Source organism: Homo sapiens, chromosome 10 (genome assembly GCF_000001405.40).
Source record: "Homo sapiens chromosome 10, GRCh38.p14 Primary Assembly".
Taxonomy (NCBI): domain Eukaryota; kingdom Metazoa; phylum Chordata; class Mammalia; order Primates; family Hominidae; genus Homo; species Homo sapiens.
The window spans coordinates 80,236,487-80,804,440 of NC_000010.11; the positions used below are offsets into that span (position 1 = coordinate 80,236,487).

The following is a 567,954-nucleotide window of genomic DNA, read 5'->3' on the forward strand; positions in this document are numbered from 1 at the left end:
CCAGGCTCCCTCCAGCCCAGAATCCTCCCCCAACAGACAATCTTCCTTCTTTCAGTATAACTCTCTCCGGCGACCCAGAGTCCTCCTCACAACCCTGGCCTGGAGTCCTGTGACCTGACCCTTCATGCCATCCCTCCTTGGGGCCTAAGAGGGACCACCAGGGGGCCACCAGAGGCTCAGAAAAGCAGGGGCAGAAAAGGCCCTGCCGGGGGATGAGAGAAGCACATGCTGTCCCCTTCTCAGCCACTCCTGGAGGTCAGCATTGGAGAGGCCTCTCTGTGACTGCCAACTTCCGAGGTGCACAAACCCAGAAACTCACAGGGAGATAAACAGATACCGCAAGCACAGAGACACAGGGGCACAAAACCACCCCAGCTTCACCTGGGCACTCAGGAGTATGGCCCACGGACAGGCACATAAACACACACACCAGGAGGACACAGATACACACACAGAACCATGAGACACAGCCCCACAGGGCTGACTCTACACACAGTGGACACCCACGTGTGCGCACACGTGCTCACATACACACACACACACACACACACACACACACACTGGCACAGACCCACAGGCAGAGAATCAGACATAGAACACACACACTACACAAAACATAAACACACAAATACAAACACAATCAGGGACACCCAAAGGAGAAGCAAATTCACACGCACACACCTCAACACATACACAAAGATACAGAAGCCAGGTATACACAGACACTCTCACCGGGGGCACACATGCCAGAGACACACACATTACCCAATCAGAAACACAAACACAGATTTGCACAACCAACACACACTCATTCAGAAAGAAAGGACACCCAAATGCGTACAAAGATAGAGAAAAACACAGAGCCACCCTGAGACAGCTACACAGAGACATAATCACAGACACAGACACTCAGATGCACAGATGAATATATGCAGATTTACGCACCCAAACATGCACACACTCCCAGACCCCAGCCCACAGTACAACCAGAGGTGGCACTCCAGAGGGCAATCCTGGGACCAGCGGACAGAACAGACCCAGGCATGACCTGGCCCTCCTGAGCTCTCTTGGAAGAAAGTATTTTCCAGGTTTCAAACCCAGGGCTGGGGATGTGCCCCTTCCAGGGCCTACAGAAGGGCTGTGCCTGGGCCCAGAGATGTCAGAGAGAGGCCAGGGTTGGGTGACTCTGGGAACAGGAGCACAAGGTTGCGCCCAGTACCCTGTCTGGGTATGCTTAGAGTGGGGGTGTTATGTGGTGCTTAGGAGATCTAGAGGTCAAGAGAGAAAGACAGATGTGCCCCCAGAACCATGCCCTGTGCCTGAGTGGGCTGGCACTCTCTGCGTCACAATAATGCTATGAGGAACATGCTATGATATATCCCCATCATCACAGCTGTGACTGACCCTCACTCATAGATGGAGGTGCTGGGCTGGGAACACAGCCACCTGGTTGGACCTCATCTGAGCAGGACTGACCAGGGCAACACTGGGTCCTGGGCAAAGCATCTCTGTGGCCGCATCTTCCTGGGGAGTCTCCAGACCCAGGTTCCCCTTCTCCTAATGTCCCCTCCGATAATCAAGCTCCCCCAGATCTGTTTCTCTGCCTGGATACACCCCCTCCCCCAACCACTCTGAACCTACATCCCCATCTGTGTAAAGGAACAGTGATAGTACTTCAGGATCTCAGGAGATGATGCCTGCGAAGTGCTATGCTTAGCACAGTGGCGACAAGAGGGGCTGCTGTTGTCATCATCACTGCCTTTAGTGGCCAAGGACCTCCCAAGGTGCCAGTTCTGGGAAGAAAGATGCCCCTGGGAGGTTACAATGCTCAGGTACACAGCTGCTCAGCCACTTCCTGCTGTCTTCTGATAGTCTTTGCACACAGCCATTAGCACTCCAGTTGTACAGAAGGAATCCAGCCCAGCGTTGCACAGTTGGTCACCCAAGGTGCCTCGTCCTGCCAAGGGCCCCTGGCCAAGCCTCCAAGGGACCATGAGGGGCCCGCCTGCAAGGGAGGTTGACTCTGGCTTTGGGGAGGTGTTTCCTGGTTACATGAATGACTTCTTGTCTGAGGGCCCAAACTCTGTTCGCTTCTCCTTCCTTTCCCTCTCTCTGCTTGGGCTATAATCAAGGTGACCCCACAACACTTCATGGACATCACAGGTCTCCCATTCACTTTCAGGCTAATCTGACTTCAACTCCCCTTACTTGGTCTTTCCTTTTACAACCAAGACAACTCAAATCTGGGGGTCTTTATGCAGGTGACAGCACACAAATAGAATTTAATTCCATTGTTTTGTTGTCCCTGTTTTGTTTTGTTTTGCTTGTTTCTTAGGGTTTCTTTTTATTTATGGTAAAGGCATTGGCTTTCCATTTACAACGGTGATAGAATATTTCCTGTTTACAATAACCTTGTGTCATCATAAATGCTGAAGGGATTTAAAGCAGTGGTTTTAGGCTGCCAGAGGACTGAGTGAGTTTGGGCACACTCTGCATCATCAGGCAGAAGAAGGCCTTTGGGAAGTTTAGCTAAGGACAAGGCCAGCAAAGCTGATGGCCAGTTGGGGTGTCTCTCCTGGTCACCAGGCCCCTGGGTCCTGCCCACCTGCTTGACACTCCCCATCCATCACTCCTGGTGCTGCCAAGCCCTCTGGGTATTGTGGCCAAATCCTCCAGGAGAGAAGCTGATGAACTTTGTCTCTTGAAATACACAGATTCCTTGGACATCCCTGGGAGGTCAATCATGAGAGTCAACTTGGTTTTCTTTCCCTCATTAGGGTTCAAAGCTTAAAGTCCATGCTCACAGGCAGTAAGATGACATAGATAAGTGACATCATTACCCCGGTTCAGATGTTAAAGTGTCCAGGTGGATTAGGGATGATTTAAGACCACACAACCTTGTGCCACAAAGTGGAATTCCCAGGCCAGATGGAGACATTTTATTGCCGTATTATGATCTTATCATTGAGTGCAAAGGCAGTCTTGTTTCATTTTGGATTATTTCTTATGTTTCTGTCTTACTTATAAGGGCGTTGGAATTTCCAAGCATATGAGAATTTGTGGTTAGCTTTTTATCATTGACTTCTAGCATAATTATATGATCAGAAACACGCTATGTGATTTGATTTCTCTGAAATGATTGAGATTTGCTTGATGAACAAAATAAGTAGGGTTAATTTTTGTAAATGTACCATGTGTGCTTAAAATGAATGTATCTCCAACATTTATTCCCAATATACAAGGATGATGGACGGATGGCTACATGGAAGTGATGGAAATGGCTTACTATTCGGACCTTCTACATCCTACTGGTGTTTTGTTGCTTAGTACATGAATTGCTGAGAGGGGGCTGTGGAGCCTCCCACTCTGCTTGTCTATGAGGTTCTTCCTGCCTTCCTGCCATCATTTGTTTCTCATGTTTTGCAGCCAGGACTGACCATGAGGAACCCTGAGAACTCAAGAAGGAAGGAGCGGCCCAGAAGCAAGGACAGGAAGCTGGGTTTTGTAAAGCGTGTCTTGTGCAGATCACTGATTTACCCAAACCAGAAAGGGTCTTAAAGTGCTTATGATTGTCCAAATATAAAGAAATGACAGGTTTCTACTTTGAAAGTTTTCACCCTCACATTATAAAACCTCTCCACTACACTCAGGAGAGGGTGCTTTATGGAGATGAGAATATTTTTTCTGACTGGCATGCACCAGATTCTTAGGAAGAGATTTGGAAGTCTAGTGATGGGGAGCAACCACTGCATCCAGGCAGAATCACCCCACATGAATGCCTCCAATCAAAGAATCTATTGTTTCTTTTGAGGCTATGAAGGAGGAAATGTGTTGAGAATCTTTGTTGGAATTGTTTCCCCTTTACCTGGCTGCATTTTCATAGATCAGTTAAACTCTCTTTCCCTACCTCACCTTTGAAGACTTGGATACATTTTCCTCATTGCATTTTCTACTTTCACCCTTGCTCATGGCTATCGACTGTCAGAACCGAAGCTTTTACTGGCCCCATTGGACCTAATCTAGGTAGGAGCCCACTACTGATAACCTACAACCAGATAGTTGTCAGGTGTGACAAGAGTGCCCAAGATGGGGGATGAGTTCCTGGTCAATGACAAGATGGCCTTTATCCTTCTTGTACATTTGATCCACATCTTTAACCATTGTGCCCAGAGCTCCTACTCCTTTTCAGACAGAGGCTCCTCAGGGACAGTGCATCCCTCCCAGGAGCCCAGGCTGTACTCACCTCCACTGTGAGGCTGAAGACAAAAGTGCTACAGAGGTCAAAGGCTGCTTTCTAAAGAGGTTTTATTTGCACAAAACTGAGTCTTGGTGTGTGGATTGGTCTGAATTACATTTTGAATTTATTTTCTCCCCCAATACTTGTAAATCTAGTGCTTGTAAAATAGTATGTGTGCCTTTTGTGGTGGTGGCCATACATTCCAGAACATTTATATTGTTTTCCATGCAGATTTCCAAGGTTGCTACTGATTGCTTTAGGTGCAATGCTCTAAAATATGAAGGTGAACTCTTGTTACTGGTTATTTGGTGGGCTTTTTTTGATGGGGAGGATGGAGTCTCGCTCTGTCGCTAGGCTGGAGTGCAGTGGAGCCATCTCGGCTCACTGCAACTTTCGCCTCCCGGGTTCAAGTGATTCTCCTGCCTCAGTCTCCCTAGTAGCTGGGACTACAGGTGTATGCCATCATGCTCAGCTAATTTTTGTATTTTTAGTACAGACGGGGTTTCACCATGTTGGCCAGGATGGTCTCGATCTATTGACCTCGTGATCCTCCCGCCTCGGCCTCCCAAAGTGCTGGGATTACAGGCGTGAGCTACTGTGCCTGGCCGGTGTTGTATTTTTAACTAAATTCAATTCTCACAGTTTTAATCATAATTCCAAAAAGACTTTGTTATGCAAATTCTTTTTGACTTTGAAAATCTGACATGACGTGCGCTGTGTCAGCAGCAAAGTGAACACTGATTTTAGAAACTTGGGCTAAACAACCATCTGTGATTATTTTTGTTGGAATATAACCCAGGTATTATTATTATAGCAGCTGTCCACTCTCGGTTTTGCATAGATATAAACATATCTTTATGTCATATTTTCATCTATAACTTTAAGACTTTTTTCTTATATTTTTCTCATTCTTCCATCATACAGTGTGGACTCTTTTTTTATATATTACAAATAATGTAACACAAATTTCTAAATATTTATTTATTTATTGTTTTGAGACGGAGTTTCCTCTTGTTGCCCAGGCTGGAGTGCAGCTGGGTGGTCTTGGCTCACCACAACCTGTGCCTCCTGGGTTCAAGCGATTCTTCTTCCTCAGCCTCCTCAGCCTCCCAATTAGCTGGGATTACAGGCACCTGCCACCATACCCAGAGAATTTTTGTTTTAGTAGAGATGGGGTTTCTCCATGTTGGCCAGGCTGGTCACAAACTCTTGACCTCAGGTAATCCACCTGCCTCAGCCTCCCAAAGTGCTGAGATTACAGGCATGAGCCACTGCACCCACCCTCCACCTTGGTTATTTTTAAGCACTAAAATTTGATACTTATTTCTGAATGAAGTCATCTCTTAATTGTATTTTTTTACTTATATTCTTTAAATTGCAAAGATTCATGTAATTCAAGAAAGAAGTGGGATCCAGAGAGATTCCTTTATCATGTGATACATGACAAATACATTCAATGTTATATTTCAATCTAAAAAATAAGTAAATGACTTTAAAGATAATCACTTTATACCTAGTTTGTCCAACCCATGGGTGGCAGAGTGTATTCAACCCGGGACAGCTTTTCTGAATGCAGCCCAACACAAATTTCTAAACTTTCTTCAAACATTCTGAGATTTTTTTGTGATTTTTTTTCCTCATCAGTTATTGTTAGTGTACTTTATGTGTGGCACAAGACAATTCTCCTTCTAATATAGCCCAGGGAAGCCAAAAGACTGGACATGCCTGCTTCAGACCAAGAAAAAAGACAGCCCACATTTGCACGCCTAAATACACTACCATCCATGCAAGAAACATGAGACTGGAAATTTCCAATCTTTCCTGAAGCAGTGGAATTGCCCGGGGATATCTGAGGGGTGTGGTTACTTCTTGGAGGAGGTTAAGGGTTTCTAAGGATGATCCTTTGTAACTGAAATATTGTAAATGTCATTGAGCCTTCTCATTATGTCAACTAGTAGTATTCCATATCGTCAATTTTCTGCCTGGGCATTTTCATCCCGGGCCTGACTTTTTTGGAATTCCTTGGATGCTTATCATTATTGTTGTGTCCCTGGGAATTTACAAACTTGCCATTTTCTTCTGCAAAACTAGCCTTGGTGTGAGTACACTAACTTTCCCTAGAGGTGGACTTGTAATCACAAATAAGAAATTATTTAAAACAATTTGTGGTTCTGGACTTCATTATGAATATTGGGTTTTATTTAAAAAATCAGGAAATGATTTATTAGCATAAGAATTATGAAAAATCTGCCATTTAAATTATGGCAGATTTTTTAAATTTTTTTAAATTTTTAATTCAACCTATTTAATTAAAAAATTAAATAGGTTTGTGTTTGTTTAATAGAATGTCAACAGAGCTTTTGGTCAAAAATACGTTTTTTTAAGCCCTCTGCTCTTTATCAAAAACTGAAGTATAAAGTTTCAGCACTTAAATAAGAAATTCTTTCTAAACTTTTCTGCTTTATAGTTCTATTGTATGGGTGGAAGGAAAGCTTCCACTCTCCTCTCTAAAGGTTCACTGCAGCAATGTACTAACAACAGACAGCTTAACAGGAGAAGGAAAACATAGAACCTTATTAACAGGCATAAACATGGGAGCCAGCCAAAAAATGAGACTGCAAGAAGGGCCAGATGATTGATGCTTAATGAGCACCCTCTTCTCAGGGAAAAGGGAGATGGAGATGAAGGCAGGGCAGCAAATGATTATTAGGGGAAATGAAAGAGCCCAAGGAACAAACAGCTGGCCTGAGACAAAGTTCCTCTGAGATCATGAGGAAGAGGCGACAAACTGCAGGAAGGTCAAGGGCAGAACTGCACTGTGTCTCATGATGCAGAGAAAGCCCCAGAGAATCTCTTGGAACTGCCCTCCGAAGAATCAATGAAAAGTGTGTCTGGGCAGAGTAATGAGTGGTCATTTCAAATGGCATCATTCAAAGTACATGTTCTCGGTTGCCACTGGAGAGGGATCGGTATGTCAAAAGTCTGTACTGGTTAAGAATGTGGCTGCTAAATTGTGCCATAATTTGGCTTTTGAGCATTTTTGTCCATTGAGTAAATCGAGCTCTACGTTTTCTCTTGCTGTTCATGACAGTAAAAGTTTGGGTGTCTAGGGGCTTAAACATCTTCTGAACAATGATCCAAGAAAAAAGTGCTAACACCACAATGCTTTTTTATCCTCAAGGGAAGGGGGAGTATGTTTTATTTTTACAACCTAGATAATTACACATCATTTGGCACTGCCCTTCAACATACGTAGAAAACAGAAAATATATGAGTTCTGAAGATATCTAGGCACATTGAACAGTCTCTACTCAACTTAGTCCTGAAGAGAGAATTTTTGATGTGAACTGGGGGAAGTTTTTTAATGTACCACTTTTTAAATATTCCATTAAGAAAAGTTCAGTTGAGCTGTTTGACTTGAACCACTTTGCACCTTCTCATCTTTCTCCTTGTTATCTACTCCTCTATCCCATTATCTCACAAACCAGGACATCGTGAGTGCCATGAAATGTTCATGCCTCACGGTTTTTCTTTGCTTCTCATTTCTTCATGTGTTTGACATTTCTCCTAGCTGCAAACTGGGCCAGCTGCTTTCCCCATAAAATCTAGCGGTAGCTGTGGGGCGCATGCGGTTGCTCTTTCATCTTTTTAGATCACCCATTGCTTCTATCGAAATCCTAGTACATGTTTTTTTGGGTTTTTTTTTCTATCCTATGTGAAGAAATCAGAAAAAAAAGCATTCTACACAGAACTTTAAAGATGTTATTTCATTGAATACATCAGGAATTTCAGAGGTATATGACGTACATTTGCAACAGGATTTGCATTGCATATTAGCCAAGAAGAGAACAAATATTTCATGTCTTAGAAGATTCAACTCATATGCGGTCTATATGGAATTCTTTGTGGGAATTCAGTCATTACTGAGAATGTTTTGTGTTAGGTTCCAACCAGCCTCAGTGAAGCTGGTGTCAGGGAAGGGAAAGTGGGCTCTGAGTAGAGCATGGATGGAAAAAAGATGCTCCACAGAAGATCAGGAAGGAGCAGGGGGTGAAATGTTACAAATTCTTGAACTCAGAGAACTGAAGGTAGTTGCTTTCCTTTCAACCTGTGAAACATTTTAACCTGCGGTAAAATATGTATAACGTGATAATTACCATCTTAACCTTGTTGAAATGTACAGTTCAGTTGTGTGAAATATATTCACATCATTGTTCAATTATTGTTTTCTAGATGTCTTATCTCAAGTCTGTCTTACAGTCACAAAATGTCAATGACAGAACACGGATTTACAGGGGAAAGCCTGCAGGTCCAATAGCCGTAGCCAGGAAGGTATGCTATCTGTCAGAGTCCCCATAGTGTGGAAATGAGTTTGCCCTTTTAAGGGAAAGAACAGCTTCTGGCCCTCAGGTTTCTCCCCGTCTCCTCTCTACACCCTAACCAAGGGCTCAGGTCCACTTATATGCACACGAATAGAAGGATTTTATCCTTTGCAGGAATTAAAATGGACCCAAAATACCTCTTTACATTATGGAGATCTACAGAAGCTAAAGTGCAAGCCAAAGTCCAAAAGGTGATGATGAAGGTCAACAGTCATTGCGAAATCTCTGGGCAAAGAAAGACTGCCGAGGAAGAGTAAGATGTTCACTGACACAAACACTGTTGTATGAACCATGTGCCAACCAAAGTAGACAACTGCAATGTCCCCGAGAATATTTTCCACAATATTTGTGGCAAATTCAGTGGGTGCAAAACTGAGCTTGTCCTTCCTGCTTGATTAATCTTCGTGTTTCCTTTCCCTTCCTACATTCTTGATTGTAATGTTTTAGGGGCAAGCGGAGGTCCAGGTACTGGCATTGTTAAATTCAATGCTTGGGTCACCTCGGGATTCATTTTCACAGTCTTTTAGCTTTTGGTCATATGACATTGTATTTTTCCTGCCACATGACTAGTCTTTTTGGCTAAATGTAAGACACTCGTTAAAAATATTTAGCAATGAATTGAGGCCGACTAGCATGTTATCTTGCTGCAGAAAAGATGGGAGTCTATTTCTGGGGAATGGGCAGGGGTCCTAGCACACCTAGACACCCTCCATACCATCCGCAATTGAGGTTATCAGTGAGGTTCAGTCCCTACAAAAGTCAGGGTGTTTCCTGTCCACCTCTATTCCTGGCGTGTGACTCTTCTGGGTCCCAACCAAAGCCAGTGGACTTCAGTAGGGGTCACCGTCACTAGCAGACCCTCAGTCTACTTGTTTTCCATCTAGTCCTCCACATGGTGCAAAAGCTGCTCTGCTTCTTTACATCTCAGTTAGTCCCTTCTGAAATTCAGTGATGAAACTGAGGGAAATGAGCCCCAAATGTGAGGCTGACCTTCGTCCTGGGTTCCTTCTTCTCCATCTTGGCCTCATGTCTCTTTATTGCCATTTTAGCAATTTGGTGCTTTCAGTCATGGGTTTTAGATTCTGCCCCATGTCCCCATTGCTCTCATGGGAGATCAGAAGCTTCACATGCACTCATGTCTACTCCAGAGCAGAATGCTTCCTTAGCTTCCCTCCAGGCTCAGGTTTTGTGTTTCTAGTTCCCAAGTTCACAGCAGGAGTAGTGATGTCCTCACTGGCTTCTCATTTGCGTTAAACTGTGAACTCCTTTAGGGTGGGGACAGGACCCTGCTCCCATTGCATCCTCTGCACCTCACAAGACACTCCTTGCTTCAGGCCACTCCAGACACCGTGTGCTGAAGGGTGCCCTGGGTGGTCAGAAACAAGTGCATGAACTTTCTCTTTGAAGTGTTTTTGTCCCTGTTTCCTAGAGTTCTTGGCATTTTACACGTCTTTCTTTCTTTCTTTTTTTTTCATATTAAACTTGTAGTTTTATTCAGGTTTGATTTTAACAAATGTGTCGGGGAGAGAGCCCTCAGGGAAGGGTAAAGCCCATGGGGGCAGGGCCTTCCCAGATGCCTGAGGAGGGGGCAGGTCCCCTCCCCTCTCCTCCTCTTCCCTCCCCATCTAAAGGGGTTTGGGGAGAGACACAGGCAGGCGAGGGGGCTGGTCCCCAGTCTGTTGGGTGGTGCTCAGGGTAAAGGGCTATGGGCAACAGGGGACCAGACCAAGGATGAGTGGGGAGGGCACAAGGACCATTTGCCAGAATCCACTGCTTTCTGATTCCAGATTGAATTAAAAAAAAAAAAAAAAAAAAACTAAACCACAAGCAGCACCCACCCCCTTCTCCCCCACCAGGGCTGTAGTGTGAGGGGAGAAGAGGAGGGCAGCTTCACCAAGGCCACGGCTTTGCTCGCTCCTGGCCAAGGGAGCTAGGTGAAGGGCAGGGGCTCCCTGACAGATTGAGGGGGTGGGGAAAACCAAAATAAAACGTCAAATAAATTGTGTAGGAGGAGTCCAGCCTAGGACCAGGCCAGAGCCAGGCCAGGCTGGGGGAGGGGGCCTCTGCAGGTTCGGAGGATCACTGCTGCCACCACTGCCACCTTGGGAGCCAGTTATTTTGCCATGGCCTTGATTGCAACAGCTGCCTCCTCTGTCATGGCAGACAGCACCGTGATCAGGATCTCTTCTCCACAGTCGTACTTCTGCTCAGTCTCCTTGCCAAGGTCTCCCTCAGGGAGACGAAGGTCCTCTGGTACCTCCCCGCTGTCCTGGAGCAGTGATAGGTACCCATCCTGGATGCCAATCAGCTGGAAGTCATTCCTTCTGATGTTGGGGACATCCATATTATGAGTTGACGGGCAGATATCTTCATATTTCTTCCCAGTAAAGATGTCAATACCAACCAGATGGACCTTGGCGTGGCCGTGCTTGCCAGTCTTCGAAGCAGACATCTCCACGATCTTACATGGCCAGCCTTTGAGCACCACAAAGCCATTCTTACGTAATGCTGAGCACTGCATTGGGAAGGTGGCTGAGGCCCCTGCATCTCCTGTCTCGAAGTCCAAATCATCTGCCATTTTAAGAGGCTTCGATTCCAACTGGCGCAAACGGCACTGACTCGACCCCGTCCGCTCGCCGCGAGCCCAACCGCTGCCTCCGAGCCCGCCGCCGCCGCCGCCGCCGCCTCTACCCAGGCATTTTACACGTCTTTCATATGAAATCAAGTATCAAGTGAGATTTTTAGAATCAGAACCATGAATCAAGTAGTGTGAGGCAACACAGCAAACCCACCTTTTTAGGCCATTTCCTTTTTTCTGCCCTCAGTCTCTGTGAAACAAACCTTGTTAAAGTCTCTGGACACCAGAGGATGGTTTGCAGTTGTCACCTATTTTCAGGACATAACACCCTAACTAAAGAGCCATTGGATCATTTCCAATTCAGTAGATGCACCCAGCACTCAGATTGGCCTTTTCTCTCAACCAGGATCTTTAAAGTCGATGAGAAGAGTTCCAGTCCTGAATCATGGACATGTGCAGTAGTGAACCGCAGGGCTAATGACAGCATGTCCTGGAAGGATCTCTCTGAGGCTGATTGTCTGGGTTCTGGCATCAGCCTCTGATGGAGAATCAGGTCTCCCTGTGGGAGGAGTCAGACGAGGAGTGATCCGCTGCTCCGTCCTTATGGGTTTAGTTGTGATGAGCTGGTGAGGTCTGGTTTTCCACACTGAACTAAAATGAGCTTTCGCTATGTCAGGCAAAAGACTGATCCCAGAAGCACGCATAGCGCATCTCATAGAAGCTTTTAATAGTTCATATTTACTAAAGAGTAGGAATACAGAGCGATGAAGATGAGCTGGAAACGACAGGTGACTTGCCAGCAGGCCAGAATGTGCTTTTTCTTTGTCCCATGGAAGGTGTTAATTCTCTCTCCAGTTGTGAGGATCAGTTGGTTCATTTATGGGAAGGTTGTCAGGGGACCTTTGAATCACGGCCTTCAGATGCCACAAGGAATCCCACACAGGCCAGTGGATCACGTGCATGCATTTCTCTCCCTTCTCGACTCAGGAAGCTGAGAATGAAAGAACGTGAACGAGAAGAAAAGGAGAGGCGGCTGTCAGAGGTGGAAGAAACCATGAAATTGGCTCTAGAAAAAATACCCATCTGCAAGTGGGTTCAGAAACCGACACCAGCCTCTTGGGGAAGCGCTGGTGGAGTGTTTTGTTTTAAATCTTTGTACAATCTTTAGACCCAGTTAACACAGAAATGGAAACAAATGGTCAGAAGCGATACCTAGAGAGAGAGACAATTCACACAAGAGAACACACGTACCTTAAGATTTACTAGTGTTCAAAACATGTGAAGTAGCCAAACATCTCCTGACTGCAATGCCAGCCAGACTGTGTGGAAACTCGGTTCATACCAGCCGTTCTAGGGGTGATGCGAGTTGTCATCATCCTTAGGAAAGTGTGTTGTTGTAGGATCAACCCATCCTTCAAAAGGACTGTGCCTGTTTATAAGCTCAGCTGTTTCTGCCCTGTGAAATATGGCAAGGATATTAATTCCAGGAGAACAGAGCTTTATGATAAAAGATGCCCAATGAAGCATGAATTAGGGACATACTGAAAATGGGTAAGGAAATTGTCAACTCAGAACCCAGCAGGCATTAAGTAAAAGAGGAGGAAGCATTACAGCAACAGTTTTGATCATACTGTACTTTTATAGCCATGTGAAATACATTTTCTATGTATAGATAGATTGTGTAAGGGTACAATTGTGAGGACAACAGGAACATGGCAGATTATTTAAAATCATACTAAAGATGATGCTTTGTCTGATGAAAGTGATTCTAAACCATAGATAAACGATTCAAGACAGACAAGAGCTGCAGCAGTTGGTAGAGGACTCCTACAGATGAGAGGTAAGGAGCCTTCCTTCCTGCAGTTGCAGGATCCTTAAACGCTCATCAAGATGATGCCACTGCCCCTAGAATCTGTCAACATACATTTTCTCATGTGTTGGCTTTTTCAGATCGCCCCTTCTGCTGCAAGAAAGGCCTCAACAACTGGGTAAGTTTGTTCATTTTTCCCTTGCTTTTCGGCCAAGTCGGGACATGGATGTATTTTTCTCCCCACAGCTCTGTGCTCAAGCCTTGCAGAGGGAGATGGCAGAGAGGAAGGCTGCCGGCAAGCAGCACAGGTAGGTGATTGTGATGGACAAATTTTAAGGATGTTTTTGTTTTAAGATGAAGCTTTGACTGTCTAGTAAAGAAAACAGTGTTTTAATTCTTCTACAAGTCAACTCTTTCACTGTCTTCAAGACAGGAAATGATGGAAAAGCAGGGAGTGCTGGAGAGACACATGAGTCAGGAGGCAGCCCAGGGACAGCTAGGGCTAGAGAACCCTTTCTGGAGAGGTAGGAGCTCTCTGGGAAGGCACCCACTTAACTTCTGCTCCACAATCCACACCCCTGCTTCTCCTTTCTGGGGTGAGGGCTTGGGTTGGGTAATTGTTATGTTTCCTGGAAACAGTTCCAAGCACTTACTAAAGAGAACAGTTATCCCGCTGGGTGGCAGGACCGTTTTTCTCACGTGCCACAGCTGAATGACTCTTGGCTGGTCCCCTGTGAATAGCGGAGCACAGGCCCCTCCACTGACTGTGGACATCATTCCACCCTGATGTCTTGGTTACTTTTAACTGAGGGGATGAGCCTAGAAGGCAAATGGGTCAGCTCCCCTTCCAACCTTGAGTCAGTGGGAAGGCTTTATTTTTTTTATTATTATTTGAGAAAAGTAACACTAATAACATTTTAGAATGGGAGCCATAAGTGCTGATGAGAGCAGAAATTTTCTGGCTATGTCTTCATGGATCAATATTTCTTCTTTTCTTAAAGAATCAGAAGACATAGCCAGAAAACAGAGAAGACAAAGGTAAATGCTGGAGTCATTTTCCCTCTGCCTAGTTCAGGACAGTTTTGTCTTTTCCTACAGCGCCCTCTCCTGGCCTGTCCTCTGCTCTCTGGGTTCTGTGGTGCCTTTTCTAACTGGACTTTTTTGAAAGCAAAATCTTCCCCATGAGCTTTCAGGCTTCTCCATTTCCAGCTGGTCATCTTTGGTGGCACCTCCAGAAGCCATAAATGCTTAAGGGCCAAGGGCTGCAGGGCTGTCACTGTTCTGTTTCCAGAAATAACATGAGAGGATGCCATTGAACTCCACTGAGGTAGGTCTTATGGCCCAGTAGACCCTGACTGATCCCTTTTACTCAAGATGGTGTGGGATCCCCTTTCCAAAATATGTGGGGCTTCCTTTTTTTTTTTTTTTGCTGTGATTTTCTTTTCTGCTATGAGGTAAGTGATTAACCTTCAGAATATCCGCCGTAATCCCAGAAGTGAAAACTCATTGATCCAACATTAATATGTGCTTTGTGCAATTTTGAATGTTCTTTGGCAAAGTCAATTCCATAATTCATCACAGTCCCATCTCTGTTGTTAACTGTGTTGAGCAAAAACGCCCCCACCCTCACCCAGTGTTGCCCTTGATCTAATATTCTAAGTGTCAGAGGTTCCATATTTTAATAGAAAATGTGCCCTGGCTGTGAGGTAGTGGAGAGTGAACGTCACTCATTACCTACAGGGACAATTCTCAATGAAGGCCTTAAATGATGCTCAATTAAGCTGGTTCTCATGTGGCCTCTGTGTCTTCGACAGCTGCTGAATCCTCTGATCACACACGATGGGACTTGTACACTTGAAATCAAACATATTTTTAAAACTTCTGTTGTTGAGAATTCCCACCTCATTTTTCCATGGACAAAATTATTCTTTATGTCATAGTGCACTTAAAATTTGGTATTACCTAGAAGTTAAAGAAATATGATAACCGTGCCAAACTGCTATCTCTAGGTAAGATTATTCCGTCAGAAAACCCTCTCCCAGTTCCCCTGTAGCTCTTCAGGAATCCCCATCTCCCCATAGCTCTTTGTGCCCATGGATGGCGCTTCCAAAGTAGAGAAGACCGTTTGTCAAGAAGGGAAGCAGAAGGGGGACGAGAGGGTCTTGCAGGCAGAGCTGGAATCGACTTCCACTCTGCTTCTTGCAAGCTGTGTGATGCTAGGTGAAATTTCTCCTTCCTCTGGAGCCTCTATTTTCTTAGATTTGGAGCAGGGTGGTCACACTGACCTTGTAGATTTCTGAGAATCAGAGACAGCACATGAAAAGCCTGGAGGCCATTCTCTTAAGAGTAGCTGTGACTCATGTGTGGACAATGGGCTTTTCATGCTTCTGTTTCTCTCTGTTTATCTGATGCAAGGAACATGCTCCGGTGATGATGGTGAGGGAGGAATTAGGATAGACATAGACACCCCTGTGTCAGAAACATGCTTCTTTATTACTGGGTTATGACTCTGTCTTCCCAGGGACAGGCCCCAGCCTGCGTACATTTGCAGACAGAGTGGCGTGTGGGGATAGCAGTTTGTCCCCACGACTTTTCTTCACTCCCCTGCTGTTGGAAGGACTCAGTTGAAGGGACACTTTATGGCATTGATGCTGCCATTTTGAAACCTGGAGGAGGGAAAGGTGCAAGGGACTATCACCTGAGGCATAAGGTGCAGCTTGTGTTGGTTTTGGTGTTTTTGTGTCCATCATATTCATATATTTCAAAACATTTTCTCCTCCTGACTTGTAGGTCAATGTGGCTACAGGGAAGCCTCATCCTTTCTCAGAATGGCCCTACTTGCCCGATGTCATGGCTGGCCCTTCAGGACCATTGATGGGCTGCCAGCCGCCTCCTCTACCTGGGTGTTGTCTGGGAACTCAAACACTCCCTCCATCTGAAGGTTTTCTGGGACCTCAACAAACTCCTCCACTGGAGAGTCCTCTGGGAATTCAACCACCTCCACTCGACTGTCCTCTGGGAACTCAGCCACCTCCTGCACTAGAGAGTCCCCTGAAAACTTAACCACCTCCTCCACTCGATTGTTCTCTGGGGCCTTATCCAGCTCCTGCAGCTGTCAGTCCTCCAGGACCTCATCCACCTACTGCAGCTGCCTGTCTTTCCGGACCTCATCCACCACCTGCGGCTGTCAATCCTCCAGGACCTCAATCACCTGCTGCACCTGTTGGTCCTCCATGACCTCATTGACCCACGGCATGCATCTGACCTCATCCACCTCCTGCAGCTGTCAGTCCTCCGGGACCTCATTCACCTCCTGCAGCTGTCGGTCCTCCGGGACCTCATCCACCTCTCGAAGCTGGTGGTCCTCCGGAACCTCATCCACCTCCTGCAGCTGGTGGTCCTCCGGGACCTCATCCACCTTTTGCAGCTGTTGGTCTTCCGGGACCTCATTCACCTCCTGCAGCTGTTGGTCCTCTGGGACTTCATCCACACCCTGCAGCTGTAGGTCTTCTGGGACCTCATCCACCTCCTGCAGCTGTTGGTCCTCTGGGACCTCATCCACCTCCTGGAGCTGTAAGTCTTCTGGGACCTCATCAACATGCTACATGTGTCTGTCTTCCGGGACCTCATCCACCTCCTACAGCTCTTGGTCCTCCCAGACCTCATCCACGTCCAGCATGTGTCTTCCCTCCAGGACCTCATCCATCTTTTATAGCTGCCTTCCTCTAGGACATCATTTACCTTTTTGTTCTGTGAGGCCTCTGGGACCTCCGACTACATCTCCACTTAGTAACCTCTGGATCCTCAGCCACCCCTTCTACCTGGGTGGCGTCTGGCCCCTCAATAACCACCTTCACATGAATCTCCTCGGTTACTTCAATAATCTCCATTTGTGGTCCCTGGGACTTCAGCCACTTCCTCCACCAGGGTCTCCTCTAGTACATCTGCCACCTCCTCCACTTGGCTGGCCTCTGCTATCTGAACTCCTCCAGGACCTCAACCAGCTCCCCTACCCATTGTTGCCTGTAGGACCTCGACCACGACCTCCACATGTACTACTTGGTATATTTATCTGAACAGTATGAACTGAGTTGCAAAATGGATTCATCTTTCCCTTTCTGAATGAATAGAAATGTTACAGATTGTACTGCAGGGCTTTGCACTGGCTGAGGATGTGGTCACTTTGCTCAAGTTTCTGAGAGTACAAGTCAGTTGCATTATTTCCTCATCATGACCTTGGCAGAAGGTATCTTCTGTAGATGAGGAAAGAGTTTTTTTTCATTTTAAGGGGTGGGGGCAGAGTCTTGCTCTGTCACCAAGGCTGGGGTGCAGGGGTGCACTCCTGGCTCACTGCAACCTCCGTCTCCAGGGCTCAGGTGATCCTTCCACCTCAGCCTCCAGAGTAGCTGGGACTACAGGTGTGCAACACCATGCTTGGCTATTTTTATTTTTTAACTTTTTGTAGAGACCACGTTTCACCATGTTGCTCAGGCTGGCCTCAAGCTCCTGGAGCCATGCCATCTGCCCACTTTGGCCTCCCAAAGTGCTGAGATTACAAGTGTGAGCCACTGTGCCCAGCCAGAGGTTATTTATAGAAGCTAGAAATACAAGTTTTGCAGGCTTGTGTGGAACCTGGGCCATATGGCCAGCTCTGTGAGGGATGAGACCCATCCCTGGCTGGCAGGGCATCCTGTGTGCTGCAGCAGAGAGACCCACACTGAAGGGCACAGAGCTTCTGACCAGCCCAATGGAAACACAAGTGAAGGGACACAGGGTGCAGAAGGAGGAGACAGAATCTCCTGGGAGTAAACAGGAGGCTGTGGAAGAGAAAGCTGAAGCAGGGAGGTGTGACATGGGGGGTTGTTGAACTCAGGTAGAGCTGGAAGGCTGCTCCTAGCCAGGCAAGCAGCGTGAGCAGGAGCATGGAGGCTGCGGTGAGGGCCACACAGAGCTGCCATGGGAGCTCAGATACCACATTGTGCACAGGAAATTACCACCCCAGCACTTCCTTGTTGCCCTACAGCCTTTAGTCCATTATCGGTAGGAAGATGATTCTTTCCCTGGGTGCATGAAGGCTCTAGATCGGGGTGAATGAATGCCTAGAGGTCTGAAAATTTTAACTTGGTTCTGTCAGGGGAACCTGTCTCCCTGAGTTTTCACGGCCTAAGGAGACTAACAATGAGGATGGGTCTGGTTCAGTGGAGCTGCGGCCTTGGCCTTCAGAATGAGGCCAACTCTGGCTGGAAACTCAAGGCCAATCCTGAGCTGCTGTGACCTACTCTGATCTCCTGCACCCTCTCCTTCCCACCCACAACTCTCAGCTTTGCATCTCCCAACCTTGGCAGGCAAAATGCTTCCCCTTCCCTGTGTCTTTGCTGCCTAAGCCCAGACACCAACTCTCAGTAGAGCTCAGAGCCCCAGCTTTCTCAGAAATGAGCTGGGAATGATGCGATTATGAGGTCATGGTGAGGACAGGGAGACCAAGCTCATAAGGAAGGCATCTTGCAAAATAGCTGGTAGATGGTAGAGCCTCACCCCTCCCGCTGGTTAAATGAAAATATTTCCACTCAGAAGATCAGCAAAAGGTGTTCATTGAAGTTCATTTAATAAACCTTAGGGTGTAGCAGCTCAGGCTCTGGGATTTCCAGTTTCTCTTTCAAAAGATAAGGGAAAGCCCCTGTCTCCAAGATTAGAATTCAGATCCTTACGAGATGAAGAGATCCTAAAAATGCATACACAGTTAAACTCTGAGATTTGTATCTGTGATCTGTGGATAATTATTCTCCATGACATACAGACACAGATATGGCCACACACAGAAGTATTCAGCAGGGGCACAGATATTTCATAGAAGACAAAATGTATATTGGGCAAAAGAAGGTCACCTGGAAATAAACCGAAATCTTTTTACCTTACAGGATAATTTTGAAATTTGAAGAGTCTCCTGGGCCATGATATCTTGGAAAAGTCTCTACCATATTTGATGCTCCATGTCCCATGCTTCCTCCTCTCTCTCTCATTTCCAGTGTTTCCCTTTAGAAACATTTGCAGTCCTATCTTTCTGGGTGTCCGCTTCCTGGAGGACCAGTTCACACCCCAGGGTATACCAGGTGTGACTCCTCATACACTATTCAAACTCAGGCAGATACTGCCTTGCTGGACACAGAAGCAGGGTTACCCTTTGGGTAGTGTTGACTGGGAAGGGTCCGAGGGGGGCTTCTGGGGTGGGGGAATATCCTGTATCCAGCCACGGGTGGAGGTTGTGCTCATTCATTCTAGAAAGAGTCACTGTGCTCCTAGTGACTGCCAGTGGTGCCTTGTGAGCAGATAGACAGTAATACATCCCCATGAGGTGGCCAACTTCTGACAGGGAATAGAAGGGGGCCCAGCAGTGGCTGTGGAGCCTGTGAGGGGCCTCGCAGAGACTCAGGGTTTGTCAGAGCCCATTCCCCACTGAGCCAGCTGCCCTCGGTAGAACCAACTCCAGGCAGCTCTAAGGGAAGTTGAGCTGGGTGTAGACATTTCTCCATAAGTCCTGTGCCCCCCACCATCTTCCTGTAATTTTTAAATTGTGTGATAGGCAGAGGTCGGTGGTGAGAGGCTCACTGAGCAGGACTGGAGAGGAGTAGAGAACGCAGGGGTGAGTTCAGTCAGAGGATGAGACAGGCAGAGAGAAGAGAGAGAAGGGATGAGAGAGGGAGGGGAAGGACAGAGAGAAGGAGAAAGACAAGGAGGATAGAGAGAGAGGGGTTGAAACAGTGAGAGAAAGAGAGAAGGGAGAGAGAGAGAAGGTGGAAGGTGAGGAGAGAGAGAGAGAGAGATGGAGATGGGAGGATGGAGTCATGGAGAGAAGTTGATTTGGGCCCAGGGGGAGAAAAGGAAAGCTGGAAGAGACAAAGACAGAAGGACCCACAGTGAGAACCAAGGGAGTTGGAGGGAGGGAGATGTCCAGAGAGCTGGCCAGTGATCCACACACGGAGGGAAAGGCAGAGAAAAAAAGACAGAGAAGAGAGGAATGAAGACAGGAAACAAGAGAGATGGAGAGGACTGAGACAGGGAGAGGAGGCTGGAGAGAATCACAGAGAAACAGCACAATAGAGGTAGGGAAAGAGTTGTTGAGGACAGGGTCACAGAGAGAAAGGAAGGACAAAGAGGGAGGCAGAGAGAAGCAGAGAAAGAGAAAGCAGGGAACAAAAGGGTGAGCCTGCAGGAGGTGGAGGGGGGCAGATGGCCTGGGTGAGGGGACAGCAAAGGCAGGTAGTCCTGGGACTCAGGAGCCATGGGAGTTCTTGCACTCCAAGGCTGTGACCTCCTTAAGGCCCAGCGCCATGAAAGCCCATCACATGGGGACACGCAGGCCTCCCTTGTGGCTGGGTTGCTGTGTGGAGCCTCTGGGTCTGTCCCTGAAGCAAGGACTTCCAGGGGAAAGGGCTGCCCTGTCTCAGGTTTGCCTCCTCTGTGGGGTGGGGATCCCAGCAGCCTCCCTCGCTGCCTGGTCCCTGCTGCATTTCCCATCCTGGCCAGCTAGGTGGCTGTCAAGTCCCATACCTGGGAACCAGGCTGAGACCCTTTGTCCAGCCTCATCTGTTCTCACCTGGCTCCAGATTCCAGCCACAGCTCTGGCAAACAGTCCACACATGCTGGCTGTCACCAGATCCACATACCCCGGGTGGATTCCTGCCCTGTTCCCACAGGACAGCCCTCAACCAATGGAGACAGGAACATGGAGTTAAATGCTTCTCCCTTTTTCACTGAGAGAGAGACATGCACAGTCTGATGCACTTTCTTTCCTTCTTTCTTTTTCTTTCTTTCTTTTTTTTTCTTAAGACAGTATCTCGCTCTGTCACCCAGGGTGGAGTGCAGTGGTGTGATCTCGGCTCACTGCCCCCTCCGCCTCCTGGGTTCAAGCAATTCTCCCACCTCAGCCTCCCGAGTAGCTGGGATTACAGGCACCCGCTACCATGCCCAGCTAATTTTTCTATTTTTAGTAGAGACGGGGTTTCACCGTATTGGTCAGGCTGGTCTCAGACTCCTGACCTCGGGTGATCTGCCTGCCTCAGCCTCCCAAGGTGCTGGAATTACAGGCGTGAGCCACCGCGCCTGGCCATGATGCACTTTCTAGATGCTGTCCTAGAGATCACACTGGGTTAAGCCTCAGTTGCCTTCAATGTGGTCATCTCTACAGTATACCCTTAGCTTTTTTCTCCTCCTTTACTTTCCCAGACCCTCACTCTGCTCCCTGGATTCACTTTTCGAAATAGTCCTCCTGCTGCAAAGTCCTGGGCACCTGCCCTACTTTCAGCATTGGAAGGGGGGCCCAGGCTAAGACCATGAGGCCCCACTGTGGGGGCCCACAGCCCCGTTCCTCCCTCTATTCCCACCACAGTTCCTCCCTCCTGTCCCTCAGTGCTTCCTCGCCTTTCCCTCCAGCCCACCGTGAGATCCCAGGGGACGGAGCAGCCCCTTCTCTGCCCCAGTGCAGGGCTTGGCCTTAGCACACGGTCAGTCTGTGCTGGGGTGAAGTGGTGAATGAGTGAGTGGTTGAGTGATAATGCATCATCAGATCTGTCTTTTCCACATGTCTCTATCTCCACCCAGAACCAGTTTTCTCATCCACAAATAGGCATATGAGGTTGGGTGCTCCTAAACCCTGCAAAATTCAGAGCTGGCACAGTTGGGAACTGACCTTCCTTGACCTCACCTCACTTTCTGTATCTATAAAATGGGGTACCTGCCTCTAAGAGTAAAAAGGAGGCCTGGCATAGGGAAAGAAATTCTCTCAGCTCGAGCACCCAGATCATCCATCTTGCTCTCAAATACCTAATACAGGGGACCATGTTTTCTGCTATAATTGGTATTGGAGCTGGTACCATTTATTAAAGGCAATTCAGTTATGAAGCTTCATTTATTAAAACAGTGTAGTAAATGTGTATGTATGGACAGACAGATAAATATAATAGAAGAGCAAGTCCAGATGTAGACAGAAATCCATACAGAAATAGAGAATGGGACAAAGGAAGCATCTCAATGCAGGGTGCTCAGACACCTGGCCAAACATCTGAAAACTAAAAGAATAAAATTGGCTGGGCACAGTGACTCACACCTTTAATTCCAGCACTTGGAGAGGCCGAGGCAGGTGGATTACCTGAGGTCAGGAGTTTGAGACCAGCCTGGCCAACATGGTGAAACCCCGTTTCTACTTCTAATTTATGAGTTTAATTAGTTCACATTGATAAGGATAACAGAAATATTTGGGCTTATTGCTGCCATCTTTTGTGTTATACATATACCCTTGGGATGGATATTCCCAAGGGTCATGGACTGTGCTGTGGACCACACACTACGCAAGGCCATGAGACAGAAGCCAGGCCTGGAGGGACCTTCACAAAGGACCTTTGGGCCTGCTGGAGTGCAACTATGGCAAGTGACCACAGCGGAGACACTGGCCACTAGCCATGTCTGCTCCCACCACAAAGCCTCATCCAGGTAACCCAGCATCACTCTTCTTGGGGCTGTGCCCACTGCCCTGGCTCTGTCTGCCCATGGCCCTGCAAACATCCACAGGACAAACAAGGAATCTGTATGAAATCCCTATCGGCATCCATCCTGGTCCTAGGAACAACAGGAGTGTAGAAGGAGGAGGATTAAGAGCCTCAGCTCATATGACCTGTGGAAGATAGGACAGGGCCAGCTGGCTCTTCCCTATAGGGCCCAGTAGCACACAGCTACTCGAGGACACATGTTAGGGATAAATATGAACCTGGGGGCCAGGCGCGGTGGCTCACACCTATAATCCTAGCATTCTGGGAGGCTGAAGCAGGTGGATCACCTGAGGTCAGGGGCTCAAGACCAGCCTGGCCAACATGGCAAAATCCTGTCTGTACTAAAAATACAAAAATTAGCTGGGCATGGTAGTGTGTGCCTGTAATCTCAGCTACTCAGGAGGCTGAGGCAGGAGAATCACTTGAATCCAGGAGGCGGAGGTTGCAGTGAGCCGAGATTGCGTCACTGCATTCCAGCTTGGGTGACAGAGCAAGACTCCATCTCAAAAAAAAAAAAAAAAATGAACCAGAGAAGGGAGCAGTGCACTAACGCAGAAACCCACTACTGAGCTGGAGGGAAGCAAGAGGCCAGCAGAGAGCTGATCTACACTTTGATGTGGCTTTGCTGCATCTGTCATGAGGCCTGCACCCACCTACAGGTCCACTGTAGTCAAGGTAGACAGGTCAGTCTTAAACAGAGCATTACAGCGCCCTGGGAGGTGGGAGTCTCTGCCACAGGCGGGACATGGGCTAGTGTCCTCAAGCAGAAAGGCTCTTCAAGGTGCCATGCAAAGGTTGGCATCCAATCCCACAACCCTCTCCCAAAAAGAGGAGCATTTTGGCCCCCCAAAAAACTGTTTCTGGGTCAGTGGAGCCTGATGGCAGCCATCCCTCTCTCTACCACCGGAGGAAGAGCCAGCCACCCTTTTCCTTCCTTCATCAAGGTAACCAGCCATTAGCATCCAAGCCAAGGGGCAGGGGAAATACAAAGAACGCATATTCACACAAAATTTCACTCCATGCTTAACCAGGCTCTGCTCCTTATTGATAACGGTGACCCTGCAATGGGCCTCAGTTCTTACGTCTGTAAAACAGGCATAAACAGCTAGCTCCCAGCTGACAGACACTGGTTGCAGGAACGGCATGGGATAAGCACTCATGTGCATTATCCTTTCCGCCTAAGAAAAGTACTCCCCAAAAGGCTGTGCACAGTGGCTCATGCCTGTAATCCCAGCACTTTGGGAGGCCGAGGCGGGCGGATCACCTGAAGTCAGGAGTTCGAAATCAGCCTGGACAACATGGCGAAACCCCATCTCCACTAAAAATACAAAAATTAGCCAGGCAAGGTGGCGGGGGGTGCCTGTAATCCCAGCTACTCGGAGGCTGAGACAGGAGAATTGCTTGAACCCGGGAGGTGGAGGTTGCAGTGAACCGAGATTGCGTCACTGAACTCCAGCCTGGGCAACAGAGCGAAACTCTGTTTCAAAAAAAAAACAAAAAAGGTCCCCCCGCCCCGAACAAAGGAGAAAGGCAGAGCAGTCCCTGAGACAAGATGGGGCGCAGGCACACCAAGGCCCCCGGAAACCTGGTCAGAGTGTCTGTCCCAACTGGCCTGCCCTGTTCAGAGAGATGGAAAGCTGGGGAGAGTCTTGATCTCTCGGGGGCTCTGAACGGCCTCCTGGTGAGGGATGGGGGTCCCTGAGCCCTGAGGCTTATTATCCCCCATGGGAACACACAGAACTCCCTGGAACCCCCTCCTCTGTCCACAGGGAATGCGCGAGCCACCTCTGCCCTCTACTGGCTGAATTAAAAACTGCAGCCAATTGAAGGATGGGCAAATAAATGTCACACATCACTCTCCCTGTTCATTCATTCCTCATTCACGGAGAGCTGCTTTGTATCAGGTGCCAAGATAGGACGGGAGGCATAATTTTAATTCTCTGTGTCTCCAAGGCTGTATCTGCATGAATTCTCCTGTACTTCCCCTGCTTCCCAAAGGCCTGGTCTGACAGGAACAGTCTTCATCTTTTTTCAGGGCTGTTCTAACTGTCTCATCCTCATTTGTCCACAGAGGCCAGCTCAGTTCTGTGCCCCTGGAGAAGGCTGATGTGAAGCACTATCCATTGCTGAGCACTTGCTAGGTCCTAGGCACTAGCTAGACCCTTTCTGTCTACCATATCCCTCCCAAGCTCACTGCAAGGCACGGTCCATCTTCATTCCCTTGTAACAGCTAGGGAAACTGGGGCTCAGTGAGGTTCCACAGCTTTTCAGAAGTCGCATGGCCTGAAGATTCTAGAGCCTGCTTCAAACCTTGTTCCCCCTGACCCCAGAATCTCTGTTCAGGTTTCCCTGAAGATGCCAGAGTGTGTTCGGTCCACAATGACCACAGTTACGGACCAGGCCCAGCCTGGTCAGGCTCACCTGGCCTTTCACACTGCAAGGTGGACCTGGTCTGAACCTCAGGTCCTAGGACTGCTCACTATATCACCCTGAGGATCCAGCCTTGCTTTTTACCTATAAGGTGTGCATATCTATCCCTGGGCAGGCTTGATCCTGGCTCAGCATGGCATCCCAACCCCTAGTCCTCAAGCTGCAGACACCCCAGCGCTTCGCCCAGGCTGCCCTGAGGCCTTTAGCACACGCATTGTACAGATGGTGATGACACTGGGGCAGGCTTTTTACCCCAAATGAAGAATCTGAGGGCCCAGTAAGCCAGATGCGCTGGTGAAGAGGAATCCCAGCCTGTACCAACCTCTCATTGCCTTGAACAGCTAAGCTCAGTCCAGCTCTGGCCAGGACCCTTACAGCCAGGGGGCAGCAGCCCTGCTGGGCCCAGACCAGGAGCCACCTACCCTTTAGAATGTCAGCACAGTCAAACCATTCTTTTACATTTATGGAGACTGACAACTAGCCTCCACTGTTGTCTTATCACTGAGCAACACAGAAGCATTGGCAGAGAGGAAGTGTTCTGATATTTCAAATGTTTCTGGTGGTCGAAATGCTCCCAGATAATAGCATAGTTTTGGAAATAATGGACTACATCATAAAATTAAAATTAACTCCTTCTGTTTTCTAGAACTTATAATGAGAATAATTTAAATAACCATTATTTACCAAATTTTATTCATATATGTATAATACTATTGATGTATCATTTGAGGAAAAGTAAAGCACATATAAAAGAGGCTTTTAAATTAAAAACAAATATAAGGGACTTTTAAAAGTTTGTGGGAAAATGAAATTAAAAGACAAGAATAAAAAATATAAACTTTATTTCTCTCAAGTTCTATCAAGGTCAAGACACTTTTGTAAGTGATGATATCGTCCATTTTGTCCATCTCCAAAGAACTGAGGATCCTGGGAATTTAACCATGTCAAGGCAGTCTTTTTTACATTATTAAATGGAGAAAAACGGGTCTCCTTTAAATAATTTCTTAAGATTAGGAAACAAAAAGAAGTCATAAGGAGCCAAATCAGGACTGTAAGGTGGATACCTAGTGATTTCCCATTGAAACTCGCAAAATTGACCTTGTTTGATGAGAGGAATGAGCAGGATCATTGTCATGATAGAGAACTCTCTGGTGGAGCTTTCTTGGGCATTTTTCTCCTAAAGCTGTGATTCTCTCAAAACACTCGTAATAAGCATATGTCACTGTTCTTTGGCCTTCCAGAAAGTCAACAAGCAAAATGCCTTGAGCATCACTGAAAATTGTTGCCCTGACCTTTGCTCTTCACCTGTCTGCTTTTGCTGTGACTAGGTCACCTCTGCTTCTTGGTAGCCATTGCTCTGATTGTGCTTTGTCTTCAGCATTGTACTGGGAAAGCCAAGTTCCATCTCCTGTTACAATTCTTTGAAGAAATGCTTCAGGATCTTAATCCCACTTGTTTAAAATTTTCATCTAAATCTCCCCTCCTGTCTGCAGTTGATCTGTCCATGGTGTTGGGTCTTTTTCTGCTGTTCATCATTGATCCTCTTCAATTATGGCATGAAGAAGATGAATATTTTTCCTTACAAATTGATATGGATGGTCTACCGCTGTGGACTTCATCTTCCACATAATCTTGTGGTTTTTTTTTGTTGTTGTTTTTTTTTTGAGATGGAGTCTTGCTCTGTCACCCAGACTGGAGTGCAGTGACATGATCTCAGCTCACTGCAACCTCTGCTTCACGGGTTCAAGTGATTCTCCTACCTCAGCCTCCCAAGTTGCTGGGATTACAGGTGCATGCCACCATACCCAGCTAATTGTTGTATTTTTAGAAGAGATGAGGTTTCACCATGTTGGCCAGGCTGGTCTCAAATCTCTTCCTTTCTTAAAATGTGTTTTCCATTTGTGAACTGCTGATTTTTTTGGGGGGGGGGATGTTGTCCCCATAAACTTTTGGTAAAGCATCCATGACTTCACCATTCTTCCACCCAAGCTTCACCATGAATTTAATGTTTGTTTTTACTTCAATTTTCACAGAATTCATGTTGCTCTGGTAGGTGCTCTTATCAAGCCAATCTCTGATCCTTCTCAGTGCCTCAAACTAGACCCTATTCAGAAATATTATAACAAGTTAGTGTGAGTTTATTTTGGTGTAAAAAAAATTTGAAGTCCATGCACAGTTTTTTCATAATACACATTTTCCATGAACTTTTTGAAGCCCCCTCATAAATAATTCAAAAATACATTTGGGAAAATTTGAGAAATTATGTAGGGCCTGGTGGTAATTGGGCATTTGGACTGGCAGGATCATGTGGTGGCTCAATGAGAAGCCAGAAAGCAACTCTTTCCCATTTTCTGGGTGGGGGCTCCAGCCCCTGAGTGGGGATAAGGAGGAAAGCAGCCCTTCATGGAAGCTGGCTCAGGAGTTCACCCAGGCTTCCTGGAGAAGGGGACAGAAGAGGATGTCTCCTTCCCATGAACTCCACATTTGAGTTCACTGGAAACATAGGCTCTGGGAATGGAGGGGAAGAGGGCAGAGGAAAGGCTGGCAGCTGAGGTGGGGTATAAAGGGAGGGGAGTGTCAGAGGAGGCTGCGTCCACGCCTGGAGGTCAGAGGGCAAATGCCCCCAATCACGCTCCATCTGGGTTATCAGCTGCTTGAGGATCCATGTCCAGAAACTCGGGGAATCACTGTGTCCGTTTTCCTTGCCTCGGGACTGTGCCTCTTGTCTGGAGATGATGAGGTTTCTTTCAGCCTCCCATGCTCTCCACCAATGATCATGAGTTTCCATTCGAGACACAGAATCTGGCTTTGAGAATAAGAAACAGTTCCCTCCAGCTTTTCTTCAAGAGCCTCAAGTCACCTTCTGTAACTCCAGATCACAAGCTGGACCCATCCAGGGCAGCAGGCACTCCTGGGCTTTGACCTCCTCTGTCTCGAGGTGAAACTCGGTGAGGGTTTTACATTCCACTGAACTACTGCTGGACTGCAGTGGCACGTCCCTGATCTCTGCACAGAATGTCTTTCATCCCCTGGTTAAACAAGTCTGTCAAAAACAAGAGAACTTTCACCACACGCATACCATGACACCCTCACCACCTCCCAGGGTGATCCAGGCCGAGCAAAACTTGTGCTCACCTGCTTCTGCCTCAAGCTCCATGGAGTCTGCTGGGTTCACCAATAAAGCAGCTCACGCGAGGCTGAAGGTCCTCCCCCATTTCCCAGGCTGCTGCAGAGCTTCTTGCAGCCACCATGGCCAGCTGGGCCGAAACACTGAGACCACTGACCACGGTCTGCCCAGAACCACACCCGTGCCTGGCAACAGGGCAGACTATCACTGGAGAGGCGTGGGGGCACAGCGACAATAGAATCACACCCTCCACCCTGCCCTCTGCTGAACCCCCTCCTGTGGCCCCAGAGCACTCTCCCCATCCTGAGCGCTCCCTGTTCTCTCTGCCTGGAAGGCTTCCTCCGGCTGCTGGCGTGGAGCACATATGTCCACACAAAATAACTGCACTCCTTACCGCAGGCCCCAGGGGTCCGGGGCGGGCCTGGGGCGGCTTGGTTCTCAGTGGAAGGAGGGAAGGAATGCCGCGGAAGGAAGGAACAGGTGAGTGAGTGAGTGAGTGAGTGATGAGGCCCAAAACCATCCCTTGCCCTTCCTCAGAATTCACACTTTCTTGTTCTCTCTTGTCAGTTGCTTCCCTAAGGAAAGCTTAAAATCCCTGTCCACAAAATACCTGAAATATATAATTAAAAATATACATGTATATATTATATAATTTTAAATATTTAACAAATTGAAATAAATGCAAATCTATACACTGATAACATCAGGTGATCATATAACACTAAAATTCATCATTTTGGACTACAATGAAAATCTCAAAAATGTGTTTGGAAAGTACAAATAATAGAGATTATTTTCTATTAATAACGTGTCAATGAAACTAGAAATGAGTGAAAAATTGAGGAAAAACAGCCACATAGGAATTTTATGACTCCCCCATAAGCCATTTTGGATCAAAAAGCCACCAAAACCAACATTCAGTTCAGAAAGTTAAAAATGGAAAAGAAACACAAGGAAAGCAGAGAAACAGAAATGAGATCAAAACGAATTAAAATGTCTTAGAAACTGTGAAGGCTTTGATGCAAAAATCCAAAAACAAAAAAAAATGGCTTCTTTCCTTTCTTTTAAGAGAGGAGCAGAAATATACAATTAAAGATGAGATCAAACAGAAAACCAAAGACATAGAAGAGAACTAAGTTCAGAGCTGCTTTGTAGAGCTCAGTGCTAGAGGTGGAGAGAGCTGGCCATGCCTGCTGGGAGGGGCGGGGCAGCCCAGGAAGTGGGAGTGGGGTCGGCCTGGTGGGGGTTGGGAGGTGGGGCCCTGAAGCTGCTGCTGGGCTACTTTTCGCCCAAGGGTGAAGATGGAACAGCCCTGGGTTGTCTATACAGGTCGCGGCCTCCACCTCATCCCACCCCACTTACTCTCCCGAGGAGGGCATGGATACCATGCCAGGGGGCCTGAAGAGGGTTGCAGAGCCCTGGAGGAGGCCAGGGCCAGGGGCTGCCACGGGAAGTGGAAGGCAGTGGCCCCCACTCCTCCCAGAGAGGCTTCTGGGAAGCCTGCACAGAGCCTGGGAGTCCAGGGCTGCCCCTCCTGCTGGAGAATACACTGTTCAGAACTAAAGGAACAGCGGGATCCCAGGACTTCACAGCCCGGGAACAGTCCCTCCAGAGCAGCGGGAACCAGGCAGTGTCCTGGGCAGATCTCGAGGAAGTGGAGGGAGATCCAGCCGGCTCCCACTCTTAGCTCCCATCCTGCCCACGGACACAATCTGCTCTCTGAGTGGGTGGTCCTCCAAAGTGTCTTCCCCTGCCAGAGCCTGTTTCCTCCTGGTCACTTGGGATTCTGACAGCCTCCGAGGAAAGGAATTCCTGTCCTCTTAGGCTGTTGTGACTGGCTCCGCAGTTGCAGTCTTGGCCTGTGAAGGAGGGGGCTCCTCCCAGCCAGGCCTTGTGTCCCAGGGCCTTTCTGTGGGCACTCCTGCAAACACCCCAGAGGCAGCCACCTCAACCCTGGGGCAGGAGAGAAGCCCTGCTTTGGTGGCCCAGAATGGATGCTTCCCTAAGATCCACCCACCCCATCCCCCAGTCCATTCAGCACACGCTGACCTTGCCCTCCTGGGGTTCTGTCCCCTAGGCCTGGGAGCAAAGCGATTGTCTCTATCTTGATGCCACCTCTGACCGCAAGGTCAAACTAGGCAGACATGACATTTACATTTCAAGAAGAACCATATTTTCATCCAGAAAGTCTGTACCAAGTTATACCGATCAACTGTGTTTGGGGATATCTATTTCCTTATATCTTTGCCAGCCCTGGATTTTAAAAACCTTTTTCTTTTTCTTTTTTTTTTAAAATTTTTTATTATACTTTAAGTTATAGGGTACACGTGCACAACGTGCAGGTTTGTTACATATGTATACATGGGCCATGTTGGTGTGTTGCACCCATTAACTCGTCATTTACATTAGGTATATATCCTAATGCTATCGCCCCCCACCCCACAACAGACCCCGGTGTGTGATGTTCCCCTTCCTGTGTCCAAGTGTTCTCATTGTTCAATTCCCACCTATGAGTGAGAACATGAGGTGTTTGGTTTTTTGTCCTTGTGATAGTTTGCTGAGAATGATGGTTTCCAGCTTCATCCATGTCCCTACAGAGGACATGAACTCATCATTTTTTATGGCTGCATAGTATTCCATGGTGTATATGTGCCACATTTTCTTAATCCAATCTATCGTTGTTGAACATTTGGGTTGGTTCCAAGTCTGCTATTGTGAATAGTGCTGCAATAAACATACATGTGCATGTGTCTTTATAGCAGCATGATTTATAATCCTATGGATATATTCCCAGTAATGGGATGGCTGGGTCAAATGGTATTTCTAGTTCTAGATCCCTGAGGAATCGCCACACTGTCTTCAAATCTTTTTATTTATTTCTTTTCTTTCCTTTCTTTTTTTTTTCTCGCCATCTGTTTGCCGAAATACAATGTTGCATTTTTTAAAGTGTTTATTTTTTGAAACAAGTACAATTGAGCAACCTTTGTTTCTCCTGACTTTCTCCATTTCTTTGATTATATTTACTTATTCCTATCCGTCTAGTTTTTTCCATTTCCTACTGGGGCTTGTATTGCTTTCTTATTGAGCTGCGGTTCACTCCATTCAAATATTTTCTACTCTGTCACTTATCTTTTACCCTTACTTGTGGCTTTTTCCTAATGCACAAGAATTTCATTTTTAAGAAATCAGATTTGGCAAGTGTTATGGAGTCAATGTTTGTGTCCCCCCAAATTCAGATGTTGAAATCCTAACCTCCAATGTGATATCAGGAGGTGGGACCTTTCAGAGGCGGGGCCCTCATAAATGGGATTGGTGCCCTTATCACACACACCCCAGCTCTCTCACCCTCTTTCTGCCGTGTGAGGATGCAATGAGAAGTTGGCCATTTGTACCCAGAAGTGGGACCTCTCCAGAACCAACCATGCTGGCACCCAGCTCTCAAACTTCCAGCTACGAGAACTGTGAGAAACAAATTTCTGTTATTTATAGGCCACCCCGTTTGTTATTTTGTTATAGCAGCCTGAAAAGACTAAGACAGCAAATTATTTGGCTTCTGATTTCCATCCTGTCCCATAAGAGTCACATGAAAGTGTCTGACAAACCTCCCATATTATAGGGACTCCACTGTTGAGGTTGTAAGCTCTCCTGTTCCCTTGGGTTGATTTCCTCTCCCCACTGAATTATTTATCTACCCACATTGTTCTGCATCTGAGCCGACATGAACCAAACTCAGAACACAGTCCTTGTTCCTTCTTTCTCCAAACGTTCCTCATGGAGGCATTATGGTAGGAAGGAAGAAGACCTCATAGGCCAGGGACCAGATGTCTGTCACATTGCCTCTTACACTGTGCCTGAGTCATACTTACTCTAGGGAATTTGCCACAGGCATAAAGTTATTCTAAAGTTCCCACCCCATGCCTTTCATCCCAGCTAACCCCTGCTGAGCTAATTATTTTCCCCAGACTCAACTCTCATCCCATATTCCTCCATCCACTGCCAACTCCAAAGTACCTCCTATACTTTTCAGACCAAGCTCCCACCTCCTGAGCCCCATTCATACCTCCTATGTGTCTGCCCCTCATTGGATATTACATTTCTCTGGGACCTCTGACATGAGATGTCTTCCTCATTGGCATGCCACGGTTACTTCTAGGGTTGAAGCAACTGAAGTGCAGAGTGATCAATTGTATGGAGGCAGAAATTTAAAAATAATAAGTACTGCATTCATTCACTCCAAGAAAAGTAAAAGCCAAGGCCCAGAATGTGGCAAGGCAAGGGTTAAAAAGAAAAGACAAACAAGTTTTCCTCTGCCTAGCAAGCTCACTTCAAGGACAGTTATAAGATAACGCTGTTCGAGAAGTTGAAACCAAAGGAATAGGCTCCAGACACCCCACCTCAGGAGCAAGGGTGAAGGAAAAGAAAAAAAAAAGGACAAATATCTGTATTTAGCCAGTTCTTGTTTTTTCTTTTGATGCAGCTAGAAGGCCACCAGCTATGCAAGGCCACAAGTTATGCCAAGTCATCAGTTATGCTATAGATTATGTGACCTGTCATTATATGATTAACTGCCTTTGTTTTGCTTCTGTAGATTGCCTATAAAAATCCTGCTCAGTCTTTGTTCAAGGCTCAGCTTTTTGGATGTGAATCCACTGAGCCAGTGCACACCTTAAAATAAATACCCTCCTATATTCACCCATACTGGTCTCTCTAGTCCTCTGTGACCTGTAACGGTATAAATCCTTATAGTCACAGTGCTATGCTCTTAACAGGTGCTTTAAAAAAACAGCTCTGTGGAATGATTGACATTTACATCTCTGAGCAGCTGAGCCTGGCAAGACCTACCAAAGGGCAAGCAGGATCCTTATATCTTGCAGAATATCTTGCTAAGGAGAGCTCAGGAGGCAGAACAGATGGACACACCTCAAATTCATTCTCTGATATGACCCGTGCTACACCAAGCACCTACTCTGTGCCAAGCCCTGCATTGAAGGCAAGTATGAGACAGCAGACAAGGCCAGATGACCTTGGAAAGCCCCAAGTCCTATGGGGGCAACAGGTATAAATAAACAAGCATTGACATCCATAAAGAATTCCAACCTTTGAGAGTAACTGTGTGTGATGATGTGTTCATAATTTTGATTGTGGAAATTATTACACAGTATATACATATAGCAAATCACATTATATACCTTGAATACATACAATTTTTATTTGTCAATTATACCTTAATGAAGCTGGGGAAAAAAGCTTTCTTATTTGGGTTGATACATCATCTTCAGAGTGTGAGCAATAGAATTATTGCCATAACATTATTATTAATAATTAATGAAAATATTTAGTTATTTAAAGAACTACAACCTTTGAGAGCCCGGTACCAGATGGAGACAGCATTGGGTGTGATTTATGGAAGGTGCTTGGGAGCATCTTCCTGGGAGATTGGGAGCATCATGGAGGGTGGCTTGTCAGCTGAGACTGCAGGGATTTGGAGGACCCGCATGTGAAGAAGGAAGGGAGAGTGAATGGGTAGGGAAGGATTCAAGTGAAAGGCTCCAAGGAACATCATGTTAAACACTGAAAAAGAAACTAGAAATGGAATGGAGTAGAAAGAGAGGCTATCAAGGAAGGGGTTTTTTGGAAATACAGAAATTTCATCTGAAACCTGCAGCGCACCCCACACCCATGACAGAACGACAGGTGCAAAGACCCTGAGCAGGAACGAGCTTGGCCTGCTGGGGGAAGCCAAAGAGCCAAGGAGTCCGGAATGTGGGGAGTGGGGAGCAGAGTCCAGGATGAGGGTAGGGGGCAGGCACTGCACAGACATGCAGGGCAGTGCAGCCCAGCACGCACTCTGAATGTCATGAGATGGCCCAGGGGAGGATGATTGAGGTGAGGGTTGGGGTCATATTTACGTTTAAATGTGACTCTGCCATTTCCCACATCATCAACCTCCATGTGGCTGAATTCACTGGACAGTCCTGGGCCTCCCATCATGTAACCCATCAAAACCATTTTGCATAGTTGGTGGCTCCCCTGCTCTAGAAACAGTCTTCACCTGACTTCCAGGGACTCTGTGCTCCTGAGTTTCCTCAAACTCCACTGGCCGCTCCCTGCCAACCTCCTTTGCTCCGTCCACATTTCCCTAACACTGTGACACTTGGCTTTGTGGCTCAGAAGGTGGTTCTCTATCTTGCTTTCACTAATTATTTTGCATGTTATACCTAGAGTCCTCCCCCTACCCCAGGCAAGTATTCCAGTGTGTTTCTTAAGTGTGTCTATTTGTATGCATTCTTGAGAAACGTGCTTTTCTCTGTAATGTGTCATGTTTCATTGTATTGCCCACCTAGTGTCTTCTCAGGGTATAGGTTCTGTCTCAAACAGGACTGTGAGGCCCTTTGGCCTCATCCTCCCCTCCCCTCCCCGCCACATTCTGGGTCTTCCTGGCACCCCAGATCAGCTTTGTCTGCCCGTGAGACACGGGGGCCACACAGGCTTTGCCTCAGGCTGCACCAGGACATTCCCCAGAGCTGAGTCCTGTCCACACAGCCTGCTTGCCGGAAACCATGCAGGACCCATCTTCCTCCTGCTCTGATCAAACCCCAAGAACCACATCACCGGGGGCCATGGCAGGGATGACCTTCAATGAAAAAGAACCATTTGCTTATTCTCTTCACAACTGAACACGAGTGAAGGGAAATGTGCATCCACTTAAAAGTTCGGCTCCTCTCTCCACAGACCAATCCCCTCCACTCCTTCACTTTGTTCAAATTCAGTCACTTATCCATACTCCAGACATGGCCTGAGCATGCCCTCATGCCAGTCTCATGCAGACACCATGCAGGAAGGGCACAAGATAAGGCATAGGCAGCCTAAGGGCAGCAATGCGTAAGGAGAGCACACAGAACTCAGGGAGGAGCCAGAGGTGGCCACTGCCTTTGGTCCTAACCCTTTTTGGGGCCTCAGGGCCCCGCATGTAAAAATGGGCTTCCTAAGAATATCCACCTTGGTGAGATGTGGTGAGGAATGAACATGGCAGTGGTGTGGCTTAACATAGCTGCTAGTAACAAGAAAAACCTAGTCCATGAGACATCTGCTCCACGTGGACAGGATGGGGTGACCCCGAGGGGAGGATACTAACTTCCCCCGGTGGTGGGGGTGGGCAACCAGGGAATGCTATACAGAGCAGGTGTCATGTCTCTGGGGTTTTGCAGAGAATAACTAAGCATAGGGTAGTTGCTCCTTGAGTTTTTATTCATTGTTTTAGCAGGAACTATTAACAAATAAAGGCTTTAGTTTCATACAAACAAACTGACAAAAAAGATCTTATTTCTCTAGAGGGTAGGGAAAGTATAAAATTCTGAATTTTCATGTCGAGTGTGAGCCAAGTTAGAGGAACTTGGCCACCTGCAAACCACTCCCTCCCTCCATGGGAAGGAATCTGAGGCTTCCTAGGTGACCAGGAGCCGGGCTTCTTTTGTTGCCTTAATTTCCTTTCACCTGAGAGAAAATGAAAGCCAGGGTCTTTGTGCTCCAGGCCAAGGCCCAGATGCTGGCTGCCTGCTCCCCAGATGAGACTTCCTGGGCTGCCTCTCCCAGCACCATGTACCCTAGAGAGAGGCCAAGTCCCCAGTGTTCCCCTGGGGCCCATGGAGGCCCCTGCCTGAGCCTGTGGTCCTGGGAGCTGGGGAGAAGGTAGAGATGCTGCTGTCAGAGGTCCAGGCTAAGGACAAGTGGGGCAGGTAGGGCAGGTGCTGCTGGCCATGGATGGAAAGGCAGGCAAGTTCCAAGACCTTAGCAGGCCAAGGACTGCTCAGGCCCCTTGGGAGCAGACCCGCTCCCCAGACAGTCACCTGGCAAAGGCAGAATCTCCTCATGACGTCTCAGAAGCTTGTCCAACACCAGAAGGCAAGCCCCGCCTATTTAACATGAGGCCATAGGACCAGCCTCCCTGGATCCGAAAGGGCCACTCACTCCCTCCAAATGCACTCAGCCTGCAGGGGATACAAGGGACCAGGGAAAGAGAAAGACTTGAGGGCCTCTGTCTAAGGGGCTGGCCATCTGTGCTAGGACAAGTTGCTGCTTCTGCTCCAGGAAGCCCAGATAGGACTGGACTGGACTTAGACCACTTACCCCAGAAGTCCAAAAACCCAATCTCTGCATGTCTCTGAGTGGTCAGGGGGCTGGGATTCTAAAGCTGCTGGTCAGTCCCTAACTCCAGCCTACCCTGATGGGCCAGGTAAGCCAACTCACCCTCAGTCATCTTCTGGGACACATGAAGCAAACAAAATAGCCCTGTGGTTCTGTCTTCACTTTTCAGACAATTGCCCACGGCTCAACAAGAGCTAGTGGGTTAATCCCCTAATTTCCAGTAACCTCAGGCCTTCAGGACAGAGTCCATGGCCTCATTTCTGAATCTGCTTTGTCATTGTTTGAGCCTGTTACTGGCATGAGACAACGGTGGGGGAGGGGGTATGTCACAGGCTCCTGAGTCAAAGCTCCTAGTTATACATCTAGGTCTAAACACGTGGCTGTGGGACCCTGTGGAAGTTATCCAGACTCTCTGTGCTTTGCTTTCCCCCATCTATAAATGGGATATAAAAGGTACTACCTCATCATGTTGCAGTGAAGAAAAAACGAGATCAGTTATTAGCTGGGTCCCTCGCACATTACAGGTGCTTAGGAGACATCAGTCCTGCTCTAACCCCTGCCACATGCCTGGCCTGGGTGGGGCTTTCTGGAGACCCTGGCTCAGGGCACTGGCTGCCTGTGAAAGGGGGGTCCAGGAGCCCAGGCCCACAAGGAGCCCTGAGGCCTGTTGAGATGTGCTGACCTCACCTGGCACAGGCAAGGGGAGGGAGGGGGAGCTGGTCAGGGTCCAGCTGTTGGGGGAGACGAGTGAGGGAATTCACTCTTGACGGGGGTGCCTTTTCCACTAAATTAACATTGCCCCAGTCTGAGGGAGCAGCAGGAGAACACCATGCCCATCCTTACATCAAGATCCAACCTCCAGCACCAGGAAGCCCCTGCCTCCAGCTGGCCATGATGATGACAGGACAGGCTAAATGAGAGGGACCTGGCTTTGCCCTGAGGGTTGGTGGGTGGGGAAGGCGATCAGCAGCCAGGCGTCTGGGGAAGAGGAGCATGGCCACCAGGTGCCTCCAGGGTGAGACCAGGCCCAGCTCCCCCTGGCTCTAAAATACAAGCTTCCTGGGAACCTCCCATGGGAACTCGCTTCTTCCGAAATGGCCGTAGCATGCTGTCTTCTGGTAGATGGGCTTCTTCAAGTCCAAATCCCTGCATGTCCAGCAGAAAGGAAGGGCATTGGAAGATGGAACAGGAGCAGGGTTTCTTTCTCCATTTCAAGGACAGGAGGGAGCAACGAACTGTAACACAGCCCTCCTCGCATGGCACTACGCCTCCCCACCGCAGTTGCGCGCACCCATCCTATCTGTGCCATACCCTGGTCTCGTTTTATAGCCCCACGGATGCTTAGAGGTTCAGGGACCAGGATCTAACTCCAGCCTTCCGGTGCTTTTCTCCTCCCACTCCACTTACCTGGCCCAGGCCAATGTTGACACCACTAAGCTCTAGAAACGGAATAGACTTGCTGACTTGATTCCCAGCCATTTGAGCTATTTGGCCTTATATTAATAATTATTTTCCTAAGATCCCCGCCTGCCTCCCAGTTGCTCAGAGATGGCCCCACTGGAGTTGGTGTTGACTGGGCCAGCAGGAACCTGGGGCAGCCTCCTTTAACCTGACAACCAGGCTTTCTGCACTGGGGATGCACTGTGCTGTACCAAGAGCTCACAGACCCTCCCACTTCTGAGAGGCAGAAACATCCTCCTTTCTGCCTCCCTTTCAGGTGAGGTGAGCATCTGGGCAAGGAAGGAGCAAGGTCCTGTGTAATAGCAGCGCATGGCACTTTACCTGACAATGACGCCCGGCCGGAGGTCGAAGTTCTTATGCACCACATCCAGCAGCTCTCGCTCTGTCTTCTGAGAGGTTCCGTAGGTGAAGATGGAAATGGACAGCGGCTCGGCCACACCAATGGCATAGGAAACCTTCCAGCAAGGTGCAGCGTCAGGGATTGAAGCCTCTGTGTGGGCCCTGCCCCTTTCAGAAGCTTTGCCCTTCTTCTGAAGGGACCAGCGGGGACCACATGCCTCTTGCCCCACATGCTCCCCTGCAATTTTCCTGCTATCTTCACCGAGGGCAGTTCTTCTACACGCCTCTCTCCCTGAAGATTCTGGTTTTCCCTCCCCTAGGTTTTCAGAGCCCTGGCCACAGTGCCCAACACAATCACACAATCACAACCTTTGGCAAAGCATGCAGCTTTCCCACCGGGCCAACATCCCCTCACTCAGGGCAGAACTGGGCAGGGGTCCTCCACTGCAACAGGACGGTGGTGGGTGGAGGGGGCTTACCTGGACAAGCACTCTCCGGCAGAGCCCTGCTTTCACCAGAGACTTGGCCACCCAGCGGGCAGCATATGCAGCTGAGCGGTCTACCTTGGTGTAGTCCTTCCCAGAGAAGGCCCCACCACCATGAGCCCCCCAGCCGCCATAGGTGTCCACAATAATCTTACGGCCAGTGACACCCGCATCCCCCTGCAGAGGGAGAGAAATCAAGATAAGAAGCAGAGCCAGCCCCTAGATGCTGGAGGGGGCTGAAGTACTGTGATGGCAGCTGAACTGCAACTCAGGAAGGATGTCCTGGGGCTGCCCACAGACATTTTCCTAAGACCCCTTAGCCCAGAACTCTGGACTCCACTCCCAGCTCAGTCACTGACAACATATTGAAAACAGGTAACCTGCCAAAGCTTCATTAGCAAGTGCAGAAGGTGGGCCAGGGGTTCTCTGGGGTCACAGCCACTCCCTAATGCCTTTGTTACTGAGTCCATCACAATGGAGAGATCCAACTGCAGGCAGGAACTGCACTGTCATAAATACAACCCTGGCTGGTGCCACCTAGCAAATGCCATGCTGCCCACTTCCCAAGTGTCCTCTGGGCAACACCAGTCAATAGTGATGTCTTTAAAAGGGTGGGAGTTCTATGTTAAATGATTTGGGGAAGTCTGCCTGCTCTACTCCCCCTTTTAGAGATCCACAGTTCATACTAGTATGTCTAGGCTTTGAGAAGTCCTGCAAGAAAAAACAATAAGTGTTACCTCCTTCTACTCTGTGTTTCTACACTCTACTTGCTACTGGAACCCGGGATGGAGCTCAACTCTGGCAAAGCACACACGGCTGAGGGCCCAGGCAGTGGGCAGCAGCCTCACAGCAGTGCCCTCAACCTCCACCTCCTCACACTTGCAGTACAAGAGAGGGGGCAGTGGTGCCCTGTCTAAAACACCCTGTCCCACTCTGGTGCCCACAACAGCCAGAGGCAGCCTGTGGTGAAGATCTGGAAACAGCCACCCGGGAACAGCTGTCCACGTGCAAATGCTGCAGTGGGGAATGTGCACCAGAGCAGGGTGAGGTGCAGCAGCCGTGGGTAAGGTCGATGGTCACTTGAGATGGCAGGAGTGGGAGGGCCCAGTGGCGCTAAGTGGAGGAATCCTAGGGACATATCCCCCATTTCTTGCACACTGTCAGACACATAGCAGACCTCCCCAGAGAGTGCACTAAATGTACAGAGGCCAAAATTCACCGACTTTACATTTAGTCCATGGCCAGAGTCAGCTGACCCCCTCCAAGCTATCTCTTGAGGTTTTCCTGCTCTGAGACATAAGCAACCCCAGTAACAAAGACAAACCAGGGCTTCGTTCAGAGACAAGAATGCACCTGGGGACCTCCGATGACAAACCGCCCACTGGGCTGCAGGTGGTAGACGGTGTCTTCGTCCAGGTACTTGGCCGGCACCACGGCCCTGATGACTTGCTCCTTCAGGGCCCTGCGCATCTCCTCCAGCGTGATGTCTTCGTTGTGCTGCACAGAGATGACGATGGTGTGGATGCGCACAGGGATGACTGCGCCATTGTCCTGCATGTACTGAACTGTCACCTGTCCATCAGAAGGGTGGGGGAGATACTGTGAGGCTGAGGCTGAGCGAACGGCACATCGTGGCCAGACACAGGCACCCAGGAGGTGGGCAGGGCTCCCAGGAGCCAAGTGGGGCCTCCTGTCTTCAAAGGGTGTTGGGGGAGTTAATCTGACACATTCTTACGTTCAAAAAATTGCCTGGTGCTGTGGGAGGACTGGGTGTAAGGCCCAGCTATTCCCACATGGGGCCACAATTAGCACTGCTTGGAGACTTGAGTTTCCTCTCAACTTCTGACCCACTACATGTCTCCTCTTCTGTCTCAGAGGCTTCCAGGTGCCAGCAAATGTCCCCCTGGCCAAAGCCCTTTCTTGACCCTCTATAGCCCAGGAGGTATCTCTCCTCCTGCCAATGATGCAGATAAGAAAGCCAAGGATCCAAAATGTAAATGTCTTGGTCAAGATCACACAGTCGGAAGAGCTGGGATCTGACCTGGAGCTGCATGGGCTGGTAGACAGGGCTCTTCCAAGAAGAAGGTTGGATGCCACTCAAGACCCTGTGCTGGCCACAGGCCCAATACTGCCGAAAGCAGCATGGACCCACAAGAGCAGGGCTCAGAGGATTTTAGGGACATGTGGTGCCCGCAGGGGTGCAGCTCTGCCAGATGGCCCTGGGAGGGACACTGGCCAGTGAGTATGGGACTGCTCCCATCCCAGGGCCTGGACAGAACCACGGGGCAGCAAACAGTGGCTCCCTGGGACTGTGCCTGCAGCAAACTCTCTACCTCCCCAAGGCTACTCAGGTATCCATCAAACCCTGGATCTGTATCAAACTCCTACTCTGTGTTCTGCCTGGTCTAAGGAGCAACAAGGAAGGTCCAGAAGAAGTAGGAGAAAGAGTCCTGGCCATGTAAGATCTGCATGAGATGGCCCGATGCACACAGACATCGTGAGCTGAGAGAAGTCCTCAAATGCCAGGCTGTGCACACACACGGCCCTGGGAAAGGGGCTGGAATCTGGGGTAGGGGACTCCCAGGAAAAGAGGCACTGTCTGTGGCAGACTCTAGGACTGGGTCTAGTCTGCATGGAGCCTCGGGAGAAGGTGCACAGCTGGGGAGGGTGCTCAGGCCGTCTCCACTGCTCCCCTGGGTGACTCCACCCCCACCCGGCAGACTCCACGCAGTGGCCTTGCAGAACTGCAGAATAGGGCAGCAGAGCAAAGGGCCCTGAACACGGCGCTTATCTCATCATGTCAGCAAGATGTGGGGAAAAACACACCATGGAAAACACAGCTCTGACTAGGTACAAAAATAGCCATCCACACTGCCACCCAGGCCTCACTATCAGCAGCAGGGATTTGTTCAGGTGGAAAGACCCATCCTGCTCACAGCCAGCAGTCCAGCTGGATGAAGACACTACTTCAAAAACAGGGTGCGGAGCAGGGGACCTAGACAAGCTGTGCCTGGCCCAGGGCCTCTCTCATGGAGGGAGTGTCTAGAGCAAGCCAGGCTGTTCGCAGGCCAGCTGGCGAGGGGCCTCCTGGAGCCCCACAGCAAGTCTGCACCCCCTGAGACTGGAGCTGGCCCGCGGTCCTGCCTGTGGCAGGGAAGTGAGGCTGACTCTGGTATCTGTATTGGCATTTTCGAGACAATCCTTCAAAGGAAGGGAACCCCTAAAAGAGCCCATCCCACCCTCCCTTCCTTGCTGACCCCTAAACCTAGAAACCTTCTATTTCATATCTAAGCACAATGAACCTGTTTCAGCAGGTCCAGTAGGTGGTCCCTCTGTTCCTCTCTCTTGCACAAGGAAGAGAAAAAACAGTCAGAGCCACTGGCTACCTCCCCTCCCTGTTCTAAGATTTCCCCTTCTGTGAATCTTCACCCTGCTTCTATATCGCAGCACCATTCCAGTCCAGGACAGGACAGGCAGGCCGACATCATGGGCCCCTTTCTTTGGGTGCCATCACGATCTACATGTTTTAGCTCTCCTAACTCACAACCTCCAAGAACACCCAAGGAATGCTGATGGTTCCCATCCCCACCTTGGGGGGTCATGTGGATAACACAGGAAGTCCCAAGGAAGGGTTCCCTTTGGGCATAAGCACACTTCCCTGCCCCAGTACAGCCAGTATGCAACCTCTGCCCTGTGCATGGTCTGACACTTGCACAAGAAGGAACTCCATCTCTGTACAACTGGAGTTGTACATGGAGCCACACACAGCACGCTGAGCTATAACACCATGGGTGCCAGATTCCAAGTGCAGGACAAGAGAAGGCGCTGGCGCTGTCTGCTAGTGGCCAGGGATGGCATCCCAAAAGAGGTAGAACTTTGCTGGCCACTGAAGGAGAGGTGAAGACCAGAGAGGGAGCTCAGGTAAAGCAAAGCCCTAAGAAACAAGGGGACAATGAGTGAAATGATGTCGATTAAGCAAAGATGGTGTGGGGCAGGCAGAGGCAGGTAAAGTTGGAAGACCATAAAAGGTTGTGAATGCCAGAATAATAAGTGGATTTCCCCCTTCCCCTTGTAGGAAGCCCAAAGTTGTAGAAAACACTGAATAGATGTTAGGGAATTAAAAATGAGGCCTAAAGGGGATTAGCTGGAATTTCCAAGCAGGGAGTACCTTTGGAAGGATAGGCCACTGATCCTGGCCTGGCTGGGATGATGGCAGCCCTGGGGAAGGCTGAGCTGGAGCGAGAGGGGTGCTTGATGGGGTAAACTGGGGACATGGGTAGGTGGAGAGAGATGGCGCTGAACAGGACGGGGGAAGGGCAGGAGGGAGGTGGCAGGGTGCTGCACACGGCAGGCTCTCAGGGCCCATCTGCTTGGAGGGTGATCAGAGAAACCCACAGGTGGGAGTATGTGAAGGTGACAATGGGGTCCACGAGCATGGACACAGGGAGAGAAGTTGTGCAGTATGAAGTGCTGGGAACTTGGGAATCATGAGAGGGCTCATTGGGGTTAAGCAGGGAGGGGATACAGGGGTGAGGTGCCAGGAGGCCTGCGTCTCCACTAACACTTGAATCACCTCAGCCTTCAAATATAGGCCTTGGGTTGATTTCAACACTGCAGGGAGAAGACAGGTCAGGGCCCATGGGTTTGGAGCTGGAAACAACAGACGTAAAGCCTTTTCATGAGAAACAAAGATGAGAAAAAGGGTCATGATGAGACAGACAGCACAGACAGACAGCACAGACACAGCACAGACAGCGCAGACACAGCACAGACAGACAACACAGACACAGCACAGACACAGCACAGACAGCCTGTTCAGGACAAAGAGGCCTGAAAATATGGAAGCCAGTTAAGTATGTTTGTGGCAGGATTTGGGGACTCATTAGTCAATGTTTACTAATGAGCAAACAAAAAAAACGGAACTATTCTTTTCATTTCTCTGTATTTTTGAAATTTTTTATAATAAAATGTTGTGGGAAGCATCTCTAGCTGAAGATTTTTCACATAAATAGTTCTTTTCAAAACTGACCATTCTTTGAATGCCCAGATTGAATATTTCGATCTTAAAAATGACACAATCAAGAATCAAGAGGATTTGGGGGTATTAAAGCTTCTGTCTAGGGCTCTCCTGGGGTAATTCAGCTGCTCACCTGAGTCTTAGAGTCAGGCCGCAGCCAGGGGAGGAGGCCGGAGCGCCTGAGGTCTGCCATCCGGGCGTTGAGCTTGTGAGCAAGGATGATGGTGAGGGGCATGCACTCCTCTGTCTCGTCGGTAGCATAGCCGAACATCAAACCCTGTGGCGAGAGAGCAGGCTGAGCGGCGCCCACCCTAGACCAAGAGGACCGCAGCTCTCTCCAAGCCTGAAATCTCCCTGGTGTGTCCACGTTGATTGGGTGCCTCCTCCATGGAGCTTTCCACTGGCATGTGCAGGGGAAGGACGTCATCCCTGACCCCCAACACTCTAGGAGGGGGAGACAAGCCCAAACCCAGTGTCAGCAACCACAGCCATCCACAGCACGGCCGTGAAGCTGGGGTTCCCAACTCGCTCCTGGCTATCGTGCTAGGACAAGAATCCACCCCTCAGTGTGATTAACCCACTGCTCATGAACTTTCCCAGCCAGCTCAACACACAGCTCCCACATGCAGTGCCGAGCTACCTGATCTCCTGCCCCCACATCCTCCTCATTTCTGTCCAGATGGACGCACTGGGCAATATCTGGGGATTGCTGCTCCAAAGCCACCAGCACGTTGCAAGTCTTGAAGTCAAAGCCTAGGCGGAAGCAAAGTGAGCCTAAGTGGGGAACAGGTCAGAAGGAGGGGGCCACAAACTTCCCAATGGATGGCTCGGTTCCTGACATGCCATTTGGTGTCAGCGTGGGGGTTCCCTAACTAGCCAGGGTCTGTCTAGGCCCACAGCTGAGGCCCAGGATGGGAGAGGCCCCGCACCTTCCCACCCTATCATGTAGAACTCTTTGGCCAACCAAAATTCTCCGTGGTGCATTTTACTGTGCTCAATTAGACCTTGGTTAACACACACACACACATCCTACAGAGACCTGCAGATTAAAACAAGGTGATGCCAAGGCTCCTCTGGCTGAGGACGGTGGCTGACTCATACCCTGCCCCTCAGGCTCTCCCACAGGTGCCTCCCAGAATCTAGTTTGAGCATCACTGCACTAGGAGAAAATCAAGAGCCCTTTTGATACTGTCACTCAGAAGCCCAGCTGTATGCCTGACACAACTATTAAACATACTGAACAAATACAGTGTACATGAACTATCCAGACAGACTCCCCAAGCCAGGGTCCTCTGACCCTGAGAGGTACACAGAGTCTGGGGCAAATGGAAAAGCCACCTGCCCTTTCCCATCTACAAAGCTGAGGCACAGGGTGCAGGCCTGCTACACCTAGCACGCGAGGCACTGGTTTGGGGAAGTCTGGACTAGCAGTAGCTCAGCCCTGGGAGTCCCATGAGGAAACTGCTATGCACCGAGACCGTGCGCACCTCCTCACAGCTGTGCTGGGCTCAGTCACAGGGACTGTGAGAATAAGGGACTGAATACATGGACGCCCCCACCACAAGGTCAAGCATAGTGACACACTCACTCTCCAAACCCCCACAGCCATCTTCCTTCCCATCTATTCTCCTACCCACACAGCCTGAAAGGGCTTACAGAGAAAACACACAGATCCAAGCTGCTGTTTCTGTACAAGCTTCAGGTGGGGATCTACTGCCAAGGAATAAAACTGAAGCTTTTCAGTCTGACACAGCCCTTGCTCCTGGGACTCCTTGAGCCAACATGAACTCAAGTTTAGCCATCAGCATGATATACTTTTCCATCTCCACTAGGTCCCTGCCTAGAACGTTCTACCTCCAGCTCCCACCCCACATGCCCAAACCCCACGTCCACTCTCAGTGCATGTCCCTGGACCTGCCTGCAGTTCATTAGACACAATGCCAGGAACTTACCCCAGGGCACCTCATGTTGCATCATATACCCTGGGAGTATCAGGTCACCTTTGCCCTTTACACCCTCCTGTTTCCTAATGAATGTTTTTGAATGCACAAATCAATGAACAGTCTTTAAAGAACTGCCAAAAGCTGTCCTGTTCTGCACTGAACATTTCAGTTTACCTAATCACTGTCTGTCTAAATAATGAATCTCCCCAGGGCTCAAAAATCAAGCAAGGGCTCCAAGGAATTTGGAAAAACAGAACTTAGGGGACCAAGAGGGGAGGTACAGGACTTGGAAAGGACAATGAGCCCAGCAACACCGCAGCCAGGAGCAACGAGGAGCCACTGGCCTGAGACCCTGCTAAGGCTGTTCCTGTCCACTGAGCACAGGTAAATGGACAAGCTTGGGCACAGGGAACCTCAGCCAGCTGAGCTCAACTCAGCCACGGCTGGGCTCTCGCTCATTTCTCCCTTTCTAGGGAACATTGCCTCCTGGAAAATTTCCCTCCTGCCTAATGCAGAAAAAGTTTTGCACTTGAATAAGGTCTAAATGTACATAAACAAATTGGCTTTTTTTTTGGTAGAACAGGCTCCGTGTGGTAACGCCTCAGGAAGCTGCAGCTCTGGGACAATGTGTTTCCTCTGTGAATACCCTCATGTCCCGACCAGGAGAATTAACTGGTTCTTACTGCTTCTCTTCCCACTGAGTCTCAAAATCACTGTCATGCACTCAACCAATATTAATTGCTCATGAGTGCTTTGGGCTGCACCAGGCCATGGCTGGACTGAACCTCTGCGAGTCTGCACCATCATACCATGAGTGGGCTCTCTCACTTACAAACGGGGGTCCAGCACCCTGACCCACAGGATGCTACACATCACCCTAGACAACGATTATGTGACACAGGCAGAAATGAACACCTTTAAAGTCATGCTTCTCTCTGTGCATCTTGATTACAGGTGTATAGCTAGGCAGGATGACCTGGAAGTGGGTCTTTTTGCCATGGCGTGAGGTCATCACATCTCTCACAGTGATTTCAGAGAATTAGGGAAAGAGCTAACAGAGACCCAAAATGAATTTTTCTTTAAAAATTAGAATTGCCTGAACATCTAATGCCAGAGACCAACGTGGAGACTCTAAGAATTGGGGCCAGAGCCCTGCCCAGGAAGCCAGCATGGACAAAGGGCCCCTGAAGCTCCTGCAGAATGTGATCGCATACAGGCCCTCCGCACCTGGTGTCTGCTCTCTGGGTCCTTTGCTGCCCTCCAGGCTGTGCCGCTGCCTGGCCTGCTCAGTCTCAGATGTTGGAATCTGCTTCAAAGTTCTGCTAGGGCCTGTGCCCCTTCCCTGGGTGGTGGCCCCACACTATGTAGCACTGGTGCTAACCTGGACCAGCCTCGCCTGCTGTCAGCACCAGTTCTGGACTGAGTCATCTTGCTCCATGTCTATGATTGCAAGTAGGTTTAGTGGAAGCACAGGAGTCCTCAGCCTAGTGGCTGCTTACCCTGTGATCTCACACAGACTGTTTACCCCTCTAGGCCTCCATTTCCTCGTCTGCATAAGTACATAAATGATTAAGACAACACAAGAGACTATCACCAGTGCCTGGCAGCGAGCATGTCCCCAAAGGAGGGCAGCCCCCTTTATTCAGTGCATCTTTCTCTTCCAAAGCCTTTGGCAGCGCCAAGAAGGCAAGGCCTAAAACAAGCCCAATCAACAACAGATGGGCATGTGCTGGGCCCACTGGGCATAGTCGCCTGTTGGCCATCCTTATGCCAGAGTCTTTGACCCCTGGAACCTGACAGACAAGTGTAGGAGTGTTTTCCTCCTGGTAGTATTGATGCTCCCATCGGGCTGAAAGGCACGGGTTTGACTCAGCACTGGGGTCTCTATCAGCAGAGAGCAACAGGGATTTCAGACCCGGAGGCCTGCCCTCACCCTTGGCTGAGTCATCGTAGCCGATGTGCTTGATGGTGTCCCTCACCACCCGCTGGTAGTCCACCATGGCCATTGAGGTGATCTCACCACACAGCAGCACCATGCCGGTCTTGCACACTGTCTCTGAAAGGGAGCGGGGAGCGAGGAGAGTTAGCAGCCAAGTGCCAGCAAAGGGAAGCTCACATTCCCAGACCTCTCACAGTGCAGACAGAAAAGACACAGGAGGGGCCTTACGAGGAATGGATTCCAGAAGGAAAATAGAAACGCCAATAAAAAGAAAAAATCCCAGCACCAAGCACTGAGCATCTTCCAATGCTGTCTTGGAAAGAGTCAGTCATAAGCTGTGATCCTGGACAACTTATTTAACCCCTCTAAGTCTCTGTTCCCTCATCTATTTAATAAAGCTATTTATAAGACTGCTATGTGGATTAAAGGGAGATGATGGTTGTATGTAGCTGTCATAAAGAAGGTAGTCCACACATGTGACCCCCCATCCCCCACATTGCTAAACCTCCACTGCAGGCTTTAGGGAGTGGGATCTGGACCAAAAAAAATCAAAGCAGGCCAACCTTCTCTCCAGATATTTACAAAGATATAAGGGTAGAATCTACCTTCAGAGGGGCATGAGTCCCTGTAGTATTCAATACAGGGCTGAGGATGCAACCAGAGAGGGAAGGATGGGTCTGTGCAGTGGACAAGACATGACAATGACAGTAAGGAGAGCAAGGCTCTGGTCTTCACACTGGGGCACCCTACCCCATGGCCTTGGCCAGGCCCTGATGCAGAGGGTACCGTGATCCTGTCTCTAAAATGAACAGGCTGGACCTGATCACCCTGGGGCCCCTCCAGACTCCAGAGTCCATGACTCTGCCACTGTGCCACAGGCTTCAAGCCAGGCAAAGGTTTTCCTGCCAAACAACTTATCCCACAAATAAAGGTGAAGATCTTCAGCCTACATGAGTCTTCAGACACAATAAATTATGCAGATGGGAGCCAGGGCTTCAGTACTTTAGTTTAACATTAATGTCTCTTAGGAAAGCCATTGATTTATTGAAAAACAATTGGTGAAGATGTTGCCTTCCTGTTGCTATTAAATGGGGGACACTAATTATTTTAAAACCTAAATCATACCACAAACTAGGAAAGAAAACAAGAGAAGAAGCCAGGTATCTGTGCAGCCAACAAAGGCTCCTACAATGAGGATGCAGCTTATAACCATCTAGGCAGCTACCTGTGTTTCAAGCTCTTGCATCCCGTCTGGAAGATTCACCTAAGAACTTTGAAAGACCTCCTTGTTCCCAATGAGATCAAGCATCAGAAAGGCCATGTGCTGGTCCAACCCTCTGCTATTTATGGTTGCTATGACATTTAACGTTAGATTCTTGCTAAAAATAATTATCTATTTGTTTCATGGTTAGAAATGTTTTTCCTCCCTGTTACTACACAGGGGAGGTCTCATAATTGAGAAATCTACTGCAGAGCAGAGGACATGGATTTTGGAACTGAGGAGTATGGCTCGTTTGTCTTATACCCATGATTAATTTCTCAGTCTAGCCCACTTAGGTCTCCAGCAGGGAGGGATCGGGTGTTTCTTACCACAGGCCACCTTGGCATTGGGGTCTTGCTTGAGATGGGCATCCAGCACTGCATCACTGATCTGGTCACAGATCTTATCTGGACAAGAGCAAATATGGGTCAGAATCACAAAAATATTCGGGATAACAAATTGAAATCTTAAAATAATTAGATATCGACTTTTCAGTTTACATATCAACTTATCTACCAGAGGGAAAACACTTTTTTTAAGTATAAGAAATTAGAAATACTTTGAAATTTTTATTTATTTCCATTCCTGCCTAATTTTGGATGACACGTATTATATAAAGTCATAGAATGCCCTAAAAAAGAAATACCTTTTTTTTTTTTTTGAGATGGAGTGTCAGTCTATCACCCAGGCTGGAGTGCAGTGGTGTGATCTCGGTTCACTGCAATCTCCACCTCCCGGGTTCAAGCAATCCTCCCACCTCAGCCTCCCAGGTAGCTAGGATTACAGGCTTGTGCTACCACGCCTGGCTAATTTGTTTTGTATTTTCAGTAGAGATGGCGTTTCACCATGTTGGCCAGGCTGGTCTTGAACTCCTGGTCTCAAGTGATCCGCCCACCTCAGCCTCTGAAAGTGCTGGGATTACAGGTGTTAGCCACTGCGCCCGGTCAAAATCAGCTCTTCTAGGAGTCTAACGCAACTCACACATAAACAAACACACACGCATTCTTCTAAATAAAAAATCTCTCATTCCTCATCATGTTCCCTTTAATTCTAACATCTACAAAAGTCCTGAAAATGAACTTAAAAATAGTTAAGAAGTCAATTTTACCTCTTTGCCAAGAGGTAAAATCAGACGGCTCAAACAGCTGCATTGCATGGCAGGTTCCACAAGATGCAATGCACCGTATATAAAACACCACACCCAAGTACATGACTCCACCCATAAGAATTCTACAAGATAACCCCTATACATCATTGTTGTTTTGCAGAATACTTCCATAAGCAGCTCTCAGATCTCCCACATGGTCACTCAGCCTCCCGAAAGCCAGGTGTCCTTAGAGCTGGGCTTGACCTCTTCAATTACTGTAGGACTGACAAGGGTTCAACATGAGCTGGAATTTGATTTTATTCTTCCACTATTTGCCTTAAAGACTCTGCAGGGTCTAAAATGTAAAGCACTAAATGGTGCTTGTAGGAAAATCTACTCTTGCTTTGGGGTTATGCAAACTGTCAATATCTACAAATTAAGAAATAAAAGTGATCTCTATCTACATATATTATAGCTCATTCAGTGTTAAAAATACCCACAGTCTGCTCTTAATAGAGTAATATGTTTTTGTTAAGAATCCAGATCCAGAATCAAGCAGTTTGGCTCTCAAAAGCAGATGTTAAATTCTGTAATTAAAGATATTCATTAATTCCTTAATCTTTCCTTTAGAAACTACTGCTAAACATATGTTTGAGGTTGTGTTTTGTTTGTTTGTTTGTTTGTTTAATCTAGCCTCCTGCCAGTGGCAGACCCTGGTAGTACCTTTAGGTTTGTCTGAGCCCTTAGCCTCTACACACTTCTACCACTGAAGGCCTCTCGCTGATAAAATATCCTAAAATAAATACATGCTGGCCACCTTAGGCTTACCCATCAGAGTTCCTAGAAGCTTGCTGACTGATCATTGATTGTGAATGTCTCTGCCTGTGCAGACACAGCTCACAGGCTCCCACTCTGCCTAGGGAAATCCAACAGGAGAAGGAACAAAGCTGGAGTCCAGCAGGGGCTTCCAGATAGCACCACACACAAGACAATGCCCAAGGAGGTTGTTTCTGAATTGTTTTTGTTTTTGTTTTGGCTTTCAAAATTTTTATCAATATCACTTAGTAGGCTTAAGATAGCCAATAGTTGTTTTTTTGGAAAACCAGAGAAGAAAACCTTTATCTTTCTAGCAGAGAGGAATTCAGCAATGGAATGACAAGCAGAAAGTCACCTAGCCTCCATGGAAACTGACTTACCTGGACAATTACAATGGCAAGTACAAGGGACGATTAGACAAATTGATTGGCTGTCATTAAGTATACAAAACAATCAATTGATTGGCTGGCACGTTCATTCTCAGTCCTCTGAGCACATTGCTGCTGCGCACAATGGACCATTCTTGGGACCACTAGCCGCTGCATGCCAAAAAACCCACTTCCTCCGGGTGGAGTGAATCTTTCTCCTAACCTATACATGAGGCTCATAGCCATGGAGCTGATCAGAATGTGTCAGAAATCAGCAATGTATCTGAGATTGAAAATACAGTAAACCTAGATACTTTATACAGTTATGCACAATGAAAGAGGCTATTTACATTGAACTGAGCTAAGTCACATAAAAAACTCAATTCAATTCAAGGTTTTTCAACAGCTGCACTATTAACATTTTGGGCCAGATAATTCTTGAGAGGCTGTCCTGTGCACTGTAGGATGCTTAGCAGTGTGCCTGACCTCTACTCAATACATGGCAGTAGCACCTTACCCCCACCTCCTATAGTTGTGATAACTGCAAATGTCTCCAGACAGTACAAAATGCTCTTGGGGGTTGTGGGGCAAAACTGCCACCAGTCAAAAACCACTGGCTAAAGTATATGGAAGGAGTAGTGCACTGAGGTGTCCAAAGCCAAGTTACAAGGTAGGAAAGATAAATATCTTTGAGGAAGAACAAGAGCAAGGAAGATGGAAAAAGGCAGACTTGGCAATAAGTTAGCAAACACTCGAATGAATTTTGAAGAGGGACTTAACTATAGAAGTCTGTACATCTATCCCCCAGGGGTCTCCAAGAGCAGTGGTTCTCACCCCAGAGCATCAGCATCTCCTGGGAACTTGTCAAAAATGCAAATTCTCGAGCCTCTCCCAAGACCTACTGAATCAGAAACTCTGGAGGGTGGGGCCCAGCCCTCTGTTGTCTTGACAAGCCCTCTGGGGGATTCTGAAGCTCCCTGAAGTTTGAGAACCACTGTCCTACACTTGAGGCTCTGAATGTCCTGGTCCTAGTTCTCACCGTCATCAAGGAAGCTTCTCTCACTTCCGCACATCACAGTCTACCTACTTTTCAGGGACCAAAATCAATGCCTAAATTTTCTTCCTGTTTAGAAGGTCTTCTATTCTGCTCTTAGAGAACGTTACTGAGTCCCCAGCACCTAGAGGTCTACCCCAGCAGTGACCAGGGTGCAGGCTTTCATGCCTAAGTTGCACATGCTTCACATGCAAAATTTAGTCACCCATGGTCTTGTTTCAGGAACATTCCCTGTTGACTTAAATTGGCCATGGATAATAGATTAAAGCTTTCCTAAAAAAAAAATACATATAAAAAGTTAAGACCTGATCATATATTTTGCATGTGTCATACTCTTAGCCAGCCAGCTGCTACTCCCTGTCTTGGACCCACTGTGCTGGCGTGCTGGTGGTGGGCCACAGCACGGCTTCATCAGGAGGGACTGTTTTATGAAACTACTCCATGCTGTTTCTCTAGAGATCCCTTCTGGTAACTCACACACATTGCTCTGAAGAGCTCTGGTAAAAGTGACTCCTACAGGTACGAAGTTACAGTCAGATAGGAGGAATGAGCTCTGGCATTCCATTGCGCAGTAGGGTGACTGAAGGGCTAGAAGAGGGAATTTTGAATGTTTTCACCACAAAGAAGTAGTCAATGTCTGTGGCAATGGGTATGCCCATTATCCTAATTTGATCATTAAATGTTATACTCATGGATCAAAACAACACACGGTACCCCATAAATATGCACAATTATTATGTGTCAAATTAAAACCATTTGTAAGTGACTCCCTCAGTATAGGCTTGGAATGATCGTTTTCCAGTCAGTCCAAGACAGCCTACTTACCCGGGTGTCCCTCTCCCACAGACTCCGATGTGAACATGAAGACTCCTTCACTTAGAGAGTGGTCACACAAGCCATCCACCGGTCCATTCATCTTCTCACACTTCTCCACTCACGCTTCTTTCAGTGAACAATTTTGAGGCTGTGACTTTGCCTGAGTTTTTTTTTCTTCTTCTTCTTCTTCTTTCAACCCAACAGGCTTGTCTTTGGCAGAGCCACGGGGATCACTTCTGCCTAACTGCCTGTGAGCACGTGAGAACAGGCGAGGACTGCTGAGAAGGGAGGGAGTGGATGGAACACGGGATGTGTCCCTCCCTCCAGCTTGCCACAGCTTGCTCCTGAGCGACTCCTATATATGGAAAAGCGAAAGTGCCTGAAAAATCATGTGAGAAAATTGGAGGAGTCCATTTCCTAAGAGGGGGGTCTTCTTACCTGGAGGAATTTCAATTCTTATCCCTGACTTTCCAAACTCTAAGCACCTGGTCAAGGTAAGGTAAAGAAGGCTGTATAGTTCTGCAGAATTGAAGCTCCTTTGGGACTCTCCTTCAGCTCTTAGCCAATCTTGGTAGTGCTCCAGAGTTCACAACCCACCTTGGAGAGCAGGGGTCTGTGATCACCCAGAGATACAAGCAGGCAACAAGAAACTCTTTCTCAGAGATATGGTTTAGGCTAAGATTGCAACAGTGCCTTTGCTGTTGGGTGTCCCCTCCTCCCCTGCGTCTCATCTGGATTGGTCTCTTCCCATTCTATCTTCTCAGGGAGAGCAGGAGCACGCACCTGTATTCTGAGCCAGCTGTGATGTTACACAACAGATTCATTTTAGAGGAAAAGCTTTGAGTCCACGTGTTTCTGCTAACAGAAACCACCTAACCTGTCAACTTCTCTAAAAGGCTGGCAGGCATTTTAACAAGCAAGATCTTTAAAAAGTATCTATCTGGGGAGGTTACAGAGAACAATGTGTGTGTGTGTGTGTGTGTGTGTGTGTTTTTTTTAGAAAAAAATGCTTTTGAGAAATGGATTCATTACAGGGAAATTATCAAAGTCCAGTTTCCCAAAGCTTCCGGATTATAAACATCTACATATTCAGTTCTATACATGTAATAAACATCGTGTTCACATAACTCTTGCATTATTTTTTGCTTTGACCAAAAAAAGTAGTAAACAGGATTATATCTTTAGTTCATGTACTAAATGACAGCGTCTCACACTCTCAGATCCAGCTGCATCCTCAGACCCAAGGAACAATGGGGAATTGAGACCACAGAAAATGAGGATGGGTGGAGAAACCAGTTCCCACTAGAATGCAATAAAAAGTAATCAACCATAACCTTGTGCATCAAAGCTTGGACTGTGGGAAGCAAAAGTTAGGAAGCAATAGCCTCACCTAACAATTCTGGTGACCAAACCCCCCTCTGAGTTTATTATCAAGCATTTGGAAAAATTTTTTCTGGCACACATTCTGGTGCTCCAAAGCTTGAGTTTTGCTAACTGATGACCAAACATCATCCCTTCAGGGAATTAAAGCAGTATTAAGGTGACCTCTTCTGGAATAAAGTAAGGGATGTTACATATGCATAGCCAATCAACGGCATTTAACAAGGAGTGAACTGAAGTGCTTAGGCACAAGACTGTTGAAAGTTCAGAGAGGAAAAGGCCACTGGGAAGGGATGGACAAACGAGGAATCAAATAGGGACTTTAGACAACATCGCCTTGTCATTGCCAGCACACAGGACTCCTCTGTTTGCACTTAAGCTATTTCAACATTGCTGGCCCTTAGTAAATTTCTTCTGGGTACATTAGTTTTAAACCTAGAGGCAATATGAGCTAATGTTTAATTTGAACTGTAGAACTAGGTGACCTTAGCAGTTAAAATTGTATGATAACAATTATGGTCCAAATTTGATTTAAGAACAAGATGATGTGTAAGTAGCAGGTACTCTTCAAGGTTCCTAGAGTTATCAGGAAGACAGAAAACAAAGCAGTAGCTGCCTTCTGAATTCCATAAGTAACAGCACCATGGGGTGGAAGGCGTCAGGGTGGGGAGACGATCTGTTACACAGATATGTGTGCAGGGGGCTTTGGCAGCCTGGATGCCAATTGAGGGTGTGAGGGAGGGATCTGAGAGGCACCTCGTTAAAAACTCATCTCAAGTATGAGTTTCATTTAAGACCCCAACTAAATACTAGGATGCCTTATATTCTTCTAGCAAGTAAATGTTAAGAAGCAGTACACGGAGCATGGTGGATGGAAGTGCAGGCTTCTGGACTAGGGTCCAACTTTTGCCTGTAACCTCCCATGCAGCATGGAGAAGGCTTCCTAACCTTTCTAATCTGTTGTTTCTTCTGCTGTAAAGCGGGTTAAATAATTACCTACCTCCTAGTGTTATTTTGAGAACTAAATGAGGTCATTTAGGTATGATGAGTATTGGACAAAGTGCTAGCACACAATACAAATTTAATAAATATCAGCTAATATTATTAAGCAGTCTATTTACATACATATGATTTTCCTCTGAACAAAAATAGATTATGGTATGTATACATATGTATGTATATGTGAATATACACATATACACATATAATTTTGCATCTCGCTTTTTTCCCCCCACAATATATCGTGGCCCTCTGTTCACATCTCTAAATACAGATAGGCCTTATGTTTTTTTATTGGGGGGGGATGAAGTCTCACTCTGTCACCCAGGCTGGAGTGCAATGGCATGATCTCAGCTCACTGCAACCTCCGCCTCCCGGGTTCAAGTGATTCTCCTGCCTCGGCCTCCTGAGTAGCTGGGATTAGAGGTGCACGCCACCACACTCAGCTAATTTTTGTATTTTTAGTAGAGACAGGGTTTCACCATGTTGGTCAGGCTGGTCTCGAACTCCTGACCTCGTGATCCGCCTGCCTCAGCTTCCCAAAGTGCTGGGATTACAGGCGTGAACCACTGCACCCAGCAGGCCTTATTTTTTAATACTTGAATAGTATCCCACAATAAGGATGTACCATAAATTATTAAACCATTCATTCCTCAGTGGTTAAATATTTTCAACTTCTCCAGTTATTTCACATCACTATAATGCTGCAGTGAAGGTCCTTATTCATCAGTATGTTTCTGAAAAAGATAATAATGGAAGGCTCTGGCAGTGCAGAACTAGCCAAAAGATTTCACTTTTGCAATGAATTTTACCTGATAAAAGAAGTAGCAATTCAACCAAGAGTTAAAATTGTAGTTTCAATCTACCCCCTTCAGAAAGAATTGGCAGATCTTAGCAAAGATGTAATTACTTTGAGAGTTGAACCTACAAGGACTTCATGGCCCTAATTTACCATCATAAACACAAATTAAGTCCTCCCTTACGCACAGCCTGTTCCCATCTCTCTTATGCTTGAATTGTCCCAATGGCCACTCCAAGCCCCAAACTCCACACTGGACTGATTACCTAAGTCCAATGTGTCAAAGGCACACAGTTGATCTCACTGACATGCAGCAGCCTTGAACTCTGAAGCTTCACTGACAAGCCTCTGGAGAAACTTGGCTTTCAAAATAAATCTCTCTTTCAGTCAGATTTACCCCGATGAATCTCTGAATATAAAACATCCAGTGGAAGACTGTTTCCAATAAGCAGTGCCTGTAAGTCCCACTGAGCAGTTTAGTGATGGAGCTTCGAGGGCACCTGACCCTAGGCAGCACCACGGGGCCGCAGGGGTGGTGGGGAGGCCCTGCCAGATGGTACCCTTTGCTGGCTCTGCACTGCCATGCCTGATGGGGAGGCCACAGGGAGGACCCTAGGTGCAGAGGTGGGGGGTGCAGGTGTTGTCTAAGTGCAAACATTTCTAAACTTTGGCTAGAAGCTCCTCTGACTTAAACGGCTAAATAATGAAATATTTTCAAGTGGATATACTGCTTTTGCCTCATTAATTTAAGCACAAACTTTTCCTGTAGATGCCACTCTGGAGCATGAATAAGTTACTTATGAAAGAAAGATGAAATTGATTCAGATTGTACATTTAGATATCAAAATAACAAACAGAACTTTGATAAAATAAATGTATTATGCTTTTCCCTTGTTAATCCGTCTTTTGTTATAAGAGCATCAGCTGTGACCCTTATGATGGGTAAGGAAAGCATAACACCTTTCCACCCCTACACACCCATATACAACTCCTATTCTGAAAAGGAAGAAAGACATGTTGAAAGACTTAATGCAAAAAGCAGGACTCAAGCTAGGGCCCAAAGGAATTACAGAACTTAGAAAGGCAACAGGAAGACAGAGAGGGTCTGGAAGGGAAAACTTCCCCAGCCACAGCTGGTGAAGTTAGTGCAGAAGAACATTGCCCCAACCCCACCTGGGGAGGGTGGGAGCAGATAACTGGGCAGGGAGGTAATGGCTGAGAAGCCAGGCACTCTAAGCAGTAAGTAGTCCTCTAGAAAAGCAGTGAAATGGGTTTCATTCTGACAGTGTAGAGTGCAAGTTAGATTTGAGAAGGAAGACTCCAAAATCAGAGAGAAGAGTTAAGACTCTTGCCTTGATTGAGGAATAACCTAATGAAGAACAGACCCTAAGATGTTCATGCAATATAATGAAATCCAGCTGTGCATTGTCATTTTTCAAAACTGTATTGTTTTTCTTAGTAGAATCACTTCGTCCCCCGACTTTAGAGGCTTGAAATCCTGGGAGGCGGTTTCAATTCCTGATTGTCTATCATCATATCCAAGTTTCCATAGTCTGTTAATTCTTTTTCAAAAGTGCCTTGGAATTCTCCCCTCCATTTCTGTGTTCACAGATAGTCACCTCTGCACCCATCCTTATCATCTCACATTTGAGTCAGGCATCAGCTGGGGCCAACTTCCCACACCAACATACCCTTTGGGGGTTGGCACCATGTTGCACATACCAGGAGTTTTAAAACTACCTGATGATTCATACCTAGAAAGATGAGCATCCCAGCTGGGCACAGTGGCTCACACCTATAATTCCAACACTTTGGGAGGCCAAGGCGGGTTGATTACCTGAGGTCAGGAGTTTGAGACTAGCCTGGCCAACAGGGTAAAATCTCGTCTCCACTAAAAATACAAAAATTAGCCAGGCATGGTGGCGGGCACCTATAATCCCCGCTACTCGGGAGGCTGAGGCAGGAGAATCACTTGAACTGGGGAGGCGGAGGTTGCGGTGATCCGAGATCACACCACTGCACTCCAGCCTGAGCAACAGAGTGAGACTCCATCTCAAAAAAAAAAAAAAAAAAACAGAAAGAAGAAAGATGAGCATCCCTTAGGCTAACTCACCCTGAATTAAGGCATGCAAACAATATTTACATAGTGAAGGCCAAATCAATCTCCCCGAAATACTTCCACTCCAGAATATCCTTTATCAGGAAAAACATGAAGCACAGTATCACATACAAAGACAGGGATAAACTGTGGCTATATATTATTCAGCTTTTGAAAAAGGACAAATAATAATATGCAATGTAATAGCCTATTCATAAAGATAAAAACAATTTTTAAAATTTTAGGAATATATAAAGATGCAATGAGATACAAAAAGGAAAAGAAAGGAGTGATGTTACTGAAAATGGTGGAGAATTCCAGGACTCCATTTCTCCACAAAATCCATGAATAAAGCAAAATTATCTAAATCAACTTTTGTAGAACTCTGGAATCCAGTCAAGAACTTACAAGAAGCTCAATAAAGAAAGAAGCTGCTAAATTGCCATAAAAGAGTGCTATGGTATTTAAATTGCCCGCCTACCATATCCCACTCTCCAGAGCAATATGACTGTGAAGACGGCAACCCATACCCTGAGTTCAGGTTGCTAATGCCACAAGGAAAAACATGAACCTTATTCTCAAAGAACTGTGGTTGTAGGTTTCAAGCGGCCTGTCTGGTAGCTCCCTGAAGGATTGGTGCAAGGGCTTGCCTTTGTTTTGCCCAACTCACAGCATTCCTGGGACTGGAGCAACTTCCCAAGTAGTGGCTTGCTGAAAGCATTTGAAGGCAAAAGTGTTGGCTGCAGCAGACTAGGGCAATGAATGACACTCAGGGCAAGCAATAAACAGACCAAACCTAGGGAAGAAGGGCTTGGGAAAGGAGATGCCTAGGGGAATAAGGGATTTTAAAAGCTACCATCTATGCTGGGGGATCAAGGAGATGAGGCACACGCCCAGGGTTGGACACATGCTCTGAAAAGGCCTGAGAAGACCTTAAGCACTCACCTCTGGTGAATTTTCAGGTTTTATGCAAATAGGAAGTGAAGGCCGTGAACCCCAAAAATCTGAGACAGGTCTCAGTTAATTTAGAAATTTAATTTGCCAAGGTTGAGGACGTGTGCCCATGATACGGCCTCAGGAGGTCTTGACAACATGTGTCCAAGATGGTAGGGGCACAGCTTCTTTTTTCACATTTTAGGGAGACATGAGACATCAATCAATATGTGTTGGATGTACATTGGTTCAGTCAGGAAAGGTGGGACAACTCGAAGTGGGGAGGGGGCTTCCAGGTCATAGGTAGATAAGGGACAAATTGTTGCATTCTTTTGAGTTTCTGATTAGCTTCTCCAAATGAGGCAATCAAATATGCATTTATCTCAGTGAGCAGAGGGGTGACTTTGAATAGAATGGGAGGCAGATTTGCCCTAAGCAGTTCCCAGCTTGAGTTTCCCCTTTAGCTTAGTGATTTGGGGGCCCCAAGATTTATTTTCCTTTCACAAGGCTAAGGCAGAATTGTAAATGGCCTTACAGTCAAGCACCAAAGAGTAACCTAACCCAGAGGCAACCTGCAAAGACTAGGAGGATATGGTGGCTCCTATCTTTTTCTTTTATTGGCCTAAGTCATTTAATGAAACTCCAACACTAGCTGACCACTAAGCTAATGGAACATAGACTTTATTGACCACATACAACATGCAGACTTTATAAAAATAGTTCAGAAAACTAATAACAAAACAAATATCAATAACCCACAATAAGCTACAGCAATACTGGGGCAGGGGGAATCTGATTTCCAGTGTCACTACATTATAATGTTAAAAATGTCCAGTTAACAACAAAAAGTTATGAGACATGCAAAAACAAAAAAAAAGAAGAAAGTTTGGCCATTCACGGGGAAAAAATAAACTAGTAGAAGCCTCCCTGAGAAAGCCTAGGCATTGGATATATTAGAAAAAGACCTAATTAGCCAGGCATGGTGGCTCGTACCTGTAGTCCCAGCTACTTAGGAGGCTGAGGCAGGAGAATCACTTCAGCCCAGGAGGCAGAGTTGCAATAAGTCAAGATGGCGCCACTGCATTCCAGCCTGGGTGACTGAAGGAGGGCCTGTCTCAAAAAAAAAAAAAAAAAAAAAAAAGACTTTAAGTGAACTATCTTAAATATGCTAAAAGTCTAAAAGAACCCATAGGAAAAGAACTCATGAAAATCAGGGAACAATGTCTCATCAAATAGTAAATATTAATAAAGTGATTAAAAATTATTTTTAAAAAGAACCAAATAGAAATTTTGGAGATAAAAAGTATAATAGAAAGGCAATTTCATTAGAGGTGTTCACCAACAGATTTGGTCAGACAGAAGAAAGTATCAGTATTATATGAAGACAGGCAAATTAAGATTATTTCATCTGAGGAATAAAAACAAAAAAAGTGAAAAAGATAGATATGCAGAGCCTACGAGACCAGTAGGACAATACCAACTATACCAACACATGCATAATGAGATTCCAAGAGGGACAGGAGAGGGAGAAAGCAGAAAGAATTTTTGAAGAAATAATAGCCAAAACTTCCCAAATTTGATGAAAGACACGAATCTCTACATACAAGAATAACAACAAAATCTAAGAAGGATGAATTTTAAGACACATCAAGACACACTATAGTAAAATTGCTGAAAGCCAAAGAAAAGAGAAAATCTCGAAAGCAGAAAGAGAGAAGAATCTAATCACATATAACAGTAGTAACAGTCAAAGAACAGGACAATTACAGTCAAAAGTATTAACAGCCAATTTTTCTTCAGAAATCATGCAGGCTAGAAGGCAGTAAGATAAAATATTTAAAGTCCGGGGGGGCGGGAAACGGTCAAGTATGAATTCTGTATCTGGCAAAACGATCCCCCCAAAATAAAGAAAAAATTAAGATATTCCCAGATAAATAAAAACTGAGAAAGTCTTTCACCAGTAGACATGCACTACAAGGCATGTTAATAGAGAGGCCATCAGGATGAAAGGACACTATACCATAACTTAAGCCATATTTTTTAAACGATCACACCTCTTGCTCCAGCCAGAGCTTGGGGTTAGGTCTTCACTGCCATGTGTCCTCTGTTTCGGGAGGCCTAGGTGATTCTGCCACAGCCTCCATCATTCTGTGACCTGCTGTTATTGGAAGATTTATAGCTAAGACTCCAGGACATCCCTGACTCTGAGACATGGGACTCAATATTCAGAGACGTGGCCATAGAATTCTCTCCAAAGAGTGCAAATGCCTGGCCCCTCCCCAGTGGAATTTGTATAGAGATATGATGTTAGAGAACTATAGAAACCTGGCCTTCCTGGCTATGTATTCTTTTTTTTTTTCTTTTTGAGATGCAGTTTCGCTCTTGTTGCCCAGGCTGGGACGCAATGGCACAATCTCAGCTCACTGCAACCTTCACCTCCCAGGTACAAGCAATTCTCCTGTATCAGCCCCCCAAGTAGCTTGGATTACAGACATGTGCCACCACACCCGGCTAATTTTTTCGTATTTAGTAGAGATAGGGCTTCACCATGTTAGTCAGGTTGGTCACGAACTCCTGACCTCAGGTGATCCACCGCCTCGGCCTCCCAAAGTGCTGGGATTACAGGTGTGTGACACTGCACCGGGCTGGCTATGTATTCTTATTACAACCAAGGCCTTTCACCTGAGCAAGGCATAGACGATTCATTCTAAAAAGTGACACTGGGAAGATATGGGAGCTGTGGCCTTAAAAATGTACACTTATGGAAAAATTGTGAAAGTGTGGGTGAAGGTAGAGGGCAAAAAGAACGTTATAATGTACATAGCCAATATTAGACAACTACTCATAACAAAATTTTAACTGTGAAAGGAGATCAAAAACAGAATATTACAGAAGAAGGCTCAGTTTATGTTGGCTACTTCTACAGAAGCATATGTTTCTGTAAGTAAATATCAACATCAATTTTTGAAGTCCATCTGTTGTAATGAAAATCAGAAAAACTTTAACCATGACTCAAAAATTAGTAAGCATCAGAGTACTCATTTTCTAGAAAATGATTATAAATGTAATGAATGTGGGAAAGTATTTTATTGATCCTCAAAATTTATTTTTCATCAGAGTATCCTATTCCAGAAAAGCCTGACAACTGTAATGAATATGGTAAAACTTCTAGCCAGTCCTTAAAACTTTCTCAACATCAAATAATTAACATTGGAGAGAACTCACAAAGATGTAACAAATGTATAATAGTCTTTAGTCAGTCATCACATCTAAATAGACATAAGTTAATCAACACTGGAGAGAAATCATTCAGATGTAAATAATGTGGCAAAGCTTTTACCTGGGACTCACATCTTAGACAACATCAGAAAATCCATACTGGAGAGAAACCCTTCAAATATAAAGAATGCACAAAGCCTTTAACCAATATGCACACTTTATACAACATCAGAGAATTCACACTGGAGAGAGACTTTTTAAATGTAAAGAATGTGGAAAAGCTTTAAACTGGGGCTCACAACTTACTCAACATTAGAGACTCCATACTGGAGAGAAACTTTTCGAATGTAAAGAATGTGGCAAGGCCTTTAACAGGCACTCAAACCTTACTTAGTATCAGATAATTCACCCCAGATAAAAACCCCACAAGTATAAAGAATGTGCCAATGCCCAAAACTAGTGCTCACACCTTACTCAACATTAGAAAATCAATTCTAGATAGAAATCTAATACATGTAATGATTTTGAAAAAAATATTTGCTCAAGATATATACCTTAGAAAACACCACATTATTTATGCTAAAAAACATTTTTACACATATAAAGCAGTTATCAAAGCCTTTAGCTGTTGCATAAATCTTACTTGACAGAGAGTTCCCATAGCAGAGAACCCATACAAATGTAATAAATGTGAAAAGACCTTTATCCAAAATATATACCCTAGAAAACATCAGAGTTTATGCTAGGAAGAAATTACAGGCTCAATAAATGTAGGAATGTATTTAATAAAAATTAAAGTCTAAATTAAAATCAGAAGAATCGCCCTAGAAAGAACTAAAGTAATAACACTTTGAGACATTACTCTAAATCAGAGTGGTTATTACAGAGAATAATCCAAACTCAAAATAATTAGGTAATTGTATGTTTGAAAAAAGTAAAGACATTGAATATGATTATACCTATCCATCAATGTACACTTTTTTATAATGACAGTATTTGAGATTACATGAAAAAATATTAATGTAATTAAATTCAAATTACTCTTATTTCTTTATTCCAACTGTTTTTGTAAAAGCATGTGGTCAATTGTTGCTACCTCCAACCTATGAGAGGCCCTTCTATATTAGGTAGGCATTATACACATTAACTCTCCCACAAAAGATGAAGAGCATTGACATGTACAACATATGATAAAGTGCATGTATGTTTAAATCTAAAATCTAAATCTTAAATCTAAATAAAGGTGCTCTTTTTGTTTGACTTACAGCAGTGTTTTAAGTCATGTATGAGTTCGCTGTTCAGAATATCATTGTTCCGCATTAAAGTATGGGACAGAAACACAGTATGAGACAGTTTTAGAAATATTGCTATTAATAGCAATAAACAAATCTTCACAAATATCACAGAACAGTGTAAATAACTTCCCTCTGATAAGACATAGACTAATTGTGAATTCAACTCTGTAAATGCTTGGCCTCAGTTTAAAAAATGAATGTAGCACATTTTTTCACATAGATCATGGTATCAGAATAACAAGAATGTTTGAATGTCTACAGTCTGCATTTTATCCATCAAGAAAACAGTAGATTTTGAAATGCTCTATTCAGCTATGTGTAAACTTAATTTGTTTTTTAAAAAAATAAAAATAAAATGGTTTTTAATTTTGAAAAAAGAGGCTGGGTGCGGTGGCTCACACCTGTAATCCCGGCACTTTGGGAGGCCAAGGCGGGCTGATCACGAGGTCGGGAGATCAAGACCATACTGGCTAACACGATGAAGCCCCGTCTCTACTAAAAATCCAAAAAAATTAGCCGGGCTCGGTGGCGGATGCCTGTAGTCCCAGCTACTCAGGAGGCTAAGGCAGGAGAATGGCATGGAACTGGGAGGTGGAGCTTGCAGTGAACGGAGATCACGCCACTGCATTCCAGCCTGGGTGACAGAGCAAGACTCTGTCTCAATTAAAAAAAAAAAAGAAGTAAAGATCACAGTACATATATAAATACATAAGTAAATTTAAACATATAGTCACTGCAGTGTTCATTTGTAATCCCTCTTTCTCATTTTATTTAAAAGACAAATGCATAAAACAATAATCCATGTTAATGAATATATAATGTACAAAGATGTAATTTGTAACAATAACAAAGTAAAGAGGGAAATTAAGCTCTAAAGAAGTATTATTTTTAGCCAGACAGTGCCTCATGCCTATAATTGCACCACTTTGGGAGGCTGAGGCAGGAGGATCACTTGAGGCCAGGAGTTTGAGACCAGCAAGGGCAAAAGAGCAAGGCCTCATATGTACTAAAAATTAAAAAGAAAAAAATTAGCCAGGTGTGATGGTCTGTGACTGTAGTACCAGCTACTCAGAAGGCTGAGGTGGGAGGATTGCTTGAGCCCAAGAGTTCAAGGTTACAGTAAGCTATGATCACACCACTGCACCCCAGCCTGAGTGACAGAGCAAGACCCCACCTTAAAAAAATAAAATAAAATAAAAATAAAGGAATATCATCTTTGTACACTATTGAAACTATATTAGTATTAATTCAAACTTGATTTTATGAACCTAGATGTTAATTATAATCTGAAGCATAACCGCTAAGAAAAAAACTTTAAAATATACAGAAAAAGAAATAAGAAGGGAAGCAAAATGGTACAGTAGGACAACTCAATCACAAAAAGGCAGTAATGGAGAAACAGACAAATAAAAACATACAACATACAGAAAGCAAATAGCAAAATGGCAGAAGTAGGTTCTTCCTCATCAGTTACTACTTTAGATAGATTAAACTGTCTAATTATAAGGCAGAATGGGTTGAAAAATCCAACTATATACTTTCTACAAGAGACATTAGATTCAAAGACACAAATAGGTTGAAAGTGAAATGATAGAAAAAGGTATCCCATACAAATAGTAACTAAAGACAGTTGGGGTGGGAAAACTAATATCAGACAATAGAATTTATGTCAAAAATTTTTTTTACAAGAGACAAAGAAGGACATTATATATTGATAAAAGGATAAATCTATCACAAAGCTATAACAATTATAAACATACATGCACTTAATGACAGAGCAGCAAGCTATATCAGGCAAACACTGACAAGATTAAAGGGAGAAATATAGAGTTCTACAATTATAGTTGGAATTTTCAATAGCCCATTTTCAATAATGGATAGAACAATTACACAGAAGAATATTATCGAAATAAAGGTCTTAGATGACATAAACTAAACCTAACCAACACATAGAAAACTCTACCCACCAACAGCAGAAATACACAAGTACACACGGAACATTCTCCAGGACATACCATACAACAGGCTACAAAACAAGTCTCAGTAAATTGTAAAGGACTGAAATCATACAAAGTATCTTCTCTTACCACAATGGAATGAGGCTAGAAATCACTAACAGGAGGAACACTGTTGCAAAATATGTGAAATAAGCAAATACATGGAAATTAAGCTACACACTCATAAACAATCAATGGGTCAAGAAGAAATTACAAGGGAAATTTTAAAATACTTAAGAGATGAATAAAAATGGAAACAGAACATAGCAAAACCTATGGGATGCAGAGAAAGCAGCATTCAAATGGATAGGTATAGCTATACATGCTAGTATTAAATAAAGAAAAGAGATCCAAATCAATAACTTAACTTTACACTTTAGGAAGCTAGCAAAAGATCAAGCTAAATCCAAAGTTAGCACAAGGAATTAAATTATAAAGATTAAGAGTGGAGGAAAATCGGTTGAAGGAGGTGTCTCATGCCTTAAATACTAGCACTTTGGCAGGCCAAAGAGGGTGGATAACTTGAGTCCAGTAGTTTGAGACCAGCCTGGACAACATGGCAGAACCCCATCTCTACAAAAATACAAAAAATGAGCTGGGCGAGGTGGTGCACATATGTAATCCCAGCTACTTGGGAGGCTGAGGTGGGAAGATTGCTTGAGCCTGGGAGGTGGAGGTTGCAGTGAGCCATGATCATGCCACTGCATTCCGGCCTGGACAAAGACTGAGATCAGAAAATTTAAAAAAAATTTTTTTAATTAAAAAAATGAGTAGAGGTAAATGAAACATAGAAAAGTTAATAAAGCCAAAAGTGATTCTTTGAAAAAGATCAATAAAACTAAAATTTTTTTTGAACTGATTGAAAAAAGAAAGAAGGTTCAAACAAATAAAATCAGAAATGAAACTGGGGACATTACTACAGATCTTGCAGAAATAAAAATAATCACAAAAGAATACTATGGGTTGGGTATGGTGGCTCACACCTGTAATTCCAGCACTTTGGGAGGCTAAGGCAGGTGGATCACTTGAGGCCAGAAAGTTTGAGACCGGCCTGGCCAACATGGCAAAATGTTATCTATAATAAAAATACAAAAATTAGCCAGGCGTGGTGGCATGCACCTGTAATCCCAGCTACCCAGGAGGCTGAGGCACAAGAATTGCTTGAGCTCAGGAGGCAGAGGTTGCAGTGAGCTGAGATCGCACCACTGCACTCCAGCCTGGGTGATACAGTGAGACTCTGTTCAAAACAAAAAAAAGAATAATCTGAACAATTACATGCCAATAAGATAACCAACATGAAATGGTCAAATTCCTAGAAAGATATAAACTACCAAAATTGACTCAAGGAGAACTAGAATTAGTCATTAAAAGTCAATTACAAATTATTAAAATTTCAATGTAAGAGATTGAAACAGTGATTAAAATATAACAAAGAAAAGCCTGCAGATGGCTTCATTGGTGAAGTCTACCAAACATTCAAAGAAGAATTAACACCAAATTTTCCCAAACTCTTCTAAAAAAAATAGAAGATGAGACAAAAACACTGCCTAACTCATTCTATGAGGCCAACATTACATTAATACCAAAGCCAGACAAAGACATCACAAGAAAAGATTATAGATCAATATACCTATTAAAAAATACAGAAATCCTCAGTAAAATGCTAGCAAATCAAATCCAGAAGCATATTAAGAAAATTATAGGCCAGGCATGGTGGCTCATACATGTAATCCTAGTACTTTGGGAGACCAAGGCAGGAGGATTGCCTAGGCCCAGGAGTTTCAGACCAGCCTGGGTAACATGGCGAGACCTGGTCTCTACAAAAATTTTTTAAAATAGCCAGGCATGGTGGCACACACATGTGGTCCCAGCTACTTGGGGGACTGATACAAGAGGATCGCTTATGCCCAGGATATTGAGGCTCAGTGAGGCATGACTGCACCACTGCACTCCAGCCTTGGTGACAGGGTGAGACCCTGTCTCAAAAAAAAAAAAAAAAAAAAAGTAGGAGGTCCGTTCCAAGATGGCCGAATAGGAACAGCTCCGGTCTGCAATTCCCAGCATGATCGAGACAGAAGACAGGTGATTTCTGCATTTCCAACTGAGGTAACTGGTTCATCTCATTGGGACTGGTCAGAAAGTGGGTGCAGCCCACGGAGGGCGAGCCAAAGCAGGATGGGGCATCGCCTCACCTGGGAAGTGCAAGGGGTGGGGGAATTTCCCTTTCCTAGCCAATGGAAGCTGTGACAGACTGTACCGGGAAAATCGGGAGACTATGATTCTAAACACTGCGCTTTTCCAATGATCTTAGCAAATGGTACACCAGGAGATTATATCCCATACCTGGCTCAGTGGGTCCCATGCCCACAGAGCCTTGCTCACTGCTAGTCCAAGATGGAACTGCAAGGTGGCAAGCCTGCCTGGGGGAGGGGCGTCTGCCATTGTTGAGGTTTGAGTAGGTAAACAAAGCAGCCTGGAAGCTTGAACTGAGTGGAGCCCACCGCAGCTCAACGAGGACCACCTGCCTCTGTAGACTCCACCTCTGGGGGCAGGGCATAGCTGAACAAAAGGCAGCAGAAACTTCTGCAGACTTAAATGTCCCTGTCTGACAGCTCTGAAGAGAGCAGTGGTTCTCCCAGCATGGTGTTTTAGGTCTGAAAAGGGACAGACTGCCTCCTCAAGTGGGTCCCTGACCCCTGTGTAGCCTAACTTGGAGACACCTCCCAGTAGCAGCTGACTGACACCTCATACAGCCAAGTGCCCCTCTGAGACAAAGCTTCCAGAGGAAGGATCAGGCAGCAATATTTGCTGTTCTGCAGCCTCCACTGGTGATACCCAGGCAAACAAGGTCCGGAGTGGACCTCCAGTAAACTCCAACAGACCTGCAGCTGAGGGACCTGACTGTTAGAAGGAAAACTAACAAACAGAAAGGAATAGCATCAACATCAACAAAAAAGACATCCACACCAAAACCCCATCTGTAGGTCACCATCATCAAAGACCAAAGGTAGATAAAACCACAAAGATGGGGAGAAACCAGAGCAGAAAAGCTGAAAATTCTAAAAAACAGAGCGCCCCTTCTTCTCCAAAGGATCGCAGCTCCTCGCCAGCAATGGAACAAAGCAGGACAGAGAATGATTTTGATGAGTTGACAGAAGTAGGCTTCAGAAAGTTGGTAATAAACTTCTTTGAGCTAAAGGAGGATGTTCAAACCCATCGCAAGGAAGCTAAAAACTTTGAAAAAAGATTAAATGAATGGCTAACTAAAATAAACAGTGTAGAGAAGACCTTAAATGACCTGATGTAGCTGAAAACCACGGCACGAGAACAACGTGACACATGCACAAGCTTCAGTAGTTGATTTGATCAAGTGGAAGAAGGGGTATCAGTGATTGAAGATCAAATTAACGAAATGAAATGAGAAGAGAAGTTTAAAGAAAAAAGAGTAAAAAGAAATGAACAAAGCCTTCAAGAAATATGGGACTATGTGAAAAGATCAAATCTACGTTTGATTGATGTACCTGAAAGTGACGGGGAGAATGGAACCAAGCTGGAAAACACTCTTCAGGATATTATCCAGGAGAACTTCCCCAACCCAGCAAGGCAGGCCAACATTCAAATTCAGGAATACAGAGAACACCACAAAGATACTCCTCGAGAAAAGCAACCCCAAGATACATAATTGTCAGATTCACCAAGGTTGAAATGAAGGAAAAAATGCTAAGGGCAGCCAGAGAGAAAGGTCGGGTTACCCACAAAGGGAAGCCCATCAGACTAACACCAGATCTCTCAGCAGAAACCCTACAAGCCAGAAGAGAGTAGGGGCCAGTATTCAACATTCTTAAAGAAAAGAATTTTCAACCCAGAATTGCATATCCAGCCAAACTAAGCTTCATAAGTGCAGGAGAAATAAAATACTTTACACACAAGCAAATGCTGAGAGATTTTGTCACCACCAGGCCTGCCTTACAAGAGCTCCTGAAGGAAGCACTAAACATGGAAAGGAACAACTGGTACCAGCCACTGCAAAAACATGCCAAATTTAAAGACCATCAATGCTAGGAAGAAACTGCATCAAACAATGGGCAAAATAACCAGCGAACATCATAATGACAGGATCAAATTCACACATAACAATATTAACCTTAAATGTAAATGGGCTAAATTCTCCAATTAAAAGACACAGACTGGCAAATTGGATAGAGTCAAGACCCATCAGTGTGCTGTATTGAGGAGATCCATCTCACGTGCAGAGACACATATAGGCTCAAAACAAAGGGATGGAGGAAGATCTACAAAGCAAATGGAAAGCAAAAAAAATGCAGGGGTTGCAATCCTCGTCTCTGATAAAACAGACCAACAAAGATCAAAAGAGACAAAGAAGGCCATTACATAATGGTAAAGGGATCAATTCAACAAGAAGAGCTAACTATCCTAAATATATATGTACCCAATATAGGAGCACTCAGATTCATAAAGCAAGTCCTTAGAGACCTACAAAGAGACTTAGACTCCCACACAATAATAATGGGAGACTTTAACAACCCACTGTCAATATTAGACAGATCAATGAGACAGAAGGTTAACAAAGATATCCAGGATTTGAGCTCAACTCTGCACCAAGCAGACCTAATAGACATCTACAGAACTCTCCACCCCAAATCAACAGAATATACATTCTTCTCAGCACCACATCTCACTTATTCCAAAATTGACCACATAGTTGGAAGTAAAGCACTCCTCAGCAAATGTAAAAGAACAGAAATCACAAGAAACTGTCTCTCAGACCACAGTGCAATCAAATTAGAACTCAGGATTAAGAAACTCACTCAAAACCGCACATCTACATAGAAACTGAACAACCTGTTCCTGAATGACTACTGGGTAAATAATGAAATGAAGGCAGAAATAAAGATGTTCTTCGAAACCAATGAGAACAAAGACACAACATACCAGAATCTCTGGGACACATTTAAAGCAGTGTGTAGATGGAAATTTATAGCACTAAATGCCCACAAGAGAAAGCAGGAAAGATCTAAAATCGACACCCTAACATCACAATTAAAAGAACTAGAGAAGCAAGAGCAAACAAATTCAAAAGCTAGCAGAAGGCAAGAAATAACTAAGATCAGAGAAGAACTGAAGGAGATAGAGACACAAAAAACCCTTCAAAAAAATCAATGAATCCAGGAGCTGGTTTTTTGAAAAGATCAACAAAATTGATAGACTGCTAGCAAGACAAATAAAGAAGGAAAGAGACAAGAATCAAATAGACTCAATAAAAAATGATAAAGGGGATATCACCGATTCCACAGACATACAAACTACCATCAGAGAATACTATAATCACCTCTATGCAAATAAACTAGAAAATCTAGAAGAAATGGATAAATTCCTGGACACATACACCCTCCCAAGACTAAACCAGGAAGAAGTTGAATCACTGAATAGACCAATAACAAGCTCTAAAATTGAGGCAATAATTAATAGCCTACCAACCAAAAAAAGTCCAGAACCAGACAGATTCACAGCCAAATTCTACCAGAGGTACAAAGAGGAGCTGGTACCATTCCTTCTGAAATTATTCCAATCAATAGAAAAAGAAGGAATCCTCCCTAACTCATTTTATGAGGCCAGCATCATCCTGAGACCAAAGCCTGGCAGAGACACAAACAAAAAAAGAGAATTTTAGACCAATATCCCTGATGAACATCGATATGAAAATCCTCAATAAAATACTGGCAAACTGAATCCAGCAGCATATCAAAAAGCTTATCCACCAAGATCAAGTTGGCTTCATCCCTGGGATGCAAGGCTGGTTCAACATATGCAAATCAATAAACGTAATCCATCACATAAACAGAACCAAAGACAAAAACCACATGATTATCTCAATAGATGCAGAAAAGGCCTTCAACAAAATTCAACAGCCCTTCATAATAAAAGTTTTCAATAAACTAGGTATTGATGGGACATATCTCAAAGTAATAAGAGCTATTTATGACAAACCCACAGCCAATATCATACTGAATGGGCAAAAACTGGAAGCATTCCCTTTGAAAACTGGCACAAGACAAGGATGCCCTCTCTCACCACTCCTATTCAACATAACGTTGGAAGTTCTGGCCAGGGCAATCAGGCAGGAGAAAGAAATAAAGGGTATTCAGTTAGGAAAAGAGGAAGTCAAATTGTCCCTGTTTGCAGATGACATGATTGCGTATTTAGAAAACCCCGTCGTCTCAGCCCAAAATCTCCTTAAGCTGATAAGCAACTTCAGCAAAGTCTCAGCATACAAAATCAATGTGCAAAAATCACAGGCATTCTTAGACACCAATAACAGACAAACAGAGAGCCAAATCATGAGTGAACTCCCACTCACAATTGCTACAAAGATAATAAAATACCTAGGAATCCAACTTACAAAGGATGTGAAGGACCTCTTCAAGGAGAACTACAAACCACTGTTCAATGAAATAAAAGAGGACACAAACAAATGGAAGAACATTCCATGCTCATGGACAGGAAAAATCAATATCATGAAAACGGCCATACTGCCCAAGGTAATTTATAGATTCAGTGCCATCACCATCAAACTACCAATGACATTCTTCACAGAATTGGAAAAAACTACTTTAAAGTTCATATGGAGCCAAAAAAGAGCCCGCATTGCCAAGACAATCCTAAGCCAAAAGAACAAAGCTGGAGGCATCATGCTACCTGACTTCAAACTATACTACAAGGCTACAGTAACCCAAACAGCATGGTACTGGTACCAAAACAGAGATATAGACCAATGGAACAGAACAGAGGCCTCAGAAATAACACCACACATCTACAACCCTCTGATCTTTGACAAACCTGACAAAAACAAGAAATGGGGAAAGGATTCCCTATTTAATAAATGGTGCTGGGAAAACTGGCTAGCCATATGTAGAAAGCTGAAACTGGATCCCTTCCTTACACCTTACACAAAAATTAATTCAAGATGGATTAAAGACTTAAATGTTAGACCTAAAACCATAAAAGCCCTAGAAGAAAACCTAGGCAAAACCATTCAGGACATAGACATGGGCAAGGACTTCATGACTAAAACATCAAAAGCAATGGCAACAAAAGCCAAAATAGACAAATGGGATCTAATTAAACTAAAGAGCTTCTGCACAGCAAAAGAAACTATCATCAGAGTGAACAGGCATCCTACAGAATGGGACAAAAGTTTTGCAATCTACTCATCTGACAAAAGGCTAATATCCAGAATCTACAAATAACTTAAACAAATTTACAAGAAGAAATCAAACAACCCCAACAAAAAGTGGGCAAAGGATATGAACAGACACTTTTCAAAAGAAGACATTTATGCAGCCTACAGACACATGAAAAAATGCTCATCATCACTGGTCATCAGAGAAATGCAAATCAAAACCACAATGAGACACCATCTCACACAGTTAGAATGACACTTATTAAAAAGTCATGAAACAACAGGTGCTGGAGAGGATGTGGAGAAATAGGAACACTTTTACACTGTTGGTAGGAGTGCAAACTAGTTCAACTATTGTGGAAGACAGTGTGGCAATTCCTCAAGGATCTAGAACTAGAAATACCATTTGACCCAGCGATCCCATTACTGGGTATACACCCAAAGGATTATAAATCATGCTACTATAAAGACACATGCACACGTATGTTTATTGCAGCACTATTCACAATAGCAAAGACTTGGAACCAACCCAAATGTCCATCAATGATAGACTGGATTAAGAAAATGTGGGCGCGGTGGCTCACGCCTGTAATCCCAGCACTTTGGGAGGCCGAGGTGGGCAGATCACGAGGTCAGGAGAGATCGAGACCATCCTGGCTAACATGGTGAAACCCCATCTCTACTAAAAATACAAAAAATTAGCCGGGCGTGGTGGTGGACGCCTATAGTCCCAGCTACTCGGGAGGCTGAGGCAGGAGAATGGCGTAAATTCGTGAGGTGGAGCTTGCAGTGAGCCAAGATCTGGCCACTGCACTCCAGCCTGGGTGACAGAGTGAGACTCTGTCTCAAAAAAAAAAAAAAAAAAAAAGAAAAGAAAATGTGGCACATATACACCATGGAATACTATGCAGCCATAAAGAAGGATGAGTTCATGTCCTTTGTAGGGACACGGATGAAGCTGGAAACCATCATTCTGAGCAAACTATCACAAGGACAGAAAAACAAACACCATACGTCCTCACTCATAGGTGGGAATTGAACAATGGAAACACTTGGACACAGGGTGGGGAACATCACACACCGGGGCCTGTTGTGGGGTGGGGGGATGGGGGAGGGATAGCATTAGGAGAAATACCTAATGTAAATGACAAGTTAATGGGTGCAGCAAACCAACACGGCACACGTATACATAAGTAACAAACCTGCACATTGTGCACCTGTACCCTAGAACTTAAAGTATAATAATAAAAAAGTAAATTATATATTATAACCAAGTGGGACTTATCCTTGCAGTAATGCAACAATGGCTAAACATACAAAAAAAATCAATGCAGTATGTCATACATTAATAGAATGAAAGAAAAAACACATGATCATCTCATTTTGACACAGAAAAAATATTTGCTAATATTCAGCATTCATCATAAAAATATGCAACAAACTAAGCACAGAAGTGAAACCCCTCAACATGATGAAAGGCATTTGTGAAAAACCTACCACTTACATTATATTCAATGGTGAAAGACCAAAAGCTTTCCCCCTAAGATAAAGACGTCTACCTTCATACGCCATTTAATATTTCAATAGAAGTTCCAGCCAGAACAATTAGAGAAGAAAAAGAAGTAAAAGACACCTAGAAATAAAAGAAAATGAAGAATAAAAGAAATGAAAGGGAGAAGTTAACCTATCTTTATTAGCAGATAACATGATCTTGTATATAGAAAATTACAAGGAATATACATACACACATACACACTTAGTAGAGCTAATAAACTAATTCAGCCAAATTGCAGTACACAAGATCAACACTCAAAAAAAAAATAAGTTGTGTTTCTGAGAAGAAAATTCTAAGAAGCCATTTATAATAGCATCGAAAAGGATAAAATATTTAGGAATACATTTAACCAAAAAGTTCAAGACTTAACACACTGAAAACTACAAAAATATTGCTAAATAAAATTAAAGAAAAGCTAAGTAAATGGAAGAACATCAGTGCTTATGGATTGGTAGACTTAATACTGTTAACATGTCAATACTCTAAAAATAATCTACAGAGTCAATGCAATCTCTAGCAACATCTCAGTGGCTTCTTTTGCAGAAATGAAAAAGCTGATCCCTAAAAGTCACATGAAATTGAAGGGACCCCAAATCACCAAAGAAAGTCTTGAAGAAGAAAAAGTTGGAGAACTCACACTTTCCAATTTAAAAACGTACTACAATGCTATCGTAATCAAAATAGTGTGGCATTGCCATAAGGATATATACACGTACAGACACACAATGAGACAGTATTGAGATTCCAGAAATAAACTCATACAGATGTGATTTTTTGACAAGGGTGCCAAGAACATTCAATAGGGAAAGCATAGTCTCTTTCACAAACAATGCTGAGACAACTGGATATCCAAATGAAATTGGAACCCTACCTCACAGCATATACAAACATTAACTCAAATCAAAGATCTCCACATAAAAGAGCTAAAACTATTAAACTCTTAGAAGAAAACATGGGGTAAATATTTATGACCTTGCATTTGTCAATGAATTCTTAGATATAATACCAAAATCATAAGAAATCAAAGAAAAAATTAGACCAAAGGATAAATTAGACTTCATCAAAATTTAAAACATCTATGCATCACAGGACATGATCAAGAAAGTGAAAAGACAACCTACAGAATGGGAGAAAAATATTCTCAAATCATTTATCTGATAAGGGTGTAGTACCCAGATTGTATTTTTAAAAACTCTCTTATACTTCAACAACAAACAAGCACACAGACACAGGGCCCCCCTCCCCCCAACACACACACACAAGAATGGGCAAAGGGCTTGAATAAGACTTTCTCCAAGGAAGATACAAGCACATGAAAAGATTCTCAACATCATTAGTCATTAGGGAAATGCAAATCAAAACCACAAGGAGAATCACTTCCCACTCACAACGATGGCTATAATTTTTTTAAAAAATAAAAAGATTGGCAAGGATGTGGAGAAATTGGTACCTTCATGCATTGCTAGAAATATAAAATGGTGCAAGCACTGTGGAAAATAATTTAGCAGTCCCTCAATAAGATAAACATAGAATTACCATATGACCCAGCAATTTTACTCCTATGCATACACCTAAGAGAAATGAAAACATGTATTCAAACAAGACTTTGCACATGAATGTTCATAGCAGCACTATTCTCAAGGACCAAAAGGTAGAAACAACACACATACCCATGAACTAATGAATGAATGTGGTATATGCATACAATGGAATATTACTCAATCACAAAAAGAAGTAAATATTGATAAATGCTATAGCACGCTTGAACCGCAAAAACATTATGCACAGTAAAAGTAACCAGGCACAAAAGGTCATACATTATATGATTCCATTTATTTGAAATATTTAGAGCAGGAAAATCCATAGAGACAAAAATCAGATTAATGGTTGCCAGGTGCTGGGGGAAGGAGACATGGGAGTGACTGCTTAATGGATATGGGGTTCTTTGTGGGGAAGAGTGATGAAAATATCATGGAATTATATAGAGGTAATGGGCCCGGTGCCATGGCTCTCATGTCTGTAATTCCAGTACTTTGGAAGGCTGAGGTGGGCTGATAACTTGAAGCCAGGAGTTTGAGACCAGCCTGGCCAATGTGGCAAAACCCCATCTCTACTAAAAATACAAAAATTACCCAGGCATGGTGGTGCGCACCTGTGATCCCAGCTACTTGGGAGGCTGAGGCATGAGAATCGCTTAAACTGGTGAGGTAGAGGTTGCAGTGAGCCAAAATTGCGCCACTGCACTCCAGCCTGGGTGATAGAGGGAGACTCTGTCTCAATAATAGTAATAATAAATAAATAAATAGAGGTAATGAATGGTTGCACAACATGGTGAATGTGCCAAATGACTCTGAAACATACACTTTAAAATGGTTAAGTTTTTGTGTAAATTTTACCTCAATTTAAAAAAAGGAAAGGAAAAGACTGATGAAAACAGGACTGAGGATGATGATGGCATGGGTGGAAGCACATTGGTGGGTGGATTAGGAAGGAGGCTATGGTTATATACAGGTTATTGTCGAGAATCAATTTATGTTGGTGGTAGTGGACATGAGATTCTATCACCATTATTCCATAGTTAGCGCTTATTACATTGTTATTATAGATTGTTCCAGATGGAAAAATAAAGTGAGTCACGAAAGGACTAAGGAACAGCACATATCACGAGACAAGAATTATGGTTGTGTTAGGCCGTCCTTGCATTGCTATAAAAAATACCTGAGGCTGGGTAATTTATAAAGAAAAGAGGTTTGATTGACTCACAGTTCTGCAGGCTGCACAGGAACCTTGGTACTGGCACCTACTTGGCTTCTGGGGAGGCTTCAGGGGGCATTTATTACTCATGGCAGAGGCACAGCCAGAGCAGGCAGCGGGGGTAGGGACAGCAAGCGGTGAGAGCTGCAGCAAGAGGTGGGGGAAGTGCCACACACGCTTTTAAACCACCAGATCTCGCGAGACTTCACTCACTATGGTGATAACAGCACCAAGCCATGAGGGTTCTGCCCCCCTGACCAAAACACTTCCCACCAGTCCCCACCTCCAACACTAGGTATTGCCTCTCAACATGAGATTTTTGATCCAAATTATATCAATGATTAGTCAATTTTAATGTAATTAAGGTCCAAATCAAAACTATTTAAAATCACCTGGGGGCAGGGGTGGTGGCTCACGCCTGTAATCCCAGCACTTTGGGAGGCCAAGCAGGGTGGATCATGAGGTCAGGAGATTGAGACCATCCTGGCTAACACAGTGAAACCCCATCTCTACTAAAAATACAAAAAATTAGCTGGCCGTGGTGGCAGCACCTGTAGTACCAGCTGCTTGGGAGGTTGAGGCAAGAGAATCGCTTGAACCTGGGAGGCGGAGGTTGCAGTAAGCCAAGATCGGGCCATGGGGTTTCACTGTTCTAGCAAGGACAGTCTCGATCTCCTGACCTCGTGATCCGCCTGCCTCGGCCTCCCAAAGTGCTAGGATTACAGGCGTGAGCCACCGGGCCCAGCCTGCGTTTGACTTTGTAACCACAGTGCTACCTAGAGGCCTCATCCACTGAAAGAGAAGCAGAAAAAAGAAAGGGAGAGGGTACAAGAAAGGGTTCACGCTTCAGGATCGTTATCCAGTAGAGGTGAATCAGTTTGCGGAGTCAAAAGTAATCTTCCAAAACTAGAAAGCAACAGGACGTCTCAAGCACCTCTGGGCTTTTAAAGTCTGGTTCTCATATGGAAATAGAAACCAAATGTTTCATACTTTTTGTACCAAATGGTGCTGTGGACTTCCAATTACTGAAACTGTTTCATTGTATTAGAGTTCTTTTTTAAAAAAATAACATGTATTGGGTTTTTCGTATAATGTATGGTAACTGTGAGACAATTTAGAAAATACAAAAAAAGAAAAACACTATCATCTTTCCACTCATAAATAAGTATAATTAATATATTAGTTTATTTCCTCTTGAAGGAAACATATCCACATATCTATACAGGTATAGTCCCCTGTATGTATTACTTAGATTTAAAACTTAAACAGCCAGGCGCAGTGGCTCATGCCTGTAATCTGAGCACTTTGGAAGGCTGAGGCGGGCAGATTACTTGAGGTCAGGAGTTTGCGAGCAGCCTGGCCAACATGGTGAAATCCTGTCTCTACTAAAAATACAAAAAAATAGCTGGGTGTGGTGGCAGGCGCCTGTAATCCCAGCTATTTGGGAGGCTGAGGCAGGAGAATTACTGGAACCTGGGAGGCAGAGGTTGCAGTGAGCCAAGATGGCGCCACTACACTCCAACCTGGGAAACAGAGCGAGACTCCATCTCAATCAATCAATCAATAACAAACATAGAGAGTTACAGTTTCAGATAAGATGGCATAGGCAGACTCCACCCTGTCTCTCCTACTGAATGCAGCTGTAAAACCTGGACAGACTGCATGGAGCAGCTATTTGAGTACTCTGGTAAGTAAATAGTATTGAGAGGTGACAGCGTGCTGGCAGCCCTCGCAGCCTTCCTCGCTCTGGGCACCTCCTCGGCCTTGGCGCCCACTCTGCCCGCGCTTGAGATCTTCAGCCCACCGCTGCACTGTGGGATCCCCTTTCTGAGCTGGCCAAGGCCAGAGCTGGCTTCCTCAGCTTGCTGGGAGGTGTGGAGGGAGGGGCGCAGGCGGGAACAGGGGCCCGAGGTGCTTGCGGGCCAGCGCGAGTTCCAGGTGGGCATAGGCTCGCCAGCCCCGCACTCGGAGCGGCAGGCCGGCAAGCCCGGGGCAATGAGGGGCTTAGCACCTACGCCAGCAGCTGCTGTGCTCGATTTCTCGCTGGGCCTTAGCTGCCTCCCCACTGGGCAGGGCTTGGGACCTGCAGCCCACCATGCCTAAGCCTCCCACTGCCTCCGTCCCGCTTCCACCCCAGGTGGGCTCCTGCGCAGCCCGAGCCTCCCCAACGAGGGCTGCTCCCTGCCCCAGGGCGCCCAGTCCCATCAACTGCCCAAGGGCTGAGGAGTGCAGTCCCAAGGCGCAGAACTGGCAGGCATCTCCACCTGTGGCCCCAGTGCGGGATCCACTGGGTGAAGCCAGCTGGGCTCCTGAGTCTGGTGGGGACTTGGAGAATCTTTATGTCTAGCTAAGGGATTGTAAATACACCAATCAACACTGTATCTAGCTCAAGGTTTGTGAACACACCAATCAGCACCCTGTGTCTAGCTCAGGGTTTGTGAATGCACCAATCGGCACTCTGTATCTAGCTAATGTAGTGGGGACATGGAGAACTTTTTTGTCTAGCTCAGGGATTGTAAACGCACTAATCAGCACCCTGTCAAAACGGATCAATCTGCTCTCTGTAAAACAGACCAATGGGCTCTCTGTAAAATGGACCAATCAGCAGGATGTGGGTGGGGCCAGATAAGAAAATAAAAGCAGGCTGCCCCGGCAAGCAGTGGCAACTCCGGTCCCTTACTACGGTGTGGAAGGTTTGTTCTTTCACTCTTTGCAATAAATCTTGTTGCTACTCACTCTTTGGGTCCACACTGCTTTTATGAGCTGTAACACTCACCGCGAAGGTTTGCAGCTTCACTCCTGAAGCCAGCGAGACCATGAACCCACCGGGAGGAACAAACAACTCCAGACATGCCGCCTTAAGAGCTGTAACACTCACCACGAAGGTCTGCAGCTTCACTCCTGAGCCAGTGAGACCATGAACCCACCAGAAGGAAGAAACTCCGAACACATCCGAACATCAGAAGGAACAAACTCTGGACACGCTGACTTTAAGAACTGTAACACTCACCACGAGGGTCCGTGGCTTGATTCTTGAAGTCAGTGAGACCAAGAACCCACCAATTCCGGACACAGTATTAGGCAGATAGGGAAAGAAAACTAGAATTCAAAGTACCACTGAAATGGCAATAAGGTTCCCATTTTTTCTCCTTCTTGTATCTCCAGTTTGTACTCACAGAAGCACAAAACCCAGAAGTGGCCACGAGGGCCCACATATAGAAAACTCCAGAAGTTCTCTAATTCTAACTCAGAAGCAGGAAAGGGAATTCCTCTCTTTGAGACAGTAAGGGGAAACTGCCTGTAGTTGTTTTTCTTTGTTCTGTTTTCCCAAGCCCCAGCCCCAGGATAGTTCCACAAAAGCAAAATGATTAGTGGAGGCCTGCAGGAACCTGAAACTCTGAGGAGAAACTCTATGACTGGAGCAGCTGTGGCCCCAAGTAAGTAGAGCAAACCCCTGTTGCTTTTTTTGTCCGTGTGTCCACCACCATTTGGCTTCAGATGCAGCACAGTCATGGAAAGTGCACAGTGGAGTGGGGGAACTAAAACCCACCAAGAAAGGGGAATCTGAGAAATGAGAGAGGAAATTGCTCAGGAATGCACCACCATCGAGTTGTACGTGCATGGAACTCATGCTAAACAGTATGCCAAAGCCACTGATAAAGTGAACCAAAGGAGAGCTCACTGCTCAGGTCCCACATTTATTTCTGTGTTAATTCAATTCAACTGTAGTTGGAGAACACGTTTTGTTTGATTTCAAATTTTTTAAATTTATTAAGACTTGTTTTATGTCCTAGCATAAATGATCTTTCCTGAAAATATTTGATATGTACTACTATTGTCGGGTGGAGTAGTCTATAAATGTCAGTTAGATCAAGTGAGTTGACAGAGTTGTTCAAGTTCTATATCCTTGCTGAGTTTATGTCTAGTTGTTCTGTAAATTACTAACAGTCAGGTATTAGAGTCTCCCAACCATTGTTGAATTGCATATTCCTCCTTTCAATTTGATCATTTTTGCTTTATCCATTTTAGGACTCTGTTAAGCACATACATGTTTATAATTGTTATATGTCTTCCTGATGACTTTTATTATGTTACTCTTTGATTTTAATATTTTTGTCTTTATTTACATGATATCACTTTTCCATGTCTCTTGTAGACAATGTATAGTTACATTTTGGTTTCTTATCCAGTCTGATGAACTCTGCTGAAGTGTTTTATCTCATTTACATTTAATGCAATTATTGATATGGCTGGATTTATGTCTGCTGTTTTCAATATAACTTTTAAAATTAAATGTTCAGAGAGACATCAGTATGAATTCATGCTTAGCTTAAATAGATACAGATTCATAGAGAAATATTTATAGATTTATATACACATGGGTTAGTATAGACACATAAATCAGCTGAGAAGGCTTAAATAAAGCAGCAGACCTCAGTAGCAACTAGCAACCAGATCTTGGCTTCTATAATCATTCTCCAATTAAAGAAGAAATTCTTGGAAAAATAGCTGATCTTAGCACTGGGGTAGAAAATATACAAGATGAACCTGTAGAATCTTCATAGTATAAGAAAGCAAGGAAAAACTAAAAAAAAAAGAAAAAGATGTGGGTATATCAAAGGGATATAGGAACCAGCTAAAAGAGCTCCCAGTGACCAAAGCTGAAATAATTTGAGTAATAAAGTAGAATTTATAACCTGAAATATAAAATGAAACTCGATATATCCATCCTGATATAAAGAAGTTATTTAATACATAAATAAATCTGGACGAATAGACCAATCTCCCATGCAGAAGAATTTCAGGTTATTTATTTTGATATTTCACCCTTAATAGAGTATAGGTGGGTGCGGTGGCTCACGCCTGTAATCCCAATACTTTGGGAGGCCAAGGTGGGTGGATCACCTAAGGTCAGGGGTTCAAGACCAGCCTGGTCAATATGGTGAAACCCTGTCTCTACTAAAAATACAAAAATTAGTCAGGATTTGTGGTGGAACAGAAAAAAAGACATTAGGGGAAAACTGATGAAATCTAAATAAAGTATTAACTTTAGACAATAATAATATATGAATATTGTGCTTCATTCCAGCTACTTGGGAGGCTGAGGCAGGAGAATCACTTGAACCTGGGAGGCGGAGGTTGCATTGAGCCCAGATTGCACCATTGCACTCCAGCCTGGGTGACAAAAGCAAAACTCAGTCTCAAAAAAAAAAAAAAAAAGTAGAATATAACTCCCACTCCTTAAGTCTATGCTGCACATAGTAACTTTCTTTCAAAAAGCACAGCATGGGAAAGGAGGAAAAAAAGTAACTTAACACAGTAGAAAACTGACAAAACACTACCTCAGCCAAGTGACCAAGGTGACCAACATCAACAGTGATAAGTCATCCTGATGATAGTTTGTACTGTTGATATTATGTGATGAAAACAGCAGTTTACTTTTGTGTCCTTCCTCCCAAAAACACATCACCTCACTTTAATCATGATGAAATAATCAGGCAAATCCCAACTGAAAAACATTCTTTAAAATACCTGACTAATACTTCCCAGAACTATCACACTCATCAAAACAAGAAAAATCTGAAACATTGTCACAACCAAGAGGAGCCTGAAGGGACATAACTTCTCAATGTAGGATCCTGGAACAGAAAAAAAGACATTAGGGGAAAACTGATGAAATCTGAATAAAGTATTAACTTTAGACAATAATAATATATGAATATTGTGCTTCATTAATTGTGACAAATGTATCATACTAATATAAAATGTTAATAGGATAAGTTGGGTTTAGGTTATACAGCAACTCTCTATACTATCTTTGCAATAATTCTATAAATCTAAAATTGTCCTGAATTTTTAAAATTAAATATTTATCTTGGCTCATTCACCCTTGCATTCATTTACTCATTGATTTTAATTATTTACTTAAACAGCTGCTATGTCCCAGATACTGCTCTAGTCTCTAGAGATACAAACAGCAAATAAAACCAAACATGGTTCCTGCTATCAAGGTGCTTAAGTCCAGTGGAAAAGAAACAAAGAACGCTAAGTGATTGTTAAGTCATAGAAGGAATAAGTCACTATTTTCAAAATTAAAAATTATTTTCTTGAATCTTCATTATAAAAGACTCAAGACATTAAAGGTCTGGGTTGAATATCACGCAATCTGACAATTGAAAATCAAGGAGCAGGATTTTCAAAGAGGAGCAAAAGGCAGTTCTTGAACCAAATAATGAAATCTCTAGGAGGCAGCCCAGCCTCCCAACCCTAACAGGGACAATTACTGAGTCTAGAGTCAATATCAGAGGGCCAGATTGGCTGTTGACTCTCTGCATGCCAGGTCTGTGCTGGGGGACAAAATGTGGAGAGGAAGCATCATGCCCTGCTGGAGTGCTGCATGAATAGTGGTTGTGCAGGCAGGACAGGTAGATGGGCAGCGGTACCAGGACAGGCTCCACTCCAGCTGCAAAGGGGTCCATGAACCTTCCCATCCTCCCATTTCTACATTCCACTCATTCATTCCTAGAATACAAATTAAACACGTACTATATGCCACACTAGGGTAGGCCAACCACATGTGTGCCAGGTGGATTGGGAAACAATATTGCAGGCAACAGGAACAACATGGACTAAGATTCAGGAGGTAGACAGTGCATAAAACCTTCATGACATTTCAAGTGGTTCAGTGAGGCTGGGGCACAGAGTGTGGGTTGACAAACAGAAGGGGAGGATACTGAGATGGTGGCAGAGGGCAGATCATGAACAGTTCTGTGGGTCCTCCAAGTTTACACTTTATCCTGAGGACAAAGAAAAGCCAATAAAGAGTTTCAAGCAAAAGATGTGCCTGGATGGGGCATATAGTCAGATAGGGACTTGTACAGAAACCACTCTGCTAGCTGCTATTGTGTGGAGACTGGACTAGACAGGGCTGTCCCAGAGGCAGGGAGATTGATTACATGGCAGAGTCAGAAAGTAGGAGGAGTAGAATTGGATACATCACTGGATGTAGGAAGCAAAGGAGTGGGAGGATTCAGGAATGACTTCTGACCTGGGTAAATATGCAGGATGAGTAGTAGAGTAACAAAGACAATAAACACAAACATTGTGTGTTCCCAGCATGCATCAGGCATTGCCAGAGGCAAATGTTGATGCTCCAGAGGGACTTGGGTGCTCTCAGTGACCTAGTCTAGGTCCCTAACATGCAAATACTGGTATTCCCTTCTATGTGCATTTCCCCAGCCTTCTTCCGAGGCAACAACTTGCTCAACAGGTAATAATCTACAAAAAATTTCAAGTAAACATTCTTTTATAGATATAAAATATAAAAATAATCCCAAACTCTGATAAATAGAGCAACTTCTACAGGGAATTTTTTTTTTTTTTTTTTTGAGATGGAGTCTCGCTTTGTTGCCCAGGCTGGAGTGCAGTGGCGTGATCTCAGCTCACTGCAAGCTCCGCCTCCCAGGTTCAGGCCATTCTCCTGTCTCAGCCTCCCGAGTAGCTGGGACTACAGGCACCCGCCACCACGCCCAGCTAATTTTTTTGTATTTTTAGTAGAGACGGGGTTTCACTGTGTTAGCCAGGATGGTCTCGATCTTCTGACCTCGTGATCCTCCCGCCTCAGCCTCCCAAGGTGCTGGGATTACAGGCGTGAGCCACCGCTCCCGGCTACAAGGAATTTTAAGAACATATGATTCTATATTAAAAAGCAATATTCCGAAGGTTGTTGGTATCATTAAGTAAACAGTCCTCATTTTACATAAGCAAACACACTCACCAAGATAAATATCCAGCTGAAGTAAAAATGGAACCAGCATGGGTGTGTTTAGAATTAGCCAGTAATTTCAGAGGAAAAAGCAGGAATGGGTGGAATAGAAGAGCAGAGTGTTATTGGCCAGTTCATCTCCCAATCAAGGGTAACCTTGGAGAGGGGAAGAAAGAGGATTATACAAGCATAATTGTTGATAGATAGAGTCTATGAATTATGCGTGCCTCTCCAGAATTCTCTGCCCAGCCAATCATAGCTCTGCTGGAGAATAACTTTTAATATTTTTAAAGCAGAAAACAGGCTGGGCGCCGTGGCTCACACCTGTAATCCCAACACTTCGGGAGGTCGAGGTGGATGGATCACCTGAGGTCAGGAGTTTGAGACCAGCATGACCAATATGGTGAAACCCCATCTCTATTAAAAATACAAAACTTAGCTCAGCATGGTGGTGTGCTCCTGTAGTCCCAGCTACTCCGGGCTGCTTGAACCCAGCAGGCGGAGGTTGCAGTGAGCCAAGATCATGCTACTGCACTCCAGCATGGGCAACAGAGTGAGACTCCATCTCAAAAATAAGAAAAAAAAAAGAAAAAATATATTGAGCCAAATCCATGAATCAATTCATAACCATCAATGTATTAATGTATTAAATATGATATACATGGTTTCTACATTTCAGAGAATTAGCTATCACCCTGTCTCAATCCTAAAAGCTCTTTACATAGAACACTGCTATAATGTACTTAAATTTCTATTTGACATCTGTCAGCATCCCGAAACACCTACGTGTACACACAAAGCTTCCATTTTGAAATAAAAACAAAATGGCCATAGCCAGTCAGTGTAAATCCCTTTTATTTTTAAAAACTGAAGATTGTGTCATCTGAAATGTTTAAATGTGTAGAAATTTAAAATATCACCTCCTTCGCTCTAAGTCAACTCACCCTAAACTCAACACCTTGGGTGGTAAATCTGGGATATTTACAGGCTCTCAGTCCACACTTTCCTCGTGGGGTTAAACAATTGACTGAAGGTTGCACAATATAGCCAAAGGCTATGGGAGAGACACAAGCAAGTCACCTTTTTCCCAGAATACAATGTCTTCACTATACAAATTCCTATCCCAAACAATGAAATAGGGAGTTAGAGCATTTGAGGGGAAAATTGTGGAGAAAGAAAATTCAGCCATGAAGTACTCTGGCTTTAGTTTTCTCTTGATATTTTTGTCTTTCCCTTATTTGCTCTAAAAAATATTTTTATATAAATGATTAGTACACTTTGAGTCTGAGTATTTTAAGTGAAAGGAGAAACTATTACTTAGATAACTTAGGCCAAACTGATCCTCTCACACAAGCTTTCATTCTGAAAATACATACGATTTGGTCACAAGTGTTTCATGTTCTCAAATGTCTACCTAATTATTTCATCTGGGGATTTGACAGCAGATTTTAAAAACCTTTATGTGGAAGGCAGCCTCTCCATCCCTACTCTTTCCCTGAGACCAGTTTTCTGGGAGAGTCTTGCAGTTTACAAAGCATTCTTACAGGTGTCAGCTCATTTGAGTGTCACAATGACTCTGATGTGGGGAGTGCTGACCTCATTTAACAGAGGAGGAAGCTGAGGCCCAAAGAGATTAGGTGATTTATTTTGGCTTGTACAACTGGTAAGTGGCACAACACCTAAACTCAGCCCTTCTGACTCCAAGTAGTCCCCTTTTCCTACGCTGAACTGCCTACTAAAGTTATTTTAATTTTTACCAATTCAAGATAAGTAATTACCTACAAATTGTGGCTGCTTATTTATCTGCTGCCAGCTACTCTAATGCCTTCTGCGCCATAGCTTAGAAAAAAGCCTTTTACACCCTCATTTGCAGAAAGCTTAACACTGACTGTTCCAAAGCTATACCCAAAGAATCCTTGAACAATGAAGCAAACACACATCTCTAATTCCACTGCTCAGTATTATCTGCTCTCACAAGAATCACTTGTACTGAAGTACTGAGTGCAGTGAATCATCAGACATCATAAAGGCTCAGAACCTGCAGCATGGGCCAGAGGCATTGTGCCACCACCCACCTCCCCACGCAAAGCAGCCCTCTACTACCTTCCTTAGAACTGCTGCTCTGCCCTAACCTCCTCCAGCAACCCCAGGGCCGATCAAACACGTTTCCTCTCCTCTCCTCTTCTGAGTATACCCCAGGCCCTTGTTATTCAGTGTGGTTCCTTGACTAGCAGCCTCAGCATCACCTGGGAGCTTGTTAGGAATGCAGGCTCTGGGGCCCCACCTTAGGCTTGGAAATTAGAATCTACAGTTTAAGAAAAAGCTCCAGGAATTTATAAGAAATTACAATATGAGAAGCAATACCCTATAAAAAAGGACAGAGCAACTGAAATCCATCCTCTCTGTCACACCATCCATCCTTGGCTACTGGTTCTTTAGGCTCTCAGAAGGTATTATGGCCACATTCAAACCCTTCAGCACCAGCCCACCTGCTCATCCATTCCCCTAGTATATCCAATCCAGCTTGGTTTTATGGTTTAGTAAAATAGCTTGGCTACTTTACACTAAAGTATGAATAGCTAAGTGCCTACGAACACAGTGGGTTCTGATGGAATGTTACTAAGAAATGATGAGAAAGTTTTAAAGTCAAAAAAATTTGGGTTTGTATCTCCATTCGCTCAACGATCAGCTGTGAGAATCTCAGAAGCTTAAATAACTCTCTGAAATTCCATTTCTGCCTGTAAAAATTTAAGCTGTTATCTATCCTATATAAGAAGTTGAAATAAAGTATCTTGTGTACCAGGACTGGCACATAGTAGGTGTTTTCTTTCTTTAATGAATGAACCATAACATCAGAGGTAACTAAATTTCAAAATAGTACTGACACAAATAAATATCTAGTTGGTGTCCCTCCAGCCAGTGCGGCCACATGGGAGACACTCTGGGGCATATAAGCATTTCCTGTGAGTCATAAAATCCCATCTGCCAACCACCATCAGCCTTAGCTACACTGGAAGTCACTCACTGCACACCCCCCACCTGGAAAATTCTCCTCTACTAACTTATACTTTAGAGTCCTCTGATTCAAAAGCTGCTTCCCTTTCTCCTTGAAGAGTTTAATCCCCAAATTGAAGAAACAAAAATAATGGCAAGGGTGTAGGTAAGTTGAGATGTTTAAACTGTGACAGGCTCGTTTTTAGCACTTAAAATTTCATTTCAGCAATATCACCAATGTACATGCAATGAGCTAGAATGCTTATTATTCATTAAAACTGGTAAGAGAGTGCTTTCCCTGATTTTGAAATTGTCAATTTGATTATTGACTGTACTTGAAGACAATTTAATTGAAAAATCTAAACGAAAATACATGAAATAATTTTTAAAGATAATCCTTAAACTACATAAGTTTTTCAGAACTAATAATGGTTCATTACTTTATTAAACAAAAGATCAAAAAGCACAAAATATTAAAAAAGAGACATGTAAATAAACCTTACTTTTGCCAAACAATAAAGACCATAAACCAAGTTAAAAGGCAACCAACGACCTGAGAGATTTCCCAACACATATAACCAGCAAAGAAATTCAGTCAGATAAACAAATCAATAGCAAGTATTAGCAAATAATATGAACATGCAATTCCCAGAAGAGCAAATCCATTGTCCAATAAACATAAAAAGATATGTAACCTCACTAATAATCAGAGAAATGCTAATTAAACAACAAAAAAGCTACCACATTGCACTCCCGCCATGGGTAAAAAATGTTGACGTGTAAGATTACCAAGTATCTGAAAGGATTTGACATAACAGGAACTCTGTCCTCCGGGTAGGAGTGTAAACGAACATGACCACTTTGGAACACAATCTAGCAATATCTAGTAGCTTGAGAATGGCCACAACCTGAGCCCCGGGAATCGCACAAGTGTGCCTTGTATACCCAGCCAAGAGTAGCATTTTCTTAAGTGAGATTGCTGACCAGCAGTAGCAGCAGCATCTGGGTGCTTGTTAGAAATGCAAATTCTCCAGCCTATCCCAGACTTAAAGACTTACCTGGGAGTGCCTTTTAAGAAGCCCTCCAGCAGATTTAGGTACATGCTCAAGTTTCAGAACCAAGAGAGAAACTTCACACATTAGTTCTCCCATCTTCCAACAGGAGATTGTGTCAGAAGGGTACTAGGAATGTGGTCCTTGATACATTTTTTAAGGAGGAGAGTCTGACAGACCTTCTTTACTAGTACAGTGTCACTTGCGAGTCAAGAGAAAATGTGCAAACAATGGGATTCCCTCAAATACACAGAGATACATACATAGGTATATGTATAAAAGTAAAGCATTTAAAACACTCCAAACACCCACCAATAGAAGAACTGGTGCAATGGTTATGTTACACAGCAGTTAAAATAAATGAAGTAGATATAAATGTATCAGCAGGAATAAATCTTGAAAATATAATGCTGAGTGAAAAAAGCATTAAGTTAAAATCTCACCCAAAAAACTGTCTTATTTATGGATAAATATACATTTGTATTAAGACATCAAATATGTATAAGTGGGAATTACATCCACTGATTTTAAGATAATGGTTATATGTGGGCAAGAAATAAGAGGAATGGCATGAAGGAGGGGTACAAAAACATCAACTGTAAGATTTTGTTTTTTAAAAAAGCCGCCAATATATGGTAAAATGGTAATATTTGTTAATTCTGGATTGGGATAAAAGACATTGCTTATATTATTCTGTGTACTCTTCTGCATATTTGGACTATTTTACAATTTAAAAATTTAAAAGTTATTCCTTATATTTGCAAATACTAGAAAGGCTTATTTCTGTTTAAGAAAAATATATTTCAAAATGACTACCTCAAAAGGCTTTTAAAATTGAATCTTTGTGACATCTAGTGGTAACATAGTTACAATTTAATATACAATTATAAATAAGCTTGATTCAATGTAGTATTGATCTCAGAACAGTTGGTTTAATTTGACTTTCACAAAAATTAATTCAATTTTCAAAAGCTTGTACATTTATTTGCTGTTTTCAGTGTTCTATTCCTGAATATATATATATATATATATATATATATATATATTTTTTTTTTTTTTTTTTTTTTTTGACACGGAGTCTTGCTCTGTCACCCAGGCTGGAGTGCAGTGGCGCAATCTCGGCTCACTGCAAGCTCCGCCTTCTGGGTTCACACCATTCTCCTGCCTCAGCCTCCCGAGTAGCTGGGACTACAGGTGCCCGCCACCATGCCCAGCTAATTTTTTGTATTTTTAGTAGAGACGGGGTTTCACCATGTTAGCCAGGATAGTCTTGATCTCCTGACCTCGTGATCCGCCTGCCTCGGCCTCCCAAAGTGCTGGGATTACAGGTGTGAGCCACTGCGCCCGGCCCTATTCCTGAGCAAGGTTATTATTATCTTGTATACGTTATTTCTGTGGCTCAGCTGATGGCTTCCTGAAATATGTGTCAATTATGTTAATTCTAGTGTCCCCAAAACAGGTGGCACCCCTGCCATCCCCCTCCCTGGCTCAGTGAGAGAGCCATGAAGGAAGTTCTTAGTGTCTCCTTTACACCATGTTAGACACCAGCCAGGCAAGTGTCCCTCGAAGCCAGACCGGCACCTCTGCCTGACCTGAGCGCTCAAGGACCCACCATTGTTCAAGATTCAGGTTCTTCCTTGTCCTTCCTTGTCCTCCACCCCCATTCGATCAACTCCCAAGCCCACCTATGAAAAGCGTCACACCCATCACTTGTTTCCTGTAGAGGTCCTACAAATTGTGAATGATGTGCGAGCAGAGACCATGTTTTGCGTATATGCTTCCCATGAGAACCCAGTACAATGCTTGATACATAGTAGGCACACTGTAAGTGTTCACTAAATTAATTTCCACTGCTACAACCTAGGTACCACCTTCATTACCTTAAGCCTAGACTATCTTAACAGCAACCTTATCCTAAAAAATCCTAAGTACCACCAATGAAGCATCTTAAAACATCTCTGTAACATAACACCACTTTCTCATCCACCACTCCCCAAAGGGATTTTCACTGTATAATTCCCATCTCTATTCCCATTGTCAGCAGATGCCATCTAAATATCTTAGCCTGCTATTTAATAGGCTTCAAAAACTAGTCCAGATCGACTTTATGAACTTCTCCCTCACGACATCCCTGTACAAATCAGTTAACCTTCAAGCATCCTACAGGCATTCCCAGCATTATTTATTTCTCTGCTCACATTTTTCCTCCTGCCCACCCACGATCAGTTATGTGCCTTTGTGTTTTGCTGGGTTTTGTTGGGTTTAGCCTCTTACTTCCATGAAGCTCGATGTGACTTCTCTCTATGTAGAGTTAATCACAGTAGCTACCAAAGGGGTCTGTTGAACCTTGCATCATTATTCATCTTCTTTCCTATGCCCTTGCTCACCATCAGGATGCGTGCACCTCAGTGGTAGGGGACCACCTCTCACACCAGTTTATGCACTCAGAATCTAGCTAAGTGCTCAGAAGGGGGACAACTAAAAGAGATGTGTCGAAATGAGAAAAACTAGGTAAAGAGTGGATGGCCATTGATTGCAATCGGTATAACCCCTTTTAAAGCATTTCATGTGGAAAGTAGCTGTGAAGGCCCCACATGATTCTAAATAATGTATTAAGCTGATCTTTTATATTTTGACAAGGAGCTGAAGACAGTGACAGCAGGAAAATGACTAGTTAAGAAACCAATCACTTGCGGCTTCAGAACATGAGAGAAAGAGGAGTGAGTATTAGGCTCACTGTATTGGTCTAGAAGCATGGCAACCACAGAAGAGTTAAGAATGACTCCCACACTATAAATTGGAGCATTTGGACAACAGTGAAGCCACTTTATTATACTAAAGAAGTGAAGAGGAGGCCAGGTATCATGGATCATATTTGTAATCCCAGAACTTCAGGAGGACGGCTGGAGCCCAGGAGTTCAAGACCAGCCTGGGCAACATGGTAAGACCCCATCTCTTAAAAAAAAAAAAAAAAAGTGAAGAGGATAAAAAACTTCTAGGAAAAGTGAAATAAACTCTGTTTTAGAGATAGGCACTTTTTAATGCTGTTGGAATCTGCAAATGTATTCAGTAGTTATATTTCTAACATAACTGGGTGACAGGACCAGTTTCAACACTTACTGGTACAATGCTGAATGCTACTCTTTGAGACTTCATTTCCCTATACTTTCAAACACAAGCTCATACCAACTCTATAAACTCCCAGGGGAGCTGTTGGCATTAGTAAGTACTCCATGCTAGTCTCTATTCTCTCTTCTTCACCAACTTCATGCCTGACCCCTTCCCACCGAGACACAGTCCCCGCCTGTCTTGCCCCAGTCCTCACAGTATGTGTCTAAGCTAGACAATGAGCATCAACCCTGGTTCTAATTTACAGGCAAGCTTCCTGGTGGGGCCATAGTCCTTCCTCAACCACTTGGCTGGACCAGATCCTTGCAAAATCCTTTCCCATGAGCTGTACCCCTCACTGTCTCCTCTGCTACCTTGACCTCCCCCTTCTCCCACCACTGCTCAGTTCCTGGCCAGGAACCTGCTTTGAACAAGGTCACCACCTCCTTCCCTCCAGCCACAGTACTGACACCTACCTGAGAGTAAGCATGGGAGCCACGCACTCCAGGGCTGCTCCTACCTGACTCTAAACCCCTATGGTCCCGCGACAGTCTCCCAATCCTCAGTTCCAGGGCACCTCCATTACCCACTGACTCTGTTCTACCTCTGTGTTTGTTATGAGCTACTGGAGAATATAATAACTCTGATGAGATCTCTATTTACCTCACACAGCACCTAGCATGTAATAGCAGTAGTAACTACTTGTTGAGTGCTTACTAAGTGCCAGGCACTGTTGTAAAAGCTTTCCATGAATTAACTCATTTAATCCTTCTCACAACCCTAAAGAGGTCAGCACTATTACTTTACTTAGTATACAAATGAGGAAGTTGAGGCAGAGCAGGCATTCATACATTTTTTAATGGATAAACTTCAAGTGGGTTCACAGAGTTGTCCATCAATCACTTTATTCATCCATTGCCCCAGAAGACATTGTAAAATTCATCCTCACTCAAGTACTTGACCAACCTCTGCCTTTCTTTCCTTCTTTACCAAGTGGCTCAGAGGTATATAATGCAAATTCTGCAGTGTACCCCTAACTCCTTCCAAGTATTCATCCTCCATACCTCAAAATGTCTGTCTCTATATTTTCCCCTCCTGGAGTGGAGGAAAAGGTGATTTATGAAGTACTTGTCTTCCTCTGATTTGTCCCACCCCCAATTCTTCTGGAACCCTGCTCTAATGCTTTGAGCTACACCTTCAGTCAACTTGCCACTTTCCTATTGCCAAAACACAAATGAAACTTCATTTCTCCCTACAAGGAGAATCCTTCCCCAGCCCTGTTACATCTTCAAGTCACTCTCTCTTCATCACCAAACTTCTCCAAAGACTGGCTTCACCAGCCCCTTTCCTGTCTACCAAAATTCACACCCTTAACCACCAGAGCTGAATTTCACCCCCATATCCTTAATAAAAACAGGGAAAAATCCTCAAAGGCCATTACAGGTCCTTCTACACATCACTCCCATCTCCTTCCCTCCACAACATTTGCCATTCTCCTGGAAACTCACCCTGGATGGTGAGGATGAGCTTCTGCCTCTGTCCATCCATTTGAGCCTTCTCTGGTCCCACTAACTACTCTTTATCCTGTTGCTGCCTCACCCCACCCCCAATTCAAATGGACATAACCTCCCTCAGAGATCCCTGCCAGTAACTCCCAAACCTTTGCATCCATTCTCAACTTTTCTCCTGGGTTTCATTCTGCCTTTCCAACAGTCTATGAAATAATTTTACACATATATCAGCCTGCTTTATCAAATAGTAAGTCTACAACTGAAGCTTTAGTCCCAAATATGGCCACTTCCCATTTTTTACTGACATCCTTAATCTAAAATGAGTCCTTCTGACTGCTCTCTGTCTCAGCACACTGCTTAATTTCCCTCACTGCCCCATTGCAATTTACTTTGTTCACTTGCTTCCTTTGGACTATATGTGCCATATGTTTAGGAACTATGTCTGTCTTGTTCACCATGACAAGCACAGTGTCTGGTATGGAGCAACCACTCCAAACATTTTTTGTTTACTCAATATGTCTTTGTTCTTCTAGCTCTTCTCAAATTGCTCTTCTTGAAGTCACCATGTTTCCAAGCCTAAACATCAGCAGTGATTGCTTACCTTGGCCTCCTCATTGAGTCACCAAATCCTGACTATCCATCCTTTATAAGACCATGGCATTTGACCGTTGCTTTCCATTTGCACTGCCACTTCAAAAGTCCTTTTTCAGGCAAAAAACAAAACAAAACAAAACAAAACAAAAAGACTCTTTAACCTATTTCTAAGTCTTTGACCCATCTATTCACTTCCTGAGATTGGGTCTTCCTACAAAATCAATTTGATCCCGTGATCAAAAGCCTTCAGTGCCACCCAACATGCCTTAACTCAAGTCCAAACCTTTGAAGCTGGTGTCCAGATCCTTCATGATCTGGCTCCTAACAGCCTCTCTACTCCTCTGTTTTGCCAGAATCCTTCACATCTCCATAGATCTCACATGCAAAAAATGTGAAACCATGTCTAAAGAAGTAAAGGAAAGTATATGAATGATGTTTTCCTTAAAAAAGTTAATAGATATAAATCCTAAAAAGGAAACAAGTAGACAATCTAGAACTGAAAAGTACAACAGCTGGAATGAAAATTTTACAAGAGAGACTCAACAGCAGATGTGAGCTGGCAGAAGAATGTATCAGAGACCAGTGGGACACCAAGTGTACCAACATATGCATAACAAAGTTGTAGGAGAAAGAAAGGAGCAAAAAGAATATTGAGAAAACTAAATATCCTAAATCTGATGAAAAATACTAATCTACACATCTAAGAAGTTTAATTAACTCCAAGCAGGATAAACCCAAAGAGATGTACAATGAGACAAATCATAATTAGTCTGTCAAAAGATAAGAACAAAAAGAGTGAATTTTCAGAGCAGCAAGAGAAAAGTGGCTCATCACATACAAGGGATCTTCAATAAAATTAATAGCTAATTCCTTATCAAAAACCTTGGAGGACAGAAGGCAGTGGGATGACATATTCAAGGTGGTGAAAAAAATGACAATCAATAATGCTATACCCAGTAAAACTATTCTTCAAAATTGAATGGGAAAATGTAATCTTATATTTGGAAAAACTTAAAGACGACAAAAAAAAACTATTAGAACTCATAAATTCGGTAGACTTGCAGAATACAAAATCAGCATACAAAAATCAGTAGCATTTCTATATGCCAACAGTGAACAAACTGAAAAAGTAATCAAGAAAGTAATGCCATTTACAATAGCTACAAATAAAATACCTAGGAATTAACCAAAGAAGTAGAAGATCTCTACAATGAAAACTGTAAAACATTGATGCAAGAAATTGAAGAGGACACGAAAAAATGGAAAACTATTCCAATTTCATGGATTGAAAAAATCAATATTGTTAAAATCTCCATACTACCCAAAGCAATCTATAGATTCAATGCAACACCTATCAAAATACCAAGGACATTCTTCACAGAAATAGAAAAACAATCTTAAAATTTATATGGAATCACAAAAGACCCAGCAAAAATAAAATGTGGAGGAATTACATTACCTGGTTTCAAATTATACTACAGAGCTATAGTAACCAAAATGGCATGGTACTGGCATAAAAGCAGACACATAGACCAGTGAAACAAAATAGAGAACCCATAAATAAATCCATATATCTACAGTGAATTCACTTTTGACAAAGGTGCCAAGATCATACAAACATTCTCTTCAATAAATGGTGCTGGAGAAACTGGATATCCATATGTAGAAGAATTAAACTAGTCCCCTATTTCTTGCCATATACAAAAACCAAATCAAAATGGATTAAAGGCTTAAATCTAAAGCCTCAAACTACAAAACAACTAAAAGAAAACATTGGGGAAACTCTCTAGGACATTGGAGTGGGCAAAGATTTCTTGAGCAATACCCCACAAGCACAGGCACCAAAACAAAAATGGACAAATGGGATCAAATCAAGTTAAAAAGCTTCTGCACAGCAAAGGAAACAATTAACAAGGTGAAGAGACAACACACAGAATGGGAGAAAATATTTCAAACTGCCCATTTGACAAAGGATTAATAAGCACAATATATAAAGACCCCAAACAACTTTAGAGGAGAACTAATTATTCAGTTAAAAAATGGACAAAGATCTGAATAGTCATTTCTCAAGAGAAGATATACAAATGGCAAACAAGTATATAAAAAGGTGTTCAACATTATTGATCATCAGAGAAATGCAAATCAAAACTATAATGAGATATCTCAACCTAATTAAAATGGCTTTTGTCCAAAAGACAGGCAATAACAAATGCTACCGAGAGTGTGAAGAAAAGGGAACCCCCCATATTACATTCCCTTTGGTGGGAATGTAAATTAGTACAACCACTATGGAGAACAGTCTGGATGTTCCTAAAAAAACTAAAAAGAGAGCTACCATACAATCCAGCAATCGCACTCCTTATGTATATACCTAAAAGGAAAGAAATCAGTATGTTGAAGAGATATCTGCACTCCCATGTTTATTGGAGCACTATTCACAATAGCCAAGATTTGGAAGCAACCTAAAGGTCCATCAACAGATGAATGGATGAAGAAAATGTGGTACATATACACAATGGAGTACTATTCAGCCATAAAAAGAATAAGATTCTGTCATTTACAACAACATGGATGGAACTGAGGTCACTATGTTAAGTGAAATAAGCTAGACACAGAAAAACAAAAGTTCACATGTTCTTACTTATTTGTGGGAATTAAAAATGAAAACAAACGTATGGAACTACAGAGTAGGAGGATGGATGGTTACTGGAGGCTGGGAGGGATAGTGGGGGGTGGGAAACTAGGGATGGTTAATGGGTACAAAAAAATAGAAAGAATGAATAAGACCTAGTATTTGATAGCACAACAGGGTGAGTAGAGTAAAAAATAATTTAATTATACATTTTAAAAGAACTAAAAGAGTATAACTGGATTGTTTGTAACACAAAGGATAAATGCTTGAGGTGATGAATATCCCATTTACCTTGATGTGATTATTATGCATTGCATACCTGTATCAAAACATCTCATGTAACCCACAAATACATACACCTACTTTGTACCCACAAAAATTAAAAATTAATTTTAAAAAAGATTCAAGGAAAATGTGTGTTTGGTGCACATGTATTTAAATGGTCTCATTTTGCATGAGGAGAAAACTTAATTACCTATGTTAAGAAGCTTGATATCTCCCATGCTTTTATCCATTCCTTCTTCTGGAATCTTTGCCTTCCTCAAGACCAGTTCATCAGTAAAATCTAGAGTAGGTCAATTGAGCCTAGGATGTCATCCAGCAACAGAAAGCTTGTCAAAATAGGAACCATTTCCATCCCTACCACTGGGTGAGTCTAAAATGAGTACCGCTGCTATCAGCAAGACCCTCTAAGACTCTGAGATACAGCTCAGGGTAGCAGCTTTATTTGAGAGTCATCTCCCTGCAAGGACAGGAGCCTCTCTTACTTCCTCCTCTCTCTTGTGCCTAGCTCTGGCTAAGGGTACTTAATAAGACTATACCCTTCCAGAACCACAGTGTTTCATGCTGTGACTAGCTGACACAGAGGGACTTTTGCTGCCAAATCTGCCTCCAAGCCACACCCTCTGGAAACTGCCACAGGCTATGCTGAGCCCAAAGTTCTCTGAGCCTGTCTTTTACCCACAGGCCTCTATGATGGTGCCCTTTGGGCTGAGTCAGGGTCTGGAAGTACACTCTGCTCCTTGTCTCCCTTGGACACTCTTGCCTGGGTAGATGTGAATGCAGGTCATCCATGCTGGGGACACAGTGCCTGGAAATTGAATTCACACAGAAATCATATATCGCTCCAGGGTACCTGGAAGTTTTTTCCTCAAAAATGTACAGAACTGGTATGACAGGATAACATTCTTAATTAAACATTTTTAATGAAACTATAATTTATCTTTTTATCTCTTCCTATTTGTCTTAGTCCATTTTGTATTTCTATAACAGAATATTACAGAATGGTAATAAAGAAAATACATGTATTTCTTACAGTTTTGGAGGTTGGGAGGTCCAGGTCAAGGGGCCTGCAGCTGGTGAGGGCCCTCTTGCTGTGTCATCCCATGGCTGAAGGTGGAAGGACAAGAAAGTGCAAGAGAGCAAGAGGGGGCCGAACTCACTTTTATAACAAGCCCACTCTTACCATAACTAACCCACTTCTGTGACAATGGCATTCATCCATGTATGAGGGCAGAGCCCTCATGACCTAATCACCTCTTAAAGGTCTTACCTCTCAACACAGTTGTATTTGGGAAGGGAGGGGGACACGTTCAAACGATAGCACCATTTAGGCAAAAGGACCACTCTGTACTCATTGCCTCAGGAAAAGTACATTATAAGCCAAAATAGAATTTTTTTTTAAAGGAGCCTCTCTTGGTATTTGCGTTTTCGCACCTATGTCCTTAAGAATAGAAAGGACTCACATCACAGATTTGGAAGAATTTTGTAAAGGAAGTAAGGTTCTCTGCAGAGTCTAAGGATAGAACTGAAACTTCAAAGGGGCCAGGAGTGTGTGGCCTGTATTCAGTCAGATCTTCTCACCAACAGTTGCCCCAATATTTGAGCCCACTGATTGAGCCAGAAGACATGATACTTCTTTGCACCCCAGAACTTTGTTTCATCCCATTCAATTCACTCTATGTGAACACATCCTGCAATATCCCTAGACTTTATAAACCCCAAAGAGGAAGACAGGAATCCGGACGCCCAGCTGGGCAGAAAGGTGAGGAAGGGAAAGTCCTCATATCTGTTCCTGGCTGTGGAGGAACAAGCTAAGCTGGAGGAAACTCCCCCACCAGGACAGTGATGAAACACTTCTTCCCCCTTAAACACCATCATATAAGTGTGGCTTAAGTGGTTCTATGAAGCATCAGCTCCCAGCAAACTGGGGAGAGCTCTGCAGTTCACACCCAGGAGGAGACACCACATCTAGAGCATGTTGCACACCCTCCTGAGCCCTACACAATGGCCACCTCACTCACTTCTCACGGACCAGCAACTTTCTTTTCTTTTTTTCTTTTTTTTTTCTTGAGACGGAGTCTCACTCTTGTCACCCAGGCTGCAGTGCAGTGGTATGATCTTGGCTCACTGCAACCTCTGCTTCCTGGGTTCCAGTGATTCTCCTGCCTCAGCCTCCTAAGTAGCTGGGATTACAGATGCCCACCACCACGCCCGGCTAATTTTCTTTTGTATTTTTAGTAGAGACGGGGTTTCACCATGTTGGCCACACTGGTCTCAAACTCCTGACCTCAAGTGATCCACCTGCCTTGGCCTCCCAAATCGCTGGATTACAGGTGTGAGCCACTGCACCCAGCCAGCAACTGTCCTCTCAGGCAGTCTTGCTCTTGCATAGACGCACATATTAGTTCAGCTCACCTCCCATTTGCCTCTTTTGGTTGCTTCAGCAAACTCTCCTATTTTCCCAATGGAAATGTATAAATAACCAGTTGAACTGAAGGATCCAAAATAATAATTTGAGGCTACTCTTGAAGCCCATTCATAAGCAGTCCTTAGAGGAAAAAAAAAGGGGAGTTCAAGTTTGAAGGAAAAAAATACAAATTGGGAACCTCATGGTTTGAAATTTGAAACAAACAAAAACATTTATTGCTCTTAGGTTGGTTGGTCCTACAAATCTTGATCAATGTTTAATGCAATCTAAAAGCAAAACAAAAAGTAAATATTCCTTAATACAATTAGAACTGTGAAAAGGCACAAGCCAAAGAAATAAACTTTAGGTAACTTCTATGTGACTACATGAATGAAACTTTTTGGGAGTTTCAGATGATTTCAAATGATACTCAAATTGAATATAACCATAAATTATGTTCTCAAAGTAGTTATTGTTCCATCCTTTCTTCTACTTCTCTTACTATGCATTCTCATCCTTCTTGTAGGCTCCTCTTCCTGTGGCCATCCCTTCAATGTTAGAATTGCTAATGGTTCCTCCCTGAGCCCCCAGGCCTTCACACACTGCACTCTCTCCTAGGTACCTTACTCAATCCCCTTGCTTCATTCAGCACATATGCCCATGACTGCTGAATTTATATCTCCGGCCTGGGCCCCTTCCTAACATCAACTGTTCTTGGCTGTTTTCACCTGCATATCTCAGAGCCACCTGAGAGTCAACATCTCTGCAACTGAAGCCATCATTTTTTAAAAACCTGCTTCCTCTTATGTTCATCAACTCATCAAATGTTAACACTCTTAACTCAGTAGCCCAAGGAAGACATTTAGGCTTCATCCTGACCCTGCCCCGCACTGATCCTGTAAGCCAATCTTAAATCCACTCAGTTCCCTCCATCTCTGCTGTCTAACCCTAGTCATCTTACATCTGGATCAGTGCAATAACTTCCTAAGTGGTCTCCCTTTTTCCACTCCTGCTCCACACCAATCCTCTCTCCACCTTATAAAAACACAGATTGAATCTTTAAGTCCTTTCAATAACTCCTACTGCACTTAAGTCCAAAATCCCTAAGGCAACATACAAGACCCAGTGTGCTCTGCCTTTATCCACCTCTCCAGCTTAAAATCACACCATTTTCCTAGCTCCATGGACGTTAGCCATTAATACTGGATGACTTCAGTCCCTTGAAAGCATTTTGCTGTCTCTTTCCTCTGGGCTCATCTCAGGCTAATTCCTTGAACTTCACCTCCTGAGGAAGACTTGTCCAGCCCAGGTCAGGTCTCTCCCTACTCTGTCCCTCAAAGAAGCTTCCCCATTGGCCCACGGCCCCCAAGGGCAGAAGCCCAATCCATTTTGTTCATTGGCATTTTCTAGCTCCCTGCATAGTGCCAAATCATAGCTGACCTTTAATAAAACTTTAAACAATTAGCACTGAGTCTGTGCAGCTCCATTTTCTGAACAGCTCTTGAAAACAACATTTACTTCAGGCCATCGACATCTTGTCCCCTAGATTACTACCTCCTAAGCCATCTCCTGACACCTACTTCTCCATTTTCTTCCCCACACTGTTACCAGATGGTCTTTGCAAAATGTAGCTCTCATCATATGAGTCTCCACTGCCTTCAGGATAAAATCTAAGCCTCTGAACAGAAATGACAAGTGCTTTCATGGTCTGGCCCCTGCTTTCTCCCTGGCCTCAGCTCTCACCCCTCCCTGCCTCACTCCCTCTACACGCTCTCCTATCTGGGTCTTCACACCTTCCATGCTCTCTGCCTGGAGCACTATCCTCAGCCTCCCATGCCACCAGTGAGTAGCAAATCATTAGCTTCCTTCCCTGACTGAGGTTCCTCAACTGTGCTGGCTGTCCCCCCTTGTCCGTGTACACCAATTAAAGTGACCAAAATGTACCCTTCTTCCAGGACAGTCCTGGCTTACATCTGCTGATCCGGCTCTCATTCTCAAAAGCATACTGGTTTGGACAATAAATTATGTGGTCCCACTAACCATGACTATTAAATGTTCATCTAATTGTCTGTTTCTCCCCTGACAATAAACTCCATAAGGTCAAAGCCATCTGCCTTATTCACCACAGCATCAGGCACAGTGCCTGGCATATGGAAGATGTGGCATGTTTCTTAAATAAACAAATGTACTTACATACTGGAGAAGCATGCATTCTCATTAAGGCATTAATTTGGTTCCAGGGTTTGCTACTGAGAACAAAAATCGTGCCCCCCACACCAAATTTAAAGATTATATATTTCACAAAATGATTTTAAAACATATTTTGAAGAGGTTTTGAAGTCACAGATACGGAGATATAGATAAGCCAGTGACACACTTCACAAAAGGGCAGAATGCCAATTAGGAATATAATCCGCAACCAGGGAACTGATTTTCTTTCTCTGAAGCAAAAGGCCTATTTGCCAACCAATCCTGGCCTAGCCTCATTTTCCCTAGGCTTTACCTAAGTAAAAAAAATCAAAAACAAAAACAAAAACGAGTTTTTTCACAAAACACACTGATACTGACATCAGAAAACATTGGTTCATCAAGTTCTTCCACTCTGCTCAAGTTAGGTGCTCCATAACGATCGCTGATTTCAGCTAGTGTTTTGCCTGAGTCTAGTGTTGCTTCCTACAATCAAAAAATTGATTTTTACTTTTAAATGATTTCAAAATTAATACATTACTTTTCTTTCAATTTTGATTAAAAATTTTCTGATTTATAACATTAAAATTCAACATTATTAATTAGTGGAATTAACCAATTTCTGTTAATGACAAGAGAATTCTGGTAATGAATTGAGTATCCTAGAATGCAAAGCTACAATTCTGGTAATAAATACTAGAACTTTTTTTAAAAATACCTGCAGAAATTTAAAATAATTGTAAGTAATTATGTGGTAAATAGCTTCAATATCTCAAGAGAGCCTAGTTTTTAAAAATCCAAACACAAACTGAATGTCCAATTTTTACCTATTGTGAGATTTTGCTTCAAAGCACATTATTTGTGACTTGTTATCACCGGAAAATATACATGGACTATCAGTTTTGATAATATACTTGCTAAAAATTTAGCTACTTATGCATCAAAATTAAGCTTTACATTCTAGGATACTCAATTCATTTCACATAACATAGAATGACTTTTTCTTCTCACCTCTGAATGTAGAATATCTTCATTCCTAACTAGATTTTCCATATTCATTCTCATCTCCTATAATATATAAAAATTAAGAAAATACTTTGAATATACTCCATTTTGATTTCATGTTTAATTTTTGGCATTTTTACTTTTACACAATGCTATGATGAATTTAAAGCAAAAATGCTGTCACTCTGAAAGAGAATGATCTGATTACACATTACAAAACTGCAGATCACAGTCTTATTTAATACTCTATACTAATAGAAGGCAACCATGTTTTATATATAATTAAATAAAAGTTTTTTAAAAATGAAATGGACTGAAACAGTCAAACTGAAGCCAAATTATCTGCCAATATAAAAAGTGACAAAATAAAAATTATAATAGAACCTTAGAACAAGAGATTTTTAAGGAGAAAACCACACTTAAGTAGAGTTTTGCACATACCGAGAAAGAAGTAAACACTTCTACAGGAACTAATCTGGCCCAATGCACAAGTCCTCCCACAGGACCTGAGCAATGCCCTCTTTAATACTCTGAGCACTGCAGTAGGAATATACTGCCCAATAAGGGAGGCCTCTTTCTGAATGTGAAACATTCTTCTAGTCAGCCAAACCTTGCTATGCCATCTACCTTTTCATTCTAAAGCAGCAGGGTGGCCTAACTGACCCTGAGCTGATTCGTTTTGGCTGCTAGAAGACCAGTGATTTCTTGATCATACATATGGTCACCCTAATGATAGGGACATAAACAGCACTGTTTTCCCAAGACCACTCCATTTTCCTGGTAACTTCTTATCCAGCATCCACAAGGCTATATGGGGAACATCCATATTCTTATAGGACTATGCTCCCCTGCCACAGAGATGGATATTTGACACAAACTAAGCCAGTCAGAATCCTTCTCCAAGATTCTTTTCTTAACTGAAACTAAAACAAGGCATCCATTCCTCTTAGATGGTAGAAGCCACAACATTCTAAGCCTCAGAAGCCGTTAAGGCCCATGTTCCCTACCCATGTGCAGCAAAGCAGCCCATAGTGAAAGAGCGAAACTAATAACCAGGGAGCAGCAGAGGGGAGAGCCCTGGTAGCATCTGATTCTCTTGCTCCCAAAGTCTGAAAGGCCCAGTGATACCAGAGTCCTTCACAGTTTATGTGTTAAACCCTTCCTTCAACCCAGAATCCTTCTAGCAAACTTCCCTTTGCACATGATAGTTTACATTGCGAGTCTGCAGCCATAAGAAGGCCAAGGGAAAGCACATGAGTGGACTCATCTCTGAGCAATGGGCGAGGGAGTGGTACTTTGCAGGGGACTACCTATGCTATGGTGAGGGATGATAAGCCTATAGAAATAGGAATTACTAAAGTTATTCTGGCAGTGGTCACACAAGCTGATGATGTCTGGAGATAGTAAAATAACATGAGTGTGGCTCTCTGGAGCCATAAAATAGAGACCAATCCTTCCTATGGACTTTGAAGCACTTTAATGTAGCTATCAGGTCACTTTGATTAAAAATACTTTAAATTCCTTTATTTTGATCACTGCCTTCTTGATATGTTCCTGTATTTTCTCTTTCAGTTTAGATCCGTGAATCTTTTTCAAAATTTCTTTAATTTTTAATTTTTACTGATATAAATAGCTGTACATATTTACGATGTACATGTGATATTTTGATACAAGCATACAATATGTAATGATCAAATCAGGATATTTGAGATATCCATCACCTTAAACATTATTTCTTTGTGAATCTTAAAGAGAAAGGGGCTGCTTGTGTATGTGTGCATACAGGCATATCCCTGTGCTCACACTACACTCAGACTAAGACCGCATCAGCATCTGTATTTTTTAAAACTATGTATAGGGCTTTTATCCTTTTAAAAAAAATCTCACTTTTTGATTTAATTCACCATTCACACTTTTTAAATATTGCTTTAATAAATGATTCTCTCATCTAAGCATCAATAAACATAATGAACATTGTCTATAAAACCTGCTTCTTTTTTCAGCTTTAATTATGGAATAAAAAGGGGGAGAAACATTTGATTAAGAGATAGTAGCTATAAACTCAGTCATCTAGAATATTGGTCTATATGACTCATAGCTTTTGGATGCAGGAAATATGGGTCAAACTAGAGACCTGACATGATTGTATCATGTCAGCTTGGACAACATGGCAAAACCCCATCTCTACTAAAAATACAAAAAATTAGCCAAGCATGGTTGTGCGTGCCTGTAATCCCAGCTACTCGGGAGGCTGAGGCTCGAGAATTGCTTGAACCCGGGAGGTGGAGGTTGCAGTGAGCCGAGATCACGCCACTGCACTCCAGCCTGGGTGACAGAGTGAGACTCTGTCTCAAAAAAAAAAAAAAAAAAAAAAGAAAGAAAGAAAAAAGTTACTGCATAGTTTATTTTAATGAAAGTCCATGTATGAACATATTTTAAAATGTAAATTCTTGTTGTTAATACATTAACATAAAGACATATACTACTGCCTCCGAGATTGGAATACCCTCAATATTCAACATCAGCTACTGTAACTAGGAACAGCTAACTCCTGACTAAAATGTTGAGGGTATCACTATTAGAGAACCCTACTGCTCACAGAGAAGTTTCACAAACATGATTGTATTTGATTGTATAAGAATCCAGTGAGACGGCCAGGGGCGCTGGCTCATGCCTGTAATCCCAGCACTTTGGGAGGCCAAGGTGGGTGGATCACCTGAGGTCAGGAGTTCGAGACCAACCTGACCAACATGGAGAAACCCTGTCTCTACCAAAAATACAAAATCAGCCGGGCGTGGTGGTGCGTGCCTGTAATTCCAGCTACTCGGGAGGCTGAGGCAGGAGAATCACTTGAACCTGGGAGGCCGAGGTTGCAGTGAACCGAGATTGTGCCATTGCACTTCAGCCTGGGCAACAAGAATGAGACTCCGTCTCAAAAAAAAAAAAAAAAAAAGGAACCAGTGAGACATTGCTAATAGTATTATACTGCTAGCTCTAGTTTTGAAACAGGTAAACTGAGACTGAAAAAGGTTATGAGACTTGTTTAGCTTACACAGCTAGTATGTGGCATGTCTTCAGACTACAAATCCCATGGTCCTTCTGCTAACAGCTGAAATAAACAGTTTGAAGATTCTAGAGAGTTTTAAATAAAACTGACATTTATAAAACTTCAAATTACCTTGCCTAATTGTTCTTGAGCTCTCTGTAGTTCTTGTATTCTCTGCCTCTCCTTTTCTTGCATTTCCAACTCTAGCTGCAATGCCAGCTGTTGCTGAATATTCAGAAATATGTCATATTACAGTTAGATTAATTGCAAGATAATTAAGTTTATACCCACCTTCATTTCAGAAACTTACAATACATGGTCACATCCAACTAATACTTTAGTTTCTACAAATGCTTCCTGAAGCATAAAATTTTTAAAAAAGATTTTAATCTTCCTTAATTGCAAATTATAGAAAGCACAATTTGTACAAAATTATTTTCCCTTTTCTTCTTAAAGTAACAAATGAGATTGCAACAATTTTCCAGATAAATTTCTTTAAGCATAGATGGGTCTTCAAATAGCCACACACTGGTTGTGGAAGAGTGGGTGAGAAACTCTTCAGAATATCATCTGATGGCTCATGCCTGTAATCCCAGCACTTTGAGAAGCCAAGGTAGGCAGATCATCTGAGGTCAGGAGTTTGAGACCAGACTGGCCAACATGGTGAAACCCTGTCTCTACTAAAAATACAAAAATTAGCTGGGCAGGGTGGCACATGCCTGTAATCTCAGCTACTCGGGAGGCTGAGGCAGGAGAATCGCTTGAACCTGGGAGGTGGAGGTTGCAGTGAGCCGAGATTGTGCCATTGCATTCCAGCCTAGGCAACAGAGTAAGACTCCCTCTCAAAAAAAAAAAAAAAAAAGAAAAGAAGAAAAAAGAATATCATCTGAAATCATTACTAACCAACAATATATTTGCTCCCAACTCAGCATATCTGTCACACTAGAATAGGGTTCAGCAATAAAGCCTGTGGGCCAAAGCCAACCCACCTCCTGTTTTTTATAGCTTACAAAGAAAGAATGGCTTTTACATTTTTAAATAGAAAAAATTTAAAAGAAATAATATTTCATGACATAGGAAAACGGTATGAAATGTAAATTTCAGCATCCTTAAAGCTTTATTGAAACACAGCCATGCTAATTTGTTTACGTATTGTCTACGAGCGCTTTTGTGCTGCCATAGCAGAGTGTAGTAGTTATAACAGAGACCACATGTGGTGCACTCACCACTTTGCCTGGCTGCCCAGCACACTACAAACCGCAGTAACATCATTGTAACAGCAGTGTTTGGAGTGCCATGGTATCACTATACTGTGACATTTAAAAAAATTATATCCATTATGTCAAAACAAGAAAGCCAGGGATGGGTGGCTTATTCCTGTAATCCCAGCTACTCAGGAGCGAGGCAGGAGGATTACTTGAAGCCAGGAGTTCAAGACCAGCCTGGGCAGCATAGCGAGACCCCCATCTCTAAACAAAATTTTGAGAAAAAAAAAAGAAAAATAGTGAATTTTGAATGTCGCACTTTTAAGGCACACTAGAGTGTGTATTATTTTGTCATCAAATTAAATGGCAAAACATGTTTCTTGCTATACAGTGCCACTGTACCAAAAGAATATAATAAATATCAACATTACCAGACTAAGCACTCATCACAATAGTCCCAGCTCACAGAGCACAAAGGCCAAAAAAAATTAGAAAATGTAAAACAGAATTGGCTGGGCATGGTGGCTCACACCTGTAATACCAGCACTTGGAAGGCCTGAGGACAGGAGTTCAAGACCAGCCTGGCCAACATGGTGAAACCCTGTCTCTACTAAAAATACCAAAAAAAATTACGCGTGGTAGCAGGTGCCTGTAGTCTCAGCCACTTGGGAGGCTGAGGCAAGAGAATTGCTTGAATCTGGGAGGTAGAGGTTGCAGTGAGCTGAGATCGCACCACTGCACTCCAGCCTGGGTGACAGAGCGAGACTCTGTCTTAAAAAAATAAAAATAACAAAAACAGAATTATCACAGCAGAATTTATTTACAAAAATTAAAAATGAAAATAAGTCTGCAACAAAAGTAGGGTTCCAAGAGGCTCATTTGTTATGAAAGCAAGGAAAGATATTTACCAATGATGAGTGAATTAAAACATGTTTTATTTCAGTGGCCAAAAAAAATGTGTCCAGGAAAAAACAAACTTGTCTAAGATTTTAGCCTTTTGGTGAGAGCAGCTGCTCAGAGTTGACACTGGGAGCAACATCAGTAGTCAACTAATAACAAGGCACATGATTCTGAGTGGCTTTCCTTGGCTCCTGATAAGCAGACAGATGTTCCCAACACTGCTCAGTTGTTGTTTATGGAAAGGGTCAATGCTGAGTTTGAAGTGACTGAAAAACCAAACCTCTATGAATAGTCTTTGATATGGTTTGGCTATGTCCCCATTCAATTCTCAACTTGAATTGTATCTCCCAGAATTCCCAAGTGTTGTGGGAGGGACCCAGAAGGAGTTAACTGAATCATGGGAGCTGGTCTTCCCTGTGCTATTCTCACGATAGTGAATAAGTCTCACGAGATCTGATGGGTTTATCAGGGGTTTCCACTTTTGCTTCTTCCTCATTTTCTCTTGCTGCCACCATGTAAGAAGTGCCTTTCGCCTCCCACCATGATTCTGAGACCTCCCCAGCAATGTGGAACTGTAAGTCCAATTAAACCTCTTTTTCTTCCCAGTGTTGGGTATGTCTTTATCAGCTGCTTGAAAATGGACTAATACAGTCTTCATGGAACAATTACAGACAAGAGCATTTTCAAAGTCGTGTAGAAACACTGATTCAATACAACCTGCAGTGAAATCTGCTAAGATGTGTCATAGCTGACAGTGATAAAAATACATGTGGAATAGAAAAAGGCTGAGCTGAACAAATTTACAAAGCTCATGAGAAAATAGTGTTTAAAGCCGGGAAGTGTTCATCATATTACTCAACAGCAGCTACTCTGTGAAAGTATTTGAATCTATTATGTGTTATTGATCCAGCAGTGTCAACAGTGACCTTCATTCACTCTTGTAAACTGGACCATCAATTCTGTGAATTTTTGTCAGAAACAGAAGCTGAATATATCCTGATGTCCTACCACACAGCAGTTCCATGGCTTAACAGTTATATTATGAATTTTTGAGCTCAGGGTCAAGATTTAACTTTTTATTGTGTAAATTGAAGATGCATATAATGTTTTGATATATATAGTGAATGCTTACCACAGGTAAGCAATTTCAATATCCATCATCTTAGACAGTTACTTTTGTATGGTAAGAGCACCTAAAATCTACTCTCTTAAAAATTTTCCAGTACACAATACAATCTTATTGGCTATCATCCTCATGCTGTACTTTAGATCTCTACATTTATTCATACTACACAATTGCAATTTTGTACATTTTGACCTACATCTCCTCATTCTTCTTCCAGGCCTACCCCCACTCCACCTCTTGGTAACCACTGTTCTATTCTCTCTTTTTATGTATTCAACATTTTTTTTTTAAGATTTCTACATAGACAGCATGTGGTATTTTTCTTTTGATGTCTGGTTTATTTCACTTAACATCATGTCCTTCAGTTTCATCCATGTCATCACAAATGGCAGGACCTACTTCTTTCTTAAAGCTGAATAATATTCTTTTATATATACATATATGTGATACATATATGTGAGATATATATATACAAGATATACATGAGAAATACATCTTACGTTTTTTCAAGACAGGGTCTTGCTCTGTCACCCAGGTGGGAGTGCAGTGGCACTGCCTCAACCTCCAGGGCTCAATTAATCCTCCCACCTCAGCTTCCTGAGTAGCTGGGACCACAGGTGCATGCCATCATCATCATGCCTGGATAATTTATACATTTTTTCTAGAGATGAGGTCTCCCTATGTTGCCCAAGCTGGTCTCGAACTCTGGACCTCAAGTGATCCTCAGGCCTCGGCCTCCCAAAGTACTGGGATTACAGGTGTGAGCCACTGTGATCAGCTCACAATTTCTTTATCCAGTCATCCACTGACAGACATTTATGTTGTTTCCAAATCTTGGCTATTGTAAATAATGCTGCAATGGACATGGGAGTGCAAGTAGTCTCTATAAGGTGCTGGTTTCATTTCCTTTGAATATATACTGAGAAGAGGAATTACTGGGTCATATGGTAGCTTTTAATTTTTTGAAATACACCCATACCATTTTGCATAATGGCTGCGCCAATTTGTATTCCCATCAACAGTGTAGAAGAGTTCACTTTTCTCCACACCCTCACCAATGTGTGTCTCTTCCCTTTCTTTTTTTTTTTTTTTTTTTTTTTTTTTCTTTTTTGAGACGGAGTCTCACTCTGTCACCCAGGCTGGAGTGCAGTGGCGCGATCTCAGCTCACTGCAAGCTCTACCTCCTGGGTTCACACCATTCTCCTGTCTCAGCCTCCTGAGTAGCTGGGACTACAGGCGCCCGCCACCACGCCCGGCTAATTTTTTGTATTTTTAGTAGAGACGGGGTTTCACCATGTTAGCTAGGATGGTCTCAATCTCCTGACTTTGTGATCTGCCCGCCTCAGCCTCCCGAAGTGCTGGGATTACAGGTGTGAGCCACTGCCCCCGGCCATGTCTCTTCCCTTTCTGATAACAGCCATCTTAGGCTGGTCACGGTGGCTCATGCCTGTAATCCTAACACTTTGGGAGGCCGAGGTGGGTGGATCACCTGAGGTCAGGAGTTCAAGACCAGCCTGGCCAACATGGCGAAACCCCGTCTCTACTAAAAATACAAAAAAAAAATTAGCCAGGTGTGGTGGCGGGTGCCTGTAATCCCAGCTACTCAGGAGGCTGAGGCAGGAGAATCGCTTGAACCCAGGGAGCAGAGGTTGGAGTGAGCTAAGATCACGCCACTTCACTCCAGCCTGGGTGAAAGAGCGAGACTCTGTGTCCGAAAAAGAAAAAAAAAAAGCAGCCATCCTAATAGGGGCGAGGTGGTATCTCATAGTGGTTTTGATTTGCACTTCCCTGATGACTAGCGGTGTTGAACATTACTTGTCACTTTTGATAATATACCTGTTGGCCACTTTTATATCTTCCTTGGAGAAATGTCTATTTAGGTCCTTTGCCCATTTTTTAATTGGGATCCTTTTTTTTTTTTTTTTTTTTTTTTTTTTTGCTATTGAGTTTGCATTCCTTATATATTTTGGAGATTAACTCCTTATCAGACCTTATCAGATATATGGTTCACAAATATCTTCTCCCAATCCATAGGCTGCCTTTTTGTTTTGCTGATTGTTTGCTGTGCAAGAGCATTTTAGTTTGACCTAGTCCCATTTGTTTAGGTTTGCTTTTATTGCCTGTGCTTTTGGTGTCATACCCAAAAAATTATTGCCAAGACCAATGTCAAGGAGCTTTTTCTACATTATGTTTTCTTCCGGGAGTTTTACAGTTTCAGGTCTTCCATTTAGGTCTTTAATCTATTTTGAACTGATTTTTGTGTATGGTGGAAGACAAGGATCCAGTTTCATTCTTTTGCATGTGGATATCCAGTTGTCCCAACACCGTTCATTGAAGAGACTATCCTTTTCCCTTTGTGTTTTCTTGCAGGGCTTGTCAAAAATTAGTTGACCGTATATACTTGGGCTTATTCCTGGGTTCTCTATTCTGTTCCACTGGTCTATGTGTCTGTTTTTATGCCAATACCATACTGTTGTAATTACTATGGCTTTGTAATATAATTCTGGATCAAGTAATTTGATAGTTCCAACTTCGTTTTTCTTTCTTAGGATTGCTTTGGCTATTCAGGGTCTTTTGTACTTCCATACAAATTTTAGAATTGGGTTTTTCTGTTTCTGTGAAGAATGCCATTGGAATTTTGATAGGGATTGAGATGAATCTGCAGATTACTTTAGGTAGTATAGACATTTTAACAATACTAACTCTTCTGATATATGAACACAAGATATCTTTCCATTTATTTGTGTCTTCCTCAATTTTTTGCATTAGTGTTTTACAGTTTTCAAGGTATAGATGTTTCACCTCCTTGGTTACATTTATTCCTACGTATATTATTCTTTTTGAAGCTATTATAAATAAGATTGTTTTCTTGGTTTCTTTTTCGAGTAAGTTATTGGTAAACAGGATTTAAATTTTTCTTAATGAGAAGAAATACTCCCAACCACTATTATCAAACATTAAATGGCTTTGGAAATTAGCTTTGGCTGCAGACTTGATAATGTTTCTTAATTCATTTTAAAATTACATGGCAAAACATCACTCATATGTAAAACTTACACTGCAGTAAACTCACTTCAACAACAGCTCATGTTGTTTGAATCACAAGTAACGTAAAGCTGCTTTATACACGTCCAGTGCTGTCAAAACTAGAACAGGATATTAGATCTCCGTTCCCAAACAAATTGTCAGTGGATGTATTTTCCAACCTCGAACTACAATTCCAGAGTGTTTGTAAGGCCTCAACGTAAGTGCAAAGGAAATTTCCATATTCTGAAATCCATTTAACTATGCAATTAAGAAGCTTCCATCAACCTTCAGTTGGAAGTGGCTATTCTACAAAGTAATGCATGCTAAAAGGCAAACAGCAAGAGAAAAACAAAATTCTAGAAATACCTTCTAAGGAATGAATATGCTTAATTTAAATTATACACACATAGACTGATAGCAACTTTTGACAGTAACTATGTAAAAAGACATTTTCAAGGATGAAATGCATAAAACCTCATTACAGATCAGCATTAGCAGATAAACTTTTTTTTTTTGAGGCGGAGTCTCGCTCTGTCGCCCAGGCTGGACTGCAGTGGCGCGATCTCGGCTCACTGCAAGCTCCGCCTCCTGGGTTCGCGCCATTCTTCCCCCTCAGTCTCCTGAGTAGCTGGGACTACAGGAGCCCACCACCACGCCCGGCTAATTTTTTGTATTTTTAGTAGAGACGGGGTTTCACCGCGTTCGCCAGGATGGTCTCGATCTCCTGACCCTGTGATCCGCCCGCCTCGGCCTCCCAAAGTGCTGGGATTACAGGCGTGAGCCACCGCGCCCGGCCCGCAGATAAATATTTTAAAATAGATTTTGATGATAGACCACACTAACGCTGAACTTCAACCAAGTGAAATGTTATCTTTTAAAAACTTTTTTAAATTCTCAATAGTAAACCTATCTAATAAAAAATTTATATTCAGTGATTATTATTTGAATTTCATCAATAAAACATTTGCAAAAATTCATTTTCTCTCTTGTTATTCCTACATAATATGCCATAATGCCTTCATAATATCATCAAATTTGCCTCTTGGCCTGTAAAGCATAAAATGTCTACTATCTGACAATGCATTCTAAAATAATAAATTTTTACAAGTAAAGATATAATAAAGTGCTTGATATTTTATTTGCAAAAGCTTTTAAAGGTAATTTCTTAGTATTCCTATATTATCACTACTAAGATAAAAGTGATGGGGTAGGTAGCTGAAACGCAGAAACAGTTTCAATCAACTTTCAGACATTGGTAGAGGAAGTTAAATAACTCCAATCTCTCAACAATAATGCAAAGTGTATTTGTTAAATAACAGTCAGATTGATCAAAACAACCAGCTTCTTGACATTTTCAAGAAACTTCCAAAACCTAATCCCCTTCCTCACACATGAGCAAAACCACTGAAAGCCATTCAAAACAAATAAACAAAAAAGCTCTTACTTCAAAACTAAGCTCTTACATAGAAAATGGCAATAAAAATACTTCCCTGTTCACAAAAAACTAGGCTTGTGGAGAGTGCCTAAAATATCAAGGAATTTCAAGTCAGTGGTACTGACTATGAGGACAACTGCTTTTGCAACCAGCAAGGAAATAACCAGAGTTCCCAACCTCCAGCTTACATGACTCAGAAGGCACCCAGAGGCCTCTCTGTTTTTCTTCATCTCAGCCACACTCTCTCAAGCCTTTCTCTGTTGATCGATCTCTCCTATCTATTTCTGCACACCAATCCACTCCGCTAACTGGCCATAACATCTCCTGTATAATATTATTTTCTCTTCCGCCCTACTACAATACTTAGGATTCAATGCACAGTGGATTAGTTCATACCGGTCAACATAATATGGCTAGAGAAACTTGTTATTGCTAGTATTGCCAAATTATGCATAAGTAGGATAAAGTAGTCGAGCCGAAGAGAGTTATGTATCTCCCACTTACGATGTAATTGCCTAGGGGAAGGAGAACCTCTGGGAATTCTCTTATTTTTGATAGACAGGAACAGATACCAGCTATAGGAGCTGTAAGAGGAAGGATGGCTCCTCATCCACAGTTGTGGCTGCTGCAGGAAGCACCTGGCCTGTTTGGATGACAGTTGACACCCAACTCAACACTTTTTAACCTCCCTTCAAGAATAAGCCAATGACTGAAAATGAAGACTCAGAAGGAGTAGAGTTTTCAACAGCCCTATCCTTCTAAGGGGCCTGCAGTTTTCTACCTCAATATCAGGGATAGGAGGTTAGTCAGAGAAGCTATTTGCCAGGTCTATATTTTTCTTTCTATCCACATACTCAAATAATAGGCTTCTTTCCCCTTTTTAAATATGTAAATTTGAGTCAAGACTCTGGGGTTAAGTATTATCTGGTAGAACTATGGAAGTGGCTTAAATTTAGCTTAGAAGCTCTCTATAAATTAAATCAGTCCAGAAGCCATTCTGGAACTTTCCTCTCTCCAGCTTGTACTCCATGACCCATCCCTTCAACAATTCCCTTACCAATATCTTCAGCTCCCTAATCATGCTACCCCAATCCTGCTTCAATTAAAAGGTCTGCCTGCTCCACTTCTTCACTCAGACATCTGGGCCCAAGTGAAGAGAATCACATCATCACATAACCAAATCAAATGGCACGATTATCAGTACTTGATCTTCAACTGCTACCAAGTAATGCTAAATTATATCCCTCAACTCTCTCTTCCATTCTCCAAAGCTGTCATTTCTAACTTCACCACTCTGCCCACACCTCCTACCTTACAACCTTGTTCTTAGCAAGTGAACATGGTGCCTACTTCATAAAGAAGACAGAAACAGTTGTACGCAGAAGGTGCTTCCACCAACACCATTCTCTCCTCTTTCCCTTGATTATAATCAAAGAAGTGCCTTCTCCCTGCCCAACCTATGATCCAGGCCCATTTCCTCTCATCTCCATGGTGAGCTGACCCTACGAATCATCCACTCTATTTCCTAATGTCACCCACTCACTCCTCCACTACTGTGCTCTTAAATCAAAACAAACACAAAAACATCTCTCCTTGCTATCAAAATCTCCTTGAAAGCATTGCCTACATTTTCCACCTCCCCTGCCTAAGTCCACCCACCCCCACCACTCCATCCACACTGTTCCCGCCAAATTACGGTGGCCTCTCATGAACACTTTTCCATTCAGCAATAGATATGGTTGACCACTCAGATCTCACCAAAACAGTCTTTCCCTTTGCCTTCTGTGACAGCACACTCTGTATTTTCCTCTTACCTGGAGGTATGGCATCTTTTGTATCAGCAACAACAGTGTGGAAAGGAATGTGTATATGTGTATACAAGAATGCACTCAGGAAAACTCATGGCTGCTGCTTCTCCAGCAAAGAAGACACACACATCCATAAAGATGAAGATATTAGGAAGCCATATCTAAATAACTGGAGCTGGGAAGTTTATCAACATTTAGGCTGTGCCATGCTGAGGTTGGCATCGTTAATTCCAGTCCCCTCTGAACTCTCCTACTTGCCTCACCTGCTGAAGTAAGAGCTCCTCTGCTTTGAGCCTCTCCATCATTTCCTGCTCCATCAGAGCTAATTCTCTTTCACGCTCCAGCTTGGCCATTTCCTTTTGTCTCTAGCATTGTTTAAAAACAACAGCACACGACTTCTTAGCGAGAAAGCAATTTGTAAAAGCAATCTTGAAAGCACTTAATAGGAACAATTAGGGAAAGTGTTAAGCAAATTATAGCCCATCCCTGTGGAAATGATATAATAATTTGGGAAGATATTTTATCTGAATAATGAGCACAATATTAAAGTTATACATTGTGTATGATCACAAGTACATAAACGTAAATCTATAAATCTATAGAAAAAAGACTTCCCATGAAAGGAATTACCTAAAAATCTAAATAGAAGTCTTCTTTGGGTAATGTTTTCTCCTTCCTGCTTTTCATGTTGTTCAAGTTTTTGTATAATAAACATTATTTTTATAACAGAAAAATAATAATGTTAAACTTTTTTAAAAGCAGACAAGTTGGACCAGTTTTTTTTCTTCTAATTTCCTAGAAGGAGATTCCTACTTACCAGTTGTTCCATGGTCACATTTTCCTTATACTTGTAAATCCACAATGCTAAATATTCTATCGGATCCACTGGGCGAACTCTTGCCACTTCTGCAAGACCTTGAGTTAAACAGGCCCCAAGGTGCTTTTGAAGATATATTGACTCCATTTCTAACTCCTAAAAAGTAAGTGTTTTTGCATTACTGCAGGATATTTTCAATAAAGTCACTATAAAACTAAAGTCCAGTGAGGTGAACAAAGCCTTACATACACCCTGCCCTCAGTCATGGACACCTCCCATTGGGGGTGTCACAAGCAAGCTGGCCCCAGGAAACTTCTAATAGTTTCCAAAAGGGCTCCAAGGAAGTCACTACAACTAACATGGTTTCAAAATCCTGAAGGACTCTCAAGTCCAAGAGTCAGAAAAGAGATATTATCATTATTGATTCCAAGTTTACTTGATGCCAAGTAATGTGGGTCTCATGTAATCCTCACAACATACCTGAAAAATGGGTATCATCATCCCAGTGGGAAGATGAGCAAGCCCAGGCACAGACAGCGTAAGTGCACAGTTCAGGATCACACAGCTGGCAGATGAAGGAGACAGGGTTTGTACCCACCTCTTGATTCCAAAACCCTAACCCTAAAGACTACACTAAAATGTTCCTCCTAAGCCATGAGAGCCGTTTTTACAAAGCATCACAATAGTCCACCTTTTGAAAAAAAAAAATCCATAAATTTCCAAGGCCAAAGAATAAAAACTCAGCCTCCAAATAATAACATATGAAGCTCCTCACAATCTGGCCCCAATTTTCTTTTCAAGTTCACCTCCAGACATCATCTCTCCTGGCCCCAGCACACCCTGGGCTCTAATTCCATGGACATGTCTGGCTAATTTTTTTTGTATTTTTAGTAGAGACAGGGTTTCACTGTGTTAGCTAGGATGGTCTCGATCTCCTGACCTCGTGATCCGCCCACCTCGGCCTCCCAAAGTGCTGGGATTACAGGCGTGAGCCACCGCGCCTGGCCGACCAGATTGTTTTTAAAACAGAAAAGGAAAAATGGAGCAACCAATCTCTTTCAGATGCTTTGGAAAAATTGATCACCCTCAGATTACCCTTAATATTTTAAGAAATCGGCTGGGCACAGTGGCTCACGCCTGTAATCACAGCACTTTGGGAGGCCGAGGCGGGCGGATCACAAGGTCAGGAGATCGAGACCATCCTGGCTAACGGATCTCCTTCATCTGCCAGCTGTGTGATCCTGAACTGTGCACTTACTCTGTCTGTGCCTGGGCTTGCTCATCTTCCCACTGGGATGATGATACCCATTTTTCAGGTATGTTGTGAGGATTACATGAGACCCACATTACTTGGCATCAAGTAAACTTGAAATCAATAATGATAATATCTCTTTTCTGACTCTTGGACTTGAGAGTCCTTCAGGATTTTGAAACCATGTTAGTTGTAGTGACTTCCTTGGAGCCCTTTTGGAAACTATGTGAAACCCAGTCTCTACTGAAAATACAAACAAATTAGCTGGGCGTGGTGGCGGGCGCCTGTAGTCCCAGCTACTTGGGAGGCTGAGGCAGGAGAATGGGGTGAACCTGGGAGGCGGAGCTTGCAGTGAGCCAAGATCGTGCCACTGCACTCCAGCCTGGGCGACAGAGTGAGACTCTGTCTCATATATAAAAAAAAATATATATATATATATTTTTTCCTGAGAATCTGATGAAATGTAATCAATTGTTAAACAAATGTATAATGAATATTTGCCGGGCACAGTGGCTCACACCTGTAATCCTAGCACTTTGGGAGGCTGAGGTGGGTGGATCACCTGAGGTCAGGAGTTCGAGACCAGCCTGGCCACAATAGTGAAATGCTGTCTCTACTAAAAATACAAAATTATCTGGGCGTGGTGGCACATACCTGTAATCCCAGCTACTTGGAAGGCTGAGGCAGGAGAATCACTTGAACCCGGGAGGCAGAGGTTGCAGTGAGCTGAGATTGTGCCATTGCACTCCAGCCTGGGCAACAAGAGTGAAACTTCGTCTCAAAAAAAAAAAAAAAAAAAAGAATACCTATTATAGGTCAGGCACCATGATAGGTACTGGGAATACAAAACTATTGTGAATTGAATATCTGTGTCCCCCAAAAATCCATATGTTGAAATCCTAACTCCCAATGTGATGGTATTAGGAGCCTTTGGGAAGTGATTAGATCATTAGTGTGGAGCCGTCATGCATGGGATTAATGCCCTTATAAAAAGAGATGGGAGAGCGTGCTCTCACTCTCTGCCATCTGAGAATAAAACTAGAAGACAGCCACCTGCACACCAGCCAGAGGGTCCTCACCAGACACCAGAAATGCCAATGCCTTGATTTTAGACTTCCCAGCCTCCAGAATGGTGAGAAATAAATGTGTATTGTTTTTAAGCCACCCAGTGTTGGTAATTTGCTACAGCAGCGCAAACTAAAACAAAAACAGTCTCTGCCTTCATGGAGCTTATAGATGAGAAAGGAAGATAAATATTTAAATCAATAAATATGAAATTGCAGTTAAAATAAGTACTATGAGACCAGACAAGAGGAGTAGCTGATCAAGTCAGGAAAGTAAAAAAAAAGCTTCTTTGGGGGTGACATTTGAGCTAAGCTTACATTTACTGAAAAAAAAAAACAGTAAAATTAACACGACAAAGAAGAGAAGAGTCTTCTAGGTATGAGGAAAGGCCCTGATATAGGAATGAGCATGGCAATTACAGGGGATAGAATGCCACTGTGTCTAAACTTGTCCCTGGACAAATGCATCTAGCATTTTGCATAAAATTTCAGAGACAGTGACATCCTGGGGTCCGTCCATAACCCCCAATTTTTATTCTATGGATGAACCCCAGGATGTCAGTGTCTCTGAAATTTTATGCCATAACTATGTGCATATGCCATATGACAGTGGTGGGAGGGCAAAATGGTATAACTCCTATGGAGGAGAATTTGACAACATCTAGAAAATCACATATGCATTCACCCTTTGACTCATCAATCTTGCTTCTTGGATCCTATCTCAAAGATATAGTTGCAAAAATATGAAATGGCATATGCACACAGTTATTTGCAGCATTATTTACAATAGTCACACTGAAGCACCATCTAAATGTTCATCAAATTGGGGATTAATAAGAGCAACACAATGGATTATTATGCAGATGTACAAGAGAATGAAGAAACTAGAGAGTGATCTCTAAGACACAGAATAAAGAAAACGAGGTGCTGAAATTGTATATGGTCTGTCATCTTTTGTATTAGCAACAGCAGTGGGGAAAGGAATGTGTATGTGTGTATATGTAAACATAGTCATAAAAACTCTAAAAACGGAAAACAAACTGGCACAAATGAACCTAATTCCAAATGAGGTTGATATTGGTGTCTCAACCATACAGAGAAAAGAATTATTACAACTGACTTTGGAACACAGTATCTTCACTGTATTTCTTCAGTAGGATATACCTGAAAGACCAAAACGCTACACAGACATCTCAAAGTCATTTGAAGTGAAGTTAAAAAAAAAAAAAAAAAAAGGTGCACAGACTCCTGTTGCTGCTCCAGAAGGATAAAATGTGGGAAGGGAGGAAGGGGACCATTATCCCTAAAGAGAAAACTTCTGGCCTACCAGCGGGGCCAGGTCAGGGGAGGCTCTGTCTCGGATTTCTGGGCATATCAGTGGGACCCAGGCAAGGCCTGCCAACTCCCTTAGCATGTTCCTGTCTGTGAAACGAGGATAATACCCATCTCTCCTGTGGTAAGCAATGTTATTTTTCACATACACCAATAGGCATCTTGGCTCAACATAAGAAAGCCCTTTCCCACAGAAACAGCTGCCTCCAGCGTGAAGAAGGTGCCACAGAGATGGAAGGAGATTCCTTACCCACACCTGGGAGACAGCTAGCCAGCCAGCCAGCCAACTGGGCGGGGGCACCCGGGCAGGGGTGCCAGATACAGTATTGTATCTGGCAACCTCCCGGGGCGCTCAGTGTGGTTTTCCCACCCGGGAGTCTGGAAGGGTCTCCCGCAGCCCGCAGGAGACGCAGCGCTCCCCGCTCAGGGGGAGCAGGAGGACAGCTGGCCGCTTTCGGGAGCCCCAGGCGCGAAGCGGCCTCTCTCCGCCTCAGGTGAGTCCTGCTCGACGCCCAAGGCCCAACGGTCAGAACCGCCTCTGCCCGCCGGACCCAGCGAAGCTAGGGGAACAAATCCCAAAAACAGTTCGGGCCTTTCCGGTGCGCTCACCCCTACACACGCGCCTGCTCGCCACCCAGGAGCGGCGTCCCGTTGCCAGGCAACGAGAGCTCGCGCCTCAGGAGCCAGTGTAGGCGCCGCAAAGCGGAAGGGGCGCGCGGATAGGTGAGCAGAGGGCACGCGGTGGGCAGCGAAGGGGGAACGCGCAGCAGAGAGGAGAGGGCGTGCAGGAGTAGGAGCAGGCGGCAGAGTAGAGGGGGCGCGGCAGAGTAGAGGGGGCGCGGCAGAGTGGAGGGGGCGTGCAGGAGTAGGAGCCCGCCGCAGAGTAGAGGGGGCGCGGCAGAGAGGAGGGGGCGTGCAGGCGCGGGGCGCCCGGCAGAGAGAAGGGGTCGTGCGGAAGGGGGCGCGCGCCAGGGGAGGGGGCCAGAGAGGAGGGGGCGTTCAGGAGTCGGGCCTGCGGCAGAGATGAGGCGGTGTGCAGGAGGGAGAGCGCGCACGAGGGGGCAACGGGCAGAGAGGAGAGGGAATGAAAGAAGGGGAGCGTGGCAGAGAGAAGCGGGCGCGCTCCAGGGGGCGGGGTCCAGGGAGGAGGGGGAGCGTAGGATCGGGGCGGGAGGCAGAGAGGAGCGGGCACGCGGGACGGGCGTGTGCTCGTGAGGGGTCGAGGAAAGGCGTATGTGGAGGCGCGCGGGGTGGGTGAGCCGAGGAGACTTGCTACACAGAAACCTGGAGGAGTAGGGGCACACAAAAGAGCAAGGGACCCTGACTGGCAGCCCGGCATGCTCTGGGAGAGACAAAGAGGTGGCGGGCTTTGAGGAGGAACCAGGAAGGGCAGCCAATCGGAAAAGGGTGGAAGACCTTCCAGAGTCCCTGGAAGACCGTCACTGCAAGCTGCTAATAGCTTGGCAGTTTCACAACTCTGCACCTTTGCTCTTGCTGGTGACCTCTGCTTGGTTCCTTTCAGAACCAATTCGGGTGCCCCACCACCGGGAAGCCGTCCAGTCTCCACCAGGCCCAAACCCTTGCAGTCTTCCCTGGCCTAGTCGTCTGTGCATGTGCTAGCCTTTCCTGTGCTCTCTTTCAGCTTATGGGCGGGGCAGTGCCAGGCAAGAGAGGCCTTAATAGATGTTAGTTGAGCTAGTAAATGCCAGATTGGGCGTGGAAAAATCAAAGGGAAGCATGAGGGCAGGTGGCAGAACTCTCTCAATGAATAAGTCAAGAAATATTTACAGAGCTCCCAGTGTGCCAAGCGTGGGCGGTATACAGTAAACAAAGACAACCCCTATTCTTATCACCTTGCCTACTGAGTGCAAGTCCAGGAACTGTGTAAGCAGACCCTCAGAGGAGCTCTGGGAAACACTGAAAAATAGCCTCTCCCCCCATTGGTGAGTGTACCCTAAGTTGGTCTGAGTGGGCTTTAAAAGGCATCCCCTTGGCCAGGCGCGGTGGCTCACCGCCTGTAATCCTAGCACTTTGGGAGGCGGAGGTGGGCGGATCACCTGAGGTGAGGAATTCAAAACCAGCCTGGCCAACATGGAGAAACCCCATCTCTACTAAAAATACAAAAATTAGCCAGGTGTGGTGGCGCACACCTGTAATCCCAGCTCCTCAGGAGGCTGAGACAGCGGAATTGCTTGAACCAAGGAGGCAGAGATTGCAGTAAGACGAGATTGTGCCACTGCACTCCAGCCTGGGCGACAGACCAAGGCTCTCTCTTAAAAATAAAAAATAAAAGGCATCCCCTTGACTCCTTCCCCTCCAGCCCTCAGATTATGGCTCTATGCTGGCTCTACTGTCTTTGTACCATATTTTAGCGACTGTTGGGCAAACACATTTCCTTCAGATCATTGTTGAAAATGGGCAATTTAGAGTAGGGGGAGGTATGCCAATACGGCTTGCCACATGTAACCAGTGTGGCAGCCACCCCCTGACTAGAGAATGCAGAGTTGGTGATTCTGCCTTCGGGGAAGGACAGTTCTACAGTGATCCAGGCAAAGTAGATTGGTAACTACAGGTCGCTTGGAGATTTTATTAACATGCAGGTTCTGAATCTGTGGTGGGACCTGAGATTCTGCATCTCAACAAGTCCCAATGTGTCCAGAATTGGTGGGTTCTTGGTCTCACTGAGTTCTAGAATGAAGCCGTGGACCCTCACAGTGAGTATTACAGTTCTTAAAGGCGGCGTGTCCAGAGTTCGTTCCTTTTGATGTTCGGATGTGTTCAGAGTTTCTTCCTTCTGGTGGGTTGCTGGTCTCCCTTCAGAAGTGAAGCTGCAGACCTTTGCAGTGAGTGTTACAGCTCATAAAGGCAGTGCAGACCCAAACAATGAGCAGCAGCAAGATTTACTACAAAGAGCAAAAGAACAAAGCTTCCAGTGTGGAAGGGAACCCAGAGCAGGTTGCAGCTGCTGGCTCAGGCAGCCTGCTTTTATTCCCTTATCCGGCCCTACCCACATCCTGCTGATTGGTTCATTTTACAGAGAGCTGATTGCTCTGTTTTACAGAGAGCTGATTGGTCCATTTTGACAGGGTGCTGATTGGTGTGTTTACAATCCTTGAGCTAGACACAAAAGTTCTCCAAGTCCCCACTAGATTAGCTAGACACAGAGCACTGATTGGTGCATTTACAAACCTTGAGCTAGACACGGGGTGCTGATTGGTACATTTACAAACCTTGAGCTAGACACAGAATGCTGATTGGTGTATTTACAATCCCTTAGCTAGACATAAAGATTCTCCAAGTCTCCACTAGACTCAGGAGCCCAAATGGCTTCACCTAGTGGATCCCGCATCAGGGCTGCAGGCGGAGCTGCCTGCCAGTCCCACGTAGTGTGCCCGCACTCCTCAGCCCTTGGGCGGTCGATGGGACCGGGCACCGCGGAGCAGTGGGTGGCGCTCATCAGGGAGGCTCCGACAGCACAGGAGCCCACGGTGCGGGGGAGGCTCGGGCATGGCGGGCTGCATGTCCGGAGCCCCGTGGGGAGGCAGTAGAGGCCCGGCAAGAATTCGAGCAAAGTGCTGGCAGGCCGGCACTGCTGGGGGACCCAGCACACCCTCTGCAGCTGCTGGCCCAGTGCTAAGCTCCTCACTGCCTGGGGCCTGCAGTGCTGGCCGGCTGATCCGAGTGCGGGGCCCACCAAGCCCGCGCCCACCCGGAACTTGCGCTGGCCTGCGAGTGCCACACGCGGCCCCATTTCCCGCCCGCGCCTCTCCCTCCACACCTCCCTGCAAGCAGAGCCGGCTCCGGCCTTGGCCAGCCCAGAGGGGCTCCCACAGTGCAGCGGCGGGCTGAAGGGCTCCTCAAGCATGGCCAGAGTGGGCACCAAGGCCGAGGAGGTGCCAAGAGCAAGAGAGGGCTGCCAGCACGCTGTCACCTCTCACCCAGGTGATGGAATGCTGCTGGTCATCTGTCGTCAGACTAGCTTTGAGTAAGAGGGGTGTAGAAGTTTGTTTATCCAAATGCATTGGTTCAAGTGGGCCACACAGATTGGCAGGAGACACCACCCACCTCTGTCCCCACCCTCCATCACTACCCCACTCAATTTTTTTTTAATTCCCTTACAGGTCTTGGGGTCAGAAGTCCAAAATGAATCTTATAGAGCTAAAACCAAAGTGTCAGCAGGGCAGGTTCCTCAGGAGGCTCTGGGGAGAATCCATTTTCTTGTCTTTTCCAGCTTCTAGAGGATACCCTTGGCTCAAGGCCCTGAATCACATCGCTTTTTCTCCCTTGGCTCTGTCATCACCTTCCCTGTCTGACCGTACTGTGTCCCTCTTATAGTGACACCTGTGATTACATTGTTCCTACTCAGATAATCCAGGATAATCCCCCTATCTCAAGATCCTTAATTTAATCACAGTTACAAAGTCTCTTTTGCCATTTAAGGTGACATATTCATAGTTTCCAGGTATTCAGACATAGACACATTTGGGAGCCATTATTCAGCCCTAGAACAAGGACATTCTCTTACTCATATTTCCATTATTCAAAATTAAGAAATTTAACTTGGATAAATTATGTCACATAATCTACATTTCACATTCAGTTCAACCAATTTTCCCAACAATGCCCTTTATAGAATTCTTTCTTCTTCTTTTCTTTCTTTCTTTTTTTTTTTTTTTAGACAGGGTCTCGCTCTGTCACCCAGGTTGGAGTGCAGTGGTGAGATCTCAACGCATTGCAGCCACAACCTCCTGGGCTCAAGTGATCCTCCCACCTCAGCCCTGCCCCCAACCCCTCCAAGTAGCTGGGACTGCAGGTGTGTGCCATCACACCTGGCTAATTTTTGTATTTTTTGTGGAGACAGGGTTTTGCCTTGTTGCCCAGGCTGGTATCAAACCCCTGAGCTCAAGTGATCCTCCTGCCTCAGCCTCCCAAAGTGCTGGATTTATAGGCGTGCACCACCATGCCCAGCTGAATTATTTTTTCTTGTCCAGGCCCAATCTAGGATCATGTGTTACATGTAGTTATTATGGCTGTTCAATCTCCTTTGATCTATAACAGTTACTCTTTTTTTTTTCATACCCTCAACATTTTTAAGAGTACAGGGTAGTTGCTTTGGATTTATTTGATGTTTCTTCAATTACATTCAAATATTGCATTTTAGGCAGGAATCCACGGAAATGTTTTATGTACCATAAGAAGTGCATCACATCAGGAGGCAGTTGATGTCACTTTGTTCCTTTGTTGGTGATGTTTACTTTGATTACTTGGTTAAGGTTTTGTTGGCCAGGTTTTGCCACTGTAAAATTTCTGTATTTCCTTTGGAATTAATACTTAATTTGTGAGAAGAAACTTTGAGACTATGCATATATCTTATTCCTTGTCAAATGATCACCCAGGTTTAGCACTCATTGACTCATTGATGATCCTGCTTTGATTCAGTTATACTATGGTGGTGAGGAAATGGCAGTTTTTTAAAACTCCATTATTTTCCCCACATTTATTAGTTGGCATTCTACTTTAACAAAGAACTTTGCCTTCTCCCTTCTTAATCTACTTATATATTCTCATATGGACTCATGGATTCTTATTTTATTCTGTAAGTTATAATCCATTACAGTCACTATTTTAATGGTCAAACTGCCCCAGATTTGACTAGTAGGAGCCCCTTCAAGCTGGCTTCTCTGTCCCCAACGATTGTATTTTTTAGAATTTTCTTACTTTCTGGCACAACAAAATGTTCCAGGCTCGTTAGGCTTGTCCTGCCCCAGCCTTGGAATCAGCCATTTCTCCAAGGAGCCCTGATTCCTCTTAAGTGATGAAGGCTATTTACAAGCAAGGTTTATATGCTTAGCGTGCTCATTGCTACTGAAGTGTTTTGGTTTCAAGGCCCTTGCAGTGGAGAGAGCTAGGAAATATTTTTTCCTATGTCCATAAGATAGATATGTATAAGATAGATATGGATATCTGTCTACTTGTTTTTCCTTCCTTAAGCTAAAATATGAGAAGTAGGGGGACAAATTGAAAAATGCCTCCAGAAAATGTTAAGGCTAGATCTGAGCTTTTATTATTTGCTGGGCTCTTTTGGAATTAAAATGTGTCAACTTCAGGAATATGGACTCCGTCAGGAGGAGGCCAGGTCCTAGGTTGTTTCATGGCACAATCCTCCACTGAATATAACAGCAAGTAAGTGTTTGTTGGTTCTTTTGGGAAAGGTGTGATCCAGAAGCATCTCATATTTATCCTGAAATAAATCTGAATTGGTTAGAATGTGTCTATTTTTAATATCAGATTAAGTTTGTAAAATAGTGTGACTTTGTTTTGATGTTTTCCAGGCTGCCAGGATGGAAACTAACTACCTGAAGAGGTGCTTTGGAAATTGCCTGGCCCAGGCACTGGCAGAGGTGGCGAAGGTTCGGCCCAGTGACCCAATAGAATACCTGGCTCACTGGCTTTATCATTACAGGAAAACAGCAAAAGCAAAAGAAGAGGTGTGTATGTGCACTGGGACTTAGGGAGGGCCCAGCTTTCCCAGAGTAATTTGAAAGCCAAGACACAAGGCAGGATTCTGGAGCTGGCCTGGGGAATTTCTTGGTTTATTTGACTTGCTCTTAGAGCCAGATATCCCTGAAGCATGGGGATCCTGGGGGCTAACTCAGAGGAGTGGAGCTTCAACTCAGACGAGCTGTGGAGTTGAAGGGTTTGTAACTACTAGCAGGCTAAAGCTAGTTACAAGAGGAAACTCAACAGGCCCAAAGAGCCCACAGCCCATATCAGTCCCCAGTGAGGGGGCCCCGTTTATAAGGCTTCCCTGGTTGCTGACCTGATTTGACTCTGTCACCTCACCCCAGAATAGGGAAAAGAAGATCCACCTGCAGGAGGAATATGACAGTAGCCTCAAGGAAATGGAAATGACAGAAATGCTGAAACAGGAAGAGTATCAGATTCAACAGAACTGTGAAAAGTGTCACAAGGTAGGGAGAAGGACTCAGCTTTGGGTTGCCACACACATCCCAGTGATGGACTCCAGGAAAGCCACAAGTCAGCCCAGTCCCAATCCAAGGCACATTAAGGGTCCCTTTAGCTTGATTTTCAATATATGTGCAAGTATTCACATATTTGCATATAAACCAATGTTATTGACAATCTTTGTTAATGAAAAAAGGAGATGTTAAAAGACAAATTTGTCTTAGATTTTAGGAAATACTCTGGTGTTACTGGTTTTAAAAAAAATCTGTTTTTTTTTTTTTTTTTTTTTTTTTTGAGATGGAGTCTCGCTCTGTTGCCCAGGCTGGAGCACAGTGGAGCGATCTCGTCTCACTACAGCCTCTGCCTCCTGGGTTCAAGTGATTCTCCTGTCTCAGCCTCCCGAGTATCTGGGACTACAGGCACATGCCACCACGCCCGGCTAATTTTTTTTTTTTTTTTTTAGTAGAGACAGGGTTTTACCATGTTAACCAGGATGGTCTTGATCTCCTGACCTCATGATCTGCCCACCTCGGCCTCCCAAAGTGCTGGGATTACAGGCGTGAGCCACCACGCCCAGCCAAAAAATCTGATTTTTAAAAAATCTATTCACTTGGAACAAATATTTTTTCATATAAGATCCTTTGAGCCCTTTTCAAGTAGTATTCAGTATTTTTCAGAAACCAAATATGATTGTTATCAGTGCATACTTCAGATATTTAACTTAGTATTTAGTATTTGGTTTATTATATTCTATTTACTTTTCTGTGAAACTTCAGATGCCTCCTCTGTGATGTTATAATATTAGATGTAAGTTATTAAGCTGGAATAGCCGAAGACAACTCTGCATTCGTCAGTCTGACAAGCCTATCTTTTACCTCCCACAGTTTTTTTCACAATCTCCTGAAAAACGCCTTATGCTATTCTATGCTTTCTACAAAGTGGTAGATACCTGGATAGAGAGTCGTCTCAATTGCAATGTTGGGTTTGATATATGACATCTTTTTAGCTATGACTATACTCTGTGCATTAAAGTCTTTAATGCAGTCCATTACAATTCACCAGCATTTGTTAGCTTCCAAGCCAATTTGAAGACATGAAAATATTAAGCTTATTTACATTTATACTAATATACTCAATGTCCTCATAAAGAATAGATTTGCTTTTTTAAGCCTGGATGTCTTGTAAATAAATTAAATCAAAAGATAGTTTCATTCTATTGTTTGACAATAGTCTAAAGGAACTCTCCCTCAGGAAGAATTCCTTCTTTAAGCAATTGTTTGGAGATGGGAGAGGTGAGGATCATTCAGCAAAATTTGTCATCACCTTGCTGTGCACCTCTAATCCATTTCTAACACCATGCTTTACTGTTAATAGAAATAGAAATATATAAGGCAATAAGAAATATATAAAGAAGACTCCCAAAACTTCACCCTAGTTTTATGGTAGCTTTATTAAGGAAAATTTCTCGGTTCACATCAATATTTTGAATTGTCTTTTTGTGTTTCACTGAGGTTTTGCATCCTGCAGCAATATTTTTTAACAAGATTTAGATAAGTAAATGGTATGTCATTCTTTTGCCAAGTGTGTGATGTAGGCAGTTGTAAGGGAAGATGGGAAATGACAACAAGCACAATGTCTAGACTATGTGCAAGTTCTCAGTTTTAGAAAAGAGTTCATGTGTAGGTTATGATTATGGAAATTGATTCCCTATGTTAGAAGGAAATAAAGAGAACCCAAGAGTGATCTAAAATGAAGCAAATTTATAGTTTACCTGGCAAGAGAGAGCCACAACATTAAGATGTGAGTTACTCTCCAAGCAAACTTTGACAAGGCTAAATAAAGGACAAAGAGGCACAGGTGTATCAAAAAGACAAGATTCCAAGTTCTGGTTTCTGATTGATTCAAGGTGGATTACAAATTGCTCCTTGCTATTGGTCACCTTCACCTTTTGTGTGACTAGTGCTGGGAAAACCAATTTCAAACTGGCCCAGGATGGGTTGCATGAAATTTCAGCAGGGCTGCTAGTTTACCTGATGAACTGATATGCATATACTCAAAGCTTTGCAGTTTTTTCCTTGATCGCTTTAAAAAAAAACAAAAAAACATCATGACTTGGATACAGGTTAGCAAGTCTTTAAGTATCCCAGATTGAATAGTGCTTATCTAGTGGATGTATCAAAAGAGGAACAGAAACAGAATGCTATGTATGGTAGGGATCATACCCAATTATCTGAACCAAAAAGTATCCATAGAGGAGGTAGAATTTAAGTCAGGCAGAGGTTATCCTTGGTATTGATGTCTCTTCATTAAGCAGATGCAGCTTTAAGTAAACCATAATTTTGTTTCTGAGTCAGAAGAAAACTATTGTTTATAAAGATCTAAACTATACAAATGTTTTAGAAATGTATTTTTATAGAATGAATAGATATTTGCTGCATAGACTCAATAGTTTGAAGTGTAGAAGGGTCTCAGAGACCATGTGGACAAGGATGAACTCCACGGGGCTCATTGTAGAATGGACCTGTACAACTTCCAGGCAAAGATTGAAGTGGAGGGGATCAGTAGAGCCTAAGCTCCAAGGATTCCTACCTCAGCCAGGGACATGGATGTTAGACTGCTCAATATTGTCTCATAGGTCACTGAAGCTTGTTTGTTTTTTTCCTGTGTGGTTCAGTTTGGATAATTTCTACTGATAAACCTTCATGTTTACTGACCATTTCTTCTGCAATGCCCTATATCCTATCTGGGGATTCTGTGGATTTTTTCACTTCAGATATTGTACTTTTCATTTATAGAATTTCTATTTAGTTTTTTAAATATAATTCTCATTTTCTCTGCTGATACATCTTAACTCTTACATTATGTCCATTTTCTACCTTGGATTTTTGAAAATATTTATAATAGCTGTCCTTGTCTGTTAATTCCACCATCTTTGTCATTTTGGGACCTTTTTCTTTCTCTTTTTTTTTTTTTTTTTTTTTTGAGACGGAGTCTCACTTTGTCACCCAAGCTGGAGTGCAGTGGCAAGATCTTGGCTCACTGCAACCTCTGCCTCCCCGGTTCAAGTGATTCTCCTGCCTCAGCCTCCCAAGTAGCTGGGATTACAGGCGCCCGCCACCACACCCAGCTAATTTTTTTATTTTTAGTAGAGACGGGGTTTCAGCATGTTGGCCAGGCTGGTCTCAAACTCCTGACCTCATGACCCACCCACCTCGGCCTCCCAAAGTGCTGGGATTACAGGCATAAGCCACCACGCCCAGCCCATTCTGGGGCCTTTTTCTGTTGAATACTTTTCCTCTAGATTATGGTTCACATTTTCCTACTTTTTTACTTCTGGTAATTATTACTTGTGTTCTGGACATTGTAGAGGACGTTTTATAGGGAGTCTAGATTGTGTTGTTTTCCATGAAAAGATGATGGGTTTTGTTCTGGCAGGCAGTTAAATTATTGGTGAATCAACTTGATCCTATAGGTTTGGTTTTATGCTTTGTTAAAGCAGGGCTATTTCAGTTTGGTTCTTAGTCTCTGGCATGAAAATAGCAATACTGTGTTTTTGCCATACATCTTGTGTGCTTTAGTCTCTAATAATAAGTTTTCGGCTTTTTTGTTTTCTATTTAGGAACTGACTTCTGAAACTGTTTCCACGAAGAAGACCATATTCATGCAGGAGGACACAAACCCCCTTGAGAAGGAGGCCTTGAAGCAGGAATTCCTGCCAGGTACTTCCAGTCTGATTCCAGGAATGCCTCAACAGGTTCCTCCTTCAGAGTCTGCTGGCCAGATTGACCAGAACTTCAAAATGCCACAAGAAATAAATTACAAGGAGGCTTTTCAGCATGAAGTTGCTCATGAAATGCCTCCTGGCTCCAAATCTCCTTTTTAGGTTACAGAAGGTAGATGCTTCTGATTTACTTCTCTCAAAGCTAGAAGCCAAGAAAATGGCCAGCTAGAACCAAGATTTAAGGGGCTGTAAAAGGCAAGTTCAGGGACTCTCCAGCCTACTCCTTTTCTGAAAAACCCTTAATCATGTGAACATTTGAACTAGTTATAGGATAAAATAAACTCAGAATAAGGATTTAAAATAAGTAACCAAGTGGCTGTGACTTTTTCCTCTTGTTTTATCAACGTTTTGGAGACTACACAATGAAAACACATCTGTTGGGGTGATCAGACCCAACACCCGGCCATGGGGGCTACAAAGTCCAGCCGAGTCAAAGGAAAGAGAAAAGACAAGTCAAGAGAGAAAGTGGGACCAGGGGGCCAATGCTAGTATGGAGGCTGTGAAGTCCCCAAGCTCTGGAAGCCCACACTATTTGTTGGTGATCAAACAAAGAAACAGGTGATGAGGATGTGGGAGTTGAAAGAAAGTGGTGTATCAAGCGAATGAACTACAGCTGTGAGGGTTTAGCATTTTCTTTGAAACATATGGCTACTTGAGATAATGGGAGTGCTAGAAGCAAGGAGCCAGCAAGTCTGGACACATTACAAAGGCCACAAGGGGTTTTATCCTGGACCCCGGACATGTTCCAAGCCCTGCCTCAACTTTTCTCCCAACACTAAGCTTTCCTCCCAACACACATCCATCTCGTGTGTTCATGTCTTAACTTTTGCTTCACTTCACAGTCAGGCCTCTCCGAGTATTTTTTACACATATCCTGGAGTCTACCTATGTCACTGATAGCAGATATTTTTCTTCAACATATATTATCAATGTTTTAATACTTTTCTTCAATTTTAGTAACTGGTAAAATACATGTAAGATGTACCATCTTAACCATTTTTAAGTGTACAGATCAGTTGTATTAAGTAGATTCATATTCTTGTGCAACCATCATCACCATCCGGCTGCAAAACTCTTTCATCTTGCAAAACTGAAACTCTACACCCATTAAAAAATAACTCGCCATTTCTCTCTCTCCCCAGCCCCTGGCAACCACCATTCTTTCTGTCTCTGTGATTTAGATTACTCTGTAAGTATGTTGTATAAATAGACTCATACAATGTTTGTCTTTTTTGTGACTGGCTTATTTCATTTAGCATAATGTCCTCCAGGTTCATTCATGTTGTAGCATGTATCAGAATTTCCTTCCTTTTTAAGGTGGAATAATATTCTGTTGTATGTTTATACCACGTTTTGCATATCCATTTATTTCATTGTCCATCAATGGGCATTCATCCATCAATGGATACGTTCACATTATAGCGACTGTGAATAATGCTGCTGTGAACATGACTCTACAAATATCTCTTCAAGATCCTGCTTTCAGGTCTTTTGAGTATATGCCCAGAAGTAGAATTGCTGGATCATATGGTAATTCTGTTTTTAATTTTTTGGGAAGCCGCCATTCTTTTTCCAGCAGCTGTACCATTTTACATTCCCACCAACAGTGCACAGGGTTCCAATTTCTCCACATCCTCACCAACACTTGTTATTTTGTTGTCATTGTTGTTGTTGTTGTTTTGATAGTAACCATCCTAATGGATGTGAGGTGGTATCTCATTGTAGTTTTGATTTGCATTTCCCTTATAATGAGTGATGTTAAGTCTGTACTTATTGGCCATTTGTATATCTTTTTTGGAAAAATGTCTATTCAAGTCCTTTGCCCATTTTTTAATTGCATTTTTTTTTTTTTGCTGTTGAGTTTTAGTTCTACATATATTCTAGATGTTAATCCCTTATCAAATATATGATTTGCAAATATTTTCTCCCATGCTGTGAACAAATGAAATGTTGCCTTTTCACTGTGTTGATAATGATGACAGGTATTTTGAAACAGCTTAAATGGCAGTAAACCTTAAAGGTTTGAAAAAAATGTTTTTAATTACATTCTATCTACATTCATTCAAATATCATCTATATACTAAGGACTTTAGATTTATATCTTTAATCAAAATTCCCTGAACTTGACTGCTTGACATCTCTACTTGGATGACCAATGGACACCTCAAACTTAACTCGTCTCAGTGGACTTTCCCTGATAGTTTCTCTGAAGCAGTTTCTCTCCATAATTCCACTTGCTCAGGCCAAAACTCTTGGAGTCACCTTTGACTGCACTTTTTTTTTGTCACCCTACATCTGGTTTGTTGGCTTTCCATCTAAATAAAGTCAGAATTCAACAACTTGAATGCCGAAACCACACTCATCTTTCTCTAGGTGATCGCAGTAGCCTGTTAACTAGACCCATCCTTGACCTGCTGTAGTCTGTCCTCAATACTAGTTACAGAACACACATAGCAGTAGTCAATTTTCTAAAATAATAGAAATATTAATACTAAATACTATTTATAACGTATTAGTATAAGCTATGAAAAGTTCCTGGGGGAATAAACACCAGACTGTTAATAGTGTTGTCTCCAACAAAAGTAACTATCAACAGAGTAAACGGACAACCTAAAGAATGGGAGAAAATTTTTGCAAACTATGCGTCTGACAAAGGTCTAATTTCCAGTATCTATAAGGAACTTAAACAAATTTACAAGAAAAACTCAACCCCATTAAAAAGTGGACAAAGGACGTTAACAGACACTTCTCAAAAGAAGACATACATGCAGCCAACAATCATATGAAAAAAGCTTGTCACTGACCATTAGAGAAATGCAAATATAAACCACAGTGAGATACAATCTCACACTAGTCAAAATGGCTATTATTAAAAAGTCAAAAAATAACAGATGCTGGTGAGGTTATGGAGAAAAAGGAACATTTATACACTGTTGACGGGAGTTTAAATTAGTTCGACCATTGTGGAAGACAGTATGGCAATTCCTCAGAGACCTAAAGACAGAAATATTAAACTATTCGACCCAGCAATCCCATTACTGGGTATATATCAAAAGGAATATAAATTTTTCTACCATAAAGACACATGCACGCATATGTTCAATGCTGCACTATTCACAATAGCAAGGTCATGGAATCAACCTAAATACCCATCAATGATAGACTGGATAAAGAAAATGTGATACATATACACCATGGAATACTATGCAGCCATAAAAAAAAATGAGATCATGTCCTTTACAGGGACGTGGATGGAACTGCGGGCCATTATCCTTAGCAGACTAACGCAGGAACAGAAAACCAAATAGCACATGTTGTCACTTATAAGTGAGAGCTAAATGATGAGAACACATGGACACATAGTGGGGAACAACACACACGGGGGCCTTTTGGAGAGTGAAGGGTGGGAGGAGGGAGAGGATCAGGAAAAATAATTAATGGATAATAGGCTTAATACATGAGTGATGAAATAATCTATATGGTAAATCCCATGACACATGTTTACCTATGTAACAAACCTGCACATCCTGCACATGTACCCCTGAGCTTAAAAGTTAAAAAAAAAAATAGTGATGTCTCAGTAGCAGGAATTATGGGAGACAATGACTTTCAGTTATAAATTTTTCTGATAATTCAATCTTTCCAATGAGTATGAATTACTTCTGTAAGAAAAAAGGAAGACATACCTTCAGTAAAGACTGGATTTTAGAATGTTTCCACTTAGAGACATCAAAAGGTTGAGTCTTGTGGCTGCCTCAGTGTCTTTCAACTAAAGGCCAGAGGCCAAGTATTTATATTCCTTAGTTTCTTAGTTAGTACCTCCTTCAGTTCTTTTTTTTGAGATGGAGTCTCGCTCTGTCACCCAGGCTGGAGTGCTGTGGCACAATCTCGGCTCACTGCAACCTTTACCTCCTGGGTTCAAGTGATTCTCCTGTCTCGGCCTTCTGAGTAGCTGGGATTACAGGTGTACACCACCATGCCCGGCTAATTTTTGTATTTTTAGTAGAGACAGGGCTTCATCATATTGGCCAGGCTGGTCTTGAACTCCTGACCTCAGATAATCCGCCTGCCTCAGCCTCCCAAAGTGCTGAGATTACAGGCATGAGCCACTGCGCCCGGCCCTTCTTTTAGTTCTATTGGACATATGCTATCATTTTTGTTAGCAACCATTTTTTAAGCATTTGTGTGTCCTGAGAAGGACAGCTGCATAATTTGTAGGGCCCAATGCAGTATGGAAATACAGAACCTATAAAGAATTTCAAGATGGTAACAACAGAGCTCTACTGAGGGATAGTGTTCCCAGGGGACTGAAAATTGCAAAGAAAAATGGCCCAGTTCCCCTATCCCCTCAGGGAAATGCTTAGAGGTCACTGGCAATGCCTGGGTTGCCCCTTTCTGAAGGACACATTCTTTCTAAAGGGAGATGAGTGCCTTCACTCAGGGTATAGCCTTTCTCCCCTCTCTTGGTAAGATGCCATTATGAGTCTCAGCTCTGGCCAAGCTTACCCTGCTCTCCCAGGTAAACTGAAGAGACACTGTCTTATTTTCCTCACTTCCTAATTCCTGTGGTTGGCAACTCTCTTCACCAATCCTGTCTACCTTTCAGGGCAGCTGTGATGGGCAGGAGAAGTAAGACCCAATGCTGAGCATGTGGGAGATGCTCAATGGCCACACACGAGCCCTGTGCAGGGACAGATGATGACCTAAAAGAAGGCAGGTGACACACCACAGAGAACGTCTCAGAGGGGGAGGAGGGCATGTGCAGAGGCACAGAGGCAGGAGCAAGTCCCACTGCAGGGTAAGCAGGATGTGTGTGAAGAAACTGCCCTGGAGGCGCTGCGTGCAGCAGGAGGGCTGGATCTGAGAGGTGCTAGAGACACAGAATCCACAGTGAGGGGAGGGAGAAGTCTAGAATGGCTCCCAGCTTTCACTTGTTTAGGGGCAAATTGAAGAACCAAGTAAATTTAGCCCCCAAATTACCGCTGCTTTTGAAGTGAGTTTAACATCGAGGCCATTCTCAAAGAGCTAGGGTCTTGGTTGGAATGCATCTTCCCCCAAAGGGCACATGTTCATCAGATGTTCCACACTTTTCTAAAGGGATTATGAAAATTCTCCTTCTTACCACACAAGTTGATTCCTCTACAAATGCTTTAGAAAAGAGACAGACATTAGCCGGGCGTGGTGGCTCATCCCTGTAATCCCAGCACTTTGGGAGGCCAAGGTGGGCGGATCACCTAAGGTCAAGAGTTCAAGACCAGCCTGGCCAACATGGTAAAACCCTGTCTCTACCAAAAATACAAAAATTAGCTGGGTGTGATGGCGCGCACCTGTTGTCCCAGCTACTCAGGAGGCTGAGGCAGAAGAATTGCTTGAACCCGGGAGGCGGAGGTTGCAGTGGGCTGAGATCAGCCACTGCATTCCAGATGGGGCAACAGAGTGAGACTGTCTCAAAAAAAAAAAAAAAAAGAAAAGAAAAGAAAAAGAGAAAAAAGAAAGAAATACATTATTAAAAAGGATTATTTTAAGCCAGGAGGTGGCTCACGCCCGTAATCCCAACACTTCAAGAGGCCAAGGCGAGAGCATCACTTGAGGCCAGGAGTTCAAGACCAGCCTTGGCAACATAGCGAAACTGTCTCTACAAAAAATTTAAAAATTAGCTGGGCATGGTGACATGCACCTGTGGTCCCAGCTACTTAGGAGGCTGAAGTGGGATGATGGCCTGAGCCCAGGAGGTAGAGGCTGCAGTGAGCCATGACTGCACCACTGCTCCACTCTGGGCAACAGAGGAAGACCCTGTCTCTCAACAGAAAAAAAGAAAAAGTTTATGTTAGTTTTCAATAAAGGTAACTGACATATTTGGCTGTTTAACGTGTACCAAGCACTGTGCTAAGTGCTTAATTGCATTATCTCATTTCATTCTCACAGTACCCCATGAGTTGGACACTTTCATAATCCCCATGTTATGGATGAGAAAACACTTAAGGTTCAGAGAAATTAATGGCTGGGCCAAGGGCAGACACCAGGAGGTGGCACTGACGTCTGCCTGTTACGGGCCCACACGCTTGGCTGCTGGGCTGTCCTAATTAATACAATCTAACAAAGAAAGTCTTTTTTCCCTGTTCAGGGACGTTTTGCTGCAAGTTGATTACAGTCTTTTTCTTGCCTCTTAGATGATATGAAATATTCACAGAGCTTTCAAATAACCATTGTTATACAGAAGCATTTAAGCTTACTCATGCATATTTTATTTGTCTCGATTACCAGCCAGAATTAACAATTCTCTAAGCATTTACGGCCCCAAACAAGATATTTCAAAAATTCGTATTAGATACTTTAGACACACTGTTATAACAATACAAGTGATAAAATTTATAAAGTTCTTCCCAGTGACAGAATATATCTCCCAGTAAAAACGTCCTTTTGACCAATTAGTACTGAGTGATATCATTCTTATATTTTTGTGCAGATTACAAATCTGTTTTCAAATGATGGAATAATATCCTATGGGAAAAATAAATACCCCTTTCTACCTTTAGTAAAGGAATTAAAAAGAACAACTTTAGGGGAACAAATACAAAAGCTATGATATTACAAACATATTTTCAGAATATAAGAGAGAATGAAATAGCTTAAATCAACTAAAAATGTGTCTATAAGAAGATGTTTGTCAGCAAAGAAAAACTGATGATGAATTTTCCTGGAAGGATTAAAATTTGTGATTTGTATGAAGACAGCTGTGTGCTCAGCTGACAGTTTTTCAAGGGTGGCTTACTGCTGAGGCATACTGCATGTCACATTGGCAAAGGGAAGGCTCTTTGGGTCTTTCTGCTTTCATGTTTGAGTTCCGTTTGTCAAGAAGAAACTAACTCAATGTCTTTCAACAAAAGGCAAGTCCAAAGGTCACAGAGGGAAGAGAGTTCCAGTAAGGTTTCCAGAAAGCAGAACTTTGGGAGCCGTGGTCAGAAGTTGGGCTGGCACTGCATAGATTTCTTGGGTCTGCTGTCCTCTAGACTCATGGTAAAAAGATACTGATTCCAAAGTATCATTAGAAAGGAAAAAATTTCTCAGTTACCACTGTCAAAAAAGAATCTCCAGGAATAAAATGACAGGATGCAGAGGTAGCATTGTCTAAAAAAGGCTCACTTGTAGATAAGTTTATCCAAAGTGAAATGAAACAATCAAAAATATCAGCAGAAATATAGTTCACAGGCAAGGGTTGTTGAGGCAAAAAAAAAAAAAAAAAAAAAAAATTGTTCCACAAGAGGCACCAGAAAAGAAAGAGTTCACCTATAATGCCAGGAAGGGATAAATTGATGAGGAGTCATTGCCACCAGTGATGCAACCCATGGTTATTATCAGCCAGACTGCAATCAACAACAACAAGTCACCATTAGGGACATATTCCAAGGCCTCAATGGGCCAGGATGAAACACTTTCAGATCATATGTTTGAAGAAACTAACTACATGGATGCAACTAGCTGAAGAGAAACTTTGCAAAAGTTATCTCCAGGAGACATAAATTCCATGGGTGAGCCTGGCCAAGATAAAAACCTTATAATGAGTGCTATCTTAGTCCAATCAGAGCACTATAACAGAATACCTTAGACTGGGTAATCTTTAAACAGAAATTTATGTCTCACAGTTCTGGAGACTGAGAGGTCTAAGATCAAGGTGATAGCAGATTCAGTTTCTGATGAGGGCCTTCCTCACAGATGGTGCCTTCAGTGTGTTCTCACATGGTGAAAGGGGCAAACAGGCTCCCTCAAACCTCTTTAATAGGGGCACTAATCCCATTCATGAGGGCAGAGGCCTCCTAACCTAATCCCCTCCCAAAGGCCCCACCTCTTAATACTATTGCGTTGGGGATTTAGTTTCAACATATGAATTTTTAGGGGACCATAGCAATGGCCAATAGAAATTAAGTTCTTTGGCCAGTCATGGTGGCTTACACCTGTAATCCAGCACTTTGGGAGGCTGAGGCAGGTGGATCACTTGAGGTCAAGAGACCAGCCTGGCCAACGTGGTGAAACCCTGTCTCTACAAAAAAATGCAAAAATTAGTTGGGCGTGATAGCATGCCCCTGTAGTTCCAGCTACTTGGGAGGCTGAGGCAGAGAATGGCTTGAACCTGTGAGGTGGAGGCTGCAGTGAACTGAGATTGCACCACTGCACTCCAGCCTGGGTGACAGAGCGAGACCCTGTCTCAAAAAAAAAAAAAAGAAAAAGAAAAGAAATTAAGGTTTCTTTTTGTTTGCTTCTTTTTAATTTGCCAAGTTACTTCTTACTAGAGAATAGAAATCAATTTCATAAGATATGTTAGCTAGGGAAAAATTCCTCTATGTTCCTAATTGTCACCATCAGTGCATAAAATCAGTGTTTATAAAATTCCCTCAAAAATAAATTGCTGGCTGGGCGTGGTGGCTCATGCCTATAATCCTGGCACTTTGAGAAGCCAAGGTGGGCAGATTGCCTGAGCTCAGGAGACCAGCCTGGGTAACAAGGTGAAACCCTGTCTCTACTAAAATACAAAAAATTAGCTGGGCATGCTAGCGCACACTTGTAATCCCAGCTACTCAGGAGGCTGAGGCACAAGAATCTCTTGAACCCAGGAGGCAGAGGTTGCAGTGAGCCAAGATCACACCCAACAGAGCCAGACTCTGTCTCCAAATATAAATAAAGAAATTGCTAAAGAAAGAGATTTCATGAATGAAATTGGCCACAAAATAATTATCCCAGGAGGGTCTCTCGGAAGTCTGAGATCCTTGGACAAAGATATTGAAGACAAGGCTCTTCAAAAAGAAATGCTTTTTTAAATATAGCTCATTTTTATTTTATTTTATTTTATTTATTTGTTTTGAGATGGAGTCTCGCTCTGTTGCCCAGGCTGGAATGCAGTGGCATGATCTCAGCTCACTGCAACCTCCACCTCCCGGGTTCAAGTGATTCTCCTGCCTCAGCCTCCTGAGTAGCTTGGACTACAGGCATCCGCCACCATGCCCAGCTATTTTTTTTTGTATTTTTAGTAGAGACAGGGTTTCACCATGTTAGTCAGTCTGGTCTCGAACTCCTGACCTCAAATGATCTGCCCACCTAGGCCTCTTAAAGTGCTGGGATTATAGGCGTGAGCCCCCATGCCAGGCCTTAAAGCTCATTTTTGAAAAGATGATTGGGCGGCCAGGCGCAGTGGCTCACACCTGTAATCCCAGTACTTTGGGAGGCCAAGGCAGGCGGATCATGAGGTCAGGAGATCGAGACCATCCTGGTTAACACGTGAAACCCTGTCTCTACTAAAAATACAAAAAAATTAGCCGGGTGTGGTGGCGGGCGCCTGTAGTCCCAGCTACTCGGGAGGCTGAGGCAGGAGAATGACGTGAACCCAGGAGGCGGAGCTTGCAGTGAGCCGAGATTGCGCCACTGCACTCCAGCCTGGGCGACAGAGTGAGACTGTCTAAAAAAAAAAAATTTCCCTAGGTGACATCAATGCATTTTCTATCAATAGGCAAATGTGACTGGGACCCAATTTCCCAAGCAGCCCTTTCAGGGGGTTACTGTGAAGAATGGAGGGGTTGAACAAAACATGGTTCTCTACAAGGCTCTTCAGGAGCATTTGAGTCAAATTCACAGAGAAATCCAGAGAGAAAATTCGCAAAAACTCTGGTCTGGAAGAGATATGTCCAGTACCACATTTAGAACGTAATTACTGAGAAAATGGCCTTAGAAAGAGAAATTTCCACCAAATGGATTGGCCAGAGCAGATGTTTATACAGAAAAATAATACCCATAGATCAAGATGTTCAGAATGAAACCTCAAATGAAGCGAATTCTGAAGGATGTTGACTCAATGAGAAATGATAAAACTAAGCAAATCTTGAAATCAGGAGGAATTAAACCAATGTATAAGGGCAAGCCCCAGGGCGCAGTTTCTTAGGATTACTCTTCGGGAGTAGCCAAGCCTACCAGAGTGATTCCATAGGAAAATATTCTGAAGAACATGTCTTCAGTCATGTTGTATCCATTGCCAGATCCCTTCAAAACAAAATGTCAAAAGAATCCTCATCGCCACGAGTAAAGCTCCTAAATAAAGAACAAAATTCCCAGCATATGTCACCAAAAATAATAGTATGTATATCTAGTCAAATAATGCCATCTGGAGATTAAAAGTTTCAAGTATAAGATTCATCAGGATAAAAATCTTCCAAGCAATTATTTAGGAGAGGAATAAGTAATGAATACTTTGAGCCAGGGCAATTTTCCCCAGCAAATGCTGTCAGAAAATCTATGGAGAGGATGCAACTCAGTGAAGTTCCCTGGCAGACGCTATCCAAAGGAAGAAAATCTTTAGAGAAAGACAGCCAAGACAAAATGTCTTTGGAATCAGGAGCAGTTTGGAGCAAGGCTGAGTGGACACTGAGTTCATAAAGCCATATGCCTGCAGCCCATGAGGAAGAAATGTGCTGTGTTTTCTCTCTGGCAGAAATGACCTCTCTGGAGTTGAAGCCAGTGAGTGAACAGGTACCACGGAGAAGGAATAAAATTATCTAGCCACACTTCACAAGTTTCATCACAAGAGACAAGTTCCCTAGAGGCTCTTAGTAAAAATTGAGTTGCTCTGCCTGGAATTAAACCAAATTCCTTCCTGAAAGTGGTTATTCTATATTTAACTATAATTTTTCCACTATAGGGAAGTGATATTCTTAATTTTTTTAGAGACAGGCTGGAGTGCAGTAGGTGATCGAGGCTTACTGCCGCCTCAACCTCCTCGGCTCAAGTGATCTTCCCACCTCAGATCCTCCAAGTAGCTGAGGACTGCAGGTGCACACCACCACATCCAACTAATAATATTCTTTAGACATGAAGAATGATGGCAAAACTATCTAAGGAGCTACTTTTCAACATATTGTCATTCAAAACTATAACAAAGTATCAGGTCTAAATATGCATCAAACTTTAGAAACTCCAGACAAAAAAGCAGTTGGCAACAAAGCTATCTAAAGAATAAATGAGAGGGTATAGCCCCTTCGCTCAATGAAGAATGGAGACAAAACAAGAATAAAAAACTGATGGACCAGGTGCAGTGGCTCACGCCTGTAATCCCAGCACTTTGGGAGGCTGAGGCGGGAGTTTGAAATCAGCCTGGCCAACATGGTGAAGCCCTGTCTCTACAAAAAATCCAAAAATTAACTGGGCATGGTGGCGCACGCCTGTAGTCCCAGCTACTCAGGAGGCTGAAGCAGGAGAGTTGCTTGAATCCCGGAGGTGGGGGTTGCAGTGAGCCAAGATCATGCCACTGCACTGCAGCCTAGGCAACAGAGCGAGACTCTGTCTCAAAAAAAATAAAAAGTAAAAAATCGAAACTTTTATTAGACTCAGCATCTACATGACTAGAAAGCAAGCTTCTCTTTTTAAAGGTATCTTTTCCTCCTGCCTAAATAGTATCCTTTAAGTACCTAAGGGAGAAGGAAAACATTGACATACCAGGAGGTTGCTGGGACCAACCTCGACCATCCGCCCTCACCGCTAGGGAGCAGTATCAGAGAGATGAGGGACAGATATGCAGGGGAGGAGCTCCAAGTTCGGTGAACTTTACTAAGCCCTGCCTGCTGACATTGCCTCTAAGGGTTTCCTTTTATATTACTGGCAGAATGAACTTCAGAATCTTGTGGTTTTCTACCCCAGCTTCCAATCTGCTTAGCATCTGACCTTTTCTTAAAACAAAGATCTAAACATTTCCTAAAACAACCTCCCAGAACAAAAGCAAGAACGCACAAACATGGACTGACAATTTTGAGGGCTGATTACAAAAAGAGTGCTTTGATTTGGTACAGTCATACCTCGGAGATACTGCAAGTTCACTGCAATGAAGCAAATAAGGCAATAAAGCCAGTCACGCACAGTTTTTGGTTTCCCAGTGCATGTAAAAATTATGTTTATGCTATATTGTAGTCTATTAAGCGTGCAATAGCATTATGTCTTCAAAAAAATATGCATATGTAATTTTAAAATACTTTTTTTGCTAAAAAATGCTAACAATCATGTGAATCTTCTCCGAATTGTAAATCTTTTTGCTGGTGGTGGGTCTTGCCTTAACATTGATGGTTGCTGACTGATCAGGGTGGTAGTTGCTGAAGGCTGGGGTGGCTATGGCAATTTCTTAAGAGAACAGTGAAGTTTGCCACATTTCATCCACAGTAGAACTTCTTTCAAAATTGGAGTCAATCCTTTCGAACACTGCCACTGCTTTATCAACTAAGTTTGTGGAATAGTGAAAATCTTTGTTGTCATTTCAACAGTGATCACAATGTTCATGAATCATAAATGTTCTGGATGGCATGTAGAATGGCGAAAACTTTCCAGAGGTTTTTAATTTACTTTGCTTGGATCTATAAGAGGAATCACTATCCATGGAAGCTATAGCCTTACAAAATGTATTTCTTAAATAATAAGACTTGAAAGTCAAAATTACTCCTTGATCCATGGGCTACAGAATGGATGTTGTGTTAGCAGGCGTAGAAACAACATTTACCTCCTTATACATTTTCACCAGCGCTCTCAGGTGATGAGAGGCATTGTCAGTGAGCAGTAATATTTTGAAATAAATCTTTTTGGCTGGGTACAGTGGCTCACACCTGTAATACCAGCACTTTGAGAGACTGAAGTGGGTGGATCACCTGAGGTCAGGAGTTCGAGACCAGCCTGACCAGGAGTTCGAGACCATGGTGAAACCCTGTCTCTAGTAAAAATACAAAAATATTAGCTGGGCATGGTGGCACATGCCTATAATCCCAGCTACTCAGGAGACTGAGTAAGGAGAATCATTTGAACCCGGGAGGCGGAGGTTGTAGTGAGCCAGGATGGTGCCATTGCACTCCAGCCTGGGCAACAAGAGTGAAACTCAGTCTCAAAAAAAGAAAAAAAAGAAAGAAATCTTTTCATCTGAGCGGTATGTCTCAAAAGTGGGCTTAAAACATTCAGCAAACCATGCTATAAACAGATGTGCTATCCAGGCTTTGTTGTTCCACTGATAAACACAGGCAGAGTAGATCTAGCATCATTCTTAAGGCCCCTAGGATTTTCAGAATGATAAATGAGTGTTGGCTTCAACTTAACATCACCAGATGCATTAGACTCTAACAAGAGAGTCAGCCTGTCCTTTGAAGCTTTGAAGCCAGGCATTGACTTCTCCTCCGTAGCCATGAAAGTCTTGGACGGCATCTTCTTCTTATAGAAGGCTATTTCATCTACATTGAAAATCTGTTGTTTAGTGTAGCCACCATCATCAATTATCCCAGGATAATTATTTTCAATTATTTTCTGGATAGCTTGCTGCAGCTTCTATATCAGCACTTGCTGCTTCACTCTGCACTTTTATGTTATGGAGATGGCCTCTTTCCATAAACCAGCCTCTGCTAGCTTCAAACTTTTCTTCTGCAGCTTATTCATCTCTCTCAGCCTTTACAGAATTGAAGAGAGGTAGAGCCTTGCTCTGGACTAGGCTTTGGCTTAAGGGAATATTGTGGTTGGTTTGATCTTCCATCCAGACCACTAAAGCTTTCTCCATATTCGCTTTCTTATCATTTGTGTGTTTACTGGAGCAGCACTTTTACTTTCCTTCCATAAACTTTCCTTTGCATTCACAACTTGGCTGTTTGGCACAAGAGGCGTAGCTTTCGGCCTGTCTTGGCTTTCGACATGCCTTCCTCACTAAGCCTAACCATTACTACTTTTTTTTTTTTTTTTTTGAGACAGGGTCTCGCTCTGTGGCCCAGGCTAGAGTGCAGTGGGGTGATCTCAGCTCACTGCAACCTCCACCTCCCAGGTTCAAGCAAGCAATTCTTGTGCCTCAGCCTCCTGAGTAGCTGGGACTACAGGCACCACCACGTCCAGCTAATTTTTATATGTTTAGTAGCCACAGGGTTTCACCATGTTGGTCAGGCTAGTCTCGAACTCCTGGCCTCAAGTGATCTGCCTGCCTTGGCCTCCCAAAGTGCTGGGATTACAAGCGTGAGTCACCATGCCCAGCCCATAACTAGCTCTTGACTTAAAGTGAGAAACACGTGACTCTTCTTTTCACTTGAACATTTAGAGGCCATTGTACAGTTATTAATTGGCCTAATTTCAATATTGTTGTGTCTTGGGGAATAGGAAGGCATGAGGAGAGGGAGAGAGATGAAGGAATGGTGTGTTGGTGGAGCAGTCAGAACATACACAGTATTTGTTGATTGAGTTCACCGTCACACACACAGTATTTATTGGTTGAGTTCACCATCTTATATGGGTGTAATTGTAGATAATTACAAAGTAACATCAGAGATCACTGATTGTAGATTCCTATAACAGATATAATAATAATGAACGAGTCTGAAATATTGTGGGAATTATCAAAATATAACACAGAGACACAAAGTGGGCACATGCTGTTGGAAAAAAATGGCACCCATAGATTTGCACAACACAGGGTTGCCACAGACCTTAATATTTATTTATTTATTTATTTATTTATTTATTTATTTATTTATTTTATTGAGGTGGAGTCTCACTCTGTCGCCCAGGCTGGAATGCAGTGGTGCTATCTCAGCTCACTGCAACCTCTGCCTGCCAAGTTCAAGTGATTCTGTTGCCTCAGCCTCCCTAGTAGCTGGGATTACAGGCATGCGCTACCACACCCTGCTAATTTTTTTTTTTTTTTGAGACAGAGTCTTGCTGTGTTGCCCAGGCTGGAGTACAGTGGCATGATCTCGGCTCACTGCAACCTCCACCTCTGGGTTCAAGCAATTCTCGTGCCTCAGCCTCCCGAGTAGCTGGGATTACAGGCATGCACCATCACGCCTGGCTAATTTTTTGTATTTTTAGTAGAGACAAGGTTTCACCATGTTGGCCAGGCTGGTCTTGAACTCCTGAGCTCAGACAATCCGCCTGCCTCAGCCTCCCAAATTGCTAGGATTACGGGCATGAGCCACTGTGCCCGGCCAGACCTTTAATATTTAAACAAAATGCAGTATCTGCAAAACAGAGCAAAGCAAAACACAATACAATGAGGTATGTCTGCGCTTAATTTCTTACACAAATCAGATAGGTAGGTAGATAGAACAAACGACATTACTGGGATTCATCATGGAAATGTTCCACTATGGCCATTATGTATCCATTAAAAGCAATAATGTAGAAAGATACAAATTTATAATATCAGGGTGTGTGTTTGTGTGTACTGGTGTGTCTATCCACAGAGAACTATCTGGAAAGATGGTCATTTGAGGACAGGATTACTATTGAATTTGTATTTTGTCATGCTTTTCTGTATCATAAAATTTTTTATAAAGATCATGAATCCCATATAAAATAAAAATATGTTTTTTCATTTGGGAAAAATTAATTTTTTAAGCAAAACTTATCAATATGAATCTGGACAGCTCAACTTCTTCATTTTCAAAAGTAGGAAATGTATATTTGTCACTCTGGCTTTCATCGTGACTGTTAACATGGTGTGCTAGAGTCCCATCTAATAGTTTTTGTGTTTCAACAGGATTCTTCCTTGCCAGCCTCCAGGATGGAAGAGTAATGGAGGGAACTCTCTGGTTATTTTCTCTACCTGTCCTCACTCTAGGAGGAAAATTGACCTCTCTGGTTGTTGAGATTGTTAGGTGACTGCAAATCTTGGGGTTGCATTCATATGCTGGGCAGAGTAAATGTATTAAAAGTAACACTTTTGTGTTTCTTTTTTTTTTTCTCTCCTTGGTCTCTTAAACCTGCTGGTATTTGTGAGGCTCACATTTGCAGCTTCTGTATCTACAATTTGATGGGAAAGTCAGTCTCCTGGAGGGAAATGAGAGACACTACCACATTCTTCGGTTTATCTGATTATCTAACTGAATATAATTCTAAATAAACTATTACTCTACTCAAATGCAGGAAGGAGAACCTATTGAAACTGTTCTCTTGTCATAAAATTGCCCTCGGGTTCATTATTGTAATTACCATTACCATTGCTCATGGCTATATTATGATCACGAATATAACAGTCATTAGCTAAATGCTTCTGACTTTCCTTCCAGGCATAGACCTTCATCACGCATCTCAAACTCAGGAAGTCAGTCTCTGGTTCTCCCACCCATGAACATCCATCTCCAACTTCCACTACTCCCTGTGACACTTAAATGAGATAATTCACATAGAGCACATAGAATTAGCATGCCTGGACCACAGGGACTCCCGATGGCATCAGCATTGGCTGCTGCTGCTGTCATGATTGTTGTTGCTGTGCTAGACCTGTGTAATTTTAAAGTTGTAGTTGTCGCTGCTAAGGGACAATTTCCTGCCACCTCTACTGTTTTTTTCTCTGCATTAACAAAAGCCCCAGCTGGTTTTCCTCCCACAGCCATGTGGTGGCACCAGCACTTCACAAATTTTCATCTGAAATAGGTAGTTTTTTTTGTTTGTTTTTGTTTTTTTGTTTTGGGGCAGATTCTCACTCTGTTGCCCAGGCTGGAGTGCAATGGCGTGATCTCGGCTCACTGGAACCTCCACCCCCTGGATTCAAGTGATTCTCCTGCCTCAGCCTCCTGAGTAGCTGAGATTACAGGCACCCGCCACCACGCCCGGCAAATTTTTGTATTTTTAGTAGAGAAGGGGTTTCACCTTGTTAGTCAGGCTGATCTCGAACTCCTGACCTCAGGTGATCCACTCACCTCGGCCTCCCAAAGTGCTGAGATTACAGGTGTGAGCCACTACACCTGGCCTTTTGCTTGTTTTTTAAATTGACAAATAAAAACTATACGTATATGTATATATATATATATAATGTACAATATGTTTAACATGTGCATTACCTAACATACTTATCATTTTTTGTGGCATGCACACTAAAAATGTTAACCATTTTCAAGTGTACAATACATTGTTTTTAACTTTAGTCACCACGTTGTACAACAAATCTCTGAATTTATTCTCCAATCTAACTGAAATTTTATATCCATTGACCAACATCTTCCCAACCTCCACTCCCATCCCAGCCCCTGGTAACTACCATTTGAAATGGATGGTTATTAATTGCAGCAGGACTTTCAGCAGGGATCCTGAGGTCAGGTCCATGTTTCTGCTTATACAAAGAGTCAGCCTAGACAATCAGATCTTCCATAACCTGTAGAAATGTTTCCTTTTTGTGTTTCTTTTTATGGGGATTTACTTAGTACTTAATCTTGTGTAAATCACCCCTGCTTTGGCCTCCATATTTCTCAATAATTATGCTAAGATAGTCTAAGTAAACCAAGGGGCAACTTGAAAATAATAATGGTTATGTATTGAGCACTTACCAGACACAGCCATCCCTCTGGAGCTTACAGAGTAGCTGGAAAGAGAGATAATAAGCAATAGAACAAATAAATTTGAAGTACTATATGAAAATAAGTCCAGAGTGTGGTAAGTACTATGAAGAAAATAAAGGGCCACAGGGAGAAGCCACATTGTTTCACGGTTAGGTCTATATTCATTTTGAGTTAATTTTTGTGAAAGGTGCAAGGTGTGTATTTAGGTTCATTTTTTACATCTGTGCATCCAATTGTTTACCACTATTTGTTGAAAAGATCAGGCCGGGCGTGGTGGCTCACGCCTGTAATCCCAGCACTTTGGGAGGCTGAGGCGGGCGGATCAGGAGGTCAGGAGATCGAGACCATCCTGGCTAACACGGTGAAACCCCATCTCTACTAAAAATACAAAAAATTAGCCGGGCGTGGTGGCAGGCGCCTGTAGTCCCAGCTACTCAGGAGGCTGAGGCAGGAGAATGGCGTCAACCTGGGAGGCGGAGTTTGCAGTGAGCCGAGATCGTGCCACCGCACTCCAGCCTGGGTGACAGAGCAAGACTCCATCTCAAAAAAAAAAAAAAAAAGAAAGAAAGAAAAGAAAAGATCATCCTTTCTGCAGTGAATGGCCTTTGTGCATTTGTCAAGGATCAGTCGACCATATTTTTGTGACCTATATATCTATTTAACCAATACCACACTGTCTTGATTACTATAGCTTCATGTAATCCTTGAAATTGGTGGTATTATGGGAGGCTGAGGCAGGAGAATGGCGTGAACCTGGGAGGCGGAGCTTGCAGTGAGCTGAGATCACGCCACTGCACTCCAGCCTGGGCTACAGAGCAAGACTCTGCCTCAAAACAAAAAAAAAAAAAAGAAAAAAGAAAAAAAAAAGAAATTGGTGGTATTACTACTTCAACTTTTTTCTTCTTCAGTGTTGTGTTGGTTATTTGAAGTCTTTTCCTTTCATATAAACTTTAGAATCTATTTGTTGATATCTACAAAATAGCTTTCTGGGATTCTGATTGGGATTGCATTGAATCTATAGTTCAAGTTGGGAATAATTAATATTTTAATAATATTGAGTCTTTCTTTGTTCCCTTTTTTTTTTTTTTTTTGATACAAGGCCCAGGCTGGAGTGCAGTAGTACGATCATAGTTGACTGAAGCCTCAAACTCTCGGCTTCAAGTGATCCTCCCACCTCAGCCTCCTGAGTAGTTGGAACTACGACTGGCTAATTTTTCAATTTTTTAGAGATGGAGTCTCACATTGTTTCACAGCCTGGTCTCCAATTCCTGGCTTCAAGCAATCCTCCCACTTTGGCCTCCCAAAAGTTTGGGATTACAGGCATGAGCCATTGCACCAGGCCTTCTTTCTTTTTTCAGAGACAGGGTCTTGTTCTGTTGCCCTAGCTGGAGTGCAGCGGTATGATCATAGCTCACTGCAGCCTCAAACTCCTGGGCTCAACAGATTCTCCTGCCTCAGCCTCCCGAGTAGTTGGGACTCCAGGCATGAGCCACCACACCCAGCTAATTTTTCAATTTCTTAGATACGGAGTCTCACTATGTTACCCAGGCTGGTCTCGAACTCCTGGCCTCAAGTAATCCTCCCACTTCAGACTCCTGAGTAGCTGGGATTACAGCCAAAAGCCACAGTGCCTGGCTTGTTACTGTTTTAATCCATGAGACGGAAATAGGTCTCCATTTATTTAAACCATCTTTGACTTAGTTCATCAGTATTTTGTACTTTTGCACATGTAGATCCTATACATATTTTGTTAGATTTTTATACTTAAGTATTTTTGGTGCAATTATAAATGGAATTTTTTATTTCAAATTCCATTTGTACATGGCTGGTATATAAAAAAGCAATCTTTTGTATATTCACCTTGCTGTACTCACTTATTAGTTTCAAGAGTTTTTTTGTTTTTGTGTTTGGTAGATTCTTCAAGATTTTTTTCATAGACAATCATGTCATCTGCAAATAAAGACAGTTTGTCTCTCCAATTTAAATATGTATTCATTTTATTTTCTTTTTCTTTCTTATTGCAGTAGCTAGGACTTTCAGTATAATGTCGAATAGGAGTGATGAGAAGGATATCCTTGCCTTGATCCAGATACTATAGAGAAAGCATTCATTCTATTTGCTACTTTTTTGTGGAGGACTTTTGTGTCTATGTTCATAAAAGATATTGGGCTATAGTTGGCTATATTGGCTATAGTTTTCCTTTCTTGTAAAGTCTTTATTTAGTCTTTATTTAGTTTGGCTAGTAAGATAATGCTGGCATGACTTTCTCAAGTATTTCTCCATACTCCCCTGGCTGCAACACTTCTAGCTTATTTTCCTGAAGTCTTGATTCCTGTTGACTATGTTTTTCCCCCTTAAGTGAGACAGAAAGGTTAGAGGAAACTAATGTTTCTTCTAACGTTATGGAATGTTAGAATGTTCTTTTCCCAACTGAGTGGAATGAATGTTCTTTTCCCAACTGAGATCAGCCTCTGCCAGAGTCTTTTCCTCTGAAGATTAGATCTCTGTTATGTAAAATATTCTGGGCATATTTCACGGGCATTACTCTTCTTCTCCACTTCAAGAACCACTAAACCATAAGGGGAACTTCCTCAAGTCTTCACCAGCGGTACCTTGTGTGTTTCTTGAAAATAAAGTCCATGAAAGTGTGGGGGCCAGCCGGGCGCGGTGGCTCATGCCTGTAATCCCAGCACTTTGGGAGGCCGAGGCGGGGCGATCACGAGGTCAGGAGATCGAGACCATCCTGGCTAACATGGTGAAACTCCGTCTCTACTAAAAATACAAAGAATTAGCTGGGTCTGGTGGCAGGCGCCTGTAGTCCCAGCTACTCAGGAGGCTGAGGCAGGAGAATGGCGTGAACCCGGGAGGCGGAGCTTGCAGTGAGCCGAGATCGCGCCACTGCACTCCAGCCTGGGTGACAGAGCAAGACTCCGTCTCAGAGGAAAAAAAAAAAGTGTGGGGGCCACCACTAAGACTGCAGCTGTAGATGTTTGTCCTTCTCACACTAATCCACACACTACCTGCAGTAATTCATCAGAATTACTACAGATGCTTCTGGACTCATGATGCCGTTATGTCCCAATAAACCCATCATCAGTTGAAAATATCGTAAGTTGAAGATGTATTTTATACATCTAATCTACCAAACATCACAACTTAGCCTACACTACTTTAAGTATGTTCAGAACACTTACATTAGCCCAGCACTGCAAGAGAGCATTGTGCCACATATCACTGGCCCTAGAAAAGATCAAAATTCAAAGTATGGTTTCTACTGAATGTGTGTCATTTTCACACCATTATAAAATCAAAAAATTGTAAGTTGAACCATTGTAAGTTCGGACCATCCGTTCTGAGGCATCACTGAGCTGGCTTCTGCTCCAGGTAAGGAGATCTCAGCTGGACTTCTTGGAAGAGCCTTTCTCTCCAGAACCCAGATGGAGATTTGGCCTCCAAACCCAGTTTTCTGATAGATCCAGAGAAAGTCATTGATTTTCCAGTTTCCCGTATTTTTCTTGTAAGGATGAGAGCGCTTCTAACCTTTTCATATATCAGAATTGAAATCAGAAGTCCTCTAGAGAGACCACTTTAGATAGAAGGTCAGGGAACACTGAAAGTGACATTAGAATTGAGCTCCAAAAATAAGCAGGAACACAACAGCCCTGCCAGGCAGGTAATGGTACCATTTTACAGACAACAGTCCTAGGGCTAGAGAGAGAAAGTGATTTTGCCAAGAGTCAAAGCCCAAGGCTTTGAAAGGGCCCAGCCGGCTTCAAAGTCAATCCTTTCTTCATTCCACCAAGCAGCCTCAAACTCGTAATGCAAAGGGAGAGGCTGGAGGAGCCATCTGTCTATGGAAATGCTCAAATATATTCAGAGACTTTGAAATTGTGCCTTCTGGCTGGGCACGGTGGCTCATGCCTGTAATCCCAGCACTTTGGAAGGCCAAGGTGGGCAGATCACCTGAGGTCAGGAGCTCAAGACCAGTCTGACCAACATGGCGAAACCTCATCTCTACTAAAAAAAAAAATACAAAAATTAGCTGGGTGTGGTGGCGCATGCCTGTAACTCCAGCTACTCGAGGGGCTGAGACAGGAGAATTGCTTGAACCCAGGAGAGAGAGGTTGCAGGGAGCCAAGATCGTGCCACTGCACTCCAGCCTGGGCAACAGAGCAAGACTGTGTCTCAAAAACAATAACAACAAAAAGAAATTGTGTCTTCTTTTAGTTTTGCCTCAAATAAGCAAATTGAGTTTAAAGCTAAGCAAGTGTGTTATGGTGACTAGAGCTCTGGGCAGGGAGCCAGGAGACCTCAGCAGTAGCCTGGCTCTAGCAGGAGATTGCTGGTGACTTTGGGGAAGTGCTTACTCTCCCTGGGTTTTATTTTTTTCATCCTTAAAATAAGAAATCATAGACAAATCACAGGAAGTTTTTTTTGCATAGTTTTTTTCTTTTTTAACAGGAAGTTTTGAGTAGCCTGAGAACATTGAATTTTTCCATTGAATATCATTCTCCTTTGCTGTCTGTAGGCCGAAGAGAGTTAACTCTGCCTCAAGGGAGAGATTATCCATGTGAACCTCAGCTCTGGTTCAGGTTCTGATGAAGGGTTTAGAGCAAGTCAGATGAAATAGGGTGCAGACAAGGACAAGTTCTCCACCTTGCTGGCACCCTAAAGGTACAAATTTTCTGGACAAATCCTGGCCTCTGGCCCCAGGTAAAGCCTCAGCATAGGTGATATTGACCATTCTCATTGTTGATGTGCTCATGGCCTTATTTAATTCTTCTTCAGTGCTCATCTCACTGAGGACAGCTATAAAGATGAAGCCAGGGAAAGAACAGAAGCCACTGTGCAGATCATCTTGGATAGTCTAGGGGCTCATTAATTTGGCAGCCCCAGACTGGGTCTAACTGACAGCAGCCCACATTATGATGCTGGGCTAGGCTGTCTCGGGGAAGCCAGCTGTCTTCAGGCTTGCATGACCAGGTTCAGATTTGAGGTGGAAATTGCGCAAATGCAGTGATGCTCCGTATGTGTTTCACATGGCCACCCACACATCTCTTCATTCGGATGGAGACTGAATTAAAACTCCAACTCTACCTTTTCCTTGCTCTACGACCTTGACCAAGTCACTAATCTCTTTAAGCCTCCAGTTCTCCTCTTTAAGAGGATAGTAATGCTTTCCTTACAGAACTGATGTAAGGCTGGCAGATAATGTATGTAAAGCACTTAGCATGGTACAAGGCAGATCATGAGCATGTGGTCATTGGTAGTTACAGTCTTAACTATTACAACAATTAACTATTATAACAATTAAGTTAATAGTTATAACCATTTAGTACCTAGCCACTGAGTACTAAGCATGAGCTAGGTCCTATGCTTGGTTCTTCACATGAAAGAGAAATTAGTCCAATATAATCCCTGCCCTAAAGAAGCCTCTAATCCAATAAAAGAGCAAATCATATACTAAATAATTACACAAGTCTGATTGGCATCATGCTCCAGGAGAGGAATCACAGTCCTAAAATAATCCAAGGCAGGAGCATTTGCTGTGGATGTAGGAAAGGAGAATTAGGCTGGACTTTTGGATCTTACACAGGCAGGAGATGGAGGGGTAGAGGTCAAGCCCATGGACTCAGGATGGTGCAAAGAGAAGAGGACCCTACTACCCAGAGTTCCATTTACTAGTAAATTGGAGCACAGCCTACAGCCCAGTAGGAAGATCCATGCAATATCCTTATGCCTTTTGTAAGGGTATGTCCGTCTTCAAGACTTGCAGTGGCCAATAATGGGTCATGAAGGTACCTCCCTGAGGTCTCAGACTTCCTGTGAAAACAGAATTTGTGGAATCTTATCAGAGAACTTTCCAGGATGCCCCAGAGGAAGCCAAAGCACCTATGTCAGGTCTTGTGGCCTCCTGCATTCCATGACCACCCACAAGAGCACATTCAACAAACCCATCCTTAGCAGTTTCCTCACAATTACATTATTACCCAGACATGTACAAATCAATCTCCACACAGATACTTTCTAGCGGAGAAGGTCAGTGAAGCCTTTAAAAAGAGGTTGGCATTGAGCTGGATCTCAGTAGGATTTGGGGAAGATTCTCCAGGAAAGGGGAAGAGCAAAGCAAGGCAGAGACAGAGGCTGGAACAACAGACCACCTCTAGATCTGATAAGTGAGCCTATTCTGCTGGAGCAGAGGGCATCTCTGCCAGTGACAATGGCTCAAGTTTCCAAGTGCTTTAAAAGTGTATCAGGTTCTAGACTAAGATCTGGAAGGCATTAACTCATCAAACCCTCACAGACTGGATACTGTTATCTTCCCATTTTTCTTTTTCTTTTTTTTTTTTTTAGACAGAGTCTCACTCTGTCACCCAGGCTGAAGTGCAGTGGTGCAATCTCGGCTCACTGCAAGCTCTGCCTCCCGGGTTCACGTCTTTCTCCTGCCTCAGCCTCCCGAGTAGCTGGGACTACATGCGCCCGCCACCACGCCTGGCTAATTTTTTTTTTTTTTTTTTTGTATTTTTAGTAGAGATGGGGTTTCACCGTGTTAGCCAGGATGGTCTCAATCTCCTGACCTCGTGATCCACCCACCTCGGCCTCCCAAAGTGCTGGGATTACAGGAGTGAGCCACCGCGCCCCGCCATCTCCCCGTTTTTCTTAAAAGAAAGCTGAGGCTCAGTAAGATCAATGATTACCTAAGGCTACGGAGATAAAGCCTAAAGCAGAATTCAACCCTGACTGAAGTCCAAGCTTTAACCACTAAGCAATGTTAGTTTCCAATGAGAAACGATAGGAAAAGGAGATTAGGGTCAGGGCAGGTCACCTTGAGTAACTAGCAAAGAGCTTTGCATTCAGTGACACTAAAACTCTGCATCGAGAGTGTTTTGGAGGCCTCCAAGCTTGTAGTAGAATCTCCTTAAGCCTGAGCAGAAAGTTGCATGCAGACCCAGGCCAACAAACAACCCAACCTGGAGACCAGAAAAATTCTAATCTGAGATAAAGTAGTGTCTACTGGGAATGTGACTGCAGACCCCGGGCTTAGAAAGGTCTTTCCAGGTGCTAGGTGTGCTCATTTTACCATTCTTTTTCAACACTTTGGGCTTCTGTCATCTTCAAGACCCAAGGTGCCTGTCTCTGATCCAGGAGAAAAGTTCAAAAAAAGACCCAAGATGGCACTTGACTTGTTCTCATGGATATATATATTTGTTCCAGGCTGAGCACGGTGGCTCACGCCTGTAATCCCAACACTTTGGGAGACCAAGGCGGGCAGATCACTTGAGCCCAGGAGTTTGAGACCAGCCTGGCCAACATGGTGAAACCCCATCTCTATCAAAAATACAAAAAAAATTAGCTGTGGTGGTGCACGTCTGTAGCCCCACCTACTCCAGAGACTAAAGCAAGAGAATCCCTTGAGCCTGGGAGGCGGAGGTTGCAGTGATCCCAGATCGCACCACTGCACTCTAGTCTGGGCAGCAAAGGGAGACTCTGTCTAAAAATAAAAAAAAATTTAAAAATCTGCGTCCAGTAAAAATCAGCAACCCAGTGGCAGATGAGGGTATGGAAAAGAAGACAGAGAGAATGATGAGAATCTAGAGGCTCGCAGAGCCTCTCCCCACTGACCTGGCTTTGTTTGGGAGCAACATAGGGCCTTGGGTACCTCCTTTCCCTGCCAGAAGAGGAGAGGGAGCTCACCACAGCTGCTGGAGCACGATGAGCATCTGGCTGCGAATCAGGTCACCTTGAGGAAATGAATGATGACCTTGGACAAGTCTTTGTGCTATCTATAAAAGGATGGACCAGGTGATCCTGAAGACCCCTCAGCGTTTTGTTTGTTTGTTTAAATTTTTTATTGTGGTTAAAATAAACACATGATGGCTGGGCACAGTGGCTCATTCCTGTAGTCCCCACATTTTGGGAGGCCAAGGCAGAAGGATTGCTTGAGTCCAGAAGTTTGAGACCAGCCTGAGCAACATAGTAAGACCCTGTCTCTGCAAAAAGTTTAAAAAGTAGCCGGGCGTGGTGGCACATGCCTGAAGTCCCAGCTACTCAGAGAGGCAGAGGTGAGAGGATAGCTTGAGCCTGGGAGGTCGAGGTGGCAGTGAGCTATGATCATGTCACTGCCCTTCATCCAGCCTGGGCAACAGAGTGAGACCCTGTCTCAAAAAAACAAACAAAAACACATAAAATTGTTCCTAATCATATTTAAATGGTTACAGTTCAGTAATGTTAGATATGTTCTCATTGTTGTGCAACACATCTCCAAGTTTTTCGTGTTGCAAAACCGAAACTCTGTACTCATTAAACAACAATTCCCCATTTATCCCCTCCTCCCAGCCCCGGCAACTACTGTCTATTTTCTGTCTCTGTGATTGTTTTCTTTTTTTGAGACAGGGTCTCACCGTGTTGCTCAGGCTGGAGTGCAGTGGCGCAATCATGGTTCACTGCAGCCTCAAACTCCTGGGCTCAAGCTATCCTCCCACCTCAGCCTTCTGAGTAGTTAGGACTACAGGCATGCACCACAACACCCAGCTAATTTAAAAAAAAAAATCTGTAGAGATGGGGTCTCACTATATTGCCCAGGCTGGTCTCAACTTCCTGGCCTCTAGAAATTCTCCTGCCTTGGCCTCCCAAAGGACTGGGATTACAAGTGTGAGCCACCAATACCTGGCCTGATTTTGACTACTCTAGGTGCCTCATAAGATTCCACTCTAGGTGGACTCATACAGTATTTGCCTTTCTGTGATGAGCTTATTTCATTTAGCATAATGTTCTTATGATTCATCTATGTTGTAGTGTGTGTCAAAATTTCCTTCCTTTTTAAGGCTGAATAATATTCCATTTTGTGTGTGTGTGTGTGTGTGTGTGTGTGTGTGTGTGTGTAACATTTTGTTTATCCATTCATCTGTTGATAGATACTTGAGTTGCTTCCACCTCTTGGCTACTGTGAATAATGCTGCTATGAACATGGGTATGCAAATATCTCTTCGAGATCTGACTTGGCCTTTCAGGTTTAAAATGTAATGAATTTGTTTGCATATTTTAGTACTACTTATTTTTATTTTTATTATTATTATTATTTTTTTGAGACGGAGTCTCGCTCTGTTGCCCAGGCTGGAGTGCAGTGGCCTGATCTCAGCTCACTGCAAGCTCCTCCTCCCAGGTTCACGCCATTCTCCTGCCCTACAGCCTCCCTAGTAGCTGGGACTACAGGCGCCCGCCACCACGCCCGGCTAATTTTTTCTTTTTTCGTATTTTTACTAGAGACGGGGTTTCACTGTGTTAGCCAGGATGGTCTCAATCTCCTGACCTCGTGATCCGCCCGCCTCAGCCTCCCACAGTGCTGGGATTACAGGCGTGAGCCACCTCGCCCGGCTTTTTATTACTACTTATTACAAACAACAGGGCCGGGCACGGTGGCTCACGTCTGTAATCCCAGCATTTTCGGAGGCCGAGGCAGGTGGATCACCTGAGGTCAGGAATTCGAGATCAGCCTGGCCAAGATGGCAAAACCCCGTCTCTACTAAAAATACAAAAACTAGCTGGCTGTGGTAGCAAGTGTCTCTAGTCCCAGCTACTGGAGAGGCTGAGCCAGGAGAGTCACTTGAACCTGGGAGGTGGAGGTTGCAGTGAGCTGAGATGGCACCACTGAACCCCAGCCTGGGTGACAGAGTGAGATTTTGTCTCAAAAAAATAATAATGATAAAAATTGTAAAAATTAAACTAAAAAATAAAAACAATGGCCGGGCACAGTGGCTCATGCCTGTAATCTTAGCACTTTGGGAGGCCGAGGTGGGTGGATCACGAGGTCAGGAGTTCGAGATCAGCCTGGCCAACATGGTGAAACCTCATCTCTACTAAAAATACAAAAATTAGCTGGCGTGGTGGTGGGCGCCTGAAATCCCAGCTACTCGGGAAGCTGAGGCAGGAGAATAGCTTGAACCCAGGAGGCAGAGGTTGCAGTGAGTTGAGATCATGCCATTGCACTCCAGCCTGGGACAGAACGAGACTCCGTCTCAAAAAAAAAAAAAAAAAAATGAAAACAACAACATCACCAATCTTCTTGAAGAATGAACAAATTAAAATTAACACTTCAGATGCTGCAAGGAGGCATTCATTTTAGGAAGTGTAGACACTCAAAGCTAAGATTTTTGGCATTCAATAAAGTCCTAAAGCTGTACCACCAGAAGGAGCTAGAACAGTGCTAAACTTGGGCCCTGCAGAGAGGTCTGGCATTCTGCAGTATAATTATAAACTTCAGTCACAGCATTATCTAGGAAATCTTTTCAGTAGAGATAATGGGTGTCTATTAATGTAAGTAATTTGCTGGATAAGCCATGCATTGACTTGTTGGAAAATATCAGAGATTACATGCTAGGTGTGCAGAAAACATCCTTCAAACTCAGTCCTGCGTGCTGTCCCCCTGGGGGAAATCCATACATTCTCCCTTGAAAGAAAAGTTTGGTTTTCTCTCCTGAGTAGCATGGTTGAAAGGTCTGGCTGAGAATCAGACTTGCAGACATGTTTGGAATCATTGCCTCCTGCCCCTCCCAGCACAGTGACTCAGTGGGCCGTGGGTGATAGTTAAATGATTAATATTTTAGGTGTGCCTGCTAATTGGGGTGCAGTTAATCACAGAATCCTTTTTAAAGAAAAATGTAGTGAAAACTTGGGCTGATTCATCAAAACTTTCCTCTCTGGGTTCATTTCCACAATCTGAATGTCCATCCCAGAGCAGGACATGGGACATGGTTTGGCAGGACAGCCAAACCATTCTTCTCAATACCAATCACCAAACCTTTGCCTGAGAGTGTGGATATGAAGGGCACAGCCTCTACCCTTGAGATCCTTGTGCAGGGAGGAGGCAGAGAGAGGTAGGGAGTGTGCTAATAGACATAGGACCAAACTATGGGAGCCCAGAAGTGAACTAACTCAGGCAGAAAGTGAAGAAAGGCTTTACAAAGATAATATTTGACATGGCACTGATGGATGAGGAGGAGTTTTTTTGTTTTGTTTTGTTTGTTTTGTTTTGTTTTTGAGACGAGTCTCGCTCCGTTCCCCAGGCTGGAGTGCAGTGGCGCCATCTTGGCTCACTGCAACCTCCACCTCCAGGGTTCAAGTGATTCTCCTGCCTCAGCCTCCCGAGTAGCTGGGACTACAGGCGCCTGCCACCATGCCCGCCTAATTTTTGTATTTTTAGTAGAGACAGAGTTTCACCATGTTGGTCAGGCTTGTCTTGATCTCCTGACCTCAGGCAATCTGCCGGCCTCAGCCTCCCAAAGTGCAGGGATTACAGGCATGAGCCACCGCGCAAAAGCACAAGCAAGGGCAGTCTAGGCTGGAGGAACAGCATGTGTGCAAAGGCATCCAGGTGTTTGGAAACATGTAAGAAGGGCAATGTGGCTGAATAGCAGAGGGTATGTGAGATTGAGACCTGTGAAGGCCTCTTAATGAAATGTGAGTGCTCTAGAAAAGGGCCACAGTATCCCCTAAGAATCCCCACTAGGAGCCCTGGGTGGATCCATCCCCATTGCCAGCCACCCTGAGTATGCACAGTGTCTAATCAAAGAGAAGCCACAGGTCCAAGGGTGGAGAATAGGCGTCACTTTGCAGGCTACACGAGGGCCACTTTCATGGCAACTATCAGGGGGACAGGAACTCTAAATCACAAGACAGGAGACCCTGCCAGGCAAAAGCTTGGAGCTGATGTCCCCTCTGCTGAGGCTGAGGTGAGTGTGGAGAATGTCCACTTCTCAGGTCCTTCCTGCAGAAGCCCTGGCCACTCCAGCCACCTGAGGCTCACCAACATGCCTGGGATGCAGAAACAGTATCTTCTGGCTCCACACAGCTCTCTAGGTGTCCTGACAATGTGGCTATGAGGGGATGCTGTTGATCATTTATGACATCAGCAAGAGAACAGCAGGTAAGGTGCCTGGAGGCAGGTCAGAGCCTTTTGTCTTCTCTCAGAAGAACTGGCTGGTGGCAGCAGGGTGTTATCCAAAACAAGTTATTGATGGTTTGGGAAACAATGCTTTTTATTGTCCCAACCAACTCTTCTATCTGGGACACATGCTATCCTGAATGAGACACCAGGAAAAGAGACAAAAATTTGAAGTGTGTTAGACAAACCTAGACTCTCTCTACAATGCTGTTTTCCTCTAAATACTTTTAGACGAAAACTGAGAGTCTCTTGGGAGACCCTCTAGTGAATGGAGCAGCCTGTCTCACCAGACAGGCTTCTGTTTTTCTGGGAGCTCTGAGTGTCTTTCCAGCCTCACTGAAAGTGCAGATGGTTTTTAATAGTAATTAATAATTAAATGAGAGATAGGCCCATCTAGGTAGCACTATACAGAGCAGGGGCACACAAGATGAGAACTTTTATTTATTAATATTGTAGCTATTTTTGGCCGGGTGCGGTGGCTCACGCCTGTAATCCCAGCACTTTGGGAGGCTGAGGCGGGCAGATCATGAAGTCAGGAGATCGAGACCATCCTGGCTAATACAGTGAAACCCTGTCTCTACTAAAAAATACAAAAAATTAGCCGGGCGTGGTGGCGGGCGCCTGTAGTCCCAGCTACTCGGGAGACTGAGATGGGAGAATGGCGTGAACCCAGGAGGCAGAGCTTGCAGTGAGCCGAGATCGCGCCACTGCACTCCAGCCTGGGCAATAGAGCAAGACTCCGTCGCAAAAAAAAAAAAAAAAAAAAAAAAAAAAAGAAAAATTGTAGCTATTTTTAAATTATTTTTCTTAAAAAATGCCAACACACAAGTCTGTAAATTGAAAAGTGAACCTCCCCCTCTCCAGAACGTACCCACTGTTACCGATTTGCAGTTTCCTTCTAGAGCTTGTTCTATGCACATACAATGTCAAGCACATAGTCAGACACAGAAACAGTCAGGAGAAAGGCCAGAACTGGGATAGAGGCACATTTGATGTCAGCTGTTCCTTCCTGTTCAGATTCCCTGAACAGGGAATCTGAGGAGCTGAGAGTGAAGCCCTTGGGAATAGCGAGTGAGGAGTAAAAGTTTCCTATTCCCATATAGCTGAAGGGGGTCACAGTGGAGCATCCCCACAGGGAAGCAGAAATGATGCAATGCTTGGAAACCAGGAGAGGCTGGAGAAGCTGGGTTCATGGAGATGTTGAGATTTCTAAGGCTAAGAGAAGAGATGGGATCAGAGGTACCCAACATGATGTAGAGTCTGAGCCCTAACTGTCCCTGGATCGCTGCAGCATTTTTATAGAAACTGGACAATATGTACTAAAACATTGAAAGTGGCTTCAAGGGTCTAGTAGCTAGGATGCTGTCGGTGGAGGAAACACCAGGGACAATTGACAACACTTATTATCGGCAAGGATATACTGGAACTCTTTTTTTTCTGTTGTTTGTTTTTTGAGATGAAGTCTTGCTCTGTTGCCCAAGCTGGAGTGCAGTGGCGCGATCTCAGCTCACTGCAACCTCCATCTCCTGGGTTCAAGCGATTCTCCTGCCTCAGCCTCCCAAGTAGCTGGGATTACAGGTGTGCACCACCACACCCAGCCAGTAGAGACCAGGTTTCGTCATGCTGGCCAGGCTGGTCTCAAACCCCTGGTGATCCACCTGCCTCGACCTCCCAAAGTGCTAAGATTACAGGTGTGAGCCACTGCGCCCAGCCTGAAACTACTTTTTTCTGTTTTTTTCCCCCAAAAAACCATCTGCAAGTAGTAACTTGCATGTGTTGCTGGTGGGAATGAAAATAATACAGTCACTTTGGAAAAGAGTTCAACTATATTTTACAAAGTTAAGCATACACTTACCAGTGACCACTCATAAATATTGATCCAAGGGAAATGACAATGTATGTCCAAACAAAGGTAATACTCAAATGTTCCCAGCTGCTTTATTCATAATTGTTAAAACCTGGAAACAACCTGATTATATCAAATATATCCATTAACAGGTGAATGGATAAACAAATTGAAGCACATCTATACAATGGAATATCTAGGAGCAATTAAAAAGGAATGGAGTTCTAATGCACGTGACAACATGAAGGAATCTCAAAAGCATTATTCTAAGTAAGAAAAGCCAAATACGCCAGGTGCAGTGGCTCACACCTGTAATCCTAGCACTTTGGGAGGCTGAGATGGAGAGATCACTTGAGGTCAGGAGTTTGAGGCCAGCCTGGCCAACATGGCAAAACCCCATCTCTACTAAAAATACAAAAAAAAATTAGCCGGGCATGGTGGTGTGCGCCTGTAACCCCAGCTACTCAGGAAGCTGAGGCAAGAGAATTGCTTGAACCCAGGAGGCAGAGGTTGCAGTGAGCTGAGATCACACCACTGCACTCCAGCCTGGACAACAGAGTGGGACTCTGTCTCAAAAAAAAAAAAAATTTAAAAAAGGCAAATACAAAATACTACATACTGCATGATGCCATTTGTATGAAATTCTACAAAAAGCAAGACTAGGAAATATAGGAAACAGATCAGCAGTTTCCTGGAGCCAGGAGGCTGAGGGAAGGGATTGACTACCAAGGGGTATGAGAGAACTATCGAGGGTAATAGAAACGTTCTATGTGATGATGATGGTGGTGATGGTACATGACTGTGTACATCTGTCACCAGTCTTCAAATCATACACTTAAAATTGGCAAATTTTACCTCTACTATACCTAAATTTAAAAATTATACTTTACTAAAGCTGACAAAAAAGTTTTAAATTCAAGCCAAAAAAGTGAGAAGGAAATTGATCTCAGGATAAGAAATGGGAGATAATTACAGGTAGATTTTTTTAATTTTTAAAATGAATGTTAGCATGTGTATTTAAGGTATACACACAATGTTATGGGATACATATAGTGAAATGGTTACTATAGTCAAGCAAATTAATATATTCATCATCTCATGAGCACCTATTTTTATTTGTTTGCTTTTGTGGCAAGAACAGTGAAAATGAGGGCTGGTACAGTGGCTTATGCCTGTAATCCCAGCACTTTGGGAGACCGAGGCGGGCGGATCACGAGGTCAGGAGATTGAGACCATCCTGGCTAACACGGTGAAACCCAGTCTCTACTAAAAAAATACAAAAAAATTAGCCTGGCGTGGTGGCGGGCGCCTGTAGTCCCAGCTACTCGGGAGGCTGAGGCAGGAGAATGGCGTGAACCCAGGAGGCAGAGCTTGCAGTGAGCGGAGACCGAGTCACTGCACTCCAGCTTGGGTGACTGAGCGAGACTCTGTCTCAAAAAAAAAAAAAAAAAATTAACCAGGCATAGTGGCATGCACCTGTAGTCCCAGCTACTCGGCAGGCTGAGGCAGGAGAATGGCCTGAACCCGGGAGGCGGAGCTTGCAGTGAGCCGAGGTTGCGCCACTGCACTCCAGCCTGGGGCGACAAAGGGAGACTCCGTCTCAAAAAAAAAAAAAAAAAAAAAAAAAGAATGGCTAAAATCCACTTATTTATCAGGAATCCCAAATATAGTACAATTTTATTTCCTATAATCCTCATGCTGTGCATTAGACCTGGAGCCTTGCTCATCCCACATATCCAAACTTTGTATATCCTCTGACCTACATCTCCCCATTTCCTCTCCTGGTTCCCCCCACCACCCCTAGTATTTGCTGTTTTATTTTCTAACTCTGTATATTTGGCTTCTTTTTTCTTAGATTCCACATGAAAGGGAGATAATGCAATATTTTCCTGAGTCTGGTTTACATCACTTAACATAATGTCCTCCAGGTCCACATGTATTGTGACAAATGGCAGTGGAAGCAGTTTTTAGAAAATCATTAGGGAACAACTTTAAATAAGTACATTTTAAACGTAATGGAAATAGACCATGTTTCAGAAAAATACAATCTAATAAACTGAATCTATAGAAAAGTTATTAACTAGTTTTACTATGCTGGCATAACCCAGAAGCGCCCAAACTGATCAAAGACATCAATGAGTTAGAAGTAGCACAGTCCATGCTACCCTCACTTCTGACACCAAATGTGAGTTTGGGGGTCCTTAAGATCCGTGGGTTTGATAATGCACCAGAGGAACTCGGAACTCACTGACAGCTGTTATGTTCACGGTTATAGTTTATTACAGGAAAAGGATACAGAGTGAAATCATCCAAGGGAAGAGACACACAGGGCAGATTCTAGCAAAGTTCCAAACATGGAACTTCCAGTGTTCTCTCTGGAGAGTCCTGGACAGTGTTGCTTTCCCGGCATCAGTGTGTGGCAATACACACAGCAGTGGCACCCAGAGAAGCTCACCCCAGCCTTGGTGTCCAGAGTCTTTACTGAGGCTCAGTCACGTAACCTGGTTGGCTGCCATGTGGCCCACCTCAGTCTCTGGCCTCTCTAGGGGTCAAGTTAATACTGCTTGGTCTCCACCCAAAATCACACGGTTACTATCTGACTGTACCAATACCATAGTGATTTGAATTGCAATGACTTTATGGTATTTTGAGATGTGATAAGGAAAACTGACTAACACTGATTTAAGCAATACAAACTTTTACTATTCACCTAACAAGATGCTTAGAGGGAGACTGGACGGCATCAGACCAATCCTGCAACGGTGTTAGCCATAAAACTGACTCTGCCTCCTGCTTCACCAACCTCAGCTTGTTGATAGTATGTTCTGCTTTGTGCCTCATGGTCATGACACGACTGCACAGAACTGAGCACTGCAACCAGATCCAAAGGCAGGAAGCAAGAACTCTATGCTTATGAGACTCTGTTTTTTTCTGAGAATAAAAAAGCCTCAATAGACTACTTGTATCTCATTGGCCAGAACTGGGTCATATGCTCATCCTTGGACCAATCACTGGCAAAAGAGGATAGAAATTAATTACAGTTACTGGTTGAGACCAACAATTCATTAGTGTTGGGAGCAAGCCCCCCAAAATCTGGCCATAAACTGGCCCCAAAACTGGCCATAAACAAAATCTCTGCAGCACTGTGACATGTTCATAATGGCCCTAACGCCCAAGCTGGAAGGTTGTGGGTTTACGGGAATGAGGGCAAGGAACACCTGGCCCGCCCAGGGAGGAAAACCTCTTAAAGGCATTCTTAAGCCACAATCAATGGCATAAGCCATTTATGCCTTAAGGGCATGTTCCTGCTGCGGTTAACTAGCCCAACCTATTCCTTTAATTCAGCCCATCACTTCGTTTCCCATGAGGGATACTTTTAGTTAATTTAATATCTATAGAAACAATGCTAATGACTGGTTTGCTGTTAATAAATATGTGGGTAAATCTCTGTTCGAGGCTCTCAGCTCTTAAGGCTGTGAGACCCCTGATTTCCCACTTCACCCCTCTATATTTCTGTGTGTGTGTCTTTAATTCCTCTAGCGCTGCTGGGTTAGAGTCTCCCCAACCGAGCTGGTCTCGGCACATTAGTCTGAGGTAAGGACCAACTGAGGCCTATTCTCAGAGGAAGGTGATCCCATACCTAAACCCAGTGGCAGGTCTGTTTGAAAGGAATAAGTGGGGAATAACTGTTGGGCAGGCAATTGGGTCTGCCACACCTTAACATTAAAAATACTGCACCAGGGTTTTTTTTTTTTTCAAAATAAATACTTTGAGAGTTCTAGTTTGAGTGTAATTAAATTTATATATTGCCTGTAATCCCAGGTATTCAGGAAGCTGAGGCATAAGAATCACTTGAACCCAGGAGGCGGAGGTTGCAGTGAGCTGAGATAGTGTCACTGCACTCCAGCCTGGGCAACACAATGAGAATCTGTCTCAAAAAAAAAAAAAAAAAAAAAAAAAAAAAAATATATATATATATATATATATATATATATACACACATATAAATTTAGATACTCAATATATTTATGATAATCAAGGTTTTTAAATCAAGAACAAGGTTTTTTTAAATTTGTTTTCATCTTATTTTAAGAACTTTAATCACATTTCTAGTTTCTTTCATATAAGTCCTGCAATTCTGGTTCACCAAAGGCCCAAGTATTTTAGAGTATTTGTCACAATTGTGAATTGAACATTTTTCCACTGTCCATTTATAGGTGCTTATTGGTATTTGCATGTATCCCTTGCATCCTGCCATCTTTCTAAATTATCTCATGAGAAACAATACATTTAATGTTATGGAGCCAAACTGCAAGAGACTTAACCCCATCTCCACTATGTTCTAGCTGTGTGACCTGTGCAAGTTACTCTCTGTGCTCAGTTTCCTCATCCATAAAATGGGTAATAATAACCCTTGTAAAGGTTGTTACAAGGATTAAATAAAGTAGCATATATGAAGGTTTAGAACAGTCCCTGGCATATAATACATTATATATTATAATTTTCTATTATTAGAAAATAATGTTTTATTAATTCCAGTCACTTTTAATAGAATATCTGAGGTTAGTTAGCCAGAAGGTGGCTTATGCCTGTAATCCCGAACACTTTGGGAGGCTAAAGTGGGAGGATCGCTTGAGCCTAGGAGTTCAAGAACAGCCTGGTCAACATAGCAAGACCCCATCTCTACAAAAAAAAAAATAAAGCCAGGTCCAGTGGCTCATGCCTGTAATGTCAACACTTTGGCAGGCTGAGGCAGGAAGATGGTTTGAGCCCAGGAGTTTGAGACCAGCCTGAGCAATATAGTGAGACCCTGTTTCTATAAGATAATAAAATAAAAATTAGTGGGCCATAGTGGCATATTCCTACAGTTCCAACTACTCAGGAGGATGAGGTGGGAGGATTGCTTGAGCCCAGGAGTTCAAGGCTGAAGTAAGCTATGAGCTATGATCGTGCCACTGCACTCCAGCCTGGGCGACACAGCAAGACCCTGTCTCAAAAAATAAAAATAAAGATAAATCATATGATTAGCAAAAGTGATAGTCTTTACCAATGTTTACATAATTTCATTTTTATTGCATTTTTAATACTCCAATACTATGGAGATAAAGGGCTAGTTCCTTATTTAATTGAAATCAACATTTTTCCAGGTAAGAAATTTGCTTTCAGTGTTCGATAAAGAATTTTTATTATATTTAAGTGATTTGCTTTTATTTCTATTTTACTTAGGGCTATGACTAGGAAATTCTACAATTTTAACTGGATTTCTTTTCAGCATCTATTAATATGATAAGCAGTTTTGTTCCTGTTTTCTGTTCATATGGACTAATAGATCTACTAATGTTGACACCCGCTTACAATCCTGGACTAAACTCTACTTGATTATAGAATAGCAAAGCTTGTAATTTCTAAGTTGCTCATTTTTTCACATTTTAACATGTCTGAAATTGGGTCACGCATTACAATTAGTGGTGTCCTATGACTGCTATTGTAGTAACAGATGTGACAGTTGTCATTGCCTGCACACCCGTCAATGTAGTCATAGCTGCTTAGATTGTTGACCCTTCAGTTGAGTTATGGACATTGCTTGTACTCCATGAGTTGACTTTAAATGCTCTATAAAATCTTCTAGGGCCAGGTGCAGTGGCTGACGCCTGTAATCCCAACACATTGGGAGGCTAACAGTGGAGGATCGCCTGAGTCCAGAAGTTTCAGACCAGCCTGGGCAACATGGTGAGACTCCATCTCTATTTTTTTGTTTTTTATTTTATTATTATATACATATTTTTGAGACAGAGTCTTGCTCTGTCGCCTAGGCGGGAGTGCAGCGGCGCGATCTCGGCTCACTGCAAGCTCCGCCTCCTAGGTTCACGCCGTTCTCCCGCCTCAGCCTCCCGAATAGCTGGAACTACAGGCGCCGGCCACCAAGCCCGGCTCATTTTTTTGTATTTTTAGTAGAGACGGGGTTTCACCGTGTTAGCCAGGATGGTCTCGATCTCCTGACTTCATGATCCGCCCGCCTCGGCCTCCCAAAGTGCTGGGATTACAGGCGTGAGCCACGCGCCCGGCCTTTTTTTAAAATTTATTTTTATTTATTTTTATTTTTTTGAGACGGAGTCTCGCTCTGTCGCCCAGGCTGGAGCGCAGTGGCGCAATCTTGGCTCACTGCAAGCTCCGCCTCCCGGGTTCACGCCATTCTCCTGCCTCAGCCTCCCGAGTAGCTGGGACTACAGCTGCCCGCCACCACGCCCGGCTAATTTTTTTGTATTTTCAGTAGAGATGGCGTTTCACCGTATTAGCCAGGATGGTCTGGATCTCCTGACCTCGTGATCCCACCGCTTTGGCCTCCCAAAGTGCTGGGATTACAGGGGTGAGCCACCACGCCCGGCCTCTATTTTTTTAAACAGTAAAATCTTCTAAAATATTACTCCAAGATTTGACACTGAAATGAAAAAGTTTTTGCAAATGCAGAAATTCATAAAATCAGAGCAGTGGAACATAAATTTGATATTAGTAAAGCAACTTTTGTTATCAGAAGAATTACTTCATTTTCCTATATTCTTGCAGAGCAACAATTGAGACACTTATGGAACCTAAGAAAGCTATACATACACACACAAATGAAGTCTATTATGTTTTGCTATTGAGAAACACACAAAAGAATTGTAAGGCACTGGAAAAGTTGCCAAATCTCTTGAAATGGATAAAAGGAATTCCAAAGCAATGAAAGGTTGGTGTCATCAATTCATTTGTTTTGAAGGACTATCATTAAGATGTCAAACATCTTTTTGTCAAAAACTTCTGCTGATGTTGAGCAGAAGGCTATATGGAGCACCCTTTAAGAAATGCTGTGTTACCAATGTTTCTAATGGTCAGAGGATAATATTGTGTGACAAATCCAGAAATCAGCAACTCTAAGTCTAAAAATAGTAAAAAAACAAAAAAACAAAAAAAAAACAAAAAACGAAAGAGTTGGGCTTTGAATGTGAAGATATCTAAGGAATGCCTTATCCTGTTCATTTCACTTATATTTTTTCTTTTTAAGTGTGCACACAGGGATAGATGAGTTGGGAATGAACCTAGACTTAGAGTGCAGTAGTACCCTGGCCACAATGACTGGCCAATCAGTATGAGGATCTGGGTTTTGTTCACTCCTTAGTCTAACTGCCCCTTCCCCATGTTGGATCCTAGGAATCATCCTATGACCATAGGGAGAACCATCCTTAATATGAAGCCAACACATGGATAATGGCAGAGAAGCAAGAGAACCTCGACTGTTGATGACATCATGAAACCACAGGATCACCTCAAGGCAACTGGAATTGGGTTTTCTGTTAACTTGCAAATCAAAGCTTCCTAACTGAATAAAGACTCAGTTAATGTTAGTTGGTAGTGCATGCAATGATGGTTGAGGACACTTGAGACAATCCTGCTTTCTCAACCTGGGGGCAGAATAATACCACCATCTAGCCCTCAGTCAGCCATCGGTTCACCTGGTAAACCATTGGCCACATTTATGGAAGGTTTTAGAAAGAGGTCCCTATTGACTTTGCTTTGCTTTGAGACACACTGTGGAAGTATAGGATTTTTTATGCTTAAAACAAATAAGAAAGAGCTGAATTCAGGGATATTGGCATATAGAGAAAATATTTGAAGCTGATCTATGCACATCTATTTTTGAGATTCACATACAAGTCTTGTTCTTGATTTCGCTTTTACCCATCCACAGAATGGTAACCTGGGCCTGACATATTGAAGTGAAGTATCAGTTTTTGCTCTATTTTCATCTTGATGCTAGCTGCTTCCTGACTGTTCCCAGCGAGCCCAGACACCACAGGGCCATAAGCTTAAAAAGATCATGTTACTTCAGTCACTGCTGAGTAGCAGACGAAGCTGAAGCCAGCTGAATCTAGAAGTGCTATGACGCTGAAAAAGTCAGGAGTCTTTACCCAGATCTGCCTCCTGCAAGCAGTGTTTTCTGCCTGCCCTATGGGACTTGTGAGGGACAGAAAAGTTTCCCAGCCCCTGTCAAGATGGTAACATTATCTAAAGTTATCACAAAGCTTCTAGTCAACCTTAATTTCTACCACCTGAAATTCAGAACCTAAGGCTATTTTACAATCTTTACAAAATTTAAATTATTTTTCTCTTAAAAGCTGGGCAGGTTGGTGGGTTTTCTTGGTTTATTCTTCAGGTTTTTTGTTTTGGTTTGGTTTTTGGTTTTAGTCCTTGAGCTTTGTAAATAAGTTTTCCTGCGCCTGCTTGCCTGTAACTTATTTTTCTGGTCTAATGACTGTTTTTTAATGAGTTCAGCCTGTGCTTTCTTGTACAAAAAGAAACGTGGGCATGTGAGGAGCATATTAATTAGCTATCAGATGTAGCCTGGTTTTTGAAGTCCAGATCTTCAGGATGTTACCGAAGTGTAAATATAAGCATGACTTTTGCACGTGATTAGTAATTACATCACAGTTAAAGCCTCAGGGGACCTTCCACCCCAGAATTCTGCTATCCTCAACCCCTGAATGGCTCTGTCATTAATGGTCAGTCTCCAAGAACTCATTTCCCAAGGAAATGACTTCCTGTTTTGTTCTAAGTGGCCTTCCCTGCAAACCCTCCTCACCTTTGAACTTCCTATTTTGGGATGGAAAGATTGACCCTTCTCCCGCTCCTCTTCACAAGGTAAGGAGAAACAAGGGAGAAGAAAGAAAGGTCCTCTGGAGAGAGATATATGTATCATACATATCTTATACATATATCATATATATCTTATATATCTCATATATATCTTATATATATCTTATATATCATATATATATATATATATATATATATATATATAAAACTACACCCGCATTGCACCAAAGTATACGAAATATTTTCTGGCCTTCAAATCATATGCCTAACTCCTGCAGGAAAACTGCATGGGCACTCAGGCTGATCTCCCTTACCCCACAACTTAGATCCACCTCTCACGTTTTCTAAGTTTATTTCCACGCTGTCCCTGGGCCAGGCTCTAGGGTCCCAGAGGTGAAGTGGAGGAATTCACAGTTTGGTTGAGGAGAGACCCCCTTGAATAGATCAAGCTCCCCAAGTGTTGCTGTAAGTTTACATGGAACATGGAGTCTGAGTGGGAAGTCAGGGAGGTGAATCACGGAAGCCTTTGGACTTTGTACACCTGTGGGCAGCTCCCAGATGAAGGGGGGAAGGTGTTGCAGGCAAATGACCACCTTTGACGGGCGGACATCGGCCTGCTTTGCCACTTCACCTTATGCTGCCCTGTGACTGGTCTTTGCACTGTGTCACCGATATGTCTTTTTTTTTTTTTTTTGAGACGGAATCTCACTCTGTCACCCAGGCTGGAGTGTAGTGGCACCATCTCGGCTCACTGCAACCTCCACCTCCGGGGTTCAAGCTATTCTCCTGCCTCAGCCTCTTGAGTAGCTGGGACTACGGGTGCGCGCCACCACACCCGGCTAATTTTTGTATTTTTAGTAGAGACGAGGTTTTGCCATGTTGGTCAGGCTGGTCTCGAACTCCTGCCCTCAAGTGATCTGCCCGCCTTGGCTTCCCAAAGTGTTGGGATTACAGGCATGAGACACCGAGCCCGGCCAACCACTAATATGTATCGTGAGTCAGCTCTGCTGTCTCTGAAAGTCCAACCTCCTACTTTTTGTTTTTTGTTGTTAAGACAGGGTCTTTTTTTTGTTTTTTAAAGACAGGCTGGAGTGCAGTGGCGCGATCTGGGCTCACTGCAACCTCCGCCTCCCGGGTTCAAGCGATCCTCCCACCTCAGCTCCAGAGTAGCTGGAAATACAGGCACGCGCCACTATGCCTGGCTAGTTTTTGTTTTTTACGTAGAGATGGAGTCTTACTATGGTGCCCAGACTGGTCTTGAACTCCTGGGCTCAAGCGATCCTCCCAAAGCCCTGAGATTACAGGCGTGAGCCAGCGCGCCGGACACAACCTCCTACTTTCATGAAAGAGTGGGCACTTCCAACAGGAGGAGTAAGTGGATGAGCGGTGTGTGACACACCCGCCTCAGCGTCGCCCGGAGTCCGCAAGGCTGCGGCTCACCGTTCTCTGCCCCATAGCTGGCATTGTGGAGTGAAAGGGAACGTGGGTGGAGGATTGAGGTTGGAAATTCTGAATCTGTACATACAGCTTGAAGGGGCTCATCGAATGTGTCGGTCCTTTAGATTCCCCCTGCCCATGGAGGTTAAAAAAAAAAAAAAAACCTATCAAAAGAGCTATTCAAAACCAGGCTGAAGATTGGAAGGAAGTTGGCCAGCCTCGGCTGCAGGACAGGTGCTTCCAGGCTCCATTAGGGGTGTCCAGCGCCTTCTTTTGCCCTAGGCAGCGCCCTGAAGAACGCGTCGGGGCCTCGGTTCGCGGACTTGAGGAGTGGACCGACCGAGCGCTGTGCGTAAAAGGACCGCTGGGGCACACGCCCGAGCGCCACCGGAGCTAGGAGACCGCGGCCCGGAGGTCGGCGAGTCGGGGGCAGGCCCGGAGCTCCTCCCACGGGGGGCGGGGCGGGTCACATGGCGGTGGCGCGGTAGCGCGCGATGCAGCACAGGCTAGAGGCTGCGCAAGCGCGGGGCCCGCCCCTGGGACCCTCCGGGCCGGGCGGTTTGGCCCCTTAGCGCCCGGGCGTCGGGGCGGTAAAAGGCCGGCAGAAGGGAGGCACTTGAGGTAGGTGCTGCGCGCCGGGGCTCCGCGAGGCACGTGATGTCCGTAGGCGGGGCCTGCCGCGGCGTAGGTGGGGAAACTGAGGCAGTGCAGGGCCGGTAGGGTGGGTGCTGGGCTGGTGAGGCGCGCCCCTCGGGCCCGCGCCAACTTTCTTAGGAGCCGCCGCAGCGCTGGCGCTCCCTCCGAGGACGACGACCCTTCCGCCACCCTGCGTGGCGGCCGATGGAAAAACCCTGCGCCCAGACGTCGGAGAACGGAGACGGGGACCCGGCGCTGCTGCGGCGGGCTAGGGCCCCCTCTGTCCACGCCCGCAAGCCTTGAGTGACGCCGGTGGCGCCAACCTTCGCGAATTGTTGGGACAAAGAACAGAGGAGAGGGCCCTGCCCTGGAGCATGGGCCCGGGGGCCGCCCTGCTGGACCAGCCCCAGGTGCGGACCTGGCAGTCCTCGTCCTCGTCTCTGTGCCCGCTTAGGGTCGTGTCTTTTAAGAGGGCACGGTTTCTAGCGTTGTTCAGCGTTTCGGAGGCACCTGTTCCCCCTCTTTCCCAAGAGTCACAAACGCCTGACTTTAAATTGGGTAGAGCCCAGTTGTAAACTTAACAGCCCTGCTGAGGTCTAGGAATGAAAAGATGAACAATCTGCCCCCAGGGTTGTTGCTGGAGCGGGAGGTGAAGGCGCAGGTGGAGATGGTTAGAGGCAAAGGAAGGGAAGTCAAGGCCCAGCCGGTCCAGGGCTGTGGGAAGGAGGCACACCCGGGAGTCCACTGCCGGACCGGGGTTCCCAGCTGCTCCTGCGCCTCTTTTCCTTGCCACATCATGCTGTCTGCACAGCCCAGCAACCCAGAACTCAGCTTTTTTGTTTGTTTTATTTTAATGTATTTTCCTTTGAACCTGGCAGGTGGTTTTTCAAAAAGAAAATAATCAAGATTTGTTTTGAAAAGCATTGTGAAAAAGTCAGCTTGAATAGTCTTGAATGCTCCTGCTCGGGCCCAGCTTTGGAGAATGAGGATTGGGATTTCCACTGCAGACCCCGACTCGTTACCATACTCATTCATCAGAAAACTCTTCATTTTGTGTACAAATAACGTTTTGAGGGTAATCATTGCTCTAGAAATGAAGAATTATACATCGTATTTATTGCACTTTTTGTAAGGTACCTCACAAGGCACCTCCTATACATTTAATCCTTTGATTCTTGCAACTCTGTAGAAGGTAATTAAGGAAGCATTCCCATTTTACTGATGCAAAACAGTTCCTTGTCCAGGTTTATACAGCTTGCAAGAATTAAAGTTAGATATTATTCTTGGTGTGGGCCTTTCCTATATCCCCGTCTTTTATAAGAGCATGTCATTTAGTTGAGACCTTCTGCATTACTTCTGAAGGGGTACAAAAGACATTTCTGATGATTTTCTCATCTCGTGTCATTTAAATGGTGCTCAGAAAGTTTGGATAGGACTGGAACTCTAGGGCTCAAGCCCCAGGCTCTGTCCCTATCTAAGCAATAGGGCAGCTGTCCTGCCAGTTGGGTTCTTGCTTCTTTGTGAAATGTTGAGCAGAAGCTCCAAGTCTCTCTGCTGTGGCTTGTGTGGCAAGAACCATCCTGAGGTTCTGTGCAGAGAGCCAGCCTCACCTTTGAGCTCAGTGGCCTCTGGCACAGGGAAATTACAGCTGGGCAGTGTCCTTTGCCTTCTCTGGCACTGCTAGTGCAGGAGGCAGTGTTAGCTGCTACAGGAATAGCATGGAGCGGGCCTGCAGGCCAGAGGGGCTGAGACAAGCCAGTGTTCCCACCAGACCTAGAACGTTCACCAGAAAGCAGGCCTGCAGTGACACAGCTGCAGAAGTTCACTATTTTGTGCCTGTCCTGCTTCAGATATCCTGTCTTTATAGGGGCACGAGTGAATCTGAGCCCTGCAAAAGAGAGAAAGATAATGCTGCTTTGCCGTTTTCTAGTGCGTTACCGCATTAAAAATTGCTCTTCTTATATAATCTTTATGACAACTCTTTAAAGTGCCCTTGTTTTTAAGAAGACACTGAGGTTCAGAGGGATAAAATAACTCTCAGAGTCAAAGAGAGAAAACCCAGGATTATTGGCTTTTAGCCCAGTGTCTTCTGTGGTATTGCCTTGCCTTCCTATCCACACCCATATAACTTGATGAAGCCGGAGTTCTGAGCCCAGACAGGAGGCTGTGCAAGTGAGATTAGAATGGCTTGCTCTTTGAGGGGTGGGGGGCCCTACAGCTTGAGGAAACAAGAGGACATAATCAGCTACTGGGAAACCCTGAGATACGCCCAAGAGTGAGGAATGTGGGGGCTGGTGCTGCTTTCAGCATCTATTCAGAGGTTTCTGAATCTGGCATTTGAGAGTAGGACTGGGCCAGAACCAGGCAGATACACACCCCAAGGAGCAGGGCTGAGAGTTGGAGACTGAGGCAGGTAGGTGAGAGCTCATTGCAAGTGACTGATTTTGTGGTATATGAAGACAAGGGTGGGTGGAAGGGCATCTGTTGCTCATAAGGCTCTGTGTGCCTGCATCATCAGTATGCTAGACAAGGATGGACAGAGTCTTGTTATTGTGGGGAAGAGAGGTGCAGAATGGCTTCTCAGCGGAGACTAGGCAATGAGACCCTTAAGACATTTGGCTTCAGATTATAAGCTGCTTACCAAGGATTGGGCTTGGGAGAGGCTGATGATGTTCTCTCCAGGCAGCAGATTTCCCAGGCCCTGTTTACGGGCAGTCTTGCTCTTAGCTTGCCTGAGGCCAGTGAACAGGCTTCAAGACCTGCAGGGCCCCACTTCCTGAGCCCAGACTGCCATGCTATTCCAGCCTTAGAGGCCACTGGCCCTTGGCTGGCTGCCCAGGACCTAGCGTGTCTGATGCAGGATAAACAGTCATGGACTGGAAGTTGGGAGACCCAAACCTGAGTCCCAGTGCAGCCACTGACAACCTGCCCTGCCCATGTGACCTTGGACTAGCCAGCTCCTTCTCTGAGCTTTAGTTTCTTCATTTGCTCAGTAAAATGAGCTGAACCAGCGCTTTGAGGGAAGGAGAGGGAAACAGAGGAGACCAGAGAAGGAAGATGAAGCATCCTTTCAAGACTTGTTCACTGAGGGCCTGAGGCAAGGAGGCCCATGTGCACTCTTAGTTTTTTGTCTCCCTCAGCACCTTTTCTTGCTTCTCCCCTATCTCTGCCTCAGGCCAGCTCATTCTGAAGAGGGACGATTCCCTGGGTGGGGCTGGGCTGGGCAGGTGTACCCTTGATGTTTAGAATATGATGCTGTCTCTACTTGTTTCAGACATGATTTAACTCAGCCAGTGCTGATACTTTGTTTCATTAAGACTTTATCAGTTCCTGCCCAGAGGCAGCTCCTGGAACAGTCAGGAGTTAGGCCCAGCAAAGGAGGCAGGGTGAATGTGCACACCCAGCAGAAGAACAGTGGTGGCAGGGGTTCCCATGGCTTTCTAGACATCAGATCCCTGTAGTTGCAGTCACATGGTACTTTAGAGTCTTTGGATGTCAGAGCTAAGACAACCTCATAGAATTTTGAGTTCCTTCCTCTGTATAGATGATGAGATCCAGGCCCCGAGTGTCTTCATACCTTAAGTCAGATTGCCCTGCTAGTGAGCAGTAGAGCGAGGACCCAGCCTAAGGTTACCTAAGTCCCAAGCTAGAGTGTTTTCTTTAATATCAAGCCAGCCCTGTCCAAAATTGCCTTTCATACTGAACTGAAATTGGAATTGAGTAGTTATAAGTTCCAAGTCTGCCTCACTGTGGAATTCTAAGAGTAAAATTCAGATAATTTAATTAACATTTAATGCCTGATAATTACCAGGATCTGTGTTGAGTGCTGGGGATGCAGGAATGAAGACGACAACACATTGTGCCAACATATTGTGGAGACAGACATGTAAATAACTAAAATTTACACAATTCATTTGTGCATTGTGCAGGGTTATGGGTGTGTGCGCACACACATGCACGCTATAGAAGAGGTCAGTGAGCAGTCAGTTGTCAGGGCTTTCAGGAAAGGCTTTGGAGAGGAAGTGTTATGTGTGCTGGGCCTTATGAATAAGTAGGCATTTACGTGGTTGGCCTGGGTCAGAGGGGGGCATCCCGGGCAAAGGAAACAACATGAGCAACACTTGCTGAAGCCAAGCTGTGGAGGGCCCCATCAGCTGGCTTGCTGAGGAGTTTATTGTTAGTGAGAGTCTGAACACAAGGGAAAGGTGTAATCAGGTGGGGGTGTGCTGGGATCGCTCTGACTACGGCTTGGAAAATAAACTATAGAGGACCAGACTAGAACCAAGCCAGATTCATTCTGTGGTTCTTGAAATAGGCTAGGGACAGAGTTATAGGATCCTGGGTTTGGGCAGCAGCAGTGAGGTCGAGAAGAGGATGGGTAGCAGATACATTTTAGAAGATGGACAGAACTTCCTGAGTCGATGTAGGCAGTGAAGGCAAATGAACAGTAAAATGTGAACCCCTGTCCCCCACTGTCCCCCCTCCCTGCCCCCCCATCTACTGAGCCATGGAACTCCAGCAGAGAAATCGACTTTAGTTTTGGATGTGGTACAACCAAGACACCTACAAAACCCCCAAGTGGAAACTTTGGGTCAGAACAGCAATAGGAACTTGGAAGTCAATAACAAAGTGGTGGGAGAAGTGCTGGAAGTCACCCAGGAAGGGAGTGTGGGTTGAGGGAAGCCACCGATGTGGCAGAAAAGGAAGGGAAAGCAAAAGGAGGTAAAGAATAGACAGCAGATGAGGGGCCTCAGAGGTGCCAGCTGACTTTCCAGGCCTGGGGTGAGGAATGGGGCAAGGGAGCAGGCTGCACGAGGAGCCACAGAGAAAAGGACATCTTCTTTTATTTGCGCTAGTATGACATGTGGGCTGTGTTACGAGCTTTGCTTCTTTAGTCTGCACCGGATAGCAGAGGAGTCTGGTGGCACTTGGGAAATGTTATAATCTGCATGACTGCAAATGACTCAAAGCTTTGCTCAACTTTTTGAAGGGCTAGGGGGCCTTGGCAGCTTTCCATTTAGATGTTTTCTGGAGACTGACTGTTGGCAGCTGAAGGAGCCCCAGGGTTTCTGGGTGGCCTGGTCCTGCCTATGGAGTGACTGAGCCTAGGGACCTAGTCCCGCCTCCAGCCCTCCCCTTGCCGCCTGCCCAGGCCCGTCTGCTCACCCCTGGATATACTTCTTTGTCAAGAGAAGCAGAGGTGTGGACGCTGTGTATGGTGAGTGCCTTGTTCCCAAGTTTGAAGCGTCTGAGGTTGGGGGTAAGAGACCGTTTGAGGAAGGGAGTTGCCTTGTATAGGAAAGAGACAGGGTCTCGAAGCTGGAAACTGAATTTGGGGCGGTGGGGGCAGTGTTGAGGAGCCTAGAATGTTCTGACTCCAAAGTGACCTGTTTTTGTTAGACTCATAGGATGTCACTGGGGATCATTAGGAACTTCCTCATGGAGTTGAGAAAAATGGGGCCTGGGGAGGAATTGATTCAGCTTAGCCTAGGGAGCCCGACTGGGTCTCGTCCTCTTGCACCCATGTTCAGACCAGAGCTGCCACTCTGAGCTGCCACAGCTGTTGTTTGTTTGTGGCTTTATCCTACTTCACCTTCTGTGGGAGAGGGTGGATCAGATAAGCCCAGCAGTGGGGAACTGAATGCTATAGCTGTGTCAGGTGGGGGCTGGCTCTTCTGTAAACAACCCTACTATTCTGTTTCAGAGAAACTGACCCTTTCCTTAATGGAAGGGGGGATAGAAAGGGGGAGGAAAGAGAAGGAACATCTGGTGTATGGTAAATTTCCTTTAGAGTAAACATGGTTTGACTGTACACGATGACTGAAAAAACAAGGTGATTAAAAACACATTCTCTTTAAGACAGAGGGAATCATACTCCTGGATCTCCAGGACCGACTTCTTTCTTCTTTTCTTTGTTAATCAACAATTACAGCAGATGTAAACCCACTTCTGAATGTGTGGCGAGGAAAGGTAGTCTTTCAGGCTTTGGAGTCCTATTCCTGTTGACTTGGGTCCAGGTTGTAGTACTGCTGCCTGCTGGCTCTGTGACACAGGGAAGTTACTGAACTCTGAACCTCAGTGTTAGCTGCTAAACAGGATAATCTTTGCATCACAAGACTGTTGAGTGAATGAAATTAGGCCATTACTGACAGCTTCTAAGACGACTGGCTGCAGAGGTACGAAGGATTGCTGGCCTCCATACCTCTGCAATCTTAGAGACCCATGTGAAAATGCATCATTTCTGTTTAGAAATTAAAATTCCTTTGATTGTCCTTTTTTGTGTGTAGGAAAAATTGTGATTTCAGAATTCAGGGTCTGCTCACTGTGCAGCAAGTCACAGTAGTACGTGCTTCAAGACATGCCAGGATGGGAGTTGCTTTGTAGCCCAGGGGACTTGGATAAGAGGCTAGGCCTGTGTGCTCTCCAGGTATTCCTGGAAGTGAATTTTCTGTGCTTCTCTCTGGCACAAGAGTGGGCTGCTAGAGGCCCACTGGGTGCGGTCTGTCCATGGAGAGGCCTGATGCTCACCACTGGTCCTGATAACACTCTCAGCATGGTGCTGCAGTGCCTGAGGATGGGGTCCACTGCCCCAGAGGGCTGAATCTCTGCTCACACTTTCAGGATCACAGTGGGAGGTCAGAAGACAGCACTTATGGGGGTTTTGAGGTCTGGATCTTGTACCCAGCCCTTGAACTTGAGGTATGGAGATGGGGGTCTTTGGAACATAGAGGTTTGAGTTCTCAGGGTTCCTTCAGCACTGACACCTGCCCCAGTCAGCCTGCTGTCTCCCAGCTTAGCTGGCCCCATCCCAGCCTAGCCTGTCCATGCTGCCTCCTGTGTCCTACACCGGCTCCAAAGCCACTTCCTTCTGGGTGCTTCTGTGGCTACCCAGACTGGCTGTTATTCCTGCACCACCATAGCCTCATGCCCATACATTGCCCAAGCTGCCTCACCTTCCCACTTGATATTTTTTTGTTATTTGTGTACCAGGTCCATATTTTCTTGAGGATTGTGTATCATTTTATGTCCTCCCAAATCGCCATTTATTGAACAGGTCAGTACTGAATAAATGTTTGGAAATAAATGTTGAGTCTAGTTGAGTTGAATTCTCTTGTGCCTAGGAGCAAACATGCCAAACGCCCATCACTGGACAGTGGGAAGGTGGAGGCTGTTTGAGTGTGGCAGGGGTGTGTTGGAAGAATGTGGAGCTGACTGTGAGGGGCCCTGGACTTTGTGAATGCACTGATGTGTCCTAGGAGTCAGAGTCCATTTGTGGGATAGATGTAAACTGGTCTTTGTATACTGACGCAGAAATGCCCATCAAATCTGTGATCAGAGACCATTCTATGTGCTCCTGAGTCATAACACAAGTCAGAAATCCAGGAACATTTTGGAAGTGCATAAAGGTACAGAAGTTGTTCCAGGCTCTGGGAAATCTCTTGTTTACAGCAAGCAGATAAGAGCTGTGGTTTTCCTCCTAATTGTTCTGTGAACTGTCATCCAGTAATGTGTAACTTTGTCAAATTAAAGAATTGGAAGCAGGCCTGTGGCAGGTTCTTTCCTGTTTGTCCCAAGAACTTTAGTTGTCCATAAGCCATTGTCTCTGTAATTCAATTCTGTTGAATTCATTTCAGCATGCACTTGTGGTGAGCCTGCTTTGTACCAGAGGTGCGCTGTGCTAGGTATGAGAGATTCAGAGATAAACTGCAGAATGTCACCAAAGGAGAGAAATCTGACAGGTCCAAACCAGTGTGTCAAGCACATCAGAAGAAATGTGGGTGATGTTTGGGCACAGAACTGAGGAGGGGGTGAATCAACACCTCTTGGGGGTAGAAGTGGGAGGCTGGAAGTAGGGGGCTGGCAGAACATCAGGGAAGCCTTCTTAAAGAGGCCTCTGAGTTGTGAAGCACAGAATGAAATAGGATATTCCAGGCAGAGGGGTAGAGATGTGTGCACGTCTGTAATGTTCTGTTCTCAGGGTCTTGGCGGGGGGCCCAGCTCTCCAAGCCCAGACCGCCCTCGTGACTTTACTTTATTCTGGTGGCTGATGGCCAACCAAGCACGAAGTCCTGAATTCTTTGCTCTAACACAATGCTTCTCAAACTTTAACGTGCTTATGAATTGCCTGCCAGTCTGACTAAAAGGCAGTATAAGATTCCTTAGTTCTAAGGTGGGGGTTGAGATTCTTCGTTTCTAGATGGTGCCATTTATTGGTTACATTTTGAATAGTGGGTAGTAAGAAACTCTTCTTTCTCAGCACAGGTCCCTCATGTCAGACTGTTGTACCCAAGCGAGTTAGTGAGAACGCCACACTTTGAGACGAATTAAGAGTCCTTTATTAAGCGGGTGGCCAAAGAGACGGCTAACGCTCAAAATTCTCTCGGCCCCGAGGAAAGGGCTTGATTAACTTTTATACCTGGTTTAGGAAGGGGAGGGGGACTCAGATGCAATAATTCTACAGAAGTAAAAACATGCAAGAATCAAAAGAAGCAAAATGGTTACAGAGAGATAAACAATTTAAAAGACAAATGGTTACAAAAAGAGCAACGGTACCAGGTGCAAGGCTCTAAATCTTTCATTATAATTAGATATAGGGAGTATGTCGGACCCGAACTCAAGGCTTTATGTTGTTATCTCTTTAAGAAAAATCCTGGGAACTTCATACATTGTTGGTGCTAGTACCTTATCAGTTAATTGGGCTCCTTTGAAACGCTGAGGATCTGCTTACACAGGTCAACTCCTTGCGGAAGGGGGTTGGGTAAGGAGCCCTTAGTGTCTTGTAAATTAAGGGGTCAATTGGAGTTTGTCTGGCTTTCCCAGCTAGAAAGAGTCTTATTTACAGGAGAAGCAAGGCTAGGTGATTAAAGAGACAAGCAGGATAAAATTCAAAGTAGCGAGTTAGAGTAAAAACAAGGTTAGGCATTTCAAGACAACCATAGCAGCACCCCCTTCCCCAACACACACAGGCACTGATTTTCCCCTTCTTTTTCCGCTTCCCAAGTATATAGATGCCAAATTCCTCTTTCTTAGATGTTGTTTTTTGTTTGGTTACCCCCGTTACCTGGAACTTCTTTTCTTCTTCTTCATCTTTTTTTTTTTGTTTTTTTTTTTTTAAAGACAAGGTCTTGCTCTGTCACCTAGGCTGGAGTTCTGGGCTATAGTGATCCTACCACCTCAGCCTCCCAAATAGCTGAGACCACAGGCGTGTGCCACCATGCCCAGCTAATTTTTTATAGACAGGGTCCTCCCATGTTGTCCAGGCTTGTTTCAAACTCCTGGGCTCAAGCAACCCTCTTGCCTCAGCCTCCCAAAATGCTAGGATTACAGGCAGGAGCCACCGCACTCAACCAAGGTTCTCTCTTATTCCTTTTTTTTTTTTTTAATTATTTTAGATTCATGGGGTACATATGCATATTTGTTACATGGGTATATTGTGTAGTGATGGAGACTGGGCTTTTAGTGTACCCGTTATCCAATAGTGACCCTTATACCTGATAGGTAATTTTCACCCCACCCTCCCCTCTTCAGCTGTCCCCAGTGTCTGTTATTTCTGTCTTCATGTCCATGTATACTATTGATTAGCTCCCACTTGCAAATGAGAACACGTGGTATTTGATTTTCTGTTTCTGGGTTAGTTCACTTAGGATGATGGTCTCCAGCTCCATGTTGCTGCAAAGGACATGATTTCGTTCTTTTTTTATGGCTGCCTCTTTTGTTTCTTAAATCTGAATTTCCATGTGGCTTCAATGCTAGTCTGGCCTACCCTTTCCTTCCCAAAGTCACCACCAACTCACTCCCACCCCCACCTCATGCAGTGCACCCCTCACAGCCCCCACCCTTGGCAGTGACATTTGGATTTCCAGGGCCTTTCCTGATCCTTTAGAGACATCCTCTCCCGGCCAAGTCCTGCAAGGGAGACTTGAGTCAGAGGTTCGATGGGCTGGGGTGAGGTGGGCCACACAATTACCACACCCACTCCCAGGCCTATTCCCGGTGATCTAAGCACACAGAAGCAGGCTGGTACTTAGGGAAGAAGGCACCAGTGTATGCCAGAGCTTAGGATGGCGTGAGGACCAAATGGAAAGATAGATATTGTAAGTGGTTGTTGGGAGAAGGAAGGCTGGAGGTGGGGGTACTTTGTGGGCTGCTTCCAGGAGCTCCCACCCACAGGCACAAGTCTTCCTAGCTGGCAGAAGAAGCCAGGAACAAGGCTGAATTCTGACAGAACCCGCCTGGAGCTCCATTTCAGTTGCAGAGACCTTTATCTTATGCAGCTGTCTTTTGCCCAGCCTCCTCTGCAGATGCCATAGGACCTCCTCTTTCTTTTCTTTTCTTTCTTTTTTTTTGAGACTGAGTCTTGCTCTATGACCAGACTGGAATGCAGTGGCACAATCTCAGCTCACTGCAACCTCCGCCTCCCGGGTTCAGGCGATTCTCCTCCCTCAGCCTCCCAAATAGCTGGGATTATAGGCATGCGCCACCATGCCCAGCTAATTTTTGTATTTTTAGTAGAGACAGGGTTTCACTGTGTTGGCCAGGATGGTCTCCATCTCTTGACCTCGTGATTCACCTGCCTCGGCCTCCCAAAGTGCTGGGATTACAGGCATGACCCACCGTGCCCTGCCAGGACTTCCTCTTTCTTTTTTTTTTTTTCTTTTTTTTTTTTGAGACGGAGTTTCACTCTTGTTGCCCAGGCTGAAGTGCAATGGCACGATCTCGGCTCACCGCAACCTCCGCCTCCCAGGTTCAAGCGATTCTCCTGCCTCAGCACCCCCGAGAAGCTGGGATTACAGGCACGCACCACCACGCCCGGCTAATTTTGTATTTTTAGTAGAGATGAGGTTTCTTCATGTTAGTCAGGCTGGTCTCGAACTCCCGACCTCAGGTGATCCGCCCACCTCGGCCTCCCAAAGTGCTGGGATTACAGGCATGAGCCACCGCGCCCTGCCAGGACCTCCTCTTTCTGATATAACACCTGCATTTGTTTGGCAGACATCTGTGTAGTTCTGTTCACAGGAGAAAAAAGTCAGATTACTAAACACCAGTGTTTAACAGTGGCCATCAGTAGGTGGTAGCTTCAGAGAGTATTTGCTTTCTTATCGACTATGGTTTCATGTATTCTCTGTTTTGTTTTTTACTATAAGCATATTTTGTTTTTATATAAGGGAGAAATAAAGCTCTTCTCAATTGGGAGAAATTACTGCCTGCCTATAATGAATGAGGCCCTGCTGGGCACTGGCTGGGGGCTTGATGAGTAGGATATGGTCCCTGTTTTTGGAGGGTCGTCAAACTAAAGAGGAAAGAAGATAGGGGAACAAAACAGTGCGGTTGGTGTTCTAAGTATCCTCTGATCACAGAAGAGAAAGCTGCCCCTACCCAGGGACATGATCCTGAGCCACCTGGATTGTGAGGGAGAATCAGGCATTGATGAGGAGGGGAATGAGGAAGTAGTCTGCCTACAGGGGACATAGCTCGGCACAGCTCCACAGAGCTAGGGGCTGCAACTTGGGGCATGAGAAGAGAGAGCAGCAAGAGAACCATTTGAGAAGGCTGTCCTTTCTCTGTCATCACTCCTGATGCCCTGGTGAGCTCCACGGTGCAGGAACCTCCATGTGTGTGCTGCATCCCCAAGTTCTGGTGGCAGCAGGTGCTTAGCAGCCCTTGTCCAGTCTCGCCTGTGACACTGCTGCTCCCTTCCCCTGTCCTGACCTCCTGGTTGGCTGTCCTGCCAGAGCCTTGCCTGGAAGATGAAATTCCAGCTACCCTGTGGGAGCAGTAACGCCTTCTTCCTTCTTCTCAATCTCCAGAAATGTCTTTCCTCCAGGACCCAAGTTTCTTCACCATGGGGATGTGGTCCATTGGTGCAGGAGCCCTGGGGGCTGCTGCCTTGGCATTGCTGCTTGCCAACACAGACGTGTTTCTGTCCAAGCCCCAGAAAGCGGCCCTGGAGTACCTGGAGGATATAGACCTGAAAACACTGGAGAAGGGTAAGTGGTGACCCTTCAGGTCTCAGTACTTTTCCAAGGAGCTGGGATACAGGCTTACTGCTTTCTTTCTAAACTCTCTCCTTTTTTTAATTGAAAAGATAATATAACAACATTAGGAAAAATTTAATAACAATTTTTAAACTAGGAATAATTCTGTTACCCTAACACAGTAATTTTGATTTTGGCATATTCCTTTCCATGTGTACATATTACGTAGTTGTGCTTGGCTTAGGTGCTGTTTTACATTTTAGCTTTTCTTATCAAAAGCATTTCTCATTCTCTGTTGTTGTCTCTGTAATTATAATGATAAATTGCTCCATAATATTTAGTAATAATTACAATCTTTTACTAAACCAGTGCTTCCAGAGTGTATTCTGAGGAATTCCAGGCTTGTGGGATCGTCAAACTAAAAGGAGTTCCTGAGTGAACAAGTATGGGAGACACCTTTTATCCAATTCCATGCTCCTGATGCTCAGCACAGACATATGCTTATTAGAATGAGGTGTCTGGATTGCTGCTGATTCAGGCATGGCCAGCCCCTCCCTGTGAAGAAGCTGTGGTGTCTGAGGAATCACTTCAAGGTCACCCGTTAGAGCAGACCTGCCTATCTCCCTCTTCTGGGGGACTGCTAGAATCCATTGTGGACAGCTTAGAGCCACACACCCAAATGTGTTAGCTCTGCCTCCTTGCTGTGTGCTCTCAGTGTTAGAGCTGTAGCTTGGTGGGATTTCAGTCATGCCAGTGGTGTGGCAAGAGAGTTGGAGTGGTGAAGGTCTCATTGATGGCGTGGTCACCATGTTAGCCCCCCAGGTGGAAGTCATCGTCATCTGTTTAGTAAGTAAGGAAGCTTGCGAAAGGAAGGCAGGAGATTGTGCAGGTTTATAGTAGGTCACCTTAGTAAGATACTAGGAGAGAGAGAGACCTGTTAAGCTTTGTTCAACCCAGGGTTTCCCAATCTTATTTGATTACAGACTCTTCTCCCCACCCTCTCACCCACCTGACCCCATTTTTTTTTTTTCCACATAACATCTACGGGAACATGGATCCCTCTGGGAAATACTAAAATAATTAAGGGCTCATATTTATTGAGCCCTCACCAACTCTATATTACCAGACATTGTGGTGAGCACTTTTATATTCATCTTTCAATATGCCCTGTGGCCCAAAGTGGAGCTACTAGATATTTGCATTTTACAAATGAGGAAGCTGAGGTTCAAAGAGCAAAAATAACTTGCCCAGAGTTACACAGCTAGATTCAGATTCAGTTGGACCTTAGAGCTGGGCTTGTTGAACTACAGTACTGTACTACCCCAAAGCATTTTATTCCTAGGCATCTTCTATCCTCTCCTTCGTTAATAATATTGCAGGTAACATATTTAGGTTAAAAATTTGAGACTTTTTCAGTTTGGGCCATGTTTCTGTTCTGAAGGATTATTATACAATATCTGATGACATCAGCAATAGACAAAATGGCCATTTTTCCAGAAATGTCCCACTTCTGAATGTTCAGGTTAGAAAAAAGATTTTCATGGTGGGAGGGACCTACCGGGTATATAACAGGATTCTTAAGCTTGGTTAACTTTCTTCAGGAAGGTGTGTATTCTGTCTGTCTGTGTTTCCTGTGTGTCTTTTCCCACGTGTGAAATGCCTGTCCAGGTCCTCTACTAGGCCGGGTCTCTGACCTTGGCTGGACTTAGTGTGGTTCATGAGCTGCTTAGTGATTGGGGCTGGGCTGGGAGGAGATATCGAATTTCTTTTTTTCCTCTCTTAGAACCAAGGACTTTCAAAGCAAAGGAGCTATGGGAAAAAAATGGAGCTGTGATTATGGCCGTGCGGAGGCCAGGCTGTTTCCTCTGTCGAGAGGTGAGTGCAGATGAGGATCTATTCAGAGAAAGGGATCCTGGCAAGTAGGGGCCATTGTTTTCCGGCCAGAACCAAGGGTCGGTAAGCCAGCTTTAGCCTTTTACCCACATGTTCTGTTCTGTTATTTGCTCTAGGTATTTCTTTGATTTGTGCTCTTTTTTTTTTTTTTTTAAACAACTCACCCTCTCCTACTGGGGTTAGCAACACATCTCAGTTTCCCTTAGTACTCCCAGGCCTTTCACCCTGTGCTGTACCTTCTGAGTCCTGGACCATATTCCAATTTAATCAGGGGCAGTGACCAGGTCCAATTCCATGCTTCTGATGCTCAGCACAGATATATGATGTGCCTGGATTGCTTCTGATTCGGGTGTGGTCAGTCCCTCCCTGTGATGAAGCTGCAGTGTCGGAGGAAACACTTCAAGGTTACCTATTAGAGCAGACCTGCCTGTCTCTCTTTCCTTGGGGAGCTCTTAGAGTCCATCGTGGACAGCTGAGAGCCACATTCTCACATGTTAGCTCTGCCTCCTTGCTGTGTGCTCTCAGCATTGAATCTGTAGCTCAGTGGGATTTCAGTCATGCCAGTAGTGCATTTGGCATGAGAGTTTGTTGAAAGTTGGAGCTCACTGACTGGGTGGTCTCCAGGTTGGCCCCTCGAAGGGAAGACATCATCTATTTGTAGGTGATGGAGCTTATCAGTGGAAGGAAGGAACTGTGATTGTTGAAACACAAAATGCTAGTGTGAGAAGGAACATTGCCACTACTTGGATCTAGCCTTGTCCCTTTATAGGTAGGCAAACTGAGGACCAGAGTGGTTAGTGGTCTGTTTGTGGTCACACAGCCAGTCAGTGGCAGAAGACCCAGATTCTGAAATTACTGCCCTGCCTGGGAGAAAACTGGGAATGACAGTATTCCTGCTCTTGAGACAACTTTGCATCTCAAGCAGTGGCTGTGGCCCTGTCCAAATTGTCATCCTCATTCTCCTGGTTCCCCTCCCTGACCCTGAGACACCACCTTTCAGCCTTGCTGATCTCTCCATGCTTGTGTGGCTGGGCTGGTGAAGAATCCACTTGCACTGCTGGATGCATGTGATGCCTGCAGTACCCTACCCCCAGGGCACTGTGTGCCTGCTATCTCAGTGGGTCCTCACCATAGCCCTTGGAAATACAGCTTGTTTTACTCTCATTTTATTATTCTCATTACAGAGGAGGAAACAGTTACAGAGGTTGTAACAAAGCCACCCGGATCGGGGAGATGTATTAATTTTCTGTTGCTGTAACAAATTACCTCAAACTCAATGGCTTTAACCAGCACAGATTTATCTTGTAGTTCTAGAGGTCAGAATTCCAAAGCGGAATCTGGTTGCATTCCTTCTGAAGACTATAGGGGAGAATCCATTTCTTTTGCCTTTTCCAGCTGTTAGAGGCCACCTATGTATATTGGTTTATGGCCCCTTCCTCTATTTTTAGGTCAGCAATGGCTGGCAAGTCAGCAACAGCATGGAAGCCTGTTTTGACTTGATTTCTCGGGGCCATTAAAATCCAGAAGGTTCCAAGAGCAACAGCTCTCCCTAATTATAACCTGTTTCCCTCTGTACTGGTCTGTGCCCACATAGAACATTTAGTGGAAACTTACGTTTCCAAAAAGATGGGTGGATGGCAATCTGAGTTATTTTGAGTGGCCCAACTAGGAGGTATGTGACTCAGTTTCCACGTCATGGCTTTGTATAGTGCCACACCAGGAGTAAAGAGCCAGGAAAAGTGAGTAAGACCTTTCATCTCAGCCAGGTGCAGTGGCTCATGCCTATAATCCCAGCACTTTGGGAGGCTGAGGTGAGAAGATCACTTGAGCCCAGGAATTTGAGACCACCCTAGGCAACATAGCGAGACCCTGTCTCTACAAAAAAAAAAAAAAAAAAAAAAAAAAAAATTAGCCAGGCATGTTGGTGTGCACTTGTAGTCCCAGCTTTTCAGGAGGCCGAGGGAGGAAGATTGCTTGAGCCCAGGAGTTCAGGGCTACAATGAGCTATGATTGTGCCACTGTAGTTGGGCAACAGGGCAAGACTCAAAAAAAAAAAAGGCCAGGTGCAGTGGCTCACACCTGTACTCCCAGCACTTTGGGAGGCCGAGGCAGGTGGATCACTTGAGGTCAGGAGTTCAAGACCAGCCTGGCCAACATGGCCCATCTCTGCTAAAAATACAAAAAATTAGCCAGGTGTGGTGGTGCGCCCCTGTAATCCCAGTTACTTAGGAGGCTGAGGCGTGAGAATCACTTGAACCCAGGAGGTGTAGGTTGCATTGAGCTGAGATTGTGCCACTACACTCCAGCATGGGCGAGTAGCGTGGGCGACAGAGCAAGACTCCATCTCAAAAATAAAAGACCTTTCATATCACAAAAAGGTGGTTTTTGATTATATCAAACACTGTAGTCCTCTGCTCTAGGGCAAAATTTGCCAGTCAGTAAAACTCTTGATAAATGTATTGTAATCAATTCTGCCTCATTAGTTGTTTTTTTTCTTACTCTAGAAAATAAATGAAAAATTAAATGTAGTTGCAACCATACAACAGCATATTTGTATTGGAGATGAGTAGACTGCATTTAAAAGGATTTTTGCTCATTCTTTAATTCTGACACCAAATGTGAAAAAAGGATTGAGTTCTTAATGTTGAAGCTTTACCATGACTCATGCAGTTTCCCTCATTCATCTAGCACACAGTTCCTGAGAGTCAAGGGTATCTGCATCTCAGCTCAGCTGCATTCTCCCCATTGTCCCCCTTCAAATCTTTCCACCTGGTATTTAGCACCTGTTTTATACCCAGCCATGTTCTAGGCACTGAGGGTTCCAAGAAATGGAAGACATAGTTTCTAACTATTAGAAACATTTGGGAATGTAAGAGACAACACTCAACTTAGTGGTAACATGCAGACTCAGTACAGAAAATGTCACCAAACAGGGAAGATAGGATATGCACAGAGAAGCAGGGCTTTACTTCAGGGTGGACTAGCCAGGGAGATCTTTTTAGAACGGGGATACCTTTCCAGAGGGTAGGGTTGAGCTGAAGAGAGAAGGAAGGTTATGGCTAGAGGAGCGTGTGTCTGCTGGGCCCTTGTGTTAGTTTGGTCTAGTGCAGGGAAGGGGCTGGGAGATGATGTAGGAGAGAAGCATTGTGGGCAGGAGGAGAGGATGTGTTTGGGTATGGCTGCTCCCAAGCTGTGGTTAGGACAGCCATAACAGGAGCCTTGCCTCTGCTTTCCACTGGAGAAGACAAGGAGCCTGGGCTGCAGAGGGAACCTGACACCCTATGTGGAGGCCCACAGCCAGCTGGGACAGATGTCCCTGAACCCTTGTGTCTTCTACAGGAAGCTGCGGATCTGTCCTCCCTGAAAAGCATGTTGGACCAGCTGGGCGTCCCCCTCTATGCAGTGGTAAAGGAGCACATCAGGACTGAAGTGAAGGATTTCCAGCCTTATTTCAAAGGAGAAATCTTCCTGGATGAAAAGGTGTGTGTGATGGGAGGCTTTTAGACACAGACTGCTGGGGATTGTGCTCAGCTGTGTGATAGTCAGGTGGCCCAGGTATGTCTGGCCTGGAGCTGGAGGCTGGCCTTCCCTTCAGCTGTCCTGAACTTGCAAGGCCTTTTTCAGCCCCCTGAGCAGAGCATGATCAGACATTTTAAAGCTGTCCTCTCAGTTACAGACAGTCCCTGACCATCTGGTGGTTTGACTTAACGATCTTTCAGCTTTGTGATGGTGCAGAAGTGATAAGCATTTAGTTTCTACATTTCTTCAAGAACCCATACAGCCATTCTGTTTTTCACATTCAATATTCAATAGACTACATAAGTTATTCAACACTTTATTTTAAAATAGGATTGTGTTACATGATTTTATTCAACTGTAGGTTAATAAGAGTGTTCTGAGCATGTTTAAGGTAGTGTAGGCTAAGCTATGAGGTTAGGTGTATTAAATGCATTTCAATATAAGATATTTCAACTTATGATGGGTTTGTAGGGACATAATCCCATTGTAAGTTGAGGAGCATCTGTATTACTTAAGTCTTTCCTGCCATGTGAACTGGGAGAGTAGGAAATAGCTGAAACTCCAACAGGTTCCTCCACTGTTGGGGGCCTAGTACAAAGCCCCACACCCTGTCCCTTAATTCATTTATTTCTTTCTCTTCTGCTCCCACCTCTGCAGAAGGTAGCACTGTTACCATCCTGTCAGGTGGAAGACTAGTGAGAAGGTAGAGTCAGAATTGAAAGCTACGGATGTCACCCTAGGTCAGGCCTACCTTGAGGTCTGAAACTGGACCCAGCAGGGTTCTGTTTTCTTGGCAGTTGAGAGTGGACCTGGATTGGCTGGGCATGGTGGCTCATGCCTGTAATCTCAGCACTTTGGGAGGCCGAGGTGGGCAGATCATTTGTGGTCAGGAGTTCAAGACCAGCTTGGCCAACGTGGTGAAACCTGTCTCTACTAAAAATTCAAAAATTAGCCAGGCATGGTGGCAGGCACTTGTAATCCTAGCTACTTGGGAGGCTGAGGCCAGAGAATTGCTTGAACCTAGGAGGTGGAGATTGTAGTCAGCTGAGATCGCGCCGTTGTACTCTAGCCTGACTGACAGAGCAAGACTCCATCTCAAAAAAAAAAAAAAAAAAAGAGTGGACCTGAATGTGGGCAGTGTGTGTGTGTTGGGTGGGAGAGAAGACTGGAACCAGCAGCCTTTTGAGTCTTTGCCTGAGAACCAATGCCCCGTCAGGAGCGTTTCCTCCTTGAGGAAGGCAGGCATGTAGAGTACTCATATGGGATCTGTCTTTCTCACTCCATAGAAAAAGTTCTATGGTCCACAAAGGCGGAAGATGATGTTTATGGGATTTATCCGTCTGGGAGTGTGGTACAACTTCTTCCGAGCCTGGAACGGAGGCTTCTCTGGAAACCTGGAAGGAGAAGGCTTCATCCTTGGGGGAGTTTTCGTGGTGGGATCAGGAAAGCAGGTGAGTTCTTGGTGTTTACTTGTGGTCTGTAGGTGTCTGTGTCTGTGAGTGTGAGACTCCAACCAGAAGCTGGAGTGGGGGTTGACTTTCCCTGTTTTGGGTCTCCTAGCCTTCCTTCTAGCAAGCCAGGGAACATGAAGAAGGGAAGGGAAGGCAGTTGTTGTTTATCACACATCATTCTCTGCTAGTACCTCATACTTGAATCTACTCACTCATCACAGTGACATCATGAGACAGTTTGATCATTTTGCAGACAAGGAACTTAGAACTGAAAAGGGATGAGCAGCTGCACAAGGAGCACAGCTCATCGGTGGCTCTGCTAGGCCTGAACTCAGGTTTGCTGACTTTAAGTTCAAGGAGCACAGCTCATGGGTGGCACTGCTGGGGCCTGAACCCAGGTTTGCTGACTTTAAGTTTTGTTTTCTGTGCTTGAACAAAAGCGTAGTTTTATTCTGTTTTTGAATTTACTCTCTTGCAGTGTTCCAGGCCACCATGGATGGATGATAGAAAAAAAAATAAGAGGAGAAAATAAGGAATAGAACCAGGCGTAATTAGGGGAAGTGGCAAGGAGGTTGCGGGGAGACGATGCTTTTTTCTGTGGGGATCTTGGTGTCAGGGCTGGCCTAGGAAAGGTATCTGACTCCTCTGCAAACAGGCTATTATTATAGGTCCTGGCTGTGAGGCTCCACAAGCAGCATGGAGCCCTAGGGGAAGGTGTGGAAAGGAGGAATGGGGTCTCTATAGGCCCAAGAGCCAGGTAGGCAGTTGTTTGTGTCAGAGTCTAGGCAGCCTTGAGCCATGGTGGTTCCCCTGCCCTGGAGGGCAGTGTCAGCAGAGGCCAGGAGGATGTGTAGCAGGGATGGAGCAAAGTGGATGAGGGGGCTGGGCGCGGTGGCTCACACCTGTAACGCCAGCACTTTGGGAGGCCAAGGCGGGCGGATCACTTGAGGCCAGGAGTTCCAGACCAGACCAGACTGGCCAACATGGCAAAATCCCATCTCTACTAAAGAAAAGCTTAAAAAATTAGCCGGGTGTAGTGGTGCGCACCCATAGTCCCAGCTACTTGGGAGGCTGAGGCAGGAGATTTGCTTGAACCCAGGAGGCAGAGGCTGCAGTGAGCTGAGATTGTGCCACTGAACTCCAGCCTAGGGGACAGGGCAAGATTCCATCTCAAAAAAGCAAGTGGATGAGGGAAGGGTATGGGAGAAGGACCTGGAAACTGGTGGCCTGACTTCTAGGCCTGTCTCTGTCAATTTTGGACATGACATTAACGTGTAGAAAGTGTTTTCTTTCTGTAGAAAGATGGGGTTTATCTGCATTGTTGGATCTCACTATTAATGTTGATAATTACATACTCTTCCCAATTTGGGAGGAATAAAAGGGAATAGAAATCCTTCAAGTTTAAGCTTTATTTCTTTTTTTTCAGATGGAATCTCACTGTGTTGCCCAGGCTGGAGTGCAGTGGTGCGATCTCGGCTCACTGCAAGCTCCACCTCCTGGGTTCACGCCATTCTCCTGCCTCAGCCTCCTGAGTAGCTGAGACTACAGGCACCCACCACCACACCCAGCTAATTTTTTTGTATTTTCAGTAGAGACAGGGTTTCTACTCATGATCTGCCCGCCTCAGCCTCCCAAAGTGCTGGGATTACAAGCTCACGCCTGGCCTGAGCTTTATTTCTTATGTCTTCCTTTTACAGCTTGGTAACTGATTCGCTTGACTATATTAGAATTTAGCATAAAATGGTGTCTGATTTAACATAAACCTATTTGCTAATTTTCTGGTAAATCTGTCAAAGTGTCTTAGTAATAATGGTTTCCAATGAGTGCCTGTCTTGTTCTACGTGCTCAAGTACATGGTCTCATGTCTTCCTCACAACCAGTCTAGGATGTTAGGCATTTTTATTCCCATCCACATATACAGCAGTTGGCCTAGAGATTTAAAATAACTCAGCCAAAGACACAGCTAAGTGGTACAATGGAAATGAAACTTAGGAACTCAAATCTGTCAAACTCCAGAGACCCTTCCCGGCCCGGCCCTGCCCTGCCCCGCCCCGCCCCTAGCCTCTCCTGCCCTGCCCTGCCCCTAGCCTCTCCTGCCCTGCCCTGCCCTGCCCTGCCCCTAGCCTCTCCTGCCCTGCCCTGCCCCTAGCCTCTCCTGCCCTTCCCTGCCCCTAGCCTCTCCTGCCCTGCCCTGCCCCTAGCCTCTCCTTGGAGGTGTTTCCCAGCGACCACTTCCTGATGTCCTTATGCTTGGGCAGGCCACTTCCCCAGTGGATTGCCCATCCTCTTCCCACTCTGACAACGTGGGGTTCCTTCCCCTACCCGCCTCTGCCTTCTCATGGCCTCTAGGGCAGGGCTTGGCATGCCTGCCAGCCTTTTCTTGCCTGGCGATGACTCATCTGGTGCTCATGGGCCCTACTGGCATGTTTCTGATGTTGCTAGGTGTGTTTGACTTTTGTTCGTATTCCCTGGAGCCCCTGGCCTTCATTCTCCTAGGCGGAAGGTTAACTGGCTAGCTGAACTTCAGGACTTACTTCAGTTCTTGTTGGGTGTAGAGTTTTTGTAGTCTAAAATTGGGGTGGTGGGGATTTCCTTTTTTTTTTTTTTTTTTTTTTTTTCTGGAGACAGAGGTTCACTCTTGTTGCCCAGGCTGGAGTGCAATGGCACGATCTCAGCTCACTGCAACCTCCACCCCCCCGGGTTCAAGCGATTCTCCTGCCTCAGCCTCCCGAGTAGCTGGGATTACAGGTACCCGCTGCCATGCCCAGCTAATTTTTGTATTTTTAGTAGAGGCAGGGTGTCACCATGTTGGCCAGACTGGTCTCAAACTCCTGACCTCAAGTGATCTATCCACATTGGTCTCCCAAAGTGCTGGGATTACAGGCGTGAGCCGCCGCACCCTGCCTGAATTTTCTTTTTAATAATAATCTTGAAAGCATTCTTAAAGAAGAAGCAGCTGGGCAACATAGCAAAACCCCATCTCTATAAAGAATAAAAAAGTTTAGCCGGCGTGGTGACATGCACCTGTAGTCCTGGCTACTTGGGAGGCTGAAGCAGGAGGATTTCTTGAGCACAGGAGTTCAAGGCTGCAGTAAGCTATGATCGCACCACTGAACTACAGCCTGGGAAACAGAGCAAGACCCTGTCTGTAAATAAATAAATAAAAAGTGTGTTTGCACTACAGAAAATTTAAAAACAGCAGAACATAGAAGGTGGGGAAAACCATCCTATGAGCTCAGCCACCGTGGAAAATCCACTGGAACAAAGCTGAATGGCCTTTCCTTTTGTTTTGCTTTGCTCTAGAAAATTGTACTAGATGTTCTTTTTTCATTTAACAGTATATTGTGAACATTTTCCTATGTCACTATATATTGTTAGTTTTTTGTTCGTGTTTTTGTTTGTTTGTTTGTTTAGATGGAGTCTTGCTCTGTCGCCCAGGCTGGAGTGCAGTGGCGCGATCTCGGCTCACTGCAACCTCCGCCTCCCAGCCTCCCAGGTTCAAGGGATTATCCTGTTTCAGCCTCCTGAATAGCTGGGACTAAAGGCTTGAGCTACCGTACCTGGCTAATTTTTGTATTTTTAGTAGAGACCGAGTTTCACCGTGTTGGCCAGGCTGGTCTTGAACTCCTGACCTCAAGTGATCCGCCCACCTCAGCCTCCTAAAGTGCTGGGAGTACAGGTGTGAGCCACAGCACGCAGCCTATTAGTATTTTTAATGTCTGTATTATGGTTTACTGAGCAAGTAAATATAATTTTCTGATCTGCTTGCCCATAATCTCTGCAGTGTGGTGGGCCTTTTTTTTTTTTTTAAGTCTTTATAAATAATGACACAGTGTATTTACAGATTTTCTTTTTAAGATGAGTTTCCAGATGTAATGAATCAAAGAACTCTAACAAGGATTCCTTGATGCTGATCTCAAACATGTTATTTTGTCTTTTTTTTACTACCTCCAACTTTAGATAACTTTGGGGTATCTTGTGTCTTAGTGCATTTTTTTTCACTGTATGAGAAGAAAGTGGCTTCCAGTTTCTTAGAAGACTAAAGAAAAATGAGGGTCTCTCTTTTAGATGGTCATTCAGTGCCTTCCAAAGTCTAACCTCTGAGCTCCACTTCCACACCTTTGGGCCTTTCTGTGTTAGCTTCATTTTTTTCTCTTCACCTGGTATGTTCTTTTACCTGCATCTCTACTTGTAGACATCCTGGTTACCCTCCGTGCCTCTGTGAGGCCTTCCCTGATTGCCCTTGTCATGCTTTATCACTTCTGACTTCCTGCTTCTAGAGCTGCTGGTACAGGCCAGATGGATGTGGCCTTCTCCGGTCTATCTTCCCTCAAAGACTGAACTCCTTGAGGGCAGGAGCCAGGCCATATTTGGATCTGTGTCCTTTGCTATTCAAGCAAAAGGCTTGACAGACAGCTGGTCCTCGATGCCTGTCTCATGAACGAACGATTTAGGATGAGGACTGACATTATCTCTTGTTTCCTTTTAGGGCATTCTTCTTGAGCACCGAGAAAAAGAATTTGGAGACAAAGTAAACCTACTTTCTGTTCTGGAAGCTGCTAAGATGATCAAACCACAGACTTTGGCCTCAGAGAAAAAATGATTGTGTGAAACTGCCCAGCTCAGGGATAACCAGGGACATTCACCTGTGTTCATGGGATGTATTGTTTCCACTCGTGTCCCTAAGGAGTGAGAAACCCATTTATACTCTACTCTCAGTATGGATTATTAATGTATTTTAATATTCTGTTTAGGCCCACTAAGGCAAAATAGCCCCAAAACAAGACTGACAAAAATCTGAAAAACTAATGAGGATTATTAAGCTAAAACCTGGGAAATAGGAGGCTTAAAATTGACTGCCAGGCTGGGTGCAGTGGCTCACACCTGTAATCCCAGCACTTTGGGAGGCCAAGGTGAGCAAGTCACTTGAGGTCGGGAGTTCGAGACCAGCCTGAGCAACATGGCGAAACCCCGTCTCTACTAAAAATACAAAAATCACCCGGGTGTGGTGGCAGGCACCTGTAGTCCCAGCTACCCGGGAGGCTGAGGCAGGAGAATCACTTGAACCTGGGAGGTGGAGGTTGCGGTGAGCTGAGATCACACCACTGTATTCCAGCCTGGGTGACTGAGACTCTAACTAAAAAAAAAAAAAAAAAAAAATTGATTGCTGTGCCTCATTACAAATGCATATGATGTTTGAGTGCTGTTGTTTGAAATTATTTTTCTTTTCGGGTCTTCAAAAATTCAAGAAAAGTTGATGATTGACTTGAAGATTACAAAATTTAAGGTTTTTTGGCATGTGTGTTTTCTATTAATAATTGGTTATATGATGTCAAAGTAATACTTTCATAATAGAATTGACATGCTCTGGGATAGTTTGACAAAGGTAAATTATAAAGTGAAATCTCTTGTTTCATTATCTTCCATTCTAACCTCAGAGATCTGTTTCTCTAGAAAAAATGTCCATCTCTGGCTTTAATAAAATTATGCATCAGAAATCACCTGTATGTATAAGATTTTCTGATAAAACTAATAATTATATTTACCATATAATTGGCTGAAAGTAAAAAAAGTCAGCATTCTCCATGGCTGAGGGGTAAAGTGCCTCGGGGGATTCCTCTGGTTCTAGCTATCTAAGTGGTTTGAAAATGACCAGGAAAAATTCATCCTGTCATTCACGTTAGTAATTTTGCTGTCTTTCCTAGAGGAATGACTTTGGTGTTTAAAATTGGTAGCTGTTTTTCTATTGGTCTTTTAGCCTAATTTGGCAAATCAGAAGAAAGGACATAGAGATGATGAAATATAACTTTATCTTTTTTGTTTGAATTTTGTCGTGTAAGTTTGAGTGACATCATCAAGACCTACCAGGGAGCTCGGCCACAGGGAGTCTACTCAAGGCATCAAACTGGCCCAGGAGTAGAAAGGTGGGGGTGGAAATAGGAAATAGTGTTTACCCAGGGGACTGGCCCAGCCAGGAGGAGAAAGGAATCAGTGTTTACCCAGGAAAGCAAGAATGGATACTGATGTTGGAGGTAAAGCTGGGAAAGTAGGAGAGCATCGGGATTGAGTATGCAGAGTGAGTTAGGGTTGAGTGGTTCGGGACTAAGACCCACTAAGACCATGCCTGCACCTGACTTCATGTAGCAGTGGTTGCATGGGGTATGCATGGGCCCTTAAAGGGCTGGGCTTCTGCAGCATTTGAGGCCATAGCCTTTGGTACTTGCACAGGGTTGGTACCTGTCATCCTTGGGACTCCAGCTACTGATAGGATAACTCAGTACCTAAACTTAGAACTTTAATACCTAAGACACTTGATGGTGAAACAGTTCTCTTGCAACTAAAGAAGAACCTGAGGTCAGGTGTGGTGGCTCACGCCTGTAATCCTAGCACTTTGGGAAGTCGAGGTAGAAGGATCACTTGAGGTCAGGAGTTCGAGACCAGCCTGGCCAGCATGGTGAAACCCCATCTCTACTAAAAATACAAAATATTAGACAGACGGGGTGGTACATGCCTGTAATCCCAGCTACTTGGGAGGCTGAGGCAGGAGAATCGCTTGAACCCAGGAGGCAGAGGTTGCAGTGAGCCGAGATCGTGCCACTGCACTCCAGCTTGGGCAACAAGAGCGAAACTCCATATCAAAAAAAAAAACCTGAGAGGACATTGCACCAATGGAGATGCATCAAGAGAAACATGTTTGGTTTTTTGTGAGCTCTCACCAACTTTTTTCCCCTGGGTCCTCACGTGCAGTGTGGTCTTCTCTTTCTGATTAGCATGTCATTTTGGAAAGAGCACTGGATTGAGTCATGAGGCATAATCAATTTCTAGTTTACCAGTGTGATCTTAAGCAAAGATCTAACTCATTGGCAAAATGGGCGTGATTCCTTCCCATTCAGGGCTGTTTATGATAAGTCACTGAGGGAATGATAAATATTATGACACTGCTTCTCAGACTGTAATGTACATGCACATCACATAAGGACCTTATTAAAATGGAGACTTAAAAAGCTGGACGCTAAAGGCAATAATGACAGATTTTACTCAATAACTACTGCAGAAGGAGAGAGTCCTCAGTATAGAACTGAGCTTAGCTCCAATCTGTGCAGAGGTGATGGAATTTTAAAGAGGGGAGGGAGGAGGTTCAAATAGAACTAGGGAAGTGCAAAATTACAAAAAGCTGGTAAGGAGATTGGTCAATGTGATTCGGCTATCTGTGTCTACTAACTCTCAAATTTATTTATCAAAGTTAGGATCCTAGCCTCCCACAGAGACCAGGAGTCGGCCTTATCATTCCTGATAATTATATGACAAAGGGATGGCTCCCAGAAAAAGTGAGAAACACATTCCTGTGCAGCAGAAGATACATATATCCCCCAAAGGGACAGAAAGGATTTACAATTGTAAATTTTATAAAGTATGTCCTCTAAGAAGAGGGAGGGACTGGGTGCCATGGCTCATGCCTATAATCCCAGCACTTTGGGTGGCCAAGGTGGGTGCATCACCTGAGGTCAGGAGTTCAAGAGCAGCCTGGCCAACATGGTGAAACCCTGTCTCTACTAAAAATACAAAAGTTAGCCTGTTGTGGTGGCGCGCACCTGTAATCCCAGCTACTCGGGTGGCTGAGGCAGGAGAATCGCTTGAACCCAGGAGGCGGAGGGTGCAGTGAGCCGGGATCACGCCACTGCACTTCAGCCTGGGTGACAGAGTGTGACTCCATCTCAAGAAAAACGAGGGAGATTAGAAACCTATGATCAGGCATTGGCTGAAACAAATGGTAAATTCTTTTGGCAGCCTTGAGCTTCCCCAGGCAGGGACCCAAAGGGGCCTGGGTTATCCCTGAGACAGGGCCTTGAGCTGCTAGAAACTATGCTAGTGTTTGTTCAAGTCTCTCCGTGTCCGGGGTGAGCAAAATTGTTTGTGCTGAAAATCAATGATTTGCAGCTCTCAAGATTCCAGTGGGCAGTCTGGGTGGGCCTGAGTTTCTGCTTTTTTTTTTTCTTTATGTACAGGGTCTTGCTCTGTCACCTAGGCTAGAGTGTAATTAGTGGCCCCAGTCATGGCTCACTGCAGCTGCAAACTGGCTGCAAGCTGTTCTGGCTCAGCCTACCAAGTTACTGGGCTTACAGGTGGATGCCACCGTACCCAACAGATTTTATTTTTGTAGGGATGGGGGTCTCCCTGTATTGCCCAGGCTGGTCTCAAACTCCTGGCCTCCCAAAGTGTTTAGATTACAGGTGTAAGCCACCACACGTGGCCAGCCTCTGCATTTCTAACAGGTTCCAGGTGATCTTGATGTTCTGCTGGTCCATGGGTCACACTTTGAGAAGCATGGTTCTAAAGGACTATACAGATTAAAGTCATTAATCTCTGTGGGCTTTGGACTTGAAGTTTCAGCAGCCTTTGACAAGCATTTGCAGGTTTCCTTTTTATTTATTTGATAAACTGAGAATCCACATGCAAAGAAATGCAAGAAAATTCAAAGAACGTAAGAAAATGTCCTTGCTGTAAAGCTGGTGGTTCTCAATCTCGGATACACAGTAGAATCACCTGGTGCGGGGGTTGGGGGCGGGGTGCAGTGTAAAAATTATTAAATCAGAATCTCTGGGGTAGGCCCCAAGCAACTTTTTTTTTTTTTTTTTTAGATAGAATCTTGCTTGTCACCTAGGCTAGAGTGCAGTAATGCAATCATGGCTCACTGCTGCCTTAACTTCTGGGCTCAAGTGATATCCTCCCACCTCAGCCTCCCTAGTAGCTGGGACTACAGGCGTGGACTACCACACCCAACAAATTTTTAAATTTTTTGTAGAGGCAAGCTCTTATACTATCTTGCACAGGCTGGTCTCGAACTCCTGGGCTCAAGCAGTCATCCTGCCTCAGCCTTCCAAAGCTCAGGGATTACAGACATGAGCCACAGCACCAGGCCAACAATATTTCTTAAAGCTCCTGGAGTGATTCCAATATGCAGCCAAGGTTGAAAACCACCCTTTAAAAGGCTCGGCATCCAGTGTGGAAGACCAGCACACTCACGTCAGGAGACCTTACCTGGAGCCAGGATGCCCCTGATCATCTCTGATAACTTTAAAAGGAAGGCCTCAGAAGCAGCCCCAGAAGCAAAAGTTTCTCTCTGACCTTCTCCTGCCCTCTTGTTTCTGGCTTTTCATTCTCCCCCAAGGCTACCCATAGAAACTAGAATCCCTCTTCCCCAAGGCAGGTCATCAGAAACCAGAACCGGTTTTACCCAAAGCCAGCCATAAAACCTAAAAATAGTCCTCTCACTCCCCATTCCCCTTTCTGTGTAAAAACTGGTTGGAAAGAAATGATCTGACCTACCGTGTTTGACTGTCGTAAGATACCCATTCCAGAGAGGGTCCCACCCCGTGCCCAGAAGGAAGGAATCCTGCACAGAGAGGCCAAGAAGAATCTAGACAGCCTTGCTGGGTTTCCCCTCTCAGTCTATTACTATTAGATCATACCCTTCTTGTCCAATCATATTTCTACACAGTCCATAATCTGTTGAACCTAAACATAAAAATGGACAATTCCCCTGTATCTTGGGGTCTTCATTCTGAGGGCTCACATACAATTATGATCAAATAAATTTGTTTGCTTTTTCTCCTGTTAATTTGCCTCTTGTCAGTGATTTTTTCAGCAAGTCTGCAGCGGGTGAAGGGCGAGTTTTTCCTTGGCCCTAGCAGTGGCAAGGGTCACAGATGGTGTGGACAGGGGTGCATGGGGAACCCCCAGCTGGAGGAACTTCCAAGGCAGAGATTTGGATAGCGAAGCATGGCTAGGGGAAAACGGAGGAGTCTAGTCTGTTTTGTTTACCTGGTTCTATGTCCTCTCTCCCAGTATGCAGATTTCTCAAAAGCAATGCCTGTGTCTGCTTCCTCTCTTTCCCAGAGCAAAGCATACCATTGCAGTGTAGGGGAGTGGAGGGCAGGGAAGGTGAGCTGTGGGGAAGAGGCTGTAGGGGCTGTGAGGATAGAGGGTGGATGCAGTCAGGGCAGACTGCAGTTTCTTCCCAGCACTAGCTGCCCTCCCTCCATTCTGGGTTGCCAGTGCCCCATGGGGCAAGCAAGAAGGTGTGTATTTGTCAGTTTATGTTTGGGAGGGGAAGGGAAAGAAAGTTGATTTGTTCTCATTTAACCCTTCAAATCCTTTCTACATTTAAAGGAGGATTTGTCATTTTGTTTTGAAGACAGTAACAATTGAGGATGATAGTGGGTTAGATCCCTGGATTAGGGAGGTGTGGGGAGGTCCTTTCAAGGACATGCTTCTTCCAGCTGTACCTGGTCACCTTTCTGTATTATATAATGATGGTCAAGGTCAACCCACACACTAGTTATTGCAGTAGGGGATAGGAGGCAATTCTAAATTTTACTGGGAGCGATGGGAATTCGTTTAGAGGGTTTTTAGAAGAGTGACATGATCTGATTTCTATTATTCTGGCTGCTTTGAGAGAATAGATTTTAGAGGATCAAAGGTGGCAGCAGGGAGCCCATTTGGGAGGCTGGTGCAATGATCCAGGCAAGAGAGAATGGTGGTGGCAACCAGGTGGGAGCACAGAAGATAGTGAGAAGCGTCATGATGGATATATTTGAAGGCAGAGCTAAGAGGATTCTTTAACTGTTGGATGTAGGATGTGACAGAAAGAGGAGCTAAGAGGATTCTTGAACTATTTGGATATAGGATGTAAGAAAAAGAGCAGTCAGGGTTACCTTCATGATTTTTCTCCTGGACAACTAACTGCTCATGAATTTTTGATCATTTTACAGCAGAAAATGATGGGGTAGTAGAAGGTTTTACTGTGCTATAATAGTTACAATGAATGAATGAGAGGTATAAGTATCAACTTGGATGCACCGAAACAAGGAAGGAAAAAAGCTTCAGAATGTACATTCAGTAGGATACAGTTTACATAAATGTGTAAGGCTTGCAAACAGTATTGTGTAAGCTCCATATATAGATGGTAAAAGTGTAAAGACAAATACAGAATAATTACAGTCAGGGTTGAGCCCCATCTGCGAGCCTCACACTAAACAAAACAAAACGAAAAGAAAAAACATGCCATTGCTCAGTCCAGATCCTAGTCCAGTTAAACCAGAATCTCTGGGGCTGGATCGATCCAGGCATCAGTATGTTTTAGAGCTCCCTAGGGGATTCTAGTATGTAGGCAAGGTGGAAGACCACTGCCTTACCTTGACAAACAATTGTGAAATCTTTTAAGAAGCAGAGGAATTTTCCCCTTTCGTGCCAAGTAGTCGTCCATGTCTGTTCTGAAGTTAGTTAAGAGACACCCATGCCCTAATTTCCATGGTGTTCAGCCAGGAAACATGAATAAAGTCTCTCAAGAGACAGCTGAGCCCAGAACATGGTCTTCCAATATCAGTTTCTGCTAAAGGGAACTCCTTGGGGAAATGGCTGATTGCAGGGTTGGGGCAGAAAATGTACAAGATGAGCCTGTAACATCTTGTTGTACCAGATACCAAGCAAGCTCTCAATCACCACTAAGGGCTTGTATAAAGGACAGACTCAGGAGACAACTCTCACTTGCCAAAGATGGGACTCTTTGAGCATCAATAAGAATAATGGCAATGAATTAAAACACATCAGATGTTCAAATCAATGAGTTCATAATGATCCTTTAAAAAAAGAAAATCTCTGGATGATGCTAAGAAAGCAACTCATTTGAAACCTGGTAAAGAAAGACAAGCATTTATCCTGCCTTTGTTACTTGAAAGTTACCGAAGACTTGATGATGGAAGTTTCTCATTGCAGAAGCACTCGTTAAGGCCCAGGTCCAGCCATAATTAGAGTGAGAGTTGCCAAGGGGTGGCCAGTGGGAGATACCTGAGTCCCCGAAAATGCCTCTCTCAGTCTGTCCACAGGGCAGCTCCTTGCAGAGCTTTGTTCCAGCAGAAGATGCCTCTAATTGCACTCTTCATCCAACAAGATGTGCTGGTCCCACTTGCTACACTAAATGCTCTCCCAGCACAGTCTGAGTCAGTCAAAATTCTTGATCTTGGGGCCGGGCACGGTGGCTCATGCCTGTAATCCCATCACTTTGGGAGGCTGAGGCAGGTGGATCACTTGAGGCCAAGAGTCTGAGACCAGCCTGGCCAACATGATGAAACCTTGTCTCTACTAAAAATACAAAAATTAGCCGGGCATGGTGGTGCGCACCTGTAGTCCCAGCTACTCAGGAGGCTGAGGTAGGAGAATCGCTTGAATCCAGGAGGTGGAGGTTGCAGTGAGCCGAGATCATGCTACTGCACTCCAGCCTGGCCAACAGAGCGAGACTCTGTCTCACAACAAAAACAAACACACAAAAGAAACAAACGTTGGAAAGGATGTGGAGAAAAGGGAACCCTTACACACTGTTGGCAGGAATGTAAATTAGTACAGCCATTATGGAAGACAGTATAGAGTTCCTTAATATAGAGTTCTTATATGATCCAGCAATCCCACTACTGGGTATTTACCCAAAGGAAATGAAACCAGTATGTTGAAGAGATACCTGCATGCTCACGTTCTTTGCAGCACATTATTCACAATAGCCAAGATAAGTATACATCAATGGATGAATGGATAAAGAAAATGTGGCATATGTACACAAAGGAGTACTTTTCAGCTTTTAAAAAGAAGGAAATCTAACACTGGGTGTGTTAGTGCACATGTAGTTCCAGCTACCCAGGAGGCTGAGATGGGAGGATTGCTGGAGCCCAAGAGTTTGAGACCAGCTTGGGCAACATAGCCACACCCCATCTTTAAAAAATAATAAAATAAGGAAATTCTGTCATTTGTGACAACATGGGTGAACCTGGAGGCCATACGTTAAGTGAGATCATGCAGTATCTGTCTTTCTGTGCCTGGCTTCACTTATTTGTGGAATTTTTTTTTTTTTTTTTTCAAAAATTGAACCCATAGGCCAGGCGCGGTGGCCCATGCCTGTAATCCCAGCACTTTGGGAGGCTGAGGCGGGTGGATCACCTGAGGTCAAGAGTTCGAGACCAGCCTGGCCAACATGGTGAAACCCATCTCTTTTGTATTTTTGTACTAAAAATAGAAAAATTAGCCAGGCTTGGTGGCGGGCACCTGTAATCCCAGCTGCTTGGGAGGCTGAGGTGGGAGAATTGCTTGAACCTGGGAGGTGGAAGTTGCAGTGAGCCAAGACCACACCATTACACTCCAGCCTGGGCGACAGAGTGAGGCTCCATCTCAAAAAAAAAAAAAAAAAAAAAAAAAGGAACCCATAAAAGCAGAGAGTAGAATGCTAGTGGATGGTGAAATTCTGCACATTAGATGGGCTGGGGGTGCCATTGGATATCACCCCTGGAAATGAGATGCACCACTGGGCTAGCAGCCTAAAGCTATACACCAGGCTGACTAGGGAGCCTGCCAGGAGGTGTAACTGACTCTGGGTTCATGTTCTTTATGAGCTCTTTGGTACCTACCTAGGAGTCAGTGCTCATAAAAGAATGATAAGAAATCTGTCCCTGACCATGGCAGATGTTGCCTCCTTCACAGCCACTGTTTTGGCAGCCCTGCAGACATCCTTCATTTCTCTTGGGAAGATTGTTTTACATACCAATATTGCTCTAGACTTTCTTTTAGCCCAAGTGGGAGGAGTGTGTGCAATTGTTAACACCTCCTGCTGTACCTGGATAAGCACATCAGATTTCATAGAAACACAAGTAGGCTGGGCGCGGTGGCTCACACCTGTAATCCTAGCACTTTGGGAGGCCAAGGTGGACGGATCACCTTTGGTCAGGAGTTAGAGACCAACCTGGCCAACATGGTGAAACCCCATCTCTACTAAAAATACAAAAATTAGCCAGGCATGGTGGTAGGTGCCTGTAATCCCAGTTACTCAGGAGGCTGAGGTGGGAGAATTGCTTGAACCGCGGGCGGTGGAGGTTGCAGTGAGCAGTGAGCCAAGATTGTGCCATTGCACTCCAGCCTGGGCGACAAGAGCAAAACTCCATCTCAAAAACAAAAAAAAAAAAAAAGGAAAGAAAAGACACACAAGTAGAAGAAATTCAGGAGCAGACCCTCACAAGCAGAAAAAATTCAGGAGCAGGCCCACTGGCTGCAGACAGTGGGGCCACCTGAAGGATCCTTCTTAGACTTCCATAGCGACTTCTTAACTGGATCGCTGTGTCCAAGGCTAGGTCATGCTCCAGGCAGCCCTGGTTATTCTGCAGTTGTAGGGGTCCTCCTGGGCCTCGTGAAATGGATTCTGGCTATGGCTTAATGATGTCTCACTGGGATTGTGTCAGTTAAAGTGTTCTCGAACTAATGAGACAGACCAAACCCCTGCCTCCAAATCCAGGGAGGTTGGTGGGATATGAAATTGACCAGCTTCGCTAAGGGGGATATCTGGGTTTCGGATGGACTACAGAGCAGTTCTCCAGATGGCCTTGGACTGACCCAGTTCTCCCAGCTTTCTCACTGTAGTTCTCAAGAATAACTGTAGAATGTGCTGGGAATGCAATAGCCTGAGGTCAGGAGGAACTGGCCAGAACAGCCTGGGCTTGTTCCTGTCCCTGCTATGAAAGAATGCCCTTCAGGCCCGGAGAGGCGGCTCACGCCTATAATCCCAGCACTTTGGGAGGCCAAGGGGCAGATCACCCGAGGTCAAGAGTTCAAGACCAGTTGGCCAACATGGTGAAACCCTATCTCTACTAAAAATACAAAAATTAGCCAAGCGTGGTGGCGCACACCTGTAATCCCAGCTACTTGGGAGGCTGAGGCAGGAGAATCACTTTAACCCGGGAGGCGGAGGCTGCAGTGAACTAAGATTGTGCCACTGTGCTCCAGCCTGGGTGACAGAGCAAGACTCCTCAAAAAACAAAAGAAAACAAAACAAAAGATGATGACGAAGAAGAAAGAATGGATTTGGGGAAAAAAACAAAAACCAGCAGTGTCTGCCATAATATATTTATGAGAAAATACATGAAAACTTGTAACAGTATTTGCTCTAGGAACAGGATACTGGTGATTGGGGACATAAAGGAGAATGTCCCTTTTAATACCCTTTTGAACTTTTATAATCTGTTCCATATGAGTATATTAACTAATCACACACTTTTAACAGAGTAATAAAAATGCACCATACTGCGTGCTTGGTAAACCTCTCTAGCTAGTTCACTGACAAGAAGTTTTGTGCCCTCACCCTTAGCCCCTCAGAGAGGGCTATTTGTGTTGTGAAACTCAGGCCACATAGAACTGTAAGAAATCCATTTGATTCAAGGAGCATAGGAAATCTCATGGGCCTGTATGGGCAGGAGCCTGGAAAGGGACACAAATCCAGCTAAGTGTCCTGGGGGGTGCCAATCTTCCTGAGCCAGTGGACCCAGCTGTTATTGGCCCTCCCTTGTGCCCTTCATGACTGTGCTAGGCTTCCTCAGGGGGAGAGAAGGCCAGTTCTGCTGCTAAGCTCTCACCCCAGCACTGCTTATACACAGAGGCAGGAGGAGGCCAGATGCCTCTGGCCAGGAGGGGCTAGGGTGTGGAGCCTGGGGGCCAAAGCACAGCCAGCTCCTGGGAAAGCGGGTGCTGCTTGAAGCAGGAAGTCTTTAAAGTCTCTGCCATGCAGAGCTCTGGGCTGCCCTTATCGGACTCTCATCTTTCCCCAGCCTTCATGACTCAAGAGAGCCAAATTTATGAACCTCGTCATTCTTCAGTTGATGATAATTTTTAGAAAGTAGATTTTCCTTGAGCATTTAAACATTAAATGTAATCAGTTACACTCTTCCCAACTGTAATGACTCAGTCTCATAAATGTTTAAAACGCCTTTAAAAATTGACAAATAATAATATAATCATTACAAAACTGGATCTGTATATGCATACTAAAACCAGTTACAAATGCTAATATGTGGTTCTAAATTTGCTTCTTTATTATTTGCAGTTAGCAGCCTTAGCAGCAGGTGGCAAGACATTATGTGCCCAGATGTTGCTGTCCCATCCTGGGGACCTCAGAGTTGGCCATGCCACACCTTCCATTGGAGGCACCCAGACTCTCCACGGTCTGCACCACAAACCCCGGTCCTGGGCACATCGACTGGACCGGGGTGGACCCTGGACCCTAACTCAGGCCTCTGTGAACTAGCCAGGGACCTGTAAAACCTGTACAAAGTTTTTCCCCAGAAGGGGCGCAGATGGTGACAGCTGACCGGCAGAAGGCAGGGAGGAGCCCTGAGGGGAAGCTGGCCAGAAGTTGCTGGCACTGTGGAGATAAATGAGATACCAATGTCTCAGTGAGAATAGAGAGTGGGTGACGTGGAGGCAGTACTAGATCCTGACCTCTGCTGGCCAGTTCTCCTAAGGGCCTGGCTGCAAGGTTGTGCTGGGTGGCTTTCTACTTCCTGTGCTCAGACAGGCAAAGGAAAATAACTCAAAAGCTGTTCTAAGCCAAAGTGATGGCATGTGCCAAGTGCACAGGAAATAGAAGCTGGTCCAGAAATGTGTATGCAAGAAGTGAGGGGAGCAGGACTGAGTGGAGGGCGACATGGAGCTGTGAGGCCTCAACTGATCCCACAGGAGCTCTGAGTTGAGATCACCCAGCAGATGCCCCGAAATGAGACAAGGGGCTTTGTAACTCCCACCCATCACTCGTTTAGTGGACATAGGCTGCACCCTGCACCAGGGATGGGGGTGGGGCAGAGCCCTGGTGGGGGGCAGCTTCCTTCTGCCAGGGGCAATTCCAAGTGAGTGATCTAATCTAACACAGTGGGTCCTGAAGTGTGGTCTAGGTGGTCACAAACCAGAGGTGACAGGCTAGGTCACTGTGTGTGAGGCAGGCCTGTGGTCAGAATATGGTTGGAGCAGCCCACTCAGAGGCCAGGCCTGGTTAATCCCTGTAGAACAATGGAAGGAGCTGTGTTCATGAAATGAACCTCTAAGGGTTTGCAGGAGGAGGACTGATGGGATCAGATTTTCTTTCTAGTGTGAGGGAGGGGGAACCGGAGCTCAGGAGAGGGATCTGGCCACAAAGATGGGTGGGGGCGGTGCACAGAGGATTCTAAAGACACAGAGTGGCACAGAGGGCAGAGAGCCTGTGGAGATGAGAGGGGGAAGAAAATGGTGTTAGATGTTCCCAGCATCTGGGAAAAGTAGCATTTGTAGGAAATGGGGAGCAGGATCTGCAAAGAGACTGAGGAGGAGCTGCGTGCAGGACACGTGGTCCCGAGTGGGTAGAGGAAGAGAGCCAAGGGCTCCAGGAAAGAGAGAATCAGCAGTGCCAGACAAGGACTGAAAAGCCCTCCCTTCCTCCCCCAACACACAGAAAGACAGACTGACACACACGCACACACACACACACACCCGTGGTTTAATAAACTTGGAGTTTCCTCAGACTGCCTCTAGGTGGCAGTGTATGCACGCGGCATCAACTGCTGCGCAGCTCTCCCCGGGGACTACCAGATTCTCCATGGAACCAACTAAAACTCCCCAAAGCTGTGTGACAGGGACAGGGAGAGGTACCTGTGATGTTTGCAACATCCATCTGTTTTCTGCTCTGTCTCAGATGAGTCTAGGTGTGCCTCTCTCCCCTACTTTGTAGTGGTAGGGGGAACTTTCAGTGGCTCTCCTAGCAGTGTCTGCGCCTAGAGGTCCCAGGGCCTTAGCCGACCCTCAAATCTCTAGGTGTGAGATTGAGACAGACTGGGGACTCAGGTGTGGTCATAAAGCTGACAGTCCTGCTTCTACCACTTATCAGCTAGGTGATTCCCTCTGAGCCCCCTTTCCACATTTATGTTACTAAGTCAGAGCTTTGTGAAGGTCAGTTTGCATGACATTATTCCAGAAGTAACACTCTGTGCTGTCAAGTGGCTTTGACATCTGCACAGATCCCATAGTTCCCTGGGTAGACATGAGCAGCTCTCCGGCCTGAGTGGACCTAGCTTTCAGGGGCAGAGTTGGGACTTAGCCCGTGCAGTCCGATTCCTGGTATTATACTTGCTCTTAACATCTAGGATCTGCTCCCTCCCTTGATGTCTTATTTGGCCACATCTGGGGTTTTCTTCTTTGGCAAAACTTTCTTCTCCCATGTGGAGTCATTACAGTGTGGTTGATGCACAGGGCTGAAAGGGCCGTGGGATGTCACCTGTTGAACAACCTTTCTTTCTCTGCCACCTTCAGTTTATGAAATGGAACAACTGAGGGCAGAGAGATGACAGGACTCCTTGTCACCACCATCTGCTTAGACAGTCTCAGATGCTATAATTAAAGGGTGTTCCACTGTGTCTTATCCTCACACATGGGCTCCTATCACAAATCTTAGTCCTAATTCTTTGCAGGGGACGCCACTGGCAGGCAGAGGTCCCATGGCTGAGGCTGTAGATGCAAATAAGAGTAGAAACCTCCTAGAAGTTTGCAGATTCCTTAAAATAGATTGTTCTGGAACAAATAGGCCAAGTATAGAATGACAGGCCAAGAAATAAATTTCCTTTCTGTTCTCTTTTCCCCAAGGCTCCCTAACCTCTTTCTTCAAGAAAGGCAACACCAGTGCAAAACTGACCTTGAAGTAAAAGTTCTACCAAAGATGTTGGCGCCTAACCCATTGCCATTGCCTGCACTCCAAGTCCTGCCATATACTGATGGAGTGACCCATCTTCCCACTAGCCTCTTGGTCCTGACCTCCTCACCCTCAGGGCCATTTGTTTCTCCGTTTCTTCCATCTCAATCACCTGGTCCCATGGATACACACCTCTGTCTGACCACAGCCTTGTGTCACCGTATCTCCCTTCTTCACATGCTGAGGGCCCTCCAGCCGCAGCCTCATCTTCTTTCCCCCTATCTACTAGCCCCTCCAGCTGTCACTTCTCTCCCCTAGTAGCCAAGCCTCAGGATACAACACCTCAACTGCTTTATTTCCAACCTTCTGGAATCCTTTGCACCATTGTTTTTCTATCATGCTCTCCCGGCAAACCCCAGATTTTGATCAATCCTGCTGTCTGTGCTCTCTGCACTTGCACATACTCCAGCTGCTGAGTACTGATGAAAAAGGTCATGTAATCTGAGATGTGTGTCACTCTCACTCTGGGTCTCCATTTGCAGCTGGGCTTGCAACCCTTCCCCAAACATTCCTGCTTGCCCCTGCTCAGAGGTGTCTCTCGTTCTCTCCTAGGTTTCTCTGAAATCCTTGGATCCCACCCAACACCCACTTAACCTTCAGCAGGTGCCCATTCTACTTCCAGAGAAAGTGGACCCCTTCCCTTAGGAAGCCCCACCGAACCCACAAACATCTGCATCCTCACCCAGCTTGTCTTCCTGCCTCCTGTCTCTATGAAGGTCCTGCTGTCCTCCAGTTTGGGGCTCTCCTCTTGTTCTGAACACCAATCCTTCCCACCTTCTCCAGCAAGCGTTTTCTCTCTTCCTTCAGACTCTCTTATCTCCCCTCTTCTCTTGCCTTCTCCCTTCATCATTTAAACATATTTGAGTCTCTCCTTTGTTTTTCTTGTTATTTTCTTTTAATAGAAACAGGGTTTCACTATGTTGCCCAGGCTCACCTGGAACTCCTGGGCTGAAGCGATTCTCCCACCTGGGCCTCCCAAAGTGCTGGTATTACAAGCATGAGCCATCGTGCCTGGCCCAAGTCTCTCCTTTCTTAAACAAACACCCTCCTGCAACTGCTTATCCTCATCATCTTCCAGTTAACAACCTCTCTCTCATTTTCCAATTGCTGTTCAGCCCACTGTTAACTGTCTTTGACCCAATTCTCCACTGAAACAGTTCTCTGAAGCTATTAACCCCATGGTTGCTCTTCAGCCTTGTTTCACTGGCCCTCTGCAGCCCTGGAAACTGGACCACTCCCCTCTTCTTGAAACACTTGTTGCCCCTGGACTTCCATCCATTCCACCCTCTTGGCTTTTCTCCTACCTCACTGGACAGTCTTCCTCAGTCTCTTTGGTCCCTCTGCTCTCTCGTTTTCCAAAGATTCTGTCCTTGGTCCTTTTCTCATCTCCCAGTCCCAAAATAATCTCCTCTACTCTGATGATTTCAATTATCACACACTGCTTCCTCAATATCGATTCTCCCTTCTTTCTTTAAAACAGGAGTTAATTTTTTAAACATTTCCCAACCTCCTTTGGAGTTAGGGTTTGTCATGTGACTGCACTCGGCGAGTGAGGCATAAGCAGTAGTCTGGGGATTTCTGGGTAAGTTTTAGGTGTTGCCCCTTCATTCTTTTTGCTCTTTCTTCTGTCTGGAATGTGGGTGGGAAGCTGGAGCTGGGGCAGCCATTGTATGACCACAAGCCAACTCTGTCCCCTAAGGAGAGCCAGACACACCAACAGAGAGGAGCTGGGACCTGATGACGTTGTGGGGCTGCTGATCAGCCTTGCTCTGCTTACCTTTAGACTTCTTGTTGTGTCAGAATTTTTTCCTACAACTACAGCGAGAAAGCTGAATGTAGTTAAGGCAATGTAGTTGTGTTGCTATTTTCTCTCCCCTCCCTCCCTCCATCCTTTCCTTCCTTCCCTCCTCCCTCCCTCTTTTCCCTCCTTTCCCTCTTTCTCTTTCTCCTCTCTCTCTGTTTTCTTTTTTTTTTTTTTTTCCTAAAGAGATGGGGTCTTACTATGTTGCACAGATTAGTCTCAAACTCCTGGGCTCGAGTGATCCTCCTGCCTCAGCCTTTCAAAGTGTTGGGATTACAGATGTGAGCCACCGCACCTGGCCTTGGGTTATTGTTAGAAAAGCTAAACACAATTTCAAATGGATACAACTTCCAAACTGATAACTTCTGTTTAGCTGTCTCTCTTAACTCCATACAGCAAATTGCACCTCTCCACCCTACCCAGGAACACTTCAAATGGAAGAGGTCTAAGGCATCACCTCTCACCAAACATATTATACATCCACACAGGGTCTCTTGTGTTCCTTCTCAGTGAATAGCGCCACTGCCCACGCAGCCAGAATATGATGTCTCTTTATTCCTCATTCTCCCATGCAATTAGTCACTTGTCAGTTCCAGCTCCTAAATATATCTTGATTCTGTCCACCTCTTTCTATTTCCTCATCATTTCTTTTCTAACCATTTTTTATTCCAATCTTGCTCCCTCCCACCTTCCCTTCCCACTCCAGCCTTAGGGATCTTTCTAAAGTACAGATATAACAATGTCACCATTCTGCCTAAAACCTGCCCAGGGCCTAAAGAATACTTGGTATAGAAGACTGCTAAAAATGATGATGTTGGCCCTGCACACACCACTACCCCTTCTTCTGCATAGGCCTTGCCCTACTGATCATAGGCATGGGCATGTGACCCAGACCTAGTCCAATTACGATATCTCATCTCCCTCATCACGCTGGTTGTGTCAGAGTTTGTTTGGCTCTCTCAAGCCACTCCATGTTGCTGTAAGAATGGGTCCAGGAGTGAATATGTGACCAGAGCTGACCCAATTAGGATCCTTTTCTTTTCTTTTTTCTTTTTTTTTTTGAGATGGAGTCTTCCTCTGTCGCCCAGGCTGGAGTGCAATGGCACAATCTCAGCTCACTGCAACCTCCATCTCCCCTGTTCAAGCACGATTCTCTCACCTCTGCCTCCTGAGTAGCTGGAACTACAGGCATGCGCCACCACACCCAGCTAATTTTCCTACTTTTAGTACAGACGAGGTTTCACCACGTTGGCCAGGCTGGTCCGAAACTCCTGACCTCAAGTGATCCGCCCGCCTTGGCCTCCCAAAGTGCTGGGATTACAGGCATGAGCCACTATGCCCGGTCGATCCTTTCTTGAGATTTGTTCATACCGACTTAAGAGTGTAGACTTACTCAGTCACATACCTGACATGGCAAACTCTGAGAACTAGGAGAAACAGAGGGTAGGGCCCCCGTTCTGGGACGTTGTCAGGATCAGCCCCGTTTTGTGTCACTCTGGTTTCAAGTTCTTCTTTCAATTCTGTGAGCAATCTGAGGCTCCTTCCAGTATCTCCCCTTTGATGACCTAAGCTAGTCTGAGTGGGGTTCTCATTTCCAGCCAAAATGTCCCGACTAATCCTTGGTAGTCTGGTCCTAATAAGACATCTTTCCTGGGTAACAGAGTTCTTTACAGCTTACCCAGTATTTTTCGAAGTTTTACAAACTTTATCTCTTTGGATTTTTATTACAAGCTTGTGAGGTGGGTTTTAGTATTACCTTGACTTTACAGATAAGAACAGCAGGGCTCAGGAATGTAAAGTGGTTTGCTCAAGATCATGTTGAGAACTAGGAGAGCTTGGACACCAACTCCCTCTTCTGTTCAATCTCACCCTGACCTGCCCATTGCCCTGTAAACACACACAGAGGCTGCAGAGTGGAGCCCAGGGTGGGAGTGCAGCACTGGGGACCGACACAGAGGGCTATAGAAGTCAGGGGAAGACAAAGGGCAAGCTCTTCCACTTACAATTTTATCTGTGGCAGCTTCAGGTCCAGGAAAAAGATAAGAAACTCTCAGCTTTTTTCTTTTCCTCCTTCCTATACTGTTTTTTGTTCCCACAGTCCATACATTAGGCTTGCAGTCTGCACTACAATTCAGTTATATGCTTGGCAATTATGGTTCTAGGTGCTAGCCAGGAAGGTAAACCACTGGTTACAATACAACCCTTTTATGAGTTGGGGCTGTCTATATTGAATTTTTTATTTTTTAATAAAGGAGAATAAAATAGACCTGTTTTGCATTTCGTGTCTCTGAGGCTCTCTCAAGCCACTCCATGTTGCTGTAAGAATGGATCAGATAGGCCAGGCACAGTGGCTCACGCCTGTAATCCCAGCACTTTGGGAAGCCAAGGTGGGCAGGTCATGAGGTCAGGAGTTCAAGACCAGCCTGGCCAACATAGCGAAACCCCACCTCTAATAAAAATACAAAAAATTAGCTGGGTGTGGTGGCACGTGCCTATAGTCCCATGAATCCAGGAGGCAGAGGTTGCAGTGAGCCCACGCCATTGTACTCCAGCCTGGGTGACACAGTGAGACTCCGTCTCAAAGGAAAAAAAAAAGAATGGGTCAGATAAAGCTCTGTGGGTCTCTGCTACAGCTGGGAATGGCAGGTGAGTGTCAGATGTGACTGTCTGGGGCATGGCAGGGAAGGCCATGCTGGCTTTGTGGGTATTCCCACCACACTTTTCATAGCAGCAGTGTGGCCAACTATTCCAGAAAGGACACATCTCCCAGACGCTGCTCAGGCCAGCAAGATCTCCAAAACCGCTCAGTCCATGGTTTGCAAAACTGGCTTCCCCATCTCCTTCCTCCTTGTTCTAGCTCATGACCTCCTGCACATGCAGGATTGAGCAGAAATCACCAGGTGTGAGTAATCATCTTCCCAATCCCAGCCTTTACCGGAAACCTCTCCTCGGCCTCCACACTCCTCTCCTTAATGATGGTGGAGGCGTCCCTTTGTAGGAGGTGACCCTCGTTAGTGCCTATACCCTATCTCCTTTCACCTGCTCTTCCTATCATGGCCCCTGCCTTCTTCTTAGATCATTCCTATCAGTGTGCAAGCCTGCTTCAGTGACTCCCATATTTTAACAAACCCCTCTTTATTCCAACAAATGTTAGAATTAGATGTGGCTACATGTGCCATAAAACAGAGGATTAAACAAGACAGAAATGTCCTTCTCCCATAAAGAAAGTCAAGAGGTAGTAGTCCAAATGTGTGGTGGCTCCCTACACATTAGCATCCACATTTATTCTCACTTCCACTAACATCCTCAACACTTTGGCTTCCACTTAAGATCCAATATGGATGCTTGAGCTCCAGCTATCTATTAATATATCCTAGTGGGCAGGAAAGAGTAAAGCACATGACTTCCCTTTAAAGCCAGTTTTGAATTTGCACATGGACTCCTACACTTACTTCCTATTGGGAGGAATGAAGTGTAGCTGCAAGAGAGGCTGAGAAACTTGCCTTTATTCTGGGAAGCCATGTGGCCAGACAGAATTAGAAATTCTATGAAGGGAAGAGAGAATTACTACTAGGGGCATCTAGCAATCTCTACCAAAGCATCCTATGCTTCCGTATCCTTTCTAGATCCCTCCCAGTTCTCCATTCCCTGTTAGACAAGTTGTGCAAATATGGTAGCTCTACCACAGCATGGCTTCCACCACTACTCCAGGAACACTGCCCTCATCATGTTCACCAATTGCCTTCATGTTGCCAGAGCCAACAGGTCCCAGTCCTCATCTTACCTGATCTCTAAGCAGTGTCTAACACAGCTGACAACTGCTTTCTGGAAACATTTTCTCAGTCTCTGGGATACTCCTGATTCTCCTTCTGCCTCCCCAGTCTCTTTTTCAGTCTTCTTGCCTGCTTTGGTTCCCCTGGGTCCCTCCTGAACTCTCTCCTCTTCTGCATCTACTCCCTCACCCTGTGTGTCCTTCTCAGATCCCGTGGCCTTGAGCATCTTTATGCTGATGTATCCCAAAGCCCCTCTCCCGCCCTGGCCTCTCTTCTGAGTTCCTAGTGATGAGATAACCCCGCTGGTTCTCTAACAGGCATCTGAAGCTCCATGTGGCTTGAACAGAATTCCTGATGTAACTCCCTGAGATGTGGTTCATGCTTTTTGATCCAATAAATGAAGCACTATCCACCCACTTACCCCAGCCAGAAACTTGAGTTATCTTTGGTTTCTCCATTTCCTGCCCCCATGTCCTTCCTATCAATGTGTCCTCTTAAGTCCAAAATAGCATCTCTCAACTACTCATCTTAGCATGACCACCACTTTGGTTCAAACCACCATCATCTTTGGCCTGGATTGTGGCAAGCCTAATTGGCTCCCTGCTTTTATTTTTGCCTGACACCCACACACAGCCTTAAATCAGAACATGTTAGTCTTCTGCATAAAACCCTTCCAAGGCTCAACAAAGTCTCCATTCTTTGACACAGCCCACAGGCCCTGCATGCTTTGGCCCCCACCCACCTTCTCACTCCATCCTGGGCCTCTTCCCCTAGGCTTAAAACTTCAGCCACACTGATTTTCTTTCAGTTCCCTGACCCATCCAGAACTTACCCTGAAAAGGCACCTACTGCTCTCAGCGAGGAATGTCTCTGCCCAACTTTTCCCAAGGCTAACTCCTTACTCTTTTGACTTCAATTTCAGCATCGCCTCCTCACTTTCCCTGACTGCTTCATCTAAGGTAGCTTTTATTCTCTATTCTAGCCCCTTGTTTTTGTCCCAGCCTTTACTTCAACTTGTGATTATGTATTTGTCTTCTCCACTAAAAATTAACTTTATTGGGCAAAAGGCCTCAGCTGTCTTGTTCACTGAAGTATCCCACCATGCACACAGGGCCTGGCATATTATCAGGCACTCAGACAAACACTCACTATCTGCTGAATGAATGGACAGGTTCCCAGGGAGTTTCCAGAGCTGCCTGGGCTGTCACAGACAGGTTGCATCCCTCTTAATTAAACAAACAAATAAAATTAGCCAGGCACCGTGGCTCATGCGTGTAATTCCAGCACTCTGGGAGGCAGAGGCGGAAGGATTGCTTAAGCCCAGGAATTTAAGACCATCACTGGCAACACAGCAAGATCTCGTCTCTACAAAAAAAAAAAAAAAAAAATTAGCTAGGTGTGGTGGCCTGCACCTGTGGTCCCAGCTACTTGGGGAAGCTGAGGCGGGAGGTCGAGGCTGCAGTGAGCCATGGTCATGCCACTGCACTCCAGCCTGGGTGACAAAGCGATACCTTAGCTCAAAAAACAACCCAAACAAACCTGGGAATGGACTGAACAGTCTCCATTTCAAGATTTCCTCCTTCCATTGGAATTAACCTGTTGGTTGCTTGTACTGGCATGTGGCAACCAGTCTTAGCCCAGTTTTAATAGATCCCTGTTTGGTGTTACTCAACAGAGAAGACCACTCGGCCCTCAGCCACCGAATAAGTTTAAGAAACAGAGGTGTGGCATGCTTCATTCTACAGGTAGGGAGGCTGAGGCTGGGGAGCCGCCCCTGGCTATCCCTGGAAACCCCTCTACCCCACAGGAATCGTCCCAGCCATCTCTTTAGCGTAAAGGTGAGGAACAAATCTCAGCCACGATCCAAAGAGGGGCGCCACCCCTGGCTGTCCCTGGAAACCCCCCTACACCACAAGAATCGTCCCAGCCACCTCTTTAGCGTAAAGGTTAGGAAGAAATCTCAGCCACGATCCAAAGAAAGCTTGGTATTTTTAGCACCAAGGCCAGAAGGAGCGTGTCCTTACTCCTTGGTTTACAAAGAAATAAAAACCTTTTCCCCATCCTTCTTTTGATTGAAGACTACCCCCGCCCCCAGGCTCCAAAGCCGGGCAGGAACGCCTCTTATCTCCACCACAGCCATTTTCCTAATCCTTCGCCCGCTCTCCACGGTCATCCCGTGTATCCCTCGAGACGCCGCCTCCCACAGCTCGTGCTTCTCCCAGGTTCGGCTCCGACAAGGCCAGAGCGGCGTCTGCGCAGCGCAACGGCTCAGAGCGCTCCCGGCGGCTACAAGTGCCCGGCCCCGGGCCAGGCCCGGCCTGCGCCGCGCACCCACTGGGAGGGCGCGGACCGGGGCCGCCCCAAGCCTCCGGCACCGCCCAGAGCGGGACAAAGGGGCGGGCCGGCGACCCGGCCTCGCGGTCCCCGGTGCCGCGCGGGCCGGGAGGCGGGGTGCGGTGGGGGAGGGGCGAGGCGGCTGGGGGAGGGGCGGGGCCAGGGCGGGCCCAGGCGCCCGGGGCCGCACCGGGCGGCGCAGGGAAGCGGCGCCCCTTCCTCGGCAGACGGCAGGCGCCGCGCCTCCGGCCCCGCCCCTCCGCGCCCCTCCGCGCCCCGCCCCCGCCGCTCGGACGGCCCGAGTCGCGCCCTCCCGCCCCGCGCCGCGGAACTTGCTCTAACTTCCTCGGCCGAGCCGGGCCGCGCCGCCGCTGCCGCCGCCGCGCGCGGGTGAGTAGAGCGCGGAGACCTGGCTGGGGCGTCGGGCCCTGCCCCTTTCTTTGTCTGAGGCCGACTTCCCCGAGCGTTCTCCGGGGGCGAGGGCTGCTCCTTAGGTCCCTGTTTGGCCCCTCAGCCTCCCTCCCCGCCTGCCCAGGAGCGGCCCCGCGGGCGGCGCTGGCTTTGTCTGCCAGGATTGCTCGCTAGAGGTTGGAGGCCTCCGCCGGGACCCCGCTGAGCCGAACTCCGGCGCCGCGCGGACGAGAGCCGCGGCGGGCCCGGGGCCGGCACTCCTGGTTCGGTAGCCCTCGCCCCATCAGCGCGCCCCGGCGAGTGCGCGCCCGTGCCGGGCGGGGTGAGGGCGACGGGAGCCTGGACGGCCGCTGCTGCTCGGGGCTCTGCTTCTCGTCCCCAGCAGCGAGCTCGGGGATGGGCCACCCTTTCGGCTCAGTCACCCACCCTCGGCTCCCAGGAGATCGGGTCCGGGGTGGGGGTGGGCGTAGGCCGGGGCGGGCCGCCCCTTCCTCCTGCCCCGCCGTGGTTGTGCTCAGTCTCCCACGCCGCCGTGGGTCCCACTCTGCCCGGCTTGGGTTTGGGACGGCCGGAGTTTGAGTAGGCGGTGACCCAGCTTCTCCGCGTTAGTCGTGTGGGGTTGTGTTTGGGAGCAAAGCCTGACCCCTGACCTAGCCGGAGTTCTGGTAGAGTGAGGTTTGTGGCTGCGGACTGTGCTTGTCCCGGGCCGCTGCTGCTTCTCCTCCACCCCCAGGGGTGGGGTGCGGGTGGGTAGGAAGTGCCTGTGTGAGGGTGTGTGGAGGGACTTTGGCCCTGGGACCGCAGGAGCACTTGTCTTGGGGACTTAAAGTTGATCTCCGGCGAGAAACAGTCCGTGCTAGGGGGAGTCGGGGGAAGTCGTGGGCCCGGGTACTGGCCTGGGGCTGGGCGCAGAGCGGTGGTGAGTGCGGCGGTGTCACACACTCGTTGGCTGTGCTGGCGCTGCTATCCGGGAGGTCAGGCGGTGCTGGGCGGCTGTGCAGAGCATTGTATTGGAGCCTCTGCAGGTGTGCTCTTGGCAGTGGTCTGCTCTCCAGGGGATCTTCCTCCCTTCCGAGAGGGAGTTGCTCTTGGGCTAGTGAGAGAGTGGCCTGCCAAATCCTCAAAAGTAGCCTTCCCCTTGCCCCTTGACCTTGAAGTCCAGAAGCAGTTAGTGCCTGCTGAGTGCTCCGGCCACCCTTCTCTATTTGTGAAGGGAAACCTGGGGACAGGCCATCGGAGCACCCCTATGTCCTTGCCACATTTCAGCTAGCCGAGTGGTTGGTGGGGGCGGCCGTCTTTCCAGGGATCTTCCTGGGCCCTGGCACCCCCAGAATGAAGCCCAGACTCCACCATAATGGCCCTGTATGCCCTTCTATCCCCTTAGCTGCTGGTGTGATCATAGCCTCAAATTGCTGGGCTCAAGTGATCCTCCCACCTCAGCCTCCCAAAGCACAGGGATTACAGGTGTGAGCCACCACGCGCAGTCTGATCCCACTCCGATCCCTAACGTTATAGTGACAGGCCCTGGAAACCCAGGGCCACCAGATGTATTTTCCCTTTCCTTCTCATTGTGTTGCACCCCAACTTCAGTTGGAGACTCTGGATATATCCATCCCCACATCTCTGAACTCCACTGCTTGGGCCACCTAATGTCATCCTCAGTTTAGTTAACAAAGCATGGTTGAGATTTCTGTGGGGTGCGAGGCATTGTTGCAGGCACTATTCCAAGTCTGGAAAGTCCCTCACCAGCTATGAACTTGGTGTGGTCTTAGAACCCAGGCTGGACATGGCATAGGTGCTCAGTAGTGTTTATTGATCTGAGCTTGATCTCAGCGTAGCAGGATCATTTAGGGAGACGGGGTTGTGGGGGGGGTCTGAGCCCATGGGTGCTTCTGAAGGTTTGTGGCTGCCCCAGGAAGAAAGGGCATGGAGCTGCAGAATGGTTGGCTGCCCAGGGAATTGTCCCCTTCACCAGCTGGGCAGCTGTGCTAGTCTCTGAGGACTGGTGAAGGTCCTTCTCATGTAGGAAGTGGCAGTATGAAGTGGGAGAGGAGATGGCTCTGCCCTGAAGGTTGTGGCGGCAGTGAAGTGAAGTTCCCATGGAGGCCGGGGAGCAGGAAAGCCCTGGGTTCTGGAACTATTTCCTGAGGCCTCACTCTATGCCACCATGTGCTCAGGAATTTGACCCATTTAACTTCAACTGAGGTAGAATTCCTTTTAGCAGTGCCTGCAAAGTGGCATTGTGCCAGGCCTGGGAAACCTTTGCTGGCTTAAAATTTAGTGAAGGACAAGATTATTTCATAGTGATACTAATGTGAGTTTATTGAGACTTACACCCTAGAAGTTTGACTTGTAATAACTCATTTAATCCTTGAAAACAGCTGTGATGGCTGGGCGTGATGGCTCATGCCTGTAATCCCAGCACTTTGGGAGGCCGAGGTGGGTGGATCACCTGAGGTCAGGAGTTCAAGACCAGCCTGACCAACACGGTGAAACCCTGTCTCTACGAAAAATACAAAATTAGCTGGGCGTGGTGGCACATGCCTATAATCCCAGCTACTTGGGAGGCTGAGGCAGGAGAATTGCTTCAATCTGGGAGGTGGAGGTTGCAGTGAGCTGAGATCGCGCCGTTGCACTCCAGCCTGGGCAACAAGAATGAAACTCCATCTCAAAAAACAAAAAACAAAAAGCAAAACAACCGTGATGTCAACAGCTCCATTTTACAGATGAGGAAACTGTGGTCCCGAGAGGTCACAGAGTAACTTGCTTGAAGTCTCAATATGAGCTGGGTTTTCTCATTTCTTTTTTTTTGATACTGAGTCTCACTCTATTGCCCAGGCTGGAGTGCAGTGGCGTGATCTCGGCTCACTGCAACCTCCGCCTCCTGGGTTCAAGTGATTCTTCTCCTGCCTCAGCCTCCCAAGTAGCTTGGACTACAGGTGTGCACCACCACACCCAGCTAATTTTTGTATTTTTAGTAGAGATGGGGTTTCACCATGTTGGCCAGGCTGGTCTTGAACTCCTGACCTCAAGTGATCCGCCCGCCTCGGCCTCCCAAAGTGCTGGGATTACAGGCGTGAGCCACTGTGCCGGACCAGGTTTTCTCATTTCTAATTTAGACAATATGTTCCTCTCAGAGGTGATTAAAATGGATTCATATACCAAACAAGCCTGGCCCACAGTGGAACTAATGAATGTTTTCAGTGAAGGTGCCCTTGTATCCCTGCCTCTGAACACATCTCATCTGTCCAGCACAGCCTGGGCACATAGCAGGTACCCCGGAACCCCCGCTGATTGGTGATGGAGCTTCTGTCTCCCTAAGGCCAGGGAATGGGAAGACCAGCACTACCACATGCAGAAGATTGGGGAGTCACTGCTTGTGTCTGTCTGGACAGATCACGGTTTGCTGTGGTAACAGCAATCCCCAGGTCTCAGAGGCTTAAAGCAACAGAGGTTTATTTCTTGTTCACACTGCATGTTCATCACTTATCTGCTTTATGTTGTCCTCACTGGGGGGACCCATAGTGATTAGTGGGAACACCCCTGGTGGCTTGGACAGAGGGACAGAGAACATGATGATCCCTGTGTCCTGCCACTGAGTCCTGGTGGCCTTTAAGATGCCTATGGGAAGGGGATTAGGTTCCTGCTGCCTGTCTCTGCCCTGCCGTGTCAGTCCTTGGATATCTTGCATGTTCCATCCGCTACCTGGATGTGGCCTGTAGGGGCAGCCACCTTTCCTAGAAGCAGGAGCAGGTAGCGATACCCAGGCAGGCCTGGTCCTCCCCACTTTTGTGGGACTCGGGGATTGAGCTTGCAGGCATAGGGGTGTAGAAAGCAGTGGTAGCGAGGTGACTGAAGGTGGACTCCCACTGGGGATGGGATTGAGTGTGGGGCTAGATCCCTGGTCTGTAGAAGGGAGTAGGAACCCTGTTAGTTAAATTTTCCCCCTCAGGCCACGTTAGTAGGATTTTGAAGAGTCAGCCACACTGTGGCTCTTGATTTTGTGCCTGGTCACCTGCTTGGTCTCTGGTGATTTCCCTCGGGGCCAGCAGACACTGTTGGAGGTGGTGAGGCCTCAGGTTCTTCTGCTTCATGGTTAACTCACTCTGCTTAGGCATATTTCCACCTTTTCCAGGGCCTCCGTTTTTCTGCCAGTGGATTGAGAGGTGGTGGTGGTCTCCAGCAGTGGTCTCACTCTTGGCAGGCTATCAGAGTACCCAGGGAGCTGCGTAGAATGAAGTTTTGAGAGTCTTTGGTCTAGGTGAATGCCAGCGTTTCAGTTTGCTTATCTTCCATTATAGTAGTGTCCTCTGTAACTGTGAATCAGGGAGGTTATTCATAATATCTCCACATCCATTTTCTCCCTTAATTGCGTATGCTTTTGATTTAGACAGGGCAAGTAGCCATTTTGGTGGAGCGCAGGCCCTGGCAGGGGGGCAGTGTCCAGTGCCGCTCTCAATTAAACGTGAAGATGTGAAGATGAATAACACTGTCCAGCTTGCAGAGTGGACGGTGGTGAGGCAAGCTTTCAAGTTGCACCTACTTTCTAGTTGAGTGACCTACACAAGTCTTTGATTTTTTTTTTTTTTCTTCCTGGAAAAAAAAAGTTGTCTACTTTTCTCATCTGTAAAGTGAGAAGAATCAAGTCTGCCTTTTCTGTCTCACGGGGTTGCAGTGAAGCATTAGTACCCTGAGAAGCAAGATCCAAAGCCCCTGAGTTAGGCCTGACACTGGTGTGAGACAGCTGCCATCTCTGGCGGCACTCAGCAAGTGTTCACCAGCAGCTGATTCTGGGAACCTCACTTCCTCCGCCCTTGGGCTTGGTGGGGTTGGGTAGGGTTGGGTGGGGCTGTGGTTTTCTTTTAGGAGGCAGCAGGCCAGGCCTGGAGACCAGAGCTTAAGTGGGCCTGGGCAGGCTGGGGTTGAAACTCTTCACCCCTTGCGGTCTGTACTGCCTCCCAACTGAGCAGCCAGGGAGAAGGCCTAGAGCCTGTGCCTTTCAGCTAGATAGCTGGAGGAACTGGCTCCTCCCTCCTTAGGCTGTGCTGGCCTGAGCTGGGAGCCTGAGAGCTGGGGCAGTTGTCTCTAAAGTGGCTTCTGGGATTCTGGTAAGAGGTGAGCTCCTGGTGCTGCCTCAGAGTCTTTGTGTTTCCTGGCATTTGGGAGAGCTGGAGTTGGGCTGTCCTGCATGGGTAAGGTTTGGGGAGGGACTGGAACAAGGGGCTAGTGAACCTTCTCTGGGTTTTTCCTGCCTGACTATGCGTTGACAGTCCCAGCTGTTGGGCCTGTGCTCCTGTACACTGCACGGCCTTGAGAGGAGTTCGGAGCCCTAACATCCAGGAGAGAGGCCCCACAGCAGTGGAAGGAAATGGGCCTCTCCCGAATCTCTTGTTTGTACCCCGAGGTCTGAGTGGTGATCCTGGGGATGCTATGGGACTCTCAGCAGTAGGAGTGTGTCTGTCCCCAGTCTGGGTGCCCACCAGCTGTGCTGAGGGTCCTCTCCTGTGTCCCTGGGCCAGGCAGACAGGGTCTTTTTCTGGGGCTTGTTAGGGGAGGTCAGCCACAGCCCCAGACCAAGTAATTTACACACCCTGAGTGAGGGGTGGGAGCAGTGGGTCCAGGAAGACTTAGGGAGCTGGTGAAAGAAAAACTTAATTCTGACACTTGTTAAACTGGTAAGGTAGACTGTATCAGGACTATTACGATAGATGTAGGAATTATCGCAATGGATTTTGCAGTAGAGGGGAGAGAGTGGGCCAACTCCAAATACAACAAAGAAAAGTGGGAACTTATAGCCAAGGAGCGGAGTGTGGGGGCTCCTGAAAATTTCTAAGAGGGTAGGGAAATTTTTACTAAACTTAGCTAACTGAATTCTTGCTGCAGGCAGGCCAGGGTGATCAGGTTTTACCTGGGAGATAGTACAGGATGAGAAATACGTTCAGATATCCAGGGTGATTAGATATTGAGGTTGGGGGATTCTGGTTAACAGGAGTTTTGCTAAAACTAGGCTCTTAGAGAGAATGGAGTTAGGAACCCTAGGTCAGGACCAGATGAGTAGAGGGCTCAGAGGAATAAAGTTTGGTGAGGGACAGAATCTCTGTCAGTATCCCGTGGTTGGCAGTGTCCTGTCCATTCTTCTTGCACTGGCCTGTCCCTCAGGAGACAGGTGTGAGTGGTCCTGAGCTTGGGCCAGTGTAAGAGTAGGGGACAGGTTTCTCTCCTTGTAGGTGTCCCTTCTTGTAAGTGTCACTCTCTTTTTTTCCAGAAACCTTGGTCCTTTTCAGCATCTGCTGGCCCCTTGTCCCTTGGCTCCCTTGCTCTTGGCCTGCTGGATTTCCCCTCTGCACCCAGGAAATCGCATGGACCTGGGTCCTTGTTTCCCTACAGCCCACCAATTTTGCTGCTTTTTTCTGCCCCCTGAAGCTGAGCTCCTGCTGCAATTTGTGTTCCCTGCTCTCCCTGTCCTGGGCAAACCAGTCTGACAACTTTGTGGTTCTCGCTCCCGCCTCCATCAGCCTGGGGATTGACTGTCCCATTTGTCTGAGCTGGGCAGAGGGAGGTGCTGTGGGGGATCTCTTCCTCTTGCCTGGACTGCACACTCCTGCTGCCTTCTAGCCGGAGCTCCTGGGCATTTTGCCTATGGGAGCTTCACCAGCTTCCTTCTGTCTGAGGCCTACAAGTCCCTGCCTCCAGCCTACCTTGTTCCTCCTCCATGAGTGAGGCTCCTCCTTTTCTCTCTGGCCCTCCTGTCTACTTGATCAGACTCTGCCTCTCTTGAGGGCCGGCTCCCTCCAGCCTACCCTGCACAGGTGACCCTGTTTGGCCTGCCTCCTTTTCTTGAGGCTGATCTTGTCTCAACAGTCAGCTTTTCAGGAACCAGGCCCTTGCTGTTGTAAGGAAAACCTGTCGGCTGTGGATGGGGCCTTCCCTCCTTCCTAAAGGCTCTGTAGCCAGCTTCCACCCTTGCAGTGGAACAGTGGTGGTGCCAGAACCCTGCTCTCTGCAGCCATCCTGCCTACCACAGTCATTGTGTTTTGTAACTCTAGTAGCTTCTTGTGAAATACAAGTGATGGTATAAACGTGGATAGGTTTTTGAGGGGGGCATGCCAAAATCAGAGTTGGTGGTAGTGGTGGGGGATTCATTCCCAAGGGCTCTGGGGTGCTAAGTGTGTGAGCAAAGAGGAACAAGTGGCATGTGCCCAGGATGGGGTGGGGCGGGCAGGTTTAGTTGAGGGCTCCTCTGGTGTAGGGTAGCCCTGACGCTCCCCTCCATGGCATGACTGATGAGGTGGCAAAGGCAGGTGCCAGGATTTGGTGTGTTGAAGATTAGTGCCTGGGTTGGGCTCTGCTCACTCCTGCAGAAAGACGGTTGGAGAGGGGCTGGTCTTGGTTTCACAGAGGATTGTGGGATTACAGGCAAGACCTGCTGAGGGCTTGCACTGAGCCACCGAGAGGAGCAGAAAGAGATACGAGGGCTTCAGGTGCCAGTATGGTTCTCACTGTTGTGAGATCTCATTTGTGCCTTTTTTTTTTTTCCTTCAGACAGGGTCTCACTCTGTTGCCCAGGCTGGAGTGCAGTGGCCCTATCACAGCTCACTGAGGCCTCCACCTTCCTGGCTCAAGTGATCCTCCCGCCTCAGCCTCCTGAGTAGCAGGGACCACAGGCATGCAGCACCACACCCAGCTAATTTAAAGAATTTTTTGTAGAGATTGGATCTTGCTATGTTGCCTAGGCTGGTGTCAAACTCCTGGGCACTTGATTTGTGCTTCTTAATTCAGGGGCTACTTATTGAACATATTTAGCAGTCTTCAGAAAGCATCTTATTCTGTAAGGGGAACCAAATATACCCATTCCCCCTCTCTGGCCTTCTTTCCCTGTGGTCTGGGCGGTCTTTGAGCTTGAGGTCATTAGGAGGTGTTTATTTCTGTCCGCCCTGGTGGCCTAGGGCGTAGGAATGGGGTGGGATGGGATGGGATGGGGTGGGGTGGGGTGGAGGAGTTATTCTACATAGATAGAGTTCTGTTTATGCAGCACTCCCTGCCATACACATCTCTCACTCAAATGGTCTGGCCAGTCCTGGTTCTAATGGTCATTGTGTCATTCCCCTCAGCAGCAGGAAAGGCTGGAATGGTTTTTGTATTGTTCCTTAGGGGGAAAAATCACTTGGAGGAAGTATATCAGTGCTTCTGAGTGCAGAGTATTTATTGACACGTCAGTTAAAGGAAGCTTTTAAACAACATATATGTATCTCTTTAGTGAGGAATAAATCTACAAGTGCATCTCACAGCTCCATTTTGCAGCTTCCATTTCCTGGAAGGTACATGGAGTTTAGTGGTTAGGGAATGGGGTTTTGAGCTGGGATTTTGGAGAAACTGTTTTTAGCCTGTCCTTGGAATTGGGCCAGGCCTAGAAATCTGTTGAAATAGCTTTCTTTAGTTGCTGAAACTGGGATGTGTTCATAGCACTAGGACCTCGAGCTCCACTGATGACTGAGTGGGGAGGGCTCAGAGAAGGGTCCCTGTGGATGCCCGGGATGCCTGGGTTTCAGTCCCGTCTCCTGCATCGCCTACATTGCCTGAATCTTAGGGTCTTACAGATTTATCATGAAGTGGGCTTGGCAGCAGATGGTCTGGTTTCTTTTGTGCCTTTGTCAGAATCTGTTCTTGCTCTTCTTAGGAAAACTTTCTATTTCAGGACTTGGGGTGGAGTCGAAAGCAGGGAGCCCTGTGAGTTGGTGAGTCTGTATCCCTGAGGCTGCCACTGCCTGACCCCCTCCTTCCCCTTGTTTCGTTTCCCCTCCCCATTACTCTGCCTTGTTCTAGGGAAACACCAGAAGCTGCCTGCAGACAGCTACGGGTAAAATTGTGTGTCCAGCCACAAACTTTAGGCATTTTAAATATTAATTTAGGTTTAACATTTTTATTTACAAAAATGTATACATGATGAAAAACACATAACAAAGATACACGGTGAAAACTCCTATTTCTATCCCTGACCCCTTCAGTTCTGCTCCCCTGAGGCCGCTGTCACCAGATGTTCAGTGCCTAGTCAAGCATGACTGTATTCCTCTCTTGTTTATTACCCCAGTGGTATACTAATTATGCTGTTTTGCACTTCCTGATTTTTACTCTGAGAATTTATCCCAGGATTGTTCCATTTTAGCACACATAGTTTAGTCCATTCTTTTTAACAGCAGTGCATGATTCTGCTGCACAGTGAATGATGACTCACTTTACCAGCTCTCTATTGATGGATTTTGAGGTTGCTTTCAGTGTTTTGTTTCTATAGGCTAAGCTGCAGGAGTGTCTTATGCATGCTGCAGGTCTGTAGTGGAAATGACTAGATGTGGAGTTACTGCATTAGGTGTGTAAAAGGAAAAGAAACATGCGGCTTTGATTCCGAAAGGGGGAATGAAAGTTTACAAAGTTTTCTTTTGGAGGGATCTTGGCCTTCTACAGAGACAAGAGCTGGAGAAACTACTGGGAAGGCATGAGAGGTGCCAGCGTGTTGGTTCCCACCCAAGTCCATCTTTGGTTCAGTTCAGGCCAGCCTGTCTCCGTGACCTCCATATTTACAGCCCTTGGCTGGCCCTCTGGCTCATGCAGCCTGTGCCCCTAAAAGTGTGAGGAGTCAGCCAGAGCGAGTTGGGGTGTAGGGAGGCGGGGAGCAGGCTTCTCATAGTGGGTTCCAGCAACCTCACGACTTTGCAGGACCTATGTGGGGTGTGAAGGGGGAGCGTTGGTTGCAGCAAGCTGGAGCTGGCGTCAGCTTTTAGAGGAGCAGATTTTCCCGCAGTGTCAGGGGTTGGTGTGAGGATCGGCCTCCTTCTCTGGCCTCCCTTGGCCTTTCGCTGCTCTGCACACCTCCCTGTTCAGGCCGCCTTGGGCCTGGTTGCCACCCTGTGATTTTAAAAGCCTGTGTAAAAGGCACCTGGTGAAAATAATAGATGGGTTTTGTGTTTTGAGCGGGAGCTTCCTTTCAGAACAGAAATGGGGTACGGTTCTTCCTGGGATGGGTGGGGAAGGAGGGACAGTCGTGAGAGCATGTTGGAGGTGCCCACTCTGTGTTGGGAGCTCTCTGGTTGTTTCCCTGTGTGGCTTTCACTGCCCCATGCCAGGGCAGGGTGGGAAGCAGGGAGACTTTAGGGCTGGCTGGCAGATAGACCTCCTAAATAGACCCTGACCTGGTGGGTTTGAGGCTTGTGTCCCTGCCATGGCTCTCCCACCCTTCTACTCAGAGAACTTCTCACCATTGCGGTTACATGCAGTCCCCGTGAGAAGGCCAGAGCTTCCCATGTGCAGCTCATTGTCTGGGCCTGGGTCCTTGGTAGCACAGAGGTTTCTATTGTGGCCTGGTGGCAGTGAGGGCTGACCTGTGGAGCTGAGGAGGCGGGACCTGGGGCCTCACAGTGGAGCTATTCAGGGGCTCTGCCCTGGTTTCCTGCTGCTTCCCATTGTAGATTTTTTTGGGGGAAGGGTGGGAGGGAACTAGAGAAGGAGGAGAGTGGGAGAGGGAGTGGTCAGTGCAACTATTGTTGCTGGTAGCAGGAGCCCTTTATGCTTAATAGAGGTCCATTTGCAGACAGCCTTGAGCCACTCCAAGGCCCATCATGTGTTCTCAGATTCTAGTTTCTGCCTCTGTCAAGATCCCCCTTCGCCCTTCTCAAGTCCCTGTGCTTGCCTGGAACACCTCTGGGTAAGAGTTCTGAGCAGCTGGGCAAGGAGCAGGAGTGGCCGGTGCCAGGCTTGTCGGCCACCTGCCCACTGCTTTGGGGAGTGAGTTCTGCCGAGTCTTCCCGGCCCAGCTGTGCCCTTGGGTGGGGGCCAGGCACGTGCCTGGGTTGCTATTAGTCTCCCAGGCCCCCCACTTGCTTTGTGCCTCAGTGCTCAGCCCAGTGCTCCCGTTCCTCACGCGAGCACTCAGCTGCTGAAAAGCCTGTGTGCTGGCAGCTCAGCCTGCAGCCACCCCCGCTGCAGGAGCCACAGCCATTTTCCTTTGTTCTGCCATCTCCGGGCTCTTGAATCTCAGGCTGGCAGTGGGCAGCAGGCAGCCAGCACACAGCGCTGGTGGGGTGGAAACCCTTGTGACATGAATCTGCCCACTGAGCCAAAGGCATGGCAGCCCCCTGGCTGCACCCCTAATTCCTCTGGCTGTACCCCTATCTCCCAGCCATGCTGAGAGAAGCACAGAGTATCCCCTCTTACTGGATCAGAAAGATAGTGACACCTACAGTGGGAACAGAGAGAGGTCTCACCTGTTTTGGGCCACTGAGGTGCACACTAAAGAGAGAGAGAGTTAGCCTCCGGGTCTTTGGCAGAAAAAGCCACTCTCAGGCACAAAGGATGCTCGTTCTTAATCTCCTGGTCTTTGTTGAAAACAGAGGCAGGATTGGTTAAGAATATTTTTTATTTTGGTCCTTATGGTTGTGAGGACCTTTCTCTAACTGAGGGGAACTGTACCCTGCTTCTTCACATCTGAATCTCTCCCTTCTCTCCCCCACCACTTTTTGGTGGGCAAAATGAGCATTCTCTTTTGGGGTACAATTTCAGCTATGTGTGGGGTTGCAGGCGGGGTGAAGGCCACTCTCACCCGCTGTCTGACTTCTCTATCTGAGGTGTGCCCGCCCCAACCCATACTGTCTCCTTTCTAAACCACAGACAGAATCTGTAAGGCACCTGCCTTTGAAATAGAGTTGTTTTGTATAGAACTCATAACTCCCACTAGTTTTCATGTGTTTAGCATTATAGCTTACCCTTTCAAAACCCATCCTGGCTGTCTTATTTGATTCTCTTATCAGCCAAGTCTTACAAATCAAGAAGCAAGCCTCAGCCCCAGATAGGGTTGCACCTTGGAGTGTCCTCATTTTATTTTATTTTTTGACATGGAATCTTGCTCTGTTGCCCAGGCTGGAGTGTAGTGGCATGAATATGGTTTAGTGTAGCCCCCACCTCCCAGGCTCAAGTGATCCTCCTGCCTCAGCTTTCCCAGTAGCTGAAACCACAGGCACGCATCACCATGCGCGACTAATTTTTAAAAATTTTTCATAGAGACGAACTCTTGCAATGTTGCCTTGGCTGGTCTCGAACTCATCTTCTGGGTTCAAGCTGTCCGTCTGCCTCGGACTCCCAAAGTGCTAGGATTACAGGTGTGAGCCACAGCACCCAGCCCTCATTTTAACAAATGTTGTAGCACCTACAAGACTCAAAGTAAAAAGAGCTGGTGCTCATCGTGAAAGGCATTGAAACACCCCCACTTTGGTGGGGGGTGGGGTATGTTAACAGAAAAACCAAAGTCTCTAAAATATTTTAAAGAGGTTTATTCCAATCCAGTGAGTGTCTGCGTCCTGGGAAAAGCACGGTCTCAAGAGGTGTGGGGAAAGGGTGCTTGAGGCCGTTGGATTACGGTTTTGTTTTATACATTTTAAGGAGGCAAAAGTTACAGGCAAAGGCATAAGTCAGTACATGGAAGATATGCATTGTTTAAGCCCAGAAGGGTGGGATATCATGAAACGGGCTTACAGGTCATAGGTGGGTTCGGAGATTCTTTAATTTGTAATTCGTTAAAGGAGTAAAGCTTTGTCCAAAAATTTAGAGTCAGCAGAAAGGACTGGTAAGATAAGGAAGTCCGTTAACCAATACACTGGGTTAGAGCTGTGGGGTGAGTGACTTAACCCTTGTCTGGCATGGCCTTCAGTCCTCTTTATATTTCGGTATCTTATTGTCACAAAGAGTCTTGTTTCTTAGTCTTATAATCTCTATTTTAATATTAATGATGGTCAGTTTTTGTGTCTAAATCCCAAAAGGGAGGAGGTATGTAATGAGGCCTTTCCAACCTCCTCCTTGTTGTGGCCAAGAGCTGTTTTTCAGGTTTCTCTGGGGTCCTCGTGGCCAAGAGGGTCTGTTTAGTTGGTTATGGGGCTTAGAATTTTATTTTTAGTTTACAGGTTGTTGGACCCAAACAAGACTGGGAAAGTCACCATCGAGGCAGCTCAGTATTCTTTCTGGGAAAAACACAATGGATGTAGAGGCTGGGATTTGAATTCGGGCTTACTGGGTGACCTTGGTGGGTCACTTCCTGGGGTGTAGATTCTTACTAGAAAATGGAAGTGTTGCTCAGAGGAACTTTGGGAACATTTTAGCTGTAACCCTTGGAGTTCTATTAATCTAACTCCAAAATGGTTCTATTAATCTAACTCCACTACCTGGAATCTCTCTTGCCAACTCAGGATCCTTTGGAAGAAAATGTCATCAGATGGAATTAACAAAGAGCCCCTCTTTTCCTGGGCATTTCTTCCTCAGGTTCTTGAGGGGTGGTGATGATCACCTCAAAAGATGCCTGTAGTTTTCAAGTGGAAACCGAGCCACCCTGAGCCCAAACACACACTCCCAGTGTTCAGGCGCTGAGTGTGGCCCCTGGAGTTCACTGATGAGTAGTCTTACCTTGGACCTCGCCTTGGCTTTTCTTGGAAATGGCACATTACTTTTGTTTATTAGTGTAGCCCCTCTGTTGTGAAGTGGAATCCAGGGAGAGGGAAGTAAAGCTTTTAATTTTACCTCTTGCCAAAGTGAGGCCAAGCTCTTAAATGTAAAAACAAACTTGTTAAAAGTAAAAATGAAAACAATATCCCCATTCCTCTTCTTTGGGGGTGGAGACTGTGTTTAAATTTTGCCTCTATTTTGTCAACAGGTTCTAGGAGACAAAATGTTCTTTTCCTGGTGACCTTTCAGGCTGGGTTTCTGCCCTTTATGTGCCTTTCCTGGCCCAGCCTCCATCCTCTGGGCCCGCCCACCCAAACCAGCACTGCCTACCAGGCCCCCCTGTGCCTGTTGCCCGTCTGACTTCCTCCCATTGTCTTCGGGGCCAGCCTGTGTCACTGCTCTAGGCTGTGTTTCTGCCGGCACGAACACAGGAGGGCGGTGGTCTTGGAAGAGGCAGGTCTCTATCATTTGGTTAGAGTAGCTTTTACAGCTGAGAAATGGGAATAAAAATAATCTGTGAGGATCCATTGGGATGCAACAAAATCCCAAACAAATCCCAAAATTAAAGCATTCCTCCAGGGAAGCTGATTGCATCCTTGTAAATCAGGAACAATAAAGATGGGTGGCTTTCTTCCCATGACTTGCTTTAATGGTTGTTTTCCTTCTGTGTGTCAGCGTTACATCCTTACTATTCAAAGTGCCATCCACAGACCTGCTGATGGGCAGCATGAGCATCACCTGGGAGCTTGCTGCGCTGTAGAATCTTGAGGGGTCTCCATCCAGATCAGCTGAATCAGAGTTTGCATTGTTAACAAGGTAACCCAAGTGATTTGAATGCTTTTTTAAATTTTTTTTTTTTTTTTTTTGTGAGATAGGGTCTGACTGTGCGCTCAGTGGTACAATTAAGGCTCACTACACCCTTTATCTCCTGGGTTCAAGCGATCTGCCAAAGTGCTGGGATTACAGGCCCAAGCCACCATGCCCGGCCTGAATGCACTTTCATGTTTGAGAAGCACAGCCTCAGCCAGCCACACTGTCATGCTTGCCCCTTCGCTTTGTTAGCCTGTTTCATGGTTTTGCAGTCTTTACCCACTTGCTTTCCTGTTTAAAGTTGTCGACTTTAAACAGGTTTGGCAGCCCCAGCTCTCAGTCCTTCCCCTCTGGGTGTGCAGTGCACAGCAGTTATTCCTCGGTGCCGGGGATGTCTTGGAAATGGAGCTAGTTCGAGAAAGCCCCCTTAGCCCAGAGCCCTGCTGGTGAGGTTATCTTTGGGGCATGGGGGTGGGGGTAGGGATGGGGGGGTAACTGGAGCCCTCCTGGGTGAAAGGGCAGCCCTAAGCCTCCCTGGCCATCTGGTGCCACTTGCCCTGCCCTGTTCCAGCTGGAGAACAGGTTCAGAATCAGGTTGTAAATATTGTTTGCTTTTGGAAGAAACACAAAGCATTTTCTATAAAGATGTTTTGGTGTATGTTGAAGATAAATAAATAGTCCAGAAGAGGGACTGTAAATTTGTATTTTGTAGTAGTTTTGCAGCAGAAAACAGTTTGAGGTGCTCTCCTGATTTCACTTTACGCCTGCACATCCCCTGCATTCTGGCGAAGGTTGGGGCTTTGTGGGGAAGAGCTTGCTTCCCTGGGAATGAGACCCTGACTCTCCTGCTCAGCTACCCAAGGGCTCCCCTGCATTTCTGGCTCTGTTTTAGGGGATGATCTGCTTTCTCCTGACTCTTGATTTCCTCTCAGCCTTTTCCAGCAGTTTCTCACCATTGATTTGCAGTTTAAAAAATTCTGCCGCCTCTTCCTCCTCTCTTTTGACATTCACAAGGACACACTTAGTTTTATTTTTCCCCACTGGGCTTCACTTTTCATGGCTTCTTTGGAAAGGATTTTTGTTTGTTTTGTTTTAGCTCTGTAAATCTTTTTCCCCCAGGCTGGGGGAGCCAGGCCCTGGGGTGGGCTGGAAAGTGTCCCACCCTAGACTCAGAAGTTTTCCAGATTGCCGTCCTTTGAGGTGGGTTTTTTTTGTCTTAAAACACAGTACAGTTGTCCCTTGGTGTCCTGTCTCCAAGGGAGATTGGTTTTAGCCCCAGCACTTAGTAGTGTTTGCATATAACCTATGTACTTCCTCCCATATACTTTAAATCATCTCTAGATTACTTATAATAACTAATACAATGTAAATGCTATGTAAGTATTATATAATTTAAAGCATTTGTAATTTTTTTTTCTTTTTGAGACAGAGTCTTGCTCTGTTGCCCAGGCTGGAGAGCAATGGTGCGTTCTCAGCTCACTGAAATCTCCGCCTCCCAGATTCAAGCAATTCTCCTGTCTCAGCCTCCTGAGTAGCTGAGACTACAGGTGTGCGCCACCAGGCCTGCTAATTTTTCTATTTTTGTTAGAGACTGGGTTTCACCATATTGGTCAGGCTGGTCTTGAACTTCTGACCTCAGGTGATCCACCTGCCTCCCAAAGTGTTGGGATTACAGGTGTGAACCGCTGCGCCCAGCCTTTCCTGAATACTTTTGATCCTGGTTGCTTGAATCTGAGGATGTGGAACCTGTGGATATATGGAAGACTGACAGTATATTCTAGCTGACTGTGCAATTTTGTATAAAAAGATTTTTAAGCATCTTACAGCCATAATCTTTATGCCTTTCAGGCGTGGAAACATAGAGAATGAGGAGTAAATATAATTCTAAACTCTCTTATGTAGTTTCTTTGTGACCTGTACAAAGAGAACACTTCAAATCTACATTAGGCATGTAGGTCAAATCCCTGCAGCCTACTGGAGCAGCTCCTGTAACAGCCAGCTTTTAAAGACCCAGTTATTGGAGCAAAGTTTGTTTCTCCCCAAGAATGGGCCACTCATCACTTGGAACATCTATGGTGTTCAGGAGTGGCTCCCACCCCAATGGTGTCAGCCCTGCAAGGATGACCATGCTGGTTTTGTCTTGGTATCATCTGCAGGGCCCAGCCTGGAGCTGGGGATGCACTGAAGGCTCTGTTAATAATCTTCATTGGAGGGTCAGTCTCGGGGTGAAACAGTTGCCTGCTGCCAGGTCGGGTTGCAGTGTGTCCCTCCCTATCTTTAGGCACAGCTCTCGATCCCAAACTGGGGAGCTTCTAGATGTGCTGCCCTCATCTAGTACAAATTTAAACTAGCTGCTTTAGGGAGCATTTCCTGACCAGCTTGCCACCACCACCACCTCCTTCTCTCTGCCCTCCAGCACCTACTTGACTGCACTTAGTGAAGGGAGTCATGTTCTGAGTTCCCTGAGTCAGGCACAGGTCCCACTCTGAGTTGGTGTTTGTCTCCACGGCCTCATTCTCGGTGTCTTACATGCAGCAGTGCCCTGAACATGTAGAAACAAGTCTTTAGGTGTTTGTCTCCCACAGCAAAAGTCTTTTCACCCCATGGGCTTGGCAGGCGAGCCTGTGCACTGATGGATTGCTGGGTGGTTTGCTTCAACCTTGCTGATCTAGGGAGGCCACAGGGCCCAGCCCAGTCCTCCTGAGGTCTGGAGGCACAGCACCTTGGACTCCCTGGGTTCTTGTTCACATTGGGAATACTAGTGTAGACTGGGCCCAGACTCTCCACGTTTGTTTGCAACTAGCTGAGGAAGAGGCTCTGATGTGCTCTTACCAGGGGCATATAAAAGGATTCTGTGTATAGACATTTCATGTAGACTTAGATTTTCAGAAACAGGCCTGTCATGATGATCAGGGTATGGGTATAGGACACGTGCACTATGCCTGCTTTGGCCTAGCATCCTCCCTTGAGTGGGCAGCTTCACCTTCAATGGCAGAGGGAAGTAGGTTGGGACATCAACTTGGAAGTCAAGGTGCCAGGCCTCCTTTTGCCTAGCCATTTGAGAAGTGGGGGTGGGGTGGGTAGCAGGTGTGGGGTGAGTGGCAGGTGTGGGTGACCAGGCCCTGCCTCACCTAGGTGGGCAGGTGTTGCCCTGAGGCTGCTGGTGCAGTTGAATGAGCTGCCTGATGAATCATTCTGAAAATCTCTCATGGGTGCTGGGCGTGGTGGCTCATGCCTGTGATCCTAGCACTTTGGGAGCCCGAGGCAGTAGGATGGCTTAAGCAGGAGTTTGAGACCAGCCTGGGCAACATAGGGAGACCCCATCTCCCTATGTAGCTGGGACTGCAGGTGTGCACTGAGGTAGGAGGATCACTTGAGCCCAGGAGGTCAAGGCTGCAGTGAGCTGTGACGGTGCCACTGCACTCCAGCCTGGGTCACAGAGTGAGGCCCTGTCTCAAAAACGTAAAAGTGAAAATCTCCAATGGGGCCCAAGGCCTGAATGTTTTGTTTGCTTTTTTTTTGTTCCTCCAAGAAGGACCACAAACTCTATGTTTCAGTTACTTGAAGCCAGTTATTTTGTAGTATCTCCCTTAATTTAAGTTTGTTTGTTGTTTCCTCATGGTTAGCTGCAAGTTTTGCAGTTTTGTAAGGAATACTGCGGAAATGGTGAGTTCTAGGTGCATCCCCTTGGGAGGCACATGATGTGGGTCTGAGTCATTACCGGTGATATTGACAATGATCGCTTGCTTATGGTGATGTCTGCTGGGTTTCTCCCCTCTAAGTTACTATTTTGTTCTTTGTAAGTGTCCTGTGGGGAGATACTTTGAGATTATGCAAATACAGTATGCTATTTCACATCAAACTCATGACTGGTTTTAGGACCCATTGCAGATTCTTGGCACAGTCGGTTGTTTCTGTCATGGGTGTTGAATGCGATGATTTAATTCCATAATTCCTTCTACATTTATCATTTAACTATACAGAACTGCTGTAGCTATGTATCATTGTGCTACACATAACTTTTCCTTCTTTCCTGTTTATTTATCTCTGTGTGTGTATTAGAATGGGCTCATGAATTCTTATTTTATTCAATGAGTTAAAATCCGTTGTTATTATTGTTTATTTTGCCGCTCAGATTGTTCCAGATTTGGCCAGTGGGGGCTTTTTCAAGCTGCTGTGAATGACAGCTCTTCAAAACATGCATTTCCAAGTCTATCACAGTTCTGTTGAACTAGTTGCCATATGATTCTGGAGGCAGCTCCTGAGCCGTTCTGCTGTCCTGTGGAGCATGGCGTCAGTCACAGTAGGCCCATGGTTTTTAGTGTGCACCTTGTGAAGCCTTCCTTTCCCCCAGCCACCTGAAGATAAAAGTGTCCTGCTCTGCCTGCTTCCATGTTGGGTTTCTGGGTCAGAGTTTCTTTGAACAAAGCCTCCTGTAGCTTAAAAAATAATAAAAATAGTAAGCTTGGAAGTCACTGGACTAGGTGACCTCCATTCCAGGCCCAGTGCTTCTCCCACTGAGGACTCCCCTGACTCAAATCCACCCACTCTGCTGCTTTCCTGATGACAGCACTGAGGTAGACAGAGGCCTCCTCTCACCAGGTTAATGAGGAGGCCCCTCGGTGTCCTGAAACTTGGCAGGTTTTGGGTTGTGAGTTTTTGGTGGTGGAAATTCACAGTGTTTCAGTCACTAAGATCAGGGTTTTTACAGGATGCCAGGCACTGAGACCCTCAGACCCTTTGGAGAGCCTGGTGGAGCTCAGAGCTGGGGCCCAGCCTCTCCTGCACCTGCATGTGGAGGCCATCCAGGGCTGGCGGTCAGGGGCTTGATGGCCTTGGAAGCTGGGGGCCCACCTTCCCCACACTGTGCCAGGGCAGTGTTTGTCACCCTGTGATAAAGGAGGGGATCCAGCCCCCCTGACGTTGTGCAGCTGTGTAGTGACTTCCCACAGTAAAGAGTCAAACTTCTTCACTCCAGTGAGCGGTTGCTGCCACCATGATGGGTTTTTTTTTTTTTTTTAAATTAAAGTTTTTTTTTTTCTTTTTTGTTGGAAACCACAGGTTCACATGCCACGGTGTCTGATTTTGCAGTGTTTCTGGTGGCCCCTGGATTTGGCGTTTGGGTTAATGAGGGAATGGGTCAGGGATGTGCATGGACAGTTCTGGCTCTAAGGGGTGAGTCAGAGAGAGCCGAGCCCCTCCTTCCATCCTCAGAGGGTGAGATTGCTGTGGGCAGCTGAGCAGCCTGCCCTGGCCTGCCTTAGTGATTCTCTCTCCTACTGGGGCCCATTCCCTTTCATATTCGCCTGCCCCCTCCTAGGCTTCTCTCCCTGGGCCTGCCTGTTCCTTTGGCCTGTGAATGTTCCTCAGCACCTAGTGGGCTCTAGAGACCCCCTTCTCAGATGGTAGGAATGTCTAGGCCCCAGGTGCTACTAGAGGTGCAGCAGAAACTCCGCCTTCCTTGGGGGATGTGGCTGCCCTTCCTTGGGATGGGCCTGTGATCAGGTCAGAGGCCAGTTCTGGGAGCCTCAAAGGCCAGGTGGTGTTGAAGGATTGGCTTCGGAGAATGAGAGGGAAGGAGAGATAGTAAGGATAATTTGGGGGCATGGGGTGTATGTAGCTCAGGATATGGGTGGTGGGTGTTGTCATTGTCACTTGGGTCCTTAGGAAAAAGAGGGGCCAGAGGAGGGGTGGGGTTGAAGGTAGAGAGCCAGGTAAGAGACCTTCAGACCTTCCCTGAGAGGTCATGAGGAACTGACCTGTGCCCTCAGGACGGGAGGGGAGGGGAGTGAGGGGAGGGGAGGTATTGGAGCGTGAGGAGTTTAGGAAAGCTCCTGAGTGTCTGGGTGGGTGAAGGCTGAGGGATTCTGGGTGGGGCCCCTTGGTCCATGCTTTGTCTGGTATTTGTGCCTGGTGCTTGTGTGGAAAGATGCAAATCTCTGGAACCATCAGCAGAGTAGTGTTGGAGGGTTGTGAGGCATGTGATTATCCCATAGGAGGGGCAAACACTCCAGGGACATCACTCTCAGGAAGCCTGGGGAGCTCGCAGTGCCTTTGTGCAGGGTCAGGCCACATGGTTTGAGCCTGGCCTTCCCAAATCTCAGTTCACTTTTCTCCACTGTCATGTCATCCGGCTTCCTTCCCTTGGGTTTTCTCTCCCCTCTTCCTCCCTCATGACCCCTTATTAGTATATAAAAAATGAGACTCTTGTCTCAGAGCTTCCCAAATTTTCATCTTATTCAGGATCTTAGTGAAATGCAGATTGAAGGGAATTGAGATTCCACATTTCCAGCAAGCTCCTGAAATGGGCATCGTCCAAACAGGGCCAGGCAGAATCGGGGGATGCTAAAGAACTGGAGGTAGAGGACACCCAGTTGGAGGGGTGCAGGCGGCCATCCTCCCCCTCTGAAGGTCCCTGTGGGAGGAGCCAAGGGCCTGACTTCTTTGGGTGTGGGGCTGCCAAGCACTGGCTGGAGTTTAATCTGGATCCAAGGCTCACAAACAGCTGGTTCTTAAGGGAGTGTCAGTGTTGCAGTGATGTTTGATAGAGCTAATCTGGCAATAGGACAGATAATGAGCTTTTCTGTAAATCTAAAAGTTTTGGGCTGAGCATGATGGCTTATGCCTATAATCCCAGCACTTTGGGAGACTGCAGAGGGAGGATCTCTTGAGCCAGGGGTTTGAGATTAGCCTGGGCAACATAGTGAAACCCTATTTCTACAAAAAATTAAAAAATTAACTTCGTGTGGTGGTACACACCTGTGGTCCCAGCTACTTGGGAGGCTGAGGTAGGAGGACCATGTGAAGCTGGGAGTTTAAGATCCTGTCTCTAAAAAGAGAAAAAAAGTTTTAAGTTAAAGGTCCACTCTGTTCTGAGTTGATGTTCTTTTTCTGCCCCCTTTCCCCATCCTTTTTTTTGTTGTTGAGACAGAGTCTCGCTCTGTTGCCCAGGCTGGAGTGCAGTGGCGCGATCTTGGCTCACTGCAACTTCCGCCTCCTGGGTTCAAGCAGTTCTCTGCCTCAGCCTCCCAAGTAGCTAGGATTATAGGCGCCTGCCACCACACCCAGCTAATTTTTGTATTTTTAGTAGAGGCAGGGTTTCACCATCTTGGCCAGGCCAGTCTTGGACTCCTGACTTTGTGATCCACCTGCCTCGGCCTCCCAGAGTGCTGGGATTACAGGCATGAGCCGTGGTGCCCGGCCTCCCCATCCTTTTTATACAGTCATCCCTCCACTGTCCAAGGGGGTTTGGTTCCAGGACATACCCCCTCCATTATGCCAAAATCCATAGATGCTCAAGTCCCTAATATAAAATGGTGTAGTATTTGCATATAACCTTCACACATTTTTCCCTAAACTTTGAACCATCTCCAGATTACATAAAAATATCTAATACAATGTAAAGGCTGGCTGGGTGCGGGGGCTCACGCTTATAATACAAGCATGTTGGGAGGCTGAGGCAGGCGAATTGCTTGAGCCCAGGAGTTCGAGTCCAGCCTGGGCAACATAGTGAGACCCTGTCTCTTAAAAAAAATTTAAAAATCAGTTGGGCTTGGTAACACACTCCTGTAGTCCCAGCTACTTGAGAGGCTGAGGCAGGATTGCTTGAGCCTGGGAGGTCAAGGCTGCAGTGAGCCCAGTTTGCGCCATTGCACTTGAGCCTAGGCGACAGAGCAAGACCCTGTCTCAAAAACAAAAGTAAATGCTGTGAAAATAGTTGTTTTACTGTTTTTTTTTTTTTTTTTTTTTTTTGAGACGGAGTCTTGCTCTGTCACCCAGGCTGGAATGCAGTGGCGAGATCTCTGCTCACTGCAAGCTCCGCCTCCCGGGTTCACGCCATTCTCCTGTCTCAGCCTCCCGAGTAGCTGGGAATACAGGCACCCGCTACCACACCCGGCTAATTTTTTGTATTTTTAGTAGAGATGGGGTTTTACCATGTTAGCCAAGATGGTCTCGATATCCTGACCTCGTGATCTGCCCGCCTCGGCCTCCCAAAGTGCTGGGATTACAGGAGTTTTACTGTATTTTTTACTTGTATCATTTTTTGTTTTGTTTTGTTTTTTTTTATATTTTTCAAATATTTTTCATTCCCAGTTGGCTGAATCCATGGATACAGAACTGTGGTTGCAGAAGGCTGACTGTATTAAATCTCACAATTTCTGTAGGTCAGAGGTCCAGGCCCAGCATAGCTCAACTTATTCCCTCCTTAGGGTCTCACAAAGCCCAAATCAAATTGTTGGCAGGGCTGTGCTTCTCTCTGGAGGCTCTGGGAAGAATCCACTTCTAGGCTCATTCAGGTTTTCAGCAGAGTGCAGTTTCTTGCTACATGTAGAACTGAGTCCTTGCTTACTGTCAGCCAGGGCTACTCTTAGCCCTTAGAGTCCCTCACTGGTCCTCGCATGTGGCCCCTGTACTCAGATCCAGCAACAGTGCATCAAATCCTGCTGCTGCTTCTCTGCCTTCCTCTTCTGCCCTCAACTGGGAGGAAGCTCTGCTTTTAAGGGCTCATGTAATTACATTGGATAGCTCAGATGATCCCCCTATGTTAAGATCAGTTGATTAGTAACCTTAATTACATGTGCCAAGTCACTTTTGCCCTTTCTTTTATGTAATAATGGACTATACTTCCTGATTTTTTCACTTTGCTAAATAAAAAGGTGGCAATTAAAAATACTTTGAAATGTTCCTAGAGGTCTTCTGGGTAAAAAATAGTGGTTTGAGTAGACACATGTAATTTTGCTTTCTCCTAAACCCCCACATAAGATAAAGGGAGTTGTAAAAAAGAAATCAATGCATGAGGACAGGGAGAATGAGAAAGAAAACAACAGCAAGAAAAATTTTGCAAGCAAAGAGTACATGAATGATTCAATTTAAAATGTAGGAGTGGATGGCATGAGATTTTTTTGTGGGGGGAGGGGAACGTGGGCATCAGAGGTTGCTGAGTACAAGAATAGTTTGAAAGCAGCTAATGCAGTTACATCCTTCCATCCCTTCCTTTCCTTCCACCGTGATGCTGGGTGATGGCCTCCGACTTTAGCTGCATGTTGCACATTTCTGCAGAAGGAAAAACCAAGGGCCCAGGAGCCTCCAGGTATTCTTGGGAGTTAATATAGAGACCACCTCCATTCTCTAGTCTTCTAACCCCTTTTAGCTTCTAGAACATTGACAGCCAGGCCCTTATAGATGAAAAGGGGCCTCACTGTGGAGTCTAACCAGCCTAAGATGGGAAAAAAATACAAATGATGCTGACAACAGGGATTTCCCAGCAAATGGCCCAACCAGATCATCCTAGACAGAAACTTAGCCGCCCAAGGACTCAGAGCTTCCAGCTGGTTCCTGAGTCATTCACTCTTAGTCATGCGGACTGCCAGGGATTACTAGATGGCTAAAGAAAGTGCCTAATATGAAGGAAAGCAAAACAAATGAAAAAAAGCAATTTGAAAGGAAGTCTATTTAGAGAAAAGAACATTTTGAAAAAAATTCTTGTATCCATGAAATAAGAACAGGATACAATAAAAAGGAACAGTTAGAAAACAAAGTTATCAGAAAATTTTTCAAAAATAAGAGCAGAGCAAAGATATCAGTAGTAGTATTAGAAAATAAAGTTCAGGGAGTCTTTCAGAAAATAGAGCAAACAGATGAGGAGATGAATAATAAATAAGGCAGAAAAGGTAAGAAAATTAAAGCATCAGCCAGGCTTCCCACATCAATTGATAGGAGCTAACCGAAAGGGAAAACAGAGAAGAAGGCAAGTGTCAAAATCATTGAGGAAAATATTGCCTGAAATAGGTTATTAGCTTCTCTATGGAGGGGCCTGTGGAATATTGAGCCAAGTAGTTGAAGGCAGACCCAGACTAGTACCCTCAGATGTCAATATGCTTGGAAGAAGGGGATGATGCTACAAGTTACACAGAGAAAGAAACAGGTCAAATACAGAGATCAGAAATCTGAGTGGTTTCGGGCTTCTCAATACATCTGAATATAGGAGGTGGGGGAGTGATGCCTTCATCATGCTCAATGAAATGGATCCCCAGCTTAGAACTCTGCACACAGCCAAACTCATTCAAGAGTGAAGGTATCCTGTAATCCCAGCACTTTGGGAGGCCGAGGCAGGCGGATCACTTGAGACCAGGAGGTCGAGACCAGCCTGGCCAACATGGCAAAACCCTGTCTCCATTAAGAATATAAAAATTCCACAATGGTTGAACTAGTTTACAGTCCCACCAACAGTGTAAAAGTGTTCCTATTTCTCCACATCCTCTCCAGCACCTGTTGTTTCCTGACTTTTTAATGATTGCCATTCTAACTGGTGTGAGATGGTATCTCATTGTGGTTTTGATTTGCATTTCTCTGATGGCCAGTGATGGTGAGCATTTTTCCATGTGTTTTTTGGCTACATAAATGTCTTCTTTTGAGAAGTGTCTGTTCATGTCCTTGGCCCACTTTTTGATGGGGTTGTTTGTTTTTTTCTTGTAAATTTGTTTGAGTTCATTGCAGATTCTGGATATTAGCCCTTTGTCAGATGAGTAGGTTGCGAAAATTTTCTCCCATTTTGTAGGTTGCCTGTTCACTCTGATGGTAGTTTCTTTTGCTGTGCAGAAGCTCTTTAGTTTAATTAGATCCCATTTGTCAATTTTGGCTTTTGTTGCCATTGCTTTTGGTGTTTTAGACATGAAGTCCTTGCCCATGCCTATGTCCTGAATGGTAATGCCTAGGTTTTCTTCTAGGGTTTTTATGGTTTTAGGTCTAACGTTTAAGTCTTTAACCCATCTTGAACTAATTTTTGTATAAAGTGCAAGGAAGGGATCCAGTTTCAGCTTTCTACATATGGCTAGCCAGTTTTCCCAGCACCATTTATTAAATAGGGAATCCTTTCCCCATTGCTTGTTTTTCTCAGGTTTGTCAAAGATCAGATAGTTGTAGATATGTGGCGTTATTTCTGAGGCCTCTGTTCTGTTCCATTGGTCTATATCTCTGTTTTGGTGCCAGTACCATGCTGTTTTGGTTACTGTAGCCTTGTAGTATAGTTTGAAGTCAGGTAGCGTGATGCCTCCAGCTTTGTTCTTTTGGCTTAGGATTGACTTGGCGATGCGGGCTCTTTTTTGGTTCCATATGGACTTTAAAGTGGTTTTTTCCAATTCTGTGAAGAAAGTCATTGGTAGCTTGATGGGGATGGCATTGAATCTATAAATTACCTTGGGCAGTATGGCCATTTTCATGATATTGATTCTTCCTACCCATGAGCATGGAATGTTCTTCCATTTGTTTGTATCCTCTTTTATTTCATTGAGCAGTGGTTTGTAGTTCTCCTTGAAGAGGTCCTTCACATCCCTTGTAAGTTGGATTCCTAGGTATTTTCTTCTCTTTGAAGCAATTGTGAATGGGAGTTCACTCATGATTTGGCTCTCTGTTTGTCTGTTATTGGCGTCTAAGAATGCTTGTGATTTTTGTACATTGATTTTGTATCCTGAGACTTTGCTGAAGTTGCTTATCAGCTTAAGGAGCTTTTGGGCTGAGACAATGGGGTTTTCTAGATATACAATCATGTCATCTGCAAACAGGGACAATTTGACTTCCTCTTTTCCTAATTGAATACCCTTTATTTCCTTCTCCTGCCTAATTGCCCTGGCCAGAACTTCCAACACTATGTTGAACAGGAGTGGTGAGAGAGGGCATCCCAGTCAGTGTGGCGATTCCTCAGAGATCTAGAACTAGAAATACCATTTGACTCAGCCATCCCATTACTGGGTATATACCCAAAGGTCTATAAATCATGCTGCTATAAAGACACATGCACACGTATGTTTATTACGGCACTATTCACAATAGCAAAGACTCGGAACCAACCCAAATGTCCAACAGTGATAGACTGGATTAAGAAAATGTGGCACATATACACCATGGAATACTATGCAGCCATAAAAAATGATGAGTTCATGTCCTTTGTAGGGACATGGATGAAATTGGAAATCATCATTCTCAGTAAACTGTCGCAAGAACAAAAAACCAAACACCGTATATTCTCACTCATAGGTGGGATTTGAACAAGGAGAACACATGGACACAGGAAGGGGAACGTCACACTCTGGGGACTGTTGTGCGGTGGGGGGAGGAGGGAGGGATAACTTTAGGAGATACACCTAATGCTAAATGACGAGTTAATGGGTGCAGCACACCAGCATGGCACATGTATACATACGTAACTAACCTGCACATTGTGCACATGTACCCTAAAACTTAAAGTATAATAATAATAAAATAAAAGAATATAAAAATTAGCTGGGCGTGGTGGTGCATGCCTGTATCCTAGCTACTCCAGAGGCTGAGGCAGGAGAATCTCTGGAACCCGGAAGGCAGAGTTTGCAGTGAGCTGAGGTTGCGCCAGGGCTCTCCAGCCAGGGTGAAGGAGTGAGACTCTGTTTCAAAAAAAAAGAGTGAAGGTAGAAAAAAAATGTTTCAGACATACTGGATGTGAAAAACTTGCCTTTCACATTGAAGAAACTCGTGAAGGTGAACAAAGACTGGATCTTCTTTAGGGTGTATCCCAAAAGATGTAAAGGGAATTCTGTGCACTGGTCCAGATGGAAGGATCTCCGAAGGCCCCAGGAGGATTTCTTTTTGAAGAAGAAATAGAAATAAAACATCAGATGTGAAAAAACTCAGGGTAGATTTAGACAACTGACATCAAATTTTCGGTTAAATATTGATAAATTCATAGAAAATTAAGCAAACAAAACAAGAAGTTGTACGGGAAAAGAAATGAAATCATGTGTTATGTTGCTCACTCTGATAGCTCACATGGTCATAATAAGGTCAACTATGAAAATTACTCCAGCCAGCACTGCAGTTTAATTAGTGGAGAGATTGGAAAGGACAAGCATGAGGGGTGGCTTGCAGGGAGAGGGATTTATGGGGAGTAAAGGGTTAAGTCCTCCTCTTCCAAGGTAGAAAGCAGATGCATAATGCGTAAAACTGAAAAGCTGGGGAATTGTAATACAAAATGGCGCGATCTCGGCTCACCGTAACCTCCGCCTCCTGGGTTCAAGCGATTCTCCTGCCTCTGCCTCCCAATTAACTGGGATTACAGGCATGGGCCACTGCGCCTGGCTAATTTTTTTTTTGAGACTGAGTCTCGCTCTGTCGCTCACTGCAAGCTCTGCCTCCTGGGTTCATGCCATTCTCCTGCCTCAGCCTCCCGAGTAGCTGGGACTACAGGCACCTGCCACCATGCCCGGCTAATTGTTTGTATTTTTAGTAGAGATGGGGTTTTACCATGTTAGCCAGGATGGTCTCGATCTCCTGACCTCGTGATCCTCCCACCTCGGCCTTGCAAAGTGCTGGGATTACAGGCGTGAGCCACTGCGCTCAGCCTACATGCAGACAGTTCTAAGAGATATTTGGGTGTAAACATCAAGAGTCAGCTAGAAGTTGGAAGTGTCACCTAGAAAGGGAAAACCTGACTTAAGGGCTGGGATCTGCTGTTTTCTCAACATGGTTTTTACAGTAGTTGATTCTTAGATTATGTGCAGTTATGATTTTGAAAAATGAATAGAAAAAAGCAAATCTACAATGCACGGCATGTGATAAGGGGACATATTTCACAAAACTGATTTTTATTTTTTTGAGATGGAGTCTCGCTCTGTGGCTCAGGCTGGAGTGCACTGGCGCAATCTCAGCTCACTGCAACCTCTGCTTCCCAGGTTCAAGCAATTCTCCTGCCTCAACCTCCCGAGTAGCTGGGATTACAGGCGCCCGCCACCACGCCTGGCTAATTTTTTGTATTTTTAGTAGAGACGGGGTTTCGCCATGTTGACCAGGCTGGTCTCAAACTCCTGACCTCAAGTGATCCACCTGCCTCAGCCTCCCAGAGTGCTGTGATTATAGGCATGAACCACTGTGCCCGGCCTCCACAAAACTCATTTTAGTTGTGCATGTGAGTGTGCGTGTGCACTGGATTGACTTTTGTTAAATGTATTTCTTACTATGGGTTGTGATAAGATTTGAAAACCCTTGTTTAGTGGTTTCTCATTGTCAGTTCACTTTTCTTTTCCTTTTTTTTTTTTTTTTTTTTGAGACGGAGTTTCGCTCTTGTTGCCCAGGCTGGAGTGCAATGGCACGATCTCGGCTCACTGCAACCCCCGCCTCTCTGGTTCAAGTGATTCTCCTGCCTCAGCTTCCCGAGTAGCTGGTATTACAGGCGTGAGCCACCACGCCTGGCTAATTTTGTATTTTTAGTAGAGATGGGGTTTCACCATGTTGGTCAGGCTGGTCTCAAACTCCTGACCTCAGGTGATCCACCTGTCTCAGCCTCCCAAAGTGCTGGGATTATAGGCGTGAGCCACTTTGCCCAGCCAGCCAGTTCACTTTTCACACTTATGAATTGTTGAGATATTTTACAGTTGAGAATGTGCTACTTTTTTAATTTAAAAAAGGGCAGGAGGGAGGAATATTAAAGGTGAGTACAACACTGAAGCCAAGGAGCCCTGTTTATGATGACTGCCAGCCTTATATATTGTAGCAAGCATTCTCCTTCCCAGCAGGGGCACCTCCAACCAGCAGCGGCCCCATTTTCATTTATAATACAAAGGTGGTAATGGTAAGTGTGATGCTGGAAACCTTTTTGGAAAATCACTTGTAAGTCCACCACCACCCCATGCAGCCATTTTCATGCTCTTAACATTCCACTTTGGCCTTTAAGCACATGCTTACAAATTGTCTCATAATTGCAAACCATGAGGTTCATGTTTCACTTAATGTGTATTCTTTTTCTGGAGGCAAATTCTTAGTCATTAGTTTATTGATTAAGGGTGTGACCTTTTTTTGGGTGGTAAATGTAACCATATTGCTACCAAATGGTAGTAACCGTTTCATCTGCTGCCAACAAGGAATAAATGTGTTTGCCACAATAGTGGTGGCAATTTTGTTAAATTAAAAAGTGTAAAGTAGGCCGGGTATGGTGGCTTATGCCTATAATCCCAGCACTTTGGGAGGCTGAGATGGGCAGATCACCCAAGGTCAGTAGTTCGAGATCAGCCTGGCCAACATGGTGAAACTCCTGTCTCTACTAAAAATACAAAAATTAGTTGGACATGGTGTCGGTCGCCTGTAATCTCAGCTACTCAGTAGGCTGAGGCAGGATAATCACTTGAACCCGGGAGGCGGAGGTTGCAGTGAGCCAAGATTGCACCATTGCACTCCAGCCTGGGCAACAAGAGCAAAACTCTTGTCTCAAAAAAAAAAAAAAAAAAAAAAAAAAAAAAAAAAAAAAAAGTGTAAAATAGGCCAGGCACGGTGACTCACGCCTGTAATCTCAGCACTTTGGAAGGCCAAGGTGGGCGGATTGCTTTGAGCTCAGGAGTTCAAAACCAGCCTGGGCAACATGATGAAACCCCGTTTGTACAAAAAATACAAAAATTAGCCAGGCCTGGTGGCATGCACCTGTGGTCCCAGCTACTCCAGAGGCTGAGGCTAGAGAATCACTTGAACCAGGGAGGCGGAGGTTGCAGTGAGCTGAGTGCGCCACTGCACTCCAGCTTGGGCAACAGAGCAGGACTTGTTTAAAAAAAAAAAAAGTGTAAAATAGTATATCTGGGTTGTCTTTAAGTTTTATTTCTAGTGACATTGAAAATTTTTCCTTTTTTTTAAATTTTTTTATTTTTTAAAGACCGGGTCTTGCTCTGTCACCCAGACTGGAGTGCAGTGGTGTCATCACTGTTCATCACAGCCTGGACCTCCCAGGCTCAAGCGATTATCCCGCCTCAGCCTCCCACGTAGCTGGGACTTCAGTCACCACACCCAGCTAATTTTTGTACTTTTTGTAGAGATGGTGTTTGGCCTTGTTGCACAGGCTTATTTTTCCATTTGTTACGTTATTCTTCCCTTTGTTATTCTTTCCTTTGTGTATAATGTTCATATCCTTTGTTCATTTGTGTACAACGGGGGTCTTTTTGAAGTATGGGTCTCTATAGGTTGCAGATATTTACTGTGTCATAATTTTTTCAGCTGCAGATAACATTTGTGTTTCCTTTTTTATTTTAATGTTACTTTTATTCATGGGGATTTTTTAGATTTGTTATCTGTTCAGGCTTGGTAGTCTTGTGCTTTGAATTGTTTTTTCCTGTTGCCTCAAAAGTTGAAGGTGGGTAAAATGGACTTGAAAACCCTGTTCTCTGGGTGTGGTGTGTGCATGTATGTGCATATGCCCTTTAAATCTGTAAGTTGTTATTTGCTTATTATTTAACTCCCCTCAAGTTGCTAACCAGTTATCTCACTACTGTTAAACAATTCTCCCTTTGCCCTGTTTTGAGAAGTTGGTATTTTGATAAACATGTGCCTCCTTCCTGCCACACTGATGCTTTATTTTCTATCACATTCTTAGAGTTGAGACAGTTTGAGATCCTAATTTTTTTTCTAGGCACACAAAATAGCTTTTGGAGATTCTTCTCTGCTGGAATGGTACCTAACATTTGTGAAAAGTTTACCCATCTCTACTTTTAGGAAGGTTCTTAGTCATGCGTGCGTGTGTGTGTGTAAGATAAAGAGTGTTGGTGTTCTTTGTGGATGCATCTGCTCATAGAGGGCTAACTTCTGCCTTCCTTCAGTATGATGTGGTTTAGCAAATGAGGTGAGATGCTAGGGACCATGGTCATTTTGGGAATCATTTTGGGTCAGATCTGGGTTCTAGTTTCAGCACTACTGCCTTTATCAGCCTTCCTGCATTTTTGTGTAAATGCCCTAGTAGCTCCGTTGGTGGCTCAGGAGCGCTCAGTCCTTTTTTCCTCCCTTGGGGTTCTGAAGCCTCCGAGCCATACCTGTTGTGCAGCTCCATCATTACCCCTCCACAGTCAGAAGGCCACCTTACACTGTGTAGGAGGATGTGGCTTAGGCTGGAGTCCTAATGAGTCTCCCATTTACCTTCTTCAGCTTAAACTATGTGGAGACCAGGATCTGCCAGCCCCACAGAGGGTCAGGACCTGCTTTCCAACCCGCTGGCCAACACAGCAGAGAGGGACAGATTGAGAGGTGCCTTCCCTCCCTGTCCCGAGGTTAGGTGGGTGGCAGGGGTGGGAAAGCGGGGAGCGGAGAAGGAAAACTGAAATGTTTCTTTTCAACAGTTTATTGCAATAGTTTCCTCTTCTGTGGGTTGAGGATGGGGGAAAAAGTGTCACTGGGACAGCCCCACCCCTAGACCTCATGGGGTTATCCTGGGTTGTACAAAAATGGCCAAAAATGGCATAATACTGGCGGTGCATGTGCTCTGGGTTGTAAGTGGCACGTGCATCAGGATACGTTGTCTGGGTGTGGCACACCTCTTCTTGGATGAGAGAGGGTTTCTTCCTAGTTATTCCGCAGTGTGGCCCCTAGTGTAGTTTCGAGTGTTGATGTTACCAGGGGGGAAGTGAGGGCTTGGAGTTTAGGACGTGGCTGTGAGAGTCTCTGACGGGTGTAGGTGTGGACCCCAGCATCTGAAGGCAGAATTGTTCCCTGGTTGGTCATGCGTGTTGGGTGGAAGGTGAAGCAGCAGATGGTGAGGGAAGCCAGGCGCCCTGTGGAGAATCCTTGCTCCAGAGCGCTGGCCTTCCTGCCAACTGCATCCCCATGAAGTGTTCCCTGTAGCCTTTCCATGTTCTGTACACTTTATGGGTGTGAGCTGCAGGAGACCAGGGACCGTCAGGTTGAGATTCCCTGTGTTGCCACAGGACAGTCATTTTGCAAAGGCCCCGGGCAGGGGAGCAGAGGTGAGCCACCAACACTGTGGAAAGCACACAGACACGTTTGCTAATGAGCTGGTTTCTTTGTGGAGCTTTCATCAAGGAGGAAGGGGGAAGTTTGGCTTTTCTTACTGCTTCCGGAGAGTTCTTTACAGGGTTGGGTTAAATGAGGTCAAAGGAGCACTCTGTAGGATCCCAAGGCATTGGATTCCATGGCTCGCACCAGCCCTCCTTAGTTCCTGAGGCCCAGCTCCCTGGAGGGCACAGCCTTCTACTTTCCAGGCTCCTCTGGGAACCACGAGGAAGAGAGGAGGCGGGATTGTCTTGTCCATAAAAAAAGAATAGAGTTTCTACCGCTTAGAACATTTTTCTGCCTCATAAGGCATTTCCAGCTGAATTGACAGTTCTCTGTGATAAATGTACTTGAGTTTTAGGTTAAAAATTTTTTTTCATCCTATATGCATTAATCCAGACATGGATTTATGGTTGGGTAGCCCAACCCTCCCCTGAAGGGAAAAAAAAGAACAATTTAAAAAGTCAAACCATTGGCTGGGTGTGGTGGCTCATGCAGGTAATCTCAGCAATTTGGGAGGCCCTGGCAGGAGGATTGCTTAAGGCCAGGAGTTTGAGACTAGCCTGGGCAACATAACATAGTGAGACTCCTATCTCTACCTACACAAAAAATTAACAAACCAACCCAGTGCTTTGGGACCCTGTAATTTGAAACAAGCTGGTGAATGCTAGTTATAGCTACCGTTAGGTTAGTTGCCTACACGGAGCCCCTCTCTGCGAATCCGTGTGCTGCACCACAGCTCAACAGGCCCGTCTACCTTGTAAGATCCCCAAGGGGACTGCTGCAGCCCTCAGTGCCTAAGCTGATACCTGATCTGCTGGGCATGGGTCTGCTGGCATGTCAGTATCACCGTGGGGGCGGGGGTGGGGGACTTGTCGGAAATGCAGATTCAAGGCTCCAACGCAGACCTTCTTACCAGAACCTTGTGTTGGGGGCTGGGATCTGTATTTAAAATAAGTGATTCTGATGCTGCCAGCCAGGACCCTCATGCCAGTGACATTGGAGCAGGTCACTAAAAGCCCCACTTTAGTTGAGGATGCTGAGGTCCTGAGAGAGCAGGGACTTGCATGGGCTGAGGTCATGTTGCTGAAGGAAGGCGCCTGTGTCTCTTCCTTGAGAGCTGCTTTTCTCCCTGCAGCCGCTCTGGCCCATACAGTGTTCAGGCCTTGTGTGTGTCCTTGTGTCCTGTAGAGTCCTTGGGCAACAGGTGGTTGTGTTCACACTCATTCTTGGAGGCAAGTTTTATGGATGTGCTCTTGTGATGGTGGGGCGGTGGTAGGGGGGAGGTGGGGATAGGGCAGCTGGGTAGCCGTCTGCCTGTCATTCTCCCCAGCTGGTTTCTGAGGTCAGACAGAAGGAGGGTCTGGTGGGTGAGTGGTGGTGTCTAGGCTGTGCCCGTCAATTCCACACCGTGGGAGAGGTGGAGCGGTCACAGGTTCCGTTTCCAGAGGAGTGTGGTTTCATGTCCCTTCTTGGCACTTCTTTCTCAGAACATTGCAGACCAGCAGCCAGCCTGCCGTGGCTGCCTCACAGGAAGGGGTTTTGCAAGTAGCCACTCCGTGGAAGCTGGTTTCTCACTGGCGGATGTGGGTGGGTCGCCTCCTCACCTCTAGGGTGGCCTTGTCTCCTTTCGCCTTGGGCTGTGTTACTCTCCTCACCTGGGAAGTGGGGGGTGAGCAGGGGGCTGGCATGGGACCACTGCCCTACGGGCCTCTGATCCTGTCCCTACCTGTGCACTTGAGGCACTCCCTCCTTCCCCACTGTTCAGCCACTGCATTGGGGGCAGGGGACCGTGGAGGACTTCGGGGTCCACCTGGATTGCCACTGGGGTTCAAAAAGGAAAGCAGCAAAGGTAGGCCAGGCCCTCAGAAAAGTCCCTCGGAAATAGCACCCTCCTGCAGTAGGATCTCTGAGGTTGCTTTGAGGGTTAGACACAGATAAAAAACAGTGGCCCCACCCTTCACTCTGTAGTTCACAGGGTCTTCCCACATAGGCTGTGTAATCCAAGCTTCATTACAGCCCTGGAGGACAAAGCTATGGCTATAGTCTGGGTTGAGGTGGAGTGGGGGGCGAGTGACAGGGGAGGGAGGGAGCAGGGGGATGGCTGCTGGCTGCAGTGGCCTTCCTCACCTCTGAGGGCTGAGCTTCAGAGGTTTTCAGAAAATGTTGCATGAATGAGTATGGAGTCCTCATCTTGGCTTTTCTTCACTGGGCACAGTTGGATCATGTCCAGACCTGCCTGCACGTTCATCTCCCAAACATGGCTCTTTGTGGTCAAGCCCGTTTCTTCTGTTGGCTCTGGTGGGTGGAAAGAACGTGGACTGTGAAGTCCCCTGTCCTTGGTTCCAATCCTGGGCTGTCATTGCTCTCTTGTCCTTGGGCAAGTCATGTGACCTTTCTGAATGGTTTCCTCAACCATGAAGTGGAAAAAAATCAATTCCCAATCGAGAGGTGATGAGATCAATATTTGGGAAGGCTCCAAGCCGAATTTCTGGTACTTAGAAGACACTTAAAAAGCATCTTTCTTCCTTTCAAAAATCTCCCTTATCCTTTCGTTTGTCTTTTGGAGAGCTGATTTAACCTGAGTTTTGCATTACCTATACCTGGCCTTGGTATCAGGCCTCTGCTTGGACCAGTAAAGGGTCATGAGGGAAATGATCGGGAGCTTTCTAGAATCCGCATATGAGCTGGTTTGGGGGAAAGGTTTTAACGCTGAGCCTGCCATCTCACTAGTCACACATCTCTCCGCAGATTCTGCTTCTCAGAAGATGCACTATTATAGATACTCTAACGCCAAGGTCAGCTGCTGGTACAAGTACCTCCTTTTCAGCTACAACATCATCTTCTGGGTAAGTGGATGAGAGCTGCCACATTCCCTTGTTTAGTCCTTCATTCAGTAAATTATGGTTTTCCACACACTCTTGATTTGCCAGACACTATGTAAGGCTCTGGGATAAGGTGGTGGGCAGGGTCAGTGACCCCTACCCTCACAGAACCAGTTGCAGCTGTGGGGATGGGGGAAGGCCAAAGGCCGAGGTGATTGAAAGCCAGAGTAAGGCCAACCCAGCCTTGGGGGTTCAGGAAGCCTTGGGGCTCTGGCCCAGATGCCTGTCTGTCTCCCCTACCTGCCCCCTGTTCCGATCCTGGGAGTGCCCCAATGAGACATCAGCAGCAAGGTACTTTGTGTGCATCTGACTATGGGCCAGGCCCTGTTTTAGGTTCTGGGAGGTGATAACAGACAAGGGCAATAAAGTCTTATCCTTGTAGTGCTTATGTGTAACCAAGAGCCATGTTAGCCTCCTGAGCAACAGGACAGTGAGGGAGAAGCTCCTTGGATAGGGTGACCAGGGACAGGCATTCTGTGGAGGTGACTTGTGGGCTGAAAACTTGAGTACTAATGAAGAGGCAGCCAAGCAGGAGTCTGGGGAAGAATGCTCCAGATAGACAGAATGGCAGCTGCAAAGGGCCTGAGGCAGGAATGAGCTTTGTGTGTGCAAAGGACAAACAGAAGGCCATGTGGCTGGAGCTGAGTAAGTGGGAGAAGGGACACAGGTGGGGACAGAGGCATGCAGGATTCAGGTCACAAAGGATCATACAGGTCTCAATAAATAGTTGGAATTACTTTCTACTGCTTTAAATAATTATTGGAAGGCTTGTAAGTTGGGTGGTGTGATCTGATTTTGTAGTGACTGCAGAGTGAGGGGATGGATGGTGGTACCAGGTTCTGAGATGGGATTTGGGGTAGAAGGGGTACATTTAAGTTATCTCATAGCCAGCCTCAGGGAGATACTATTTCCTTTGTCGTTGACTGTCCTGGAGATGGAAGTCTTGGCCAACCACCATCAGAGGAAGGGCTGGACCAGATGAGAGCATGGAAGATGGGTGTGTTGACTGAGAAGAGGAGAGGTCTGAATATTGAGCCCTAGGATGCTAGAGGTTGGGTCGAGGAAGAAAACCCACTCCCAAGTTGGCTGAGAGCGAGTGGCCTGTGGTAAAGGGAAGACCAGGAGATTGTGTATTGTAGAAGCCTTTAAAGTAGAAAGGCACAGTCAACCATGGTGCAGGGAGGTGAAGAAGGATGAGGACAGGACATTGGTAATGGCTTAGACAAAGTGGAGGTTGTTGATGTTGACGGGACCACTGTGAGCTCTGGGTAGGGGATCTGGGCGGGTGGATAGAAACCCAGCTGGAGTCGGCTGAGGAGCCAATGAGAAGTAAAGAAGTGAAGGGGATGACTCTTGACAGTTCTTCCAAGGATGCTTGCCTTAAAGAGGAGAAGAAAAATTTGGACACTGGCTGGAGATGGTCAAGGGATTAAGGGAGATATAGCATGTGTTTATTGCCAGTGGGATTGGTCCAGGGAGAGGCAGACATTGATTCTGTGCAGGAGGGCCTGGGGACATGATCATGCACAGAGTCTTTGAAAACCATTAAACATAGTTTATGAATATCTGTGTGGGGGTAGGTGGAGAAAGAAGGACAGAATGAGTGGCCATGATGTCACATTTTGCTTCTACTGCAGATTTGGCATCTCCTATGGGGACTGGAACTCTTGAAAACAAGGCAGACTTACTAAGCCTTCTCAGCCTTGCAAGCTTGATTTTACAGCTTCATCTCCTGGTGATTTATCTTAGTATGTTTGGGGATTTTCTGTCCTAGAGAAATAAGGTGGGATTCAATGGCTTGGTCTTTTAGCCCACATCTTTTCCTGTGGTCCGATAACTTTGCACCAACATCTGCATCATTGTCCCTGGAATAGGGCATTGCTGGATATTTGATGTGGTGCCTCTGGGTCCCTCTTAATGCGGGAGTCCATGCTCCATCCTCATGATGTATGGCTTCTCAGAGCAGCATTGTTCCCTGTCTGGAGAGCCCTCTGGCCTTACCTGGTGTTCCCCTCCACCATCCCGCACCCCCAGGCAAGTATATGGTGGAGGTTCGCTGGGCTAGGCAGGCAGTCTGTCACTTGTGCACTTGGACACCCAGTTGCTCCTCTCTGTGGGTGTGCTGCTTGGCTTTGTGCCTCAACCTCCAACTCTCATCTTGATTTCTGCAGCTAGAGCAGCACTCTCCCACTACTGCTGTGGCTGAGGGCCCTGGTATCTTCATTTCTTCAGAGGGTTTCAGGAGAGAGTTTTTGACATCAGGGAGCTCTACTAACTTGCCCAGTAACACGTTTGCAGCACTATATTCCAGTAGTGGAGTGCATGAATCCAGCATGGTAGCAAGTCTGCTTGGTGGTTGAAGGGTGCTGCAGTGTTTTTGGGCTTTTGCAGATTTGGCAATGTGTGTTGAAAGTTAATCATTTTTCAGTTAGTGTGCCTTGGGGCAGAACAGGAAGGAACAAACAGGAACAGTCAGGAAGACCAAACATGAGAGAGCTTGGTTGGGAAATAAGAGTGGGAGGCCAAGTGCCTTGCCTAGGGGGAAGCTGCTGGACCCTCCCCACTGGGTTCCTGGTAGTGATGTGCAGTCTTCATTTGCAATGGAGCTGGCAAATGGGGTGAGGCCTGAGATGGGCGCACAGACCTCTGGGAAGCTCACGGTGTAGCAGGAGGGTGCCGGGCTGGCTCTGGGCACCCAGGGCCTCCCTGAGCTGAGTGACCTGGCTAAGCCTCAGTGTTTTCCTTGTGATGTAGCACTCTCAGCTGCCTAGTGTCTGCCTCAGGTTGCTGAAAATGTATAAAGTGGAATGCCCAAGCCCTTACCTCTTCAGATAAGTTTTCTTTTTTTTTAAATGGAGAAAATATGAAAGTAGGATAATAAAATGAACTCCATGTTCCCACCATCTAGCTTATTTGATTTGTATCCCCCTGCCCAACCCTTTGGATTATTTTGAAGCAAAGCCCAGGTAGATGATTTTGCAGTGTTTTTATTTGTATTTTGTTTAATGAATTAACAGTGAGCAGTGGTGCAGAAGGATTGCACGTGTTGATGGTGGACACTGGGCTCAGCAGGCAAGTTTGAATGTGCAGAAGGCAACTTGTTGCTTCTGTGACCAATCCTAGGTGTTGGGACAAATATGAGGTTTTATTTAGTAGTTTGCCCTCACTTAGAATTATTTTCACAGGCCTGGCGCGGTGGCTCACATCTGTAATCCCAGCACTTTGGGAGGCCGAGGCAGGCGGATCACGAGGTCAGGAGATCAAGACCATCCTGGCTAACACGGTGAAACTCCGTCTCTACTAAAAATACAAAAAATTAGCCGGGCGTGGTGGTGGGCACCTGTAGCCCCAGCTACTCAGGAGGCTGAGGCAGGAGAATGGCGTGAACCCGGGAGGCGGAGCTTGCAGTGAGCCAAGATCGCGCCACTGCACTCCAGCCTGGGCGACAGAGCGAGACTCAGTCTCAAAAAAAAAAAAGACTTATTTTCACAATAGCATTCTTTATAGATAAATACCGTTTGGTACCTAATAGATTTTTTTAAGCTCTCTTTCTGACTTTGGGGCCAAGGTTTTCCCGGGATTGTTAAAACCTGCTTGGGATAAGAAATGTGGATGCCACTGATGTTTGCATGTCTGTTCTGAACCTCTTGGTTTACAGAATGAGAATGGAATGGGCTTCATGAGGTTCTTATCACAAGGATGTTAGGGAAAATATGCTTCCATGCAACATGGCTTTTTGAGAGCGCTAGTGTTTTTTACTTACTGAAAAAATCATTCTTTGGTTGTGCTAGACCTGTTTTTAGTGCAAAAATCTCACTTTGACTTAGGAAATGCAAATCAAAACCACAATGAGATACCACTTCACACCCATTGGGATGGCTATTATTTTAAAAAATGGAAAATAACCGATGTTGATGAGGATGTGGAGAAATTGAAACCTTTGTGCACTGTTAGTGAAAATGTAAAATGGTGCAATTGCTATGGTAAACAGTATGGTAGTTCCACAAAAGTTAAAAATAGAATTACCGTATGATCCAACAATTCCACTTCTGGGTATAACCAATAGAGCTGAAAGCAGGATCTCGAAGAGATATTTGTACACCTATGTGCACATTCATAGCAGCATTATTTACAGTTGCCAAAAGGTAGAAACAACCAAAGTGTCCATAGATGATTGAGTGGATAACCAAATGTGATATACAGATGTGAAAGAGCTTAAAAAGGAAGGCAGTTCTGTCACATGCTACAGCATGGGTAAACCTTGAGTACATAGTGCTGAGTGAGATAAGCTAGATGCAAAAAGACAAACACTGTATAATTCCACTTATATGAGGTGCCCACAGTAGTCAGAATCATAGAGACAGGAAGTAGAATGTTGGTTGCTAGGAGCCCGGGAAGGGAAGATTGGGGAGTTGTTGGTTAGTGGGTACAGAAGATCTCACTTTGATGTGCAGAGGAAGGGAAGCTGGGAGAGGCGTACACTGGAGGAGTGGCATCTGGCTCTTTGTCTTTGTTCATTTATACCCCCCACTGGTTCCACAAAGCACTTGGACTTTTCTAAGTTTGCCGAGTGAATCCTCTAGAGGGATGATTCCGATAATGTCTGCAACTCCAGGGTTGGTTTCCAACACAAGCATTGGCTTTAATCTGCATGCAGAGGTTGGATGAAGTCCTTGCCTGGATCTGCTTCAGAGATGGATTAAAAGTGAAGAACTGAGACCCTTTCTAAATAGACTGTAGGCCTGTGTTACACAGGAAAGTCCTTTGCTTGCCTTTAGTTTAAAAAAATTTTTTTTAAATGACATTCTGCCATTGGCTTTCTCAGTGACTTGGGTCTGTTTGAGCCTACCCTTGTAAAATGTGTGAATTCACCTCTGCGCAGCCTGTTTCTGAGTGAGATGAGAGCCATGGACATCTGTGCTCTGTGACCAGCATGGCTTAAGGCCTATTCCTTCAAAGTCACAGATGCCTCCTGTGAGTAGGGCGAACATGTAATCTGTGGTTCAACTTTTGACAGTAAGAGAATTTTGAGAGAGTCTTGCGAATTTTGCCAGAACAACAGGTGTACCCCAGGCCTCTCCTGTGCAAACCTGGGCATGTGGCCACCCTGCACAAGAAAGGGAAGACAAGCCCAAGGTGGAAAGATCAACTCTCTTCCCTTACCTCTGTGTAGGGCATCTTTGCAGGTGGGGTCTTATTCTCTTCCTCTGACTTTTATTATGCTCCTCTTTATAGAGGACTTGCCACCTCCCAGGATAGTCTGCTGTTCCTGGGCTCTTCTGACTGATGGAAAATTGCCCTTATTTGAGCTGAACTCTGCTCCTTTGATATCAGACCCCAAGGCCTGATCCCTAGATCTTCAGACAAATGATTTCTTCATTTCCATCTCAGTAATGCAGTCAAAAGGGAAAAGTCTAGTGTTTTAATAATGTATATAGTGTATTTTTGTTTTCACTGCTGGGAAGATGTCCCTTTTTCTCTTCAGGTAGTATTTAATCAACTTTTGTAATTTCGTGGAAATTCATAAAGGCTAAACAAGGCATCCCAGGTTTACTGCATTTCCTCTTCCATGCCCCAGCGTCCTGTCTGCAGGCACACAGTTTCATATCCTGTGAGTAGTATCCTTGCAGTCTTAAGATACGCATTTTCACATCAGCATCTGCTAATATAGAACATCTACTAATATAGAACATTCCAGGTTGCAACATTATCTTTCCAATTGTATTTTTAGAAATTCCCATATTGGACATTTAGGTTGTTTCCAATTTTTTTGCTATCCTAGATAAGGATGCAGTGATTAGTTTATGTAATACGCATTCTTCCCTTTAGGGAAGGGAGGGAAATTATTTGCTGAGATAGATTCCCAGGAGAGATTAATTGGGTCACAAGGTGTGTACATTGTTTTGACCTGCCTGAACATACAGTCAAAATCACATCCCCAGAACGACTGCCCCAATTCATAGGAAGTTGACTGTCTTTTGGCACTGTGTGTGTGTGTGTGTGTGTGTGTGTGTGTGTGTGTGTGTGTATGTACATGTGTGTATTTCATCATTTAGGCTTGCCAAGGCAGAGGGCAGGGATTGCTTAATCAGAAACTCCACTAGAACTTAAGGAGTGGCCTGTGGTGCTGATGCCTGCATGGCCTCAGCCCCTGATTTCCCCAACTTAGGCAAGTGTGAGGCTGGGACCACCAGTTGGGATTACTGAGGAAGGGATGTTCAAGGTGCTCTGAGATTATTGCCTGGCACACAGGACTGTTAAATGCTTGCACGTACTTTCAAGTCTTAAGTAGTTTGGTGTGCTTGTATAACTCTGCCTCCTTGGCTGGTAAATAATCAGCATGGCATAGTCTACAGGAGTGATTTTTCTTGTTTGTACTTTTTTTCTTTAATGGAAATCCTTTTTATAATGATCACTTCTGTTGATGTCTGATTTAGATAGAATAACATTTATTCATTTCAACTGTACAGTTCAGTGACAGCTGTACATGCCACATAATCACCATCATCACAATGAAGATATAAAACATTCCCATCACCCCAGAAACTTTCCTTGTGCCCCTACAGTCATGCCTGCCCCACCCTACCCCTTCCCTGGGTGATGGTTGTTCTGCCTCCTGTTGCTATAAATTAAACTCTTTGGTATCTGACTTTTTTTTAGTTAGGTGGTAGTGTCTCTGTTGTTTTTCTGTTTTTAATTACTTTTTAAAAATCTTTTGAAATAATTTCTTATTTTTTAATTGTACAATATACGTAACAGAACATTTGTTATTAAAACCATTTAAGTGTATAGTTCATTGGCGTTAAGTACATTCACATTCACCTTGATTGGTGTTCTTATTTTTATTATTTTTTCCTTTCTACTTGGGATTATTTTGCTTTTTCTTAGCTACTTAAACTGGAAGATTAGATCACTGATTTTTAGATTTTTTTCCTAATATAAATATTTGAAGCTGTACATTTTCTGCATCCCACACATTTTGATATGTTTTCACTTGATTTGGTAAAAATAGTTCGCATATGCATACTCTATGAACTGTGTCTCCTCCCACCTCCAGGCTGACTTCAAGAGTTTCTCCTTTTATTCTGGATTATAGCAATTTTATACATGCTGGTATAGTTGTCTTTGTGTTTATTCTGTTTGGGGTTCATTGGGCCTTTGAGATTTGTGGGTTTATAGTTTTCATCAGATTTGGAATATTTTAGCCATTATGTTTTCAAACGCACACCCTTTTTCTCCCCTTCCCTGTCCCATTTCCCTAGGACATTGTTTATCTAGGGCACAGAGGCTCGGTTTAGTTTTTTATTTTGTTGAGTGTTTTACCATTCTCCTTTAGTTTCCATAGCTTTGTCTTCAGCTTTACTGATCTTTTCTTCCATACTGTCTCATTGGCTGTTAAACCCATCTAGTGAAGTCTTCAATTCTAATATTGTAGTTTCTATTTCTAGTCGTTACATTTAGGTATTTTTTATGTCTCCAATTTCTTTCCTTATCTTATTTATATTTTCCTTTAAATTCCTGAACATATTTGCAATACTTGTTTTGAAGTTGTTGGGATTTCATCTTCTTTGTCATTCTTGTGTCTTCTATTTACTGAATTTTTTCTCTTATAGCTCACTTCTTTCCTTTTCTTGCCTATCTAGTAACTTTTGATTGGATATTAGTTATAGTTTTTCTACTAAGTATTCTTCCCTAACAGTATTAAGTCTTTTGTGTCTGACATCTTTCATTTAATATCATATGTGAGATTCATTCATGCAGTTATACGTAGTTGTAGATCATTTATTCTTGTTGTGTAATATTCTATTGTGGGGATATATAATTTGTGTTATTTACAGTTTTAGGCTATTAAGACCTGTTACAGTGATATAAAAACATACCAGTGTTGGAGACCTGAGTATAGGGTATCCCAGGCTTTGTGTGGCTGAGCAGGATGACATCCCATCTTTCCTCTCCAGGTCCAGATGGTTTTAGTGTGATAGTTTACAGCTGAGCTTTTCAGACTATGGCTTGCAGGCCAAACCTGGCCTTCCGCCTGTTTTTACACATACAATTTTATTGGAACACAGCCACACCCATTCATTTATGTATTATCTATGGCTGCTTTCCCATTATAACAGCAGAGTTGAGTAATTGCTACGGGGATCATCCAGCACACAAAGCTGAAAATATTTACTATTTGGCCCTTTACAGAAATGCTGACCACTGCCTTAGTATCTTGATTTTCTACCCACTGTTAATCACTGTGAACTGTGCCAAAGTTAGGTTGGGGGGTTCCCTCTCTCCTGGGGGTACTGCCTATCACCTCCCTTGAATGGCTGTGCTCCCTCCGCCTGCCTTCATTTCCAGGGCCTTGACTCAGGTTCCTGGGCGGGGCTCAGTGGGGGTCAACTCTGTTATCTGGCAACACAGAGACAGCTGTGGAAGCTGCCCCTGGAGCCCTCTGCACAGTCCTTCCCCACATTGGGGCCCTCACATGGGTTTGCTGGCTCTGCTGGGAGGGCACATGTGTTGCCTTTTCTCAGAACCACCCTTCCGGCAGGAGGAAAAGCTGGGGTGTGATAGCTATGTGACCCCATGCAAGGCACCTCCTGCTCTGGGCTCTGTTTCCCTCTGTCATAAGGAAGCCGAGCCCTAGCATCCCTTCTGGCTCCCAGACCTTCCGAACTCCCACTGACAAGTGGCTTGGTTCAGGCTTTCAACACAGGACAGATAACTGCAGCTCCTCCCTTGGCCCACTGGGCTCTCAGGCCAGGTTGGGTCTGGGGTCTGCACCCTCTGGTCCTTTTTGGCTTCAAATTCTATTCAATCGTCAGCATTTCAAGTGGCCACAAGCATCTCTGTTGTTTCCTGAATGCCCCAGGCCTGGATTCAGGATTTCTTATTCTGGAGAGTACCAGGACCCTGGGGTTTCCGTCTGGTGTAATTTATAATGGCAAAACTCAGCCAGTGGGAGGTGCATGGGTCCTTGCTGCTTATTTTGCTGATTGACAGACTGAGGCCCAGGAGAGGGATGGCTTCCTCGAGACCCTGACTCTGTGAGTTAGGGACAAAGCTGAGACTCAGTCCTGGCTTCCTCCACTCTCTGCTGTTTTCTTTCCATCATCCTTTCCTACCTCACTTGAAAAGCCTCCAGAAGGCCGTATTTCCCTAAGCTCTGCTTCACTGTTGTCTCCAGAAGCCCAGTAAAACAGGTGCCTCTGGAAAGCACTTGGTCTTAGGACAGAAGCTGGTGCTGGAAGTAATTGGGGGTGGGGTACAGAACACCAGTGTCAAGAGAAGGAGACTCTGTCTTCAGGACAGCAGATGCTTGTGGCATATCCTTGAACGCCCCTCACATCTCTGCTCTGTCTGCCGTGCGGGAGGGCATGGCCACCTTGAGACTGGCTCTGTGCCTGGAGTAAGCATGTCACGTAGGATCTTCCTTCAATCTTTACAACCTTCCTGTGACCTAGGAAAGATAATCCCTGTTTTGTAGAGAACATAGGCTCAGAGAAGGTCTTGGACTCGCATGAGGCCCTGTCACTAGGTAGCTACAAAGCAGAGACTGGACCCAGGGCCGGCTTTGTTCAGGGGAAGAGGCTCTGTGAATGTCAGGCTGAGTCAGCGTGTGGATTGTGCAAGACCCGGAGGCCAGCAGGGCAGAGCCTGAGAGCATCGCCTGCTGCTGGTGATTCGCCTTGATCTTGCTGAGGAAAGGCCTCTGGGGCCTGCAGGAGTTGCCAAGTACTTTTATACACGCTTAAATGAAATCTTGCAAGGAGCCAAGGCCATTAAATCATGGGTGAGAGGCTGCCTTTGACCTGCTTGGAGCTGCATCTTTCTCCTCCAGTTCAGCAGGGCCTGGCCGGGTGTCACTTCCTTTTGTGACTTGATTGTGCTTGGGTAAAGTACCACAAGCTTGCTCGTGTGGTAAGTGGATTTCTTGTGTCTGGACTCTGGCTGGACCAGCCCAGAGTGCCCCAAGAGGACCTCCTGCCTTTCGCAAGGTCATTTGCCTAAGGTGAAAGGTCAATATTTAATCTTCACAGTGACCCACAAAGAGGCCCTGCTGCCTTGTCCACCTGCCCTGGTTGGGACACAGCGTGGTCTCACTGCCTGACAGTGTGGGTCATTTGGCTGTAGAGCTGCACAACCCCAAAGCCCCCCTGTGGAATTCCTACATCCCCGGGCTCTTGTGTGAGTGCCCGTGTGTGGAAGGCAGCTGCTCTGTGGGTGGTAAGATACTGTGTTGCCAGGGTCAGAGGCATCCAGGTTTGGTTCTTAAGTCTGCCACCAGCTAGCCGTGTGACCTTGGGCAAAGGACCAAATTGCTCTACATTTGAGCTTTCCCATGTGAAAAATGAGGGTAATTGAGCCAGAGTTATGGGATATGGAGGGATAGCCTTAGGTCCATTAAGTATTTAATGCAGCGCACAGCTCCCAGGAAAGGGCAGCTATTCACAGTGACCATAGCAGTTTAGGTGCTCGCTGGTCCAGCAGAGGAGGCTGGCCTCTCCTCAAGCTGGGCCGGAGCTGGGCCCCGTTCTTCAGTAGGTAATTCAATTAGGTCATGGGAGGGAGACAAAGAAGGTCACTTGAGGCTGGAGGGCACTCAGCTGAACCCTCACTCCCAGAAGATTGGCAGCCAGGGCTCACAGCAGCCAGGGCTTACCTGGCCTGGCCCCATGGACCATCTGCTGCAGAGTTCCAGGGAAGGGTTCCGTGGGGTGAAGCGGGCCAATGACCCAGTTCATTCATGGGACCGTTATGTGAGCTCTCAGGCAGATCACTTCCCCTGTCTAGTCCTCCCTCAATCTCCTGGTCTCTGAAACCAGGTTTGTTGGTACTCAGAGTTCCTGCCCTGGGCCACTGTTCATTGAACCCATGATCTGACATGTGATCCCCAAGTTCCTGTCTTTCCGGTGTGAGTTAACTTTAGTTCTTCCTTTAAAACAGAATGAAAACAACACAAGGCCTTATTCTTTTTTTTTTTTTTTTTTTTTTTTTTTTTTTTGAGACGAAGTTTTGCTCTTGCTGCCCAGGCTGGAGTGCAATGGCGTGATCTTGGCTCACCGCAACCTCCACCTCCCAGGTTCAAGTGATTCTCTTGCCTCAGCCTCCTGAGTAGCTGGGATTATAGGCATGTGCCACCACGCTCGGCTAATTTTTTATTTTTAGTAGAGATGGGGTTTCTCCATGTTGGTGAGGCCGGTCTCAAACTCTTGACCTCAGGTGATCCGCCTCCCAAAGTGCTGGGCCTCCCAGCACTCGGCCTCCCAAAGTGCCGAGATTTCAGGCATGAGCTACCACGCCTGGCCAAGTCCTTATTCTTAGAGCTGAGAGAAAGAGAACTGCACGCAGTGGTGGGGAGCTGGCTTCCCCAGTAAACACAGAGTCAGCCAGGGCTTTCCCTGGGGGCCTTGAGAAGAACAGCAAGCGAGGGAGGGTGTGGTCTGTGGGCCATATGCAGAGCGGTAAGCGGCCCTACAGCGGCCCTGCATGTGGGGAAGGGGCGATTGGAACAGAGGTGAGCAGGAGCAGGCCTACCTTTGCATGGGCACTGTGCCCCTGAGGGTGGGGATATGAACTGCTCTTGAGGTCGAGGGTCTTTTTTGAGAACTTGTGCAGACCAAAATTCCTTTTGTGAAACCAGTCACCTCTTCCTATTGTATCTATTTAGTCACTATTTAGTCACCTAGGAGAACAAAACAACTAAAACAGCACCTCAGCGTGAATTCACAGAAACCTATTAATATAGATGGAACTGACGCTGTTTTTTTTTTTTTTCTTTTTTTTTGGGAGACCTGGTCTTACTCTGTTACCACCCAGGCTGGAGTGCAGTGGTGCAATCTCACCCTTGACCTCCCAAGTTCAAGCAGTCCTCCCACCTCGGCCTCCCTGGTAGCTGGGAATACAGGCATTTTTTTTTTTACAGCTAATTTTTTTAGAAAACCTTTTTTTTTTTTTTTTTTTTAAGAGATGGGGGTCTTGCTATGTTGCCCAGGCTGGTCTTGAACGCCTGGGCTCAAGCAATCCTCCTGCCTCAGCCTCCCAAATTGCTGTGAGCCACTGTTCTCAGCCTGAGGCTGGTATTAATGTGGGAAACAATACCCTTAGAAGTCAGACTTAGTAGTCAAGGTGAGAGAAGGGGTGAGCTGTGAAGTGCAGTGTGGAGGAGAGAGGGGAGCTCCAGCAGTGGTTTTGTTGAGTGTCCTTAAGGTAGACTTTTCTCACCTGTCCCATGTGGCCCCACAGGATGAGCGGACTGTCATGGAAAGCTGTTAGGCAGGGGCTGGAATGTCTGTTGGGAATGCTGGATGGGGCATCGGCCTCTGGGCTTGTTCTGCTCTGACCATAGGCAAATGCCCCTGTATAGAGCTTGACCCATGCACCTGGGCCAGGCTGAGCTTTTCTTGGCCCACATTTGCTCTGAATGCCTTTGGATTGAATCACACCCAGAAGTGTGCCTGGGGGTAGCTAGAAGGACCCAGGCAAGCACTGTCCTGGTCTTGAATCCTGGGGAGTCACTCATGCCTGCTCTGTGCCTACTGAGGGCCAAGCCCTCCTCGTTGTTGGGCTGCAACTCTGAACAAAACAGGTAACATCTCTGGCCTCAGAAGGGCTTAGCTGGGGAGACACAATAGAGAGACAGCCCCTGTGGTCTGGGATCAGTGCCGCGAAGAAAATCAACAGAGGAGGTCACACATGGAGGATGGGGAGCAGTTCCACTCAGGGTGGTAAAAGGAGGCCTTGAACGCAGTGAGGGAGGAGCCAGGAATGGATATGGAGGAAGAGCATTGCCGGCTGAGGGAACAGTGTCCAGGCTCTGAGGCAGGGGTGATTTTGATGACTTCAAGAAACAAGAATGTCAGGGTGGCCCAGGGAGTGGCGTTGGAGCAGGGAGGTGGGAAGGAGATGCCGTGGGAGATGTGTGTGAAGCCTGGCTGCAGAGGCCCTTGGGGGCCATGGGAGAGACCGTGCATTTTCTTCTAGGTCTGCGTGGGAAGTCACTGCAGAGTTTCGAGGAGGGGAGTTCCCAGCTCTGTATTTTTGAAGGGTCAGTCTTGTTGCTTGGACCAGTGAGGAGCCCCGTGGGATCCAGACTCGAGTGGGTGGAGCCGGGGCAGGTGGGAGCAGAGACACTGGAGGAAAGCTGGTCGAATGCACTGTGTATTTGGAGGCAGAACCAGCAGAGGGTCCTCTGGGTTGAGTGTAGGGCAAAAGAGAAAGAAGGCACCAAGCCTGGGGTCTGGGTTTTCTCTCTTACACTTGCTGGGTGGACGGTGGTGCCACTGAATGAGACGGAGAAGAGTTGGGGGGAGCTCGGTTGGGGTTGGGGGACCAAGGCTGCGTAGTGGGGCACAGTAAGAGTAAAATATCGTTAGCTGTCTTAGGAGGACAAGTAAAGTAGACATTAGGGTATTTGACCGGGGGCATGGCCAGGACTGGACATCTGAGTGTGTCACTCAGCAATGTTTAGATGGTATTTAAGCCTTGTGAATTATGAGATCATCGAGAGGGCTCAGGGCAGGGTGAAGGAGCTAGGACTGTGAGTGAGGCCCACCAGCATCTAGAGGGGTCTGAAGGAGGAGGAGGAGGAAGAGCAGGGAGGAAGGCAGTCAGGGGCATATGCTTGGGGTCCCCGAAGCAGGGTGTGTCAGTGGAATGGTTGGAGGAGGAGAGAATGACCAGCTGTGACCAATGAGGTCAGATACCATGAGGAAAAGTCTTGGCCTCCAGCTTTGGCAAGAGGGAGGCAGGTCCCTGGGGGCCTTGAATAAGATGGGTGGGGATGGAGCCTGCAGGATTCGGCAGGTGGTGACCAGTCACCTTCAGGTTGCTCAGCATGCCAGTGTAAGACACCTGGGGAGGGAAAGGAAGCGGTCATGCATTCTATCAGGAAAACCCTTCCCAGCTAGTCAGTTCAGGGGGAGGACTGAGAAGCGGGAAAAGGGTGTGGTGTGATATGGTAGAAAGGGCTCTACCCCCTTGGCTTGGTGCTGTATCCAGTACTTGAGACGGTATCTGGCACTCGGGATGTACTCCGTGAATATTTGTTGAATGAATGAGTGAGGAGTGAATGAATGAACTGAGACTTGTGATTCAGCCCTTCTCCCCACTGCCTGACATTTTGGTCTTGGCCCTCCCTGGGCCCCAGTGCTCTGCTTTTGTAAAATGGAGGGATTGGTTCTTGGTGGGGGTTCTTTACTTAGTGTTCACAGACCATTGTGGGAGCCAGCAGTGGGAAGCTGTGACCCCTCTAAAATTTCATGCAAAATACTGGGCATGTGTGCATTTTCTGAAAGTGATCTGTGATCCAGAAGAGGTTGGATCACAGATCACTTTCAGGTTGGATGAGACTTCCTGGGGCTTTCCTTGAGCCCTTTCTTTCCATTCTAGCCCCTGGGGCTAGTTACTGAGTAAAATAGGTAGAAGTGGCTCAAGGCTTGAGATCACCGGTAGTCATAGAGAAGCGTGGTCCTGTTATTTATCGTGAGATGGTGATAAATGGCAGTGAAATGCCAGTGTGGTGTAAAGTAGTCACAGAAAAACAGGAGGCAGCTTTATTAACAGAGCCCACGTTGTGTTTTGTTGTATATGGAAAAGCCCTCCCTGGTTCAGGAACCTGTGTGATGTATTTGGGTGGGCGCCTTTCTGTTGTGGTGCACATGGGGTATGGGTTCCTGCAGGTGGGAAGTTGGGGTTGGGGGTGGTGCTCCTCTGGGGCGAGCTCATTGCTTAGAGCAAGCCTATTTTCATTCTCTAGCTAAAAGCCCAGCCTTTCCTGAGCATAGATGCGCCCCCTGCTCATTGTAGTTAACAGTAGGGAGGAGGCTCAGCCCTGGCCAGTGAATGGCCTGGGCCACTGGATAGCTGCTTATCTGTGCCTGGAGTCTATCTCCAGGGCTGGAGAGCTGGGGTGTGTGGCAGAGATGCTGGGCTGTTTCCCCCTGTCCTCACCCTGTGGTGGTGCCTGGTCCTATGCAGTCTCATCCTGTGTTGGGAACCTCTGAGGGGACCTGGGTCAGCCCTCCCAAGGGGTGATGTCTTCGTATACACCAGATAGTGCACTGAAATGAGTTCAGGGTTGCAGAAAGGGGAAGAAGCAGCACAGCCTGATGTCTGTGACCCATAGTCTCTCCAGGGTGGAGTCCGCTCTGAGATCTTTTCCTCTTCCTTCCCTGGGGCATAGGGTCATCTGAGGTTGAAGGAGTTTGTCCAGATATTCAGGAAGGTAGGTTCAGGTTATCTGTCATCTGCGGGGCCTGAGGGGCCATGTGGGATGTGAGCTAGGAGCATGCCCTACCTGGCAGTGTGGACTTTGCTCTGTGAAGCATGTTCACAGTGCTGGTTTCCAACCTAACTTCCTTCTCTCTTTCCTCTGCCCCGCTTAGTTGGCTGGAGTTGTCTTCCTTGGAGTCGGGCTGTGGGCATGGAGCGAAAAGGTAGGTGTAACTGTCGCAGGACACTGAGCTTCAGGCAGCCAAAACCAGATTCGTTGGACTTCATTTTCCCTCCTCCAATCTGTTCCCTGACAACAAGCATTTCTTGTGCAGTGTCAAGGTGTATAATTGTCAATCTTTACAGACACAGCTCTTGCGTACTCTGCCCACATGATAGTATTGGCTGCTGGAGGTATGGGCTGGGCTGGTTGGGTTTTGAGCCCTGTGGATGTGGAGAGCTCAGCTCTTGTATGCAGCTGTGCCCAGAGCAGGCTTGGGCAATCCAGCTTCCTGACCCTGTCTGTGCCTCTGGGAGCAAGCGGGCAGGTCCCTGAATACAGGCATGCTTATTGTGGAAGCCCTTATCCTCCAGGATGAGAAAGAGCAGGCAGCAGGGAGCGGGGCTGGGTGACATGCCCCCAGGGTGCCCTGTGGGGCAGGGGTGGGCCTTTAAGCACCTCTGGGCCTCCTTGCCCAGCCTCAGGAGGAGAGGGGAGGAGTGGAGACCTGGCTCCTACTGTCGGGAAGGACATGGTGCAGTTGCGGCTCCAGGAAGGGGATGAGACTGGATATGGGCAGGGTGGGGCTGTGCTGCTGCTTGTTGCCCTGTGGCAGGGGTGCTGGGGAGGCAGTGAGGGCTGAAAAAGGCCAGGGAGGGAAGAGGGGAGGGGAGGGAAGCAGTAAGGTGGAGCAGGCCTGGCCAGAAAGAGCCAGGAATAAAGCTTCCTCTAGTGTCTTGAGCCTAGGCCTTCTTCCTTCAGTGGAACCTCCCTTTGCTTCCAGCAGGAGGAGGCAGGAGAACCTAGGTCTACAGGCTTTCCTGCCATGGTCTTAGGGACTGGATAAGGCCCACCTTCAGGTTTGGGCACCTTCCAAGTGGCCTGTGAACCCCTAAAGGGCAAGAGCTGGGGTACGATGTCCCTTTGCCCCAGTGACCCAGAAGCAGGTTCAATCTGTGCCTCACAGCACCACCGTGTGGCTTCCCCTGGGACTGCAGCCGCCTAACTGGGTGTGGCCCTGAGTGTGGAGCTGGCTACTACAATTCCTTTGAATCTGTCGATCTAAAATAAGTGAAAAGGCCAGAACCTAGTTTAGAGAGAGTTTATTCAAGCACACATGTTGAGGACAGGCCTACCCAGGAAGCACAAATTCCAAAGAATGGAAGTCAGCCTTCCTGTTCGAAATGTAGGAGCTTGGGATCATTTATCCAGCCAAAGCCAGACAGAGACTCTGTTGCCCAGGCCGGAGCGCAGTGGCTGGATCTTGGCTCACTGCAACCTCCGCCTCCCTGGTTCAAGAGATTCTTGTGCCTCACCCTCCCAAATAGCTGGGATTACAGGCATGTGCCACCATGCCTGGCTAATTTTTGTATTTTTAGGTAGAGATGGGGTTTTGCCATGTTGGCCAGGCAGGTCTTGAGCTCCTGGCCTCAAGTGATCTGCCCTCCTCGGCCTCCCAAAGTGCTGGGATTACAGACGTGAGCCGCCATGCCCAGACACCTATGTATGTCTTGATGCTTAGTCACAATGTTCTGATTAGTTGAGGCGGTCTTTTTCTTTCAGGAAAGGTATGTTTAACATTCCACACTGAAGATGTAATTGTCCCTGGGTCTTAGATGATATCTGATCTGAGTTAGTAAAGAACAATGAAGGAAGCAGTTAAACTATAACAGAGATCAGTGACTGGAAGGGGGGCTGTGGTCTCTCCGGTCCCTTAGTTCAACCATAATCTAAGAAACAGAATTGCAAACATGCTACATGACTCAGTCTCCAGGGCTTAGCTTCCCCCTTGGCGTTTTACAAACCCTATGGAACTGCTCTGCCCATTGTGTGACTGTGTTTATATTTAAATTGAAATTGAATATAAATTAAAATTCAGTCCTTCTGTCTCATTAGCCACATTTCAAGTGCTCCACGATACCTGTGGCCAGACAGTGGGGGTATAGTCTAAAACACCTCCATTGGTGTAGAAACTTCTATGGACAGCATTGCTTTGGCCTGCCCTTGGGCGTGTTTTCTACTAGAGTGTTCATATTGAGGCTGTTTTCATCTCAGAAGAGTAGTGTTCTTCATTAATTAGGTGCCAAATTGGGGGACTAACAAGGTCAGCCACCTGGGTGACCAGTTTGACCACAGGCCACAGGGCCCCGTTTCCCTCCAGGCCTGGAATAGGCACCCCACAGGCTGCAGAAGAAGCCTGGTGGCTGCCTAGGAGGAACTTGTAGCGTAGGTGGAGGCCAGGAACACTTTCTGGGACCTGAGGTGGGCAGGGATCGCCTGGTCGGAGGGGCCCCTAAGGGCATGGATGGGGCCGGACTCTGGCCTGGCTGTCAACAAGAGGGCTGAGCCTGGGGAAGCAAGTCCCTGTTTTCAGTACCACCTGCATCCCCCAGGGCAGCATCCTTGACTCCCCTTCTGGGCCAGTGCTGCCCTGCTTTCTCTGTCTCTTTCAGGGTGTGCTGTCCGACCTCACCAAAGTGACCCGGATGCATGGAATCGACCCTGTGGTGCTGGTCCTGATGGTGGGCGTGGTGATGTTCACCCTGGGGTTCGCCGGCTGCGTGGGGGCTCTGCGGGAGAATATCTGCTTGCTCAACTTTGTGAGTGGCCACAGAGACAAGAGTGGGATAGGATGCAATGGGGTACAGGCTCTGCTGGGCAGGATTATATGTTACCTGGTCAGAGCAGGTGGCAGCTCTTAGGAGCCTCCCCTAGGCCCCTGCCTGGGAGCAGGAGGCAGCCATTTGCACTCTACTGTCTAGAGAAGCTGGTTCCTCCCAGCAGGAGAATTAGGTACCCTCTGGTTTTTAGCCCTGGGTGGGAGGAGCCAGCTGCCTATAGGCCAGCTCTACTCCCCGCTCCTTTGCCTTTTATCTTCCTTCAGAAATTCTAAAAGAATTGTTTGTCTGCTACTGTCCTTTGCCCTTCCTGGCTAAGATCAAAAGATGTTGCAAGTAACCTTAAATCATTTCCCTCCTCCAAGGATGTGTGAGTCTGTTGGATGTACAAGTCAGAATCCCAAATTTCCTGGCAGAACTGCAGATTACTAAGAGTTTAGTTTTATATTTAGATACAAATTCATGTTTAGATTTATTCAGTTAAATAACACCTGGTGGGGAAAACACATTATCATATTTTGCAGTATATTGTTTGTTGACTTCATTAGATCAAGCTTTCTTTTTCTTGGACATAATTTTAAAAGCAAAACTATGGGCTTTTTGTCCTAATTTTTTCTCTGGAAAAAAAAAAGAAAAGCTATGTTTAGCATCTTGCTTTTATATGAACAGAGATTACGTTTTGGCAGGCCTTGTGTGCATATGTGTGTTTCCTTTTTCTTTTCTTTTCTTTTTTTTTTTTTTGATACCGAGTCTCGCTCTGTTGCCCAGGCTGGAGTGCAGTGGCGTGATCTCGGCTAACTGCAAGCTCCGCCTCCCGGGTTCACACCATTCTCCTGCCTCAGCCTCCCGAGTAGCTGGGACTACAGGCGCCCGCTACCATGCCTGGCTAATTTTTTTTTGTATTTTTAGTAGAGACGGGGTTTCACCGTGTTAGCCAGGATGGTCTCCATCTCCTGACCTTGTGATCCTCTCGCCTCGGCCTCCCAAAGTGCTGGGATTACAGGCGTGAACCACCGCGCCCGGCCGTGTGTATGCTTTTTCTTACTTTGAAAGATTACTCCAAATTGGCCGGTTGTGGCAAGCTGCTTAGTGTCTTATATGGCCAGTGATAATGTCTGTGAGAGCGCAGACTGCAGGCTGGGAGTCTGCCCTGATGGGATGTGGACCTGTGGCTGCACTGGCCCCTTGCAGAATGCCACCACTGCTTGTGGCCTGGGGCAGCTGAGCTTCTGGAGGGGTCTTTATGCTGACGATCATATACTTTCATGCAGAGTTGGTACAGATAACATTGGCACTTCCAGAATTGTAAAGAGCCCTGCAGGGAACTCACATGTCCTGCATGAACTATGTGACCTCAGGCAAGCTATGTACCTCGTGACATAGCCATAGTTTCCTCATCCCTAAAGTGAGGTAACAGATACGTAGGCACTCGATGGTTTTGTGTGTGTAGTGGGGAGTCATCAGATAATGTCTTGGGCACAGTGTCTGTCCTAAAGGAGCCGACACCCCAGGATGCCACCCTGGAGGGTCCAGGTGGAACTGCTGGGGTAGGACAGCCATTCATTCCTGTGATAGGGGTCTCCTCCTTGTCCAGGGAGGAGGGCTGCTTCATAGCAAGTGATTGACACATTGGCTTGGAGCTTTCTCACACTTTTTCACGCATTTGAGTGTTATCAGCAATGCAGTGACATGGGTAGGGATAAATAGCCCCTTTTTACAGATGAAGCGAAGTTGTGCAGAGTCACCCAGCTAACTCTAAGTGTGGGGTTCTGGGGCCCCGATGTGGGACTCTCAGGTGCAGAGCCCACGCTCTGCTGAGGATGGTGGTTCTGGGTCAGGTGGGGTTATGTGTGTGGGGGTGCAGGCTGGTGGGGTGGTGACTTCTGCTCCCGTCCCCTTCCCCTGCAGTTCTGTGGCACCATCGTGCTCATCTTCTTCCTGGAGCTGGCTGTGGCCGTGCTGGCCTTCCTGTTCCAGGACTGGGTGAGGGACCGGTTCCGGGAGTTCTTCGAGAGCAACATCAAGTCCTACCGGGACGATATCGATCTGCAAAACCTCATCGACTCCCTTCAGAAAGCTGTAAGCACCTCCCCAGCGGGCCCCCGATAGAGCATGCACCTCCCTGTGCTGCCTGGAGCTGAGTCTAGCAGGGGCATCAGGCCTTCTCTGTGGGTTGTCTGCCTGCAGCTTGGCAGACAGCAGGGAGGCCGTGGAACAAGCCACTCCACCTCTGGTCTGTTCCACTTTGCCGGCTTGTGGTTGCCTGGTGGGCCAGCCCTTTCCCATTGGGATTGGGCAGGCAAGTCCAGCTGTACCCGAGGCCACCCACCCCCCACGTGCCCGGCCCTCCTCTTTCGGCCCCAGATCTTTCCAATCCTGCCCAATAGCCATACCAGCTGCAATCCTCCTTAGGCGCTGCATACCGTAAGGCACAGCTTCTTCCCCCCGGCTCATGACTCACCATCTGACGCTATTCCTATCCCCTTCCTCCCCGGGACCTTTTCCCCTTCCTCCCTGGGACCTTTTCCCCTTCCTGTTTAAGAAGCCAGGGCTGCCTGGAGGAAGCTTTGTCAGATCTAGTGGAATGTGACCTCCCTGGAATATGTGCCCAGGGGTTTGTCTAAGCAGTTCCAGGCTATGGCCTTTACTCCATCTGGTCCCCATCCCTCTTATCTCTCTCATGTGTGGCTGCACCTGGACGCTTGGACCATAGCTGTCACAGCCCCCTGGGGAGGAACCCACTCCTTGGCCATGTCAGCCTGTGCAATGCAAGGCTCTTGTTTGATCTGTGTGCTGACAGAAAGCCCAGCTTCCTTAAGAACTTTTCATGTGGAACACTTTGGTTTTGAGAAGAAAATAAATCAGAAACCATTAAAAATCTATGATTCACTCTCATTATTAACCAAAACTTGTTCACCTTTATTTCATGTATTATGGGATCCAGCAAAACCCATTTATGGGACCAAAGACCCTGCCTGTATTGTTATTACTAATGTGTATTAGTCTGTGAAAGTCACCAAATCCCCGCCATGTTTTGATGCCTCTCCTTTCTTTTCTGTTCAGTGCCACCGTCCTTTTTTCATTTTCACGTAGCCTTGGCTTGCCTGGTCTCAGCATGCTAGGTTGCGGTTCATCCCTGCATTGCCTTAAAAACATAGTTTTCTGCATTGACTTCTTTTTCTTTTAAAAATAAAACTTCTGGCCGGGCGCGGTGACTCACGCCTGTAATCCCAGCACTTTGGGAGGCTGAGGCGGGTGGATCACAAGGTCAGGAGATCGAGACCATCCTGGCTAACATGGTGAAACCCCATCTCTACTAAAAATACAAAAAATTAGTGGGGTGTGGCGGTGGGCACCTGTAGTCCCAGCTACTCGGGAGGCTGAGGCAGGAGAATGGTGTGAACCCGGGAGGCGGAACTGGCAGTGAGCCGAGATCACGCCACTGCAGTCCAGCCTGGTCAACAGAGCAAGACTCCGTCTCAAAAAAAAGATAAAATAAATAAATTAAAACAAAACAAAACAAAACTTCCCAGGGGAGGGATTCAGTAAATTACAGAGCTTCCTTGGAGTGAAATTTCAGGTAATCACTAAAGCAAGTGGAACCGTGGAGGTGTGGGGGAGACAATTTTACCTGAGAAGTAAGCAAAACAAAATAACCAACCAGAAATCACTGTTGTCATTTGTTGTGATTATTGCCATAACCATGTCAGCTGTAAGGGCAAATGCAAAGAAGTTTTTTAGGGGAAAAGACACTGTCAACTTCACAATGATGCTTTCAGTGTTTGGATTTTACACACTTTTTAGTCAAATAAGGATTTTCTTTGTAGCCACACCAGATGCGAGGAAGGGGAGGGCAGAGGCCCCAGGTGTGGGGCAGAGCTTTGATTGTGTTACCTTTCACCTTCATCGGACCTCTTTTCCTCAGGAGCAGACACTTAGCAGCTGTTTTTTGTAAAGGGGTGAAAAGGGGAATTCACTTGCAAGTTTCTCAGGGAGGAAGAACACTGCACACTAGGAAGTGTTCTCTTGTGGCAAGTAGAGGACCACACCAAGGTGCCGAGGGGGCCACAAAGGAGAGGACGCCACTCTCCTGTCTGAGGAGGCTGGAAGGAGGCGTCTCCTTTGAGGAGGCTGGGAAGAAGAGCAAGCTCCCTGCTAAGGAGGGCCAGGGCTGGGTATGTTGTGCCTGGCAGTGGGGCCAGAGGGCTCCACTGAGCCAGCCATGTGGGTTGGACAGAGGAGGCACCGTGGCCCGGAGATACCTTCACTGCCATTTCCTTTTTGTTATTATTTTCTTTAACACATCAAAAGGGCAGGTCCTCTCTCTCTCTCTCTCTCTCTCTCTCTCTCTCTCTCTCTCTCTCTCTCTCTCTCTCTCTCCCCTTTTTTCTTTCTCTCCTTTTCTCTTTCTCTCTCTCTTTCCTTTCTTTCTTTCTGATTGGGGGTGGGGGTCTTGCTGTGTTGCCCAGACTTGTTTCCAACTCCTGGGCTCAAACCATCTTCCCACCTCAACCTCCCGAGTCACTGAGGTTACAGGCCTGAGCTACTACGCCTAGCTGTTTTCTTCTTAAAGGGCTGCCTGGGTTGCCAGCTTAGCATCTCTGCACATGGGAGGTAGGGGGCGGGCCTTGATTTCTCTGCATGGTAGATGCCGGCAGACTTAGCCTGGCATCACTATGAATGATGCCCTATGCTGGGCAGCCATGGCCCTGTCTTGGAGCCCCTAACAGTTCTGGCTTTTGTGGTTGCAGAACCAGTGCTGTGGCGCATATGGCCCTGAAGACTGGGACCTCAACGTCTACTTCAATTGCAGCGGTGCCAGCTACAGCCGAGAGAAGTGCGGGGTCCCCTTCTCCTGCTGCGTGCCAGATCCTGCGGTGAGTTGGCTTGTGCTGGGGCACAGGGAGCCCGCCCTTCCTGAAGCCCAGAAGCTTTCCTGACTCCTCCAGTGCTCTAGGATACTTCTCTGTCATGGAGGTCTGAGGAGCAGGTGTGCTTTCTCCACACCCTCCTCAAGGCTGCCTCAGCTCTGAAATCCGATATGTGTACATTCTAGGAACACTGCTTGCATGACCCACCCTGGCCTTGGTGTTCTGGGTGAGGCAGGAGAAAAACAGTATTATTTCTACCTGGAGGGCTGTCACTTGCAGCTGGCCAAGAGCTATGAGTGAAATAAGGCCCGCTTATCCCTCTTCCCTGTCCTTTTTCTGGAGCAGATTCCTAGAACTCAACAGTGCACGGGGGCTGTGGGTACACATCATTAACTGGGGAACAGTAGTGGAGAATTATTTTCTTTCTTTTTCTCTTTCTTTTATTTTTGAGACAGGGTCTTGCTGTGTCGCCCAGGCTGGAGTGTAGTGGCATGATCTTGGCTCACTGGAACCTCTGTCTCCTGGGTTCAAGCGATTCTCCTGCCTCAGCCTCCTGAGTAGCTGGGATTACAGGTGCACGCCACCACACCCGGCTAATTATTTTCTGTTTGTTGTTGTTGTTGTTGTTGTTGTTGTTTGGTTTTATTTTAGAGACAGTGTCTCACTCTGTCACTCAGGCTGGAGTGCAGTGGTGCGATCTCAGCTCACTGTACAACCATTGCTTCCCCGGGCTCAAGCAATTCTCCAGCCTCAACCTCCCAAGTAGCTGGGACCACAGGCTTGAGCACCACACCTGGCTAATTTTTGTATTTTTTGTAGAGATGGGGTTTCACCATGTTGCCCCGGCTGGTCTTAAACTCCTGGGCTCAAAGCGATCTGCCCATCTTAGCCTCCCAAAGTGCTGGGATTACAGGTGTGGGCCGCTGTGCCTGTCCTGTCCTTTCTTTACCTATTGGCATTCCCAATCCAAGGCCAACGTCCTTGGGTTCCAGAAGCTGGGTTCTTGGGGTGAACTGTGAAGGAGCTCTGAATTTTGCCTGAACTGAGCCTGAGTAGAACTGGGCCAGTTGCCAGCTCTCGGTGCAGTTATGCAAAGCCTGGTCCTGGGTTACAGGCTTTGAGAAGGCAGAGCATCACCACTATTATATGGGCAAGTTCTGCAGCCCAGGAGAGGCTCAGATTTGCTGAAGCTGCACAGCTCTTCTGAGGTCTCCACTGCGACTGTGAAATGTACCAGTCTTGTAAGTGTTGCTTTTAGCACATATAGTTCTTACCTCCAAGTATAGGTCTTACCTCCTAGCAAACTGTGGCCCCCAGGCCAAATCTGGCTTGCTATTTTTCCATGACCTGTGAGTTAAGAATGCATTCAGATGTTTTTAAATGGTTGGAAATAAATCAAAAGAAGAATAATATTTTGTGGTACGTGAAAATTATATGAAATTCAAATTTCAGTGTCCATAAAGTTTTCTTGAAATACAGCCATTCCTGTTTGTTTACAGATTGTCAGTGCCGGCTCTCATGCAACAAAAGCGGAATTGAGTCTGTGTCTGAAGTACTCACTCTCTAGCCCTTCACAGAGAAAGTTTGCCACCCTGTCCTGGTCTGAAGGATTAGTTGGTGGCATGATTGAAGGACATGAGCTGTAATGGAATTTGCACAAATGTTTGCTAGTGTTTGGTTGTGACTTTACTAGAGCCTCTTAGCACCAGCTTCTTGAGACGCCAGAAGCAACTAATTTTTCTGCTTTTCTTGCAGCAAAAAGTTGTGAACACACAGTGTGGATATGATGTCAGGATTCAGGTGAGAACTCCCATGTATACAACTTGAAGAGTTCTTTAGGTTTTATTCCCTGTGGTTCAACATTCTGATTTAGCACGAGTGCAAATTGAAGTGGGAAAACTCAGGGCAGTGAAGCTCTTGATGCCACCTAAGCTGAGCATAGGCACAGGGTCACATACACTGCTTCCTGAGCTGGCGGCAGGACTCCTGGGAGCAGTAATGGTGATTCTAAGCCTTGTGAGCTGCAGTCCCAACATCTAGGAGTTGCTGCATTTAAAGAGGTGGGATGGAAGTTTTGAGGGACAAAGACTGCATTTTTAGGAGGCTCCTTGGCATCCCAGAAGACGTCTCTCGTTAAGGGGACAGCTGCAGGAGTGTAGGTGCCTTGTTCTGGCCTCCGTGTGGAGGCAGTAGTGACAAAGAGGGAGGCAGGCCTGGGGCAGGGGCGAGGCTCTGTCCTCCAGGACTTCCTTTAGGCTGTAGGGAGTGTGCTCTTAGATGCAAAGAGAAGGAAGACCCCACCCCACTCCAGTCCTTGTTCTAGTGGTCTTTGGTGATATGAATGACTGCTGTTCTAAAAGGGAGGAGTCTCGAGGAATCTTCAGAGACCCCACCTGTTAGCCGTGGATATGAGGGATGTGTCCCTACAGCTTGGGGAACTGTCCTCCTTTAGGGACCTGCATTTCACAGGGAGAAAGTGCTGTAAACTGAATGTGTGTGTCTCTCCAAAATTCACATGTTGGAACTTAAACTCCAATGTGATGGTATTTAAGAGGTGGGGTCTTGGGGAGGGGATTGGGTCATGAGGGCAGAGTCCTTATGAGTGGGATGAGTGTCCTTATGTAAGAGGCCCAGAGAGCTTATTTGTCACTCCACTGTGTGAAGACACAGTGAGAGGGTGCCATCCATGAACCAGAAAGTGGGCCCTCATCCGACACTGAATTTGCCAGTGTCCTGATCTTGAACTTCCCGGCCTCCAGGACTGTGAGAAATAAATTTCTGTTGTTTATAAGCCACCTAATCTATAGTATTTTATTCTAGTTGCCTGAATGGACTAAGATAAGAACCTATATCAACATCAGCTTCCCTAATTATGATTTTTTTTGCCACTTATATTAATTTGCTAAGGCTGCTGTCACAACATACCACAGACAGAAATTTAAGCCACAGCAGGCATTTATTTTCTCACAGTTTGGAGGCTAGAAGTCCAAGATCAAGGTGCTGGCGAGGTGAGGTGGGTGCCTTCAGAGGGCTGTGATGGAAGGGTCTGTTCCAGGCCTCTCTCCTGGCTGCAGGTGGCTGTCCTCTCCCTGTGTCCTCACGTGGGCTCCCCTCTGTGCATGTCTGTGTCCTGATCTCCTCCTCTTAGCAGGATGCTCTTCATATTGGATTAGGGGGCACCCTGATGGCCTCATTTTAGCATAATTACCTCTGTAAAGAGCCTGTCTACAAATACAGTCACCTTCTGAAGTCCTGGGGGTTAGGACTTCAGTGTATGGATTTTGAGGACACAATTTAGCTCCTAACACCTCTAAAATTAGGGGCTAATACTCCATCATGTTGCCATGGAGGAGGCTGATAGGTGTGAGGGGGCTGGGGCCGATTGCCCTGTGTGGGGTGGGCAGGGCTGGGGTGTGTGCTGGGATGGTTACTGACACCCCACCGGGGTTAGCAGTGGAGGGAGCTGGTTGGCTGGCGACTGTTGCCTGCTGGCTCTGTCTCCTGGAGCTGAGCTTACTGGTGGGATGCCCGCTCCGAGAAGCACCCTTCTTCTCTTCTTAGGAGACTCTGGACCCCCTTCTCCAGGTTTCTCTCCCTTTAGAGGCACATTTTCCTCCAAGCCTTCAAGCCCCTTCTCTTTCTCCAGATGTGGATGGTGGGGAAGGGTATCTTGAGAAAGTTGGGCTTTAAATCTCTGGAGACCTGAAAGGAAACAGCCAGGGAGCCTTTGGTCAGACAGGTGGTGCGATGGCACAGTGCCCAGCGAGGGGCAGAGGCTGAGAGGAGCTGACGAGCATCTCCTGGAGAGTCCTCCTTGCCTGCCTCCTGGATCCCTCGTTCCCACCCTGCTTTGCCCTGCTCCTTACCAGAGCTCACTAGGGGATCAGGTGGGGACATCGTGTGTGCCAAAGGCTCAGACCCCTGTGGTGTTTTCCTGCAGCTGAAGAGCAAGTGGGATGAGTCCATCTTCACGAAAGGCTGCATCCAGGCGCTGGAAAGCTGGCTCCCGCGGAACATTTACATTGTGGCTGGCGTCTTCATCGCCATCTCGCTGTTGCAGGTGTGTCCCAGGAGCCTATAGGATTGGCAGGTGGCCTTTTTTCATTTGAGATTGGGCCCTTAACATAGAGTGCATGGGTCCAGTTTGGGTATGGTATTAAGGAAGCTTGCAGAAGAAAAAAAGGGATTCAACTGGATGTCCAAGGCTGAGAGAGTGTATGCGTGTAAGTGTATTGGGGAGGAGAATGGTGGCTTCCATAAACGCTACCTATAGGGGGGCCCTCTGGGCGGGGGCAGGCTGGGAGGGGCTTGTGGCCCTGCACAGGTCCTGGTGGCAGCCCTCTCCAGAGGGCCCAATGGGCTGCAGAAGGGTCACTGCCTATCTGGAGGTAGGTCAGGAGTGTGCTCGGGGTGGGCCATCAAGTGCTGCAGATGGGGAGGTGAAACCCTTGGTCACCTGGGGCCTGAGGGTGGCCTGAGGCTCACGTGTGTGCACTTGCCCCAGGACCTCTCCTCCTGTCTCTGGCCCCTGGGCTGGAGTTGTCAGGTATCTTCCCTGTCCATGAGACATCCTCTGAGGCCTGCTGCCGTTTGTGGCATCCTTTCCTCTCCCAGGCTGTGCTTGTTCATTTGAACCAGGTTGCACATGTGGGAGGATGTTGGTGGCTGAGCAGGCAGTGAGGCCTGGGGTGACTGGGCTGGTTGGTGACTGCTAGGAGAAGAACTGGCAGAGAAAGTCAAGAATTCAGTGATCAGAGAAACCAGGAGTCTTTCCAGTGCTGTTCAGGGCTTCCAAGAAGCCGCAGCTTCTGGGTCCACTGATGCATTTCTTGTGTGGAAAATAACACCATTTAGAAAGTGTTTGACTCTGTTTTTGCCTTGAAGAGGGTGACTGAGGTAGACCCAGGGCCACCAGCCACCCACACATGCCTTCCTCCTTCAAGGAAGACTAAGAAATAGGAGGAAGCAACTGGAAAAGGAAAGAAAAAAGTTATTTGCAAAATAGGCAAGGGAAGAATCAGACTTCAGAAGGACTGACTAGTCAAATTAGAACCACACAAGAATTTAAAGGGAAAAAAAGCCATTTCCAGAGGTCACCAAGTTCGTGTTCATCTGTTCACGTTAGAAGAACATCAGTCTCCTCTCATGATTTCCCTGCTCACCAAGGTTGGGATGGATCTTCAGACATTATTAGCACAGCCAAAATTGGGGATGGCCTTGGTTTTATTATGGAATCGACGTTTACAGGAAACATTCAAGATTTATTATTTTGGGAATGAGAACCAGTCAGCGTGACCCTGTTATTTTTGGTTTAACCCAGGGACAGGCGTGTCCTGCCCCATGGCTTGTGACATACTTAATCATGTTGGAGGCAGGACAGAGTGTCTGTTTTGCTTGTGGTGCCTGTGGTTTGCCTCTTCTAGGCTTTGGGAATGTAACAGACTAGACCCCAGGACCCCTTTTTTGCGGGAGGGGTGGCTGTGCTGTGCCACTCGCTCTGCGGTGCTGTCTCTACGTCTTCAGTCGCAGCTGGGGGGTGAGGAGAGGCGTGCAGTGGGAGCTCCCAACCCCACCCTCCGCTCCCTGCCCTCTGCCTTTGGGCCCCAGCAATGGCCGCTGACTCTGCTGGTGTTGGTTTCAGATATTTGGCATCTTCCTGGCAAGGACGCTGATCTCAGACATCGAGGCAGTGAAGGCCGGCCATCACTTCTGAGGAGCAGAGTTGAGGGAGCCGAGCTGAGCCACGCTGGGAGGCCAGAGCCTTTCTCTGCCATCAGCCCTACGTCCAGAGGGAGAGGAGCCGACACCCCCAGAGCCAGTGCCCCATCTTAAGCATCAGCGTGACGTGACCTCTCTGTTTCTGCTTGCTGGTGCTGAAGACCAAGGGTCCCCCTTGTTACCTGCCCAAACTTGTGACTGCATCCCTCTGGAGTCTACCCAGAGACAGAGAATGTGTCTTTATGTGGGAGTGGTGACTCTGAAAGACAGAGAGGGCTCCTGTGGCTGCCAGGAGGGCTTGACTCAGACCCCCTGCAGCTCAAGCATGTCTGCAGGACACCCTGGTCCCCTCTCCACTGGCATCCAGACATCTGCTTTGGGTCATCCACATCTGTGGGTGGGCCGTGGGTAGAGGGACCCACAGGCGTGGACAGGGCATCTCTCTCCATCAAGCAAAGCAGCATGGGGGCCTGCCCGTAACGGGAGGCGGACGTGGCCCCGCTGGGCCTCTGAGTGCCAGCGCAGTCTGCTGGGACATGCACATATCAGGGGTTGTTTGCAGGATCCTCAGCCATGTTCAAGTGAAGTAAGCCTGAGCCAGTGCGTGGACTGGTGCCACGGGAGTGCCTTGTCCACTGTCCCCCTGTGTCCACCAGCTATTCTCCTGGCGCCGGAACTGCCTCTGGTCTTGATAGCATTAAGCCCTGATGGCGCCGGTGGCGCGGTGGGCATGGTTCTTCACTGAGAGCCGGCTCTCCTTTTCTTAAAGTGTGTAAATAGTTTATTTATAGGGGTAAGAATGTTCTCACACCATTTCACTTCCTCTTCCTCTCCTCCAGCATTCTCCTCTGAGCAGCCTTAGATAGTGTCCATGGCTGGAGCCGACCCTTTGAGTCCCCTTGAGTGTCTTAAGAACCAGCCCACAACAGCCTCTCTTTCTCCTCCACATACTGCAGCCTCCCTCCATGCATCCCACATACAAGCACTCCCCCACTCCCCAGCGTGGCCTCACTGTCTTCTGGTCTTGGTGCTACTGAAATTGTCACCCAGAATTTGAATCCTGACCCTCCCCACTGCAAGCCCAGGGAGCCCCAGCCCAAGATGGCCAGCCTGAAACTGTTGGCCAGGGCTCCTCTTGTGGCCATGTACCCAGGGCTGGCTGGCCTGCCATTTGCCTCTCCCCGGAGACAGCCGTTCTTCTGCAACCACACCCCGTGCCTAGCCACAACCCCAGGCTGCAGCTGCTCAGAAGCTCCAGGCATTTTGTTTCTGGTGACCGCCCCTAATGGGATATCGGTGATCACTGGTCCACCCTTCCTGTCAGGGCTTTTCTGGGGCTGCTCTTGGAAATGAAGTCTTAAGTACTGAATAACTCCCCTGGGGATAGCTGGGGCATTTGTCTAGCTGGGCTACTTTCTAACACTTTGCCATAGCTCAGACCACTTCTCATCGTTCAGGGATGGACTGCAACCTTAATTTACTTGCCGGAGTGTACATTCTAGTGTGGTGTATACTGGTGGCTGTTGATGATGATTTTTTTTTTTTTACACAATTCTCTGTAGACTAGGAGAAGAATGCTTGTGTTTTTCGGAAGTGTGATGCTTCTCTTTGACTGCCAAACTCTTTTATGGAATATATCTTTATATTAATGCTGTTTTGGTCATTTTTGTTTGGGGTCACTATTGAGATATTGCTAAGCATCTCAGTGGTAAACGCGGCTGCCAGAGGAACCAAGGGATAGGGTATGTAGACCTTACAGAAGGATGGATGGTAAAGGCAGTCCATCATCAGCACAATCTGACTTACATTTCATTGAGTAATTTTTTTTTTTTTTAAGATTCTGTATGGCAGCACTTTCAGTTGCCCTTGTGTGCCGGCCACAGCCGCACAAGTTGGCTTGTGGTTTATCCCCCGCTATAAGTGAGAGCTGGAGAAACTTCAACTCCATAGGTCTAGAGGAAACATTGTTTTAGGTTATTTCTGTCCACCCCTGTGCGATACTATTTATTGATCCAAGCAGAAGAGCTTGGGGACACTGAGTCGAAGTGGGGACATGGGATTGAAGCCTGGGCACTGCTGCTGCATGAGCTGTGTGTCCTGGGTGTGCCGGCCTTTCTGTGAAGGGGGTTGGTGGCAGTGCCCACCTCACTAGATGCCTCTGACCCAGCCTCCCCTGGGGGAGTGGGTGGCCACAGACCCTCCCTGCCAGAGCTCCTGGAAGGCTCCTGCAGGCCTGACCCATCTATTCCTGTAGACCTGGTTTAGGATGAAGTCTCGGTGCGATTTTTGCAGAGTTGGGTTTATCTTTCAACTATAGACCCTTCTGGCTGTTCTCAGCCATATCATGTGACTCTGAATAGTTGGATGAGGAATGGAAAGAAAGCAAGGATGAGAGCCGGTCACGTGGCAGTCTCCGCCCAGCATCGGCTGTCCGCACAGAGGCACAGGGCAGGCCTCCTGTGCACTCCCCACCTAGCACTGGCCTGTCCTGAATCCCCGCCTTCCCTGGTTGGAGGCCAGCTGTGGCATTTGCACCCTCTTCTCACCTCACCATGCACATGCTAACTTTAAAGCCTTGGGGTCTTTCCTGTACCCCCTCCTCAACCCTGGTCCACCCCCTCTCAGGATCTTGTCAACGTTATTTTTCCTGTCCCGTCTTCCTATCGCTGGCCTTCCTTTCCCATCCTAAAAACTTGCCGAGGCCCTATGGCTCCCTCCCTTTCTTTCCCAGGCAGCTTCTTATCTGGGCTGTCTGTACCCCTTCCTTTGCACCACCCACCATGCCCCACGTAGCTGAAAGCTGCTTATCCCAATTGTCAACTCTGGCCTTCTTCAGCCTCTGTAGCACCAGACACTGCACCTCCTGAATGTCCTCTGCTTCTCTGCTTCAGAGGCCCAGGCTCGCCAGTTCTCTGACCTCTCCCATATGTCTGCTTAGGACTCTGCTGCAGCTGTCCTCACCAGCCTCCGGGGAATCCCACTACCCACAGGGCAGGGCTGTGGGCTGGGCTGAAAAACCATCTGCATGGTCCACAAGAAGCCTGGCACTGGGTTTCCCCATGAATAACAATGAAAATTAATGGATGCACAACCTTCCTGGAACGTGGAATTTCTCTGGGAGATTCCATGCAGAGGCCACTGGGGAGGTGGCAGGCATGCATGTGACTGTAGGTGGCTGCAGTGTTGGAAGGCTCCCAGCAGAGCAGAGAGGGTGTCAGTCTCATCAGGGAACCCACCTGATGGCTTCTCAGCCAGCAGTCTCAGAGGAACATAGACGACTGCTGAGAAAGGAGGGAGGCAGCAGTGGTCCCAGCACCTGAGGCATCCTGCTGTCATGGGAAGGTCTCCGCCCAAATGTCAGATGCATCAGCCTGTCACCCGCTGGTCCAGAGCTTTCAGCTGTACTGGTAGGGGGTGGGTGGTGGAGTGCTGAATGACCTTCACAGGTGGGCCTTTCCAGCTCTAGGGTCTTACGGGTGTCGGTCCACAGAACCACGGTTTTTAGGTTGTGTGTCCGGGGCTATGGGAACCTGTCCCCCATGATGGATCTTGGTAGAGACACTTCCCTCTGTCATCGTGCCCAGGAGGATGCTGCAGGTGACTACCTGCAGCCCTGTTCTCATTCATTTGGATGCCCTCCAGAAATCTGGGGAGCCATACACCTTTAGAGCCTTTTTTGCTCCTTATCAAGTTGGCAAGGCTTGGCCAATTCCTGTTCAAGGCTGCATTAAAGGCATGTTCACCATCCTGGCTAATACGGTGAAACCCCTTCTCTACTAAAAATACAAAAAAATTAGCCGGGCTTGGTGGCGGGTGCCTGTAGTCCCAGCTACTCCGGAGGCTGAGGCAGGGGAATGGTGTGAACCCAGGAGGCGGAGCTTGCAGTGAGCCGAGATCACACCACTGCACTCCAGCCTGGGCTCAAAAAAGAAAAAAAAAAAAAAAAAAAGGCCCGTTCATTCTCAAATGCTTTTGGCGTCTCCAGGGTGCCTCAGGAAAACATGAAGTGGGCATTGTAGAACTTGGGGCTACTGTGTAACTTTGGAAGAAAAAGTTAAGGGTACTTTTAAGTGGATACTGTTTTGATGAAATTGCCAACTTCAGGGAGCCCAGCTTGGAGAAGGAGGACGTGAGTATTCCTTACAAGGCTCCGAAACAATTCTTTCTTCACTTAGTTTTCTTTCTGTGCTCTGCATCTTATATTCCAGCAGGGTCTTCCAATGCATGGTTTAATAACTACTAGAACTGGCCAGGTGCAGTGGCTCACGCCTGTAATCCCAGAACTTTGGGAGGCTAAGACAGGCAGATCACTTGAGGCCAGGAGTTCGAGACCAGCCTGGACAACATGGTGATACCCAGTTTCTACTAAAAATACAAAAATTAGTCGGGCATGGTGATGTGCACCTGTAGTCCCAGCTGCTCGGGAGGCTGAGGCAGGAGAATCGCTTGAACCCGGGAGACAGAGGTTGCAACGAGCCAAGATCGAGCCACTGCGCTCCGGCCTGGGTGACAGGAGACTCCATCTCAAAAAATAAAATTAAAAAAAAACTACTACAATAAATTATCACCTTGGACTGTATAAAACAACTTTTAAACTAGTCTTTTTAAAAAGTACACTTAAATAAAAATCTAAACATAAGAGAATGTAAAGTGAAAAGTGAAAGTATGTCTTCTGTTACGCAGAGGTAACTACTATTAGGAATCCTTCCTGAAAATGTCCATGCATCTACTCAGGTCATCACACCCATGGAATCATTTTACATACTATTTTATGAGTGTTACTTAATATACTGATCCACAGTGCGTTTTCACGGTCACGCCATCAGTTGTAGGAGTGTGCCAAGAACAGATGGGCCTTGCCTTTGTACCAGAGGAGTCCATTTACAGTTGCAGGTAATAGAAAACCCAATTCAGACTGGCCTAAACAATGAGGGGAGGTTTTGGCTCTTGAAACTGGAAAGTCCCAAGGTGGGGTGAGTTTCAGGTTTGGGTTGATCCAAGTGGCTCAGTGACGTCAACAGGATCTTGTTTCCATTTCTCTGCCTTCCACAGCCTCCCCTTCATCTATGGTGGAGGGAAGGAGTCTACCACAGACAAACCCCGAGCCTCCCCCTGATGGGTGGTGTGGTGGTGAAGCCAGCAAGGGAAGGGATCCCCGGACACACCCCTCCTCATGCTTTATCCCACTGAAACCATGCGGCTGTGAAATGCAGCATCCTCCAGGAGGGGGATGAAGGCCGGGGATGCTGTCAGCTATTGCCATTGCACTTCTGTGGATGGGTGTTACAGTTTTTTGCAGGGTTTTGCACTTACAAGGACATATATATATATATATAAACTACAGTGTTATTGGAATTGCTTCTTACAGTTTGTAAGAAAAAAACATGTTTTTAGAGGAGTTCTCCTGGGAGGTGGGATCACATTTTTTTTTTTTTTTTTTTTTGAGACGGAGTCTCGCTCTGTGGCCCAGGCGGGAGTGCAGTGGCGCAATCTCGGCTCACTGCAAGCTCCGCCTCCCGGGTTCACGCCATTCTCCTGCCTCAGCCTCCCGAGTAGCTGGGACTACAGGCGCCCGCCACTACGCCCGGCTAATTTTTTTTGTATTTTTAGTAGAGACGGGGTTTCACCGTGTTAGCCAGGATGGGGGATCACATTTTAATAAGTAGGTACTCAGGGCTGGGGTGTACCTGTTGCTGCCTGACCACTGCTGGTGTGTGTGGGTATAAGGTGACAAAACCTCCTACCCCTGTGAGGTTGTTTCAAGGATTAAATGAGTTGAGATGGGTAAGCATCTAACAAAGATCCAGATTATTTAGTATGCATCCCCTGAATTATTGCTAACATAATTTTAATGATTGGGGAATTTTATCTGTGGCTGCCAGTCCCTACGAGAGAGCTGCCTGGGTCACATGTCAGATAGCTCAAGCTTTGAATCACTGAAACGAAACGGTCCACTTCCCTGTCCCTTTAGGAACAAGGCTTCGAGGTCTGTGGCAAGCCTCAGCAGGCATTTGGAGTTCAAGGTCTGTTCTCTTTCTGTGCCATAGAGGTGGGGAGACAAGGTAGGGTGTTGCTTCTTGCCTGGAGCGCAGATGCTACCAGAAACCAACACAACCAAAGTTGCCCGGGAGCCCCCAGAAGCAGCAGAGTGGCCATCAACTGCCAAGGGGCCAGGGTAGGCCACAGAGGCCTGGGGCCCAGGAGGGATGGTCTGTGGGGAGAAAGGGGATTATTGTGAACATCAACGCTGGGGATAATGTGCCCTGAAGACAGCAGCATATCACGTTTGGACGGTTGGTGGACCCCATCTGGTCCCACTCATAAGGAGAACAGAGGCCCTGGGGTGTGCTGGGACTTGCCTGAGGCCTCAGACCGGGACTGGGTGCTCCTCCGCACCTCCTATGAGGGAGGGTGTCCGTGTCTGTGAGGACAGCTCAGCAGGGCTGGGAACCTGGGGGCAGTGCTGGGGGACATGTGTGAGACTAGCGTGTGTGGGCCTTGCTCGGCTTGCCCTGGTGCCCTGAGAAAAACCTGGTATTTGAAAATACACATGGACTGCTGGAAGGTCAGGAAATCCAGGGTTTTGTTCTGAGGCAGTGGAAGTGTTACCGTGAGCCTGTGTTGGCCTCTCTCCTCACTCCACCTGCAGCCAATTCAGCCACACTGCCTTTGCATGGAACCCAGGGTTGCAGGCCGCGTGTGTAGATGCTGATTTAGGCCCAAGCACTCAGCTGTCAGCAGGAAGGACCATAGTGTTTTCTTCTAGTTTTAGATATGCACTCGTTCTGTGTTTTAAAGTCACAGCTGTGAGCCAATATGGGAAGAAGTGAAGTGGCCTCTAGGAGGGACTGAGCACCCTGTCCTTGGAGGTATGCAAGCCCAGGCTACACCCTTCCTGTCTGGGATGATATGGCTGGGGGTGGGCTTTGTGCTGCGTGGACCATGGCAAGCCTTTCCATCTCTGAGAGGTAGTGGTCCTTCCCGTGCCTTCTGTTAAAGATAATTTTTTAAAAAAAGGCATAACTCATATATATTACATGTACACATGTCAAAGATTTTATTTAACTCAGTAATTGAGAGTGCTGCTAAGATTAACAGCCAGTTCAAAAGAGAAATCACAATGAACCATAAATCTGTATGGAGTAAAGGAAAGTTGAAACTGGCTGGGGTTTTTTTTTTTTTTTTTTTTTTTGAGGAGAAAGGTCAATTGAATCTTATTCGTATAATATGCACATCCATAGACAAGAATTATTTTGCATTAACTCTACAACTTAGTTGTAAAAATAGCTCAAAGGCAGTGAAAGACTAGAATCAGATAATTGGAAGGGTGCACCCTAAGCAATGCATAGTTCTATTTTCTTTCTTTTTTTTTTTGAGACAGAGTTTCCCTCTTGTCACACAGGCTGGAGCGCAGTGGTGCAATCTTGGCTCATTGCAACCTCTGCCTCCCGGGTTCAAGTGATTCTCCTGACTCAGCCTCCTGAGTAGCTGGGATTACAGGCGCATGCCACCACAACTGGCTAATTTTTGTATTTTTAGTAGATACAGGGTTTCACTGTGTTGGCCAGGTTGGTCTCATACTCCTGACCTCAGGTGATCCACCCGCCTCGGCCTCCCAAAATGTTGGGATTACAGGCGTCAGCCACCACGCCCGGCCCCAATGCATAGTTTTTTACTGAAGACAACCAGAATCTCTGTTGCTTATTCCAAATTTCCTTCCACCACTTGTCCATCCAGCAGAGCCACTTTTAAAATAGGACACAGGCAGAAATTTAAAGGAGTCAATATCTCATGGTGAAAAGTGAATCCTGAGGGTTAGAGCATCCACCAGGTGCCCTAGGTAAGGGCCAGCCACTCTGGGAGGCAGCCCGGGGCACTCACTGTCCTCTCAGTAGTAAATGAAATCACTCAGGCCATGTCTGCTACCCAGAGAGCCTGAGTGTCCTCAAATGCTTGTTCTGCCTCTCCATCCACTCCTGCAGACACCTCAGTGGCTGCATCCCAAACCGCTGAACTTTGCTTCTCTTTCTCCAACCCCCAATTCCACCCACATCCAAAACTGCTCTGCCCCCTATTCCCATCTCAGCTGAGGGTACTATCATCCACCCTGTGGCCACATCCAGGAATGTGTGTATCACCTGGGCTCTGAGGATGACATCAGCTCTTCTAAGTCAACAGAATGTCGGGTCTGTTCTAAAAGTCTCATCTGACAAGGAGATCTTTAAGGCTTTACTCCCTTAAAGGCTTTACTCCCATCATGATGGGATAACCATCATGATGGATTTCAGTGTCATTCTGTCTTTTTCTTCGGAATGATTCCTGGGACTCGCCTTGTTTGCAACATGTGCATTGAAATATCTTTTCAACATAACTTTGTTCTTAATTGTGTTTACTTCCTTTCTCTGTGAATCTCAGTGATTCCTGGAAGCTGTGGTTGGTGGGGGATGGGGTGGGAGGACTTTGGTAGTATAAAAGAGTACCTGCAATGAATGTTCTAAGAAACTGGAGTGTTGGGGTCCTCCAGCCCTTGGCTGGTAAACTCTCCACTCCTTCCTCTTTGCAACACAATTCTCATAACTGGCAAAGGTGTGCATGTAAAATTTGTGACTGTAGTCTGAGGTTTTTTTTCCCTGTACAATTCCGCCTTCCCCCCTGTAAGCCTGTACCAGGAGAGGTCTCAGCTGCCTTGGAGGCGGTGAGACACGTGGGTGCTCACTGTGGCCCTCAAGGGTGAGGCTGGCACTGGGGCATCTGGGGCCAGAAGTCCTCCTTTAGTCCCAAGTCTCTGCCACTCAAGTGCATCAGTGAGAGGTCCTCATAGAAAATCTACTGTGGGCACAAAGCTGCCAGGCTGATGGGGGTGGGGAGCAAACGAACACCCTTTTCCCCTTTTACACCAGAGGAAAGAGACTTAGACTGAGGAACTTGCCTGCTGCCAGACAGCTGGGAGGTGGTAGAACCGGGCTTACAGCCCAGGGTTTCCACTCTAGGAACTCTTCTCCCTTCCTCTGATGACACTAACTCGCAGGCCATGATCAATGAGCAACGATGTAGGCAGGCACTGACGAGGCACAGCAGGAAGGCAGCTCAGTGCCCATGACGGCCAGGAACTGGGTACCATTTCCTCAGCAAAATGGGATAGTAACTCCCACACTGCAGCTACGCACTTGGGCAGTGGTTCACAAGGCCAGCAGCCACAACATCACCCCAGACCAGCAGCAGCTGCAGCATTACCCCCAGCACTTGTTAAAAGATGCAAATTCAGGCCAGGTGTGGTGGCTCGTGCCTGTAATCCCAGTACTTTGGGAAGCCAAGGCGGGTGGGTCACCTGAGGTCAGGAGTTCGAGACCAGCCTGGCCAATGTGGTGAAACCCTGTCTCTACTAAAAATACAAAAAATGACCCGGGCATGGTTGTGGGCGCCTGTAATCCCAGCTACCCAGGAGACCGAGGCAGGAGAATCACTTGAACCCGGGAGGCAGAGGTTGCAGTCAGCCGAGATTGTGCCATTACACTCCAGCCTGGGCAACAAGAGCGAAACTCTGTTTCAATAAATAAATAAAAATGCAAATTGTATGCCCCTTCCTTCAGGCCTATGGGACCAAAAACTGGGATGGGGCCCAATAAAATGTTTTAACCAGCCCTTCGGTGGTTACAGAAGGATAGAGCCAGAATAGACTAACCACTGTAACAAACATTACCTATACTTGGGAGGCTTTGAAAAATGTTTATTTAGCCGGGTGCGGTGGCTCACGCCTGTAATCCCAACACTTTGGGAGGCTGAGGCGGGCGGATCACGAGGTCAGGAGATTGAGACCAGCCTGGCTAACACAGTGAAACCCCGTCTCTACTAAAAATACAAAAAATTAGCCAGGTGTGGTGGCAGGTGCCTGTAGTCCCAGCTACTCTGGAGGCTGAGGCAGTAGAATTTCTTGAACCCAGGAGGCGGGGCTTGCAGTAAGTCGAGATCACGCCACTGCACTCCAGCCTGGGTGACAGAGTGAGACTCCATCTCAAAAAAAAAAAAAAAGGAAAGAAAAATGTTTATTTTTTTGCTCATGCCACAGTCTCTGGTAGTTGCTGGGAACTAGGGTGGGGGATTCTCTGCTCCACACAGTCTTTCATGGACCCAGGTTCCTTTCCTGTTGTGGGTCCAGCCTCCTGTAGCTGTTGGAGGCATCTCTAGTCAGCTGGTGGTTGGGGAAGAGGTGAGGATCAGGGAGGGAAGATGGAGAGTACTCTGCTTGTTCTCACATTCTGCTGGCCAGAACTCACAAGCCACCTGAAATGATGCAAAGGTCTAGCTGTGTGTGTAGGAGAAAGAAGAGAGGCCAGATATTGGAAGACAGCAGTGGTCTGTGCCCCAGGCCCCATGGTTTAGGGAAGTGAACCTTGGCACTGGATTTCCTGGCTTTCTAAATCTCCCTTTATAGGGAACTTAGGGCCCAGTCTGTGGTGGGTGGATTTGCCTGGTTCACAGCCTCTGGTCAGCCTTCTTTCTGCTCCACAGGGCGGCCTGGAGATGGTGGGCTCCTTGTCACACTGGTTGGGGATGTGGGCTCCATGGGGCCAGAGATGTGTGTGCTCTGTGTTCAGATTAAGGGACAGACGGCACATGAATTCCTTCAGTGCCCTCCAGATTTGGTCACTGGGGAGGGGTAGGCTGAGCAGTAGCTCTTGGGTCTGTAGTAGTGTGACCCTGGAAGGACTGTCCAGCTGAAAACAAGAGCCTGGGGCGTGGGGAGGGGAGGGGTTACTCAGGGTTCCATGAGACCTGGGTTTAAGTCCTGGATCCATCATTAGCAGCTATGTGAACTTATGCCTCACTTTCCTCAAATATGAACTTGAGATAATGAAATTACCTTCCTCATAATACTGTTCTAAGAATTGAATGAGGAAAGGTTTACAATTCGGCCCTGGTTGTTCCACTGGGGAGGGAACAGAGATTGGGGGCACAGGGCTCCCCTGGCCTGGGGGAGTCTGGCTCACTCAAGTTCTCAGTCATTTGCAAGGCAAGGACCCTGCTTCTCCTTGCTCTGGGTCCGAGTAGTCTCAAGCCCAGTGGGCAGGGCCTGTGGTGTGGATGGACTCGTCTGCAGTGAGTCAGGCAGCAGGCAGAGCTGGCAGGCTGTGTGGTCTCTAGTGGGTACCAGGGGACCTGGGAGGGCCTTGTGGGAGGTTGTCCACGGTGTGAGCCAGTTTGCCATCTGGGGTCCTGGAGTTCCCTCCCGCCCTTTGAGTTAAAAAGAGTCAGTCCTGGGCTGAGACTTAATTGCGCTAGTGCTGAGTGACCTTGTGTCAGGGGAAATCGGATGGGGCAAAGTGTTTTTTAATTAGCAGGACTCACTGACCTTTCCTTCACTGTCAGCAACTTCTCACAGGGAGGCAGAGCAAGGGGGGCTGGAGCCCCGCATCTCTCTAATGGAGCCTATGTCCAACAAGGAGGTGGATGGCTGGATTCAGGGCCCTGGGAGGACTTCATGTGGGAAGCAGACCTCAGGAAGGGCCCTTAGTGATGGTGTGGGCCAGGGTTCTCACCTCCTTAGTCTCCTGTCCTGTCCATCTCCGCAGATCCTAGGCAAAAGAAGCGGAGAAACACTCAAGCCACTGGGGTGGTTAGGGCACACTGGTGGCAACTGTTTAAAACCTTAACTAAAACAAGGTTAAGCAAAAGGAGTTTACAGGCTCTCATAGATGGGAAGGATGTGGGAGGGTCACAGACTGAGAGGAACCAGGGCTGTGGCTGCTGGAAGGAGCCTCACCACCGCCAGTGTGTTTCCTCCCCGTCGTCGGCATCTCTGCTTCTCTCTGCACGCCAGCAGCTCTCTCTTAGGGCACGCAGACCTTTCCTCTGCAGGGGAACACGAGTGCCGGCAGCCCCGAGTTAGTGACTATCATAGAAACTCAGTGTATTTCTCTCTTGTTTATCATTCCGAGTCCTGAGTCACAGGCTTGTCCAGCACTCAAGACTTTTTCTTTTCTCTATTTTTTGAAACGGATTCTCGCTCTGTCCCCCAGGCTGGAGTGCAGTGGCCCGATTTTGGGTGCAAGCGATTCTCCTGCCTCAACCTCCCGAGTAGCTGGGACTACAGGTGTGCGCCACCACATCCAGCTAATTTTTGTATTTTTAGTAGAGACGGAGTTTCACTATGTTGGCCAGGCTGGTTTCAAACTCCTGACCTCCCGCCGGCCTCAGCCTCCCAAAGTGCTGGGATTACAGGCATGAGCCACCACGCCTGGCCAAGATTTTTTCTTTTAAACCTGGAGTATGGAGATGCTCACTAGGCAGACAGAATCAGCCACCACAGCCCACTCCCTCAGCCAGTATTACTTTGACTAAGTTAGTGAGGAACCAGGCCCCAGATTAAGAAGCAGAACTCACACTGTCATCTGCTGTGTGCCTGGCTGGCTCATGCATACCTTGTCTATCTAATGTGGACCAAAGCCCTGTGGCACACCCTGCTGGTTACCCCCAGTGGTTACCCTGGCACAGAGGAGGAAAGGGAGTCGTGGGAGGGAGAAGGACTTCCCTGGGAGGTCTCTGGGCTGGCAAGTTGGGTGACACAGGTCCGGTTGGCTGCAAGCCTGGGCTCTGCTGTTGTAATCATAAATGTGTGTGTGTGTACAGTTGTTTACAATGTCAGCATGGGTGTCCTTGTTTGTTAGAGATACATGCCACTGCTCCCATCATGAGGAAAATCCCAAGCCCTCCCCATGATTTTTGCCAGTTTCTGGGGACTCATGCTCCTGGCAGCCCATGTGTCCCCAACTCCTGTGTCCTTTAGGGACCTCTGTTGAGCCCTGCCTCTATTCTGGCAGAATTAGAGAAAATTCTTTAAAAAAACAATAAAGTTTAAATTCATTTAAAAAAATAATAAAAAATCTCACAGCATGAGTTTTGATGAGATTTGGGGCAAGGTGGGCCACAACCTTGGGTTGTATGGCCACCTCCCCCTCTTCTTCCCCTGTTGTCTCTGCAGCTCAGAAACCCCAATTTCCTGGCCTGTGTTATGTGGAGGAGCTGAGCTCACCCCCTACAGCTTCATCTCCAAACCTAGCAAGGATCCTGCCCAGATCAGGAGATCCTCCTTTTAACAGAAGTTATTTACACTCCTTAGAAAGCAGTGGGGGTGGAACGATTCTTTTTCCTGATGCAGAGATGTAAAACTGGGACATTGCTACACATAATATTTTAAACCTGTCTTCCCTCTTACCAACGAACACATCACTAGCACCATCTATGCCAATACATTTCTCAACATCAATTTCAGTGGCTGTATTACATTTTATCCTACGGATGTGCTCTCATTTATAATCTAAACCACTTTTATTGAACACATCAGTTATTCTGAAATTTTCAGTGTTATGATGGATGTTGCAGTAATTATTCTTATATATGCACAGAACCCCCAGAGGACATGACTACTGAAGGCTGTGCTGGCAGGATCACAGGTAAGGATCTAGCAAATTGTCCCAGCTTCATTGACTGAGCTTTCATCCTTGTTGCACTACTTTGAGCTGCCATTTTGATCATATAATAATGATTTAGTAGAGCTCTTTTTTGGTTCAACCTACCTGTTCTTGTATCAGAACTGAAATGTTTGATTTTATAAATTTGAATAGTGGCACAATATAGAGTTCACTATTCCTCAATATTTTCAAGGCTGTTTCTTATCTGTTCATTCTTTTGGTTAACTTGGGAATTATTTTATCAAGTCTCTCTACTTCCCAATTTCCTTTCACCTTTGGCTCGAAATGATATTCAATGTATACATTAACTTGAGTTACATTTTGCTGCATAATGCTTGAGTTACATTTTGAGTATTACGTGTTACTCATAATACATATTGAGTTACATTTTGCTGCATAATACATTATCCCCAAGTTTAACACCTTAAAGCAGCACATATATATCTCATACCCTTCTGAGGGTCAGGAATCTAGAAGCAGCTTAGCTGGGTGACTGTGGCTCTGGGTCTCTCATGAGGCTGCAGTGAAACTGTTGGCCAGGGCTGGAGGATCCCTTCCAACCTCACTCCATGACTGTTGGTGGGAGGCTTCAGTTCTCCACCTGGTTCTCACAATATAATTTCCCCCAGAGTGAGTTATCAGAGAGAGTGTGCAACCAGTAATCTGTTAGAATATGTCACGTCTGTCATATTTGATTGGTCACTCAGACCAACCCTAATAGATGCGAGAGTGACTATGCAAGGGTGTGAGTTCCAGGAGGAAAGCATCATTGGAACCATCTTGGAGACTGGCTAATACACAGATAAATGGCACATCTGACAATATGGCATCTTTCTGAGTGTCAGTGTGGTGTGTTCCTATATGAACTTAATGCTATTAAACTTAATTAAATTGTAGGTATGCTCTCAGTGAAGATTTTTACTTTTACATTACAGGTTTCCACACTGTTAAATTCATTCCAAGTATTTCATACATGCTGTTCCTATTATGAAAGGATCTTTTTTTTCACATGGCATTTTCTAAGTAGTTGTTGCATTCATATAGGAGATGCTATTGATTTTGACACCCATAATTTTTCAGTGGAGACAAGGCAGAAACTACTCCAGACTCTCACCTGCTGTTGCTGATCCTTACATGGTGGCTGTGCCAGGCTCAGCCGCGCTGAGATGACAGGGCTGTCTGGCCATCATTGGTCATATGGACTTCAGATTTGAAAGGATTTTATGTAGAAGCAGAGTGCCTGATAGGACTCTCCGGGACCCCCATTTCTGCCCTGCTTGGCTCCCACTGGCAAGGCTGGCTCAGTTCCTGTCACCTTCTCCTGGACTTTGGCCAGAGTCCACTGGCTGTTTCCCCTGCCTCCTGCTCTCCCAGTGCCCTCTCCACACCAGTGCCAGAGCTGCTTCTAAGAGATGCCTCAAAGCCCGCTTCCAGCTTAGGAACCCCAGGGAACATGGATGGTTTCTCCATTGCCACTTCCTAGCCTTCCTGGCATAGGAAGGTCTGGTTTGCCTGCAGGTCCCTCTCTGGGGGGGTCCCTGCTCCATAGATGCTGAGGCTCCAGAAGTCTGTTCTTTTATATCACATTTGAAAACCTTTGAAATGCATTATAGTTGAGTCATATGAATTATGTAAGTATATCCTACTCATTGTATAAAACAACACAGAATTGTCTAAAGTGTCATTTTTCTCCGCATTCCAAGAAAAAGCTAAGAAGCAATGCTAAACAATTAGGCGTGTGATCTTCTGTACTTTTCCCTTTGTCTCCACAAAAGTAATCGGACATACAGAATTTTAAAAATGGATTACCCTGGGAAAGGCTCCTCCTCTCCCTCTCCCTCCTCTCCCTCTCCCTCCTCTCCCTCTCCCTCCTCTCCCTCTCCCTCCTCTCCCTCTCCCTCCTCTCCCTCTCCCTCCTCTCCCTCTCCCTCTCCCTCTCCCCACGGTCTCCCTCTCCCTCTCTTTCCACGGTCTCCCCCTGATGCCGAGCCAAAGCTGGACTGTACTGCTGCCATCTCGGCTCACTGCAACCTCCCTGCCTGATTCTCCTGCCTCAGCCTGCCGAGTGCCTGCGATTGCAGGCGCGCGCCGCCACGCCTGACTGGTTTTCGTATTTTTTTGGTGGAGACGGGGTTTCGCTGTGTTGGCCGGGCTGGTCTCCAGCTCCTAACCGCGAGTGATCCGCCAGCCTCAGCCTCCCGAGGTGCCGGGATGGCAGACGGAGTCGTGTTCACTCAGTGCTCAATGGTGCCCAGGCTGGAGTGCAGTGGCGTGATCTCGGCTCGCTACAACCTCCACTTCCCAGCTGCCTGCCTTGGCCCCGCAAAGTGCCGAGATTGCAGCCTCTGCCCGGCCGCCACCCCGTCTGGGAAGTGAGGAGCGTCTCTGCCTGGCCGCCCATCGTCTGGGATGTGAGGAGCCTCTCTGCCTGGCTGCCCAGTCTGGAAAGTGAGGAGCGTCTCTGCCCGGCCGCCATCCCATCTAGGAAGTGAGGAGCGTCTCTGCCAGGCCGCCCATCTTCTGCGATGTGGGGAGCGCCTCTGCCCTGCCGCCCCGTCTGGGATGTGAGGAGCGTCTCTGCCCGGCTGCCCCGTCTGAGAAGTGAGGAGACCCTCTGCCTGGCAACCGCCCCGTCTGAGAAGTGAGGAGCCCCTCCGCCCAGCAGCCACACCCTCTGAGAAGTGAGGAGCCCCTCCGCCCGGCAGCCACTCCGTCTGGGAAGTGAGGAGCGTCTCCGCCTGGCAGCCACCCCGTCTGGGAGGGAGGTGGGGGTCAGCCCCCCGCCCGGCCAGCCGCCCTGTCCAGAAGGGAGGTGGGGGGGTTAGCCCCCCGCCCGGCCAGCCGCCCCATCCAGGAGGGAGGTGGGGGGGGTCATCCCTCTGCCCGGCCAGCTGCCCGTCCGGGAGGGAGGTGGGGGGGTCAGCCCCCCGCCCGGCCAGCCACCCCGTCCGGGAGGTGAGGGGCGCCTCTGCCCGGCCGCCCCTACTGGGAAGTGAGGAGCCCCTCTGCCCGGCCAGCCGCCCCGTCCAGGAAGGATGTGGGGGGGTCAGCCCCGGGCCCGGCCAGCCGCCACATCCGGGAGGTGAGGGGCGCCTCTGCCCGGCCGCCCCTACTGGGAAGAGAGGAGCCCCTCTGCCCGGCCAGCCGCCCCGTCCGGGAGGGAGGCGGGGAGGTCAGCCCCCCGCCCGGCCAGCCGCCCCGTCCAGGAGGGAGGCGGGGGGGTCAGCCCCCCGCCTGGCCAGCTGCCCCGTCCGGGAGGTGAGGGGCGCCTCTGCCTGGCCGCCCCTACTGGGACGTGAGGAGCCCCTCTGCCCGGCCAGCCGCCCCGTCCAGGAGGGAGGTGGGGGGGTCAGCCCCCCACCCGGCCAGCCGCCCCATCCGGGAGGGAGGTGGGGGGGTCAGCCCCCCACCCGGCCAGCCGCCCCATCCGGGAGGGAGGCGGGGAGGTCAGCCCCCCGCCCAGCCAGCCGCCCTGTCCGGGAGGGAGGCGGGGGGGTCAGCCCCCTGCCCGGCCAGCCGCCCCGTCCGGGAGGTGAGGGGCGCCTCTGCCCGGCCGCCCCTACTGGGAAGTGAGGAGCCCCTCTGCCCGGCCACCACCCCGTCTGGGAGGTGTACTCAACAGCTCATTGAGAACGGGCCATGATGACAATGGCGGTTTTGTGGAATAGAAAGGGGGGAAAGGTGGGGAAAAGATTGAGAAATCGGATGGTTGCCATGTCTGTGTAGAAAGAGGTAGACATGGGAGACTTTTCATTTTGTTCTGTACTAAGAAAAATTCTTCTGCCTTGGGATCCTGTTGATCTGTGACCTTACCCCCAACCCTGTGCTCTCTGAAACATGTGCTATGTCCACTCAGGGTTGAATGGATTAAGGGTGGTGCAAGATGTGCTTTGTTAAACAGATGCTTGAAGGCAGCATGCTCATTAAGAGTCATCACCACTCCCTAATCTCAAGTACCCAGGGACACAAACACTGCGGAAGGCTGCAGGGTCCTCTGCCTAGGAAAACCAGAGACCTTTGTTCACTTATCTGCTGACCTTCCCTCCACTATTGTCCTGTGACCCTGCCAAATCCCCCTCTGCGAGAAACACCCAAGAATGATCAATAAAAAAGAAAAAAAATGGATTACCCTGTGCACAGTATTCTGCATGGCGTCTTTTCATTTTATCAACGGTGGCCACTTCCCTCGACGAAACAGTCGACTTCATTGTGACAGGAGTAGAGGTCCATGCTGGGCAACCCACCCCCATGGAGGGACACTCAGGTGGTTTCCAGTCACTTGCACAACATTGTTGCGTGCGTGGGCCTTCCGGGCCCGGAAGAAACTGCGTTCGCGTGCAACATTAAACACCCCACATGGGCTGGTGAAAAATGAAAGCAAAATAAGACCAGTTGAAAGGCGGCAGAAAACCTGTGTGACTACTCCGTGGCTCCCCTGCCTGGTTTCCAGCCGCGGACTCTGCTCTTCGGCGCGACCCCTGCTCCTGGGGTCCTCTGGGGTCCTCTGGGGTCCTCCCGCACACCCAGGCCAGGCACACCCAGGTTGCGAAGCCGAGTGCCTCCCCGTGCGGCCGCCAGGGAGCGCCCCAGGCCTGGCCGAGTCCCCCGCCCTCCACCCCGCCAGGCCCAGGAGAATTGATAGGCGGGCCCCGAAGCACGTCTTCCCGGAAACCGGACTTCACCCGCTCCCGGGCTGCCATCCGCGGCTGGGTGACGCTCACGTCCCCGCGATTCGGTGTCTCTTGGCCTCCTGCCCCGCTGACCTGGGAGTGCCAGGGATCACCCCGCCCCCAGCGAGATCCCCTCTATCGCACAAAATGGGCGCTAGCGGGGGTCATTCTAGTCCGGCTGCCTCACTCTCCCGACGGTCCTCCAGGGTGGCACCATCACCGTTCTCGCCCGCCTCCAGCCGGCCCATTCCTGCTGCTCCCTACAGCGTTGTCCCTGCCCCGTGCCCTCTTGTGGTCGTAGGTATCTGGCGGCCCGGGAAAGACAAAAAGAAGCTGCCCGCAGGAGCCCAGACCCTGGGGGCCTTCCTCCCCTTGTCTCCTCTTTGGACTCGGGGGTCTCCCACCAGCCACGGCGAGGGGGAGAAAGAGAATAGCTGGGCAGAGGCTAGGGAAGACCCCCGGTCTCAGAAACTGAGGGGAGCCAGGACTCCCGGTGGGGGAGTCGGTGCAAGCCCTGAGGTGGGTGGATGGGAGTCCAGGGCCACAGCTCTGCAGCGGACAGGCGAGTCCTGTGGCGGCTCTAGGAAGGTCTGGGCACACTGGGACCAGCTAGCTGGACCTGGGTGGGGAGGGGTGGGGCGTCTGACTCCACTCCTGTGACCTGGACATTGCCTAGCTGAGCAGGAGCTTTGACCCTATGGGCTTACAGCTCATCTGAATCTGCTTAGTCCATCTTCCTGTTGTGTTAACCTTGCAGAGGGGGAAGAATGCCAACTCTCCACCCCTCTTCCATCACTCTTGGGTACCTGATCCACCTTCCACCCTCATGGGCAAGGAAGGGGACAGGAAGGTCACCAATCCAACCAAGCCACAGTGCCAAATCCTGTTGGTTCGTTTGTTTTCCCTTGGTTGGGTTATGTTTTCAAACCATCAACAGATTCATAGTTGCTAGTGGATGTCAAATTTCAAAACGGGGGAGTCCCAATACAGTGACTTGTCCATTAGGAAGCCATAGGCAAGCCACTTACTTTCTCTGAGCTTCAATATCCTTGTCCCAATAAGAAGGCATCTGTGATTTGCTCTGAGCACATATTTAGGGTGAGCTTTCACCCTAAAGATCTCAGCAACGGCAGCTTCTACCCACCTTCACACACCAAAGAGAGGGTGGCTTCCCTCCCAGCAGAAGGCAACATCCCGCCATTCCAGTGTGCTTCTGATCAGGGCACAGAGAAGAGCCAGTTTCATCTTCTTTCTTTTTGGTCAACTCCAGGCATCTGCAACAAACAAGATTAACAACGACCATTAAAACTGGCCCCTGGAGGGTTTATCTGTCAGCCACGCATGGCTGCAGGATCTCATTATATATAGGCCAAAGGGAAAGGATGTCTGCTTCCTTTCTGTCCTGGAATTCCAAGATAAAATCCCCTCCAGTTGTCTCTACTGATTCCATTTTGTTTTCTTTCTTGGCTGTAACACAGATAGGAGGAAAAATCTTTCCTCCCCCAAGGCAGAGTTTTAAACGCATCATCTCAGAATGCCAAATGTTCTGGAAAGGAAGAAAGTTGGCAGCGAAGGAACCCGCAGAGAGAGGGGCTGAGAGGGCTGAGGGGCCCAGCAGCTTCTGGCAGGCTCCTCTGGTCTGTGTTTGAAATTGGCTGAAAAGACATGGAATTTAGTAGGCAAGTCTGCCTCCTTCTCCTCCTCTTATCTGCAGAGGAGAGATCAGTTCCCAGCTGGCCGGGGCAGTGTCATTGATATAGCTGGTGTCATTGTTACCTTCCACTAACAGATCACTCGACACCTACCAGCCCAGGCAGGGCTGGGACTGGGCATTTCCTGGCTGAGCTGGAGGCTTGGGCCCTTCCCATTGTCTCAGAACCCCAGGTGATGCCAAGACATGGGCTCTCCTGGGATGCCGTGCTTGGTGACCCAGGAGAAGGACTAGATTGCTCCTGGTGGTTGCTCCCCCTTGCAGAGTCCCACCTGCCCCTTTGGGTCCTGTTGCCTGGCCTCTTTTGCTGTCCTGGGTAGAGGAGATGAGTTCGTCGCTGGCTGCAAGCTGAGGCCAACTGACAATGCTGCACAGAGAAGGGGCACCGAGAGTGGCCCCGGATTGAGCAGTCCGTAGTGCAGAGCAGCCCCTCGGGCGTTCTGCCTGGCCCTGCTTCCCCTGCTGGCTGCCCTTCTGGTGCGTGCATCCCAGGTGGCATCATGCTGCAGCAGATCCTGCACGACATGTACATCGACCCCGAGCTCCTTGCCGAGCTCAGCGATGTGCAGAAGCACATCCTCTTCTACAAAATGCGGGAGGAGCAGCTGAGGCGCTGGAAGGAGCGGGAGACTTGGGAGGCCCTGGCCCAGGACGAGGGTCTCAGGCCTCCAAAGACCAAGCGAGGTACGTGGCTGGGAGTCACAGAGAGGTAGGCCACCAGTCCCCCAGGAGGTAGAAAAATTAGCAGGGCCAGGCTGTGCCCTTCTTCAAGATGGGCACTGGGGTGATGAGGGCTGGGGGCTTGAAACCCTTGTCTTGTGGGCATCAGGTCCCATGAGCCTGTGCTTTTGCCTTTTGGCCAGGACCTTAGGGCTTCGAGGCTGCTGCAGAGGCTGTCCAGCGGCCCTTATTGGAGTCGGGGAGTTGGGACTTGCTTTGTCTTGTTGTGGAAGGCCCGAGTTCTGGGAAGACACCATTGAGACTTCAGATTGTGCTCCGACGTGGTTGGCAATGGTAGGGTGAACGACGGCATATTTGTGACCCTTGCCATTGGTTCTGGGCCAGAGTGTGGTGTAGATATGCAGTTCCTTTCTCCTTGGCATGCGTGGCACACCAGTTCTTGGCTAGGGCCCCTTCTGTGGACTGTGCCTCTCCCTCCAGATCCTCCGGCAGGAGGATGCTGTGGGTTGTCTCTGGAGCCCCACTGGGCATCCGGAGAGAGGGCATCAGGGAACGTCCCACACAATGAATGACCATCCCCAAATGGTCGTAGCAACTGCAGATGAGAAGCAAGGGCCTAGCCTACATTTCAGGTGTTTTGTATGCAAAGTCATGTGCCAGTCAATCCTATGGACTGGTACACCTGTGGGTGAAGGAAATCATCCAGGACCCCTGGGCCAGAAACTGGCAGGCTGCTGAGGCTTGGCTTGGCACAGGACTCAATCCTGCCAGGGATTGTAGTTTCTGTGGATGCTGCATGCACTTTACAGTTTGCAAGGCTTATGTGCCTTCACCCTTTGAAGTTTTCAATCCAGAACAAAGTCCTGTTTCAGGGCTGAGCACACAGCTCCCTTGGTGATCTGGCTCTTCTCCATGCCAGGCTCACTGCTGGCCAGTCCCCACCAGGTGCCACAGGCCACACCCACATCATCTGGACATGCTTGCTCTTGTCTCTGGTCTTCACATGAGTGGCTCTCACCGTTGGGAATGTCCTTCTGCCTTCATCCACCTGACAGACTCCATCAGGAGTGGCCCCCCTGCCCTGGAGTGTTCAGGGATGCTCTTGCATAGGGCAGTACTTGCTCCTCTGTGGCTGCCTGGCATGTAGGACCCACGCCTGCCCTGGCATTTGCCACCCTGTCATTGTCATTCCTCATCTGCTTGCCTGGCTCTCCGATGGGCTCAAAGGCACTGGTGTGTGAGGGCTTCCTCCACTCTATCTTCCTCCCCTGGGCCCAGCACAGAGGTGGCACATGGTGTTAAATCCTTGTTTTGAACAAGACACAGCAGGACCCTGCCGGGGAGGTTGGGGCAGAGCTGTGACTTGGCTGCAGGTGGCTGCTGCCAAAGCTGGGGCCTTCCGGGCTGGGCTGCGCTGGCAGCTGCATCACTAACTGGTGAAATGACAAGCCACCTTGCCAGCACCACCCGGCCTGAGCCCTGGGGACTCATGATGCCTGCATGATGACTCTTCTTGGAGGGAGACAGATGCCTAAAAATTTAACTGCAAAAATATTTATACAGAGATTTGTCACACATAGACATCTACATTTTCATGTATAAATTATACATTAAACTCATTTGAGTTTCTGGTGCAGAAGATCCTTTTTCTGGTAATTAATTTTCTGATTTATAAAGAATGGAAAAGCAGGAAAGCACGCCGAGGAATGTGTGTATCCCAGGTCAGGATCCCGCTTGGATCCTGGCTCTTTGCTTCGGTCCTGCCTTTTGGAACTGTCTGGGCATGCCACTGGGGAGCCTGGGGGCTGGCCCTGCCCAGGAGCCGGAAGAGCTTTCGGCCGGAGGGTCCAGGATATACAGTATCTGCTTCATGTCCTGGGGTCGTGATGAAGGGTGGCAACAACTTGTGAGCTTTACGTTGACTGGGTGCCTACCCAGCCCTTGCTGCTCCCGTGTCCCTGCGGGGTGGCAGGGCAAGCTCCCTGATTTCATTGCAGATAAGGAAGGTGAGGCTCAGAGAAGTGATGCGCTACATCCAAGGTCATCCAGCTGCTACATCTCATGACTTGGATCTGGGGTCTGGTGACTGATTTTTTTTCTGTTCATTCACTTCCAAACTCGGAACTCCAATTAAACAAGTGAGCTGTGCACACATTCACTTGTTCACTCATTCACCAATTCATTCACTTATCCAGCATTACTATGTGCTGATTTCAGTGAATGGGGCAGTGCTTGTCCTGGAGACGGTGGGTAGATGGATCATAGGGAACACAGCCAACTCGAGTGCCAAGGGTGAGGCTTGGTTCAAAGCAGCCGTGCCGTGTCCCAGGGCGGGAATTGTGCGGGGACGGGCTCCACGGAGGAATCTTCTCTTCCTTCCCTTGATGTTGCCAGAGGACTCAGGAGGCTCTCCAGATGCTGGTGAGACCCCAGCCCCAGTTGATGTCCAGGCTCTTGAAACTGTCTTGAGAAAGAACTCGGGAATGAGTCAGAATGATAGGAAAGGCAAGAAACTGTTAGTGAGAAGCGAAAGTACACACTTGAGAGAGAAGTGCGGGCGTGCTCATGAGAACGTGTCACACCCAGCAGAGTCTGGGTTTCTAATTTTATGGGTGTTTCTTTAATTAGGGGATGGAACAATTATTAGGTGTTCTGGAAGAGGAGGAGATTTCAGGGAACCCCCTGGGTTACTGTCTCCTTTCTCCCTTCTTTGGGTTTGCCCAGAAGAGCCATGGACAAGTCACCCTGAGTGGGATTTCAGCTGTTTTTACTCTCTTCCTTTGGGTTTTCTGTTATCTTGTTGTTTCTTTGTCTTGTTCTTGTTTTAGCTGTTGTTTGGGTTTTTCCATGCTCCTGTGACCACCCAGTGCTATTCTTGTCTCATTGACAGGCATCCTCTTTCCTGGTCCCCTCCCTACACATTTTTTTTCTGAAGGAAGCACCTGCTGTAGCCCTGCTGAGCTGTTTGCTGGCCCCTTGGGATCCCTGAGCATGACGTGGGTTAGTCCTGGTCAGCCTAGAGTGACACTGGGCCTCCTCCGGGCCATCGTCCCCAGTGCTCTAAAGCCTTCCCTCTCCCCTCTTTTCTGGGAACATTCCTCGCTCCTGGCAAGCCTGGCTTTGCCATCCCTTGGGCTCAAGTAACACTCCCCATGTCCCTACAGACAGGCAGGCAGGACAAGGTGTGCCTTGTGCCTGAGAACCTCACAGCCCCGGAGTTGTGCCTGGTGAGGGTGCGAGTAAACACTGGTGATGTGAATCATTCTCGTTTACAGAACCTAGGAGGTTTTCTTGATTCTGAGATCCACATTTGGAACCCACAGAAGTAAGCTTGGGTGAAAGCTTAGAGGCGGACTGTGAAAGGTAGGAAGGAGAGGAGATGAGGGCACGGCTGGACACATCACTCCTCTGAGCACATGGCATTTCTTTTCTGTTTTCACTTTACGCTTTGGCAAGAACCCTCTGATGTTCTATGCTGTGGTGGATGGTGTGGACCCCTCAGCTTGGTAGGTTTTTTAAATCTAACATCATGCTTATTGTGCTATCACGTTTCTGACAAAGTTCGTTGTCCAGTATATTGAGTATATTGAGACTCAGAGAAGGCATGTTATCACATTATGTCCCAGCAAGACTTCAGTCAAACCCCTCTAGCATGGCCACGACCTGTGCAAGCTCGTTCTCTCCTCATTCTCCTTGGCCACCACAGGAATGCACATCCTGTGTTAGGAATTATGAACTTCACAACCCTGTGGACTCCTCTCTGCTTACTCAGTCATCCCAGGTTCTCAGGGCCAGAGCTGGGTGTGACCAGGGGACACAGGACTGAGGACACATGTCCACACTACTGACCCAGGAAGCTTCCCTGTTTGGACCTGTCAGTTCTATCTTTTTTTTTTTTTTTTTCAGACAGAATCTCACTCTATTGCTCAGGCTGAAGTGCAGTGGTGTGATCTCGGCTCACTGCTACTTCTGCCTCCCGGGTTCAAGCGATTCTCCTGTCTCAGCCTCCCAAGTAGCTGGGATTACAGGCGCCCACCACCACAACCAGCTAATTTTTGTATTTAATAGAGACATGGTTTCATCATGTTGGCCAGGCTGGTCTTGAACTCTTGACCTCAGGTAATCCGCCCTCCTCGGCCTCCCAAAATGCTGGGATTACAGGCACGAGCCACTGTGCCTGGCCCTGTCAGTTTTATCTTGATTGACAGTTTCTGCTACTGTTAAATTGGTTCCTCTGTGACCGCCTCTCATCCTTCTGGATGCTTTTGCCTGGGAGCCAGACGTCTTTCCCTCCCGCTCTTCCCACTCTCCTGTTTGTGAATCAAGCCTGCACACTCAGGAAGCTGCTTCTTTCCTTTAGGTTTCCTACCAGGCAGCCAGCCTTCCTATGCCTGCTCACTGTCCTGCCCTCATTCCAGCCAGCAGAGTGCTCTGAGCCCAGTGGGGTTCCAGCCTCTACTGCCTCCATTCTCCACAGCTGGGCTCAGGATGTGCTCCCAGATGCAGCCCTGGCCTGGGGCCTAAGGGACTCACCCTCTTTAGCATCTTCTTTATTTCTCAGCATCAAGTTGAGAGGTGACAGCGTGCTGGCTGTCCTCACAGCCCTCTCTCGCTCTCGGTGCCTCCTCTGCCTGGGCTCCCTCCCACTTTGGCGGCACTTGAGGAGCCCTTCAGCCCGCCGTTGCACTGTGGGAGCCCCTTTCTGGGCTGGCCAAGGCCGGAGCCGGCTCCCTCAGCTTGCAGGGAGGTGTGGAGGGAGAGGCGCCAGCGGGAACCGGGGCCAGCGCGAGTTCCGGGGGGCGTGGGCTGGGCGGACCCCGCACTCGGAGCGGCCGGCCACCTGGCCGGCCCCACCGGCCCGGGGCAGTGAGGGGCTTAGCACCTGGGCCAGCAGCTGCTGTGCTCAATTTCTCACCGGGCCTTAGCTGCCTTCCCGCGGCGCAGGGCTCGGGACCTGCAGCCCTCCATGCCTAAGCCTACCCCCTGCCTCCGTGGGCTCCTGTGCCGCCCAAGCTTCCCCGATGAGCGCCACCCCCTGCTCCACGGCGCCCAGTCTCATCTACCACTCAAGGGCTGAGGAGTGCGGGCGCACCGCGCGGGACTGGCAGGCAGCTCCACCTGCAGCCCCAGTGCGGGATCCACTGGGTGAAGCCAGCTGGGCTCCTGAGTCTGGTGGGGTCATGGAGAACCTTTATGTCTAGCTAAGGGATTGTAAATACACCAATCGGCACTCTGTATCTAGCTCAAGGTTTGTAAACACACCAATCAGCACCCTGTGTCTAGCTCAGGGTTTGTGAATGCACCAATGGACACTCTGTATCTAGCTACTCTGGTGGGGACTTGGAGAACCTTTGTGTAGACACTCTGTATCTAGCTGATCTGGTGGGGATGTGGAGAACCTTTTTGTCTAGCTCAGGGATTGTAAACACACCAATCAGCGCCCTGTCAAAACAGACCACTCGGCTCTACCAATCAGCAGGATGTGGGTGGGGCCAGATAAGAGAATAAAAGCAGGCTGCCCAAGCCAGCAGTGACAACCCACTCCTGTCCCCTTCCACACTGTGGAAGCTTTGTTCTTTTGCTCTTTGCAATAAATCTTGCTATTGCTCACTGTGGGTCCACACTGCCTTTATGAGCTGTAACAGTCACTGCGAAGGTCTGCAGCTTCACTCCTGAAGCCAGCAAGACCGCGAGCCCACGGGGAAGAATGAACAACTCCAGAGGCGCCGCCTTAAGAGCTGTAACAGTCACCACAAAGGTCCGCAGCTTCACTCCTGAGCCAGCGAGACCACGAACCCACCAGAAGGAAGAAACTCCGAACACATCTGAACATCAGAAGGAACAAACTCCGGATACACCGCTTTTAAGAGCTGTAACACTCACCGCGAGGGTCCGTGGCTTTATTCTTGAAGTCAGTGAGACCAAGAACCCACCAATTCCAGACACAGAGTCACTCCCACTGCCCTCATGGAAACTGTATGACACCATCCTTTTCACTAGGCATTTGGCTTCCCTGTTTCCTGGGCCCGTCCAGTAGCCACGGCAACCTTGCCTGCTGGGCTTGGGCCCTCTTGGCTTCCGTGTGTCCTCTTTCCAGGCATGGATGTCCTGACCTTGCATGCCAGCCCTGCCTGGACCCCTGCATGGAGCCCTGCACCTGCCTGCAGACATTCCCATGGTGGCCCTGATCTCAGTGCAGTCCCTGCCCACCCTACCTCAAGCTCATCCCTACAATTCCTTCCCACAGCAGCTGCAGACCTTTGGACACACGAGTTAGCTCACGTATCCCCCTGCCTCGATGGTTTTCATGGCACTCATGAAAGGCACAGGCCTTTGCTGGCACCTGCCCACCTCTTCAAGCTAATTTCCACCATGTGCATCCTTCTGCATGGAATGCCCTTTCCCCAGATCCTCATGAGGCTCTTCTGGGTCATCATTCATCTCTCGGTTGAATGCAGAGTTCTTCACTGGTCACCCACTCGCAATGAGCCCCATCCCAATCTCTCTCTTTCAAAACCTGCCTACTTTTCTTCCTAGCACTTAGCATGTCTGCAAGTATATTTTTAAAAATTATGGTAAAATACACATAACATGAAATTTACCATTTTAGCCATTTAAAGTGTGTAATTCAGTGACATTTAGTACATTCAAAATATTGTCCAACTATCACCACTGTCTAGTTCCAGAACATTTTTCTCACTTCAAAAACAAACCCCGTAGCCATGAATGGTCACTCCCTAGCCCCTCCTGTGCTCAGGACCTGGCCACCACTGATCTGCTTTCTGTCTCCGCGAATTTGCCTCTTCCTCCTCTTTCTTCTCCTTCTCTCTCTTCCTCTTCTTCCTTTCCTCCTCCTTCTCCTTCTTTTGCTTCTCCTCCTCCTCTCCTCTTTCTCTTACTTTCTGTCCTCTTTCTTCTTCTCCTTTCTCTCCTCCTCTCCCTTTTCTTCTTCTCCTTTTTCTCCTCCCTCTCTTCTCCCTTTTCTTCTTCTTCTTCCTCTCCTCCTTTCTTTTCTCCTCCTCTTCTCCGCTTTCTTCTACTCCCTCTCCTCTTGCTCCATGTACCTGTTTGCTTGTTTACGGTCCATCTCTTCCATTAGCCTAAAAGTGCCATGAGTCCATGGATGTTGCTTGCATTGTTACAGTTTCTATCCCAGCATCGAGAACAAGGTCTGGGGCAGAGATGGGGTGTGCATGGGTGAGTAGCGGCTAAGGTGCTTAAATGTGTGCTGTGACAGAGGGGTTTGACTGGGGACACAGATGCTAAAGGATTGCTTTTTTGAGTGAAAGGCTGTGTGCTGCACGATGTGACCTCTCCACCCCACTACACATCAAAAATCCTCACTAAAAGTATAGAAATCAGAATATATGTGTGCTTTGGGATTTGTTGTAGAGGCTGATATACAATAATATATGTATAAGCAATGATAAATCTGTCACCTTTTCACTTTTACTTACAACTCATTCCATTTTCTTATTTTCTCTCCTTTCTCTCTCTCTTTCTTTCTTTCTCTTTCTTTCTTTCTCTCTCTTTCTTTTTTTTTTTTTTTTTAGACAAGGTCTTGCTCTGTCATCCAGGCTGCAGTGCAGTGGTGCAATCTCAGCTCACTGCAACCTCTGCCTCCCAGGTTCAAGTGATCCTCGCACCTCAGCCTCCTGAGTAGCTGGGACTACAGGCGTGTGCCACCATGCACGGCTAATTTTTGTGTTTTTTTTTGTAGAGACAGGGTCTCAGCATGTTGCCTAGACTGCTCTCGAACTTCTGGGCTCAAGCAATCCACCAGCCTTGGCCTCCTAAAGTGCTGGGATTATAGGTGTGAGCCACTGCGCTGGCCACTCATTCAATTTACATTTCTTGTTTTAGGATTTGAACTTGGGTTTTAGCCTGACCAATGCTACTTTTTTTCTTTGCATTTACTTGGTGTATATTTGCCTGTATCTCCCACCACAGCCTTTTGATGCCATTTTGTTTTAAGAGACTGTCTTGGAAAATGTATATTAAATAGCATACGGTATTTTTTTTTTTTTTTTTGATACGGAGTCTCACTCTTTTGCCCAGGCCGGACTGCAGTGGCGCTATCTTGGCTCACTGCAAGCTCCACCTCCTGGGTTCATGCCATTCTCCTGCCTCAGCCTCCCGAGTAGCTGGACCTACAGGCGCCCACCACCGCGCCCGGCTAATTTTTTTTGTATTTTTAGTAGAGACGGGGTTTCACCATGTTAGTCAGGATGGTCTCAATCTCCTGACCTCATGATCCGTCCGCCTCGGCCTCCCAAAGTGCTGGGATTACAGGCGTGAGCCACCGCGCCCAGCCAGCATACGGTATTTTAAAACTTACTTTCATAAATGTATTCAAGCTAATTATCTTTATCAGGAATGAAACATGATCTACTGAAGATGAGAAACATAAGCCTATTTTTATATTCTTCCCCATGGTTTTGTTGGTGTAATCAAGGATGGTAACCTCAGATTTTAGTTGATTTTGTTTACATTATGTATTTCATCTCTCAAGATTTATTTTTTATGCTCATAGTAGAGGTTTTATAATGAAATCCCAATAACAATAGTTGCTTGCATGTTAACTCCACTTTGTCTGGTTTCATTGCTCCCTGTATGTTTTCCCTCTGAGGGGCAGTGATAAATGCTTTATTTCCCCTTTGCCCCACTGTACAAGTGATTTGTCCAATCAAGCAGCGCACCCCTCACTGTTGGGATTCTTAGCACATTACACTGAAGTCACTAAACACCATGGGAAATTCTTGCTTAAAGCTGCCTTGCGCCCCATCCCTAGTCTTGCTGTCATAATATGTTCTTGGGACACCATTGATTTTGGCATGCTGATTTTCCTCAACCTCCTTCTTCAGTGTTTTTTGTTAGTTCCAACAGCTTTTTGGTTGATTCCCTTGGACTATCTAGGGAGCCATGCTGCACAGGAACACTGGGAAGTCAGGGGAGCAGATGCCCCAGATATCTGGACCATAGCTCTTTGTAGCTGTTGTTCACAACCCCTTTCCTGGACACTGGGGACAGTGATTCCAGGACAGTGCTGGGAGCGGGAGGGAGGGGTTAGGGAGGTGACTGACAGAATCTCCTCCCTGGTGTCTCTTCGTGATGTTTATTTACCATTAGTGCCCCATTTCTTTTGTTAAGAAAACACTTCCTGTCACCATGTAAATATTCAAGGAACAATTCTCTGGAGGAAATACTTGATCACGTGTGTATAAGGAGAGAAAATGAGGTGTCTAGGGGTGAGGGACAGTGTCCAGAGCCCTATGGAGGACACTAGTTATTTCCAGGAAGACAAGAAGTAAGAAGCCTCTTGTGCCATGAGAGTTGGAAAGTTGGGGCTGAGTGTGGGTCTGAGGGACCAGTTAAGGCAGCTGGTGATGAATGAGATATTGCCAGCTTCTGAAGGGGAGCCCCAAAATCAAACAAGAAGAAAATCATTAGAAGTGGATTTATGGTGACACAGGGCTGTCCACCTGACCCCAGAGAGATGTCCTATCACCTGTCACCTGTAGGTAGGTACCCCTTGAAGCTCTGGTAGGTATTTGGAAGGCAAGCAGACCCTGACACTCTTCCAGACTTCCCACCCAAGGGATGCTCCCTTAGCTCATTTTCTGAGGGATTCTAAGGTGGGAAATAGTGTCATAGATCATTTTTCTTTCTTCTTAGACAGTTTCACTCTGTCGCCCAGGCTGGAGTGCACTGATGTGATCTCAGCTCACTGCAACCTCCGCCTCCTAGTTTCAAGCGATTCTCCTGCCTCAGCCTCCTGAGTAGCTGGGATTAAGGTGCGTGCCACCATGCCCAGCTAATATTTGTATTTTTAGCAGAGATGGGGTTTCACTATGTTGCCCAGGCTGGTCTCAAACTCCTGACCTCACATAATCTGCCCACCTCGGCCTCCCAAAGTGCTGGGATTACAGGTGTGAGCCACCGCGTCCAGCCTCATTTTTCCACCCTTGGGTGGGCTTGATGTTATTTTCAAAATGCCTATGGCATGGTGGATGGATCCAGGCCAACTCAATTTCATCCTGATTCCACTGGGGTGGCTTTGGAAAGTCACCCATGCAATGAGAATAACAACTCTTTCCCAACAGTTTTTGGAAGAATTAAAAATGCTTCTTCAACAAGGGGGACAGCTTCTGCCACCATGCAGGTACCTAAGAGCCAGGTCATGCTCGTCTCCTTCCTTTCTTGGTTCTGCTGGCAGATCCCCTTGGAATTAGTCTGGGCCTCTTCCTGAGTGCTCCATTGCTAGCCCTAGTCTATGGGACCAGCCACATCACTGTCTAGCCAACCTCAGTTTTTCTGGAGTCTCAGCAATGGGGGGTGACTTAGGGAGCAAGGGCTTTCCTGTGTGTCTCAGATCATCAACCCTTGTGTAGTTTACACATTTACTTTTACTTTTTAGGATATATTGGAGGAAATTCAGTTTTTCCAATGAAGGGTCACTCTTGATTCTTGGGATGCTGATAAGCTTTTCAGATGAATGATGTAAAGATGAGGCATCATGGTGGGTGCAGGAAGAGCACACAGAGAATTGCTGTGATCTGCTGGTAACTGTCGGCACAGCCTGTGGCCTGGGACTCCCTGATTGTGATTGTGTGGCTAAACATAGGGCTCCCTCCTGAGCCAGGCAGTGGAACAAAGGCTAGGGATCTCCGAGAGCTGTGATGGGACTTGATTGTGTGTGTGTGTGTGTGTGTGTGTGTGTGTGTGTGTGTGTGAGTTTGGCATGTGTTCTGCTGGCGTTTGGGGCATGGAGAGAGAGCTGGGGCCAGACCTTTCTGTTCCATCTGCCTGGACCTTGAGATCCGGTATGGCCCTGCCGTGCAGTGGGTGCTTCGCCCAGGTTTGTGGCCTTGACATTGATGGGGCCTCACTTTCTGGCTCCCAGCCTCCTGTTCTGCCTCCATACAGCAGCCAGAAAGGTGAGACAGCTGTGCAGATGAGTGAGCTCCTCAGGGGTGTAGTCTCAGCATCTCCCCTGGAGCTCAGACCCTTCATCTGTAATGGGCACGGTCTTTACTGAAACCACCTCCCTCCAGGGGAGGTTGTGGGGATTAAGTGAGCCATGTGCAAAGTGCCTGAAGTCCACCCGGCGTGCACAGCACCTGCCGAGGGCTTCTGGTTCCTTTGCAGCCTGCCACCTTGCTCTTGTTTCCTTCCTGCCTTCCTCAGGCCCAGCAGTGAGGTTCTTAGTGAGGCAGCTCCACTTGCAAAGGCCACCAGGGCCCACTGCTCCCCATCTTTAGCACCAGTGCTTTCCGAAGCTGCACAACCTCGACTTACCAGGTGGGCAGTGAGAGGAGCCAGAGCAGAGGCTGCTGTGAGCAGGCATGGGGTCACCCACAGTCACCGGTGCTGATGGCACTTGGTACCTGGCAGGCATGGGCATCCCCAGGGGTGAGGGTGGTTTCTGTGGCTGTGGAGAAAGATTAATATTTAATTAATTTAATTAATTAACAATTAATAATTAATTGTCAGCTTTGAATAATCTGTGTCCACAAGGAAAGAACTTGCAGCCTTAGTCAGCTAAGGGCTTTTGGTGGGGAGCGGGGGGTGGGGGAAAGGGGTCCCTGGAAGCTAAGGAGGATGGGTCGGATGGCAGAGCAAGAAGTAAAGGCAGCTGCATTCTATACTATGAAGGAGAACTCCTCCAGATGGAGGGCCTGTCAGGCCTGTGCTAGGCCCTTTAAGGGCCTCAGCTTATCTGACCCCTCAGTGACCTGGAAGATGCACCCCTATGCATTTCATAAAATCTAAGAGTGCTTGATTGAAAGACACATCATTGGCTGGGCACAGTGGCTCACACCTGTAATCCCAGCACTTTGGGAGGCTGAGGTGGGCGGATCACGAGGTCAGGAGATCGAGACCATCCTGGCTAACATGGTGAAACCCCATCTCTACTAAAAGTACAAAAAAACTAGCCGGGCATGGTGGCAGGCGCCTATAGTCCCAGCTACTCGGGAGGCTGAGGCAGGAGAATGGCGTGAACCCAGGAGGTGGAGCTTGCAGTGAGCCCATATCGCGCCACTGCACTCCGGCCTGGGTGACAGAGTGAGATTCCGTCTCAAAAAAAAAGAGAAAGACACATCATTATTTTATGTCCTACTAAGAAAGCTGTAAATTAAACTATGATACATCAATGGTTGTAAGTACATCCTGATTGAAGAAATGTTAAAATAGGTGTCTTTGAATCAATGAATAAGGTATTATTTCCATTTTAGTTGAGCAAGTGGAATCTCAGAGAGGTTTAGCAACCTGCTCTAAAAAACAAGTAGGAGTTGGAATTAGAATCTGATCCTAGGCCTGTTCTTCCTGCCACAACATAGGAAGCTTCCTCCACACTGTTTCTGCCATGATGAAAAACATATATTGCAGGTGGTTAAAGATCAACACAAAAAAAGGAGAAACAAAATTATCAAAGTAATAAAAGAAAATATGAGACTCTGTTGGGGGAGAGTGAAGCCTTTCTTAGAATAAAGCACAACAAGGAAAAGAAAAAGAAAAAGAAACATGACTTGATTTTTATTTTATTTTATTTTTTTTGAGACGGAGTCTCACTCTGTTGCCCAGGCTGGAGTGTAGTGGCGCGATTTCGGCTCACTGCAAGCTCTACCTCCCGGGCTCACGCCATTCTCCTGCCTCAGCCTCCTGAGTAGCTGGGACTACAGGCACCCTCCACCATGCCCGGCTAATATTTTTTGTATTTTTAGTAGAGATGGGGTTTCACCATGTTAGCCAGGATGGTCTCGATCTCCTGACCTCGTGATCTGCCTGCCTCGGCCTCCCAAAGTGCTGGGATTACAGATGTGAGCCACCGCGCCTGGCCAACATAACTTGATTTTTAAAAATCTTAATAAAAGATGCCAAACTTAAAAAAAGAATGAAACTGGATTTAAATAGAAAAATATTTGCAACATATATAACAGGCAAAGGATTAGTATCCAGAAAATATAATGAAGTGCTCCAAATCAACTAGCAAAAGACAAACAACCAATAGAAAAATGAAGGAAAAAAAATGAACAAGCAATTGCAGGAGGGAAATTTCAAATCACAATGAAGATGCGAAAATACATTCAACTTCACTAATAAACCACTTCCACTCAAATTAAAGCAATCAGATTAGCAAGAGTTAGGAGAGTCTAAGAGTAGCCATGTTAATGAGGACCCAGGGAAAGAGATTCTCTCCCACACTACAAAGAGTGAGACACACAGCGGGACTGAGTGCCTGTCCCTTTCCAATGCTTCTGCAGGTTCCCGAAGAGCTTGGGCAGATGGGGATGGGGTGGTGGTGTCTTAGTCCAGGCTGCTATAAGAAATTATCACACACTGAGTAGTTTAAACAACAAACATTTCTCACAGCCCTGGACTCTGGATGTCTGAGGTCAGGGAGCCAGCATGGTCAGGGGTCTGATGAGAGCCCTCTTCCTGGATGCCAATGGCTGACTTCTGTATCCTTACATGGTGGAAAGAAAGTGTGCTAGCTCTCTGGCCTCTTCTTATAAAGGCACTAATCCCATTCATGAAAGTTCCATTTTGTTGACCTAATTACCTCTTGCCCTAATTACCTTCCAAAGGCCATACCTCCTAATACCATTACACTGGGACTAGGGTTTCAATGTATGAATTGCAGGGGTACACAAACATTCAGAATTTCAGACCATTGTTAGAGAACAGAGGCTCATGCCCAGGGTCACACAGCTGGTCAGTGATCAGTGGACCAGCAGGGAGCCTGAGTTTCGGTGCAGTTTCCCTTTCCTTCCCTTCTCCCAGCTGCTGCCAAAAGCCCAGGGACTGTTTGAACAGGACTGACTTTTGCTCCACTTTGCATGGAGGGAGGTGCCTCTCCTGCGCTACTTCAGGACTCCAGCTGGTGGATGCTGACCTGAGCTGCCCTAGCTTCCTGTCTCTCCCCTGGGATTCTTTTCTGTCCCCTCATTTCAGGATGCTAACGCTGTCCCCTCCCTGCTTCCCCATCTCTGCACCTCCCTGCTTCCACTTCCAGCCTGGAGGACAGCAGGGGCAGCTCGTGAGAAAGGCCACCAGCTGCTTATCTCGGCACTCCCTGTAACCCAATCCCAGCTCTCACTCCAGCTCAGAGGAGCTGGGTGGAAGTAGCAGGTTGTAGGCATCTACCTGTCCCTCTGCTATCTCTCCGAGTGGCTAGCATTACTGCTTTCCAGGTTTTTCTCACCTAAGAATCAGCAAAGCTTCCTATGGTTTTCCCATTTGGAAACAGATTTTGCCTTAGATGTTGGGGTCTAAATTCTTTGGGTTCATTTTCATGTGTATTTACCCCATGTCGTGTTAGAATTACATAACCCTAGGCTTTAGGCATTTCTTTCTCCCCCTCTCTCTCTTTCTTTCTCTCTCTCTCTCTCTCTTGCTCTCTCTCTCTTTCTTTCTTTGAGACGGAGTTTTGCTCTTGCTGCCCAGGCTGGAGTACAATGGCACGATCTTGGCTCACTGCAACCTCTGCCTCCCGGATTCAAGTGATTCTCCTGCTTCAGCCTCCCGAGTAGCTGGGATTACAGGTGCCCGCCACCACACCTGGCTAATTTTTTATATTTTTTAGTAGAGATGGGGTTTCACCATGTTGGCCAGGCAGGTCTTGAACTCCTGACCTCAGGTGATCCACCCACCATGGCCTCCCAAAGTGTTGGGATTACAGGTGTGAGCCACCATGCCTGGCTGGCATCATTTATTTCTATCCTAGTATTTCACTGGTGTGCTTTTTTTCTGGGCACCATGGTGGGATTCTCACCCTCAAAACTGTGAGATGCTAAAGATTTAGGATGTCCTGTCCCTTGTCCCCAGGACATGTGCAGCTCCCTCATTTTACAGATTAAGCGATTTTGATCCCAGAGATTTTAAGGAACAGGACTGACAGCAGGGTCTGGGCTCCTCACTGGCACATTGATTCTGCTGTGTCTCTGTATTGAACAAATTGCAGACAGGGAAGTAGGGGTTGGAGGTGGGGCGTTGTGGATTTCCCAATGACAGTTACACCAAGTCCTGCTACACGTGGGGCATCATGGCCCCGGTGGGAGCTGTTCTTGGGTTTGTTCTTGTTCTAGCAAGAGAGGGTCCAGGCTTCATAGGAGGTGTGTCCTTGAGCTGGGGTAGAGGGGGCGCCATTTCACAGTTACAAGGTTGGAGGGAGTGATGGTGGTGGCTTAGCGTGACCAGCCCCATGTCTGTGTTGCTCATACACAGCAAAGGCAGTGCTGAATACAATATCAAATAGCCTGGCACTATTGGCAGCAGCCCCTGTGCCCACAGAGTGCTGGACTTTTGCCTCCTTTATGCCAGAGGCATGTATGACAGTAAGAGTGTCTGGGTTCCAATTTTGGCTACCCACTTTCTAACTGTGGCTGTTTCCCACTTATTAATTTGGCTTTGGTAAGATACTCATGAGTCTCTGAGCCTAAGTTTCCTCTTACCTAAACTGGAGATGATGATAATAAGTTCTGCATCCCAGATTTGTAAGGAAGACGAAATGATGGTCCCAGTGAAGCAAAGTATGTTGTGAGTACTTGATAAACATTAGCAGAGCACATTCCTCCTGTGCTTAGTGGAGTTCTAGAAGAACTTTTCCAGAAGACTGAAGTTCCAGAAGATTAAAGTTTACAGCTTAGAACAAAAGGCATCTGTGTTAAGAGAACACATCGCTGTTGGGGCAGCCGCTTCCTCGCAGGATTCTCTGAGAGGGGCCGTATCCTCAGCATGGGTCCTGCCTTTAGGAGCTGGTGCTGTAGGCACAGAGGGGGACATCTGCACTGTATCTTGTGGTCCATAGTGTCTCCTGGTTTCTTACTGTTCTGAAGTTCTGATTCAATCTCTTTATAACCAGCTAGCATTACCAAATGTGTCAGTTCAGGTTCTCCAGAGAAACAGAACCAATTGGATGTACGTGTGTGTGTGTGTGTGTGTGCTTACATAATTATTTTAGTTTGTTTTAAGGAATTGGTTCATGTGATTGTGGGGCTTGTCAAGTCTGAAATCTGTAGGACAGCCCAGCAAGGTGGAAACTCAAGCAGCATTTCTATGTTACAGTCTTGAGGCAGAATTTCATCTTGGGGAAATCTCCATTTTTTTGCTCTTAAGGCTTTTAACTGCTTGGGTGAGGCTTACCCACATGTGGAAGGTAATCTGCTTTATCTAAAGTCAACTGATTGAAAATGCTAATAACATCCATAAAATGGCTGGGCGCGGTGGCTTACGCCTGTAATCTCAGCACTTTGGGAGGCCGAGGCGGGTGGATCACAAGGTCAGGAGATCAAGACTATCCTGGCTAACACGGTGAAACCCCGTCTCTACTAAAAATACAAAAAATTAGCCGGGCGTAGTGGTGGGCACCTGTAGTCCCAGCTACTCAGGAGGCTGAGGCAGGAGAATGGCGTGAACCCAGGAGGCGGAGGTTGCAGTGAGCCGAGATTGCGCCACTGCACTCCAGCCTGGGCGACAAGGCGAGTCTCAAAAAAAAAAAAAAAAAAAAAAAAATCCATGAAATAACTTTACAGTAAAACCTAAGCAACTAGGCACTATAACCTACTTAAGTTGACATAAAATTCACCATCACAGCATGTAATTAATTCCACTCATATGTAGCAAGGACCTACTGTGTGCAGTGTGCTTCCGCTATGAGAGATGCCAGGGTTTTGCTCATCAGACTCCTACAATATAGCTGGGTGGCCAGGCTTTTCAATAAGGACATCCTTTAGGAGGATTCTTCCAAATCATCTCCAAGAGAACAAGAACAGCAAGTACGGTCTAGAACCAGGAAGCTGTCTGCAGCCAGAGTTGTTTCTCTCCCCGCCTACTGTTCACATTTCTCTCCCTGCCTACTGTTCACATTTCTCTCTGTGCACTTGCTTCTGCAGACCAGGTTCCAATGCTGTCCATCTGCAAACACAGCCCCCTAATGCTGTCCAGGGTCTGAATCCATGTGGCCTTCCATTTCCAAGATCCATTATTGTCTTTAAACTGAGAGGCTTCATGCCTCTCAGTTTGAATTCCATTCAGTGGGAGTCTGATTGGTCTAGCTCTGGTGCATACCTGTGAGTAAAGAAGCTGAGGTCATGGAGGAGGAGGGGTTGCTGCTGCTTTTCCGTTGAATGTCGTGGGGAAATTGCTAATATCTCTGCTGTGAACCGTTTTGTCCTAGTCGGCCTGAAGCTTTCCTAGTTTTAAAACTGAAAGTCCTGCATCTGAGGAAGGCCCTCAGTTCCAAGCAAACTGGTACTATTGGTCACCCTACCTCTGCTATGTTAAACACACCCACGTGAAAGCTTCAGAAGAAAATGTGGGTTTAAGAACAGGTGGGTTTAAGAACAGGCGTGTTCGTGCCATATTAGTGCAGAGGAGGAAGGTAAGAGAAGGAAAATCTCCCTAGGTTATTTCTGGATGCAGTGACCTTGCAGCTGGGTTGTGAAGGAAACCCAGGTAAGACGATGTGATGAACATTTATGGCTTGGGCTTTCCAGCATTGTTAAGTGGAAAGTGCCTTTTTATTTGCAGGGAAATCTGAGTATATATACATATATGACCTTTCTCACTCCTTGACAGCTACAATGTGGACGTATATATGGTGCAAATTAAGAGTCAAGTTCTTTTTTTTTTTGCACATGAATGTCTAATTTTTCTAGTACTATTTGTTGAAAAAAATCCTTTCTCCATTGCATTATCTTGGCACTGTTGAAAAGCAATTGACCATGTACGTGTGGGACTATTTCAGGACTCTCCATACTATTTCATTGATTGTGTATGTCTACTCTTGCACAAATACCACATTGGCTGTTGCTTTATGATAAATCTTCAAACAGTACCTTTATAGTAAATCTTAAAACAAATTGCATGAGTCATTCAGCTTTGTTCTTTTCAACATTGTTTTGACTATTCTAGGTCCTTTGCTTTTACACATAAGTTAGAATTAGCTTGTCAATTCTGTAAAAAGCTTTCTGGGAATCTGTAGATCAACCTGGGATGAATTGGCACATTAACACTATTGAGTTTTTCAATCCATGAAAAAGGTGTATTGCTCCATTTATTTAGGTCGTCAATTTCTTTCAGCAATGTTTTGTAGATTAGATCACACATTTTGTTAATATCTCTTAGTATTTCATGTTTTCTGATGCTATTGTAAATGGCACCTTAAAATTTAACTTTTAATTATTTGTTGCTAAAATACAGAAATACAATGGATTTTTGTGTATTAACCTTATAGCTTGTGACCTTGCTAAAAATCACTGATTAATTTGAATATCTTTTTTTGGTAGATTCTTTGAGATTTTATAGGTAAATGATTATGTCATATGCAAATGGAGACAAATTAAGTTTTCTCTTCAATATTCACAACTTTTATTTAATTTTCTTGCCTTATTGTACTGATTAGGGTCTTCAGTCTAATGTTAAATAGATATGGAGAGAGCTAACAACCTTGCCTGTTCCTAATCTTAGAGGGAAGTATTCAATCTCCGGTCATTAAGTATGATGTTAACTGTAGGTTTTCATAGATGCATTTATCAGAGTGAGGAACTACCCTCTATTTCTAGTTTGCTGAGAATCTTTACTAGGAATGGATATTGAATTTGTCAAATGTTTTTCTGTAACTACTGAGATGATCATAATTTGTTCTTTTTTAGTCTGCTGATAGGACTATTTTGATCGATTTTTGAATGTTGAACCAACCTTAAATTCCTGATAAAATCATATATGGTCATGATAATTTATCCTTTTTATATATTTCTGAATTTAATTTGCTAATACTTTATTAAGATTTTAAAAAATCTGTGTGATAGATATTGTTCTGTACTTTTCTTGAAATGTGTTTAGTTTAATATCAGGGTAATGTCAACCTGAAGAAATGTGTTAGAATATATTCTCTCCTCTTCCATTTTCTGGAAGTGTTTGTATGCATTTGGTATTATTTCTTCCTTAAATGTTTGATGGAATTTACCAGTAATGTCTTTCATTGTGGGCAGATTTTAACATATAAATTCAAGTTCTATAGTGGACATAGAGCTATTCAAGGTGTATGTTTCTTCTTTAGTGAACTGTTGTATATTTTGCATCTTTCAAATAATTTGCTTATTTTATCTAAGTTATCAACTTGATATAAAGTTGCTCATAAAATTCCCTTGTCTGTAGGATCTTTAGTGATGACCTCTCTTTCATGCCTGAAAGTTGTGTCTTCTCTCTTACTATCTTGATCAGTCTGCTGAGAAATTTATCAATTTCGCCAGTGGCTTCAAAAACTAATTTTCGTTTGTTTTATTGTGGTTTCTTTTTGTTTCTCTGTTTTCCATTTTATCAGTTTCTACCATTATCTTTATTATTTCTTTCTTACTTTTACTTTTGGATTTAATTTGTTCTTGTTTTCAAGTTTCTTAGTGTGGGAGCTTAGACCATTGATTTGAAACATTCCTTTCTAATATAAGCATTTGATGCTATAAATGTCTTTCAGTGCCCTGCTTTAACTACATCACATGAATTTTTACATGTTATTTAAAATATTTCTTCAATTAAAATATTTTATAATTCACCTTGTGATTTTTTTTTTAAAATTCATGGGCTACTTAGAATTGTGTTCTTTAGTTTCTGAATATTTGAAAGAAATTTTTTCAAGTATCTTTTTGTCATTGATTTCTAGATTTATTCCACTGTGGTCAGAGAACATAACACACATGATTTCAAATATTTTATGCTTGTTGATTTTTTTTTCAATAGCTGAGAATCCTATCTATCTGGGTGAATGTTCTGTATGTACTTGAAAGAGAAAGTATTCAGCTGTCATGTGAAGTGTTCCATAAATGTCAGTTAAGTTGGTTGATAAAGCTGTTTAGATCTTCTATAGCTTAATTTTTCCTACTTATCCTATTAATCACCAGAGGAAACTTTTTAAAAAGCAGCTTTATTGAGATGTTATTAATATGCCATATAATGATCATGCATTTATTTATTTATTTATTTATTGAGAAAGAGTCTCACTTTGTCACCCAGGCTGGAGTGCAGTGGTTCAGTCTTGGGTCACTGCAACTTCCATCTTCTGGGCTCAAGTGATTCTCCCACCTCAGCCTCTCAGTTGCTGGGACTACAGGTGCGTACCACCACATACCCAGCTAATTTTTGTTTTTTTCTTGGTAGAGACAGGGATTTGCCATGTGGTCAAGGCTGGTCTTATGTGGTTAAGGCTGGTCTTGAACTCCTGGGCTCAAGCAATCTGTCCAACTTGGCTTTCCAAACTGCTAGGATTACAGGTGTGAGCCGCTGCACACAGCCTTAAGTCATGCACTGAAAGCATACAATTTAATAGTTTTTAGTATGTTCATAGATATGTGCAACCATTTGTTGCTTGTACTTTTGCTGTCATATTTAAGAAACCCTTGTTTCTGAGGTCATGAAGGTCTAACCGGAGCATGAAGATTTATGCTTATATCTATAATTTTCAGTTATTAAGATAGAGTAGCACATAATATTCTTTTATAATCACTTCTTGTTTTATATTGTCTTTTCATTTCTAATGGTATATATTTTTGTTTTATTTAATTTTTACTTAGGTATGCCAGGCAGTTTCTTATTTTATTACATTTTCCAAAAAACAAATGTTTAGTTGTATTTATACTATATATGCTTTGTATTTTACTAATCTTAGCTTTTGTCTTCATTTGTTCCTTCTTCCTACTCTCTTTTATCTTATTTTATTGTTCTTTTTCTAATATCTCAAATTGAAAATTAGCTTATTCACATTATATCTTTTTTACAATGCTTTTAAAATTTCTCATTATAAAACATTTGAATGAACAGGCACAGTAGAAAATAATATTATAAATACCCATGGGCCCACAGTATATTTATCAAATGTTAACGTTAGTGTCTTATTTGTTTTTATTTAAACAATTCAGATTCAGTTGAGACCTACTTTGGTGCCTTTCTACAATCTTGCTCCCCATCTCTTATGCAACCCTTATTGCAAATTCAATGTTTATCATGCTTATATCTGTTTCTTACTGTAATATAGACTTTGTCCATAAGCAATATGTTGCTTAATCATTATATAAATGGCATTATATGATTATACTATGATAACCTGAATTTAATTTTGTGGTCCTGCATTTTTTTTTTTTTTTTTTGAGACAGGGTCTCACTCTATCACCCAGCCTATAGTGTAGTGGTATGATCATGGCTCACTGTAGCCTTGACCTCCTGGGCTCAAAGGATCCTCCTGCCTAAGCCTCCCGAGTAGCTGGAACTACACGCATGCACCACCACGTCTGGCTAATTTTTTTACATTTTGCAGAAATAGGGTTTCACTGTGTTCCTAGGCTGGTCTCAAACTCCTGGGCTCAAGTGATCCTCCCACCTTTGCCCCCCCAGAGTGGTTCTGCATTTTTAAAAGAGCTGTAACTATGTTGTTGAAATCTATTTTCTTGCTATATAGTACTGTATTTTTAAAATACACCTTTTTTTTTTTTTTTTTTTTGAGACGGGGTCTGGCTCTGTCGACCAGGCAGGAGTGCAATGGCGTGATCTCAGCTCACTTCAAGCTCCGCCTCCCAGGTTCACGCTATTCTCCTGCCTCAGCCTCCCGAGTAGCTGGGACTACAGGTGCCCGCCACCTCGCCCGGCTAATTTTTTGTATTTTTAGTAGAGACGGGGTTTCACCATGTTAGCCAGGATGGTCTCGATCTCCTGACCTCGTGATCCACCTACCTCGGCCTCCCAAAGTGCTGGGATTACAGGCGTGAGCCACCGTGCCCGGCTGCACCTTTTTTTTATTTTTATTTTTTAAAGTAAGGCTATTCATCATTTTTCAATTCATGTATAGGAATTATTTATATATTCTTAGATTTTTTTTTTTTTGAGACAGAGTCTTGTTTTGTCACCCAGGCTTTGGTATAATGGCATGATTATAGCTCACTGCAGCCTTGAACTCCTGGGGCTCAAGCCATCCTCCAGCCTAAGCCATCCTCCAGCCTCAGCCTTCCAAGTAGTTGGGACTATAGGTGCATACCACCACACCTGGCTAATTTTTTTTTACTTTTTGTAGAGACAGGGGGTCTTGCTTTGTGACCCAGGCTGGTCTTGAACTCCTGGCTTTGAGCAATTCTCCTGCCTTAGCCTCTCAAAATGCTGGAATTATAGGCCTGAACCACCGTTCCTGGCCAAGCTTTTTTTTTTTTTTTTTTTTTTTTTTTTAGGATTTTGTAAGACAATTAAGCTCTGATACACTGGTGGTGATTCTCAAAGTGTTGTTCCTGAATTCCTGGGGTCTGTGAGGATTTTCCTGGAGGTCTTCAAGGTCAACACTATTTTCACAATAACACTAAGAGGTTATTTACTTTCTTTTATCTTTACATTTGTACTAATAATGCAAAATCAATAGTGAGTGAATCTTTGGTGGTAGTCATTGTATTTTTCACCATCACACACTCTCGATAAAATCAATGATGGTTTCATTCCTTGGTGAAACAGTAAACTTCGTACTGTGTGACAAAATGGGAAGTATGCATGAAGCATTTCTGTTGCAAACTGATGTATGATGAGTGTTTTGAGAAAAGCATGTGTGATTGTTCAAATTATTTGCTGAACTAGCCTCTTTATTTGTGGAACACCATTTTTACTTGAAGAAACACTGACAGACAAGCTATATATGTTTTTTCAGACTTGGGTATTTGAAAATAAAGTGAATCTGTCACTTCAAGGAAAACAACGGATAGAATTCATGCCAATGATAAAAATTCAGCTTTAAAGCAAAAATTAAAATTTTTGGAAAACTTGTGTCTGCCACAATGGGCTTATTAGTTTCCAAATACATAATGACTTTTCTTGTAAGATTCATGGTGATATTTACAAATGTGACTTTTCAGATGTTGCAAAATAAAATAAGTCAGTGTTTGGAAGATCTGCTTGACTCAATGAACCAATATTCTCTAAAGAACCAATGAGTAATGTTGCAAAATTATGCATGGGTAAAAGATTCATTCAAAATGAAAAATAAACCAATGGATTTTCAACTTATTTTGCTTTTTAAATATTAAACTTTTTATTTTGAATTAACTTTAGACTTACAGAAGAGTTGCAAAGTAGTTCAGAGAATTCTCATATACCCAGCTTCCTTTTATGGTAACATGTTATGTCACTAAGGTACCCTGATCAAAACTAAGAAATTAACATGGCTAATAAATATCAATACAACAAAGTACAATAAATTTATTGATATGGTTTCAGATACCACATTGCAACTAACATTTAAGAAACTACAACTTGTTTGAGTTTTGATGTAGTATCAGAGATTATCTGAAAAAAATGATTAATTCCTTTTTCTTTTTTCCCAACTACATAACTGGATGAAGTCCAATTTTTCAAAATATACTTCAACCAAAATTACATTTTGCAACAGACTGAATGCAGGAGCAGATATGAGTAATCCACCTGCTTTCTATTAAGCTGGGCATTGAATAGATTTGCAAAAATGTAAAGCAAGGCCACTCACTCTTCCAATTACACACACACACACACACACACACACACACACACATATATAAAAATTCCAAAATCTCCTAATCCCCCTCCCTGCCCACAGCCCCCATCCCCTAGTAACAACTTTAAAAAATTCCACATGCAAGTGAGATAATGTGGTATTTGTCTTTCTGTGCCTGGCTCATTTCACTTAACATAATATCCTCCAGATTCATCCATGTTCTCACAAATGACAGAATTACCTTCTAAGGCTGAATAATACTCCACTGTGTACAAGTAAGTCCTTACTTAACATCACTGATAGGTTCTTGGAAACTGTGACTTTAAGTGAAATGACAAATATCAAAATCAGTTTTTTCTCATGAACGTTTTAACAAAATGACATTGAATCAAATGACATTATTTAAAAGACTGACTGTATGTTGTTTTGCTTACAGTTGCAGTTTCCAAGAACCTATCAATGATATTATGTGAGGACTTACTTAATACATACCACATTTTCTCTATCCATTTCTCTGTTTATAATCACTTAGGTTGATTCCATATCTTGGCTATTGTGCATAATGCTGCAGTGAATATGGGAGTTCAGATAACTCTTCAGCATACGGATTTCATTTCCTCTGGATATTTATCCAGTAGTGGGATAACTGGATCATAGGATACTTCAATTTGTAATTTTTTTCAGGAACCTTCATACTATTTTCCGCAATAGCTGTACTAATTTATGCTCCCACCAACAGCGTAAAAGGCTCCCTTTTCTCAACATCCTCTTCCACATTTGTTACCTTTCATCTTTTTGATAATAGCCATTCTTACAGGTGTGAGGTGATATCTCAATGTGGTTTTAATTTGCATTTCTCTGATGACCTATGATGCTGAACATTTTTTCTTTTTTTTTTTTTTTTTTTTTTTTTGAGACGGAGTCTCGCTCTGTCGCCCAGGCTGGAGTGCAGTGGCGGGATCTCGGCTCACTGCAAGCTCCGCCTCCCGGGTTCACGCCATTCTCCTGCCTCAGCCTCCCAAGTAGCTGGGACTACAGGCGCCTGCCACTACGCCCGGCTAATTTTTTGTATTTTTAGTAGAGACGGGGTTTCACCGTTTTAGCCGGGATGGTCTCGATCTCCTGACCTTGTGATCTGCCCGCTTCGGCCTCCCAAAGTGCTGGGATTACAGGCGTGAGCCACCGCGCCCGGCCGATGCTGAACATTTTTTCATATACCTGTTGGCTATTTGTATGCCTTCCTTTGAGAAATATCTATTCTAGTCTTTTGCCAATTTTTTAAATTGGGTTATTTGTTTTCTTCTGTTGAGTTGTTTGAGTCCTTATATATTTTGGATATTAACCCTTTATCAGATGTATGGTTTGCAAATATTTTCTTCCATCCTGTAGATTATCTCTTTACTCTGTTAATTGTTTCCTTGGCTGTGCAGAAGCTTTGTAGTTTGACATTATCCCATTTGTCTATTTTTGCTGTTGTTGCATGTGCTTTTGAGTTTATAGCCAAAAAATAATTGCCCAGATCAATGCCATTTTACCCTGTTTTTCAATTACATATTTGTTTTAGAATACATCATTATTTTTCATTAAATATTATGCAGTATATGTTAATATATGATGATTTACCATTATTTGAAATAAATATTTAAAATTTTCTCAGTTTTAACTAGGGGAAATATTGATAGATATAACCCACAACAACAGAAGCTCTTTGTGATACTCAGTATTTTTAAAGAATGTACAGGGGCTCTAAGAGCTAATTATTTGATAACTCTTGTCCTAAAGGATGCATTATATGTGCTGAGTTAACTCTCCCACAAGGCATATAGGTTGGTACTATCTATATATCATCCTTAGGAAAATTGAGAAAAGGCATCATTCAAATTATGTTTCATAGGGCTTATTTCTCTTACAGAACCCCAATCAAGAAAAATTGTCCTGGATTTCCATACGTTGGTACATATAAAACACGTTGAACTGCAATTAGTAGCTAAGCCCTCTATAGATGTTAGCTGTTATTATTACTTTTATTAATAGTTGTGATCATTTGATGGTTACAGGTATTTAAATGTTTTCTCTCATTTGGTGTTTTGATTTTTAATTGTCTTTATGATGTGTTTTTTGTGTGTAGAAATTTTAAACCTTAATCTGTATTCAAATTTATCAACATTGCATCTTGCAGCTTATTCTTTTTATGTCTTGTAGAACAAATTCTTCCCTTTCCCAAAGTTATAATGATGTGCTTTTATATCTTCCTTTAAATGTTTTCAAGTTTCCAAGTCTTCCTTTTCACAGGCTTAGGAAACCACTCATGTCAAGATCACCAGAGACCTCCATGTTGCTGAATCCAGCGTCCAATTATCAGCCCTCCCCTCATCTACCCATTAGCCGCACTTGCAAGATTCCTTTCTCCTTGCTTCCTGAAATTCTTTCTCCACTTGGCTTGGGATACTGCACTCACAGGTTATTCTCCTGCCTCACAGGCCTCTCTCTCCAGGTCTCCTTTGGGTCCTCCTCCTCTTGAAGTATTGGAGTGTCTCTCCTGGGACAATGTCCTTGGGCATCTTCCGTTTTCTACCAATTCTCACTCTCTAGCTGATCCCATCCATTTCCTTGGCTTTAAATATCATCTGTACACTGATGACTCAAAAAGTTTATTTCTTAGTCCCATCCTTTCCCCTGAATCCTATTTTATTCAACTGCCTGTTGAGTGTCTAATAAGCATGTCAAACAATTTGGCCAAAACAGAATATTGATATCTCCAGCCTCTTTCTTCCATGTTCTCCATTTTAGTAACATAACCATTAATTTTGTGGCTTAAGCCAAAACATTCATTCTATTGTTAAAAGGAAAACTTCAGCTGAAGTAAATTATAGGAATTTAATTGAGGAATGAATGATTTGCCAATCGGGCAGCACTCAGAATCACAGCAGATACAGAGAGACTCCAGGGATGCCTCATGGTCAGAACAAATTTATAGACAAAAAAAGGGACATTGGAAGTGAGGTACAGAAACAGGTGGATTGGTCACAGGTTGGCATTTGCCTTATTTGAGCACAGTTTGAACACTCAGCAGTCTATGAGTGGCTGAAGTATGGCCGCTGGGATTGGCCAAGACTCCCCTGTTGTTACAGGCTGATACTCCTAAGTTACGGTTTCAGTCTTGTATACCTATTAAGTTAGGTTATGGTTCGTCCACAAGGACTCAAATAGAGAACAACAGAGTCCTTCTCAGGCCATATTTAGTTTGCTTTCACACTATCTAACTTTATTTTTGTGCCCATTAACCATCCCCTGTACCCCCCACCCCCAGCCCCACTACCCTTCCCAGCCTCTGGTAACCATCATTCTACCCTCTATCTCCATGAAGAACTTTATTTCTTTTCCTTTTTTTTTTTCTTTTAAAGAGACATGTTCTTGCCCTCTTACCCAGGCTGGAGTGAGTGCAGTGGTGTAATCATAGCTCACTGCAGTCTCCAGCTCCTGGGCTCAAGGGATCTTCCTGCCTCAGCCTCCCTGCTAGCTGGGACTAGAGGCATGCACCACCACACCCAACTGAAGAACTTTATTTCTTAAATTTCCTTATTTTTCTCAGATGACAAGAAATCTGGGGGTGTGCTGCAATGGGTAATACTAGTTTAGCTGCTCGATAAGATCACCAAGGATCCCTTCCCTTCTATCTTTTGCCTCCCCATCCTTAGCATGTGGCTTTTATCCTCATGGTTGCAAAAGTTTTCCAGTGGCTCCAGGAATCACTGCTTCATTCCTGGCAGGAAGAAGAAGGTCGGGTAAAAGAGTGAAGAGTGGCCGGGCGTGGTGGCTCACGCCTGTAATCCCAGCACTTTGGGAGGCCGAGGCGGGCGGATCACGAGGTCAGGAGATCAAGACCATCCTGGCTAACACGGTGAAACCCCGTCTCTACTAAAAATACAAAAAAATTAGCCAGGCGTGGTGTTGGGCGCCTATAATCCCAGCTACTCCGGAGGCTGAGGCAGGAAGATGGCGTGAACCCAGGAGGCGGAGCTTGCAGTGAGCTGAGATCGCGCCACTGCACTCCAGCCTGGGTGACAGAGCGAGACTCCGGCTCAAAAAAAAAAAAAAAAAAAAAAAAAAAAGAGTGAAGAGGGAAGGGGTTTCTCCTAAGAAGACTTATCCAGTTTGTTTGGAGAAGAAGAGCCCTTTACATGGAACGTCTGCCTACATCTTCTTTGTCAGAAATGGGGACATCTTGTCACTCATAGATGAATCACTTGCCAATGAGAATAATATTACCTGATGGGATTAGATCAATTTCTTTTTTTTTTTTTTTTGAGACCGAGTCTCACTCTGTTTCCCAGGCTGGAGTGCAGTGGCGTGATCTTGGCTCACTGCAACCTCTGCCTCCTAGGTTGAAGCAATTCTCCCACCTCAGCCTCCCGAGTAGCTGGGATTACAAGCATGCACCATCATGCCCAGCTAATTTTTGTAGTTTTAGTAGAGATGGGGTTTCATCATATTGGCCAAGCTGGTCTGGAACTCCTGACCTCAGGTGATCTGCCCACCTTAGCCTTCCAAAGCGCTGGGATTACATGCGTGAGCCACTGCGCCCTGCCAAATCAATTGTTATTTGTCCTTTGAGGTTGGGGTCAAAACTCACCTTTCCTAAAAGAGGGGGGATCTCTGCTGCTCCCTGAACAACTTGGGGTTCTGTGGTGAGGCAAGCGTGGAGGGTGGGTAGTTAATTGGCAGTGTCTGCTGTAATAGCTACCCATTTTTTGCTGCTTTATCTTTTCCCCTTGCTTAGCAGGATTGGTAATCCTCTTATCATTTATTTTTACCCACTATTAATTTGAAAGTTTTATAATTCTAAGCAGTGGTTGCCTCTCTGTTTCTATCAGTTATAATTAAATCGGTGTTTCTTTACTATATATTGCTTGTAACATACTTAAAAATAGCAATGCACTCCTATATATATCTGGAGAATTACTGCTGTCTTGCGCATGTAGAAAAACCTGAAATTTCAGTAGATTAATATGATGAAGGTTTATTACTTAACTATTTCACAGTTTGATGTGGGTTGGATATTTCTTCTGTGTGGCTTGCTTTCGAATATTGGATCATGGATCAGGCTGCTTTTTTTCCGTGAAATTCCACCATTTATTTCCAGCTGGGTGGACAAGAGTGAAAATGTGGAAAAGGCACACCCGCTGCTAACCACCTTAGCCTGAAAATGGCACAAATCCCTTCCCTGACATTCCGTGGACTAGAATTCGATCACATGGTCCCACTGTACTGAAGGGAAGTTGAGGAATGTAGTCAGTCATCTGTGGGCTGAGGAAGAGACATAGGGTGGTGGACATTGCATTGTCACTGTCCTAAATTGTCATTCTGGCCATCCACACATTTCATTCTTCTCCTCCATCTAAAATACACTCACCACCTCTTATAGGGGACACCTTCAGGTCCCAGCCAGTCACTGCATCCAGCTGAAAGTCCACTGTCTCTGGGGTTCTGCACTGGTCTCTATCAGGTCTGAATGTGCTGAGAAGACATATCATTTAAATACCTGTCACCCCTAAGGCACTATATACAGTGCTGGAGCAGGGTCAGAATACCCACTAAGGAAATGCCACCTGGAAAAGTGGAGAACGTGAGAGCCACAGTCTCCAGTCTATAGCATTTCTGAAGTCCTACAGGTCAGGACCGCAAAGTTTCCCTGCCTTGCAGTGAAGAGAATTCCTTGAGTGAACACTGACTTCAGCCTGGATGAGGCTTTTTGTCTGATTCCCCTTGGCCTCCTCTGAAGGGAGTGTTGAGGATCACACCCTCTAGACCAGTGTAGCCTTTGAAACCTGCCTGCTGGTCATCAAACTTGGATGCCCAAGGGCCATTTAAGTCATGAACAACCAAAGATTTTTTAATCCAGGCTCAAAAACTTAGGGGGCTTCTGTTCGCTTCCATGTCCCAGTAACAACATCTAAAATTCTTTCCTAGACATATTTCTCAACTCGACATTCTTCCTTTGTCCCTTCATCTCTGTGCCTCTCTGTTTCACCTGAAGGACATCTTCCTTGAAGCTTTTTCTAAAAATAAGTGTGAGAGATCACACTTTTTTTTTTTTTTGAGACAGAGTCTTGCTCTGTCGCTCAGGCTGGAGTGCAGTGGCGCAATGAGAGATCACGTTCTTAATGTGGCTATGTTAGTCTGGTTTCTCCAAGGAGTACAGACAGGATGGGATTAATCATGCAAGGGTTTTATTAAGGGAAATGTCTGGGAGAGAAAAAGGGCAGGGAGCTGGAGGAGGCTGAGGGAGTCATTGTAAGCTTGACCTTGAGTGAAGGAGAGGGCAAGGGACAGTGGGCAGAGGTGTTGCAGGCAGCTGTGCAGTCCAGGGAAAGCAATCTTTCGGCAAGGAGGTGGGTGTCTCCTGGGAATGAGCCTAGCATCCTCAATAAAAGGCTAACAGCAGCCTCTGGGAAGCAGGGCCTTGGGCAAACGCAAGGGCACAGGAGCTGCGGGGCTTGGTCAGTGATGCTCCTTGTGGTTGAAGGTGGACGGAGCACATCCTCATGGTCACCATAAGAACTTCACAGAGCCTGACCTGCAGGTGCTGTGTGCCCTTCGTCACTTTATTCACCTTAGAAGTTTTCCTGTGCTCTGTCATACAAAACCTTTAAAAATCCCATCTCTTGCAATGTCGGTCCTGGTATATGAAGAGATGCTTTTTCAATCCTACAACATCTCAAATTTCTGTATTTGTTCTATTCCCTTTCTTTCAGCTTGCAAAGCACTCAGTTCTTTCTTGAATTCATTTCTTTCTGTTAACACCTTGCCAAACACAGTCACTAGCAACCAACACTTATTCCTAATGTTCTATTTTTCAACCTCCTCCCTTAGAATGAAAAGTTCAGAAAGCATGGGGTCTGCTTTTGAAGTTACAGTGTCTAGCTTTTTAACTGAATGTTTTGCTGCTGCATAACATGGATCTCTAGCCTGTTAAACATCGCTCACCACCCAACTGCTAAGGCAGTAACACAGTTTATATTTCTGTTTCAGCAGCACCCTGCTTCTGGGATACATTTTTATTTTAATCCTGTAATCAGCGGAATCTGCTGCAATAGGCAAACTGAGAAATCTCAGTGGCTGAATTTAACACAGGTTTATTTCTTGCTAGTGTCACGGTCTGTTGTGGGACTGGGAGACTCAGGGCCCCAGGCTGCTTCATCTCACACCACCACCTGATTCCTTGTTTCTAGCCAGTGGACATGAGGCAGAGAGTGCAGAGCGGGCCCACCATCTCCTAACTGCCTTGGCCCGGGAGTGACACAAGTTTCTTCCTTCAGAGAGTGCTGCAATGTCCCTTGATGTTCTTGTAGCAAAGTCCAAAGCTTGTACTGCTCACAACACAACAGCCAATAAGTTGAGAGACAAGGCGTTGGGGCAAGGAAAGCAACTTTATTTCGGAGACCCAGCGAACCGAGAAGATGGCAACTAGTGTCCTAAAGAACCTCCTAAGCTAATATGAATTTTGGGTTTCTTTTATGTTAAGGGAAGGGGGAAGAGGCGGGGGGGTTGAGATCAAAGGGTGAGCAATGACTATGGACATCTGGGTGGCAGCGAGGGTAAAGTTCTTTGTCCTTGGTCAGGTCACAATGCTCTTATACATTTTTAACATGACATCGTTACTTGTGTGTACACCCTCTTTGTCTCCTGGGGGGTTCGTTTTGGGGAGGGGCTATTATCATCCTTGCTTTACAGTTAAACTATACACTAAATTCCTCCCATTGTTAGCTCGGCCTATGTGCGGAGGTAAGCAAAAGCAGTTAACCTAAAAGATATCACTGCAGGGGCCGGGAGGTTAGGAGTAAGTTGGAGCTAGTCATGCTCGGCCTCCTTTTCACTGTACATTCTCTCTGCTGGAGATGGAAGGAGAGCTCAGTCTTGGACGCCCACCCCCGCAGGCTGGTGTGGCTGTTGCGTTTCTCCCTAGAGGAATAGAGAGTGGGAGATGGTTGTGGACCTGCCCCCAGGCCAGTGTCTCTCTGGCATTCTTTTTGTGGATGACAATGTTCCATAGAGTGATGTGATGGTTGTTTACCACTGGGCAGCTTAGGTCATTCCTTACTGATTGAAAATCAAACTTGTTTCTTCTTCCTTCTTCTATTGTGAAGCAGCGAGTGACAAGCACATCCAATGGCTCCTAGGGGCAGATGGCGAGGTCTGGGTCTGGATCATGGGAGAAGGCCCTGGTGACAAGCCCTACGAAGAGATCTCTGAGGAGCTGATTGCAGAGAGGGCGCGGCTGCAGGCACAGAGGGAAGCTGAGGAGCTCTGGTGAGGGGTGCTATGGGGTGTTGGGTGGGGCCTAGGCATGGAAGCTATGCTTAGCCCCACGCACGGCTAATTTTTGTATTTTTAGTAGAGATGGAGTTCCATCATGTTGGCCGGGCTGGTCTCAAACTCCTGACCTCAGGTGAGCCACCCGCTTCGGCCTCCCAAAGTGTTGGGATTATAGGCGTGAGCCACCACACCCAGCCTTAATGATGGTATTTTAATTGAAAGATTCTAAAATCAGGTAAACAACACTGAAAACTATACAAAATAAAGAACAACTCACACCCACCACCTAATGTAACCATAGTGAATGTTTAGTTAATACATGCTTTGTAAATTGTTTTATTCACACCTTGACAAATTGACTTATAGATCCAAAATGCTACTTAAGATTACTATATGGTACAGGTATTTATTATATGATATGAGAAACCCAACTTATTGGTCTTATTGGTGGACATTTGGGTTGTTTACCATTTTTTATATTATAAAAATAATCTGACAAGCATCTTTTACATGCATCTTTGTTTTATTTACTTATGAATTTATTTATTTATCATTTTGTTTTGTTTTTTTGAGACAGGGTCTCACTCTGTTTCCCAGGCTGGAGTGCAGTGTCATGATCAAGGCTCACTGCAGCCTTGATCTCCTGGGCTCAAGTGATCCTCCCGCCTCAGCCTCCTGAGTATCTGGGACACAGGTGCATGCCACCAGACATGGCTAATTTTTCAAATTTTTAGTAGAGACGGTGTCACACTATGTTGCCCAGGCTGGTCTTGAACTCCTGGCCTCAAGCGATCCTCCTGCCACTGCCTCCCAAAATGCTGGGATTACAGGCATGCACCACCATGCCTAACCTACATGTATCCTTGTACGCTTGAGTGAGTGTAGAAAATCTAGGAAATGGGGTTTCTAGCATAGTTTTCCTGGCTTCCAGAACAATTGTGCCGATTTACACTCCCATGCGTGAGAATGCCTATTTCTCCCTGTCTTTGCCAACACCGAATTCTGATAGACCAAGGAAAAATTGCTCATTGTTTTTATTTCAAGTTCTATTGTTAGGTGGTCCTTCAGTTTTTCACACAAGCTTATACCTGTGGTGCTCTCTTGGTAGGAGACAGAAGGAGGCAGAGATCACCAAGAAGTTCCGGGATGCTCTGGCCAATGAGAAAGCCCGGATCTTGGCGGAGAAGTGGAAAGTGGAGATGGAAGACCGCAAGGCTGCCAAAGTCCTGGAGGAACGCATCCACGAGGAATTCAAGGTGGGCCAGCGCATGGGGCCCCTGCGTGCGGCCACCTAATTAGCCCCTGAGACCACTGGGGCTGACCTCTGGTTTGGATCAATCCTTGGCCATTGGTTGGTACTGGGTGCTTTATGAGAATAGAAATCTGTAATGTCTGAGCAGGAAGGAACTTGACACACCATTTGGGCCAATCCACTTCTGTTTCTTTTTTTTTTCTTTTTTTTTTTTTTTGAGACGGAGTCTTGCTCGTCGCCCAGGCTGGAGTGCAGTGGCGCAGTCTCGGCTCACTGCAAGCTCTGCCTCCCGGGTTCACGCCATTCTCCTACCTCAGCCTCCCGAGTAGCTGGGACTACAGGTGCCCACCACCACACCCGGCTAAATTTTTGTATTTTTAGTAGAGACGGGGTTTCACCGTGTTAGCCAGGATGGTCTTGATCTCCTGACCTCGTGATCCGCCCGCCTCGGCCTTCCAAAGTGCTGGGATTACAGGCGTGAGCCACTGCGCCCGGCCGGGCCAATCCACTTCTTATTTTACAGATGAGGAAACTGAGGGTGAGACAGAAGAGACTTGGCCAAGTTCACATATAGTAGTGGTTAGGGATAGACTCAGAATCAGAACCGGGGCCTTTTGCATCCCAAACCACCAGTCCAGAAATGAGGCCTAGAACATTCCTTGTTCATAATATTCAGGTAATAATAACACTCTTCTGGAAATATTTATGAGGATTCAAGGAGATGATATAGTCACATTTTGTGGTCTAGGATAAAGAGTTATTGGTCTATTGACAGGTGCTGGTTAGAACAAATAGTAGGTTTTTCCGGTAACGTTGAGCTTTTTAATGGAGGTCTAGAGTCATCCTAGGGACATGATCTTATGCTGCTAGAAGCCATGGCCAGAGTTTGATGGAGTTGTTAACGTGTGTGCAGAGAGTCTTGCAGTTGTCAATATACTCATGGCATTTTCCCATTAAAAAAATTTTAAAACTTTGTTTTGCCCCATACTAATTAGACAGTGAGGACATTGGCCTTGCCTTGCCTTCCCTCCACTCCCCTCCCCTCCCCTTTCTTTTCTTTTTTGAGACGGAGTCTTGCTTTGTTGCCCAGGCTGGAGTTCAATGGCGTGATCTCGGTTCACTGCAACCTCTGCCTCCCGGGTTGAAGGGATTCTTCTGCCTCAGCCTCCCGAGTAACTGGGAGTACAGGCGTGCATCACCATGCCCGGCTAATTTTTGTATTTTTAGTAGAGACGGGGTTTCACCAGGTTGGTCAGGCTGGTCTCGAACTCCTGACTTTGTGATCTGCCCGCCTCAGCCTCCCAAAGTGCTGGGATTATGGGTGTGAGCCACTGCACCCGACCAATGTTGGCCTTTTCATGTATGTTGCAAATATATATATATATATATATATATATATATATATATATATATTTTTTTTTTTTTTTTTTTTTTTTTTTTTTGAGACGGAGTCTCCCTCTGTCTCCTTGGTGCGATCTCGGCTCACTGCAAGCTCCGCCTCCCGGGTTCATGCCATTCCCTTGCCTTAGCCTCCTGAGTAGCTGGGACTACAGGCGCCCGCCACCGCGCCCGGCTAATTTTTTTTTTGTATTTTTTAGTAGAGACGGGGTTTTGTGTTAGCCAGGATGGTCTCGATCTCCTGACCTCGTGATCCGCCCACCTCGGCCTCCCAAAGTGCTGGGATTACAGGCGTGAACCACCGTGCCCGGCCTATGTTGCAAATATTTTTATCAGTGTTATTTTTTTCTTAAATTTGGTTTCAGTATGTTCAGATGTACATAGGATTAAACTTTTAATTGGCTAAATCTATCAGTCTATTTATTTTCATTATTTGCTTCATGCTTAGAAGAATCTGTGACATCACAAGCTTATAAAAATCTACATTGTTTATATGTCTTTCCTGATTTTACTTCAACTAGTTTTCCTTCACTTTGGAGGGTGATGTAATAGAGGGCTCTTTATTTTCTTCCAAATGGCAGCCAGTAGTCCCCATATTATTTATTATGTAATCTGTCTTTTCCCTTCTCATTTGACTTGCTGCCTTCATTGGATTCTTACTTGTTACTTACTTGTGGACCTTTTTGTGGATTTTTCTTCTTTGATTTATTATTCCTGAGCCAGACTTAATTGTTTAATTATTGTAGCTTTAAAATAAATTTTAACATCTGTTAAGGTAAGAACCCTACCATTACTCTTCATTTCCAAAATGTCCTTGGCTAATCTCACCCATTTTTTTTTCTGCCAGGGAAACTTGAATTATTTTGTCATTATCTCCCACCCTCTTAACAACAAAGACCTCGGTGATTTTCATTAGAATTGCATCAATTTATAGCTGTCTTTGTGAAAAATGGACATTTTTACAATATTGAATCATTGAATCTTCTTGTTCAGAAATGTGATATGTTATTCAAAGGTTCTTTTTGTCTTTGTTAATTTTTTAAAATACCTTTAAAAGTGCTGACCACCTAATCCCAAACTTTCTCAATAACTTTTATCTATATACCTATATGCTTCTATTTTTTGGAACTTGGTAAAATTTATTTTCTTGAAGTGCTCCACATTTGTTTTTTCTTTTTATTTGAGATAGGGTCTCACTCTGTTGCCCAGGCTAGAGTGCAGTGGCACAATCTCAGCTCACTGTAACCCCTGTCTCCTGGGCTTAAGTGATCCTCCCTCCTCAGCCTCCCAAGTAGCTGGAACTGCAGGCATGTGCCACCACACCCAACTAATTTTTGTATTTTTTGTAGAGACAGGATTTCACCATGTTGCCCAGCTGGTCTTGAACTCCTGAGCTCAAGCCAACCACCTACCTTGGCCTCCCAAAGTGCTGGGATTACAGGCATGAGCCACTACACCTACCCATGCATTTCTTTTTTAGTTAAACTTCAGGTTTAATATTCGTTGTTGCTATTGTGAATAAGATTGTACCCATTATTTTTAAACCTATTGTACTTGCTAGTTATATATTTGGATCCACAGCCTGTGGTTGAGACACTCAGTGAACCTGAGAGTCTGGCCAGATGGCCCTAGTGATCCTCCATGAGTGTTATTAATCTCCTTATTTAATTTTCCCATGAGTTGTAAATTTTTTAGCAGATTTTCCTGAGTTTTTATTATCAATTAATTAATTAATTAATTTGTTTGAGACGGAGTTTCGCTCTTGTTGTCCAGGCTGGAGTGCAATGGCGCAATCTCGGCTCACTGAAGCCTCCACCTCCCAGGTTCAAGTGATTCTGCTGCCTCAGCCTCTCAAGTAGCTGGGATTGCAGGCACCCACCACCACACCCAGCTAATTTTTGTATCTTTAGTAGAGATGGGGTTTCACCATGTTGGTCAGGCTGGTCTCGAACTCCTGACCTCAAGTGATCCACCCACCTTGGCCTCCCAAAGTGCTGGGATTACAGGCATGAGCCACCATGCCTGGCCTCTTGTGAGTTTTTAAATGGAGTATAATGTGGAAAACAGTATTTGGAAACAGTATGTACCCTCCACACATTTTATTTTTTTAAAATTTCAAACATGAAGAAAAGTTGAAAGAAAAAATAAAATGAATACTCATATATTCTCCATTTAAATTCACCAATTTTTAACATTTTACCACATTTGCCTTCTCTCTCTGGCAAATGTGGTAAAATATTAATAATTGGTGAATTTAAATGGAGAATATTTATATGCTCACTCACACTCATATACACTTTGTTGTTGCTATTGTTTTACTAAACAATTTTAAAGGAAGTCATGGATGATGATATTCTAACCCAGGGGCTGGCAAACTATTTTCTGTAAAGGGCCAGATAGTAAATATTTTAGGCTTTGGGAGCCAACTGTCCCTGTCACACAACTACTCAACTCTGCTGCTGTAGCACAATAGCAGCTACTGACAATTTAGAAACAAAGGGATGTGGGCTGGGCACAGTGGCTCACACCTGTAATCCCAGCACTTTGGGCAGCTGAGGCGGGTGGATCACTTGAGGTCAGGAGTTCGAGACCAGCCTGGCCAACATGGTGAAACTACTAAAACATGGTGAAACTACTAACAATACAAAATACTAAAAAATACAAAAATTAGCCACGCCTGTAATCCCAGCTACTCAGGAGGCTGAGGCAGGAGAATTGCTTGAACCCAGGAGGCAGAGGTTGCAGCGAGTGGAGATTGAGCCACTGCACTCCAGCCTAGGATCCTTAGTTTGCAGATTCCTGATCAAAACCTAAGAAGTTCAACATGCATCTCCTATGAAGAAGGGCATTTCCCTCCACAGCTATAAAAGTCATTTTCACACCTATTGAAATGAACAATAACTCCATAATAGTATTTCAAATCCAACCCACAGTGGAGAGATACTTAGTTTATGTTGCTGGGTTTTGCATATGATTATTTAAGTCTGTTCGGGAAGAAAACCAATTCTTTTTATCTCTCTCCTAACCGTGAAAGCACCTGCTCTAATTTCTGGCCTTCCTCTTTCCCACATGGGGGCTGAGCTCCAGATACTGGAAGAGTGGCTCTGTGGAGCTGGAGTCCTGGGGCTCAGCTCACAAGGAGATCATGAAGGGATTAAGGTATGAGTGGAGGTTTTCTGGTCAATGGTCTCCTTGAGAACCTCAGTGATAGAGTGGGTGAGAAATTGTGGGATGTTCTATGCTGGGGCTCATGAAGGATCACTAGGGCCATTTGGCCAGACTCTCATGTTCACTGAGGGTCTCAACCACAGGCTGTGGATGTTATTGCCAAGGAAGGTTATGATTATTATATGTTTGTTTTGGTTCAAATATTAATTTGATAAATGTGAATGTTTAAACTTCATTAGAAATAGTAATCTTGATCTGGCATATCTTCATTTTGAAGAGCCTCAGAAATGCCTTGGAGAGGCTCATTAGGGCACTATCTGTTAGCAACATTAGAACAAGTACTGTGCAGTTGAATGGTCCAGGTTCATGAGCTGAGATATCTTCTGTTTGCTCTGCCTGTAAGTGCACTGCCCTTTTGCTGTGTGGAACTCTTCATCACAGGAAATAGTTAAGCCTAGGCTAAAACATGATCTGAAAGGTTTCTGTGGTAGGTTAAATGGGATTTGCGGCAAATTGTTTGCCCCTCCTCCCTTTGAGAGGTAGGATCTATTCCCCCTCCCTTTTTGGCTGCGCCAGCCTTATGACTAGCTGTGATGTGTAGAATGCAGTAGTAATGACTGATATAACTTTTTAATTTTTTAATCCGAGATGGAGTCTCACTCTGTTGCCCAGGCTGGAGTGCAGGGACATGATCTTGGCTCACTGAAACTTCTGCCTCCTGGGTTCAAGTGATTCTCCTGCTTCAGCCTCCCAGGTAGCTGGGATTACAGGTGCACACCACCACACCCAGCAATTTTTTGTAGTTTTAGTAGAGACAGGTTTCACCATGTTAGCCAAGTTGGTCTCGAACTCCTGACCTCAAGTGATCTGCCTGCCTCAGCCTCCCAAAGAGTTGGGATTACAGGCATGAGCCACTGCGCCTGGACTGATACAACTTTTGAGGAAAGACTATAACGGAGCTGAAGTTTCTACTTTTCCCTCTCTTGCGATGCTCATTTTTGGAAGCTGTCCTATAAGAATCCCTACTACCCTACACTACACACTGTAAGGAAACCCAAGTTAGCCATGCAGAGAGGAAGAGGCTACATGGAGAGGCACTGATCCACCAGACACATGAGCAAAGCCTTGGTTCTGCCAGCCCATCCCAGTGAATGACCCCAACCAAATGATTGACCTCAATTGATACCAAGTGGTGCAGAAGAGCCACCCAGCCAAGCCCTTCCTGAATTATTAACCTGCAGAATCATACACAAATAAAATGGTAGTTGTTTTAGACCACTGAATTTTCTGTTTTTTTTTTTTTTGAGACGGAGTCTCGCTCTGTCGCCCAGGCTGGAGTGCAGTGGCGCAATCTCAGCTCACTGCAAGCTCCACCTCCCAGGTTCATGCCATTCTCCTGCCTCAGCCTCCCAAGTAGCTGGGACTACAGGTGCCTGCCACCACGCCCGGCTAATTTTTTGTATTTTTAGTAGAGACGGGGTTTCACCATGTTAGCCAGGATGGTCTTGATCTCCTGACCTTGCGATCCACCCGCCTCAGCCTCCCAAAGCGCCGGGATTACAGGTGTGAGCCACAGCGCCCGGCCTTTTTTTTTTGTATTTTTAGTAGGGACGGGGTTTCACCGTGTTAGCCAGGATGGTCTCGATCTCCTGACCTCGTGATCTGCCTGCCTCGGCCTCCCAAAGTGCTGAGATTACAGGCGTGAGCCACCACGCCTGGCCTTAGACCACTGAATTTTCTGGTAATTTGTTACTCAGCAGTAGACAACCAAAAACAGCTTCACCAAGGGATTTATGCATTGGGTTAGAGATTGGCTTAGATAATTTTTTTTCTTTCTTTTTTTTTTTCGAGACAGGGTCCGGCTCTGTTACCCAGGCCAGAGTGCAGTGGCACAATCTCAGCTCACTGCAACCTCCGTCTCTTGGACTCTAGCCATCGTCCCACTTCAGCCCCCCAAGTAGCTGGGACTACAGGGATGCACCACCATACCTGGCTAATTTTTGTATTTTTTGTAGCGATGGGGTTTTGCCATGTTGCCCAGGCTCATCTGGAATTTCTGAGCTCAAGCAATCCGCCCATGTCAACTTTCCAAAGTGAGATAATTTTTACTGTGTCTTTCAACAGTAGGGTTCTAACATTCTGAGTCTTGCTTGTAGGAATGTACCAACAACCTTCATTTAATACTCTCTTTTTTTCCTGAGAACCTAAGGGGAGGCTGTTTGTTGTGGGGGAGGAGGGGAGAAATAAACTACCAGCTCTCAAAAGCTTACAGGGTGCCAGGGGAGAGAGAGACAACTCCATGAGCAACCCTTAGTGCCAACCACACCCCGGGGAGTATAATGGAGGGCAGAGGAGTAACTTTAGAGGTCTGGGCATGAGCAAGCACAAGAGATGGAAAGGAGAACTGTAGAATGATGAATGGTCTGCTGGAAGGAGAGAGAAAAAGTTCATGATGGATGGAGCCAGACATACGCCTGGAAAGGAGGTAGGGTGTGAAGCTCTTAAATGCTACATTAAGGGGGTGGACTTTCCTCTGTGGGCAAAGCAGGATCTTGATACAAAGAAGGATGTGGTCAGATGAAGTTTTAGGAGCACCACTGATGGCAATGATGTGATTCAAGTGATGAGTTTTCAGGCAAGGAGACTAGTTAGGAGATTTTTGCAATGGTCAAGGCCAATGAGCAAGGGTCTGGACAGAGTCTATGACAACGAGGAAGGAGAGAAGGGATGGATATAGCAAAATGGTGGTGGTGAAATCAATAGGGCTTGGCATCAATTAGATGTTGGGATGAGGGAAAGCAAAGAGCAAAGACATCCAAGTCCCAAGCTGGGAGATGAGGAGATGGCAGCACCATCCCACCATGGGGAGCTGGGGAGGGTGTGCAGATTTGCAGGAAAGAGAAAGTGCTTAGATTGACTGCATTGAGGGATTTTTACCCCACAGAGAAGGGAGATAGGTGGAGGCTGGAGGAGAGGTGAGAGCTTGGGTGAAAAGCCTGGTGATGGAGAGAGATGGGCTGGGCTCACTTTCTGCAGCTCATGTTGAGGATGTAGGCAGGTTCTGCTAATTCTCCAGGTCATGGAAAAGGTAATAATGACAACTGCATTCTGAAAATGGAAAAAAAAATCCCAGAATCTTTATATTGGGTTACAGAGGGAACTCTGAAGATGAGACAGCTGGAAACCGGTTTTTAAAAACCATTCTGCTGTGGCTGGTGCCATTTGAATGTAATTTACATGCATATAAAAGTGTTCCTTTAGAAAAAAGGAGATCCTGAGGCCAGATAAAATTTGCATTTATTTCCCCCGTGCTTTCTTAACTCCTAAAATTGCTTCTGGACATTTCTCCTTCTGTTCAAGACCACAGAACACGGCTCAATAAACATCCTGTGCTCTTCTTCCACCCCGGGGTCCTGTGACCTTCCTTCTCTGCTTGCAATCTCCCTCCCTCCTCCCACTCCCACCTCTTCCTGGTTTTACTCTTAACGAACAGACATGGTTGATTCTGTTCAGTTGTTTATTAATTTTTTTTCCATTTTCTATTCAAGGCCACTCCCTTTTTTTTTCTCCTTTAAGTTTGGAGTTCCTTTTGGCCACCTAATGAACTCCTATACAACTTTAGAAACGATTACTGCTTTATTTCCAATAAGATTAGAAGTGGTGGGAAAATTTTCTACTTCTCAATTTTCTCTTGAAAATTTTAGACTTTACCAGAACTTCTCTAGGCAAGGCTGACGCCGACAAAACAACATGATGTGGTGTACCCTGTCCCTCCCGGGGATCATCACAAACCCTGTCTTCTCTTTACCTGTTTGATAACTCATTCACTTCTCTGGTCAGCATTTATGGAGCACCTGATATCTGCTATGTCCTGTGCTGTGAACTGGCAATGGAGGAATGAACAGCATAGGTTTGGTTCTGCTTTTTTGGAGTGCTTCAGCTCACTGTGGTGTTATTGGGGCCAGACTAACAACAAAAATGAGGATGCCTTTGTCACCTGAAAAATGATGAGGTTCATAAATTTGGAAAGGGGAGCTTTATATCTCCTAAAGGGTTGCAGCCTGCAGGTGGCTATTTTGACAGGCTGGGAAGCCCAGCTTCTGGTCAGAAGCTGGTAGCAGGCACTTTGAGGCAGGGAAGAATGAGACAGGAGTTTATGCTGACCAGGTTAGCTGAGTCTACATATTACAATTAGACCCTATACATCAAAAGGCAAAGCAGAGGGCGTGAAGGCCCTTAGGGTACATCCTCTGTAGACTGGCCAGAACTACTCTGTGGTCGGTGGTCTCTTATCAGGAAGGAAGGCTGGTCAGTTGTTGTGTCAAAACCATGAAAAGGGAGGGGCAGCATCAGGCTGTTGGTTGATATCAGTCTTTCAAAAGGGCTGGTTTCTATTTAGTCCTTAGGGAAGAAAGCCTAATGGTGGTTACTGAGGCAAGTCTGATCTCCTCTCCCATCATGGCTGGGAACTCAGTTTTTAAAGTTTCTCATGAGTCCCCTTGGCCAAGAAAAGGTCTGTTCCATTGCTTAGGGGGCCTAGGATTTTAAAAAATTTTTCACTTTCTAGAAAAGGCATTTGTCTTGATGACATTTTCCACAGGATTCTGGCAGACCCTGGCCTCTGTGGGTTCCTGTGGTGTGCTGTTACTGATGGGTTATGAGGAGAAGGGAGATTGAATAAGCTGGACAGCTCAGAGGGCTTTGGGCAGCCAGAGCAAGGCGATTAATTCCTAGGCAGCAGGGGAGTCTTTGCGTGTCTGGCCTTTTGGCTGCTAAACCTCAGAAAAATGGGCTTTTCTTTCAGTGGTATTAGATGGCTCAGAGAATTCTGGTAGTTGCAACAGCAATGAGAATTTTTAGGCAATTTCAGCTTTGAGCGTTATTTTAGCAAGACCATGTGTAATGCAACAGTAGTTGCAAAATGTTTTCCTTTGTCGTCCCCATCCTTGTGAAGAGCTTTCCTTTATCACAGTAAATGGCCAGTCATTTTCCTCTGAGATGGGCGGTTGCTGTAGGCCTCTGGTTCCCTGGGTGGTGTCCTACTCTCCAGGTGAAGAAGAACTGATTGAACATGGCCCTACAATTTAACTTGCTGCTTCCTTTTAGTCACAGCCAGTTGAAGTAGGAACATTGCATTGTAATCTGAGGTGGTTAAGGGCCACTTATCCACCATAGGCCAGTCAGACACTTATCCACTGTGTGCCAGTCATTTCCTGGGCTCCAATCTCCTTGTTATGGGCTGAATTATGTCCCTGCTAAAATCCGTATTTTGAAGTCCTAATCCCCGGGACCTCAGAATGTAACTATATTTGGAGATAAGCTCTTTACACAGGTAATTCAGTTAAAATGAGATCGAGTGGGTTAGACCCTACTCCAATATGACTGCTGTCCTTATAAAAAGGGAGATTTGGACACAGACGGGCACACACTCAGAGGGAAGGCTGTGAGTGACACAGCAAGAAGGCAGCCAGCCAAGGAGAAGGGCCTCAGCACGAAGCCAACCCTGCCACACCTTGACTTTGGATTGCAGCCTCCATGATTGAGGAAATAGAGTTCTGTCATTTAAGCCTCCTCAATCTGTGGTACTTCGTTATGGCGGCCTGAGCAAATTGATACACTCCTTATCTGCACAAGGAAGTGGCAGCATGCAGTTGATGTCCCTCTGGCTCTGACAGGCCTTGACTGTATTCTTCCTGACACCTGCTCCTGCCTGGAAGACCCCAGTGGGTCAGGGGTGGGTCCTTTGGTATACTTCAATAGATCAACAAGCAGATAAAAGGAGATAACTGTGCATTTTTACTCCTTTGTTTTAAAAATGACAAGATTTTTGTTCCTTCTGACCTGACATAGACTGGGGACTTTTCTCCAATTCAATGATTAATTTTTTAATGCTAAAAGTAGACAAAATTCCGATTTCCTTATGACCCACTCTCTAAGAGTTGGGAATTAAGGGCTAAAGAAGGTAAGTGACTTCTTCTAATTGTTCACCAAATACTTTTTCATCTGTTTTTTCCAGGCTACCACCTCCCTCCCTCTGGCCAGAAGAAGAGGGAAAGTTGAAAGGGAAACGCTGGGGTGTTGGGGTATCAGGCAGAGTGAAGGGAGCAGGAGGGAAACGGGGAGATTAAGGAAAGGTCTGAATTCTGAATGGTGGGACCTGCAGCCAGGGTTGCCCCTAGGGTGTACAGAGTTGGCAAATATTTCTTTGTGCAGTCTTTGTTTATATTAAAAATCCGAGTCACATAAAATCAGCCTTTTAGCACTATTCTGGTGACCCAATCTCATGTGATCCTCTGCTAAAAATACTGTGCTGGCAAGGGCTTCATCTGGTTGCTAGGCTACCCTTCTGGAACCAGGACCCCCGCACTGGGGCCCAGGGTGACTTCATAAATAGGAATCCTGGAGTTCCTTGGGATATCTGCTCAATCTCTTGATGAGGGATATGGTCAGAGAGCACCCTGAAGGAAAGAAACAGGGAGTCGGGCTCATGTAGAACCTATTCTGGGCCTGGGGCACCTTACCTGGACAACACCACCTGCCCTTACCATTCCTGGGGGGACTAACTATTTCTGGCCACTCCTGAGGGGAGACTTGAGGAAATTTACAAGAAGGTGCTTTAAAGCATGGGTTTCTGTGAAGCATGGGGCTCAGGCCAGGGGCCCTGCTTGCTGCAGGCAGTCCTGCTTGCAGCCTGCTCCCCTCCAATTCCTGGAATGCTGGGGGTGATACCACCCAGGAAGGACAGAGAAGGCACTGAATAATCTCAGAGGAGGGGCCTCTAGATACTTACATCTGAGGGTCCTGCAACATGGCTGGTTCCTCCTACGATTGCCCTAGAGCAAAGTCCTCCTCTCAATGAAGCCTGGAGCATGCTCTCTGAGTTTCCTACTCAGATATTTACTTCTCTCTTGAATATGAATAGTCAGGGAACATCAGACTGCCGAGAAAAACCTTTCACATGTATGACAGGCACCAAATCAAACGAACTTAAACCATACTCGCACACAGAGGAAACAGACCTAAATCAGAGCACATGGGAAGAAAATGCCCTAAAATCCTCAGAGAAATGAGTTATTGCATTCATAAAACAAGTGCAAGATGCAATGAAGAGAAAAGAACAACCAAAGAATAAGAATGAGAGCTTGGAAATTACACGTGATAGCTGAAATAAAAAACTCAGTAGAAGGTTTGGAAGATAAAGTCGATGAAATCAACCAGGAAGTAGAAGAAAAAAGACAACAGATGGAGCCGGGCGCGGTGGCTCACACCTGTAATCCCAGCACTTTAGGAGGCTGAGGCGGGCGGATCACCTGAGGTTGGGAGTTCAAGACCAGCCTGACCAACATGATGAAACCCGTCTCCACTAAAAATACAAAAATTAGCCAGGGGTGGTGGCATGCGCGCCTGTAATTCCAGCTACTCGGGAGGCTAAGGCATGAAAATTGCTTGAACCTGGGAGGTAGAGGTTACAGTGAGCCAAAATCGTGCCACTGTACTCCAGCCTGGGTGACAGTGAGACTCTGTCTCAAAAAAATAAAAAAGACAGATGGAGAGCAAGAGAGGAAAATGATAAGGCAGTTAGAAGATAAACTCAAGAAGACCATTATTTGACAAATAGGAGCTCTATAAGGAAAAACAAGAAATTAGAAGAGAAGAAATTATCAAAGAAATGCTAAGCAAAGATGTATTAGACTGGAAAGATAAGAGACTACAGACTGAAAGTACCCCCAAGTGGCCAACACAATCAACGCAAGAAAATCCACACCAAGGCACATCATATTAAAAAGTTCAGAACATTGGTGTTAAAGAGACTTCAGGGGCTTCCAGAGAGAAAAATAAATGCCTTGTGCAGAAGAATGAGAATCAGATTGGTAGTTCTGGATGATAGAAGACAAGGAAGTCTTTAACATTCTGCAGGAAAATGATTTTTAATCAAATTCTGTGCTCAGCTAAATTGGCAGTTACATGTAAATGTGGCATATAGACATTTCCAGACAAGACTCAGAAAGTGTCTCTATGCATTCTTAGCTGAGAAGTGTTAAATGCTGCTGCAAAATGGCAGAGTGGTCAAGAAAGAAACAGGGGCTCCAACTCAAGGAAGGTTGAGAGGTGTGCCATTTGTAGGTGGATGGAGAGGAGGCTTAGGTGGTAACCAGTGCAGATGGGAGAAGAAAAGATGGCACCCGGGGTAGTGTGTCCTTTGGAAAAAGATAACTTTTGTATTGTCTGTTATAAGAAAAAGCACTTGGTTAAACACAGAGAATGATTTACTACATCTGAGAAAACTTTGGGAAAATTCAATATTCAGCTTCAAGATGTATTAACCCAGGAAAAACCAGAAAAAATGACTGGAAAGAAAAGGCTTCCATACCTGTCATATTTTACTGAATTTAAGTTACCTTTAATAGCAAAACATATCATTATTTAAGAGGATAAAAGTGTTGCTTATTAAAAAGCAAGCTGTAAGTTTTAAAACATCCAAATTTCAGAGATGTTACAAGGTTAAAAAAATGTACTTTTTGGAACTGATGAAAATAGCACCCTATTTGGCTTTGCAGTAAACTATTTTGATGCTGATTATTGACTTAACTACAGATTATGAGGCAAATTTATTATGAGGCTGAGGAGAGAAAAAGTATGGTGTATGGATGTTCACCTGTGGGAAATATAAGTGCTAAATATGCATGTGCCAAAAAAGAAAGGCAAGATTTAACATCTAGATTGATAACTTGATAAATCAAGGATTAGCAGCATTAATCAGACACATGGACGTAGCCAAGCAAAGGAACAGCTAACATAGTTGAAAATGGTGGCCTCCAGGCATTGGTTTAATTAAGGCTGGTTGGATTGGGTTCTGGTGAAGCTATTTAGAGACTGCTGATTTTCATTAGAAGCCTGTGTTTCATAATGTATGTTTAACACATACATGTTACTTTGATGTAAACAAAGGTAGAAGAAAATACACACAGGTATAACTTTTTTAGAGCTCAGGAGTGGGACAGAAATGGGAAATTTAGGGACCCCAAATCTCTCTCTCTGAGACTTTATCCAGACTTAAGGTTAAGACATAATCATACCCTGCTTCACTGGCTTTCAGGAAGAGACCAGACACCTGTCCCTGTGTCTTCCCTCCCTCTTCCTCCAAAATGAAAGTACACCTAAGGATGGCACAGACTCCTCTTTTTCTTTTTTTTTTTTTTGAGATGGAGAGTCGCCCAGTCTAGAGTGCAATGGCGTGATCTCAGCTCACTGCAACCTCCACCTCCCGGGTTCAAGTGATTCTCCTGCCTCAGCCTCCCAAGTAGCTCGGATTACAGGTGCATGCCACCATGCCCGACTAATTTTTGTATTTCTTAGTAGAGACGGGGTTTCACCATGTTGGCCAGCTGGTCTCAAACTCCTGACCTCAGGTGATCTGCCTGCCTTGGCCTCCCAAAGTGCTGGGATTACAGGCGTGAACCACCGCGCCCAGCCAGGATGGCAGAGTCCTCTTACCTCTGCAGTAAGATGTGGAGTTTACACTTTGTTCCACGTATTTCTTTTTTCTTTCTTTCTGAGAGGTGACAGCGTGCTAGCAGCCCTCACAGCCCTCGCTCACTCTGGGCACCTCCTCTGCCTGGGCTCCCACTTTGGCGGCACTTGAGGAGCCTTTCAGCCCACCGCTGCACTGTAAGAGCCCCTTTCTGGGCTGGCCAAGGCCAGAGCCGGCTCCTTCAGCTTGCAGGGAGGTGTGGAGGGAGAGGCACAAGCAGGAACCGGGGCTGCACGTGGCGCTTGCGGGCCAGCTGGATTTCTGGGTGGGCGTGGGCTAGGTGGCCCCACACTCGGAGCGTCGAGCCGGCCCCGCCAGCCCGGGCAATGAGGGGCTTAGCACCCAGGCCAGCAGCTGCGGAGAGTGTGCTGGGTCCCCCAGCAGTGCCGGCCCAGCGGCACTGCACTTGATTTCTCAGGGGGCCTTAGCTGCCTCCCCGTGGGGCAGGGCTCGGGACCTGCAGCTTGCCATGCCTGAGCCTCCCCCTCCTCCATGGGCTCCTGTGCCGCCGAGCCTCCACGACGAGCGCCGCCCCCTGCTCCATGCCGTCCAGTCCCATCAACCACCCAAGAGCTGAGGAGTGTGGGCGCACGGCGTGGGACTGGCAGGCATCTCCACCTGCGGCCCTGGTGCGCGATCCACTGGGTGAAGCCAGCTGGGCTTCTGACTCTGGTGGGGACTTGGAGAACCTTTATGTCTAGCTAGGGGATTGTAAATACACCAATCGGCACTCTGTATCTAGCTCAAGGTTTGTAAACACACCTGTCAGCACCCTGTGTCTACCTCAGGGTTTGTGAATGCACCAATCGACACTGTATCTAGCTACTCTGGTGGGGGCTTGGAGAACCTTTGTGTCCACACTCTGTATCTAGCTAATCTGGTGGGGACGTGGAGAACCTTTGTGTCTAGCTCAGGGATTGTAAACGCACCAATCAGTGCCCTGTCAAAACAGACCACTGGGCTCTCTGTAAAATGGACCAATCAGCAGGATGTGGGTGGGGCCAGATAAGAGAATAAAAGCAGGCTGCCCCGAGCCAGCAGTGGCAACGGGCTGGGATCCCCTTGCCGCTGTGGAAGCTTTGTTTTTTCACTCTTTACAATAAATCTTGCTGCTGCTCACTCTTTGGTTCCACGCTGCCTTTATGAGCTGTAACACTCATAGTGAAGGTCTGCAGCTGCACTCCTGAAGCCAGGGAGACCACGAACCCACCGGGAGGAACGAGCAACTCCAGACGCACTGCCTTAAGAGCTGTAACACTCACCGCGGAGGTCCGCAGCTTCACTCCTGAGCCAGCGAGACCACGAACCCACCAGAAGGAAGAAACTCCGAACACATCCGAACATCAGAAGGAACAAACTCCGGATATGCCACATTTAAGAACTGTAACACTCACCTCGAGGGTCCGCGGCTTCATTCTTGAAGTCAGTGAGACCAAGAACCCACCAATTCCGGCCACGTTTTTTTTTTTTTTTGTTTTGTTTTTTTTTTTTTTTTTGGAGACGCCCAGGCTGGAGTGCAGTGGCGCGATCTCGGCTCACTGCAACCTCTGCCTCCTGGGTTCAAGCCATTCTCGTGCCTCTTGAGTAACTCTTGTTTTTGTTGTTGTTGTTGTTGTTTTTTCTTTGAGATGGAGTTTTGCTCTTGTTGCCCAGGGTGGAGTGCAGTGGTGCGATCTCAGCTCACTGCAACCTCCTCCTTCCGGTTCAAGCGATTCTCCTGCCTCAGCCTGCCTAGCAGCTGGGATTACACACATGCGCCACCATGCTGGGCTAATTTTGTATTTTTAGTAGAGACGGGGTTTCTCCATGTTGGTCAAACTGGTCTCAAACTTCTGACCTCAGGTGATCCGCCTGCCTTGGCCTCCCAGAGTGCTGGGATTACACGCGTGAGCCACGACGCCCAGCTTTTTTTTTTCTTTCTAAACTTTTATTTTAGATTCCAGAGGTGCATGTGCAGGTTTGTTACAAGGGTATATTGTGTGATGCTGAAGTAAGGGTTACGATTGAACCCATGATCTAGGTAGTGAGCATATTACCCAAGAGGCACTTTTTTAGTCATTCCCCGTCTCCCTGTCTCCCACTTGCAGTAATCCCCAGTGTCTGTCATTCCTGTCTTTATGTCCATGAGTACCCAGTGTTTAGCTTCCACTTATAAGTGAGAACATGCAGTGTTTGGTTTTCTGTTTCTGTGTAGGTTCACTTACTATAATGGCCTCCAGATGCATCTATGTTACTGCAGAGGACGTGACTTCATTCTGTTTTATGGCTGTGTAGTATTCTGTGGCATTCCACCTGTTTCAACCCATTTTCTCCTCACCACCACCTTGTCAGTTAAGTTAGGTGGCACGATCACCACCACTTTATTACTAAAACACCAGGGTTCCATCCAGGTCCTACTGCTTGCGGCACAGAAAGTCAATCACCTAGATGATGAGTATTGCCAAGGAAGAAGGCTTTAATCAGGTGCTGCAGCTGAGGAGATGGGAGCTCAGCCTCAAATCCATCTTCATCTCCCTAACTGACTATAACTAGAGGTTTGTGTAGCAGGTAAGAAATATAACAATGTGTAAGAAAACAGAAACTAGGGAGGAGTTAGGAAGCAATCATCTCATTGAGGGGTCAGGCATCTCATAGTCTGGTTGTGGTGATCTGGTGAGTTTCAGTAATTTGATACTTTTTGAGAGGCCTGAGGGATCCTTTCCTGAGGAAGCAATTCAAATAAAACAAATATAAGTTTCAAGCTTTAAGACCAGAAGTGATAATTTTTGCGTTTATCCAAAAACAACTGTCTATGGGAGTACTGGGTAATTTCAATTTCATACATGTAGGGACTGAGGCTGGAGAGGCCACTGCTGCACTCTCAGCCCCATCCACTGCAGAATCCCAGAGATATTTCTTTCTCGTTTCTCTGAAGTGTTGTGGTCATCTCGTGTTGTTCTGTTCCCATGACATTTTAGAGGAAAGAGGAAGAGGAGAGGAAGCGAGGAGAAGAGCAGATTCGCCTCCAGGAAGAGCAGAGGGCGAAGGAGCTCTACTGGACCCTGAAGCAGGCTCAGCTGCATTGCCAAGCCAGTGAGAAAGAGGAGCGAGAGTGGGAAGAACAGTGTGAGTAGAGCTTGTGCCTCAGGCAGGGAGACCAGTCCCGCCTCCCCACCCACCTCCTCCCAATGCTGATGTACTCATTCGTCATTTCCATTCGCTCACTCACCCCATCAGCCTTTACTTGGACCCGGCCATGTGCTCAGTCCTGCTAAGAATTTAGAGGGTAAGTTAGGCTTCATCCTTGAAGAGCTTACCTGCCTGTTGGGGATATTTCTTTTTCTTTTTCTTTTTTTTTTTGTTCTTTTTTGAGACGAAGTCTTGCTCTGTCGCCTAGGCTGGAGTGCAATGGTGCGATCTCAGCTCACTGCAACTTCTGTCTCCCAGGTTCAAGTGATTCTCCTGCCTCAGCCTCCCAAGTAGCTGGGATTACAGGCACCCGCCACCAAGCCCAGCTAATTTTCGTATTTTTAGTAGAGACGGGGTTTCACCAGGTTGGCCAGGCTGGTCTCAAACTCCTGACCTCAGGTGACCCACCTGCCTCGGCCTCCCAAAGTGCTGGGATTACAGGCGTGAGCCACCACTCCCAGCTGGGGATATTTCTTGTATTAAAAAAATAAAAGCCTAGCCTGGGCAATATAGTGAGACCCTGTCTCTACAAAAAAATAAGAAGTATTAGCTGGGATTGGTGGTGGCATGTGCCTGTAGTCCCAGCTACTCGGGAGGCTGAGGTGGGAGGATTGCTTGAACCCAGGAGGTCGAGGCTGCAGTGAGCCATGATTGTGCCACAGCACTGCAGCCTGGGTAACAGAGTGAGACCTTGTCTCATATTCTACCTTTACTAAGTTGCCAATAATTTCCTGGCTCTGTGCTAAGCCCTAGGGATCCAGGGATGAGGAATCACGGTGCTCATCCTGTAGAAACTCATCAACAAGAGCAGCAGACAGATATATAGACTAAGGGCTTGAAGGGAGGATGTAGCACATACAACATAGTTGTCCTGGTGGGTCTGCAGAAGAGGTGTCATGAAGTGAGGCTTGCTGGTGACACAGGAATAAGCAAGTCAAAAAGGCTGGGAAGGGCACTGTAGGTAGAGGCTCCAGCATGGGCAAAGGCTTGGTGACAAAGGAACACGGAATGCCTGGGAAGTGTGGGGTGGTGAGAGTTTGGGGAGTGTCAGGTTCGCAAGAAGCTAGGTGGGGAAGGGAAGGTGGAACTAAGTTTGGAGGGTGGTGCTTCCCTATGTACCTGGGATTTGTTTTATTTGGGTATGGTAAGACATGCAGGCCCAGAAATGACACTTGTAAAGGAAGACGTTTTTACTCACAGGTCCCTAGAGACAGGAGGCACGGCAGGCCATGCAGGGCCACATGGGGAAGCCCCAGGGTGGGTCAGGAGGCAGAGGGAGTGGGGGAAAACATGGGCAAGAGTGTTTATTGTGATTTCCTGGGGAAAGGTAAGGGGAGGCAGGCTAGGCAGGCTTCGGATTGGCCAGTGTAAATAACTAAACTGAGCTCTTGGGTGTAGGGGCTGTCTCTAGTTTTGCATCATCTGGCAGTGGGGTGATTAAGGCAGGGAGACAGTGGCTCAGAGTGTGAAAGCCCAACAAGGGAGGTAGTTGTATGGGCTTCTGACTGAATGGTTTGCATATGAAGGTGCACTTGTGGGCAAGCCCTTTACTGTCCCTACGAATTGGCTATTCCTGGGAGGGGCAATCTCTCCAGAATCAGAAAGGCCTCAGATGTCAAAAAATCAGAAAATACAGAAAATGAAAAGGCATGATTAATACACGTGGACAGTGGGAAACTTCCAAAGGCTAGTGACGCGATCTGGCAGGGTTTTGGGAAGAGAGCAAGGAGGAGGCTGTTGTGATGGTACACTTGACTGATGATTGCAACTGGGGCCATACAGGGAGAGCAGAGATGTGAGGTGTCTTCTACTGGCCAGCCTTCTGGTCCTCAGCATGTCTTAATCTTATGCCAGATTCATTAAATAGACTTGAAAATGGAGATACAACTTACATACCATAAAATTTAGCCTTTTAAAGTGTACAATTTAGTGGTTTTTAGTATACTCAAAAAGTTGTGCAATCATCGCCACTAATTCCAGAATATTTCTGTCACTTCAAAAAGAAACTCTGTACCGATTAGCAGTTACTCCTTCCCCCACCATATCCCTGGAAGTTACTCATCAATTTCTGTCTCTAGATTTGCCTATGATGGACATGCTACAACATGAATGGACCTTGAAAACATTGTGCTAAGTGAAGTCAGACACCAAAACATTATGTGGCTTTTGGTGTCTGACTTTGCTTAGCACAATGTTTTCAAGGTCCATTCATGTTGTAGCAGATATCATTCCTTCCTTCCATTTTATGATTGAATAATATTCTAATGTACGCATATACCACATTGTTGTTTGTCCACTTAACAGTTGATGAACATTTGGGTTGTTTTCACTTTTTGGCTATTTTGAATAATGTTGCTATGAACATTTATGTACACGTTTTTGTGTGAACATATATTTTCAATTCTCTTGAGTATTACCTATATGCCTAGGAGTGCAGTTTCTGGGTCATATGGTATCTTAGTCTTCTATTTTTATAACTGAATATCTGAGACTGAGTGACTTACAAAGAAAATAAATCTATTTCTTATAGTTCTGGAGGCTGGGAAGTCTGAGATTGAGGGGCTGAGTCTGGTAAGGGCCTTCTTGCTAGTGGCGACTCTTCAGAGTCCCGAGGCAGTGGAAGGCATCACATGGAGATGGAAGGTACACTAAGAGCCAAACTGGCTTTTTTTTTTTTTTTTTTTGAGTCGGAGTCTTGTTCTGTCACCCAGGCTGGAGTGCAGTGGCGTGATCTCAGCTCACTGCAACCTCTCCCTCCCAGGCTCAAGCAACTCTCCTGCCTCCCTAGTAGCTGGGATTACAGGTGTGTGCCACCACACCCAGTTAATTTATGTAATTTTAGTAGAGACAGGGTTTCATCATGTTGGTCAGGCTGGTCTGGAACTCCTGACCTCAGGTGATCCACCTGCCTTGGCCTTCCAAAGTGCTGGGATTACAGTGTGAGCCACCATGCCCAGTCCAAACTGGCTTTTATACAGGCCTGCTCTCTTGATAGCTAACCAACTCCCATGATGACCCATTAACCCATTAATACATTAATCCATGAAAGGATTAATCCATTCTTGAAGGCAGAGTCTTCATGATCCAATCATCTCTTAAAGGTCTCACCTCTTAACTGCCACACTGTCTTCCAAAGTGACTGCACCATTTTATATCCTTATTAGCAATGTATGAGGGATCTAATTCCTTGACGTCCTTGCCAACCCTTGTAATTTTTTGTGTTTTTTATTATAAAAGCCTTTCTAGTGTGTGTGAAGTGACATCTCATCGTGGTTTTGATTTGCATTTCCTTAATGACTAATGATGTTGAACATTTTAAAAATGTGCTTTATGGCTGTTTATATATCATCTTTGGAGAAATGTCTATTCCAATTATTTACCCATTTTTGAATTTTTGTTGTTGAGTTGCCAGAGTTCACTATATATTTTGGATATTAATTTCTTATCAGAGATATGGTTTGCAAATATTTTCTCATATTCTTTGGAGTTGTCTTTTCACTTTCTTGATAGTCCTTTGAAGCACAAAAAATTTTAATTTTGATGAAGTTCAATGTATCCATTTTTTTGGTTGTTTATGATTTGTGTCTTACCTAAGAAACCATTGCCTAATCCAAGGAAGGTCACACTGGCTTACACCTATCTTTGTTCTAAGAGCTTTATAGGTTTAGCCCTTACATTTAGGTCTTTGATCCATTTTGATTTAATTTTTGTGTGAGGTAGGGTTCCTACTTAATTCTTTTTCATATGGCCATCCAAGTTGTCCAAGCACCATTTGTTGAAAAGACTATTCTTTCTCCATTGGATGGTATTGGAACTCTTGTTGAAAATCAATTCACCAAAAATATGTCTGTTTCTGTACTCTGTCTCTCTGTCTCTTTTTTTTTTTTTTTTGAGATGGAGTCTCACTCTGTCACCCAGGCTGGAGTACAGTGGTGTGATCTCAGCTTACTGCAAGCTCTGCCCTATGGGCTCAAATGTCTATCCTCCCATTTCAGCATCCTGAGTAGCTGGACCACAGGCATGCACCACCATGCCTAGTTTTTTTTTTTCGTATTTTTATTAGAGACAGGGTCTTGCCATGTTGCCCAGTCTGGTCTTGAACTCCTGAGCTTAAACGATCTGCCTGCTTTGGCCTCCCTAAGTGCTGGGATTACAGGCGTCAGCCACCATGCCTGGCCTGTTTCTGTACTTTCAATCCTGTTCCATTGATTTATATGTCTGTTTCTTATGCCAGTATGACATAGTCTCGATTACTGTAGCTTTCTTGTACATTTTGAAATTGGGCAGTATGAGACCTCCATGTTTGTTCTTCTTTTTCAGGATTATTTTGGTTATTCTGAGTCCTTTGTATTTCCATTTCCATTTTAGAATCAGCTTGTCAATTGTTGCAATAAAGGTAGCTGGAATTTTGATAGTGATTACATGAAATCTGTAGATCAATTTGGAGAATATTGCTATCTTAACAATATTTAGTCTTCCAATTCATGATCACAGAATGTCTTTCCATTTATCTAAGTCTTTAAAAATCTCTTTCAATAATATTTTATAGTTTTCAGTGTAGAAGCCTTGCCCTTGTTTTGCTAAGTTTATTCCTAATGGCGTATTCTTTCTGATGCTATTATAAATAGAATAGTTTTCTTAGTTTCATTTTTGGATTGTTTATTGCTAGTGCATAGAAATGCAATTGACTTTTGTATATTGATCTTGTATCCTGTAACCTTACTAGCCTTGTTTATTAGCTGGAATGTATCTTTTTGTGTATTCCTTATGATTTTCTACATACAAGATAATTTCATCTGCAGATAGAGATAGTTTTACTTCTTCCTTTCCAGTTTGGATTCCTTCTATTTTGTTTTCTTACCTAATTGCTCTGGCTAGAACTTCCAATACTATGTTGAATGGAAGTGGCAAAAGGCAGCCCTCTCTTGTTTCTCATCTTAGAGGTAAATTTTTAGTCTTTCACTATTTTGTTTTGTTTTGTTTTTTTGAGACAAGGTCTCACTTTGTCACTCAGGCTGGAGTGCAGTGGCATTATCTCAGCTCACTGCAGCGTCAACTGCCTAGGCTCAAGTGACCCTCCTACCTCAGTCTCCTGAGTAGTTGGGACTACAGATGCACACCACCACATCTGGCTAATTTATATATATATATTTTTAGCGACGGGGTTTTGCCATGTTGCCCAGTCTGGTCTTAAAACTCCTGAGCTCAAGAAGTCTGTCCACCTCGACCTCCCAAAGTTCTGGGATTACAGATGTTAGCCACCATTTAATATGATGTTAGCTGTGGGTTTTCATACATAACCTTGGGTTCAGGAAGTTCCATGCTTTCTTAGATTGTTGGGTGTTTTTATGATGAAAGGGTGTTGGATTTTATCAAATGCTTGTTCTGCATCTGTTGAGATGATCATATGTTTTTTGTTCTTTATTCTATTAACGTGGTGCATTCCATGGCTGAGTTTCATATACTGAGCTAGTCTCACATTCCTGGGATAAATCCCACTTCTTTATAGCATATAATCCTGTTTATATGTTGCTAAATTCCATTTGCTACTATTTTGTTGAGGATTTTGCATCTGTATTCATAAGAGATATTGGTCTGCAGTTTTATTTTCTTTGATGTTTTTGTCTGGTTGTGATGTCAGGGTAATACTAGCCTCAAAGCACAAGTTGGAAAGTGTTCATTCCTCTTCTATTTCTCATGATGAATTTGTAAAGAGGAATTAATTTTTCTTGAAATATTTAGTATAACTCACTAGTGAAGACATCTAGTCCTCGGGTTTCTTTACGGGAATTTTTTTTGATTACGAATTTAGTCTCTTCACTTGTTATGAACCTTTTTCTCTTGAATAAATGCTCACTGAATTCCTGTAGGCCTTTGGTTAATTTCTAACAATCTGAGAAAGTTGGCTCTGAGGATTTTCCAGTGTTTTCATTGTTTTATGGAAGAGAGGATTTTCAGAGGACCTTAATTCACCTTTTCCACTGATACCTTTTTAAGCTGACATATAATTAATTTGGTGCCAGTCCTAAAACACCCAGAACTTCTGGGACAAATCTGGGGCCATAACTGGGCAGTTGGGAAGGTGGATGGGTGGAAAGTATTTAATTTTGTGTTGAATCTTTTTTTATTCCCAGTGACCTAGCATGTAATCAAATGCTGGAAAAGGAATAAACCAAACAGCGTCTAAAAAAAAAATTAAAAAAATTTAAAATTTAATTTTTATTTTGTACAATTTTTGCACCATGAGGCAGTTGCAATTTTTAAGACACCAGTGTTCCTTCTGCTTCTCAGCATTGATGTCTCAATCAGATTTTCTTAGGTCTCTTGGGCCCTGGCAGACCAAGGGCTGTGTGCCCAGGCCCAGAACAGAGATTATCCTGTATGCAGATGCCTCAGAGTAGCAATGCCAGCACAGTGCAGTGCAAGCCTCATCTCTCAACCAGGTCTTCTGTTTCTCTCTCCTAGGGACTTACTGTTGTATTTACAAAAGAGCTTGAAAACTGGGCTGTCTTTGCTCTCCAAGCTCCCTTATGGCTGCTGTTTTCACATATGTTTATGCTGAAGCCCACTAGGTAAAGAAGGTGTGAGCAGCTGGCCCGGGTGAGGAAAGTGAGGGGGCCCATGGTCCCTGGTCCCCTGAATCTTCCCCGCTTCAGGGACCCCTCTGTGAAACCCTTTGGGCTGTGTGTAATATATTTTCAACACTATTGCCCTGGCCTAGTGGCTGCCTTTAGCTTGAGATTATTTTTTCTATTAAGGAAAGTTCCCTTCCTACCTGAGTGACTGCTGCACTCAGAGGCTCTTTGAATCAATGAAAGCCTAAGAGATTGTGCTATTCAGATAAGAGTCAAATCTCAGGCCCACTCCAGCAGTGTAAGCAGGGGACAGACTCCTCTGTCCTCTCCTCCTGGAGTACCAGAGTGGCGAGTCCACCCAGTTCTTCAATCCCTCCTTAATAGCGTGTTCAGGGAGTAGTCCTATCATTGGTTTATGGGAGATGGAAAATGATTGGTTCTCTCTATTTGGAATGAGAATGGAATCACATTATGGAATGCATGTGTATGCAGTTGAAATTACAGTGGGATTTTGCTTTTAAGTCTCCATTCCTTGTTACTTGGGTATTGGTGTGTCCTTGGGCTGGGGAGGGAAATGTGGGTGGGGTCTGTTTATATTCAGGACCATGCCTCCTTTTCTCTGTTGACCTCTTCCAGCCTTGGGACCTGGGTTTCACTGTTACCAGTTACTTCTTCCTTTCAGAGTTAAAATTATACAAATGCAACATTGTGGTCAAAGCTCATTTTTTATCTGGGGCAAGCTCCTAGGCGATGCCTCAGGGGCATACGCTCAGGAGAGAGTGTTCCCCTTGCTCATTGATAACGTCTGGGCAGCTGCTGTTGAACTATTTCATGCCCATTCACACATGGGTTGGAGTTGTTTTAAGAATTGCCAAATACTGCTAAAAACTGTGCCCTCACTAAATTCATCTGAATGCCCCAAACCCTGAGAGTTCACAAAGCCTTAGGACAGTCATTGCTCATGAGCCGAGAACAGCCTCATAGCAGAGCATTGGCATTTCTACTGTGTACTGATAAGGAATCTCAGGCTCAGACTCAATAGGGAGGTCGGGGCATCAGGCGCAAATGAAGGCTTTTCTTTTTCCTTACTCTTGGCCTAGTGTTCTGGCCTGCAGCTTAGGTATCTCCAAAAGCAGCCTGTAGGAGGGATGTCTTTGGTCATTGGCCTCACAGGCCTCCAGGGGTCCATGCACAGGTAGTTCCTCATGGGTTCCGTCCTGTGGAGTTACTGCTGGGCATTCCAAGGACTGCCGAGGGGTGGCTGAGGTTGCGGGAACACTAAGCAGACATTACAGTCTATAACAAGTTTGTTTGAAATAACAGAATAAAGGCAGATGGAGGCTCTATCTTTACTGAAGTTCAGTGCTGGTGCGTAGCTCAACATTGATCTTACTCGCAGAACGTTTCCCTGCAATGCTTCCTCCTGCCGCTTGGGGGAGATGCTTGTCATCTGCACCCAGTTAAGACTGAGGAGCAACAGTATACGCTTGGCCTTCGGTATTCTTGGGTTCTGCATCTGCGGATTCACTCAACCTCTGACAGAAAATATTTGGAAAAAAACAATAAAAAATAACATAACAATAAAAATAAAAATACAGTATAGCAACTATTTACATAGCATTCATATTGTATTAAGTATGATAAGTAATCTAGAGCTGATTTAAAGTATATGGGAGGGTGTGCATAGGCTATACGCAATCCCTACACCATTTTATAAAAGGGGCTTGAGCATTCGCAGATTTTGGTATTCATGAGAGATGGGGAGTGGAGGAGGGGTTTCCTTGAACCAATCCCCTGAGGATGCCGAGGGACAATTGTACATCAATTGAGCTCCTACTGTATGCCAACCATTGTATTAGACATATTTCCTCCCCTCAAAATCTCAGCCTGGAAAAAGAGGCTTACATGCCCGAGTTACAGTTCAATAGGTAGGTGTGCCAACATAGGTTTGTATAAAATACATGGGGAGGCCAGGCACAATGACTCATGCCTGTAATGCCAGGACTTTGGGAGGCTGAGGCAGGTGGATCACCTGAGGTCAGGAGTTTGAGACCAGCCTGGCCAACATGGTGAAACTCCATCTCTACTAAAAATACAAAAATTAGCCAGGCATGGCGGTGTGCACCTGTAATCCTAGCTACTTGGGAGGCTGAGGCAGGAGAATCTCTTGAACCCGGGAGGTGGAGGTTGCAGTGAGCTGAGATCGTGCCATTGCACTCCAGCCTGGGCAACAGAGCGAGACTCCATCTCAAAAATAAATAAAATAAAATAAAATAAAATAAAATACACGGGGAGAGAGTGAATCCCTTTCAGAAGGGAGAGCATTTGGAAAGGCCCTGCAGAGGAAATGGCATTTGGTTCAGGGAAAATGGGTGGGCGAAGAAGGTGGGACAGGGTGTCATAGCAGAGGGAACTGTGTTGAGCAAAGCAAGATCATTGTGTGCATAGGTCATGGCACGTGTTGCAGTGTGGTGGCAGCCTGGGGTTCTGGTGATGAAAAATGAGGCTTGAAAGATAAGATGAGAAAGAGTTTAAAAAGCATTCATTTAAATTCAGGATGAAAGAGGAGGCAGGTGGAAAGAGGAGGCAGAGCAAAGGTTTATACTGACAAAAAATCGTGAACCATTACAAAGTTGTCACCCGAAGCTACTGCAGTGTGTGGGAAGGAGCACTGGACTGGGAGTCCTGTGCTAGCTCTGCCCACTTACTAGTGTGGCCTTGAGCAAGCTCTTGCTCAGTTGCTCAGTTTCCTCATTTGTAAAATGGGGTTAATCATGTTGAGCTGAGGCCTGTTGGGAGGGTGAAATGAGAGAGAGGAAGTAACAGTGCTTTCTAAGTTGTAAAGGTCTGTGTTCATGAAGTGCTCTTCTTTTTTAGCTACACAATGGGACGGAAAGTTAAGAGCAGGGCTGGTTTCTCATTAGGGATGGAGAATGGAAATCGTCTGGCCCAGGAGCTGCTTGATTGCTCATTAATGTACGGTGTGGCAACTGAAAATGGGAAAGCCTCTGAAAACAGAAAAGATGTGATCATTCAGGCCCTGTGGTTTTAGTTCCTCATCTTAGCCTTTCTTAAAGAATGATGAGTTAAACTCCAGAGCCTGTCATTCACATTCAACAAAACCATTCTGCACTCAATTAATTTAATATGAAAGATATAGTGGGCCATTAATCTATGGGGGAGCAGCAGTTTTTGATAAAACACCCAAATTAAATTTTCCAAGTTAGAAAAAAGGGAAATTATCCCATTTAGTATCACTTGAATACCATTAGTTATTCAGTTCAACAGAGAATTCAGTCAGTTATTCAGCAGAGCTCTGGCTTCTGAGACTCTCTGAATACATCAGGCACAGAAATTCATTTCATAGTTTTTCAACTGTGAACTTGTAGGAGTGTGGAGTTAGATAACATCTAGTTGCCCAGAGATTTAGAGATGAGCTAGCCTGACTTGAGAAATGATATTATTTGTAAAAACTGGACATTTATCATTGCTACTGTTACTAGGTTAGAAATGTAAGCAGGACTTTGGAGTTGTCAGAGGGACTTGTGTTCACCTGTGGCTCCTTGACCTGTGTCATTCTGGTTGTGGCCTTTAACCAACAATCTGCACACTGGTTGTCTCACTTCTTGCCAGGTTTTTGACAGAGCGGAGTGGGAAACGTGGGCTCAGGCCCAGGTCAGGGTCCAGTGATATGGGTTCCATTTCCTTTCTTCTTAAAAAGGAGTGCGCACCAGAGTCGGGGTCAGTGATACTAAAATGCTGTAGGCTTGAGACAGGTAGAGCCGGAAGGGGCTAGTGGGGGTAGAGTCTGGGCTGGGAGTGGAGTGGGCACAGCAGAATTTTGGGCTGGGAGGACAGCTGAAGGAGAAGACAGAAGAAGGGCTTTCTCTATCCCTTGATGGGATGGGACATCGTGCAGTTTCTCCTTGGACATAACTGACTTGAAACTCTCCTTGAACTCTAGGTGCCACATATTTTTGGTGTTATAACTCAGAATAATGCTAGCCTGAGCTCCCATGTGGCCGATTAGTGTCCTGCTTAGGGTCCTCTCTCCTCTTGAATTAGCTCAGGAATCCCTGGGGGCTTTATGGTTCCCCAAAGCTGAGTCATTACAACATTCACATGGGTGTGAAGTGCTCTGGTCTTAAGGAACTCCTGCAGTGGCTCCTGGAGGCCACAGGGGGTCACTGTTGGCAGCCATCAGGCGTTGCCCGCAGGCTTCAGGACCACAAGGGTGGTTGGCTGCCGACCTCAGAAGCCTTGGATAAGGGTTGAGAGAGCCCTTTCCCTTGGCCCAAGTTTAGCTGTTGTCGAACTTTGCTTACCTCGTCTTGAGTGCCAAACCCATTCTTCCACCAAGGGACCATGGCTCCAGCAGGCCGAGTCACAAAAGGCCTGTGTGATACCCTTCAGCATCTCGGCTGCCTGTTTTCCCTCCCTAGGGGTCAGAGGCTTTTCCTGCTCACACTTGTTTTTTCCATTCTCTGACAAGAGACCCTGACTCCACACATCTCCTCTGCTCCCACATCACTTCCCCACCTCCACTCAGGGATGGACCCTTTCTAAAGGTGCCATTTCAGCTTCTTTATCTCACAGTAAACACGACAATAACAGATAATATTTAATAAACCTAGCCCATGCCAGGGCTTTCCAAGCCCGCCATGTACTGTCCCATTTACATCTCAGAGCAACCCAGTCAGGCCCCCACTTTATGGACAAGGAAAGAAGGTGTAGATAAGGTAATTCAGGTTGCCCAAGATCACACGGAGCAGAATTTAAACACATGCACTTTCACATACAATTCAAATCTTTACTGATTTCTTTCCCCATATTATAGGATGGTTCATTAATTTTCAGGGACATTGTTCTATTCACCCAAGGGATTACTACAAATTAATGTTGCTTTGAAGCATGGAGTTTCTCTGCAGGATGTAACCGGATCATCTGAATTCTACAGGACACTGAGCTTTTTCTGTCTGGGCAGGGGAGTAGGGTGGGCCTGAGATTTCTGAGCTGACCCGGTTGGTCTGAGTTGGTGAACACAGCTGCACAGAGGCAGGTTTGTAGCTTGGTGGGAGCGTGGTGGAGCTACAGTGCAGAGTGGCATGTGTGTGTGTGTGTGTGTGTGTGTGTGTGTGCTGGGGAAGGAGCCCACTGAGCTGAGAAAGTAAGGAAAGTAGGCAGGGCACTTCTCAGGGCCTTACCTGGCAGGCCAAGGTGTTTGTATTTTCTGTGTGCAGTGGGAGCCACTGAAGGCTTTTGAGGAAGAGAATGGTAAGATTAGAGCTGGGCTTTAGGAGAATGGGTTTAATCTTTGTGTGACAAATGGCTCAAGGCCCCACCTGTCTGAATTCCAAAAACCCGGCTCCCTAGTCTGCATACGATTTCCTTCTGTAGCCTGCCTGCCTGTCTGTCACTGAATGTCACTGTCTCTCAGGGGCTGTAATCTTCCAAAAGTCACGGTCCTTGTAGGGCACGAGCTTCTAGTTTTTAGTTTGCAGTCAAATGTCTGCAAAGCCCATCCCGGGGCATCCTGACCTTGTTGGAGCCTTTCGTCACAATACAAGGCTGGTATCATGGTGTTCTTAGGGTCTGGAACTTACAGACCTCCCTTTTGAGTTTTAGAAGCCGCAACATACGGATGTCTTCTCAGGGCCACTTGGCAGACACAAGGCCCTTCCTTGAGGAACACAAAAAGTGGAAGGCCAGAGAGAGGGGTGTCTTGGAGTCTTGTAACATAAGGAGTGACAAACCACTGAAACCTCAGTTTTCTCTCTGGAATGGCCTCTTCCCTTTTCTTTCTCTGGAAAACTCTTATTGATCTTCCCACACCCAGTCAAATTATTTCCTGTGATGGCTGCTGGCTCCCCAGCAGAATGCGAGGCTGCTGCCCCTAAGCTCTGACAATACTTTATTGGTCTCTTTTTTAAATGATGCTCACTACTTTCTTCATTATGCTAGAGATATTTGTTGGTCTTATTTTCTCAACTTGCCCCTGAGTGCCTTGAAAGAAGGATTTGCTTCACTGTTATCTCTGTATCCAACTCAGGGCCTAGTGCAGCACTAAATACTTAAATTGAGTCCAATCAGTCATACAAAAATACGTATCGCCTGCCGACTGTGTTCTTGGCACTAGAATATAGCAATGAATAGACCAAAGCAAACTCTCCACCTGCCCTCGTGGAGTTCACAGCCTAGTGGATATTCTGTATGGGACACCCATGGGGGCACTTCCATAAATACCTTCTGAGGGACAGACTTCATGCTGCCTTCTTCAGATCTGGGAGATGTTCTGTTCCCAGAAAGGGTTCTTTGACAACTTGTGAAGTAGAAATGCTTTCTTTCAGGAACAGGTCTACTGACCTTTATCCTGCAAATACTCACAGTGCAGTTCTTGGTAGGTGCCTGCTATGCATGTCTTGAGTGGCACTGGAGTAGAAAGAAACTAAGATTTTACTCTGAGAAGAGAAGGTGACTCACTAGGGCTGGGGCATTAGCCTGGTGCAATTAGAAGAACAAGGCCAGCAAGAGGTTTTTTTGCAAAATAGTTGGATTTTAGAGGCAGATAGGGGCCTGCCAAGATGCAGTGAGACTACAAAATAATTGGTTTTAATTCCAGAATTTGCCTCTAATGGGTTTTGTTCCCTTTCCGGCATTTTCCAGGTCCCAGAACTCCCATTTGAGATTTAGAAGCACAGATATCTTTTCAAGGCCACTTGGCTGAGACAGGGCCCTTCCTTGAGGAGCACAAAAAGATGGAAGAGGTCGTGCGTGGGGGTTCACTCTTATAACCCCAGTACTCTGGGGAGGCCAAGGTGGGAGGATTGCTTTAGCACAAGAGTTCAAGACCAGGCTGCACAACATAGTGAAGCCCTGTCTCTACAAAAAATTAAAAAACTTAGATGGGCATGGTGGCGCACACCTGTACTCTCAGCTACTCAGGAGGCTGAGGTGGGAGGATTGCTTGAGTCCAGGAGGTTGAGGTTGCAGTGAGCTGTGATCGCACCACTGCACTCCAGCCTGGGTGACAGAGTGAGACCTTATCTCAAAAAATGAATATATACACATCTATTAATATATGTGTATGTGAAGACAGAGGGCTAGAGAGCGGGGTGTCTTGGAGTCTCGTAAGCTGTTAGAGTTAGCAGAAGATCCTCTTCCCCCTCCCTGCCCACACAGTCACCTACCAGCTCTCAAGGTCATGGGAAACCAAGAAAGGGTTCCAGAACTGGGACACCAGTGTTTCCAACAACTCATCTTGTGGTAGCAGGAAGGACAGTTTCTGGCCTGGTCCATTAACCCAGTTGGGCAAATTGCTGTCCTTCCTTGAGCCTCAGTTTCCACATGAATAACATGAGGAGGTTGGGCCAGATGGTCTTTAAATGCTCCTTTGTTTTTTAGTAGGAAAGAGCTCTGGTGTCAGATACACAGGGTTTTAAATCGAAGGTAGCTGCTTGAGTGGTGGGACCACGGGGTGGAAAGAACAGTGTGGGTTTTAGAGCCAGGCACACCTGGGTTTCTGTCCAGGCTCTGCTCCTTATGAGCTGATTTACTTTGGGCTAGTTACTTAACCTCTCAGAGGCTGGTTTCCTCACCCATAAAGCAGAAATAATGATGTTCCCTGCCTGGGTGGTTGGGGGAAGTCCCTTAGTGAGATAATGCAGGGAAGGCACCAAGCCCAGGGCTTGGCATTGTCAATGTGGGTGACGGTGGTAGTGTCTGGAGATGCTGGCCACCTTGACGGGTGAGCTGAGTGGGCAGAGGATTTGAGGAGCTGCTCTGAGCAGGGCACTCCCAGGAAGAAATAGATAGGGAGATGGAAATTTCCACCCCAAGGTGGCTTGGCCATTCTGGAATGGCGTCACAGGAACAACCAGACAACCCTAAACCGTCAGGGTATCTTTACCTCTGTAGGGACAGGCTTGCCCTAGGGGTGCTGCTAGGGCTGGGCGGGGCCTGCTCTGTCATTCTGGGTTCTGAGCTTCCTTGCAGCCAGGTGAATCCTGAGGTTCCTGGACTATTAGGTTGGTGCAAAAGTCATCGCGATTTTTTGCCACTACATTGCAATTACTTTTGCACCAACCAAATACTTCCTGTCCCAGCTGGCGCAGTGCACCGCCTGGGCTGCGGATCTGGGCTAACGTGCTGTCTTCCTCTTTCCAGTGCGCCGGTCCAAGGCGGCTGATGAGGAGAGGAGCCGCCGAGCCCAGCGCGCCCGGGACGAGTACCGACACCACTCGCTCCGTGCTATCCAGAAGGGCACGGTCGCTGGCCTCAGCTCCATGTTCCGGGAGCTTGGCCAGAGCCATGAGCAGGAGGCAAGACTCTACCACCACCTCCCCGACCCGGGTCTGCCGCAGCCCCTTGCCCTGCCGGTCAGGTGGGTCCAGGCTCCGTGTTGGTGTGGTTGGGGCAAGGGCCTTGGATTAGGGCATGGGACACCGGGGTCCCCGTCCCGGGTCTGCCCCAGATTTGCTGTGTAGTTTGGGGCTAGCATTTCCCCTCTGGACTTCAGCCCTAGTCTAGGGTAGGAGAGGGAGGAGAGATGTGGGAGTTGGAGATTTGTAATAACTTTGGAGTTCTGGGAGCTTTGACCTTTTTAAGGTCAAGGATTCCTTTGAGAATCTGAAGAAAGCGGTGTACCTTCTTCCCCCTCAAATATGCATATATAAAGATCTAGAATGTTTGCATACAATTTGAGACTCTAAGGGCCTCCGGCTAAGAACTTGTAGTGAGACCTCAGATGGGTAAAGCATGGCCGGGCAGCCTGGACACCAGGGCTTGCTGCCTGTCGGAGCCCCAGGCAAGCCAGTTTTTCTCCAATTGGAATAGTAGGTTTGCAGTTTAGCATGGTTGGTTGCAGGCGGGTCCTCACACACATTTGTGTCCCCTGAGGGTTTGTTTGGCAAGGGCACTTAGGTGACTGTCCGAAATTGCCAGGACCAAAGGTTAGGAGGTTGCAGGGAACCTCTCTTCTTTCTACCTGCCCCCACCTTAGGCCACCCCAAGGTTTGGCCTCTCTCCTCTTGGGTGCCCTCCTTCCCTCATCATTGTTGAACAACCACTGTCCCCAGGAGGGCCAGAGGCTGGGTGGTGAGCACCTGCCTGCTCCTTTAACCTCAGGTAATCTGCAGAAGAGTCCAGTCACCCCCAGATAATGAAGGGGTGTCTGAGTTTTGCTTTGCCTCTGCCTGCAGTCTAGGGACAGTTGATGTCTTCATTTCTTCCCCTCCCCCCTTCCCACCCTTTCCTTTCTTGTCAAGTATAAGATTCCCAAACCAGAAGGTTTAAAAAGGTATACTGAGAAATGGCTGACTCCCTCTCTCCCTCCATCTACTCCACTCCCCCTTCTTCCAGAGGTCACTACTGTTCTTAGTTTTTTTTTTTTCTTTTTTTGAGACAGAGTCTTGCTCTATTGTCCAGGCTGGAGTGCAGTGGCGTGATCTCAGCCCACTGCAAGCTCCGCCTTCCAGATTCACTCCATTCTCCTGCCTCAGCATCCCAAGTAGCTGGGACTATAGGTGCCCGCCACCACACCCAGCTAATTTTTTGTATTTTTAGTAGAGATGGGGTTTCACTGTGTTAGCCAGGATGGTCTCGATTTCCTGACCTTGTGATCTGCCCACCTCGGCCTCCCAAAGTGCTGGGATTACAGGCGTGAGCCACTGCGTCCGGCTCTGTTCTTCGTTTTTTATGTATCCACTCACTTTGTTTTTGCAGTTACCGTCATGAAAGGCCTTATTCCTCCTCTTTTTTTTTTGTGGAAAAGTTTGCATTTTATGCATGGGGTTCTGCACTTTGATTGCTTTCCCCTCATTTAACTAGTTTTTAGAAGGCTTTTCATATCAATTCTTATATTATCTATTTAGGCTTTTTTTTTAACAGGTGCATAGTATTCTATACAATGTGCTGTAAATGATCTTTTTATTGTGTTGTCTTTTCCTTATTGAGTTCTAAGAACTCCTTACATATTAGGGAAGAGGATTCTTTTGTCTGTGATAAACATTTTTTCTCAGTTTGGCACTTATTTTTTGATTTTCATATGAAATTTTTTGTCATGCAGGAATTCTTGATTGTTACAAGGTCAAATTTTCTTTTATATCTTCTTTTTTGTTTTGAGACGGAGTCTCACTCTGTCTCCCAGGCTGAAGTATAATGGCACCATCTTCGGTCACTCACTGCAACCTCCGCCTCCCAGGTTCAAGTGATTCTCCTGCCTCAGCCTCCTGAGTAGCTGGGATTATGGGTGCGTGCCATCACACCCGGCTAATTTTTGTATTTTTAGTAGAGACAGAGTTTCACCATATTGGTCAGGCTGGTCTCGAACTCCTGACCTCAGGTGATCCACCTGCCTTGGCCTCCCAAAGTCCTGGGATTACAGGTGTGAGCCACCACACCCGACCTCTTTTATATTTTCTAAATTTGGGGGCATAGTTAGAAAAGCCATCTCCTCATCTATGCTTTTTAAAAGAAACCTAGAATTTGTCCCTCAGGCCCATTTGATGGAGCCACATGGACCATGGTGCAACCTGGCTCTGGGCTGGCTTTGTGCAGCCAATAGGGGAGCAGTGGCCTCATCCAGAGTGAGCCTCAAAGGGGACAAGCAGCTGTGCATACAGGGCAGCAGGCCCAGGCAGTGAGAGGGCCCTCCTACCAGCCTCTCTCCTATAGCCGCCCCATGGGACGGGTGCCCATGGCCTCACTGCTGTCACCTCTGTGGCGCCTGTCAGCACACCTCATCTGTTTGTGCTAAGAGCAGATGCATGCCGCTGATGGGAGGAGAGGTTCAGATTCAGGAGTGAGGCTTTGGGCCAAGTGGCCTCGTGGAATACACATCTAGTATTTATACTCTTTTTTTTTTTTTTTAGTTTTGAGTATTTATTATCCTTATTTTAATAAAATTTATTTAATTGCACATTTATTAGATTTAACTTTTCTAAAAAAATTTGAGACTGAGTCACTCTGTCACCCAGGCTGGAGTGCAGTGGTGGTCCGATCCTGGCTCACTGCAACCTCTGCCTCCCAGGTTCAAGTGATTCTCCTGCCTCAGCCTCCCAAGTAGCTGGGATTACAGGCGCGCGCCAGTACACCCGGCTAATTTTTTGTATTTTTAGTAGAGATAGGTTTTCACCATGTTGGCCAGGCTGGTCTTGAACTCCTGACCTCAGGTGATCCGCCCACCTCGGCCTCCCAAAGTGCTGGGATTGCAGCCATGAGTCACTGTGCCCGGCCTGTTACATTTATCTTTTAATGATGGCTGTGTTTAACAACTGGCTTAGAAAATTCCTGAAAATTTAACAGTCAGCTCTTGTGGACCAGTATACAAGCTGCTCACATATCTTTTTACCCAGGCCCTACTCTTTACTGCTGGTATGACTTTGGCTAGTAATTTCAGTGCCAGTATCTATACTAAGGAAATTATCTGCAAATTGGAAAAAGCGCAAAGATGATTATCATAGCATTATTAATAATGGCAAAAAGTCAGAAGCAATGTAATTGTTTACAGTGAATTTTGGTTAAGTCAATTCACTGGAATGTTTTCTGAAAATAAAAGTGACTCCTTTGAAGGGTTTATAACAAGGGAAAATGCCATAGATTAGCTGAAAAAGAAAAAAGAAGTGAAAACTGTCTAATTTATATAGAATGATCAAAATTTTAAGGTATATAAATGTAGCATTTATATTCTGGGGGAGTCAGATTCCCTGCTTAGAAACTCTCTGCTTAGAAACGAATTCAAATCGACTGCTTAGAAACAGAGGGACAAGAGTGAGTGAATTTATTTTTTGCTGTTACATATAACTTCCTATTGCCTTCTAAGGAAAGCGAGTCCTAGAAACTAGAGGAGTTTTTCCACCGAGCACAGCTATTTTTTGGGGGATGCAAATGTGGAAGAAGAGGCTGGGTGAAGCAGGCTGCCCTGCACTGCTTAATGAAGAAGAAAGACATCTGAGGTTACTGAGAAGGAAGAGTGTGAGGACTGGGAACACAGGCTGGCTCTCTGTAGGGCTGTAGGGGGTAAAGGAAAGCCCAGAGTGGCAGCGAGTGGGAAGACAGGGGCTGGAGGCCAACTCCACAGATGACAGCTGTAAGCCATGCAATGTAACCTCACCCTCTGTCCTTCCAACATCTTTTCTCAAATCTACAGTGTTCACTACTGTGTGTGTGCATGCATGTGCATGTGTGAATGTATTCAGTTTAGGGCGAGTAAAGAAATGCCCCACGGATTTATTCTGGGCTTATAAGGAGGTACGCTGAGCACAGTGTCAAAGTGAGGGTACAGGGCAAATATGGAGACCACATGAGAGGACAGCTGACATTGATTTTATAAAAAACAAGGATAACCATGAATTCTAAATGCCAGTACTATTAGGTGGATGACAACAACAAAATAAGAATTTACCAGTCTCCTGTCACTCAGTTGGAAATGGCGAAGAGGCTTTGGTTGTTCAAGGTGGGCTGTTGCCTTGTTCCTCAGATGCTGTATTGTTATTATTATTTTGAGACAGAGTCTTGCTCTGTTGCCCAGGCTGGAGTGCAGTGGCACGATCTCAGCTCACTGCAACCTCCGCCTCCTGGGTTCAAGCGATTCTCCCGCCTCAGCCTCTTGAGTAGCTGGGAATACAAGTGCCTGCCACCATGCCTGGCTAATTTTTGTATTTTTAGTAGAGATGGGGTTTCACCACAACTCCTGTGCTTTTGTAAGGCAGAACCAGGACAGTGAACAGAGAGAGAAACCGGAGAACCTCAATTTGCTCTGGAAATGGCTGAGATTTCCTGCCCAGAAAATAGAAAGTATGACAGAGGAAATGGAGGTGGAAGGAAACAAAACCGCACATTGGTAACTATGGATGGAATGGGTGAGGGACTGAAGGCACAGAGGGCGGGAGGAGGAGGGGCACGGGAAGAGTTTAGATGAGGGAGCAGATCAGGCCAGACTGGTCTTGGCCTCCCAAAGTGCTGGGATTACAGGCGTGAGCCACCGCGCCCGGCCCAGATGCTGTATTTTTGTGCCATGATTTCATGCACCATGGTGTTACTGCATTGTACTTTACCACACAGTTGTGGGTGCCTGTCACGTGTCGTGTGCTGCCAGCTCTTAACTATGCTTTCAGTGTAGCCCGAGTGCAGGGGGGTCTCATGTGTCCAAGTCTATGTAAGCATCTGGGAACCGCAGTTCAGACACGAAAGCAATGACGAGCTTGGCTCACCTGTGAGAAAACTTTAAAACGTATCTACTCCCTCGTCTAAACTCTTCCCGTGCTCCTCCTCCTCCCGCCCTCCGTGCCTTCAGTCCCTCACCCATTCCATCCGTAGTTACCAACGTGTGGTTTTGTTTCCTTCCGCCTCCGTATCCTCTGTCATAGTTTTTATTTTCTGGGCAGGGAATCTCAGCCATTTCCAGAGCAAATTGAGGTTCTCCAGCTTCTCTCTCTGTTCACTGCCCTGGTTCTGCCTTACAAAAGCGCAGGAGTTGTGGCACAGGCAGGCGTCCCCTCAGAGGGCGGGGAGGGAGAGCTAAGGAGGGGACAAGACCCAGAATTGTTTCTGAGAGAGAGAAGGGGATGAGACACGCTCATTTACTTTCCGTCAGGAGCCTCCTTCATCCATGCTGGTATTTATGCCCTGGCCGTGCTCGAGGGAAAATGTGCCTTTTCTTTCCCTCAGACACCCCCTCCTAGCCTCTTTTCATTCTCACCTGTGTGGCTGTTTTTTGAAGCAATCGGTAACAGTTTTCTTTTAAATAAATAATAACAGATGGTACATTATAATCTGCAAAATGCCTTCGAGTACCTGGGCTGTTTTAATCCTCTTTGTAGGCATGGATATGGGCACCATGCTTAGCATATTCATTCTCTCATGGCCCTCCCCTGCCCCTTCTTCCACCCCCCCTTCCTCCTCCTCCTTTTACCTTCCTCTCCCTTCCTCTTTCCTTCCCCTCTGCCTTCCTCTCCCTCCGCTCTTTCTCCCTCCCTGACTCTTCTGCCCTCCCCACTTTCTTTCTCTTCAGCAGGACCTGGGAGCGCCCGCTGCGCCCAGTCTCCAGAGATGTCATCGTCCGCTGGTTTAAGGAGGAGCAGCTGCCTCGCCGAGCTGGCTTCGAGAGGAACACCAAGTTCATCGCCCCCTGGTTCCATGGTAGCACCATTTTTCTGGGCCCTGTGCCAGATGATTTCCACATCTTTGCCTCTCTCTGGGGTTGGGGAGGGGTGCTGAAGGACAGTTATAATCAGGGGGCAGAGGACTTTAAGCAATCTCCATTCTGTCCCTCTCCCAGTGGGAGTCCAGGAGGCTGCAGGCCCCAGGGATGCTGAACGGGCCTCCCAACTCTTCTGGGAAGGGATGAACATGGCTCTCGCCCACTGCTGTCACCTCACAGCCTCTGTAGCCACCAAGGGCCCCTCAGAGGCATCTTCTTTGTGGTCATAAGACAGTGAGCCCTGAGAGTTGCATGAGCTGCTGGTGGCTAGGACCCCCATCCCTGGATCCTGGCCACAGCCTGTCACACTGTAGGCTCTGGGTACATACTTGTTGATTAGATGACAGATGGCTGAATGAAGAGGTCAGTGTCACCCAAACATAGACTGTTAGGGCAGGGTGGCTCCTTGAAAGTCCCTCCTTGCTCACCTTGTTTCCAAAGCTCTGGCCTTTTTCCTGTCCCTCAAACAAGCCATCCTCTTTCCCATCTCAGACCTTTTGTGCTTGCCGTGGCTCTGCTCACATTTTCTGTCTTCCAGCAGCTCTTTGCATGGCTGGCACATTCTCATTTTCCATCTCAAACATCCCCTCCTCAGAAAGGCCTTTCCTGAACTCCTTACCTACAGCAGCCTTCCCCAGTGTCCCTCAGCTCACCCTGCTCATTTCCTGGACAGAGTGTGCCCAGTTGGTATTTATCAGATTTACTTATTGTCTGTCCTCCCACCTGAATGTGAGCCTGTGAGGTTAAGGAGCTTGCTTGTTTTCCCTGTGCCTGGCTCAGTAAGTATCCATGGGAAGAATGGATGAAGGTGGGAAGAAAATGTTTGGATTGGGATTAGATCCCAGGCTTTACAGTTCCGAAGAACAGCCCTTGCTTCTCTGCATTGAAAATCCAGAGCCACACATGTGAGGGTCAGATGAGCCTTCCCAGGTGGTCTTAATGCTTGGTGAGGTCAGGGACCTATGTATTAGGCCTCTCTGTATTCAGCCCTCACCCCTGCCTCTCACCCAGGGACCAAGTACAGAAATACCTCCAAGATGAGCTTGCCATCTTCCTCTGTTGCCACTGCTGTTGAGCTCTCCAACCCAATGAATAGCATCCGTGTCATGTTGGTCAGATTGGATATACCTCGGTCACAAATGCTTCTGAAGTCTCAGTGACCCCCACCAGTCAAGGTTTATTTCTTACACATGTTACGTGCCCTTTGGGAGTTGGTTCAGACTTTAGTCTGCGCCTCAGCCTGAAGGAGCTGCCTCTATTTAAAACGCTGATGGTTAGTCAGGCGCAGTGGCTCACGCCTGTAATCCTAGCACTTTGGGAGGCTGAGGCAGGAGGATCACTTGAGGTCAGGAGTTTGAAACCAGCCTGGCCAACATGATGAAAGCTTGTCTCTACTAAAAATATTTTAAAAAATTAGCCAGGTGTGGTGGCAGGCCCCTGTCATCCCAGGTACTCAGGAGGCTGAGGCAGGAGAATTGCTTGAATCTGGGAGGCAGAGGTTGCAGAGAGCCGAGATTGCAACATTGTACTCCAGCCTGGGCAACCAGAGCGAGACTCAGTCTCAAAAAAAAAAAAAAAAAAAAAAAAAAAACATTGATGATCTCATGACAGAGGGAAATGAGAGACTTGGAGAACCACACATTGGCTCCTAAAGCTTTTGCAGGAAACTGACACGTCAAGTTGTTGCTCACATTCTGTTAGCCAGAACCAATGTGGCGTCCATGGTACAGTGGATAGTTTCGAAGGATAATCTAGTCTGTTATGACCACCGTCCACTTTCAGACCTCTTTCTTCTCCCAGGTCACCACACATCTGGCAGAAGGTTGGACTGGCTCTTTAGGGCTCAGAGAGAAGACAGCACTCATGGCTGACTGAGCCATGTGTCCCTGGAGCTGGTGCTGGGGATTCTCTGCCTCTCCCTTCTGTCCCAGTTATGTGTCCCTGTAGCCCCGGTAGAACTTCCATTTAAGTCACCACTGTGCTTTTTCTTCAGACGTTACTATGGTCATGGAAGTGCAGCACTGGCATCTTAGGGAGCTGTGGAGTGTAACTCAGGAGTGGCACGTGGGTGAGAGTGGGCAGCTGTGCCGGGTGCTCCAACTGCCTTTGGCAGCCAGTGGAGAAGGTGCGACCAAGGTGCTCAAATTATTTTTAGCTTTGTTTTCTTTTTTGACTTTTTTTTTTTTTAAAAGGTAACTTTTATATTGTCACAGAACAAACAGAACCAAGATTTAAGTCTCACAATTTATGTAGCTAATTTCATGTTCTGACAGTTCTACCATAAAGCATGCAGAAAAGTTGCTGTTACACAGGCTGGAGCTATTTTGTGACAGAATTTTCACTGATCTGTGACAGAAGGAAAGAAAAAGGCTCACATATGGAGGGTGGCCAAGTAACTTTGCTTAGAAAGGACTGTGTCATATTCTAAGATTATATCCTTTCCTCAGTTTTAGTGTTAAAATGTCCTATCTTTTATGAATTGATGGGATAGTAAGTCATGGTTATTTTTATATATTGCCTTTGCTTGAAAAAGTAAAAAGTTAGCAGCCCGGGACCTCCCCCACTCCTGCTTTTTTTTTTTTTTTTCAACTTTACTCACTTATAAAATCCCAAAGTCTGGAACAGTGAGTGTGTTCCCACTTCTCTTTCAATATAGGAATTCCCTGGTGGAGGGGCTAGGACTTCCTCTGTACCAATTCCTACAGAGGCAGGTGGCCTGCACCAGTCTAATTTGTTAAGGAGTTTTTGCTGCAGGTTGGCAGGGGACTCGGCTCTCCCTGGGCTTGGTTGGGCGTCTCAGCTGGGGCATCTCTGCACCATGGATCTATTACACTCTTCTGGGACCAGTGGGCCAGCTCAGGCATGCTCTTCTCATGGTGACAGGACAGACATCAGAGAGCAACTGGAAGCATGCCAGGCTCTTGAGCCCTATTCTTAGAGCCAGCACCTTGTCACTTTGCCTTGTACCTCACAGAGCTGAGGAATGGGAAAATATATTCTGTCTTTTTCTTACGAGGAACTGCAGAGTCCTATGTCAAAGGGTGTGGCAACAGAGAGGGAAGAAGAATTTGAGCCAATAATATAATCTGTCAGAATCCCAATACAAATCTTTTCTTTCCCAGATAAAAGAGTCTTAGTTAATTCAGTTAGATTTCATATGCAGGTTAAACATGACTACTCGAATGATTTCCTTCCCTTTCCTCAAACACATGTGGATTTGTGCCAGTGTTATCCAAACAGCAAATAGACAAAGAATCTGAAGATATGGGGTCCATTCTAGAACTTAGCGGCTCTGAGACCTTGGATGTGTCCTTTAAATTCCCCATCTGTGAAACTGGCATTGTAACATCTACTTCACAGGACACTTACGAAGATTGAGCCAACAGGAGTGCTTTGTCCACCATAAAAAGCCATGCCAGTGTGTTTCCTGATGTTTCCTGGGATCTGGGGTCAACCACCAGAGGCTCCTTTGGGAAATCAGGTTTGGGGAAATGGGCACAGAGTGCAGAGTGAGAGGGGACTGGGAACAGGCTTTTCTCTGGGACCACAGGGTTCTAGGTAGAGTCTCCTGGGTTACAAAGAGTGATAGTAATTCCTTGTTTCTCCTTTGTTCATTGTTATGTTCCAGGAATTGGGAGAGAGATTGTAGTTATATCAAACTACTTGTGAGAAATGCTAGTACATATAACCTTGGCTTTGGGGAAAAAGGTATTTTCAAAATTCGACATGTATCTAAAATTATTAAGAATGTTCTCTGTCTGAACATTGGCTCAGTCAGAACCCATTTCTCTTCCTGAGCTTTACTTCTACAAAAACAGTCACAATGTGGTCTATGATTTATTGTCTGGGTGACAACCCATTGGCTGCCTTGCTGCTTGCCCATAGGGCTTGGCACAGAATGGGACTACCCGGTGGGTGACATCATTGGCATTGGTAAATTATCTCCATGTGACCCTGCTCAGGTGCTGGGAGTGGATCTCAAGCGTGGCCTCACCTGGGCTTGGGTGGGCCTTTGGCTGTCCTCTGTAGGGTGTTACTGGCATGCTTCTTCGTGAGCAAGCACAAACGGGGGACCCCACCTGGGAGGAGGATACTCCCCAGCCATGTAGACAGTGCAGGGATCCCAGCAGTGAGGGGCAGCTTTCTTATGAGATGCGAGAGCTCCAAAGTAGAATGGACACTTCTTCCCACCTGCTTCCACTGTGACCTCAGAATACATTCAGAGAAGAGCACTGAAGGTCACAGAGCTGCTAGGGTCTAGAATGGGCCCCACATCTTCAGACTCCTCCGGATTGCTGTTTGGATGACAGCACACAAACAAAACATTGCTGTGTTTGAGGGAAGGGAAGGAAATATAAATCACAGAAGTCATTTTAATGATTACTTCGGGAATGTTTATCTTGGAAAGGAGAAGCTGTGGGGAGGAATGGGTAGAGGAACAGAACCACCCCCTCAGTCTCTGGAGTTCTGTCTTGAGAAAGGGGGATTGCTAAAAAGGTCAAAACTGGGCTCCAGGTGTGTGAGGCTGTTTTTGTGTTGCTGTAAACAAATACCCGAGGCTGGGTAATTTATAAAGAAAAGTGGTTTAATTGACTCACAGTTCTGCAGGCTGCACAGGAAGTAGCACCAGCATCTGCTTGGCTTCCGGGGAGGCCTCAGGGAGCTTTTACTCGTGGCAGAAGGCGAAGCTGGAGCAGGCATGTCATGTGGCGAGAGTGGGAGGAAGGTGGGTAGTGGCAGGTGCCACACACTTAACCAGATCTCATGAGAACTCACTCACTGTGGTGAGGACAGCACCAAGCCATGAGGAATCTGCCCCCATGACCCAAACACCTCTCACCAGGCCCTACTTCCAACACTGGGGATCATGTTTCAACATGAGATTTGGGTGGGACAAATATCCAAACCATATCCCTGGGGATGGATGGGGATTCTGAAGAAACACATTTCACTTTAGTAGAAGAAAGAGCATTTTTGATGGCTGCACCTTGCTATTGGGCAGTCTTGATGGCTAGCGAACCCCCCAGAATGGGGAGTGAGGGCCTTTACACCCTCTGCTCCTGACCTCTGCCATGCAGTGTGGTTCTGAGGGCAAACACTGCTGATATTGCTCCAGGGCCCTGCCCCTGCCAAGCCACTGAAGTTTGCTCAGGTTGTCATGAACATTGGAAAGGTTGGCCGGGGCCTGGGGCTGGCCACAGGGTAGGTGCCTGGGAGTCTGTGGGCTGAGGACTGAGGATGTTCTCCACCCTGTGACTGTCGGACTTCACCTTGCTCATTTCTCCGTTGATGTTGTGTTGGTGGTATAGAAACTGAGGTGTAAGCAATGGTGATCCCCTCCTGGGTAGCCCTCCTGGGAGCCCTGTGGATGAGGGGCAAACCCACTGGCCATCCTGCAGGGAGGAAACCCCCAGAGAGGTGGAAAGAACTGTGCCCTGGGAGGCAGCAGCTGAGTGGGAATGGAGTTGGGGCTTGGCCCCTCTGACTGCATGCACTGGGAGGGAGGTCTCCTGTCTGAGCTGTATGGAGCAGGAAGGGGTTGGACAGGCTGGCTGCTGCTGACCTTTGCCATCCTCGGGCTTGATGCTGCCATGCAGTCCTGCATCCCATGGCACTGCCAATTACTGCAAGAGCTGGTCATGGTTAGCCCTTTACAGGTGACCCCACTGAGGACCAGAGAGCTTGAGAAACTATCCCACATTTGTCCAGCAGTCAGCAGGGGAGCTGGGATGAAAAACCAGGTTTCTGGCTCTTAGTTTTACCTATTCCATTCTGGCTGTCTCTTTGCATATACTGCCATCCAGGGATGGAAACTGGGACAGAAAAGTGCCCTCTCTGCATTTACAATCCCTTACTGTATATTCGGAGAACTTCTTTTAGGCTCGGCCTGGGTTCTTTATTTTAAATCTCACCCCTCCTCATTCCTGACCTTGGCAATCAGAGCTGGCACTGGTTTCCTGACCCAGCTTGAGGGAAAATCTGGGGATGCCCTGTTTGGTCTTTGGGATTACTCCCAGGAACTAGAATTTCTGGAGCTAAGAGGGAGAGAGTGTGCCAGTCCAAACCCCTGTTCTTGGCTTCCAGGATTAGTAGGAAGACAGGAAATGCTGGTGAAGATTTGGAATCTGTTGAGAGGGGACAGTTAAGATGGGGTTCTTGGGATCTTGGCAGTGTGGACCCAGGCACTAAAAATTCGTGTTTAGCAAGGAATTGCTGAAGAAACCAGGAGTGGAGAAAATAATAACACCCACTACGTAGTAGTGTTGTGAGGATTAAATGTATCAACATTTTTAAAGTGTTTAGAACATGGTGTCATGCAATAAATGCTTTGGTTTGTTATATGGAATAGACAAACATGGTGGCACATCAGGAACCGAGGCACGTGCAAGGTGGTTCATCTCTTTATGGCATACTAAGTTATGTCACTGCTATCACTCAGAAATAAAGAAAAAGACCTGTGCACAAAAGAAAGATGACACTGATTTAGCCTTCCAAAAAAAAAGTGCAAGTCTGAATTTTCTTCTATTATGAGTATGATACCCATCTTGAAATATTTTTTAAAAGTCATTAGGGGTAACGCAGGGGCCATTTGGAAGCTTGGTTAGCATGTCACAATCCATCATGGCAAGCGAGATTGCTAATTTTCTTCTCTTGGGCAGAATTTGGAATGGAAATTTTCTACCAACTCTGACCTCAAATGCAAAACTTTCTAAAGGAGAAAAAGAAGTAGGTCAGTTGACCCACTTTCCTCTTAAGTTCTTGCTTTAGCGGTTCCAACTGAAAAATAAAGGAATATTTTCCTTCATGTTTTTTTCAGGTGTGCACTGGCTATCTAGTCTCCAAAAGAGACTACAAAGAAGAATGAGACTATTTTTGCTGTAGGAAAGCGTAGGTTGTAATGGTGTTCCTGAAATTTTAACCCTTTTCTATCAGCTATCTGTAGTTCTGGTGTCCACTTTGCTTCCAAGCCTCGCATCCTGTATGGGGCTGTCTGTCTGGTGCACGAAGGTACCTTTTGGATCAGTGGCATCCCTGGGCAGAGGACATCTGACTTTTTACTTCTTGTCAGATGTACATTGGCTGGTATCTATGGGATGTGGTGGTTGGCCTCACCTGTGGGATTGTATTGGCTTTTTGTGTTTTAACTAATAATTTGGGAACAGTTACTTTGTGCTGGCATTGTGTCCAGTAAACCTTGAACATCCAGTATTTCACTTACTTCCCAAACAACTCTCTGGACTGGGTAATAATGGTAGCCATTACGTACATAGTGCTTACAGTATGCTGGACCCTCTTCTAAACATTTCTCATATGTTCATTGATTTAGTCCTATGTGACATCACCATGCACTTGCTGCTAGCATTAGCCCCATTTCACAAATGAGGAAGCTGAGGCACAGAGAGGTGAAGTCAGTTGCCCATGGTTATGTTTTTAGTAAGTGGGGGAGGTGGGATTCAAACCCAGGTGATCTGGGTTCAGAATCCATGCTCTTACCTGTGATGCAGTGCAGCCTTGCTGCCATCTCACAGCTGAGGGGAAGGTTCAGTAGCTGCTCCAGGGCACACGGTGCTCTGGGGAATCAGTTCCTTTCTAGGCCAGGTGGTCTCCTTGAGGGTGGAGAGGTGGCCATTTTCTTTAGGAGGTGCCCAGCCATCTCTGGGCTGTGGAGCCAACACTGCCCTGCCTTACTGCTAACCAGGAAAGTGTCTGCTCCTCCTGAGGCCGGTGCCACCCTCCTATAGAATTCCTGAAGAATGCCATCTGGGTTCCCATATAGTCTGCAAAGTCCTTAATGCAATTAGGGTAAAACAGGGAATTGTGTGTTTCAGATTGTTGAGTTACCTAGACAGGGGCAAGAGAAGACAGACTCCCTGAGTAAAGGCATGTAAATAATTCATTTGTTGATTATTACTGTCAAGTTTGTGTTGAGTGCTAAGTACAGGGTGTGTGGTGATGAACAAAACTGGTGCCTTCCCTACCCTCATGGAACTTACATTCACTTGTGAGAAACAACAACAAAAAATTCAAACTGATGTAACCTAAAAGAGAATTTTCAGCTCATAAGACTGAAAAACCCACAGATAGGTCTAGCTTCAGGCTTTGCTTGATCCAGGGAGCTTAGGCTTTTCAGCAACCAGACTCTCTCCATCTCTCAGCTCTGTTGTTTTCTATGTTGTTTTCATTACCAAGCAATGCATCAGCCTGAGGTTGCATGCCTGCATTCTCCCAGGCTCAAATCCAGCAGAAGAAAGGGCCTGCTTGTCTCTCAACAGCCCCAGTATTAGTCCCAATAGTCTGCTTTGTTGGGTCTGGGTTGGTCATATGTTCACTTCTGGACCAGTCACTGTGGTCAGGCAGGTGATCTGCCTTGATTAGCTAGCCCTGGGTCATATGATCATGCCTAGAGTAGGTGGGTGGAGAACACCCTATTGGAACTGCACAGACTGAGAGTACGTGGCGTCCCAAAAGGTCACAGTTCCCTTGCCAGAAGATAGCCACTGAATGATACTGGGCAGGCAAGACCAATCTGTGTTCACCACAGAGGGAAAAATAACCTGGCTTCTGCTCTAGCGAAGCTGTCAGTCTAGTCAGTGAGACTGATATTAAACAATCATGCCATAAATGTATACATCCAATGGAGGTCAGTATTATACAGGATCTTGCCATAGCCAGTTTCAGAAGTCATTTTACTGGGTGATACCACTCTCTCATGAACAGCAGCATTGGTGATTAGAACCTGGCAGGTCAGCTTGGAGCAGACATTCATAGGCATGGATATTGCCTCTTGTGCATAAATATATCTGGGACCAAGAAACTCGTCCAGTGAAACCCTTGTCTGAGCAGTTAGCCATGGTTAAATTTCATTTGGCGTTATAAAAAAAAGAAGGCCTTTGAGCTCATTCATCACAATCTCTGTGGCTTTAGGATGCTTTGAGATACTGTTGAGAATGAAGAGCTTAATAATTCCAGCCTCCTTAATGATACTGTCTGGAAAGTATGGCGGTCAGAAAGGAAAGTCACAAAAATGAATGAGAAATAGCTAAGTGGTAATGGAGGTGTTGTCAGCCGTTGAGGCGTAGCTGCGGTGAAAGCTTTAAGAAATATGCACGTCAGATAAATTGAGGTCCATAAAAAGTGAAACGTCGTGGCTGGCCTGCCTGCGTTTCTTTCTTTTGAGGGTGAAGTCCTAACCGAGAAATAAAAAGAGCTCATTTGGTTACTCAGGTTCAATTCTGAGCTAATAATTTCAGGGAACGGAATGGAGGTGGAGGGGCTGGGAACAGAATTCTGGGTTGGCTTTGAGGATTTGCTAACATACGGATTTATGGCTCTGTTATTGCAGAGTGTCTTCTGAAAGTATACTTACAATGCCTTTCCTTTCCCGGGGTGCAGCTGATTAGTGCCCATGGAGTAAATATTGTAATAGTGAACATGAAGTTGTTGGTGCTATCTGAGAACATCTGTATGGAATTCAGGGAGACGAATAGGGGAGGTGTCAGGAAGGATGCACCGGGATTTGTGCTCAGGGTGTAGTAACAGAGGAGTTAGGCACTGTTGGCCGCACTGAGGTGGGGCCAGCGGGGCTGCAGTGGCCTGCCTGTGATAGTCAGTGCTGGCACAGGAAGGGTGAAAGCAAGCCTGGACTTGTTTGTCAGGCCAGTGTTCCTCAGCTCTTCTGCATTCCCTGCCTTCTCATCTTTACTCACTGCAGCCTGTAACCATGGGAGAGAGGGTAGCTACCCTGAAGGATCTCTGTCCCTGTGTCACAGCCCTGTCCTGTTCTACAGAGGCCCAACCGGGAGTGCTATGGTCAGTATGGCAGCCTCAGGTGCTTGGGCCCAGAGAAGCTCTGGACACCTGCAGATGGGCCCAAATGTGTCTCTCCTGAAGTCTCCATCAAGGCCCCCAATCTAAATGCTGGGCTTCTGCCTCAGTTCCCTTAATTATAACTCTGTTCACTTCTGCCACTGACCCTTGGACTTTGTGGCTTAGGCCAAGGCCTGGCTGCAGCAGCCACTGTGGTCCTATCATCCATTGTCCTCCTGGGATTGTTTCACTTAATATGGCCAATAACTATGGGTGATACTAATGTAATTCCATCTGACCACTTAAGAGAGATTTACTTGTTCAAGATCAGGCCATAGTGGCAGAGAGATGATTGGAAATTGCTTTGTTTGGCTTTAGCACCAGCTTTCAACAGGATAGTATATTTAATCTCTTTGTCCTTGGGGATGGATCTACCCAAACTGAAAAGACTCTGTCCTGGAGTCTGGGCACACTTCCGTTTTGCAGATGTTTGCAGCCACTCCTTACCCTCCACATCAGGCTTCTTTGGGCATTGCTTCTTGAACTGTGGTCAGCCTTAAAATTGGTTAGGACTTGGAAATGATATCTTGGCTCATCCAAAACAGCAGTCTGCTGAGAGACTTCAGTAGGCTTTGTGGCAGGAACAGGTTATACAAATCCACACCTTGCCCACACGTTCTCCAGGTCATTGTGCATGGAAGGCTGATATGGTTGGGCTCTGTGTTCCCACCCAAATCTCATGTTGAATTGTAATTCCCAATGTTGGGAGAGGGACCTGGTGGAAGGTGATTGGATCATGGGGGGCGGTTCCCCCCCTTGCTGTTCTCATGGTAATGAGTGAATTCTCATGAGATCTGGTTGTTTAAAAGTGTGTGGTACCTTCCTTTTCACTCTCTCCTGCCCACCTGTGAAGATGTGCTCGCTTCCCCTTCACCCTTCCGCCATGATTATAAGTTTCTTGAGGCCTCCCAGCCATGAAGGTCATGGAAAATGGCCATGCTTCCTGTACAGCCTGTGGAATTGTGAGTCAATTAAACCTCTTTTCTTCACAAATTACCCATTCTCAGGTAGTCTTTATAGTAGTGCGAGAACAGAGCAATACAAAGGCTCTGGATGTAGAATCTGGATGTGGGTTGTACCTGGGGAGGACAGGTTGCTTACTGTCTAATAAGAGTACAAGCCTTGTGAATATGACTGACTTAAAAGAATGCTGCATCCCTATCCCAGCTCTGCCATTTATTAGCTACAAGACCTTGGCAAGTAACTCAGTCTCTCTTAGCCTGATTTTCCACTCTACAAAAATGGGGAGAATAAAAGTATCTACCTCAAAGAATTGCCACAAGGATTGAATGAGCTAGGGCTTATCAAGCTCTCAGCACAGTGGTTAACATAATGCCAGGATTCCATAAATGCTAGTTATGGGATTGTAATTCTAATTATTCAGTGATTTATTCAACACTCTTTATTGAGGGCCTAAGTTCCAGACACTATTCTAGACATGAAAATATAGTAGGGGAAAAACCCACAGAATTCTTGTTCTCATAGATCTTATGTTTGCAAAATTTTGATAATTTTTAAATAAACTCTTATGGAAACTATGTTTCTTGCATAAATTATACCATACACTACAGTTTTCTTGTTCTATAACTTTTCTTTTTATTCAGTTGTCAACGTTTTTAAGAGATTAATGGTCTATGTCCATGTAAGTGGTTCTCAACAGGGTGACTGTGCCACCAGGGGACATTTGACAATATCTGAAGACACATTTGATTATCATAACTGGGAGATGCTTTTGGCATCTAGCAGGTAAAGGCCAGAGATGCTGCTAAACATCCTGCAGTGCACAAGGCAGCCCCGCCGGACAGGCAAAATGTCAGCAGTGTTGAGAAACTACGTCTATATTTTTATCTACATCTCCTTCAGACTTAAATTTTTTCTAGGAGGAAGTGCAACAGATGGAGCTTCTTATTTACTTGTTTTTATAAGTGATCTCATCTTACTTTGGTCCTACATTTCCTGTTGATGACTAAAAATAAATAACTTAAAATTTCCCATTAAAGATAATCCTATCTCTGGTGTAAGAGTCTCAGTTTAACTGTGATTTTCTAGCAAATATTCAGTCATTTTAAGCTCAGAGTTCTGCTTCTCCTTGCTTGATGGGTCTCTCCAATGTCATTTGCCTTCGTCAAATGTCGTCTGGGTATAGGGAGAGCTCACAGCCTTGGGAGGATGCCAAAGAAAGGCCCTGGTCAGTGGCTCATCTATGGGCCTTGTCCTGTTTTAGCACATCTACTGCTGATGGTCCACAGCTGGTGGAAGGCTGGTCTGATTTCCAGCACAGCAGGGGTCTGAGGGTCCCCTTCCCTGCAGTGATCATCCCCTAAACATGACCTGGCCCTACCTTGACTCTTTCTGGGGTCTCTTTGCTATATAGCTGGGATTACAGGTGTGCACCACCACGCCTGGCTAATTTTTGTATTTTTAGTAGAGATGGGGTTTCACCATGTTGCTCAGGCTGGTCTCAATCTCCTGACCTCATGATCCTCCCACCTCAGCCTCCCAAAGTGCTGGGATTACAGGTGTGAGCCACCACGCCCAGCTGAATTTTGCCTTTTTTCTTGTGGCCACTTGGGGAGCTGGACCATTTTTAATTATTTCTACCTTTTAAGAAGTCCTAAGTGCTGAGAGTTGAGTTCATCAGCCATCCCTCCCCTGCCCACCCCCATGGCTTATTATCATCAGAAGACACAGGCTATTTCTTATTAATTTACTTATTCTCCTTCATTTTCATTCCCTTTCCTCTCCAATAAGCAGCCATTCTGATAGGCTTCACATGTATCTGTTGAAAGGGTTCTTATGTATACATTGTGTATATATCACCTTATAGGGAAGTTGTTCTGCTCCTTACTTTTTCACATGATGATGTTATATGTGATTTGACCTCGATGATTTTCTGTGGCTAAGTTTTACATGAAATTAGTTTTCCTGAATTTTTGCAGTTAAACGAGGGCCAGGAAAGTATTTCTAACTCCACGGAGCTGCTGCTTGTGTAGTTTTTGTGTAGTGTTCCCAAACAGGGCAGCTTGCTTTCTGAAGTCTCCAGGCTCTGTCCCTTCCCCATGGGTCTATACTTTCTCTTTCTTTCCTCTATTTGCCTGTATTTTGCTCAATTTTGATTTCACTCACAGTGGTGGCAGGTGGCCCTGGAGGGTCTCATGGTGGGCTCCTTGCACTCACCCAGGGTTGGGGAGGGCAGAACTCTCCCTATTTTCAGCTGCCACTCTCAGTTGGTCTCCTGCTTTCCAGTGAATTCTGTTGACTGCTCTTGGATCCATTAGCCACCCTTGTTGTTTATTTCTTCTTTCTCCTGTATAGACATTGGTATCATGAAGGTCTTGTGTTAGTGGTTTATTCCTACCACCATTTGTATTTGGGGTTTTCTCGGCCCATTTGAGCTGTTATAGCAGAATACCTGAGACTGGATAATTTTGTTTGTTTTGTTTATTTATTTATTGAGATGGAGTCTCACTCTGTCACCCAGGTTGGAGTGCAGTGGCGTGATCTCAGCTCACTGCAACCTCCTCTCCCGGGTTCAAGCGATTCTCCTGCTTCAGCCTCCCGAGTAGCTGGGATTACAGGCGTGTGCCACCACACCTGGCTAATTTTTGTATTTTTAGTAGAGACGGCGTTTTGCCATGTTGGCCAGGATTGTCTCGAACTCCTGACTTCCGGCAATCCGCCTGCCTCGGCCTCCCAGAGTGCTGGGATTACAGGCGTGAGCCGCCGTGCCTGGCCGAAACTGGATAATTGATAAAGAACAGAAATTTATTGCCTTACAGTTCTGGAGGCTGGGAAGTCGAAGATCAAGGCATAGGCAGGTTTGGTGTCTGTGAGGGCTCAGTCCTCGCTTTGAAGATGGCACCTTGAATGCTGTGTTCCCTCACAGCATAAAGGTAGAAGAGAATGAACCTGCTGCTTCATAAGGAGCCTAATTCCATCCATGAGCCCTCCATCCTCACTACTTAATTATCTCCTAAAGACCCCTTCTGTTAATACCATTATGTTGGTGACTAAATGTCAACATATGAATTTTTATGGGCACAGACCATAGCAAGGCTCGTGGGGATATCTCATGACCTAATTTGTTATAAACCTAGTCTATGGACTTCTGGTTTTGTTCTTTAGTTGCACTGCCTGTTCTTATTTGGAGATTTGGAGAGATTTTAAAATGATGTTGCTGCCCCTGTAGCCATCTTCCCAGAATCTACTCCCCTTACCCCATACTTACCTATATTTACATGAATCGTGAGGTGCTTTAAATATCATTTGTGTTTACTTAGCTCACTGAGCATCATGCCATTAGATGCATGCTGTGTGTGGCTCTGTTGTATTATTTCCAACTGCTGTACAGTACTCCACTGGGTGTATCCGCCTAATTTCACTGATCTACTCCCCAAGTCATGGAAACCCAGATTGTCTACAATTAATCATTTAGTTCCTTGCATTGGATCCTTATGGACCTGTGCAGTGTCTTTCAGCAGTGGAGTTGTTGGGCTAGAGGGTGCATGTGTACTTTATTTAACGACGGGGGCTGATGGCTCTCGGAAGGCTGATCTAGTTTCCACTCCCCCAGCCGTATATTAGGGTTGCTCTACCTGTGCGCTCCAAATCCCACTCTAGAATGTGGCAGAACTCCTGGATCCCCTCCATTCCTCACTGGAACTTGGTGAGGCTGGGAATCACCATCTTTAGACTTCTCTCTCTACACATACCATTTCTGCTTAGCTGTGGCTACATTATGCAGGTGCAGGGTAATTGCTAGACTCTCCAACAGAAACTAGGGTATAGGACATTCTGCTTTCAGCTACCTTCTCAGACCTTCTGGGGTGTGGGTTGCAGAAGAGGGATTAAGGACAGCTCCTCCAGTTCTTCTCTGCCTCTTCCCAGCTCTAGCCTAGAAAACGCTCTTTCCTTCTCTTTCCTGTCTGGCAGGGACCTTCATAGGACCTATCCTATAATCCCCTCTAGAATAGGTTTATAAAACTCTATGTTCAGATCTCTAAGTATTGCTCTGAATATAGAGGGAGTTTCTAGAATGTGAGAGTCACTTTTTATATCTCTGCCATTCCTGGCTTGCAAGACTACTGACTTTCTAGCCCAGAGTCTCAAACCTGGCTACATGTTAGAATCAACTGAGAATGTTTTCAACCATACCACTGCTTGATGTAACCCAGATGAATTAACCAAACTCGCTCTAAGTGGGACCTGGGCATCAGCCAAGGCTGAGAACCATACTTCAGGGACACAGACAACCAGCATGGAAATCGAAAACTGATTAGTGACTCTGTTGTTCTAGGTGGTAACCTGCACTGCCTCCAAAGGACATTGATCAATTTTGAATGAATGCCATAGCAGTAATGTGTGAGAAGCTGCAGAACAACAATATTAAAATATTTTTAATATTAAATATTGAATACTTACCATATATGTATATACATATGTGAAGGGCATAAAGAAAGCTTAAGTGGGAGCAGCACCAAATCCTAAAGCCCTCACCTGTGTGCTTCTCTCCATTGTAACCTCTTTTTAACAGATATGATCCCTATGCTGAATATTTTGTCCATTATTTCTTTGCTTCATTTATTGCTATATATTAATCTCCAAATGTTTAGCATTGTGAGCTTTTCAACCTAATATAAATGTCACAGTGTATTTATTTTTCAGTTATTTGCTTTTCTCATGCTTCATTGAGAACGTTTTTTTTTCTCATTCCATTTTTCCACCTCTGTTATTTGGAGATTTTACCACTCTCAATGTCTATCTTCCAGTGGTTAATTTAGACGATTTAATATGTACACTTAGCAGATTCTAAAGTTAATGCGGCTGTCCCTTGGTTTCTTTGGGGGATTGGTTCCAGGAACCCCTGTGGATACCAAGATATGCAGATGCTTAAGTTCTTTATGTAAAATGGCATAACATTTGCATAAAACATATGCATATCCTTCTACACTTTAAATTATTTCTAGATGACTTATAATACCTAATATGATGTAAATGCTATGTAAATAGTTGTAATGTATTCTTTTTATTTGTATTTTTAAAATTGTTTTCTTGTTTTTTATTCATTTTTGGTTTTGAATTTTTTTTCTTTTTCTTTTTTTTTCTTTTTTTGAGACAGAGTCTTACTCTGTCGCCCAGGCTGGGGTGCAGTGGTGTGATCTTGGCTCACTGCAATCTCTACCTCCCGGGTTCAAGCGATTCTCCTGCCTTAGCCTCCTGAGTAGCTGGGACAACAGGCCTGCACACCATGCCTGGCTAATTTTTGTATTTTTTTTGTAAAGACAGGGTTTCACCATGTTGGCCAGGCTGGTCTCAATCTCCTGACCTCAAGTGATCTGCCCACCTCAGCCTCCCAAAGTGCTGGAATTACATGTGTGAGCCACCATGCCTGGCCTGTTTTTGAATATTTTTGATCTGTACTTGGTTGAATCTGCAGATGCAGAGCCCACAGACAGGGAAGGCTGACTCTATATATCTTTACTCTCACCCTAAACAAAATTTTGAAACTCCTACTCCCTACTGCTAAGATATTGTCTAGTATTATAGTTCCATCTTTTTCAAAACCTCAAATTATCCATTTTTATTATTGTCTTGTAAGTCAACTTTTTTAGGTTGACCTGCAGTATCTGTGCTCATCATTTGTTCCGGTATCTCTGATTTTCTATCCAGGATAATTTTTTTTTTTCTTCCTGAAGTACATCCTTTAGAATTTCCTTTAGAAATCAACCAGCTCAAATTATTTTCTGAAGATTTTTTATTTTATTCTTTTCCTTGAAAGGTAGTTTCGTTAAACACAGTTATTTTTCTCTCAGCATACTTGAAACTTTTATTCCATTGTTCTCTGGCTTTTATGGTTGCAACTGAGAAGTCTGCTGTAAGGCTAATTATTTATTCTTTGTAGTGATTTGCATTTTCTGTCTGGTTGACAAAAGAAGAATGGAATATCTTTGCATAGTTTTATAGTATGTGTCTGTGATAATTGTTAACTATTCACTCTTAAAATATTGCCTCCTCTCCTCTCCTGTGGGACTCGGATTCTATATATGTTAGACTTCCCATTCCATCTGCCATGTGTCTTAACCTCCTGAGATTTAGATTAAGCTTCTCTCATGTTAGATTTATATAAATGCCCCATGGGTGTGTCATGCCTGGTCTTCATTCTGACTTTTCACTCATCTTGTCCCTTCTCTCCCTCACACCTCATTACTACCCCTCACTGCTTACACAGAATCTATCTGGCCTTCAAGGCCCACCTCACATTCCCATTCAGTGCCTCCACAGAGCCTTCCCTGATTTCTCAACCTCTTCCTTCTTGTTTATTTCACAGCATTTACCATCCTTTGCATGAGACAACATGGTATAGAACAGAGAGAGCACTGGACTTGGAGTCCGAGGACCTGAGTTCAGATCTGCCTCCACCACTTAATAGATTCTCTGTGACTATTAAGCCCTGTGACTTTGGGTGAATCCCTTCTTTTCCTGACATTCAGTGTCCTCAGTTGTGAACTGGTTATAACAGGGTTGATAGGAAGACCAAAGGAGAAGGGTCACAGAGGCCCCAGATCGTGCCTAATGCTGGCTGTGACATAAGCGTCTCACAGGAGCCTGAGTGTGTCGTTTAACCTCTGTGCGTCAAAATGGAAGCCATTTCTGGGAGGGTAGGGGTCAGAGAGCCAGATATCAATGGTACACTGTGAAATGTAGCCATGAAGCAATTCTTAAGTGAGGAAGCCCTCACTGAGCTGAAATCCTTGGCTCTGAACCGTAATCCTTCAATCCATTTTCCACACTTGAACATTCTTATATCTTTCTTCTGTATAGGAAACATCAGTGGCTGTCCGCTGCCCTCAGAATTAATCCTTTCAGTGGTATGGAGAGCCCTTTGGAGCTTGACTGCTGCCTATCGTACACCTCTGGCCATTGCCCAGCTCCCAGCTTAGCCCTCCCTCCAGCCACAAAGAGCCACTTGCTAATGACTTTTGCAATCTTCCCTCCTTGCCTTGCCCCCTCTTGTCCCTTTCTGGACTCAGTCTAAACATCACTTCCGCCGCTGGGCTCCAGAACTGGGTGGGGTGCCTCCCTTAGGTGCAGCCACAGTGCCTGAGCCAATAGCTTATGTGGCCTTTATCACCATTGCTCACAGTTAGCCTTTTATTTTTATATTACAAAATTCCCATCAATCTTCATTTCTGTCCAGAGTCAGAGCTTCTAGAAGGCAAGAACTGTGTCTCATTCACTGCTGACTCCCAGGTGCCAAGTTTGGGGCCCGGCTTCTAGATGGTGCTTCATACATATTTATTAAAGGGAGGAAGAAGAAAAGGAAGAAAAGGAAGGAAGCGGGGAGAGAAAATGTTCCTGGAAACTATAGGAAAAACAATGTTTACCATTGTCTGGGAATGAGAACTGGCTCAGAATCAATCTTCAGTTGCATTCTCCAATATTCATTCTAAAATTGTCACCCTGGAGCGTTGGCTGGTTAGGCTGCATCCCTTAGCCAGGCCCAGTCATTAGCAGAGTGAGGAAGTTTCAAGGACTCGGACAGTATGCTAGCTCCCCAGCTGGAAGGGGTGAGGTAGGGCCTTCCCCTGTTTCCTCAGCCAGGAGGTTGTAGGGTGCTCAGAAGAAGCAGAGGTGGGTGATGATTCATGCTTAATTCCCAGACCCTCTGTAGTTGGCTGAGAGGCAATCCAGGGGGAGAGAGAGATCAGAGGGTGATATGGTTTTGCTGTGTCCCCACCCAAATTTCATCTTGAATTCCCACGTGTTCGGGAGGGACCCAGTGGGAGGTAATTTGAGTAATGGAAGCAGGTCTTTCCTGTGCTATTCTCGTGATAGCAAATAAGTCTCATGAGATCTGTTGGTATTATAAGGGGGAGGTTCCCCACAGAAGCTCCTCTTTTTGCCTGCTGCCATCCACGTAAGATGTGAGTTGTTCCTCCTTGCCTTCTGCCATGATTGTGAGGCCTCCCCAGCCATGTGGAACTGTAAGTTCGATAAACTTTTTTAAATTGCCTAGTCTCAAGTATGTCTTTATCAGGAGCATGAAAACGGACTTATACAGAGGGCAAAGTGAATGGGGAAGGAAAACATAGATTCTCCTTGCAAGCATCCTATGCTAATTCTCTTGAGGGGTTGGGTTTTCTATGGAATGCTGTTTGCTATCCTGAACTATGAGGTTATATTACCTTTGGTTTTGTGCCAAATTGCAATTTTGATTTCTAGGCAAATGTATTAGGCCATTCTTGCATTGCTATAAAGAAATACCTGGCCAGGCGTGGTGGCTCATGCCTGTAATCCCAGCACTTTGGGAAGCTGAGGCGGGTGGATCATGAGGTCAGGAGTTTGACCACCACCAGCTTGACCAACATGGTGAAAGCCCGTCTCTACTAAAAATACAAAAATTAGCCAGGCATAGTGGCGCATGCCTGTAATCCCAGCTACTCAGGAGCCTGAGGCAGGAGAATTGCTTGAATCTGGGAGGTGGAGGTTGCAGTGAGCCGAGATCGTGTCACTGCACCCCAGCCTGGGTGACAGAGCGAGACTCTATCTCAAAAAAAAAAAAGAAAAAGAAAAAGAAATACCCAAGACTGGGTAACTTACTAATATATAGAAAAGAGGTTTAATAGACTCCCAGTTCTATAGGCTGTACAGGAAATATGGCCCTAGCATCTGCTCGGCTTCCAATGAGGCCTCAGGAAGCTTCCTATCCATGGTGGAAGGCAAAGGGGAAGCCAGCATATCACATGGCGAGAGGGGATGCAAGAGAGAGAGAGTGAGGGGGAAGATCCTACAGACTTTTAAACAACCAGATCTCACAAGAACTCACTCACTATCCTGAGGATGGCATCAAGGAGATGGTGCTAAACCATTTGTGAGAAATCACCTCCCACTAGCCCTACCTCCAACACTGCAGATGATAATTCAACATGAGATTTAGAGGGGACACACATCCAAACTATATCAGCAATATCAAAAAGGAGGCAGAATTCACAGAGACCTAGACAGTCTCCCAGAAATGGCCCAGCTAAGTTTATGGTGCTGAAGTCACCTTCAGCAGCCTATGTTTGAGAGAATTGAGTGTGTGTGTGTCAGGGGTTGTGGTGGGGGACACAGCCTGACAGTCCTGTGACCATTGCAGCTACCAGCACCAGGCAGTTTGCAGCACTAACACATGTGTAGAATACTTAGTGCATCCAATGCAGCTAGTTATATTGTATTAGATATTTATTGTGATTTTTAAGCACTGTGCTAAACGTATTCATGCATTAACTTATTCATTCTCAAACAGCCGTAAGACATAGCTATTAATATCAATACCACTTAATAGATGAGGACCTCAAACTCGGTTTCAGAGAGGTTGAAGTCACCTGCTCTCAAGGCTACCCATGGAACAAGTCCCGGGTTATGATTTGTGTCCATGCTCTTCATCACTGCTGCAGAATCCCTGCCAATGTCCCAGGCATGGAGGATGTAAAGATGAGTTGTCTGTGTCCGTCAGGTCTTCCATGAAGCAGAAGACGAAAGACTGATTGGAGGAAATGCCTGTGAAGGACAAAGGGGGAGGGTGCTGGAGAAGGTGGGGAGAGTCTTCAGAACACGGTACACATCTGACACCTGTGGAGGGAGAGAGGGAAGAAGGATGATTGGTAAGTGAGCCTGCTCCTGGAGTACAGCTCAGAGAAAAATCTTGGCCAGGCTGATTGAGAGCCCCAGAGCAAAGACTGCCTGCTAGAGGAATCTTGCTTTGGGTAGGAATGGTGGCTCTAGTACCCCTGTGCCCTGCCCTTGACTGGAAGCACCCTAGGGAGAACATGACCCCATGGAGGATCCTGAAGGGCATGATGCTGCTCCCAGCAACAGGTCTCTGTCTTGGAGGGAGGCCTGGGCTGCTTGCTCCCATGGCAGCCACAGGCCCCAGCCTTGAGCGGCTCATAGCCTATTTACTAATCTACTGTGGGGTTTTGGCAGGATGTTGTGAAAACCCAAATGTGGGATATCCAAGACAGTCTCCTGGGAGATAAAGGATTTCCTGATCAGCTGAGCAGGTTGCACACTGAACTGGGGGACCTGAGGGGTGGGGATAGTTGGGGAGAACAGAGGATTGATGTGCAGGCACTGCCTTTCCCAATCAAGCTATAGGCTTTGTGGTTTTGGCCCAGAGAGGCACATTTTTCTAATTCAGTTACTCAGGTCATCTTTTCCTAACTTGCACAAAGGTAGAGTGTAGGCTGCCCATAGCCCATGATTCTGGGGAGAGAAGAGGATGGGGCTTTCAATGAGGAGTCAGGGTCAGCTGGAGTGAAGGGGGCTGGGATGTGGCCTCAGTCCAAGGTCGGCTTGTGGGGAGCAGCCAGTACCAAACAGTGCGATGAGCCCAGAGGGGTAGGTTGAGGCGGGGCATAGAGCCTGCTGTCTGCTGTGCCTGAGCCTGGGCTCTGCTGGAAGTCAGGGGAAGCTGCTCAAGGGTTTTAGGTGGGTGAGACACATAACATCGTCACTTTGGTATTACTGGTCGTTTTGGCATGTTAAAAGTCAAGTCCACAAAATAACGTGTTGGCAAGTGTTGGAGGAAAGAGACCCCTTGCACATTCTCTTAAAGCATGAAAATACAAATTAAAATAGAAGTACCCCATAATCTCAGCAACCCCATTACTGGGTATTTATTCAAAGGATATGAAATCAGTATGTCGAAGAGATATCTATACTGCCATGTTGATTGTAGCATTATTCACAATAGCCAAGATAGGGAATCAATGGAAGTGTTTGTTTATTTATTAATGTATTTTTGAAATAGAGCCTTGCTCTGTTTTCCAGGCTAGAGTATAGTGGCATGATCATAGCTCACTGCAGCCTTGAATTCCTGGGCTCATGTGATTCTCTCACCTCAGCCTCTTGAGTAGCTGGGACCACAGGCATGTGCCACCATGCCCAACTAATTTTTTATGTTTTTGTAGATTCAGGGCCTTGCTATGTTGCCCAGGCTGGTTTTGAATTCCTGGGCTCAAGCGATCCTCCCACCTTGGCCTACTAAAGTGCTGGTATTATAGGCATGAGCCACCACACCAGGCCTAACCTAAATGTCTATTAACAGTTGAATGGATAAAGAGATGTGGTGTATGTGCACAATGGAATAGTATTTGGCCTTTAAAAAGAATGAAATCCTGTCATTTGTGACAACATGGATGAACCTAGAGGACATTATGCTAAGTGAAATAAGTCAGGCACAGAAAGACAAATACCTCATGATCTCACTTATATGTGGAATCTAAAAACATTGAACTTACAGAAGCAGAAAGTGGAATGGTGGTTACCGGGGCTGGGAGAGGCAGGCACTGGGGAGATGTTGGTCAAAGGACATAACATTTCATTTAGACAGGAGGAATAAGTTCAAGAGATCTATTGTACAGCTTGGTAACTACAATTAATGATATATTATATACTTGAAAATTGCCAAGAGAGTTTTTGTTTGTTTGTTTGAGACGGGGTCTTGCTCTGTCACCCAGGCTAGAGTATGGTAGCATGATCACACATCACTGCAGCCTTGAACTTCTGGGCACAAATGATCCTCTTGCCTCGGCCTCCCAAGTGGGTGTAGCATCTTCATGCCCAAGTTATTTTTAATTTTTTTGTGGAGATAGTTGTCTCCACAAAAAGTGTGGAGACAACAACATGGGCTATGTTGCCCAGGCTGATCTTGAACTACTGGGCTCAGGTGATCCTCCCACCTCAGTCTCCCAAAGTGCTGAGATTACAGGTCTGAGCTATTATACCCAGCCAAGAGGGTAGATTTTTAAGTGTTCTTACCACAAAAAATATGTGAGGTAAAGCGTATGTTAATCTTAAGTAGATTGATTTAGCCATCCCGCAGTGCATACATATATCAAAATGTCATGTACACCATAAATATATATAATTTTTATTCATCAATGAAAAAGTAATAAACGTTACAATAAAGATACTTGTTTAAAAGAAAAAAAGTTGAATCGTATATAATTTGACTGTAGTCTCCCACCCTAGTAACACTCCCCTCCTCTCCAACCCTAGCCCCGCTACCATATCAGCTTGAGGTGCTTGGAGTGGGGATGAGGGTGACATCTTCTGGTCCCTCTTCCTCCCAGGCCCTGGCCCTGCGTCTGGCCCCCCTTACTTATCTCCCTGCTGCAGCCTCTTTTAGGGCCCGGGTGTTCTGGTGTTGGGGCAGGGAGGTAGGTGAAGGACAGTGCCAACTTTTGAGGGATCCTGGACTTTCCCTTCCGGTCCTCTTTTGTCTGTCCCTACTTTTTTGCATGAAGCCCCCAAGGCCTTCTGGGGGGAAGCAGCGGGGTGCATCCTCCCTCTTGCATGGGCCAGTGTTTATTTTTCAGGTGTCCTGTGGCGAAAGGGCTCCTCACTTCCTTCCTTGTCTTACTCTTCTTCCTTTTCTGCTTGTAGAGCTTGGCTGGGGAGGGGTGGCTGGCTTGGATGCCTCTTGCTGTAAATCCTGGGCAAGGAGGAAATAGGTGGCCCCTGGTTGCGCCAATTGTCTTTAAAGGGTGCAGCATTTGGCAGTGTGGTTGCCTCTGTGTCCTATGCCTTGGGCACAAGGGAAGTCTCGAGTGTGCCCTGGGAGGCAGGAGAGTGATGGGAGGGGAGCCTGACTGCGGCTCGCTCGGGAGTGGCTTCGGGGATTGGGGAGAAGTCACAGGTGTGCTGAGCCTCTCAGGGTCATGGAGATGGGCAGCCCAGCCACTCTGTCCCCATGCCTGTCACTGATAGTGTGGAAAGGGTAAGTCCATGGGTGAGCAAAGGGACAATGTGTTGCAATTCACCTCTCCTCCAGAATAACAGATGCTAACAGGATCCAGCATCTCCACAGCTATTCTCTATGTATGAAATGAGTTTGAATACTTTATTCAACTTGAAAGTCATAACATACCTTCTAAGTATTTGGGTTATGATCATCTAAATGTCAAAGGACACTGGAGACCTTGAGGGCTTGGCTGGAAATTCCATAGCCAGGTTGGCAGAGGTCGGGGGTGGGGGTAATCCAGGTCTTCTGGCTTCCCCTCCTCTTCCCACCTACTTGCCTCTGGAACCTGTTCTACATCACGCCTCCTATATCACCCAGATGACAGCGGCTTCCTGAGAGCATTTCAGGGGATTGCTACCAGCATATCAACGACTCCAAGGCCAACCAGAATTCCAAATTGTGATGAAACTGCATTGTGTAGGAGTGCAAGTCCTTAGAAAGTTTTGATCTCTGAGCTGAAGTGAAGCTTGATTCTATGCCCCTATTAAGAAACTTTTTGCCTGGTGTCCACAGGTATTTGGAAGAAGTCTTTTTACTTTTTAAGGGAAACCCCTATTTTTAGGTGCTTATTTATGGTACTAGAGAAATAAGTGAGTTAGTCATCAGCAGCCATTCTGGACTAGTCTTTAAAGCAGGCCTCTTAAGGCTTTTCACAAGCCTGTTGACTTATATTTATAATCAATAATGCTATAATCACAGCTCACTACTAATTCCTTGCTTACCCAATTAATCCAAATCACCCTGGCTCAATGTGGAGGAAAGCATGCTCAACTCACGTCCTAGTAGAAACTCTGCCCCCAGGCTCACGGCGGGTGGCGCTGGGCCAAGATGCCCTCTCTGTGGAAGGAGGCATGTGCTTGGCCAGCCCTTGGGGCTCTTTCCTTCCTGCCACCCTGGACTGTGTGGATGGCATGTGCACTGAGCCACAGGGTGAGGGGCAGGGAGGAGTGGAGAATCGTGGGGGAGGCAGTCGCAGAACCTGCTGTGTTTTTTTGTTTTTTTCTATTTTAAATCAGGAATTATTAGCCGAGAAGATGCAGAAGCTCTCCTGGAGAACATGACTGAGGGAGCATTCCTGGTCCGGGTCAGTGAGAAAATCTGGGGTTACACCCTCTCCTACCGCCTGCAGAAAGGGTTCAAACACTTTCTTGTGGATGCTTCTGGGGATTTTTACAGCTTCCTGGGAGTGGACCCCAATCGCCATGCAACGCTCACGGATCTCGTTGATTTCCATAAGGTATCCCTCACAGGGATACTAATGGGGGGGAGGGGGAACTGGTGGAAATTGGAGCTGAAGAGAGAGCTAGAGCAAGAGAAGCAAGGCTGCTGGCTCTGGGCAGTGGGGCTGGAGGGTCTCAGAGATGTAGAGCATCAGGGCAGAAGAGACCAGAGGTTGTCCACACGGGGCCCGAGGGCCCACTGTTCTGCTCTCTGCTTCACTCTCTGGGGCATGCGGGCACCTCTCACCCTGGTCCTCAGGCCTCTTCTCACCTTGGGTACCTGAGTGCTCCCTCCTGTTAACACAAGGACTGGATGATCATCCCTTTCTCCAAGCCTGGGTCTCATCTCCAACTCATTCCCAAGAACGTCTCTCATGAGGACCTCCAAGCCAGACCTCTAGCAGCTTCTGAGAGTTAGCTGAAGTGCAGTAGGCAACCCTGTGATTAGAGAAGCTTTTCTAGTGGTGGAGTTACCATGTCTCTTATTTGAACTCCAGCTTAACCACTTAGTACATGTGTGACCTTGAGCCAGCACCTTAGTCTCACCAAACGTCAGCGTCCTAGCCAGGCAAATGGATGTGAATAATACTTAGCTCGGACCCTGTGAGCATTAAATGAAGTCAAGTACAGAGCAGCGCTTTGTGACTGTGAAGTGCTTATGGAAAGTCTTGTTTCTCAGCATTCTTTTTGTTATTTGTCCTCCTGCCATGGACCCTATATTGGAAAAGATGTTGTCTTCCAAGCAGTGTATGTAGTAAGAAGCAACGTTTATGTTCGTGTGGCCGTTGGCATCATTAGTAACTGGGAGAAAGCCAGAGGTGGAACTCAGTGACCTGGAAGGGCAGGACGAAGGATTCCGAGGGGCAGAGTGGTGGTAGCTCCGGCGTCCGACATCTAACCAAGCTTTGTGGGTGTAGATGGTTTCACAGAATGACTTGACGGTCTCACTGGGGTTTTGGTATAATAGGGACTCTTAGGTTTGTATTGCTTTCTCTTTGTCTCTTCATGGAAGTCCCTAGAAATTCAGGGACAGCCCTTGACCTTATGAATAATACACATGGAGAATCACCTATTCACAGATACTCGGGCACTGAGTGTGGAGTACTGCCTGGAAACTGGACTAACCAGGATCAAGGTTGATTTCTACGTGTTGGAAAGAGCCTTCTAACAGAGGAAAGCGAAAGGGAGGGGATGTGAGGACATTGACACATTCTCTGTGTCAAGCACTGAACCTATTGCTCTACATCCATGCTCTTATTTAATCTTACCAATAGATCTGTGAGGGAGGCATCTTTTTATTTATTTATTTTGTTCATTTTTTAAATTATACTTTAGGTTCTAGGGTACATGTGCACAACCTGCAGGTTTGTTACACAGGTATACATGTGCCATGTTAGTTTGCTGCACCCATTAACTCGTCATTTACGTTAGGTATTTCTCCTAATGCTATCACTCCCCCTTCCCCCAACCGCACAACAGGCCCCAGTGTCTGATGTTCCCTGCCCTGTGTCCAAGTGTTCTCATTGTTCACTTCCCACCTATGAGTGAGAACATGCGGTGTTTGGTTTTCTGTCCTTGTGATAGTTTGCGAGAATGATGGTTTCCAGCTTCATCCATGTCCCTGCAAAGGACAGGAACTCATCCTTTTTTATGGCTGCATAGTATTCCATGGTGTGTATGTGCCACATTTTCTTAATCTAGTCTATCATTGATGGACATTCTGGTTGGTTCCAAGTCTTTGCTATTGTGAATAGTGCTGCAATAAACATACGTGTGCATGTGTCTTTATAGTAGCATGATTTATCATCCTTTGGGTATATACTCAGTAATGGGATCGCTGGGTCAAATGGTATTTCTAGTTCTAGATCCCTGAGGAATCGCCACACTGTTTTCAACAAAGGTTGAACTAGTTTACAGTCCCACCAACAGTGTAAAAGTGTTCCTATTTCTCCACATCCTCTCCAGCATCTGTTGTTTCATGACTTTTTAATGATCACCATTCTAACTGGCATGAGATGGTATCTCATTGTGGTTTTGATTTGCATTTCTCTGATGACCAGTGATGATGAGCATTTTTTCATGTGTCTGTTGGCTGCATAGATGTCTTCTTTTGAGAAATGTCTGTTCATATCCTTTGCCCAATTTTTGATGGGATTGTTTGTTTTTTTTCTTGTAAATTTGTTTAAGTTCTCTGTAGATTCTGGATATTAGCCCTTTGTCAGATGGGTAGATTGCAAAAATTTTCTCCCTTGCCTGTTCACTCTGATGGTAGTTTCTTTTGCTGTGCAGAAGCTCTTTAGTTCGATAGATCCCATTTTTCTATTTTGGCTTTTGTTGCCATTGCTTTTGTTGTTTTAGTCATGAAGTCCTTGCCCATGCCTATGTCCTGAATGGTATTGCCTAGGTTTTCTTCTAGGGTTTTTATGGTTTTAGGTCTAATGTTTAAGTCTTTAATCCATCTTGAATTAATTTTTGTATAAGGTATAAGGAAGGGATCCAGTTTCAGCTTTCTACTTATGGCTAACCAGTTTTCCCAGCACCATTTATTAAATAGGGAATCTTTTCCCCATTTCTTGTTTTTGTCAGGTTTGTCAAAGATCAGATGGTTGTAGATATGTGGTGTTATTTCTGAGGCCTCTGTTCTGTTCCATTGGTCTATATCTCTGTTTTGGTACCAGTACCATGCTGTTTTGGTTACTGTAGCCTTGTTGTATAGTTTGAAGTCAGGTAGTGTGATGCCTCCAGCTTTGTTCTTTTGCTTAGGATTGTCTTGGCAATGCAGGCTCTTTTTTGGTTCCATATGAACTTTAAAGTGGTTTTTTCCAATTCTGTGAAGAAAGTCATTGGTAGTTTGATGGGGATGGCATTGAATCTATAAATTACCTTGGGCAGTATGGCCATTTTCATGATATTGATTCTTTCTATCCATGAGCATGGAATGTTCTTCCATTTGTGTCCTCTTTTATTTCGTTGAGCAGTGGTTTTGAGTTCTCCATGAAGAGGTCCTTCACATCCCTTGTAAATTGGATTCCTAGATATTTTATTCTCTTTGTACCAATTATGAATGGGAGTTCACTCATGATTTGGCTCTCTGTTTTGTCTGTTATTGGTGTATAGGAATGCTTGTGATTTTTGCACATTGATTTTGTATCCTGAGACTTTGCTGAAGTTGCTTATCAGCTTAAGGAGATTTTGGGCTGAGATGATGGGGTTTTCTAAATATACAGTCATGTCATCTGCAAACAGGAACAATTTGACTTCCTCTTTTCCTAATTGAATACCCTTTATTTCTTTCTCCTGCCTGATTGCCCTGGCCAGAACTTCCAACACTATATTGAATTGTAGTGGTGAGAGAGGGCATCCCTGTTTTGTGCCAGTTTTTAAAGGGAATGCTTCCAGTTTTTGCCCATTCAGTATGATATTGGCTGTGGGTTTGTCATAAATAGCTCTTATTATTTTGAGATATGTTCCATCAGTACCTAGTTTATTGAGAGTTTTTAGCATGAAGGGCTGCTGAATTTTGTCAAAGGCCTTTTCTGCATCTATTGTGATAATCATGTGGTTTTTGTCATTGGTTCTGTTTATGTGATGGATTCCATTTATTGATTTGCGTATGTTGAACCAGCCTTGCATCCCAGGGATGAAGCTGACTTGATCGTGGTGGATAAGCTTTTTGATGTGCTGCTGGATTCAGTTTGCCAGTATTTTATTGAGGATTTTCCCATCGATGTTCATCAGGGATATTGGTCTAAAATTCTCTTTTTTTGTTGTGTCTCTGCCAGGCTTTGGTATCAGGATGACGTTGGCCTCATAAAATGAGTTAGAGAGGATTCCCTCTTTTTCTGCTGATTGGAATAATTTCAGAAGGAATGGAACCAGCTCCTCGTTGTACCTCTGGTAGAATTTAGCTGTGAATCCGTGTGGTCCTGGACTTTTTTTGGTTGGTAGTCTATTAATTATTGCCTCAATTTCAGAGCCTGTTATTGGTCTATTCAGTGATTCAACTTCTTCCTGGTTTAGTCTTGGGAGGGTGTATGTGTCTAGGAATTTATCCATTTCTTCTAGATTTTCTAGTTTATTTGCCTAGAGGTGTTTATAGTATTCTCTGACGGTAGTTTGTATTTCTGTTGGATCGGTGGTGATATCCCCTTTATCATTTTTTATTGCGTCTATTTGATTATTCTCTCTTTTCTTCTTTATTAGTCCTGCTAGTGGTCTATCAATTTTGTCGATCTTTTCAAAAAACCAGCTCCTGGATTCATTGATTTTTTGAAGGGTTTTTTGTGTGTCTATCTCCTTCAGTTCTGCTCTGATCTTAGTTATTTCTTGCCTTCTGCTAGCTTTTGAATTTGTTTGCTCTTGCTTCTCTAGTTCTTTTAGTTGTGATGTTAGGGTGTTGATTTAGATCTTTCCTGCTTTCTCTTGTGGGCATTTAGTGCTATAAATTTCCCTCTACACACTGCTTTAAATGTGTCCCAGAGATTCTGGTACGTTGTGTCTTTGTTCTCATTGGTTTCAAAGAACAACTTTATTTCTGCCTTCTTTTCGTTATGTACCCAGTAGTCATTCAGGAGCAGGTTGTTCAGTTTCCATGTAGTTGTGCAGTTTTGAGTGAGTTTCTTAGTCTTGAGTTCTAATTTGATTGCACTGTGGTCTGAGAGACAGTTTGTTGTGATTTCTGTTCTTTTACATTTGCTGAGGAGTGCTTTACTTCCAACTGTGTGGTCAATTTTGGAATAAGTGCAATGTGGTGCTGAGAAGAATGTATATTCTGTTGATTTGGGATGGAGAGTTCTGTAGATGTCTATTAGGCCTGCTTGGTGCAGAGCTGAGTTCAAGTCCTGGATATCCTTATTAACCTTCTGTCTCATTGGTCTGTCTAATATTGACAGGGGGTGTTAAAGTCTCCCATTATTATTGTGTGGGAGTCTAAGTCTCTTTGTAGGTCTCTAAGGACTTGCTTTATCTGGGTGCTCCTGTATTGGGTGCATATAAATTTAGGATAGTTAGCTCTTCTTGTTGAATTGATCCCTTTACCATTATGTAATGGCCTTCTTTGTCTCTTTTGATCTTTGTTGGTTTAAAGTCTGTTTTATCAGAGACTAGGATTGCAACCCCTGCTTTTTTTGCTTTCCATTTGCTTGGTAGATCGTCCTTCATCTCTTTATTTTGAGCCTATGTGTGTCTCTGCATGTGAGATGGGTCTCCTGAATACAGCACACTGATGGGTCTTGATCTTTATCCAATTTGCCAGTCTGTGTCTTTTAATTGGGGCATTTAGTCCATTTACATTTAAGGTTAATATTGTTATGTGTGAATTTGATCCTGTCATTATGATGTTCGCTGGTTATTTGGTTATTTTGCCTGTTAGTTGATGCAGTTTCTTCGTAGCATCGATGGTCTTTATAATTAGGGATGTTTTTGCAGTGGTCAGTACTGGTTGTTCCTTTCCATGTTTAGTGCTTCCTTCAGGAGCTCTTTTAGGGCAGGCCTGGTGGTGACAAAATCTCTCAGCATTTGCTTGTGTGTAAAGTATTTTATTTCTCCTTCATTTATGAAGCTTAGTTTGGCTGGATATGCAATTCTGGGTTGAAAATTCTTTTGTTTAAGAATGTTGAATATTGGCCCCCACTCTCTTCTGGCTTATAGAGTTTCTGCCTAGAGATCAGCTGTTAGTCTGATGGGCTTCCCTTTGAGGTTAACCCGACCTTTCTCTCCCGCTGCCCTTAACATTTTTTCCTTCATTTCAACCTTGGTGAATCTGACAATTATGTGTCTTGGGGTTGCTCTTCACGAGGAGTATCTTTGTGGTGTTCTCTGTATTTCTTGAATTTGAATGTTGGCCTGCCTTGCTAGGTTGGGGAAGTTCTCCTGGATAATATCCTGAAGAGTGTTTTCCAACTTGGTTCCATTCTCCTCGTCACTTTCAGGCACACCAATCAGACGTAGATTTGGTCTTCTCACATAATCCCATATTTCTTGGAGGCTTTGTTCGGTTCTTTTTACTCTTTTTTCTCTAAATTTCTCTTCTCGCTTTATTTCATTAATTTGATCTTCAATCACTGATACCCTTTCTTCCACTTGATCAAATTGGCTATTGAAGCTTGTGCATGCATCACACAGTTCTCATGCCATGAGTTTCAGCTCCATCAGGTCATTTAAGGTTTTCTCTACACTGTTTATTCTAGTTAGCCATTTGTCTAATCTTTTTTCAAGGTTTTTAGCTTCCTTGCGATGGGTTCAAACATCCTCCTTTAGCTCGGGGAAATTTATTATTACTGACCTTCTGAAGCCTACTTCTGTCAACTCGTCAAAGTCATTCTTCCTCCAGCTTTGTTCTGTTGCTGCTGAGGAGCTGCGATCCTTTAGAGGAGAAGAGGCGCTCTGGTTTTTAGAATTTTCAGCTTTTCTGCTCTGGTTTCTCCCCATCTTTGTGGTTTTATCTACCTTTGGTTGCAATATTGGTGACCTACAGATGGGGTTTTGGTGTGGATGTCCTTTTTGTTGATGTTGATGCTATTCCTTTCTGTTTGTTAGTTTTCCTTCTAACAGTCAGGTCCCTCAGCTGCAGGTCTGTTGGAGTTTGCTGGAGGTCCACTCCAGACCCTCTTTGCCTGGGTATCACCAGCAGAGGCTGCAGAATGGCAAATATTGCTGCCTGATCCTTCCTCTCGAAGTTTCATCCCAGAGGGCCACCTGCCTGTATGAGGTGTCAGTCAGCCCCTACTGGGAGGTGTCTTCCAGTTAGGCTACACAGGGGTCAGGTATCCACTTGAGGAGGCAGTCTGTCTGTTCTCAGAGCTCAAACACCATGCTGGGAGAACCACTGCTCTCTTCAGAGCTGTCAGACAGGGACGTTTAAGTGCAGAAGTTTCTGCTGCCATTTGTTCAGCTATGCCCTGCTCACAGAGGTGGAGTCTACAGAGGCAGCAGGCCTTGCTGAGCTGTGGTGGGCTCCACCCAGTTCGAGCTTCCCCATCCACTTTGTTTACCTACTCAAGCCCAGCAATGGCAGACGCCTGAGGGAGGCATCTTAACCCCATTTCACAGATTAGGAAACCAGGGCTAAGTTTTCATGGTTAGGACCAAGAGTTAAGCCTCAGGCTGTTTGCCTCTAAAGAATGTACTTTTTCCACTAAACCATATTGTTTGCTTTTCCTGTATAATAGAAGCTGCTTTAGCAATGATGAGCTCCTTGTCCCTGGAAGTGTTTCAAGCAAAGGATAAATGCTCCTCACTCAGGACAGATTCCAGAGAAAGGCTAGACCAGAGATCTCTGAAGATCTTTATTCTCTTCCACATCAAAACCTTTGAGACTCACAGTTTCATTTCTAACACTAAGGAGAGATATCATTTATGCCAATGTGGAGATCTGGTGGCCAACTTCTATCAATTAAAATTTTAATTACACAATTAGTTCATGATTACATTCTAAGAAAAATCAAATACAATACAAAGTGAAAGCCTCATTCATTTCAAGTCTCTATTTCTGTCCTCTACTTTGATTATCAATTTGCCATGTATCTTATCTAAGTATCTCCTGAGCAGTAACATAAAAACTTATGTATATAAGGAAATATATAGTTTTGTTATTTTCCACATAAGTTGGGTAGTCTTTTTTGAGACAAGGTCTTACTCTGTTGCTTAGGCTGGAGTGCAGTGGTGCGATCATAGCTCACTGTAACCTCAAGATCCTGGGCTCAAGTGATCCTCCCACCTCAGCATCCCTAGTAGCTGGGACTACAGGCATGCACCACCACACCCAGCCCAAGTTGCATATTTCCTTACATATAAATGAGTGACTTGATTTTTTAACATGCTTACTAAATAATTGAATGCAGTTTTAAAAAGCATGGTCCCTAGAATGAGGCTGCTGAGTTTTAAATTCTAACTTATGTGTTTGACTTTGGACGACTATTTAGGTTTTGCACCTTAGTTTCCACCTTAGTAAAGTGGGTTTAATAGTAGCACTCAACTCTTCAGGTCACTGTAAGGTTTTAATGAAACATCACTGTGTGAAGTGCTGAAACAATATACCTGACACTTGTAATTTCAGGACATGCTGGCTGTCATTCAGATATATCTATGAGCTCTTCCTATGTTAATCCGTATACCAAACCTTGTAAATGCCATGTGGAATTCCATGGTATGGATGCATATTACAGTTTAATTACCCATTCTCCTTTTGATGGACACTTATCTGGCTTCCGATTTTTCATGATCTTGAACAGTGCTGTAGAGACTTCCCTGTGTGTCACTATGGATACATGTGCAGTATTTCTCTAGGATGGGTCCTGGAACTGGAATTGCTGGAGAGAAGAGTATGCACATTTTAATTAGAAAAGATCTGCCAGATTGCCCTCCAAAAATATGGTGCCAGTTCAGTCTCCTGCCAAAACTATATGCGGCTGTTTCCCCGCACTGCTGCCAACACTGGGGCCTATCAATCATTTCATTTTTCTCCATCAGATGGGCAGACAATCTACTGTGGTTTAGTTTGCATTTGTCTGATTACCACTGATGCTGAGGATCTTTTCACACGTTTCACGGCCACTTGGATTTCTTCTGTGAATCATCCTTTCGTATTCTTTGTCCATTTTTCCATTAGGATGTGTCTTTCTTTTTGATGTGACATTTCTTTCAGCTGCTGAATTGCTTTTTAGTTATGAGCATTCTGCTTTTCAGTTCTTCTACTGAAATTTTTTCCTTTTAATTTAAATGGTCATGCTTTTGGTTTCCAGGTTCTTTAAGTGGTTCTTTTTTTTTTTTTAAATAATGCCCATTCTCGTTTCATGGATGACTTATTTCTTATTCCGCTGAGGAGAGATTAATGCACATCTCTTAAAGCCTCTTCTGTTTGCTTTATAGACTTGATATTTTCCTGGAAATCATTTCTATTGTTGAGTTCAGCCTCTTTCTTTTATGGTTATAATTTTGCTTAAATGCCTATAAATTTTAGGCTATGAAGCGATCTTCCAACTTTAAATTTTCTGTCTATCATGAGTGGATACAGTCTTGTTTCCCAAATTCAGTGTCTTCATGCTGTAGGGGTTGGAGTTGACCGTGAGTGGCTCATCTTTTGGGCGTGGGACTGTCTGAACTTTTTGGGTCTCTTGGGGCTTCCAAGGAACCGTGTGCGTCTCCTCATTCCCCGACCTGCTTGAGGCAAACACCTACTGGAGTCCCTCAACTCTTCCTCGGCTTGCTGTAACTGGTGTCCCACATTGACTCCTCTGACAAGCCCCTCCTGCATGTCTTTTGTTTTTCAGGGATTCTTGAATATGTTTCACTTTGTCGATGACAAAGTTTTTTTTTTTCCAGTACTTTTTATGAATTTATTTCTTTTTAAAGGCAGCTCTTTTTTCCTGTCATTTCTAGAAATCTGAATGAGAGGAGACAAATGCATATTCTTAGTTTCTCTGTCTTGAACCACTCTCTCTCTCTCATAGATGTGTATTTCCCTGTCTTGATTATAAGTGGATTTTCCTTTTTTTTCTGTTTTAGGAGGAAATTATCACTGTTTCAGGAGGAGAGTTACTTCAGGAACCCTGCGGACAGAGGGACAGCCCACCAGACTACCATCTGTTGTTTGAATAATTTTTTTCCTTATCAATTGGATTCATTTTGGTATCCTGTTTTTGAACTCAGCTTAAGAACTTCTCATCTCAAATCCTATGGCCTTCTGGAAGATCCACCACTATCCAAAGGAAAAAGTAGATTAATATGCCTCAAGGGATATGACATCTATGGCATAGGGCTACTGGTCTCATCCCAGCGATCGGGACAGAAATTGCTAATAGCTCATGCAACTCTTTCATGAAGAGCTTAGCTATGACCTTAGAAGACAAAGCCTGTTTGTCATGGCTGCCGTAAACCGAGCTCTTACAGTGCGTGGACCATGTTTTAATAATCCAAAATAATTCCAGTGCCGAACCCTGAATTTAACATATGGTAGACATTCAGTAAATGTTTGTTGAATGAATGCATGTCTTCTAAAAGTTTTCCAACACAAATTAGCAGTGGTTTCTTGTAAATTATTTCCTACTCGCCACTCTATAAAATCATGGCAATAATAGAAGATTATGAAGGATTTCTATGGAGGACATAAATGCTGCATCTTTCATAATCTCCATTATCACCCTCATTGATATTATCATTGGAATTATCTAAGGTGAGCCCCAGTTTCCAGGGCAGCTGATTGACACCGTCCTGCCTTCCTTATTTAACCTCTTCTTTTGCCACTCGCCTCTATCTTTGAATCATATTTTGGCCTTGGTTTTGCAATGGTTTTATGTCATCCTACAGATGTCTTCAAGACCTGGGGTGAGTTATCAATGCAAGAATGGTTCTTAGAAATCTGATGAGGCCTCTGCTCTCTGGGATGTGGCCCTCTCTATGCAGGTTACTCCAATGATTAGCTCTGTCCTCATTGTCCTTTTAATTCCCTTGTCAACTTAATCTCAGTATGTTGCTTATATTAACAAGAAGACTCACGCAATAACTCCTCGATAACTCTCAGTGATGGTATCTGTTGGTGCATACTTGTGTTCCACAGTTATGGCCATATACACAGAGGTAGTATATGATGAAGAGAAGATTACAGTCTTTACAGTCAAGAAGACTTGGGTTCATATCCTAACCCTGGAACTTACTAGCATTATAATGCTTGCAGCATTGTGTTTGGTGAGAGGAAAAGAATGAATGGATTCTAGGAATGTTAGGGAACGATTTACTTTACCCGATGGCTGTATCAAACATCTATGCCCCACTTCTTCTCTTGCCTCACCTATTCCTTAGATTCTTGGTCACTTCTCTACCACAAGCCACCAGCACTATAACCAGTTTTGCGTGGGTTCTGCTCTTCCTCCCTATGTTGATCAGTGTCATGTGAGCATAAGCCAATGGTAGCTTGCCACATGCCCCATCTCCCATTGCTGCAGAGGCATAAGACAGAAGAGATGGGAAGTGAATGCCCGATGTGGTGAATCTGGGATGAATGGGAGTCATAGGCTGGTAGATCGCTTTTTCCTCCTTCTTCCTCCTGGAGGAACTATTCTGAGAGTCATCTGTTTGTATGGTCTTGTAGAAGACAGTCCTGTAAGATCGAGCAACCAGTCATGATGAAACCAAGTGGTGGCCGGATCAGTATGACACCCTGCTGCCCCCGTTTTTAATTCTTCTCTGCCTTGCCCTGCTCTCTCCTGTTGCTCTGGGATTGCACTTCTGAATGAAGTAGCAGCTCATAAGCTTTTGCCACAGGCTCTGTCTTTTGGGGAATCCAGGATAAGAACCCATTATACAGAAGTGTTCAATAATATCAATTTTGCAACTCACTCAGCTCCATGGCTTCCCCCGGTCTACCTGTCTCACTACATGCATAAAGTGAAATGATGGAAGGAATCTGCTTTCTGAACTCTAATGTGCCTTCATTGATTATCATTAAAATTATCATTAAAATTGCCTTATTTCTATGGACTCAGAGGAATGATGTTTTAGTTTTGGCTCTCTGATTTACCAACTATGTGACTTTGTCCAAGTCATTTAACTTCAGTAAACCTCGGTATGACTGAAAAGGGAGTTTTCTGTATGGCCGTCACTAGGTTTTTTTGTGGGTTAGTTAAATGATAAACATGAAAGCTCTGTCCAAATGAAAAAGGTATTTCTAACAACAACCACAATAACAATAACAACTTAGTGCTTAGCCCATGATGTATCAGGGGATATGATGTGATGATTTTCAAGGTGTTGGAGGCAACTTCTGTTCCAAGAACTCCCAGCAGCTTTGAAAGCAGACTGAGATGAGTTGAGACCCTGAATCCCTGGGCTGTTGTTCCTGTCACCCCTAATTAATATGTGAGAGACAACAGCTGGGTTTTCCATCCCTAACACATTTATTTCATTTTATTTGGGGCCTGCAATTTCTGCATGTCTCATATATTTTAGGTTTTACCTTTTTACCTGGCTTTAAAATAAATCCCTTGTAAGTTGTCCTGCAAATGAAATTACTGTCTGGAAAACTGCAATTTCATCTTGAGAGTTTTATTATGCTAATAAATGTCAGGATTCTCATATAAAGGAGTTGCCTTTTTTTTCCCTGAGCCCTACAAATATAATAAAAAACAGCTGGTCAGCTCCAAGACTCAAGAAAGGAAAAATTTACAATCTATAACTAGAAAGAGAAGTTGTAAAAAAAAAAACACTATGCAACTTAATGGAAAATAAATTTCAAGGAATGAAAGTATAACTTGGAGTACAGATTTGGGGAGATCCTTGTGTGGCAGAAGCATTTTTAGGGACCATCTAAGGGGCATGAGCTGAGAGGTTATGGAGAGTGTTCCCCGGGAGGGGAACATGGGCTTGAAGACCTGGGAGCCTGGGGCATTTGTTCCCCTTTTGTCCCTTTGATCATTATTCTCAGGACTAAATTGCGATCCTAGATGAATTTCTGTATTCTTTGGACTACAGTTTCTTATGTCAAATTAGGTGAACATTGCCTATTTCAGAGGGTGGCTGTGAAAATAACAGAAGATTTTGTTATAGTAATGACAAATACTGTTTTAAGCCGTGTGTGTGTGTGTGCATGCGCATTCATGTGTGAACTCTCACAGCCATGCTTAAGGGAGAAAATGCTACCATCTTTATCTTGTACGTAGGGAAACTGAGGCACAGAGAGGTTCAGAACATTCCCAAGGTCACTTCCTTGGGAAGCACAGGGATTGACCACAGTCACGTATCAGTCTGAGTGGACCTTAAACTGCGTAAACAAACACATGATGGTTGTTGAAAATGCAGGTTCTCCTTCAGCGGATCTGGGATTGGGCATGAGGTTCTGTATTTCTGACAAGCTCCTGGGTGTTGCTGATGCTGCCAGACTATGGTTTACACTTGGAGAAGCCAGCCTTGAAAGCAGGGGTTGGCAAATTATAGCTGCAGGCCAAATTCAGCCTGCTGCTCGTGTTTCTACAGCCTGAGAGATAAAAATGGTTTTTACATTTTTAAATGGTTGGAAAAAATTAAGAAGAAGAATATTTTATGACCTGTGAAAATTACATTAAATTCAAATTTCAGCTTCATAAATAAAGTTTTATTGGGATTCAGCCATACTTATTTGTTTACATATTGTCTTTGGCCGCATATGGCCTGTAAGGCCTTAAATATTTACTCTCTGGCCCTTTGCAGAAAAAATTATGACGCATCTGTTAGGAATTATTTTGCTTTCTTTCTCTGCTTTATCTAAATCTACTCTTTTAACACCATCGTTTATGCTTCAGAGAAATCTAAGTGAATGTATTAAATTTTCTAGTAGTGTTCCATTTTAATTTTGAATCTCATCTCATCTCTAGAAAAAGATTCTCTTCCTTGTGAAAGGATTCTAACCAAATGTAGGTGAGTAGTATCATAATTATGTAGATATTTAACATGGGCATATGATCATTTACCTTCTAGATTTATTATATTTCCTACACATAACTGTGTATGTTTTGCCTTTCAGTCTGTGAGGTCCTGGAAATCAGGTGATGCCATATTTATCTGAGTACTTTAGGGTTCCTGGAATAGTTGATAAGGAATTACATCTGTTACGTATTAGGAACAGACAGATTGTGCCCATTTCAAAGACCCACTTTAACCTTTGGGGGACCCCTATGATAGAAAAGTCCGCGGTGAGAATTCTGGCAGCTTTGGGTTTGGAATCTTGAATCTAGTACTGCTTTCAGTTGTTAAGACAAATAAACAAAACAAGCAAACAACTAAATGAGATTGAGAAAGTAAAAAACAGCTCTGCTGACAGCTAGTCTGAGATGGGCGAACTGAGAATTAAAACAGAAATCACATCTTGCAAATCTGCTCTGTGACTTGCAAAACAGTTAAACCGAGCCAAGCCACAACATACAGGAGAAAGTGTCTAAACTCAAACTCTTCTAATCAGCACATGCAGACCCGTATTTTTTAGAGAGGACATCAGACAAACTGATCTAACAGTCATTCCACATGACTTTTTAAAAAAATTGTGGTAAAGTATACATAACATAAAATTTACCATTTTAACCATTTTTAAGTATACGGTTCAGTGGCACTGAGTCCGTTCACATTGTTAAGCAACTGCCACCACCATCCATCCACAGAAAACTTTTCATCTTACAAAAATGAAACTCTGTACCCATTAAACATAACTCCCCATTCTCCCCTCCTCCAAACTCCTGGCAATCACCATTCTACTTTCTGTCTTTATGAGTTTGACTATTCTAGGTACCTCACATAAGAGGAATAATACAGAATTTGTCTTTTTTGTGTCTGGTTTATTTCACTTAGCATAATGTCTTCAAGGTTCATCCATGTGTAGCATGTGTCAGAATTTCCTTTTTAAGGCTGAATAATATTCCATAGTATGTAAATATCACATTTTATTTATCCATTCAACTGTCAATGGACACTTGGATTGGTTCTACCTTTTGGCTATTATGAATAATGTGGCTATGAACATGGGTGTACATCTCATAACTTTTGCGTTCTGTAGATAAAATTACTGACTGTTCTAGCAACTCCCTAGTTTCCAGATTCTGACCAATCCCTGCCAAGAACCTTTAACTCCAGCTCCCCAGTCTTAGTGAGTACGCTTTCCTAACTTTTACCTTTTCGCTTTCCATGATTCCTCTTGTATATGTGCTCTCTTGCTGCAACAAGCTAATAACCTCAACTTCGGCTGCGTGTGTATTGCTAGTAGGCTTTAGCTGATAGGCTTTAAGAAGACATTATCTGTGAAGCGTGCTGTCTGTAATAGACACTCAGTAAGACTCCATGCCTTCTCTTGGCTGACCATGCTGAATAGCAGCTGTGAAAGCCCTTCTGTGAGTGGAGTCTTCTGTCCATTTATATCCTCATCTCAAGATGAGCTCATGGTCTTGCTGGGCTTATGAGCTCATCCCAGGAGACTGTATGAAGTGGCGTGAGGTGATAGAGGCAGAGACATACTCAATAATGGCTGTGTCAGCTGCTCTTCTGAAGGGAACTTTCTTACCCTGGAGGCACCGAGTGTCAGAGGTCGCTCAGTCATAGGTACTCCCTAGAGAGAAGCTGAGGAGGAGGAGGCTGGGGGAGCACTCATCCCCTGTAGAATGAGGAGGCTAGCAGAGCTTGTTCATAGTGGACCTATGACCCATTTGCCAAGAGGCCTCTGCTATTTGTGGACATCTCCTCCTGCTTCCCCACCCCCCGGTAGGAGGAGACAATAGAGTATAGAAGGAAGAGTAATTCTTGGGGGTCATCAATATGAATCTGAATTTAAATGGCAAAGGAAGAAGGGAAGACGCTTCCAGGAAGAAGAAACAACTGGCATCAGCAAAGATCTGGAGTCATGAAACTGTGTGTCTATGTGTGTGTGTATGAATGTAGGCCTGAAATGGGTTTTTTTTCTTTTTCTTTTTTTTTTTCTTTTGGAGATGGAGTGTCGCTCTGTTGCCCAGGCTGGAGTGCAGTGGTTGTGACCTTGGGTCACTGCAACCTCTGCCTCCTAGGTTCAAGCGATTCTCCTGCCTCAGTCTCCTGAGTAGCTGCGATTACAGGTGCCTGCCACCACACCTGGCTAATTTTTTGTATTTTTTAGTAGCGATGGGGTTTCACCATGGTCGACAGGCTAGTCTCGAACTCCTGGCCTGAAGTGATCCACCCACCTTGGCCTCCCAAAGTGCTGGGATTACAGGTGTGAGCCAACACGCCTGGTCTGAAATGGGCTTTCTATACACTATACCCATGCCTGATTGCAGAAACTAAACATTTGCACAACCAAATTCTTCCTACGGGAGCCATTCTGTCCAGATTCTCAGCCATGAGCCAAGGGTTTTGGACACTTCTGCAACCTATGGGGCAACAGCAATTTGTACTAATAACTTGGTTATTGGCAAAAATTTAGCTTAGACCCTCCGTAACTTGGTTTGTTCCTCATCTGCCTTTTCCTGACTCTTTTAATCAGTATTGTATGTTGTTAACTACCTTTTATGTCCTTATGCTCACAAGCCTCTGGTTAATTTCCCGCTTATTCTTACATCTTCATGGGTTTTTATATTTGGCTTATTCAGATTGGTTGCAATTATTTCTTTTCATTCTGTCATTAACAATTCTTTTTTTCTTGGGCAGCTGCTGGGCAATTTGATAAGGCGGGGGAACCCAACCCCTTATGTTAGGCACATGTGTGCTTTTCAGCCTCGTATTTCTTTTTTTCTTTTTAAAAAATTTAAATATTTTTATATTTTTAAAAAATATGTATTTTTATTTTTATTTGAGACAGGGTCTAGCTCTGTTACCCAGGCTGAGGGCAGTGGCGTGATCTCAGCTCACTGCAGCCTCGACCTCCCGGGCTTAAGTGATCCTTCCACCTCAGCCTCCTGAGTAGTTTAGACTATAGGTGTGCACCACCACAACCAGCTAATTTTTGTGTTTTTTGTAGAGATGGGTTTCACCATGTTTGCCAGGCTGGGGTCGAACTCTTGAGCGAGCTCAAGCAATCTGCTTGCCTCGGCCTCCCAAAGTGCTAGGATTACAGGTGTGAGCCACTGTGCCCGACCCAGCTTCATATTTCAACTGGTAGCTGGTTGTTGAATAGAACCACAGAAAGTTATTTGGGATAATTATGCCTCTTCCCTTATTTCTAGTTTCTAATTTATGGAAAGTTGGAAAAACTTGTGGCAAAGAAAATAAACAGAACAACCAAAATATTATACCACAATTTAAAAAATTAGTATTCTAATGTATAACTAAATTCATTTAAAAAAAATCTGTGAGCTAATAGCTGAGAGTTTTACTCTAGCACACTATTTTAGGAATTAATCAGACACCTCCCTGAGTCTACCTAACAGAATATCATTTTCTGTGAACAACTGAGCAATTTGTTCAAGAGGCATGGAGTCCCTGAGCAAATGGGCCATTGGAAAACTAATTAATGATGTTCTGGTTAGAATCATTCTTAATTTTATAAGCAGATACTAACTCATAGCTGAAACAGAAATGTAAAATCATTTTCAGAACAACTTAACCTTTATTACTTAGTACCTACCGAGGGAGGAATGCTGTGTGTTAAAAGCATTTACCTGACACATATATAGAAACAATGAGGCCCAGGCTAGTGGATAGAACGCACATAGCTGTTAAAGAGAAAATGTCAGTATTCACAATGGAGATTTATGTTCTCAATTAAGCAATTCAATTATTGGTCTAAGGGAGATACCATTACTCCAAACAATTTAAAAAGCCCGTGAACATTAATTTTTAACGTATTGTACTCAAAAGTACAATGGTGACTCAAAGAGGAGAAGTTAGAGGCACATTTCATAGACCTTTGCAAGCTTCTTCTCTTGTCACTGTTTCTTTTCTTCGGGTGGAATCATTCTTCGGTTCCACTGAATAGTAATTTGTCTTTTTCCACAGACCCCCGAGGATGGCTGGGAAAAGAAGATCCAGGAACTGCTGGTGTCTGTACTAGTTACCGCCCTGATAGGAAAGGTGGGGGGCCTAAAAAAAGGGTTGCTTAAGGAGGGTTCATTTAGAAAGGTGGGGTACAGGAGAGCCACAGTGGGAAACCTAGTGACCCAGGGCTTAGTAGCACCCCAGCCTTTACCCACCTGGCCCATAACAACAAAGGAGGGAACAGTTTAGATGAGAAGAGAGACGCACACAGAGTTGGCCATTTTGGAAGGGCAGGGTGGGACTGTGTCCAGGGACAAAGCCAGCCTGAGCCAACCTTGCAGGGAGGCAGCCAGGCAATAAATAAGTAAGTACCCAAACCTCACCCTCTTCCCTCCTTCTGATCTCTGGCTGGGCTCTCATTGGCTGAAGCAGCCTAAGGCCATAGGGTTAGGAACTCTTGGCGTAATCGATACATGTCAGCAGAGAAGGAAAAACAGTACATCTTGGTGGCGGGTGGGGGGCAGGGGGCGGCGAGCTTAGTCCTATGGTGATTCTGTAAGAAATGCAAAAAACCCCAGTTGTTCCTACTCACATAGAACACATAGCACTGAACACTTGACCTCTGATCAACAAAAGGTGTGGGATATTTTTCCCCACCAACAACCAATTCTCCAGCAGACACCAGCTGGATATCCTATAATTTGATTCAGTTCTGACACTGCCTGGAATTAGAGTCAGACTCTGCAGGTTAAGGGCTCAGCCCCACAATACTGCCTCCACTGCAGAGATGCCAGTCACAAGCCCCCAGGTTGTTGCCTGTACTTCAGACCAACCAGGTATAAGTCAGGGTTTCTATGATGCTCTCCTTGGGTTGAGCTCATAGACCTCAGGGAAACGCTTCCTTACTAGTTTATCATAAAGTACTTGATGAACAGCCAAATGGAAGAGATGCACAGAGTAAGATACGTGGGAAGGGGCATGGAGATTCCCTACCCTCTCTGGGTGCTCCACCCTCCAGGTACCTCCATGTGTTCATCACTCCAGGAGCTCTTTGAACCTTGTCCTTTTGGATTTTTATGGAGGCTCCATTACATAGGCATGAATTGATTACAACATTGGCCGTTGGTGATCAACTCAATATTTAACCCCTCTCCCTCCCCAGAGGTTGAGAGGTTGGACTGAAATTTCCAACCCTCTAATCACATGGTGGGTTCTGCTGGCAACCTGCCCCCATGCTGAGGCTATCCAGGAACCCACCAAGAGTTAGAACAAAAGGTACTCCTATCATCCAGGAAATTACAAAGATCTTTGGAGCTCTGTGTCAGGAACCCTCATCAGAGACCAAATATTAGAGAAAAGATTCTCCTAGCATCACTGTCTACAAAGGTTTAGGAGCACTGTCTCAGGAACTGGGGGAAGAGACCAAACACATATTTCTTATTATATCATAATATCACAGCGTCCCAACTTGTCTTGCCAAACTTGAGTTCTCTCAGATACTCAGAAGTTGTGTCTCTGCCTATTCTCCTGTTTCATCCACCACAATCACCTTTCCAGGTCTCCTCAGAACATCAGTTAATGTGCCTCTTTCTCTTGCTTTGAAGGCAGAAGCCATAGCTCTCACCAAACCTCCAGCATTTAAACTTTGCTGTGGAGTCTACGTGACCCCACCACGAGGTGACCCTCACCTTTCCCTCCATACCTGGGGAGACAGACATGGCAGTGGTCACTGAACCCTGGGATGACACGCTACCTCATCCTTTATGACACCCTTTGATATGTTGCTTTTGATGCATTTCTTTGTATCCCATTTGGTTTCATTTTTAGCAATAAACTCATTCTTGGTACATTTCTGTTCTAGCTGTGATCATTTGAATAGTCTCTAATTAAAGGATGATTCCGTTTCTTCCAGCTTCCCCCACTCTCCCTATGGAGTGAGTAGATTCTTTACCTTTTGGTGTCTCCAAAGATGAAGTAAACAACAGACTCGTGAGATTCCTCAGAAAAGGACACAATTGAAGTCAGCACACTCTGAGCTCTCTTGTCTTGGCCTCCCTAGTGGTTTTTTAACTGAACCTGTAGTTCACGGTCCCTGCCCGAGTCCATCCAGGCTGGAAGTTGGGGCTCTGCTGCTAGGAGAACATGTAGGCTTTGGGTTTCACCTACCAGAAAGCTGTCCAGTTTCTCCATGTAGTTGTTTTATGGTTTCTGCAGAAGTAGGGGATAGCCATTCAAAATGACTGTTGTCATTTCCTAACTGGCTAATTGGAGCATGAGATGAAACTACTAAGGTGATTTTTGGCAAATTAGAAGGGAGAGGTGAACTTTAACTATAGTTGGGGTTTCAGGCTGAGTCTGATATGGCTGCATTTGAAACTTTGCAAGAACAGAAGGATAGAAAACAATTTCGCAAAGAGGTAAAATATCTTCAGTTGTCTGCTTTGTCTGTGTAGCCGGTACATTGCTGGATTACATGTCAGGTGTGAACAGGAAGATCTAAAGCAGTTTCCAGTTATACTCACATTAGAATAATCCAAACAAACAAACAAACAACAATGTTCTGACTCAAGAGATGGTGATACCATTGATATGGGGTGGGCCTCTGCATTGGTGTATTTTAAGGAAATAGGGTGTCTATGTTTCCAAGGTCAAGTGCCCTCTTCTGTGGGGCACTGGATAGTGAGAATAGGGTGATGTCTTTGTGAGGATTATGGCATTTAATCATCATAACTATGGAAGCTGTGCAAGAAATGCAATTGATTTTTGAACCCAATTTATACCAATTTCCCATTTTGATGAAAATAAAATTTGGTTATTTCAGGTTAATGTCAGCCAATTTGTTACTCCCTCTTCTTCCTAAAGTGGATTTACTTCACTGGGGGGTACTCACAACTTATCCTGGCCTGTGATGGGGCTGGCCAGGTGTCTGCCTTTCAGGAGAGGTTCTATCCTACTCACCGTCCACTGATCCTAGGGTTCTGTCCTGCTTCCCTGATGAACCCTGACAGAGGGTTCCCCCTATAGCTCTCAGCCGTAGGATTCACATAGTACCAGCCCATAGTCTTGTCGCAGCTTCAGAGCCCTCCAGGTGTGCTCTCTTTCAAAGACATCCGGGAAAGGGCTTGTCTTCTTTCTGGACTGTCTCCATCCAGATGTATAGGAACTGACTTGGGAGAACAGGTACCTTGGGTACCTCCACGTGGGCTTCGCTCCTCTGCTTTGATGTGGGGGATTTGGGAAGGCTTGCTGTCTACCCTCAGACCCCGGCCAAGCTGGGCGTGCATGCCCTTCTCAGGGCTCAGCCTGCAGGGCCCCAGGTGCAGGCTCCTTTTGGCACTGTACAGCAGAATATAACTATCTTGTTCTCTTCTCCAGTTCTTTTTCATTTGCCAACTTGGAGGGTCTCTTTCTATCCCAAGAGTTGCAGTGGGCAAGGGTGAACTGGTTTCTTCTAATTTGTGGTCTTCTAAACAGGTCACTTACACTTGGACTACAGCCTTTGAACTAAAAGCCCAACTGTGCATTGGTAATTGTGAAGCTGGGCGATGGGTACTTGGGGGTTCATGGCACTTACTTCTACTTGTGAATATGTTAGAAATTTTCTATGGTTAAAAAAAAGGTTTGAGAAAAATTTCAAAAAGGTAAGAATTTGATCCGCAGGTTATCTAGTTTCCTTGTAAAAACATTCCTGATGTATGCTTCATGTCTAGATTTCTGAACGGGGGAGGTCTTGGGCAAAAATTAGGAAGTATGCGTGTGTCCGTGTTTGTGTTTGTGTGTGTCTCTGTCTCCATGTCTTTGTGTGTCTGTCTCTGTGTGTATCTGTGTCTGTCTGCCTGTGTGTATATATCTGTGTGTGCTGTGTGTCTGTATGTGTGCTTGTGTGCATATCTGTGGCTGTGTGTATGTGTGTATATGTCTGTGTGTATCAGTGTGCCTGTGTGTGTCTGTGTGTGTCTGTGTATGTATCTGTGTCTATCTGTGTCTGTGTGTCTGTGTATCTCTGTATGTGTTTGTGTGTGTATCTGTGTGTTTGTATATCTGTGTGTCTGCTTCTGTGTTTTTGTGGATTTGTTTGTGTGTCTCTCTGAGTGTCTGTGTGTCTGTGTGTCTATCTGTGCCTGTGTGTATGTCTTTGTGTCTCTATGTGTTTGTGTATCTGTGCCTGTATGTCTGTGTGTGTGTGTTCTTTGTGTATATCTGTGTGTCTGTGTCAGTATGTGTTCTCTGTATTTGTGTGTGCCTGTATGTGTATCTGTGTAGGTGTGTCTGTGTGTTTGTGTGTGTATCTGTGCCTGTGTGTTTGTATCTGTATGTGTCGAAGTGTGTGTATCTGTGTGTATGTCTGTGTATCTGTGCCTGTGTGTATGTCTGTGTGTCTTTATGTGTTTGTGTGTCTGTGCCTGTGTGTATGTCTATGTGTCTCTATGTGTTTGTGTATCTGTGCCTGTGTGTATGTCTCTGTGTATGTGTGTGTTTCTGTATGTATCTGTGTGTGTGTCCTCTGTGTGTTTCTCTATATATCTGTGTGCATCTGTGTGTGTTCTCTGCGTGTATCTGTAACTCTGTGTGTGTGTCCTCTGTGTGTTTCTCTGTATATCTGTGTGCATCTGTGTGTGTTCTCTGTGTGTATCTGTAACTCTGTGTGTTTCTGTGTGTGTCTGTGTCTGTGTGGGTGTTTCTGTGTGTGTGTCTGTGTGTGTCTGTGTCTGGGTGTTTCTGTGTGTCTGTGTCTATGTGAGTGTCTGTGTATCTGTGTCTGTGTGTCTCCGTGTGTGTGTCTGTGTCTGTGTGCCTGTGTCTGTATGAGTGTCTCCATGTGTGTCTGTGTGTCTGTGTCTGTGTGTGTCTGTGTGTATGTGTGTGCGCGTGCCAGAATAGGCCCAGTGGAGCACCAGACAAGGCCCCTCCTCTTCCTGTCGTCACCCAGCCTGTCCCCTGGTCCTGCCTTGCCCTTGCTGACAGCCTAGGGTCCTGGGGAATTGTTCTGAGTCCCTCAAGTCCCTGATTTAGTCCTTGGCCTGCAGGGCTGTCACTAGCACTGCACTGGCTCCAGTGTTTCTCATCCCCTCTTCCCAGGCCCCTCCTGGAGCCCTGCCTGCTCTCGCCTCCCACCCTTTCTGTGTCCTTGTAGCACCGTCCCTTCTCCCACTGTGACCGTGGGTCGTCTGTGTTCTGGAGGACCAGAGCCCTTCGGAAAGCATCTTGGCCCTTTGGCTTGATTGCTGGTCAAGGACCCAAAACATTCAGAGCATGGTGGCACCTCCTCACAAGGCCTGCTCTCCACGAGCCTCTGGGGTTTTGAGCTGTCAGTCTCTCTGAGTGTCCTTTGCAGCCATCACTGCACTTTGTGAAACCATGATGTGTTAATGCGTTGAAAGTAATAAGAGCCCTTGGAAAGAGAGCAAACTGAGGGATGGAAGACCTCAGCCCATGGCCATGGCCCTGCTGGTATTGAGCCTTCCTCTGAGAGGCAGCTTGTGCCCAAAGTGAGTAGGACACCTTGCTGGTCACCCACAGTGCCAGGATAGGAGGACCTGCTAGTGGCATCAGTAGCAGGTTGCTACTGGACAGGTTCCTACTAGGTTCCTTCTAGGCTAGACTTCCGCTAGACATCACCTAGATGGCCTCTGTGCCTGCCTCTTCTGACGCCATCCTGCCAGGTGTGTATCCTCTGGCTCTTTGACACCGGCGTCATCCTGGCCACAGGCTCTAGAAATGTGCTGTACCTGGTCTCTCTGTCAGGCTCTTCACTTGTTGGGGCCTCCCCAAGAGTCCTTGGCACAGTCCTCTGCCTGGTGAGCCACATTGGAAACCTCTAACACCTCCGGCCGGGTGCTCTATCACGTGGGATCCGACCCACCAACCTGCATCTGCCTCTCCTACATTGCTGGCTGTTCAAGTGGCCAGGCCCAGGTCTTGTGGTCTCCAGGAAGCAGGGGCTGGGGATTTTGTTGATAGCAGTGTATTAAGGTTCTCCAGAGAACCAGAACCAATGGGGGGTGTGTGTAAACATATGCACACATATGTACAGACAGATACACCTATACAAGAGATTTACTTATGCAATTGACTCACGTGACTATGGAAGCTAACCCAGGATGGGCCATCAGGTTGGCGTGTGTCTTTCTGTGTGTGTTCTCTGTGTGTATCTCTGTCTGTGTATGTCTTTCTGTGTGTGTGTGTCTGTGTGTGTGTGTGAGTGTCTCTGTGTGTGTGTGTGACTGTGTCTGTGTGTCTCTGTGTGTGTGCCTGTGTCTGTGTCTGTGTGTCTGTGTCTTTGTGTCTCCGTGTGTGTGTCTCTGTGTCTGTGTGAGAGTCTCTGTGTGTCTGTGTCTGTGTGAGCATCTCTGTGTGTGTGTCTGTGTCTGTGTGTGTCTGTGTGAGTGTCTCTGTGTCTGTGTGTCTCCGTGTGCGTGTGTGTCTGTGTCTGTGTGAGTGTCTCTGTATCTATGTGTCTCCGTGTGTGTGTGTCCATGTCTATGTGTGTCTCTGTGTGTGTCTGTGTGTCTCTGTGTCTGTGTGTCTTTGTGTGAGTGTCTCCGTGTGTGTCTGTGTCTGTGTGTATCTGAATGTCTCCGTGTCTGTGTGTCTGTGTGTCTGTGTGTTTGTGTGTGTGTGTGTGTCTGTGTGTCTGTCTGTCTCTGTGTCTGTGTGTGTCTGTGTGTCTCCGTGTGTGTGTCTCTGTGTGTCTGTGTCTGTGTGTCTCCGTGTGTGTCTCTGTGTCTGTCTGTGTGAGTGTCTCCATATGTGTGTGTCTGTGTGTCTGTGTGAGTGTCTCCATGTGTGAGTGTCTCTGTGTCTGTGTGTGTCTGTGTGTCTCCGTGTGTGTCTGTGTGTGCGTGTCTGTGTGTGTGTGTCTGTGTGTGTCTGTGTGAGTGTCTCCGTCTGTGAGTGTCTGTGTGTGTCTGTGTTTCTGTGCGTGTGTGTGTGTGTGTGTGTGTGTGTGTGTGTGTGTGTGTCTGGAGATGCAGGGAGATGCTGATGTTGCAGTCTAGTCCGCAGGCCTCTGCTGCAGATTCTCTCTTGCTCCAGGGAAGTTAGTCTTTTTTTCTATCCAGGTCTTCACCTGAGCCAATGAGGCCTACCCATATGATGCAAGGTGATCTGTTTAACTCAAGGTCCATCTATTTAAATGTTAATCTCATCCAGAAACACCTGCACAGAAACATCCAGAATCAATTTTCACCACATTTCTCAGTACCAGGGCCCAGCTGAGTTGCCACCTACAATTCACCACTAGAGCAGTCCTCAACTCCAGAGGCCAATGCTGGTGGTAAGTACTGAACTACAGATGGCACGACTGATCATGGTGACCTACAGGAGGGCCTTGCTTGGTGGACCCCTCTATTGATGGTCTATCACACTCCTAGGCCAACCTCTATGCCTCAGACTGAAAGGACTCAGAACATTTTAGCATCCCCAAACAGATCTTTGCCAAATCCCTCCACTCTGCTTCTTCACTCTAAAATGGGAGCGGGAAATTGCCTCTGGGTTCTGCGCTTTCTCTGGGTTTGGCCAATTCCAAGGCACGGGACTAAAATTAGCCCTCCCTCCACAGGCTGCCTGGATGAATTCCTCTGGCGCTGTCCCTGAAGGTGCATCTGTCAGCGGCTTATGAGTCTGTCCAGTCCTGCCTTCCACTTGCTGGCAGGTGCGGAGAAGTGAGCCACTGCAGCCACTCGCCCGTATCCTTTGGGTGTTTTATGTGACTTCTGAAAGTCACTTGCATTAGCTCCAGCTTCAATCCTCTTCCCAGGGGGATGAGACGTTGTAGTGCTGCTGTGTCTGAGAAATCCAAAGCATGTTCACTGCTCTGGAGATGAGAGTTCATTGAGCAGGGACAGGAGACTCCACCAGATCCTTTCTAATCACAGGGAGCCTCTGACCTCAGACACACTGGTCAGAACTTGTCAATAATGAAGAGAATGTAAACCCAGATAGGAATGCCCTTACCCTTGCCTGGTTTCCCGCTGTTCGGGTCTGTCATTGTTCCGTTTGCTTCATTTTACACCCTGAAAACCATATGCCCCACCTAGACAGTTTTATTCACTTTTGGGACACTTTCTGGTGGCCTGCTAAGCTCCTGCCCAGTGCTGGGTGCCGGGAACATAGAGGTGAATTAGATACACAGGCAGCGCTGGTGGGGTCTAGTGGGCTCATGGGAGCAGACGGCCTCATGGCTCTGCCCCATCCCCAGTAGCCTGTTTTGCCCTTGCTGCTACTGACACGGCACTTTCAATAGCCCACGGCTGCTGCTTCTCCTCAGAGGACTGTTCTAGGGTAATGGAGTCACTTTGCAAGGAGGCGTCTCAGAGTTTATGTTTCCACCCTCCTTCTCCAGCCCTGGCTGCCATGAAGACAAGCCATTCAGGTACGGGGTCTGGAAGCCCAGATACTTGCCTTGGGTTGGGACAATGCTGAGGCATAGCTTACCCTCTTGAGTTCCCCTGGGGGGTCAGTCTGAAGACACCTTCTGCTTCAATTTTGCTTGAGATCATTCCCTGGCTTGGCTTCCTCCTCTTCTTGTCCTACCCACTTCCCTGCCCCCGGCTCCCTCACCATCTTCCCTGGGAGAACGTCCTTCATAAATCACATGTGCGTGACATGACTCCTCCTCTCAAGGTCGGCTTTGGGGAGCTTTGTCCTGAGGCAGTCATAGAAACTTAGAAAAATACGAAACCATGTGATTAAGTTTAAGGGGTGCTGGGAGAACAGTTCAAGGACTCGTGTGTGTGTGACACACGGAGGAAGGTGTGTCAGGGAAGGCTTGGTTCTACCGTGATGCTCATGGAGCATTGCTGATGGTGGCAGCGCAGGAGCAGGCTCAGCCTGCAGGGCCATGGCATTGGCAGTGCATACATTGCTGGCTTCAGGTGCTTGGAGGTGGTGGCAGAGGGTTCATCCCTGGAGGGTTCTGCGCTATAGTCTTGCTTGTGGTTCTGACTGTGCTTTTCTTCATCCCGTCCACCTATCTAGCTGCTTCCTCTAGGCTTTCCGGTAATACTGTGAGTTCTTTCTCGGCCTTCCTCTTTCTGTTGCAACAAAGAGCCCTGCCTAGTCCTTGAGTCACAAGTTTGGCGAGGATTGAGGAAGGGGGAAAGTGAGTGGCATGTGAACAGGCACAGAGTTGTGAAAAGGCACCCTCTTGGGGAGCTGCAGGAGTTTGGCATTACTGGGGTTGGAGTCAGGGGTGAGCTGGAGAGGGCTGGCCGCCAGTACAGAAGGATCGTATGCACTCTAATATGGAGATTAGAGTTCTAATCTAATATGGAGATTAGAGTTCTAATCTAATCTAATATAGAGATTAGAAACCTAGGTTGTTTCAGTCACTCTTTGCTTCAAAATGTCATCCAGATGTGGACATAGGCCTTCAACACTACGGACCTAAACTCTTTGACTGTGGAATACATTGCACTCTGTTTTATTTACAAATGGACGTTTCTGTAACATCTGCTGCCTCTAACTTCCTGGATCCATGGATACAGAGCTAACAGTAGAGAAAGGCTCTCCATTTATCTTAAATTCCAAGCTCTCTCACACAAGAGGAGCCAAGGGAAGGGGGATGATCATTTTCAAAGCACTTCACATTCTGTGTCTAATCTGGATGTATTATCATCATCATCTCACTTTACAGATGAGGAAACTGAGGCTCAAATAGCTTACCAAACTGGTTGAGGTTGCTCAGTTACAGAATACTGATGCTAGTGCATGAACCCAGACCCTCCGGCTCCACAGCATCCAGTCTTTCCCTATGTGCTCTTAGATGATTTATCTGCAGGTCTTGTTTCATTGTCTGCCCAGCACACATGTGAATTACAGCTCACCTCCAGTGTGGTGACAAGGCATCAATCTTATTTCTTCTGTGTCTTTCTAGTTTGGATGTGAGAGAAGACGTGCATTCATCAGGGGTGACTGAAACCGCTGCTAAGGATTCAGCTCTAAACTGACTGTAAGCCTCTGGGTTTGTAGCTAAAGGTGGGTCCAACCTTGGCAGCCAGGGACTAATAAATGAAACTATGACATCCATAAGCTTGAGATGCTGTGATTTACACTTTTGTGTAAATCAGTATCCATATCTAGTATCCACTGGCAGTGAGTTGCTGAAGCCATGAACCTATTGGGAAAAATCCATATGATGGTGACAGTCACCACTTACTGAATGTCCACTACATGCCAGATACCACACAAGGCACCTTTATATGCTATCTATACAGTCCACACAAAAGTGCAGTGAGGTAGGTGGGATCATGCCCATTTTCATATGTGGAATTCAAGGTTCAGTATATTTAAGGACCTTGTCTGGAACCACACAGCTAGCAAGTGGAAAAATTGAGGTTCACACAATTTGGTCTGACTCCAAAGTCCACGCACTTCCATCTAGAATCTTGCTACTCCAAGTCTTGTGCTTGGACCAGCAGCATCACCTAGGGGCTTGTTAGAAATGCAGGATCCTAGGCTCTCCCCTAGGCCTAGCTTACCAGAATCTGGATTTTCACCAGATTCCCAGGTGATGTCTATGCACGTGAAATTTCAAGGCACTGTTCTGGGCTGCACAGCCTCAGCTTCGTCCTTTCAAGATCTTGTGGATGGAATCCTGATTGCCATAATCTCAATTGAGCATGAACACGACTCTCATGGAACCTTTCCTTTGCCCTCTAGTGTGGAGAGTTGTCCCATTTTAGTCCCCTATCTTACCTAAGGATCTTCAACCACTGGGGACTGGCCCAAAATCAATCAATCAATCAATCAATCAATCAATATCTATCATTCATCTATCTATATCTATCCTATCTATCTATATCTATCTATCTATCTACCTATCTATCTATCTATCTATCTATCATCTATCTATCATCTATCTAATCTATCTAATCTGTCTATGTCTATCTAAAAAGGAGGGGCGGCCAGGCCTGTGATACTGTGATATTCCGTTTGGCCAGCAGGGGGCACCCGCAGCATCTCCCACGGCAGCCTCTTGAGCAGCAGGGAGAAAGCTGGGAAGTTCAGCTTCCTGCCTGTAAGGAGGGTGCGGTGGACGGATTAAGAACAACGCTGGGAAGGAAAAGCCTGCCTGTCAGTTTGCTCCGTGTGGAGCACCCGGCTTTACAGAGCTGTGCCGCAGAGGTGGAGAAAAGCTTTTGTCAATGTGTGTGTTTCAGAGTAAGCGATGGATCTAATCCCTGGGAAAAGCCCATGCTCGTCTCTACCGGCTGCAAACCAGCCCTGGGAGGCAGGCGCGTGTGGTCGGGAGGCAGGGGCCTAGCTTCTAATTTTGGTTGTGCTAGTAACTCACAGCGGGACTTTGGGACTTGGTTCTTTTTCTCAGCCCTAGTTCCCTGGGCTGTCTGAGACATAAAGTGCATAAGATCACCTCGAAGTTCTTTTCAAGCAGTAACAGTCTATGAAGTCATAATTAAAATGTCCTAGGAGAACGCTCTCTACTTAAAAGATTTTTTTTTTGTTAAATCAAACTGTGCAAAGCTAATTATCACTCCTTAATTCGTCTATTTTATAATTTCCATTTTTTCTACTTAAGTTTTCTTTTTTTGGTGTAAAAGTGAACATTTATTTAAAATATGAAAAGAAAACACAAAACACCAACTGAACAAGCGCCAAATACCACAAACATCCCCAAACCCAGAACGATGACATTGTATTTTTTACAAAATAACTTCCTAACACATCTCTATAAGAACTTTCATCTTCCTACAGTTTTTCTTTTTCTTTTTTTTGGCTTCATATGCTGTAGTCATCTCTTCATATATTGCAATTTTATAATATTTTTCATATAAAAAATTAAAAAGATAAGCCAACCTTTTCTCTGAGTTGATAAACTTTTGTTTTATTATTGATCGTTGTATGTGATTCTGAAGCCATACAACTTCAGATACTGACTACTCATTGTTTGTAGTGTTGCTACAGGATTGTACTTTTCAAACAGCAAATCTGAAAGATCATATTTCACCCAATTCCCATCAACAAAGAAAAAATTGTTGCATTTACAGCTGAATACTCTGTGTTCTTGAATATATTCTTGAGAGTCGAGAACTTCCATTTTGACTAAATGCCAGTGAGAATTCCAGATTGTGGAATTAATTGTATATATTTGATGACTTAAAGATTTTTTCACAGATTTAACTTCTGGCTCTGTATATTCTAAGCCTTTTTTCCCCTCCATTCCCATTTACTTCTGGTGCCAGGTACAGTGGGACACGTTCCTAGGGCGACAGAACTGGTGGTCCTGTACCTGCAGGCGAGGGTGTCAGATGAGTGGCCTGGGGAGGAGTTCTGGAAACCATTCCCACGACAGGCTTGCTCCCTGCAAAGCTGTGCGGGGAACTAGGGGAAGTCCATCGTCACTGCTGAAGGATTTCTGCCTGCAGGGGGCAGTGCAGGCCATTGGCTGTGGCTGTGCCAGGCTTTGACTTTACCCAGGAAAGGCTGCAGAGGGATGGGTGACTGGAAAATCCTCTTTCACGTGTAAGTTTTTTTCACCTCTCCTGAGCTGGTTCAAACTTCAGTGTCATTTCCCTCCTCTCTGATGTGTCCTTTGTTCTCACTCACTACTCTTCTTGCCACATTCTGAAAGTCTGGAACATTCCCAAAATCTGCTTGGAACAGACGTAGCTGCATCCTCTTACTTCAAACTACAAGTTGAGGATCAGCATAAGAAAACGAAGCTAATGTTTTGTTTATTCTATTCCTCTCAAAGATATGTCTCAGGTAGGTCTCCCTGCCTGTGAGTTTCCAAGTTTTTTTTTTTTTTTTTTGAGACGAGGTCTCACTGTTGCCCAGGCTGGAGTGCAGTGGTGCGATCTCAGCTCACTGCAGCCTCAACTTCCTGGGCTCAGATGATCCTCCCACCTCAGTCCCTCTGAGTAGCTGGGACTACCAAGTACGTGCCACCATGCCCTGCTAACTTCTGTATTTCTTTTGGTAGAGATGGCCCAGGCTGGTCTCAAACTCTTGGGCTCAAGCAATCTGCCCGCCTCAGCCTTCCTAAGTACTGGGATTACAAGTGTGAGCCAACATGCCTGGCCGATTATCTAAGTTTTTATTTTATTTTATTTTTTAATTAAACCTCATAAAAGGATGTAGTGAGCCAAACTCAGAATGAGGAAAAGTCTGTTAAAAAGGTAAACTGAGGCACAATAAAATTTTTAGAGTTTATTTGAGCAAATAATGATTCATGAATTAGGCAGCTTCAAACCAGAAGTGGTTCTGGGCAGCTCCACCAAGGGAGGGGCTTTCACAGGCACATGGAAGTAAAGCCAAGAAAATGTTTGATGGGTTAGTTGGACAGTTGCCTTGTTTGGTCTATCCCACTGGAAAGTCCCTCATAACAATTGTTAAGTTTTTGGCTGTTTCTGATTCGTTGAGCTTCAGTTTTGTTTTTCTTTCATGTAGGCATTTACAAGAAATAGCCCAAGTTAAATTTTGCTTATATTTGCAAATCAAGCAAGGTTAGAGTCACTTATAAGGCCTAACTGGTTTTGTCTCCGCAGGGATTCTTCAGGCTTGGCCCCCATTTTAATTTACTTGAACAACTTTATATGACAAATGACTCCACTTTTTCATAAAAGAAATGGCATGGAAAAAGGGGGGTGAGGTGGGGCAGTAACTTTTAGGTGAAAAAAAACAAGAGACAGATCACTGAGTGCAATGTGTGGACATTGTTTGGATCCTGATTTAAACAAACCGACTATAAAAAGACCACCTGTGAAACATGTTGGGGCATTTGTGCGTGGTCTAAAAGTTAGTCGATACTGAGGAATTCTTAAGATGGTTGACTGTGATGTGATAGGTGATAGTTTGGATTATGCTCCAGCAAATGGGTGTCACCCTCTACTCCCCTTCCTTAGCTGTAGGGGTTAGACAGGAAGGAGGCGGCAGATGCAAAACCCCAGGGATTAGGTGACAGGGACCTTAGTTAAGGGGGTGGCAGCAGGGTTAGTGGGAAGGGGACGGACCACGAAACCATTTTTCTCTCTCCATCTTTCCCATCTTCTTTTCCTCATACAGTTACACATTTTCTTGCCCTTAGGCTTTCCTAAGGGCCCTTTTCAGGATGCCCTCCCTCACTCCTTCCTCTTCCATATTCACTTAAGCCAGTCAGGACTCTGATCTTGCTGTCTCCAGTGCAGCACACTCTGTCCATTCCCTTCCCTGAACGTCCCCTGTATTCCCAGGCCATTGCTCACAGGTCAGCCCTGGGTCATATGCTTATCTCTCCAGCTGGACAAGAGACTCTTTGAGGAAGGGCCAGAACTGGGTCTGATGTCAACTTTACTCCCTACATCCTGTGTGCTCAGAAAAAGTTCACTGATTGAGAGGTCCACCAAGTTCACCAGGCAAACACAAGTTATCTTGGAATATGTCTTTTCATCGACAGAGGGTGACCCCAGCAGTGCCTATGCCACCTGGAGGGGAATTTGGAGGCAGTGGGAGCACCAGGCAGCAACCTGCAGACCCCCTGGAGGGTAATAAGTGACAAGGCTTTATTTCATCTTGTCCCATCCCTGACCATGGTCCTTCAGAGAAGCTGCCTTGAATAACGAGGCAGGACTTTTGGCAAATTAGACCCTGGTGGGCTCCACTGCAGTGGCTGTCAACACTGGCCACACGTTAGCACCATCTGGGAGGGCTTAAAACTCAAGCCTGATGGTGAGCTCTCTGTACCTCCTCCAGACTAATTAAAGACTAATTAAAACAATCTCTGGGGAGTGGGGGCCCAGGCATCTCACATTTTCAAACCTGTTGAGATGATAATGATTGTAGCTGAGGCTGAGAAGCACTGGGCTATGGGAGTCTTTGCCCCACTACAGAGCTGGGATTTAATGGAGCCATTTACAAAGCTGCTGGCTGGTCCTTGTTGGCTGTGCCAACAGGGAGAACAAGCTCACAGTATTTTATTTCTATATAATACAGTCAGTAGTCCCAATAGAAAGCAAGGAAAGGTTCTTAAAGCCATCTGCTTCAGGAGAAAACTGGGGTGTGGGACTTGCTGCCAAGAGGAGAAATTCAGAGGGATGGGATAGAGGCCTGTTTGCAGAAGAAAGAGGGGCTGGACAAGTAGTTCAGAAGCATTCACATTCCTTGTTCTGGGATGGGATGGGCAAGGGGCAAGAATGTAGGAGGGAGGGAGCCTGAGGAAGCATCACTACTCCTGGGAGTCATAGTATGAGGAAGAGCTCTTATGGCCCTGAGAGGATGGGGCTGCCTGGAGCCCAGGGTCCCAACCTATCACTTCCCAGGGAGGGTGAAAGTGTCCCTGTCCCTGGGGGTCCTCATGGAGGCCTCTGTGTCATTGCCAGCCCTTGCCCAGAGGATATGTCCTGTCAGGGGGAGGGTGTGGCATGGCTGCGAGCTGAGCAAGGCAGGTATAGGTGGCAGAGGGGCCATGGTAGGAGGAGAGAGGTACTAGCCAGCTCGGCCTCTCTCCCTCACAGCACTGCCCCGCTGTGTGACCGCTGAGTGGGGAAAAGGTATGAAGTACTTACATGATGCTTAAGGCACAAAAAGTAACATATTTTTTATTCTTTCTAAATGATACACAATCTAGCTCTGAGATTCAGCTCGTGAGGAAGCCAGGTCTGGTCGCTTCTGGCCTCTCCCTAAACAAGAGCTCTGAGGCTCACAGGATCCATGTTGACTGCCTCTTTCCTCTCCTTGCTCTGCCTGTTAAGGGCATGGCTTCCTCAAGAAGGCTACCCTGAAGCCCCATGCAGCAGCCCTTTCCTCTGCCTGCAGCTCGGGCTAAAAAAGCTTTGTTCCTTTGTTCTGAGACCTTGCCATCCTTGGAGTGTTGGGCCTGAAATGGGTTCTGGTTACAACTAGGAGCAGAAACCCAAACCCTTCTCCTCCTGCAACTTATCTGGAAACAAAACTTTTCTTCAATCTGCAGCATTCAAAGCTGCAAACTCTTCACCTTTGACCAGCTGTTCCCATTGGATTCACCTGGGGCACTTTAAGAACTGCTGACTGACTGTCACTTCTAGATTTCCTGATTTAATTGGTCTGGGTGCAGGCTAGGCATAGAGACTTAAAGTTCCAGGTGATTCTGATCTGCAGCCAGGGTTGCGAGCTGTTGCCAGCCCAATTCCTCTTCATTAGGCATAGAGAAGTTTCATGGACCCAGCTGTCTGCAGAAAGCAAGTGGCTAACATCAACACAGGATGCCAAGTCTCCCACCTGCACAGATCCAGTGTCTTTAAAAACCTGTGCAGGCTGAAAACAGTGTCTAAAGGGTGGCCCTCAGTGACCAGCATGGCACCACTCACCTGGGTTTTTGAGAACAAAAGCTTACTCACATACTCACCTAGCAAGTAAGGGAAGCCCATGCCTTTGGGACCAAAAGTTCTGGCTGTATTTGAGGCGGAATAAAACACAGCTGTTTCACATCCAGGTTATAGTACATTTCTAACAAATCATTCTACTACGCTAGCTTACTTCTTTTTGCCCAGTTTGAATGCCAGTGCCATAATGCCAGGGATTACGTCTATGAGTTTTCTGCCGTATCCCTACTTTACAGGACAGAGCCTGGCACTAAGGCAATCTTTGTCACAAGAACAGATGAATACCGGAATGGATGGATGGATGGATGGAAGGGTAGATGGATGGATAAATGCATGGGTGGGTGGATGGATGGATGGATAGGTGGATGGAAGAACGAATGGATAGATGGGTGGGTGGATACAGGATGAGCATGTGGATGGATGATCCAGAATCACTGCCTCCTGAGATGCTCTAGAAAATCAGCCTCTCACTCAGGATTTGTATTAGTTTGTTCTCACACTGCTATAAAGAACTACATGAGACTGGGTAATTTATAAAGAAAAGAGGTTTAATTGACTCACAGTTCTGCATGGTTGGGGAGGCCTCAGGAAACTAACAATCATGGCGGAAGGCAAAGGGGAAGAAGCATGTCTTACCATGGTGGAGCAGGAGAGAGAGAGAGAGAGCAAGAGGGAGAGAGAAGGTGCTAAACACCTTTAAACAGCCAGATCTTGTGAGAACTCTATCATAAGACAGCACTAGGGTGATGATGCTAAACCCTTAGAAACCACCCCCGTGATCCAATCACCTCCTACCAGGTCTCTCCCCCAGCACTGGGGATTACAGTTCCACATGAGATTGGGATGGGGACACAGAGCCAAACCATATCGTAGTTCTTTTCAAAAGACAGAATTGGCGAGGGACGCCTGAAAGCAGAGCAACATGTCAATTCAATTTTTAAAAAGGTGAGAACTTCAGAGCCTAGGAAAGTTTCCTTTGAGCTATTCACATGGTCACCATTTAAGATTTTGTGAGTAGTGACCACATTGGCCTCTCTGTCTTGTGACACACACTCCCCATGATTGGGAAGAGAAAGAAAGCACATTCTTAGGAAAGCCATCAACCTCACAGAGTGACCTTTCAGGTACAATGATTTATAAGAGAAGAAAAAAACGCTGCAATAAAAAGATCTCTTTCTTTCATTCTTTTCCAGCTACCTTTATTCCTAAAGGGAATATCTTTTGAGTTGCCTTTTATTCCATCATTGTATAGGCCTTCTCTCTGCTACCTGTATGGAAGGGAATCCCTCAGGGCTCAGATATTTCTGAGCAGGTGGGGGGGTGTTGGGAGGATTCAAGGTGGCTGTTGTCAATTCCTGTCCTGACCTGGTTTCATTCCAGCTGTTCCTAATTGGCATGCAGGGCCTGCCGGCTTCTCCCGTCTGTCTCTTCCTAGTGAGTGAGTAGAAGGTAGGCCATGCCCCTGAAGTATGCAGCCTCCCATCTTCCAGGGACATTGGATCCAGGCCTGTCTGCAGGACCAAGTCTTGAGTGGCTGCAGGTTCTTTGTTCACCTTATGGAAACTTTTGGATCTTGACATCAGGCCTTGAGGACAGAGGGGTGAAGAGGAAGGCAGGCCATGGCCTTAATTTTGCTCTCTCTTTGTTTAGTAAGAACTCCTCAGTCAGCAGTGTGTTCCACTACCCTGATCAGCTCTCACCCCTGACCTTTGCCTAGGCAGGAACTAAGCCCACCAAACCGTTTTTAGACTTTGCTGTGAACAGTAAGCCCATCTCCTGGAGGGGAGTCAGTGCTCTGCCCCCCCGCCCCCCCCCCGCCGTTCCATGCAGCAGGTGCACGAGATGATGGCTGAAGTGTGCTCAGTATCCAGCCTGCCTAAGAGGAGCCGCTCAGCTGACGTGGCTCCTAACTCAACACAGACAGTGCTGCATGCTAGAACCAGAAAGGATCCAGTGAACCAGCAAGGGGCAGCTTATTTTGAGGATGTGATCCTTCCTGGGGGAGTCCTGCTTCTGTCAGGCATGACATTCCAAGTAGTTACAGATGACCTCCCAGAAACCAAGGGCAAAGACCAGACCTCTTGTTGGGCAAGGTTAAATTGTTCACTACACAACATCCAAATTGAGATGTCAAGTAGACTGTTGGGTATATGAGTCTGGAGTTCCATGGAAATGCCTGAGCTAGAACTAAAATGGTTGGGAGCCTTAGACATGAGGATATTATTGAAATCCAGGGGTAGGTAGAGGAGGCTTGAAGACAAAGCCTGGACACTGTACCATTTAGAAGAGGCATAGAGAGCCCGAGTCAGCAAAGCACACTGAGTGGTAGCAGCCAGTGACTTAAGAGGAAACTAAACCCTTTCATGTCTTTGATATATATAGAGATAGATCATTATGGTACAATACCAGAATGGTTAAAGGTGTCAGAATCATAAGTACCAGAGAGTTTGAAAGGAAGAAATATTACTAGTGTTTAATGGAGCACTTAATATGCATTAAGACTTATGCTTGCATTGTGTACAAAACTTCAGCAGCTATCTACTCCTTTGAATTCTGCATTTTATAAAAATTACTAGCATTTAGTGAGTGCTTAATATGAGTTAGGATTGATGTTCACATTATGCACAAGACTTTATGAGGTATCTTTTCTACTAAATTCTCCATATTACAGAAAAGGCGTTAAGTCTTAAGAGGGTAAAGTAACTGGCCCAAGGCCAAATGAGATTTACTCCATGTCCATCTGACTCTAAGGCGCTTTCTGTAGGGCTATTGGAAGCAGACGTAGAATTGCTCTATGCAGCAGCAGAAGGCAGCCCCAGGGCCATGCTGGAGCTACTGAGATGATTTCATTTGGCGCAGGGAAGCCTTTCTGATACCTGTGGCTCTGTGAGCCACACGTAGGTAGTGGCATTCCTTACAGCAGTGTGTTCAGGGAGGCGTGGACAGTGTCTTCTTTCCAGTTCACCCTGCTGCTCCTTGTGTGTGACAGGCTGCTACTGGGGGCCAAGCTCTTTTTCTGAGCTTTCCTTTTTTTTTTTTCTTTCTGTGCCTTCTGGGCGATTAAGTGTAATTCAAATACCACAATCCACTTACTTTTTTCACACCTTGCCTCCAAGGTTTATTTCCCATACCTTCAATTTTCTTTTTTTTTTTTTTTTTTTGAGGCGGAGTCTCACTCTGTCGCCCAGGCTGGGGTGCAATGGCGCTATCTCGGCTCTCTGCAAGCTCCGCCTCCCGGGTTCACACCATTCTCCTGCCTCAGCCTCCTGAGTAGCTGGGACTACAGGCACCCGCCACTGCGCCTGTCTAATTTTTTTTGTATTTTTAGTAGAGACGGGGTTTCACCGTGTTAGCCAGGTTGGTCTCTATCTCCTGACCTTGTGATCCACCCGCCTCTGCCTCCCAAAGTGCTGGGATTACAGGCGTGAGCCACCGCACCCGGCTAATTTTCTTAAATGAAAATCATCCAGTCAATAAGCTGCAATTTAGTGCATGTCATGTGGCTGGTGCTATACAGGACTAAACTGGGCACTAAATGTGTGTCAGGTACTGTGCTAGGCACATTCCAACAACCCAGTGAGGTAGGGATTACGATTCCCATTTAAAGGTGGGGAAGCTTCAGAAAGGTGAAGTTGCAGAGCCAGGATTCAAACTTTAGCCGGCCTGGCTCCAACCCCCATATATAATAACTCTGACTTGACCATGGTGTTACACTTCTTGAGGTTGTCCAGGCTCATGTGCAAGCTGTCTTATAAACCTTACTGGTTAATTAGAGGATTGCTGTGTTTCTCACCATAAGCCATTAGCAGTAAATGAGTAAGTATTGAAGTTTTGGTGAAGGCTCAACGTCAGAAAGCTTAGCTCAGCAATAACGTGGTTCTTCCTTGAATATCAGCTGTGGGCAATAGGGGCTGGACACCCACCCACGTCCATAGCTGCCAGTATTTATGCTGACCCAACACTTAGGCAGGGCTCAGCCTGGGACGCGGGTGCCTGTGGTAGGGGAGCAAGCACTAATTTCTACATAATTTGAATCTTCAGCTTCATGCTGTTTTTTTGGCTAATGATACTTTGTCACTAAATCACTGTAGACTTTGCAAAGTGCCTCCTCCATAATCTTATGTGATCTTATACCTGGAGGCACACAAGGTAGGTGCTATTGTTCCTGTTTCATAGGTGAGGAAACTAAGATGCAGGGAGGCTGAGCAAAATGCCCCAAATTACAGTCAATTACGGCAGAACAGGGACTCCCATCTGCTTTCTGCTGCCTTTCCAATGACCTACATCTGCCTACCAGCACCTTGACTGTGGGCCCAGGGAGAGGAGTCTAACCGCCTTCCAGAGCTGGAGAGGTAAGTATTGGGGGAGAAAAAGAAAAAAGACAACAGCTATTGTGTTTTTCTATGGGAAGTGCTGTACAAAATTTGATTATCTCCAGATTCCAAGCCAAGCCTGGCAGCTGGGCTAGTACCTAATTCTTAGGCTTGCCCATGCATGGAGGAAAGTGGGATACTGAAGACATATAAGGCATTATTGCTGCATTAATGAAGGAGCGTGCAGTGATTGCACTGTGAAATTTACCTGGCAGCTCAGCAGGGAAATTGCAGCTAATTAATTTTGCCTGACTTTATGGAAGCTTCCCATTTTTAATCCTCTCTCTGCTTTATGCCAGAACGTGAGTGAGGGGGATGTGGATGGAAATGTAATCTGTTACTTGCAAAGTAGCTTCTATGTGTGGTGGCCTGGCATTTACTCCATAGCCCACCCTCATTTTCCAGCATAGATATTCTCTTCTCATGGGGCCTGGGCGGAAAGAAAGAGGGTTTCATTTCAATTCCAGCAGAACTGCAGAGGAATTGAAAATAAGGAATTCAGAGAAGGAAGAAGAGGATTTAAGAGGCTGGCTGTGCAGATTTGATGGAGAAATTCAGAGCATATTTTTGGAGCTGGAAATGTTCTCAGAAGTCATCTATTCGATCCTATCGATTCTAGCCCTTCCTTGTAAAGTGTGGCAATCTCTGAGTCAGTCTGGACTGTGACCGAGGAAATTGACCTGTAAGAGGTGAGCTTAGACAAGGGCCCATGGAGCGATTATTGTCCAGTGCTTGATAAGGCCTAAGGATTGGGGGCGACATCTGAAAATGATCTGTGGCTGTAAGGATGGAAAACAGCATCTGATCCAGGCAGGTCATTTAGATCTGAACTGAACCATGATTAACTATATCTAGATACTCTGGCTGGCGGAGGGACCCACATTGGGCTGACGTTGAGGATCCAGCCTGGGCTGCTGCACCTTCTTAGTCTTCAGGCCTAGGGAGTGGAGCAGCAAGGGTTCCTCCAGCTGTGACTACATGTCCCCAAGGCATGCCAAAGCCCCTTTTAGGGAATCATAAGAGAATGCATTGCAGATCAAAACCAGGGGCCATCCCCAGGCCTAAGCCATTTTACAGAATTCTCTTTTCTTCTTTTGCTGGGCCCTGTCTTTTTTAGTGTTCCCACCAGTCATTCTGTTCCGTAGCCTGGGTGAGTGGTACTGATATAGTTTGGATATTTGTCACCTCCAAATCTCATGTTGAAATTTGATCCCCAATGTTGGGGGTGGGCCTGGCGAGAGGTGTTTGGGTCATGGGGGTGGATCCCTCATAAATGGCTTGATGCCATCCTAGGGATAATGAATGAGTTCTCTGTTAGTTCTCATGAGATCTGATTAAAAAGAGCCTGGAACTTCTTTCTCTCTGTTTCCACCTCTCACCAGATGATGCTCTCCCCTTTCCCTTCCACCATGTGGAAGTTTCCTGAAGCAGATGCCAGCATCGTGCTTCTTGTACAGCTTGCAGAACCGTGAACCAAATAAATCTCTTCTCTTTGTAAATTACCCAGCCTCGGGTATGCCTTTATAGTAGTGCAAATGGACTAAGACAGATAAGAAGTAGGCTTCCCAAGTCTCTCCATTCTTGCTGCCCTGGTCTCTGGTTTTGGCCCCCCTTAGGAATGATCTTCTCTAAGCATTTCTTCTAATCCCTCCCTCCCACCTCCACATTTCACAATTGCCAGAGCCACAGGTCCCTGGAGCACTTGATTGTCCCCGTGTGAGCAGCCAGTACCGCGCAGGAGAGAACTTTGGCAGGAACACCGTGCACATCTGCAGCACAGCAGGAAGGTTACCAGCTTGGCTGAGGCTGGGGTTCAGCCATCTAGAGAAATGTGAAGGGGAACTAGCCTTGCCTCTTCCCTCCCAGGGCCTCAGAGGTTAGGAGAAAGCATGTCACCTCAGGGAGAACATTCTGAACTACCGGGTTCCCTGTTCATGAAGCTTCTGGCTACCCAGGACAACCCTGAGGGAGGCCAAAGGTTTTTACCCATTGGTGTGAATCCGTGGGTGCAGGTACTGGGTGGAGAGAAGGGGTATTCCAGGCACAGAGAAAGGCAGAGGCAGGTAGGAGCAGGACATATTTGGAGAAGTGACTGGGGTGCAGAACACAAAGGGGGTTATCAAGTTGATGAGTCTATAGTAGTTGGCAGGGGCAGCTCACGAAGGTGGTGCTTCTTGACAAGGGACTTGGATTTAGAAGTACAAGAACCACTGAAGATTTTCTTTTTCCTTATTAGATTTTCAAAATGTAATAACTTTTTACTTTTTTATATTTTTAAGGTGTACCACATGTTGTTTCCACATAGTAAAATAGTTACTATAGTCAAACAAATCAATGTATTCATCATCTCACATAATTACCCTTTTTTTGGTGTATGGCAAGAGCACCTAAAATCTATTCTTTAAGCCAAAATCCTGAACACATTATTAACTATAAAGCTGTCACATGGATATTAGATCTCTACACGTGTTCATTCTACATGCCAATAACATTTTATTTAGGAGTAGTTTTTAGATTTACAGAAAAATTGCCAAGATAGAACAGAAAATCTCCATTTCCCCTGTGATACTGTGATCTGATTGGAACTATGTATAGGCATACCTCAGTTTATTGCATTTCACTTTATTATGCTCTGCAAATATTGGGTTTTTTACAAATTGAAGTTTGTGGCAACCCTGTGTCAAACAAGTGTATCAGTGTCATTTTTCAACAGCATGTGTTCGCTTTGTGTCTCTGTGTCAAATTTGGTAATTCTTGTAATATTTCAAACTTTATTATTATACCTGTTTTGGTGATCTTTGCCTAGTGATCTTTAATGTAACCATTTTAATTGTTTTGGGATGCCATGAGCCATGTCCATATAAGATGGTGAACTTAATCCATAAATGTTGTATGTGTTCTGACTTCTACCTATCAGCCATTCCCCCAGCTCTTTCCCTCTCCCTAGTCCTCCCTTTTCTCTGAGAGGCCAATTAGTAATCCTACAATGACCTCTAAGTGTTCAAGTGAAATGATGTGTTGGACATCTCTCACTTTAAATCAAAAGCTAAAAATGATTAAGCTTAGTAAGGAGGGCTTGTCGAAAGCCAAGACAGCCTGAAAGCTAGGCCTCTTGCTCCAGACAGCCAAGTTGTGAATGCAAAGGAAAAGGTCTTGACGGGAATTAGAAGTGCTACTCCTGTAAACACATGAATGATAAGAAAGTGGAACAGGCTTATTGGTGATATGGAGAAAGTTTTAGTGATCTGAATAGAAGATCACACCAGCCACAACATTCTCTTAAGGCAAAGCCTCATCCAGAGCACGGCTCTGGCCCTCTTCCATTCTGTAAAGGCTGAGAGAGGTGAAGAAGCTGCAGAAAAAAGATTCAAAGCCAGCAGAAGTTGGTCCGTGAGGTTTAAGGAAAGAGGCCATCTCCATAACACAAAACACAAGATGAAGCCACAAGTGCTGACGTACAAGCTGCAGCAAGTTATCCAGAAGACCTAGCTGAGATCACTGATGAAGGTGGCTACCCTAAACAGATTTTCAATGTCCATAAAACAGCATTCTATTGGAAGAAGATGCCATATAGGACTTTTATAACTAGAAAGAAGTCAGTACCTGGCTTCATTGCTTCAAAGGACAGGCTGACTCTTGTTAGAGGCTAGTGCAGCTTGTGACCTTAAGTTGAAGCCAGTGCTCATTTGCCATTCTGAAAGTCCTAGGGGCCTTAAGAATTATGCTAGAGCTACTCTGCGTGTGCTGTATCAATGGAACAACAAAGCCTCGATGACAGCACATCTGTTTATATAATGTGCTTTACCAAGTATTTTAAGCCCGCTGTTGAGACCTACTGCTCAAAAAGAAAAGATTCCTTTCAAAATATTACTGCTCACTGACAATGCAAGTAGTCACCCAAGAGCTCTGATGGAGGTATACAAGGAGATGAATGTTTGTGTTCATGCCTGCTAACACAACACGCATTCTGCAGCCCATGGGTCAAGATGTAATTTTGACTTTCAAGTCTTATTATTTAAGAAATGCATTTCATAAGGCTATTATCATTTCTGTAGATGGTGATTATTCTGATGGATCTGGGCAAAGTAAATTGAAAAACATCTAGAAAGAATTCACCATTCTAGATGCCATTTAGAACATTTGTGATTTGTGGGAGGAGATTAAAATATCAACATCAACAGGAATTTGGAACAAGTTGCTTCCAACTCTCATAGGTGACTTGGAGGGGTTCAAGACTTCAGTGGAGGAAGTCACTGCAGATGTGGAGGAAGTCACTGCAGATGTGGTGGAAACAGCAAGACAACTAGAATTAAAGTGGAGTCTGGAGATGTGACTGAATTGCTGCAAAACTTGAACGGTTGAGGAGTTGCTTGTTTTCGATGGACAAAGAAAGTGGTTTCCTGAGATGAAATCTCCTCCTGGTGAAGATGCTGTGAATATTGTTGAAATGATAACAAAGGATTTACAATATAACATAAATGTAGTTGATAAAGCAGCAGCAGGGTTTGAGAGAATTGACTCCAATTCTGAAAGCAGTTCTACTCTGGGTAAAATGCTGTTAAACACATGGGCACATAGAATGAAACGACACACGCTGGGGCTTATCAGATGGTGGAGAGTTGGGGGAGGGAGAGGATCAGGAAAAATAACTAATAGGTACTAGTCTTAATACCTGGGTGACAAAATAATCTGTACAACAAACCCCCATGACACAAGTTTACTTATCTAACAAACCTGCACATGTACCCCTTAACTTAAAATAAAAGTTAAAAAAATGGTGTTGAACAGCATCACATGCTACAGAGAAACTTATAATGAAGGGAAGAATCACTTGATGTTGCAAACTTCATTGTTGTTTTATTTTAAGAAATTGCCGCAGCCACCCCAGCCCTCAGCAACTACCTCACTAATGAGTCAGCAGCCATCAACATGGAGGTAAGACCCCCCCACCCCCCCGCGCACCAGCAAAAAGATTATGACTCACTGAAGGCTCCTTAGCATTTTTTATCAATTAAAAAAATACATATATATATATATATATATACACGTATTTTTTTTTTTTAGGAGACAGTCTCGCTCTTCTTGCCCAGGCTGGAGTGCAAAGGTGTGATCTCACTTACTGCAACTCCGCCTCCTGGGTTCAAGAGATTCTCCTGTCTCAGCCTCCCGAGTAGCTGGGATTATAGGTGCGTGCCACCGTGCCTAGCTAATTTTTGTATTTTTAGTAGAGATGGGTTTTCACCATGTTGGTCAGGCTGGTCTTGAACTCCTGACCTTGTGATCTGCCTGCCTTGGCCTCCCAAAGTGCTGGGATTACAGGCGTGAGCCACTGCATCCAGCCAATAAAATATTTTTATTTTTATTTTTTATTTTTATTTATTTATTTATTTATTTTGAGATGGAGTCTCACTCTGTCGCCCAGGCTGGAGTGCAGTGGCGGGATCTTGGCTCACTGCAAGCTCCGCCTCCTGGGTTCATGCCATTCTCCTGCCTCAGCCTCCCGAGTAGCTGGGACTACAGGCGCCTGCCACCACGCCCAGCTAATTTTTCGTAGTTTTTAGTAGAGACGGGGTTTCACCGTGTTAGCCAGGATGGCGTTGATTTCCTGACCTTGTGATCTGCCCGCCTTGGCCTCCCAAAGTGCTGGGAGTACAGGCGTGAGCCACCGCACCTGGCCATAAAGTATTTTTAAATTAAGGTACTATAAACCAAAAAAGTGTCTGAGACAGATATCAATCAAATTAGAGGTTTATTTAGTGAAGTTTGAAGGCGTGCCTGGGAAAAAGAGACACAAGTTACAGTAGGATCTGTGGCCTGTGCTTTTTCTAAAGAAGGTTTTGAGGACTTCAATATATTTTTTATTTTTTTATTTTTTTTGAGACAGAGTCTTGCTCTGTTGCCAGGCTGGAGAGCAGTGGTATGATCTCGGCTCACTGCAACCTCCGCTTCCTGGGTTCAAGCGATTCTCCTGCCTCAGCCTCCTGAGTAGCTGGGACTACAGGCGCGCACAACCACGTCCAGCTAATTTTTGTATTTTTCGTAGAGATGGGGTTTCACCGTGTTGTCCAGGATGGTCATGATCTTTTGACCTCGTGATCCACCCACCTCAGCCTCCCAAAGTGCTGGGATTACAGGCCTGAGCCGAAGACTTCAATATTTAAAGGGGAAAGAGTGGCAGGAGGGAAAGGGGGGAAGAAAAAAAGGAGAGGTTAGGTAGTGAGGTAAGTGGCCACATTTTTGTGAGGCTTTGATTAGCACTCACTGAATCCACATGTTACATGTGAAAGGAGGGGGTGGAGGACCAGTCAATTTTGCATTTGTCTCAAACTCAGTAAATCTATATTTTACATAGGATAAAGTAAATGGAGTAGAGGAAGTCAGATATGCATTTGTCTCAGGATGGGAGGAGGAGTGATTTCTAGTCTTTTTCCATATTTGTGAAGATAAGCTGTTAATTTACATTGTCAGGGCGAGATTCGACAGAATTCTGCTTTTGGATCAAGATTTGGGGGCCCACAAAGAATCTCCTTGTGAGCAATTTGTGAGGGAGGCTACCTGGGGAGATCGGTGACCTTCTTTTATTGCAGCTGTTTAGGAACAAAGGGAAGGTGGTTTCTGCATGACTCAGTTCCCAAGCTTAACTTTTCCCTTTGGCATGCTGAGTTTGGGGTCCCAAGATTTTATTTTTCTTTCACAGTCTGCACATTGACTTTTTTAGACATAATGCCATTCTATACTTTATAGACTACAGTGTAGTATAAAAATAGCCCGGGTGCGGTGGCTCACCTGTAATCCCAGCACTTTGGGAGGCCAAGGTGGGTGGATCACCTGAGACCAGAAGTTTGAGACCAGCACGGCCAATATCGTGAAACCTCATCTCTACTAAAAATACAAAAAAATAGCTGGGCGTGGTGGTGGGTGCCTATAATCCCAGCTACTTGGGAGACTGAGGCGGGAGAATTGCTTGAACCCGAGAGGCAGAGGTTGCAGTGAGCCAAGATCATGCCACTGCACTCCAGCCTGGGTGTGACAGAGCGAGACTCCATTTCAAAACAAATAAAAATAAATAAATACATAAAAATAACTTTGATATGCACTGGGAAACCAAAAAATATTTGTGACTTACTTAATTATGATATTCACTTTACTGAGATAGTCTAGAATGGAACCCACAACATCTTTGAAGCATGCCTATATTTGGTCTTCCTTCTGGGTTGCTGATAGAGCTTCTAAAACCCTTGGAATTTCCTGATTGAAGTGTGAGGAAGATTTTTTTGTTATATATAATAAGCCTCATTCAAACATACCAGAGTCTATGCTAATGAGATGACTCTTGGTGAGCCCAAAGGGAGCCTCAGGATGGGACTGATTGCCAGAGGAAGCAACAATATGATTAGAAGGTTAGACTTTTCAGCCCCACTCCCCAACCTCTAGGGAGGGGCGAGGGGCTGGAGGTTGGGTTTAATTACCAATGATTTAATCAATTATGCCTACACAACGAAATCTCCATACAACTCCTAAAACATGCTGTTTGGAGAGTTTCTGGGTTGATGAGCGCACTGAGGTGCTGGGAGGGTAGTACACCTGGGAAGGGACTGGAAGCTCCATGCTCCTTCCCCCAGACCTTGCCCTATGCATCTCTTCCATTTAGCTGTTCTTGAGTTGTATAAACCAGTAATAGTAAGTAAACTGTCTTCCTGAGTTCTCTGAGCTATTCTAGCAAATGTCCAAAATGAGGAGGGGGCTGTAGGAACAAACCGTCCCCCAACTTTACAGCTGGTTGGTCAACATGGATGTGTACCACCTATGACTTGTAATTGACATCTGAAATGAGGGCAGTCTCATGGGACTGCTCCCCTAATCTGTGGAGTCGGCATTAACTTTGGGTAGATAGTATCTGAAGTGAATTAAATTATAGGATAACCAGTTGGTATACAAGGAGTTAGAGAATTGATTGGTGTGAGAAAAAGTCCACACAGTTGGTTTCAGAAGTGTTCTGTGGGTAGAAATTGATCATAGTAGTAGTAGCCCCAGACCCAGTTTCCCCTATTATTAACATTTAATATGTTATACTGTATGTTTGGTATATTGATCATAATAAAGCAATATTGATTTATTAACTTCAGTTATTATTATTAGCTGAAGTGTACACTTTATTCAGACTTCCTTAGTTTTTACATAATGTCCCTTTTCTGTTCCAGGATCCCATCGGGGACACATATTACATTTACTCATCATGTCTCCTTAGGCTCCTCCTGGGTATGACAGTTCCTTAGGTTTTAAACAGGGCACTACATTGTCAGATATGAGTTTTGGAAAACTCTGGGACTAGAGTGATGACGAATGGGCGCCCTCTCACACATCGGCCCCAGGGTATAAAGAATGACAGGTAGACTTGCTTGCTTCTGGGTCTCTTAGTCTGTGGGGCAGGAGTCAAGGGAGGTAGGCTGTGCTGCCCACTGGGGCAGGGCCACACTCTACCTTTTCCAGAAGCAATGTTAACAAATGTATTCCTTTTATCTAGATTTTATTAATGTATGAAATGACCTTTGCAAAAACTTTGACAGTGTGAGAAATTCACCACAGCAGAATCCATCTTGCATCTGACCTCATACACTGTCCTTGCTCATTTCTTGATGTAGGCCAAGCTAACTATGGAAGGAACTTTATTTATAGTTCAACTTTAAAACAAAGATGATAATAGCCCCTTCCTGAAACTAACCCCCTCTTTGCTCAGGGACTGAAACCACCTTTGTAAAACTAACAAATCGGCCACAAGGTTAGAATTATGATTCAGGGTTTGTAACCTCCCCAGTTGTTCCTATAGATAACATCAGTATTATAAAACCTAAAACTGATGTTTGAGGTATCTTTCAGACTTTGCATTTTGATGGACCAGCTGGTGCCACCTGGGCTAGTAACCCATACCAAGAAACTAGGGGGTCTTGTGACTCCCATCCAGGAACTGATTCAGTGCAAGAAGACAGCTTCAATCATCAAGAAGATAGCTTTGACCCCCTATGATTTCATCCCTGACCCAACCAATCAGCATTCTCCATTCTGTAGCCTTCTGCCTGCCAGACTATACTTGAAAAACCCTAGTCTCAGAAGTCTTAGGGAAGTGGATTTGAGATTTATCTCCCATCCTTCCACTTGGCTGGCTCTGTGATAAGTATACTCTTTATTTGGTGCAAAACCTGCTATTCTCAGTGCATTGGCTTTCCTGGACAGCAGGCAGAAGGACCTGTTGGGCTGTAACATATGTAGTTGTTTTATTTGTGGTCATTTAATCCATTTTGTGTCTGTAGATATTTCCTACTTCACTCTTTAGTTTATTCATTTTAATCTCTTTTTTTCTGGATTAGTCTTGTCAGAGTTCTATGTTGTTAATTTCCTCAAAGAACTAGCTGTTGGTTTTATGTAATGTCTACTTTTTTTTAGTTATTGGTTTCATTTGTTTTTGCTCTTATGTATATCATTTCTTCTTTATTCTTTTATTTTTTCTGTTATACCTTTTGCAACTTCTTAAATTGAATGTTTTCAGTGTCTTTATTTTGCTTGATAAATTTCTGAATATCTGAAAAGTTCTGCTTTAATTGTTCTCATGGATTTAGAAATGGAGTGTTTGTTACTGAGTTTTAAGTACTTATTAATTTAATTTTTGATTTTCTTAGCCCAAAAGTTATTTGTAATATGTAATCCTGTTTGCTGGTCATAGGAATTTTGAACCTAACTTTTTGTTGGTAATTTCTTTCTTTCTTTTTTTTTTTTTTTTTTAATTGAGACAGAGTCTCACTCTGTTGCCCAGGCTGGAGTGCAGTGGTGCAATCTTGGCTCACTGCAACCTCTGTTGCCTGGGTTCAAGTGATTCTCGTGCCTCAGCCTCCCAAGTAGCTGGGACTACAGGGCTGTGCCACCATGCCCGGCTAATTTTTTTTATTTTTAATAGAGACGGAGTTTTGCCATGTTGGCCAGGCTGATCTCAAACTCCTGACCTCAAGTGATCCTCTTGCCTTGGCCTCCCAAAGTGCTGGGATTACCGGCATGAGCTACTGTGCCCGGCCCTTTGTTGGTAATTTCTAATGTTATTGTATTATGAGCAGAGAACATACTCTCTGTGATAATGTGATAATAAGTCCTTAAAATTATTGAGACTTCCTTTGTGGGCTAATATATGGTCATTTTTCGTGTATGTATAACATTTAATTAAAAACGAATATTCTGTATTTACTGGGTATAGAATTCTCTATATTCAGTAATTCCGTTATTCAGATATTCTGTATTTTTACTTTTTTCCTGCTTTATCCTTTTCTGAGAGGGGGTATTACATTCTCCATATAATTGTTGATTTATATGTTTCTTTCCATAGTCTGTCTATTGTTTCTTTACATATTTTGAAATTATATTGGAAGGTATGTAATATTCATGGCTATATTTCTTTACTCTGCTATTCCTTTTGATCAATAGATAACACTTCTCTGTGTTTTGAATTTAAGTTTGTCAGACATTAAGATTGTCCCCTCAACTTTCTTTTGCTCCATATTTGCCTGGGGTATCTTTTCACAGTCTTTTATTTTTTAAGGTTTTCTCTATTCTTTGGTTGCAAATTTGTCTATCTAAGACAACGACTGTATTGGTGAATATTGTTTTCTTTAATCCAGTGTGGGAGTCTCATTTTAAATTGGTAAGTCTAACCCTGTAGAAAAAAAAAATTCAAGACCTTCCAAATTTATTATGCAAAAGGGAAAAGTTAGGCCCTGAAAACTAAGTCATGTAACATGGCTGTTTTTCTTCTCTGGTGCATGACCATTGCTTCCTGGCCTTTTGTCAAGATGTTATCCATTAATGAGATTCCCTCTTCTTTATCCAAACCTAGACTACATGACGTTGGGGATAGAGAACGTTGTGATTATTACCTCTTTAGAACAGAATGTAAGCAACCCCCTCAGAGAGTAATCAATAGTTGCCAATGAAATCTTATATCTGTATGTTAGCTTTTGTATGGAAAATGTTGTAATTCTGTTCCACGCCTTTGTTTTTGCCTATATAAATGATCTTCATTTTCCCCCACGATGGGAGCACTGATCAGCATTCTTTGGTGTAGGTGTGTCCCCAGAAAGCCACCCTCACATTTTGTGCTTGAATAAACTCTTTTAACTAGATCCTGAGCCTTTTGATTATTTTCGATTGACAACCCATTTGGATTTTTAAAATTATTACCATTAGATTAGAACTTATTTATGTCTGCCATTTTATGTCATGTTTTCCATTTGGTGTGTGCATTTTTTCTTTTTACTGTTTTTCATTGGGTAGGTTGAGTTTTATTGTGCTGATATAAAAGCCATATATTCTATTTTGCTCTTGTTGTGGTTTCTTTCTCTTGTCTGATTGAATTGGCTCTCATCTCCAGGGTGTGTATTAGTGATAGTGGGCATCCTTGTATTGTATCTGACTGCAGTGCGAATGCCTCCAGACTTTCCCTGTTAAATATGATGTATACTATGGAGAATGTACTCTTTATACTATCAGAGTTAAGGATAAACCTCATTTACCCCCCTCCCCACATGGCTGCAATGCATAAGGAGTTTAATAGTCATTTACTTTCATACTTTCTTACTTGCCAGGCCTTCTGAAAGAGCACACATTTTCTTTTGCAGAAACAGTGGTTTATCACATAATAACATTTGCAATAACATTAAATAAAATTGACATTTTATTAATATTGAACATCTGTGGCAGAGAGAGTTGTTTACCCTAATATTCGTTTCCTTTTTATAAAAACCTTGATTTTCACCTGGGTACACATGGCTGCATGAAATAAAGACTACACTTCCCATCTTCCCTTGCAGTTGGGTGAGGTCACATGATTAGATCCAGCCAATAGGATTAACAGGCATTATTATATAATACATTTAAGATGCTTTGCTCCTTCCTCCTCCCCTCCCTTCCTTGCTGCTTATAATATGAATGTGACAGCTGGAGATTCATGTTGTATCATGAGCAGGAGGGCTGTCCCCTACAAATGGTGATAGATGATTCTGCAGATGCTATTCCAGCCCTGTCCTTCTTACATTGAAACAAGAGAAACATAAACATCTATGTGGTTTAAGCCACTGTCATTTTGTGTCATGTTAGTTGCAGCTGAACTTAATCCTAACTAATGTAGTTAGGATTTTGGGGTGTTGTTCATTTCTTATTGCTCGACGTTTTATACTATGCCTTTATGTTTTTATTTTGATTTAACATTTGGTCTGGGAAGCTAGTGTTTGGACTCATCAGATATGAGCTTGAATTTTAGTTTTGTCAGTTACGAGCACAAAACTAGGAATATTTTCTATCTTTTTGCCTTAATTTATTTATTTATAAATGGTTAATAGCATGATTGTTTTTAGATTAAATCTTTGTAGCAAGATGCCTGTCGTATAATAGCAACTTGAAGCATTTTTTTTTTGCTATTCCTCTCTTTATGTACTCTCCATGCTAAGGAGTCATTTCCTAACCCTGCAGAATAATATTCCAAAATATTTCACATAAAAATGATTCTGTTTTGGCACTGAGTGACTTATACCATGATTTCTGCCCCATTCGATAGCTTTTCTTGATCTTTTTCTTTTTGTTTTCCTGTGAGCCTCAGGGTACCATGTCTCACTTGCTAATGCCAAGGGTAAGAGTTATTATAGCTCATGATCTATTGCCATTAAATATCATTTTCAAGGAAGATTTAAAAAATACATGCTTGAAGTCTTTAATAAGGGGGAAGAATGAATTTCAAGAGTGTTCTGCAGTGAATTATTAGGTTGGTGCAAAAGTAATTGTGTTTTTGCCATTACTTTCAATGGTTGGTTTCAATAGTTTGGTTGAATTCAGTTCAGTTCATTTGGTGCGACCCACCCTCCAGCTATGTGTTCAAGAGAGCAAGACCTTTGCTCTCGAGTAGTTCTGTGGGATGTCATATGTTAAGTAAATAAGTTTGCTAAAGGCTGTAAAACATCCAGAGGAAGGCTGAGTGCTACAGGGAGAATGGAGGTGTTAGTAAGTGTGTCAACATCAGACTGTACCTGAAGAGGAGTTTCAAGAGGAGTGGAGATTTTCTAGGTAGGTGACTGGAAATGAACTAGGTAGGCCTGGGAAGGGACATTGAGACGGGAGGACAGCAGACACCGAGGAATACAGGTGTGAAACTGCAGGGCCTGCTTGGGTACCCAGGAGTGGCTCTGTATTGCCTGGTACAGTCAGCACAGTGCCCACTGTGTGCGTGCAGTTCTAGGGAGGATTGATTGAAAGCGATGGACAGAGGTAGAGGGTAGGGGGTTTTCAGGGATGAGAGACTAAATTATCTAACTACCAAGGCAGCAGAGTTGAATGAGAATTGGATTGTGCAGGGGGAAACCACAGACAGGCAGACCAGCTTGAAGCTGCTACAATCATTCGTGTGACAGATGACAAGGGTTGGAGTCAGGTGATGCCATCCAGGGATACAGAGAAGAGTGCATGTTTGAGACCTTAAGGAGACAAAATTGACAGCACTTGGCTACTGACTGGATGTGGGATTTCAGGGCTACCTCCCACTCTCTGGAGTGGGTGACTTAATGAAAGATGAGGCCATCAACCAGGACACAGCATCTGGGAGGAAGGAGACAGTGAGGGAAGACAACAAGCTCCGTTTTGGACATGTTAAGAGGATGCTGCCTTTTCAGAACCCTTTTCCTCACTACTCAGATCTTGTCCTGATTTTTTATAGGGTGCTTCATGAAACCAACTGTCACTTACCTGCCGCTGTTGTGGGGGCATTGTAGCAGCTCGATTTCAAACATTAGGTGATTTAGGAGAAATATTTCTCCTAAAGTCTTAGAAGTCTTAGAAGAAAGCCCAGAGCAGAGCAGTGTGGGGGAAATGGCAGAGGATTTTAAGAAGGCAGATATGGTGCATTGCAATCCTGGCTGCTCAGATCCTAGGAAATTCGTACAGCAAGAGCAAATGAGTCTCAGCAGACAGAAACTGAGGAATCCCTGTGTTAGGGAAAGCATATAGGGACAGATAGAAGGAGGAGGCCATGGCTACCGCTCACACAGGAGAGAACTGAGAGATGCTGGGAGCACGGCCTGTTGCCCAATCCCAGACCAGGCCAACCCTGGGAGCAGCAGGAGTGATTTCTGCTTGGGAGCAGCCAGTGAGCACTGTCCTTAGCCCAGGAACAATGAGAGGGGGATTGACCACTCGGTGGGAAGAATGAGAGGTGGGAACATGAAGAGAAAGGCAAGGCAGTGCCTGGTGCCAGGGGGCATTCCTGTGCTCCCTAATGAGGCTCTGGCTCGCTGTCCCCACAGCCAGCCTCACTGCACCACACGCTGACCTAAGGTTGGCCTCACCTGCCACTCTCATGCCAACTGAACAGCCCCCTCTCTTGGCCAAAGGGATCCCAGAAAAATCGTAAAAACTGAGTTCCCAGCCATGATGGAACAGGAGGTCAGAGGTGCCTCATGATACCCCCTCCCAAAACAACAGCATGAATGTTAAAATAGAGATCATAAGCCTGACACAATGGCCTCTTTGTGGCAATAAGAAACCAAATTATAAACAGGACCTACAGCCATGCCAGGCAAGGATTAAGTCACACACCCCTGCATTTAAAGAATAACTGCATTCTGACTGCCACAAGGGTTTTCTTTGTCTCTCGCAACTAAACAAGCACTAGCCTTGAGATAAGCAATGTTAAAACAATTGTAGCTCAGCCACTGACAGATACTAACTGACCCCCATTCCATAAGCTGTAACTACAGCTTTGACTGGACAAGAGACTGATTTTAGTAACTTTCTCCTGATATGAGACCACTGATCAAGGACTGGTTCTGGCCAGTTTACAGAAGCTGCACACTTGAGTGCCTTCGTGTCCCTTCTTCACCTTTTGATGTGTAGGGCCTAATTGTAATACATTTAAATGTTAAGCCTCCACCCCAAAGTGATCGTGTGATGCATGTAACCTGCATGCTTGTTCAGCACTCATGTATCAGGACCCTCTCTGTGAATATTCATAGCTCCTTTTATAACCTGTTAAATATGTATGCTTGGCCAACCCATCTGGCATAAATTCCTATTGCACTCTCCCCTCCCTTGAAGTACCTGCTTCTGGGCCCTGCTGGAGGCTACACTTCCCAGCTGGTTGGGATGGCCACCCTGCAAGCTATAACTCTTTATAAGAAATAAAGTTGGCCAGGCATGGTGGCTCATGCCTGTAATCTCAGCACTTTGGGAGGCCGAGGTGGGCGGATCATGAGGTCAGGAGATTGAGACCATCCTGGATAACATGGTTAAACCCTGTCTCTACTAAAAATACCAAAAAAAAAAAAAAAAAAAAAAAATTAGCCGGGCGTGGTGGCAGGCACCTGTAGTCCCAGGTGCCTGGGACTACTCAGGAGGTTGAGGCAGGAGAATGGTGTGAACCCAGGAGGCGGAGCTTGCAGTGAGCCAAGATCGCACCACTGCACTCCAGCCTGGGCGACAGAGCAAGACTCCATTTCAAAAAAAAAAAAAAAAAAAGAAATAAAGTTATCCTTTCTTAATTTATAAATTGCGTGATTTTTCCATTGCCACTTCCCATGAGAAAGCACCACTTTGGCAGGAAAGTAAGACGTCAGGAAGGAAAATGAAGAAAGTTTATTTCACTTCCTATTGGAAAAATTAGCTAAAGTCCTAATTTGTAATGGGTGCCATTTGTGTTTTAATTAAGATTTTACATATGTGATTAATCAGTAGCCCTTTCAATTTCCAGCCAAACTCCTGGAATTTTGGCAATGTTAGGTGCATTTATGATGTGGAGGGGCAGGCATGCAGAGTCAAGATGTCTATGTTTCGGCTAATACATTTGTCCATTTAAAAACATCTTTGTTTTATTTTGTATTTTTTTAGCTTTTTTTTTGAGGCAGAGTCTTGCTCTGTTGCCCAGGCTGGAGTGCAGTGGCACCATCTTGGCTCACTGCAGCCTTGACTTCTTGGGCTCAGGTGATCCTCCCACCTCAGCCCTGCTGAGTAGCTGGGACCACAGATGTGTGCCACCATGCCCTGCTAATTTTTATGTACACATATATATTTTTTTTGGTAGAGATGGGGTTTTGCCATATTGCCCAGGCTTATCTCAAACTCCCGGGCTCAAGCAATCTGCCTGCCTGTTACCCCGAAAGTGCTGGGGTAACAGGCGTGAGTCACCGTGCCTGGCCAAAACATTTTTTTCTTTTTTTTTTTTTTTTTATTTTTCTTTTTTTCTCCTTATTTTGTTTTTTTTTTTTTTTTTATTATTCTTTAAGTTTTAGGGTACATGTGCACAACATGCAGGTTATTTACATATGTATACATGTGCCATGTTGGTGTGCTGCACCCAGTAATTTGTCATTTAACATTAGGTATATCTCCTAATGCTATCCCTCCCCCCTCCCCCCACCCCACAACAGGCCCCAGTGTGTGATGTTCCCCTCAAACATTTTTTTCTAAAAATTAAAGTAATTCTGCTGGGAATTTATCTGACACTACATAGGGACAGCATAGAACAGCTACACATAGTGCTCTGTTCAACTGGCCAGAAGTCTGAGAATTAAGGCACCCTTTGCTGCTCACTATTTAATTAGGAAGGTAATTTATTTATGAGGACTGCTTTAGCTCCAGTAACTTGAGGGCCAGTTTTCTAATGAGACAGTCACAGAATGTGATGTTTTTTACACGGAGGGGAGATGTGGTGAGGGGCAGAAGCATGGGTCACATAGACCTGAACTGGAATCCTGCCTCGGTCACTTATTTGCTGAGTGACTTTGGCAAGTTACTTGACCTTCCTGTATCTTGGTCACTTTGCTTACAAAGTGGAGGGGTAACATCTGCCTTGTGGGACTGCTGCAAGGATTAGATGAGATAAAGCATGTAAAACACATAGTAGGTGTTTAATCAAGGTGATGTCACCCTGCGAGAGAGGCTATATTACAAAAAGCACAGTGACTGGGAGCAGAGGACCTAGACTCAAGTGCCATGTCCAGTCCTCCCAGCTCTGAGAAGCTCTGATCTCCCCTGCGTCTCACTTGCATTATCTACGAAAGAGGGCTAATATAATTGTACTCTCTAATTAACTCTTGCAGATGCTATGAGGCCCCCAACTCACAATATTGTTGAAAGTCCTCTAAGAGCCACAAAGCCTTCTTAGTTATCAGGATAGAACGATGTTTATGAATGGGCAAGAAGGAGAAGGGAAGGTATGTGTTTGTATATAGAGGGTTTGTGTGGGGAAGACATTCATTCAATATTCAACAGATGTTTGTTAGTGTAGGCTTAAGCTGTGTCTACTGTAGGAGTTAGGACTGTGTGGAGGTGGAATTTGACCCTGGAGTTGATTCAGTGGAGAACATTGGGATCCCTCTGAACATGAACTCATCAAGAAGGGAGATGACATCATGGCGCATATGCCTCGCTTCAAGCCAAAGCACCACTGTGGGAGAGGTGAGGTGGGATTCCCAGGGGACTGTCCTGCACTCCAGACCCTTTTGACAGATGCCTGAGCCCTAAAGTAAGTGGGTCTAACTGGGCTATATATTTATGGTCTCCTGCAACCTAGCAGCAAATCTGACACTCTCAGTTACCAGACCCTCAGTAGTTATTCTGAATGCATGAATGTGTTGAGTGTGTCTCTGTGGGACACAGAAAAGACCAGGCACCGATAGAGATTTGGGATTGGAGATGGCAGCAATTGACCTGCAATGCCCTTGGCATTGGGCTTCGGTGTCTAGTGAGCAGCAACTGGACCTTGCTGGGCATTGGGTCATGGCTCCCACTTTATGAGTGGGTAAAGTTGGTAGGTATCACCATGACAACTCTTGGAGGACAGGAAGCAAATCACAGACATCTTAGCTGAGAGGGCTTGTTCTCAAAGCTCATGTTGGAGAAGGATTGACTGGAAGGACCTTTAGAGAGATCAAAGTTTCCATAGAATGAATGAAGCTGTAGTTAGAGAAGTACTTTCTGGATGCCCAGGCTGATGTGTTGTAACATGTGTCCAATGCATGTTGGAAAGAAACAAAGGTAAAGGATGAATCATCTCAATTCCTAACACAGTTATAGTCTCATGGAGGAGACATGTACATTCCTGATGTAGGATGGGAGGAAACAACTAGATTCAGAAGAGAAGCCCAGAACAGGTGACATGAGTATTCAAAGGAGGATGAGATGGCATCTGGCTCAAGATATCAGTGAAGGGGTGGGCTTTGATCTGGGCATGGAGGGCTGGGCAGAATTGGATGAGGGAGATGAGGCAGAAGGTCATCTGGACACCAGTTCTGGATCCCTAGAGGGAGAACCCAATTGCCCCCACCCTCTGTGTCATTTCTCCATGCTATTCCTCTCAACTGTGGCTATGAGGGAGGTGAGGTCCTGAAGGGAAGAGATGGCTGCAGGTGATGCCACTTCTTGTGCCTCTACTCATTTCTTTAGAAAGACATCTCAGGTATACATCCCATCCTCGGGGCTATTCTAACAGGCTCTTTACACCTAGAAGCTGGTGATCTGGCTTCCACAGAGCCACCTAATTAATCTCCCAGAAGCATGACTCCATTTATGTTATGACCCTGCTCCAAAATCTTCACTGATTCCCAGTTGACTCTGCAAAGTTTTAAAAACATCCTTGATGACAGGAATTTCTAAAATACCGGGACTCCTCTCCAGAAATTCCAAACCAGTGCATCTAGTTGGAGGCATAGTGATTGATTTCCTTAACAAGCATGCCAGGTGATAACTAGCCTCAAGCATATTAGAGAAACCAATTATCCTGCAGAATGAATTCTAAAATCTTGAATTTAAGACTGGAGAATCTGGTAAAGTGGTCTGCAGATAAAGAAGAATAAATTGATATTTAGGGAGAAGCAAAAATGCAAGAGAGGGGAAAGTCTCACCAATTTTCCACTTTTCACTAGACACCCTGTGTTCTTACAATAAACATTCTTTATTTTGCCTGAAAATACATGATCTTCTACAATGTGCAACCAAGAACTCATGACAAATAGAGGAAGGATTGCAAGAAGTCATCATTCTGGTGTGATGGGCACACAGACTGGTGAGTGCACTGTCACCTCCTGTGACCCTGTCTCCTAGAGGGTAATTTGGCTCTGACACCCAATACCCTCTCCTTCTTCCCTTTTCTGTCTTCACTCTGAACTTAAGCATAAGGAATTTAGAGTTTATCTGATTGTGGAATCAACTTGATCTAGTTCAAACTCATGTTTGTTGCCTGAATCTCAAGTCCTTGGGTGTCTCCCATCTCTGTTTGGAATAGAAGTTCCCCCTAGAAATGAAGGGGAACTCACTACTTCCAATTTTAAAGCATTCCAGCGGTTAAAACGTTATTCTCTTATCCCTTTCCATTGAACCCAGCTCTGCCCTCTAAAATGACCCACGATAATTCCATTGTCTTTTCCACATTATTTTTCAGCAATCTGAGTTCAGATATAATGTGTATTTAGTCTTCTCTTCTATAAACTTCTGGATGTTTAAGCACAATGCCTCACATTATTTTGAGTTAGCTCGACTTCGGGTTGCTCTTCTTTGGGAATGCTCTAATTTGTCAGTTTTCCTCTTAAAGGAAATGTAGTCCTCCACATGAAGTCTGATCAAGAAAGAGAAGCATCTCTCTTACTTTGGCATTGAAAGTTTGTTAAACTAAGTGTGTGTGTATGTGCACGTGATAGATCTGCGTGACAGTGGTTAGTCAGTGGATCCTTTGATTTCACACTTGGTGAATGGTAACTTTGTAGCCGGCATATCACAGTGCCCTTCCAGTCAGTCAGAACCTTTGACCCTTTTTGCAGGTGCTGCCGACAAGCCAGGTCTGCCAGCAAATGTGCTCCATGTCTACAGACACAGCTATGTCTTTAGAGGGACATCAGGGTGCTGAGTTTTCTTCTGGGAGATAGTTAAGTCTGGAATTAGGACAATCTCAGGTTAGAAGTCTGGCTCCTGGGTTCCGGTTTTGGCTCTGCCATTGGCTCACACTGTGGCCTTGTCTCCACTTTCCTCTCACTGAGCCTCAGTGCTTCCTTCTCTATAACATAGGACGCCAGGACTGTAATATTGGCTCCCAGCCGATCTCTGGTTTGATCTATGCAGAAGGCAGAGGTGTGCTCAGAAAAATGTATCCATGCCCCTAATTCCCATTGCTAATGGGGAGAGGTGGGGAAAGGGATGCTTAGGAACAGAAACATTTTCTAGTGAAGCCCCTGTTTTCTGCAGCTCTACCCCTGACATATACCAGGAACTTGCAAGGCAGAGGGATGAGGCAGAGTGGAAAGGCCTGGCCCCAGACACCAAACATGTGTCCCCTTTCCTCACCATTAGGCAGATGCTTGGGACTGGTTATCCTGGCCAGGCAGTTGAAGAAATCCTCCATCCCCTAGCTTCCAAAGGAACATAATGTCAGAGGAGAAGTTTCCTGAAATTGGAGGTAGAGCCCTTGGTCCCAGCAGCTGGGGGAGAAAGCTGGAGGGCAGAGAACCAGACAGATCATGTTTTGACCTAGTCTGGGTTCCTCCTTTTTTGAAGTTCTAATGTTGCCAAAGGGGATTTGATTTCCTATCCTGGGACCTGGGTGAACCTGAACCTCCTGGACAAGCCCAGGGTTAGGGCCAGATGAGCTTGGCCTGGGGCAAAGGCCAGCATGCACAGCATGTCCTGTGAGGCTGGAAGGACAGTGCCAGTCCTAAATCCAAGGTGAGCCCATGGGACCCGAGACAGGGTTGAAGCTGGAGGTAGAGATGTGGGATGCCGGAAAGGACCACATGCTGAGCACTGGGCAGGGCCCTCACCTGCCCCTAGTACCGCAGAAGCATAGTTCTTTGGCATGGGTGAGGCCAGTGGGTATAAGGCTGTAGTTTATGGATGGATAAATTGGGCACATGTAAAGTCTCATGGTTAAACGTAGGGGCTCCTAGTTTCCGCCAGCTTCAGACGTCATTTGGCAATTCAGAAAATAGGTACCCGTGACCTGCTGAAGCTGGCAATGGATCCATGGGGTAATGTTAGGGAGAAGACCTGGGGAAGGAGCTTCAGGAATGCAGGGGGCTCTCTTAGAAGGATACTGTTCTCCACCCACCATCCTTCCCAGCCTCCACCCCAACCCTCTGCCCAGGGCCAGTGATCTGTGGGATTCGTGGCACGTGCTGTCACCCTGGTGGAGGCGCAGATGGAGGGCTAGTCAAGCAGCACCATTTATTTTTTGGAAGCAGCAGAACTGAAAACCTTGTGTCATTTTAACAAGAAGAAATGAAACAGCAGGCAATTAGGCAGGAGTCTATCAATTAGTGAGCCAGAAAAATGCTTTGCAATATTTTGATGATTCAACACTGTCAAACAAAAACAAAATGAAAATAATAACCCCAAACAGACACCAGAAAACCCACAGAAATTGTTAAATGATCAGTTGGTTTAAATGCATTTAAAATAAATGGAAAAAAGAGACAGAACCATTTGGTAGGGAAGACAGAATTAACAAAATGTGATGAACACCCCATTTCTAAAAGGAATACATCTGCCTGGGTTCCTCTCTCATACTCTCCTCTCAACCCTCCTTGACCAACAAATTACTGTGACCATCTATACTCCCCAGCTTGGAAAATGTATTGAGCCTTTCCTGGAGTTAGGCACAGAGAAAACAGGCAAGGCACATTCCTTCCCTCTTGGGCTCTGACACCGAGTGTCTCTCCCCAGCAGGTCATGAGGGCCAGCACCCTGGAAGTGTGTGAAAGAAGTCTTTTTCAAGTTAGTAGGTAAGGGAGTAGAGTGTGTCTTGCCATGATCTGGCCTTGGAGTTGAATCTCAGCTTTGACATTCACAAGAAATGGAAACCAGGGGAAGATAGACAAGATTTTTAGAGGTTCTGTTTCCTCATTTGCAATCAGGGCAATGATTCCTACTTCATGAGGCCATTGCCAGGATTAAAGAAGATAATATATAAAAAGTTGGCAATGCAGAGAAGGTGCTAGACACTGCTATTTCTCTTTCCTCCTTAGAGCTTCAGACTTAAGATGACTGGCATCTCCAGGAGCATTTCCCATCTGACTTGCAATACAAGTGCACAATAGAGAGGGCCATTTGGCCACATGGTGACTTATGGCCTTGCTGGATACCTGGCCCTGGAAGATTTCCTGACAGTAGCTCAAGTTGCTTTCTTTGGCAACACTTTCCTTATTTCCCCACAACAGATTTACTTTGAGAAGAAGCCTTTATAAGGAACTCAAGGCCTCTGTTACTATGATCTTTTTGTTCTCTCTGAGTGGAATGTGCATGTTGGTTTCTGCTTGCTTTGTATCTCTTCCTTGCCTTAAGTTCTTCAATTCTGGTGTACAACAAAGATATTCAATGCACAGTTTATTAGAGTATGTATGTATTCATTCAATTCATTCATTCTTCATTTTTCTATATCTATGTCTTGCTCACCAGACAGAGGCTAACATGGCACGTTTGCAGGGATGGGATATGGAGGATGGGGTCGGGGAGGCCTCGGGTGCTGGGGGTGCCCTCTGCTGGGATGATTGTCTACACCTGCAGTAAAGAGCAACCCATGCCAAGTGTGGCTCCCTGACTCCAGTAGGAACAAGATGCCCTTTCAGAGGTGCCTTCCTGTGGCCAGGCCCTCAGCCTCGGAGCAGGTGGGTTGAGGCTGGCCTTGGAGACAGGACAGTTTTCTTCAGCTGAGTTGAGGAAGGGCCCAGGCTGCACTGAGTAAACCACATGCGTGTCTGAGTGTGAAGGCCATTCTGAGATGTGTGCTGAGGCTGGTCTGGCCCAGCTGTGTGACAGCCCAGTTACTATGATCATGAAAAATGTGTTTATTCTCACATGCAGTACCCACTGTGCATACATCCACATAACCACCTGCCCAGAGCCCTGCAACTGCAGAGCTGGTGAGCCACCAGTGGTCACTTCGACAGCACCATCATAATAAAAATGGGGAAGCTGAGACCCAGAGCGTGGAGTTCACAAGTCCAAGATCACTCTGAGAGCTGAACACAGGGCCTCACAGGCCCCTGCTGCCCCCTCTCCCATCATACTCAGTCCTGCTCCCTGGACACAACCTCTCTCAATTCTCTAGCTATTTCTTCTACTGTTCATTTTTTGTTTCCCTGAATTACAAGTTTTGACGGCTGCTTCTTAACTTATCAGTTTTTGGCAATTATCTACTGACTTCTCATCAGGTTGACGTGGACTCAGCTCGCCTATTTCCTGCCCCCATCTCATTTCAGTCTCCTCATCCACCCAGGTCCTCTCAACTTAATTAAAAACATTGTTCACTGCGGGTCAAGTTGGTGCTATAATTGCATTTTCCTTCTTGTACATCTTTTCATTTTCCTAGAATTAAAAATTGCACATTGCTTTTTCATTTGCATAGTTTATGATGTGCCTGCTATTGTGTTTCCCTGCCATCAGATCTGTCGTAACCTTGGCAGATGGGTTTTCCCAAACGGGGAGCTGCATTTTCAGCCATGTCTTAGACCAGTTCTATTCCCAGGGTGTTCCGTCCTCACCAGTCTGGTTGGAGGCACAAATGGGGTTACACTGCCAGGAGCCGTCTGCATGGCTTACACAGGCCTGGACCTCCCTCCTTAGTCCAGGCACTCCTGGGAGTTCCAGGGTGTCTCTCCCACGTGCTCACAAGCGACTCTGCTTCTGGCCATTTTCTGCTGTGTGGCTGCCTCTGCCAGAGCCTCCTGCTTCTCTGCTTCTTCCAGCTCTCACCATAATAGCCTCTCCTACCAGGGGCCGTAGGTTTCTGCCAGGTACCCTGCTTAGTGCTCTGAGGGCCTCCTGATGCTGGCCGGCACTGCAGTGCACTGTAGCACGATGGCATGGGTGCTGCCTCTGCTGCTGGCTCCCAGGGCTATATGATACTGACACTGGGACTGGGCCCACCATTGCCCTGGATTGTAGGGACATTCCATGTCGGTTGGTCCGGGACAAGGCTTTCTCTTTGTGTTCCCATCCCCATCAATGTTGTCCAAGTCCCCACCATTTGTTCACAGGGGTTTACACTGATTTGAGGCTGTTGGCTGCAGGATGGAGTTGATGAGGGCGTTGCCCTCCAGCACAGCTTGTGCTTGGTCCCTTTCACTGGGGGCCCCGATCCTTTTGCATCCTGGTCTTTCTTCCTCTCCCCACTGCAAAGACTTTTCTCCTTCCTCACTTTCCTTTTCTGTCCCTGTCACCAAATAAAAGCACTTGCCCTGGTAAAAACACATTGCAGGTCATGTTTTACCTAGGTCAGTATCTGTGTCTTGGAGTCTTGTTTCAGCTTGGGGTGGCCCAGGGCACCTGTGAGAAGGGAGAGGAAGTACACAGAAAACAAATCCATTCATACTTGGAGTCTAACCTGCCTCCTCAGGACAAACTAGGTGCTGCCCACGCCTGGGTCTTTGCGTTTTTAAGGGAAAGGCTGCTGCTACCTGATTTAATTTTTGTTCCCTTTAGGAATTGGCTGGCCTGAGGACAGATTCCTCAGTGTCTTTGTGATCACCCCTCTTGGGTCCCTGGGCACCGTCTCTGTTCCTGGGTCAAGCTTGTTCTGCCTGGTTCCCTCTCTGCCCAGGAGGAGCCCCTGTTCCTCTGTTCACTGTCTTCAAAATAGGTCTGGATGCAGCTTAGGCTCAAGCTGAGTGATAGGGTTTGGCTGTGTCCCCACCCAAAATCTCATCACAGGTCAAGGGCGGGACCAGGTGGAGGTAATTGAATCATAGGTGTGGTCTCCTCCATGCTCTTCTCATCTCACGAGAGTCTGATGGCTTTATAAGCATCTGGCATTTCCCCTGCTTGCCCTCGTTCTGACCTGCTGCCCCGTGAAGAAGGTGCCTGCCTCTTCTTTGCCTTCCGCCATGATTGTAAGTTTTCTGAGGCCTCTCCAGCAATGCGGAACTGTCAGTCAGTTAAACCTCTTTTCTTTATAAATTACCCAGTCTCGGGTATTTCTTCATAGCAGTGTGAGAACGGACTAATACACTCAGACCTGGCACTCTTGATTTAAATGAGATATGATTTTGAATGATTTTGGTATGTTTTAATGAAATTATACTATTTTCAATACAAAATGTATTAAAACTGAAAATATGATTGATTTTATAAATCTTTGGTAAACTATATAAATAAGTTCACATTTCAGAACTGACTCCCCTCCCTCCCTCCCTTCTTTACTTCCTTCCCTCCCTCTTTCCTTCCTTCCCTCCTTCCTTCCTCTTTTTATCCTTTTTAAAAAAATTAATAGCATTTTGGTTCAGAGAAATGGCCACTTTACCTGTAGAGGGACACCTGCAGCACCCATCCCAGTTGTGGCTTGATTGATCAGCCCTCCCTCTCCAGCTAGGAATCCACTGCAGCTGCGGAGTCTCTGCTCTTTGCCTCCAGAGAAGCTGCATCAAGCAGATGGATGGGCACTTTCCAGCTTTAGAGGAAATTCACTTCAGCAACCCCAGAGCAGTTTGAGAAACAAATGTGTCTGTTGTAAACATCTCACACAGTCATAAACTGCAGCCTCTCTTTAGAGCCCCACAGAGACATGACCCTGCCCTTCCCTGACCCCTGCACTGTGGTTTATGAGTAGTTTTCTCTGCAAGGGGGAATTGGTGACTCTCTATCAAGGATGAAGAGAAGCAGAAATCCAAGCAGGGACCTTGCAGGGGCCTCAGGCAGGTCCTGCCAGACTGTGCAATGTAGACGATTCAATTCCACTTGGTCCAATGACCAGCACTGTGCCTGGAACTGTGGTGAGAAGCCAGATGTGTGGGTTCATGCCAGGCTCTGCCCTCTGTGAGTGTGAGTCCACATCCAGGCCCATGATTTTATTATAAAATCATGCTTCCTGTCTGACCTCCATGTAGGCTAAAGTCCTGTTTCATTGAGCAGCAACTGACTTTATTATACTAAGATGATAGATTAGTTTGCCAGGGCTGCCATAACAAAACACCACAGACTAGGTGGTTTAAATAACAAATTTATTTTCTCATGGGTCTGGAGACTGGAAGTCTGTGATCAAGATGTCAGCAGGGTTGGTTTCTCCTGGGGCCTCTGTTGGCCTGCAGAAGCCCTTCTCCCTGTGTCCTCACATGGTTCTCTCTGTGCACACACACCCCTGGTGTCTCTGTGTGCTCACATTTCCTCCTCTTTTAAGACACTAGTCATATTGGATTAAGGCACATCCTAATGGCCTCATTTTAACTTAATCACCTCTTTAAATGCCTCATCTCCACATATCCACATATTAAAACATATGAAACATGAATTCAGCCCATAACAGATAAGAAAGAATAGGCTTAGAGGGAACAAGGAGCAAAAAAGAGGAAAAAATAACATTTATTAAGTGAAATAGAATAGACCTGGGCATTTCAGGTATAATAACTGTGAATAAATATGTGTTAAATATGTGAATATTATTGATTTTACTCCTGAGAGTTAAAATATGTGAATATTATTGATTTTACTCCTCTGAGAGTTACTGTTATGTAGGAATTTGTTATTTTGCTGGGGCTTTGATTTGAGTCTCACACTCTTCGAATCCCATGGGTAGGAGGGTTCGGGAACTGTCCAGAACCCTCATCTCAAAAGGGCTCAGTGCTTATATACACCCTGTCCAGAGGAAATGGTATGTTCTAGCAACATCTGAGCGCTTGAGAACATCTACAGACACCCGGGGCCACCATGCTGTGAGCCCAGCACCTGGCTCTATCTAGGCAGGTGTGCAATAACCTAGGTCGGCACTTTCTCTTGTTCATAACAGCCCTGCACCATCCTGATAGATGGGGAAACTGAGGCTCAAAGAGTTTAAAGAATTAGCATCCCTAAGCAAGGAGTGACATGAGAGTGACCTGGGAGAAGTCAGAGCCCTGAGAATCAGAACAAAGACAAGTAATGCAGATAAATAAATGAACAATCCTGCTACTGATTGATCCTGTGAAATGTCCAGATGCGGAGACCAGTGCCCACGGCACAAGCTTTCTTTGGAAGGCGAAGATCTCCCCTTCCTGCTGGCCAGGGTTAGGGTTGGAGGAACTTGAGGGGGACCAGGGGAGGTGGCCTCAGGGAAGCCCAGGGTTGCTGGTGCCATCGCCAAAGAGGAGACTTTCGGTCTGTCCAGCAGGTGGCGCCGCGCAGCTGAGTATCCGAGGAGAGCAGGCTGAGGCTGGAGAAACCGTCTGCCCTAGGCTTCTTCCCAAATTGCATGTCCCCAGCAGGGGACTCTGCACTGCTAGGGCTCCTGTCCAGCACGGCATCTTCTCTCCGGGGGACTGGGAAACAGGGTGTTTGTCCTCACCTAGAAAACGGCCTCTACGCACACATCTGCTGGAGAGAATAAAGCTGCCGCGTGGCCCTGGGCTTGCTGGCAGGCAGGGGTGGCTGGTGGGCAAGGCTGGGGCCAGCCAGAATGCTCTGCTCCCAAGCAGCCTGGAACTCTCCCTGGAACAGGGCGAAAGCCCCCTAGTAGCCAAAAAAGGAAGATTCTCCCTGGAAACCTGGGCCTGTTCCCCAGCAGCTGGTCAGTTTCATTTGCTCCAAAGCTGCCCCTGAGATGTGGAAGTCTTGGGATAAACCAATTAATTGTAAACATTTTCTTAAATATTCCTGTTTGGACTTGAATTGGTATGTCTAAGGTCTTTCCTGTCCTGATAGTCATCCCTTTGTACGGTAGCATGTCAGCCATAGTGTGGCAGTTGCAGGTACAGGGGCTGGATCTGAATCTAGACACTTCTATGACTTGCTGTGTGATACAGTGAGTTTCTTAACCTCTCTGTGTCTCAGAGCCCTCTTCAGTAAGATGGAGATGGTAACAATTCTTATCTCATGGGTTTACTGTAAGGATTAACTTAATAAATATAAAGCACTTAGGGACAGCGTCTGACAGGCAGTTATTAGAGCTAAGTGGTTGTTATTACCATCAGCTGAGCATACAGCAATTTTCTCAACTAAGTCACGTCACACTAATGCAGGGCATGCAGTAGATTTCCAATAATGCCGAATGGGATTTAAATGGGGGAAAGAGCTTCTAGCAGGGAGTGAGGAGTGGGGCAGCCTATATTGGTGGATGGAGGGCACCAATCAAGGGCCACAGGGATACCCATCCCCTTCCCAGAGAGAGAGAGCTGCTCTTTACGCCACCAGGCCTGAAACTCCAGGCAATTTGGAAGGGCCAATGTGTCGGGGAGAAGAAAGGGAGAGATGTGAGTGCTGTGGCTTCAGCTGGGGGTGCCAGTGGCAGACTGGGCTACGCGTCGGGATCCGTGCAAGGGAAATAGGAATAGAGTCTAGCTCCAAGGGAAGGACAGGCAGGAACCATGCCACCCAGGAGCACAGCCAACCACCAGCCTGGGGGGAAAACCAGGGACCAAAGGCCAGAGCTGGCCAGGAGTCAGGTCCCACACAGAGAGGGCAGGGAAAGAGGCTCAGCTGGACACTGGAGGCTCCAGTCCCCGTAGTCACCCCTGAACACCTGACAGACTTGGGAAGAGCCATGGGCCAGGGCGGGGCTGACAGACACACTGCAGCAACCTCTGTGGGCTGCAGCTGCCACATAGGTAGGTGCCTCCTGGAGGCCCCATCTAAAGCCAAGGGTCATCCCTTTAATGGCTGGATCCTGAGCAGGGAGTAGGGAGGGGCTTGGCAGCCAGGCCAGCAGGTAGGTGGATTGGGGCAGTGACTTTTTGTCAGCCAGCTTGGAAGTATTTCATCAATTTCACAACCAGCATATCTGTGTCCATGTGCCCGGCTGGGCCCCAGCCCTAGTCTTTTTTCCACCCTGTAGTCACCTGATTTGCATTGGTCTGAGGGAGCTGAGAGGTGGGCAGCTGGGGAGGCTGGCACTGAATGACATCCGCATATTACTGCATTCCCACTGTGGTGGGATGTGTCTCCAGAAACGGCAGAGCCCTGGCAGTGAAGAGTAGCCCTGCACTAGACTGCCTGAATTTGAGTCATGATTCCACCACTCCAAGCTGCGTGACCTTGGGCAAGTGACTTGCCTTCTCTGTGTCTCAAATTCCTGCTTCCTGTTTTCTAAACCGAAAACAAAATTAGTACCTTTCTCACAAGATGCTATGAGAATTAACTGAGCAATGTGTGCAATACATTTGGAACAGTTACTTATACCTATAGTATTTAGAACTATTCAAAAAGCAGTAACTTTTTTCATTAAGCACACGTTAATTTTGCATCATCTTCCAAAGTACATAGTTCCTGGCCTTAAGGACACATATGTATTTGGGAGGGAACTGTGAACTCTGCCTCTGTGGAGTACGAGCAGATGAACCCAGGGATCAGAGAGGGAAGGGGTTGACCCAGGCCACAAGGAGGATCAATGGCAGAACAAGGGAGGATCCAGGCCTCCTGAGGCATGTCAGAGTCTTCATGGGTGTAATGTTTGATATGGGCAACCTGCTTTCTTTTCTTCCCTTCCTCCATCTAAGCTGATGCTTGGACTCTGATCTCCAGGGATGAGGAAGAGCTGACAGTGGAAATAGCAAGTCTTTATGGATTTACTTTCCAAGGTCTTAGCCTCAAAGGAGAGAAGGAATTTGAGGCAGACAAGATGAGCAACTGGGACAAACCTGCAGGAAGGATTTCCCCTGAGACTAGAGGGATCTGAGGCGAAAGTGGGAGGACTGTGTAGAACTTGGTTGTGGGCCAGCACCGGCTGCCGCTTGGTCCCCATGCCTGTGTTTTGTCATGAACTGCATTTCTGCAGGCCCAGCATTCTCTGTGGCTATTTTTTGCTGCAGAGATTCAGGCCACGGAGGAGGCTTTTTGTCTGTACACCCTCAGCAATGAATGGCCACAGCAGCTGCCTGTTACAAATGCCTTCCTCTTTCTGAGCTGCTGGCGTGTGAAGGGTTTTATAGGCGGCCTTGCTTCAGATGGAAATAGAACAGCTCTGAACTTGCTACCTATTACCTAGAAGTCATTTTCTGTAGTTATTCCCTTTGTGGCACCATCAAGCATGCACACCAGTAGCTGTCGAGGGTTTGGATATTTAACCAGCTCGTGTTCACACGCATGTGGGTTTCGCCTGTGCCTCTGTGAGACCTCTGGCTAGTACCCATGTGTGTTGGATCTCATGTGGCCTGTTCTCATTATTGGTATTGTCATTACACTTGAGACTGTGTGAGGGGCCGGGGTCCCAGTGCAGTCACCTCAGGACCCAGAGCTGACCTGAACAGAACTTCAGTTTTTCCTCCCCCAAGGGGACCCAGAGCTGACCTGAACAGAACTTCAGTCTTTCCTCCCGCAAGCTCATACATTACTATTTGTCACCCACAACTCAGCATGCATATTTTAACCAGTCCATTTTGGAATCCTTAAGAGGGAAAGAACATGACAGCACTGGACTGAACAGGAAGACAGGTCCCTGGTGAGATGGAGTGAGGGTGATGGGTGAGGGTACATCAGGTCCCTGAGGAGCCTGGAGGGGAAGGGGGCAGGGCCACCAAAATCAGATTTCTTGGATTACACTGCAGAGGTGACTGAGGAGTCTCCCAACACTTTACAGGGAAGTAGGAAAAATCCAGGCTGTAAAACTTTCTTTCAAAACATTTTGGAGGTTACTTTCCTTCTCTGTTTGTTTTCAAGTGCGTAACAGTGATCAGTTCCTTGCTTAACCTTCCTTTATCTGTCATCTTAGGACCAAGGTTGGCTGGGGGGCTGGTGTGTCAGTTAACAGGCAACATGCACAGAGCTGCCTGCCTGGCGCTGGGCCCCGGGTAGCTCCATTCTCAAAGACGTTGGACAGAAGCCCTGCGCAGAAGATGGTGCTGATGCCATTGGAATGGTCCTGCTCCCGGGTCACAGAAATGAGGTGGAGGAGGTATGGGGAGGAAAGATAGTGTCAAGCCCCTGTTGGTTGCTGTAGCAACATTCTGTAATGACTGGAGATCAGTTGCAACAGTCTAAATTTTATTTGCTTTTATTTTCTCTTTGGGAGTAGCATCATGGCTAAAAATAAGAACAGCAGAAACCCACCGCTGGGCTGGTTGGTGCAGCTCCGGTGCCTTCCCGAGTCTGGCAGGTCCACAGCAGAGGACAGAGAAACGGGGGTCTTTCAAGCCAGTGTGGTGAGAGACAGGATGGGAAAGAGCCATGTGGAGTTGGTGGGGGCACCCCTGCCAAGCTAGTTAGCCTGTTTTGTAGCCTTGTAATTTGACAGCCTGGTTTCTCCAAGGAGCGAAAAATCAATAGCGCTATCCACACACACTCAGCTTCTGACCACTTTAACTTCCATAAAGAGGCATCGAGGAAATATTGAGTTAGAGGTGAGGCACAGAAATTCTGCTGTGGTGGAGTTCTTGTGGGCCGGAAGGTAGCTCCTTCAGGGTAGCCTTTTAGCATTTGTTAGCTGCTGTTTCTTTCATTTCTTTTAATTTTTGAATATGCAAATTCCCCAGCATATACAGATGTAAGGAGAATAGTATTCTGTACACTGGAGCCAGCTCATTTAGGATGCTTGGAAAAAAAAGTGGAAGACCAAAATCTCTGCATCTAGGCAGAGAAAAAATGCTCCACCTTTGATGGAGTTATTTCTGACACACTGTGAGATCTCCTGGTTCATCCCAGTGCTACTGCACTAAAATCCTGAGTTAACCTTTAAAAAGAAGAAAGTCCTGCTGCTTGCGACAACATGGATGAACCTGGAGGGCATTATGTTAAGTGAAATAAGCCAGACACAGAAAGACAAATACTGCATAATCTCACTTATAGGTAGAATCTGAAATAGTCGAACTCATAGAGTCAGGGAGTAGAATGGTGGTTGGGAGGTGGGGAAAATGGAGAGATGTTGGTCAAAGAGTATGAACTTTCAGTTTTGCAAGATGAATAAATTCTGGAGATTTCGTGTACTGCACGGAGACTGTAGTTCACAATACTGTATTGTATACCTGAAATTTACCAAGAGTATAGACCTTAAGTGTTCTCGTCACACACACACACACACACACACACACACACACACACACGGTAACTATGTGAGGTGATGGACAAGTTAATTAGTTTGATTGTGGTAATCATTTCACAATGGAGATGTGTATCAAAATATCAAGTTGTATATCTAGACACAATTTTTATTTGCCAATTATACCTCAATAAAAACTCTAAAAAACATGAAAAGCGGTCATCTATTTTACCACAATTAAAAGAAAAATCACCTTTTGAGAAAAGGCTACCTTGGGCAGAGGAGATAGCAGGGCATGAGGAGGCCATGGATGGAGGCTTGGACCCTGGTGGCAGCTGGAGTGGAGAGAGGTGGAGGAAGTTTTGAAATATTCTGAAGTCATTGCTGGCAGGATTTACTGGGAGATTAGATACAGTTTGTGATGAGATTTATATATAATATTAGAAGAATGATGTCATGTAACTAGCATGACCATTAAGATATAAATAATAACTATAAAGTATGAACCTATAATTTATTCAAATATTGAATCCCTCTCATTTTACCACACTGCATTTTTTTTTTTAGACTGAATCTTGCTCTTTCGCCCAGGCTGGAGTGAAATGGCGCAATCTCAGCTCACTGCAACCTCCACCTTCTGGGTTCAAGTGATTCTTCTGCCTCAGCCTCCCAAGTAGCTGGGATTACAGGCATCTGCCACCACGCCCAGCTAATTTTTGTATTTTTAGTAGAGACGGGGTTTTGTCATGTTGGCCAGGCTGGTCTCTAACTCCTGAGCTCAGGTGATCAGCCTGCCTCAGCCTCCCAAAGTGCTGGGATTACAGGCGTGAGCCACCGTGCCTGGCCTCATACTCTGCATTTTCCAAAATGTTTTCTTTTATCAGCTCACTGAGTCCTCAAGCCCCCGACCCCCACCCAGAAAAAGGTTACATAGTCGTTTGAACTTTCAACATGAGACAACTGAAGCTCAGAAAGATGACAGTTTCCCCAAGGCGACTTAACCTCTTTCCAGTTCATTTTTGGGGATCTTGTTGCGTGGCAGAGGTAACGGTCAGATGTGAAGCCTGAGGCCACATTTGCCTGTCATTGTCTTCTCGCAGTCTCCCCACTAGAGCACCAGGGCTTCTGAACACAGCCTCTGTCTCACTGTCTTCGGGCACGGTGCTCACAACACTGTTGTAAGAGAAGTTTCCCTGCTCTCTTAACTCTCCCTGGTGCAATACTGGAGGGATCAGAAATGGTAACCATTATTTAAAAAAAAAAAAAAAAAAAAAAAAAAAAGAAGATGGTGGTGAGGATGAGGAGGAAAGGGAACACTTATACGTGGTTGGTGGGAATGTAAATTAGTACAATCTCTATGGAAAACAGTGTGGATATTTCTCAAAGAACTGAAAATAGAACTACCATTTGACCCTTAAATCTCACTGCTGGGTATTTACCCAAAGGAAAAGAAATAATTATATCACAAAGACACCTGCACTTGTATGTTTATCATAGCTATATTCACAGTAGCAAAGATATGGAATCAACCTAACTGTCCATCTGGATGACTGGATAAGGAAAATGTGGTATATATACACAAATGTGGTGTATATACACCATGGAATACTATACAGCCATGAAAAAGAATGAAATCATGTATTTTGCAGCAACATGGATGGAACTGGAGGCCATTATCTTAAGTGAAACAACTCAGAAAGTCAAATACCAATGTCCTCCCTTATAAGTGGGAGCTAAATAATGTGTACATGATATACACACACATAGATTTACAGATATATATAAAGAAATAGCCACATAATGTTGGGTGGGGGATAGTTGAAGCAAGATACGCCATAAGTTGGTGAGGTGATAATTGTGAGTGATGGGTTTATGATACTATTCTCTTTACATTTGTATAGGCTGGGAAATTTCTGTATTCAAAAATTAAATGAAAAGAAACAGCAGCTAACAAGTTAGAAAATAGGAGAGTGAGAAGAGAGAAGCTTTGTACCAGCAAGAAACCCTGGAAGAGGAAGAGGATAAGTCTTATTTTCAAATTAAGATTGTAGTGTTGATTATTATATAGAGCCAGACCTTCTAGTTCCTCAATCAAGACTGAGCTTTGTGATTTCAAATGACTTTATAATAACCAGAAATGACCAGGAACATCCTGAGAATTTATCTTGGGGGCAGATGAAAAATTAATCTCACTGGGCAAATTTAAAGGGTATTAGACAATTTTAGCTGGGGAAAGCAATAACTGTTTTATATAGTGTGGTCTAGATTTAGATTTAGTGTGGATTCAAAACTTGCTACCATTCTCTGCGAGCTACAACCTTTTTATTTTTGAGATGGAGTCTCACTCTGTCACCATGCTGGAGTGCGGTGGCGTGATCTCGGCTCACTGCAGCCTCTGCCTCCCAGGTTCAAGCGACGCTCCTGCCTCAGCCTCCCAAGTAACTGGGATTACAGGCACGCGCCACCACGCCCAGCTAATTTTTGTATTTTTAGTAGAGACGGGGTTTCGCCATGTTGGCCAGGATGGTCTCAATCTCCTGACCTTGCGATCCGCCCACCTCGGCCTCCCAAAATGCTGGGATTATAGGTGTGAGCTACCGTGCCCAACCTCTGCTAGCTACAACCTTGACTAGTTGTGCCCCATGTTACTTCTACCTCTTAAGGCTTCTATTTTCTCGTCTCTACAACATCTATGATGATGCCTGCAGAAGGTCATTGTGTTAGAGATGACACAAAATGCTTTGCATAACAAGTTGTTGATACTATTAATATGGTTATGCTATTGTAACAGTTACATAGCAATGGGAATAGTGTGAACAAATGCTTATTCGTATATGCTGCATGCACACATGCAGGGCCAGGGATGAGCTTGGAGGATGTGGAGGACAGTCTATAACAGGGAGGGAGAGAGTCCAAGATGCATCCCCCCTGCTTATACGATGTTACAATTACATGAAAAAAAATACAGGGGTTTGGAGACAAAGTTTATCTGATTGTGTCTCGTGAGCTGTGCCTATTCAACTAGCAGGTTACTCTTAAGGGACCAGCAATAAACCCCTGGAAATGTTAAGGGCCTGTGGTCATGTCTTTGGGGCAGTGTCCCATGCAGCAGCCCAGGCAGTGGTGTGAGCAGTATCTGCAGCTCTGGGGAGGGTGAGGGAGGCTGAGTCCCTGGGGCTGTGAGGAGGAACAGCCTGGCCATGCCTGAGAAGAGACAAGCCTCTCCGTTCATTATCCCCACTGGGCAGCTACAGTTCTGTTCTAACTAATGTGTGGTCTTAGGGTCATCATGTCTTCTCTCAATCCTCAATTTCCTCATCTGTAAAGTGGGAGAAGCATGGAAGGATGTCAATAGTGGTCTTCACAGTACGACAGAGCCCAAGCGAGCACAGCACTGAGCAACAAAGCTGAACTTAAATCTTTAAGATCTGTTTCCTGTGTCCTTGGTGAGGACACTTTTTTTCTTACTTGAAATGGCAACAGATTCAACAGCTATGCATTGATTTGCACCGCCCCCCTACCCCTGACATCCTGCCACCAGCAGAAACAATGATGAATATCAGATTATGCTGACCTAAGGAATGATTATATTTCTTATTCAGTTGAAGTCTTTTCCCTTTGAATTTTATTAATAATGGGATTAGCAATGAAATAGTTCCATTGGACATTTTAATGTATTTTTTATTACAAAAGTGATAGAAACACATTGTAGAGAATTTTTAAAATGAGAAAGAGGAATGGGATAAGCGGAATGGGGAAGGGAGGAATGAAACAACAGATACAAATCACTCAAGAACACTTATATGCTTGACTTCTTCCTGTTTTATGTGGATTCTCATTTAATCTTCTCCACATCCCTATGGAGAAATGCTATTAATTTTGCAGCTGAGAACACTGAGACACAGAGAGGTTAAGTCACTTCCTCAGAATCACACAGCTCTAGGCAGCCTGATTCACCACCAGCCAATACTGTTTACCAGATACCGCATTCCCACATCAGTTAGATTGAGTTCTGTCCTTTCATGCATCATTTGCAAATTTGTAATTTTGATTTTGATTTCTTTTTAAATGTAGCCCAAGAATTTTCTTAATTTTTAAGAATTCCATTTTTATAATATTTTAATTGTTAATTTCTAATACAACTGAATCATGATTAGACTGTAGCTTGTAAATCTGAATTTTTGAATTTGACAGACTTTTTTTGGCTGAAGACATGATCAGTGTTGTAAAGGTTTCCATCTATATGAAAAGAGTCCATTAATAATTTAAGCAATAAATGTTCATATCCTTACTCAAATCCTCATTCCTTTGGTCAACTTGAGCTATAAAATTTTAAAGAAGTATATTTATATTTTAAATTCAAGTTGCATCTTATTCAAATGGTATTTACAGGAGGTTTTGATTTGGTTGCTATGTTATTTGGTACATGTGGCTGTTACAATCTCATAATGGATTGAATCTTGTATCACACCATCTATCCTGCTAAATGCTTTGGACTTTAAACTGGGATTTGCTGACATTGAGATTATTGCTATTGTTTGTCATTTGCTTGCTTATTTTCATTTGCTGGTATTCTGTCTCCCCCATTTTCAGTGTTTGTCACCCTGCACTAGAGGTATTTCTTGTGAATAGCAAAGAATACGGTGCTGTTATTTAATGCAGTCTAAGGGTCCACTTTTTGATCTAGAAATTATGGATGACTTGGGATAGCCTTGATTTTATCCATTTCATTTCATTTTATTTAAAGTTTGCCATTTATTTTGTTTTACTGTTTCCTGTTTTTCTCAGTCTTTAAATCTGCTGGCTGGATATAATTTATTTTTATTCTCCTATTAATTTTTTTTTTTTTTTGAGAGGGAGTTTCGCTTTTGTTGCCCAGGCTGGAGTGCAATGGTGCAATCTCGGCTCACCGCAAACTCCACCTCCTAGGTTCAAGCGATTCTCCTGCCTCAGCCTCCCGAGTAGCTGGGATTATAGGCATGCACCACCACGCCTGGCTAGTTTTGTATTTTTAGTAGAGAGGGTGTTTCTCTATGTTGGTCAGGCTGGTCTCGACTCCCCACCTCAGGTGATCTTCCTGCCTCAGCCTCCCAAAGTGTTGGGATTATAGGCATGAGCCACCATGCCTGGCCTATTCGCCTGTTTTAATTGGGAAATTTTGATATGCCTTTATGTTCTCTACTACTTTTTCTGTCATATATTCGAAAAGAACTATTAATTTTCTTTCCCCCTAATGTTTTACTTTCCTACTCCTCCCCTTCACCTCCTATTTCTTTTCTCCAACAACTGGATTTATTTTAGTCACTTTAGTAATATAAAATTCCAGTTTTACGTAACACTTCCCCATATCCTATGTATCCTTTGTTTTAAGACCTTTCCTCAGAAAGCTTGCTGACAGCTTGCTGCCTGTGAGAGCATCCTATTCTGTGACTCATAGAAATAGAGAGAAATGGAGGTCTATTCCTCAATTGCTATCTTTTTTTTGTTGTTGGGAGAAAAGCTGAGTGTTCGGAGAGAATCTGAGGCAGGGCTTGCATGTCTGCTAGACTTGCTGGCTCCTTGCTTCTGGCACTCCAATTATCTCAAGTAGCCATATGTTTCTCATTCACTTGATACACTTTTTCCTTTCAACCCCCACATCCTCACCACCTGTTTCTTTGTTTGAACACCAATAAATAGTGTGGGCTCCCAGAGTTCGGGGCCTTTCGCAGCCTCCACGCTCTCGATGGCTCCCTGGTCCCATTTTCTCTCTCAAACTATCTTCTTTCTCATTTCTTCGACTCTGCCGGACTTCGTCACCCCGACGACCTGGTGTTGGGTCTGATCACTGCAACTTTTTTTTTTTTTTTTTTTTTGAGACAGAGTCTCGCTCTGCCACCCAGGTTGGAGTGCAGTGGCGTGCTATTGGCTCACTACAACCTCCACCTCCTAAGTTCAAACAATTCTCCTGCCTCAGCCTCTTGAGTAGCTGGGATTACAGGCGTGTGCCACCACATCCAGCTAATTTTCGTATTTTTAGTGGAGATGTGGTTTCACCATATTAGCTAGGCTGGTCTCAAACTCCTGGCTAAAGTGATCTGCCCACCTTGGACTCCCAAAGTGCTGGGATTACAGGTTTGTGCCAACACGCCCAACTAATTTTTGTATTTTTAGTAGAGATGGAGTTTCACCATATTGGCCAAGTTGGTCTCAAACTCCTGGCCTCAAGTGATTTGCCCGCCTTGAAGGCCTTCCAAATTGCTGGGATTACAGACTTGTGTCAACACGCCCAGCTAATTTTTGTATTTTTAGTAGAGATGGGGTTTCGCCATGTTGGTTAGGCTGGTCTTGAACTCCTGACCTCAAGCGATCTGCCTGCCTCGGCCTCCCAAAGTGCTGGGATTACAGGTGTGAGTCACAGTGCTGACCTGCACATTCTAGTTTAAATTCCACAATTGTTTAATTTTAGTTCCATATTTAAATAGATTAATCACCACTAATCTTTTATCACAACTTTTCATATCTGGTTTTTAATTTTGATCATTTGTTGGGAACTGAATCCATTATCAGGTAGTTTTTGCAAGAAAGACTCAGAGTAATATATATGCAACATTTAGCATAATTCCAGGCAGTAATCATTGTTAAATGTTATTTAATAATATTAGAATAATATAATAATGATAATCTTTCATTTTTTGAGAATAGTTTCCTTATTCATCTGCTCTTTGTTTTTCTTTTTAAATTGAAGTTCCTTTGTTCCTCACAGAATAAAATCATTACCTCCTCTTTTTCTCTGAAGGTATATTTACAGAAGCATTTCTTTTCTCATCTGCCTTTTTATTTTGGTTTCTTTAGCTATGCAAAAACTTTAATTGTATATAATTAAATCTGATGATCTATTCTTTGTGATTTTTTTCTATTACATACAAGAAATTTACATACTTGATATTCAATTTTACAGTCTTCTTTTTCTATAATTGGAATTTAATATCTTAATTTGTAGCTCTGTAATACATTTAGAGTTTATTTAAAATATGATTTAAGGAGAAACTCAAAGTTATTATGTTTTCCAAATTTATAACCAACACAAAATGTTGGCAATTTCCTTCCTTTCTATATTTGTTGAATCTTAAATTTTAACACCCATACACCCACCCACCCACACATGCACACTGTCTGTCTCTTGGCTGGTTTTTGTTTTCTTTTTAGCTGCTTATTCGTCTATCTTGATCTTACACTTTTGTAATATAGGGCCTATTCCCTGCCCTGCAGCCCACATTGATCGTCTCATCTAGATAGTTCTCTAAATCAGCTTATCCCAAGCTGTTTCTTGTGTTTCAGTGAAGTCCCTGCAACATATACTGCAAAAATCCTGCCCTATATCTTCAGCAAACTTAAGAGCAAAGCAAACTTCTACTTGCCATGTTTACCCCCAGAACCCTGGAAGTGGTTCTGCGTGTATGGCACTTGCCTCACTTTCCAAGGTTGGGAGACCAGTTGACCCCTCATTTATGCAAATTGATTTTCTCTTCTCCTCTGAGAACAATTTTTTACACCAGAGGTCTTAAGCATCTACAGATTGAATAGTGCTACAAAGGGGTTTCTTATACCGTTACACTGGCACAATGAATGTAAACTCTCCACACACTTGTCAAATTAAGAGGGCCACTTTGGGCAGGATCCGTAGGAGAGACATACTGTTTCTACTGTTACAGTGCTTTGTAGTTTGTTTTGTTAATTTATCTTTTTAATAATGTAGCTTCTCCCAACATATTGTAAGTTGAGGGAGGGCAGGAAACAGTGCTGAGCACAGAATCAATCACAAGGTTGAGGTTTAATTACTATTAGAGAATAATTAACTCTTAAGCCACCCTCTCCTTCAAACCAGTCTATTGAACAGCCAGGCAAATGAACAACCATCACACAATCAGGCAGGTGCAGTGACAAAATTGTCAAGGCGATCTCCCAAGTTGACATAAATCAGTTGTGTTTGTATGCAATCGGGTTGTGTCAGTTATTGGATCTAGATTCTGTGGCAAATTCACACATAAATCAGACACAATTTCCTTCCTCAAGGAACTCAGAATCTCTGAGGATAAATGACACATTAGCTTAAATATAATTTAAAGGGGAAAACTGATTAGTGCCACACAATCTGTGTATCAGGACAGAGAAGAAAGGAAGAGAAGAATCATTTTTTTCCCATTAACCTTTGGAGATAAGAAACACCATAATTTTGGTCTTATTAAAGGCCGCCCCATGATTAATATTTCCATCTAAGAAGCAATTAAGGAATTATTATCCAGGGAGATTGTGACAAAAGGAATTAAGCCATGCCAGCTCTGTTCAGGCAGAATGAGGCTTAGCTTTAAGTATTGAAAATAAAGTCTATTTAGATGAAAAGCTTACATTTTGTCTTTAACTTTTTGCTCAGGTGCTGTATAAGAACCACTGACTGGATGAGTAAAAAATTATCTAGAACTGCTCAGCAAATACAATCTACAGTGCTAAATGGAATACATTATAATCATGGCATGATAATCAGAAGAATAATACTTTAACATATGTAGTAAGCTCCAAGGGGCAACAACTGTTTGAATCTGTTAAAGTACTAGCATTTTGAGATATAAAACTGTACATTTCCATGTTGTAGGAAGTACTTAATTATTTCCAACTGTTATTGAAATAGTGGGGAAATCATCTTGCCTCAGTACCGTAATCACAGTGTTCACAAGTGCATTTAATTATACACATTTCATCAGGAAATTTTGCAAACCCAGTTATTTTTTAAGGTGTTAAATGGGAAGGGTTTCTATAATGTGCGTAAAACAACTTAAAAAATACACAAGATATCACCTAAAAATAGGTATGTTTTCCATATCTATGGATTTATAGAGGAGTAGAAGAGGAAAAGACCCTCTCTTTTCTCAGGAGAAAATAGTGTGCCAGAGACCAGTTGTCTTGCCAAAAAACGTAGGGCCAAGAGCAAAACCTGTGTTTTATCTTCTGTGTAGTGCTTGGAATCCTATATGTTGCTGTCTTTGGCAGACCTTTTTCTGGAAGGAATGAGCTTTTTATCTACCCATTTGAGAGACAGAGACACTGAGGTGTTGCATCGTGAAACAACATAGCTTAGCCATGTGGGTGGTGAGCCATGTGGGTGGCTGACCAGGATTAGAGTCGACTTGCTACGTGCTTAGTCGACTTGGTATGTTCTGCTGCCCCCTGCGTCGCACCTGGCTCAGAGCTGGGCTCCTCCAGCGACACCGTCCTCTGCAATAAGTTCAGGGTTTTCTAGCTGCTCCCTCTTCACACGGTTGAAGAGGTTGCAGCTCCTCCTGGAACCATTAAGGGCTATCAGGAAGAGGCCTGGAAGTTCCTGTGGATGAAGTTAGAGCAGTTTTATTACCAGAATCTGCTTCAAGTTAGCAAGCGTTTATCAAGCACTTGCTCTAGAAGCTGGAAAGAATGAATAAAACAAGAAGCTTTCTTCAAAGAGCTTATAGTCGTGGAGAGAGAGCGGCCAGAGGGAATAAACAGGAGAGGGTATTGTAAGTCCTTGGCGCTGGGAGGTGGTTTTGGAATGACAGGCGTCTCATTCCACATTGGAGTTGAAAAGTTTCTTTCCTCTGAATGTCTGAATTTCCATAGATCCCAGTGCAGTGACAGTCTACTCATTCCTTGAACCCACCAGCTTCAAAAGACTTGTCTATGCTAGTCATTTCTTTTAGCTCTTTTCAGAAATGTTCCACGTGATTAATGTTACATTAAAAAACCTCTGCTTTGGCTATGTTTTGCCATAGATTTCACACGGCTGAAACTGTCAGTAGGTCATGCTGCGTGATAAATTAGCCACTGTGGGGCCGTTGTCATATTTCCTCCCTACAATGTCATTGCTCAAAATTACACCTGAGATGGACAACAGAGCCCTGGGTACAGAGGATTCTCCCGATGTGATTCCCAGACCCTTGATAGGCAGCAGGTACCAGCGGAGCTCCTCATAGAAGACTGATTCTCTTCCTCAGCAACTGCTGACAGTGGATCTCTAAATCGCTGCAGGCTTACAGGTTTCTTTTCACCACTGTTTATGATGCCTGTTTCTCTTTTTCTAGGTGGTACACTTGAACACTGTGTGAAGACACTGCCTTCATCATTTCTTGGGAAGTCCTGAATTACCCCGAGGTGAGACATGGCATTTGACTAAGTGAGCCACAGGCCCTCATCACCACCTCACGGGGGATGCGACTCCGCCGGGGAGGGTGTGAGTGTAGGGGGTCAAGACAGCCTTCCCCTGGGCTGGCCTGGGTGCTTACCGTGTCCACCTTTTATCGTGAATGCACTGAGTTTTCATCCCCTCCTGCTCATAGGACTTCTCCAAAGTGGGAACAACGCAAACCACTCGGTTTCTGCTCAGGAAACTACAATCACTGCTGCTTCTCCTTGAGGCTGTACGCAGGGCACCTTGGGGAGAGTTTGGCGGTTTGCATATTCTCTGATCAAATTTGCCTGGTTCGTTCCCACATGGCCTGTTATAGTGTGTGTGGTGGCTTAACCCGAAAGGGCAACCTTATTTTTATATCTTCTGGTGTTAGAAGTCTGCATACCTTGAGAGGAATAGCAGCTGCTATTTCCTTTACATTTTCATGGCAATTGATAGGGAAGGCTGGAGGAGATCTGAAGCCAGCCTCTAATTCTTGCTCACCCAGGCAGGGGGAAAACCATCAGACAGGCGTGGCTGACTGAGCAGTGTTCCCTCAGGTCCAGTAGGACTTCTGTTTTCAGGTTATCCAAGTTGCAGTGTGTCATCCCTGTGGCTCTTGGCCTGTGGTGAGCACACTGGTCTGGACCTTTGCTGCCTGTGGGTCTTTATGATTTACGGAAGATCCTCTGACTCTGTGTCATTTCACCCAGAGTTCATGTTCTTGCCCACGTTCCGGCTTTGGAGGGAGGCCCTTTCTGCTCACACACTCACTCATGAGCTGGCCTCACGACCACTGCCTTGCTCCTTGGTGTGGCTCTGAACATGCCTGCTTTCTTTGTCCACCCACCAGCCAATTCTGCTGCTAGATTCTGGGGATAGTGCCTTCTTTACTCCACAGGGTGATGGGGGAGATTCTCTCTCAGCAAGGGCAACTGTCTGATTAAGATGGGACTGAAAACAGACCTGTTTGAGCAGAACCCAGGCTTCCATGACAGTCCACGTGCCACCACCCCATGAAATATCAGTGAATGACTGCATCTGCTCCTTGGTGGAAGAAATCAGTATTATATTGGTTACTACTACTTGACCACTCTTGAGTGGGTTGCACATCAATAAGGTAGATGATTAGAATATGAATAATTGCTGGCATTTGGTTTTTGGCTAAATGGAAAAGCCCCATGTTGTCCCTAGATGGGCTGCCTCAGTGGGGAGTGGGCCTCCTCCATGCTGACCTGAATTGCACCTGTTGGAGATGCTGGAGGGGCAGCCATTACTCCCTTCCTGGTGGAGAAGGGGTAGACAGCCTTTGTCTTTCCTCAGTGGGTGCTGATGGTGGTCATTATCCGGCAGAGCACGACTGCCTCTTCGTTTCCGTGGATACTACTCTGGTCCAAACCATCTCTGTTTCTGGGACTACTGCGTGGCCCTCTTCACTGATTTCTCTGTGCCTACCTGGCCTTGCATCTTTCTGTACATTTTCCACTCTGTAGCTGGCATTCTGTGAATAAGGCCACATCACTTAGAGTTCAGCAGCTTCCCACTGCACTGGGAATGAGGTGCAAACATCTTACTGTGGCCTACGGGGATTTATAAGATCTGGCCCAGCTTACCTGCATCCTGGTCTCAAACCACCCTCCCCCTGTTCATGAGCACTGGCCCTTCCCTGTCTCAGGCCTTCAGCACTGGCAGCTCCCTCTGCATGGAGAGTTCTTCACGTGTTTAGGTCTGTCTCATTCTGCAGATTTGCTCAAATGTCCTTTCTTCAGATAAACCTTTCTTCTTCTAAATGCGAATATACTTTAGTCATTTTTGTTTATAGTGGAAACTCTGGAAATTCACAATTAACACCTTTGCCCAGGAGATCTTTGTAGACACCAGAAAAAGTTTCAACCTTGTGCCCCACGTGGTTCTGCTGTGCTTTGTCCCGATGAACTTTCCTGAGCTGAATGCTAGCCGGTTTCACACAGATTCTTTTGCTCCCAATTTCACTTGGGCAGACCAAGTCTTCAAGGATTGCATCATGTGTGGCTGTTAGGGTGCAGATCCTGGGATACTTTTGCTTATTTTTTGTATCATTTTTTTCAAGTCGGCATAGGCAGAGTTCTCCTCTGAGCAATAAATACAGCATGCTTCCCACCGAACTTTTTCTCCAATTCATGTACTATCTGGACTTGAATTTTCTGGAAAGAACTCAGCTGAGGAATGGGAACAATGATTATAATAAGCTTCCTGACCACCATCAACTTCAGGTTTCTTGACTGCTGTTATTTTCAGCTCCCTGAGCTGAGCCTTGAGATCCAAGTTCATCTTCAGCTCCAGAAGACCCTGGAGATGCTGGACTTGAACTTGTCTGGCTTCTCACCATTGGGCTTCATGATCTTGGTGCTTGAACTGAACATGGCCTTCTCCTTCCTAAATGCCAGCCTAGGAAGAGGCCCAAGTCTCACGAGAGCTGATAAATCAAATAAACCTTTCTTGACCATTATCTATAGCATCCCTAACCTTACCTTGCCCTGGTACCCTCTGTAACATCACCCTTTATATGCTCATCAGAGCACTGATTTTCTGAAATTATCTTTGTCGTTGTTGTTGATTAGACCATCAGAAAAACATACTATTGAATAGAGCTCCCTACAAAGCTCTAGGTGTGTGAATATTTGGCCAAAACTTCTAGAGTCATTTCAAAGCCACACATGGCCAGGAATATGACAATGGAAAGAAGCTTGTCTAAAACATTGTTTCCATATATTTTGAGGTTTGGTTATCTCTTGCAGGCCAGAGTCTGTTTCCTCATCTGTAGTCAGAACAGTAGGAAAGGAACCGAACATGCTCTTATGATCTTTTCTGCTCTGAATTTTGATGATTTTGACATATGATCCACTGTCTTTCGGGGATCCCTATCTTCTCAGATTCTAAAATGGGAATAATGGCACACAGATATTTATGACATTCCTATAGATGTGTATTTATGAGATGGCTGTATTGTATTAACTAATCTTTAAATTTTTTTTTCTCAGTAGAATGGTTTCTCTGATTTAGTTTTACTTCTGAGTTAGTTTTTAGTCTGCAAGCAAACATTCACAGTTTTGTAAGAGTAAGAGACTTGTATGTGGGGAGCATGCACAGTGCATTCATGAGTTGCGAGCCAGGCCTTAAAGCGTGTGCGGCAGGGTTCCATCTGGTCACGTATGGAGAGGGAGCTGTCCTTCCCCTCTTGTCCTCTTGCAGGCCCAGACCTGTAGGGGCAGGAAGATAATTATCACCTCCTAGGATGCTTGGAATCTCCTCTCATCTTGGAAGGACTATCCTTGTGCTGGTCCTCAGAAAGAAAGAGACCCACACAGAGAATTATTTCCTTAGCTCTGAGCCTCTCTGTGTATACATGTGCCTGTCACACTTGAACTTTGATCATGAGACTCATGCAGAATTCAATGTAGAGAGAAGTGCTGGCTGAGGAGGTGCCAAAGCCCCCCTACTTGGTGATGATAATGAATGTGGGCAGCCACTCTGTGCTGAGTCACTGTGGGAGTCCAGTGGGCTTTGGCCAAGGCTGCTGCATGGAGCTGCCTCCCACCATTGCCTCCCACAGTTAGCAAGATCAGACTGTCCAGAGGGCAGCGGATGTCAGACATGAAAACACTCCTCTCTGCTGGGGCTGCCTCTCGTCCCACCAGGCAATCTGCTGAGAGGAGGTGGGCGGGGAAGGCCTAACCCATGCAGTCTGAACCCTGGGAGAGTGTGAGGGTGGTTACCTGACAAGATGGGAAATGTGCCATACTTTTCAGGACCAATTTAAGTCCCTTTCTCAGCTTGCTTGGAACCTCACACTTGTAGGGGCTGGTCCTGTGCTGTGCACTGTGCCTAGTGATCCACATTCTCTGTGTCATTTAGTCTTGACAGCATCATGTGAGGCAGGACTTTTTTTTTTCTAAAAAAGAAGGGGCTCTTGAATTTTAAAACACAGTTGGTACCTGGAAGCAAGATGTTTTACAGCAAAGTTTTCTTTGCTGTATAACAAACCATCTCAAAACTTAGTGACATAAAAACCACCATCATTTTATTATGCTCACAGATTCTGTGGGTTAGGAGTCTGGGGAGGGCACAGTGAGGATGTCTTGTCTCTGTGCCAACAAGAATTCCCATGACTGTAGGTGACTTGAGTGGGGGCTGATCCCTGAAGTGGGATGTTTGGAAAGCTGGGTTCAGCTTGGACTGTTGCCCAGAGCACCTACATGTGGCCTCTATATGCAAACGTGGGCTTATCCCCACATGGTGGGACCGTCAGGGACCAAGCATCCTGAGGACCAAGGCAGGAGTTGCAAGGCCTCTCCTGACCTAGCAAACCACCAAGTTAGGAGTATCACCTTCCTTCTAACTCTATTGGTTAAGACAGTCACAAGTTGGTCCCATGTCAAACATAGGGGACACACAGACCCCATCTTTCAGTAGGATGAGTGTCAAAGAATTTATGGCAGTGTTTTAAAACGGCCACTCAGGAATTGAATCCAGGTTCCCTGACCCTACAGCTATTGCTCTTCCCATTAGACACTATTGCCTGGATGTAGGAGGCAGTATGCTCTGGGGCAGAGGTCCGCAGGGAAATGGAGAATATGTATTTGACATGGCTGTATCACTCAGTCCCTGAGACTCTTTAAAAAAAAAAAAAAACTCAGCATATAGTTGCATGGCTTGGGAGGCAGCTGCTGGAGTGGCAGCAGCCTGGGCAGCTTTGGATGACCTGTACACAGGTCTAGGTCTTCCTCTGCACCAAGGGGATAACCACAGCATCCCCTTGCTTACTGTAAGGATGCAGTGCCCAGGGGAGGTGAAAGCCTGAAGGACATTCCAGACTACTCTGCAGACAGGAGGCAGGTCTCTGTCTCTATGAGGAAGCCCTGTGCCCACTGTTCTCAGACACACTCGGGGCCAGTATTCCAAATCCTGCACATATCCCAGAAGCCTAACCAGGTCCCCCAGATGACAGGCTGTTCCATCCACACTATATTGATTCTATTACACATTGTTCATCTGCCAATTCATCACATCCTGGAAAGAATAATAAACTTGGAATCACAATGTCCTCCTAAAGTCTTGGTGCCATGAAATAATGGGTCCGTAACCATGGGCATATCACATAGCCTTCTACAGCCTCCGTTTTCCACAAAACAGTGATCAGTGTATCTGTTTCTCAGAAAAGTTATGAAGACTGAGTTTGTATGAGAAAGTGTTTTCCTGTCTGATAAGCATAATATATACTAGATGTTTTTATTATTGCCATTTCCGATAATACTTAGCAAGCAGAGTGTTGCACTCACAGCACGCGCTTAATAAATATGTACACTTTAGTCTTGATTTACTCCAGACCCCAGATGAAGTTCACGGTAGAAGGAGATTGGAACTGTTATCTTCTGTCCCACTTGGGGACATATGTCACAGAAGTCCTTTTATATGAATTGGCTGTGCTTTTTCTTACCCTGCCAAGCTGGAAGAGGGATGGCAGGCTTTTGGAGCTGACATAACTACAGCATTGATTAAGAAAAAATAACTGACTGTCAATTTAATTAAATAGCTAGGGATATGCAGCCCCAGTCTCAGGCTATTTCCTTCAGGGCAAAACTAGCGTGGGAAGGGTGATCTGGGCCTGTGATCTGGTGGCTCCTCTTCCAGGAGATTTCGGAAGTTGAATAAATTTTCACGACTACTCACTTCATCCATCAGAGACTCAATTAAATTAATCTATGAAATATATGGAAATAGTTCTTTCCACACCAAGCCTCTGCAAAAAGGTTGACTAGAGCAAACTCGCAAGTGACAAATCTTGGTGCAAGTCACATTTCTGAAAATTTTCAATCCACTCTATTTTTATTGTAATCAATGGATCTGTGTTTTAAACAGCAGGCATTTATTAGTTCCCCACTGTGTGCTCAGTAGCTGCGTTAGAAGCTATGTGGACTACAGAGTAGGAGAAGCTGTCCTTGCATTTATGACTTTTTTTGGTGTCTGTTCTGAGAAAATCTTTTAGTGTACAATACTGAATATTCATAAAAGGATTTTGTGCCAGACCAGACAGAGAGCCTGAGAGAAGCATCAGGGCTGGGCCAGGCCACTGGAGAAACAACACAGGCATCCGTGTTTGAGGTATATTTAGTTCTATTTCCTTCTAAATGGCTGTGCAATATGGGCAAGTTGTTTAACCAGTATCAATTTGATTCTTATCTTTTGTACTAGTCAGTACTCATGCTGTTAAAAAAGACATACGTGAGACTGGGTAATTTATGAAGAAAAAGAGGTTTAATGAACTCACAGGTCCACGATGCCTGGGGAAACCTCACAGTCATGTCAGAAGGCAAAGGAGGAGAAAGTCATGTCTTACATGGTGGCAGGCAAGAGAGTAGGTGCAGGGGAACTCCCCTTTATAAAACCATCAGATGTAACGAGACTTATTTCACTATCATGAGAACAGCATGGGAAAAACCCACCCCCGTGATTAAATTACATCCCACTGGGTCCCTTCCACAACACGTGGGGATTATTACAATTCAAGGTGAGATTTGGGTGGGGACACAAAGCTAAACTATATCACCTTTATAACAGGCCTTATACAGGACACTGTTGATAGAATCCAATGAGGTCTAGAGAGCAAGGCTTCGAACTCACCCAACTCAGTAAATACTTGTTAGTCTTGTGTATGGAAGGTCAGCGGGGATGGCATTGGATGGGTTCTTTTTTTTTTTCTGAGACAGAGTCTCGCTCTGTCGCCCAGGCTGGAGTGCAGTGGTGTGATCTCCGCTCACTGCAAGCTCCACCTCCCTGGGTTCACACCATTCTCCTGCCTCAGCCTCCCGAGTAGCTGGGACTACAGGCACCCACCACCATGCCCGGCTAATTTTTTGTATTTTTAGTAGAGATGGGGTTTCACTGTGTTAGCCAGGATGGTCTCAATCTCCTGACCTTGTGATCTGCCTGCCTCAGCTTCCCAAAGTGCTGGGATTACAGGCGTGAGCCACCGTGCCCAGCCTTGGATGGGCTTTTGATGAACTATCTCTGCCTCAAGAACCACTCCCAAAACTTAGTGGTTTAAACAACAACCGTGACTCTTGGGTTGACTGGGGCTCAGCAGGCCAGTGCCTTTTCACTTTGAAGATGGTGCTGGATACTTGTGCTGCTCCATGTGGCATCTGGACCTCTGGGGCTTCTCCACATTGGCCTCTTTCTCTATGCTAGACTTTTCACATGGTCAGCCTGGGGCTCCAAGAGAAAGAATTAGAAGTGGTCAGGCTTTCTCAGTGCCTGGGCTTGCAAGTCTCAGGATGGTGCTTCTCCACATTTTTACTGGTCAAAGCAGTTACAGGCCTAGCGAGAAATAAAGCTCAGATTCTACCTCCTGAAAGGAAGGCAGAGATGATTGGGGATAGTCTTGGGCCCCTTGAAACCCCAGCTGCAGAGCCCTTCCCCAACAGCCTCTTGGTGTTTGGGAGACATGCAGGTCCCGTTTTCTGTTATGATCATCCACATGCATTTTGAATAGAGGGAGGAAAACCCGTTGCTGTCAGGTAGGTGGGTGGGTCAGCCACTTCTTTGATGTGTAGTCTTTCTCAGATCCAGTTCTTTGATGTCTAGGACTTCAAGTTTGACTTTGCCAGGTCAGGGCAGTTAGGGTTTTTTTTTTTTTTTTTCTCCTAAGGTTCTCAAGGACTTATTTACATGAACAAATCTCACAGGGGAGTGATGTGTAACTTAGATTATTATGTGTTTATTTACAATGGCACAGTTACTTTTTCTTCAACAAAACATCTGGGAGGCTGAATTCTTTTTTTTTTTTTTCTTATTTATTTACTTATTTATTTTTATTATTATACTTTCAGTTTTAGGGTACATGTGCACATTGTGCAGGTTAGTTACATATGTATACATGTGCCATGCTGGTGCGCTGCACCCACTAACTCGTCATCTAGCATTAGGTATATCTCCCAATGCTATCCCTCCCCCCTCCCCCCACCCCACCACAGTCCCCAGAGTGTGATATTCCCCTTCCTGTGTCCATGTGATCTCATTGTTCAATTCCCACCTATGAGTGAGAATATGCGGTGTTTGGTTTTTTGTTCTTGCGATAGTTTACTGAGAATGATGATTTCCAGTTTCATCCATGTCCCTACAAAGGACATGAACTCATCATTTTTTACGGCTGCATAGTATTCCATGGTGTATATGTGCCACATTTTCTTAATCCAGTCTATCATTGTTGGACATTTGGGTTGGTTCCAAGTCTTTGCTATTGTGAATAATGCCGCAATAAACATACGTGTGCATGTGTCTTTATAGCAGCATGATTTATAGTCCTTTGGGTATATACCCAGTAATGGGATGGCTGGGTCAAATGGTATTTCCAGTTCTAGATCCCTGAGGAATCGCCACACTGACTTCCACAATGGTTGAACTAGTTTACAGTCCCACCAACAGTGTAAAAGTGTTCCTATTTCTCCACATCCTCTCCAGCACCTGTTGTTTCCTGACTTTTTAATGATTGCCATTCTAACTGGTGTGAGATGGTATCTCATTGTGGTTTTGATTTGCATTTCTCTGATGGCCAGTGATGGTGAGCATTTTTTCATGTGTTTTTTGGCTGCATAAATGTCTTCTTTTGAGAAGTGTCTGTTCATGTCCTTCGCCCACTTTTTGATGGGGTTGTTTGTTTTTTTCTTGTAAATTTGTTTGAGTTCATTGTAGATTCTGGATATTAGCCCTTTGTCAGATGAGTAGGTTGCGAAAATTTTCTCCCATTTTGTAGGTTGCCTGTTCACCCTGATGGTAGTTTCTTTTGCTGTGCAGAAGCTCTTTAGTTTAATTAGATCCCATTTGTCAATTTTGGCTTTTGTTGCCATTGCTTTTGGTGTTTTGGACATGAAGTCCTTGCCCATGCCTATGTCCTGAATGGTAATGCCTAGGTTTTCTTCTAGGGTTTTTATGGTTTTAGGTCTAACGTTTAAGTCTTTAATCCATCTTGAATTGATTTTTGTATAAGGTATAAGGAAGGGATCCAGTTTCAGCTTTGTACATATGGCTAGCCAGTTTTCCCAGCACCATTTATTAAATAGGGAATCCTTTCCCCATTGCTTGTTTTTCTCAGGTTTGTCAAAGATCAGATAGTTGTAGATATGCGGCGTTATTTCTGAGGGCTCTGTTCTGTTCCATTGATCTATATCTCTGTTTTGATACCAGTACCATGCTGTTTTGGTTACTGTAGCCTTGTAGTATAGCTTGAAGTCAGGTAGTGTGATGCCTCCAGCTTTGTTCTTTTGGCTTAGGATTGCCTTGGCGATGTGGGCTCTTTTTTGGTTCCATATGAACTTTAAAGTAGTTTTTTCCAATTCTGTGAAGAAAGTCATTGGTAGCTTTATGGGGATGGCATTGAATCTGTAAATTACCTTGGGCAGTATGGCCATTTTCACGATATTGATTCTTCCTACCCATGAGCATGGAATGTTCTTCCATTTGTTTGTATCCTCTTTTATTTCCTTGAGCAGTGGTTTGTAGTTCTCCTTGAAGAGGTCCTTCACATCCCTTGTAAGTTGGATTCCTAGGTATTTTATTCTCTTTGAAGCAATTGTGAATGGGAGTTCACTCATGATTTGGCTCTCTGTTTGTCTGTTATTGGTGTATAAGAATGCTTGTGATTTTTATACATTGATTTTGTATCCTGAGACTTTGCTGAAGTTGCTTATCAGCTTAAGGAGATTTTGGGCTGAAACAATGGGTTTTTCTAGATATACAATCATGTCGTCTGCAAACAGGGACAATTTGACTTCCTCTTTTCCTAATTGAATACCCTTTATTTCCTTCTCCTGCCTAATTGCCCTGGCCAGAACTTCCAACACTATGTTGAATAGGAGTGATGAGAGAGGGCATCCCTGTCTTGTGTCAGTTTTCAAAGGGAATGCTTCCAGTTTTTGCCCATTCAGTATGATATTGACTGTGGGTTTGTCATAGATAGCTCTTATTATTTTGAAATACGTTCCATCAATACCTAATTTATTGAGAGTTTTTAGCATGAAGGGTTGTTGAATTTTGTCAAAGGCTTTTTCTGCATCTATTGAGATAATCATGTGGTTTTTGTCTTTGGCTCTGTTTATATGCTGGATTACATTTATTGATTTGTGTATATTGAACCAGCCTTGCATCCCAGGGATGAAGCCCACTTGGTCATGGTGGATAAGCTTTTTGATGTGCTGCTGGATTCGTTTTGCCAGTATTTTATTGAGGATTTTTGCATCAATGTTCATCAAGGATATTGGTCTAAAATTCTCTTTTTTGGTTGTGTCTCTGCCTGGCTTTGGTATCAGAATGATGCTGGCCTCATAAAATGAGTTAGGGAGGATTCCCTCTTTTTCTATTGATTGGAATAGTTTCAGACGGAATGGTACCAGTTCCTCCTTGTACCTCTGATAGAATTCGGCTGTGAATCCATGTGGTCCTGGACTCTTTTTGGTTGGTAAACTATTGACTATTGCCACAATTTCAGCTCCTGTTATTGGTCTATTCAGAGATTCAACTTCTTCCTGGTTTAGTCTTGGGAGAGTGTATGTGTCGAGGAATTTATCCATTTCTTCTAGATTTTGTAGTTTATTTGCATAGAGGTGTTTGTAGTATTCTCTGATGGTAGTTTGTATTTCTGTGGGATCAGTGGTGATATCCCCTTTATCATTTTTTATTGTGTCTATTTGATTCTTCTCTTTTTTTTTTCTTTATTAGTCTTGCTAGCGGTCTATCAATTTTGTTGATCCTTTCAAAAAACCAGCTCCTGGATTCATTAATTTTTTGAAGGGTTTTTTGTATCTCTATTTCCTTCAGTTCTGCTCTGATCTTAGTTATTTCTTGCCTTCTGCTAGCTTTTGAATGTGTTTGCTCTTGCTTTTCTAGTTCTTTTAATTGTGATATTAGGGTGTCAATTTTGGATCTTTCCTGCTTTCTCTTGTGGGCATTTAGTGCTATAAATTTCCCTCTACACACTGCTTTGAATGTGTCCCAGAGATTCTGGTATGTTGTGTCTTCGTTCTCATTGGTTTCAAAGCACATCTTTATTTCTGCCTTCATTTCATTATGTATTCAGTAGTCATTCAGGAGCAGGTTGTTCAGTTTCCATGTAGTTGAGCGGTTTTGAGTGAGATTCTTAATCCTGAGTTCTAGTTTGATTGCACTGTGGTCTGAGAGATAGTTTGTTATAATCTCTGTTCTTTTACATTTGCTGAGGAGAGCTTTACTTCCAAGTATGTGGTCAATTTTGGAATAGGTGTGGTGTGGTGCTGAAAAAAATGTATATTCTGTTGATTTGGGGTGGAGAGTTCTGTAGATGTCTATTAGGTCCGCTTGGTGCAGAGCTGAGTTCAATTCCTGGGTATCCTTGTTGACTTTCTGTCTCGTTGATCTGTCTAATGTTGACAGTGGGGTGTTAAAGTCTCCCATTATTAATGTGTGGGAGTCTAAGTCTCTTTGTAGGTCTCTAAGGACTTGCTTTATGAATCTGGGTGCTCCTGTATTGGGTGCATATATATTTAGGATAGTTAGCTTTTCTTGTTGAATTGATCCCTTTACCATTATGTAATGGCCTTCTTTGTCTCTTTTGATCTTTGTTGGTTTAAAGTCTGTTTTATCAGACACTAGGATTGCAACCCCTGCCTTTTTTTGTTTTCCATTGGCTTGGTAGATCTTCCTCCATCCTTTTATTTTGAGCCTATGTGTGTCTCTGCACGTGAGATGGGTTTCCTGAATACAGCACACTGATGGGTCTTGACTCTTTATCCAATTTGCCAGTCTGTGTCTTTTAATTGGCACATTTAGTCCATTGACGTTTAAAGCTAATATTGTTATGTGTGAATTTGATCCTGTCATTATGATGTTAGCTGGTGATTTTGCTCGTTAGTTGATGCAGTTTCTTCGTAGTCTCGATGGTCTTTACATTTTGGCATGATTTTGCAGTGGCTGGTACCGGTTGTTCCTTTCCATGTTTAGCGCTTCCTTCAGGAGCTCTTTTAGGGCAGGCCTGGTGGTGACAAAATCTCTCAGCATTTGCTTGTCTGTAAAGTATTTTATTTCTCCTTCACTTATGAAGCTTAGTTTGGCTGGATATGAAATTCTGGGTTGAAAATTCTTTTCTTTAAGAATGTTGAATATTGGCCCCCACTCTCTTCTGGCTTGTAGGGTTTCTGCCGAGAGATCAGCTGTTAGTCTGATGGGCTTCCCTTTGAGGGTAACCTGACCTTTCTCTCTGGCTGCCCTTAACATTTTTTCCTTCATTTCAACTTTGGTGAATCTGACAATTACGTGTCTTGGAGTTGCTCTTCTCGAGGAGTATCTTTGTGGCGTTCTCTGTATTTCCTGAATCTGAACGTTGGCCTGCCTTGCTAGATTGGGGAAGTTCTCCTGGATAATATCCTGAAGAGTGTTTTCCAACTTGGTTCCATTCTCCCCGTCACTTTCAGGTACACCAATCAGACGTAGATTTGGTCTTTTCACATAGTCCCATATTTCTTGGAGGCTTTGCTCATTTCTTTTTATTCTTTTTTCTCTAAACTTCCCTTCTTGCTTCATTTCATTCATTTCATCTTCCATTGCTGATACCCTTTCTTCCAGTTGATCGCATCGGCTCCTGAGGCTTCTGCATTCTTCACGTAGTTCTCGAGCCTTGGTTTTCAGTTCCATCAGCTCCTTTAAGTACTTCTCTGTATTGGTTATTCTAGTTATACATTCTTCTAAATTTTTTTCAAAGTTTTCAACTTCTTTGCCTTTGGTTTGAATGTCCTCCCGTAGCTCAGAGTAATTTGATCGTCTGAAACCTTCTTCTCTCAGCTCGTGAAAGTCATTCTCCATCCAGCTTTGTTCCATTGCTGGTGAGGAACTGCGTTCCTTTGGAGGAGGAGAGGCGCTCTGCGTTTTAGAGTTTCCAGTTTTTCTGTTCTGTTTTTTCCCCATCTTTGTGGTTTTATCTACTTTTGGTCTTTGATGATGGTGATGTACAGATGGGTTTTTGGTGTGGATGTCCTTTCTGTTTGTTAGTTTTCCTTCGAACAGACAGGACCCTCAGCTGCAGGTCTGTTGGAATACCCTGCCGTGTGAGGTGTCAGTGTGCCCCTGCTGGGGGGTGCCTCCCAGTTAGGCTGCTCAGGGGTCGGGGGTCAGGGTTCAGGGACCCCCTTGAGGAGGCAGTCTGCCCGTTCTCAGATCTCCAGCTGTGTGCTGGGAGAACCACTGCTCTCTTCAAAGCTGTCAGACAGGGACATTTAAGTCTGCAGAGGTTACTGCTGTCTTTTTGTTTGTCTGTGCCCTGCCCCCAGAGGTGGAGCCTACAGAGGCAGGCAGGCCTCCTTGAGCTGTGGTGGGCTCCACCCAGTTCGAGCTTCCTGGCTGCTTTGTTTACCTAAGCAAGCCTGGGCAATGATGGGCGCCCCTCCCCCAGCCTCGCTGCCGCCTTGCAGTTTGATCTCAGACTGCTGTGCTATCAATCAGCGAGACTCCGTGGGCATAGGACCCTTGAGCCAGGTGCAGGATATAATCTCGTGGTGCGCCGTTTTTTAAGCCGGTCTGAAAAGCGTAATATTCGGGTTGGAGTGACCCGATTTTCCAGGTGCGTCCGTCACCCCTTTCTTTGACTCGGAAAGGGAACTCCCTGACCCCTTGCGCTTCCCAAGTGAGGCAATGCCTCGCCCTGCTTCGGCTCGTGCACGGTGCGTGCACCCACTGACCTGCGCCCACTGTCTGGCACTCCCTAGTGAGATGAACCCGGTACCTCAGACAGAAATGCAGAAATCACCCGTCTTCTGCGTCGCTCACGCTGGGAGCTGTAGACCGGAGCTGTTCCTATTCGGCCATCTTGGCTCCTCCAGGCTGAATTCTTCATCGGAGAACTTCAGTCATGGACTCAGGCAAGGGCACAGGGATTCTTGAGTAATATCTTATTCAACGTGGAAAACCATGACAGAACTAATCCAATGCAGGGTCTCCAACTTGGCTTTGGCATTTCCTTTTCCAAGGACCATGCAGATCCTGCTTGTGCATATACATTTTTTCCACCTACATTAATACCATTGAGAAAAGTGCAGACACCGAGGAAGGTCTTGATCCGATCTGAATTCTATTCTTCCTGCTATGCCTTGAGAAGGTTCAGATATTTGAGGGTGACTTGCAGAATGCTCATGTCTCCATGCAGCGCTAGCTTCAATAGCATAATTAATTGCCACATTCAGAGTGTGGGTGAGCCATGAAGGCTTTCTGTACATCGACTGTGGCGGAGACAGGCATGCCAACAATATGCCATGGCTCAGAGTGAGTGTGAGAAGTGCTTACACTGGGCAAGCAAACACATTGCCAGGAGAACTTTCAGGAGAGCCACATTCATTTCAAGTGGTCAGAGCCAGGAGGTCTTTATGGAGGAGGTAGCTGGACAAGATTGAAGAGACTGGCTTTTCCAGGGTTCTGGAAAAACATAAAGCGGGGCAGGGGAAAAGCGCATGGCATTTAGGGAATACTGCTAGATTAGTATGAACTCTAAAGGGTCATAGATATGCAGATTGGGATGACTAGTGTGATTATTCACTATGTCTTGTTTTGAATTCTCCAACTAAGGTGAACATTCCTTGAATGTCAAGGCATGTCTTATTCTGAAGTTTCTTGGCACTGACTTTTTATAAGATTAGGTAGTGAGGTGATGGACACTCAAGGGGAGAAGGATGGCAAGGTAGGTAGACTCATTGTCCCTAAGAGAATTCCACCAAATTCCTGACACACTGAATTCAATGAGATACAACACCCACAGATATGTTACCTTACAGGGTAAAAGGGACTTTCCAAATGGAATTAAGATGACTAAGCAGAGATTTTAAAATGGGAGGATTATCATGGATCATCTAGGTAGACCTTGTGTAATCATGCAAGCCCTTAAAACAGAGGAAGAAGAGGAAGCCAGAGATTCAACATTCAGGAAGCATTCAACATGACATGTTGGCTTGATTGAAGGGATCAGGTGTCAAGGAAATGGCAACCTTAGTTCTACAACCACAAGGAACTGAATTCTGCCAATAACTTGAATAAGGCTGGGAGTGGATTCTCCCTCAGAGCCTCCAGATAAGGTCCTAAGTTGGCCAACACCTTGATTTTGGCCTTGTGAGACCCTGAGCAAAGAATCCAGCCACAGCATGCTGGACTTTAAGCTACAGAAACCTTGAGGTGATAAAAGTATGTGTTTTTTAAAAGACACAGTGTATGCATTGTTTGGGTGGCATTGGGAAACTAACAGAGATGACACACTTTCTTCTCCTCATCAGCTTCAGCTCGAGGTTCTCTTTAGTCTTCCGTGGGGAGGCCAGTACCACAGGCGTGTCATTATTGTCTTGGTCTGGAAGAGGTGGCCAATGGGCGGCAATTCATTTGGGATTTGGGGAGTTGGGCTTGACGCTGGGCTCCAGGCTGCTGGACTAGTCTGTGGAAGACACTTGAGAAATGGCTTCCACAGAAGGACACCTGGGCTGCCTTCTTTCCACCCTTGCCTCCTCAGGGGGCCTGAGCAGATATTGGCTTGTCCTGGGCTCCCTTTTCATCTCTCCTCCACCTCCTGGTCGACTCTGCCAAATTTCCTTCCCACAAAATGTCTTGATGATGAAGTGGGTTCTGTCACTCAAACTATCCTTAAAGCTCCCTTCCCTGATGACTGTCTTAACTCGGTGCTGGTCAGATTTTGGGAATTAGCACTAAACACTAATGTATACATGCAGTTATCCAGGCCTGGTAGAGGGTATTTGCAATCTCCAAGAGAAAGTTTAACTCCAATTTTTAAAATTCGTTACACAGGTATTGAATTTTATTTCTTCCTCTCTTTTGTTAACATTGAGAAGGTTTTCGTTTTTCTTCACCTTTTACAAAATAATCTCTTCTTCATTTGGTCAATTTACCCTTTAAGGCTCAAAGCCACCTCCTCTGTGGAGCATTTCTTGATTCCTTGCAGCATGGTCCTCATCCTCTCCTGTATTTGCACACACCACAGCTGTCATCCTTATCAGACTCTACAGAGGGCTCTCACGAGGTGTTGCCTCCACTTCTGGACCATAGCTCCTTACATGTTGTGTTGCCACAGCACCCAGGATAATGTTCTGGGTGTCCAGGGGTTGCTCAGTAAAATGATGGGAAAGAAGCAATGAATGCAGAAGCAGCCTGCTGAAAAACCAACAGATGGGACCTGCCAGATTGCAAAAAGCAGCTGTATGTAAGGCATAAAAACCAAGGCAGTTAATTAAAAACATTTTTATTTGACCTGATTAAAAAGAAGTTAAAGCTATGAGAAGTTTCTGCTGAGGAATTAGGGATATGAGTCAGGTGAGCAGTAATGTGAACTCTAGGGGGAAAGAGAGGTAGAAGAGTCAGGAGTCCTTGGCTGGAGCCCTAGCAGGCCACCAGCCCACGGGGACCTTGGCCCTTGGGCTGTTGTCCACACAAGGCAATGAAGATTTGCATTCTTTTTTTTTTTGAGATGGAGTCTCACTCTGTTGCCTGGGCTGGAGTGCAGTGGCACATCTTGGCTTACTGCAACCTTTGCCTCCTGGGTTCAAGCGATTCTCCTTCCTCAGCCTCCCGAGGAGTTGGGATTACAGGTGCCCACCACTACGCCCAGCTAATTTTTTGTATTTTTAGTAGAGATGGGTTTTCACTGTGTTGGCCAGGCTGGACTCAAACTCCTGACCTTGTGATTTGCCCACCTCGGCCTCCCGAAGTGCTGGGATTACAGGGATGAGCGACTGCGCCTGGCCTAGGATTTGCATTTTTTGAGTACTTAGGGCTCTTCCCACAGGCATCTAATGTGCCTCCTAATATCAGGGACATCTTCTGAATATCAGGAATCAATATATTCCCTGGAGGGTGAAAATATATATTCCTAATGGACAGCTTTCCTCCTAGACAAAAGGTTGCTTCTTGGTGGGCGGAGTAGTAGAAAGAGTCTTGGAATTCAGCTTCTACCATGTGACCTTGGCCAATTTTCTAAGTCACAGTTTCCTTGACAATTGGGGAAATTAACCTTTGCTTCATTGGTTTGTTGTGAAGATTAAATTATTTAACATATAGAGGACATCCACTTTAAGATGGCCTCAGGCAATCAGCACTTGAAAGAGTTTTCTCCCAATTACTGTGTGAATACTAAAGAAATTATACAAAAACAGTAGTCAGGAAATTTCCCCCCAAATAATGTAATTGACTATGTTTCTGTTTCTGAAAACAAGAACATTTGGGAGAACTTTTCTAACTATAGTTCTGATGAAAGATTGATCCCTTGTCTCATGACCTCTCTTTTTCTCTTTTTTCTTTTCTTTTTTTTTTTTTTTTTTTTTTTGAGACGGAGTTTTGCTCTTGTGGCCCAGGCTGGAATGCAATAGCATGATCTCGGCTCACTGCAACCTCCATCTCCCAGGTTCAAGCAATTCTCCTGTCTCAGCCTCCTGAGTAGCTGGGATTACAGGCGCCTGCCACCATGCCTGGCTAATTTTTGTATATTTAGTGTAGACAGGGTTTCACCATGTTGGCCAGGCTAGTCTCAAACTCCTGACTTCAGGTGATCCGCCCACCTTGGCCTCCCAAAGTGCTGGGATTACAGGCGTGAGCCACTGCGCCTGGCCGTGACCTCTCTTTTTCTTATCAATGCAGGTGACTTATAACATTGTTTGGTAATCTAGTATCAATCTACACCAAAACTACCCCAGAATTTTTAGCTGCTTTGTTGGCATGGTTCTGTCCACTGTCCTCTCTGAAAGGAGTGGTGCCAGTTGCTCGGGAATAGGTAGGAAGAACAACTAACCCTCTCCCCACTGTCTTCCCGTGGGTCAGAGACAGAGTCTGTCCCAACCAGGAAACAGGCACTTCCACAGGATCTCTTCTGTTTCATTTAGAGTCCACAACTCTTATATACAACCACACGGAGGGACTGGCTGTTGTGGACTGGATCTTAGGGACTGTTATTAAAAATGATGGAGAAAAGCTGAACCCTGGGAACAGGGAATGCTGGGGGTGGATAGTGGTTTAAAGGTTTTTATAAATTGCATTTGGTCAAGGGAGAATCTTTAACTTATTCTCATCTTCACTAGAAATTACATCCTTTGCCTTAATGTTGTTACAGTGGGTAGCTAGTCAGACACTAACAGGGCAGGAGAGGGACCCCCACGCCCCACCAGGAAAGTCAAGCAACCATCAGGTTATGGTCAGGTAGTTGTCACACTGCCTCTCTAAAATAATAGGTTGCAGCCAGTGCCAGGGAAAGTCAGTCTCCCAATAGATAGGAAACACCTGAAACATGATCAGCACTTCCTTATAAGATCTCAGGAGTTGGGCCAATGGGCTCAGTCATGTACATTAAGAGGCAAGGTGGGCTGGGCATAGTGGCTCACGCCTGTAATCCCAGCACTTTGGGAGGCCAAGGCAGGTGGATCACAAGGTCAGGAGTTCAAGACCAGCCTGGCCAAGATGGTGAAACCCCGTCTCTACTAAAAATACAAAAATTAGCCAGGTGTGGTGGTGGACACCTGTAATCTCAGCTACTTCTAAGGCTGAGGCAGAGAATTGCTTGAACCTGTGAGGCAGAGGTTGCAGTGAGCTGAGATCATGCAACTGCACTCCAGCCTGGGTGACAGAGTGAGACGCTATCTCAAAAAAAAAAAAAAAAAAGCAAAATGGTGGAATATGACCTTCCAGGGACATTCCACTGGAAAAGGGAATAATGCCTCCGGTGAGCATACATACAACTCCTGTAAACACACTGCACATGCTCAGCTCCCAGGCACTAGTAGGCCACCACGCATGCGGGCAGCTCAACCCAAGGGAAGAATCAAGGGAAAAGGGATGCAAGAAGCTGGGAGTATGCCAGCATATAAAACCCAAAGTCCAAGGTCAAACAGTGCACTAGTCCTCCAAGACGTCCACTTGACTCTCTTCCGAGTATACTTTTCATTTCTGCTCTAAATCTTTTTAATAAACTTCACTCTTGCTCTAAAACTTGCTTCAGTCTCTTCTTCTGCCCCTCAGTTGAATTCTTTCTTCTGAGGAGGCAAAAATTGAGGTTTCTGCAGACCCGTACAGATTCGCTGCCGATAACTTGGATACCCGCCACCCTTAATGATGTCAGGCCATTTTGGTTCATCAGAGCAGTAGGAAGTAAACTTGCATCTTGGAGTTCTCATTTCTAAAATAGAGATTGCAACGTCTATGTCATAGGCCTGTTAGGGAGATTAAAATAGTTCTCAATTCAGAGTATTTGGTTCTTAGTACCTAGTAAGGCCTCAATGAATATATTATTATCAATTATAATGATTAATCCCATAACTGCATTGGTAAGGTAAGCCATCCACCCTATTAACAAATACCAGGCTTAGCTAGAAAGAGCCATGTTTAAGGATGAAATAGCAGAAAAACAAAATAATCAAGAAACAGAATGAGGCCTTCCAAAGAATCCTGAAGCAAAAAGTTATTTCTAATTGAACACATAAGAACATTTACCTAGCATGTGTGTTTCAGAAAGCATGGCTTTCATGAGTCAGGAGTAGGCAAAGAGGCTGGACATGGTGGCTCATGTCTATAATCCTAGCACTTTGGGAAGCCAAGGCGGGTGAATCACTTGAGGTCAGGAGTTCGAAACCAGCCTGGCCAACATGGTGAAGCCCCATCTCTACTAAAAAATCCAAAAAAAAAAAAAAAAAAAAAAATTAGCCAGGCGTGGTGGCGGGCGTCTGTAATCCCAGCTACTTAGGAGACAGAGGCAGGAGAATTGCATGAATCTGGGAGGTGGAGGTTGCAGTGAGCCGAGATCACACCACTGCACCCCAGCCTGGGTGACAGAGCAAGACTCCGTCTCAAAAAAAAGTAGGCAAAGAAAAGGAGATAAAGGAATTAGATGTAAAGTCAACAGATGAGATGGTAAGAAAGTGAATTACACTCAAAAAAGACTTTCAGAAAAATGAAAGAAATCAAGCTGTGCATCCAGTTGTTGGCATAACCATGCAGAAAGGAAATATTCCAAGTGACACTAAAACACAGTGTTTTGACATCTCCTGTGGGTTATTCCCAAAGGACAAGAAGAACTGCCAAATATCTTCAATTTTACTCAGAATGCCTGTTGGTGGTAGTAGTGTTGACATTGATATTCTGAGACTGTTGTGTGTGTATCATGGAAATGAATCAAATGAGTGATTATGTTGTTGACATTGAGAACTGAGGGTTTTGGCATGGTTGAAAGGAGGAAAACATGTGAGATGGATGAGGTTAAATGAAAACTGTAACTTTGAATTTGAATTGTCACTGTGAACTGTATTTTACCTTAAAAATTTTCCTGTCAGTCAACTAAGAGACTGAGAGGTGGTGGCCAGCTTAGTGGCTTTGAGCATCCCCAGCATGCAATCTGTGATCTCTAATGCCATTTGCCACTAAGAAGAACCAAGTCTTCTTGGAGAATTGGCTGATTCTAAGTATGAGGAAGGAAATGTTCAAGAAGAGCTTAAAATGACTTGTCATACTAGATAGCAAAGAAGCTATTAAATACCACTAGAGATAGGTTAAGGGACTTAGAGACCACCTAAGAACCTTCCATAGGCCAAAGATGGGACATATTTGTCTTCCAGAATGATGATAATTGTGATGAATTAAAACACTTTGAATAGGTTTCAATGCAAGTGTTCATAATGATAACACATAATAAAAAACCTCATCAATTATTTTTGGAGGATGCTAGAGAATCATATTTTAAAATCTAGGAAATCAATTGAACATATTAAATATTTAGCCTGTTTTTTTAGATGGAGTCTCGCTCTGTCACCCAGGCTGGAGTGCAGTGGTGTGAACTCAGCTCACTGCAACCTCTGTCTCCCAGGTTCAAGCGATTCTCCTGCTTCAGCCTCCCGAGTAGCTGGGATTACAGGTGTGCATCACTGCACCTGGGTAATTTTTGTATTTTTAGTAGAGACAAGGGTTTTGCCATGTTGGCCAGGCTGGTCTCAAACTCCTGACTTGAAATGATCTGCCTGCCTCGGCCTCCGAAAGTGTTGCGATTATAGGCGTGAGCCACTGTGCCTGGTCTATTCTGCCTTTCTTATACAATTTCTTTCTTTGAGTAATGGGTTGAGAGAAATTCTCTATGTAGAAGAATTTCAGCTGATAAGCCAAGAATGACAGAATTAGACTATTTCCAGGCTCTAAAGATATAATCCAGGTAGAGTCAGACAATGCTTATAAATGGTGATAATATCACAAAAAAGAGACATAACCAGACATTTATGTATGTTCTGATCAAAACAAACACCGATTTTCAGGAAATGCAGGGGACAAAGGAAGATGTTAATGATACGATAGGGATGCAAACAGCAAAATCTAGAGTATATTAAACTCTACATGACAGATGGCTGGTTTTTAAAGGAAAGGAAGAAAACCAAACAACAACAACAAAAACAAAACACACAGAAAATCCAAGGAAAAAAGAGAAATGGAGGAAATCTACAAATTAAGAGAGATTTAAGAGACATCCACAAAGTTGATTTTTGTTTCAAACAAACTGTTTTAAAAAACCTAGTAAGACATTTAGAAAAATCTGAACACTGATTGTATGTGTTTATGCTAAAGAAGTTTTGTGAATTGTTTTGGGTATGATTGTGAAATTCCAGATTTGTCTTCAAAAGAGTAATCATCTTTTACAGATACATACTGAAACAATACTTACAGATGAAATGATAGGTCTACTTTTGTAAACATTTAAAACAGTTCATAGTAAAAAGATAACGGGGAAAAAAAAGACTTCCAGGAAAATGAGGACTAAGCTCTGATTTTTTAATCTTGCCCAAATTCCTATCTAAGGGGTCTGGGGAATCATGCCCTACAAACCATAACTTCTCATCAGATGGGTTTTATTTAACCTTATATATTGTGACTTACTTTGAATCTGACTCTGACATAACCTTACGAGACAAGGAAGAAAATCAAAATATTTTACCCCAAAACATGTTTCTTTACCATATCTTAAAATGGCTCTGCAAAGCTTTCCTTTGTGGGGGAAAATTTACAGCTGTAAAGAATCTCTATTAACATAGCTAGCTCTTTTTCTTCCAGGCCCTCTCAATCCTAAAGAGATTAACTAAGAGTCTAGCACCTTTTAAAGATCTGAATAGGAAACATTTGTCATCTATTTTCTCTAGGGCAGCCACCATAAGACTTCAAAAGAACTTTGGTCTCCACAATATTTTATCTTAACCTGAATGTTTCCTATCATCCCAGGTCTTTAGACAAACTCAACCAGTTGGCAACCAGAAAATGTTTAAATTTACCTATAGTCTGGAAGCCCTGTCCCCTGCTTCCTGCTTTGAGTTGTTCTGCCTTTCTGGACCACACCGTTGTTTTTCTTAAATGTATTTGATTGATGTCTCATGCCTCCCTAAAATGTGTAAAACGAAGCTGTACCCTGACCACCTTGGGCACATGTTCTCAGGACCACTTGAGGGCTGTGTCATGGGCCATGGTCACTCATATTTGGCTCAGAATAAATCTCTTCAAATATTTTACAGAGTTTTACTGTTTCCATCAACAAAAATAAAAACACAAAGCCAAATTAAAGTTCGGTTGTAGACCATAAAGAACAGAAATGACACTGAAAAACAGTGATCAGTGATGCAGAGAACAGTTTTGGCAAGTTCCCCAGCAATACAGAGGCAAATGGGTTTGCATGGTTTCTTGACCTTGGTAGGAGCTTAAGATAAGGTTTTCTTTCCTCTTCAGGTCAACATTTCCACTTTACCCTACTCACAACCACAGCTAGAGCAAGGAGGAACTGTATGGGAAATACCGCATGACAATGATTTTGTAGGGAGAGGCAGCTGGCTCACACTCACCATTATATTAGTAGAGCCAGACTAGAATCAAGCTCTCAACTGTCCTTCTGGAAAAATAAAGTTCTAGAAAAATAGATCACTTTTCTGAGGACCTGCAAGCAAGATGATCACCAAAGCTTGTCCTGGAAGACTGTGACATCAGGAGCATCATGAAGTCTACATTTGTTCATTCTTCCCCATTCCTCCTCCCATCTACCCATTGATACTTGGAATTTTTGGGATTTGAGAATATAATGTTATTTCCTGATGCACAAGATTTCAGTGTCTCCCTTTGCCGAAAAATACTGTGGCAAGTCACGTAAGACAGTCAAACCCTCTCTAATTTTATAAATCCCATGTTCCCCAGGTTCCTCAACATTGGGTGCTTTTGTCCATTGCTAGAGGCCCAGTCCTACCCATTCCTCGAGACTCAACTCAAATGTCGCCTCTCCCATGAAGGCTTCCTTGATCTCCTTCCATATTTTATGGGTTCTCTCTCACCTTCTGTGTCTATTTTCTCACTCTGTTTTGAAATTTTACAAAGCCTGATCTGTGTTTCTCAAATGGTATTGGCATGTTTCGCCTGGTGTTTATGTTGATGGATAATCTTTTCTACTAGGTTGGGGCTTTTGTGTTATATTATTGGATGTGTACTTCCAATAAACAGTATATGTATGTGTGTGTGTGTATGCACACATATTTGAAAAACAAATTATATGTTTTCTCTCTTGGCAAATTTAATACATTTATACCTTGTATGATTACTGTTTACTTTTATTTTTATATCTAATTTTGTTTTTTTGCTTACCATACTTTCTTGTATGTATTTTTATCTGCTTTTTTCTTTTATCTGAACTGAAAATTTGAAAATCCCTTGTAGTCTCTCTTCTGTTTGGTTAGTTAATATTGGCTATATTTCTTGTAATAGTTATTCTTAAAATGTTAACATATACTGTATATTTCTTATATATTTATGTAATTTACTATCTCTCTTCTCTGCCTAACACAAAAAAAACAGAAAAAGGCTTCAGCATACTTTATTACACACCGTTCTTCAATTCTGCCTCTTTTGTTGCTATTATCTAATACTTTGGGTCTGTGGGATGTGGTGAGGTTTCTCTTCAAATAGCCTGATCAATCCTTTATTCTTTAATTCCTAGTACCCCCGCCCCTTTTTCCTTTTTCTCTTTTTTTCTTCCTTTCTGCCTTTGTTACATGCCGAGACACACCACAGTACCAGGCGTTATCAGTACCAGCTCACATTCCTTTCATTATTTGGAAAGAAGACTAGCTCTCTAGCTCATTGCACACACCCCTCCCCCTTTCCCCTCTCTCCCTTATGTGCCCACCTTATCTAAAAAAAGTTAAAATGTTTAGCCAACCATGATTAGTTTAGATTGTATGGCCTGACCCTGGCCAATGGGGAAAGGGTACAGGGGCCGGACTTGCATCAGGAATAAAGGCTCTCAAGCCCCTTTGTTCAGGTGTGCTCTCATGGCGACTGGCCAAAGAGAAGCACCCCTCTGCGCAGAAGTAAAATTGCTTTGCTAAGAATCCTTTATTTGAGTGTTCAATTTCCTTAGGATTTTGAACGTTATTCCCAACAATTCTGGTGCCCAAATGTGGGACTCAAATATTCTCCTTCGGGAAGGGGGTCTTCGCTCACTCCACCCAGGGGGGATGCATCCCACTGTCTAGTTACAGTGGCCTGAGGGTGAAGGGAGATCAGGTCCCACCTGTTGTGACGAATAAATCTGGGTTCTCAGCAAAGTGGACAGGAGAGGCTTGCAAGACCACGGCAATAAAAGGACCAGGTAATTCTTGTGCACAGAATAAGATAGGAGACTTCACAAAGGCGACAAAGTATTTCCTTGGTGGTCGGGATAATTTGGAGGTTGAAAGTGTGTAAATGGGGCTAAGCATTATGGTTGTGTGGAGTGAGTGAGTCTTCTCTGTGGTTTTGTGCTGCCGTCTGTCGACTAGGAGCAGGAACAGTCAGAGTAGACAAAGAGAAAGAAGGGTGTAAGGAACCTCCAGAGCGGGTGAGCTATAGGATATGCAGGAAACCCTAACAGGAGGGGCTAAGCCTCTAGAAAGGGGGAGGTAAGACACCTCTAACACAAGAGGTTGAACCCCCTCTTAAAGCCTCAGCCTCTGGAAAGAGGGGTAGACACCTTTAACAGGAGAGGTTGACGCCCCCCATAACTCGTAAGATGGGGAATGTTTCAAGTAAGACAGGAAAACTAAAGAGTCAAGAGTGATGAAACTCCTTCTGATAGCCCCTTGAGGCTTATGCTAAAGTATTGGAAAGATAATGAGAAAACCAAGTATAAACGAAAACAGCAGATGATAAAATATTTTTGTTTTATTTGGGTTCAAGAACCCAACCTTAAACCCTCACTTTTCTTGCCAAAATTTGGGTCTAATGAGGAGCGAATTTTCCAGCTCTTAATTGAGCATGTTAATGATAAGAGCCCTGTCTCCCAGGAAGAAATTGATTACACCCTCTGCTGGCGGCAGGGACCTGTCCTCCTTTACCCTTTAGATTCCAGAGGGAGAAAGCCAGAAGCCAACCCCTCTGGAAGGGAAAGAGGTCCCATGTCTAGATAACCCACACCCACTAACACGTGGGACCCTCTAGATCATCTTCCTCCATTCAGTGCCCCCAGTCCCGCCCCTCCGGGTCCCATTTCAGGTCCCTGCCCTGCTTGCATCACTCTTCTGGCGGACCCCGATCCCACCCCTCCAGTTCCCGTTTCCGTTTCAGGTCTCTCCCCTGTTTGCGTCCACTCTTCTGGTTGCCCCCAATCCCCCCATCTGGCTCCCATTTCCATTTCAGGTCCCTTCCCTGCTTGCGTCACTCTTCCAGTTGTCCCCGATTCTGCTCCTCCGGGTTCCATCCCTCCAGCTGCGGTTTCGGGTTACTCCCCAGCTGTTTCAGGCCACTCCCTCACCTGTGTCACTTGGCTGTGTTCCATCCCCCCAGCTGCTGCTGCAGATCCCTACTCCGCTTGTGGTGCCTCTACTCATATTGTTCCTCCTCCCTGTAATCCCAACTTTGCAGTTACCATCTTGTGAGCCTGCCTCCCACTAACCTGTTAAGTATCCGTCTTTAAAAGGGCTTCCGTGTGAGATAGAGCAATGTAAACAAGATATTCAAAACTTTCCATTTCCCTCCACACGTAAAGAGCCAGATCCAACTTTCTTTCCTCTAAGAGAGGTACCACAAGGGGGGTGAGGGCTACTGGGCTATTGGCTTTGTAAACGCTCCCTTGACTAGTTCAGAAGTCTGGAATTTAAAAAAGGAGCTTAAGCCGTTACTGGATGACCCTTATGGAGTAGCAGATCAAATTGATCAATTTCTAGGGCCTCAGATATACACTGGGCCGAGTTGATGTCCATCTTAGGCACCCTATTTTCAGGGGAAGAATGAAGTATGATTCAGAGGGCTGCTATGGCGGTTTGGGAACGCGAACACCCTCCCGGTCAAAATGTTCCTCCTGCCCACTATAAATTTCCCACCCAAGACCCTCAGTGGGACAATAACAATGCAAATCACCAGGAAAACATGCAGCGCCTAAGGGAAATGATAATAGGAATTCGAGAATCAGTACCCCAAACTCAAAATCTTTCTAAAGCATTTGATATTCAACAGGAAAAAGATGAGGGACCTGCTAGATTCTTAAATAGATTGAGGGAGCAGATGAGACAATATGCAGGCCTTGATTTGGAAAACCCCCTTGGACAGGGAATGTTAAAACTTAACTTCATTACTAAAAGTTGGCCAGACATTTCAAGAATTTTCCGAAGATAGAAAATTGGGAGGACCGTCCCCTGAGTGAACTACTCAGGGAGGCTCAAAAAGTGTATGTAAGAAGAGACAAGGAAAAACAAAAACAAAAGACAAAACTTATGTTATCTACCTTCCAACAGATGGCCCCAAATCCAGATATCTCTAAGCAGGGCTTTCAAGGGGCCAGAGATTATAAGGGGCCTAAACCCTCCTTGAGAGGACCCAATCCTCCATCTGGAGGGTTGAGGTCCTCATTTAATAAACCCCCTAAGGGGTATAGGGGAGCAAGGGCAGAGAATGCTAAGACTAAGAAGGAAGAAGGACAAGATAGATGCTACAAATGTGGAAGAACAGGCCACTTCAAGAGTGAATGTCCTGAACTAAAGAGAGAGAAACTTTCACACTCATGACTTTTGAAGAACAATAGGGAAGTCAGGGGCTCTGCCTCTTTTATTATGAATCCCACCAGGAGCCCATGATAAATTTGGAGGTGGGACCTAAACATGAATTTATCACATTTTTAGTCGATTCAGGGGCTTCACCCTCCTCTGTTTGTTTCCCTCCACCTGGTCTTACCTGCTCTTCAGAAGAACTTTTAGTCTCTGTGGTAAAAGGAGAAGGATTTAAGGCAAAAATTTTAGAAAGCACAGAAGTCAGATATCAAGATCGATTTACTCATATTCAATTTTTATTCCTGAAGCTGGGACTAATCTATTAGGAAGGGACTTAATGTTAAGGCTAGGTATAGGCCTTCAAGTGGGCCCTAAAGGATTCCTCACTTCAGTACATTTACTCACTGCTGTGGATGAGAAATATATTCATCCTGATACCTGGTCAAAGGAAGGAAATAGAGGGAAACTCCAAATCCCTGCAATATGTATCAAACTAAAAACTCCTGGAGAAATAGTAAGGAGAAAGCAATACCCCATTCCTTTAGAGGGCAGATTAGGGCTAAAGCCTGTAATTGAACATCTCATTAAAGATGGGCTTCTTGAACCCTGTATGTCTCCTTACAATACCCTAATCCTGCCTGTCAAGAAATCAGATGGGTCATATCGATTACTGCAAGACCTTAGAGCTATTAATCAAATAGTACAGACCACTCACCCCATTGTTCCTAACCCTTACACCATTCTTAGAAAAATTCTGTAAAATCATCAGTGATTTACAGTGATAGATTTAAAGGACGCCTTCTGGGCATGCCCCTTGGCTGAGGATAGCCGAGATATATTTGCTTTTGAGTGGGAAGACTCCCATTTGGGGCAGAGACAACAATATCAATGGACAGTCTTGCCCCAAGGGTTCACAGACTTCCCCAACCTCTTTGGTCAGATCCTAGAACCAAGTACTAGAGAAACTCACAGCCCCTAGGCAAATATGCCTGCTTCAGTACATGGATGATCTTATATCTGGTAAAGATATAAAGGAAGTAGGTGACTTTTCTACACATATTCTCAATCACTTGCAATGCGAGGGATTGCAGGACTCAAAAGGGAAACTTCAGTATGTAGAACCTGAAGTTAAATACTTAGGTCACCTAATCAGCTCAGGTAGAAGAATAGGACCTGAAAGAGTGGAGGGAATTGTTTCCCTACCCCTGCCTCAAACTAAACAAGAACTCAGGAAAATTTTAGGACTAATTGGATATTGCCATTTATGGATTGACTCATATGCATTAAAAAGTAAACTTCTGTATGAGAAAGTTGCCCCATGGAAGCCTGATCGTCTCTTGTGGACTTCTGAGGAAATCCAGCAAACTGAGGAATTAAAAGAGATGCTCATAACTGCCCCTCTTCTATCTCTTCCCTCCCTAGAAAAGCCATTTCACCTTTTTGTTAATGTAAATAATGGGGTAGCTCTAGGAGTGCTTACCCAAGAGCAAGGAGGCCATCGACAGCCCGTGGCCTTCTTGTCAAAGGTCTTAGACCCAGTCATTCGTGGGTGGCCCCAGTGTATCCAATCCATCATGGCTACAGCAGTATTAGTTGAAGAAAGTAGGAAGTTAGCCTTTGGAGGAAAATTAACAGTAAGCACGCCCCACCAAGTTAGAACTATTTTAAATCAGAAAGCAGGAAGGTGGATCACTGACTCAAGGATTTTAAAATATGAGGCTATCCTACTGGAAAAAGATGATTTAATATTAACTACTGATAATTCATTTAATTCAGCAGGCTTTTTAATGGGGGATCCAAACTTAAAAAGAGAGCACACATATTTAGATCTGATTGATTAACATATAAAAGTTTGACCAGACTTAGGAGAAACTCCCTTCAAGACAAGGCGGCACTTATTCATAGATGAGTCTTCCCTGGTAATTGAAGGGAAAAGACATAATGGGTATTCAGTGATTGATGGAGAAATGCTTGAAGAAGTAGAATCGGGAACACTGCCTAATAATTGATCTGCCCAGACGTGTGAACTGTTTGCACTCAGCCAAGCTTTAGAACATTTACAAAACCAAGAAGGTACTATCTATACTGACTCTAAGTATGCCTTTGTGGTGGCACACACATCTGGAAAAATTTGGATGGAGAGGGGTCTTATCAATAGTAAAGGCCAAGATGTAGTTCATAGAGAACTAATTGCTTGTGTCCTCAACAATCTCCAATTGCCGGAAGAGATAGCTATTGTACATGTTCCAGGGCATCAAAGGGACTTGTCTTTCACAAGTCGGGAAAATAATCTCACAGATCAGATAGCAAAGCAAGTTGCTGTTTCTTCCAAAATGCCTGTTTTTCATATAACTCCATGCCTGCCTTCTCCTACTGCAACCCCCATTTTCTCTTCCATTGAAAAAGAGAAGTAGGCTGGGCGCGGTGGCTCATGCCTGTAATCCCAGCACTTTGGAAGGCTGAGGCGGGCGGATCACGAGGTCAGGAGATCGAGACCTTCCTGGCTAACACAGTGAAACCCCGTCTCTACTAAAAATACAAAAAATTAGCCGGGTGAGGTGGCGGGCACCTGTAGTCTCAGCTACTTGGGAGGCTGAGGCAGGATAATGGCGTGTACCCGGGAGGTGGAGCTTGCAGTGAGCCAAGATCAGGCCACTGCACTCCAGCCTGGGCGACAGCGAGACTCCGTCTCAAAAAAAATAAATAAATAAATAAAAAAGAAAAAAGAAAAAGAGAAGTAAATAAGAATAGGAACTAAAGAGAACACAGAAGGGAAATGGATATTACCAGATCAAAGGGAGATGTTGTCAAAACCTCTCATGAGGGAGGTCTTGTCTCAATTACACCAGAGGACCCATTGAGGACCCCAAGAAATGTGCGATGCAGTTCTCTGGGTTTGTGGGTGTATAGGAATTTACACCCAGGCCAAACAAGTTATAGATAGTTTCTTAATATGTAAAAAGACTAATAAGCAGATTCTAAGGAAATCGCCCCTTGGAGGAAGGAATCCAGGGCTAAGACCATTTCAGAATGTTCAGATTGATTATACTGAAATGCCCCCAATTGGTCGTTTAAAATACTTATTAGTAATAATAGATCACTTTACCCACTAGGTAGAGGCTATCCCATTCTCAAGTGCAACCGCCAATAATGTAGTTAAAGCATTAATTGAAAACATCATACCCAGATTTGGACTAGTAGAAAATATTGATTCAGATAATGGAACCCATTTCACTGCACATGTCATTAAGTTAGCCCAGGTACTAGATATAAATTGGGACTATCATACCCCTTGGCATCCATCCTCCTCAGGAAGATTAGAGTGGATGAATCAGACTCTAAAAAAACACTTAACTAAGTTAGTTTTAGAAACTCGATCGCCATGGACTGAATGTCTTCCTTTTGCTTTGTTAAGAATCCAGACTGCCCCTCAGAGACATATTGGCCTTTCCCTTTATGAAGTGCTTTATAGATTGCCCTACTTACACTCCACTGCTGACATCCCTACATTTGAAACGAACAGTTCCTCAAAAATTATATACTTGGTCTATCCTCTACTTTCTCTTCCCTTAAGACTGAAGGTCTCCTAGCACAGGCGCTGCCCCTGGAGTTTTCAGCACATCAGCATCAGCCTGGAGACCACGTCCTCATCAAAGGGTGGAAGGAAGGGAAACTCGTACTAGCTTGGGAAGGACCCTACCTAGTGCTCCTAACTACTGAGACTGCAGTCCGAACAGTGGAAAGAGGATGGACTCATCACACCCGAGTCAAAAAGGTGCCACCACTTCTAGAATCATGGACTGTCACTCCAAGGCTCACCCCCACCAAACTAACTCTAAAAAGAGCTTAGTAATCACTTGTTTATTTTCTTTTTTTCTTTTCAACAGAAGGTCATCTTGTCATCAACGTAACTCAGGCTAGCCACCCTTTAACCCTTCAGTTCGATGCCTGTTCAGTCATCCCATACGGAGACAAGCAAGCTCAAAGGAAGCTATCCCATGTTGATAAGTATCTATGTCCATACCGCAAAGAGTCAACCAAGTATAAGTATGGAGCTTTAAAAGGTCCCTGTAGTGACTGGGCAGATGTTTGGTAGACTACTAAGTACAAAGGGTGGACAGCTAGACCCTCTGCTTCAAATAGGTTATGGGAACTAAAACAAAAACTCCAACTAGTCCGTGGTCCCACCCCACCAAATTGTAAGCCATTACACGGTAACCCCTTGTTGCTGATTATAAATAATCCCCAGACAAAGGCCCAAGAACCCTCTATATTCGAACGGTCTGGGTTAGGAGCAGATGCTGCAGGACAGGACCCTGTAGGAATCTTCTCGCTGAGGTTAGTTAAACCACTGGTTAACAGTAATAAAGGAATTCAGACCCAGAGTCTGGGAGACACGTGGAACCCAACGCTGTCCCCAAGTATAGCGAGTCCAACGTCCTCCTCCCATCTCCAAAATGACCCAACCGGTTGTGGAAGTAGAAAACTTAAGGCAAACAATAGCTCTAGAGACAGGATATCAAGATGCAAATGCTTGGCTGGAATGGATTAAATATTCCATCCGCACTTTAAACAAAAGTGAATGTTACGCTTGTGCGCATAGTAGACCAGAGGCCCAGATTGTCCCCTTTCCACTTGGATGGTCTTCCAGCCAACCAGGCATGAGCTGTATGGTAGCTCTCTTCCAAAACTCCTCAGCCTGGGGCAACAAATCATGCCAAGCTCCTTCTCTGCTGTACCCTGAAGTTCGACACCCTGCGGGTCAGCCCCCGAGGGCCATTCAGTGTCCATCTCCCAATGCCAGTTTTACTTTGTGTCTCTCATGATGGGGAGAAAACTTGGGGTTCCTGGGAGCCTTAACAGGATGCAGTGAGCTTAAGCCCTTCCAAGAGCTTACGCATGTCTGCCCTTAGCCGTCCTTGAGCAGATGTGTGGTGGTATTTTGGTGGACCAATACTGGACACTCTGCCAAGTAACTGGAGTGGAATTTGTGCTCTAATTCAATTGGCCATCCCTTTCACCCTGGCATTTAATCAACCAGAAAGCATAGGAACCAAACAGTGTCAAACAAGAGAGGCCCCTGATAAGTCCTTCAATTCTCCTGTTTATATAGATGCCATTGGGGTCCCAAGAGGGGTGGCAGTTGAATTTAAGGCCTGAAATCAAATAACTGCTGGATTTGAATCTATGTTCTTCTGGTGGTTAACTGTAAATAAAAATGTGAGTTGGATAAATTACATTTATTACAATCAACAATGATTTATTAATTATACTAGAGATGCTATTAAAGGGATAGCTGAACAATTAGGACCCACTAGTCAAATGGCCTGGGGAAATAGGATAGCATCAGACATGATACTAGCAAAGGAGTGTGCAGTTTGTGTCATGATCGGGACCCAATGCTGTACTTATATCCCTAATAATACTGCTCTCAGCAGGACCATAACTAAAGCATTACAAGCTCTTACTGCCTTATCAAATGAGCTAGCCAAAAATTCTGGACTAAACGATCCCTTCACAAATTTAATGAGAAATTGGTTTGGTAGATGGAAGGGACTTATGTCCTCAATCCTCATCTCTCTGGCCATCAGAATAGGGTTGCTTATTCTTGTAGGATGCTGTATTATACCCTGTGCCTGAGGACTAATACAAAGACTTATTGAAACAGCTCTCACTAACACTTCTTAGGATCCTCCTCCCCCTTATTCAAATGAGCTTTTCCCTCTAGAAGACCAAGTAGAACAGTGGAGCCAAATTATGCTAAAAAGATTTGAAGAGAAAGAGTTATAAAAAGAAGAGGAAAGCTGTGGGATATGATGAGATTTCTCTTCAAGTAGCCTGATCAATCCTTTATTCTTTAATTCATAGTACACCCCCCATCCCTTTTTGCTTTCTCTCTTTTTTTCTTTCTGCCTTTGTTACATGCCAAGACATGCCACAGCACCAGGCGTTATCAGTACCAGCTCACCTTCCTTTCCTTATTTGGAAAGAAGACTAGCTCTCTAGCTCATTGCACACACTCCTTCCCCTTTCCCCTCTCTCCCTTATGTGCCCACCTTATCTAAAAAAAGTTAAAATGTTTAGCCAACCAGGATTAGTTTAGATTGTATGGCCTGACCCTGGCCAATGGGGAAAGGGTACGGGGCCGGACTTGCATCAGCAATAAAGGCTCTCATGCCCCTTTGTTTGGGTGTGCTCTCATGGTGACTGGCCAAGGAGAAGCACCCCTCTGCACAGAAGTAAAATTGCTTTGCTAAGAATCCTTTGTTTGAGTGTTCAGTTTCCTTAGGATTTTGAACATTATTCCCAACAGGTCTATATTTTTAGTATGAAAATCTTAATTTTAGTATGTTTACAGTGAATATTTGAGCTCTTTGTTTAGTCAGTGTTGCCTCCTGTGTTCACATCTTTTTGTTGTTGAAATATATTATTTAGTAATTTTCAGTGAGGGTATGTGAGTGATAAATTTTGTAAGTCTGAAAATATACTTATTTTGCCATAACTGGTGAGAGGATTTTGTAAATATGAATTCCAAGTGACAATTATGTCCCCTTAACACTGGGAGATTTCAACCCATTGTCTCCTGGCATCTGTTAGAGCTTATTAGAATCTTTGAGCAATTTCCTTACCTTTCCTTATATCTTTTACGCTTTGTTTTCTTGATTTTTGCATCATCACCGCCACAGCTTATCTAGTTGAGGATTTATTTCGGTCCCTCTTGTTTGGCTTTCCACTCAGAAAAAAAACAAAAAACCAAACCAAAACAAAAAAACCTCCTGTCTTTTTTAATGCTAGAAAATTCTTGGCCATTATTTATTTGTGTATTGCTTCTCCTTAATTCCCTCTACTTTTAACTTTGGGGGTACTTGTTAGACATATGTTGGAATCTTTTGATCTAGTCTCCATATCTCTTACTTCTTCAGACTTTTTAATCTTATTTTCTCTGGGTAAAGTCTTCAGAGAGCTTCTAATCCACCAATGCCAAGTTTAATTCACTAGTTCAATTGAACTGTCTGCAATCTGGAGTTTATTGTATCTGTCTCCATCCATTTTTAAAAAAATTTCAATGACCAAATTTTTATTATCCAGAATTGCAATGGACTTTTAAAATGTTCATTTCTTCTTCTTCTTTTTTTTTAATGGAAGACTTTTTTTTTTTTAATTGGACTACAAGAAGCCTCAAATGAAAACCCTGACCAGTCACCTTCATCATAGGCTGCTGTTTACAGCCTGACTTGGGAACATCCACTCCATGTTGTCACTGCCCTTCCATCAGCTGTAGGTAGGGTATGGGCACTACAGTATAAGATTATATTAATTATGCCAACACCTTGGAAGAGATAATACAAGCTGTTGTACACGGCTACCAAGGCAACTCCACATTTTGATAACATGGGCTTATTTTGGATTCTCTTTAATTTTAAAAAGTGTGCTTGGACCACCCAGGTCAGAACTATCAAAACATCAATTCATAAATCTACTTATTCTAAGTTATTCCATTTTCAACTGCTGTGGCACTAATTTTATCTATAGGTAACAATCTTACTAGAAGTTAAATTATTTTATGTAAATCCCTGGTTTATCTGTTACTTAACTAAAAATTATAATAATTTGCCAAGCAAATGAAACACATCTGCTGAAGTTCTTTTGTCAGATTTTCTTAATTATAAGAATGTTTTTGGAAACATGTCTACAAAATTAATAAAGAATTATGTATCTTCATGATTTTTAAAACTATCAATTGCCTACAAAACTAATATTGCATTATTTTCAAATAACTCAGAAATATATGAGATTGCTTGGGAAGGCCATAGTTTCAGAAGTAATTTGAACCAAATTTAAGTTCTATAGTTCAGCTAGACTTAAGCAATGTGTTCCTATCTGAAGTTCTTATCTATATTCAGGTCTTTCTGGCCACAGCATAATCTTCACTCACTGCACACATGAACGAAACATATATCCTGAATTGTATTTTCCTTCTATTTCTTGGCCCTGTTTACCTTCTGGAAACTTACAATCATCACAAACCTCCCTAGTTACTGGCAGCAAGAAAAGGTATCTGTAGAAGGCAATGTTTGAGCTCTGAGATGCCCATTACCTTTTCCATGATCCCACTGAGGTAGGAGGTTGGCAGGACTTGTTCTCCAGACCAGAATGAAGACAGCCTGTATTAGTCCATTTTCACACTACTATGAAGATACTACCTGAGACTGGGTAATTTATAAAGAAAGGAGATTTAATTGACTCAGTTCTGCATGGCTTGGGTGGCCTCACGAAACTTACAATCATGGTAGAAGGTGAAGGGGAAGCAGGTACTTTCTTCACAAGGTGGCAGGAGAGAGAGAGAAAGAAAGCTCGCAGAGGAAACTGCCACTTTTAAATCATCAGCTCTCCTGTGAAGTCCCTCACTATCACAAGAACAGCATGGGGAGACTGCCTCCATGATCCAGTCACCTGCCACCAGGCCCCTTCCTTGACATATGGGGAGTACAACTCGAGATGAGATTAGGGTGGGGCCACAGAGCCAAACCATATCACAGCCCCAAACCAGTAAGTGATGCTGAAGGCCACCTCTAGTTGCCCTTGCTGCCCATCAGCTTAAGACACTCCCACCAGCACCATGACAGTTTCCAAACATCATGGCAATGCCAGGAAGTTACCACCCATTTTCTAGCAATTTCTGAATAACCTGCCCCTTTATTTACATATTATTAAAATGAGCATAAATGCAACTGCCAGCCACCCATACACTGCTACTCTCTGCATGCTGCCTATGAGCTGAACTTGCTCTGCGGGAGCAGTCACAGAGTTTACTGCCGCAAACTCAGTAAAGATGCATTCTTCCACTGCCAGCTCGCTCTTGAATTTTTTCCCAATGAAGCCAAGAACCTGCCCTGCATCACTTCCTCAGGCTTCTGGGTGCTTTTACTACTTATGGCCATCTTAAGACTTATCTGTGGGCTATGATATAGCTGCCTTCGCAGTAGGCACAGAGAGAGGAAAGTGCCTGGGAGTTTATGCCAATGACTGGTTCAGGAGTATGAAAGCCCAGCTCCCTTGCCTCAGCACAGGAAAATCTCTGAGGTGTAATTTATATGAGATCCTACTGACTAACTTTGCCTGAAATTGCACCCTTGCCCTGTGGTTTCTTTTATTTCTGTGCTGCTCCCCACTCCTTACTGGTCTAGGAGTACTTCCTTAACACATCACTTGCTTATGATCTGTAGCTCAGAGTTGGCCTCAGGGGAACCTAGACCTATGACAGGGACCATCCTGATTGCAAACCGGTGATATTCATTTCTCTTCATATTTGGAATATCCGTGTTATAAGGAGAAGGGTGAGATTTTCAAATTTTATCATCCATGAAAAAAATAGGTGAAACTTGACCATGATTTTGGGAGGTTATCTTTTGAATGCTGTGGAGTGATCCTGCACAGGGCTAAGCACTGCACAGAATGAGAGCTGGAAAACCCAGCATTCCTAGAAGAAACTTAGCTTCATCCATTTTCTGGGCTGGGGAGATGGTGAGTTTTCTATGGGGACTTTGAGTCAGAAATGACGGGTCCTTTGCTTGGGTACTCTCACTGGTCCCTTGTTGGTAGTGACCTGTTCTGTTTCATATTTTTTTTTTTGTTCTTTTAAAAGACGAATGTCGCCAGGCGCGGTGGCTCACGCCGTAATCCCAGCACTTTGGGAGGCTGAGGTGCGTGGATCATTTGAGGTCAGGAGTTTGAGACCAGCCTGGCCAACATGGTGAAACCCCTTCTCTACTAAAAATACAAAAATTAGCTGGGCGAGGTGGCGCATGCCTGTAATACTCGGGAGGCTGAGGCAGGAGAATTGCATGAATCCAGGAAGTAGAGGTTGCAGTGAGCCAAGATGGCACCACTGCACTCCAGCCTGAGTGACAAAGCAAGACTCCATCTCAATACATAAAATAAATAAATAAATAAAAGACGAATGTCATTCCTGCATGAACTCTTCCAAGATCTTAAAATATGCTTATTTTACCGCATTTGTGAGATTGTTTTGCATTGTGTTGGTAGTGAACTCATCCCCTTATTATTAATCTTCTTGGCCACCCTTTGGAGTTTGCATTTCCTCTGGGCTCATACTGAGTAGGGTTTTTGTTTTCTCACTGTCTACGCTCACTTCTCCCTGCCCAGCAGTTTTATGGCCAAATGGAACTCCACGTGCAGGACTCCTATGCCATGTTGATATCACAGTTATTGTACACACAGGAGTTGGTCCTTCATAAACAGCATTCTCTTCTCCCTCCCAGAAGTGCTGTTGTTGATGCTTCAAGTTGCAGACCCAGGCATGGTTACAATTTGTTTTCAGCCTTCTTTCATCTGAGGGATCCAGTCCACATCCTGTTTTGTGTGGCAGATGGCTCTTTCCCTTAGTCACTGCTGGAGGTGGGTGGATGGGATCTCCATTATCCCTGTGGTGGAACCCTCAGCCACTTCTAGTTTTGACCTATAATCAACAAGGTTATGGGCTCAGAGCCTTCTTAGCATCTGATTAGGTTGGTTTTCTGTTTTTGGACTTCCACCGAGGAATTTCCTTTCTTGAAAAGTGGTATTGTATTAACTTTAAAAACTGCAATTAAAACTTTTAAACGGAATTGCTCTGTTGAGAGTGTTAGGGGTAGTTTAAAGCATAAACCTTGGATTAGAAGTCTAGCTTTGAGTTTCTTGAGGAAAATATTTGCATTCTCTCTTTAATCTATAAACACATAGGGTTAGCAGCTAGCCTTGTAATGAGCTTACAATAAAATACTTGCTCAATAAATATTTGGTTGAATAGTTTTATTTCTTTTATTTAATTGTGGTAATAACGGTTAAAATGAGATCTACTCTCTTAACTTTTTCTTTTGAGACGGTGTCTTGCTGTGTTGTCCTGGCTGGCCTTGATCTCCTGGGCTCAAGCAGTCCTCCTGCCTAAGCCCCCCAAATAGCTGGGACTACAGGTACATGCCACCATGTCTGGCTACTTGAAAAAATTTTAAGTGCACAATACATTATTGCTGACTCTAAGCACCATGTTGTACAGCAGATCTCTAGAGCTTATTTATTTTGCTGAACTGAAACTTTATGCCCATTAATTAGTAATCCTTCATTTTCCTCTTTCTCTGGGTAGCTTTCAAACTTATTTTTCAGCACTGGAGCTTTTTTCTCCGAACAAAATTGTATGTAAATGTCTTCGATATATTAAAAAAATACAAAATGATATTTTATTCATATGTAGGTATTAAGTTCACAGTTTTGACATTTACTTATTTTAAAGCCAATTATTGAGTTTAAGGAAACTTGGGAAAAATGAATTTTTTTTTCAATTCCTATGGATGAAAAAAACCATTTTAGCCTCAGCTTCCAATTTCTTTTTCTCTGTTTCCTTTTTAAAACTTACTTCTCTTTCTTTACTTTTCCCCCATCTCTCTCACTTTCTTCCTTTTTGTTTTTTAGATGTAGTTCTATTTGTTTGTTTTTGCATTATCCCCTAAGCACTTCCACAAGTGGTAGGTTCTATGAAAATCACTAGAATCACAGTATCCTGGGAGGACAATTGAACACTTTTGCAGGTCACACTGTGAGTCAGTGTCAAAGGTGGAGTCAGACCTGGTCTTCTTCCCACATGGGAGCCTTTTCTCTTACTGTGGTGTCATTCCAATGAGAAAGGAAACAGCCTGCAGAGTGAGGTTTGGCCACCTCTCCTGGTCTTACATGATTTGCAATGCCACAGGCAAAGCTTCAATCCTATCTTTTTCATGCGCCTACTTTTCTCACTCTCCTTCAAGACTCTCTTGCTCAGTGTGAACAGTGGGAACAACAGTGAATAAAAACCAACAGTTCCTGACCTCAGGTGATGCGTGGCTCTGAACATCAGCAGAGGATGAATTTGAGCCCTCCTTCCTATGCAGAGCACATGTGGATAGACTTTGTGGTTAATGCTCAGTGACAGGGTATTGACGGTCATATTTTCTTAATGTTTCCTGTTGCTTTCTGAACAGAATCTGGCAGCAAGTATCCAGGGAGAGGGGAATGTGATGTGCTCATTTCAATGGGATTTCAGCTGGAGAGCAGCAACCACAGCCTGGTGTTGTGATGGGCTGGTAAACATTAACAACCAGCTCTCTGGAAACTAAAGCTTTTGTTTGTAGCATTTACAATTTCCATGGTATAAACACTCCCAGCATGGGCAATTTCAAGCTATCAAAAATTTGACAACTGGTTTTCTCAAGCTGATACAAGCTGGCCCTGGCACACCTTTGGCTCAGAGGCATGTCGGTGAAGGGCATCCTGGCCACGTTCTCAGTGCTCTTGTTTTGTGTGGAGTTCCAGGTCAATGTATAAACCTCTAGCTCTTTTATCAGATTACTTTCTAGGATTCCTAGTTGTCCTCAACATCCTCACCCTTTGTGCCCTGCTGCTCCTTGTTGGAAGGTCCTTGATGGCAGGTGTTTAGATAAACAGTCATCACAATTGAATTCTGTTTTAGTTTTTGTTTGCAACTTGGAATGAGGGAAGTGACTTTTTATGAAGAGAAGCTGATATGGTTTGGCTGTGTCCCCACCCGCATCTCATCTTGAATTGTAGTTCCCATAATCTCCATGTGTCGTGGGAGGGACCCAGTGGGAGGTAATTGAATCGGGGGGGCGGTTACCCCCATGCTATTCTCATGGTAGTGAGTTCTCATGAGATCTGATGGTTTTATAAGGGGCCTTTCCCGCTTTGCTCAGCACTTTTCTCTCCTGCCGCCATGTAAAGAAGGACATGTTTGCTTTTCTTTCTGCCATGATTGTGAATTTCCTGAGGCCTCCAGCCATGCACAACTGTCAGTCAATTAAATCTCTTTTCTTTATAAATTACCCAGTCTCAGATATTTCTTCATAGCAGCATGGGAATGGACTAATACAGAAACCTTTTTTTTTTTTAAAAATAACTTTTTGGGAAAGGGTGAGAGTAAATAAAATCCTACCAATTTGGATTACCCATGATTCTGTCCTCTGGCTGCATAACATGGTAGAAGAAAGAGGGAGAAAATGGACTAGTGTCTTGTCACTCCATAAAGATGCTGTCCATGCTCAGTAATAGAGAAAAATTTTGAGTAACTGGGTGAATAACATTGCCTTGGGACAATGTTTAACTTCAGGAGTTTCTTTTCTATTTTTATTGGTAGCTCTACCAATGTGTTTACAGAGAAAAACAGTCCCAGAAATCCAGTTATTTTGGTCATGGCATGATGGTGGCTTATATATAGTCAGTGACTCAAAGAAAGCAATTCAGGAAATAAAGCAAATGATGACTGGGACACTTGTCTTGAAATTCATTCTTTGCTGGCACAGATCATTTTAGAATTAGGTCTTTAAGTGAGGACAGTGTATTTGATTGTTAACAATAATAACCAAAGAAAACCCTCATGAAACCTGTTTTCCTAAATTTTTGTGCTGATTTTAAAACACACACAGCATATGTTTATTGAATTTGTTGAAAGGGTACAGAAAAGGAGGTTAGTCTATAATTCTGCAAGATAATGATAGGAAAATTAGGTCATGATCAGGATGATTTCCTATATGTCCTCCACATTGGAAATTAAGAAACACTCTGATGATATTTTTATTATCTTTTTCATTCCATTATTCTCATTCACTGGTTGCAGATGCTATCAGCAAAATCATAGAATGCTAAAATCTCAGAATTGGGAAGGAAAAGGGAGATAGAAATGAAAAGGAAAATAAGCTATTATTTATTGAGCAGCTCCTATGTTCCAGGAAACTTTTACTAATTATATTCACACTATTTTGTGACTGAGGTGTGGAACACTGTACTACCTATTTTATTTTATTGTTTGAGATGGAGTCTCACTCTGTTGCCCAGGTTGGAGTACAGTGGCATGATCTTGGCTCACTGCATCCTCTGCCTCCCAGGTTCAAGCAATTTTCCTGCCTCAGCCTCCCGAGTAGCTAGGATTACAGGTGCCTGACACCATGCCTGGCTAATTTTTGTGTTTTTTTTAGTAGAGACGGGGTTTCACCATGTTGGCCAAGCTGGTCTTGAACTCCTGACCTCAAGTGATCCACCTGCCTCGGCCTCCCAAAGTGCTGGGATTACAGGCATGTGCCCGGCCTGTACTACCTATTTTAAATATTGATGGCCTCCTCCCACCCATGCCCCATTCCTACAGGGGCCCTTAGTGCTTTTCCCATGAGAAGATCTTACAGGTTCTGTCATTGGAGTTAGCCTCAGCTGTGTGATTTGCTTTGGCCAATGCAACATGAGCGTAAATGACTTGTGCCCTTTCTTAGCAAAAGCTTTAAAAGCTATGCTGCTTCTGCTATCACTCTTCTCCATCTGCTATGAGAACAGGAGGGCTCAGATAGGGGCAGCTGATCCTTTAGCCTGCGTTCCAGAATGAAGAACATACCAGGAGCACAGGCACAGCTGATCTGCAGCCAGCATGTATATGCATGAGAAGTAAACCCTTGTAAGTCACTAAGATTTTGGGGTTTGTTATGGTAGCAAAACCTAGTAAAAAGTTGACCAATATGGAAATTGGTACCATAAAAGTGATGTTGCCTAACAACAACAAAAACATCAACAAAATCTAAAATATGGGGCAGTGCCCAAACTAATGAACTTGTGGCTTTATGAGGAAAGTGAGAAATTAGAATGTTGTAGCGTGATTTGGTTGTTATTGGAAATGTTCTAAAAGACTGAGGTTAGCTCAGAAAAGAATTGGCCGATATTCAAGCAGAATTGAAAGGGAATGTAGAGGGTCTATAAATTTCAGGGTTTACATGGTTGGAAGATGCAATTGATTTTCACTTGTAACTCATACATTATAAAGTTAAGTGCATTGGTATGATTCAAGAACTGTGGGTGCCACTTTACATGTATTGTTGATTGGATCAAATGATAAAAAACCACATTTTTGAGAGAGTCCTATAACCAAAAGAGACACTAGCATATGTTAAAGAAACTGAGACTTTTGAGTATTTAAAATGGCCCTAGGGCCCTCCAGTCTTCTACAAGAAATAGCTACCCAGGCTGTAACATGGGCATATTCTCTAATGCCATTTTCAGAGACAGAAAAGAAGAGAGGATTTTCAAGAGGGGACAGCTGTTAAGAATAATGGATTCTCAACTTCAGGTTAAAGGGCTTTTTAAAAAAATCTGTCCAGTAGGATTTCAGGAATTTATGTACCAGTATTAAGTGTGACCTCCTAGTCTTTCCCTTTCCACATAGAAATGCCTGTTTTGATCACACTGTCCCTCTTGCGCCATTGAATGCTTGGTGAGTATGCATGTGTATGTGGGAGGGATGTACTTGTGTGTGTGTAGATAACTTTTCTTCAGGTGCATAGATCTGTATATCATGATCTGTATATCAAGAGGAGCCAGGTGGATCAGATTCAGAAACTATTAACCATCTTGGGCTTTGGGTCTGAAACCATAATTAGCTAGGCATTTGGGAAATATTTTTCCTTGGGGTCTGACAGAGTGTATTTTTAATGCAAAGGGAGGAAAGTGAATATCTGTGATCAGGAAGGCAGATTATGGAAGATTGTATAATTTGTTCAAAGGATTTGCTACCCCCTGCTTGCTGCCTTCTTTCAGAGACCCTTTCTTGTGCTCTTCTATCCTATTCTTTGAACCTATGACTTGCATTGGTCAATGGAACATGAATAGAAGTGACATCAGGTTCTTCCCAGCCGAAACTTTGAGAACCATCGTAGTTTCCAACGCTGTGTTTTCCTCTATTCCAGATAGTGACATATTCTTGTTAGCAGTCTGGAACCTAGAGGGAAGAAGACACATGGAGCAATGTCCCAGCTAGCCTACAGCCAACACACACCATGAGTGAGAAATAAAACTTTACTGTCGTAAGCCACTGAGACTTTGGGGTTGTTTGCTACCACAACATAACTGGATGAAAGTTAACAGATAAGAAGAGTGAGAGTAATATATGTGGCAATTTCAACTGCTAAGAGTGTAAGAAAGCTCTCCTCTAACTACACCCATGCCAACCCTGGCATTCATTCTATTGTTTTTATATTTAACATCTTGATAGGCACACATGTATTTTGTATTTTATCCAGATAGTCTCCATTTCCACAACTATTAGAGAAGCCAAACACTTTTTCACATATTTTCATTTTAATTTTGGGAATTTATTTTCTTTTGTGACTTATGTCAATTTCCTACTTTTATTTCATTACTTGCCTTTGTTAGTAGATTACAAGTGTATTTCAAAAAAAAAATTACTAAGGACATTATCTTTATTTCCCATAGACATTGAAAATAGTTTTTCCTAATTTGTTTGTAATGATAATTTTTGATACACAGAAGTTTAGACATTCCGTGTAGCCAAAAAGTGCATGTACTTGATAGTCCCAGTAAGTATGTGCTTAATAAATCAATGGGCTGGGTGCGGTGACTCACACCTGTAATCCCAGAACTTTGGGAGGCTGAGGCAGGAGGATTGCTTGAGCCCGGGAGTTCAAAACCAGTCTGGGCAACATTGCGAGACCCTGTCTCTACAAAAAAATTTAAAAAATTAAAACATTAGCCGGGTGTGGTGGTGCTTTCCTGTGGTCCGAGCTATGGTTGTTGGGGGACTGTAGTGGAAGGATCACTTGAGTCTGGGTGTCAAGGCTGCAGTGAGCCATGATCATGCCACTGTACTCCAGCCTGGATGACAGAGAAAGACTGTCTCAAAAATATATGAATGAATGAATGAATAAATAAATAGCTTATTTCTTTGCTTTTACATACTGAAAATGTTCCCTTATGCGGACATAAGATATTCATCTATATTTTCTTCTCATTCTATGTTTTGTTTAAATTTCTAGAACGAGAATTTCCACTTGCAGTTGTATGTTAGCATCAGTATAATTTGAGATTTGTGAAAGTATGGCTTTTCATACCTTCTGAGGGTGTGGTTTGGGATTCTATATTTTTATATAGCTTCCTTTTCTTTTTTCCTAGAATATTTGAATGCAGTTAATCTGGAGTTTGGAGATCACTTTTAAACACATTTTAATTTTGATGTAGTCTAATTTATCTATTTTTTCTTTTGTTATGCTTTTAGTGCAGTATCTAAGAAAGCTTTTCCTAACCCAAAATTACAAAGATTTATTCCCATTTTTCTTCTAAGAGTTTTATGGTTTTAGCTCTTATGTTTATGATCCATTTTGAGTTAATTGGTATCAGTTAGGTCTCCATACCAATTATTTTGCATGTGGATATTCAGTTGTCCCAGAATAATTTTTCAAGAACTTTCTTTCCCCATTGAAGTGTCTTGGTATCCTTGTGAAAAATCGATTACCCTGAAATGTGAGGGTTTATTTCTTGACTTCAATTTTATTCTGTTGATCTATATGTCTATCCTTATGCCAGCAACACATAGCCTTGATTAGTATAACTTTGTGTAGTAAGTTTTTAAATCAGGAAGAGTGACTCCTCCAACTTTGTTCTTTTTCAAGATTGTTTTGGTTCTTCTGGGTCCATATGAAGTTTAGGATCAGTTTGTCAATTTCTGCAGAAACCAGCTCTTGATATCTTCTCCTGGCCACCCTGATCACAATGCTTTTGTTTTCCCTGGCCACAGGTACTACCTGACATGTTTTTATCAGCATGAATTATTTCCAAAGTAGATGGTAAGTTTTTCCAGTGTAGTTAGGATATCTTTAAATTCCGTAGTAATATGGAAAACTTAGACATGTAATCTCTTGGAACTTGCTTTCTTGTCTATAAATGAAGGGGTTGGAACAGATCAGCAAGTCCAAGTGCCAGTGTGTGGACTGACTGGTCTGAACTGACCACGTGGTCCTCTTTACTGCCTTCATCTGTGATTATTGGCAATGCTCTTTCCCCTGCTTTTTTCACTGTTCTTCTCCCTGCCTTTGTGCTGGTGTCCCTTGGACTAGGCCTTGTCTCAGGTTTCTTCAGCTCTTTGAAGACAATGATTCAATGAAGAGGTCTCTGTTCAAGAAAGTCCCCTTTCACAATAATTGAGCTTTTTTTTTCTTTTGAAAGTTATTTCCAACCATGGGATCTACTCAATTTCTTACTGTTGCATTGCTTGCAAGCCTGATATGCTTGCTTCTATGAAAATATTCATTAGCCGAGGCTATGTCTGTGCACCATGGATTTTAGTTGCATCATGCATTGCAAGAGTAGAGCAAGTGTCAAGGGATAATAGATATTTTATTTCCCCAGCATCGTGAGCTAGTGTGCATTTTTGATGCTTGGTTGTTTCGGAATCACCGTAGCAGAGTTAAATCTAAGAGGGATTTACCAACTCAGAAGAGAAATCTCTGACTCACGATATGCTCAAAGTCACTTTCACTAGGCTCTAAAAACACCTTTTCAATCTCTTGGTAAGATTAGAATGTGGGAAAAGGTTTGCACCACAGAATCTGGCCTCTACCCAACCTGAAGCATTCCTCTGGCTGTGGACCTCCTGTCTATTGTCACCTCTTACATCTGTGAGAGCAGGGGTGGGATCACTGCCTGGCATCTAATAAAAGCTTAATAAACATTTATTAGATAAGTGAATGATTAATTCTGTGATTGCATCTTACATTTTACCAAGCACTGTGCTGTGCACATTTCACTTCATCTGCACTACAACCCTGTAAATGCTTAATCTACTAACTGACTTTAATTCTCTTCATCTGGATATCACTTCCACATTCCCTATATTATTCGAATTTCATAATGTGCTATGACAGACATAATTGATTTTACCCCCATTTTACAGATACAGGATATAGAAACCCGGATGATGTTCAGTGTTTTAAATCAGTGTTTCTCCAATTTTAATGTGAGCATCAACCACCTGAGGTTCTGATTCAAAAAGAAATTCTGATTCAGCAGGTCTGGGGTGGGCCTGAGAGTAGCATTTGCAACAAACTCCCAGGTGATGCTGCTGCTGCTGTTCTGCAAATTATACTTCGAGCAGGAAGGCTTTAAATAGAATCTTTTCTTTGCCTTTGTGAAGGTGAGAGGTTAAAAAAAAAATAAGATAAACAGCCCACCTCACCCCCACCAGCTCTGAAGAATCTAAGGAGCCTAAAATCAAACAATCAAACATGATTCACCAGAAAGAAATTCTGATGATGAAGTTTGATAAGTTAGACTTTCTTTGGGTCTGCAATATACCAAGCATACAGCATACTATAGACTAACGAAGTTGAAAGATTCACACTTCTTATTTCAAAACTTACCACAAAGCTACTTTTTAAAATCTAAAAGCAAGACTATATATAGAAAGCATAAGAAGGCCCTTGTGACTGTCTCCAGAAAAGGTTATTTTTAGTGAATATAATGCAGTGATTAATTTTCATAATATGCCTAGATATTTCCTTAGAGAAAAAAGGAACTTGAAAGCTGTAGTTAAGGGTAAAAATTGTTTTCATATTACATGTGGAAACCGAAAACTAACATCACTCTTGGGAAATCTTGATCATCTTCATAGGCTACCTATGAAAACAAGATTGTCCCAAAGCATGAAGATAAAGGCTTGCTATTTATGACTGTGCACTTGATCAGTTACTGGGGCTTTTTATGTGGAACTCAACAGATATTCATCACTGCTGCTGTTTCTCACAATCAGGATTCCTCATCTACCCAGACCAGATAATCTCATATCTCTTCATGTACTAAAGAGCTCCCATCTGACACAGCCTTTTTCCCTTAAAATGTGGAGATGCTTTGGAAAGTTAAGAGCAGAAGGCAGCAAGGAGATGCAGGCAGCAGATATCCCAGCCCTAGGCTGGTGGATTGTAGCAGAAGAAAGAACACTAAGTGAGGGCCATTGCACTTTGTCTATTAGAGAAAGATTTTAAAGCTAAAGGCCATTGGTTTCCTTTTTTTCTCCTCATAACAGTTGTTAGACGTGCTTCGTGGCTAGTGTTTTCCTAGGCATCAATGCTCCAGATTATAGGTATGTACCTCAGTTAAGCAAAATGGGTATTCTTAATTTTTCCTTTCTTTTCTTTTTTTTTTTTTTTAAGACAGGGTCTCACTCTGTTACCCAGGCTGGAGTGCAGTGGCACAATCTGGGCTCACTGCAGCCTTGACCTCCTGCCTCAGCCCCCAAGGTAGCTGGGACTACAGGTGTGCAGTTTTTGCTTTCGTAGAGTCAGGGTTTTGCCATGTGGCCCAGGCTGGTCTCAAACTCCTCAGCTCAGGTGATCTACCTACCTCGGTCTCCCAAAATGCTGGGATTACAGGGGTGCACCACCATGCCCAGCCAAAAGATAGTGGGAACTCTTAAAGAAAACTAGGATTGGAATTTTTTTTTTTTTTTGGAGACAGAGTTTCACTCTGTCACCCAGGCTGGAGTGCAGTGGTGTGGTCTCGGCTCACTGCCAGCTCTGCCTCCTGGGTTCATGCCATTCTCCTGCCTCAGACTCCCGAGTAGCTGGGACTACAGGCACCCACCACCATGCCTGGCTAATTTTTTGTATTTTTAGTAGAGACGGGGTTTCACCGTGTTAGCCAGGATGGTCTGAATCTCCTGACCTCGTGATCTGCCTGCCTCGGCCTCCCAAAGTGCTGGGATTACAGGCGTGAGCCACCGTGCCTGACCAGGATTGGAAAATTTTAAAGAATTATTGGCTAAGAGAATGTCAGAGTGAGGAGAATCTTTAGGAATAAAACTTAAACTTCTAATTCAGGATGGCATATGAATCCCATGAAAGCATTCTTCCTGAATCCCTTTAAATGACATAGAATACAATCAACCCTCAAAAGATGCCGTCCATTCACCAGAATGTTGATGAATTTTTGGATGATAAAGTATAGCCAAGACTACAATGAGTGGACTAACTTGTGAGATGCTGCATACAAAAATAAAGCCCACCTGATAATTAATGGATAGGACTTCTAGTTGAAACTTTCTAATATCAAGCAGAGGGGCTAGAAGGAAGTATAGGATGTGGTGCTGTCTGTTGGTGGCAGTTTCCCATGCTAATAATATCCAAGGTTAACATGTGCTGGTGGAAGTCCATGCCATGGCTGGACTTGATGGTCACTCCCAGGTTATACTTGGCTCAGCTGGGGTTCTTTGTGAGCTGGAAGCCACAGAAGTGGCTAAGGTGGCATTATCCAAGTTGGAGAAGGACATTACTGGTCTTCAGATTGCAACTATAAATAGGAAGTAAACTTTGTGCACAAACATACAGCAAAATGTCACCCAGTTGCCCCTTAGGAAGGCTAGCTCCCTTTTTCCCACAGAAAACTAGACTTCTCATCTGGCAAAATAAAATCACAACTTTTGAGTGTCTAGGTGGAGCTGTGAGAAGGTGACAGAGTGTTTAGGTGGATCTGTTGGACCTCAGAGAAACCTGGGCTGGGGCCAGCAGCATGTGGGTGGTGAATGAAACCATGCTTCTGCGTGAAGTCTTCTGGGGAGAGAATAGGCTTTGAAGAGAAAGGGCTTCCAGCATTGAAAAGGATTTCTCTGAAGTTGGACTGGGAAGGATAAAACCTCAAAGCACCCTGAGAAAGCACCTTCTTTCTCTCTGGAAAATCTAGAGAGAAAGAAGGAAAACCAGGATCATGGGGGTGTTTTGGATGCTCAGACATGAGTGTGGAATTGGCTGACATGATTTTGGAGAGTGGCAAGTCCAAAATCTGCAGGATAGGCACAACTGGAAGGCTGGAGACCCAGGGAAAAGCTAGTGTTGCCGCTCAAGTCTGAAGGCAATCTTCTGGCAAAATTCTCTCTTTCTCTAGGGATTCAGTCTTTTCTCTAAGACCTTCATCTGGTTGGATGAGACCCACCCACATTATGTCATGCAATCTGCTTTACTGAAAGTCTGATTGCAAACGTTAATCTCATATAAAGAATATCTTCACAGCAACATCCAGATGTGTTTGACCAGATATGTAGATACCATAGTCTAGCCAAATTGGCACATAAAAGTAACCATCACAATGGTTCAGGTTGGATGAGGGTGGACAAGTTCTGAAGTGTTCATAGAAGAGGGTCAGATGTTGGATCAGGGCAGTATAGTCAGAAAGCCCTGAGTGCCATAAGCTCATCGAAGGGAAGCAATCCCAGATTTATGACATTTCCTATTTGTCCTGTTGTCTGGGTTCTCTGACAGCAATTAACTGCTTGGGTGCTGGGTTAGAAAAAAGGGTCATCATTAAAATAAAATTTTTATGCTTTATTTTTTTGGAAGGAGTTTATCTTTTAAAAGGTGTGTAATTGTGAGTGTGCATGTGTCTTTACTCATCTGAAAGTCTTTCTTTCCATGCTGATTACCACAGGTCACACATCTAGTTTCTGCTGTGTTGTTTTCTTGCTACTTTGCTCCCACTTAATTTTTCCTTCATTGGCTTATCCAACTACTCCTTGCATATCTTAAAGCACATGGAAGAGGTATTGCTATAAAATCATAAATATCTGAAATAAAGCCCATATTTACTTCCTGCACAAAATGAACACAAAATATCTGCTCCTTTTTCCACATTTAATTGTGTAAACCTTTTGCGGGCAGGCAGGGCGGCTTCTCAGGGTTAAAGATGGTTCCTAAGGTTAGCTTTTCAATAACTGACCGGGAAATCAAATCCAAGGATCCCAGCTTCAAATCTTCATTTATCACACTGATTCTTTAAGTCTTATTTAAAAAATTAAACACTCTAAGTTCATTGTCCTAGGGATTTAAAGGTATAAGAATTAGAAAGAAAGGAAGTTGGCCAGGCGCGGTGGCTCACACCTGTAATCCCAGCACTTTGGGAGGCTGAGGCCGGCAGATCATGAGGTCAGGAGATCAAGACCATCCTGGCTAACACGGTGAAACCCCGTCTCTACTAAAAATACAAAAAAATTACAAAAAAATTACAAAAAAAATACAAAAAAATTTCAAGTGTCCCCCTCCTGTGTCTCCCCGTGCACTCCCATCTACTGCACTAGAGAAGTTGATCTCTTGGCCCATGGTGCACCTGAGTCTTTGCACCTCCACAAATGTGATCGGACTCTGTCCCTTGTGAGTTCATTTACACTGCCCCAGTTGTCAACATATTCAGCAGGAGATCTTCGAGGTGTATGCCACGTGGGCAGAGCCCTTTCCTAATTTTGAGTACTGGTACGGATTCTTCTAACTTCTTGGTGTGTTTGGTCCTAGCATTCATCTTGTGTTGCAGAGGGAGTTGGATTGTCACCATTCCTTTAAGTCACATCAGCCTGTTTTGGTCTCATCCATCTCATGGTATTGTGATTATTTGCTTACTTGTGATCCTGCTGGCAGAGACCCAATCTTGTGCATATATGACCCTTCAGTATAAATCCATCAAAACATGTATGAGACTTGTATGCTGAAAACTACAAAACCCACTTTTGTTTTATTCCTTGTCTCTATTTTCTTTGTTTTCTGTGTCATTGATTTCTGTTCTTTATTATTTTATTCCCTCTGCTTGGTTGCATTTGTTTTGCTCTTTTTTTATAGGTTCTTGGGATGGGAACTTAGATGATTAATCTGAGATTTTCTTTTTAAAAGTTGTATGCATTTAGTGCTACAAATTTTCCCCTTGGCACTGCTGTAGCTATGTCCCACAAATTTGCATATGCTGTATTTTAAATTTATTTCAGTACAATGTATTTTATTTATTTATTTGTTTTTAGATGGAGTCGTGCTCTGTCACCCAGGCTGGAGTGCAGTGGCACAATGTCAGTCCACTGCCGCCTCCACCTTCTGGGTTCAAGCGATTTTCCTGCCTCAGCCTCCTGGGTAGCTGGGATTACAGGCGCCCACCACCATGGCTGGCTAATTTTTGTATTTTTAGTAGAGACAGGGTTTCACCATGTTGGCCAGGCTGTTATTGAACTCCTGACCTCAGGCAATCTGCCCACCTCAGCCTCCCAAAGTGCTGGGATCACAGGCATGAGCCACCATGCCTGGTTAGTACAATGCACTTTTAAAATGTCCCTGTGACTCTTAGAAGTGTATTGTTTAGTTTCTAGGTGTTTGGAGATTTTTCTGTTCTTTCAGTTATTGACTTCCAGTTTGATTCCACTACTGTTGGAGAATGCCTTTTGTATGATTTCCATTCTTTTACATTTGTTGAGGTTTCATGGCTCATATGATATATCTTGGTTTATGTTTCGTAGGCACTTGAAAACATTGTGCATTCTGCTGTTCTGTGGTACTGTGTGCTATAATTGTTGAGTAGACCCTGTTGGTTGATGGTGGTTGTTGAGTTCCTTTATATCCTTGCTGGTTTTTTTGTCTAGCTGTCCTCTCAATTGTTGAAAAAGGTGTGTTGAAGTCTCCAACCTTAATTCTGAGTTTGTCTATTCTCCTTTCAGTTTTGTCAGTTTTTATTTACTTCATCTATTGCTCTGACTTTTGGTGCATACATATTAAGGATTGCAATGTATTCTTCATGGATTGACCCTTTTATCATCATATAACGTTGCTTATTTTCTCTGGTCATTTTCTTTGGTCTGAAGTTTACCTTATCTGATATTAATATAGCCACATCTGCCTTCTTTTGATTAGGATCTGCAGAATATATTATCCCTCCCCAATCCCTTTTCTTTCAATGTTCCTATATTATTATATATGAAGCGAGTTTCTTATATGCAGCATATAGATGGGTCATATTTTTAAATCTCTTCTGCCTATCCGTATATTTTAATTTGTGTATTTAGACCATTTACATTTCATGGAATTATTGGTCTGCTAGGGTTTAAGTATCCCATGTTATTTTTTGTTTTTATTTGTTCACTTTGTTGTTTTTATTTTTCTGTTTTCCTTTTCCCGACTTTCTGTGGGTTACTTGAACATTTTTAGAATTCCCTTTTTATGTATGTGTAGTATTTAAATATACTTATGTAGCTTTTTTAGTGGTTACTCTAGGTATTTTGTTATATATATGCATAAATTATTACAGTGTACTGATGCCATTATTTTACCAGTTCAAATGATTGTTGAAATCTTACCTCCTTTATCATCATTTTATTCTTCCCTGTCTATAATTATCTTAACTATTTCCTCTATATATGTTTAGAATCACATGATCTAGTAGTATAATTTTTGCTTCTATTATCAAACATAATTTAGAAAACTCAAAGAGAAGAAATGTCTGTTGTGTTTACCCATTTATTTTCTTATTAACTTCTTTCTTCCTGAAGTGCCAAGTTGCCTTCTTTTAATATTTCTTTTCTATTTAGATAACTTAATTTAGCCATTCTTTTGGGGCAGGTCTGCTACTGAGAAATTTTCTTAGTATTCCTTCTTCTGAGAATGGCTTGATTCTCCTTCATTCCTGAAATCAATTTTCACTGGAGACAGAATTCTGGGCTGATGATTCTTTATTCTCAGCAATATTAAATACTGTGCCCCTTCCTTTTGGCATCCGTGGTTTCTCAGGAGAAATCTGCTCTCTTTGAAATTGTTTTCCCCTTTAGGTAAAGTGTTGTTTCTCTCACTGCTCTTTTTTCTCTGTCTTCTGAAGTTTGACTATCTGTATCTTGATGGAGATTTGCTAGATTTATTCTCTTTGGGATACATTTAACTTCTTTAAATCTGTATGTTTATGTCTTTTGCCAAATATGGGAAGTTTTTAGCCAAAAGACAATAAAAATTTTCTACTCTTTAATTCAGCAATATTTCTTTCAGAATTTCATTCTGAGAAATTGATTGCTAATGTGTAAAAATTTGTTTATAGATGTAAACACTTACCATTATTTTTATACTGTCAGGAAACTGGAAAATTGTAAATGGTCCAAAACAATGGATTGGATAATGAGTCATTGCTCATTAATTAACTTTTACTTTCTAACGATTGTATAAATCATTAACTGGGATGTAGAATAATAATAATAAATAATGACATACAAATGATCAAAATATTTGGAATTTTAGCCCTACTAATATCTAGTAATTTTCAGTAATACTATGTGTATTTTCAGCCAATAACTTATTTATAATTCAGTTTTCTTATCTGTAAGATGGGGATGATGATAGAACTACTTCATAAGATTTTTGTGAGAAATTAGTGAGTTAATACACATCAAGAACTTTGAACAGTGCCTGGCACAGAGTAAATGACATACAAAGGTCAACTATTATTGCAATTACCATTATTACTGAAAAGTACTGAAAGTTGCATATCAAGCTGTTTACAATAGTTAGAATGATTTAGAGTTACGATTTCAAGGTGTTTCTTTTTGTGCTTATGTTTTTTAAGGTTTTCAAACAATATTAATAAAAGATTTTCAAGTAAAACATGCATAATAAACCAAAATTTAAGAGAAATATTGATAGATAGCATAAAATTGTGTATATATGTATATATATATATATATATATATATGCATGTAAGTTGGCAAAATGAGACAAAATCCTAGTTACACGTGAACACCAATGGCTGACTCAGCAATCTTTATCATGCTTCCCTAGCCCCACCTATTTTTTTGGATGAATGTTTGTGCATAGTTATAGACAGTGTGCATATTCATGCTGCCTTTTCATAGAATGCAATACATATTTTAATGTGAGAAAGCATACACATGCTATTTTACATTATAAAATAGTAATTTATAAAGTGGATGTAACCTACATAGCACAAATCACATGGATATGCTCCTATTACTGTAATCTTTGAATACTTCCAACTTGAGCTACTATAATTATCTTATCCTTTTAGCTCTTTTTGTATTTTATATTACTACAAAAATGGGAAGTAGCCTAACTGTAACACTTAAAAACATAGCTGTGAAATTTATTGCCAATTTTGTTTTCCCGGAAGTCTCTACCAGTGTATACTGCCTGTAGAAAAAGTAGAAGACTACTGGTTTTCACATCTGCTAATGGTTTTGTCACATCTGCTAAGAGAATTGAACATCTTTTCTTAATCTTTTGCTAATTATTAGAAGAAAACCAGGAGCTTGCTATTTACATTTCTTTGTTTCTCGTAAGGCTGAACTTTTTCCCAACATGTTAGTTACAGGTTGTATTTTCTCTTTTGTAAATCTCCTGCTGATACCCATTTACCTTAATGTTTTTCATATCTATTGGCGCACACTCTTTGTTTAATAAGGTTATTTACCCTTGTCACATATCCTGCAAACATTATTTCAGTTTGCTGTTTGTGTTTATATTTTAGTTACTTTTTATGTTCAGAGGTTTTAATTTTTTTGTAGTCAAATCCTTCAATATTGTCCTTTGTAACACAGAAAACACAAGAACTGTATTACTGCTAGGTTGAGAAAATAATCTTTCTTTCAGGGCTTAAAAAAATTTGTCATTCTGTTTTCTTGTTTTTCATTGATTTTTTTGAGAAAATATTGAACTCTTTAATCTATTTGAAATTTACCTTGATGAACTGAGAGAGGTGATGGGCAGTCCCACTCCACTCTGACCTACCCAGACCTTCCTTAGAGTGCTATTTTTATTCCATTCTAGATTTACTAGCCCACATTTGGAGGAAAATGCCTAGGATGACAAAAAGGAATGCAGCCCATGTGTTATGAGAAATGGCCTGAAGACCATAAGTTGAATGGCAGCTGTTTAAAACCCTTATGATATTTGTCAGCATGTGCAGTAGTTAAGAAGCTCTGGGGGGCACAGGGACCTGGATTCAGGTCCCAGCCTCACCACTTACGGGTATGTGTTTTCTGTTTTGTAACTCTGCTGCTCCTTAAAAACATTCAGAGAAATGGGTAACAGCAGCAGATTTACAAACGAAAAAATACATAGGATAAGATGCAGATCCATGTTAAGCTTCAATTTCTTCATCTGTTAAATGAGAATAATAATACCCACCTCATGGTTATTATATGAAGATTAAATGGGAAAATACAGGTAAGCATTTAGGAAGACACATGGTTCAGAGAAGGCACTCAATAAATACTGGTTGTCAGTGTCATTAATTTTGGTGTTTATTTTGTTTTGTGCTAGCCCAAAGAGTAAAGGATGCAGAATGACAAATTCTAGCCTCTGTGAGGCAGGATTTGCTGATTTGCTGCGTTGTTTAAGGAGATAATGGCTCTTTTTCATGGGACAGTTTCAGGCAATGGCTGGGACAGGGCTGAGGCTTTCTGCGAATGGCTGGGCCACATGTTTTTCACAACCCCCCATGCTGTCACACTCTGAGCCCTGTGGAAGTTTGTGAAAGACTTGCTTCTTCCTGTCCCTGCCTTCCCTTGGCAGATTAGCTCAGAGATATAAATGAAATTGAGGCTTAGAACAGCCAGTGCAGAGTATTAAATGCTAATTAGCTTGTCAACACCACAGATGATTTTGAAGAGAGGGAGATATGATGCAACATACACTTTGGGAGGAAATGCATAGGAGATTGCCTGGGAGGGTGGAGATTTGAGGCAGAGAGAGATTTAAAGGAGGTTTGTCCACTGGGAGAGATGGGAAGCCCTCAATATTGGGGGTGGGTATTGGTTGGTGGGGGTGCAAAGAGAGGAAGGGCAGAGTTGGTGACTTGGGTCAGATTCAAGACACAATGAAGAGGAGAGCTGACAGGATTTGACCACTTTTACCTCTGTGTTGTCAAAGAGAAACAAAGCTGGACATTAGTTAAAAGTGATAAAAACTACTTTATTCAGTAAAACTGACAATAGCGGGAAGAGCTGAGCTCTGTTCAAATTTGTACAGAGGCGACTGGGCTATTTAAAGGGAGAATGAGGGAACAGGGAGTGGGAGCAAGCAAGGGCTCAGTAGTGTCAGGGAAGTGAAAAAAAAGGGCTAAGAGGGTTAGTCAGTGTAAATATGATGAGGCCAGCTGTGTTTGCTTGCTGGAAATTACTGAAGTTAGGATTCTATCCTCCTCCAGAGACTGGGGGACAGAAGCTCCATTTTTCTTGATAATTACATTTCAAAGAAATAGTTTTCAGGTCCTTGAGAAGGACACACTTAAGTTACAGGAGATACAGATGCTCTTCAACTTACTTTGGTGTTTTGTCTCAATAAACCCATTGTAAATTGAAAATATTATAAGTCAAAAATACACTTAATACACCTTACAAAACATCATAGCTTAGCCCAATCAACCTTAAGTGTGCTCAGAAGACTTACATTAGCCTACCATTGGGTGAAATCATCTAACACAAGGCCTATTTTATAATAAAGTGTTGAATATCTCACGTAATTTATTGAATGCTGTACTGAAAGTGAAGAACAGAATGGTTGCACCATTCTGAAGTACAGTTTCTCTGAATGTGTATCACCTTCACACCATTGCCAAGCCAAAAAATCACAGATTGAACCATCGTAGGTCGCGGACCATCTGTATCTCAAAGGGACAGAGGGAGGATTTACAATTGTAAGCTATTTTTTTTTAGTAAATGCTCCAGTAAAGTGGGAGTATCAGTGGCCTATCATCAGGTGTTGGCTAGATCAAAAGGTAAATTCTTTTGACAGCCTTGAGCAAGTCTTCAGATAGGAACTCAAAGCAGTGCTGGGTCGACCTAGGGATTGGCTTAGGCAAGCAGAAGCCAAGCCAGCATTGTTGGCCAAGTCTCAGTGCAGGGGTGGGAGCCCTCAGCTCTCTGTGCAGGGCATAGGACATTACAGAGAGGTAAAGAATTGGAGTGCTGGATGCTATTCCTTGTTCTGCAATTCATGAATAGGAAAAACATTGCTTCTCTTTTATTGTGGTGATCAAAAGGGATAATATATGTAAAATTACTTGGACAATAGAAATATTTTTAATACTGAGAACCATAGTTGGAGAACTTGGCTCCCTCTCCTGTCATGAATTAATGTAGCAGCATAAATGGCCAGATCCTTCTAGGGAGGAACCCTGAAGGCGAGACTGCCAGACCTCCTTTTTCATTCCCTTTGTAAAGTGCTTGCTTACAACTGATGCTTCATGCTTGTTTCCTTGTTTTTTTTGTTTTTTTCTTTTCTCTTTGGACTTGCTTTTTCTGCTTAAGGCACTGCAACCCAAAATCCATTGCCAGCAGGGAAAATGCTTTAAAAGGAATGCTAAGTATGTTCAAAGTGTGACAAAGATTATTTTTTGATTTTAAAGGCTTTTTGGGTATTATTATATTAAAAAAGAAAGATGGAATTTGATAATTCTTACTACTTTTCTGCCCTGTATCCATGAGATATGTTACTTGGAAAATATTCAGTCCTCTGAAAAAGGCTGTGACATCATTTCTTACTTTATAGGACTGATGGAAATATTCAAATGACGTACTAGTTTATCAACTTGAAACCTTAATTAACGTAAAACACTTTTTGAATTTGGTTGAAAACACTAGGTAAAGTTTCCTTTTTACCTTATGTGTACTTAATCTCTCCCCAGCGCGGTAGTTGCTAAAGCGTCTTGCAGGGAGTGCTAAGGAATAATGTCTTGTTATTATAATGCTTTCATCTTTTCAAAGTGCCTTTCGTTATCTCATTTGATCCTCACAACCAACTGTGGAACTTGTTAGGGCGAGGGCTAGCATGCCAGATGCACGGATGAGGAAACTGAAGCCCAGGAATGCGTGACTGAGTGGTGGAGATAAAGACAGGGGCTGGATCTCCTGTCTGTTAATTGGAGGTGCCACAAAGTACCGCAGACCTGGTCCCACAGCTAGCAGTTTTTGAATAGACCATGGCAGGGATGGAGCATTGTACATCTAGTAGGAATTCATAATTAAGCTCTACATGTCCAGTCAAATGCTTGGGGAAGCCTTATTTTGGGGTTAAATTGAGATTACTGTTCAATGTGTTGTTGAATATCCCATATAGAAAAATTTTGGAAGGTTTAAAACTAAGAACAGTTTCTTTTGATATCAGGATGTTTCATTTTTTCAAAAAAATAGTCTATTAAAATATTTAAATACCATATGATTTACACACTAAAAGTGTACAATTTATTTTTTTTTACTATATTCACATATATGTACAACTATCACCACAGTGCCCTTTTTTTAAAAATATATATATATATTTTTAGAGACAAGGTTCTGCTTTGTCACCCAGGCTGGAGTGCAGTGATACGATCATGGCTCACCGCAGCCTCAACCTCCCAGGCTCAAGCAATCCTCCCACCTCAGCCCATCACCCCAACCCCAACCAAGTAGCTGGGACCACAGGCACGCACCACTATGACTGAGTAATGTTTAAATTTTTCATAGAGATGGGGTCTTGCCATGTTGCCAGGCTTGTCTCAAACTCCTGTCATCAAGCAATCCTCCTTCCTTGGCCTCCCAAGGCACTGGGATTACAGGCATGAACCACTGTGCCCAGCCTCACAGAACACTTTAGAATACTTTCATCATGTCAAAAAGAAACTCTCTACCCTTTAGTTATCACCCTTGTATTCCCCATCTACCCCAACACTAAGCTAGAACTAATCTACTTTATGTGTTTGTAGATTTCCCTGTACTAGATTTTCATAGGAATGAAATTGTATAATATGTGGACTTTAGTGAGGGGATTCTTTCACTTAGCATAATGTTTACAAGGTTCATCTAAGATGTAACATGTGTCAGTGTTTCCTTCCTTTTTATGGCTGAATAATATTCTAGTGTATGGTATATCTTTATTAGTTGGTGGACATTTGGGTTGGTTCTACCTTTTGGCTATTGTGAATAATACTGCTTTTCATATTTCTGTACACAGTTTTGTGTGCACATATGTTCTCATTTCTCTTGGCTAAATACTTTGGAGTGAAATTACTGGGTCATATAACAACTTTATGTTTGAGGAGCTGCTAGATTGTTTTCCAAAGTGTCTTCACCATTTTACATCCCCACTAGCAGTGTGTAAGTGTTCCCATTTCTCAACATTCTTGCAAGCACTTGTTATCATATAACATTTTGATTGAGCCATCCTAGGAGTTATGAAGTCGTATCTCATGGTGGTTTTAACTTTTACTTCCTTGAGGACTGATGTGAGCATCTTTTCATGTGCTTATTGGTTATTTGTATATCTTCTCTGAAAAAAAAAGTCTAGTCAGATCCTTTGCCCATTATTTAGCTAGACTGTTTGCTTTTGAGATGTGAGAGTTTAAAGAATGTATTCCAGAGATAAGTCTCTTAGACATGTGATTTGCAAATATTTTCTCCCATTCTGTGGGTTTTCGTGTGGTGTCCTTTGAAGCACATGGTTTAAAATTTTGTGGAAAGCTACTTTACTTCCTTTTGTTGCTCATGCTTTGGATGCCATATGTAAAAATCCATTGCCAAGCCCAAGGTCATGAAGACATACAATTTACTCCTGTGTTTTCCCCTAAGAGTTTTATAGTTTGAACTCTTACATTTAAATGTTTGATCCATTTTGAGTTAATACTGTATATGGTGTGAAGGAAGAGCCCAGGTTAATTTTTGTGTATGTGAATATCCATTTGTCCCAGCACTATGTGTTGAAAAGTCTATTCTTTCCTCTTTGAATGGTTTTAGCACTCTTGTTGAAATCAGTTGACTATAGATGTATGGTTTTATTTCTGGACTGACAGTTCTATTCCTTTGATTCATGTCTATCTTTATGCCAGTACCACAATATCTTGATTACCATTCTTTTGTAGAAAGTTTTGCCTGTAATCCCAGCACTTTGGGAGGCTGAGGTGGGTGGATGACAAGGTCAAGAGATCGAGACCATCCTGGCCAAGATGGTAAACCCCGTCTCTACTAAAAACACAAAAATTGGCCAGGCGCAGTGGCTCACGCCTGTAATCCCAGCACTTTGGGAGGCTGAGGTGGGCGGATCACCTGAGGTTGGGAGTTTGAGACCAGCCTGACCAACATGGAGAAACCCCATCTCTACTAAAAATACAAAATTAGTCAGGTGTGATGGTGCATGCCTGTAATCCCAGCTACTCGGGAGGCTGAGGCAGGAGAATCACTTGAACCGGGGAGGCGGAGATTGCAGTGAGCCAAGATCACACCATTGCACTCCAGCCTGTGCAACAAGAGCAAAACTCCATCTAAAAAACAAAACAAAACAAAACCCACAAAAATTAACTGGGCATGGTGGTGCATACCTGCAGTCGCAGCTACTCGGGAGGCTGAGGCAGGAGAATCGCTTGAACCTGGGAGGCAGAGGTTGCAGTGAGCCGAGATCGCGCCACTGTACTCCAGCCTGGCGACAGAGCAAGATTCTGACTCAAAAAAAAAAAAAAAAAGAAAAAGAAAAAAGTTTGAAATCAGAAAGTATGAATCCTTTTTTTTTTTTATTTTCAGGACTATTTAACTATTCTTGGTTCCTTAAGTTCTATATGAATTTGATAATCAGCTAACTAATCTCCACAAAGAATTCAGTTGGGATTCTGGTAGTGATTACACTGAATCTCTGTATCAATTTAGGGAGTATTGGCATCATGTTGTCTTCTGATGCATGAAGATGTGATGTTTTTCCACTTATTTAATGTCAGTAATGTTTTGTAGTCTTCAGAGTTTTGAACTTCTTTTGTTAAATTTATTTCGAAGTATTTTATTCTTATTGATGTTATTTTGAATGGAATTGTTTTCTTAATTTCATTTTTAGGTTGCTCATTTGCAAATGTACAAAATACAATTGTATAATTGATTTCTGTATATTGATCTTATATCTTGCAACCTTGCTAAACTTGTTTATTATAGTATTTTTTTAATGGATTCCTTAGCATTTTCTATTTATAACATCAGATAATGTCATCTGAGAGCAGAGATAGTTTTACTTCTTCCTTTCATACCTGGATGTCTTTTCTTTTTCTTTCCTAATTGGCCTGACTAGAACCTCTAGTACAATGTTGAACAGAAGTAGTAAGAGCAGACATCCTTGTCTTGTTCCTGCTCTTAGAGGGGAAAACATCCAGTTTTTCATCAGTGAACATGATGTTAACTACTGGTTTTTCAGAAGCCCTTCATTATGTTGAGACAATTCCCTTCTATTCCTAGTTTATTAGTTTTTATTATGAATGGGCATCAGATATTGTCAAATCTTTTTTTTCATTTATTGGAATGATTAGATAATTTTATTTTTTATTGTATTGATATAATGTATTAAATTAATTTTCAGATGTTGAATCAACCTTGCATTCCTGGGATAAATTCCACATGGTAATGGAATATAATCCTTTTAATATGCTTCTGGATCTGATTTATTAGTATTTTGTTGGGACATTTTACATCTATATTTATAAGAGATATTAGTCTATAGTTTTCTTGTCATTTTTTTCCACCTGGTTTTGGTATCAGGTTAATACTGGCCTCATAAAATAATCTGGGAAGTGCTCTCTGCTGCTTTTTGGAAGAGTTTGTGAAAAATTAGTATAAATTCTTCTGTAAATATTTGGCAGAATTCGCCAGTGAAGCCGTATGGGTTTGGGCTTTTCTTTGTGGATAGGTTTTTTGTTGTTGTTTTGTTTTTGACTTTACTAAACATGAAAGCACACATGAATGTTTTCTGTGGAGTAGGACTAAAGGACATCAGGGGAGGAGAAAGGGATACTTGGGAAGAGAATCACACAACAAGGACCTATCTTCACAAAAAGGGCTCAATATTGATTTCCAGGGAGGAACAGGGAATGGTCAGCTCAAATTTGGTGATAACATCAGGATGAAGGACTCCAAGCTTCCTGACATTTTGACTCCTGGCAAAGATCTCTGTGCATTGCCCAGGGAAGAAAGCGGTTCCTTTTGATGATTTGATCACATATCCCCCTTTATTTTCAACAGGAGGTACATTGCACAGCTGTGTAATTCCGTCCAGATGCATATGGATGACCTTAAACCCAGGATTCTTGTCGTAATAAACAGCAAAGAGATGCCCATAGTTTTTTGTACCTACATCTCTGCTAGAATCTTTTATTACAATGTTAGAGATTTCAAATAGTTTTAGAGGAAGGAGCATCTTCTGATTTGTTTCTATGGTCTTCAGAGCACCAAGAAGGGTAATGAATGCTGCGCGTAATTGAGCTGTTTTAGTTTTACTTATGTGGACTGCTTTTGTTGCAGAGATAATCCAAAACAAGTTTATCAGAAATATCCTCTTGGAGCAGAGAGCAAAGATGAGTGCTTCAGTGAATCCATGTCTACCATGGATTCAGCTACCATGTCATGTCTGATAAATTTTTTGAGCTTATTAAGAGGAAATTGATTAGCTGTGGTGTTTATGGGAGAGTCATCTGAATATTGTTATATCCATAAGCAATAGCTGCATCTTCTACAATATCACATGCATGGATAATGTCAGCTGTGGTCAGAGGGATTTTATTCTCAGTGTGATTCCCATTGCCGATGACTTTGGACTTCAAATACATCCTGGTCAGAAGCTAGGCAAGATTTTCTGGAGTTTCTCTGATTTCTTTTTTTTTTTTTTTTTGTTAACGAAATCAGCTTTCACTATATCTTTTTGAACAATTTTTAATTAAAAATATTTTTATAAAGATGGGATCTCACTATGTTGCCCAGGCTGGTCTTGAACCCCTGGACTCAAGCGATCTTCCCACCTCAGCTTCCCAAAGTGCTGGGATTACAGGTGTGAGCTACCATGCCCAGCCTCACTATCTCCTTTTGGTAAGCTAGTTTTGGAAAAGTATATGCTTTTCCATTAGGAAAATTACCTCAGTTGCTTCGATTGTAAATTGGTTCTCAATATAGTCACTGAAAATGGTGTCAAGATAATATCAAGAACTCTTTTTGCCTTAGTAAAGTCACTTCCTGTGCATTTGATAAATACCTTTCTAGTATTTAATTTTGGAGTCATCCTCATTGGTGATGGAAGGCATTGAAAGGACGACACCCTTGCTATCATAGATAACTGGGTACAGGGGTTTATTTCCAATGACATGTTAATAGTGTTTAAGGTGGTTGTCAGTCTTGTACATGTTCATCGGCTCACAGACTGTATACTCCTTGGCCTTATTTAGGGCTTGCACTTGATATCTAAAGGACACTTTGCACAGTACAAGTAAATGGGTGACAAAGTGTCCAATGGGTTCCAGTAGCAACCAATGCTCTTTTCCAGCAAATATCCTGATGCAATTTCTCCTGATGTTCAATGAAGCTGTCATATTGATCTTTAGTAAGCTTTAGATTTTGGAGAACTGCTGCTACTGTAAAGGGCATACCTTAACTATCTTTTCTGTGATAATCAATTTCTGGATTTTTCCATTAGGCATTACCTGTTTATATGCCAGAGCCTTTATCCTTTCTTTGAAGACCTGAAGTCCTCAAATCAATCCTTCCAGATACATGAAGTCATATCTATTGACAGAGATGTCAATTTTGCAAAGAACATTAGAAGTCCCTTCTGCCTTTACATTATCTTGTTCATTACTTATTTCCTTCTCAAAAGTAATGTCATCAACTTCCAGACCAAATTGAAAACATAGTTCATCAAATTCTTCATCAGTGTAGGCCTGGCCCAGGGTTTGGAAGAACAGAAGGTGCTTCTTTGTGGGTAGTTTTTTGATTACTGATTCAATCTCTTTACTTATTACAAGTCTATTTATATAATCTCTTTCTTCTTGAGTCAGTTTCAGTAGTTTGCATCTTTTAAAATATCTGTCCATCTCATCTAATTTATCTGATTTGTTGGCATACATTGTTCATAGTATTCCTTTATAGTCTTTTTTATTTCTGTTAGGTCATTTAATGTCCCTCTTTTGTTTTTGTTGTTATTAATTTGAGTCTTTTCTTTTTCCCTTGGCCAATCTAGCTTAAGTTTGCTATTTTTGTTGATCTTTTCAAGGAATTGGCTTTTGTTTTCATTGATTTTCTCTGTTGTTTTCCAATTCTCTGTTTCATTAACTTCTGCTCTAATCTTTGTTTCCTTCAATCTGCCTGCTTAAACTTACTTTGCTCTTCTTTTTCCAGTATCTTACATTGGAAAGTTAGGTTATCGATTTGGGATCTTCTTCTTCTTTTTTTTTTTTTTTTCTTAATTTAGGCACAGACTTGCCTTTGTTACAGAATTTCCTTAGGTTTTCTTGAATAGATGTGTTTTCATTTGCTGCTTGCTATCAGGCCCACTTCCAGGGGCTTCAAATTCTGTGTGTGTATACAATTTCAATAGTTTCACTAAGGAACAGGTCAGCTGAGCTCCTCATGTGGTCATGCCAGAAGTTGATCTCATGCTCCCTTTTTGTTAGAGGACTTTAGGGGAGATAGAGTGTTGACTTTGTGGACACTACCAGAGGTAGGACAGAGTCAAAGGAGAGTGTACTTGAAGGAAGGTAGGCAGTAGATGTGAAGACCCGGGGCACTGGACATGAAGGAGGGGTAAACATTTTCAGTGCAAATCTGAAGGTGGAATTTGGAATAATGGATGTAGGTTTAAGCTAAACATCAGGATGAACTTTTCAAAAACTGGAATTCTGTCAGTGCATAAAACTGTCCCATGTTTGGGCACCTGTATGCTCTCGGAGATCATCCACATTGTCAAGGACACTGTGGAAAAGATTTTCTCACTGGTGGTATGATGGATGATGTGACCTCATTTTCTTGCAAGCAAAAGTTTCAGAGATCATTGCATGACAGGGTCTCATAGATGGCTTTGGGGACAAGGGTTTGCATTTAGCAAGGATCACAGCACACCATGTTTTATGAGAAAGAGCACATCTCTTTCTAATAAGTATAAAACACATCCCCAGATATATACATCTGTGTGTACAATTTATTTTTTGCTATTTTATTTTCAAGTAAAGAAGCCAAGGTATCTTCCAAAAACAATTAGAGTTGATACAGTAAGATTTTTTTCCCTTGATACGTATTTTTAAAATATATTTTTCTTTTGAGAGAAGTACTATAGGAGCTTTTTGAAATTTGAGTGTTCCTAGGTGTGTTAGTATACTAGTGCTGCCATAACAAAATACTACAGGCTGGGTGGCTTAGAGAACAGAAATTTATTTCTCACAGTTCTGGAGTCTAAATGTCAAAAATCAAGATATCCATAGCTGTGGTTTCTTTTGAGGCCTCTCTCCTTGGCTTGCAGCTGGTCGTCTTCTCACTGTGTTCTCACAGGGTTGCCCCTTGGTCTGTATGTTGTCTGTGACTTAACCTCCTCCTTTTATGACACCAGTCACACTGGATTGGGGCCCACCCATCTGACCTCATTTTATCTTAATCACTTCTTTAAAGGTCTTTGTCTCAAAATATAGTTACATTTTGAGGTACTAAGGATGTGGACTTCAACAGATGAATTTTGGGGAGACACAATTCAGCTCTCAACACTAGCTTTTGCTTCCCCCTCCAATGCTGTTTCTGTTCATAGTTTTCCTTGAGTAGTGATCAGCTAGAGGGTACAGAAAACTCTGAATTTAGAGAAATTCATGCTGTCACTACTTAACTATTGCCTACCTTGGGTCATAATAGATTTGGCTTTTGATTGTCAGATTGCTGGCACCAGCAAAGTCCCATGCCTGGCAGCTCATGGTTATTTCTGCAGAGAAATTAGCTGGAAGGAACAGATGCAGGATGTCCTTCCAGAAATCATTGTCAGCCCAGTTGCACCCAAGTGAGTTGAGACACAGTAGCCTTGCAGATATAATAGCCTTTCAACAGATCTTCCAGGGAAAACAATAGCACATTCACGTTTGTATTAAAGATCAAGAACACCTCTGATTGCTTTTTTGCTTTTTTTTTTCTTGTGAAGCTAATTATGCTTCTGCAAATCTAACTGCTTTGTTGAGTCCTGCAACACATATTACCAGCTAATACATAATGCATCCTACTGAAGCCAAGTACGTGGATGATGTGGAGACCCTTATATCTATCCTACAATTTTACTGTAGACTCACTCCTTTGCCAGTTCATTTTATGAGGCAAAGTTTTGAATGAATAAAATGATATAACTGTATATATTCTTTCATAAGATATTCTCACATATTTTTTCATGAGAATCTTACATATTCTTTCACTCATGCTATCATAAGTGTGTTTTTTTCTCTCCTGTTCACAAAACACAGTTGTCATTTCAGCTAAAATGAGTCAACTCAAAATTTATTTTCTAATTACAAATTTAATTGTCAGAAAAGATAGAAAAGGACCAGGTGCAGTGGCTCATGCCTGTAATCCCAGCACTCTGGGAGGCCAAGGCAGGAGGATTGCTTGAGCCCAGAAGTTGAAGACCAGCATGAGCAACATAGCGAGATCCCATCTTTACAAATAATAAAAAAATTAATTATGTGTGGTGGTGTGTGCCTGGGGTCCCAGCTACATTGGGAGGCTGAGGTGGGAGGATCACTTGAGCTTGAGAGGTGGTGGCATGAGCTGAGATTGTGCCACTGCACTCACTCCAGCCTGGGTAACAGAGAAAGACCAATCTCAAAAAGGAAAAGAAAACACAGAAAAGCACAGCAGAAATAATAAAATCACACGTAACTGCATTCCCTCAAAATAACCACTGTAATTTTTTTCACATTTTTCCCATCTTTTTTTCTGTGCATGACTTTTTACGTCTCTCTATATTTATGAAATTATAATAACAAAATACTATTTTATTTTCTTTTTAAAAATTACACAACATGGCCAGGCGTGGTGGCTCATGCCTATAATTCCAGCTACTCGGGAGGCTGAGGTAGGAGAATTGCTTGAACCCAGGAGGCAGAGGTTGCAGTGAGCCCAGATCATGCCATTGCACTCCAGCCTGGGTGACAAGAGCGAAACTCCATATAAAAAAAAAAAAAGAAAAAAAATTACACAAAACTTTATTGTGGAAATTTTCTTGAATATTTTGTCATATAATTTTGATGGTGAGTGGTATTCTAGATTATAGAACATTCAGGTAAAGAATACTGAGGTTATTACTTTTGCCTATATATGTTTGAGCATATATCTGATAACTATGTTTGCTTAGTCTTCACTAATTTGAAATGATATATTTAGCATATCAAAAAATGCCTAGATGTAACGGGCTATTTATTGGTTTAACACTGGTTCACTGATTTGTCTCTTCTGGCATCAGCACTATTTTGCTGTAGTTAATAAAATATAAGTTCAGGTTAAACATCTTGCATTGTGAATAGGAAGTATTTTATTATCTGTTCTCCATATTACTGTTTTGGGTGAAATTTAATTTAGCAAACGTAGTATCTATATCAATATGATCCAACATCTTTCTGTCTTTCATCTATTTAATTTTTAAAAAACATTTTCTGGAACCTACATTATGGTATCACATAATAATGGTATTAGCAAGCTTCTTTATCTTATTCATACATTTAATGAAAATACTAATAATGTTTCTCTGTGAATTTTGTTGTTTACTCTAGGTTCTGGCAGATTCACTTGATCTGATTAAAGTTTTCTTTTCTACCTAGTTTACTAGTTTTTTGTAGTAAGACTATGTACTGAATTTGATTAAAAACTTTTAACTCTTATAGGGATCACACAGCTTTTTTGTCTTTAAATATATTTTGCTACATTAAGAGATTTCATATGGTATCATAGTTGCATTGCTAAGATAAACCCTTTTGGCATACTCGTGGGTTCCATTTGCAAAAATTTCACTTAGGATTTTTGCATTTTCAATCTTATAATATTCCATCTCTTTTTCCTACTTGCCCTCCCTCTTTGCTCTCCTGTTCTGATTTTGATTCAGGGGCACTGGGATAATCTGTTTTCCTAAAGTGAGCTAAAAAGTGTTTCATTTCACCCCTGTGTGTTTTGGAAGAGCTTAGTAACATTGGAATTTTCAGATATTTGAAAGTTTATTAAAACTTGTCCTTAAAAACTCCTGATAAGACCCTGTATCATTTTAAAAGATTACATCTTTGATACCTTTTTAATGTTTTTCACTGATCTTTCCTAGAAAATCATGTTTTGTATAAAACCTCAAATTTATTATAAATTATACCTATTAATCTCTTATAATTAAAAATAACCTGCCATTTCTTTGACTTTTCTTGTTTCAAATGTGTGTGTGAGTTTTCACTTTGTTGTTGTTCAGGCCTGTCAAAGGTTTGGTGTTAGGTTTTTCAAAGTTTTATTGATGATGTCTACATCTTTTGTTTTTTATTTTAACTTAAGTTTCTAATTTCCCCCTTTTCTATCTTAAAACAATCTTTTACTCCTAATTCAATAGCATCCTAAACTATATACTTCTTTTATTTTCAGCCTTTTCTTTTCTAATCTTTGCATTTGTAAATGTTTCTTTGAGCATCATCTTGGGCTTATCTCGCAATTTAGTAATGTAGCACTTGTAGGTCTTGATACCTGTGCTCTCAAAATCAGTGATTTCTAAGTACATACGCTTTCTATTCTTGTCTCTATTTTCATGGAAGATTTGGCGTTTTAGGCTTTTCTAGTGAGTGTAATTTTTCTGGCTTTTGTTTTTAATTTATTATACTGCTTACATAGAATATGGTCTCCATGATTTCAGTTGTTTGGAAAGTAATGAATTTTTTCTCTAAGGCTTAATGGAGGATAAGATTTTATCCATGTTTTCCTAGGTGTTTTCAAGGAATGTGGTTGCTCAATTGGGTAGTGAGTTTCATATACCTTTGTCTTATCCATACTGATTTTTTTTGGTTATTCAAATTATGTTATCCTTTTGTTTACTTGATCTCACTGTGTGAGAGAGTTATAATTGCATCCCACTATTTTTGTTTTTCTATTTCCTTCTGTATTTCTGTCAGTTTTTCATTTATTTTGGGAGCTGTGTTTAGTTCATGTATGTTTTCTTTTCCTTTTATATTTATGTCTACATGAATTATTACTTTTCTATTTGATTCTTTTTCCTCAGGTTATATTTTTCTGATATCAATATTTTTATACTTCCTTAATCTTTGTTAAGCATTTTCATATCTTTTCATTTATTATTTTCAATAACCTTTTAAATATTTCTTTCAAATAACATATAGTTTTAAAAGAAATTGATTTGAATACTCCTATATTTCAATGTGGGAATTTAACTTATATTTATAAAAACTAACGTGGTTAGTCTTTAGTCTTATTTATGATTAATATTTACTTATTTTTAAAATTTGTATTGAGATAATTGTGGAGTGGATTCACATGCAGTTGTAGGAAATAATACAGAGGGATCCCTTGTACTCGTTGCTCAGTTTCCCCCATTGATCAATTTTGCAAAACTATTGTATAATATTACAACCAGGGTATTGGCATTGATATTGTTTGCCCTTCCTTATCCAGTTTTACTCATACTTATTTGTGTATTTGTGCTGGAGCCATTTCAGGCTAATGACCTCCCAATTAATTTTTTTAACAACCTTTATCACTCCCAGGTTACATTCAGTAATTATCGTGTGTGTGTGTGTGTGTGTGAGAGAGAGAGAGAGACAGAGAGAAATATCTGACTTTGGCAGACATCGTTGTTTTATTTGGTTTGGATTGTTTTATGTCCTCTCAGTTCCTCATCATCACCTCATTTGCAGCATTTTAAGAAATAAGTACTCCGTTAAAGATGACAGTATTTAATCTTGGGCTCTCAGCAAGCCTGTGAGCTAGTTATGCTTGACCCTGAAGGAAACTGAGTCTTTGAGGCACTGTATGCTTCAAATTATTATGCAGAACAATTACATGATAATCACTTCAATAATTGATTCTAATATACATAGTACTTAACTTGTAGCTGAGTGAATTCAAAGATGGTATTTTCAACCTTTTAAAATATACAAGGATAAACATATAATTTTCATGTGGGCCAAGATAGAAAATCATCTTTGCTTATAACATTTTGAATGAAATTTAAATTTTATAGTTGGAATAGTCTGAATGTTTGTGTTTCCCCAAAATTCGTATATTGAAACCCTACCCCCCAAGGTAATGGTATTAGGAGGTGATTGGCGCTCTTCTGAGAGAGATCCCAGAGAGCTGCCTTGCCCCCTTCTACCATGTGGGAACACAGAAAGAAGGTGCCATCTTAAGATGGCAGACACCCTCACCAGACACCTAATATGTGGGTGCTTTGGTATTGGACATCATAGCCTCCAGAACTGTAAGAAATAAATTTCTGTTGTTTATAAGCTACCTAGTTTATGGCATTTTTAGATAACAGCCTGAACAGACTAAGACAGTTACTTTATTGATGACTCAGATTTACAGAATTATCTTCTGGAATTTGCTAAATGTTTTAGTTATAACTTGTATCCACTCTGACTCTGTCTTTACCTTAAGATAGTCTGATCCTCCCAGCATCCAATAAATGTAAGCCATGTTCACTCTGAAGATGGTAATAGGAGTTGACTTGGAATGTCTGTTTCTGACTGCCTCTTGTTCTTATCACTTGCCTTCTGGCTTCTGAATCTGGCCTCAAAGTCATATTTGTGATTTGGGGGTTGTCCTTAGGATTTGGCATTTGAACATAGTCTCACCAGATTTTGATTCTGGGCTACCTTTCATGATCTTTAGCTCACACTTATGCTCCTTTCTTTTTTTGCATTACGATGTATGTTCATCTCTCCAATAAATATCCTGGTTGGGTCTAACTTTATTTGACGGTAAAAAGAAGACTGAATTTAGCCCAGGTTATACAGAGGATACCTGTAGATATCCTACAGAATACCATAGAAAAAATAAAGGGTATTGGGATGGAAACTTTGGGGGGAAAAATAAGTGGGGGTAGAGGGAACAGAGAACTAAAATACTTAGATTATTGGTAAAAGATAGAGAAGACTCTTGCTATTGGGCAAGCCATCATCAGGTGGACAAGGTTACCTGGTCTAGCACATTAAGAGGAGGCTTTCAGCCGGTGGCTCATACCTGTAATCCCAGCACTTTGGGAGGCCAAGGCGGGTGGACCACCTGAGGTTGGGTGTTTGAGACCAGCCTGACCAACATGGAGAAACCCCGTCTCTACTAAAAATACAAAATTAGCTGGGCGTGGTGGTGTATGTCTGTAATCTCAGCTACTCAGGAGGCTGAGGCAGGAGAATTTCTTGAACCCGGGAGGCGATGGTTGTGGTGAGCCAAGATCGCACCATTGCCCTCCAGCCTGGGCAACAAGAGTAAAACTCCGTCTCAAAAAAATAAAAAAAAATAAAAAGAGGCTTTCTCATAGGTGTGGCTAACTATCACAGATATATAGTTTTTAAGCAAATTATGTTTTTTAAAAAAATTAGAATGCCCTATAATTTAGTCTACATACATTAAGGAATACAGTGGGATATCACTCCTTCTTTAATTCTTTCTGCCTAAGAGGCTGGTAACAATCTCTTGACCACCATTATTGCCAAGGAAACATTCTGTTACTGTCTGGGTAATTTTTAGACCTTATTTAATAAGTTTGTGCTGAGATGGTACCTTCCTTTCAGGCCTTTTCTGCTAAGATATTAAGTGTTTAATTTTATACTTGGTTAAAAGATGGGTCTCAATGTTCTTTTTTCCTCAGCTCTTGCTCCTTCCATCTTTACTTCACTGAACTACCTTTCAAAACTCTTCATGCTCGTGTAATCACATCCTAACATAAATTTGCCTTTTAGGAAGACTTTTTGAAAGGATGTTGACTTGTGCACAGGTGTCAAACTCCTCCCTCCCAGAATCCATCTGAAAAACAAACTCTTAGAAAAACCTGCATTGACCCAAAATACTGTAGAGGAGCTACCAATATGCCAAAAAGTCTAATAAAATTCTGCTATTTATCTATAACTGCCACTAAACTAAGCGATGGTGCCAAGGGCTGCCAGGCTGCTTGCCTTCCTGAGAAAGCGAAAGAGTTATCACAGGAAATTATTAGAGGAGATGCTGGTGACCCTGGTCCCCTCTCATTCAGAGTGTGGGGCTGGAGAAGAGTGCAGGCCATGGCCATATTGGGAATAATCTGCCTGGAACCAGAATTCTGCCACTTTGAATCAATGGCATTTGGCAAAAACTCTTATAAGCCACTTAAGTGGTAAAGCCCCAGAATGGTAAGGGGATTCCCCTGGATGACAGAAAGTAACAAAGTAGTGAATGTATTAGTCTGTTCTCATGCTGCTAATAAAGACATACCTAAGAGTCAGTAATTTTTAAAGAAAAAGAGACTTAATGGACTCACAATTCCACATGGCTGGTCAAGCCTCACAATCATGGTGAAAGGTGAACGAGGAGCAAAGTCATGTCTTACATGGCTGCAGGCAAGAGGGCTTGGGCAGGGGAACTCCCATTTATGAAACCTTCAGATCTCATGAGATGTACTCACTACCATGAGAACAGTATAGGGTAAACTGACCCCATGATTCAATTATCTCCACCTGGTCCTGCCCTTGACATGTGGAGATTATTACAATTCAAGGTGAGATTTGGGTGGGGACACAGTCTAACCATATCAGTGAGTGAGGCCTGATGTGGCCTTGCTGTACATTTCATGGGAAGCCAGGAGAAACTGGAGGCAAAGTGTCTAAGAATCAGCTCTCCATCTCAGAAATGTAGAAGTGGAGCCCTGGTGGGTAGTGATAACCTATGGAGAAGTTATTCACATAATTTTGTGTTAAATAAAATATTTCAATACATCCTTTTTTTGCATTCAAAGGTGATTAAATAAGAAAGTAAAAACTTTTTTTTTTTCAGAAAACTGATTGTGTCATTAAGCAAAAGGAAAAATCAAATGATTATCTCAGTTAAAGATCAAAATGTTCTTTGAGCAAATCCCATATCCATTCCTAATGAAAATAACTCTTAAATGGTGGGTATAAAATTATATTTTAAATGATTTTATATCTATCTTAAAGGTATGTCAAAGTGGTAATATGTATCAGAGCCTTAAAATGTGCTTATCTTTTGCCTCAACAATTCCGTTTCTAAGAATTGAACTAATGAATAATTCAGAAGTGCACATGATATTTCCTTTTGAAAGTTGTTATCTATAATAGTAAAAATTGAGCACGACCTTCATATTCAACATTTGTAGCTTAGATCTTGACAGTACTGACACAAAATAAAAATCACATCACTGTTCAGCCTTTGGAAGTCACACTGTAGAACTGGGGTTGGCAAACATTTCCTGTAAAGGGCCAGGTAGTAAATATATTAGGCTTTGGGGTCCATGTGCTCTCTAACTGCAATGATTTAACTTTGCTGTTGTAGTGAGAAGGCAGCCATACACAACATATAAATGAATGAATGTGGCTGTATTCCAGTAAGACTTATTTATGGACCTTGAAGTTAGAATTTCATACAATTTTCTTTCATCACAAAATCATATTTTCCCCCCCGAACATTAAAAATGTAAAAACAATTCTTAGCTCACAAGCTATAAAAATGCATGCAGTAGGCAAGATTTGATCCCTGCTCTAGAGGAATATTTTGTAATAGCAAATAAGTTGATCATATATTGATAAATAATAAAATAATAAAATGCTGGAGAGGGGAGTAAGTTAGGACTCACATCCAGAGAGTAGTACGTAATAGTTGGTATCTGACACTGTGGTTTTGGTGCAAGCCGAGGCTTGAAATAATGCTCTCATGTTTCCTCTTTCTTTCTTGGACCCTGCCCTACCTAGGCTAGCCTGCTACAAGGGTGTAAGGCATGTATGTAGAGCCAAGTTGTCCCACTCAAGGCTATCATAGAGCAGCCAGTGGCCAGGAACATACCAACTGAATCCCAATGCATGCATGGCCCCGATAAGATCATCTAAGCCCAGCCTCCATGAGCAGAACTGCTCCCCAATCCACAGACTTGTGAGAAGTAATAAATGGTGGTTTTTGTCAACTATTAAGTTTGGAGGTGGTTTATTATGCATCAGTGTTAGCTGAATCAGTTAGTTTTGAGTAATGGCACTGATGTCTAAATCTGTAGGTAATCCAACAGGACTAAGTGGGGGCAGGAGGACCAATGTGACAGATCATGGAGGTACCAGGGAAACCAGCTCAGGGCAGAGGGTAGGACTTCACATCTATGGTGGGGAGGCCCTAATTCAGGGGGACATTTTTTATCTGGTCTGCATGGCTACATGCCACCCTGTTATTACTCTTTCAAAGACCAGGAAATGGCCTTGTTAGCCAAGAACATGTTTTTCAGGAGGTATCTCATGCTTGTTTATAACACTCTTGGATTAGAAATTTAGAGCCATGGGAGCTTCCAAGGAATTGTGATTGCAGCCATCTTCAGTATTTGCTTCTAGATGCTAATTTGGAATTTGGGCCACAAATCCCAAAATGTTTTAATAGTTTCTTCTAGAAGAATGAGGGACTCTCCTGTAAATGAATGTCCCTGGGCTTGTCGCAGATACTTCTGAGTTCCTAAGATGGATATGCATAGCAGGGCCATCTCTGACCCAAGTATTTTGACTGTTTGATCAGGAATGGTACCCTTTATTATTTTGTGCCAGAAGAGGGCATCTTACAATGCTGCATATACAGTTGACCCTTGAACAATGTGGTTTTGAACTGGGCCTGTCTACCTAACACGTGGATTTTTTTCAGACAAACCCAGATGAAAAATACTGTATTTGCAGAATCCAAAACCCCTGTATACAGAGGGCTGACTTTTCCTATACCCAGATTCCTCAGGACTGACTGCAGAACTTGAGTAAAGTGTGGATTTTGGTATACACTGGGATCCTGCAACCAATCCCGGGCAATCCCGAGGGATGGCTGTGTATGCATAATGAATTCAGTAACTTGAAATTGCTTTGGTGAACATAAAACTTATTTCCCTCCTTTTAGTGAATCCTTTTCCATCCAGAAACTGCAATCAATTATGGGATTTTCACCCTGCTGAGTAGAAATAACTTTAAATCCTTCACTTTTGCATGGCTCTTTACAAAACCCCTTCACAAAGAGTACTCCATTTATTCTCATTACAATCATATGAGATACACATTAGTATTCACATTTTAAATAAGAAGAAACTGAAGATAAGAGAGGAGAATAACTTATTCCAGGTTCAAGTTCATTAAGTGGCAGAAATGGCGCTTGAAACTCAGGTCCTTTGATTTAAAATCCAACTCCCTCTCCCTGACAGCACAACTTTCTCCCTGAGTGCAGCTTCTTACGTTAGCTATGTATGATTGATTTAACCAATTTTCTCCCTCCAAGGCAGAGGAACTGGTTTCTGTAAAGCATCACTCGCTGTTTCCAGGGGTCCCAGCTACAGAGTAAGTGGAAAGATTGGTTGCTTGTTAGGCAGTCATACAAAACATCTGCAAAACCCCTCATTTGTGTACCGTGGGAATGTGATTTAGACATTTCGGTCTAGAATTATACTCTAGAGGTCCGTTGTGGAATGTGCATTAACTAAATTACAGAACTATGCTAGATCCTTCTTTAATTTCCTTCTGTGTCCTATACTTCTTTTATTGACGACATCATTCTTCACATTCCCTAGGACTTTTTGTTCCCTTTTACTTTTCCTCTCATTCTCATGTTTGAATGGTGGCATCTAACCAGATGCCAAGGCGTGTGGGTCCCATCACCGTAATGTCATTAATCTCTCTTCCCATCCCTTCATTCCAGGGCTATGGCCTGATTGAGCCCCTTGCAATCTTCTACATAGGCCAGCTAGTGTACAGTCACATGGGGAGTCTGTTTCCTTCTCCCTGTCTCTTCCCATCCTTACCATGCATCACCCCCAGATTAACCTTTGGAAGCAGAACTCTATAACTTCTGTGTTTGTAGAATTCTCCAGTGGATCACTACTGATTACAAATAAAGTAGTAACTATGACTAGGCCTCCTAGGACTTTTTCTTTATCTTTTAGAACAGTTTTAGATTCACAGCAAAACTGAGCAGAAAGTACAGAGTTCCCATGTACCCTCTGCCCCCTCCCATGCAGTCTCCCACACTATCAACACCTCGCGTCAGATTGCTACATCTGTTATACCTGATGAACATGCATTGACACATCATTATCACTCAAGTTCTTAGTTGACGTTGCAGTTCATTTTATGGGTTTTGAAAAATGTATAATAACCATAATATTATCATACAGAATAGTTTCACTGTCCTAAAAATGCTCTGTGCTGTCTAGTCATCCCTTCCTCCCCACTAGCCTCTGGAAACCACCGATCTTTTTACTGTCTCCATAGTTTTGGCTTTTCCAGAATGTGATATAGTTTGAATCATGTAATATGCAGCCTTTCAGATTGTCTTCTTTCAGTAATAGGCATTTTAGTTTCCGCCATATCTTTTCATGGCTTGTTAGCTTATTGCTTTTTAGTGCTGAATAATAATCTGTTATTCAGGTGCTGAATAATAATCTATTGTCAGCGTGCACCAGATGATAGAATATCCCTTTTTCTATTCATTTACTGAAGGACGTCTTTGTTGCTTCCAAGTTTTGGCAATTATAAATAAAGCTGATAGAGATATTTTTGTGCAAGTTTTCGTGTGGACATGTTTTCAACTCACTTGGGTGGATACAATAGAGCATAAGTGCAGAATCACACTGGTAAAACTACAGTAGTCTCCCCTTATCTGCAGTTTTGCTTCTCATGATTTCAGTTACCCAAGTTCAGCCATAGTCTGAAAATAGGTGAGTACAGTAGTACAATATGATATTGACAGAGAGACAGACCACATTCATACAACTTTTATTATAGTTTAATGCTACAATTGCTCACTTTTATTAGTTCTTAATTTTAATCTCTTATGTGTCTAATTTATAAACTTTATCATAGGTATGCATATATGGGAAAAACATAGTATATATAGGGTTTGCTACTATCTGAGGTTTCAGGCATCTACTAGGGGTCTTGGAATGTATCCTTCATGGGTAAGGGGCAACTACTGTATGTTTAATTTTGTAAGAAAATACCAAAGCTATCTTCCAAAGTGGCCGTACCATTTTACATTCCCACCAGCAATAAATGGGAGGTCCTGTTGCTCCACATCCTCTCCAGCATTTCTGGTACCGTCAGTGCTCTGGATTTTGGCCATTCTAATAAGTGTGTAGTGGTATCTCATTGTTGCTTTAATTTGCAATTTCTTTAATGATAAATGATGTGAGGCATCTTTTCATATGCTTATTCATGATCTGTATACCTTTTTTTGTGAGGTGTCCAGGTCTTTTGCTCATTTTGAAAATTGGGTTCATTTTCTTATTGTTGAGTTTTAATAGTTCTTTGTATATTTTGGACAACAGTCCATTATTAGGTGGGTCTCATGCAAAGATTTTCTCTCAGTCTGGCTTGTCTTCTCATTCTCTTGACGACATCTTTCATAGAGCAGAAATTTTAAATTTTAATGAAGTCCAGCTTATCAATTATTTCTTTCACAGATCATGCCTTTGCTGTTGTATCTGAAAAGTCATTGCCATACTCATGGTCATCTAGATTATCTCCTAGGAGTTTAAAATTTTGCATCTAACATTTAAGTCTATAATACATCTTGAGTTAATTTTTGTTAAGAATGTAAGGTCAGTGTCTAGGTTCATTTTTGGTATGTAGAAGTCCATTTGTTATAGCACCGTTTGTTGAAAAGACTATCTTTGCTCTATTGCATTCCCTTTGATCCTTTGTCAAAGATCAGTTGACTATATTTATGTAGGTTCATTTCTGGGCTATTCTGTTTCATTGATCAACTTGTCTATCCTTTTGCCAATATCACCCTGTCTTGATTTATGTAGCTTTATAATAAGCTTTGACGTCCAGTAGTGTCAATTATTCAACTTTGTTCTTCTTCTTCAATATTGTGTTGATCATCTGGGTCTTTTGTCTCTTTGTATAAACTTTAGAATCAGTTTGTTGATATCCACAAAATAGCTGCTAAAATTTTGATTGGGATTGCATTAAGTTTATAGATCATCTTGGTAAATATCGAGTCTTTCTATTCTTTTTTTTTTGAGACAGGGTCTTGCTCTGTTGCCTAGGCTAGAGTGCAGTGGCACAATCTTGGCTCACTGCAATCTCTGCCTCCTGGGTTCAAGTGATTCTCCTGCCTCAGCCTCCCAAGTAGCTAGGATTACAGGCACAAGCCACTGCACCTGGGTAATTTTTTGTGTTTTTAGTAGAGATGGGGTTTCACCATGTTGGCCAGGCTGGTCTTGAACGCCTGATCTCAAGTGATCCACCCACCTCAGCCTCCCAAAGTGCTGGGATTATAGGTTTGAGCCACCGCACTGGCTGAGTCTTTCTATTCTTAAACATGAAATACCTTCTGATGTATTTAGTTCTTGGATTTCTTCATCAGAGTGCATAGTTTTCCTTATATAGATCTTGTACATGTTTTCTTAAATTTGTACCTAAGTACTTTATTTTTGGGGGTACCAATGTAAATGATAGTGTTTTTTATTTCAAGTTCCATTTGTTCATTGGTGGTACATATAAAACTTGTTGACTTCTGAATATTAACTTTATATCCTACAAACTTGCTAAAATTATTTATTAGTTTCATAAGTATTTTTGGTCAATTCTTTCAGATCTTCTTCATAGAAAATCTTGTCACCTGCAAACAAAGGCTGTTTAATTAAGATTTTCACAATTTACCCTCAATCTTGTCCTTAGCATTATTGTTTGCAGTTTACCTTCAATTATCCAATATTTTTTACTTTTCTGGTGTGTTTTTTACCTCTTGAGATTACTCCCTTTTTCGTCTTTGTCCATATCCAGGGGAGGCAGTGGGTGCAGTGGCATCAGGTGCAAGCTCTGAAGCCAGGTTCCTCCTAGTTCTGTCATTTACCTGCTGTGAGGCCTTGGGCAAGTTACTTAACACCATTCGTTTGTAAAGTGGAGATGAGTATCTTCCTGATATGTGCCAAAAAGATTGATTGAAAGAACATGCAGGGCAGAGAGTGGGCAAATGCTTAGTAAATACCAGGTAAGATAGTAGACACTTTATTGAGATATTAAGTTGTATCATGTTTTCCTTTATATTCTTCTTCCTCCTATCAGGATCCGGGGGAGGAGATGGAGGTAGATTTCAGTCAAGTCTTTCTGGATTTTGTTTCACAAAGACTGTGACTTTTGAGGGGAAGAGTGTTTGAAGAGCTCAGGAAGGCCTCTGAGGGAAAGGAGAACAGGAGGGAATGCCTGCAGACAAAGAGAGGGTCTCAGGTAGCAGAGAGTCTGGTTCTTACAGGCAGTAGAAACCTACTGTTTCCCATCATGTAATGACTGGAGGAATGGTGGGACCTGAAGGAATGGATTCAGGCTAATTCTAGCCACTCCATAGACTGTATCAAAAGCCTAGAAGGAAATAGCAAAATGAGAGCCTCAAGAGACCATGTGGGGAAAGACAGTCAGTGTGCAAGCAAGTATCAGTAGGGGTAGGGGACCTACTACTAAAGAGGTACCCTTGATGATACCTTGGAAGTTTTCAGGCCTTAGAACTTTGGCATAACCCTAGGGTGAAAGGATTGAAGGCTTAAGAGTGATTAAAGACCTATTTCCCATTAGCCTAGCAAAGAAGTTTGTGGTCATAAGTTGGTTTACGAAAAATAAAGAAAATATGTATTGCACACCTCAGTTTGTTAACCGATACATAATAACTACACTATCATCATCTTCATCGCCTTATTATGATGTCATTTACACTCTCAGCAATGCAGTCTCTCCTTATGTCTATAAGCCCAAATACTATTCATGTTCCCAGGCCTACCTCCATTATCTTCTCTGTGAAGCATTGCCTGATCACTCATCTGGAATTGCTTCTCTCCACTGAACAAAAACTGGTAACTCCTAATGCTCATGTGTTGCTTCCACTAGTAGGCTGGGGAGTTCCTAAGTGTGGAATTCACTTTTTTGCCTTTTTAAAGAAAGTATACTTAGATTTACTACTTATCTATATGTATCTCTCTTGCTGTACATATTCATTTATTCCTGGTGCCTGTTTACATATCCTGAAGTCTAATAGTAACACAAAATGGAAGAAATTATGGGTCAAGCAGGAAACCTTGGAAATCTCCTTCTCTCCTTTGCTGCTAGGGGTTTGCCATTATCTTAAGATGCCAGAGCTTGAGACTCAGACATAGGTGTTCCTTTGGCTCATTCCCTTTAACAGTTAATTGTTTTAGGACATCTCTGCTAGTCCCGTGTATTATTCTTGGGCATAGCAGCTGAGATTATGTACTCGTATTTAAATGTTAAGTGATTTATAATCTTCAAAAGGAAGATGGAAGCCTTCATTTCAGAAATCCAGGCTAGTTTGCAATGTATGGAGGGCCCATTTGTATCACAACAAATGAAGATTAGGGGGAGAGGCTTCTATAATCTATATACATCTACATAAGTTTGGGGTGTTCCATTTTACTCTCCTTGCAATTAATCTGATGAGTTAACTTAGTAGTAGCCAGCATCAACTTGGTCTTATCTAGGTTATCTTAGGACCCAGAAGATGCTTTGGCTGCTGGGTATAAAAGTCCCAATTAATTCAGTAATAGGGCCCGTACAAGGCCTTGCAAAGTAGAGTGAATAGTGCCTCCATGCTCAAAGAATGGGCCACTTCAGTTCTGAGTAAGTTTACAAGGTCCTTCCTTTTAAAATCAGTTTATTTCTTCTTTAGAAACTTAGCTGTTAAGTCCCCACTGGCTTAAATAGCTGTGAAACATTGAACATTCATTTGCTTTTGAGCCCTAAGTGAATAGCCAAGAGAATCGGTTTCTTTAGAAAATATATATTTTATTCTGCCCATTGCGTCTAAATGAATCTACTGCAAAGCTGTGTTTACCCACATCCATATGCAAATATTGACTTATGCATTGCAACAAAGTAAGCTTGGTAGGTTTCAGAAGGAAAACACAACACAGATAAACATTTATAAGCAATTCAAATATTAAAGAGCTTCAACATTTCGAAAGACATTCAAATATGAGTTTTTCTGGGATGTCATTATGGTGCTGCAGTCATTTGCAAAAATAGAGTTACTGAACTACATAGCTTTTATGTGTGAAAGTATGCCTTTATTTTTTGACAGCAATAAAATCAATATGTTAAGTATTCATACCATTCTTTATAGTCCTTCAGGAGATATAGTCAGCTCTATATTCTCTTTTAAGGTGATACTATAGTAAAATGAGACAGTAAATTTCATAAACTATCATAAGTATTGCTAAATATTCCTGGTAATCATGGGTAAGGATTGTTTTAAATGTTTACTCTGATATTAAGAGGTATATTCACTTTGTGGCAGAATATGTCATTTTAACCTTCTTGAGTCTGGTATTTGTTCCTTTAATATAACTTTTATTAAAATGTCATAGAACTCAGTTAGTGTATATGCCACTCCTTTGAATATCCCAATAGCTGTTTTCTTTTTTTATATACAGTTACACTAAAATGTGGTTTTAAATTGCTCTGAGGAATGCCAAAAACTGGTAAATTCATACCTCAAGCAAACCCCAGAGATGCCAGAGTGGTCCTAAAGATCTGTTACTGCCCCTACTTCTACCACCCACCACCCCTGGGGCAAATCTGCTGTAATGATGCTTCACAATAAAACACACAATACTGTTATGGATTATTAACTATTAAGAGCAAGAACCTAAACTTTGTTTGCAAGCCTTTTCTTGCATCGCTTTTATTAAATAATAAAACCACTGTTATTGAAAGAAATAGAATTGACATTCAAAGATTCTTTTTGCTTTCAGTAGCAAAGCCAAGGAGAGACTGGGATAAATAAGTGACCATGAAATGCTAATTACCAGAAAGGTTCCAGTTAATTTATTTATTCAACAATGTTGATTGTGAACTGACTTCTGAAAGTCATTGGCTAAATCCTGTTTAGGATTCATAACATGAGACTGAGAGGCTGCTCTGCAGGGAACTGTGATCTTCAAGTTGACTTATGACACTGCAGGCATATCAACAAGACACAACAATAAAATGTTACTTGTTCAAGGGAAATACAAATAAGACCTGAAAGAGTGCCAAGAAGGAAGAGATCATTTTTGACTAGGTGGTCCAGACAGACATAATGGAGGAAGTAGCATATAAGATGATCTTCAAAGTGTAATCGAAATTCCGTAGATGTGGTGATGGTGGCTTAGGAAGAGGAAATGGCCCAAGGAGAGGTACGGAGATGGGGAAAAAGTGAAGCTTGTTGGGTTTTATTTTGTGGTCCATTCTGGGTTCCAGCAAAAGTTTCATGAAGGGAAATCATGGAAAATGAGACCAGAAATGGAAGACTAGATCCTATGTGGAGAGTCTCTTGTCTGTGTGTTATTGATTAGTTTTGTTAAATAAGTATTTATAAAGTTCCCAGTCTGTGCCTGACACCGTGCCACTGTGCCAGGCACTGGCATTCATAATACAGAGGGCAGATGGGGTAGTCATACTCATGGTGTTTAAAGCAGAGTGGAAGAATCAGATGATGAAATGAGCAATTGCAATAGAATAGAACAATCCATGTTGTGCAGGACGTCATCTGTTTTCCCCTAATGATCCACTCTCCACCAGCGCCTTCCACCTTGCTGTGTGCTCTGACTTTTGTGAAATGCAGGAAAAGACTCCCTTGCCCGTGGCTTCTTGGGAGGTTCGAGAGTGGAGGGAGGATGAGGCTGGGACAATTGTTCCCCAGCTGTCCTTCTCCTGGTCACTTTGAGTTGGCCGTGTCCTTCCATTGAAGGCCATGGCTCCTACTGGGGAGCCCTCTCCACACAGCCCATCTTTGAGTTCTGGTAACTGCTCTCTTTTCTTGCTCCCTCAGAAGCAGTGATGGCAACTTGGTGTCATAAGCCATGGAGCACTTCTACCTCCCCTCACCTGTGCCATCTGCTGCCTGATGGGCTCCTGACTGATACAGATGTGATAGTATATTTGTTTCCTGAGGCTGTTGCAACAGATTACCACAAATTTGGTGTCTTAAAAGAAATTTGTTCTTTGAAAGTCCCAGAGGGCAGAAGTCTGAAATCAGTATCACGGGGTGGAAATTAGGATGTCCTATGGCTCTGTATTTCCTCTGGAGGCTTCAGGGGAGTCTGTCTCTGGCCTCTTTCAGCCCCTGGGTGGCTGCTGGCATCCCTTGGCTTGTGACAAATCCCTGCCTCCGTTTTCACACCACCTCTTCTTCTAGGCGTGCCTTTCCCTCTTCAGTGTAAAATTTCCTTCTGCCTCCCTCTTATTCAGACACGTGATTGCATTTAGGGTCCACATAGATGATCCAGAATAATCTTCCTACTTCAAGATCCTTAATCACATCTGCAAAGACTCTTTTTCTGTATAAAATCAACAGGTTCCAGAGATTAGGACCCAGTATCTTTTAGCAGTCATATCCAGCCACCACAGAGAGGGAAGTGCAAGGTGCTAGGGAGGCACAGAGCAGAGAGGGCCCAACCAGTCAACTAGATCCCTGGATGTCTTCCTAAGGAGTAAGGAATACAAATGCTGCATTTGAAGGATTAACAGAAAATACCTAGGCAAAGGAAATCAGGGCATGGAATTGAGTGAGGGGCTGTTAAAAGCAACAAATAGCTGGAGCAAAGGCCTGGAAGACAGAGCATGCCTGACCCATTTGAAGACCTAGCTGCCTTAGGGTTTGGCTGGCAGTAGAGCCGGGGGAGAAGCTGGTGGGGAGGTGGTTGGCAGGAGACGGGGCCAGGATATGAAAGGTCTTCTCAGTGACATTAAGGGATTTGGACTTGGCCCAGCTGGCAAAGAGCATACCTTACATACTTTTAAACAAGGGAGTGATATAAAAGTAGGGCTTCAGAAAGATTAATTTAATATTGAGACACAGGGCAGGTTGCAGCGAGGAGATCCTGGAGGCAGGGAACCCATTTGAGCCATGGGATGAAAATTTCACTGATGTTGGCTGCTCAGTAAACATCCAAGGGTATTAGATGCTGAGTAGAGTGGGCCCGATGTCATAAATTATTGATGAATATTTATTAACTTCTGAGAGCCTGTAGACTGTGAGTAGTTCAGTAAGATGGGAAAAGGGCCTGGTACATGGTCTAGAAGCATACATAAGGTTTGCAATTTAATTGCACTAAGCTCTTCTTCCTTCAAATCATTGTTTCCTATTTCAGAAATATTTAATCTACTTGTTATGAGTGTTTTGTTTGATAACACATTACTGTTTCTACAAAGAAAGCTTAGTGTCTGAAATTTAATCCTGGAAGTCAAAGGCCAGGAATAAAACATCTGTGGGCTCTAGGAAACTATTTCCAATGAAATCTTCAATGACATTAAGTAGAAAAGTGTTAACCAGAGCACATGATTTTGAGTCATGCTAAAAAATATTGGAAGAAAACAAATGTGGCACAGGTGCTGTGTAATTTTAGAAGTATAATTTGGAATATCTGACACTTACGTACCCTAATAATGGATAAACACAAAAGAATCTTCACAATGTGTTGATCTGGCAGAATGTAAACAATTGACTTGTTACTAAGCTGCTTTTTACTTATTGAAATATATTCTCCTGAAATGAAATAAATAGACCAGGAAAATCTTATTTTTTAAGTTTTAAACCACTTAGGAAAAATAATTAAATATGAAGTGTCCCAATTCTGCCCTCTCCCGCAATTATATCACACTGTAAAACAGTGTCTATCTTAAGGGGAAAATTGTCTATATTCAATTATCTATTATTCACTTTTAACAATTTCTTAATTACAGAAAGTGTGTATAGACTATGGGTAGCATGCAATTTGAGCTCTCCCAAAGAGAGAGTTGATGAGTTTGCTGTGTGCAGATGATTTGAAATGAAGTTTTCTGAAAATTAGAAAATTACAAAGTGATAATGGAAAGACAGCAATAAGGATTCCTAGAATTGTGCCTACAGTCAGAATTTAGAAGTGGAATTGAACTGAGATATGAACTTGCTTAGCCAAGACCCACCCAAGAAAATAAAAATGTGCATTACAGAAGGGTCTGTGCTTGACAGGGGAAAGCCATCGCGACACTGTGCTACTCCATGACCCGATTCAAACAAAACTGCAAAAACAGTGTACTGATAGAAGGTACTCATTAAACAAATTTTGAAAAGAGAATTGGAATGTATTTCATTCTGATAGAAAACAAGTAGCTAATAAGTCAATTTATCTTTTGGACAAAGCAGAAAGTGATGAGATGGAGGATTGAAGGGATGTAACTGTCAATCATTTTGGGAAAATTGTGGAGGTTTTGAGCTGTCCAAGTTAGCAAAGGTGGAGCTATTAATACATCTCTCAGAATTCTCTTCCCTCTATGGTTCCAGGTGAAGGTTGGCCACAAGAGCTGCTCGTATGAGATTTGGAAGGGGAACTGAAGTGGCAGCTCATGTTCCTCAGATAGGGTGCACTTACACACGGCACTGACTAGCCCCTGGCATTGGTCTGGGACAGTGGCTGGGCTCAAGGCTCCAATTACAGCTTCTCTTTCACCTTTCTGACCATTTATTATTTCTTCTCCATCCCTCCCTTTGCATACCTTTCCCCTCCTATTCATACCGTGATGATTAATTTTTTGTGTCTAGACTAAGCATGGTTTCCGGGTGTGTCTATGAGGGTGTTTCCAGATGAGATTCACACTGATTGGTAGACTCAGTAAAGCAGATGGCCCTGGGCACTGGATGATTCCCAGTGTGGGTGGGCATTGTCCAATCCATAGAGGGCCCCCATAGAGCATAAGGTGGAGGAAGGAGGATGTGTCCCCTTTATTTTCTGCTTCACTACTTGAGCTGGGACATCTCATCTCATCTCATCTTCTTCTGCCCTCAAACTGGGATTCACACCATCAGCTTCCCTGCCTCACAGGGCTGGATCACTCCACGGGCTTTTCTGGGTCCCCAGTTTGCAGATGGCAGATTGGGGGACTTCTTAGCCTTCCTAATCTCTCTCCACACACACACATGCACATGCACACACACCCCCTATTGGTTCTGTTTCTTTGGAGAACCCTGAATAATACAATATCTCTTTGCCTCTGGAATCCCAGTTCTATCTTGTTTTGGATTTTTCCAGGACACAGCCTCAGCTGTCATGAGAGTAGAAAAATTCCATATTAATAGATAACTAGTCAGACACAATGGCTCATACCTGTCTGTAATCCCAACACTTTGGGAGACCAGGGCAGGGAGATCACTTGACGCCAGGAATTCAAGACCAACCTGAGCAGCATAGTGAGACCCCATCTCTACAATTCTTTTTTTTTAATTATCCAGGCATGATGGTGTGCACCTGTGTCTGAGCTACCTGGGAGATCACTTGAGCCCAGGAGTTTTGAGGCTGCAGTGAGCTATGATTGCACCACTGTACTCCAGCCTATATGATAGAGACCTATCTATCTCAAAAAAAATTATAGATAACCTACAGCAGATTCGTAGCCCTCCTTATGCTGGTCATCCATCCATGGTTAAGAATAAGTTGATGGAAAATCTGGGGTAGCAAAAATGTTTTCCTCCACCAGTGCATGGGGCCAACAAAAAGTCTTGTTTTTTCCCCCAAGTACCTTTGCTGACCTTACTGATGAATCTCACTTTTCACAGGTGCTGATAACCAGATAGGATGGTGTTCTTGCTGTGTAAGCATGCTAGCCTTGGAAATGAATGCACTGTGGTAACCTAGGTTAGGGTCTCATCTTTTAACCTCTTATCATTAACTCACCTCACTTTGCCAAATTATCCGAGCTATTAACTGTATTTATATGGTGAAACAGCCAGGATTTCCATCCAGAAATCTCAGAGCCACCTGCTTCACAGCTCTCCTTGTTGAAGTTTTCAAGAGATACAAGCAGAGGACACTCAAGATAAAAACACACATTTCTGCTTGCTAAGGCAGGTAGCTCGCTAATCTCCCAAACTATTGCCCCCTTGATCTTCTCTGGCTTAAGGCCTAGCTGGACTGTATTTATTGCTCATGGCATTTTTTTTTTTTTTAAAACCCATTTGGCCTTTTAATGGGGAAGAGGGTGACCTTTTCCTAGTCAGAAGAACAACAACATAGGTCCAGCTGACTGCAGCATTTGATGCAGCTCTGTTGGAAAATGAGAAACAACCCTTCTTTCTCCCAAAAGAAAATTCTACACAGACGACATTTAAAGTCCTTTGTTTTGCTTAGCCTAACTCCTACAAATGGCACCATGGCCTGGTAGTTCTTGATTTATACATTTCATTCATTCAATATTTATTGAGTGTTCCAAGACGTAAGGGATACAGCAGTAAAAAATAGACATATTCTGTATTTTCATGCAATTTGTATTCTAAGTAAGACATGAACAAATACACAAGAAAATATGTAATTACAAATTGTGCTGGGTCTCTGAAGGAAAAGTGAAGCTTGTGATTAGGGGTTTTAATAGGGTAACAATTCAGGAAGGGGAGAGAGAGAAGGATTTACTGAAGAAGTGATGTTTCAGCTGAGGCATGAGTGATGAATTTGAGTTAGGTTGTTAAAGAGTTGGTGGCAGGGACACATTCCAGGCAAAGAGAAAGAACATAGGTTGTATGTACAAAGGTCTTGGGACCACCGCCTCCTCAGAACCTCCTCAGAAGAGAGCTGGTGTGTGAGTGGTATAAAGACATCATCTGATAATTTAGCAATTTGTAATTCATTTGGGTCATACTGAGTTACTTCAATATTTCTTAAAAGCATGTACAACTAACTGCAGGGCCCCCTTTTGTTGCCTTCACTTGGGAAGACATGGCAATAAGGTAAAAGGATACAACATACCATGCTCACTTTCTGTCTTCCAGAATTTCAATGACCTCTCTACTTTGTTGGGCCTCTCACTTCCCATCTTTAATGCACTTTAAACACCATCAATTTCATGGCAAATTTCTTTCATCCTTATTTGGCAACGGGAGACATGTTAGCTGGGCAGGATGCATTGGACCTGTCATCTTTAACTAGAAGCCACTAAATATCTACTGAAATTGTTCATTTTTCACCTTTACCACCACTGGCCTAGACCAAGACATTTTCACTTCTGCGTCAATCTTCTTGCACTGCTTTTTCTTCTTTCCATTCTCTGCTTCCTGGAAGTTAGTTACAGTTTTTTTCTTTTTTCTTGTTTTTAATATATACCTGACCATGTTGCAGCAGTACTTAAAACCCACTCTGTAAGATCACCCAGGACCACTTTTCAATTACTTTGTTTTAGTGATACTGGGTGATTTTCAGTTTCTGGAAGGAACCACATTCCCTGCCAGCTCTGATCATCACACTACGGTTTGTCTCTGCCTGGACGCTACAAGAAAGTATGTAATGACCTCGCTGTGTAGGCCAGAAAGAGTCTAAAGGATTGCTGGGGTTAAGCAATTGAAGAAGGGTTGGGGACTTTACAGTCACATGGGGAATAAAGTCCCCAAGGGAGGAGGGCATGAAACATATGAGGCTTCCCTAAGAAGTGTCTGGAGGTGCCAGGAGGGTGTGAGAGGTCGTATTAAGGATTTTGGTCTTTCATTTTAAAGGCATTGGAAACCACCAAAGATGAAAAAGCAGGCCAGGTACGGTGGTCACGCCTGTAATCCTAGCACTTTGGGAGGCCGAGGTGGGCAGATCACCTGAGGTCGGGAGTTCAAGACCAGCCTGACCAACATGGAGAAACTCCATCTCTACTAAAACATACAAAATTAGCTGGGTGTGGTGGCACATGCCTGTAATCCCAGCTACTTGGGAGGCTGAGGCAGGAGAATTGCTTGAACCTGGGAGGCGGAGGTTGTGGTGAGCCAAGATCGTGCCATTGCACTCCAGCCTGGGCAACAAGAGCGAAACTCCGTCTCGTAAGTAAGTAAGTAAATAAATAAATAAATAAAATGTCCATGGAGGTTGCTCCATTGTCCAAGAATCATAGCTAGTGCCTAAACCCAGGAAAAAAGTTGTCATTTACCCATATTCTAAATTCAGAAATCTACCAGCTGACAGTCTTTTGAAAGGTTTGAGTCTTAAAATAAGCCCTGCCAACAACTCTAGCACATATACTAATAATGGTAAAGAAACAGGAGGCAGGGGAACTTCAAGAGAATAATTTCTAAATACCAGGAGTGAAGGTGGGGCAGGGAGGTGGAGGGTTTGTTATTTAGCTTTTAAATTGTTTCCAATATTTTGCCTAAATATGAACATATCACTTTTCCTAAATGTAAATATTCTTCCCATGCAAATGGTATGCATTTGTATGAATTCCTAGAATTGGACTTCTTGGGCCAGACGTACACATTTTTAAGGCTTTTGATAGGCACTGTTTGCCTGCCTTTTTTTTTTTTAGAGGTTTTAGAACTTTTGCACCAACAGAAAAGAATAAAATGACTGTTTCACTGCACTCTTAACAACATTGGATGCTATATTTCTACATATTTATAAAACTTATATTTAGTTTAATAGTTTGAATAAATAATGATACATTCACACAATATAATCCTATGTAGTTCATTTAGAATGTATATTTTGTAAAAATGTTTAATGATATGGTAAAAAATTTAAGAGAAAAATAGGCAAAAGTTTTTAAAAATCCATGTAAGTATAATTCTGTATACACATTCTCAGACACAGAAAATAATTGGAAAGAATGAACCAAAATGCACAAAGTAGTCATCTCTGAGTGATAGAACTATGAACCATTTTCTTATTCATATTTTTTTTTCCAAATTTTCTCTAATGAATAGGTTTTGCTGTTTCAGAATAAATTTTTATTACAAAGAAAATGCATTTACATCTAGAAAATGAAGACAAAAGAGAAGAAAATTAAAATGTCCTGCAGGCTGGATGAGGTGGCTCATACCTGTAATCTCAGCACCATGGGAGTCCAAAGCAGGATTGCTCAAGACCAGAAGTTCAAGACTGGCCTGGACAACATAGCAGGATCTCATCAACAACAACTTAGCCAGGTGTGGTGGCATATGCCTGTAGTCCTATTGACTTGGGAAGCTGAGATAGAAGGATCACTTGAGCCTGGGAGTTTGAGGTTGCAGTGAGCTATCATGACTCCACTAAACTCCAGCCTGAGTAACAGAGTGAGACAACATCTCAAAATTAAAAAAAAAAAAAAAAAAAATCTCCTGTAATCTTGAGCATTTAAAGTTCATAA

At 44.7% G+C, this 567,954-nt stretch overlaps 6 protein-coding genes, 5 long non-coding RNA genes and 4 pseudogenes across 46 annotated transcripts, besides 50 other annotated features; 8 read left to right on the top strand and 7 right to left on the bottom strand.

Annotated features, from left to right (window-relative positions):
* Window positions 1-10,334: 10,334 nt before the first annotated feature.
* On the bottom strand, window positions 10,335-11,311 carry EIF5AP4 (eukaryotic translation initiation factor 5A pseudogene 4; annotated as a pseudogene).
* LOC100130698 (uncharacterized) lies at window positions 11,272-18,922 on the top strand. Its single transcript, NR_136612.1, has 6 exons — window positions 11,272-11,351; window positions 12,185-12,286; window positions 12,977-13,037; window positions 13,148-13,185; window positions 13,254-13,315; window positions 15,798-18,922. It is a non-coding gene; the product is annotated as an uncharacterized LOC100130698 (long non-coding RNA).
* Window positions 17,281-17,400: an enhancer, noted in NCBI's record as "active region_3653". NCBI's record gives its function as "activates an Ori minimal core promoter by ATAC-STARR-seq in GM12878 lymphoblastoid cells {active_cell/tissue: GM12878}" and the evidence as "EXISTENCE:reporter gene assay evidence [ECO:0000049][PMID:35858748]".
* Window positions 19,866-20,366: an enhancer, noted in NCBI's record as "H3K4me1 hESC enhancer chr10:82016108-82016608 (GRCh37/hg19 assembly coordinates)". NCBI's record gives its function as "activates a minimal SCP1, AML or CMV promoter by ChIP-STARR-seq in primed H9 embryonic stem cells {active_cell/tissue: H9 hESC(primed)}" and the evidence as "EXISTENCE:reporter gene assay evidence [ECO:0000049][PMID:30033119]".
* Window positions 20,367-20,867: an enhancer, noted in NCBI's record as "H3K4me1 hESC enhancer chr10:82016609-82017109 (GRCh37/hg19 assembly coordinates)". NCBI's record gives its function as "activates a minimal SCP1, AML or CMV promoter by ChIP-STARR-seq in primed H9 embryonic stem cells {active_cell/tissue: H9 hESC(primed)}" and the evidence as "EXISTENCE:reporter gene assay evidence [ECO:0000049][PMID:30033119]".
* Window positions 23,027-23,321: a silencer, noted in NCBI's record as "tiled region #3184; K562 Repressive non-DNase unmatched - State 20:ReprD". NCBI's record gives its function as "represses a minimal TATA promoter and a strong SV40 promoter by Sharpr-MPRA in K562 cells {active_cell/tissue: K562}" and the evidence as "EXISTENCE:reporter gene assay evidence [ECO:0000049][PMID:27701403]".
* Window positions 27,808-28,339: an enhancer, noted in NCBI's record as "H3K4me1 hESC enhancer chr10:82024050-82024581 (GRCh37/hg19 assembly coordinates)". NCBI's record gives its function as "activates a minimal SCP1, AML or CMV promoter by ChIP-STARR-seq in naive H9 embryonic stem cells {active_cell/tissue: H9 hESC(naive)}" and the evidence as "EXISTENCE:reporter gene assay evidence [ECO:0000049][PMID:30033119]".
* Window positions 28,340-28,870: an enhancer, noted in NCBI's record as "H3K4me1 hESC enhancer chr10:82024582-82025112 (GRCh37/hg19 assembly coordinates)". NCBI's record gives its function as "activates a minimal SCP1, AML or CMV promoter by ChIP-STARR-seq in naive H9 embryonic stem cells {active_cell/tissue: H9 hESC(naive)}" and the evidence as "EXISTENCE:reporter gene assay evidence [ECO:0000049][PMID:30033119]".
* Window positions 35,334-53,172, bottom strand: MAT1A (methionine adenosyltransferase 1A). Its single transcript, NM_000429.3, has 9 exons — window positions 52,847-53,172; window positions 49,026-49,103; window positions 47,430-47,552; window positions 44,194-44,306; window positions 43,687-43,830; window positions 39,890-40,108; window positions 38,531-38,713; window positions 38,034-38,167; window positions 35,334-37,397 (listed from the first exon to the last, which is right to left on the bottom strand). The coding sequence occupies exons 1-9, from the start codon at window positions 52,935-52,937 to the stop codon at window positions 37,295-37,297; spliced, it is 1,188 nt and encodes a 395-aa protein (NP_000420.1). The 5' UTR covers window positions 52,938-53,172; the 3' UTR covers window positions 35,334-37,294.
* Window positions 36,452-37,651: an enhancer, noted in NCBI's record as "CDK7 strongly-dependent group 2 enhancer chr10:82032694-82033893 (GRCh37/hg19 assembly coordinates)". NCBI's record gives its function as "activates an origin of replication core promoter dependent on BRD2, BRD4, P300/CBP, MED14 and CDK7 cofactors, with strong dependence on CDK7, by STARR-seq in HCT116 cells {active_cell/tissue: HCT116}" and the evidence as "EXISTENCE:reporter gene assay evidence [ECO:0000049][PMID:35650434]".
* Window positions 53,007-53,301: an enhancer, noted in NCBI's record as "tiled region #13640; HepG2 Activating non-DNase unmatched - State 1:Tss, and K562 Activating DNase matched - State 20:ReprD". NCBI's record gives its function as "activates a minimal TATA promoter and a strong SV40 promoter by Sharpr-MPRA in HepG2 cells, with weaker activation in K562 cells {active_cell/tissue: HepG2 | K562}" and the evidence as "EXISTENCE:reporter gene assay evidence [ECO:0000049][PMID:27701403]".
* ZNF519P1 (zinc finger protein 519 pseudogene 1) lies at window positions 61,692-62,716 on the top strand (annotated as a pseudogene).
* On the bottom strand, window positions 99,527-120,269 carry DYDC1 (DPY30 domain containing 1). 11 transcript variants are annotated; one of them, NM_001370156.1, is made up of 8 exons: window positions 120,226-120,269; window positions 117,875-117,972; window positions 115,969-116,124; window positions 115,415-115,516; window positions 105,783-105,875; window positions 102,611-102,667; window positions 101,981-102,085; window positions 99,616-99,699 (listed from the first exon to the last, which is right to left on the bottom strand). In NM_001370156.1, the coding sequence occupies exons 3-8, from the start codon at window positions 116,113-116,115 to the stop codon at window positions 99,670-99,672; spliced, it is 534 nt and encodes a 177-aa protein (NP_001357085.1). In that variant the 5' UTR covers window positions 116,116-116,124; window positions 117,875-117,972; window positions 120,226-120,269; the 3' UTR covers window positions 99,616-99,669. The 11 variants fall into 11 exon arrangements, with proteins under 11 accessions (XP_016871238.1, NP_001357085.1, XP_011537637.1 ...); XM_011539335.2 differs by having other exon boundaries at window positions 119,867-120,269; XM_047424655.1 differs by having other exon boundaries at window positions 117,875-117,997; window positions 119,867-120,269.
* Window positions 108,259-131,587, top strand: DYDC2 (DPY30 domain containing 2). 8 transcript variants are annotated; one of them, NR_070308.2, is made up of 6 exons: window positions 108,259-108,329; window positions 115,951-116,131; window positions 119,774-120,110; window positions 125,949-126,104; window positions 126,465-126,587; window positions 130,202-131,587. NR_070308.2 is itself a non-coding variant. In NM_032372.6 (5 exons), the coding sequence occupies exons 3-5, from the start codon at window positions 125,958-125,960 to the stop codon at window positions 130,463-130,465; spliced, it is 534 nt and encodes a 177-aa protein (NP_115748.1). In that variant the 5' UTR covers window positions 120,295-120,339; window positions 121,407-121,559; window positions 125,949-125,957; the 3' UTR covers window positions 130,466-131,587. The 8 variants fall into 8 exon arrangements, 6 of the variants coding, with proteins under 6 accessions (NP_001256971.1, NP_115748.1, NP_001256970.1 ...); NR_070309.2 differs by lacking the exon at window positions 115,951-116,131 and having other exon boundaries at window positions 119,811-120,110; NM_032372.6 differs by lacking the exons at window positions 108,259-108,329; window positions 115,951-116,131; window positions 119,774-120,110 and adding exons at window positions 120,295-120,339; window positions 121,407-121,559.
* Window positions 111,953-112,153: a silencer, noted in NCBI's record as "peak1026 fragment used in MPRA reporter construct". NCBI's record gives its function as "represses an SCP1 promoter by STARR-seq MPRAs in K562 erythroleukemia cells {active_cell/tissue: K562}" and the evidence as "EXISTENCE:reporter gene assay evidence [ECO:0000049][PMID:32103011]".
* Window positions 126,790-126,974: a silencer, noted in NCBI's record as "fragment chr10:82123032-82123216 (GRCh37/hg19 assembly coordinates)". NCBI's record gives its function as "represses an EF-1alpha promoter that drives an FKBP-Casp9 reporter gene in an ReSE screen in K562 erythroleukemia cells {active_cell/tissue: K562}" and the evidence as "EXISTENCE:reporter gene assay evidence [ECO:0000049][PMID:32094911]".
* Window positions 167,188-167,360: a silencer, noted in NCBI's record as "fragment chr10:82163430-82163602 (GRCh37/hg19 assembly coordinates)". NCBI's record gives its function as "represses an EF-1alpha promoter that drives an FKBP-Casp9 reporter gene in an ReSE screen in K562 erythroleukemia cells {active_cell/tissue: K562}" and the evidence as "EXISTENCE:reporter gene assay evidence [ECO:0000049][PMID:32094911]".
* Window positions 171,343-200,629, top strand: PRXL2A (peroxiredoxin like 2A). 9 transcript variants are annotated; one of them, NM_001243779.2, is made up of 6 exons: window positions 171,343-171,470; window positions 183,980-184,159; window positions 185,931-186,022; window positions 189,380-189,520; window positions 190,846-191,010; window positions 195,500-200,629. In NM_001243779.2, the coding sequence occupies exons 2-6, from the start codon at window positions 183,982-183,984 to the stop codon at window positions 195,611-195,613; spliced, it is 690 nt and encodes a 229-aa protein (NP_001230708.1). In that variant the 5' UTR covers window positions 171,343-171,470; window positions 183,980-183,981; the 3' UTR covers window positions 195,614-200,629. The 9 variants fall into 9 exon arrangements, with proteins under 9 accessions (NP_001230708.1, XP_011538568.1, XP_016872264.1 ...); XM_011540266.3 differs by lacking the exon at window positions 171,343-171,470 and adding an exon at window positions 172,065-172,582; XM_017016775.2 differs by lacking the exon at window positions 171,343-171,470 and adding an exon at window positions 172,065-172,582 and having other exon boundaries at window positions 183,997-184,159.
* Window positions 171,844-172,133: a silencer, noted in NCBI's record as "silent region_2545". NCBI's record gives its function as "represses an Ori minimal core promoter by ATAC-STARR-seq in GM12878 lymphoblastoid cells {active_cell/tissue: GM12878}" and the evidence as "EXISTENCE:reporter gene assay evidence [ECO:0000049][PMID:35858748]".
* Window positions 172,419-173,012: an enhancer, noted in NCBI's record as "H3K27ac-H3K4me1 hESC enhancer chr10:82168661-82169254 (GRCh37/hg19 assembly coordinates)". NCBI's record gives its function as "activates a minimal SCP1, AML or CMV promoter by ChIP-STARR-seq in primed H9 embryonic stem cells {active_cell/tissue: H9 hESC(primed)}" and the evidence as "EXISTENCE:reporter gene assay evidence [ECO:0000049][PMID:30033119]".
* Window positions 173,859-174,358: an enhancer, noted in NCBI's record as "H3K4me1 hESC enhancer chr10:82170101-82170600 (GRCh37/hg19 assembly coordinates)". NCBI's record gives its function as "activates a minimal SCP1, AML or CMV promoter by ChIP-STARR-seq in primed H9 embryonic stem cells {active_cell/tissue: H9 hESC(primed)}" and the evidence as "EXISTENCE:reporter gene assay evidence [ECO:0000049][PMID:30033119]".
* Window positions 180,798-181,340: an enhancer, noted in NCBI's record as "NANOG-H3K4me1 hESC enhancer chr10:82177040-82177582 (GRCh37/hg19 assembly coordinates)". NCBI's record gives its function as "activates a minimal SCP1, AML or CMV promoter by ChIP-STARR-seq in naive H9 embryonic stem cells {active_cell/tissue: H9 hESC(naive)}" and the evidence as "EXISTENCE:reporter gene assay evidence [ECO:0000049][PMID:30033119]".
* Window positions 185,155-185,234: an enhancer, noted in NCBI's record as "active region_3654". NCBI's record gives its function as "activates an Ori minimal core promoter by ATAC-STARR-seq in GM12878 lymphoblastoid cells {active_cell/tissue: GM12878}" and the evidence as "EXISTENCE:reporter gene assay evidence [ECO:0000049][PMID:35858748]".
* Window positions 213,107-213,401: a silencer, noted in NCBI's record as "tiled region #12974; K562 Repressive DNase matched - State 8:EnhW". NCBI's record gives its function as "represses a minimal TATA promoter and a strong SV40 promoter by Sharpr-MPRA in K562 cells {active_cell/tissue: K562}" and the evidence as "EXISTENCE:reporter gene assay evidence [ECO:0000049][PMID:27701403]".
* Window positions 217,180-217,389: an enhancer, noted in NCBI's record as "active region_3655". NCBI's record gives its function as "activates an Ori minimal core promoter by ATAC-STARR-seq in GM12878 lymphoblastoid cells {active_cell/tissue: GM12878}" and the evidence as "EXISTENCE:reporter gene assay evidence [ECO:0000049][PMID:35858748]".
* Window positions 217,420-218,469: a silencer, noted in NCBI's record as "silent region_2546". NCBI's record gives its function as "represses an Ori minimal core promoter by ATAC-STARR-seq in GM12878 lymphoblastoid cells {active_cell/tissue: GM12878}" and the evidence as "EXISTENCE:reporter gene assay evidence [ECO:0000049][PMID:35858748]".
* Window positions 217,420-218,859: a biological region, named in NCBI's record as "H3K27ac-H3K4me1 hESC enhancer GRCh37_chr10:82214375-82214892".
* TSPAN14 (tetraspanin 14) lies at window positions 217,824-286,145 on the top strand. 9 transcript variants are annotated; one of them, NM_001351267.4, is made up of 11 exons: window positions 217,824-217,885; window positions 226,602-226,641; window positions 232,061-232,201; window positions 252,731-252,828; window positions 268,242-268,292; window positions 270,742-270,888; window positions 272,815-272,985; window positions 275,658-275,783; window positions 277,533-277,577; window positions 279,718-279,837; window positions 281,419-286,145. In NM_001351267.4, exons 4-11 carry the CDS (start codon window positions 252,748-252,750, stop codon window positions 281,488-281,490), a joined length of 813 nt encoding a protein of 270 aa, NP_001338196.1. In that variant the 5' UTR covers window positions 217,824-217,885; window positions 226,602-226,641; window positions 232,061-232,201; window positions 252,731-252,747; the 3' UTR covers window positions 281,491-286,145. The 9 variants fall into 9 exon arrangements, with proteins under 9 accessions (NP_001338196.1, NP_001338197.1, NP_001338195.1 ...); NM_001351268.2 differs by lacking the exon at window positions 232,061-232,201; NM_001351266.2 differs by lacking the exon at window positions 226,602-226,641.
* Window positions 218,133-218,650: an enhancer, noted in NCBI's record as "H3K27ac-H3K4me1 hESC enhancer chr10:82214375-82214892 (GRCh37/hg19 assembly coordinates)". NCBI's record gives its function as "activates a minimal SCP1, AML or CMV promoter by ChIP-STARR-seq in naive H9 embryonic stem cells {active_cell/tissue: H9 hESC(naive)}" and the evidence as "EXISTENCE:reporter gene assay evidence [ECO:0000049][PMID:30033119]".
* Window positions 218,600-218,859: an enhancer, noted in NCBI's record as "active region_3656". NCBI's record gives its function as "activates an Ori minimal core promoter by ATAC-STARR-seq in GM12878 lymphoblastoid cells {active_cell/tissue: GM12878}" and the evidence as "EXISTENCE:reporter gene assay evidence [ECO:0000049][PMID:35858748]".
* Window positions 218,890-218,939: an enhancer, noted in NCBI's record as "active region_3657". NCBI's record gives its function as "activates an Ori minimal core promoter by ATAC-STARR-seq in GM12878 lymphoblastoid cells {active_cell/tissue: GM12878}" and the evidence as "EXISTENCE:reporter gene assay evidence [ECO:0000049][PMID:35858748]".
* Window positions 221,657-221,736: an enhancer, noted in NCBI's record as "active region_3658". NCBI's record gives its function as "activates an Ori minimal core promoter by ATAC-STARR-seq in GM12878 lymphoblastoid cells {active_cell/tissue: GM12878}" and the evidence as "EXISTENCE:reporter gene assay evidence [ECO:0000049][PMID:35858748]".
* Window positions 224,620-224,699: an enhancer, noted in NCBI's record as "active region_3659". NCBI's record gives its function as "activates an Ori minimal core promoter by ATAC-STARR-seq in GM12878 lymphoblastoid cells {active_cell/tissue: GM12878}" and the evidence as "EXISTENCE:reporter gene assay evidence [ECO:0000049][PMID:35858748]".
* Window positions 226,267-226,561: a silencer, noted in NCBI's record as "tiled region #907; K562 Repressive non-DNase unmatched - State 14:Gen5'". NCBI's record gives its function as "represses a minimal TATA promoter and a strong SV40 promoter by Sharpr-MPRA in K562 cells {active_cell/tissue: K562}" and the evidence as "EXISTENCE:reporter gene assay evidence [ECO:0000049][PMID:27701403]".
* Window positions 228,285-228,856: an enhancer, noted in NCBI's record as "NANOG-H3K27ac-H3K4me1 hESC enhancer chr10:82224527-82225098 (GRCh37/hg19 assembly coordinates)". NCBI's record gives its function as "activates a minimal SCP1, AML or CMV promoter by ChIP-STARR-seq in primed H9 embryonic stem cells {active_cell/tissue: H9 hESC(primed)}" and the evidence as "EXISTENCE:reporter gene assay evidence [ECO:0000049][PMID:30033119]".
* Window positions 228,857-229,428: an enhancer, noted in NCBI's record as "NANOG-H3K27ac-H3K4me1 hESC enhancer chr10:82225099-82225670 (GRCh37/hg19 assembly coordinates)". NCBI's record gives its function as "activates a minimal SCP1, AML or CMV promoter by ChIP-STARR-seq in primed H9 embryonic stem cells {active_cell/tissue: H9 hESC(primed)}" and the evidence as "EXISTENCE:reporter gene assay evidence [ECO:0000049][PMID:30033119]".
* Window positions 230,387-230,681: a silencer, noted in NCBI's record as "tiled region #4556; HepG2 Repressive non-DNase unmatched - State 6:EnhF". NCBI's record gives its function as "represses a minimal TATA promoter and a strong SV40 promoter by Sharpr-MPRA in HepG2 cells {active_cell/tissue: HepG2}" and the evidence as "EXISTENCE:reporter gene assay evidence [ECO:0000049][PMID:27701403]".
* Window positions 234,757-234,996: an enhancer, noted in NCBI's record as "active region_3660". NCBI's record gives its function as "activates an Ori minimal core promoter by ATAC-STARR-seq in GM12878 lymphoblastoid cells {active_cell/tissue: GM12878}" and the evidence as "EXISTENCE:reporter gene assay evidence [ECO:0000049][PMID:35858748]".
* Window positions 235,007-235,076: an enhancer, noted in NCBI's record as "active region_3661". NCBI's record gives its function as "activates an Ori minimal core promoter by ATAC-STARR-seq in GM12878 lymphoblastoid cells {active_cell/tissue: GM12878}" and the evidence as "EXISTENCE:reporter gene assay evidence [ECO:0000049][PMID:35858748]".
* Window positions 235,777-236,006: an enhancer, noted in NCBI's record as "active region_3662". NCBI's record gives its function as "activates an Ori minimal core promoter by ATAC-STARR-seq in GM12878 lymphoblastoid cells {active_cell/tissue: GM12878}" and the evidence as "EXISTENCE:reporter gene assay evidence [ECO:0000049][PMID:35858748]".
* Window positions 236,639-236,688: an enhancer, noted in NCBI's record as "active region_3663". NCBI's record gives its function as "activates an Ori minimal core promoter by ATAC-STARR-seq in GM12878 lymphoblastoid cells {active_cell/tissue: GM12878}" and the evidence as "EXISTENCE:reporter gene assay evidence [ECO:0000049][PMID:35858748]".
* Window positions 251,240-251,339: a silencer, noted in NCBI's record as "silent region_2547". NCBI's record gives its function as "represses an Ori minimal core promoter by ATAC-STARR-seq in GM12878 lymphoblastoid cells {active_cell/tissue: GM12878}" and the evidence as "EXISTENCE:reporter gene assay evidence [ECO:0000049][PMID:35858748]".
* Window positions 255,267-255,561: an enhancer, noted in NCBI's record as "tiled region #2609; HepG2 Activating DNase matched - State 5:Enh". NCBI's record gives its function as "activates a minimal TATA promoter and a strong SV40 promoter by Sharpr-MPRA in HepG2 cells {active_cell/tissue: HepG2}" and the evidence as "EXISTENCE:reporter gene assay evidence [ECO:0000049][PMID:27701403]".
* Window positions 260,868-261,831: an enhancer, noted in NCBI's record as "H3K27ac-H3K4me1 hESC enhancer chr10:82257110-82258073 (GRCh37/hg19 assembly coordinates)". NCBI's record gives its function as "activates a minimal SCP1, AML or CMV promoter by ChIP-STARR-seq in naive H9 embryonic stem cells {active_cell/tissue: H9 hESC(naive)}" and the evidence as "EXISTENCE:reporter gene assay evidence [ECO:0000049][PMID:30033119]".
* Window positions 263,347-263,641: a silencer, noted in NCBI's record as "tiled region #10623; K562 Repressive non-DNase unmatched - State 6:EnhF". NCBI's record gives its function as "represses a minimal TATA promoter and a strong SV40 promoter by Sharpr-MPRA in K562 cells {active_cell/tissue: K562}" and the evidence as "EXISTENCE:reporter gene assay evidence [ECO:0000049][PMID:27701403]".
* Window positions 286,580-286,659: an enhancer, noted in NCBI's record as "active region_3664". NCBI's record gives its function as "activates an Ori minimal core promoter by ATAC-STARR-seq in GM12878 lymphoblastoid cells {active_cell/tissue: GM12878}" and the evidence as "EXISTENCE:reporter gene assay evidence [ECO:0000049][PMID:35858748]".
* On the top strand, window positions 288,689-296,694 carry LOC124902471 (uncharacterized). The gene is made up of 2 exons (XR_007062218.1): window positions 288,689-294,946; window positions 295,900-296,694. It is a non-coding gene; the product is annotated as an uncharacterized LOC124902471 (long non-coding RNA).
* Window positions 293,111-299,456, bottom strand: TSPAN14-AS1 (TSPAN14 antisense RNA 1). Its single transcript, NR_120661.1, has 2 exons — window positions 299,094-299,456; window positions 293,111-293,345 (listed from the first exon to the last, which is right to left on the bottom strand). It is a non-coding gene; the product is annotated as a TSPAN14 antisense RNA 1 (long non-coding RNA).
* Window positions 299,124-299,263: an enhancer, noted in NCBI's record as "active region_3665". NCBI's record gives its function as "activates an Ori minimal core promoter by ATAC-STARR-seq in GM12878 lymphoblastoid cells {active_cell/tissue: GM12878}" and the evidence as "EXISTENCE:reporter gene assay evidence [ECO:0000049][PMID:35858748]".
* Window positions 299,454-299,643: a silencer, noted in NCBI's record as "silent region_2548". NCBI's record gives its function as "represses an Ori minimal core promoter by ATAC-STARR-seq in GM12878 lymphoblastoid cells {active_cell/tissue: GM12878}" and the evidence as "EXISTENCE:reporter gene assay evidence [ECO:0000049][PMID:35858748]".
* Window positions 299,714-299,813: an enhancer, noted in NCBI's record as "active region_3666". NCBI's record gives its function as "activates an Ori minimal core promoter by ATAC-STARR-seq in GM12878 lymphoblastoid cells {active_cell/tissue: GM12878}" and the evidence as "EXISTENCE:reporter gene assay evidence [ECO:0000049][PMID:35858748]".
* SH2D4B (SH2 domain containing 4B) lies at window positions 301,416-410,074 on the top strand. 3 transcript variants are annotated; one of them, NM_001388272.1, is made up of 8 exons: window positions 301,416-302,029; window positions 333,668-333,830; window positions 334,945-335,092; window positions 352,144-352,291; window positions 367,093-367,309; window positions 372,938-373,065; window positions 397,799-398,019; window positions 407,507-410,074. In NM_001388272.1, the coding sequence occupies exons 1-8, from the start codon at window positions 301,846-301,848 to the stop codon at window positions 407,597-407,599; spliced, it is 1,302 nt and encodes a 433-aa protein (NP_001375201.1). In that variant the 5' UTR covers window positions 301,416-301,845; the 3' UTR covers window positions 407,600-410,074. The 3 variants fall into 3 exon arrangements, with proteins under 3 accessions (NP_001375201.1, NP_997255.2, NP_001139191.1); NM_207372.2 differs by lacking the exon at window positions 397,799-398,019 and having other exon boundaries at window positions 372,941-373,065; NM_001145719.1 differs by lacking the exons at window positions 301,416-302,029; window positions 397,799-398,019 and adding an exon at window positions 304,333-304,447.
* Window positions 303,120-303,259: an enhancer, noted in NCBI's record as "active region_3667". NCBI's record gives its function as "activates an Ori minimal core promoter by ATAC-STARR-seq in GM12878 lymphoblastoid cells {active_cell/tissue: GM12878}" and the evidence as "EXISTENCE:reporter gene assay evidence [ECO:0000049][PMID:35858748]".
* Window positions 304,297-304,476: an enhancer, noted in NCBI's record as "active region_3668". NCBI's record gives its function as "activates an Ori minimal core promoter by ATAC-STARR-seq in GM12878 lymphoblastoid cells {active_cell/tissue: GM12878}" and the evidence as "EXISTENCE:reporter gene assay evidence [ECO:0000049][PMID:35858748]".
* Window positions 304,627-304,686: an enhancer, noted in NCBI's record as "active region_3669". NCBI's record gives its function as "activates an Ori minimal core promoter by ATAC-STARR-seq in GM12878 lymphoblastoid cells {active_cell/tissue: GM12878}" and the evidence as "EXISTENCE:reporter gene assay evidence [ECO:0000049][PMID:35858748]".
* Window positions 304,857-304,976: an enhancer, noted in NCBI's record as "active region_3670". NCBI's record gives its function as "activates an Ori minimal core promoter by ATAC-STARR-seq in GM12878 lymphoblastoid cells {active_cell/tissue: GM12878}" and the evidence as "EXISTENCE:reporter gene assay evidence [ECO:0000049][PMID:35858748]".
* Window positions 350,194-350,394: a silencer, noted in NCBI's record as "peak1027 fragment used in MPRA reporter construct". NCBI's record gives its function as "represses an SCP1 promoter by STARR-seq MPRAs in K562 erythroleukemia cells {active_cell/tissue: K562}" and the evidence as "EXISTENCE:reporter gene assay evidence [ECO:0000049][PMID:32103011]".
* LOC105378387 (uncharacterized) lies at window positions 393,200-412,857 on the bottom strand. Its single transcript, XR_946132.1, has 2 exons — window positions 412,633-412,857; window positions 393,200-393,607 (listed from the first exon to the last, which is right to left on the bottom strand). It is a non-coding gene; the product is annotated as an uncharacterized LOC105378387 (long non-coding RNA).
* Window positions 412,858-413,310: 453 nt separating this feature from the next.
* LINC02655 (long intergenic non-protein coding RNA 2655) lies at window positions 413,311-417,248 on the top strand. The gene is made up of 3 exons (NR_155749.1): window positions 413,311-413,362; window positions 415,421-415,495; window positions 417,004-417,248. It is a non-coding gene; the product is annotated as a long intergenic non-protein coding RNA 2655 (long non-coding RNA).
* Window positions 462,929-463,454: an enhancer, noted in NCBI's record as "H3K4me1 hESC enhancer chr10:82459171-82459696 (GRCh37/hg19 assembly coordinates)". NCBI's record gives its function as "activates a minimal SCP1, AML or CMV promoter by ChIP-STARR-seq in naive H9 embryonic stem cells {active_cell/tissue: H9 hESC(naive)}" and the evidence as "EXISTENCE:reporter gene assay evidence [ECO:0000049][PMID:30033119]".
* Window positions 462,929-463,520: a biological region, named in NCBI's record as "H3K4me1 hESC enhancer GRCh37_chr10:82459171-82459696".
* Window positions 463,261-463,520: an enhancer, noted in NCBI's record as "active region_3671". NCBI's record gives its function as "activates an Ori minimal core promoter by ATAC-STARR-seq in GM12878 lymphoblastoid cells {active_cell/tissue: GM12878}" and the evidence as "EXISTENCE:reporter gene assay evidence [ECO:0000049][PMID:35858748]".
* RPS7P9 (ribosomal protein S7 pseudogene 9) lies at window positions 479,982-480,648 on the bottom strand (annotated as a pseudogene).
* Window positions 495,011-495,512: an enhancer, noted in NCBI's record as "NANOG hESC enhancer chr10:82491253-82491754 (GRCh37/hg19 assembly coordinates)". NCBI's record gives its function as "activates a minimal SCP1, AML or CMV promoter by ChIP-STARR-seq in primed H9 embryonic stem cells {active_cell/tissue: H9 hESC(primed)}" and the evidence as "EXISTENCE:reporter gene assay evidence [ECO:0000049][PMID:30033119]".
* On the bottom strand, window positions 539,558-541,591 carry FARSBP1 (FARSB pseudogene 1; annotated as a pseudogene).

Coding starts and splice junctions, on each gene's coding strand:
- TSPAN14 (NM_001351267.4), top strand. CDS start 252,748: ATGCACTATTATAGATACTCTAACGCCAAGGTCAGCTGCTGGTACAAG. Junction 252,829..268,241: donor GCTACAACATCATCTTCTGG/GTAAGTGGATGA, acceptor TGCCCCGCTTAG/TTGGCTGGAGTTGTCTTCCT. Junction 272,986..275,657: donor TCGACTCCCTTCAGAAAGCT/GTAAGCACCTCC, acceptor TTGTGGTTGCAG/AACCAGTGCTGTGGCGCATA.
- MAT1A (NM_000429.3), bottom strand. CDS start 52,937: ATGAATGGACCGGTGGATGGCTTGTGTGACCACTCTCTAAGTGAAGGA. Junction 44,307..47,429: donor CTACGATGACTCAGCCAAGG/GTGAGGGCAGGC, acceptor GCTTCCGCCTAG/GCTTTGACTTCAAGACTTGC. Junction 38,168..38,530: donor GCCGGAGAGTGCTTGTCCAG/GTAAGCCCCCTC, acceptor CCTTGCTGGAAG/GTTTCCTATGCCATTGGTGT.
- DYDC1 (XM_005269549.5), bottom strand. CDS start 116,115: ATGGAGTCAATATATCTTCAAAAGCACCTTGGGGCCTGTTTAACTCAA. Junction 105,876..115,414: donor AGGAGCTCTTACTTCAGCAG/GTGAGGCAAGTA, acceptor CTGAATATTCAG/CAACAGCTGGCATTGCAGCT. Junction 102,086..102,610: donor AAGATATTCTACATTCAGAG/GTGAGAAGAAAA, acceptor TTTTGATTGTAG/GAAGCAACACTAGACTCAGG.
- SH2D4B (NM_001388272.1), top strand. CDS start 301,846: ATGCTGCAGCAGATCCTGCACGACATGTACATCGACCCCGAGCTCCTT. Junction 302,030..333,667: donor GCCTCCAAAGACCAAGCGAG/GTACGTGGCTGG, acceptor TCTATTGTGAAG/CAGCGAGTGACAAGCACATC. Junction 373,066..397,798: donor CATCGCCCCCTGGTTCCATG/GTAGCACCATTT, acceptor ATTTTAAATCAG/GAATTATTAGCCGAGAAGAT.
- DYDC2 (NM_001270042.2), top strand. CDS start 108,297: ATGATTCTGAGACCTCCCCAGCAATGTGGAACT. Junction 126,105..126,464: donor CAGCAAAAGCAAAAGAAGAG/GTGTGTATGTGC, acceptor ACCTCACCCCAG/AATAGGGAAAAGAAGATCCA. Junction 126,588..130,201: donor ACTGTGAAAAGTGTCACAAG/GTAGGGAGAAGG, acceptor TTTTCTATTTAG/GAACTGACTTCTGAAACTGT.
- PRXL2A (XM_017016775.2), top strand. CDS start 172,547: ATGGGCCCGGGGGCCGCCCTGCTGGACCAGCCCCAG. Junction 186,023..189,379: donor GCTGTTTCCTCTGTCGAGAG/GTGAGTGCAGAT, acceptor TGTCTTCTACAG/GAAGCTGCGGATCTGTCCTC. Junction 189,521..190,845: donor AAATCTTCCTGGATGAAAAG/GTGTGTGTGATG, acceptor CTCACTCCATAG/AAAAAGTTCTATGGTCCACA.